This window comes from Chamaea fasciata, unplaced genomic scaffold, assembly GCF_029207755.1.
Source record: "Chamaea fasciata isolate MVZ Bird 193981 ecotype frontalis unplaced genomic scaffold, bChaFas1.0.hap1 SCAF_13, whole genome shotgun sequence".
NCBI lineage: Eukaryota > Metazoa > Chordata > Aves > Passeriformes > Sylviidae > Chamaea > Chamaea fasciata.
The window spans coordinates 7,148,415-7,668,437 of record NW_027094098.1 but is presented as its reverse complement, the minus strand read 5'-3'; the positions used below and the strand labels follow the sequence as shown (position 1 = coordinate 7,668,437).

Sequence of the window (520,023 nt, the reverse complement as noted above, 5' to 3'; positions counted from 1 at the left end):
AACAACGTAATTTAAGAAAGTATATTATGTAAATCCTTGAATCTCCTAGGGTCTAGGAATGAAATATAATGCTAATTTGATTTAGTAATTTGTTCTCTCTCCCCAGAAACACACAATTACTGCTTTTGAAAGAGTTTTTTCTTTTTCCATCGTGCTAGGACTAAATTGAAAACTGAGTCGGCAGCAAAGCCTGGGCTGGGAACATAGCAGAGCTCTGCTACTCAGGCTCTTACAGCCAGAACACAGAGTGCAGGGAGATTTATTTCTCAAAACGGAATGTTCATTATCTCTCTCCTTTTTTTTTTTTTTTAAGCAAGAAATGGAAACAAAATAAGTCTTCTTGAAATTCCATAATAGTAATCTAAACGTGAAATGTGAGCTGAAAATAACGTGCCTCTCTGTGTGTGTCTAGAAGAGAGAGGCCTTGTAGCTCTGTGTGTGTCTGTCTGCAGGAGGGAAGGATGGAGGTTGTGTGTCTGTGTACAGTAGTGTAGAAATAGTTCATCAAATGAGTGGTTTCCTGTCCTGATCTGTAGATTTTCTTTCTTCCATGAAAGGAAATGGAGATAATTGATCTGACTTCCATCAGCACATAAAAGAGATTGTCGGCAATTTGTTTTCTGAAGGGCTACTTAAATACATGGTGATGTGGCGAGCAGGAAAGATCACCCACGAACTCTGCAGCAGTCCCAGATGCCTGGTGGGCACACCCAGAGGACCAATACATTCCGTCATTTGCAAAGTATGACCTTCCTTTCTCTCTCTCTCTCTCTCTCTTTCTCCCTCTTTCTTCTTCTTTAAGGATACACGGTGTCCCTCCAGGTTCTGCAGTCTGGGTTTGATTAAATAATTATAAACTTCAAGCAGCAGATCTATCATTTACATTCCTGAACATGCCAACATGTGCCTTTTGTGGGGATGCCAACCAATACCAAAGCTTCAGTCATTATTGTCATTGAAAATACAGTGGTTCAATGTTTGTGCTCTTTCCTAGATTTTGGCAATATAATGTTGCCCAGCAATTTGCCGTTAGTGCCAACAGCACTAAAGAGCTTCATAATAAATCCTTTCTATATTTACTCAGTCCACCACTGTGTCACTGAAATTAGCATTTTACGATCTTATGCTCCAAGAAACCTATTTTCTCTCTTTTAACTCCATGCTATTATGAATCCCAACAGAAAATCCTTCAAAGCATGGTTTGCTTCAGCTTTTCTGTGTAAGGATTGCTGTCAGTCATGTTTGTTTTCTGAAAAGATGTAGAGCTTGCAGCTCCATGGTACATGATGGCAGCGTTAAACCAAACTAACAACCAAGACAGAGTGTTTAATTTAGAGATATTACAGAGATTGCTTTAAAAAGTCAGATGTCTTCACGCAACTTAAAGTGCAGAAGACAAAATTAACAAGAAGATACCAAAAAAGTAACAGGACCAGATCTTTCCTTGATGTCCAAATCAGCCAAGTCTGCTCATGTGAGTGACAGACAGAATGAAGGTACAGGGTTTGACTTCTCTGAATGAAAATATCATGGTAATGGAAGAAAACAATAGCCAGTGTAGGGGCCTTAGCAAAGGAGTGTTCTCAGGAATACTCCAGCCAATGCTCCACAGAAACCGTGGGACCACTGGGGCTGAAATATTGTTGTAACTGGGTAATTCAGCCTTTTGCTTACAATTGTGTGGGAGAGAATAAAACAGTGTCTTTCGCACTGAAATCCTCAGAGGCACTTCCCTGTGAACCCTGAGTTTGGGATCCTCTAGGTGGTCAACATGGGGCCAAGTTCCACTCATTTGTTTGGTCAAAGCAGAGGAGCAGCTGTATTAAAAGGATTGAGAGGAATATGAGAAGCAAGGATTTTCTAGGAAAAGGAAGAACCAGTTTGATTAGAAGGGAGAGAGAGCAGAGGGCAATAGTTTTTGTGTTTGCAGTGAGAGAAGCGAAAGCAATGCCTTCTGGAAAGAGATGGATGGCTGGAGAAGAGGAGGCTTGGGAAGAGGCACACCAAGTGTCTCACTGCAGCTGTATTTTTTGTCACTGGAATAGAGAGAGGCTGGAATTTTTTGACTAATGGGAAGCACATCTTTGCTATCCTCTCATAACCCTGAAAAGCTCAAAAGGTTTTGCTGCACATTCTATCATGTAGCAAATTCACCAGAAAACCCCTCGTGCCCCAGAGTGGGTTATTTTGGAAACGTGCACGTGTGTGTGCATGGTCACAAGGCCAGGCAGGAAACTGCTCTGTAATCTCAGCCCTGGCGGCAAAGGCGGCTCCCACAGCCCCGAGTGATGTGGGTGCACACCAGCTGAGTTACAAGCTCCCACAGGCACAACCCCTCGTTAGGAAAATCCACGGCAGAAGCCATTTAACCCCTCCAGCCCCGGCTGCTCGAAGCGGGGCAAGTGCCAGGCTGCACCGGCGAGAGCGGCGGGGCGCTGCCCTGCGGGTGCTCGCCGGGCCTGGAGAGGCTCTGTGGGATCCGCTCCAGCAGCTTCATTAATCACAGGATATTTTCAATAACAAGGACCCCTCCGAGGGAACTAAGAAACTGCATGGCAAAAAGAGAGTATCTAGCAAATAAAAACAGGGTTATTTGGCTCAGCAGTTCCAGTCCCTGCGGCCCCTCTGCCCCCATTCCCTGGGTGAGTCCCGGGGGTTGCCGGGGTTCGCCTGCCAGCCAAGGACACTCTCACTGCTCCGGCAAAGTGGAGCTCTGGGCAGCACAGGAATGGGAATAGGTGATTCCAAGAGGCTGCTAAGGCTGGAAACAGCCTGATCTTCAGGTCAGACTGAGAAAAATTTTGTAAGCAACTTCCAGGCATCATCTATGTTTTGCTCCCCATGAGACAGGCTACAAAGGAGTTCCTTACAGTGAGATGGACACGGCACTGAGCCACCTATTAATTTGCTGTTTAGTAAGTGTGGGAGTGGGAGATGCCCATTTCATTACAGAGAGAAAATATTTCAGCTGGTTGAGTTGTTAAGGCAGCACCCTACCTTTTTGTCTGTTCTAGAGTTTTGTCTTATTTGCACCACAGTGGTAGTTTGATAACTTTGGTTTAAGGTGCCCAAAGTGTTGGAAGGGTGTGTAATAAACACAGAAAGCAAAAATGTTCTTACCATGCTGCCTGGATAGCTGGCTGGCTGTGCAGCTCTATATGTCAGATGTCACATATGCATTAGGTGAAAACATGGGGCCATGTATACAAAAGTGCCTAGGATCTGCCTCTTGCTGGGTCCTCTTCCCATGGTAGAGGCTTTCAAAATTCCAGAAACTCCGGGAACTGAGCATATAAAACAGTAAAACAAAAATAAAAAGAATTCAAAGGTAACCAAAACCTCTCTGTTTTTTAGTTTCTGTTTTTTCTACTTTAGATGCACTGTTCAAAGTCTTATTTGAGTTAAATCTGTTGAGCTCAGTGTGTCACTGCTAGAATTTACATGGAAAGGCATTTTTGTTACTTCTATAAAACACATCAATCTCTGGAATACAGAAATCATTTTCTGGCATGACACTACTGTGGCTGAGTTGTGTCAGCTCCTTCCTGTTGGCACTGGGGCACAGGTACTGAAATTTGAGACACAGGGATGGGAGGTCGATACACTGGCTGGCACATCTGGTTGAGGAAGCCTGGGTGAATGGGCAATTTCCAGCCCCTTGGGGTGAGTCCCCTGAATTACACGATGGGCCTACACATTTTATGAGTTTTAACAGTCAGACTGAGCCCTAATTCTGTAGGCTTGTGGTGTGACCAGAAACCACCTCCTTTTCTGCTTCTGATTTTCCTCAGTAGTAAGGAAAACTGAGTTACAAGAACAATATTTCACCAACAATTTCTTCTAGAACTGTTCTAATAAAAACATCTTGAAACTAGTATTCATCTACTTCCTTTACTAAGAGTTGTTTTTTTTTTGTTCTGAGTTTTAAGGTGATTGTTTGAAAAAGTGGGTTTTAATCTTAAATTAAAGGGCACAAAAAAGAGCAAAAATTATTGCTGAAAAAAAAAAACAACCCAACCCTTTTGCCATCTAACTTATGATCAAATTACCACTCAATTAGTTACTGAAGTTACAGTAGTCCTTCCCTTAGTTGTTACTAATGACAGAGAAAACATCTATAAAGTAGGTTCTGGGCTTGTAAAAATCTGAATGTAGGCAACTATAAAAAGAAAAATGTATGAAGACTTTTCATGTCCTCTAAGACACTGAGGAATACAGCAGATATCAACATTGCTTTAATTTATTTTGTCTGCTTCCATCTGTGTGCCCTGCACTGTTGGCTAGTTGGGATGTTGGATTTGTTATTTTATACTTCTGTGTATGAAGGTCACTCCTCTACTGATGTTTTCACTTACAGGACCTCATTTGTTTCATAAACCACTACTGCAAAGATGAGAGAAAAGTCTTTGAAATAATATGAAATCCCTATGATATGAGTGTGGCACTGACTATTCTCACGTTGTCACCACTGGGAGGTAATTTCCTTGGGATGGTTTTGGCCACTGAACCTGGATTGAAATCTTAGGTAGAGTGGCAAAAATACAGGTTGAATTGTACCAAAAGACCTTCGTTAGGGTGTGTAAATGCACTTTTAAATGATGTTGTCCTTCCATCACCTTTGAAAGTACTCAATCATTCCTATTCACAAAGTAAAGCAACACTAAACAGGACTTTTTCCCAGTGTCTGGCAGGAGTCTGCTTGACATGGAATTACTTCTGCCATGATCATCATTAAGCATCAGTTGCTGCAAACAAAAGGTTATTATGTGCAAACCAAATATAACCAAAACAAGCCCTTTTGATCCCTTAGAATTCCAAATTCATATACTCATGCTTCAAGAAAACTGTAAAAAATCTGGTTTGCTGTCTGGGTGGGTCTTCGCTGGCTCTGTGTCAGATCTTACTTTTGGGATTCTGCCATGTTTACTGATTTTTTCAATCAGGTAAAGAGAAGAAAAATTATGTGGAAAGGAGAGCAAAGGGCATCCTACAAAATTAAATCCCTTCTATCATTAACTTTCTTAAAAAAGACAAGTAGATGTAAGAGCAAGGCAGCAGTAAGTGAAATAGAGCACAAAACATCACTAATTAAAAACATCTTGTACACAATCTCAGAGTTACTTGAGGCTTCAGCCCTCTGAAGGACGCAATATGCAGTGTATGGGGGGATAGGTGGAGAAAAAATATGTTATATTGCAATTCACTGATTTATGGGAGAACATCTCTTTTACCACTTTGGGCCATATTTTCATTGATTTACCCTAAATCTTAGTTTTACATCTTTATCTTCCAACTGTGCCAACGAATACACCAGGAGAGATTACAGGCGTGTCACCGTGTGCGCTCAACCCTCTTTAGGCACTGCAATAAAGTGGTAGGTGTGGATTCCCTCACCATGTAGTCCTGGAAAGCATTTTATTCTGGTCCACCAAATTGAATGGAAGAGTCTACTATCTTCAAGTACTTGTGATGACTTGGCTGTTGGCACTTGCTGCACATTTTATCAAGGCCTTTCTAAGCTGTTCCTGAATGTTTGAGATGTTTCTTCAGAGACCTACTGCAAAGACTGTTTCAACGGACCTGACTTTTTTGAGGACTGTAAGAACTCTAAAGCTGAAACAGTACATCAGCTCTTACAGGCACCTGAGACTGCAGCAATATGTGTCTGGCACTGGAGAGCCAAGAGTGTATTTATTTGGACTGTAGTTGTTTCTCAACAGCCACCAGAGAGAACAAGTAAGGTAAAAGACTTACAATGAACTTCAGTAAGAAAGCAATCAATTGATGACAGTTCTTGCCAGAGACCTATCTCCTCATGATAGCAGAGAGCTCTCTGAATGCATAGTCAGGATCTTTACAGAAATGGCTTGCATAGTGTGTCACAAAAGAGTTATTTTTGAAACAAAGCTCCCAAACCATGCAATTGCCAGTCTGGCATGGAGGGAAAATTTTCCCCCTAACTCCCAGTGAGGAGGCCAAAGGCAGGTGTTGGGAAACCTGGTCTGCCTGACTCACTTCTGGCAGTGACTAATTTCCAGCAAGCCCTCAACATCTCTGGGAAGCTGTGCGATTCCTGAAGGTCCCTGCTGGTGATCAGGACAAGCAGCACTGTGGCCAAGGGAAGCGGAGTGTGGTGCCGGCACATTTTGCCAAGAAGGAGACAACACTGACCCTGCACTAGTCTGGCTGAGTAGGAGGGAGCATGGCTCTCCAGCAGGCAGGAAGGTAGGCAGGCAGGGCTGGAACACTGTGTTCCAGTAATTTGGGATGACAGGGGAGACATTGCAGGTTATTATATCTAGCATACATTGGAGCTTTGTTTTGTCTAACTCGAGCGATATTCTGGGGCTCAGTAACTCTCGCCCCAAAGTCTGGGAGGAAGCGTGGGGGGAGAAGAAAATGTAGCAAGGAGGAACAAAACAACTACTATATTCACACTGGCCTAACACAGAGACCAGGCCACATTTGGGACTGATTTAGAAAACTATTTGGCAGCATCTGTGGAAAAGTGGAAGATCAAATGATACCTTTCTCTAATCTAGGTGATTTCTGCAAGTTAAATATGAAGCATCCCAATCAGCCACAGTGATAGCCACTCTGCTGTGGAGCTCAGAGTGTCTCCATTTGATGTGTATGCATGTGGATGTATACATCCATATCTAATACCGACCAGCTGGGCCTCAAGAAAGGCCCTTGTCAGTAGGGCCTCAAAAATTTTGCAGTGAGGATGGCAATCCTGTCTAGAATAATGTAAGCCTGTAGCAATATGGCCATTTTAGTTACTGTTGGAGGCTCGTTAGTGGTAGTGGACTCCCCATAAGGATATGAAAAATAATTGGGTAAAAATAGGGACATCAGCCTTGACACCTGAGTTAAAGCATCATTAAGGTCTTTTGCAGGACTGAGCAGAAGAATGTCAAGGAAGAGTCAACTCCCCAAGATTTTTCCTCAAAGACCATTCCTCCCTCCTGTTGTGATGCCTTCCAGCAAGTGAATATTCTCAAAGACTATTGTTCTGATGTGACAAGAACACAGAACAGAGAGGTATTGCTGTCCAGTATAGGACAGAGCTGTAGCCTGTGTGTTTTTATTAGAGCTGAGAGTTTAAGAAAAGAGCCCTGTAATGTGCATGTCCCCCTGGTGAGTTTATGCATGCTCCCACAGCTCTAATAAAAACATACGATGAAGGTAAATTAGGGCAGACGACTGCTTCTGTCAACACTGAGCAAACAGCATCTTTACGGTTTATGTGTGACTTAGAATTCAAGAATGCAGACTTTGTTTTTCATTGATGGGCTTGTTTAAGAAAATTCTTTGATAGTTCCAGAGGAAAAAGAAATTATATAGAAACGTGAAGAGATTAAAGCAAAGAAAGAACCTTGACATCAGATGGGAGCTTGTTTGATTAGGTCACTCTATAGACAAGAAATAATTAAAAATAAAGAAGACAGATGGAGGATGTCAGGTGCTTAAAACAACATCTCGAGTCTGTCCATGCTAGTGTTCATGTGAGCCAAGACTTCAGGCTTCACAGATGTCGAACGTGTCTCTTGGCTGAGGGTCTCAGCAGGCTGAGGAGAGGCACCAGAGTTTGGTGAGCAGAATGGAGCTTGTACAAGTCTGACAGCAGTGAAGAACATTTGCTGCTGTTAACAAGCAGAGAAGGAGCTTTGCTGAAGGGGCAGGCAGACAAACTTGCCTCTGGTCTGGTTCCCTTTTGCTCCTCACCTGCTGCTGATTGCTCGGCCTGCCTGTGCATTAATGAAGTGGTTATTTGCCTTAAGGAGCAACTTGTTTGGCTCCCAGGGGAGCTGCTCCCGCCTGCCTGGTGGCTGCGGTGCCGGTGCCAGCAGCCGGGCAGGTGGTGGCAGATCAAAAAGGAAAACTCCCACAGAGCTTCTGGGGATTTCCTCACTAATATGCTGATACATACATTAGCTGACTGACTGACACTGCCTAAATATTTGTCCTTTACTGCTATGTTTGGCCGTGATTTTATAGCAACTTTGGTGGTTTGTGATTTAGCCCACTTTATGCGTGAGCTGCCTTGACTTTTGCTCGCTGCCCATCTGCTAACCACCACTGCAGGATTACAGGGGTTGACATCAGGCCATTTCACCTGAGTTTTCTCTTTCCCTGTGAGAAACAAACGGGTTTTCACCTTCCACCTGAGTGCTGCAGCCAGTAACAGAACATTAATGGACTTTGACAGAACCTAAGGAAGTCTACACTCATATTTACCTTGCACAGCACTATAAATTGGTCCAGAAGTGGGAAGGAGTTTTCAGTGTCTGCACATCTCTCCAGAAGGTATTTGCATGTTTGCTAAATTCCTATGGAACAGGGAAGCCTGGAAGTGACACAAACGAGCTACTGTTTGCCAGCCAGCGCAGGCTCTCACACAGCCAGAGATGAGGGCTGCTCCATAAAAGACCAAGACAGAGCAACACTGTTGGAGGGAAACAAACAAAACATATGTGTTTTTTTCACTGTAGTCACTCAAACACCTGATGCTTAACCAGGAAAGGCAGACAGGTACCATGACTGTTCAGGTGATCCTGGAAACAGACATTGTTTAAGTATCTTCCCCAATCTCCATTTGTCCTCCTACATAAAATGAAATGGGTAACTTCCTTTTTTTAAAGTAAACTCAATTGGATCATGCCTGTTGTTTAACTGGAGTGATAAATACAGATGGTTTAGGAATTCAATTATATTTAAGTTCTTCTCTAATAAAGCTAGAACAGCTGGTTGCCAGATCCTCAGAGTGCTTCAACTTTGTCAGGAGCATCCAGCATATTTTAAAACCATCTCTTGACCCCACAGAGGAGGTCAATGTTTCTCCTGGCAGCCCACTAGTTATTTTTTAAGTGTCTTGATTTTTTTTCTGTGGTGTAATGCAATTTTACTCATTATCACTACAGATGTCAGACCAAGACTAGCAAGATTACAGCAGTAGCTGGAGCATATGGTTGAGTCATATGAATAATAATCATAAATCCTTTTTGACATTGGCCCATTATTACATCCTGATCATGTCCCCTTGGAATCTCTTGTTTGGTGTAATGTTTAAGTCATTATAAGGTATCTCTGGAGGTCTAGATTTATAGAGCTCTCTATTGGAGAAACACGGTATTAGCAGTATGTTTATACAAACATAAAACACATGAATATTATATACCAATATATCTACATGTAGTGTTTATGGAGACATACAGGAGAAGCAATTAACGATTGGCAGTCACTAAAAGAAATGCTTCTGATGACATCTTAAAATCACAGTGTAAGTTAGGATGACAGAGATGTTGCCTGAACTGGCTGTTAAAAAAGAAAACAAAGTATGTGTATGTGTATAGAGAAAAGCAGCCTCTTGCACCCCCCACCCCAGATGTAACCCTAAAACTGAGACTTTTTGACTGGAAAGAGCCAATCTTCCCCAGAGTTACCATGTCATGGTCAGTATAAATACTTGCAGGCTAAATACAACACGAATGTGTCAATTGAGCATCATAAGTAGGACCCTTGACTTAAACATGTTGAAAATTACTTCACTTTTGGTAAAGGACATTTCCCCACTTAGGGCAGGTTGCTTTTTGCCAATGCCCTCTACCCATCTGTCCCTATGTATTTGAAAGCCCCTGGCAGCTGAGCCTGTCTCAGCGGTGTTGGGGGGATGCACAGCCTGCCTGTGGAGGTGCTTCCTCTGCTCTCCTTCCCACTGTCTCTCTTCCTCCCCTTTTGCCCCGCTCTTTTTGCTGTTCTCTTTCTAAAGAACTTGTCCACTATTCAGCCTTGTTGGACAGTGGGAAAACTTCCCCATTTTTCACCTAGGTCTCTATGTTGAGTGTACCAGCGGGCAGCTGGAGCATTGGTTATTTTAGGCTGCCCTTCAAACATGCGTTACACCAAATTTTTATGCAGTTTGGCAGTTTTCTCCATAAGAGACACCAGTGGCTAAACTCCAACTGCTCCCCAGCACAGGCATGTGCTGCCAGTGCTCAGCACCGCCTGCACCCATCCTGCACAGCCCAGGGCAAGGACTACACAAATGGGCTGGATGTGCTCTGCAGATGAAGCCTGATGAGATGGTGGCCTCACAAGTGGGAGAGGGAGCCTACATCTTGGTTTGAGAGCGTTTTAGTTGGAAAGAACCCCATTGTTGTTTCAAGTACAAAAGTGATAAACAGAATAAAATGAATCTAAACATGAAAATACAATAAAAGTCACTCTCCAGGTCTGACCATCTGTCCTGACCTTGACTGGAAGAGAAGACAACTTTGTACAGCTGTGGTCATTAAACACAACATAGCAAAGACCTGAAAGTTTAAAATGATTCCACATATTCCTGTTGAAAAAGCAGCCTTGCTCTTGAATTAAGAGTAGGGGTGTTGTGTGTTTTTTCTTTTTTGATAAATGGAATACTCATTATTATTGGGAATTGTTTCCCAAGAGTCAGCATGCTCCATTTTTGTTTCTTGCAAATGAGTGAAATATTTAGGCATTTGCCAATTAACAGAGTTTTTGGAAGTGCTTCCTATTGGAAGAAAGGAAGCAGATTGCAATACGCAGAAGGTATCCAAGAGGATACTCTAGACAGATGCACCAGAGATGACATCTGTCTTGTCATCAGTAAAAATGATACAGAGCATATTGCTAAGTTATTCAGCAATTTCCAAAGAATCCTCTTTAATGCACAATAAGAAACAGATCTTGGTTGTCTTTTCATGGATGTCAGACTTAAACAAAAACACAGAACGCACTTGCAAGCAATGGTGTGAAAGGGGACTTTCAAGTACAGGCCTATTAACTCAAACATTCTGCTATAAGATATCAAAAGACTGCCTATTTGCCACAAACTGCACAAAGTTATACTCATTTTTCTTAGTGGCAGTAAGTGGTTTTAATGCAAGTAATGGAATTTAAAACCAGAAAGTCCTTATTACAATTCAGAGTGCCCTTTGTCCTTTGATAATGAACACCATATTAGGGTCTTGAAGAAAACCCAAAACCTTAAAACAGGATATGTTGTTTCAGCATTTAGAACTAAGTGACCAAAACTTTACTACTGAAAGCTGATTGCAAAAAATCTAAAACCAAGTTCCAAACTCTCAGTTATGCCAGCAGTAGGAATAAAATGAAGATGGACAAACATATAATAAATTAGAGAAATATACCAAAAAGTGATAACCTTTGCAAAAGAAATCATGATAATTGGTCGAAACCTATTATATTTGCTGCATTAAAAAAAAGATAATGAGGAAAGGAAAGGAGGGAAAGGAAAGGTCAGGCAAAGCAAGGGACTTTAATGCCTGAAATGCATCCAAGGGGCTGCTGGAACCAAATGTGTTCCAATTTTAATTGCTCTCACCATAAAACTTACTTGGTTAAAAATTTAAAGCAAAATCTTAAAATTAAAAAAAAAAATCAGCCACAAATGCTGATCAGGGAAATTTCATTTCTGGCATGGGTAAAATTGATTGTCATAGTAAAATAGGGCACTATTTATTTATACAGCATGTATGGAATTCAATAAAACCTAAAAACTCTTGTATCTAAAAAGTAACATGAAGGTTTGAAGCATATTTCCTGAGTAAACAAGCTGTGTAATACAGAAAAAAAATAAGGGCAGCAAATTTTCCTCCACACCAAATCAATGGACAAGGAGTACTCCTAAAATCAGAAATTTCAGTTAAATTATGTCTCTATTTGCAATCTATTTAGACCAGCTATGGCTGGTCCTTCTCTCTCTCTCTCTCTCCCCTTTTCTTAATTTTTGGTTTCTGGCAGGTCAGTAGAAATCCCTGGTGTACAAAACTGCTGAAGCCCGGGACAACACAAAGCAGCCGTGACCGCTTGGCCTCCTTGGCATGGAAGGAAATGTACTGCACAAACATCAAAAGTGAAAAGAAAGACACGAACCTGAATTCCACAAGTCTCCTCAGAAGCCTTTGCAGTACTTTTAAGGCATCCACAAAACATAATGAAGTGGAGAAGACTTTGGAAATAAAAGAAGTCCAAAGATTTCAGGACTGTTGTGGCTCATGAACCTCTCTGGCCAAACTCAGCTGAGTTCTGCACCCCCCTGGACCACACAAACACACCCATCACAGGAGAGTTTCTTCTGGTGATGTAAAGTGCTGTCAGGTGTGGTTAAGATACACTCACTATGAATGAAGGGGAAGAAAATGTTTTTAATCAGCCGAGTTCTTCTTCTCCTTAATTAAAAATTAACAGACCATACTTAATATATGATCAGTTTGCTATTACTGACAGCACAAGCTAGTGAGGAACTAAAGTGGCTCATAACAGCAAAAACATTGTCAAATTATCAGTTAAAGATTGAGAACACCTTTTACAAGAGTAGAATAAAGATGCTGGGGAAAAAAGGTCGTTTTGTCTCCAGAATTTTGATTTTGTGGAAAATGTGAAAAATGCTGTGGCTTATTGCAGATCAAAATGAGTTAGCACTTGTTATGAATCTGGCCTTTTGAATACTAAGCATTAAAAAATCCTGGAAACTGTGAATACTGATTAGCTTAAGAAATGGAAAATGTGAATAGTGAGCAACTCAAACTGGTTTCAGATGAAAAGTCTGAGGTAGAATTATTCATGGAAGTATATTCCTCTTTATTTTGTCTACTTCACTTATAAATCAGGCAAGAAAAAAGCTATTCAGTCCATCCATTTCCAGATTATTGCCATGCTGCATCATCTCACAAAAAGGAAAACTTCCCTTCACTTTAGTTTTTACTGCTTTCCTGATTGAATTCATCCCCAAAGCTTCCATTGCCCAAAAAGCTGTCAACCAAAGGCTGCCAGAGGTGCACAGAGAGATTGGAATGGAGCCAAAATCCCACTGTAGCACACAAAACTGCCTTGCAGAGAGTGTTGCCATGGTCTTTGCCACTGTTTTCTAAAGTTGCTAAGGAGAAATGGAGTGATTTTGGGAACAAAATTCCATTTAATTGTGGTGAAATCTCATTTGCATACTCCGTGGATTGTATTTAAGTTTCCCATCTGCAATACCCTGCTGTGGAGGATGACAGAGTTACGGGGAATAAATGTCACAGCTCCCTCAGGTTATCTGTGTGACCCTGGAATTAAGTCAAAGGAGGCTGCTGAGACAGAAACACACACATAGATATAGGGGGAAAAAAAATCTGGCCTGGGAAGTGGAAGCTCACCTGGTGCCCTGTGGGCTGGTCGGGTTATTCCACCAAAGAGCACAAACTGCACTGAATCGATGGATTGAATCCTTGCACATTTCCAGTTCCAAGGGAGGAGAGCAGTGACAGGGGTGCAAGCAAAGGCAGGGATCCAATGGAAGTGCAGGCAGGAGCACAGGCTGGAGAGCAGCTCTCCCAAGCTGAGGCTGATGCTGAGAACACCTGCCTGCCCCATGAGGTCAGTGTCCAAGCAGGAGAAAGGTCTCTTTTCCCTGGAATGCTGCAGGCAGATACTGCTTGGGTTAGAGGCCATTCTCTCCAAGTCACTGCAGCCAGTTGCTGCCATGGCTGTCTGAAGGAACAGTGCTTGGAGGTGAACCTTTTGCATAAAAGTGAGTAGTAAATTATGGGTGACAATCTGGAAAAAAATGGATGTGTGAGGAAGGAGCAGGGAGACACTTTATTACATCAGCTGTAACCCCAGCAACAAGGGGACAATTGGATGCAGCTTGCTATTAATGAATAAAGCTCTTATGTATTTAACAAAATGATATTTAGTGGAAGATAACATTCTTTTACTACCATCTGGATTGCTGAAAAAAATGTGTAAATCTCTGAAGATTTACAATTAAGAGATAAAGCAATGTTTATGGATGTCTGTGAATTAAATAGTGTCTTTGATTCTCCTTGCAATATGTTGCCATCTTGTCTTGACAAGAATTTTAAGTGGTTGTATAATTTTCAGTATTATTCTTAATGGAAGATGTGTACAAGGTCCCTAAAAAGATTGTAGTCTGTATCAGCAGTGGACAATAATAGTGCCTGTAGGAACTAACATTTCTTTGTAAGCAGTTGAAATATTTATTGCTAATCAGCCCTATATGGCTTTATAGTAACTTGAAAGACAAGCCAGCTCTGTACAGACACCAGTAAGGGTATGAGACAGCTTTCTTGTCATCAGAAAAATGATATACAGCAAACTAATGGATAATTCGACTAGAAATGCTCAGAGATCACCTTTACAAAATATGAAACAGAGCCCTGAGTCTTTCTTTGATGTTAAGGTTTTACAGAGCAACAATAATGTGCTCTGGATGAAGAGGGACATCACTTTGATAAAATATATGATATTCAGTCCCACATACCTTCTCAGCCTTGGAACACTGCATTCTCTTTACAAGACTATTTTTTTAGTGCTATAGACACTTCAGAAGAGCAAAAATGTGATGCATAATAAAGTTGTGACACACAGAAGAGTAGTAAAAGACTAGTCCATATTTCCTGGCCCCAGCCAACTGACAGGGTTAAAAAGGTTAATACCCTGACACAGGACACCAGCAGCTACTGTTATATGGGGATATCTTTTCTTTTTTTATGTTACTTGTCATAAGAAAAGGAAGAGAATATCTTAAAGAGCTCTTTAACTCAAGCCAACATCTTCAAACAAACAACTTAAAAAAATTCAGATCTGATGGAATTTTAATTTATTTTCCTGTGTAGTTTAAAGCCCAGTGCTGATTGAAAACAATCTTCTAAAGCAACTGTAAGATATTATTGTATGTTTTACATGATAGTAATATGCTATATTGCTGTCTTTTAATGAAATTTTAGTTGGTGGGTTTGTTTTCATGCACATGACTGCTTGCATAGTCACTTCTCTCCTTTTAAGTAAAAAAAGGTTCAAGAAATTAAAAAAAAAAAGTAAAAATGCTCAGATTGAAATTTCAAATATAAAATAAAGCCAAATATTTCTATTCATGATCCTAATGTCTGTTTAATTCAATGGGGTTTAAGTGCATAAATAATTTCAAAAATCTTGAGGGGACTTATGTATTCATGAATACTCAAAATCAGAAAGTAGCTTTATAACTTCTCTTTTTTCAATATTATATAATATTAACTTTGCATGAACTTTGAAAAGTCCTAGTTAGTGCAATCTCCCCTTTGTATGGAATATTCAATGAAATTTTCACTGAAAGTTATGAGCATTTGGCTTCAGACACAGCATTTACAAGGATTCCTTTTCAAAGAGAAATTCCAGCCATTGGTCTGGTAATGATATAGTCTTTATCTCCAAAAAACAGACTAGGAATATTTATGCTTGAGGAAAAGACCTGCCTGAGTAAAAGATATAAATGTTCAGTTTTTCTGTATTCACATTTATAGGATGCTTTGCAAGACACACTGGAATATTTTATTGGTGCTGGAAATGGAGCCATCAGAGCTGAGCTTGCTTAACCCCTTTTCAGTGCAGAAACATCATTTATTATTATACATGTCCACAGAATTCAAGAACAAGCTTTTAAAAAGGTTGTTTGCTCATTTTTCATTTGGGGATTTTATTTGCTTTTGTTTTGTTTTTAACGAGTCTTAAAGCATCTTCATTATCTGAAGAAAAACATTCACATTTTGACAGTATTCTAGAGAAGGCATTTTACACTTCTAATTCAGGTCCCTGTTTACAAGGGAAAACCTTTTCTCTCTCATATGCTAAGGTGATACGGATTTTAATGTGTGTTCTTGCACCTATTTTACATTTTGTTGCAAACCTTCATATTGTGCAGAGACCCTGCTGTGTAAGTAACAACACGTTGTGCCATACACAAATCTGGGATGATGCCTGCCAGGGTGCTCTGCAGCTCCCTGTGCATCTTCTGACCCTGATAGATCATGACAGGGAGGGTAATTTATCACTCATGAGATATACTTCTTCTTTCCCCAATAATAAAGCAATAATTGCCAATCATTATTTCATCCTCTAATCACATTTCCATAAGGGAGTGGGAGAAAAATCTCTAAGGAATAGAATTACGAAGAATCCAATTCAAAATTGCAAAAAATTGCAAAGGAAGTTGTCCTGGTCGAAGAGAAAGTAAGGACTGGTGGGCCTTCCCCGGGGCTGGGTGCTCAGGGGAGCTGGGGGGGAGCAGGGTGGGGGCCACAGGGAGCGAGACCCTGAGGCTGGACCCAGAGGGATGAGCTGTTCCCAGAGCCGGGCTGGCCCGGGGGGCAGGGGAGCCCTGTTTGCACAACACTTTATCTCAGTTAAGAAACCTGCCAAATCCAAGATCTCAGGGTCCATGGCAAAGATAATCCTTAGACCAAATAAGCGACCACGGCTAATTGAGATTTGACAATGCGGCGTTATTCGCTTCAAGTATAAATTATAAACATGGTATATTTATTCTGACTGGTACCTTCAGCATAGTTCAAGATATTGAGATCCTGGGAGCAGCTTCTGTGTGACTGAGCTAACTAGAGTACAGTCCTTGTTAATGATGCGGAAACCAAGCTGAACAAAAATCAAGAACTGCTTAAGCTTTAAGCTGACACTCCAGCCAAGCCAAATATTTTCAGCTATACGTAGCAACATCCCTGCTCTGATTTTTTTTTTTTTCCATGCTATGTCTTTCTATATCTGCAGGTCAGCCAGCTCTCAGGCCAGTTCCCATTTTATGAGTGGAGGTGAAAGAGCAGGTTAGGTAGGAAAGTGTTTATCTGTTGTGCTCTCCGCCAAACACTTGGTTTCTTTTCCTGCTGGTGTTAATATTTGGTTCATCTTTGTCTGCTCCTCCTCAATCTAATTTTAAAGTCACAGAAATCATAACTCTGAGATTGGACAGTTTCAGCATGGAAAAGTACAGAATTAATTTTTTAAAGTTCATTTACTTTTGATGATAGTCATTCTAGAAAAATGTATTTCAAGTAACAGGCTGTTTTTATAAAATACAATTTTGGTTGTTTTTACTAGATGAAAGCAAGGAATATGAAGTATACAAAGCACAATTTCCTAAATAAAAGCAGCAGTAAATATTAACAAAAACTAGATCTAGCAAGAATTACTAACTGTCTCCTCCAGTACCATAAATTCATGGGGATCTCATTTCCCAGTCAATACATTTTGCTTCTCTTGTGACTGAGGGACCCTACTATCTAAAGTCGTTGTGGATGGGAGAAGGTTGCTTCTGCAGCCTTGCAAGCATCATCTTGATTTGTGTAGAGAGGAGGACAAAAAGCCCCTCTTCTGAAGAGAGATTTGGGGTGTTTCCTCTACCTGTCTTTGTCCAGTCTCTTTAACCCTAAATGATCAAAAGAGACAAGTAGGGAAATAGGGACTGGATTACTGCAGGCCTGGGGGGAAGGCCAAAGCTTCTGCATTAGTAGGAGAGGATTGTAAAAGTAGAAAACTGTAAAAGGTTTAAAAGTTGGCTTCCTCCTGCTTGCTGGAGTTTGGCACAGAAAAGCCAGGAGTGCTAGAGAGAGATCCTTTAAAAACTATTTTTCATATAAAAACTATTTTTGATATCAGTTAAAAATAGTCCCTGCAAATTTTATAGTAAATTTTACTCAGATGAAAATCCCTAGCTCATTAGCAATGCCTTTGGAATTAGTCACTGTCAGAGCAAATTAGGAAAGGAAGGTGAGATGGAGACTTACCCCATGCAGCTTGAGGGAGCAGGACTGGCACGAGGAGCTCCATGGTTTGGAGACTAAGGAGCCAGTTCCAGAAACTGAATTTTTACTATGTCAAAGTGATCCTGTGTGTATGTATTTAAGAGTCAGGGAAGCCAAAGCAAGCAAATTCAAGAGTTAATGCAAAGGCAGACTTAAAGCAAGCAGCAATGTACCATTACAGCTATCCAGGCTCCCTGCAGATTATTGCTACACAGAGAAATTATGCCTTGTGGTTTCCTGACATGTTCTTTAGTGCATGATCAGGCTCCAAATGACTCTGGCCACATGATGTCAAAGCAAACCTTCTAAAATACACTGTGACCTGCAAAAGGCTCTTGGTCCCCAAGGAACCCACCAGCCTCGTGCATGCCTGCTGCACATGGGGAAACAGCAGCCCTTACATGATCTGCAGAAGCAGGGGCTCCCCCAGGTTTCCATCACGCCCTATCCCTCTCCAGACTTCCTTCTCTTGGAAGTCCTGAGCCCTGCACAGGCTGCTGTGAGCCCAGCTCAACCTGCCTGCGGTGAGGGAGAAGAAAGATCGCACGGGGCAGTGACGTGTGCTTCCTCTCCTCTTGCTCCTAGTATTCCTGGCATCCTCAGCCACACATTACACTGTTATTTAATGGACTGGGGAGAGTGTTTTTACAATTTTTACCTCATCAGAAGGGTTTCATATTGGTCTTTCTTGTTTTATGGACTACTTTCAATGAAGAGTTGTGGGAGACACAATGTCAGTGTAGTGCAGGAAGAGCCCTCACCTTGCCAGCAAGCAGAACTGAACCTCTCGTGAGGCTGCTGGCAGGTGTGGCCAGCCACCCTCCTTCCAGATACTCACTCCAGGGCAGCTGGGGAATGTCCTTGCCAGTCTCCCCTCCCCACTGTGCCCACTGGGACATTCCAGCTCCCAGCCACTGCTGGAAGAAGAGGGGGCACTCTGAAATTAACGGATTTGAGTTGCAATACTTTTTCCTGCCTTTCTGATGATGTTCCCTTAGGGGCACATTTTGATTGCACTTGCATTAGAGGGACATGAGAATGTAGTGCAGAAAAAGTAGAAAAGTACAGAGGTTGGGACATCATTGGGACTCTTTCTGGCAGTGGTACTGCTCTATTCCCTCAACAGGTTCCCTGCAGAAGGCCTTGGTACTCCCTGGGGATGGAGCTTCTTAAAGCAAGATTCTGGTATTTACCTATGTCCCAGTACTGAGGTCATGGCTCAAATCCACCTGTCAGAAAAAAAAAAGAAAAAAAGAAGAAAAAGCCCCAAACATTTGACTTCAGAGCTTCACAGATTCCTCAAGGCTCCATGTTTAACTTGCAGGATTCTAAATGTTCACTTTTTCATGGATCTTTAATAAAAATGCAAATTACCCCAGAAAGTGGCAGATACTTCAGTGCTCAGAATGGCATCTCTAGCCAGGACCGTTCTGCCTGAGAAGTGAAGAGGAACCTGGACAAGCCTTGCAGTGGTACAAAATGAGAAAGAAGGACAAGGAAAGAGAGTGCATAAACATATCATCTCTAATATGCTAGGGTCATTATCAAAAATCTCATATAAAATATATAGAAAACATTATACTGTTATTCATTTTTTATTTTATATGTAGACACACAAACACACGATGTTACTAAATTACATTAAATTATTCTGGATTAGGTATTTATGTACTTCACTTGTTAGTGTCCAGTTAAAATCAGAAGAAAATTAATCCTGCAGAATTAACATGTAAAATAAAATGTTATGGTTTCACTTGTATTAATGTTACAACAGAAACTAACCAAAGTCAAAGGCTCCTGACACAACACTCATGTAACTGCTACAAGAGTGGAAAAAAAATGTCATCCTAGAATGCTGTTATTTGCCTTGCCAGCTTTAAGCCCTGGGGTTTGTGGGCTGGTACTATTCAAATGCATTATTTCTTTTTAATTGTCATGCCAAGAATAATGTTTTTTCCTTGATAGAACACGCTCTTGCCCAGGGAAGGAAGAACTCTTTGTTACATGTATATTTACTTTCTCACACACAGTGAAGACATTTAAGCTCAGCAAAATTCCGAGGAAAGTGCTTCAGAGGACGTGCATTTTGAAATCTAGTTTGCTTTGTGGTTTTCACTGTGGAGGGACGCATATCAGTGAAAGAATAAAGCATATGGTAAAGGTACTACCTGAAAAATACAAATAGGTGATTCAAAACACAGCTCCACACCAGCCCCTGTGAAGAAAATTAACTCTACTCCAGTCCAAATACGCTCATAAACAAAATTCGGGGGAAGTTTAAAGAGGATTAAATGCAAATTCCTCTGTAGAAATGAAGCTTGCCTGTATCAGAACTTAAAAACCATCAAAACAAGACTTTGGCTAATTATTCCTGATGGATGTTTCAAATGACAGTCACAGCCCCTCTGGTTAACAAATTATTTCCAATTTAACTTCAGCACTTTTTACAAAAACATTTACTTTAAAATCCCCTCTCAGCTCTATGAAAGTGCAACCCACCTCAGGGACTGCTGAAAAGCTACTGGCAATGGGCAATATTTCACACACTTGTGTGTGATAATTACTGTCCAGCTGACCCAATGTTATCAATCCCTCTGCAGACTAGAGAGCCCTTAATTCAGATACTACATCCAAAGTAAGCAGACACAGAATTGCAGTGAGAATATTGAACATTGAATATATGTTCTATTGTTTCAATAGAACATATTGAAAGTCTTTTTTCTTCTTACTCCTATGCCCAGTATCATTAATTAATATTAATAATTTCTAAATTATCTTTTGTGAAAGTTTGAAGAAAGTATCTGGTTGCAGACACCAAAATAAAGCAACAGACTTATTCAAATCCTTTCTCACGGAGTATTCACCCAGCTTTATTTGAAGAGCACACTGGAAATAAAATGGACTTGGAGCAAAGCAATCCCTTTTGGAGACGGGAGGATATTCCATCCGGGAGAGAAGAGCCTGGGAGACACAGGAGTAGAGGCCATGGGTGATCTGCAATGCCAGTTGCAGGCAACCTGTGGAAAAGAGTGTCCCTGGTCCCTCCCTGTGCCTGTGGGCAGCACCTGCTGCAGGTGACGCAGCAGCATCTGCAGGAGCAGCACAGAACAGCCAGGGAGCCACGGGCATCAGTCCAGCCCCTCCCGAGGCAGGGGTTCAGGGCTGCTTTAGCTGGCCAGGGGCAGCCACTGCCACTCCCCAGAGGATTCCCATGGCTGCTGCTGCTCCAGGCACTGCACACGCAGGGTGGGAACTTGTCCACAGCATGCTGGGTCATGCTTGGGTACCTGAATGCTCCTGCACACCAACTTCCTTCCCCAAAGCCTCTTTCTGCCATATGTCCTCCCCCTCCTTGAGCTATGCTCTTTTTAGAACTTAGAATGATATAAAGTTTAAAAGTATTCTTTTTTTGGTTGTTTTTTTTCTTTGGGTTTTTTTCAGGCTCATTCAGGACACTCTGAAGTGGGTACGAGTTAAGCATTTTTGGTTCTAATAAAATTTGAAAACAGTACATCTTCCAGAGTACCCATAAGAGTAAGCAGGAATTAGGTTTTGCAATTCTTTAAAGATTTAAAATCTTTGAAATTCTTTTCATTACCTTACACATTTCAGCAGTGATCTAAAAGAACTAAAGAAAAACAAGTGGCAATATAATACTACAACGTAATATAAAAACATAGATTAATAGCAGGAAACTATGGGCTGTTCCATCTGAGATTGTGTGGGGAAATCTTTGGAACTATTTTAAGAGACTCCAGCTTTTTTATTTATGGGAAGTACTTGAATGTTGACATTGAAAACAAGTTTTGCAAATTCTCAAATACAGAATCTACAAGAACAGTAAATAAAGAAAAATGTTGTGAGATTAGAATCAACAACAAATCCCCCAAACTTTTGATCTTTAACATAAAATGACTAATGGATGAGAAAGTGACTTTCAGTTTAGATAACAAGAGCCAGCTCGTTGGATCAAATAAATGCACAAAAGAAAAACCAGAGCCCTGTTTCTAGCTTGTGAGAAACAACAATAAAACTACTGACTGTGAAGGAGAAGAAATGAACCCCTTGAAGTAGCCAGCTGCAGAAAAGCAAAAACCTTTTAGACAATGAAAAAAAAATCCATAATTTGACTCATTGCTGTCAAAATGCAGAGAATTGAGAGAAATGAGAACTGACAATATTGCCTGCAGAAAAATCAGAAGTGTTCTAATGGGGCTTAAGTAGCAAGAGCAGAGTCACTTCCTAAACTCCCACAAGATATTCAATATAAACAATTCCACCACTCACTCAAAAATTCAGTCAATCCATGCTTCAATTTTGAAACTTAACAGTGAATTGAAAGGCTGTTACACTCTGCAGCAGAGTGTTTATGTTAATCACATGGAAAGTTATTTGCACCTTCCTTAGCTCTGCTTTATTGTTCAAAGCAATATTTTTTCCCAAGAAGATAATCCTTAATTACATTCCGCCTTTGTTAATGGTATCTCTGTTACCAAAACCAGCATGGACTTACAGATTGTTAAAGCCAGAAAGAGCCAATACAACACAGACCATGTTTTTCATACAGTGGTTCATGCCTCTGGAGCTGCATTTTGCAGGTTCAGCCTAAACTTGCCTTTTAGAAAGTCATCCAAATTTGAACTCACAGTGGTAGAAAACCTACCACCTCCCTTGGAAGTCTGTTTCACATGCCAATTGTTACAATTCCATGCTCACATTTCCTATATTTGAAAAAAAGTATTTATAAATAATAAAAGAATCTGGTTTTATATTCTTGGGTCTAAGACAGAGTAAGACCTGTTTATTGGCAGCAAGAGCACCTCTTCCTATTAGAGTGCTAAACTTGAGGTTACAGGTCTGAGAAACTTCTTCACAGAGATAAATGAACACCTGAGAAAACACAGGCTTGTTAAAAAATGAAGGTGCATGGCTCTACTATGTGGCCCTGTGCCAACAATATGAAAAAGCAATTCCCAGCACCTGCACGTGCATGTACAGGTTTTGATTTTAGCAGATAAGTGAGGCTGCATGCCACCTATTAAAGTGCTGGAGAAAAGCTTTGATCCCATTGACGTCTCCTATATGTGTGTGCTTGTGTGTATAGGTGTACCTATTATATATATTGAAAGGTATTTTAATTATTCATGTAGGAGCCTTTTTTTAGATGCCATTTTGTTTCCTCCAGGTTTTTGTGTTTATCACTCAGTGATACCTGGGATGACTGAGAAGCTGAGCAAGAGGGAAAGCCCGTGTTTTGTAATTTTATATGCTTTATTGAGCAAAGCACCTTGAATGAAATATTGCCTATGTCAAAAACAGTGCCAAAACTTCCACCCATTTCAGTAAGGCCAAAATTTCGGGCCCAAGTCAAAAGGTCATCTCAGGTGCTGAAAGGTAAACATCTGCTTAAGTAGGAAAATTCCCTCATTGTTGGCTCAGATGCAAAGACGAGCAAGGCACAGCAGATGAGGCTAAAAGCAGGGTGGAGGTTTACTTGTCACTCTTTAAAATATGCTTGTCATGAGCAATGTCCAGGGCCTGAATATGTAGTTTTATCAGAATTCCTAGAAAATTGTTTTTGAAATATGGAGATTTATGTTAATTGAAAACATTAAGGGACCTGGAGGTCTCCACTGCCTCCAGCAGGCACTTGACCTCCCCAGCTCCTGACCAGCTGCAGCCTGGCCCTTGGCTGTCACAGCCCTGTGCTGGACCTGTCCCCAGAGGCTCTCAGGGGACTGATTCCTCTTGCACTGTGACGTATTATGCAGATACTTTTCCTATTTTACCTTCCCTTCTATGCCAGGAAATTGGGGGCACAGAGAAGGTTCAATTTCTGGCAGCCTTGACAGGCCCAGTCTCTTCTGGCTCAAAGCTCGATTGCAGCACTTGGTGCTTGGAGTGCTGCTCTTGCTGTGACCACTGCACCCCAGGAACCAGCTGAGCTCATTCCTTCAGAGACTTGTGCCCTCTAAGACCTTTTCCTTGCCTCCTCTTCCTGCCAGTTCCTGCCTGGAGCCTGCTTAGAATCAGGAACAGAGTCATTTACCTGGTAAGAGCTCTGCCAAACGCCCAAGCCAGGAGCAGGGCAAAACTGAAACTTAAAAATTCTCTTAGGCGATCTGCTTTATTTCCCTGTTAGTTAGGCATCAGTCTACCACACTGAATTTCTAAAAGCTTCAGTCATTTTTTTTTTAAATGTCTCAAGCAGAAAGGCTTACACAATGCTTTTTCACATTCTCAGCTCTTATTCCGTGTTCCAGAAGTGTTAATGCAGTTGCTCAGTGTCAAACAATCTGCCAGAACAGCAGAAAAACAGAATTCTTTGCCAGGGAAGCCTTAACACAGAGTAAGAAAGAAGGAGAAATATTTTCTTCTTAGGGGTGTGATCTTTTTTTTAATTTCCTGTAGTTAATTGCGGGTGTTAACACGCTGTATCCACAAGTAGATACAGAATAGGCAGGAAATAGTCTTGATAGACAGCTTTTACCGTATATCCTGCTGCTTCAGGTACTGAGGCTCTGATGCAGCCAGTGAAGCAAGGAAGCATATGCTTCTCTTTGTAAATTTATTCCTCCCTGTCCAACAAACCCCCGACTGTTAGAGTGGGGATAGCCCTGATGAGGACACCCCATTGGATGGTCTCTGATCAACTCCCTTTGATCTGAACAGGCAGCAGTGATGCTCTTCCACCTCATCCTTACCTCTGGAGATGTGTTTTGCACAGGTACTCCAGTGCATAGCACACAGGTACTTTGGGAAAGGGGACATAGCATTTTTGCTGGCTGGCCTTCCCCCTGTCCTGGGCTTACCCTACCCAGTGGGTGCCTGGTGAGGCTGCTTCAAAAGACAAAATCTTCTCCTTTCCAAGGACATTGGACACTGAAGGGAGATGAAGGTACCAATTTCAAAAAGTACAAGGGCTCAATTCAGCAACAAAAAATAGATACACATTTTATCCTTCCAGAATCTTGACCCTTTTCAAGAAGTTCTTCTTCAAGTTAGAGTTTTCCTCCCTTTCCCTTGCTGCACAGTGCTTTCTCACCAGGCACCTCTAGCAAAATTTCATTTCTAAGAAGAGTATAATTTCATCTATGTGTATAAATTCCTTGTGATACTGAAGCAATGCTGTAAAGGAGAAGGACACAATTAAAGCACACTTGTGAGCCTTGATTTCAGAAAGACCGGGTGCAGTATTTTGTCAGGGAGTAGAAGACAAACTGCTAAATTATGTTATTCACTCTGCACAGTCCTTCTAATCTAATTTACATGTTAGCAGTGGCTACAAATATGTATCTTTAAAGCTAGAAGAAAGATCCATGGCCATAAAAAAAAAATTAAGTCAAATGAAGATCATTTTGACCTAATTAAACTCAGTCAAAATATCCAAATTACATTCCAACCTGATTAAAAGTCAGAAATAGGGAACAGTAGGAACTTAATTTCTAGGGTCACTTTAAATGGGCTCTCTGTACCTCTGTAGTTTTGAGTTTCGAGAAAGATTCTGTTGTCTGAAACTTGTTAGAACTCCCATCCTGATCCAGTTGTAGGTTGACTTTCCCTACACACAAGGACCATACAGGTCCCATTCAACCTTTTGAATGTATTTGTGTTTAATTGGAGCAAAATGGTGCATTTCAGAGTTGGGATGTTAGACTTGAAATATCTCAGGACATAATTTCCTGCTTTTGTCCTGAACTAGTCCCTTTTTAAAACCAGAAACTCAAGGTACATGGAAACCAAAAGAACCAACTCTTTTGATTCATTCTCCATTTAAAGATTCTCCGTTTCCAATGCTCTTCAATCATTTCTTTCTACAATTTCTTTTACTATCACTTTAAGGAATTGATTTTGCCACTCTTAAAGGACATTTCTTATAATCCATTCAGTACGTTTATTTCCCTTTGGATGAAATACAGCAGTTTCCTGTTAGGTTTCCACTCCTAACTTCTAGGATGTGTATTCTGTCATCTTGGTTTTGTGATTTTGATGGTGGGAAAATTTTGTCTAGGTCAATTTTATCAGTCTTCTGCATGAGGAAAAATAACAATTAGATAACCAAAATGTCTCCTTTCCCTAGTGAGAACAACCTTATTTTCCTCAGCCACTGCTAATTACATAAATCATTCTGTTTTGCAAGTGCCAAGAGTTTTAACATTTGATACAGAGATTTATATCTCATCACAAAGCCATGTGGAAAAATTCCATTTGTAGATAGCAGCAAGAACATCAAAACTCAATTAAGCAGCACACAATTCTTTGGCAACAACCGGTAACTTCTGCTCCTAAACCAGAATTACTCACTTTCACTGTCTTGAATTTCACGGAAATATCACAAAGAGATTCTTGAGGTAAACCAAATTAAACTACGATTTTATTGTAGTTTAAAAAGTAACAAATTAATTGCCAGCAGGGTTACCATGTTTATTGCTTCTCTATGGCTTCCAGATTAAACTTGTGCAGTCATTGAGATTTACAGCAAGCTTCTGAAGTTTGTTGCAGTTTTCCTCTGTGAATCCAGGTTTAATACAGTTCTGATCATTACCAACAGATATAAATCAAAGAAAATATTAACAAATGTGCCAAAGGAAAAAGGACAGTTCCATGATCCATATTTGCAGTAAGCAAAGCACCATTCAGCATCACTTTGAGAAAGACAACGGAATCAGGAGAAAGAGAGCTTGTAGAACTGAAAAGAGAAAGGCAGGATGATTTTTTTTTACTCTGAAAGGATTTTTCTCTCCCACTGGCCAGCTGAGAAGAGAATCTGGATGAAATGTTTGGCATCCTGTATCATCAGCAATTATGATGTTTGCCTCAATGTCCTGGCTATGTTTAAGTACATTTTGCATGGAGGGATGCATTGTCCTCCCCTCCTTTCAAAGCTCATAGGATATGAGCTGGTACAAAAGCTGTGTAGCTGCATTAACCTGGCACTGATCCCAGGCTCATCAACCCTGCTGTTTGCACTTCCCAAGTGGGTTAAATTTATACTAATATGCTGCAGAAAGACACTGCTTGCAGAAGTATTTGCTGAGGCAGCTCCAGAAACGACCACTGGCCATTGAAGATTAACGACGCACTCACAAGTATTTCCAAGAGCACTTGCAGAGGAAATACCACGCTCATGCACCCCTCCAAAAAGGATGGACTGTGTAACCTCTGTGTCATGGATTGTGCAACATTTAACTATGACCAAACTGAGAATTTATGTGCATATTTATTTTAAATATATTTTATCAGATCAGCTGTCCAGTAAGTTAATGACACAACAATGTTTCTGATGTAACTTCATTCTCTTCTGTTTGGATTAATAGCAACAAGAAGAGTTACGAGACTGGAGGATGTCAGAACTATGAACATGTCCTTATTCACCAACTGTACAAAACTCTTCTGTTCTTGGATTCACTCTGTGTCTAGCCTGGAGCTGAATTCTTTCTGGAGATCACTACTAAGCAATGATCATTTTCTGATGTGGGCTTCACTCAGTATTGACATATTTCTTTGTCTTTGATAGGTGCACATGTATTACCATGTATATTTTATCTACCATGGTTATTGGTTTCATCTACCATGACACCATCCACGGACTAAAGTCATCTGATTTACTGCCTGTTTTCTAACTTCTTTGACTATGGTTAAAGGATTTTCACTCATCTGAATATTTCCTTGCTTTCCCAAGGCTCCCCATTATATTTGTGAAATGTTTGCAATGTCCTCGTGCTCTCAGATGGGCTTTAAAGCAGAATAGACGCAGCCACTTTGCAGGCTGCATGTATTTTCCCCGTGTTAAGCAACAGTGAGTGTAGAATTACAATTCTTTTAAAGCTTTTGTAGTGTGCAAATAGTGCACTGGGGGAACACAAAGCTCCCCATTCACATTTATTACCGTCTCTGTGTCATTTCTCACTTACCAGGGAACTTCTTGGTGCATTTTGACAAGCTCTGTGGATTTAAGCATTTTTAAAAATTCATTCATCTGCAAAGCAGCAGTTTATCTCTTATTTTCACTCTCTCAATTTGAATTTTCATTAATCTCTCTCATTTTTCTTGGTTAATGCTTATATTCAAAGGCACAAATACGAAGGTTTGTTTGATGAGTTAAATAGTCTCACTGCATGACAGATTTGTTTGATGAAAGTCACCTTCCTTCCTGGCCATGCAATACTTTTCCATATTCAGGAAGCATTTTTAAGAGGAGACAGCATTGAGGTAATTCTGCCCCTGCTTAAATCCCGTGACACTCATATCCGAAACTTAATACATGTAGAACTGAAAATAAGAGTTCTTTAAAAGCCTTGGAGTTAGGAATTACACACAGGCAGCATTTAGCTTTTTTCTTGACATTTTGTCCTCCTAGCAGATGCAGCAAACAATTCTCTTTACTCGGAGCAATGAAGTGAATGATGCAGCATTGCAAGTATGTCACACATTTTTAACCTTTTTGGGGTTTTTTTTTGGTGAGAAAAAGACAGCAACTCTGACATATATGAATAGAAAGCTTTAATTTTGACCTGTGCAGACAATAGTCTGCCAGATAGTTGGGATACAAATATCAAGGAAGAATGAAAAAAGACAGATACATATGAAATCCTGGCTCCATTGAAGCGGATGGGAATTTTGCCATTGATTTGAATGAAGCCAGGATTTCATTGCAAAAGCATTGTACAGCTGTAAAAGTTGTCACTGTTAGGTCTGTACACCCTCATGCATTCAGTCCCAAATTCCTGATGAAAAGATTTGTAATTTTTCATATTGCCCAAATATTTTTTTAAAAAGTTAACCCTTTCTCTTAAATACAACCTTTTTCTCCAAGACAAGTATTGAATGCTTTTGTTGATTTTAATATGACTTTTAACTACTTTCCCACATTCCACAAAAAACCTACTTGAGCTATTTGCTTCCACTAGATTCCTGTTCGTGTTCTTTACATTTTTGCTAAAAATCGCTGTGAACATAACTGAGGCTGACTCAAAGTAAGACAGAACCTTGTTGAAATGTGGCACTTTCTGGATTCTTGATGGCAGCAATACTTTATCATCCTCTTTTGTTCTTGGCAATATATGTAGATAAACTACTTGTCTACTGCTGTTACCTTTATTATGCCAAACACTCTGTGTGAGGGTAGATGTTAGGGGAACTTTCATGTGGCTGTTTCATTGAGGAATTTTCATGGTTGCTATCTATATGGTCAATGCATCTGCCTGCCCTCATGCCTGACTTTTGGAGAGGTAATGATGTGTTTCAAAGAGAAAAAAGAAAAGAAAGTAGAGGGCAAATGATACTTAATATAAAATATTCATTGAGGTAACTAGCAATAACATAACATCATGTGATTGACACAAACCATTATAATGAGCTCACAGAAAAAAAATGCTGTTATGTTGTTTAGGACTGTATATTATCTGCTAAATATATATATATATATATATATATATCTCCCAAACCAAGCAAAAATAAGCTTATACAAAATAGCAGAAATACAAGCAGAATATCAGTAGGGTGGCAGTGGAGAGAGCTTGGCCCTGGGTAGAAGTTTCAGGTCAGAGTGCCCTCACCTTTGGCAGCCACTGCTCTCCCTGCAGGATGGGGGACTTTGGAAGGCTTCCCTTTAGAGGAAAACTCTCCTCCACAGCAAGATTTATATGAAACTGCTGCTGTGTCTGTCTCAGTACAGAGTGGGACAAATCAGTCACAAAGTGGCAACATGAAAAGAGGAAGAAAAGAAACGTCTTTGGTCCCTGTTCCCTGAAGGCAGGATGGGAATGGTGGCTCTTATAGCTGCAGCTGAGGCAATAGCCAGGCTCTGTCTGATGCACCAAGGGAAGCTTTGTGGCTGTTCCACCCCAGCACCTTACCAAACCCAACAGCAGCACTCAGTTTTTGGCCCTAGTTGAATTTCCAGGATCTGATCTGTGTTTTGCTGTGCCTTGACACCAGGGCAGTGGTTTGGCCATGCAGAGACTTGCAGGACCCCAGCTCCTGCTGAAGACTGAGAAGCAGGACTGAGAAGCAGCTTCTTACAGATCTCAGACAGCTGCTAGGACCCACCAGGTCCCATTTACTGCAGTGGGTGAGGAGAAACCATCGGGAGCCACTGATGCTCCCACTGCTCTGGCACCTGAGGGGATGCACTAACTGTTCAGCCTGATTCTCTGGTTTGAGGTTGAAGGTGTTTTTTCTAGTGAGATAACGAAAGAAAAACCTTTGGAAATACATGTCCTAGGTATTTCTAAGAGAAACCTCTCCTGACAACAAGTCATGTGAGTTTAATAAACACATTTTTAAATATAGTTAACACTTTCACTGAAAATCTTCCAGTGATCCTGGTCCCTGATGGAAGTCTCATTGTGGGTACACCTATAGCTGTCAGATTTGACATATGAAATCAAGTTAATGTGCTTCAAATTAAACTTGAGGATAAAGAGCATAAAAATTAAACACAATTGGTTTAGAATAAAATGGCTACTTTGTAATTCTTGACCCTTTTATTTATAGTAAATATTTGTCTTGCCATGGAGTAATTTTTATTTTGAGTGTCTGCAATTAATGACATGGTTCATTAGTTGCAGGGAAGCTAATGCAGCTCTGTTATACAGTAGTTCACATAATTGTGGGAGGTAACCCATTCCACATGCTTTCAAATTGTAATTTCAAAATATTTTCCTAATAGTTCTCAAATAGAAATCTTTCTAAGTGTAAATTGAAATCTGCCTATATCCAAAGAACATTAACAGAATGTAGTTTAAGCATAACATGCCAAAAAAGTATTATTTTTGGCTGTAACATAATTGGTATCACATGCTGTTGCTGTTTTAAATACTTTTTTCCTTTTTGCCTTTAACTTCTATTATTTTATATGGGCATTGGTATTACCTGAGGATGACCTCAGATCAAGATGTAGGTGCATACTAGGTACTGGAATTTTAGTTTTCTTATTTCAAGCTGAAAAAAAAAATGAAGCAGTTAAAGAAACTAATCTAATCCCCTTACGCTTAGCAGAAATATTTTAACATGGCATTTTAAAAAGCAGTTTACATAGGAAAATAAAGCAAAAGATCTACAACAAGGCTGAATCTGGAAAAAATGACCACAGTGAATAACCCTATAAATTTCACTTTATTTGACTTTATTTCAGCACCTTTGCCTCCTTACCTCCAAGATCTTCAGAAGGCTGTAAACTTGGAATTTGTATCCCTGTGGCTGTGTGGCTCTTTACCCAGTTTTTGGATAAATAAGTTCAGCATTTTTCACCCCATAAAACTCTTCATATGTATTTCCACTTAAGAGTTACTCTTCCCAGTCAATGGAAGATCCTCAATATTCCTGTGCCCAAGCTAAAATGCAGCTAAGAAATCCCAGCAGTGAAACAGGAGCAGGAGATTATTCCTCTTCTGTCCTGCAGCTATTTGATGGGGGGACCTGGGGGGAGTACAGATGTCACAGTTTAGAATGTGTATTACTTACCTATATTTAGTCTCAAAAACATTAGATTTAATTATATCACTTAGATGTAATGATATTGATGTGTTGATAGTAGTTACCACTGGGTTCATAGGTACAAGTGGGACTTGTTACGTATCTGTCTTTAAAGAAACAGCTTTAACAGGCTTTCAGGATATACTTTCAACTACTAAAAGTATCTTTAGCAACTGAACCTCCTCTCCAAAAGGTCTTTTCTCAATATAAGAAGTGTTATAAGAGTTACTGCTGTTATTATTTCTTTAAACATACATTTCTGTTAAACAAAGACATCAAAAAGACAGTCCTGAGATTAAAGATTAGCTGGTACTATGATGAACCAGAGAAGTTTTTTAAGGAAATGAATATTCTGAATACTCAAAAGGTGTACAAATTGCGTGGGTTTTGCCATCATCATTTGTGCCAAAAAGGAGGGTGTTAATTGCATTTACTGGGAAACACTCCCACATTTTACCCCTGCATCAGCCAAGCCATGAAAAGCGTAATTCACATGACATATTCAGGTGGATCTAAAAAGTCACTTTGGCCAATTGTAAAATTTTGAAGTTCCCAGAATAGCATCCAAAATTAATGTCAACTGAAAAATCCAATTTGAAATGTGGTCATGTCATAGTTCTAGTCAGTATTAGTAAATCAGGTGGGTTTGAAGCAAAACAATTCTGATTGCATCACTTGAAACAATCCAATATATTGGTTATGAAATCCTGCATATAAAATTTAAGAGCTTCCATGTTGACTTAGTATGGACCTCCTACACAGCTTGCAAACCACAGCCCTTTCTCCTTTTTCACATAGTTTCAGTGCAATCCATCAATCTCCTCTATTATGTTATAGCAATTTGTAATTCAAACAGAGGAAGTGGAGTTTATTCATGAGGAACTCTGGCAACATCCACAGATATATTTTACACTACAGTTTTGTCTTCAGAAACTATTTTGAAGTCTAACAGCAACACCGACAGCAAAGAGAGCTGTTTTGTGTGCCCTCACATCGGCACTTGTTGAGGATCAAATATTCACCTGCTGATGTGACCCCCCAATTGCTTGGCCGGGCTCCGCCTGAGGCTGTGGAGGAGCCTGTGCTCTGTGGGATCCTCTAAGGGATGAGGGGATCGGGAAGCCCCAGCAAAGCACCAGAGCTGCTGGTGGGTGACCCCTGGGATGTGAGGAGCTCTGCAGGTAGAGACTTTGTCCTGCTGACCAAGTGACTTCCTAATGTAGATGCAGTGTATGCTTTCCAAGCATAACTGATGAAGTTTTAATAAGTGCCAGTGGTCTCTTTCCAGAAAACCACGTATTCTATCTTCTGAAATGCTTGGTAGACAGAATACTGGATTCAGCAGGAGACTTCTTTTTTGCCATTACAATGGAATTTATTTAACAAGAAACACTTCTAGGTATTCTAAACAGTACTACTTATCAAAAATAATAATACTTATAAAACATATTCTACCCCCCAGTGGAGATGGAAAGACAGTATTTACAATGAAGGACAGAGATTATGCTTAATTCACCATGATTTGGAGTCACAACAAAACCACTTTTGATATCAGAAATTCAAGTTGCTCTACTTATGTCAGTTTGGTTTGGACTGGGACTTTTATTCCTCAGAAAAGGAGTGCCAAATTAAGGTGTATCACAACTTATTTATATCAAAGTAGTTCCACTGCTACTCATGTTTGATTCGGCAGTGCTCAGCTTAATGAAATTTTGTCCTTGGCTTCCATATAAGCAGATTCAATGGTTACCACTAAAAACTCCCCTATAAATCCACAGATACTTCATAAGTAGCAACAGGGAGCTCTAGCTTAAGTTGTGTAAAATAATTCAGTTAGAGCATGGGTAAACTGATGGAAAAAAGAGAGATATTTTTATTTTTCTGATGGAATTCACTGTGTAGAACATCCAAAAAGTTGTCTTCTACTTATCCATATTTATGAAGGAAATTCACCATTTTAAACTTCCTGGTAGAATCCAACCATTTGAACTAATTTTGATTTCAGAATGGATTAGGCCTGAAAACTCAGCTGGCTACACCAAGAGAAGAGAGTTCCTTGTATTTCCTCCACACACCCCCAATTTTGGACATATTGAACATAAAGCAAGGCAGGCAGACAGTCATATTTACTTATAGCAGAGACATTGCCAAGTTTGTAGAACAGCCTTTATCAAAAGTTTTTTGTCCGTTATACTTCTCTTCCAGATACATTTTGAATTTTCATTTCTTTTCATATTCCCTTAGATACTCTGTTGATTTTTCTGTCTTGGCAACATAGTCTATCATTATATCTTGCTTTAAAATGTGTTGAGTGATTAGAGAGGAGTCAGGGCAAAAATAGCAACAGCTGTGACTGCCTGTGCCTGACCGAAAATACCCAACCGTGCACGTCTCCAGGCACATCCAGCTTGTGAGGCCACGCCATGCCAGTGTTCCTCAGCACTCAGACTCACCCAAATGCTGTACAACAATGAAAAAGGGGCACTAGATAAATTAGGTCTTCCACGTTTCTTTATTCATTTTTCTTGGGACAAAAAATGTGTGTTTCCTAACCCCGAGTAAAATGCAGGTGGCAAGTTCAGGTCTATCTCCCTTCTCTTCCTCTAAGCCTCTATTGTCAATTAAAAAATGAAATAAAATAAAATAAATAAAATAAAATAAAATAAAACAAAACAAAACAAAACAAAATAAAATAAAATAAAATAAAATAAAATAAAATAAAATAAAATGCTCTTTTAGCTAACTTTGTCGCTGTCTTATGTACTTTCTTGTAGCTTATGTATCTACCACCCTTCTTCTGGTCTTGTTTTCCTCTTTAAGAGAAGAGAGGATTCTTTTCAGATTTTTGGCAGAATGACCCATCCTCTTGAGAGTTCCTCTCACTCCTACACTCTCATCACAATATTTAATAAATTAATAAACAGCAGCAGTCTGGACTCCAGTGATTGGTTGAAGGCCTAGTGACTAAAGAAAAAAACAAAACCAAAACCGAAAAGCCAGTAGAACTTTTCTATGAGCTTTGCTTTACGGACCATTTACTTCACACGTGCCTAAGTTATCAGTCATAACTTCATTCCCACCCTCATGCCCCAAATCTATTAGCTATTCTCTTTTTAAACGTATTTTTTGATTAAGTTTTGTTTATTCATCATTTGTGTCCCTTTCTCATAATGGAATTCCTGTCATGCTCTGTCTACAGATTTTCAGGATAAAAGCAAACCAACTATCATATTTTCTTGTGGACAAAGCCTTGTGTCTTGGCCAAAAGCCATTTATAGAAGGAATACATCAGTTGGAGGCCTTCCTCTCCAGTCTAAATGAGAAATTGCTCCTTATGTTGTCTTTCATCTTTTAAATATGTTCTGATCTGATCTGAGCAGCTGTCTATGTGAGATTTATTCCTCTGCTTGTTCACTGATGTTCTCGTCTATGCTAATCAGTCTTCCTTTGTATGTCTTGAGCATTATCTTCTTAATCAAGTTTATTTTCAGGCCCCATTACTTGGCTTTCATGGTCCAGTTCCTCAATTAATTCTTGTAGATTGAGTTTTTAGACCAGTATGATATCTGACTATCTGATTTACCTAATTTTTTTTTAATCTTTGGGTGTTCATTTCTTTCATTCTAGAAAGCATTTCATTGCTTTCACAAAAATGCTACAGAATAGCTGCAGACAGCTTTAAAACAGTAAAATCACACAATTCTATTTTCTCTCCCTGTAAATACAGACACATGCACAAATAAGCCTACACAATTTAAACATGTGGTGGATGTTTCACATTTCTGTGCCTCCTGGAGACACAAAAGAGTGTAGCATTTTAATGTGCTTTACCTTTCCAAAACTCTGACTTTTGAGTTTTTCTCCAGCCAAAGAGCCATGTTCATGCGGTTCATGAATGCCTTGCGGAATAATAGTTAGGTCTTTACTGGTGCTCCAGAAACTCATTAATCATTTGAGTCTTATGTTACAAAGCACCCACAACAAAAGCCCGTCTGTTTTCATTGTTTAACCAAGTCACTACAGTGTGGCAATTCCTGCAGGAACTATCTTCACACATTTCATTTTTGAAAGGAACCAACACTCACTCCCAAGCTTAACAGTTTCTTGTCCAAGACACCACTGAAACCATTTGGAGTCCACCACAACTTCCAGCATTAGGGTTCCTTTCTGATGGTCCTTACTGATGGACCTGCTACATCTTTGGAATTACAGAAAATATCTGTGCTGATCGCACAAGGAAAGTCACCAAGACACCAAGGGGACTCATCAGAGCAACAGGCAACTATTTCACTCAGCTGCAGGGCCAAGGGTGGCTAATTAACCATTCCTCCCTGTGGTTAATGCAAAGCTGAAAGGGCTTAGAAGAATCAAGGTGTTGGCTTGTTTCAGCCTATTTCCAGTGTAATTTTTCCCAGTAAAAACACTTCTTGTCTTCTTATCAACCTCCTCTCTCCTAGGCAAAACTCATCTGGGATTTTAGGCAGGGGAGAGGATGGGGAAAGTTCCAGAGCAGCTAACTCAGCCCACCCCCTGCCTCAGCTCCCCACCAAGGAGATTTCTCCCAGTGTGATCAAAGATTTTTCTACCAAAGGGATGCAGGCTGTGGCATGGTAAGCCTGCACCTTCTACCTACAGCACTGAATCCTTGTTGCCAAAATTTCCAGTTTCTGAGGACAGCTATTCCCTGCTGAGGATGTGTCTCTGACAGTACAGGCTCACTGACCAGCTTCCCTCAGGCCAACCTTTACTGCTTTCTCCATAGTTCTGTCCTCATTCAGGCACTTGGCCTCTTTTCCCAGATGCTTTAATTCAACTGGAATTGGGAGGGAAATTTGTCTCCACACCCAGGATCCACCAATATCTTCAAACCATTTCAATTTTATTACCTAATCCTGATTATTGAGTGTTTTGCCACTTACCTATGGGTTGTCAGGATTTTGGTCCAAGGCCAAAATAATGCACCAGGTCTTGGAATGGAAATGAGCTTCTCCCTTTCGTGACTGAAAGTCCTGGCTATTGCCACTAATGCTTGTCACTCCCCTGACGTAAACATGCATGTCATCAGAAACTCAGCTTCCAGCAAAAAGCATGCAAAGTCACTGGTTTTATAAGAGTACAGAACTACATGCTGCTGTAACAGAGACCTCCAAAGTACCTTAAAAAAAAAAAAAAAAAAAAGTGAACAGGCTTTTAAAAAGCCAAGTGGCAGCTACAAGCCAAACACAGTGGGTGGCTTTCACCTATCCTGCTCTAATACCACAGCAGGATTTATGGCAGATTCCCTTTATGGCTGCAGCTCAAGGTGCTGTTCTTCACTTCCACAGTCTGGGAGCTGTGTGCTTTGACATTACTAGCCTGCCCTTCCCTTTGATCTGAGATTCTAGATCAGGCAGGGCACACAAATCACAGGGGTGACTGTCTGAGCAGATTAGCTGAAAGCACACCCCACACCAGGACTCTGTACCTTGCTTGAACCAAGAGCACGATGACCAGAGCCTGGCCCACACCCATTTTCATCTCTTAGGAGGAAAGCAGAGCGTAAGAGAGAATGGTGGAAAAGGGGACTTCGTTTTCCTCCACTGAACAACACAGGGCAGACAGATGTTAATGCTGACGTCCCACTGTATTTTATTGTGGGCTTGCTTTGATAGTGTTCAATTACACACATGTGAGAAATAAATAAAACCACATAAGCACATGACTTTTACAGCTCCAGTCAGTGTGTGTCAGGTCCCTTGTTTAGTTTTTATTTTTAATTGAAGATGCTTACGCATTTAATAGTTTGAGACAGAAAGAGGTTCCTCTGTTGGCTTGTGTTCAGGCTCATTTGTATTCAAATCCACATTTTGGAACAAAGAATCCAAAACAAGCCCATATTGAAGTCAAAGGATACATGAGTGGCTGAGTGTGTCTCTGGAACACATTGTGCAAACAGCCTCAGACCTGGGCTTGTGCAGCACTGTCCTGCCAGGGGGTAAAGCCCCTTGCTAAGTTTGGCTCCGCTCCAGGAGACATTTATGCATGTGCTTAATTTTTAGCAAAAAAGCTCTTCTACCAAAGCTGATGGAGCTGTGTAAGAATCTGGGCAAACCTAGTTTAGTGCCTGTTGGACCAGGGCCACTGACTGCTACACTGCTATATGAAGGGGAAGACTTACTGAACAGAGACAGCATTTTCTTTCAGGAAAATGTCTCATTCCTCCTCTGCTTTTCCCAATGTTAACAATCAGGCGGATCTGAATTATATTTCCCTATTGAAACATGATGCTATTTATGTACACATAAAACTTTATGTAGCTTTGCAGTTCTCAAGTAAGAAAAAAAAAAACCAAAACAGGTAGTCAAAAAAAAGATAGCATTTTCCATCCTAATAAACATTTTTATATTAAAATCAAAACTTCACGCTTTAAATGGAACAGAAACTGCTCATTTTTCTTAATGTTAGTTCGAAGCAAACATGTTTGGATTTTAGGTTTGGTTTTTTTTTAGAAAAAGATGTTGGTTTATTCCCCTCAAGGAAAAAATATTTTCCATGGAAAGCAAAAAGTTACAAAAAAACCATACTAAAATTTCTCATCCAAAAATGTTAACCACATCTTAATACAATTTATCAGCTACCCATATTGTTGCACAACTGCCATCACTTATTTCTGAGGCATAAAGTCTTTCCTCAAAATCTATTGTGTCTTTTATCTGTAATGTGCATAAATTATTTTTTAAGCAGTAATGCATTGTGGCAATTGCTAAAATACAAGCGTGTTTAATATGTCATGACATTTAGAAGCTCTACAACTGCTTCTTAGAGAGGTACTGTAATCGTTTTTTTCAGAATTAAACAGGAAATAAGAAGCCAGAGCGTACGGTGTATTATACATAATTGGCCAATCATCAAAATGACCAAGAAAGTTCAGGACTCAGCCGGTGTGTTAAACTCAGCAAAGGAAGTGGCATACATTAACTAAGCTTCTGTATTTTATTTTCATTTCAAACCATATTACCAGAGCTGTAAGGGCTTGGGAAAAAAACAGCCTGGCAGTGCACACTTCTAAGAAGCTCTTCAAGCTGTTGAGCCTTGGGAGAACTACATTAAAGCCCCTTGCTTTTGCTTTTACACAGGTCTCCATCCTGGGTTCAACAAGTCCTGTCTCAGTGTGCCAAATACTTAAGCAGACATTTTTAAATGGACAGTTTAAAACATAATAATTGAAAGTTATTTAGCACATCTCATCTCAAGAGATCCTGAAACACTTTAAAAACCTATCAGACTAACTCTATACTGTCTCACAGGAGCCAAATTTCTCCTATTTCCAGCTTTCCTTCCCTTTGCAAAGGCAGTCAGAATTGGGCCCTGCTTTTAGTGAGAAAAAGAAGGAGGCTGAGAAAGCAGCTGAGCTTGTGGCTGAAGAACACGAGTGTGTTGTCCCTACAGAACAGCACAGAGCATGCACAGCTCTGCCAGATTCCTCCCTGCAGGAATGCTCAGGGCAGACACTGCTCACTTCAGGAGCTGAAAGTGCCAGAGAGAGTTCAATTAAAGCTTTTGCAACAATCTCAGTAATTCATCAATGGCACACTTCTCTCTGAATCGGCACAAGGTGTGTGTGTGCCTGTTCATCAACTCCAGATTTTATCTACAAGTGATGCTACAGTTTCTGATTTCCCCAATTCAGTACTTGCTGTCTGCAGCACTAGCTGAAATGTGATTAGAAGTCTTCTCTTCTGAACATGTTCAGTAATTTAGAAGATTTATTCACTTTTTTTGGGGTCTCTCTATAGAGAGCAAAGCTCCATGGATATTTTACGCTACTTTCAGTGGCCAAAATCTAATGTTAGAAAATCAGGATTAGAGTTCCAAAAATATCCAAGCCCTCTAGCAATTTTTCCATGCTTAGTGCAATTTTTGTTCCTGAACAGAGATTGATTTGTTACTATGAAAAAAATCAAAGGGTGTTTCCCATAACAGCTAGCTCTCTAAGTGTATATAATCTATATATACAGTTTATTAAACTATTCTTTGTACAATTAAAATATAAACAATTCTGAGGCAAAGGTTATCAGTGCATCTAACAGTATGTGTTTAAATATTTATAGAAATTGTCACAAAGAATGAGAACTAACCCAGAATCTTTCTGTACCTTCTAAACTACCCAGACAAGATTTAAATATTCACATCATTCCTTAACAACCAGGGATTAGGCCTGTGGTAAACTCCCCCACCTTCAAACCATCTCACAGCTCCAATTACCATCATAACACATGACCTCTAAAATTAATAGAAAAGGATGTATTTTGCAAAATGCCCTGAAGATCAGTCAGCACCCTGAGGCTTTTCTAGGAAGGGATGACATTAAGAAAGGGTTTATAGACACCTGTCCACTCTGTTTAGAGTGAAAGGGGACGATTTTGCTCATTTTAACAATAAAAATACGACACTGGAAAGTCATCCTAGCATACAGGATAGTCCAAAGCTGTTTGGATCTTTCTAAATCAAACCTAGTATCCTTTTAAATTCAGTCTGGACTTCACAGCTGCAGATTACAAAGCAGCAGGGCCTTGTGCTATTGCACCAACATCTATTAGCTAGGAGACATCCTTCTTTATCAGTTTGTCCTGCTGGAGCTCTGGCCTAATCAAAGCTGCACTGCAGTTACTTTATCTGGAAGAGGCAAAGGCTCCTGATCTGCATCAGAAACAAATTAAGCTCTTTGCTGGGCACAAATCGGACCAAAAAATATCCTGACTAAGCGTTTTTTAAAAAGGTGGGGGAGCACCAGGTTGGCAACATCTTCTCTTTCCTGTCCAAACATCCACTTACCCCAGCTTCAATCTACAGCTATATTTTCATTTAGATTAGGGAAACATTGCAGCCCCTAAAGGTCCCCTTTGACCTCTGACTTACCCCACACTGAGCTAGGTACAGACTGCTGCTGGATGAACTGCACATGGAGGTTTTAGAGCTCGATGGCATCGGCCAACTGCAAAACTTTCAGACTCTACTTCCTAATTCAGGGCTTCACTACACTGGGAAATTTACCAGCGTAGCTGTAGTGGCTTAATTATAACTGTTATAATTGGGATATAAATACAACTCTCTATTTCTACATTCATATGAGGACTATGAGTGCTTATATCTGGTTTAGTTTATGTCACTATGAAAGTCGTGTGAGGAGAAAAAGATATCTTTACTTTATACTAAATATATCCAAAAGGGGTTGATGTAATTGTTGTAAAAGTTGGCCAGGCTGATGTAATTACAGCTGATAAATTACACCAGTCCAACCAAGCCAATGGGTGTTCCAGCCCTTGCCAGCAGACTCAGGTACGGGTTAAGAGGATAAGAAAGCAGAAGGAAGTTCCTGGAGTCCCACCTCAGACACTTGGTGAGCAAATGCCCTTCAGACTTACTGAGATTGCACAGCAGGGGATGATGACTGAGAATAGAGATGATGTTTAAAATTACAATGGGTGATACAGCTAGTACTACTACAAGTATTTTGAGTTGCCAAAATCATACTTGTGCAAAATGCCAGCTTTCAATCAGAATTGACCAAGAGCTCTACTCAGTCCTCAGTGAAACAGCAGCACTTGTAAACGCTACCCAGCACTGGCTCAGGGCAGGGAAACGTGCCAGCTCCCCGTGCTCCTTGGGGACCCTCATGTAAAAATAGGAGCTTATAGGGCTTACTTAGGAAGCAGCTCTAATATTTGACTTCCTCAAATTAGGAAGTATCTGCAGTGTGAACCTGGCATCTCTAATATTTGTTTCTTTCACTAATAATTTCCTGATGTTTCAGATCCTTATGTCCTGACAGGACCCTCCAGGTGCAATTAGTGTTGCTTTCATTTCATCAGAGGTGCACAGAAACTGGAATCATTTTGAGTTCATTGAATACTGAAAAACTTCTGAGACTATTCATTACAACTTTTAAAGAAACATGTTTAAGCTAACATTTCACTGGGCAATAACTTTTTTTTTTTAACAGAAAAATAATCAGAAATAATCGCTATACTTTAAAAAGAATTTTGAAGAATATGCATTTCTCTTTATAACAAAATGATAAAACAAGTAAAATGCAACACCTTAGAGGCCTTTCACAATAAAGGGAAAAAAAAAAAAGATTTGCTGTCAATTAGCTTAAACTCTGGAGGTTTCACTGTATTCCACTGGATCAAGTAGATCTCACCCGATAGAGAGCTGCCTTCTACAGAAAGAAAATTAGCCAGACTATGTTTTCTCAGCAGTGAGTTTTTTGAGTCACTTTAAAAGTTGGGCTCAAAAGCCATTTGCTAATATTTGCATGGTCTCAGTTGCTCTTGATTGCTAAAATTTAAGAACTCCAGCTTAAAACAAATTAATTTCAACCAGACAGAAACCAATTCCACCTGGAATAGGGATACAGGGTCCATGGCATGGGTGAAGATAGAATGACATACTGCTAACTTTGGAAATCCAGGAAATAATCTCCTGAAAACTCAGGAAGATTTACGCCTTTCTAATCCAATCATAATTCACTTCTACAAAACATGGAATGAAATCCACAGAGAATCATCCAAGGAAATTCTTTGAGCAGACATATGGGGAAATTCCTCAGCAAAGGTAAAAGGTCATTTATTAACCTGAGACAACTGAATAAAAAAAGAATAATGATGGTCTCCAATCCTTTCAAGAACTGTCAGTTTCTGAGAACAGTATAGGTGAAAAAGGGAGAAAACACGGCAGCAGCACAGATATGCACAGCATTTCCTCTTGCAATTGTGTTAACTAAGAGGTTAAATTCACTGCAGCTGAAGAAGTTAGCACAGGACTGCAGATCTTAAGAACAGCCAAGAGGGTAATGCATGATTTAAACCCCTGCTAAAACCCCCAAACTCTAAGTTGCATAAGCCCAGAAACGATGAGGTTCCAGCCACCAGTGGCCACTTCAAACATACAGTGCTTGCAGTGGATCATAGAATCAGACCCATATGTACTTTTATTCGCTGCTCAGATTGCTCTAAGTAGGTGTCACTGGTCCTTTCCAATCCAGCTTCCAGCAAACTCTAGAAAAACAGAAGGAAAAATAGCATTTTGTTCAAGTCAAGCCTCAGGATAAAACCAATGACTTTTCTTTCCCTGAAACAAAAGGAAAGATGAATTGAAAGATGAAGTACTATACTCTATATTGCATTCAAGAAGATAATTTAGAAGTGCACCACAGAATTCAATTACTTTTGATTGGTCCTGCCAAGACACTTCAAGTAGGGCACAGGTGCTAAAAAGCACATTATGTAATGTATAAACGGGAACTGAAGCTAATTCTCCCCAAGAAATCCTTGAAAAACACCAAGTAAAAGAAAGAGAACTGAAAAAAGTGCTGTCATTTGGGGCTTCTCATTAGTTTTTCTTTCCTGATTTTACCTCCCACCCCTAACATTAGTCACTTCAGGGGCAGTAGGGAACATGGAAGGAAGGAAGGATAGGGAGCGGAGCATGGATAGGGGGAATGCTGCCACACTCTTCAATTCATCAGGAGACAAGGATTTACATTCTCTGTTGAAGACTAGACCAAGAGATTCAAAAGAGTTATGCTATCACTTGAGAAGCCCACTTGAAATATAGATGGCCCATAATATTCCATGAGTTATGGCACTCCAGTGCATAGGTATAGGCTGGGTTAAGAGGGTGTAATCAGAACCAGAAAGTGAGGACATGCTTGGATGCCATGTTGCTTATCAATACCTGCATGAGGAAAATAATGCTCTTTACAGCATAACTATTTCCCAGAACTACAGCATATACAAATAAATATATACACACACTCCCTATAGCAGTGCTAAACTGGTCTTTCTGCTTCTAATGGCAGCAGACTGCCATCAGATATGAAAACTCCAAAAAGACTCACTGAGCTCTTTTTCTTCCTCTGTATGACAGTAGGGTTTGGTGGTTTTTTGGGTGTTTTAAGATTGTTTATCAAAACTCATGTAAAAAAGTGAGTAGGAATAGAAACACAAAATAGAAGGATTTAAAAGGACCTAGAGCTCTATAAGCAGAAAAGATCCATCATGATAAAACTATGGAGAAGAAACAGATGTGGAGTCCAGTAGTCTCTAAAGACTGGAACAAAGAATGATAGATCAATTTTATATCCATTTGCTTTCTCTTTCCTTCTTCATGAATACTGTGATTGTGCTTCTTCGGTGATTATTCAGCCATTAAAAAAACTCCAAACTTGATCTACTGATATGTTAAAGCATTGTCTGTTTGATAAGCGCCTGTTTTTTTCATTTATATGAGTTGCGAATGTCTTCCAGAAGACAGTGCTGGTAATAGAAATTTATGTTTCTAGAAGTTCAGTAACAAATGGGCCAAGAGGCTTTTTGGGAATATTTTGCAATGTTTCACAGTTACTTACTTATGTTAAGGCTTTGAGATTAGTTTAATACTCTCTTCTTCCAGAAAGCAGACTTTTTAGGATATTATACTTCAGGGCTTACAGGCACCATTCAAGATTTCTCTCTTTGAGAGAAAATGTGACTTCTGATAAGCATGATAAATGTACATACTTTAAGAGCTATTTTTCAAATCAGCTTCTTTACTTACAGCACTGACCTTAAAATAACAGACACTTTAGATGAAGAACTTTATATTCTCCAGCTAAAACTCACTAAAGATATGGAAAAGATACCTGCACCTAAAATGCTGTTATTTTCTTTAAAAAATGGATAAGACTCCAGCAGCACTTGTGAGATACAGGTGATTTCACACTTGATTTCTTATTCTGTACTGATTTAGATGATCTTCTCACAGGACACTGCAGTTTAATAGACTGAACCTGCAGCTGATAGGTGAAATTCTTCGGAGCCGTATCTTCACACTGTTTGCACACAACTGACTGAAACCTGAGCTCTTCAGTTTTATTTCCTGATTTGATCAATGTAGCAGTTCTGGGGAAAAGTATTTACAGCCCAGTCAGGTCAAGCACCAGACTACTCTTACTTCCTGGTTGAAACACAAATGCAGAATCTCAAAGGATTCACATCCTGAGCTCTCTGCATTTTCATCTCCCAAACTGTAAAAAGAGGACAGCACAGTAGAAGAATTCCAGAGGAAATCTTAGTTGAATCAAGACCAAGCCCAGCTCAGTGGGTAACTTGTCTTTTTGTTTTCCCGTTTTTCAGAATTTACTCGGAATCAACTTCCCTCCCTGTTCTCGTCTTCAACTGCTTCAGCATTCAGTCTGTGCTGTCCTTGCTTGTGCTCACTCTTAAACAGCAAACGTGGCTCCCGACCAGTTGCCTGGTCACAACCACAAGCATGCACCAAGCTGCCTGTTCTGCCAGTTCTGAGGCACTGCCTGCAATAGTGCATGCCGTCTCTTTTATTCCTAAAAACTGCTGCATACTGAAGCCATGAAAATGCTGTCCAAAAAAACTTCAGTTCACTCTCTAAAACGTAACAAAAAGCTGAATCTTGTATGCCCTCCCTGTTCATAGCCAGCTTTACCATTAGGTCTACATGAAAGCAAGAATATTTCCAAGAATGTGGCATGAATATTTCTATTGATAGGTACAACAAGACAGGGAGAAAAATGTGTCAGTCTTCCCTCTCAAGAGACCATAATCTTTCCTCTATGCCTGCCATGCTACAAGGGATTTTTCTTCTTGTGTAAGACTGAGGCAAAAGCTCAGGGAAAGGCAGACAAAGCAGTATAAAACATAGAAGGGGTTTTCCTGTTTATTTTACTCAGAGTATTTAATAATTTATTTTTTTTTTAAAATTAGGGTATCCTCCACTAATCTTAAATCTGTCAGATGCTAATGAAGATAGGGTTGCTGTATTTGGAAAGGAACGGGCAGGACAAATTTCCAGGTTTTCTGCCATGAATATCAGAACGATAAAACCTTCTTCTCTCATGTGAAACAGTTAAGAAATTCATGGTTTATCCTAATCTGAAACAGCATTGCCTAGAGGTCCCAAATGCAGGGCTGAAAATATGCAACAATCTTGGTGTATTAGAAGCTGTAGATCATTTACATGCTTGGCAAGGCAGTTTAAGATCATTGTTTACTGTTAAGAAGTTCTCAAGTGTTTATTGAAAAATATGTTAAATGTGAAACTTTTAAGTATCTTCTGTTAGAAAAAAGTCCTCCAAGATAGACGGATGCAAATACATAATGACTGCCATATGTCACAAGGATTTCATGGTTAAAAACTGGACTTAAACAATGCCCCTCTGAGTTCTCATAAACCCAAGTTTTTAAAGCTTTTTTCCTTTAAATAAAATCTGGAGGTTTTCTGCCAAGAAAACTTTTATCAGTGGAAAATAAAAATTCTTGACCTTTCTATATCTTGCAAAATATTTATCTTCCTACAGAGATCTCTGTTTATATCATTACTAGTGGACCTAAAGGATATTAACTAGATATCCCTTATTGAGTCCATACTTGTATGAATTCAAGTGTATCGTATTAACTCCAGGTTTTAAGCAGAATTCAAAATATTCTTTGTTTACTGTTTCTCCAGAGGACAGATTTCCTGGGAGTTCTTGAAATTCTCTGGGTTTAGACTTTGAAAGATGGAAGAAGAAAGAGCAGGAAGTATGTCTACTTTAAAGAAAAACACCTTTCCGAAACCCACAAAGATCTGATGGTGGGAAATCACAAGTCTCCATTAGAGTCTTTATGACCAGCTTTCATATCTTGCTTTTTGAAATCTGTTAGAGATAATGGAATTACAAATTGTTGCTCTGGTTTGGTTTTGATGCTTAGAAACTATCAATGTGATAGATTACTTTTTTCCCTAATTATTTCACTCACATCTGTAGACATTAATCAGATGTACCTAAATACCTTCATTAGCTATAATAGATTAAAAAAAAATTGTCAGAAACGGGATTCTTTCTTAACTATTGCACATATCACAGTAATGTCTCAGAGGAAGGATTAGAAGCTCCAGGAATGCAGCTGACTGCTTCTAAATTACTTCTTCCCCCACATACACACCCCCCAAACAACATGGGCAAATGAAAAATACTATTTTGTTTTTCCTGTTAAACCCAACTGACCAATGCCAAATGAATAACAAAGAAAGAAACCCGAAACGATTCTGTGTTTCCTATTTCAGGATTCATCTGCACATTTGCATGTGTGCCCCAAGCATTCTCAGTTAGTTCAGCTATCCCAGCTAGTCCCGACTAGCTTCCTCTGTTAAACACTTAGCACTCTGCCTAAGACATTTAAATAGCTGATTCAAAACACTTCTCACTATGAACTGAAATCTGATCTTCCCTTTCTCCTGGAAGTGAAATACCCAGCATGTTAAAGCTGCAAACTAAATCCTAACATAGTCAAACAAACCCAGCATTAACCACTTGAACTTCTGGTGTTAAGGTTCAAATCTGACTCAGAATTGTCAAGTGTAACCTTTTCTTACAAGGCTGCTTTAAACACAGATAAGTGCAGTTCAAAACCACATCTGGAATGAAAAAACAGCTTTCCAGCTTGATCTTACAGAGACCCTACTAGCTGTCAGCTCCTTATAACCGCTTGATAAAAGAATTCAAGTAGGAGATAACCAAATTCTGCACTACGTGAATGAACCAGAGCTCAACTCTTCAAAAGCATCTTGGATTTTACAGCACTGTGACATGACATCCTGGAAATTTATTTCTCAATTCCTCAATTCCATTTAAAGATAACAAAAGACTTGCAATTAATAAGGAAAGTATCACAGGGAACACAGTTGCTTTCATGCCCCTTATTGTGATATTTCGTTGATTTTTTTCAATAATGTTTTGTCAATTTTGTGTGAATTGCCTGAAAATTTCTACATAGTCGGCACACCCCATTTGCTGCCAGAGCTGTTAGCAGCAGAGCAGAGTGAGCTTTTGACACCTGGTGAGGTGTTAGAGGGTAGTGTGACACAAACACAATTACCTGGTTATTCCTGCCACAGTCATGAGCAATCAAATCTGCTAAAACTGTTGAAAGGGAAATTGTCTTAAGGTTTTCGCCTCTCATCACTTGGATGGCTGGATCAATCCACAGTTTGACCGGCTACTCTTAATTAAGACACTATGAGACTTAGGATAAAATAATAAAAAATGTCTAATGCAAAAACATTCAATGAGTCCTTCCTAAATTAACACTGTGCTTTGAAATTCTTCAAAGCATCTGCTAGACAGAACTGTGGACTTCAAAAATAAATTGTACTGAAGCGCAAACAATAAAATAACGTTTGTTTAGTTACCCACGGTTAACATGGGAAGAAGGGAAAAATTCTGGAAGAGTTGGAGACATATCCTTCCACTCAGAGCATCACAAGAATGGACTCTGAGTTGGTATATCCAGGTTATAACATCCAGTTCCAAAATCTGTTCTTGGGAGGAAACAGGACTGCATCTTGAAGAGGGCATAAATCCTCCCAAGGAACTACAGCAAGAATATTATTACATTAGAAGAAATATGATCTGAGCTTAAGGGCCAAAGGCTAAAGACAAGAGAGAAGAAAATTGTCTCGAGACTGGATTGTGATACACTCCAGTGAGACCTTCTGGACTGTCTACAGAGGAACCACTTCTCTCTCAGGAGGTACATGTGAGCTGGACCTGTCACAGGGAATATGTTCCCGTACACCAAATAAATAGCAAGGCAGTTGAATACATGGGGAATGATTTGAACAAGTAGAAAAAAAGCTGCATATTATTGGGAGTATCTGGGGTAGTTCAGGGAAAAGAATAATCAAATAGGAAAATTAAATATAAATATTTTCCACGGGTGAAAGGTTTTCATGCACTCTTCTGCAGAAGACTTTCCAATTGTGAGTGCCTATTTACATTAAATCTGTATAAGCTGGAATTTCTGAGGCACAGAATGTACCAAGATATAAAAGTCCTTGAAGGCCATAAAGGGCTCAGGAAACACATGGAAATAACTGGAGGCTTCCAGCCACAAAACTTCTGAGCCAAACTTCTATTTTGCCTTGTGAACTCAAAGGGCTAAACAGGCCAGTGCCTTGTTCTGGGGTCCTGCTATCAGAAGAAAAATGAAACAGCCTCTTGAAGCTATTTAACCAATGAAACAATTACTGCTGCTTTTAATATCTTCTTGCCCAGGGCAGCCACCTGTGTCGCTGAACACACATATTGCAGAGTTGGCCCTGGCAGCGAAACACAGTGGGTCAGGCAGTCTCAGTGTCACAAAAACAATGAGAGGAGATAGCACAGCTGTGGAAACCTGCCTGAGGCTCTCTGGCTTACAGGATTTTAAAGCAGTGTTTGCAGCACTGACAGTTATGGACAGTTTTCCCACACAAAACTATTAGAAAATGGAGTGTCCATGGCCAGCCCTGAGCCCCCAGACAACTTTTACTTTATCAAGATTAAAGGAAGAGGAGGCAGCTGGGGCTAATAAGTTGCAAATCAATGCCATTAGGAAAGAGAGTAAAGAAGAAAAAAAGATCCAAGCCCTGCAAAAGCTAAAGCTTTTAGCTCTGCCTCTTGCTGTGCAGAAAATGATTGTACAGTTGTCCCAGTTCTCCTTGAATTTGTCCTCAGATCCAGGGAGATAAAAGACACAGAAAATGTCTGAATTTCCTGTTTATTAAAAGTATATGTAGCTCACACGTATGCAGTTGCATGTATACATATGCACACATACTTGTTTTGCTATTTACTACAACTGACTTTGCATCAGACCTTGCATAATAATCTTAGTATTTAAGAGGAACAGCATCTTGGATTAGTGAGGTAATGGAATTAAATTCCATAACCTTCTATGACCTGACATAGGCATAGGAATGACAGCACAGACCCACTCCATGGCATGATATCTTAACGCCTTCCGAGCAAATGACACAAAGACCAGCAAACTCAAACAGTCAGGAACAGCATTAGCATGAGATCAGCTTTTCTGGAAATCTGTTTCAACCAGCCCCTGTCACAGCCCTCTGTCCCATGAAACTCATAACCATCATTTCTGTTTTCAGCCCAGGCTGTTCCTGTTGCACCCATTCCCTCTGGAGAAGGGACTGGCTGGTGCACACACACACACACACACACACACACACACACACACACACCCCCAGGAGTCTCTTGGCCTTGTGTCCATTTTTCCTGACTGGCTTTACCAAGCTGGGTTCACACTGCACCAGAACCTTCTAAGGAATAGATACAAAATTAAAAAGACAGCTTCAATAGGAGAAATGGCAACTCATAAAAGTGTTTTTACACCAGGCAATTGACTTGGATCACTCTGTTTCACACAGTGGCTTGTTTGGTTACATCAATGCATTCTGCCTTCGTAACTTTGCCTTAGTGTGTGAAAATGAACTGTCACATTTCTCTTAGCAATATTAATTTACGTACCCATATTTTAATCTCTTTCTCAATATTAATTTAGACTGTCATACTTTAATCTCTCTTGGCACTCCCTGGCTCCTTCGCAATTAAAAAGCTGCTCACCTCTTTCCAAAATGAACAATGAATTGCTATTATGGATTTTCACCTAGCTTCTGTAGAAACAAACTTTTCCCATTAATATATTTCCTTTCTTTGTAAGCAAGGATGATTAACACATCAGACAGTTGTATGCAGAGCTTTTCAATAGCTCTAATGAGAAAGATGCTTTTTTCCACTTTCAACTAACAAGAAAAATCACCTGTATTCTATTGGCTATAACCATTAAGCATCATTACAGAAGAATGTCATCAGATATACAAAAGTGTTTTGAGTCTGCAATGTTGTGAATTCTGGAGACTCAGAGAATCAGAAACTAAAATACTTTATTTATAAAGAATTGTCATTAATTTTTTTTTGTGAGAATGATGGATGGTAAGGGGGAATGGAGCTCAGAGGAAAACTAAGCAAAGAACAGCAGGATATCTATGTCAGCCCAAGTGGAGAAAATGCCTTGAGCTCCCAATGTGCTTAGTAAACAGAGCATGTCACTAGGACAACAGTTTGACTGAATGTCAGCTGGAAAATTATTCCACAGTGAGAGATTTTGAGACCAATAAGACAGGGACAGAGAACTCTGTAGAAAGACATTAAAAAAAGAAAAAAAAAAAAAAAAAAGAAAAAAAAAAAAAGAAATGTATGAGTACAAAGACCTGTATGGTTTCAGAATCAGAGGGAGTAACAGTGCGTTTGAACCCATTAAAGCATTGGAGTGGAAATTTTGTTTTACTAGTTCTTCCCCTTACAAGCTGGATAGTATTCTTTAAAACAAAGCCCCTCTCAGTGGCCTAGCTCCCTGTTCCCAACCAGGATACACAGCAAATCTGCTTAGCATTTATCCAAGGCTGAAAGCAAACTTACACCCAACCAGGAAACTGCAGTCTCCAAGCACCAGATTTAGAACAGTGGCATTTTATTTTGCATTTCATGTATTATATTGTTAGGAGGACAGGTTATAATTTGATAGCATTCTACTTCGTATAAATCTCCAAACACAAACTGAGCCTACCATAGTTCAAAGATCAAGATCTTGAGCAAATACATCCACAGCAGGGACTTTGCTGCCAATTGCAAAAGGAATATGCTCATCTTTATTACCTCATTTCCCTTACAAAGCAGAATGTAAGGCCTGGAACAAAAGCATACTGGTCTAGATCTTTGCCTACCAGCAGGGACACTCAATGAAAACCAATAATGGGTTCTGCTGACCCAGATGTGTTCAAGTCAGACTTTCTCTGCTTATCACTTTCCTCATAAAGAGTTCCTGTCTGACATGGGATCTAGAGGGCAGAACACCAGCAGAACACTGTCACTGTTTGATGTGGGCTGCTCTACATATCTTCCTATTCCTTTAGATGAAGAGTATTTGATTTCGGCCATCTGCAGCCAAATCAACCAGTTTGACCCAAAGCTTGCCTAGGTTACATCTCAGGCTTTAATAAGGCTTTGATTCGCTTTCTAAATGCAGATACTCTATAGCTACTTCCAGAAAACAAACCTCTATGATTCAGCACTATATATTACCTGCTCAGCCTCATACACACACACAGGTGTTTCCTTAATTTGTTAATAAAAGCTAGTTTGCCTTATTGTAAAAGCCAAGTCCCCATTTCCTTCTCTGATTTTTTTCAGAAAGAGGCTAAAAGCATAATAAAATATCATCCATTTATTTTATTTTCTTCCCATCATTCATTATTTGAACAAATATATTAGCATACTTAAAATACACTCTGAAACTGTGATTTTAATATACTTTATTGAAAAAAGTACACAGTTTAAATTGTTTTCAATGGGACAAAGCAATGGTCACCTCTATCTACCAAGTCCTTTTTTGATGAATCATGACTGCCATATGCCAAATTCACATCTGCATGACTTGCAAAGTAAAAAGATAAACCTTTTTTCAACATATCTTTAAGAATTTATATCACCAACAGTTTAAAATCATGAAATGCTGATGCTCTGACTATATTTCACGTCCTCTATGTTGCACCATTTCCCAGTTCACAGTTTATCCATGTTTTAGCATGCCAGTTGAACACATCAGTCAATGTCACCTGGAGAAAATCGTCAATAGCAGAGGAAGAAGAACAAGAGAAGGTTTAGCACTAAGGCCTGAGACACCGCCACATTCTCTTGCATTTTCCTAAGGAAAAACAAAAACGAACAAAGGAAAATAAATACAAGCCACTACAGTCAAATATGACACATCATTTTTCTAGTGAACATTGGTATGGGAGCACTGGTGGAAACAACAAAGCCCATAAATTAGATATACTTGGGAAGTAATACAAGTACATGTTTTGAGTTGAACAAGTTTAGGTTGTAGACTGAAACAACAAGCACTGCACCATCACCTCCACTTTATACTTTAGGTCTTGTTCTACATTCCATTACACCGTCAGGGGCAGAAATTAAAGTTACTCCAGAGTAAAAAGGATGTCTAGGAACCTATGGTGTACAAGCCACTGTAATCACATCCTGCCCTCTATCAGCTCTCCTTGGCACAGTGTGAGAGTATTATGCAGAACACAGAGCAGTAAATACGTGTAGTGGAGGGGTCACTATCCCTGCCAGGAAATATTATGAGGGAGCATAATGACTAGAGCATGGCAGCTATGATACTGAAGCTAATTCCTGAAGCAAACATTAACAGCACAGAGTTCCCAGCCATCTCTGACAAGGAATTCTGTGGTCACTGCTTGAGCCAGAGTAAGTTCTCTGATATTCCTGGCTGTCAGTGCTCACATGCTGTCATGTTCTCTGACATGATACAAACCAGTCTGCAAAAGCAGCAACTCAAGACATTGTCTACATGAGTACAAAAAAAGACTTGTGGCACTTACAATATCCCTCACTTCCCTGACTACTGAGTCTTCTGAATATTTCCCAACATTTCATCTTGGAAGATAGCTTTCCAATTCATTATTTTTAAAGAAATAAAAAAATTAGCAGAGTCTGAAAGAAAGGTAAAACAGATAGAAACTCACTTCAGGGTGAAATCCATGACAAGATTCTGGGCGTCTTCTTATCTTCTGAGATTTTAACCGTTCACATTTAAGGGATTCATTATGTACAAGGCAGTTAAGGAGAGATGGTCTGAGCATTGCGTTCTCATGGGAGTATTTTGAAATGAATACAGCGAAAATCTTTCAGCTCCTTCCTTCCTCCCCATTAAAACCCAAGGTGATATGTGTGGTCACCACAAGAAAAAGAAAGTGATTCTAGTGCTTTCCTCTCCGTGATCTGTGTTTTCAACAGCATGTGTGCACTTACCCTGCTGACCTGTCTTTCTATAATCCTGCAATAAAAGCACACTGCAGACTCCTTTTGACAAAATCCAGTTCAGAGGAAAAAGCTAATCCTGAACTAACTGAACTCCAGAACAGCAAAAAATAGGAAGTGGGGCAACCAAAATCAAATGATCTATTTACTTCGCTAAATTTTTGTAGTTTTGGAAAGCAGGATTCTGAAACATTTTCAAAGCTCCAGTAAAACCTTAAATAAAGAGAAATCTATATTAGAAGTTCCATAAGTTCCAATATAATGAGGTCCATTCTTATGAGAAAATTACATGCTTAGTGCTTAATTTGAAAGATGTTCAGTTGTCCAAAGATGACCAGAACCTCATGCTACATAAGATGCACATAAGTGTGCTTGCTTAAAATATTGGTTGTTCAAAAAATAATAAAAAAAAAGTGAATTCTCATTGAAAAAATAGTGGAAACATATTCTCAGATGGCTTAATTTCAAACAGCACATATAATGGGTGAGGATGTCATGCAATGCAGGTTTTACATGAAAAGAAGTTTTTCAATATTTGCATCTCAAATCTCTTTCTGACCAGTTTGTAAATAAAAGGATATACCTTATTTCTATAGGTGCCATGGTAATTGGTGGGATAGAATCACAGAAGCATTCATTATCTACTACCACCATGAAGAGGTTGCTACTTGGGATCTGCTGGATAACAAAAGACCTGAAAATTAAAAAGAAAACAAATAATGGTGATGTTATCAGCATTTCTGAGCCACTGGCTCTTGTTAGGAGTTTATCAGACTTTTACGTATTTACAGTCTAGAATGGAACAGATGCACAACACTAATGAAGGTTCTTCTGCAGCCACACACTGGTAGCTCACAGTCCCAAAGCTGAGTCTCTATAGTTGTATTAGGGCCTTTGTGCACTCTGGGTCTTGCCTGAAGAACAGCAGCTCCTGATCTCAGCTTTCATCTGTCCTCTTCATAGCCATTTTATTACTGAGCCAACAAAACAGAGATTAGGCCTCAAAATCTTCCAATGCCATTTATTTTAGAATAATGGTTATCTGGTATAAATATGGTGATAACTCAGCACCACATTCAAATGAAGACAATGTAGGCAACTCAAAGGGAGAGCAAAAGAAAGGACTTTTTTGTAAGAAGGAAAGCACCCAGGGGAGACTAGGAAAGGATCCTATGGGCACCAGTCAGTGATGCAACAGAGCTGAACAGGGAGCTGAACCCTTTAGCATATACCACAGAGAAAACGGGCAAAAGGCAGAGCCAGATAGACGCTGTTTACCCTTTCTTTTAAAACTCAGGATACAATACAAAGAATGGCTTTAATGCTCAGACACAATTCTTCATGAAATTTTAAAGCAATCTGTTAGAATTTATACATCCTATCAACAGCGGATTGGCCATATCGAATATCACTGAAATCTGGCAATTCCAAGAATTAGGTGTTTTGCAGCGTGGTTTGCTGGTAAATGTACAGAATGCTAAGTGAGGGTTTGAGCACCAAGAAGATGTGGAGAGAAACATATTTTTCCTCAGACATCTTTCTTTAAAATACATATTGTCTTACTATAATAACTCCCTGCTTTTTCCAAAGATCACAGAAGATGAAATAGCAGAGAAGGCAGGGAATATTTAAACCCAGCCTAAGAAAAAAAATATCTGGAAAACTTTCTATAAAAATGTTGCCAACGGAAAGATTAAATGCTTTTCAGTATTTTTTAAACTTACTGAACCTCCATTAAAATTACACTTAGAGTGATCTGCAATATGTTAACTTTATGTTTATACATGAAATATACATTTATGGCATAATGTAAAAGGCTGAACTTTATAAATGTACCTACCAAACAGCTGGAGCATGTAGCAAGACTGACATCATTGTAATGGAGCATCTGTGGCTTTGTGGATTTGTGTGTGGGAGAAATGGGGCCAATAAAAGGAAAGGAGGGAAAATCTTTAGCAGGCAATAGCACCAAAATTGTACTGCATGAATTTCTCAAAACAGCTATGAATAAATCAAACAGTAAAGGATAGAAAAAGCATTACTTTTATTGCCAGAAATTGGCACAATTTGCATTTCGTGCAGTCTGAAACTTAAATTCATTTAAAACTAGCTCAGTAAAGAACCTGATGGGATCTAAAGTGCTTTAACTATAATTGGATGCTAAATTATAAATTTCTTTTTGTTGAGAAGGGAGTAATCACTCTTCTGTTTTACTTGTGGTATGCTCAGCTTCAAGCCTTTTTGTGGTACAGGTTTTTGTGACCAGGTTTACAGGTGCCAGTTCATGAAACCTGGGCAATTTCCCATTCTGTTTCTTGAGGTGCCATAAGGACTGTGCAGTATAAGGCTAGTCCTTCCTCAAACTAGAGTGGGAAAGAAAAATTCCCATCACTTCACCTAGCTGGGATGGAAGCACTTAATCCAGAAGAATGTTACAACTACAGAACTATGATGCTGAATAAATTACTACACAGCTAAACTACGAAGTCTAGCAACATTTTCTGTACTGCTTTATTACTGCAAGCCTTCATAATTTTTGATGTCATCAATTTGGGGAATGCAGTACCTGCATTGATTGATGGAAATTATGAATTAAAGGCAGTTCAAAGAGCAATATATTAGTTACATAAAAAACCCTCTTTGCTACCTTAGGAATTATATCATAGATATCAACTAATTACACTGACTGTTTACCAAACAGTGAATATTCTTACAGACCTACAGTCTGTTTAACTAGTACAGAAGCTGGTGAAGTGTCTAAGCTTGTGGTGGCTGCCACAGAGCATGGGACTGCTATAAAGAACCATAAAACAGTGAAACTTTGGCTCACTGTGGCATTTTATTTCCTTAGTGCACAATAACAATTTAACTAATATCTTGAAAAGTGAAACAACTGGCTTCTCATCCTACCACTAAAAGTAATTTTAGAAGAAAATGTTTTCTTCCATCAAGCAGTATATGGATGTTTCCCCTTACACAGTTCTCAAACATAATTTGGAAATGAAGTTGTAAAGCCAACAGACCAATAAGTGAAGACAGAGGATTCAAGACTGAGACTGAGCCGAGCAAATAAATAAGGGCAAAAATAGTTCATTTTAACTTTCTTTTCTATTACTGGTTCGCACAAACAAAACATACTTCTATCAGCTGCTGTAATTTAAGATCTTTTCACAGTCAGGAGATATTCTCACCCTTACCAGATCTGTGGCAAAGAAGTTTGTGTTGGTTGTAACCACCACAGTTGCTGTGTGACTATTCAGATAATTCACATGGCACTGCTTCCATGCCCAAACTGGATAAAGCACACAATCAGCCCAGCAGCAGCTCTGCTGTTTGAGATCAGCCTTCAGTTCCCATGGTGACATGCATATGCATCTTTGAAATTCATTTTGAACATTCATGCCAGTAAGTCTCAGGAACCAAACATTCAGAGAAAACAAAAGGTGCGTGAACACAGTCAGACCAAAGCCTTTCAGAGACTGAGACAATCCAGCAAAATACTTCGCTCTCTATGCCAAGGTTCTGTTGCAAGGGAGAAAAACCTCCAGCAAACAGCTTCCATGGCTGCAGTGAGAAATAAAGTCGCTGACAAAATAGGGAAAATGGTATTATCTTTTTGTGAGATCCACTGTGAATCTCTAAAGTTTCTCTTACAATAACCATTTCTGAGCACCTGCTGGCTTAAGCTGGCATTTGTGTCCCTGGTAATATGGAAACCAACTCTCAAGGACGGAGTAAAGGGTTTGGCTGGACTTTATTGCTGCTTTAACAATCAAAAGATAGCCTGTGTTTAAGTGCCTTATTATGGAGAATGTTTCACACTTAAAGGACAAAGCTCTTTTTCTTTTAAGTAGTGTAAATCTTTTGATTTGCATCCTTTTCCTTTACAGCAGTATCATCACCACCATTTGACAGGGGCAGCACAGGAATAGGCTTGCATATATCTCCAAATATAAAACAGAATAAACTCCTGGGGTTCCTGTTGAAGCTGCACTGAGTCAATAAGAACCTTATTAATAATTTCCCCTCCATCTTTCATCCACTGAGGAACTAGCTTGGTTTATTTGATGTGCAGGTTCAGAGGCTTAAAACAGACCTGAAAACAAACTGTTTCTTGACTTTGTGGGGAAGGTGAGGAAGGAGGAAGTTTAATACTTGAAAGGAGTAGACAGAGAGGAAGGAAGAAAATCTAGTTATGCCAAACTATTTTGTTAATGAAGAAAAAGTAACAACAGAGAGTAAGTCTGCAAGGAACTCTGTATTTTGAGTCAGAGCATTACATGACAATTTTGTCACGTTGCACACACAGTATCTGTTTCTTCTTAACCTCTTTCGGTTTTGGACCACATAAAAACTTGTGCACAAATAAAATGCAAATTGATTTGGGAAAAAGACCCAGCTTCATGTTTTAATTGGAAGTAGAAAATATTTGCTCAAAAAGCAACACTTATTAATCTGCTTCTTGAAAATTAATTTTTCATTGTGCAATTAAAAAGAGACTTGGACTTCAAGTACTGCTGTGTTCATAATTATATTTGGTAGTCATGCTTCTGAAGGCATGAGAAGAAAGCACACTTTTAATGTGTGTTTGGTGACTAAATGACTCTTCCCAGAGATAATCAGTTCTTTCTAACTCCTTTGGACAGCCTGTAACTTGGAAAGCATCACAACAGCACTGGAGTGCAAATGCTGGGGTGCAATCACACTCGCTGCCTTTAAGCACATAACTCAGGTTCCTGCATTAGAAGGGTGATCACCTCCAACCAGGACATGCAGAGACACGGACTGTTCAAGGATAATTCAGGGCAGGAGCTTGGCTTTGGGGATCTGAGTTGTCCTCTGCAGGGAGGTCCTTCTTTCTCATGGATGGACAGTGATCCTGCAGAGAAATGCATCCTGAACAGGGTGAAACATGATACCTAAAGCTAAGTGTGGGCTTCAACACCTGTTCTTAGAGAGCCAGCACATCACATTCAAATCTGGTTTGTTGGGGTTTTTTTGGTTTGTTTGGGGTTTTTTTGGTTTAAATTTAATTTGGAATCTATCCCTTTAATCTGTATATGAAAAAGTCTTTAAAGAGTTATAATATATGTTCTACTGTTATAATAATTTCTTCCCCAGACTATGTTTAAAAAAATCTCAAACAAATCAAAACCCCCAACTTAATCCCCAAAATTTCACCTCTCTTTCAAATTATAAGAATCACTTTCTTCTGTAAGGAGAAATAATTATATATATAATTATATATACACAGAATACATACAGTACAGAGGCAGGGACTGAGCTGACACTATCCTTGCCACAGTGCCTTCTCTCCACTCTGTGCTTCTTTCTCTTTCTTTCATCTTTCTGTCTCTGAACCTCTGGGGTGGCAGAGTGTGAGTGAAGGAACTGTGAGAGGGACAAACCTCTCTGGAAAAGGAGGAAGATGTTCCAGGATAGAGGAAAGAGCAGGGGTGACAGGACAAGCAGTGACAGTGCCCTCTGGGAAAGAGTATAGGGGAGCAGGTTATCCACTGCTGCAGGAGGTGACTTTGCCATGGGACCTCTGCAGTCTGTTCCCTTAGAGATTTTGGAGCATTTGTTGATGAAAACAGGCACAGCAGGACCAAGGCAGAGCTGTGCCCTTTTTTCTTCCTGGCTGCTGTATCTCCTGACAGACCAAGTCCAGCTTACTGGCAAACTTGAAGATCACACACTTCTGTAACTCACTGATTTCCGTTCTTAATGCAGGTCATTGCTTCACTACAAATACCTCAATCATATGGTACAAAATCTGTATGTGGTAGGCTTAACATCTTGTCTCTGAAATGCTGTTGGCTTCACCTTTCCTAGCATAGCTGGATCAATAACAGGCAAAGCTAAGGTAATTCTATTTCAGACACGCCAGAGATGTGTCTCGTCCAGCTATGCAAACCTAACCTTTAAGTTGTTTACTCTCCACTATTTGACTACAGCATCTGCTATTAAAGGAAATCAATATTCCAGTTGACCAGCTTAGTATCTGTGTTTCCATGCAGGAGAGGTAATCCATTTCCTTGTCCACTGGTGTTAAATTTTGGACAGGATATAAACTGAACACAGACATGAGGTTTCCCTACTAATAAGCAGCCACTTCCACAGCCCCAGCACAGTGAATCTTAAGAAAACTGGTTCAGCATATTTTGTATGGGCCTGAGGGTGGGCCAGGCAGCTGTAAGGGAGGGCACAGTGATAATGGGTTGTTCAGACTGAGGATCCCAAACACCACCATTTCTTGGTCATTTGCACTGAACTATTTTCCTTTCCCTGGCCTGCAGCCCTGCTGCCATTAGCTGGTGGCTACTGACTCTGCTACAAGACTTGTTTCAGCAACAAAGAATGGCAGGGAAGCTCCTGAGAGCATTCCGAAGTCTCTGATTTTCATACCCATGGCTCCCCATTTTCATCAAAGAGCTGCAAAGGCTGAAAAGTTTTAGAGGGAATGGAACTAATGTCAAGCAGCATGGAACTCGGAAGACACAGGATAAAATTATGCTTCTGGGACCAGAGCATTTAGAGAGAATATCTTCCTATTATAATGAAGAATGGAAGACACTTCTTTGTCATTTGGGGAGGATTTGAACACAGCAACAACACTAAAAGCAATTCAAGTTGTTTGAAAACAGTAGTGTGTTTCCTGTTAAAAATTAATTCTTGTTTTCTCACAGAAATACTTTAAATGTATAATAATACATTATTGCACTTTGCTTTAAAAAAACCCTTGCTCATAAGTAATAATTGCTGATCTGTATGCTGTATTTTACAATCATTATTCTCTTCTAATTTTACAAAAATACCCTGCTGTTATATCTGTGCTTATAACAGACACTGCAGTAGAATATGGGGTCATGACAAACACACGGCTTAGGCAGGATTTTAGTCATATAAATATTTAAATCACTGTTTGGATTCACTTTTAATTCCATGCTCAGGAGGTTTAGCAGCCTGATTTAAGGGCAAAAGTATCCGTGTATGTATTTTCCATTTGTTTCCTTAATGACCATTGGAACACTATTACTATTGCTTAATGTCACAGTGATGACTGTGGGACTTAAAATCAAATTATGAGTAGAATATCAGAGTATTGTGTTGGCAAATGTCACTCCTGCACATACATAATCATATCAATAATTTTTATGTAACAATAGAAAAGATCCTTTAAATACCACTTGTCTTGCTCAGGCAGACAAATCCTACAAAGCATGGAAGAATTTCACTGTGAGTAGTTTGAACGGAAATAAACGTAGGACAATACTTTCAAATTGGCAACCTAAAAAAACGCACAAAGATGTGAGGAAGTGTCTAAATTTCCACAGAACTCAACTTAGATAGCCCTCAGTGGCCACTCTGGCTCTTGAGCATCGCTGTAAACTCAGCCTTTTCCCGATGGGCATTTCAGTGTTATTTTTTGCCTGCAAACTTCATTAATGAACTTGGAGTTTTTTGGATTAAGATGAGTTGTAAGTATGGGATTACATTTCACATCTGTCAAATGTGATCTTTCCTATTTTTTAGAGAAAGAAAAAAAAATACCAGCATGAGGGCAGAGTAAATGGAAAATATTGTGCACACTGCACTCAAATATGTGTTACTCACATAACTGTTGGTTGCAAACGTTCAACCCTAATGGTCTGGAACAAAGTTTAAGCGTTTAACTGAAGTGCAGATATCCACTTTGCTGTTTCCCAACTCCTGTCATGTGTTTTCCAGGCTGCTGGCCACATTTCTAGCCCACATCTCTCTTGCTTATCACTTTTTTGCAATGAATGAATGAAACATTTATATCACAGTCAAGTTGTGCTACTTGTTTTTGGTTTTTTTTGTGGGTTTTTTTTTCCCAATAATTGATGACAGAGAATGAAATATCTAATGCAATCTGTAAAAATAACATATATGCCAATAACAACATTTCTGAGAGCTGGAGGAGTATATAAATGGTTCTCTCACAGGTAATGGTTCTCTCACATGAAAAGAGGCAGATAAACTCTCAGCGTCGGGCTTGTAATTGGATCCTGATCTCAGGCTAGCAAAACATTGCCATCACATACAGCCTGACTGACTGTAGTACAATTTAGTATCAGTGCAAACATACTTAGAGCAAAGTTTAGCACTGAGGATTGAGGTGAGCAGGGTCATCCTCACCGTTCCTGTGCTTGCTGGATGCTCAGAGCCCCACAGAACTGTGCCGTGGTTGGAAATCCCTCAGCTTCAGACAGGATCCCCCAGAAGGGCCCATCCTCACTCACTCCCCACCGGGAGGGGGTTCTTTCTCAAATAACTGGTGCTCAGACAAGAGCACTTGACCAACTGCATGGTAGGAATGCTGCAAACATCCTAAAACTTGTGTACAGCCTTTAGGATGACAGAAGAACCTTGGTGGAATGAGGCATTGGACTGTTGGAAACCTTTCTAGTGCAGCCACCCTCCCGTACGAGGTGTAGGATAATGCAGAGTTTCAGACCTCCAGGTTTAAAATGTACTGGCAATTTTTTCTCCAAGAAATTGAGAAATCCCACAGACTTTAAATGTTTGCCAGCATTCATACCACTAAACAAACCAGAGCTGAGTGTGACATACGTGGGTCTCCACAAGCAGGGTACCTGGTTCTGTGCTCACAGTGACCAACAGAGGAGACAATAATCGGCACAAAGCAAATCATATCAGAGGTCTCCTAAAGACTTTTTCTTTTGACAGTGACACCTGGTTAACAAGACCACAACAGAGAAGTCAGAGAAGATATCCAGGCTGAAAAATGCAGTTCCACTACAGCATGTTAGCAAATATGTGTTTTTAGCAGAGTTCTTTAGCTCTGCACAAGTAGTTGTGGTTTGTATTGAGAGACAGCTTAGATTGGTTTTTAAAATGCTGTATGATTTCTTAGCTAGGTTCTAAATATAACTTTGAGATTAAAAAGCCAGTTGATATATTCTGGTTTAGGAAAGCTCACAGAATCATATGACATTGTAAAAGAAAATTTTGAATTGCAAGAATTGGAATTACTCTTTTCCACAACTTTAGGTCGTCTCATCTACAATATGACTCTAACAAGGATCTGCACAACAGAAACTGAAGCATAAAAAGCAGAAACGATCAGGAGATTGACAATAAAAGAGCAATAACTCCTGGAGCTAAACTGCTCATTGGATGTGTTCGTAGTGTGTTTTGCAAGAATGTTGTTAATTTATTTCTGTTAACATAAACTTTAGCAATGATTGAGAAGGCCACATCTGAAAGACTTAAGCACACTATGTGCCATCTTTTCCATAGCCAGCTAAAACTCCATATTGTTTCATGTAATATACAAATGTTAAGATTAATGTTGCTTTTCTAAGGCTTTAAACATCCATTAAACTATCCTAAACCCTTTAAAAAGGAAAGTGCTCCATGTAAAGATGTCTAAGCCATGTTTACATTGTTTATCATCTGGCTATAATATGAATATATTACAAACTGAAATTAATGTTCTAATATTAGCAATTCTTCACAAGTCTGCCTGGCTTTAAAAATTCATGGCAATATTTCTCAATTTCAATAATTTTTTTCCTATCCCAAACCATTGTATATAAAACTAATATATATTACTGGTCAACTCTTATTAAATCTAGTCATTACAAAGCATCCTTTTATTGCATCAGCTACTAACTATAATTTTGTTAATATTTATTAATGCTTGTTCAAAATGTAAAATTAAGCTAACTTTTAAGTAGATTATGATTTGTATGTTCATGGAGTACTGATTTTAACTTCGAACAGTGAATGGGTGCAGATCATCATATTCCCCTGCAGAGGTTTTATTAGAAGTGGGGAGTTAAGAGAAAGAGTGCACATCTCATCCTACACTAAACTTCATTTTTGCTTAAATTTCCAAAATTTTGCAGTGCTTACAGAGGGAGAGATAGGGTAGCATTCTGTGTATAAACAACTAAAATGCTCCAGAGTTTAACAAGCATACTAAAAAAGTTCTGAAATAAAAAACAGAAAAACCCCCAAATCTCCAAGCAAACAGAAATTCTCCAGCCTTGAAAACTGTCCAAGGGATTGTTAAACTGATGACTGGCAGGCACAGACCTGCCTGGTAACTTAGATATGTCGTGCCCTATTATTTTATATACCTTTTTTCTTAAATGAAAATAGTAATTTACAGTGTTTCCTGAACTGGACATTCAAAACATATATTATCAAAGGGTAGAGTTAAATTGCCCATACAGTGACTTTAAATTACACCTGCATGACAAACATTATAATCACTGGTGCCTTTGAAGTGAAGAGAAAGTTACTCAGCCTTCAAGTGGAGAAGTGTGGGTAACACACAATGTAACGTTTTAAGCTAAGTATAAAGACCTTTAATAAACAATTCTAGCAGTTTAAATTGCATAATTTGGTACTTTTTACTAGGAAAGAACAAGGAAAAAATATTTTTGGATCTTCTAGAGTTTTGGGGTTTTGGCTAAAATAAGTTTCTAGAAACTCTGCTGTTGCCTCAAATTTAAAGACTTTTTAACTGCCCTAAGTATTCTGCAAGTCTGGAAGATCTGCTTTTCAAAAGAGAGGTGCCAGATAATTCCATTTACTTTGATTGTGATCCTTGAGACTTCAACAATAAACCACTGAGGCATGCAAAATTCAGTTTCCCTTGAAGATATTCCTTTAATTCCACGTATATCTAAGCAAGCTCTGAGAAATCAAGGTGTGTCCAGCATTGTAAAGACCAGTCCTGAGCAGTCTGACTGCAGCACACCTGTGACCCAGCATGGGCATGGGTCAGAACCATCCATGTGCACAATGTCACACGGGCACCAGGCACAGCTGCTGGAAAACCAACAGTGCAAAAACATATGGGCTGAACAAAGGGTGGGGAAACAGAGAGAGCATTCCCTCAGGATCATTAAAGGTGGATACAGGAGAAAGAATACAACCCAAAATGTCTTTTAGAAGACTGGCCATGATTTACTGCCCTAACAGCTGTCCAGGACAGACACGGGGATATTCTGATACATATCGACAGAGCTCTCAAAGAGAAGAAATTAGCCCTCGATGCTTTGGCTGGTTTATGTGGCAAGCTGGTTTGTTTAGAAGTAAACTAACTACATCTGAAAAGGCAAATGATTATTTATTTCATGGGAAATTGAACTGTGTATTTATTTACACATTTTAAACATGATCAAGTACAGCAGTTTGGCAAGCATCTACTAAGAAAGAAATGTGGAAATATTTAAGCAAATGGTGGCATGTCTTGAGATAAAGTGGGTTTTAAAAAACATTGCCATTTCAATGTCTGCAGATTGCACTACTCCTGACACTAATATACTCATGCCCTGAGCAGTCTGCATCTAATTTGTGTTGTTATTTTTCTGTTACTGCCAAATCTATCCATTTAGTGGACAAGTCTGAAATTTGCCATTATAAATCTACATGAAGGGTTTGGTGTCACCCTGAACTACACTTGCATTGCCATTTAGCTCTTTTATTGACAATAAACAGCATTCAATGCCCAGTCTATGAGAAAGCAAGAGAAGCAATTTGGTTTCTTGATGATTTTCCTAGTTAACTAAATGTCTGCTTACTAACACTCTAATGGGACAAACAGATGATATATGGGACAATGTTTATTCAAATAAGTAGTTCCTGTATATTTTAACAGGCAATTTACATATGATGCCCAACAAGGTAAAGTAAGTTCATTCATCATTCATATCTGGCATTATTAAAATGCACAAATTTTTCCCAGGGTTATGATGATTGTACCTAAATACTTCCTTGCTTCCCTAGTGACAATATGGCTTTCTTATATTTACTTTCCTCTTTGTGTCTTAAGATTGTGAACAAAGGATCAACTGGAAACAAAACAGTTTCTTTGGGGTTTTGGTATTGACCTTGTAGACCCACGAGTGTTGCAATTAAAAGAGAAGGGGGATTTTTTTGGAAGTAAGGCCAGATTTTTGATCTTCATCCAAGTCCAATATGTCATCACATATGAACAGGAGAGGTTAAAAGGGCAAATTTTTGAACATTTGACTGTGCACTGCTTCCTAATCTGTATACCCACAGTTTTTACAGTCAATACACAAATTTGGCAACTATGCACTCAACTGGCTCCTTGCAGCTTTGAAGATTTAACAGATATGCTTAAAGGACGAATATCCAGATGAATAAATTGCTATACTCATCTTCACAGCAGTTATAGCTGAAATTATTGGTATTTTCCTAATTGAAGCTTAATGAAAACATTTGAATTTTCATGCATAAATGACATTTGCAATTGAACAACAACATTTTTGTTTGTTTTACAAAAAGACGGGAGGATATACTAAAAAGACTTGCAAACATTTTCTGATCAAGTATCTTAACTGCCATCATCCTTTCTAATTTACAACAACTTTGACATTCTAAGGATGCTTTTCTTGGACACCTTTAGTGCAACTAAAATTTTTTATGATGAGATCCCCAGAAGGCAAAAACTAGTGAGGTACCCAGCGAACATTGTTGAAGAACATTGGTTGGCACTTTTATATTTAAAATTGGCTAAAATATTGGGGCAATACTACATAAAACTACAAGAAGCACTGAGATGTTTATATAGTCTAAAACTTCAAGCTTGATGTCTAATCAGAAACTCATCTCTGAGCAGCACAACACCTTTAAAGTCCATACATCTGTCATTAGTGTTGTTCTGACTCTGCAGAAAGAGTGTCAGTTGAGACTGATAAAGAAAAAATATTTCTCTTTAGCAATTAATTACTTTCAAAGTTGAATCTGTGATAAAACATTCTATGATGTAAGTTTTCAGAAGTAAGGGGGTCTATTTTTTCTATGGTTTTTGTATAAAATGGAATAGCTCACTGGAAAATATGAAACCATTTCAGATATTTCAAAAAATCCCGGTTTTTCTCTCCTGTTGACAGTGCTTAGAAAATGTGGGTTGACTTGTTTTTGATTGCTGTTTAAATAACAGATTAATTTAATAATCATTGGGATATTGAGTAACAACAAATTATGGAGTGGGACAGCCAAACCCTCACCCTAATGACATTCTTATGTTAATTCTTATTTTCTTTTAGGCTCCTGCTTTCTTAATAAAACCTGTATTTTTGAAAATAGTTTTAAAACGTTGCAATTTATGCCAAAGTAGTTTGCTTGTAAGAGATAAGTTTACATACAGGGAGTGCATTTTATATGTCTGTATATATTTAGTGCCTGACTCAAAGCCTGCTTAAGTGTATAGGTGCCCTCCACTGAATGAGTTCCCAGAGACGGCTGAAAATGTGAGCCAGCTATTAAAAAAGTAACTAGCAGGTATTCCTTTCTACTGTGTGATTTATTTTAGGATACTTCAATTTAAATCCAAGTACCCACAATTAAATTTATGATTGGAAATATTTATGAATTTTCATTACTGTAGTTAGTTGGTAACTGTCCCTCTTTGCATGGGCAGAGTATTTCTACAAGAACAGCACACCCAGGACAGAATAAAACTGGGCCTCTACCCCTCACCCTGTGACCTTGCTGGCTATGTCTGTGACTTTGTTAGCAAAAACACAGCATTTGTGCCCCAAAATGTCTTATCTAAGTAACATTATATGGTTTCAATTAACATCAGTCATCATTTCTACTTCTACTAAGAGACTGTTTTTAGTCTCTTTTTTTCAGACAAGGGCTCTATAGTAGTGCCTGACACTGCAGGAACAAAAGCCAGGGACTGGGGTATCTTTTGACACAAACTTGCTTAAAGCAGAGTGCTTGCACAACTTTTTTTTGCAAACCTGTTCACAATATACTGACTTTTCTAATGTCTTTCAAGTAGTTTTTCAGTATTCCACAGGGTGCATAATCAGGTAAATATTTACAATTACCTTCTTCTATTTGCAATAAATATTTGCAATTTTATATATCACAGATTAACCTATAACATGATCCAAGGAGGACACAGAAGATAATCCCACTGGCTGAAAGTGATGCTGCACAGGTTAAGCACTGGACACAGTGTCAGCTCCAGACTTACTGTATAATAGATTGAATCTAAATTCTGACTGATTGAGCCCATCATTCTTAAATTACAAATATTAAGCAATACAATTGCTTGTAAAAATATTTATTGGTACTGAGGCTATGAAACAGAAAACTGGGTCAAAAGATGTAGGTCTACAATGGACTTTGGGTCAAATTCCTCAGTTGTTCTGCGGGAAAGTGTCCTGGGTTATAACAAAAATATTTGGAATTCAATGCAGTCTGCAATCTTAGATGCAATTTGTAGATTGTTAATGACAGTGGGTAAACGGTATAATGAACAACTTTCCCATGAGAATCTAATAGTTCTTCTGGATTATTTCTTTAGGTTTCGCCGTTGGTTGTGGAGAAAAATAATGGGTGCCTTGAGATCAGTTTGCAACTTACAGGGTTTTCTTTTATTTTTTTTTCCACTGTGGAACACAAAATGTTTTTCTATGAAAAAGATCTTAGTGCATTATTTTTGAAATACTATAATTTTCACTAAACTCAGTTTCCAACTTGGTGCTTTCCAAGTATTGCAGAATTGTATTATTTTTGAAACTTATTTCCTTTGACCTGAAGTTACCTAGGAACACAGACTAAAATCTGCATTCCTTTGGGAAAACCTAGTCCTGTTAAATTAATCTTCTTTGCATGGAATCATGTCTGTTTGCAATATTTAAGCAGAATCATACAATGGTTATGGTTTGAAGGGACCTTAAAGACCATCTGGTTCCAGCCCCCGTGACATGGCAGGGACACCTTCCACTAGACCAGGGTGCTGAAAACCCCATCCAATCTGCCCTGGAACACCTCCAGGACTGCATGATAATTTGTTGCACAACTTCTCAGTAACCTTCTGTTAAATTATCACAAAATAAGGCTGCTTAAATTCTACAATGCTGGCACAAAACACTCACAGCACTGTAACCTTCATTGTATTTGATATGTCAAGTGGAAAAGTCACGGCTTGATTTTGTTGAGTTTGTACTTTTTAGGCTGTGGGACCTATTGTTGCACTTATAAGGGTTCCAGAGCATCAATTTACAAAGCACTCTCATACTTCCATTCCACAAAGCCATACAAAACCAATTATTCATACTAGACATTAACAATTTCCTTCTACTTAAAAGTTGGTCAGAAGCAAATGAAAAGTGAATATTAGCACTTAAAATTTATCTCCAGTGCACTTACTCCTATTTCCTGTTTCAAAGTAATGAAAATATCAAGGAGAAAATTTAGGAGTAAGTCCAGAAGCACACCTATTGACTTCAAAGTGAAGTTTTCACCTTTATTTGCTAATTGCATATTGATTTAGCCTGGAAAGGAAGAGCTGTAACAATTTTTGTTTAAATTATAAATTCTTCCTGACATTTATATTGATAGACAAATTATTGCTGTAAATATTCATCTCCCTGGTGACGACAAGCTTTCAGCATAAAGGAAATCCAATTAAGAGACTTATCAAAGTACAGAAATTTGCATGAGCAATACCTATGCAATTCCACAATTAAAATGCACCAGAACTACAGTCAAAATGTCAAAGCACATGAGCACCAAATACAGAGAAGATACATTTTCAGTGTTAAAGAGGAAAGATAGACTGAAGTCTTCCTCTTCTTTTAGTTCTATAAGGGACAAGTTTACAGCAGCACTGGTAGAAATGACATTACAGCGCTGTCATGTGAGATTTGTTATTATTAACTCAGCTTCCCAGCACTGAAAGTTTGGAGAATAGATTTAATCGTCTCCCACTCTTTCAGACTAACAGTTCCAAGAAGGAAACTCTGTTTGGAAATCCAGTAAAACAACCAGATCTCACTGTATCACAAGGGAATTCCTAACCTATCCAGCAGGGTTTTACTCCTGGACAGGAGACTGAACAGCACTTACCTTTTGAATCTAAATCTTACAGCCTATGCCTTTAGAATGCTGCCTGCATTTAGGAAAAGTATTAAAACATTAACTATTTGAAATTAACATAAGCCTCTACTGCTTTTACATTGTTTTTTTGGTAGAAAATAATAGGCACGTCTTTAATTTAAGAGCATCAAACTTTTAAGTGACCCCTGTAACAGGAGAAATGACACCTTGACAGAGGTCAGTACACAGGATAAAACACAACAGACTTGTACTCTCTTCAATACAGCCTTGAATAATTCAGTTTTATTGCTTTGTCACAAATAGTTGTATAAAAAAAAATTGAAAGGGCTTACTTGAAACAGTCATCGCAAGCAATATTCCCCGTGGTCTCCTTTATAGTGCGCTCGGAAACAAAGGCTGGATATTCAGTATCACAGGGCTCTAGGGTTTGTTTCAACCTCTGCGCTATAGGCACAGGAAAAAACATCTTGATGTTAACATGAGAAGAACAGCACACAAAATTGTGAACAACATGAGATGCTGTACTACAGAGCTCGCAGAGAACGGAAATGTTACTCAGCTTCTGCCACCCTGTGAGATTTCCTAGGCAGTGCATAACACTATTTTTTCAATTAAATAGAAAAAAAGAAAAAAAGTTTATCCATGGAATGTAATTTTGCAAGACATCGCTGTTAAAGTAGTTATTAATGGTTTAGCCATTGCCAACCTACTTTACATTTATGCATGAATTTTTATTCTTTCTATGTAGATTCAAGATGGAATTACTGTCATTTTTATCTCAGTGGTGCTGTGCATCACTAACCTTTATTCATGGCAGTTTACATTTATTTGATATATAAATTGTGGTATATTTTACTGAAGCCAAAACATCTATTTTATATTACAGCTTGGGAATCTTTGGAGGGTTTAATCAGTTAAAATAACTCTGTGGGTGGGAGAGGCAGAAGATTTACTTTACCCAACAGCAATGCTTGTTATCTGCTTCCGAAAATAGTAATAATTAAAAGACACCATAGCACCTTTAATCTGCAGTCCTTGGAATGCAAGGAAAAAGCTGCACCATTTCCATCTTAAAGATTGGGAAACTGAGTTAACAGGAAGCAGTGGAGCAGGTTCAAGGTCAAACTACCGGACAGCAGCTCTTCTGACTCTCACACTGAAGTATCTGTCACACAGTGTTTCCCCACATTCCCTTTCTTTTTCCTCCCCACCCCTTCATTGTTCCTTAACGCAGAGATACCCTTTGCACATCAGCACAAATGTTAACCCTATCTTAAACTAATTGCTAAGTGAGAAAACAAGATGAGGCATGACAAAAATAGATTACACTGAACAGGCTCTTGGGCTTGACAGACCTTCCCCTGGAGATGATCTGTTTCAGAGTGAGTGGTGCATCCACTGAGCAGTGCCAGGGGAACAACCACATCTGCATTTCCAATCACACCAGGGCATGCATTACTGATCTGTTCATAGTCTTTGTATATAATAATAATAATAATAAAAAAAATTATTCCACCAAATGCACAGATCTCAAAGGAGGTACTAAAGGTGATTAGAAAAGTTTTGTTATTTCTGATGTTTTCACTATGGTTGTGACACATTTAATAGTTCAGTATTTCTTAGAAAATTGTCTTACTAGCTCTACTGCACCTCTTCCCTTTCTCTTCTGTTCTCCTTATCTGTTGTCAAGAATGACTGGAGTTTATCACCTGTATTTTGAGTCTACCCTCACTTGTATCAACATATGGCTTGTGTAACAAAGAGAGTGACAAAGATTCATAGGTCTCAGATTTCCTGCACTTCACTAGAGTCCAGAAGATGATGGGGTTGTCCAAAGTTTATGGTTTCTTCTCTCATTTACAAATGGGATTGCAATTACAAGATCTTGTGCAGAAGTGTTTTCCATAGTAGGGTTTGACAAATGGGCAGGTGTGTGTGGACCCTCCAGCATCTTCATAGTATATCATATTCTATTAATATCACAATTAGAGTGGGAAGAAATTTCTCCACTCGAGGAACTGATATATATTTTTTTCCTGAGCTTTTTTAAGCATTGTTAAGTAAAAAATAAATGTGCAAGTTTATTTATTTTAATTTCATGTAGTGCAGTCATAAATATTACAACTCTTAGCATTAACATAGCATTTACAGAAGAACATACCTGAGCATGTGCTTTTCTCTCCTGCTCTCTTGTGAAATATATTATTTTTCTTCCTAAAATATGCTCCTTCCAAACAACCATCCCTTGCTACCTAACCAGACATGAGCTGGGCAAGCACTACCCTAAAAGTATTGATGAAGGGGAATTTCCAATACTCTTAACTCATCAAAGAAATGGAGCAAGTGATTTGTGAAATTAAAACTTCACTCTCAACTGAAACATGAATGGACATTTCCCAGTAATACTGGTCCATCAAAGTGCTGCACTGATAGTTTTGTTTTAAATAAAAGGAAGTTTGCAGGTTATTATTGCCTCTTCTGTAATGAGTGCACTCTCAAAATACAATTCAGACATTCTTTTTCATGAGATGAAGAGGGATGTTGTGTTTGAAAAATATTTTCTTTAGCGCACAATGCAAATTCCACTGGATGTCTCATGTCAGGATATATTAATGCATATTTGTACAGTACACTTGGAAAAAAGTTATTTATTTCCTACAGTGGCTGCTTTGGCTGCTCTGCAAACACCAAGGACTAGGACAGGCACAGCTGCCATTCCTCAAGGCACAGTTTTCCATTTTCTGGAAAAAACCTGACTGTCCTTCCCAGCCTCAGTCTTAGAGATGGTTCTCTTCATGCTCAGGGAAATCACTGAACTGTTGGTCTTGGTTTTTAGGGGCCTGAGTGATATTTTACCTGCAGACAGGATATTATTTTGGCATAAAGACAGCCTAGTATCCAGGCAACGCAAATATTAAATGAAGCCTAAAGCAGCAATTTTATCCCGTGCTTTGCTAAGAAATATGCAAATATGAAGCTGAAGAATTCAGTTTAAATCCTTATACCAGTCAACGACACACAGCACAATTTAGCTATTAAATTGTCACTTGAAGAGCACTGCTCTTGTAAAGTGGCCCTTTACTTTTGAGCAACACTTCTGAAAATGCCATTAAAAGTCTGTTAAATTTTAAAAAGACAGCTTACACTGAAAACTTTTCATTCTTAGTGGAACTATTAAAAAATTTCGTTATTTCAAATGAAGCTTTTGCATTTAAAAATATTTTTAGTAAATTGAATTTTATTACATTTAAATTTTTATTTTGAATGAAATGATAAAATACAGATCAGCCATTTTTAGCATAAAATCTACTATCATGAGCTTTAAAATTATTTTTTATGAAATAATAGAGATGGTCAAATTTCTGGAAACATTTTTTTTTTTGAAATGGCATTTTCCAGCACAGTAAGTTCACTACATGCTTTGGCAGATCTAAAAATAAATAAATAAATAAATAAATAAATAAATAAATAAATAAATAAATAAACAGTGTAACTGCTTTATTCACAAAGGTTGTTTTGGAAGGAAATGTTTTTTAAAAAATATTTAATCATTATCTACTATTTTTAATTTTCTGTTATAGTAGTGTACTGCATTCCTAAAGTGCACACAAGCACTCAGTGGTTATTCATAGATCTTAACTCTCCTGTGTTTTAGGAAACATTAACAAAGAAGAGGATGCTGGAATGGGAGGAAAACTATTATCAGATGTTTATAACTTAATCTAAAACACTGCACACACATCTGAATTTCCAAAGTCCAATCTACTCTAGACATTTCTGCCATTATGCCAGGAAAAAAAAATCACACTTACCTTTAGCTGTTAGATCAGAGTGCCACCAACTGCATAGATTAAATTCCACAAGGAACCTGGAGAAATTATTAGAGTTTTCACATTACCCCACACAATGTTTTCAAAACACTAAACTGGCAGTAGCTTGATAACATTAATCTTATTTTATTTAAAAGCTAGCACAGAACTGAAATTCAAGGTATTGGCACAACTCTGGGATTAGCAACTACTACTATTCTCATATTTTTACTAGGTTTTTTTTTTACTTCTGAAAACTTATTCTGAAATAGACCTCATCTATAAATCATAGATTTGCCCATTTTCACTTTAAAGTATTGATTATATTTGAAGTGTCCATTAAAATTCTCAAAGCATGGCACCACACACTGTTTTTGCTGCTGAACGTTATTTCTTCATCATGTGGGTATTTTGACTCTAGAAAAATGCCATGGGATTATAACTGTCCTGACTACCCTACAGGAGTACACACAAAATAGTTTCTTTTATTAATTTTCCAACTGAAATAATAAAAATAATAAAGCCATTTATTAAGAGCAGAAAAAAAACCCCCACTGTCTAATCAACTCTAACTAAATTATAAAGAATACTAAAATACACCATCATTTACTTGGAAGAATGGACCAAAAAGTGTCAGTCAATCAGTTGTTATAAGAGTAAAGAATGAAACCAACATCCAGTTTCTCATATGCCCATGAACCTACAATATTTATAAACATAAAGAAGGTTTCTTAACATTTTCAAAGCTGTGATATGTAACATCAGTCTCATTTTAACACAATTTCTTTCCTTTATATTAACTTTGAAAACTGCATTTTAGATCGATCTCTGCCCTCTGGCAGCAGCCACTCAGTTAATTCTCCTTAACTCTTATTCTGAACTTTGAAAAAAGCTCATACAATTTAAAATTAAACAAAATGATTACAAGAAAAAAGCTAGTTCTATGTCAGTTAATATAAAATTCACATTTTATATCTGCATCTCTGCTTTCAGATAAGAAGAATAACAAATCATATAGCTTAATAACATGACACATTTTAAGGCTTCCTCTTCTCCATATGATATGGGTATTTCTTAGGCAGCTTCTCTTAAAGATAATGATCATCATGAATTAACTGGGAATTTTAGAAGAATTAATGGAGATAGAAAAATTCAGCAACATCCAAGTACACCTTATCTGGCACTGTAAGGGGCCCATTTTACAGAATTTTATGAAGTGACAAACAACACAGTGAGTCAGGGTAACAAGTTTCTCTTCTGGCAGCAGCCCACCCAAGCAGCATCACAAACAGCCAGTCATGTATCTAAACTTTAACAGTAATCACCGAAAGAAATTTGGGTTGTCTGTTGTGATCTTCTAAACAAGGACATGCAGATATCAGTGAAGACCATGAATGCAATAAAAGTCAAACTGCAATTATACAGGCAAAATTTTCTCAGATTTTAAAAATGCAAAATTGGAAATAAAAATTGACAAATATTATGATATTTTAAACCATGTAAGAAAAGCAGTATGATGCACATTAAATGCAAAAGGTACAAATATTAATATTAAAAAGTAAAAGCATTTAGCAATTCATTGAAATATTTGTTATATTCTTGATGAAATCTACTTACAAGACAAGTTCAGTCATAATCCACTTTACTGCAGCAAAGAAGGCATTATAAGGCTAAAGAGAAGCGACTCATTTAATAAAAAGGGAAAACATGCAGCACTTATATCTTAACTGAATACTTCATGTAAAAACAATGCTTTGGATATTCAAATGAATGCGGAGCATAACCCCCCCTTTTTAATGATCAAGAAATCGTGTTATTATACTGATTATTAAAATGTATAGTAATGAAATTTCCTTTTTATCATACTTGGTCATATACACAGATTATCAGTGGGAAAAGGAAAGTTTTTGCAAACGATTCTTAAATCTTTAACCTCTAGGGGTTCCTATTTCCCAGGCTATTGCTGGAGGAACAGCTCGTGTAGATAATATGAGCTTCTCTTGGGCTGCAGTTCACAGGCTTGCCTCTCTATAATGCAAATCTCTATTCATTACCTCAGCCTCATTAGGCTCAGAAAAGCTTCTGAAGTCTGAATTTACCTAAATGTTTATCTGTGTCATTTGACAGTCCAGTGTAAGCACTTTAAGAAGTTTTTTCCCTCCTCCCTCTGTTTCTCTGGATCATAACAAATGCGGCAAATCCTTTGAAAATCCTCTGTTTACAGTACTTCTAATACATTCTAAATATTTCATTTTTGAAAAGACTATTAATAGGATTAATCTTTCGTGAACGAAAGTCAGCAGAAAAGCCAGCTTCCAGAAATTTGGAATTTCTCTTCGTCTCCCTCATCTTTGTTAGGATGTCCTAGTTGAATAAAATTCTGCAGATTCTTTTACATACAAACAGAGTATTTTAACAAATAGAAATCATAATGACAGAACTCCTCAGATATCTAAAATCATGCTTAACCACCCCAAATCAGCACTCACTGAAGTAGTGCTGTTTGGCAGAGCAGTAACAGGATATCTAACATTTTCAGGGGCCACAGAGAAAGTTTCTGTGCAGGGCTGAGGACTCAGAGATCCAAAGAACTTAGTCAGTGCCACGGAGGGCTGAGATCACAATCCGGCAGAATGCACAGTGTCTGAGACACGAAAGATTTTCACCTGTGAAACCCTGTCTCATAGGAAAAACATTAAGAACTACAAGATTTTCCTGGGGATGAAAGAGAAGAAGATGTCAGCCCTGTGGGACATCTTAGCTATTTTCATTCCAAACTGGAAAACCTGAAATTTCATGCCCAAGTAATTAAATTTGCAGTATACTTTTGTTTTCATAATGCCAAATTTAGTGTAAAACACCGTATTCATTATTACTTATGAAGAATACCTATTTAGTGTAAATTATACCACGTGTTTTAGTAACTATTTTCATATTAGAAATTCATTAAAATTTAAAACCCCAATGTATCTGAAAAAATTAATTAATGTCTACAGAAAATGAAAAAGTACTTTGATTTGAAATTCCAGTAGAAAAAACATGTCATCACATTGATATAAATGCATTCTCATGAAATGAGATTTTACTCGAAAGCCTTTTCCACACACAGATGGTTCCTTCAAAAACTGCAACAAAAACTGCAGGAGTTTTATTCTCTCTACATATTTAAACCATCACTGAGAGCCAAAATAATTTAGTTCTGTGGCTCCATGGCACTGCTACATTTCCAACAAAGTGGTTCCACGGAGAATCTTGGACCAATTGAAACAAAAGAAGTGCTAAATAACAAAGTAGCTGGACAGCTGTTAAGAAGCAATACTATTCTGAGAAAGAAATGGAGCAGGTGATCTCTAAGTCTAGTCCTTCCCTAATTTACCATCTCACTCCCACAGTCTAAAAGGCTGGGATAGTCTCTGATGCCTGTTCTCCATGCCTATGCTGTTTAGAATAGGAACTTTTTAGGGAATTTCCATCTTGTCCCTGTCTCTATTCCTGTATTTATAAAACCATAATTCTCAAAAGGAAGGATAAACATTTGTAAGCAAACCCTTTGCTTAAGCAGAAATTACACTGGATACTGTCTAATAACCTGGCATGTAAAAACTGGGCACAAAACCAAGAGACATGAGGAATCAGTCCTACCTGTCTTTATACTTTCTCAACAGTCATGGTTGATAGAAGTTACTGAATCAACAGGAAAATAATAACCTAAAAATCTCTTCATCTTTCATACTGAGGAGCACCAAAACTCACTTGAGGTTTAAAGAGCTTGACTATCTTTAAAGAAAAAAAAACCTTGACATGTCTCAGTGTATCCCGTAACAGATGCAGGATTTTTTCCTGGATATCCTGGCCAAAATTTGGAATAATAAAAAAAAATATCTTTTGGATTAGAGCCCACTTTTTAAGGGATAATGCTTCAGTTCTACAAGTCCAGTGCTTAGGCAAACTGGACTGAAGCCCCAAGTCTTTGGATAGAAGGTTTTTGTTAAGACTTGTAATATATTTTAAGATATTTCATGCAAACGTGTTTCACAGCATCCTGTTCTATTTCACTAATAGTTTAGGTCTCATTGCAGTCTAGTATTTATGATGTGAAGATGGTCTTTTTTTGGGTTTAGACTTCAGGGGATAACAAACTGATAAATGCCTTAAGTCCAGGCATATGAAAAACAGTCATGTAAATATGTAAATGGAAACATCCCCAAAAGTACAACATTATTAAAGGGTGATTTTTTTTTTTATTATTTTCTACCTAGATCTATATTTTTCTAGTTAGAGTTGCATTTAGAAACAGTATCAGGTAATTTTTTTAGACTGGCAAAATTGCCAGTGATTTGCTGCTGTTCTCTTTACGTAAGACTTTTTTCATGCTATTACTGTCATCTATTTGTGAAAACCGTTCCTACTTTAATATGCAAAACCTCTATCTAACACCTGATCAGTTCTGATAGATTATTATAGCAATCAGTAAAATGGATGCATGGTTACAAAGCATCCTTGGGGTTATTACCTTGATACAGGATTTAGCAATAAGGAAGTGTTGCCTTGACAAGACCCAGATTGTCCCTAATCAAGCCTAGCAGAAGGACAGAGTTTGTACTCAAATTGCAACACAAGGGTTTAAATGCATCAAAATTCTACTTAAAAAGACATGTTTAAAAACTAAGAAAAATAAATTGTTAAAATAACTGACTCGTATGGTTGACAATGAACCATTCCTTTCGTAGAAAATAAAATCTCAATTTTCAATTTGAATTACATGTTTACATACAGAAGAGCCATATGTGATTCCAGTCCCCCAGACAAAACATGATCTATTGCCAAATTTACAAATTCCTAAGAAGGCAGATTCATACAGTGCAAAAAAAGTTCTGACAGAACCTCAGAAATGGTGGCCCAGCATTAAAAGGATTGAACTTGAAAAAAACTGAACACTTTGCATTAGTTTATGATGAACCACCCTGTGTGTGCTCTGGGATAAACACCAGAGCTTTAATCATTCCAAATCAAAATAACAGTCTTACAATGGCCATGAGATATTTGCAAAAATTTTCTTTGATGATTGCATGGAAAGATGCTCATGAGATGTGCTGTACTTACGTCCAGTAAGCTATGGGCACTGTCGCTACTCTCTTTGTTTGTCCTACACATGGCCTGGTAGTCATAAAGTGTAATTCTACAGGGAAGAACAGAAAACTGCTTGACTAAAAGAAGAAAACACAGTGGAATAAAAATGATGATATGGAACATTCTGCTCACAAAGTGGACAGGGAAATAAAAATTGTAGTAGCAGGGAGAGAAAGAGGAAATGGGGTCATTAAAATACAGGTTACATGAAAGAGTGTAAGAAATGCTCTGAAAACTTTGTAAGGATTTTTAGCAGACTACAGAACAAAGCAAAGCATAACTGGGAGGAACCAGGGAAGATATACAGAGAGTGTAACACGTAATGGAATAAACAATATGGGGAGGAGGAGAATACACATCCAACACAATGCTTAAACAATTGGTTCTGGACTAAGATCAGCACATTTAGCCCCAGAAAGTGAAAGAGCCTATGCATTTGAGAGGCTTCTCACAACAGACCACTTGAACTTCAGTAAAAGCAGAAACACTCTTCTACAGTCCCAGCATCTCAGTGCACAACGGCTTTGTAATGTGGCATTGCTTCTAAAGGAGACAGAGGTGGAATTTCAGGGCATCGACAGCACAGATATTTGAAGCAGGATTTGAAGCAGGATTGCTTCTTTTCAGAAAAGCAAAATATTCCAGGTACCTGCTGTAATCAACTTATGTTAGAAGCCTCCTCAGATGCATAGTAAACAGAAATTTACTTATGCTTGCAATTTTACTCATCATTGAAACACTTCAGAGATCTAAATGTAAAATCCAGAACTCAGAGCTAGTAAATGGAATTGCTGTGATTATTTCTCTAAATCTGTCTGTCCATAGAACAATCAATTAACTTTATCCATCCACATAAACAAAACATTTAAAATGTGTAGCAGATGTAAAGAATCTTTAGCTGATAATTTGCAACAACTGTAAATATATGGAACTCCCTATTGTTATTTGAACATTTCCATTTGACTTTTGCATCATCAGAGGGATAAGAGAACACCACTGGACAGAGATGGTTAACAGAGATATGAGATGGGACTTCAATGTTCTGCAATGTGTGCCTTGCTTCTAAGTGAAGAGGAAAGAAGAGCACACAAATTCAGCTAGAGAGGATGTCCCAGAAGCTGCCAAAACCAGGTCATGAAATGCATTCAGCATCACCGTGAGGCATCCTGCACTGCATGCCATGAAACCTTGCAACCTGTACCAATAAAATGTCGTATTCCATTGTGGTAGTGAGTATATTTTTATTTTTTTTTCTGATCTAATTTTGTGACAGTAATCATCACTAAAGGCTTCTTTATTATGTCTATATTTTCTTTCTGGCGTACAGACAAAATCTCTAACATATTGGATGTCGCAGCTTCAACTGAACATTTAGCACACGGTCATACTGCTTACATTATTGTTTTTTCTTATGTTGAGAATAGAAATGCCTAGGAAGCCATTGTTTTGTGGACTGGCAGAGAGAGGCACATGGGAGACAAACGCATAACTAGAGACCTAAACATGGTGTGAGTCGAACACTGACCATCCTTGGCAGAATCCCGCCCACAGCCAGATCCGCGCACCCAGATCTGCCAAGACAAACAGAGCAGTACACGGTGTAAGCTGTGCTGCCTCTGTGGCATGCAGAAATACACCACTTCCCCTAGCTTTTCCCTTCCTTCCTTTTCATCCTTTAACCGTGGTCAGGATCCAGCCCCTGGAAAGGAATTTCTAGAGCTCAGCCTTTACAACCTTGGTTGGCTTGACTATTCTATTCCTTGGGATCCAAGCAAGGTGTTGTGTGTGTGTGCACTTGGACCACACAGTGATGGAGGCAAGGGATAAATGCATAGAAAAAGGCACTTTAGAGATGTTTATGTGCTCTCTGCAGAGTATCAAGAAATTTTATATGGATGAAAATGTTCCATCCTTTGTTTAATATCTAGCCTTAGAAGCAGAATACATTGTTTTGTCTGTATTCATCATAAATGTTTTTTCAATATATTATTAAGTTTGGTGACTGTTTCATGTTTGAAAGTGTAATCAATGTCTCAACTTTCAGTTTCACACAGCAGAACTTCCTGGTCAATGAGTGGACTTCAACATTCTGCTAAGCAGTGTTAATCAAATGCTATTGTAATACTATTATATATACACACATATATATATGCATTATTATAATATTCTATACTATATATAGAATATATATATACTGTCATAATGTCATGTGAAAGATCTATTATAATTTGAACTTATTTTTGGATACTGATAAAAGCCTTTCCCCCCTCAGTATTTGAACTTGTATTACATTTCTTACATAATTATTGCATTCTGATAGAGCCACCAGTTTATTTAAATGCTCAAAGATAAAAATGTATTAAAAGACTGAAATACGTACTCCCACAAATAACTAGAAATATAAATAATACTGCACCCCAACATGCTCGGTAATATTTTTTGTAGGTTGTCTTATTTTATTGCAGGGAGTATTCAGCAATCTAAGATTGCTCTATGGTTAAGAGAAAGAAAACCAATCAGTAAATGTAGTTAAAACAGAGAGTTTTAATAAACAACCTTAAAATCGTGGAACACTACAGAACTTGGGAAGGCTTGATATCATCTGTGGATGACACTGGTTTTAGTTAGATGAGTTTAGTTTGAGTAAATTTATTTGAATCTACCAATGTGAAGGTTCTGGTTCAGGTTCAGGAAAAAAAGTAAGAAATCAGCTAATGTATCCAGGTTTTAAAAAAGGCAAAAAAACCCCACGAAAAATAAAAACCAAAAAACAAAAGGAGGAAATTCCTAGAAAACCACATAATTTTCTGAAAAAAAGTCTGGAATCACTTTTGGGTTTAAAACAATGCATTGCTGTCTCAGTAACTTTAAAGGTGGGATGTACAACACCTAGCTCAAAGTTTCTGAAGATGATTCAAACCATTATAGCACAGGATGTGCAAAACATATCAGTGAAAGCATTATTGCAAAACATTCTTAAAAGACCTGATTGTTTTCTGCTAGAAACAAATAAGAATTGTGTAACAAAGATCAGTGGATGAAGTTGATAACCACATTGAAATCTGAACACTGCCACAAATTGAACGTGTTCTTGATTGTCACTGTGAATGGTATTATATGGGTTCCAAGGCATTCACAATTTCAAATCTGGCTGTTTTGGTTTAATTCTTATAAATTTTGCAAAGCAAAGGCCTTCCAGCCCTATCCCTTATAAAAGGTATTAGAGCATTTGTAGTCAAAGCAGTTGCCTAAGACGCTGTAGTGTTTCTGTGCTCAAGTGTAGTTTCATGCATGTTGTTTTACTGCTAAAGTCTTTCTGAGATTTTGGGAAACAGACTTTCTTCTCACTCAGAAAGACTTAACCCAGTGTTGCAGAAGAAAGGCTTCCAGATCACCCTTTCTGAAGTGATTGTATTTCAGCTTTAAGTAACTGTTTGCAGCCAACCATATCCTGTCCAACTGCTCCTAGTCAGGGAACACAACTTCCTAAGCCCATCTGTGTGCCCACGTCCGTGCTCTGTATCACAGCACCTCACAGGGGAGCACTGCTCTTAATACAGAGGACATTCCTGAGACTTTCTGACACCATCACACTGTCAACTTCCACGCCTGAAGTCCACAGAACAATTGTGTTCAGCATCTGCTATTTAGTACAACCAAAAGGTGCATTGTCAGTTTATGTAACTTCAGGGGCCAAACACATCTCAGTGAAAACCCTTTTATTGTCAATTTCCTGATACAGTAAATTCCGCTCTCCTACTTTGCAATGTACTTACAATTGAGTACGAATGTGGTTCAAGAAAATTAAACTTCCAAGACCTACCAGCAGCACAAGATATATTGGCAGATGTACTCTCTATTGCTTTCAGCCAGGTTTTCATCACACCCATGGATTTCTACTTGGTAGTATAAAATACCACCACTGACAATTGTAGCAGCTGAAATGTCTTCAATGCATAAAATTTCAAATATTTTTTCAGCAGTTCAAGATTTGGTGGGTTTCAAATAATGTGTAGGAATAAGAAGCTTTTTACCATGGAAATAAATGTCAAGCCTATAGGAAAGGAAAAAAATTCTCTAAAGAGCTGAACAAAGAAAGCCAACAATACAGAAATCTTAGTTATTGACACTATGCTTTATTCACTAGTCTGGGGAAAAAATAGTGGTGACTACAGCCCGCTTACAGTGGTGGAAAGATGTTCAAAACTCAGACATAAGATGTGCAGCCTGTCTGGCATTCTCACAAGGAGGGAAAAGAGGGACAATGTTGAATGGTGTGAAGAGCAAACCAGCTTCTAAGTCTAAAGAGGGTCCTGTGGGGAGATAGTTGGACACTGTGGGAAACCCCAGACTGTTGCTACTCTGGCTCTCACACCTGCTCCGACAGATTATTAGTGTCCAGAAGTTCCCAGGATAATACCTTTCACCAAAATGAATGGAAAGAATAAAACCAAATTACAGAATTTTGACAAAACAAACTTGTCATCACATATCTTTGCTTTTATTGCCCAGCTATTCCTGAACTGCCAAAGATCTCATGGAATAACATGTATAAAAACTACAACTCAACCTGTATTTACAGAATATGGAATGAGAACCCATTTATGTGACACATATGCCTGTATTTCTCCTTAAGTGTATAAACTGATTCTGTGTGTGAATACACAGCATTAAAGGTAATATTTACAGAGACAAAGTCGAACAATGCCTAAAACTCAGATTACTGACATTAGTTTTACATATCATATGAAAAAAATACCCCACAGCAATGTGGGAGTTTCAGTGTGCAGGTACCAGATGCATTTAGTAAATGACAAAATAAAAAGTAAATTTTGTTGGTAATGACAATTTTTCCAATGTCAAGTACAACAACTGCAATTTGGAAAGTTCCTTCAGTCTACCTCTGATCTTCTCCAAAACATACATGGAAAATTGGCCCAATTAAAACACAGATAAATCCATTACTGTAAAAATCCACATGAAAATAAACACAAATTTTAAACATAAGTGTCAATTTAGCAAAAAAAAAAAAATTAAGAACATCTTAATAAAATGCTTAAATATTAAATACTAGCCAAAATAGAAAAATGTCCTTTATTTGGAGGCTGTGTTGCCTCAGTGAAAACTGTGTTCTGTTGTTAAGCAACTAGTTACTCTTCTCATGATTTGGCTTTAAGAATTTTCTAAACTACTTTCTAGGAGAAGAACAAAGTTCTGAATTACTTTTATATTCATAACCTGGGGGCAAAACCGGGGGGCTAGGCTTTCCTTATAAAGCAAATTGAGACAGAGAAATGGAAGTCTGTCTCTGTGCATGTGGAGAGCACAGGCGAAGGATCTGCACTGCAAAAAAACCCTGGGAAACAAGAGAAGCTCTCAGAGCAACAAAAACCTGATAGAGTGAGCCTTAGCTCCTGGGAAAACTGCATTTCAGGGATGTGCCACTTCAGTCATACATCCTGACAACCTGATCAAATACCAGTATTGCCAAATACCTAAATTACAAAATTACTAAATACCAAACACCAATGCATAGACTCTTCTATGTAAGAGGATGCCTTGTGGAAAGAGAACTGTAAGAGGAAATGATGCTGCTTCCATATTTGTCGTACAGAATTGTTTACTTTTCCTCCTACTGGAAAGGGTGAAAATGTTTTGAAGTCAAGAGATGTTTCATTTTCTCTTACAGATTTATTATGTTTATTTCTTTAGGGATCTCATTACTTTGATAGCCCTTAATTTTCCTGATGTTAGTGTTGGTTTTTTAGATTTTCATGGTTTGAGCTGTTGAATATTTTTCACTGTTTTTATATAAACAAAGTGCTGAGAAAACCATAAAGAAACTTTTCTAAGTTATGTGAAGCAGATACTTTTCCATAAGCACATCCTAATTTATTTAATAATACATTTAAATCATATTTAAATTATTTAACTGTGTTCAATACTTAAGGTATAAGATAAACATAATTTTGCTAAATGAAATCATAGAGCATGTCACGTTGCTGTGCAGGCACTGATATAATTTTTCTCCCTAATTATAAACCCCATAAACTAAGAAAATATACATACATACATATGCAGACATTATTCAAAAGAAGTATTGAGTTTAAAGAAATTGAGGAGGGAAGGAGGTATTTAAGTTCACTTTAAAAAATAAACAGCGAACATAAAAATTGAATTTCATCCTGCTGCAGGTTGAAAAGAAATATAGTCAGCAGCAAACAACCCCCTTTTGTTTAGCACTTCCATCCCAATCCTACAAAGCAGTTCTATATCACTCCAAATTTGCGGTAGTTGGGAGAACAAGGAGTTACTTCATTCCTTTTGTGGATGCAGAGGAGGGAAGCTGGCAGGAGTCATGAGGAGGGAGCACACACTGGCACTGCCCCTCAGATCGTTGGTGCAGAAGGAACAGGGGACTCCCACTCACACGGCTACTGGAGCTGCCAGCAAACTCTTCTGCAGGGGAGATCAGGCGGCACAGAACCTTCCAAACTCACCAAAAAGGGAGCACGACCAGCTCAAGCAGAGCAGGGTTATAAAATTCACCTGCTGCACTGTAGATGCCATGTAAGAAGCAAATTGTGGGAAAGGATGACTCTGGACGTAATCAGAATGAAATGCAATGAACAGAGCCCACTCTCTGCTTTGCCTCCATGGTAGGAGCAGCAATGACAATATAATGTTTGCAATGCCCACATTGTGCTCTCAGGGAAATGGTGCTGCTGACAGATCTTGCCACTGCACCAAGCATTCTTCTTCTTTTCTTCTTATTTCATATAAATACATTTTGGAAAAGCAAAACACAACCCCCACCCAAATAAATTAATAATTTTAAAAATATTGTAAATGCACCTGACTATTTTTCATGAGAACCAGCAAAGATTTCTTCTTCATGTTGTTGGAATAATTTATTTAAAGGCCTCATCTAAAACATCTTAAAGACAGTTTGTGTTGTTTTTTCGCTGCTGCTATGTGCTGTATGCAAAGTTACTCACTTGCAATTACTCCACTTCGATTCTGTCCCACCTTTAACTGATTTGCAATAGTCAGTTTATCATGGTTGAAAAATTGGCTCATTGTGTTTGCATTTTCCTTAGCATGCAGCTCAGTTGCACTGACCTTATGGCTTTATTATCTCTAATAATGAAGTCCAAGACCAGCAAAATCCTAACCAATGGTCCAGTCCAAAGATCCACCCACTGCATTTCAGATGGAACTCTCAAGCTACACCTGTTTTCTCAATGGCAGTACCCACCCACCACTATCAATCAGTGAGTAGATGTTCTGTTTGAAATTCTTTGTTGGGCAGGACAAAACAATTTGGGACAAGTTAAAGCATTTTCCCCTGGTTTTGACTGTATTTTGTCCTTTGCATTAAATAAAATGCTTAATCTCTCGTACAAACAGATCCTTTCATTGCCAAATCCAGTCTATAAACAGGTATTACTTCACTTCCTTCTAGAGCATATGTTAAAAATGTAGTGCTAAATGTGAAAAATTTGCCACCTTCAGAAAAGCAGGATTGGGGATGATTCCATGAGTGCTAGATCCTCACACTTCAGGTCAGTCATTTACTGGGATTGGTACTTAGCTGCCATGCACAGAGACAGCACAGAAAGCTTCTGCCTTCAAAGGAGCTGATTTACCAAGCAAGCCCACAAACCACCTGCTCAGAGAGCCTCACAGGTAATAACTAAACTCAGTGATGGATGGCATCAGGTTTTTTATTCATAATAGCAATGCACAGGAAAATAAAAAGGAAAAGTAAAAAAGCAGTTTTCTTGTGCTGTAAGAGGACAAAGGGGTACAGAACAGCTCTTAGACCACATGAAAGCCATGAAGACTCAAGTGGTGAGTTCCAGGTTAAGGGGAAGTTTTCTTCTTAATTCCTCAGAGTGCATAATTTACTTCAAAGGACAACACATAAAATCACTGTTAGTTTTGAGCGTCATCACGACAGCGAGACCAGGTCAATAGTCACAACCACGTTCAAAGGTAAGTTAGCATGTGAATGGAGATGGATTATTGGGAGAACACATTTTCCCTTCATTAGCAGGGTATTCTGCGCCGTCTAGCTTGAGCAATCTCCAACTTTTTACAGGTCAAAATGATAATGTAGTATAAATGTTTTGCGTTAGAGCTGTTACAAACTGCTCAGTAGTGGATATGGCCCAATTGCTTTTCCAACTGAGCCGAGTGGGAAGAGGAAAGGAACACAGTTTTAGCACTGTAGTCAAATAAACCTTTCTTTTAATAAGGAACTCACTGTAGGCTGACTCCAATATTCTCAATATTTGATGTGTATGGAATTAAATTACACTCAGCTTGTACAGAAAAGAGGTTTAGATGAGAATCCAGCCACTCCACCAGTCTTGGCTTTCTTTTACATGACTTAGATTTTATTGTTAAAACATTTTTAAGGGATAAAATGTTAATTCTTACCTCTTAAAGGAGCCCATTGTTAGTAACTTGTTCATCACAGCCCCTTCAACCTCTCCAAAAAAGTAACCAGTCTGTAAGGGGAAAATAGAAGGAATTACCAAAAGCACAGATAAATGCAAAACAACACTGGATGCAATTTAAACCAGCATATTTTCGGATCTGACAAGAATGGCTTTGGCAGTTACATAGACAGGTTTTCAGGGCTGCTGCTACATAAAAACTGAAGAGGACTTCCCAGTCAGGGCAAACTGTTGGGATTATATTATTACCCCTGAGCAGATGTGAAAGCTTAAACAATATATTGAGGTATGTTATATAACATCTAATATCAAAAAAAAAAGCCTTCCAAACCTAAAGCTTGTAAAGAAAACACACTAATCTGATCACAAACTCTTGTGATTAAAATTTTACTCAAAAAAGATATAAACAGGTTGTGAGAGGATTTCATATACAGTCATTAAAAAACATTGTTTATAATTCCTGTATGACCTGTTTAAGGAGCTGGAACAGTACATTTCATCAATCCTATAAATTTTAACTCCATTCAGAGTCATTTCATACTTAAAACCACTCAGCTTGATGAATTACTCATTTTGTCTCTATTCAGTACTTGTGGACTAATAAAAATAAATCTCTGTTGAGAAAACAAACATTGCTGTTATGAATTTGGGCTGTAGGATGGAAGTGACTCCGTCATCTGCAGCCATTCATGTGACAGTGGAAAATCTTGCAAGTACAGCACTTTTCTACCTTGGGAAGACCTGTTTTATTTTAGAGTCTCAACTCCCAGGAGGATTGGATATTTCTCTTCATTGTTTAAAGGGAGAAATCCCACAATTTATGAGGGGGAAAGGGCACTACACTCTCAAATTGCACAGATTCCATAGGTTTTGTATGAACTAAACCCCAATTCCATTACAAGGAACTTAGCTGACCTCAAGTATGCACCTGGGAGTTTGCAGGCAGAAAAGTTACAGCCCTAGCTAAAAAAAGGCATTCCTCCACCTAAAAGACAAGTATTGCCTTTTTTTTTTTCTTTCCTCAGGGGAATCTTGGAACATTTTCCAAAACATATGGGTATGTAAAGTCTCCTAGAAACACAAGGAACATGACTAAATATACCAGCTCCAATAGCCCTGGCTGACTGATGAAGAAAGATTACCCTAACGATTGGAGAGGCGGGCAATGTCAAGAAACTCCAAACCATAAATGCCTCATATAACCTTAGATAGTAATAAACCTGATTTGTCAAGTTGTGCACCAGTTATGAAGACATTTCAGTGACAGGTCTCTCCACAAAAGCTCCCTTTGTAAATGCCCGTTCCTCCCCAAAGCAGTCACAGCCAGGTTACCATTATTTTTTAATACATCAGAATTTAGTTGCAATTCAGAAGAATTACTCTGTTCCACAGACCTGATCCTTGGGGCAGTTGGGGTCATGTTTGGAAAGCTGATAGAGAAACAGTGCTGAAGCGACCCCAGATAAGTCAGGAATTGATAAGGCATCATCCCACTTCTCTACCCCTTCTCTATCCACACTAGCCTGTATACACACTATACATATATAAATAGACATACACTAATGTAATCTTTTCAATTTACAGAAACATAGAGACTTCTCTGCTCTCCCTCTCAGACTTGGTTCATTTAACTAATAAAACAGGTCAGGACACATTTCCAGCCTAGTTCTGGTGCAACAGTTGTACAAACTATCCACAGGAATACATAATGGCTTTATCAGGTGACTACCAAAAGAAACATCTCTTCCTAATGATTATTTGCCATAGCCAGCTATGAACTGGCAAATCACTGACACAAGTCACAGCTATGCACCTGTAAATAGTTACAACAACACAAGGGGAAATAAACAAACATGTTTTAAGTGTATCAAGGTCATTCCATAAGGAGTGTATTTCTTAGCTCATGCTCATCGTAACAAATTTAATTCAGCTGAAGGGCTAAGTAGGAGTGTGGCTATTCCTATTCACAATCCCAACACATGAAAACAATTCAACTTCAGACAATTCTGGCAGGACTGGGGCAATATTCACTGGTTTTCAGGTGAAAATTGATAGGAATAGTGATGGTTCCTTCATAAGGTTTGTGGGATTGAGCAAAAAATTCTATGATTCATATTTCTCTCCATTGTGACGCTGAGTGCTTAATTTTAATCCTTCAATGACTGTAATCCCCTTCAGAAAACAAACTCCTCAGCCAACAGCTCTGTAAAATCTCATTATCTTAAGTTTGAATGTAAGAGCTCTGTGTCCTCCCCCACTCCCTTCCCAACCTTTCCATGTGACAAAAATGGCACAGGGTTGTTTTTTTCTTAGAGTAAAAGCCTCTTACAGAAGACAGACACTTCTGCAGTGAGAAAGGTCTTTACAGAGAACATTTATGAGTTTCAGAATAGACTCTGCTCCAAAGGGAGACAGAAAATGAGCTCCTGTGAGAAAAAAAGCTTACACTCTTTGTAGAAGGGATTTTTTTTTATTTTATGTTACTAATTCCTTACCATTTTCAGAAATGGTAATTTTAAAAAAAAGTAATTTTAGATTAATATGTTACATGAGAAGACTCAAGAAAAATCTTACACTTACCTGTTGATAGTCTTCAGACACTAAAATAAATCCATTGTTATCTATTAAGTAACAGTTGATTGTCTGAAAAATAATAAAACACTATCTCAATTTTTGATTTTAGGGTACAGCAATAAGTTAATTATATACTTTACTTCTAAATCAATTATAAATAGGGAAGATCTTCAGGTTGTTATAAGGTTTTATGTAAATTTAAAATATTATAGTCTTGGTTATAGGATATTATCCAATTTAAATTTTATCCTTTTTTACATGCAAAACAAAACAAAGATGTGTACAGAATGAGAAGATATAAGATAATTACAAACAAACATAAAACCCCAATTTTTGTGTTTTTATAATCCATTCTTAAAAGTTTTCCTTTTAACAAAGTTAGCAAACGCTCAGAACTCTGGTGTTCCTGATGGTTTCTCCTGTATGTGGAGAAAAACATCAGCACAATGTCATTACCCTAATGATGTATTAATGAAAACACAGTTTCAGCCTGCAGAACCAACAGGGGACCAGGTAATATTTTTTAATTTGTTCATTGGGGGATGGGACCAGAAACTTCTGTAAAAGAGGCCCCACAGGTCTCCTAAAGCTTTTCAAATTGTATTTTTAATTGGGAACTGGATTTAGAGGTAGGACTGTTAGCCTTTTGTAGGTCAGACGTCTGAACTGTATAAAACAAGGTAAAGCCAAGTCAGTGCTTCCCTCCACACACACACGCACCATTTTAACCTCACAGAATTACTTGCTACAGGCAAAGTTTTAATTACTGCACTTCAGAGTTTAAACATAAGGTTCGACTCAAACCCTGAAACCTTGATACAACTCAGTTTCTCCTCAGTATTGCCAAATACCTATCTCAGTGTTAAATCTTTATTGTATTTCTATTGTTGGTCTAAATCAGCAACATTTTTCTGCTTGCTTATTGAATTTTCCATGGCATTTATGTAAAAGGAAAAACAAGCAGAATGGCTTTCAACACAGGAATCCTCCTAGCTTTGTTTTTAATTCAAAACCCTTCCTGCTGCAAACGGGCTGTGCAGAAATATGACAAAATATGATTTCTGCTACACTCTGCATATCCAGCAAGATCTCTGTGCTGTTTTAGGGAGGAAAGCAGCCTCATGCAGTAGTAGCTGTGCAAGATGTGAGAATACAGTCTGATATTTTCAGAGATGCTTAGACATGCCTGATTCTCATTCTGGACACATATTAGTACTGTTCCGTGGGGACAAAGAGGAGAAATTTGCAGAAATGCTAGCTTGAAGTGCAGTTTAAAAAAAAAAAAAAAAAAAAAAAAAAAAAAAAAAAAAAAAAAAAAAAAAAAGATGAATCAGGCAAAAATTCAGAACAAACATCATTCCCCAATTGAAATGCAGGATATTCATTCTAATAGGAGAACCCAAACTACGGGCACCCCCAGTGACAGAAAACCTGTCAGAAAGGAAGTTGAAACAACAGATTTTTAACCTTTGATCTGCTGGAAAGCCTCAAGTTGGGAAATGTAATGTGAAAAGCTGACGATGCTGGCAAAGAACTGAGCGGAGCTGACGCACTCAGAAGAGGCAGCTCCTTAACGTCAATGGTGTGTGAAGGATGGAATTTGAGAAGCAGACTCTAACAGCACAACGCTGCTCTCCCCAAAGTCAACCAGAAACCTCCCACTGACTGGATGAGGAGAGGAGCTAAGTCAACACTGAGATCTTTTGAGGATACGTATTTGCAGTCTTCATGCATGAAAGATTAATCTAAAGACACTGCTTTAGAAACAATATTTCTCCATAGTATGGAAAATAAATAACCGAAGTCATGCTGGAGAAGAAACAGTGTAGGCTTAATTTCATAGTTTATGGCTGATGTGCTGTTGGGAAAAGACTGGCTCGATTCAAGAATTAGTGGCCATGTCTCAAATCTCTAAGATTTAGGTATTCACTAGCAAAGCTCAGAACTTTAAAAGATACTACTTTTTTTTTTTTTTTTACCACTCTTACTGGAAACAGGCATAATGCAATAAATGAAATCTATATATTTGTTGTAGAAGGTGAAGATAAGATGGTTTCTATTTCAATCCATTTTAGAAATATTAACTAGGAAAAAATATTAATTCAGGACCGTTCATTCACCACTTGCCAGCAAGACAAATACCTCTCAGTGTTCCTACTGTGTTAAAGAAACAGCTTGTAATTTAACTTTAGCATGGACAAAGGGCAGAAGAATGCATTTACTCATTACTAGCAAATCTTAAACAGATTTCTGATACAAGATTTATGCATGGGATAATAGCATTTGCATAGACTACAGCTGTATGAAAGAGGTCTAATTCACAATGTTTCACAGGTACTGGAAGTGAACTATGCTCAGGTTTGCCCAAAGGTTCAAGTTCAGTGAATTTCAGATTTCAAGGGGAACGTTCATAGGTGGAGAACCCCTGAGCTTGTAAAACTGTAGACATGAAGTCCAGAATAAACACAGCAAGAATGTTAACTGAGGTCTGAGAACACATCTGAACTACAGCAACTTTGATCCAGTTCAAGTCTTCTATGTATTTTTCACAGCTCCAGTATACAATAACAGTAATGGAATGTAACATGGGTTAAGAAACCAAAAATGAAAGAGAAAGAAAACAGAACATTAAAATAAAATGTGAGGCATCGGGAAAACAAGAATAAATGAGCAAATTCAAAGCTCTCAAGGAAAAAAAAATTAAATAATGGATTAAGATCAAAGGTATCACACACTCATCATTTGATTCCCTTTATTTTTAATTATACTTAAAATCAACATATTATTATTATTAGTCATTATTATTTATTGACTATTGTGCCATTCAATTTGAATTAATATCATCGTGTTTACTTTTAAATGCTTTAATTTATACTGTAAATGTTCAGCAGATATTTTCATGCCATTGAGAGAAGCTGTGAAAGTCAACAGACTCACCAGAGGTGCTGTAATATTTGTTTGAATCCTATCAACAGTGTGTTTTGTCATTAAAAAAAAGTCTGGAATCTCTAAATCAGCAATCTTTACACTATTATTAAATTTCTACATATGGTTTAAACTGCTAGTGTTTTGCTTTTTTCCTTAACAATAAATTAGTAAACAAATGCCTTAGCATTGCTTCAAAATATTTCCCAAACCGGATTCATAAAGCAGAAATTATTGCAACACATTTGAGGTACTGGAGTCAATCCTGTAATTCAGCGGGTATCTGTAACAGGCATAACAAAACCCTCACTATCTAAATAGTAAAATATTTACAAGGTGATAAAGACCACAATGTACAATGAGAAGTTTCAAATTAAATTTGTCAGCTGCATCTTCTACTGCAGTAGAGGTATACATGGAAAAAAATCTGTTAAATACTTACTTCATCATCACAGCTTATAGCACATCTGCCATCGAGAGATGCACACTAAACATGATAGAAAAAATCAGTAAAATAATTTAAATTCTCATTTGATGATTACAAAATAAAACATTTTATAAATTCATATAAGCAGAATTTTAAAGGAGTTGATATTGATTACATCTTTATCTAAATTAATTCTAAAAATGACTTGCAAACTTTTGAATCATTCACCAAATGTGTTCTGTTCATCTCTGCAGAGAAAGGGTTCATTCACACTGTAAACAATTTCAGCTGCTTTAAACACCACAATCTCCTCCACACTCTAAATCTTTGAAACCATTCATAGATGAGAGAAGATTCTCCAGCAGGGGTGGGCTCAGGGTTTATTTTCTGTAACAGCAGTTCCAGACAATTCTCAAACCAGGGGTGGCATCTCCCAATCTTTAAGAAGAACCTGATTATCCCCTTCAGTGAGTACGAATTCTACCCCTGAATGGTTTAGGTGGACTTTATTGAACACTATCAGTGCCAACCATGATTCAGTGATGTAGTTTTGTTAATTAACCTGTATGATCCTACAGTTACTTAGTGTTAGAGAGAAAACCTAAGTGAGAAGTCATGATTCTGCTATCACTGGAAACAAATACCACACTTTCGTTTACGGTTTACACTTTTCCTAAGGGAGAAAAAACAGGTGCCAACAAAGTAACTCCTTATGTATTGAGGCCTAAAATTAACAAAATTTCTACTTGCTTCCAGAAATCAAGCAACTGTTCTTCATCACTGAATTCTCCTTTTCTGTATCCAAATGTAAAACCAGAACAAGTCTTCAAATACATTGTTTCTTTACAATAGTTTGATTGTGACAATATCATCACTTCCACTGTTGTGGATTCAATTACAAAGAAAACTTCAATTTAAAATATACCTGTCTGCTTGCAGTCCAAAATTTCCGCTGGAAAAATTCAAGTTTCATCTGGATACCTACAGCTGGGAAAGACAAAAATAAATAAATAAATAGATAAATAAACCCAGCATGCTTAATTCCTTCAAAAAGATTCTTAAAATAGTCAGGAAGAAAAGGTTTCATAATGAAAAGAGAAAGTTAGTTAAGCCCTAAAATAAAAAAAAAAAACCCACAACTAATTAAATTGAAGACACCACACAATCACATTTTAAACCACTTAAAGACAAAGATACTGCTTGTATAATGTGAAGAATACACATGGCAAAAAAAAAAAAGTCATTCAAATTGCATGTCTCCATAATTAACATCAAAGAACCACAAGCTGAACCTATTTTTGTTCACACCAACCTCGTTTATATTTTACTGGTATCAATATAACAGCTGTAGGGAACCCACACAATGTATTTTCTACTGAAACCCATAAGATTTGCTGAAACAACAAGAAAATGTTGGTTAACACTTCAAGTGATGATTTGTTTTGTGGTAACTTATTCCATAAATTATCAGTGGAACACAAGAAACATTAAAAATGTATTTGAAAAAATGGAAGTTAAGAGTATTCCATGTAATTCTGTTAAAGGGAAGTATCTGACAAATATTACTGGGTATCAAACTTTTTAAAAGATCATATTAATAATAATGGACTGCATTATTTAAAAATCATTATTCAAGATACTCTAGGTTTAAATTACATGTTTCTCATAATCTCAGGTGGGATTATGTTTTGCCAAATATCAGTGAATCTTTCTTCCAGCCTAGCTTGATGTTCCCATCACTGGTTCTATTGAAGAGCAATGTAAAGCAGTGAGGTTTGCAGAAGCCCTAAAATCAGTTGATTCTTCTGGCTTCACTTGCCTAAACTAAGAGAGTTTTTAAAAGCTTTAAAAGTCTGAAGATCTAACTCCTTGAAAATTCATGGGTTTTTTTTTAAAAAAAACAAAGCCTCAAAGAAAAGAGTTGTTTTGGAAAAGTGAATGAAATTTCATTTATTCATTCCTCCTCTAGGGCCTACAGCATGATTCATTTTAAAAGATATTTACATTTAGATTATTGGTACTCGCTTTTGCAAATGCGCACACGCTGATTTCATGCACATATTTGATTTTGTGTTTGCAGATAGGGAAAAGTACGTGAAATGAAATCTGTAATAGACTGATACAATGGGAAAAGTAGGACAAAAGGAATTTTCTTTTTACAGCAGGTTATAAATATTTTTCTGCTATCTGTAACTCATGGATAGTTATGCTTCAGACAGTAAGCAGAGAAATGCAGTCCTCCTTTTGAATAAACACCAGAGGAGACACTCCAGCTACATTTTATTATCTAGGAATTAATGTTACGGTCCATGAGAAGATGCTCTCTGACAGCCAAGCAGCACATTGGCTTCATCTATTGCTTGCCTTTGGGTTCATTCCTAGCACATCCTACCTGCTTTGTCTGAAATGCAGGCAAAAAACACACACACACACTTTCAAGAACTTTCCACAAAGAAATCACATCACTTCTGGATGCTGTGGCATCTTATGTGCATGTAACAGATGTGTGGACTGTACTTAGATATTGTTCATTTACGGTCCTGGTAAGGTCAGCCCTTTGGAGTTCACACTGTGAGAGATACCAGCACCCAGAAAAATGCTGTTCTTGAAAAGTGTTAATCAAAGTCAATGAAAGTATAATAAACATTAATTAAACAGTCTCTTGCTCTCTCCCAATGAAATTTTATGTATATACAAATTTGAGCAGGATTTTGGACTAGATGAGCTCAGGAGATCCCTCCCACTCAAAATTATCTTATGATTCTGATTTAAGTGCAAATTTTTTGTAGAAAAGTGGTAACTTTAATGCTCAGAACATTCCTTACAAAGAGTGCCAATATTCAAGGAAAGTTTTCTTTGTCCTGTACAAAACCTACCACAAAACAGAATCTGAAACAGGAACAAGATAATTACAGCAAAGTTCATCTGTAAAAGATTCCATGTGCACGTTTCACCGAGTCACAATGGAATGCTGCAGCATGACAACAATTGAAATGCTGGGATTAATTTCCATGAAATGCAGAACATCCCTCTCCATGGGGATGAGAAGGGGCAGCTGCAGGTTTGGTTTCATAGTAGCAACTCTAAGATTTTGATGCTTTCTTGGACAGACTGTGAGGGAAAATAAAAGAGAGTGGGGAATATTGGGGTTGCTCCCACTTGAGCAAATTCAATCATTTCAGTAGTAGGGTAATTTGTGCAGAAACTGAAGGTACAGGCTTTACCAATTCAGCTACTCCCTGCCTTAAAAAAAGAAATCAGTTTATTTCTCCACCTAACTTTGAAAAGAGTTGTATCACTAATCTCTGAGGTACAATGCCATTAAAGAGGGTAAAGCAGAAACCATCCACTCCGGTCAAGATAATACAATATTACAACAGCAACATTTTAATGTATTCCCATTATGAAATAATTCCTCAATTAGAGTTTTGAAATCCTTTGGCTTAGTATTAAAGAACGAACTACTACATGATGTCAACTACATGATGGCTGGACTTGATTTACAGTTGGGCTTGATGACCTAAAGGGCTTTTTCCCATCTAAATGATTCCATGATCTCTACCTGTGCTTGCAGGGTAGGAGGAGAGAACACATTTCACAAACATGGCACGGTGAAAGCAGCATTTGGCAGTTTTTTTGAGATGTCTGTCTTAATATGAGATTTTAATCTCACAGTTTTGTCTCATTTACACATTGTTCCCTCCACTATTCCAGACTGGAACTTTTCTGTCACAGAACAACTAGCTTCTAAATATTCCATATCCTACATAATATATAATAAATGAAAATTACTAATAGTTTCTAAAATTCAGCTGAAAATTGTTTGAATGCCTCCAGATTTGAAAGAATTAACAGTGTTAGGTAGAGGAAAATGATTTTCTTTTCAACCCTTCATGTGATACTAAAGCACTTTTGCAGGTTTTTCCTTCCTGAGCTTTTCGAGAACATTGTGACTAGAACATGACATTTTTTTTGTCTGGTCATTTCATGCCGCAAGAGCTATTCAAATATACTTCAAAAGGTTTTCGAGCCAATATATTCTCATGAGCAATCCCTAATCCTTCAGCACTTGTGAACTTCAGAATAAAATATTTGTGCTCCAAGCCACCCAATATTTAAATCTGTGTTTTACAAACTGGCTACATGAGGGGGGGAAAGGAAACATGAAATTATAACTCCCATGTCACTAATTCCTAGTTAAGACTTCTGGGTGTAAGAGCTACCACAGAGATTTAGATTCAAAAGCTGAAATTGCACTGAAATTTTTCCAAATACCATTCAGGAAGGCACCCAGATTATGCCACAAATAACAAAAGCTCTAACTGACCTTTGTGTGAAACATACACTTCAAAGTATAAAGTATCCTTCCACATTGGCATGCTTGGTTCAGCCAAAATGGCCAAAGCATAAAAATTGTTCAGCCAGGAAAGAAATGAGTTTTGTGTTCATTGCTGCAATTTCTCTAATGTCACAGAGGAGGGTCGGCTGGAGTTGAGGGCAGGCAGGAGAAAAAGTGATGGGAGCTGATAGAGGGGTATTTTGTGATATGTAACACAAAATGTACCATTTAAAATGAATATTGCAAATCCAGTTTTTTGTTTTAATCACATTAGCAAATTTACTTAGGTGATGCAAATAAAAACATTTAATTCTACCTATGGAAAACAGTTATTAACTCCCTGAGATTTCTTCTCTCTGTTTAATAAAGTGGCTGCTATTTTTGTAGTGCACACCCTGTGAAATAACAGATGGTTGAGAACAAAAAAGTTAAAGTCTTGGCTCAGTAATAATTATTGTTTAATAAGTAATTTCCTTATGCATTGATTCCATGGCTGAAGGTAATATTTTACTCTCTCAGGGGTTGCTTTCAGGATGGAAGTCTGGGAAGTGCTCAAATGCTACGTGGCTCAGGGATGCTTAGTATCAAGGCAAACATGAAGGAAAACAAATAATTACTCAGAATAGATCAGGATTGCTTGTGCTCATTTCAATCTCCATGGTTAAGCAAATAGACAGGAAGATAAGGAAATCCTTCCTTGACAAATTACTTCTGTGCAAAGAATTAGAATCCTTCTTAGGTTCTACGTAAAAAGAATAATTTCCTACTTAAAATAAGAGAGGAAAATAGATTAGTCTGATTTATTTCAGGCAAGAGAGGAGCTGAGTCTCCCTACAAACCTGACAGATGGATTCTAAATACATGATTATAGGAAAAAGTAGCAATAGCTAAAGGGATTTCCATTCTCTGAAATACCTATTCACTATAACACTGTATATAAGCACTAGATCAGCAAGGTTACAAAAATACCTTAAGGTCTCCATTCCTTTTCCCACAGAATGTAGTAGAGATTAAGACTCTCTCTCATACATAAAAGTTGCCTAAACTCTTAAGGACATTTTGGCCTCCTATTTCCAATGGAATTATCTTAAATGAGGTTTAACTTGGCTTCAAAATAAGAAATGTTGGACACACACTTGCAGCAGGATTATTTTTCAGTCTGTATCACCTTTGTGTATTGAGCTTAGACTCATTAAGATGCTCTTCTTTCTCCCTACTAGTATTAACTCTATCATCTTTTAAAATATGTAATAACTACATGTGAAATATTCCAGAACATACTTAAATAATCTTTAAAAAGTTGATTTCACTTCTACTTGTACTCTAAATCTGTTTCAGTTCAGAATGCATCTTCAGTGTGTTTAGCTCAGGCAAAGGAGACACTGACTCTAAACCCCAATGCTCAATCCTGAGAAATAAATACCATAACTGTCAAGAACAGCCAATACAGGTTAATTGAAGACTCCCACCACTAAAGATGATAAAAAAGTTTTAAGTGTTTTATGTAGAATAGTTAAAAATAAAATCTAGATCTTTTTCTCCCTTCTATTCCAGGAAGTCTTAGCTAACAAACTAGGTATTCCAACAGGAACCCTCTATAATATAGTTATGTAGACATTATTATAGACAACAATACAGTTAGGTAATAAGTAACATAGTTATGCTTCAGTATCACCCAACACAGCTGTACTCTCAGTGGAGGATACTAAATCTTATGCAGGATATACAAAAATGTGGACTTCTGAATTGGGCACTTCCCAGACTGCTTCTGATCCCAGGTTCAGTTCACTTGCACTGTACAATGAAGCCTCACCTTTCCAAACTTCACACTTCATTCAGTTTCCTTTCCAGTGATCTTTCCCCTTTTATCTACACTTTACTCGTCTCACCCCTGCTCATTGTTTCCAGTTCCTCTCTTCAAAGAGAAGATCTACAAAATTATATTAAAATATGATAAATGTATTACTTTTATTGAGTGGAATGACTGTCTGAGCAAAGATTAAAAAAAAAAAAAAAAAAAAAAAAAACAAAAACCCATCAGCCTAACAGTTTAAGTCTGGACACTTTTTTAATTTATTGAAAATACAAGCTTATGCTTGAAAGCATCAGGCAGTCTCAATCCTGGGTGGTGGCACCAGCCATCCTCATAGTGAACTGTTACGGGTAGCCTGTGACAAAAGAGCAAAATTGACAAAAAATGGGCCAAACTATTCAGCAGTTATACACTTTCTTCTGCTTTTCCTATGATAAAGCATGGTTCCTAACTCAAGAAAAATAAGGTATCTGCTCTCTATTTGGATAAGATGTTACTGTTTTTCAGAAACTGCTCTTTGCGATCCGTTGTTGTGTTGTGGTTTTCTTATAATTTATTATTTAACTCAGGGACAATTTCTAACATTTTTGCAACTTTCGTTCTTGTTTCTTGATATGGAACATTTTCGTTTACTCCACAATATATCTATTGCATATTTAAGTACTCTAAAATTACTTTAATACTTTACAAATATTTTATTATTAAATCCTTTGAAATCCATGTAAATGTAAATGTAGCTCAAATCTCAGTTTAAGCTACAGAGTGTGATAAAGTCTCAAATACAAAATATCTCAAAGTACAAACTATCACCTAGTTTTGAATTCTAAACAATAAACTGGAAAAAAATCTTGTATTATGTATGGTATCTTACCTTTACCTTTTTGACATCAAGTAAGTGGTATGACTGCACATACAGAGACATTTTTAAGTCCTATTTAGTTATTGGGGTTTTTATGTGAGACAGTTTGAACACGTCATAAGATTTAGTAACACAAAGACTAGTCCATTCATCAGAGCTATTGTGATGCAGAGTGTAAAGGAGTGAATTCTCCCTAAATGGGCAGTGGAGAGCTGAATTTCTGCCTCTTTACTCACGAACTTCAAGCCTGCTACTTTCTTCCAGAAGATTTTTGAATTAGTGCTGGAAGAGGTTGTGTGCATGGAGACTAGCAAGAGAGAGGGAAGGCAAATGGTGCTTCCTGGAGGCCAAGCTCAAGCAGAAAGGGAGGAGATGCTGGGAAGTTGATGTGAGGCCAAGCTGAAAGGGGAGCAGGATGATGATTGCTGAGAGGCCAAAGTTCATCCAAACTCAAACCACCAGGGAAAGCTGAAAGGCTTGGTTTGCAGCCAAGCCCTGACAAACTGAACTGTGGAGGGCAGTCTGTGAACATCATCATAAACCAGACTCCCTTTGACTCCCTGACACATCTTCCTTCTGGAGGACGAATGAAGTAGCAGCAGGAGCAGGAGGAAACGCAAAAAGGATATAAATTGAGTGTAAACATAAAAAAATATAGACACTGGTGGCTGGATGTCCATTGCCTTTTCAGGAATCTTCAGAGGGGATCTGAAAATTATCATTGAGACTATCATCCTGTATCCCAAACTTTACTGGACAACAGCTGATGTGCTGCCAACACTGTGACAAAGGCTCCCACAGAAATCTGCTCACTTACCCCACAATGAACTTTGTGTACCAGGAGCAAAGCTCGAGGGAGGTACTTGAGAATCCATCTGTAACTTTAAAAAACCCCAAAAAACCCTAAAAGAAACCTCCCATAAGCCTGGAGAAACGGGCGTGCAGATTTACATCAAGTGCACTTTGCTGGAAAGTTAGGTGCCCTGTTCCTGAGGAATACAAGGAGTACAGTGACAGCACAAAGGGGTGGCTTAGGTGGCCCAATGTGAAAAGGATATGGCAGGGCACAGCTCATCCCTGTCTGGTGTCTGTCTGGAGGATCTTCCCTGTGACGTTTAGAAAATACCTGACACCTGGCTCATTCCACTATCAAAAGAAAAAAAGAAAGGAAGCTAAAAAAAAAAAAAAAAAGAAAAAGGAAAAGAAGAAAGCTGAGTAGTATTACTAGTATTACTTTTAGCCTCAGGAAGTTTCAGCAGCTGGCAGAAACAAGGCAGGAATCATCACAGAGGAAACTATGCTGGTGGCAGAGCTTTTATGAATTCCTATGAGCCTTCAACTTTATTCCAGCATCTCCTAGCACGGTCACTGCTCTGATAAATAATTCTGAATTCCAACAGATAGGAAGCATGTGAAGATTGAAATCTGACCACAGTAATGCTAAAATAATGAAGCAGTGAGAGTATTTTTTATAACTCCCTAACCATTTTTTAGTTTTATAGGGTTTTCTTGCTATTTGAGTACAACCCATGACTGAAACAAAATATAGGAACAGTATGTACTTGTAAGCACTTTTATAAATCTTAAGGGAAGATCCAGGACTTGTCAAATTCTCAGAAAAAGCTTCACTTCTCACAGCTGAAGTCCTAGGTTAGAGCAGCATAGCCAGACTACCTTTCCATCTCAGCCAAAGGCTGTGGTTTCAAGCTTTCAATCTGGCAATTAAGGAACCCTCAAAAGTCCAAAGGCTCAAAGTCCAGACAAACAGCCAGAAATTAGGATAGTTATCTGAATATCCTGTGACCAGATTCTCTTAGGATATATAAGACTTTCTGCTTCCACTTGTGACTAAAACACAACACATTCAAGCCTTGATCACATTTTATTTGCAGACTTGATTCTGCCTACTACCTAAGCAGGTTAACAAAATAAAATCTATTTCTATATTTCTCAGCATTGTGAGAAGGCTGATCTCAGACTTGGGAAAGATTCTATTGTAATTTCCAAAGTGCTTTACCCCTCCCAGATTGAAATCCTGTCATAGCAGAGTGGGTAAATGCTGTCCTCCTGCCAGACACAGAATACTTTGGACAAGATATTAAAGATAAATATTGCGGCATCCACTGCAAAGTGAACTTGTAAGTTCTCTGTCCAGTTTGTCTCCTGACAGTTCAATGCTCCCACCACAGACGTGGGGGCCAAGACATGTAGGTTCTGCTGGTACCAATCCTTGCAGGGGGAGGGATCTGACCAAATCCAACATTTCCTGCCTCCAGAACACACTGAGCACCAACCACTCGCTCTCTGCTGCTGTCAGAGGGGGATTTGTGTCCATACAAGGTCTATGAATATATGAAATCTCATGAGTCAAACCAGGCTTAGGACACTGAATGAGCAAACACTGACATCTCATCAAACCACATCATTTGGAAAGAAGTCCTGGATCTCTTATTTACTGAGTTGTAATAACAATAACAGTGATACTCTCTACTAACTGTTTGTGCTATACTGTGATTAGCAAATTACTTTGAATTACTGAAAACATGAGTCATGTTACTTGAAGTCAAATAATACATCAGGAGGACCTCATAATGAATAAAAATTTCCAGCCTTTCAACACCATATCTACTGGATGATTCATAAGTCAAATGTTTACTGTAATGCTCCAGAATAGTTATCATGTTTTTATTTTTCTAAACCACTATGTTAACCATTTTTTTTTTTCTGCTCAACCACGTGGTGATAATCCATAGCTTTAGAAAAGGACAAAAAAAATTATATGTCCAAAAATCTCAGTGCACATATTTTTATGTGTTTGCAATTGAATAGTACCATGGCATTCTGCAGTTGCAAGAACAAATAAAATGACACTGGTGGATTTGCAACCTGATTTCCATTTGTGTCCTTTACCGAATAATTTTAAAAACAGTAACAGCAAAAGATACAGATGTTCAACTTTTCCATGAAGAATATTATCTGCAAAAGCAGATTTGTTTTCCTGCTTTTTTCATTTTTGGATCAAAAATGTATTTTTATTAAATATCTGTGTAGAAAAGAACACAGCTGCATCTTGGTTCAGGAAAATAGGAGTTAGCATGTGAGCTATAAACTAGCATTCTTGAAATGTCCTGAATAAGTCAGGAATAGAAAGAAGTCTTAGACTAATAATACTGAGGTTTCCCAGTCTACTGAAATATAAATTTTCTTCTCTTTCATATTCTCCTACTTTTTATGTCTTAAATAAAAAGAAACACTATTTTTCAAGATATTTTCAGCATATTACAAATACGTCTTCAAAGTCAGTTTCTAAAACTATGGATTAATGCTGGCTGTAATCTGAACATTTTCACATTTACTTAAATTTTTTCATAAGAACATTTTATTGTCACGATTTTGAAACATGGCCAAGAAATTTTAACAGTACCTCTCAACAATGACCTGTATCAGGGAAATAAATTTCCCCCTGTATTAGGGAAAATAATTTATCTTTTGCTTTATTTAATGCGTAGAAGTTCATGGCCATGAACTGGAAAGCAGCTAATGCCATCCAAGAGGCCAAGCAATCAGGGGTGGAGTAACAGCTTTCTATTTACTTGTCTTACCAGATTTCAGGAAAAATAAGAAATCAACATCTTCGGAATTGCTGAAGAAGCCTGCATAGGTGCCAGCAGAAAGGGTTGCTTACAGCTGATCTGATTCATGTATTAAGAGGTGTTTTCATATTGCTGAAAATTAGCCAACAGCTTATTTTCTTCATTAGAAAAAGATGAAGGCCACAAAATACAAAGAACAATATATTGACCAATTTATGACCAAATACAAAATTAACAAATGTTTTTAATCGATACTTCAAGAAAAAATCCCAAAGAAATAAGGCTTTTAAAAAATGTTGAGACCGATAAAATTAAAAGGCACTGACAAACTTTTAAAGTTTTTTTAAAAAATGTCAGCATTGCCTGAGATCTGTGTGCCAAGTTACGACCATAAGGGAACTTCTCTGGGTGAATTATTAACTTCTGGAAATAGTGTAAGTGCTGACATGACTTTCACAATAAAAGTACAAACGCACCATACTTACTTCACATAAACTGCTATCCAGATGCTTCAGCAAGTAGTCTGTTATAATTTATACACTAATGATTAGTAGGATTTAGCTATCAACGAAGTCTTAAGGCATATTTTAGAAGTATAAATTGGTAAGTTTTACAGGAAATCAATATAACGGGCACCAAATGTAATCCTCTTTAATGTAATAGCTTTGAAATAAATCAGGAAGATTTCTGAAAGGGAACTGTCTGATTATACATTAAACTAAGGATTTATCATACAAAATAGCTTCTCTTTCTAATAAGTTGCCTGAAAGGCACAAATTCAGCTGGGGCCTTTGCCTGGAAGGGTAGAGCACTGCTAAATGCTCACTGCAGTCTGTGGGAGTCAAGGGATGCCCAGCACAGGATGAGAACATGAAGCCCCAGAACGGAGCCCCAGTCCAGAACAGAGCTCTGGAGAACACAAAAGCCCTCAAAACTCTGCTCAAAGAAAGGACTCTAGGCAGGACTTTCCAGAGATTGTGCTGTTGTGTAGAGGCAAACCTATTATTGACTTACAAGGAAAATGAATCTTGCAAAGGCCAGGTTTTTATAGCTGTTGGGGCAAATACCAAAGCCAGGTTGATCCTGATGGGCTTTCCAGAAGCACTTATTTCACACTGCAATCAGTAAATGTTGGGCTGTAATTCTGAAGTCTCTATAATATTCCTAGGCATCAAAATAACTTTGAAATACCACTTTCCAAAATGCAGACATTTATAAATAACAAAGGTTCTCCGGGACGTTCTGCTATAACACATTTATAAAACATTTAATTTTCTAATTAAGACAATTTCAATAATTTTTTCTTTTTCTTCTGTTTTACAAAAAGAATGCTGGAGCATAATTTCCAGAATTAATAAATCTTCTCAGCATATCTATAATGGAAGCAAACATAATCTCCATTCTCTCACATGTAGGGCTGATATGCCCTACACTTAGGGAAAAAACCCTTCATATTTTTATTTGAAATAAAAGAAAATCAAAACCAAACATTAGTGATGCAGTAAATTAAAGAAAACTTTAATAAAACATATTTAAACAGGCTTAGTTTATATTCTTATATAGATTTTTTTGTATTAAAATGGCATGGATGGCCACAGAAGACAAAAAGAGAAGGGTCTCACATGAGTTTCCCTGCTTTATTCTGTTTTAAAGCTAGAAAGCATCTATAGGGATGGAAGGCTCTGACTCTTGCATGTGTACAGATACTTTTATACTGTGTTGACTCCACAACTAAGACTTATTTAATTCAATGAGTTTAGATTGTAGCGCTGATTATGCCCATATCCAGAAGTCAGAATATTAACTGAGTTTCCATGGAAACACTATATGTCCCTGTTTTCCTTTTAGACAAGGCTATGCCTGTTTAACAAGTTTGCCGAGGACAACATGTTTTGTTTAAGTTACATTAACTGGAGCCAATGCTTCCTAATTACATTACCAGAAGAAACATTTACAGCAGAGCTTCTACCATGGGAAACCCTCCACTGTTCAGCCCATCTCTGAAAAACATGAAGTGTCAGCATTGCCATTGCTTAAAATGTGTTAACTGGTCTTCTATGCATAAAATAATCTCTTTTATAGAATGACAGAATGGCTCATGTTTTATAATATTCATATACAAGGAAATTAACACATGGAATCTGGACTTCTCTGACACTTCCATCAGAGAACATCTGCCCATGAAGACAAGGTAGGTCCCTGGTCTGAAGAACTGAAGGCTTAGGGCTGTTCCTGGTCTAAATACACCTTATAAATAGGAATTAAAATCAAACATTATCTTTTCAGAGCGATTTTTTTCTCCATAAGTTTAGCCTAACCAGAACTCTAGAAACCCAAGTCTGACAGGTGCCATTAATCCTTCCAAAAAGGTGTAAAAAATTTTGGATCTTTTGAGTGGTTTATTCTGTTCACCCTTTCATAATATTCTTGTACAGAACACCAGAAAGGATGTGCTGTATTCACACCTGCAGTTCAAATCCTGCGTTGATGGAAGGGTGATACACTTCCCTAAGATTTTAGGAGAAGAACCAGGTCCAAAATCCTAATGAGGAACATTTAAAGAGATGCCTTAGCAGGAGGGGTGTGACAGTACAATGAAGAGGACTGTAGATAAACATGGCTTTTTACTTTTTTAGTTTAAATCTGTACTATGATGCAACTGAAATGTTCTACATGATGAATGTCACCCAAGTTCCATTTAGACAAAGTATTACAGAAAATCAAGCATTAGGTAATTCCCTCTTCTTTCTCAAAACCTTTTCACATTTTCAATGTAACAAAGTCTGCAGAAGTTCTAAAACAGGCATACATTTACTCCAAAGCTAAAAAAGCAACCGTATGTAAAAATGAGCAGCTGATGGCATATAGAAAAGTAGAGAGAGTGTTTCATTTCCAAGGAAAAGCCTCTACTACAATTGCTTGAAATACAAATGTTCACTTTAGTGCCTCTGTTTGAACACATCTCTGAATCACCACAAACTACAAATTACAGAATGCTCTGCTCTTTCTTCTTTATACAGGTTTATAGAAAACAAGCTTGTAGCAGTAACAAATGAAAACCATTGAAGATCTTAATGACACCAAAAAACCTCGAGATATGGAAATTATTGTTTCACTAGAGTAGGCACATGATGCATAACTTCACCTTCTAAAAGAAGTTAGCCCACTTGTCTCCCAGAGCACATTGAGAAAGGAGAATTCAGTAGTGCTGCTCTCTGAACTCATGCATTCTAACTCTGCTGAAACACAGAGACGGAAAGGAAATGGACACTGTCATTTTGAAAAAGGAAAAGGATAAAAAAACTCAGCCAAAATATGAGTAACCAAGCTCAGCCCTGCCATTATATTCCAAAATAACAGACTGCAGAAGGAAACAAAAGCAAATAAAGATGAAAACACACCCTTTTTGCTTAACATGGCTACAGCTTTATGGACAGAGAAAGCTCAGGGTTGGGTACTTTTGAGATCCCACCATAAGTTAAAGAATAGTAAAATAGAAGTGCTTTTGGATTAAAATGCATTGTATTAAATGATAATATGTATTATCTCTATACTTCAGGATCACTCAGCGTTGACACAGAAGTCAGATGTAAATATTATCAACATTTAAATGTTTTCTGAACATTAGGGCTAATAATCTACACTTATGCTGTACTTTTTTAAAATTTATTTTCTCACAGGCATTCCAGCTGTTGTCTTGAATTTGTTACCCTCTCAACTAATGCATGGGCTTGACAGAAAGTTCATCCTTCAGCACCTTAGGGGACAGTGAAACAGAAGCCATGGTTAAAAGCTTAACAATAACTTTAGGTAGTACAAACTAAAACGAGGCATAGATCAATGTTACGACTGTCAGGATTTCATAATTTATACCAATCCTAAAACATTTTCCTCCCTACTTAGCAGACAGCCTGTCAGCCATTTGGCATGATCCTCCTAAAAATATGTGTTAAAACCCAGTAAATAATTTTCCTTTTCACCAAATCAAGAAAAGACAATTATACACTTGACATAGCTAATAAATTGTAATCAATATTGAAAAAAATATTCTATTAATGAGAGGAGAAATCATAGAATGAGGATCGTTGGGGATTCTCACCATGAAAACAGGAAATCAAAAGAGACATACAGAAGGACATATAGCCAAAACAGACATGATAATATAGAACAGGTACAAACAGTGTAAGAATAGTGAAAACATGATGTTCCTTCGTGATTTAAACTTTTAGCATCCCTTACTTGTCCCTTGGTTATCCCAGTCATGTTGCTTCAATACTGCTCATATAAGCTGCACACCTACATAAACAGGGTTTTATTATAGCTTCTTTTTATATTTCATAGCTACACTTTTGGGGTGGGTTTTGTTTTATTTTGTTTTTTGGGTGTTTTTTGGGGGTTTTTTTAATACCTTTTGTTTAACTTCTGAATACATTTCCTCCCAGGGTATCTGAAATCTGTAATCATCGTCCCAGTGTTTCTCTCCCACATTACACTCTTAGAATCAAGTTCCATGACTTTTAAGAGTTATGTTTACGTCAGAGGGATCAAGAGGTTTAAATTTCAGTACCTATTAAATGAATTTAATTATCCAACCAGTTCCATTTGGATACACTGTTACTGTTCTTCACTAATCTATAACAGATTTTCCAGTATTGTAATTCTCATTAATGAAATGCCCTCTGAAAGAGTATTTTTTTTTTATTTTTTTAACAAAAGTGCTCTCAGTGGCCTATTTTACAAATTCTAAACAGAAGCATCATTATCCTGTATACTAGCTAAGTTTCCCAGGGATTTATCCTGTCTGAAAACAGCAGAACTAACTAAACTTGAGGGATGAAAAGTCTATCCATATACCTGTTACTTCATTTAAAATATTCTGTGGAGAAAAAAAGGTATTATAAAAACATCCTTGGTGTTTAAAACCTGCTGACAGATTAAAAAGTAGAGGGTGAGGAAAGGATAACAGTGTGCTATGGGATCTCCGGGATGTTGTCAGAGGACTGTTGGTGCCTGCAGCTGCAGCAGTTCGAGCAGTAGGGATGACAGAAATCCAGGGAGAACAAGGAAACTGGAAAAGCAGCAAACTATGCTCTGCCTTGTAAAACTTATCTGCTATTGAAATGAAGAACAGTGGCAGCAGTTAAAGGTGACTGGCTCATTCTTGTTCACTGGAGCCATGTGGGAAAATTGCCAATATCCCTCCTCTGCTTGTGAGATGGTTCCCAAAGCAACAACAGAGCCAGTCTGGGTCCTGTGCATGGATTCTGCCCAGAGCAGCACTGCACAGGGCACAGACTGGCAATGTGGTTTTAAAGGAGCTGGTCTTTCACACTTCACCTGCTGCAAGACAATTGAGATCCTTTCAGGAGTCACAGTCTCCTTTTCCCTTGCAGCAAAACATCACCCAATGGAAAATGTTCCATCCCAGCTTGAATCCAAAGCTACTGGGCACATAAGTCCTGACCCAATGGAATACTTACATTTCTACTGATGATTAAATTCACCAAAATTCTGTATTTAACATTTATCAGCTGCATATTTTTAATGTCAGGTTATTTAGTATCTTGCTAAATTAATGAAAAAAAAAAAAAAAGCCAAAAAAGCCTCCTGTGGATATTTCCAAAGTGTTGCAAGACTTACAGAGGTTTAACTGGTTGACTTTTTACTGCAGCAAATGTCATCCCTTCTTCTGCAAGTTTCTGTGTTGAAGTGATGACTAGGGCAGAGAGAGAGTCCTTTTGAGCCCATAAACACAGGAGTTCCCAACATTTAACAGCGAGTTTTACTGAACTACTACAATTTGCCTTAAAATCACAAAAGCAATCAATGAAGTATGAGTTCTACTTTGTAGCACAATTGGTGAGCAGCAGGTAAAGAAACATTTACTGCACTTATAAATATTTCTTCATACACTGTGAACATTTCAAAACCCTTTTACAGATGTTGTTCAAAAAAATCCTTTCAATTCTTACAAGAGCTGCCCTGGTAAATCAACCACTCAGAATGCACAGGAGATTTATATCCTGGTCTTAAGTTTGAGTCCAGGGTGAGCTGTGACCGTGAACAGAAAATCTCATTAAATATAAAAAGGAAACAAAATCACTAAGTAAAAGCTTAGAAAAAACTTTGATGAAGAACAAGCTATCTAGGAAAATAGCAAGTGATCTCAGTTTTAACATGTTTAAGAGAGGACAAAAAGCATCTAAAGAGTCAAGATGAAACAAAGTGTACACCTGTACTTATTTTTGCATGTGCTTTTTCTCTCCAGTTTTATTTCTTTCATTTCTCTTAGCTTGATGTCAGGCAATATTTTTTTCTATTTGCAATAACGGCACGGTGAGTTCATTAATTTACTCTTACTGGAGATATATTCTATCTATGGATGCTCAGCATGTATAACAGGTGGTTGACATTAGTCAGGAAATGATTGAAAATTGAATCTGCACCCCCTGCTGCTATTTGTGATGGAACAAATACTCTGCTGACACTTAATCTGCCCCTTGCTGCAACTTCATCTAACTTGCAATTAAGGTAAAGAGGCCCAGCAACTTTATTCCCCGTGCTTCCCCTCGTTCTGAAAGCCTTGCATCCTTCCTGCTATTTTTTCTACCTACCTACCAGAGCACACTGTAAGGCTGGTGTTTCAGCATTTTCCAACCTTCTCACCTTCATCTATTTATTCTCATTTAGTTATGGGAAAGGAGTACGAGCCACACTAACTTCTAACAGCATTTTATCACAGCTCCAATACCACAACAAATAGCTGACTGCACTACCTAGCGGATTGTAAGTCTCCAGAGAAAAGAAGGAAGAGGGAGAGGAGAGGAGAGGAGAAAGCAGTTGACCCAGTTGTTTACAGATCATGAACAGTCCTGGTGACAAATACCTGGATTTGAATATTGAAAGAATTTTTCAGTCCAGATAAGAACAGCAATGTGGGGAGAAATAGAGTTGTGACCTAGACAGAGAAGGTGCTCAGCCTGGCTGTCCTGTGGTGCCCGGGACACAGCAGCTCACACCTCCCCAGCCAGCAGCTTCCTGCCACTGCCAGGCTGCCCACGGTAAATCTCCACCTGGAACACAGCATGTTCCAGTTCATCTCATCCACTACTACATCTCATACTCTGGCCTCTCCTAGAGGTGTAAGAGGAAGGTGTAAAAATTCTCATAAATAATAATTATGGAAAAAAAAAAAAACTGCCCACAGGGAAAGGTTTTTCTCCATAAGTTGTGTCATTAGTGGTTGATTAAACCTCTTAAGATTGAAAGTTTATATCCCTTCTAATTTTTTTTTTTTTTTTTTTTTTTGCCTCATGAGGTAACTGTGGCTCCAGATTATATATGAATCCCACTAATCTTCTGGCCCAAGGATAATTTCCAACAATGCATTTCATAGATTAATTACTCACTGTATAAAAAAGTACCAGATGTATCTAAGTAAGGCAAAACAAGCCACTGGAAAGGAAAAAAATAGGCTCTTCCCCTGTACAAAATCACAACTCTCTGCTGGTTTTTTTTGTTTCTAGAACTGCACAACATTACTTCCCACCTGAAAGGGAGATCATCAAATAGCTCATAACAACTCAGACACAAAGAAATCATGGTGTCTCATGCTGTGTCATAACCAGCATTTTATTATTAAGTTCTAGCTGATTTTCCTCCCCTCTTATCCTGTCTAAGCAAAGGATGTCTGAAGAAATCCATAAACCTACCTCTCTGGGAAATATGTGCGATTTTTAAGGTATAAATCTTCCTTGAACCAAATTTAGTTTGATCCATTGGCTTAAACTTCTGTTGTGACAAGCAAGCAGAAATAGGATCCAGGGCCTTCCTCTATGCTTTGTCAACATTTGAAAACCTAGTACCCTGACAGGAAAAATTTGAGAAAGTCCTGATCTCTCAGAGTACAAGGAATGCCCTTGTAGAAAGAAAAGCATGAGGGACTCCCAGGTCCCTTTTGCCCTGGCACCTTTGCACAGCATTCTTTCTGTCCCGGGGAAGGGCACAATCTTTCTCCATCATGCACTACTGTAATTTTGAAAGTGCCAGTTAAAGGAGAAGAATTTTAACAATAAAGGTATGGGCTGTTTCACCAACAAATACTTTTTTTTCTTTGTCTTGAACCAAAATGAAGAGGGGTTTGCATTTACCCAAAGTTTCATTCAGGGTCTTGAGCAAGAGCTTAGCTTTTTTACCAATCTGGAGACACCCATTAGTAAAGAGAAAGCACATGCCATTTCCCTTAAAGTATCTCAGCTCTAATTCCTTCCCACTCAAAAGCATAAGGAAAATAAGTCTAATAAAGACTATGTAAAGGAATTGTCTGCTGTGGTCTTGGGAACATTTTTTAATATAATCGTGTCTGCCTGGACTCGATATACAATGCAGTGGAATCCAAATCCTGTCGGTTTTAAATATTTTAAATATTTAAATTGTTTCCTTTCTGCTAGAGTTTAATTAGCATAATGATCTTCTGTAAAAGAGATGATTCTTACACATAGAAATCCTTTAAAGCAGATGGCAGCAATTGCTGCACCAAAGAGTTTGCTGGCAAAGCAAAGACAGAGCTGCCCCCCCTCAGCCAACAGGGATCAGATATTAGTTCACAGGGCTTTCTTGCTATTTGCAATAGGAAACATACCTTGCTACAACAAGGCACAGGCTAATTTAAGAGGCTGCAATAACAGTTGCTGCACCACATCAGACAACTGAAAAGAATCCTGCTGGTGGTTCAAAAGGCCAGAAGTAGAGTAGGTTTCATGGTTATCCTGTTTCTGGCAAATCTCTACCTGTGACACAACTATAATTTTCACCACATCAGACTTCTCTGTCACAACCAAAGTATTATTTCTAATAAATGGGAACAGGACATGGATTATAGGTTGGGGAAACTTCTGTTTACAAAACATGTTTATTCAGAGTTCTCAATATAAGGAAAAAATAGCCACATCTACATGAAAAGCAAATTGACAGATTTAATCATATGTTTCCAAATCTGAACCCAGCATAAAGATTTTTTAAAAAGTAATAACTTCTTATACCACGATTCTGAGTAAATAAAACAACCTCTGCATTATTGCTGGAACTGAACCTCCCACAGCGCTTAACTTTCTGTGACCTTGTCCTGTGAACATCTCTGTAATGTGGTGAATACTAAAAATAATACCATTATAGTTGCAAAGACCTACCTAAAATAGGAGAGGCAGCTAAGAGACATTCTTTAAGCCCACTGTTACATGAAATGAACTGCAGTGGGAGCCTGTATACCAATCTGGTCAGCAAATATTAGTTAAGATGGAAAAATAACTTAAAAAAGAAACCCTTTAAATTCAAAAGCTAAATAAGATTATAGATACTAAAGAGAATTTAAAATCATCACACAAAAAATTAATAATATAATAGCTATTACCTTCTGCAAGACAATCAAAAGTCATGAAAAGAGTCACTGATACAAGCGATGAGTTAATGCAGGGAGAGTGGGATGTCTTCTCAAGAAAAAAGTACCCGACCTAACTTTATTCTTTGTAACAGCATCCATAGCTAACATGGCTACAACTTCTAAAGAAGATGCTGTTTTATAAGAGACCTTTTTAACATTTAATTATGTCTTCACAAAAATGATTCATGGACATTTTTTAGGATAGGTCATAGAAATAGCAAATAAATGTATCATGCTAGAGAAGTTAAAAACGCTTTTTGCATTAACCTGACATTATTGTAAAGTACAGTACAGATGACCTTTATTCTTCTCTCCCCTTTTTTGTAAAGTTGGGGTTAACAGGGTGACTATGGTACCAGGTTATCTACATCTGCAGTGTTCCTCCACACTCAATGCCAGGCCTCACCCTGTATCAGGACAATGTGTCAAGGATAGAAAGGTCTGCCGTCCACGGCACTAATCCTGGGACCCTCAAGATCAGCAGTCATGTTTACTTTACAGAATGACAATTTTCCTATGTTCTCCTTCACTGTTCCCAAGTATCCACTGTTCCTTTGGGTATCTTGACTGGTATCAGAAACAGCTGAGCAAAGCACATGATTCTGACAGGCACATCTCTGCCCTGAGAGCCAGGGGGGCAGAGAGCCCAGCACAGACTTTTGGAAACCAAAAGGTACCTGTGGAAGAGATGGGGCTACTCTCTCCACAAGGATTCATGTGACAGGACAAGAGGGGAGGGACACAAGCGGCTCCAAGGAAAACTCTAACTGGGTGCAAGAAAAAATTATTGATTCTGAGAACAGTAACACATTGGAGAAGGTTGCCCAGAAAAGTGACAGAATCTGTTACTGGAAATATCAAAGTCTCAACTTGACCGAAGCCGGGATAACTTCTGGTAAAGACCCTGCTTTCAACAGCAGTTTGGACCTTATGATCTGATTTTTCTAGTACTCCTTCTATAACATTGCCTACATCATATAAATTTTGACCTGGAAAATGAACTTTGTGTGATCTTTTTAAAAGCACCAGAAAGCAGGATTTGCACCCAAGAAAGCTGTATTATAGATCTGAAATGTTCTGCTTACACAACTTCCCTCTCCATAGGACAGCTCACAGATGGAGTGATCATATGGCCTGGAAAGACTCAATTATACACCATCCTTTCAACACCTTTGAATTCCTTTACAGACACAAGTCATTAATCCTTTTATTGGCGTAGATGGCGCAGTATGAGTTCTACTAAAGAAATAACAAAGGAACAAGTCAAGGCACCACACGTTACAATTTTAGTATTATCTGCTATGTCTTTCCAATATCTTTGAAAATAAATTAATTTGTTCAATATTCATGGTGACTATACTAGGATGTGTGCCATTTTAATGGAAGGATCCACTTGCCCTGTATTCCCAAGCAATAAAATCCTGTCAGCACAACTAATGGATGTCAGATGAATAAGCTTAAAAGAGCAAACAAAGGCACTGTCAAAACCATGTCATCAACCCACAGGACTATTTGTAGTGATATTATACACTCCACTGCCTCCAGTCACAGCCCAGGATAATCAAAATCCATGTTCAGATCTTGCAAAATTTGACACAGCCTGGCTAATAATCCACCAGAATTCAGAAACCATACTGGATTAAAAAAAGACAGCTTTTTTTTTTTTTTGTGCTTTGCTTTTGATGGAGATTAAACAAATTGAAGCGGCGAGGTTATCAGATCATTATTTGTACATTACAGCTGTCCAGTCAGAGCTGGACAGACACTGTTTGCATGGCTTGTTGTCTGATTAAGATGCAGAATAAGTCTCTGAGAGTCATAAAGGGGGGAGAAGATTGTGATCAAGAAAAAAAACCAAGGGCTGATGGAGTAACTGAGTAGAAATAGTTGCCCTTCTACACAAGTGACAGATACCACCTAAAAAAAACACAAGAAAGGAAACTGGATGAGCACGTTACAGATTTGAAGTGGGAATCAGTACAGTGTCTGTTACTGTTCTACATCAGAAATCTGGACAGAATCTTCCGCCAGGGGAAGAACAAGCAGAGCAGAATGAAAGGTGAGATACTGAAGCATTCAGATTAATAATGCAATTTTTCTGTTTGCAAAGCATTTCCTTGCCAGGCAGAGTTTATTTTACCTCTACATTGGAAGCTGTGTTTCTGAGGCCAACTGTTGCAGAACAGTGTAATGAACTGAAAGTATTGCTTACCTTGCGTGCAGGAATGCTGGATTATTTCAAGTGAATTTTGTGATGCAGAATTCAGTATTGCAGAAGACTTAGTATAATTTTAATATAAATATTTCATTACTGAGTGAAAATTGAGTAATATGTGCCTTAAACTGTAGTCTCAAAATACAACTTTCATTTATGTATTTATCATATTTCTTACTATAATCATACATTATTCCATCAATATGGTATTCACATTTGATCTCTATACGTCAATAAACAGCAATCACTTTATTTTCAAAAGGCTTCAAGTAGAAAGTAGCTAAAATGTTTTGCATTTTGAAACAGTAAGTAGTAAAATTGATTTGAAGCATCTCAAAAACAATGTAGAAAAGGATTCATCATACTGACTTTCTTCAGTCAAAGAAAATGTAATTATTTGATACTGAGTTTTTTAATGTTTTATTATATGCATAGAAGCATAGCTTTAAGTACCTTGTTTTCAAAGTTCATTAGCAAGACATAAAAGCTAAAGTTTTTGGGTTTTTTTTTCCAGTTAAAACTCTGAACATCAGGGAGCAGCAGATAATTATAAATACTAAATATTACTAAGTACTACTGTCAACTAATTTATATTTTCAGAACCTTATTGACAAATGTCTGGTGACTGTGTAGAAGCCTGCATCTATGGGAAGTACAGCTGGCATTCAGAGAAGGGAATTAAAGCAAAAAGAATAAACAGATATTTTAAAGGAGAAACTTACAGAATCTGGATTGCCAAAAAAAGTACTGCGAATAGTTTTTATAGCTACGTCTTTGAAGCTTGTAATTTTTTTAATGGTACATTGACTCAATTCTTCCAGGCAGTAATATCAGTAAAACCAATGAAAAATAAAAGTTCTGCTTGTAACTCTTCTGACACAAGATGTTTAAAGTTGTTACTACCACAGAAAGAGAGACATTTCAATTTAATAATTTTAGAAACTGTCACATTCCCTTCAAACATCACTGCTCTGCTGATGGCAAATCCTCTTGAAAAGCATTTGTACTTGAGAAAAAAGCATGGGAAGTACTTCATTTAAAGGTCATGGTAGCATTATCTTCATTCTGCACTACAGAAGTACATCAACACTATCTGTCATTTACTCATGTATTATAAAAGAAACACACTCTGAAATCTACATTATTGTTTATTGTGGAACTGTATACCTTCTGGGTGTGTCTATGGCCTGTGTATTGCCTAAAGACAAACATTTTAAACTAATTTTAAATCTTCTTTCACTTGTGATACAGGTAACTGGCTTTTGGTTTGTAGTGTCATCTTGCTGGCACACACAGGTCACGGCTGCCCTGACAAATGCCTCTGCTACACAGCCTCAAAGACTGCAGACTGCAAGAACAGAGGATTTACCGAAATTCCTGCCCACTTGCCTCCTGAAATTCAGATACTGCAGTTGCAGAACAACCGTATCTGGAGAATCAACCAAAACGCATTCACAGCAACACCGTTACTCAAAATCTTAGACTTGTCTAATAATTCTCTCTCAAGTGTGGCACCTGGTGCTTTCCAAAAACTAAGGTATCTCCAGGTTTTAAACCTAACCAGAAATTTGATTCATTATATAGAAAACAAGACTTTCAGTTTCCTCCCACACCTAAAAGAACTGGACTTGTCGTCCAACAGCATTATTCGACTGCCTGAGACATTTGGAAACGGCACAGGGAATATAACATTGCTCTCTGTGAAGCATAATAAACTTCAGAAAATGGAAAGAATTCTGCTGGAGTCACTTCCAAACCTGAAAGTGGTTCTCTTCAAAGATAATCCCTGGCAATGCAATTGTAATATCTTTGGCCTGAAACTGTGGCTGGAGAGTTTTCTATACAGAGGTAAGGAATTTTTCTCATTACATATAGTGTACATGAGAATATTTAACCAGCATCTAACTGATCTTCACTTCATGGCCTAAAAATTTACCCCACACTGTAGATCACTTCCTCAAATAAACACACTAAACTATATTCCTGTGCATAGGTCAGAACGTAAGTGCTTTTATAAACACAGGTGGCAAACGAGAGTCAAAGAGGGACTTCATATTCCTGCCCAGAGAAGAAGCAGGGATGCACACACAACCATACAGCAGGTACAGGTGTGTTCTCTAGTGTGTGAATTCAGATATAGGTATTTCTAAATATAAAACAAGTATACCTGTGCACATACACTTGTTTTAATTCTACCAATATTTTTTTGCTGGAAACCAACCTACTGTTCTAAAGCTTTTTATCTGTTGCATGATGGTAAACTTCAAGACAGATATCAATACTGAGCAAACTTTAGAGAACCCAGGATTCTAGTTTTTCTATCAATTATGATTTAGTAGCTCTTTAATATTTTATGAATGCCTAGTATCATTTCCTAATTTCTGTTAACCAGAAGAAGAACTAATTCATTGGCAATTTCCTGACAGAAATGTGCCATGGCACCACATAGGGAAAAGTGAAGTTTATAAATAGTAGTGTCAGTATTTTGGTCACACCTGCTTTTAAATATATTCATGCTGTGAAAAATATAACATGATTTAATTCTAAAGGAATTAAGTATAAAAAGAAATTAATTTATTTCTCCCAGGAGGTATGTTCAGACTGAGAATTCAGAACAGCAGGGCAATTTTCTTTTTTCTAAATCAGGCTTTGATGCTCGCATGTGACCAAACTACCGATTACCTGTGTCTGTACCAAAGTGCTGTGAAGCCTGTTGCAGCACAGGGGATGTGAAGATGGCCCATGTGGCCTGAGACTGATGGACTGCCTTCCGCAGGGATCAGAACTCTGCAGGCCAGCTGGAAAACCATACTGGCCGTGCAGGGACACAATTACTACTGGAGTGCTCTAGGGGTGAGGTAAATTTACTACCATGAGCCATCTTTTAGAAAAGACAAAAGGCTAAACTTCTCTCAGCAATAAAATCTTAATATCTTGAATAGATAAAATATACTTTATAGCAGGGCTTTAGGCTATTATGCTGGAAATCCGGCAGGGGTTCACTTCTCTGAGCAGAAGAATTAAATGATCCAAGATAAACACATCAGATTATCTTGATTACTCTGCCAGCAGAATAAATATTATCATTTATTTCAAGAAACAATGTTGTCTAGAAGTTCAGTGATGACCTTCCATCCTTCTGAACAGTATACAGATTAATTAAATGAAGTGGTATCAAACATAAAAATTAATTTTAGCAACAAGCTTTAAAGGAAGCCCAAGTGTTATGCTCTCTTCTGTGTTTTTATTTCCCTAAAATTACTTGTCTGAATCACATGAAGAAAAATTAATTGCATTACACATTAATGCTTCCTACTACTTATATCATGCATGATGAAACTTCACAGTGGCTCTGCAGACATTTCTTGCGTGTCATAACAAAGCAATGTAAATACAAAATGTTTGAGTATTTTTAGCTGAATCCATCATGGGCAATTGAGATTTCATACATATTCACAGGAAATTACAGAGAATACTTCAGTTCAGGAGAAACACCAGGGTTCTGTTCCAAGCACACATAATTAGTTACTTAAAACCATGAAAGGATAAGAGTTGAAGGATTTGGAGATTTTACCTATATCCATATTCAATCTAACACATTGAAGATGTCTAGAACCATGCTTTGGGTCTCACCAGAAAAGACCAAGAGATCTGCTCTGCTCAAATCTGTCCTGGAATATCAACATTATTTGTGGAGTAGTCTCCAGATTTCAGTTTGGCTCCATCTGTATTCAGTACTTTCTCAAAGTCTTTTCAGGATGAAAATTTCTGTGCCTGGCTTTAGCTGAAAGGTGAATTATTTTGGATAGAGAGGAGAGGAGAAAGAAAAATTAGTTGATTTGATTAGTTAATCTTTTAAAATGTGTCAACATTGATTTTGGCCTTGTGGACTCCTCTACACACCACATCCCTAAAGCCCTCTGCTGTGACTAGGTACCTGAGAGCTACGTTTGGTGTATTTTCCTCTACGCACCCAGGAACAACCCTGTGATTTACCAGGACTGTGAATTCCTACTTGTCTCCCCATTGTACTAAAACCTCCTTTGGGAAGCTAGCTCTAAGTAATTATGAAATGTAGCATTTGTGCAGGATTGATTAAACTCAACTCCTTTATACCTCTGTATATTTTCTTATCACAAACCTTGCTTCAAAAAAATCACTCGTGGGTACATACAACTTACTGAACTTTCTATTTGCCCTTTCACAGTTAACATACAGTCAGAACAATGATGATTTCATAGGATATTTCAATCAAGTGGGAAATATTTTCTAAATACGTTGTGTCCATTTCTTGCCATAAAAATTAGCAGTAGTCGGAAGTTGAACAAACTGAATTTGCAGTTAACGATACCACTTTGTCTACCTATGACAGTTATTATTTTTCTACCACCATAGGTCTTTTTTACACTTTCATCCATAAAAACACAGATAACCTAATTCCTGATGAACTGCTTCTTGAAAATGCTCTCTTATGTGAGTTTTGAAGTGCAATAATCTCACCACTGACCTAACTGAACAAAAGCCTTTAAAACGTATTATAAATTTCTTTAAAAGTATGAAGTTGTTTAATTGTAAATTGTACAAGCTTTGTTCAAAGTTCAGAACAAGAGTTAAGGAGAATTAACTGTCACGGCTGCCATGACAAATGCCTCTGCTACACAGCCTCAAAGACTGCAGACTGCCAGAACAGAGGATTTACCAAAATCCCTGCCCATTTGCCTCCTGAAATTCAGATACTACAGTTGCAGAACAACCGTATCTGGAGAATCAACCAAAACGCATTCACAGCAACACCGTTGATGATAAATTTACTCAGGTTTATGTTAATTTTACATTAAGGTGATTCACAAACAGTCAACTATTGAGACCATTGGTTTTTATTTCCAGGTGGAATAAGCGACGGCATTATCTGCTCAGCGCCAGGGATTCGGAAGGGGAAGGACCTCCTCAAAGTTCCCTATGAGCTCTTTGGGGCTTGTTCTCTGAGGACAGCTCACGTGCACCTGGCCAGCAGCCACCAACACGGCCCGGAGCAGCGGGGCCCGCTGAAGCACGGCCCCCACGGCGAGCCGGGGGACGGCGGCCGCGCCAGCTGCGAGCCCAAGCCCAGGCCCCGTCCCGCCAGCCTGCGCCACGCCATCGCCACCGTCGTCATCACCGGCGTGGTGTGTGGCATCGTGTGCCTGATGATGCTGGCAGCTGCTGTCTATGGCTGTGCTTACGCTGCAATCACAGCCAAGTACCACAAGGACCACCTGGCCCCGGTCAGGCAGCACGGGACTGCCAAGGAAAAGGAGCCGCTTGAGAGCTCCTCGGCTTGAGTTGCTTCTGTCTTTGGCCTCTTGAAAATAAAGCCCTCACTGAAATCTCAATGGCATTGTTTTAATAGAAATTACTGGGGTTGTTTTCTTTCTTTTCTTCTTTTTCATATTTTTAAAAAATGTGAGTATATCTATTGGTCAGAACATCCGCTAAGACGTTATATAGAGCAACATAAGTTTATTTATTTTGTGTATGTATATTCCAGAGCCACTATTTAGGGCTGAGTGTTTGAAATCACTAAATCTTTATGTACTGAGTTTGAAGCATTTCACCATCCTTTACTAACTCTTGATGTAGTATTAAACCAAGACCTGATCTATGGTGCACCTACAGTCATTGACTGACAGAAGCAAAGAAAAACAGAAAATAGCCATCTAACTTAGTTTAATTAGTTAAATTTGTACTGTCTTAGAGAGTACAGATTACTATTTAATTCAAGATGTATACAATTCACAAGCAGTTTTCAAACCAACCACTCTATGCACTGTAACTGATAACATAAATGTGCTAAAAGTATTTCCAAAAATGTGTTTTCAGCTTTCCAGTGTGCTACAGGAAGCAGCAATTAAATATTAAATCCATTTCCTAACTTAGGAAATAAGAAAAATTTTGTTACCTACTGCATATAATTTTTAATTACATAGTAGGGGAGAGAGGAGAGAGCTGAGAAAATTCTGAAGGAAGAAATGCTACAGTGCTTTTTATACAAGCCCCAAAAGGAGTAGACAGACCATACCTGAAGACTCTGCTGATATCCCGGTGGCTTACAGGCTTGTTGCAGATATTTCTGAAGCCCCTTATTCACAAATCCTCACACAAGTGCTCCATTTTGCAAATGCCATGAGTGCAGGTGCAACTCCCATCACAGTGCTGCCCTTCAGCAGGAGGATTGTGGAGTTGCATGTTCACGTCTTCCCTCTCAGAGGGAACATTCAGCTGGATTCACCCAAGGGTCCAGCCTTACTCTCTGCAGAGCTGTATCGCCATCAGAGGAAATCAGAGCCAAAACCATATGAAAGCCAACAGAGATCAGGAAGCCCAATCACATTTTCCAGGACTGGATAAAAAACATTTTAGGCTATTTGTGACAGATATCTCATCCATCTCCTGACTGTCCCCAGTGACAGGGATAAAGACCTGTCCAGGTAGCCAATGCACAAATCAAGAATGTTTATAGTATTGAGGAAAAAAGCCATGGAACAATCTGCAGTAAGGGCAAGGGGAAGCTGTGTTGTGGCATTTGGAGATCTGCACTCTCCTTCCAACACATGTATTTCAAAATGAATCTCTGTAGCTGTTCTAGTAACAGCCTCAACTGAGTAATGGGCTCTATGGCAGGAGTCACGTAACCCTTGCTCTTATCTACTTTGTAATAATTGCAACCTAAATATTAAAGCTCATTCCTGCATCTGCAGTTACTTTTATGTCCAGAGAAAATTAAGCATCTCACTCTTAATCTAAAACCAGCAGATATGGAAAACAATCAATTACTGTCTGTTCTTTTTTTTTTTTTCTTTTTCCTTTTTTTAAACTGCTAAGTACTTCATATCATTATTAGGCTCTGTTCAATCTTCTCTGTCCTGAACTAAATAAAACAAGCTGTTTCAATTTTTTCCTGCAAGACCACATTCTCCAAAATTTTTCCACCTTCGTTCCTTGGACCCTTTTCAATTCTTATCCATTTTGTTTAAAATGTGGTACCCTAGACAGGGAACATTGCTTCAGCTGAGACATCAGCAGTGCAACATTTTTAGAATATTTATATTTTTTACAATATCCTAACATGAAGAATATTTGTATTCAAGCACTTTAATCTGATCTCTTGATGTTTACTTTTTTTCCCTTGTAAATATTTGGTGAAGCTTAATGAATAATCTAATCTACTTTCAGAACTAAGCCATTAAAATATGTAAATCTACAATTTTTACTCTTTTATCCATTTACTGCCATGACATTTTGCAAAGCAAAACACAGTTTTTCAGGTACAGAAGACAGAAGGATGACAGGATTGGATCTTATCGCCCATTGGCCCAAAAATGAGTTTGGGATCATGCCAAATTGTTGTTTTTCCACAGTGACGACCTAAAATGAGCACAGTTGTACTCAAAGTGTAGATCCTGAGATGAAAACTAATAAACTTCCAACCTCCAGAGAGATTTTACCCTCACTGTTTCTAACAGGCTCAGGCACAGCAGAACAGCATCCATCACAAATCATTTCACATTTCTGATATTTTCATGCAAAAGAAAAACAAGAATTGACTTGATATTTCCTAGTCAGGAATAAACCAGAACATATTCCTAGTCCTTTAAAAAACAATTCTAGGACCAAAAACCTTTCAGGCTTTCCTCGTATCATCATTTGCATATTTGAAGAAAAAAAAAAAAAAAAAAAAAAAAGAAGGAAAAAAAGAAAAAGGTGAGGAAGAGCCAAAGAAGGGCAAAACAACATTTAAAGAAACTTATTCTGAGTCACACTGAAGATGCTTTGGGGATTTTCATATGCACAGAAGGCTGTAAATTGATATGGAGTTCTGCCAGAAAGCAAAGTATTAAATATTTCCATTAGTTCCCTCTATTGTGGGAACAGAGCAAGCCAACCCATGCAAAATCTGACGCTGTACTTTCTAAAATGCTGCTCACCAAAGGAAAAAAACAAAAAAACAAGCAAACAAACAAACAAAAAATCACAGGGAAATATTTCATTTAACATTCATAAGTCTGTATATCATAGATATCATGGTAAAAGTGTTTGCAATTTAAAAATTCAGTTCTTTCTAATGATAAGGTAATAGCAGAAAATGAACAGAGAAAAGTATTGATTCAATTATTTAATAAAGGTAAAGTATTTATTTTTCAGTAGAGGAAACAGAATTTTCAATTAGTGATAAACAGAGATAAAAGCCACAATTTGTTGTCTATAAAAATATTGACTACAACAAGTAGAAGAATGAATATAGGGAATCCCCACAGAAATGTCCTTAATTTATAAAGCTTAGCAATGGACATCTGCCACTGAAATTATTTGTCTGCACAGATTTATTTTTCAGATAAAGGATCCGGAGAAAGCTTTGTTGTCCTTCCAGCCATCTCATGAGAGTATTATAGTAAGCACAGTATTTTTTTCTAATCTCTGTGAAAAACACTCTTCCCCTTCAAAGTCAACAAAATATCAGGACTCTGCAAGGCATTTGCAAAGACAGGGAAAGCACACAGGTTGTTGCATTCCTGGCCTTTATATACAGGCTCACTATATGGCTTTATTTACAGAAAAAAACTTTCTAAAATTTCATTTTAGAACAAAAATTGAAGACTATAATACATCCATGTTCTTTACAGAAAATGGCCAAAAGCATCTCTACTGAAAGACACAAAGTTTAAACTGAAACATAATTGCTTGCCATATTTGTCTTTCCATTGAGAGCTTGCAAAAAGTCAATCAAAATTCAGATTCATTATTCTCTAGTAATACAATGTCCAAACAAAATCTGGATCCCTCTTCTTGAATATTAAAGCAGCACATTTAATGACACTACACATAGCTTATCTCTCATGAACAATTAACAGGAAAATAACAACCATTACAACAATTTACTTTTGCTACCCAATTAAACAATTAAATCTCCTTGCTGCCCAGGAGACAAGGACACACAGGCTTTAGTCAAGCATCCAAAAAGGATGCCTACTTTTAATTCTTGGATCTTTTAATTTGGCCAAAAGTGGCATAGCAACCACAATCTTCAGTCTTGGTATGTCCTGAGTTTATATTACCTGAAATGTGGCTGTATGTTCCCCAGATCAGGGGGGAAACAGGCAGCAACACCAGCCACACTAAACCACAACAGGGGAGGTGGTGTAGGAATCAGAAGCCCACAGTAGACAAACCAACAAATCCAAACTTGACACCTCTCGCCAGTGGAAGCTGTGGTTGCTCTCTCATACTGATTGCAGAGGGATCCCTGCAGGTTTTAGGGCTGTGTACATGACGTGCCCAACATTTTTGCAAAAGCTGTCATCCTCATTTCAAGACAAAATACTTGAGAAAACATCGTTGATGTTTGGAAATCTAGTCCACTGAAGGGAAAATAAACTAATCAGTCCTCAATATTTAAAATGATAGCAACGTATTCATATTTATGACTGCAGCTTCAACTTTGCACAGCATTATTTGAAGTTATCCAAAGGACCCACAGCTCTTCTGCTGCCTTGCTCTGCTTGATTTGCAATCAGGGATTTGTTTTGCTGGCAGCAGAATTCCTTAGCAAAATGCCCTTAGAATCTGATTGCTGTTAGATCACAAGGATCTTCCTGCTCCACAAATTACACAGAACTAAAACCCAACCAATCAACCAACAAATCCCAACAGCAAAGCAGAAGAGGAGAAGCAAAAAGCAGATACTCTATGCCATTTACTATATGTATTAATATTAAACATGTTGGGATACATCTGTCAAAGTCCTGGATTCTCCAAGAAAACTGGTGAGAAAACCCCAAGAATTAGATAAATAGAGGTTAAATTCTCATGTTAACACCAGCAGGGAATTACCTCAAAAAAGCAAAAGCACTATTACTCTATTCCACACACTTATTCTGTATGGTGAAATGAACTGAGAACAAATGCAAATGAATGTAAATGTCTGAATTGTGAATATGTCACTGACTTCAGCTTTCCTGTTCAGCCAATGGAAAGAGACGACTTTGCCACGTGCTCCAAAGCATCCACTGGAGGAGTTGACTTCTCTCCACACTTTTCCTCCAAACCACCTTTCCCAAGCAATGGCTCCCAACATGTGAGTTGCTTAATGTTAGGCTGTACAAATACACATCTCAGTTTTCCTAAAGCCGGAAACATTAGTCTGTATACCAATACTAGATTTATGAATACAAAAACAATATTCCAAAAGAAAATGAAACTAGAAAAACATAAAGTCGTGGTTTTCTACCAAAACATGAAAAACATTTTGAGGGATCTGCTAAATGCTACTGCTGAATATAATATTCTGTGGCTTATAATGGGGAGTAAAGATTAGGTAAATCACTCTTTTGCCTGACAAGAAAAACATCTATTTTAGAATGCCTCAAAAATTTGGTTGGTGTTTCATTATGATGACATATTCATTTTCCCCTAGGCCTTCATATTAAAATGCAATTTTATAGATGGCATCATAAATTTTAAGGACTGTATATGGCACTGACATTTGCCTGAATGTTCTTAATAATGATATGAAAGCAATACATGTGAGAAAAAAAAAGAAAAAAACGTCCAAGAAGAACAGAGCAGATGTATTTGCTCTATGTGCTACTGTAACATTAGCAGATTTCAGTATTTCTGCAACTTTTACAGTACCTGTCACTTCTAGAAATATCAATAGTTCAAATTAATTTTGATTAAGTACTTGAGAGTCACTTTGTTAAAAGAGAGATGTGCATGCAAACCTGGGTTAAATTCACTTTAAAAAACCCCCTGGATTAAGTGTTGAGGTCACGTATATACAAATATTAACACACCACCAAAAAAAAAAAAAAAAAAAAAAAAAGGGAAAAGGGGGTGAATTGTGCCATAAAAGTACATATTTTCAGAAATAAGGTGCATATTTTCCTCCAGGAATTTTTAAAAGAATCTTCCATACTTAGAGCTTAGATCAGCAGAAGTCTCAGTTACTGGAAAACTGGCTTATTCACAAATTTTCATTTTAATTTGCTGTCCTGGAGAGTCTGATCTAAACAGGAAAAATGAATACCTGAAGTGTGACCAGCTTCAATATGAATGATTTCTATTCTAAAAGTAATATGAGATTTTAGATCTTTCCTAATTTCAAGGTACAGTTTGACTATATTAAACAGCAGGATCATCAGGGTCTCTTTCCTGTGGTCAGACTAGAATCATTCAAAGTTTTGTGCCATTTTTAAAACATCAGTGATTAAATTAAGTCTTGGCTACTTCTTAGCTTAGCTTATGGATATAAACCTAGGAGATGCTAAATCTTCAAGCTGATTCATTCAAAATACCTCCTGAGGCTTCTTAGCACGTTAGCACTTTGACTAGGAATATTTAACATGGAATAACTGAATTTATTGTTATACTTAAGTTGGGTTTTAAAGTTATATAAAAGGGAGAACAAAGAAAGTGATGGTTGAGGTCACTTGCAAAAAAATCTCTCTAACCAGGGTTTGAAAAAAAATCCTTAAATTTATATATGGGCTGGTTATAAAAATAAAGGATCAAGTTTAAAAAACTAAATACTGGAAAAGTTAAATACTGGATCATGGCATTACTTGGAAAAATTTCTTTGGGAGAATAAAACATAGTATTCTTGTTTGCATAGTGAGTATTTTTGGTAAGAGCATTTAAAATCCCACCGTCAGTAAACAGAAGAGGACTGCCTTTGCTTCAGTTTCAGTAACACCTCCTATACCTGATACAAAGGATTGCTTATTATATATTAAATATCATTCAGTTCATAATTACATATATATATATATATATATATATATGTGCAATTTCTCTTTTTATGCAGGTTCATAAAGGACAGAGTCAAGGCTATGGCAATGCTTAAATGCACATACCAGGCAATCACCCTTCTTTGACAGAAAATAACGGTAAACATGCCTTCATCCTCACAGAAGTGGAATACCTTCATTTCTCAATAATTTAGCTACAGTGAGCTTTACTTACTAAAGTATTTTAGTTAAGCTGACATAAAGCATTCAGGACTTCCTCATTTTCAGAAACTACAGTTCTGACATGCTGGTAAAGCTTTAAGACAAACAAATTCATCTACGACTGGATTTGAATTGAGAGGCCACAGAAGGGCACATGCAAAGAGGGCTCATTTAGTGTTTTCTATTTTCTAATTTTAACTTTGATAAATAGGAGGTCCAACACGAAACTGACCACATTAAAAAACAAATGGCAGAAAATACTTCCTTAGATATTCCTTCCTTGTACTTACGTACCATAGAAACAAAACCCTTTTGCAATTCCACATTTTCAACAATTGGTGGCAACAGTAATAAAACTTCACCTGTTTTTTTTATGTATCTACGTCTAATATAACACACCCAGAGAGGGTATGGACTCTCTACTTGGGAAGCATTTAAGATCTGACTGGACACAGTTCTGGGCAATCAGCTTCAGCTCACACTCTCTCAAGATCTACTCCACTAGGATTGGACTAGATGATTTTAAGAGATCAATTCCAGCCCCTAAAATTCATGTGTTTTACTGGTCTGCACAAAAAGAGGCAAAAAAAAGATTAAGGGAAATTGTAATTTCAACTTTACTAAGCAGTCTTGTATGAAAAAAAATGGACTATTTCTCCTCATCTTCAAATTCTGAATTTTCAGTGACTGTGAGACTAAAGACTTCCCCTGTGCATGATTTAATCCTTCATTCTTCTGACTGTGTCCAGAGCTTTTTACTGAGCCTGTTATGGACTTTTCCAATGAGGCCTAAAATTCAGGTTCTGCTCATTCAATGAAGAAAACTTAAAAGGACTCAACAATTTTCATCAGATATTTTCTTCAGCATTCTTTAATATTCTTTTGTTTCCCTAAGAAGATTATGTCAGTTCTGTTGCCTTTAATTAAACATACCAAGAGGCTAATTTTCATGTTTTCTGTGAACAGTGATGGCCTCTTTCAACAAGAGGGGGTTTTAAGGTCCTATATTGTACAGCAGCTTCTGAACTAAAATGCCTCGACAGCGAAGGCATTTTTGAGGGTTCACATATTTTGTGAACATTCTCAAAATCTCAAGAGAGTGCAATTTTTCAGTTTTTAGACCCTGACTTGCTCTCTGATGACTCTTGTTTGCTTGCTTCCTTCCCTGTATCTTGTCCAGAACTTTCTAGGTATGCAGTACCTTTAATAATTTTTTAAACAAAATCATACTGATGAAACTATCATCTCTTGCCAAAAAATGGAAATAAACATGTACACAGCATGTAAAAATCCTATGCTGCACCTACAAAGATGCCCATATGTTTGCTACTTGAAAGTTGACATCCAATTCATCACACAATCTCAAAGAATAAAAGACTGGAAGGCTGAATTGTACCAACATTTAGCAGAAATGTACTGCCCTTCACACAGTTCCATCTTCCCTTAATTTTAATAGCTAAATCACTATATCATTTTGGACATTCTATATTAGCTTCATCTTTCTCACCCAGAGGAATACTAATATTCTAGGAATCTCACTAATTTTAAAGACTGGGCTCATCTTATTTTTAGTTCTGGTGAAGAAGAAAAAAAAAAATCCACCATCTTTTACTCTTCACTTTGTAACTGGGGCAGTTTGAAAATGCTCAGCATTTCAATGTAATCTTGATACAGAAGACATGGCCGCAGAAAACACTCGGCTAAATTAAATTAAATTCAGCTAAAGTAATTTTGAACATAAATGTTTTCAAATCTAAAGAAAGCCCTGCCTGAAGTACTAATGTCATTTCCCTCCTCCACTAAACTGCACTCTGTATACACAGCAACAAATATGATGCTACTACATTTATATTAAAGATTTAATCTACACAACTTCAACAGAAATTTACATTCATTTAAGTAAAAAAAAAATAAAATCACAATCTCAATTTCAAGAAGCAGGAGAGAAAAAAAATTACATGGGCTTTTTGCCAAGAAGCAAAGACATTCTGACAGGGAACTGGTATTAGTAGGTACAGATGGTGAAACAGCAGCAACACTCAATCCCTCTGTAGTAACAGTCTGCAGACTCACTGATTTCAGGATTTTTTTGCCTATTTTATAGAGTTGAATCTTCGCTATTTGCAATAAGCCTTAGATTTTTATATAAAATCTGTTACAACTGATAGGTTCCTAAACAAAAAACACAAAACCTCAACAACAACAAACAAAAAAAATCCCACTACAAATGAACAACAAGAACAACAAACCCACTACAAATGAATAACAAACCCACTACAAATGAACAAAAACAACGACCCCAAAATAAAACAAAAACCCCAAAACGCAGTCTATGGATTTTGCAGTAAGAATTGGTTTTGTTCCTTTTTTCCCCTCTCATGGGCAGGAATAGCTCAGGTTTCCATTTTATAACAATGTTCTTGTTTCTTTCTGCCAGATTTAAACTCTTGTAGTGATCTGTAATAAACAACATTCTGGCACAGCTTAATTTTCAGTCAAATCCCTCTAGGGAAGAGAGCGATTTAACATGAAATGTGTATCCCATCCTGCTGCTTACTGTAATCTACTCAGACCAAATGGGGATAAGGAATACTTACTTCACACAAATTAAAATGAGATGTTTTGGCCAAATTTGAACTCCAATGGAGGTATTTGAAAACATTACCCATAATCTTACTTTAGTTTCCCAAGTCCAGCTAATAAAAACTTCAAGCTTCTCGCGTTTATCACTGCTCCAGTTTCTGCTTCCAAATCCATTTTGTTTAACACAGAATATTGTCAGCCTTATAATAAAACCTAAAAATTAAGCTAGATGCTGGTTACTTTCTTGAAAGTTTTCTGAGGGAAAGTAGGACTGACAAGTCACATTCATGATCTTAAGGAGAACAAGAATATTGCATCTACTTATTTGTCTCTGAGAGGCTGTATCTGGGTGAATGATACTTTTATAGAAAAAGGTTTGTACAGACCTAAGGTGTCTTCCTCCCAAAAAGAAAATCCCCTGAAAACATGCAACCATACAAGAGGGAAAGGAAAAATTATTCAAAACAAACTCTTAAAAATTCTTCACACTGTAAACAAAATCTCTAGCACGCAGTTTTTAAAGGTTACAGAACTAGAAATAAAAGACCACTGACATGCTTCAGAGTGTAGGTACACTGCTCTTATCTTTCATGGCATTATGCTTTTACAGATACCATAGAAAACTTCTACATGCTTTGGCATTAAAAAGCTTTCAGGACCCTGTGTTTATTTTAGATAGAAAGTATGCGACCCAAGCAATTTTAAATGTTCAATAATTACCAGAATTACTGGGGGAATGGAAGTACCACCTGCTTTTCTCTTTTGCAATTACTCAAAAACAAACAACCACAAAGCTTGTTGATGGTGTATTAGAAGTAATTATGTGTGATACCTTCTCAAAGTCAAAACCAAAATGCAAATACTCGTGAGAAAAGAATAAATATCAGGATGTCTATTAACCCTACACATTTTAGAGATGACGGAAAACTTAACGATGGAAATTTTGCTAACTCTAAATAACAGAGCATCTAGAAATAACATGTCAACTTTCTTCCCTGTACAGTGAAAACTCTCAATTGCACTTCAGCACTTTGCAGGTGCATTGGCATTAGTTTAAAAATGCTGTTTTATGCTTTAGCAGGAGTATGAAGCCAAAATTAAGATTTCATTAAATGTTATAGAAGCATTCAATAATTTCTGAAGAATGCATCCTGTGGATTGGAGTCAGAAAGCTGCTTTCCTACTGACCTCCTAAAATCTTTTCTTATCAGTGGAAATATTCTGTGTTTGACAAAACATATTTGAGATTTCCCATTTTTCTGGCACATTCTTGTTCTTTCAGTATTGTATTCACTGCATTTGTAATAGTATTTTAAATACAACTACCTTATTTTTATAAGGTAGTTCTTGATTTTGTGGTAGGTATCTAATTTTTCCTGAGCCAAGAGAGCTTGGTTTCTGGCAAAAAAATCAGAAGATTTCTCAATATTCTTTCCTTCTTCAAAGTCAGTAACCATTGGGAACTAGAGAAAAGTTGGTCAGATAAGCATCTGAACTTGAGTGAGGAATATCCAACAAATTTCAAAATTATATATTCAGTATCTCAAAATTACATATACAGTAATTTCAAAATTACTTACTCATATTTTTAACTCAGTGTGTTTTATCTCTATTCTGTAGTTGTCATACCTCACCTTTTAGTCTTTATGTACTGTTATACTCTTGGCTGATGGACAGTAGAGCTTTTTTATTTAATTTCTATGCTCTGAACAAATAACATCTCTGATAGTCTAGACAAAATCACCACATTGTATCCTGTTATAAATCAATCCTGTTATAGCACAAAATGTTCAGACTTGAAGCCTGTGTGGAAGATTTACACATCAGATAGTCTTTTCTTATATTTCTTTTTCCTTATCATAATATAATCTGATTTATGATGATATAGAATTGTGTCTACAAAAAATGCTTTACAGACAATGGCTATTTCCAAAAAAGTCAAACTCAATAGCTCACAAGGAGGTTTGAGAGCCAATTCAGAAAGGATCAAGTTCTTGGGGGGAGGAAGCATTAAATGGTCTCCACAGTTAGTCATCTAATTATATCTTCTAGGTGCAACTGCATCCTTCTCTCTCTCTTCCTAAAAGATTGGATATCTACACCTGCTACCCAAAAGAGAAAGCAAGGAACTCATAGACTGATTTTTAAAAATTAACAAAATGAATGCACTACAACAATTGTACCTGCAACCACTGGAGATTTCCTGTCATCCAGAAGCTGAATAGCAGTACTGGCTGTCACCACATTGCTCTTGTTGGCAGTTTCTGCAGGGTGCATTAAGGAAGAAAAGAAAATTGAAACAATCTATTGCAAAATATGTAAATTTAAGGGCTTTTTTTCCCACAATTTTAGATAACAGTCTATGTGGATGTAGTATTCAGAAAATAAAACAGGGAACATCACATATGCACAGAACATACTGGCACTGCCATTTTAAATTTCCCAGTTGCAAAAACCAAGCCTAAAACACTGAAATGAGTTGTCAGGTTTTGCCTCCCCTGCTAAAAGGGGCAGCGAAGGTCACAGCTGGTAGGGCTTCTCAAAAATGTGGACATTTACTCTGTTGGACTTGCCCCGCTTAAAATACTTGCTAAAATGTAGTTCTGCGTGTGCAGATATTCAATGAAAATTGTCACACCACATCCTGGGGTTTCCTCTTGCAGCCCCTTGAAAGACACAACTGGTCAAAGGACCAGTGAAGCAGCTGCAAATTTCAATGCCTATTTCAGATCAATATTTGAGATTAGCTACAAAGCCCACTCTGTAGTGACACACTTGGGATCCTTTCAGCATCATGCATGGTTCAAAATTTAAGGAATGGCAAAATTACAGACCTGTGCTGAATGGGATTGAGTAGACAAAGCTTCCAGGTATTTGTTCAGCCGCTCTTCTGTACCAGAGTGGAAAATGGTCAGCGTTAAAAATGTTCTCCTTATCTTCAGCTGTCAGGAAGTCTCTTGAGAAAAAGAGAGAAAGAAAACAATTGTTGTTTGTAGCACGGCTCACAACACAGGGCTAGTTTTTAGCTTTGAAAGACCAAAAAATGCAATCTTTTACAACAGAAAATGGTTTGGAGCAATTTTTCCAATAACACTTGTTCAACAAAGAAGTTAAATTTAGTTACTAATAATTATTTGTGACACACAATAACTTTTGTTGTGAAAGATATTAAAAGCACTAAAAAACGGTACCTCTAAATACCACTAAAACTGTTTTTGCTGATTTGTACAAATAAAAATGCTTAGTCTAAAAAGCCTTTTTCTTTCAGCACAATATAAGAAGTGTGAGCTGCACAAGGTGGAAAAGGCACTGGAGATTTGGTAGTGTGTTGCCACTGGCATTCACTCTTAGGTAGTGAAAAGAAAGGTAATTTCACAGTCTATGTTCAAAATACTATGTAGGGGGTGGCAGCAGACAGATAAATACTTTATTCTTTAAGAGTTTCAGGGAATGTTGACAGAAGAAAATATATGCCAAGTACCAGTATAATGTCCACTCTACTGTCCTGGTTTTCTGTCTGACAGTAACAAATTGTAGTGCTGTTGATGTCACCTACTTGTACAAGAATAGCTGTCCTCAGAAAAGCCCACAGAACTTTATATTCAATCATCTTAGTTTATCATAAATATCAAACACAGATTTTCTTTTATATGCATAATACATCCACTAGATTACATGTTCTCCAAGGAAAATGGAAAACTCTTCTATGATGAGGGCTCCTCATCACCCAGTCCAATTCTGCCATTCGGCTTTAGTTCAAAACCAAAAATATTTTCCACAACAATGATGCAAAGTCCCTGAAAAAGCCTGCAGGTGTTTGTTTTCAGGTGGTCTAGCAAAAGGTGTAGCATGTTCATAATGATGCTCTGAAGACAAGAGATGTGAGGCTGGGGGCGTGTGGGCAGAGGAAGCAAATTCATAGGCTACAGTGTAAAATAGTTCATTTTTCCAAATGTTCCAGCCAGAGAAATAAATTGAGGGATCCTCGGATACATTTCTAACTTGTTCTGTGTGGAGAAACAGTAGATGGGCTTTATAAAAAATAAACTAATTTTTTTTTCTCTCTTTTCTTATCTGGCTGCCAGGCAGAGTTTGTTACATACTGGTTGGTCAGCTGTTCTGGGCCCACAAACAGGTTGATACGAGAGAGTCCAGTCCGCGTCCCAAGGAAGGCAACTTCCACTCCCTTGTCAGAGTTTCTGAAACAGTGCAGAACATGAGCAGAGACAATGCTTCAGACAGTAAACAGACAAAGCTGCATCATTGTCTCAGAAAGCACAAGTGTATGCATTTTTTGAAAAAGATTATTGTAAGCACAGTTCCCATATTTATAGATTTACTTTAAAATACCTTGTTTTTTAAGTTTTAGTCATCTGGGTTTTGAATAGTATGCAATGTAGAAATGCTATTTAGACCAAGAATCCCTAAAAAGCTAAACACAATAAATTTGTAGGATTTGTAGGAAGGGATTGTATGGACTGAATAATAGAATAAAAACGTGTGGCATAGCTACACACAAATTGTTTAATAACCACTGACAAACAGTGATTCTGAGATGGGCAGGAGTTCCAGATCTTGCTCCCAGTCCATTCAACATTTCTGTGCTATATTTATGCTTCAAGTCATAGGTGTGACTACTTCTCAGGTAAGCAAACAAATTTAAAACAGGCAGCTGAGAGTCAAACTTTGCTGCCATCAGGACAGTCTTTAGCCTCTAGAACCTGGGAAAAAAAACGTGGCAGGCAGCTCAGACTGAACTCTTCTGCTGCACTATCAGTATCAAGCTATTTTAAAACTAATTCTTGTATGGCTGCAAGAACTTCAGTCCCATTACCACGAAACCAGGGACCAGAGCCATTTTATTGTTTCATTAATGAGACAGAATGAAACAAAGTCATAATCTGAAAGGGCTTCAAAAGTCTCCCACTGGCATCGTTCCACAGCTGTCCTCGTGTTTTGGATCTGTTGTTCTATTCTGTAGGATGACACCTTACACCTCTTGATGGCCACAGTATACTAGCATGAAACAATTTCTTATCTTTATCTTCTCAGAGCAGGCTGGACAACTCTTTAATGAACCAGATTTTATCATGTTGCTTTTATACATTCAGTAGGAGTACATGCTGTACAGCAACGTATTTTTTTATTCAACTTGTAGAAAATGGTTGAAATTCAGGAAAATCTAATCAGGATAATCCCCAGAACTGCCTTGCAACCACTGTATTTCATGCAAACTGCTAAGCTTAACATCTGTTTACCATAATATGGATAAAAACTTGTTACTTAACACCTTAATACATCATAGCATAAATGAATAAAGTAGAAGATAAAACTCTGAGAAAGATTGGCTAATCTCCTGACTCTCCCTAACAGGAACCTAGATCCCAAGTATTTCTGGAAAATAAACAAATTAAAGATTAAAGAAATTATTTGCCAGTGCAAGTTTTTCTATATATAATTTATTCTGAGACAAAGTACCAATTGCATCAATAATTTTAGTAAATTTTGCATTAAAATTCTCAAGTACGCTTCATTAAAAACACACAGAATTGTAAGTTGCAATTAGAGTACAAATTCACCCATTTTATTGTGAAAATTGGGTAACCTTTCAGCTAATCATCATGATGTACTCTGCAGGAAAAACATTTCAGATTGAACTCAAACTTGGTGGCATCTAGGATCAAATAGTATCATATTTTCATGCATATCAGGATTTGTTAGACATTCCACCAGTTCATTAACATAAATAAATAAAAATACAGCCATGACTGATGAATAGTGATGGATACAAAGATCACTTACTCTGATTTATTCAATGCTAGACTGGTCCAATAAGCTTCAATTGGTGCACTCACAACTGCATCAAACAAAACTTCCTGGATCAATTCTTTATCACCTACCACAGTACAATAAAATCAGTAAATGTATGTGCATATAAAGACTTCTTTTAGATGACTAAACAATAGGGTTTTCTTACATTTTACTTTATTCTTTCTGCAATAGACTTTCAAACTTTTTGCACTACATTTGCTACGTAATAGTACACTGTATTTTACCACAATGCAGTTTTTCACATATAATTTCATGGTTTTAGCACCAATTTTAGGTCAAAACCCAATGATACTCCACTTCACTTAACACATTCATGTATGTATTATGTAATGCTCATGTCTGCATGTGCCATAGGTCACAAGAAGTAGGACTAGTGACAGCCACAAAAGCTCTGCATTTCTGCAAACATACAGAATATGCACCTATCTAGATTTTTTATTCTGTTTTGCAGTTCAGACATCCTAATTACATATGCATCCTCCCTAAAATACTCATGAAATATCTGGTATATTCTTTAGAGGTATGTTCCAAGGTTTGATTCCCATCAGTCCTGTTTAATTTATAAAACCAGATGGAGAGATAATTTTGCATAGTATAGCTACACCATCTGAACAGAAACTTGAACGTTTGGTACAGGAACACAGTTTACAGTAAAAGTCAAAAATTTGTGCCATAATTAATACTACTACTAATACATAATTTATTCTAATAAATAATAATATCTTTATTGATACCCCGGGAAAAGCTCAAAACCAAATGGAATTGCAAAGCAACATCAGCTAAGCAATCCTATCTCAAATCACTGGCTGAACTAAATAGATCTTTGCATTTTGTAGAAGCCTATGTAGGACAGTTTTTAGCTGGGATAAAGCCTGCAAATCCATGGTTAACAAAGTACTTGCATTGGAGCAGGGGCTCTTTTCCTGTGAGGTAGCGTTTAATTGCTTCTAACTGAGTCATCTGCCGGTGCTCAGGGTGTAAGTCAGTGTTGCAGTAGGACCTGTGAACACATTGTCAAAACAATTAAAAAGTTACATGTAGAAGCACAATCTTTCTTTGTCTTTGAACATAAAGAATTGGCCTCTGCAAGCACAAACAATATGAAACCAAGAAGGGTAACAGACACTAATTTCATGCTTTATTTAAGGCTTACCATTCGTCTGCTAAAGATACATCAGGGTGCTCTAAATCATGTAAACCTGTAAGAGGAATAATGATGGGTTATTTAGGGAGAAGTCTAGGTAACAGATGGTTATTTGCATACACTCCATAATACAAACCCTTCTTGGAAATTGCATTATTACCATAATGAAATAAATCACAGTAAACTATGTTCAAATATGCTTAAGGGTCTAACAAACTGTCAAAACTAGTTAAATCAGATCTAAAACTGAAAACGAAAGAAAAAGATTTTGGACTGATATGTTTAACTTGTATGAGTTACTCACATAATATATTCAAAGTTTAGAAGAAAATTTGTGCAAAGATAAATGCAAAATTACAACAGACTCCTGTTCATACTCCCTCATCCTCTTTGGGAAGTAAAGTTCTTTATGCTAAAATACACACTTCTCATTTCATGTGAGTTCTCCTCTCTTATAAAGAAAAAAATCATTAAGAACAATCCTCTCAAAACCTAAGCACACAGCCCATGAACACAGACAGCAATTTATGGGATTGTTCAGAAAAGGTTTTTTTGTACTAACAGGTCACACAAATGCTCGTAAGTAAGAACTGTATCATTCGATATATACCACAATAAAAATGTACTTCATCAATTTTAAAAACTCATAAAACACTTATCAATAGACAATAAGCAAATAGGGTTCAGAAGGCAGCATCTGTGTTTAACCCCCTGGAGCACATAATGAACAAGAACAGAGCAAGCGTGACTAAAGAAGGCAGGGAAGCCAAAACCGGAACTAAAACTGTGGTCCCTGAGGAGGACAGTGAGGTGCAGTGAGAGAGAATCAGTGAAGGTAAGAGTGGGAACTGTTAGTTATGGTTCTGTTAACACTTCTGGGGGTGCATCTGGGACTCAGACTGACTGAAATGTGTGGCTGGATTAAAGAATATCAGCGAGAGGGATGTTGGGAACAGTCTGGGGAGTGAGTAGCTCCAAATCTCCTCCTGTGCCTTCTTTTTAGCTGCTGTGCAGGTACTCAAACCTCAAGGAACTTCTTTTTATATCTCTCCTGAGCACAAGAACATATTCATCTCCCAAACTACAGCCAAAGAACAAAGACCTGAAGAAATTAACTGCCTTGTTTAACATCACTGACAAAACAAGAAGAAGAATCAGAAATAGGGACTTCGGCATAAAATCTGAAAGCATTCCTCTATTGAAACACTTTTTTGCTCAGCAGCTTCTAAAATTTTCAACCTTTCCTTCAACCTCCTGAAATGCCTCCACTCTTCCTTCATCTTCAGAAACCTTCTTGCCAAGGAACTTTATCACCACACACAGTTGACTCGTCAACTCATTCAGCTGGGGACTTATCAAAAAGCAAAACCAAAGAACAGTTCTTTCCCTGGGTACCTCTACTACTATTATAAACATGTAAATCCTTGTAGCTAATGCACAAACCACTTACAGCTCTGAAAGATTTCACAATGTGTAGTCTGTGATCAAAACCAATAGCCAGCACAGTGCTCTTAGGGGTTACTTCAGTCAGAAAGCACCACAAATAATTAACACTGGGCTATGAGTTGTTCTCTGGAACATTGAGAGAAGAGGATGGAAGATGATCCTTTCTAAAGAAGACTCACGAACAATCTGACTATGCTTAAAACCCTATGAAGTAAAAGATCTTTAAAGAAAAATGAAAAGTCTAATTCCATTATGGAATCTGCAGACAAGGAACTACGAAATTAACACTAAAACTATTGTCTAAGCCACACAAGAAAGTAGGTACCTTACCTTCTTCCACTGTTACATTCCCTCTGAAGAAGTATTTTCCATGTCCTCTAGAGAGAGCCACACCTAAACTGTGCAGAGAAATAAAGCAGACCTTGAAATCTGTGAGACAAACAATAGCGGACATTCAGAGCTATTTGCATTTTTAACATTTCCAGCTCATGTACTATGATTGACTTAAAACTGTTTGTTTCCAAACCCTCACCAATTATATTTATTGCTCAATTAGTTGCTTCAATGATGTCTCAGTTCTGATGTGCCTGCAACAATTGGCTGTATTTATGTGTGCTTAGAGGTGTAGTAAACCATTATTCCCTGGCAAACTAATAAATGAGCCCTTCTAAGCTCACTGCTGTCACCCAGCATGAGATTTCTTCAGCTGAGCCTTGAACATGACCATGGCCTTACAATGAAGGAGACAGTTTTTTGTAAATCAGACTGAGCTGTTGAGAAACTATAGAGGTGTGGGAATTGATGGAGTTACTGAGAGGAAAAGAATTTCAAATGTGACAACAGCATCATGACTCCTCCTGGACTAATTTTTCTGTTTCATATTTTTAGCTAGTATAGCTCTTTTGTATTGATTTCAGCTTCATAAATTCTCAGCAGTTATATGCTGTGTTTTGGTCTGGTTTTCAGTCTACCATTTTAAAACATCCAAGTTTAATGAAGTGGCTGGGGGATCCCATGCCTCTTGCTATTGAACACAAACACAGAATACCTTCTGGCATTCATTCATTCATTGAAGAGGATTATCTTGAGTTTGGAATCTGCAGTAATCAGCAAGACTGCAAATGCATGAGCTAGTACTTGAAGTACATGGAGAGGCACCAAACCCAACAGCACACAAGCTACAATCAACAGCTCAGTCGGGGAAAGGGATGAATGCTAAAAATCTTTGTCACTACAGTGTGCAGTTGTCCCAAATCTGCACAACAAACAAAAACTAGATATGTTCCATGTTGAAAAAGGACAGTTTTCCCTGTATTTCTGCCCTTAGCACCATAACTCACGCTATATGCATGTAGGTAGCACCATTTCTGTTTACCTAACAGTGCAAGAGTGCCAGTGCCAAAGGAAAACAAACAAACAAGAAAAACAAAACAGCAACCAGAAAAAAAACTCCACAAAATAAAAACAAAACAAGAAACCCACAGAGCATTACCACCCATGAGTAAAATTTAACATGCATTAGAGGTCAGAGAAATGTGCCTGTAGTTTCTCTGTGTGGTAATGTAACTCAAGTTATGTGAAATTCTTCCATTGAAGAAAATTTCAGTTGAGTATCACAACTGCCAAACTCCTGCCTTAAGTGCAAAGTACAGTTAGAGCTCTTTAGTTAGTGGTTTATTTCTAGTTCAAATATGAGCATTTTTAAAGTGACTACCTGTTTTTCTTTTCCTTTTTTTTCCCCCCTAAAATACATGCCAAAATTACTGGCTTACTTGGTTTTAGTTATAGAAATACACTGAAGGTAGTTCAGAGAAAGAAAACATCCAAACCTCAAATTGGAAGTGAAATACTATCTCATTTTACATTACATTCTTGTTGCGGAAAAAAAAAATAAAATGGGGCTCAAGATGTAGTTACTTAAATGGATTATAGTATTTATAGCTCTCCAAGTACTTGCGAAAGCCTTTCGTTCAATGGAAACCTCAACTGAATATTTTTTCAATGAAACGTAAGCCATGACAAACACCGTGAGTTTGCCTGTGTGAGCTTGCACAAACTTTCCATCCCTGGAAAAGCTGGAAGGAATGCTGGTAGGCTCCTTTTCCTTGCTATTTTCGGCATTGTCCAGGGATATTTCATTGTCAGCTTTTGCTGATGAGCTTTTAATGAGTTCACAAGCTCTGTATAAGCACAAATCCAATGAGTTGGTTGAAACGTCCATTTATTATGGCCAGCTCTACCTGAATGGAGTACCCTTGATATCTGTATAATAGTAGTCATTTGTCATCACCAGGACCCGCTTCTAGATTCAGAACAAGAAAGTCAGAAGGGGAGAGGGGAAGAAGTTAGTTTGCTATAAGAAATGTATAAAAGATCAGGTGGTTAGTCACTGACATAATTAGAAGCAAAGTTTACATTCAGTGAGTGAAAAAAAAATATACTGCAGGAATCATATTTAAAGCAACCTTAAAAATAGTTTAAAAATTATCTGCTTGTTTTATATTTAGTTGGAATAGTATTTTCGACATTGTACCCCTTTGTCCACTGTCTTCTTCACTTCCATGGAGAATTTTCCTGTTTTCCGGTTCACCATTGCATTTCGAAGCTGAAATGAAGGAAATGTGTGTCAATTCCTTTATTTGCTTTTTTAAGAAATCCTTTTAACTCTAAGCTCTCCAATACACTTACTTGGCCTGAGCAGCACTCAATTTTCTTCATTTCTTTATTTTCAATAATTCTACTGCACACTGGAGAACTCATTTACAGATTTTATTAGTGACTGTATAGGCCAAGGCTCCTGCCATACAATTTCAAGCTAAGGTACGTAAGATAGGAGCCCTCTGCATCCTTCATAGTAAAATACCTTTTCGTGTAGTAATCTGGATTTTATTTGGTATGAACAGTGTAACTGACTACTATTCTGCATTTACTGCAAGGCAAGGCAAGGACTAGATTCCTGGCTGGATTTAGCTGGTTAGACCAGGGCCCTGTGTTTTAATACATTGAGAATGACCCAGATAACAAGAAAGCAAAAGAAGAGAAAACCCAACATATCTAACGCCATTTATTCTGCTTAAGAATCCACATTGGGCTGCATCCTTAACGAGCACCACAAACTTCATCCTGACTGCATCAAAAAATTAACACTAGGCCATGAAAACCAGAATGACAGCCAATTGGATCCCATTCGATCAGTAATGTGACCCAGTGGGAATGCACAGCTGCAGTGCCCTGCAATTCCCTCCAGTTGTCCATTGGTGTCCAAGCACCCCTTGCAAGGTATTAAATTTTAGCTCTGTAGTGGAAGCCCTAGGCCAGTCACAGTTTATAACAATTGGCCTGGACCTTTCCAAGTCTTCCAAAAGACATTTTAAATCCCCTTCAAAAATATGTTTCATTGCTTTATAAGCCAAAAATTCAGAGAAGCTAGGGAAACCAGAAAACAAATGGAAAAGGGTTTATATACAATGATTTAGCTGCTGCTCTGCAAGTTAAATCTGTTACTTTTTAGATCATCACTACAAGGAAATGCTCTTTTCCTGTAACTATTTTTTTTCTACATGCGCTACAGGCTCCCAAACCTGGAAGCTGCAAATGCCTGGCCCATCATCCCTAAAAACTTTGCCCTTAGCACATCTTCGTGCTCCCTGCCTTCCTTCCAAAGGACACACCACCTCTTTCTTAGGTGAATGTGCCACAGCGATGAAAATAGAAGTAAAAAATCCCACCAACCATCCCTCAGGCCTGTAAGCCAAAATGACCATTAGTGTACCCAAGGATGAGGACAGCCCACCCCAGCACAGCTGGCCTGAGGGCAGGGTCTCTGGGCTAAAACTGAGAAAAGACAGGTTTTTTGAGAAATCCTCAGCCTTCATGTTTTGAATTTGCCTATTTATCAGTTCACTTTATGGAAGAAATAAAAAAGTTGCCGTTTAACACTTCCACCATCCATAAATGGAAATATTTATTTTGACCACTCTTAGATTTACTAATGGAAGATGTGAGTTATTTTTGCTTTTTGTGGGCAAAATCACCTATAGATCTCTTGCAGCTGTAATTTTCATTGCAATTTGAAAATTCCACTATTACAAATCAATTCAGCATTTCAAATGCAGGAAAATATTGACAAAATGAGTAATTTTATGTCTCTTCTATTGCATATCTATCTAAACACAACTTTGGACATCATGTTCCTGCTGAATAAATATCTCCTATTCTACAGTACCTAATGTCAGATTGGGCAATTCAGTGGAGTTTTAATGAGAAATTGTGAATACAGACATACCAATGTGCTCTGCAGGCTCAGTAAGTATAGAGGGAAAAGAGAATCACCAAACTTCCCAGTGAAATAACTAGTTTTATTCTCTCAAGCAAGTAAAGCATGGCTGACCTATCAAAAACTGCAAACTTTGCAGCTCTTTAAATTTAATTCTAGGGCATCTAGATTTGAATTAACAGTCTTACTCTTCTGTCAGTGAGTGTAAAAGAATAATTTTTAGCTGGAGGTATATATAAAATACAGCATATATTTTACTGCAGATTTTTTTTAACAATACATAATAGGCAATTCTGGAAATAGTTTCCTATTTTAAGTCTTGTGGTTTAGGACTTGGAGAGCTGGTCTTAATTAACCATCTACTTTCTAACATTTACTGAACAGTTCCATTTATCTTTAACATGGTTTTCATTTTTCTCCTATTGGTGCCTGCAGTTGTCTAAGACCCATTCCTCCCACAAGCCTCAGGCAAGTCATAGATTTACTAAAAGGATCTCCAAACTCTCAGTAGTGTTTAAGATCAAGTCTGCATGTGGGACTTAGAGTTTTACACTTCTTTTTTTTTCTTTTTATTCTTTTTTTGTTTCTGCTTGCTGTGATTGCATTTCTTGGCTTTGTAATCCAGTTTCTCAGCTCTTCTGCAGTTTCATCTCCCTCCTCAAATGCATAAAATAAGCACTGCCTCACTTGGCTTCAACACCTAAAACATTCATTCATGGTCTTTTTTTTTTATTTGGAAAAAAAAATATTTCATTCAGCTAGAAATTATAACAGAAGAATTTTAAGTGAGTTAATGAGAAAAAGGTTTCTATTCAAATTGAAACGTCTCCTCTTTGGTACTGTGCATTTGCAAACCTTGCTGGAAGACACTATTAACTTAACAAGCTCATGCTAAAATTTCTGTTTCTAATAAAATGCCTCAAGAGCAAGATAGCAGGTATTGTTAACCTGGAAAATGAGCTGATATATTTATGACAACAATATTTCACAGTGAAAAAAATTCTAACCTTAGTTTGGCCACTTTTTCCTCATTGGATCACTGGAGAAAACCCATGTCTTCACCTTTCAGAGTAATAAGCATTATTGCTCCTTCAACAAAATATCTTTCAATCAATTCCTAACAACTCAGTTTCACTGCTGCAGTATGAGATCATTCTATATTCTTGGAAAACAATGTAACCATTAAATTAATGTGGCAAAAAGCAAGAAAATGTCTTAATCAGCTTCTACGTAAGTGTTTCGTGGGAGAAAAATATACCAGTAGTAGTCTACGTTATTAAAAGCAGCGATATGAATACATTAATTCTTTCCCTCTGCAGTTGAATAAACAATGCTTTACTACCCAAGCTTGGAAAAAATCAAGAACATCAAATTCAATGCCTTGGGTGAAGCAGAGCCACATGTACCTTGCTTCTGTGCTACAGTTAAAAAAGTTAAAAATTATTTTTTAAAAAACATATTTTATAGGTGAAAGAAAGATTCAGATGAAATGTCTGTATATATTTTTCATCAAAATGTGAAATAAAATTTTTGCAGCCTTCATATAAGACAAAACTCAATTTTTGTAAGAAATTTTCAGAACAGAGCTTAGGGGTCTCAATCAAAGGCAGTACTTAGAGAGACCTGTATCTGGACTTTCATGTGTACTCAGAATCTCAATTATAAATAAAACTTGATTTTCAATATCACAGAAATAGCTCAATGTTCCATTATCTGAACCACTGAACTCGTACTAAGAGATGATTTTAAAAAAGGGGATTAAAAATGTGAAAATTAAGCAAAGGAAGTAACAAAAGAAATATAAAGAAAAAAAGAAAACAAACCAAGGAGAAATAACAAGAAGAATAATCATGAAGGTTTAATAACAAAAAATCATGAATGTTCAAAATCTATGTGTAACTACAGCAATAACATTTGAAAGGACAGAGAAAATTTTAAAAGGTCATTAGTAGAGAAACTGATTGAGTAATATGTGACCAAAGATAACAGAAAAAGCAGGGCATAGAACATGAGGCCAATGGGATTGCCAAGATTGCAGAAGGCTGCTACAATAGATGAAAATCTTATGAGGAAACCTTAAATAGTGTGTGCATAGAAAATGACACAAAGCTATAAAAAGTTGAAAAAGTTTGTGTGTGCACTCCAACACAAAACTTCAGATTAGGAAGTGAAATGGCCTCTGAGGAGACGCTGAGAACAATCTATCACCTGGTGAAACAGACATTGCTTAAAACAGAGATGAACTGTTTCACTATTCACCAAGGGGGTGGAGAGCGCGGAATGCAAGATATATATTTTGTAAGGGAGAAAGAAAATATAGACTTATGTCAGAACAGGGATCAAGAAATTAGGACATCTGAAGACTGACAAGACTCCAGGGGCTGCTGTACGTGATCCATTCCAGATTTTAGAAGGACATGACAAAATAAAAACTGGAACCTTCAGTGGATGTATTCAAACCTCTCTGGAAAAGGAGAGGTATGAGGGACTTGAGAGAAGCTAACACAGGACTGATATTTGAGAAGGGATCGAGGAGACATCTATGAAAAATACAGACATGCAGTCGTGACTTTGGCAGGAGGGACCTTCTGGGAAAAACGAAATTACGGGACAGAAAGGTGAACACCTGGAAAGTTACGATTTAATTAGGGACAGTCAGTGCAGATTCACACAAAACGAATCATGCCTAACAAATCAGATTTATAGAGGAAGTGATAGAAAGAACAGGCAAAGGTTAAGCCATGGACATAAGGAAAGCTTTTGATACAGTACTGCAGAAAAGGCTAAGCCTGAGAGGTAAGAAAGAATAAGATAAAAGAGTGAACTACAGAGTAGATGGAGCACTGAAAAATGAGGTTAATGGAGAGCATTGTGTGCTAGACACAGAACCCATGCTCCTGCAGCTACCCACGTGTCTGAAATTAGAGTTTGGAGTGAAACTCTGCTGTGCACATAGGTCAAAGAATCCAATTTTGTTTATTCATCTGATTTTTTTTACTTTGTACATTAAGCAAAAACCTCCCATTACTTCCATTAAGGAAAGAAGGATCTCATGGAAAAAAGTTCAACTCATTTCTGAGTTTCAGCAGTTGTCTGGACCAGCCCTAGGGAGACATTCTATTTCTGTTTCTAGTATTTGTAGTTTCTATTTTCTATCCAGCACAAACACACAATGGGATGCAGGAGACTGCAAGGGTGATGAGACTTACCAAAAATACAGAGTCTGTGATTGTGATATATGCATGTGTAAGGAAGAAGCAATGCAAAACAGTTATAAAATTCTGAATGAAGTAAAAGGGACTATTGTCCTTCCCTTCCTGAGAGCAGTCAGGTGGCCTCTCTAACGACTAGTCTAAACAGTTTCCAGGTACAGTACTGGGATGCAACAATGTCTTCTGACAGGGTTTTAAAACACATCACTTACCACATCATCTCTGTCTTCCCACTCCACCTCAGAAAGGTCCACACTACTGTAGTTGGGCTTTCTTCGTTTCTTTCCTTCTTCATACTGGTATAAAAAAGGTGAAATAGTTAGCATATCCTGTTTTGTTTGCTCAACGATTTTTTTATCAGAAGATTTAAAAAATTTCTAAATGCATGCTGATGGTCTGCAATATATTTAGCAGTAGGTGGCTTAATTCACACAAAGTGCACCATACTGCTGCATAAATGCTGCCTGTGAACTAAACCCCAACATCTCATGATTATTTGCATGATCTCTTGTCATGATGCAGACCTTTTCTTGATGGACACACAAGGAGGTCAACTCAGCTGCTGTACCTTCTTCTCCCCATATGGAAAATACATGAGACCTTGGATCTTGCAGTTTATGTTAAATATCTCCAACTGGCTCTTTCAGCTGTACAGGAAGCTGTATTTACTATAATCTTATCAACAAAATGTTTACCCGTTTCACTTCAAACAAGATAAAATGCAAGTCTTGGCAAAGTATGGTGTTAGCATTTGCTGATACTTCATTTTATCTACAACTTCATGGGGAAAATAACATAGTAATAATGACAATGTAGGGGGTTTTATCACTACTCACTGTTACGCTGTAAATCGCACATTTAAAATAAACATTCTCGTGACAAATTAATTTGACACCGAGGTGTTTATAACGTGGGAAATTCTGCCCTCTGCTGAACATTCAAAATCAGCCTATTAGTGCAACCACACAAACCTGGCTCAGTGGAAGGAAGGACCTGTGAATAAAGAATCTGACTGGTTAAGTAAAATTAGGAGACTACACTTGAAAAAAAAGTAAATTTGGGAGAGGATCAGCATAATGTGAAATCCAGTCCTTTATCAAGAGAAACTGCAAGTCTTTTTTTGAGGCATGACAGGAGACATTGTGATGCTGTGAAATATCCCCAAATTGATTTTGTAACTACTCAGCAGCACAACAGAAGGACAGAAAGTGTACCTGTAAAGCAATATATATGGCTGATCCTCCTCCCTCAGGCCAGGACGAACTAGACCATAAACCAAACCCGTCACTGTTTGAGACAAGCAATTCATCACCACAGGCAGTGGTGCAGGCACTTTCAGTCATGTTCTCCAGTTTACACAAAAACCAAGGGAAAGCCTTGCTCTCTGAGCATTAAGAAGGTTATTACCATCCTGAAGTTTTCCTCTCTGAATTAAAAATTCTCATTTAAATCCCACAGTTGCTTTTTTTAGATCACATTGCTTAAAAACAGGAACAAAAATCTTCCTGAACAGCAAACTTTTAAAAATATTGACTACAGTACCATAATCACAAAAAGATTTTGAGATACTGGTAGCACTGTAAAGTTTCTCCTAGTACAGGCTTCACTGAGCTTCCTAAATTTTTGCTTATAAAAAATAGGATACTCCAATTTTTCTTACAGACAGTTCTTTTAGGAAATTCTGTGGGATAAAATCCTGCCTCAATTCTCATCTTTTGAATAAAAAAATCTCAGCAATTGGTGTAAGTTCTGAGAAGTGATCCAGATGCAATTGAAAAGTATTTTCATGTGCTTTTCTTGCCCTCTGCTAAAACCCACTACTCTTGTAACAAGGTTGTCTACTTCTCATCTCCTACTATTCGAGAGATGGGTAGAGAGGTGTAAAGAACTTCTGCTTTCAGCACACTCCCGGCAGTGTGAATTCCAGCAGCTCAGTTCTACAATTAATTCTTGCTATGTGACAACCCTGATAGCCAGACAGATAACTATACCCAAATACTGAAGTACAAAATTTGAAGCCAATATAAATAAATCTCACAAGAATAACATATGAGAGGATAACATCCCATTCATTACCAGGGCTTGATTTCTGTAGCTGTTTTTTGCAAGCCTTTCACTGTGGCTGCAGCTATATCAATATTATCTTTAATCTTTACAGGGAGTAACTACATCTATTCTCTGTGGCTGCACCAATTAACCAAATAAATCTTTGTTCTGATTTAGTCATTCTAGCATAGAAATGGTTGCAGTCAAGCTCTGAAATACTGAGAGCTGAACAGTGTTACAAAGACATTATCTGGGATCATTTGGGTAGAGCAAACAGCTCCTGTACTGCTTCCAATGTTTAATTAGAACCCCTCTCACAGATGTTGAGGAGCTTCTGGGCTGCACTGCATCCTCAGACATGTGCAGATCCTTAGGCCAAGAGAAGTTGATCTTGTGTGTCTGACAGCAGAAGGAGGCTTCAAACCCAAGGCAAACCATTAGCATCATACTGATTGCGGGGTTTGTATTTATTTTAATCATATAGATTCCACACCTTGCACTCAGAATGAAAAAAACAAACAAACAAAAAAAACCCAAAAGCAAACAAATTAAGATCTGGATAAAACACCAAAGTTCTGCAGAAAAGAATCAGAAGCATTCATGTCTAAAACATCCATACAAATCACAAAGCCAAAATCCCAGTGGTCAAGCAAGAGTTAGGCTCTACAGGCATTCAAAGAAACTACAAAAGCACTTAAATGCATTTAGGATAGGAACTAATAAGGTACTGAGATGTCTAAGCCTTTATTCCGCAATCACAGTTTAGGGGCCACTCTTCAACTGCCTACACAGGAATTCAATGAGTAAAGAATAGATTTATGTTATAGTGCAGAAAAGGACAGCAGAGGAAACAAAACCAACTTGCAGGAAGGATGGGATAAAAAACTTATTTATACATAATCTTCATGGAGATATCACCTTATTCTCAGCAGTAAATTTACATTATGCTTATGTAAATAGGGCATCAAACATCACTGCAAGCAGATCATATATAATACTTCATAAAAATGATGTTGAAATGTCCATTCTTTAGCTTCTTTCTGGTTTTATTGCCTAACTAATTTCTTAGTAAAAGTTATTCATGGACACTGAGGCAATTCCCCATGTTTTAAAACAGCATTCATCTATATGTTCTTCTCTGGCAGCAAACCTAATCTAACCTTTTATCTCTGAGGTTCCTGGGTAAAGTATAAAATGCTGATTGAAGCCTGAAGCCAAACCCATCTGAAAGATTACTATTAAGCATTGAAAAAAATCATTAAGGGATCCTTTGGGAAAGATAGAAACCAGGAATTCTACCAAATTACTATGATTTAAGTAAAGGAGAAAAAGAGCTAGATTTAAAATGTGTGCTGCTAATCTTTGGCTAGTATAAAATATGAGGTGATATTATATAGCAGTTAACCCCAGGGAGGAAAAAAAAAAGACACTGAGAAGTGTTAAATATCTGGACTGCAAAAGAAGAAACTTTTGGTCCACTCAAAACTAAAGGATGGTTCTAACATTGTTTGTGAGAAAAACACATGATTTGGTTTTGCCATTAGAACGAGCTTTACCTTACTCAGTATCTTTTGTTTGAGATGGGGCCAGACTCTCACAGCATTGGATGATTCAAACATGTGACGTGTGTCACTTAAAGACTGAACCACATTTTTTCACTGCCCTGTACACAACCATTTACATGTGCCATGATTAAAAATCTTTGCTTTGATTTTATTTTATTTTTTTTTAACACAAGCAGTCCCAAAACATCTGCATTGAATATGACCAGCCACGTGTTCATAGAGTCAGAGTGTAGCAATATGATCAAGGACAGAGCAAGCTACATCTTAACAGCTGCAATCTTGGGTCTAAGGTGATTGGAATTTCTCAGACATGCTCCATCTGGCTAACGGGGAGCTAGGAGAGAGAAGTTGCTGTGATAGCAGCCTTGGAAGCATCACCAGATTTTAGTGAACTTTCTAAGCCAAAATGTGGAATCATCTGTGAGAAATTACTAAAAAACAACCAATACCTAGACAGGTAAAATAATTTCAAGGAACGGCTCTCCATTGCCAAACTACTAATGTGTACAAAAGCAAGGAATTAGGTAGTGAAAAACCTCCTCCAACTTTAAAATATAGCATCATTCATCAAAGTTTCATCTTTTTGAATTAGCACTTCAAAATTTGGATAATGTATTAATCTCATCAGGTTCGTTACTATCGTCAGGCTTTTAGAATGACTCCTTTTTCTTTTGTTTAGAGGAGACAAGTGAACATATGCAAATATATTTTGTTGAGGTTGAATTCTACATAATAAAATACACAATATATTTGTTTCTGTAACTGTAACTTGCACTAAGCCATCCTGCAAAGGTATTCTTATCTACAAAGTCTGATAGGAAAGCTCGAATGAACCAGAGGAAAAGCATAATCAACTAGAATTACACACTTTTCCATGCAGTTTAAAATAAAGAGGCAGAGATTACATACACGGTATTTACTGCAATTCCCTGGTCTGGGCAGTTATTCAGCTCCTCCCTTCCCTCAGACTCTGCACACTAAAGCTACCACTTATTTATGTCTGGGATGGCTTTGACTGTCATGCAAAACCTGCAGGTTTTGGGGTGGAAACTGCACCAGACCTGACTACCCATAGTCAGTGTAACATCCAAGACCTTCACCAGCCCTCCCAGCACAAGCTGCTGCTCTGTCCCACTGCAGGGACTGTGCAAGCAGAAAGTGTGATTTAAAAAACAAACAAACAAACAAAACAACAAAAATACCCCCCCAAAAACAAAGCAAAAATAGCAGTGCTTTTTTGAATCCCCTTCCCTGCTTCACCAGCTTATAACCTGATTATGCAACATCACCCCCAGTGACTGAGCTTTCATTCTCCATGTGCTACTTAGCTCCAAAACATTCTGCCTGGGGACACATGTGAAGCAGCATTTTAATCTAAATCACTGCTGCTTGGCCTTTAAGCTCTTTATTTCATTTGGAATACTTTTTTCTCTGCTCACATGATCCTGATTTGTCATTTCTGATACTTTAATTTCATGGTTTCCATCCAGTTTGCAACCTCAAATGATCTCTTATTGATCTGCACTTAGCCTTGAATCAGCAGAACACTAATAAGTGTTCAGTCAAAAACCAAAGTTTCTTTCTATACACACCTCCTTAGTTTAATACTTAAAAAGGTAACACCTGATTCTCTTAGGAAAATAGGAAAAACAACTTCCCTGTCCAAAGACAGGTTTTCATGACTAACCTATTATTTAAGATGTTAACCTAGAAGTTCCCAGGTTACGGTTGGTAGTAAAAACCAGTTATTCTGGATGGATACTCCATGACAGATGGCAGTGAAAAAATGCTGCACTATAAAATTTGCAGAAATACTGCAGAGAAAAGCTGAAAACAGGAGCCATGTCATTTGCTAGGGAAAAGAGAATGATTTAATTATAAGTTTCCAGGCAGAGAAAAAGTAGGAACTACTAGATGTGCCAGGTACACAGGAGAACCCTCCAACAAAACAATAGAATAAAATAGTTCTTATGCCACAGGTATTTAGCTGTCTACTTGCCACTCTAACATGTGTTTGCTTTTCAAATTGTGCAGTAATGTTTAAAATGATAAATCAATATGGAAATATACAGGGTGAAGTCAAAATCAATACAAAATACCAGCTTTACACACCTTGAGCCTGGCCAAGAAGTTCATGGGCTGAGTCCACGTTCTCAGGTGGATTGCAGTCAATTATCACAGCAACATGGATGTGATCTACTCCACTGAAGAAAACAACCCCTTTATTTGGGATTTTATTTGCATTCTCGGGATTTATCATTTGGGATTATGTAAAACTGGCAGCTGCTTATAATTATTTGGGGTTTGAGTAGAAATAATGAAAAACATCTGCCTTTATCTTAATACTACCAGACTTAAACCCATGAGCTCAGTTATACCTAACTTCAAAGCTGAAAGCAAAGAATAAAAGAAAGCTTCACATATTGCTAACAAATTTTCAGTGATTCATTTATATGTACGACCAGTTATTCAACAGCCTTCAAACCTTTAATTATCTTTTAAATATATGTAATTTTGCACTTCTAATTAGATAGCAATTTAATGCTCTCACAGGGATTCAAATGGGCTGTCTTTTTTGAAATGTAAACTCCAATAGGAATAATCATTGGCATTCAAGTGATTGAATTCTTCAGTTATTTAAATGAACGTGAGGCATTTACACTGCTCAAATCATTTAAATATTCTGCTGTCAGCTACAGCTGTAGAGTTTTATGGAGTCAATGAATAAAGCAAGGGTAAGTGTAGGTTATCTTATGTTCCAGGCGGGACTCCCCAGAGAGAAATGAGATTTGCTGCTTCTGAAAGGCTAACACTGCTTAAGTGGGGCCTTAATGTGTCCCCTGACACTCGGATTTCTCTGTTTTCCTATATTAGGAGAAAAAAAATTCTCAAAATTTACAGCTACGAACAACTTAATACTGATCTAGAATCTTCAAATATTCCAGGTCCTGTAGCTTAACACAACACACGGTGACAGCTCACATTCTAAGGCTGAAATGGGAACCTACTCAGGCACCTGAACCACCAATATATTTTGGTGAGGGCATTGCAATTTTATACAAAGGCTTTGGTTTCTAGCTGTAATTTCCCCAATCAAGACTGACCAAATTAAGAATGTGCATGTTTGTTTAGAAAGCAGGGCATCAATTGAATTAATTTACAGTGGTAAGAGCATTCAACACAGTCATTCACAAACCCCGTTACAAGCCTTCCAGAGCTTATATTGAGAGTAAGAATAAATGTCTCAATCCTCTCAGAGATAGAGGATTTTGATTTAAACCCTATAAAAACAACAAAATCTTTACTAATCAGGGATGTTGTTCTATTAATTCATGAATCAGAACACATTTTAAATCTCAGATTTCTTTTAAAAATGGTAGAGTGTAAATAAAAGATGCAATTTTATTCAAGAACATTTGCATTTGTTTTTAAATGCTTTTTTTTTTTTTTTTTTTTTTTTTTTTTTTTAATTAAGAAACTCATGCTCCCTGTTCAGGAACTCTGAGTATTCTACCCTAAACTATCCTAGTAATTACTGAAAAAACCCAACTCTGTTCCACTCCCTGAACAAAAATACAAATTCCATTGCTAACTATAAATCAAAAAAGCCACAGACTTCAGAGAAAACTGGTAGCAACCTTGCTATTATTTATTGAAAACCACACAAACATTTGGGCTGAGAGGCAAAGCACAAACCCCTAACAGCAGATAAGGTTCACCACAGTGGCGATCTGTGACTGTGGCAGACACTTGAGTTCCAGGGACATTCCTAAATCTCTCTGCAATCCCACTACACTTCTCAAAGAAAGCAGTTTTTCTCTGGCACCAACCTTTAAGAGACTGCAGAGTGATAGCTGCAGTAATGATCAATCAGCCACCATTGATGCCGTGGTTGTTTATGAGGGCACATAAAAAGTATTTATCCCTTGTTTCTCATTCTTCCTTTACATTCAGTAAACTCGTTTCTTTGGCAAACGGCAACATCATCACCATGACATATTTTCAGTTTAAAATCTAACAGTCTAACACCTGGCACGCACCATAAGTGTTAAGAGGCTCCTGAAAAGCCGATTAAATCTGCCATGATCACAAATGAGGAAGAGTGTGTCCTCCTGTGCACATTTCAATACAGATAAGGAGCCTCAGACACAAAGAAAAGTCTGAAATTCACTTTTGAACTCCCAAGCAATATTTATTTATTTATTCATTTATTATTAGCAGTACGTCATGGTTCTCAATGGAATATAAAATTCCAAATTACATCACACAACTGAAAATATTCTCTCGTGGAAAAATAAAATGCCACTCCGTAAAAATACAGACTTTTAGTCAAGCTCAGCATATAGGAGCATTCTGATCCAACAGGGAAAAAAAGACTCATTAAATCATTTGAAGAAGAAGAAGAAGAAGACAATCGTTAGGGAAGCAAAGGCCGCGCAGCGCGGCACGGCGGGCGGACGCCCAGGGCCATTTCCCGGGGCCCGCCGGGGCGAGCCCGGCCCGGGCCAGCGCCCCCCGCGCCCCTGGGCGGAGCTGCGGCGCCACCTGCCGGCCGGCGCCGCGCACTGCAGCGCACGGACGGCGGGGCCGGGGTCCCCTCCGACTGCCGGGGAGCGTCGCTCCGCGCTGCCGCGCTTCACTGCCCTGTTTGTCACGGCTCGTCGTCCTGCTAATTAATGTCTTGTGAAGAATGGAACCAAAAGGCGCTTTCCGGTCCCTCTGTGGGACAGTGGCCGGTGAAAGCGCCCAGCCAGCGCTGGGGTCTGGGGGCTGCTCCAGCACCCGCCAAGGATTCAGGGAGCACCTTCCTCTCCTTCCTGCAATCCCTCCTGTCAACCTCACGAAAGCCAAGTTTGTTCGAAGAAACAGCAGAAGAATCAAGAGGCGAAATCTCGCAGAAAAGCGTTTTTAAATATAAACCCAATAGAATAATCAGCACAAAAATGCAGCCAGCTTAATGACACTGCTCAGTGTTAGATAAAAATCTGGTGCAACAGGAAGCATTCCGTGCTGTTTGCTATCCTGCTCTGTGTCCCAGAAGACAATTCCTTAAAAAGCAGTACATCAGCCCCAGAACTAATAGATATGGGGTTAGGAACTCAGTAATTCAGTAATATTCTAGTTTTACATCACTGCCAGAAAATATAACAGGATAAACCAGAGTGGATCAAGTCAGTAATTGATGAGACTTGAATGTAAATCTAAGACAGAAATAATTTGAGAGAGTATCTTTAGTGAACTATCTAATTCCAGATCTACAGGCCTATTTTCACATAGTTATTGTCACAAATTTCATGGAATCCTACAATGGTATCAGGATTTGGCCTGTAATATTAAACCAAGGGCCCAGGCCAGCAATCACTTCACTCTCAAAAACTCCACTGAAGTCAACAGGAGACTCTCATTACCCACCACTGACAGAACCCAGAGGTAAAAATGACTCTTCCAAAAACCTGAAATGAACAGACCATGAATATATCACAATGAGTTCCCCTAGCTGACAGCTTATGGGCTACTGACCAAGATTTTGATTTTAAAAAGAGATTCCAATGGATAAGGTAATGAAGTAAGTGCCTTCAAGATGTACATTTGGTGAGGGATAGTAACAGCAAACCACCTTTTGCCTCACTAAAGCAGAACAGCAGAAATTAAGAAGAGGGTAAGACCCTCTGTCAGCCTAACTCAGAACTATCTACAGTCCCTGGACTTCATCACCTTCTGTTTTATAAAATATCTATTATATAGTGAATAAATACGAATAGTTTTTAATTAAGTAATTTGCCCGAAGAGAAAGGGACACTACAGCAAAGACAAGAGTTATCAAACTCTCTTGATGTAGAGAGAGAACATTCAAATATATTCCTGCTTGCAAACCTGGGATGTCAGATTCACCCATCAAAGCTTCTTTCTTGCACTTTTCATAAGATCTGCTCCAGTTAACAACCAAACTAAGTGCAAATATAAATGTTGATTTAGTGTGTAATTCCTAGCCCAAATCTTAGAAAGACAAATTCTTTTGCTTGGTGAAGACTTCAGATATGCTAATGACTCAATAAATCATGCTTGTCAATAATTTTATTTTCAAAATAAAGGATCCACCTGGTTAATATTTCTGTTTTCTACTGAAATATTGTTGGAATTGGACATTGCTGGGAGTTCCTGCATGTGAAACACGTGGCAGCCATGTGGACGCAGCAGTGAAACCATTAATGCCGGTGCTTTGCTTGGAGCCAGTGGTGATGGAACACTTGGCAGTGTTGTTCCTAAACAATGATGCAACCAGGAATGTACCAGCCCTCTGGGGTGTTAACTTGATAAACATTTGCAAAACAGTAACTTTATTTTTCTTGCTGTGATTAGTGCAAACAAGATGATAAGGGAAACTAAAGGTAAAATTCGTTGCTATTTCTCTTTTAGTACAGAAAATCCCTAGTGCTCCTATTTTGCTTAAAAATATGCTTTATTGAAATTTCTGCACATATATTAAATTAACTTTAACACTTTAGCATGACAAATAGGGCTTATTACACAGCACTAGAGCATTCCAACATTCCATCTCAATGTAAAATGAACATAATTATAGCAATTTTTGGCTTTGCTATTTTGCAGTAATGGAGATCTGCATCTTTTGCAGAAGCAACTTGTATATTTATTTTTCTAGGGGTTTTTTTATGCTTAGTGTTGTTTCCAGAGATGATTTTACCAAATTATTAAACAATATAAAGTATCTGCTCAGTTGTATTTAGTTTTTAATGAAGGCTGTTCACACTAGGAAAAAAACCCAAATGCAACACATGCAGCTAAATAAAACAGATCAATAAATAGCATTCTTACCAAAGGCCTAAGTTCTGGGTGAGTCAAAATATATCCATTGTTTGTAATTGCAAAAGCATATCCATGAATGCCTAACTGTAAAAGTAAATGAGAAATAAATACTAATTAGCATGGTCTCCGGTAAGCCCTTAAACAAAAAAATCAGGCAATTATTTGGCTATCCAGGGCACCTGACTTTCACAGCCCTTATTCACACAATGTTTTGCTGTAACATAGACAAAAAATCCTTGACATTTTGTGCAAATGAGAACCTGTCATTGTGATGAATTCAGCACAGAGAATGATTTTACACAGTTCCACAACTCTGCTATCCAGGGCAATCCTTGTTCCTCTGTGTGATAGAGTCAATTATTACATATATCCATATATAATGTAGCCATATATGAGATACCATAGCATGTGGCATAGAGAACATGGGCCAGGGCAAAGAGACACTGGAATATCATAAATTCCCCTATTCCCAGGAGTGCACAGCTTTCTTCACTTGTTGTTAAAGAACCACTTCACTCAAAGATAAGGAAAGTGCAGCTGTAGTGAGCAACAGTGACCTGTCAATGTGATATTTACATCTTCCCATCTTAAAGGCTCCCTGCTAAATCCAGTGCAGCTTGAGCCACAGAAGACAGCTATTTCTGCTAAAGAAGTTCCTCTAAGTTTACGTCTTTGTACCAAGTGGAACTGTGGGAGATTCCTTGAGAGCAGTGGGATGCTTGATGAGGCCTAACAGTGCCCAAATTTAGCATCGTACTTATGGAAATAAAAATAATTTAACTGTTTAACAATGTGCTTATTACACAGCTGGTTGCATCCGCTGAATGCAATGAATGAACCTTTAAATTCTTCATGTGCTCATTCAAACATCCCTTCTTAGCATGACTTGCTGCTAACATAGACTTTTTCTACAGGTTCACTATGTATCTTTTGCCATGCAGAGAGCACCATTTTTTTTTCAATAATATAATATAGTATCCTGTGTATTTTTGTTTAAACATCTCAATACACTGAGGTATTAAATACTAAACAAAAAAACCCAAACAAACAAACAAAGAAAAAAAAGGAACGTGAAAATCCAGCACTATCTTCCTTTGATGTTTACTTTACAATTCTCACTACTAAATCTTGTTATTTGACTTGAGTGGATTCTTAAATGCTCAGTTGAAGTGGGTCTTTTGGAATTTGTCTGACATGAAGCAACTTGAGCCCGGCTGAAAAGTCAGAATCCTTTCTAGGAGGCAAAAGGGAGAGCAAACCTATCAGATTCTGGCATTTTCTGGAAATATAAACCAGAGTATGATATTATGGCAAGGTCACAGGTAAAACATTCCAGGTTAATTTATAGTGTCTGCGTGTGAATGGTTGTATATGGTCAACTGTAACTGCCACACAGAAGATTGTTTCATAAATTAGTGGTTTTCCTATAGCAATAAACTTCAGTGAGAGCAATAGAAGGTGATAGGTTCTTGGCATCTCTTCATAAAGGAGGGATAACCAAAATAATAACAGTGGACATATTTTAACTATTATAGTGTGACTAGGGAACGAGCTGTTGGCTAAATATCAGATCTCAAGTGTAATTGTCTGTGTTGATAACTGCAGAATGACATCCAGGCAGTGGAAGTCAGGTAAGGAAACAAATGTGGGTGGTATATTTCACAGGAAAAAAGCATTTGCCTGTTTGAGGCCTACACAGGATGCGAGGGTAGAATTTTATCATGTTCTGTGCAATGTGTGAAACTGCACAGTCTCTGCAGTATCTGAGGGATGTTACCACTTACAGAAGCATTGCCATTTTAAACCTTGAATTCTGCCTCTAAATCACAGATTCTGAAACAAAAAAAGCCTTTTTCTAATTGTTGGAAAATGTCACATGGAAGTCAAGTATTACCAAATCCAACCCCATCTTATTCAGGAGAAACTGCCACTGACATCTGGGGATGTTTAGTCAAGGTATCGACTGCTGAAAACAGCTTATTGCTATTATTCATCTTCCTCAGCATAAAATCCGCCTCATCCAAGCTGAGAGAATTCCAGGCCAGCAGATTTCTATTTTCAACCATCATTTTATATCCCTGCGTGAATTTTTTGTCACGTGTTGCCTCTGCAGGAATGGGTCCCGGGGGTGATTATGCTCTTGCAATTGCAGAGTCTTTGTTTAGGGCATGTGGGACTGGAAGTTATAACTCAAGTGATCTCACTAACCCAACTGCATTGCATGATATTGGTGCCTCCTGCAATAATCCTCTCTTGCAGTACATCCTGCCATGTAAAACATACCTTCAAATCAAAAAATCTAGTATTCAGCAAGAGGATCATATATTACTTCCACAGATAATTAATTCTTAAAAAACTTCTTTTCTGAATCAGTCTCACTCTGTTCCAATACCCATTATTGGGGCCTCCCACTCTTTCTAGATTCTCATATTCAGACTATGTCCAAACATTACAGATTATTTAGGAGTAACATCACTGTCCTTTGGTTTTTCCTATCCAGCCATGTACGGCCAAGCTTTCATTTCTGCAGGTACCACAACATTGTTCTTCCTTCTCACTACAAATGAAACTTGCTCTCCCCACAGCTCCTTACAGGCTGCTCCAAAGATTGTGTCCGTTGCTCCAAATTTAGCAAAGGAGCAAATTTTGCTCCGTTCTCCTCTACCATCTACTGATTCAGTATTTCTGCATGCACAGAAGTATAACATAAGTTGCTGTTAGCAAATTTGGTGGTCTGTGCACTGAGAGAGTTCCCCGTTGTTGCTCTGAACAGCAATGTCTCTGTCGCTCTGCTCTTATATCAGTGTGGAGTCGCCTGCTGCCTCCTCCCATAGCCTGCAACCTTTCTGTACCTGGGACAGCCTTTCTGAGCTGGGTTTCCACAGCCCCTGTGCTAGTGGGATCCAGGTCACAGGAATTTACACCAATTCACCTCATCAATATAGCTGACACTCTTTTTAATGCATCATTTTCATCAAGTTCTTGTTTGGTTTAAACTTTCCAGTTACTGTATATTGATTAAGAAAATAATTGGGTAAATCCTAATGTATTCAAATTAGAATTAAAATTGATAGAAGGAATTTTTATGTGAGAATATTGGAAGGCACTCACAAGTCAGTTTCTTCCTCCACCCTCTTAGAAATCACTAAATGATAGCATGGCAGACAATTAAGAGACAATTTCTATGATATAAAAAATTATGCTCAGTACAGGTGCTATCAAAATGCAGCTATTCCAGTGGCTGCCCTCTTCAGCAAAGCCTGCCTACAATATTGTGTTATATGCTTCTTAGTCATGCAAAAAAAATCCACTAGGAATTAACTGGAAAATTGTGATTTGATTTTCATCTGTGAGTAGAAGAGTACTACGGTAAAATATTTCAGGCACAGAGAAGTAGTGAAATACTAATGTACTGCATTAAATTTAAATGAAAAGTAATTACATTTTGTGTTTGCCTGAAGCCTACTTTTACTGAATGAAACACATTTCACAAGAGATATAGTGGTTCAAAATCTGAAAATTTTTATAATTCACTTTTAAGAATTTTATTGTAGAGTTGTCACTGACTTTGGAAACCTAAGTCGAGGAAAATATCTAACAAAAACTGGGTAGGAGACAAGGAAGCACTAGTCTGGTGAAGCAGGAACTTGCTTAAGTTCCTGCAATGTGCCGCTTTCTTTAATTCCAGGAGACACAGAATTGGGACAGGAAGAATTACACACAAACAGAAAGCCTACTGCCACGTCAAGAGTAAAAGTGATGCAATTTTTCAGCATAATTTTTTTGGTAATTTTGACTCATATTCTGGCTATATTTCAACGTTTGATAACTTCATTGATTTTATAATTACATTGATTTTAATATGGACAGTATTTAATATTATCTTCTAGACCACACTGATCCACAAAAATGTGAAGATCAGGCCATATTTTAACTCAGTTTTTAAAAATGGCACTTGATCTCACACACCACAGAGGCAAAATTCCAGAGGAAAATGGGTGAAATAATGGAGCTATGTAAGTATAAACAATAACAAAATATTAAATGAATTATGTTATATTTTAGGCATTATACTGAATATAAATGATATATAAAGCATTTTGTATTACCTTGTATTTTGGAATGGTTTTTAAAAGCTCTTTAACTGGAACATCTGTGCCAACTACTCCCAGGAGAATCCCTTTAGACCTCTGAAAAGAATAAAAGATGCGCTCAGAACCACATTAATAATAAACATTCTTACAACTTATTTCACCTTGCAGCTACACTGTGGAATTGAACAGATAACAAACAAATTATTTAAAAAGTGAGGAAGGCAGACACTGGTACAACTCAGCTGATCAAGCAGTAATTAAATCAATAATATTGCTCTTCTCTGCTTTATTTACAATTCACATAGAAAAGGCATGCAAGGTTTTGATAGCTGGTGAGTCCCTCTATTGAAATCTTTCACATGCAAATAGGTTTGAAATAAAAACTACTGTTAAAAATATGTCCTCCTGTCTTTCCCAGTTTCTCCTACCATTTGATAAACAAAAGAGAAAGATGAAGCATTAAGGGGAAAGTACACAACTTTCTCTAACAATCTGCTGAATTACTAAAGATAAATAGATACGTATATAATAGACATAAAACTAATAAAATTCTAAGTTATATCAGAGCAAAGAGGAAAATTTTATAGAATATTTGCTACCAAAAGTTAATACAGAAGTAAGAAAGCTGTAAGTGTCATCTGAGATTTTCCCTTAGACATAGGGTTTCATCATTTTACCATGCTTTCTAGAGTATAGGTATGTGGGATTATTTGTCCACATTTTTGTGCTAATAAAGGGATACTAACTGCAGACAAAATAATAAGAAGAAAAGAAAAAAAAATTAGAGTTGGCTAAAATCTTATTAGATCCCTGAAAGCAACTTCATATCAGTCATACCACTATCACATGACAGAAATAATCTGAATACTTACTGTCTCATTTTGCTTACTAAATACTGGCATGGCAACAGTTGTCATCAACACCAATCCCTGATCATCAGCAAGCTATATATGAAAAAGAAATACTATCTCTGAGAACTGAGGGACAATTAAAAGCATGTGATTGCAGTTTTCAATTTTTCAATTACATTATTTCCGTTTTAAATGAGCTAAGGCAGTTTATCCAAATGACACTGATGTAGTTGGACCTGCAGTAGGTGCAGCCCAGCCCAGCCCGGCCCCATCTGAACTGAACCAGCTCTGCCCATCCCAGCCCCTCCAGTGCAGGAAAGATGCCTCATCCTCTCTCCTACTGCAGTCTGCCATGGGAGAGAGAAGGGGCTGAGATGGTTGTGGAAGCAGCAAGAGCAATGGCAAAGCAGCTGGAGCTCTGCTCCACATCCCTCCCACTGCCAGCTCTGCCAAAGCTGCCTCGGGCTGCTTTGTCCCAGCAAAGAGCAAGAGGTCATGAGCCGTGTGTGCTTTGTTCTGGTCCAGACCGAGATCTCAGCTCACACAGCAGCACAAAGGACAGTAAGGCGCCCAGGAGCACCTTTGCTCCAGCTGCTTTCAGTTTGCTGGACAAAGAGGTGCCATGAAGCATTAGTTGATTCTGCACATCATGTTTCAATACATTTTTCAGTTTAGGCAGAAAATGGATCTCCTGACCTTGGTTCCATTCAAGAGAGACATGTAGGATGTTTATCACGGGGCACAGGACAGCGAGAGTGCTCAGGTTGTCTCCTCCCTGTTCACTGAACCTCTGCCCTGAGGCTGAAACTCATTGGGGTGCTCCAGACCAGCACTGCTCTGTGCCTGGAGATCACACCAGTGATGTGTGAAACACAACCAGGAGGTGGAGAGTTATTCTTCAACCCTTTCTGTCCCCAGGGACAGATATTAAAGCTGAAGAGGTTTATTCAGCATTTGGAAGTGTGACACAGACAGTTGTGATCTCAAGTGGAGATTTTGTAGAACACAAATTCTGCTTTGCTGCACCTGTATCCAGCCAGTTGGATGCAGCAATAGGGATGATCTTGGGGAGCAATACTGTTGGTGACACTCATGCCCAGTGGCAACTGTGACATTCTCCTACCACTCTTACATCTCTGTCATGTTTTCTGCAGTCAGGCAGAACTTCTAATCCTTTTTTTTTTTTTTTTTTAGAACTTGTGCCTTTTTTTTTTTTTGCTTTGTTTGTGTTTACAAAGGTTTTCTTATAATGAAGCAATAGCAATTGGCTCCCCACATTCTCAGAAAAAAATTCCGACATTTTGATAATGATACCTTATGAAGCATATTCCACATTAACAAATCAGAAAAACAAAATCTAGAAAACTGTATGTCCTGCATCTCCCAATCTTCTTCAGGAGGATTTTAAGTTTCTTAAACAAGTATATCACCTGAGGCACGGAACTATCTCATGGTGAGAAGGAATGTTTGCAGACATTAGAAAGGAACACAAATAGGGTTTAGAGTTAAGAAGGTTTACATCTGATAAGGAATCACTAGGGATATGAGGTGGAACGAACTTATGATCATATTTCCTTTTTTTATGTTTGTTTTCCTTGTTAGCAAGAAGAGATAATTCTAACCCTAATATAATCCTTGATCTATCAAGGAAAAGTAAGTTATTAAACAAACAAAACAGAAAAAAACAAACAAAACAAAACAACAAAACTTGGCAAAACACTGTGGGTTCAAAGGTTGCACTTGAAACTCAAATGCAGCCAAACCAATGCAGGAATTTCCGCTCCTTGGCCAGAGTAGTGGAGTCAAGCACACTGACATGATTTGTGTGGAGAGGAGCCCAGGAAGTGGAAGAGCATTCTGCTGATTACGAGGTGACATTTTGGGGCACTTAGAGATTTTATGATTGCCCTGGGTAATTTTCTCTGACATCATGCTTTTGTCAAGTACCAGGACAGTATTAATTTACAAGTCCATTCACGCTCAAGATATTAGTAAAAAAAAAATTCAATTGATAGGATAAAACCAAAGAACTGCCAGTAGAATTTTAGGGTGCTTGAAATTCTTTGCAAGGAGAAAAAAACCCTACAGTCTGGAGTTCCTGGGAATTTATCAAAGAACTGCTCATTAACTCTCAAAACTGACTATGGAAGCAGGCAAGAGTGATTGCCCTGTAATTTTGTTATCTACAAGTACCAACTAGAGCTGGCTGCTGCAATCATTTCTATAGAATTGCAACTGTATAATTCAGCCTGTTTAATTTTTTATTTGTTTGGCAGATGAACAGGTTGTTGACCACTTCCATAAGTGGAGTCAGCAAATAACTGGATGAGCAGGGACTTATATTTACAATGTTTTACTGGGTCACTGCTCGTCATAATGTAGTTACTTTCTAGTCTAAAATGATGAATGTAGGAGACAGCGTCAGTGATTAGCCCCAGAATGTTCTTCCATTGGAAAGACACGGTGGTCACAGTTTTAGATGGGCAACTACCCTAAGGCTATGGACACTGAGTTTCTTTAAATGTTTAGCAAAAAATAACAAACCTTTGAAAGAAATGCATTCCCAGGCTAAATGTCTCTGGGCTGTTTAGAATAAAAAAAACAGAACTTGCTCTCTGAAAAAGGCACAGATCTCTAATGCCTAGTGATAATAGTTTTATAATTGGAGGAAAAATTCCCTTTAGAAATAGATTTAACTACAACAGTTTTCCCTTTAATTCCTCGCTGTATACAGTTACCACCACCCCCCCCCCCCGCCGCCTACCCCAGAACAACCCCAAGCAGATCCTCCCAAAAAAGAACAAAAATCACCCCCTTAGAGTTAAGTCACTTAGTTTCACACCCAGAACTAGCACCCATCTCTAAGGGCAAAGAGTAAGGCAGGTTCCAGAATTAAACGAGACCCACATATACAGGAAAGAATGGAAACATTTTCTGAAGTGTTCCCAATATGGAAAGAGGAATTTGAGAAGAGTTACAGTGGGTTGTCCAGAATTTTTGACACACCTGCCCAACCCATCCCCACTTCCTCCTTTGCCCACGCTGCATAGATTTATTTCACAATGTCTTCTGTGACCACTGCACATTTATGTGCTGATCAGAGTCATGAGGCAGGCTGGAAGCCTAAGAGAATTGGAATTTGTGTTTTATATGGACTAAAAGAATAAGGAATATCTATTATTTTGGCATAGTTATGGTCTGGGACAATATAGGAACCTGTGTGAGTGTCTTACCTTAAAGAGATGTTTCTGTCTTGAAAAACACAGAGTAAATTTTAAAAATCCCATATACTGTAAAATAGCTACTTGAAGTTTGTAAATTGCTGATTCAAAAATGTTATTACAAGTCAGTTTGCTTTTTGAGGAATGTGTGAGAGAAATTTGGAAACTAAAGATTGCAATTAACATGCAAGTGAAAATTTTATCGTGGTTTTCTGAATAGAAACCCAATATACATTACAAAACAAAGACAATTGCATCTCATGAGGAGGAAACAGATCTAAAGGAATGCTAAATCAAACTGTTTACTTTATGATTATTTTGTACTCCATTAGATTCTGCTTAAATGTTATAATTTTACAAAAGCGCTAAAATCACTAGTCATACACTTCAACGAAACCAAAGCTTTCCAAATTTTCTATTTTCTATTCCCAGTGACAGTTAATTCAACTCTTCAAAGTATAAGGTAAATGATGCAGGGAATTGTAAATGATCCTCCAAAAAGGCTGAAAGATGATAGGATCAAGATCTGAGGAGGGCACAGCACTACTTCGAGAAGTTAAGGATAACACAGAAAGGGAGCAGACAGCTGTCAGAAACTTTTGGGCAATAAATATCATTAAAACATTTCTATATGGAGGAAATATGGTTCCATTCATAGAGAATCATTAAAAAAGTTCTTAAATGTTCCTAAAAACAACTTTCTACTTCTGATTTGTGTGCCTAATTTATTCACTTCCACCTTTTCACTCAAGCTAAGTAGAACAAAACATCACAGCAGGAGTAGGGCAAAAGCTTTTGAATCCTGCTGTGTTTACTCAAGAAAGCAAGTAAAGCTTTCCTACTAGGAAACAAAACACCTTTTTGAACTATTAAGGAAAAATGGCTTTTGCTCTTCAGTGCATACAAAAAGCTGTTTAACATAACTGTTTCAATGACAAACGTCATTTTGGAAATCAAAATGAACAAATTTGAAAAGCGGTAAATCAGAGTTATTATTTCATCTTACTGCTATTTGCACAGCCCTGTGGGATGGCTACCTAAAAACATGCAAAAAAGAAACACAGAGGACAAGTAAAATTCATATGAATTTGTTTCATTTGTCTGGTAGCAGTTCTTCCTTTTAGATACATTAACTCTTCCATATGTATTCTGTTCTGAAAGTAACAACCATATCAAACCAAAGCCTGAAACTCTGGTGAGTTTTTGGTTGGGGTTTTTTTGGCTTGTTGGGAGGGTGGTTGGTTTAATTTGGGTTTTGTGATGTTTTCTATTTTAAGTACAGGGTACATCACAAAGATCTTTTCAAGACAAATATCACGGTGCAACAGACATCATAAATTCATCGTTATTGATTTCACCTGCTCTCCAATTCTGAATTTGCACCAGTTTGACTAAGAGCAGACAGAGTAAGTGTAATAGGTTTAATTGCTATTTAACTGCCTTAGACAGTTGAAAAACTACAGGTCTTCAAACTCAATAGCTCATCACCGTAGAACACTGACTAAACACTAGAAAATCTAAAGCCAAAGTGTCCCACATATAAGAGAAAACACATTTCATCAAGATGGTGAACTATTTATAATAGATATGAAATAGTAAAGGTAAACTTGAAATGCCACATTTTTCTTTCAGATCACTCAAAGATTAAAGTGAACATGTTTAGAGAGACATGACTGTTTGAAATGTTTATAGAGAAAACATTTGCAAGATGATACATAGATTCCAGCAAAAATACAGCGCAAGTTCCAACACCATATGGCAAAACAGTGACTAAGTCATTCATAAAGGCATGCACCAGCCTTGTGCTGCTTCCCTTCACCTTGCAGAGAGCAAGAGAGATTCTCTTGGTTTGTTCATAAGCTGCCAGGCCACACATATTTCTTGCCTGAAGTTATCAAAAGCCCTGGAGGATTACTTGTACCTGTGCCCCCTCCCCATCCCATTCCTTCCTTCCTTCCCAGCCCTCTCCTCTTTGTCTGCACAAAAGTAATACACAGTCAACTAGACTGTAGTCAGCTATGAGTGCATCTAAAAATATGTGGCCTTTGTTCTGCATTTGTTCGATCTAGGGGTAAAAAACAATTAAAATTGGCATTTTTGACCATTTGTGAAAATTGTGTTTGCTAAATTCAAACTTGAGTGATTTGTACCAGAATATTATTTAATAGCTCAGAATTGTGGCCATCAGAACAGGTAATACCTCACCACATGGCACATGCTGACAAACAGCCTGGCTGGTTGCACTTTCTGCACCAGCACATCACAGTCTGACTCTCTCTTCTTTCTGCAAACTAAGAGAAGCATTTGGCACAAACGTTTAGACAAGCAGGTGAAAATGAAAAAGCCGAAGTTAGCTAGTCTAGCCACTCTTTTGGTCCTTCTACTTTTCCAGAAAGCTGCACACAAAATATTTCTTGAAGCCTTTTTTTCAAGAAGGAAAAAGAAAAAACACAAAACCAACATCCTCATATTTCTTGCTTTTTAAACTAAAAAGTTGCTGAGATACATTAGTGAAGTTCTGAGATCTGTGGATGCCCTCACCATTCTTGGAAAGCTATAAAGTGAAAAATCACTTCACTTACAGCTTTCATTAAAAATTGAACTTTTATCATCATCCATGAATGTAGGGTCAAGCTGACTAATTTCTGTGACATTTCTTATTGAAGGTGCTTTACCAAGAACAGTAAGAACAACTTGGACAAGTGAATGCTGCAATTGCCCAGCATATTCTATTCCTTTTTATCATTTTAACACTTTTTTCCCAAAAGCACAAAACACCAGCTGGATTTCCTAGTTTCTGGAAGCCTTGATTATATTTGCGAAATACATAAGGATGATGCAACAGGCACCAAGCATCCTTAACTCCGGCACAGTGCCTGTGCTGTCCTGACACGCGGAGCTGACTCTGGTAACACCATATCGATGCACAAGTGGTTTAAAGGCAAGAGCACATTGTATGAGAAGTATGCAACCTGTTAGAGAAGTCAAATGCCAAATGTGTTCAGGGGTGTGTTGGTAGATACAGTGGGGAGCAGTGAACGGGTACCAGCTATGCCATGGGTTCTGCAGTCTCTGCAACAGATCCAGAAACGTTTCACATGGAGTAATGGAGTGGGTTGGGGTTTTTTTTTTTTTAATCCCTACTATTATTTCAAATTGTTGATAAAATAGCCTCCCTGTTGTTTCAAAGTTGTAGGCTACTGGATGCCTGGCATGTTAAATTAGCTCATATGTTTGAAGAGCTGCTCTCAGCAGGTACTCAGCTGGGCTCAAAGCCAGACACCTTCCTGGGGCCCGGCTCGGAGCCCCCGTGACAGTGAAGTGTTTCACTGATCACCACCTGTACCGCACTCACACCGCCATGGAAACACGAAGCACTGGTGACTACTTGGAATGACTAGGATTTGATCAAAATATTTTTACCTTTTGTGCCTGAGGGAGCTGGAAAACAACAAAACAGAACAAGCAATTATACATTAAATTAATTTGAACAGCTATTTTAGTTGCTGTATTAATAAAAGCATAAGCATAATATAAAACAAAGTGTAAAGGAAAGATCCTAGAGGAAGCAGGTTTACTTTGCCAATTGATTCAACTTATTGAGGGCTTATTAACTGACTTTATGATTTGACAGCTTCTCTACAAGGTATCACAAAAGCAGCATGAAATTTGTTAAATAATACCACACCAAGAAAGAGATTGTTTCCTCATCAGATATGGTATCACACTCCTGAGCTGTGAAGTAATTCCGTCTTCCTGTACACAAATATAATTCAGCATAAAGACAGTTTTGAATGAAACCGACATTAAGAGGAGATTATCACATTCAAGTAGAAGATTGCATCCTCCATGACAGAGGAAAGAAAAACAAAATGGGAATAGAAAGTTAGTAACTGCATATGCAAACAGATTACAATACATGCATAATATACAATAATATATGCATAGAACAATACAGTTTTGTGCTGTAAACACAAGTATGATTATATGTGCATATATGCAAATCAGATGCAAGTGTTTATGCATATATGCATATTTGTACCACACAGATGTTATTAGACAAGGGTAGCCATACCTGGTTGTGTGCACAGTATTTACTGTAAGCAACAACTCACGTACAAAGGCATTGAGCGCAGGCAGCAGACTTCATCACTTATAAAAGACCTTACTTATCAAGAGTTGAAGCATGGGTTCTGTTTTCATTTCAGAAAAAAGAAAACCCATTGTAGCAGAGGAAGTCAGAAAACCAAACTGTTACAGGCACAATACAGTTTTCTCTTTTTCTGAATCCTTCTCCTCTTACTCCATACTTGTGGAGAAAATCACTCATTTAGCACTTTAGCCCTGTGCTAAATCTACCTCCTTAGAAAATTTGTTTGTCCAACACAAATTTTTTCTCTAAAGGCATCATCTGAACATAGAAACAGGCAGGTGAATCAATGCCAAATGCAAAAAAGACCTTCAAGATGTCTAGTGAGCTTCTGACTGACCTTTTGCCCTTCCTCTGAACGAAAACAAATAGAGAAAAAAACACCAAACTTGAACACAGTCCTCTGTTAAAAGCTAATATCCACATGGTGTATGTCATGAAAGTGAACTGTCACATGATCTCTAATTCACAAATACTGGGAGCAAACAGCCACAATTTCTCCATTTTCACAACATAAAATGTAACAAAATTCATGGCAGGAAGAATTGCTACAAGGAAAATTCTTTCATCCTAAAACTGCACTGATCCAAAATCAAAATACAAACCATGATCACATTAAAGTATGACCTATATATGTTTCAAAAAAAGCCTTTTTATGAAAATAAATTACTATATTGAACACTATAAAAGGGTTGCTGTGGAAATTGCAGGTACCTATGAATTGTAAATACATGATCTAAATACTGTGTAATGGGTTAGACCGGTTTAAATCCTTTCTGAAAGCTTAAGTACTTGGTTAATTACTTTGAGAAGAGGAAACTTTTTTATATTCAAACAAGAGGAGAAAGTTGCAATATGATTTTTTTTTTTTTTTTAAATTTGCCAAATACAGTCAGGTACATGTAGTTTGGTCAAGTTTTGCCAAGTGAGGGAGTTACAGTCAGATGGATTGAAGTGAGGATTTACTATTAATAACTAACACAAAAACTAGATGCTTCACACTTTTGAATACAAAGTGACCCCTACTGCTTTGACTCAGATAACTATAATGAGCACATTAATAAGCATTTACAAACTAGAGCTCTTTATTATCTGCTGCTGAATTCAGTTAGTCAATCCAATTTATAACCTTTTATAAAATCAATAGTATTTCTGTTCTCTGAAATAACAGTAATCACAAACCTGATCAAGAATAATAGTCAGCAGAAGAGAGCATCATGCTTTTTTTTTTTTCCAGGGCTGGAATCCTCAACACATTTCTCCTAAGCTTAAAAATCCAGGTTCACGGTCTGTAGGCCTTTCCTCAATAAAAAACCAAACAACAGTTGAAAAAAAAAAAAAAGTCTTTGTTCCCATCAGATAAAATTTCATTCTATTGCTGATTTGAGGCTTGGCTGTTACAAGGTTCTTTATGTCAGCAATCCAATTTAATATTTGCTACAAATTCCTTTGAAATAAACTGCAGAGTTTAATCTGACATTACCCCTTCTGGGAGGCCATTTGTTAGGAAAAAAATAATTTTGCTAACAATAACAGCAATAGTCCTCTGGTCTGACCCTTTATTGAACAGCGTAAGAGCTGCCTGTCTGTGTGCAAACCCAGCAGGTACCTCGGATCAGTGTGGTTTTCTTCACACCCTGCCAAGAGGCAGCTTTGCAGCAAACTGTGTGATCTCCCCCTGGCCCTCCAGCACTGCAGATTTCTATTCTACCTACTCCCCTGGTAAACTGGGCCCTTTTGGTGGTTTTGTTCAGCTCCAGCCACACCAAAGTACCTGCTGTTCCTATTTGTTTCCCATTAGTGTCTCTTCCTCCCTCAGGTGCTTGTCCCTAACCAAACACATGACACAGGTCTGGTTTACTTGTTCCTAGCTTACCATCTGGGTGAAGCAGCTTTTGTTAAAATTGTTGTGGCTGAAGTGCAGGGAGGACACCTGGCTCCTGGTTCATCCCGTCCTGGGTCAGGAGGAGCCACCTGAAAGGAATTGGACCTCACTCCACAAAGCAGCTTAGGAATAGACCTTTGCTGTACTGCCAGGTACAGCAGAGACAGGAGCCTGCGAACCTGTGAGCACCACAGGACACCTAAGAGAATTTTCTGGTTCAGAAAAAGCAGACTTAGGGATCTTTGAGGGAACTATGCAGATTTTGCTGCAACTTACAAAAATTCTTAGATTAACGAGCAAGACTAAAGCATGGAGCATTGCAAGAACACAGGTAAAAATTTGTCTTCAAACTCCTTTGAACCAGAAATAAAAAATTCTTTACTATACACATTTTCTTATTCTGTTTTGCATTGTAAAAAAATGACTCTCAGAAACTGGAGGCCCCCTGAGGTTCACAATATGTTTGATTCCAGTAAAACATGTGGAGAATTCCATGTCTAAATTCAGGTCAACTTGGGGTCCCATCACACAACATAACACAGAATAAATAACTACAGGAGGTTTTTCAATACTGCTGTTGCACACATTGTCATGTTTTCCACATTTGCAAATAATCTAGTATTGTTTTGAGCCCTTCATGGAAATGTGTTTGGTATTACCAGAAGAAGAAAAATTAGACACTACTAACATGGTAAAAAACCCCAAGACAGGCAAAGGGATCCAACATCGAGGACTTTGCACTATTTTTTGGATCAGATACCTGTGAGACCAACATGAATGAACCAAACAAAACTCCAGAGATCTGAAACACTCTCTTTAGAGCAGGAGGAATAAGTTACAGGACCAGTAGTACCTCATAAGTACCTCATAAAAGTCTATCTCCTTTCACCCTTATCAAAAGAAGGTTGTAAAGACTGATTTTGTAAATTATTTCATGATAATTGCAAAGAAAAATGTTAAAATATTCTAGAGCTGTTTCAACAATTTATTCAAAACATTATGTAGCTGCATGTCCTAGATTTCCAAGAAACCAAGTCCAGAAGTTTTAAAGGAAAACAAAGTAGAATTGTAGACTTGTTGTTCTGTTGGATCAGAATCCAACTTTATATTTGTTTGAAGAATAGCAAACAAAACTCTTCTGCAAGAGTAAATTATATTCAGTAGTTTCTTATTTTAACAAAAGCCATGGCTTCTATTAACAATGAAACAAAAATAACATGTATGATTATGATATTAACTTTCCTTGTCTATTTTTCTAATGATTTCATGGAGTTGCTGTTATAAAAAGTATACTATTGCAATTTACTTATGTTAAAACATTAAAAAAAACCCTCTTATTTTACATTCACTGACCTCATTTTCACAGTCCCCTTCTCCCACCAAGCTTATAAAAGTCACCAGTCACAGAAAAACAGCCCTACAGACTTGATTGTTCCACAATCAAATACAATAAAAATCAACAGAAAGTAACTGCAAACATGTAAGTAAATAGTCAGCAAATCTGGATATGGTTTTGATAATACAGACATTTCTATACTTACTGAGCTGCAGTAAATTTAACCTTAATGCATTGCTAAATTTATGGAGTTTTTAATGTTCATGTTCATCCCATCCATGTCACTTACCGACTCTTTATTTGACACGGGATGTATGGCTTAGAACTTTTACTTTTCAAAAATACATTTTCAGAAAAGATATGGAGTGCTGTGGCAAACATGGAGAAAATGCAAAGCATTTCATATGTTGCTGGCAGGTTTCCACAGCTCTTCCCATAAATAGCAAAAACTTGGGAAAGAATAGAAAGAATATTCCATTTCTCAGTTTTGAGCAGGAAAATGTAAACTTTCTGCTTTAAAATCTACTTACTCCGTTGCTGTAGGATACAGCATTTAAATAATATGATTTTGACAATATTTCTTTTGCAATCTATGCCCTTATTCCCCCCATCTAAGTACTATGGGCATCACAGAAAATTATATGTACACACCGAGGAAGAAATAAAATTCAGCCTCCTACTGGGATCTTACTGACATTAAGATTTCAGTATAAATATTAAAAGAGTGGCATTAACCTGCAGCTTACTAGGCTAACATCTCTAAGGAAATGCACTTGATTTTTCAAGGGATTTAACACCAAATCCTTCATTGTTCACATAATTGTTTTACAGTGCTACTACATATTTTTCAGTAACTACAGCATTTTAGTCAAGGATAGATTGTGCTCTGCATGCAAAGTACACCCATCAGAGGAAATTTAAATGTTGCTATGGAGAAGAGGGTCATAAAACAGAGATGAAAACTACAATTCTAATTCTCTCTTTAGAAAGAATTCCTATAGATGACAGAAAGGAAAGAATTTACGTCCTGTGAAATATGAAAAAGAGAACACACAAGAGCTGTAAAGGCATTGGATTGGAATTAAGAAACAGCAAAATAAAAAATTACATATACTTAAGAACTTTTTAACAAAATGGCTCCACTCTTTGAAGATTTGATACATTTTCTGCTTGTTAATGCAAATAACTGAAGAATTCCTAAAGTCTAGTAATCTTGTTTTTAAAATGAGAATCAGCACTAAAAAGGATCTAAATATTCTCAACCTTTAGAAGAGTTAAGTCATGTCTCTCTGCATCTGCTCTCTGAGCTTCATTTGGAAATTAACAGAAAAGAAATCCATACTCATAAATTCTGTGAGTCTGTGCCCGTGGTTCTTTTATTTGTATAAACTAGCTGTTCTCTCTTTTTAATGAATGCAAAATATTTACAGGAAAGATTAAACTTAAATTAAACCAAGTGATTACTTTAAATGCGAAGTTTGGTTAGGAACTTTATTAACATATTTCGTTAAATAATTCTGCTAGTTGTACGGATAAGCCACATGACTACAAATCAAAGTAGCAGAACCAGACACTGCATGAACATTCCACACACCATGACCAAAATTTTGGCCTCATGCTTGTGTGCGTAAAGGGAGCAAAGTCCTTGTTTTCATCATTACACCAATAACTAAATACTCTTAGGCATGAAATATTTATCCATAGTTAATTCTGCTTATATATGCAAACATATATTCTGTATAAACATTACTATATTTCCCTACAGAAATTACTGATACAACTATTTTCTTGTCTCCTATATAGTAGATATATCCTTCCTAATTAAAAAGGAACCTACACAAATATTCATTCATGAAATTGAAATAATTTTCTAAATATAAACAATTCCAAACAAAACTAATGGTTGTAAGATATACATCACTGATACCAAGGGATACAATTCACATTAAAATTTGTATATCTAGTCTATTTATCTCTTAAAAAAAAAAAAAAAAAGGAAAGGGAGGAAGAGAAGGAAGGAAGAAAATCAACCTCAGAAGATAGGTGCATATACACACACTCATTCATTTGTTCATCTCACATAAATGCTCTTCCATGTTTGGAAAAAGGGCAGTTTTTTGACAGTCCTAGAAACAAAAAATCATTTCTTGATCATAAATCCTCTTAAAAGCCAATCAATCACACATCCTGTTTTTTCTCTCATAGTAAAATCAGCTCTCAAGGCCAACCCAAGCAAGAGCCTCACACAATAATATTAGAGTCAGTGAGTATCCTGCAATGAGTTTAGTGGGATTTTGATCTTGCACTGTATTGAATCTTACTTGCTCTATATCAGTGTCAGACCAACATTGAAAGATAACTTCTTTCTGAAGATTGATGAAAGTGTGTTTGATCTAATGAATGTGTAAAGCAAGCAAGAATGTCTTCTAAAAAATCAGATTTTTAAATTGCGTTTGTGATTTTTAGCGTGTTACTCTGATTCTATTTAATGGCATTGTACTTCTAGAAGAGATGTGTTGCTCTGTAGTCTGTTCTGCAATCATGCAACACAGCCTAAGAAGGGAATGGCTGTAAGAACATTAAAATCAGGCATAGGGAAAAAAATCATCACTGAGAATCTCATCAATAAGACTGTGCATACAATTAATCTATCTGCTTTTGCTAACTAGAGGACTAATTTAATCTTGTAAGAAGCGAATCTGTACTGCAAAAGATTCTAGGAACATCAAAGCAAAGAAAAACGGAGTTGGGTTTGGAGGAGGGGAGGTTGTAATCAATGGGACTTTCTCTTACTTGCTTCAAGCTAAGTTCTTCCAAAAATATTTTGAAATTAACCTCTTGATTCTAGAAGTTTGATGCAAAGACTGGAATCAGTACAAGGTTCTAAGTGCTGGAACCAATTATCTTTTATAATTAAAATATTGGACATTTTTAGAGGGAACAATCTACTTAGCTGCCTAACAAATACATTCAGAATAATTATTGTATTTTATTGGGAAATAAATAAAATAAAATACAAATTTCTCTCCCATTAATCGCTTCTGAATGAGCAGAAATTTTGTACAGATTTTGTATTCAGCTGGCACCAAACACCTTGAAGGCAATGTCAGTAAGCAATGGCCCAGAACTGCTCTGTGTGGAGCAGGAGGCTGGAGGGCAGAACAAGATAGACACCATACGCTCATAAGATCATTTGAGCTGATAAACAACAAGAGATGATTTCAAAGGAAGAAAGGCTGCACAAAAATATTAGGATCATTTCATTTGCTGAGAAGAAGAAATCCACAGATGTGATAATAGATCAAGGGCACCAGAAACCAGCAGGAAAGGCAGCTTATGCACAACAATTAAATGAGAAGCTTCAAACCTTTCAAAAAGCTCCATTCCCTTTCAAAGACAATCATCTTTTCTCTTGTTTATCAATTTGCCTCTGAAAGGCATAAACACTGATGAGTCCATCTCAAGACACATCTGTGGTCTAAATGTCAATCAATGCAAAACCAGCATAGCGTCTGAAAAATTTCAGATGACGCCTAAAGAAAAAGAAGGAACAAATTATGTGTAAAAACACTGCATAAAAATACTACATGAAGCCCAGGCACTGAGCTCCGGTAGATGCTTAAAAGTGCTGTTCTGCTTTGTCAGGGAGAGGGATACTCTCAGAAACTGGGAGCAAATCTCCATAAAAATTTTGTCCAGGTTTTGTACAAATATGAGAATCGAATGCCCAATGTGTGTTTTGGAAATAAATTAAAATTATGCTAAAATACTATTCTCTAATAGCAAGGTGACCACCATGTGGTTTCAGGTTCACATGCCTAAGCAAAGCAACTGATTTCATTAGCTAACAGGGATCTACAAGATAAGAAGGCAGGTTTAAGTCTCTAACTGTTCAAAGCATTATTTTTAAACTGTATGATAAAACAAAGAATTAAAAAAAAATCTTATAAAACACTCTATCATTTAATGTTGTACAATCTCTTAGTTGGATAAGCTCCTAATCTAAAATTAGATTCTTTTTTCTATAAAATATTTCTATCATTTTGTGGGGAGGTTGGTATTACAGACATGGTTAATGCTACCATCATAAATGAGAAAATGGCATCATGAATGCTACATCCTGCTCAATAGCTCTGCTTTGAGGACCAGACCCTGTCTTCATGCCCTTCTAATAAGCACGTAGCTAATGCATCTCACCATTCTAGTTTCACATAGAGATTTTATAGCTACACTTTACTGAAACAGCCATGGAGCATTTTATGGACTCTTCGTACTACAGGATGAATTCATTGGGTCCTATAAAGGTTCACTCACTCTGCAGAAAGCAACAATTCTCTGGCTGTTTTATTTTGTAAGAAGCTTTTTATTGTTACTCTGCATATCTTGAAAGTTCAAAGCTTCCCAAAGACCCACGTGACCTGATGGCCAGTAATTAAGGCTCTGATTTGTTGGAAGATCACAAATCTGAGAGCATTTCTAGATGATCTAAGTTACATTCGAATATGCAGCTTTTTGCTTTTTAATACACTGCATGTGAAATCTAGATCAAGGAAGTGTTTTGTCCTAAGGCAAAGTTACCTATCACCTTCTCCTCACTTCTCTTTTATTGCATTATCCAGCAGGTCAAGAAAACCTTACCCCTCCTTCACTACAAGAACTCACAAGGAAATGTCTGAAAATTCTTTCACCTGTCTCAGAGCTAGAGCTGTTTGCAGACACTGAGGCAATTTTTAGACAAATTAGAACCTAAAATGGGATAAATATCATCATCTTGTAGTACATGGCAAAAATTTCATGAACATAAACCCCCGGATTATTGCAAAATCACATTTCACTATCCCCATTTTTTAAACTAAATTATAACACAAAAAGGACAAACTGAAGGAGGTAGGGAAGGTTAAACTTATTTTTCCTACAAATAAAATTTGTTGTTCACTGTAACTCAAATTTAATACAAAATGTTAGAATGTTCCCTCTATCAACAGAAGTATAATCCAAGCACCTTAAACTAAGATTTTTTTTTTTCCCTTTTTGTAACTGACACAACGAAAATGTGTTCTGGTTTGCATCAGTGTAACTCCAGGTGTGTAAGAGAGATACTACTGATTTACTAGAGAGTAAAATAAGGAAGAATAATAATCAGTAAATGTAACCCATATGGAGTACAAGAATATAACTCACTTAGGTTGTTTACTTTTACTTTTTTGAACAGTTTTGTGGAATTAACCTGTCAACATAGAAATCTGAGGCCTTTATTATTACTCAGAGTTCATTGGCTGCAACAACAAAGACATTCGAAAGCTCTGTGATTTGTGTTGGGTTTTGGTATTAGTGTACGTTTTCTAATGTGTATGCTGTTGTAGTATTTATGTGCCACTAAATAAAAGGTAGTGTTAAAAAAAAGTAAAATCCTATACTGTAAAAGAAGTGCTTAAATGCAATGGCCATGTAGAGTCCTTGTGGCAACTCTTACTAGAGAGCCCTTGCACATTTTAATGATTTTCCTAGAACTAGCAAATGGAAACTAGTATTTAGGGTGAATACATCTTCCTACCCACAAAAACTGACATCAGGGCAGGTGAAAGGGCTGTTATAAATTACAGAGAAAATACTTACAAGTTCTAAATTTTCTCCTGGTGGCACTGATGTTGCTGAGGATCATTTACCAACTGGATAGATCACCTTTCATGAAAATGTCTGCTTGGAAAGATCTGATCTGACAAAATACAGTGGACCTTGCGGACCAAGGCTGAATACCTTTTTGTCAAGCAGCAAGAACATCAGTAAAAAAATCCTGTTATTGTTGGTAGAATAATTTCTGATTAATTTCTCTGCAAATTACTAACTTCAAAGAAAATACCAGTCATAATGACTATGATAAACATGAACTTCAACATTTATGCTTATTGTGCATATGACTGAGTTGTAAATGAAAACTCCTGATGGTACAAAGAAGATCTATAAATAAAGACTTCCATATCTGAAGAACAATAGACAAAAGAGAAAATTATTTCCTTTTATTCTCTGTTCTTCTTCTTTTTTTGCACTGAATTCTGCCACTGCAGCAAAGCTCAAATAGTACCAATAATTTAATAAGCATTTCTTATTATTGCAGGTTTATGCTCCAGCAGCGCAGATAAATTACATTTCATCTTCCCTGCCCTCTTCCTTCCAGAAAGTCAAGGAATGATAAATCCAAGATCAAAGGATGGGATTTAGTACATTATACTAAATCCATTGCTTCCTACATTATCATTTACCCTAAAAAATCTGTTATGTGAAAACTAAAGACAAACACATGCCAGAAAAAGATAATTTATCTGACAAAATACATACAACTTCCTTATAATTAACTCAATTTCACTCAGAGAAGAGGCAGTAAAATAGAAGATGGGCAGTTATCAGTTGTGAATGTCTTTAAGTAATTTCCACTCATGATAGACCTGTCCACCTAAATGCCAGATTCACCATAGCATGTAGAGACGTAGAAACAAATTCTTTCTCTAGTTTTTGACTTGTCATCTTTTGATCTTATTTCTGTGTCACAACAAAACCAGAAAATTCCCTGTGAAACAAGGTGGAAATGTAAAACATTTTCTGTCCTCTCAGTCAAAGGCACTGTAAGTCATTGGTAGATCCCATCTGGAAATGGTCCCAAGCTGCTCTATCTCTAGTGTGCAGGTGTCTGGAAATGGGACCAATATCCTTTTGGCATGAATACGCCTGTTAATCAAATTCAACAGCAGAGCAATTCTTTGTAATTTGTACATAGTAACTGGTGGGAGAACATCCAGCAGGTGAAAACTACTGACATCCATAACTGCACAGATTCTTATTCAAATACATCCAATCAGTTTTCATCTCAGAAGCCAGTTTCAATTATTTATCAGCCGTTCTGGCTAACCAGGGAGGACCCAGCTGACTGCAAGTTACAAAACATTACAGCTCTCTAGAACAAGGGTCAATGAGGGAAAGCTTTTGACACTATTTCCCACACCATTCTCCTGGAGGAGCTGGCTGCTCATGGCTTAGACAAGTGCTCTGTTTTCTGGGCAAAACCTGGCTGGATGACTGGGCCCAGACAGTGGTGGGGAATGGAGTTACATCCAGCTGGCAGCCGGTCACCAGTGCTGTTCCCCTGGGATCAGTACTAGGGCCAGTCTTGTTTAATGTCTTTATCAATGCTCTGGGTTAGGGGATCAAGGGCACTCTCAGTAAATTTGCAGATGACTCCAAGTTAGATGGGAGTGTTGATCTGCTTGCAGGGTAGGAGGGCTCTGCAGAGGGATCTGGACGGGCTGGATCAATGGGCCAAGGCCTGTGGTTTGAGGTTCAACAAGGTAAAGGTAGATCCTGCCTTTGGGTCACAACCCCTGCATCTCCAGGCTGGGGGCAGAGTGGCTGGAAAGCTGCTGCCAGGAAAAGATCTGGGGGTGCTGGTTGACAGTGGCTGAACATGAGCCCAGGTGTGCCCGGGTGGCCAAGAAGGCCGGTGGCATGCTGGCTGTGTCAGCAATAGTGTGGCCAGCAGGACCAGGGCAGGGATTGTCCCCCTGTACTGGGCACTGTTGAGGCCGCAGCTCAAATCCTGGGTTCAGTGTTGGGCCCCTCACTACACAAAAGACATTGAGGTGCTGGAGTGTGTCCAGAGAAGGGCAACGGAGCTGGGGAAGGGACTGGAGCACGAGTCTCCTTGGGAGTAGCTGGGGGTGTTTAGCCTGGTGAGGAGGCTCAGGGGGGACCTTATGGCTCTACAACACCTGAAAGGAGATTGTAGCCAGATGGGGGTCAGTCTCTTCTCCCAGGCCTAACAAGTGACAGGACAAGAGGAAGCAACCTCAAGCTGCACCTGGGGAGGTTTAGATTGGATATCAGGAAAATAGAATTCCATGAAGTCAAGTTTAACCAAACACAAGCAAGAACTCCATGATTCTTGAGACCTAGACATTTGTGTAGGAAATCTGTAGAAGTGGACAATCCCGTTTGAAAGACCAGTAATCAATTGTTGCATTGACCTACCCTGTCCTACTATGTCCTTTCATCCTCTGCCCTTTCTAAGCAACTGGTGATTCTTACCTATTACTTTAAATGTAAATTATATGAGGAAGGAATCGTTATTTAATCCTGTCATCATCCATCATCTACTGCGGTAGGACTTTGGTGATTTATTAAAATTGGCAGGTCATGATAATAATATCACAGGGGCAAAATTGGAGTTGAAGTCAGTGATATGAAGAAGGAGAAAATCCACATTAAAACAATCAGTACAGCCCAAAACCAAGAGTGACCTTAGGAAAACAGTAAGAGACAGTGTGGATAGTCACAGCATTCTGCAGGAAAAGAAGTGGAAAGAGAAGATAATTACTTTGTACAAGAACAAGCTGGTACAGTGATTGGGAAACAGTTTTTTAAAAGAATCATGATCAAGGATGACAATTTCTTCAACCATAATTTAGTTTAAAAATCAGAACATGTAGTAAATGAAGATGTGGAAGAAGGTTATACAGGTGTCAAAGCACTTAAAGACAGTTAAACTTACTTGTTCTCATTAGAAATATTGTTTAAAATAAAAAAATAAATAGCAAAATTGTCCTTTATCTATCAAATACTGAGAATATTTCAAAAAGAGATGACACTTTACTTTGTTTAAAGCAATATTTCTGTAGGAACTAATCTGATTCAAAATTAGATATTTAATCTCTCTTTCATCCAGTGATAAAAGATGAACAGACACCAAGGTCAAACTGTAGCTACCCCATCATATGAAATAATAAAATACTAGAAAAGAGAATTTTTGGCAATATATAGCTAAAAGCCAAGATGCAACACTCCTGTGGTCTCCCTTCGATGGTTTAACATAATGCTTGTCTTATTTGCAACACAGTGGGAGCAGAGCTGCTTAAGACCCAGCTTTGCTGTGACATTACAGCTTCTTGCTGATGTCGCAGGAAGATAAAAATAAGTTCTATATAAAAGCCTCCAAGTATAAAGAACTGCAAAATGCATTTAAAGACATCAACTGCATATCTCAAAGTTTGAAGAACAATTTGCATTCTGCATTTCTCTTGTAAATGTACCGTATGAAAAATAATTATAATAGTAATCCGATTCAATGGAAATAAAGTAGTGTAATATTTATAGTCTGTGCCAGAGTTATAATGACTGTGGGGCGAGAAGTGAAGTGTCTCAGCATGTTCCACATGTTTTTAACACTGTTTCTAAAGGCTCTGGAGGCTATTAAATTTAATGAACCCATCTGCTATGAAATAGAGGTCCAAACATAATCAGTTTTCTCAGTGCCATGTAATACAGATGGCATTCCATGTTCCACATCCCCAGCAGGAAATTTTATGTTCCTCTTTAAGTGCAGGACTTTTGGTATCGGTTCTGATATTTTAAACATCTTTTTGATGTATCACTTACAGCATTTTACAGTGAAAATACCATGTAGAGCAATACACATGAAAAGTATTAATTCATTAAACTAAGTATTGCTATTTCCTTACAACAGTTTTTCTGTGACTTTGACAACTAGCAATTAGCTCTCTGTAGTAATAGTCTTTGCTTAATGCAATCATTGGAAATTGCCCTAATACTGTAAGTTCCAGCATTAGCAGTGGAGGAAAACAAACATGCAATTTATCAAAAGAAGCAGTTTCCTTCAAAAAGCTGTAAGATAGACATTCTTGTGTACATAATGTGTGCATAGGAGCTCTCTGTGATGAAGCTTTATTTGCATGTACTCTGTTTCCATGGAATAATCATTCTTGTTTTAAATGTCCATATCCCCACTTGGTCCTTACGAGCTTTATTTTCTTGCGCATGCCCCAGTTTTGATTTCAGGCATCTCAGCTTGTGTGTTTTATTGGGACACATTACACCCAGTCTCTTGTCTTGGTGTGTGAATGTGGGATTTAAGCACAAATATAAATGGCACAACATTCCCTGCTCTAATGAGCACCCTACTGCTGAGCAGGAGTAAATCAGAGGATCATTTTCTAACATAAAAGAACAACATCCATTGTTGTTTAGAGCTGCTCCTGAAAGACAATTGGAGTGCATGAATTCTATTCAGTTTAGAGGTTCATTCATTGACTATCTCCGGAACTCATTATGTTTTGACAGTTGACACTGATCCTACTGAATTTGAAACAGTTCATGTGTTTCATGATAATTCATTTATTCTAGATCCAGCAATAAAACAAACAGATTAGAACTGTTTGGGAGAAAATGAGAGTACTTAATTATAGCAACTGAAAATTTTGGGCCACGGAACTCATAAAAGCCTTGGCTCAAATATTTTCTTTTTTTTTTTTATGAGACTGTCAATGAAGATTTCCACAGACATCAGCACAAAGGGATATTGCACTTTCCTATAAATGTGTGTATAACCCGTTTTTACAGGTTTTTAAATGTGTGCACTAGTAGCTGCATTGATCAGCACTGTCAGTGGCTCAAGCACTCTCCCAGATCTATGAGGTCCCACTGCAGACACATCAGACTGTCACTGCTGCAACTCTGAACTGCAATTGTGCTCCCATGGAATCTTCAAGGTGAAACGGTCACAACTGTTGTACTTTTCCTGGAAAATTAATCCAAATTGAAGTGCTGATACACAGGCATTTCCTGGGCTACTTTCTTCTTTTCTCCCATATCAGAACCTTCAAAAGACCACTGAGATCTGTAAGAGCACAGATTGAAGACCCTTATTTCATGAACAAGCCTACCTGATGGAAGGCCTGATATCCATGCACAGGATTTTTCTTCCCAATTCATTCAAATGTCAGAGCAAGAAAAGGAAATTCCCATGGGAACCTCAGAGGCACTTGGAGGTGATGACATTCTCTGATAGAGAGTTGTAAATTCTTAAAGATTAAGAGATGCTGGCCACAAAGGAAAGGTTAAAGCATGTAACCAAATCTAAAGTGGGATTGGGAAAAAGCAACACAGATTTCTAGTTCTTAATGGTTTTGGAAAAAAAAAAAAAAGGATTATGTGAAAATTTTCTTATCTCAGCTGCTGATTAATGACACTTGCTGACATTCAGTTCTGCAGTGACTACCAATATTTACTTACTTTAGACGTATGTGAGCATTCTGAACACACTGATGCATTTTAGTGCCTACCAGTACTGAAATCTTGAAGTTACTTTTTTGAAATAGAGGCCCAGGGAACCTTTACTGTTATAGAAACGCTAAATATACCTACTTATTATTATAGCACAATTAACTCGTACCACCAAAAGTATTTGAAGATATCTCTGGGAATAGAAACTAGTGGAAATGGGGTACTATTTTATTTTTGTTTCTTCATAAAAGCTCTTCTGTGCATTGAGTACAAGGAAAACTGTGCGAATGAAAGAAGCACTAAAGAGCATTTTATTAGCTCACCAGAAAGTCCTGGATAGAAAAATATGCCCAGCGTAACAGCTTTCAGTCTGGAGGACCATCTCTTATAACTCTGTTCATATACATATATACATATATACATACATACATACATACATACATACATACATACATATATACATATATACATATATACATATATACATATATACATATATACATATATACATATATACATATATACATAGCCTCTGTGGAACTGGTTCATAATCCTCCTCTGTCAGACGAACTGTATCTTAGAATTTAAATTTCACGGACAAAACATTTGGATTCTGATGTGACAGTTGAGAGGCATGAGCTACCTATAATTGCTGCTGCATTTCTGCAAAGAGCTTGGATCAGAGTAAAAAGTATGCCTACACAGTACTTGATTTTTTTTTTAAGGATGAAGAAGAATAAACTGATTTTTTTTTTACTACATACATAATTATGTAATTGTAACACCCATTATAAGCATTTTAGAAATAGTTACTAAAGGCTTTACTTCAGTGGAGCTATCTCAATTTATTGCCCATAAGGAGAAATAAGGTTCTTGGTTGCCTTTCTGGGGCAGCATCAGTCTCTTGATCAGGAAATACTTTCAAGTACTACCTCCTTCAAAAAAAGAAAGAAATGAGGGAAATGTACTTATATTTACAAGTGCACACAGATACAACAGCAGCTGTAGAACTGAACTAGAATGGAACTAAAAGCCATAAGGGAATGTAGGTCTGTGATGATGTGGGGATCATGCAAATGAAGAATCAACACATGGTACTCTAACACCGAAGGAAATTACAAAGAGCAAAAGCACTCACCATTCGTATTATGACAGACAATGACCTGTAATGACTCAGAATACTCTTAAATTCTGGAGTATCAGACAGTCATCTCACAATACTCAGTGAAACAGTAATTCGCTCTTTTTAAGCAAAGAACTCAGATTGGAAACGGAACAGAGACAACGTGGTAATGTTTGCCTGAATCTGCTCACAGCTGGGGACCAACAGCCTGGAGATGAACTCAACAGCACATTAGATCCAGAGGATATATTCAGGTACACTATTGAGAAACAAATTCCATCAGGAAGAGTTAACAAAGGTCCAAGTAAGTCCAATTGGACACCCCAATAAACAAATTCTCAACCACAAGCTTTTAAACAGTGGGAACTATATCATACCAAACTATACCAAACAGGGGCCATACCAGTCTTTTTTTATTTCCTAATGGAATAAAAGGTAATATTTCATCACATTCCAAATGTAAGAATGAGTTAAGGGCTTCTGTGGTCTACAGATGATTTTCTACAATACCAAGAGATGACCTCTATGTATTGCTGCACTTGAATATCCTGATGCTCAGCCCATATTCCTTTTCCTTCCAAAATATTCACTTTTATTGACTCGCTGTAGATGCATGTTGAAAAGTTGTTGACTACTTTAAAACTCTTGCTTCCCTGAAATACTGTGATAGTTTTAGAATTATTTTCTGCTTACATTTGAAAGCTATCACTTAGAAATCTCCTTTTTCTTTTTTTAAGCATCACTCTTGATAGCCCAAACACCCTGTCTCACAGAATTCCATAGATCCAACAAAGCTCACCCACTTGTACTGTGTATCAAACTGCTGAGTAGAAAAGTACAAATGGAAAAGAGAACAAGTTGAAGGAAAGGTGTGGAATTTGGAATCAGGGGACTCTGAATCAGAGGACGGGAGGCTGGCCGGTACATATCACATACTTCAATTCCCACATTTTAGCCTGAAGGTATTGGCAGCACTTAAGCTATTGGGCTATTACAGGCATTCCCAACTATTTTGAAGCTGACTTTAGAATTAGCCCAAGATAATCCTCCAAAGACTGTTTCCCGAGTACCAAAACCAAGTACAACCAGTTCTGTTGCCCACAGACCTAAATTCAATTTTTTTCAGAAATCTGTTGTTTCCCCAAGAGCCAGTAACACTTCTTAAAATTGTATCACTCCTATGACAAAAGTCCTGGCTTTGAAAGAAATGAGGCTTTTTTCACCTTTCCAACATGAAATCCTGGGTTTAAAGGAAATAAACACAAATAATTTTCTGATGAAGCATAACTAAAAATGACAGTAGAAGCTGACTGGTTACCTCTTCAGAAAGACAGGAAACACTGGGGAGAGAAAAAAGTCTAGGGACAGGAAAAAGGGAAGCAAGGAGTCACCAGAGAGGCTTTGTCTCAATCCTGACTGTGCCAAAGGACACAGCCCTGACACACATAAAAGTTGTTCCATGTCATGCTTTCTGCATATGACATCTTGCCAGGGATTTCCACTTCTATAAAAGTCATATTTTTTCTGTGTAGTAGTATGTGAAGCTCCTGAGGAGTGCCAAAGCCATGTTGAAGAGGCAGCTGTATGAACATTTTGCAGACATCCTCTTGCAGGAAAGTTGAGCAGACACGGGAATTAGATGCTTTGTTTTAGTGGCAGAATTCTTCTGGGAATATTCCTAAACAGTATCAAACACTTCAATGAACTAACTTCTGGCTTTCACAGATGACTTTATCCTGCACAATTACTGGATGAGAACAGTCTGGGGTGACAGGGGAAGTATTTTGTACCCTAAGATTATTACTACCCAGCTTCTTTCTGTCTGGATCCTAGGATGTTCCAGCCTAATGTTGCTTGCTCAGAAAGAGCACAGCTGGCCAATTAGCTCTGCTGTTTGGTGAGAAGGGAACAGGGAAGAATATTCCATGCTGTTAGGGCACAGTGACACTGAGTGCAACCATGTTAATGTAGCCCTGGGATTCTAACCCTGGCTGTTCAGACACTGCTGGGTAAGAAGAACATTTAAGCTATCTGTAAACACACTAATATTTCTAACTGGGAAAGGTCCAAGCAGCAGCCACACAATTGTCTGTGAAAAACAACAAGTTAGGGGATGGAGACGATTATTTTAACAGCACTTGCAATGTCAAAGCACTAGAGATGGCCAAGGAAACTGCCTCTGAAAATAGCACTCAGGCAGCTTTAGCTGGGGCAGAGGCAAGCCTGGTTTGGTAAAAGGTTCCCTTCATTCCTATTCTCAAGTTTTGTATGTGACTACCCTAATTTATCCTGTTCCTTTGCCTGGTGGGTGTTGTTGTTGTTGTTGTTGTTGTTGTTGTTGTTGTTTTGGTGTGGTTTTTGTTGTTGTTTTGTTTTGTTTTTTGGTTTGTTTGTTTGTTGTTGGTTTGGGGGGGGGGGGGTGGGCAGAATGATGGAGGAGGGAAGAAAAAGGTAGTTTGCAACTAAGCAGATCCTAGTATTTTATTTTCCAATCTTTTCTTACAGAATCCAACCCATTACGGTCCTGGATGGAACTTTCATAGACTTGAAATAAATGTGTGCATGTATGTACATGAATGCACGTGTGTGTGTGTGTGTGTGTTCGTGTGTGTGTGTGTTCACATTGACATTGATTAGTTCAGTCTAGAGAGTAGGAAAACAAGAGAAGATAAAGAGAAGAACCTGGAAGTGTTTTGACTGCATCAAAAGACCTTTTGTTTGGATTTAAGCAGTTCTGTTAATCAAGACTGTAACAGCTCCATTGTCTTTGATTTTCCGGTTTTCTCAAGATTCCCTCTCTACACTCCCTCTAGTGTTCTTTACTTCACTTGCATTTACTCACCCCTGCTGTATTCACTTAGCATTTCACACAACATTAAGTTGTTAATTTCCCTTAGCTTTTCCATAACCTACAGGAGAATCATTGAAAGTTAGACTAATTTTTGTATTTTTCTCCCTGCAAAGATCGAGGAGATACAGATTTACAGGCAAAAGTAAGAGTAAAGTCTCAAATTAATTCTGACACAGCAATTTGTACTTAGTAGAGGGGATGACTTGGTATTGAGAAAGGAGGAAGATTTCGTTCGCAATACTTTTAATGAATGATTCATAGGCAAAGGAAGAGAGTTGCACCAGGACACCACTTACCTGAGTGTTTTCCTCCTACTCTCTCTAGAAAATACACAAACTCCCCTCAACATTCACACACTGATTACATCAAGTATTTAAGAAAAGAGTGAATGAGGACAAGATTCTCCTGGTCATCTCCCCATTTCGTAGGATGCCCTGAAGGCACAGTAATAACACATATTTTCTGTTCATCTTATCTTATAGTTCAATAAAAGAAAGAGAACAAAGGGGAGACTGGATTAATACATTATTTCTTAAAAGGAAACAGAGATAAGTTAATTCCCTCTAAAGCAATTACCTTTTTGTTTCTCCTTTATACCTGCAGTTTAAGTATTTATTTTACATTACCCATGGCCACAAATGAAGACCAGAAAAGGCCCAAACAATTGTGAAAACAAAAAAAAAGCTCTACTCCCAGGGTGGTTTTGTATAGATTTAAGACTGAACCATCTAGAAGCAACAGAGACTTGAAACAAACAAAACCCACCAAATATCAGAGTGAAGCTGGTGAGATTTTCCCACCTTACCCATCAAGTAAAAATTTTAAGAACTTAAAAAAGAAAGAGACATCTGTGTCATGAGTAATTTGTGATATCCTATCCATTATATTGAATACTTAGCATCTCATGTACCAAATGGCAGACATCTGTACAAACTCTTGTTCTATGGATAATATACTAACCAAAATATTATAATCGGAACAAAGGAAATATAATTAAAAGAAAAGAAAATAGATAAAACTCTATTTCAGACCAATCCATGAAAACAAACAACCTTTACCTGCAAATCTGATGATTTACCACACATGCTACAGAAGAACCACAAGAGCTCAGTCACTGCATAATAGAAAGTTGTGCTTTAACTCTAATATTTCACAAGGATGTCAAGTTAAAATTGGATATTATGACAATTATTTTAACATATCACCCATTCTATACACTTTAAAAGGCAGAATCTTCCCCAAGATATCACAGTTGACCCCTGGATGTTGACTCGCCTTTCTACACTAAAAATATTGACTCTTTTCAATCTGTGTGTTTATACCCACATATTCATTGACATGTTTTAAAACATACTGAAAAAATATTTACTCAATGTAGTCAATACCTGTTCAATGCACATTTTTAATTAATAAAAGAAATGTAGGTTTGGACACCATAAACATCAAAATTATTCTGTGACTTATGTTTGTTTCAGTATTTTCTATGTAATTACAATGTATAAGTACCAGCTAAAGTTCAGTAATGTTGAACCGTTTGCTTGTAGCATAAAGATGTCAAGTCCCAATTCCTACAATGAGTTACCACATTCCAGCAACAGAAAGCAAATTCATAATGACTGTTTCTACTACAGTATTTTGGCTTTATCATGCGGACTTACAGTGCTGTCAATGTATGCTTCAGTCCACACTACATCGTGCTCCTGGTCAATAACCTTTGGTCGGCTGAGAACATGGAGATATTCCATAACGTTCTCCTGCACATCAGCCAAGGTAGAGATCTGAGTGAAAAACCCTGTGAAAACACACAAATCCGAGTTGTAAACCAGAGAGAACAAGTAAAGGAAGTTTTCAAGAAGTATGATGTGGTTTATGCCTCTCATGTTTTTTGCTTATTTCCAAAGAAAAAGTACAAAAGAGGAATGTTTCATCAGAAGCAGCCTCAAACAGTAATAACTGGTGAAAACAGATGTCTGTGAAACCTTTCGCCAGCCCTCAAGGACAGGATTTCCAACACTGCTATGAACCACTGCACTGTCTGTACTAAACTTTGATTTCAAGACTTTGATTTCTTTTTGTTTAATGGTTTGGGCTTTCTTCTTTTAATGTTGTCTGCTTTAAAATTTAGAACTGGTATTATCTTTGTCCAACTATATCTTACACACTTCTTCCAGTTTCAGGAAACATGTTGGAGTAGAACTGCAGTAACAGAATGGTCATTGCATTTGATCTGAAATACTCATGCCTACACAATGTGACTGACATTAAAAAAGCAATATGTAATTTACAAAAATGGCAGGTCACAGAAAATGTAGGCTGCAACTAGAATTGTTTGGTTAGGTGATCACAGCCTTGTTAATCCTTTAAAGCATTTTTTCCAACCTGACAGCATTAAGAACAGCAGAAGCCTCAGCTATTTGAGCTGTCACCACTCCCTTTTCAGTACTTAGATGTCAAGTATCTTTATACATCACAATCTTGGCATCTGGAGTCCACATCATGCAAGAGTGATGAAGGACTGACAAATTTCAAGGCTAAAATTTCATCGGGCCTTATTTAAATGCATCGCTTGCCTTCATTTACTTTCTGTTAATGAGAAAAGACCAACATGAAAGAGGCTTCACTACAATTTTAATCATTTGACAAGATCTCAACTTCTGTGGAGCTGCAATATTAAGCTTTATTAAGTTTCAGCAGAAAACATGGCAGCTGCAAAGAACTTTTGAGCTGTGTTTTTGTAGATGGGGCCAATTTTGGCAGGACAGTCAAGGTGGTCTGTCTGAATCTCGAACTTTCCAAATTAATACACCGGCCCATAATTCAAACACTACAAAATGGATGTTTCTGCATGAATTTTATCTACCTGTGAATTAAGGCACAGTGAAAGATCAGACTTTATAGCAGAGATCTATAAAATGAAACAAGTCATAGTAGTAGCCTAATGCATATCTTCAACTTGATAATAAAAAGGAGAAGTGCTCCATTGTTCATGGTTTTTTAAATTAATTTGACTATAGTATGATCTCAAAAATTCCTAGCATGGCATTCTTACTCTTAATAGAGTATTCACACTGTTAAAATATTCAATATCCTGCTTAAGGAATTTTATTTATTTGGTATTTTATTTTTTCCATTAAATCCTGTATTGTGTGAGGGTGTTAAATGACTACCACATATAATGTTAAGGTTTATCTCTTGCTTCTGAACAGGGCTATTGTTTGTCTAAAGGTTCTAAGAGCTTTTTCAGCCGCAGAGTAAAATGACTGGCATAAGTTTAATTAGGAAACCTGTACTTGAAAAAGCAGGATCCTATGTTTATGGTAAAAAAAAAAAAATCCCAAAATATAGTGTACTTTCTTGAATCAGAAGACTCATGAGAAAAAGCAATGTATATGCTACTTTTTCTAAAATGCTGCCTGCTCCAATTTTGGGACCTCAAAGAATGGTTTTCTCTGTCATGTGAGTAATGAGCAACATTTCAGTATTTGGTCCTTTTAATTTGGTGAAAATATCAATACGTACTCAATGTTTATTGGTCAACTATTCACATAGAGAACCTCATAAATTGTATATAAACACATGTACATGTACACACTGTGGTTTATATGGCTTTTAATCATCGATCCAAAATACTTCACAACTGTGTGGATGACTCATTTCACAGGTAGGCCCTACATTTTCCCAAAGCAGCTCAGAGTGACTGAATTTTGATATGCCTCTTTTCAGAACTGCATTTGAAGCAGAGATCTGCTGGCACTGAGTAGCATCCAATGAACAATATGATCACACCTGCACTTGGATACTTAATATACATGAGCATACTATGTGATATATTTAATTTATATGTAATATTTTAAAGTGATATTATAGTGTCTGAAAAGTCAGAGGAGATTAAGTACTTGAAAAAGTTCATATTGTATCTAAGGTGATAGAAAAGGCTTTTTTAATCAAGTAGTACTTTGTTACCCATACACTTCAGAATCACAATCAGTTAACTCTTCTTATTATCATACTTCACTAAAATCAAAACCTTAAAGATTCATTTAAGAAGCTCCTGGATGCCTATGCCCAGGAAACTCTTAATTCACAGGCTAGAAATTACCTCTGAGATAAAGAATGCCTTGCTGTAAAATGAACATTCTTTTTGTCTCCTGAAATGTTTTTATGTCACAATTTCAAGCAAAAAAAAAAAAAAAAAATTAGCTAGATTAATCAAACAAAAAGAAAAAAATAAACAAAACAGAACCCAATCTGAAACACTACAGTATTGTGCCATACAGGTTTATACATGTTACAAGACACTGGTACCGCTGCATTTTCTTCTTTTAGAAGAGACCCTGTGGACCAGGTACAGCCAATGTGAGCAGAGACACCTATTTGAGCACTAATTTGAAGGTATTCTTCATAAGGTGCATTACTTTTGGTATTTCTCTTTGCAGTATTTATGAGAGTGTTGCTATAACATAATTTCAAAAGAAATTTCAAGGTTGCATGTTAAAGGATTCATTCCTTGTAGTATTGCAAATTTTATGTCTAAACGGCACAATAGAGAAAAACAGGTTTTTGCCTAATTTTTGCCTAAGACTAAAACAGTCTAAAACTAAAACAGCCTAAAAATTTTTCCTCAGACAATAAGTCTGAATTAATTTTGTATAACCTTAGTAAAGAAATAAAGGTTTCAAAGACAAGTGAAAATACTTGTTGATCTTCTAATGGGAAAACCTTACCAAAAGTGACTATATTATAGATAGGGACAACATCAGGTAACATGGTTTTAGTTATTTTTTAATTTAATTTTAGGGGGGTTTTTTGACAATTCATGTGTTTCTCGCTGTATGTAACCCATAAGAATCACCCTCCTACACTGTTGTTTACATCTCTTATCTAGAGATCAGAGATAACTCCATGGAATTAAAACCCTTACTGCTCCTACGGCCAGGTTTAATCACCACATAAAGACTTGCTCTGAAGTCCTTGAGCACAGCTGCTGAGGCCATGTCAGCAAGAGCAGCTAACCCATGCTTCAGTTTTTGCATTCCAGCACCACTTCTCAGTTCCCTGGTGTGTGAATTATGCCACCTCAGAGCCCCCTCACAGTCAGCATTACCTTTTTTTTCCTCCCCAGCAGGAAAAAACTCATGAAGGAAATGGGTAAGATTTGGTAATGACAAGCATGAGAGATGTATAATAATGTGGTAAAAGACAGACACTTAGGCTCTGCATGTGGGCTGCCTTTCCCCATTACCCAGCCCCTGCATGTTTGGCTTGTTTTTCTCTAAAATGTCCTCCATTAGACTGATAACTTTTCAAAATGCCTCCAACTGATTTTTACATGGAGTGCAGCACTTTTCGTTTCCTGGGCAGTGTGCAAAAGAGATGCAATACTCTTGCAACTAATAAAATAGCAGAATTTAAAAATCCTCTGGGTGAGGACTAAGGAGTGAATTCATTGTTTCAGTGCAGCTGTAAAACTCCCGTGGAGGTTCCCCCCTTTCCCCCCACCAGGAGGCCCCTGGAGCAGGTGAACAGGCTCGGGAACTGGCTGCCTGCCACCCCAGAGCTCCCAGTGCAGGAGGGGCTGGGGTCATGCTAATAATGGGAATGGATGTGATGGGGGCTTCCTGCACAGAGCTCTCCTCTGCTGATACAATAGTCTATAAACTGCTCCAGCTGGGGCACAACCTGCCTCGGGGCTGATCTGTCCTCTGCCTGAGCTGCAGCCACTATCAGCTCTTCAGCATTTTTCTGTACGTTGCTTTCTCAGCCTCACCTCCTTTGTACTGATGAATCCAACCCTCTGTCCATTTTATAATATGCCAGCCACAGTGATGACCCGGGACAAAATGTTTACCAAACCAAGTTAGTAAAACAGAGGCTGTCAAATTGGTACTGCAATAGTGATTTTTACTGGAAAAACAAAACAAAACAAAACAAAACAAAAAAAGGAAAACACCAAAAACCCCAGCTGTTTTGTTAGCAAGTAATGCATTAACTCCCAGCTTTATCTCTACAGCTTTCTGCTGGAAGTGATGCTGAGGGAAAAGCAGTGCCTGTCATTTCTAAGTTCTAGATGTTACTGCTAACATCTGGCATATGCACAATAAGCACTGGGAAATTTTCACCTTTGTTCACTTCAGCATCTTAGTAAATCTTGTTTTCCCTAATATGCACTTGCTTATGATACAGAAGAGTAAATCACTGCAAATTTCCCAAACCCCTCTAGAGGGATTTGGGGGATCTTGAATGTTTTAATGTATTTAAAATGGTTTGGTGTTTTGCTTCATTAAGCGAGTTCCCTCTAGATACGCCCTACTTACAGGGGAAAATGTACCAGAAACAGGGGTTTTTCAAGGTTTCACAATCAGAATTTAGCAGCTAAGGAAGTTTTGCAAGGTGGTGTGAATTTCCCCTGTGACCTTTTTTGAAGAAAAGGGCTGCTGGGCACAGTTCAGTCAGCTGGAAACCCTGCAAACAGTCTTCATCTATGCTGTGCTTCCAAGGGGAAAATCACTGCAAGGAAAATTGATTTTAGGGTCATTCACCCTCAGTGACAACAACATATTTTGGCCCACCCACACAAGGAGTAAACTGCAGTCCTGCTATTCAGCCAGTCTTTAGCCCAGCTTCACTACACTCCTCATCTGTTGTGCTGTAATCCTTCATTTCACTGAAATAAAATGGACAAGCTGTAAGTGAAAACTGCAAGGAAAACTCTAAATCTGAACTGTCTGACCATGACATGCTGTTTTCAATTGTGATTTTCAAAGCTGAAAAAAAAAATATTTAATTAATGATTAGAGGTAGAAGATTTTTACATTATACGCTATCAGAGAGCAGGTATTGTAACTATTAAACTGAGAGGGAAATAAATTCATAGAAGTAACAGTCATTAATCTCTTTAGTTGATTCATATGAGTATGACTGACTCAAAGCAACATGGCTCTGAAAAGAACAAAGTAGTCCTGGAGAATGACAAAGGTGACCACTATTCCCCTCTGGGAATAAGGAAGACGTGGACCAGATGATCTGCTAAGGCAGCCTCCATTGCCTGGTCCTAATTTCTGAGTTGCTGTACTTAGATCTTTATGAATTTGTGGAGCTGGGCTAAAAAGTTAAAAGATTTTGTTGATTAAATTGTCTTCAAAAAAGATGCTTCAAAGGATTCTTATACTATTATTTAAACTAAATTATGGTGTAATATTAGCTGATTAAGACAAGACTTCAAACTGAGTAATTTCCATCAGCTGGACATAACAGTAGTTAAAGAAATAATGACTAAATGGATAGCACCTGATGCAATTCATCATAATGTAATGTGGCACAATGGAAAAAAAAAGAACTTCTTTTTTTTCCAAGAGGAAAGAAAAAGGAAAACCTGAAGATTAATTGGGGTTTGGGGCTATTTTTTTCCTGAATCATTCCTGGTCATTCTAGTCAATCCTTTTACTGCAGCATCTTAGCATCTTAAATGTTTTAATGCTGTTTTCCTTAAAGGATATAAACCAGTTTTTTTCAATTACACTGTCAGTTCCTCAAGGGACAGGATGTCTGGTGTTTTACATACCATTCCTAACTCAACAGGACTTGTACCCAATGCTCTTAGAAACCAAACTCACTCTGAGTAATAACAGATAGAAGAGAACAAATGCTTTGAAATTAGTTTGTTCTCTGAACAAAAATTTCAGACCACATAGTTTAAAGCTTCATACAGATTTTAAGGAAGAAAATTTCAAATTGGGTTTTTTTGCTCTTTAAATTGTGTGTTACAAGATAATTAAGTATTTTCATTTTCTGGGGAAAAGAAAACAACCCATCCTCTGTGATTAGCTGCCAGCGACACCATATCTGTAGAAGGGTCAGATGTGCAGGAAGGCTCAGCTCAGGGGTTTTGAAAACAAGGATTTCACAGGAGAAGGTTAACAAACCTTTGTTAGCACAGGCCATCCACTTCAGGTTATCAGCAAATGCAGCTTCTCTTCCAATCAGATAGGTAAAAATACGGACCTGAAAGTAAAATGCAAAAGATAAATCAATTAATACTGCATTTAAAACATATCCAGTGGAACCTCAAATACAGATGTATATTTCACAGGAATTCTAAGAAAGTATTACTGGTTAAGCAGCACAGTAGGTTGAAAAAATATTTCTGGCAGTAATGTCTTCCTGACAAAATGTGGCTTTTGTTCTGTGTAATAGAATGGTTGATCTTTTTGAATGCGTTTAATATCTGACCTTTAACTACAGTTATGCTTAATGTGTAAAAAAGAATAAACAAAAACCATTAGAGTACAAAATGGTATGTTGCAGACAAATCTGTTCTGCACTTATGAATTCAGAAATTTGTTATCATGGAGGGGAAGAGGCCCTTAACTAGCAAATACTTCTGTAGATAAGAAATTTGCAACATCAGGCAAGCAAATTCCCCTAGTTTTCAAGGTTCATATGACACAATATCATTGTCAACACAGGGACAGGCACTCAGAGGTAGCACTTGAATATAATTTAATTCATTTTCAAATTAAAAATCAACTTATTATTTTAAGTATTAGCATTTTTCCTCATTCACAAATGGTAATATTTGTAAAATATACCCACTTGATACTATGTTCCCATAGGTTGGTTTTTTCCCACAGAAGTAGTTTTAAAATACTCTGAAACTCTCCCTCTTTACTGTCAGCTGTGACACCCTATTTTCTCACTGCCTTTTTTATCCGTTTTCTTAATGGCCACATCCTGTCTCTAGGCATACATAGTGCTTTGTGTTATCATCATGCCTCGAGACCAGATTCCAAACACAAAACTTTTCCCAGTCTCTCAAACATAAAATATGCACAGAACTGAATTGCAATTTATATGGTTTAAAAAAGCCTACACACTGATGGTGTAGTGTTGCAAGTTTGAGTCCAACAGTCTGCATAATCCAACTCTAAGACTCTAAAGAACACAACATTAAACAAAAGAATGGTGCTTTTATACTTTGTTGATTACTATGAAAGCATTAATAAAGAAATTCTTTGTTCTGCAAAGATACATGAAAATGCACAGTGAGATTCATGCTCTCAAAATACAGCATAAATCACTGTCATGTTTTATCTTCCTGCAAATGATGCTTGAAAATAGCCTATGATGAGACTGAATACTCTGAGAGATTTATATTTAATGATCTGCTTTAATCTATAATGAATCAAACTAGACTGTGTTCCTAAAAAAAAGGAGACCAGCCTTATCTAAATAGATGAGCAGTAAGCATGATAACAGGCACAGGCAGCAAAATAACCACAAAAAATAAAATTTCAACAAACTGGTAACATGGATCATCATCAGGAATGGGTTGTCTCTGGTATATTGCTGCAAGGAGTTCAATGATTTTTTGCTGAGTATATTTTCTACATCTAGTTTACTTAGTATCTAGCTGTTTTGCAAGAAAATATTTTAAGCATGATAAAAATACTGCTAATTGTAATTACTTGAAAAAATAAAGGAATCTATAAAACAGAGAGCTAGAAGGTGAGTGATCCAAATTTATGAAGTGCTGTTTCTTTCCCTGTCCCAAGGTACTGTGTACTTTTCTCTACACACTTTTCATGGTACATGTTATACAAGTGATGTTTATCATGGTCAGCATGAAGTAAAAAGCCTTCTATACCGTGAAATACAAATTACACTACAATTTTAAAATACCCTTTCTATATTGCTCATGAATTAATACAATGACTATTATTCATGGTATTGTAAGGAAACAGCCATGACAGGATCACAGGAAGGTATTTTAGTTAAAAGTAAAGCCACTGGTACTTCTAAGTTTTCCTTCTACATTCACCTTAAAGACACACTAATAGGTATTGCAAATACTGCTTAATATTTCATTCACAATATCCTCAAGAAAAATCCTCAAGCTCAGTTCTGATGGAAAACAATTCTGATTATTTCTCTACTTCTAAAAGTTTCATTTGATCAGGTCATTGAACCCATCAGCATAAACTTAATTCACTGTGAGCTTGCAATGGCAAGCATTAACTACACACTGCAGAAGTATCACAGAATCACAGCATTAACTAGGTTGGAAAAGACCTTTGAGATCATTGAGTCCAGCCTATGACCTAACCTCACCTTGTGAATCAGACCATGGCACTGAGTGCCACATCCAGGCTTTGCTTAAACACCTCCAGTGATGGAAACTTCGCCACCTGCCTGGGCAGCCCACTTTTATAAAACAAAGATTTGGCATTTTATTTTCTGCTTTCAGAGACCACAGCAGTGGCTTACGTAATAAATTATTAGAACTGAAACTTACATGAATAATTCCACATTCTAAATCCCATTTTTCAAAACAAACTTGGTTCTACACACATTTTATACTAGTTTTACTCTTCTGGATGGGTATTCTGTGTGATAATTCTGGATGTATAATACCAATAAACAGGAAAAAAGTAACTGTGGCCACAGATTTCTTTACTGCAGATACATAAAAGTATAACTAAGTCAGTATTACAGAAATACTGTAGTAATTTGACAAGGTAAATTCAAACCACTTCAACCTCTGTCCATGGACGAGATCTATGCAGTGATGTGCTACGTATGGCGCAAAACAGGACACACAGCATTGTAATAACCACTGAAATTGTCACTGTGCATTGATTTGACATGAGGGACCAGATTTAATATCCATCCATATTCTAAGATCCCTGGAAGACATTTGTTGGTAGATAAAGCTGTTAACAGTGACCACCAAATTTTTTTCTTGTATATGTGAGGCATATGGAAATTGAGTCAAATCAGTCCTGCTCTGCAAAATAATTGCATGAAATGTTTATTTTACTCAAACAACCCACATATAGCACTAATATTATATAGTCTGCTGATAAATATGTATAGTACTGAGGCTTAGGAATGAAATCTCTATAATTAATAATAGATGGGGAAGTATAAGGCGTGTCTGTCTCATTCTGTTGTTTGTATTGGACCTTGAAGAAAATAACAAAATAGAAACTATTAGCTTCAATAGGTATGTGCACTGTGCAGACACACACTGATTCACCTATGCCAGTATCATGGTACAGCATAATGACAGGACATTAAAAATTCCTTTGTATCCATTTGGAGAGAATGTTTCAGTCAAGGGAGACTGAGTAAATTCAAAGTTGTTATGGGCACATCCCAGAAGATCCAGTAACAACATTTACACAGTCTACTTATGTTCTGGCTAACTGAGTATAAGCCAAATGAGAAAAACACCTTAGAATATCCGAGTGCTGTGGCTGAATCAAGAGACCACTTCCATCAGAGAAGGAATTGGGCAGAGGGTGTAAGTATCTCTCTGGCAAAAAAACATTGTAGAAAGAGAGCCCTTCAGTTCTGGGTAGTTTTGAAAGCTTTACAAGATACTTGAAAGAGACACCTGAATCAAAAAAGTTTCTGTTTCTGACCTGCAAAGTATTGTATTCACTGTATAAAGGATTATCATGACCTGTTAGGTTTGGAGAAAGAAAATATTCTCAGGCAGATGCACTAGTCTTGAATTTCTATATCCTAGCTACAAAACTGAAAATTGTGGATGTCAGATTCACCAAACACAAAGCAAATCTTACTCCAAGAGCAAAAACTTTAACCTTTAACCTTTTCAATTATACTTGCTGCTTCTGCACAGTAGGTGCCACAGACTGCTATTTTTAAGCCAATGTTCACAGAATATGGAGTGAGAGCTGAAAGAAACTGAAAGGACAATGGAACTAGAAACTTTAATAGAGCTTGTGACTTTCTCACTTCATATTTTTCTGAAGCAAGTGTTGACTGACAAAGAATACCATTTGAAATTGATGTATTTTAATTATATTTAAAACAGCAGCTGTGGAAACTTCCCATATGTTACCTTCTTATTATGTCTCATTCCTGACCTGGAAGGGTCACTTCCTGGAAAGAGACTCCATTCAGTTCCTCTTCTCACTAAAAGATTGCTGCAAAAGCTCAAATGGTTCCAAACCGTAGAATCAAATTCATATTATGCAACCAACTAATTTCAACAGTGCATTTTATGATGGTTAGCTTCCTTGTGCAAGACTGTGGACTCTGGTCCAAACTAGTAGTCCATAGTAAACTAGTGAGAAGCACAACACATCAACAGTTGTCAAGAGCTGTGTTGGCAACTAGTCCCATCTACACAGCAGAATTAACCAATATTGAGGCATTGAACCACCAAGCTCCGTAGTTCAGACAAAACTGAACACAAATCTTACACTGAGTAAAACACCTAAATCAAAAGCAGATATATAACTGCATGTATTATTGGTAATTTTATCTTGCTTTCTCTCTGGTTTTCCATTCTCTGGGTTTTCACATTTTTGTTGCCTTACCTTAGCACAGATCATGGTTTGGATAAGGGGTTGCTCTCTGTTCATTCTTGCAGCTCCTCAAATTTTGAAGAATAAGAGAGTATTGTTAGGAAGTTTCTCACTTTTACAGCCAGGGAATATTCTGAAGTTTGAACCTTTAAACTCCAGACAGAAGGTTTACATAAAATCTCAGAGATGCATACACTCAAGCATTAGTGAAGAAAGCTAAGAATGATGACTTAAATGACAGCTATTTCAGTGCTAACCACTTCATCTGAAATATCCACTTAACAGTTTCATCCATTGTGTGTGGGCCAATCTGCAGTCCCTGAACTGTCCTCACCTCTGGAAGGTCACTAAACTGCCAGCATAGGGAAGAGAATAGGGACCTTCTCCCATCTCTGCTAAGCAGGACAAGTCAATCTGCAAGATTCTACACAATGAAACTGTGAATTCACATCTTCGTGCCAAACAGCTGGTAAAACAGTATTTCCAGAAACTTAAAATACCGTGTGGGAGGGGAAATGGGACTTCTGCTTGAAGCTGACAGTGCAGACGTCTGTTTGCAGCTGCAAACTATTTCATGGACACCTTCAGCAAAACAGTCTTTCCTTTCTGGCTCAGTAAGAAATAAAAATAATCCTGTGGCAAGAGCTATGGAATCTAAGTGAGATATAGGGACAAAATTTAAGTTCCCATAGTTATAATCTGTGGTGGTCCAGAACACCTCAGCTATTTTCTGCATAGAGGAGCAAATGGACTGACTGGGAACAATAGGTCGATGTGAGACTAAGTGATTGTCTGAACTCCTAAGCAGTCTCACAAAAAATAATTGATTTAACTGTTACAAGGGCTCTCAAGGTGGGAGCTCTCAAGACAGCTTTTCATAGGCACCTCATGCTTCCCACCCAACATTACACTGTGTTTGTCACCACTTCCAGATTAGTCTAATATTACTCTTCACATAATCTCATCCTCCTAGTCCCCTCTCTCCAGAATCCTTTTGCACACCTCACCTCAGAAGACACCAGTGGGAAAAGGGGGAATTGATGCTTCTGTTGTTCCCTGTGTTAAGCAGATGGCACAACTCCACATTTTCCTGGGAGGAACAGTCTGGATGCAGCCATAAAGGATTTTGAGAGTCATACTGGATTCACTCATCATAATCAGTAAGATCCACAACAAAAAAATCTGAACAGGCCCCAGGTCTTTGCCCAAGAAACCTTTCCAAATCTGAAAAGGGGAAAATGTTGAACTTGTGAAATATATCAATGTGAGATGTATAACAGGTACTAACTTTAACTGATACACACAGAAATCAATCCAAAAATAAACACGAATTCAAAGTGTATGCAGTGCATCTGGTTGTTGCAAAGGGCATAATATACAGGGCAGTGAACAGGGATGGGAAAAGAGAAATAGAAATATAAAGTCACTCTTGAACCTTCAATTTATCTCTAAATGTTTTCATAACTTCTTTTTTATCTTCATTTTTTATTATGAAGTAGTAAAAAAAAAAACCAAAACCACAACCAAACAACTTGAGGATCTATTTGTATTGGTAAGTTAACAGGAAATTCCATTAAGACAATGATCTAAATGAGCACAGAAAACTCTACTGAGGAGGGGTGCAAAGCCCTGTGATGCAACATAAGACAGCGCTACCCCAGTATCTTCTCTCCCGTTAGAGACCTTTGCCCTGTGAGGTGCTGAAAGCCTCAACTTACAGTGCACTCAGAGCAAGGAAGCCATGAAATTGAAGACATTACCTCATGAAATTGAATCCTGAAATGTTGAGTTACTCAGTAAAAGGTTCTTCATTGTTAATTTTCCTCCTGCTGTATTCAAAATACCTCTTTTGGGAAAGTTTACATTTATACATTTCCTCATGTTTTTTCCTTCCTGCAATTGCACATTGCACCCAGACAAATTTTTTATAATAATGTTTTGTATTATAGTGATATTGAAACTCCATACATTGTACCCTAAAAACGGATGGGACAGTTAGCAAAAACAAACCCCAAATAATTGAAATGTCTATGTCACTGAAAAACAAGATGTTGTAAGCAAAGACTGCAAGAAAAACACTCATCAAGAAGCTGAGCCCTGCTTCTCCAAACACCCACATCCCCCACAGCTCTTAGCAGGGACCTACCTCAGAAAATTCATGCAGGAGAACAGGAGTGGTGCAGTTAATCCCTTGGGGTCAGGGCACAGCAGCACCGTGTCACACTCACCTGTGAGGAGCATCTCTGGATCTGCTCTCTAGGTCTAGGGCTAGCTAGGAATTACTTTTGGAAAACTAAAACATGCCACATGTTTTACATGACACATCAAGTAAGGATATTTCTTCTAGCCTTGGAAATGTGCTAAAATACTTTGCTGATTTACAGAAAATTATAATGCAACTGAGGATTTACAAAGAATAATTCCCAACTGTGAAAATTCACCCAATACATAAGAAATATTTCTAGCAGGGAGAGATAGGATTATGCTGTTTTACACTGTGCAAGGACAGAGGAGGTGATGAGAAAGTGTCCAGCTCAAGGCATATTAGCACAGGGCTTATTTTTTCCCTAAAAGGGTTTAATGATTGATATAGCTGTGAAAAAAAAAAAACAAAAAAAAAAAAAACAAAAAAAAAAAAAAAACCACCAACAAGATGGGATTTTCACACAGGACAAATGTTTCAGCCATTTTACAGATCCTCAGTTATCGGTCACACAGCACTGAATAAGATCAGTTCCTTCACAGGCGGCACAATCAGCCCAGCAGAAACTTAACAATAAATAATACATAACGATGTGGCACAGCAAATAGGTTAAATGGTATTGAACAACAATTTAAGAGTTGGTATTTGAAAGCAAAACAAAAAACTTTCATGAAATAGGTCTAACAAACATCCAATCCTTTCTAACTCTCTTTCCTGCTTAGCGTGCAGCACGTGTTAATGATGCCAATCATGCACTAAATGTGGTACAACAATGTGTACCTTGAATGTACTAAATTCTTCTTTGCAGTTGAACAAGTCAATTCAGCAAAGCCAGTTTTCACAGATTTTGAGAATATTAAACCTTTTGGCTAAGACCACGCCTAGGAAATGACATCCCAAAGACTACTCTTCAAAGAAACCCAAAAAACCTGAGATTACCCCAAACCAACTTGTTGCCTTCAATGTAACTTCTATTTTCATCATGACCTATAACTGTAACAAATTACTTTGAGCCCAATGGGTTGTGTTATAAATATTTCAGATATATAGAGAGTGTGAATAAAATCTTTATAGAGCACCCTCAAATATTGTGTACATACTACAAATTATTACTGAAGAACTATTTTAAAAATATTTTCCTGAGTTTTTAAAAAAATATATATTTTTTCTGCTTTTTATATCATTCAACTGGTACATCCAACCACGGTACAATGACTTCAATCACATGGAGTATAGGAGGGAGAGGAAAATTTTAACTCACTTTTTAAACTTTCAAATATTACCTGACATCAGTTTTCTATCATAACAATGTTACTATTTCAAAGTAAAATGAAATAGATTTATTGGAGCTAGGAACAAATTCTATGCTATCATCTGAAAAGCAAAGGAAATTTTCGATTCCATTCTTGATTTACAAGATTACAGGTCAGTCATTACAAACCATTAACAAGTCAAGCCTAAATGAACTACTCAAGCATAACTCAACTATACCTAATATTGACATTCTTCAAAATCCTGGAGGATTTTCTAAAATGTAGAACATACATTTTCTTCCTTAAATGCAAAATAGCAGCCTAAACAAATTACTTTGTCTGAATGGAGAGAAGGGGTAGGGATTAGAGCAGAAGCCATGACATAACCAACTTTCTTGGACCTAACTGAAGCTTCTGTGGAAAAATCAGGCTCATGCAATTTCTGCTACTACTCTACTCAACTTTCTTGTATATCAACTAATTATTTTGCAGGAATCCATGAGAAAAGATCAAAATCAGACTAAATTCTAAGTAACCAAACACTGCCAATGTCTCCACTTCTGCTATTACACAGTTCCAGGATGTAACACAGAACAATGGTAACTCATTTACAGTGTACTTCACCATGCATGGTGCAGACACAGATTAGAGAATGACATAATGGATAAAGCACTGGCCTTTCACCCTTGGGATTTTGTCCAGCCTGCAGTCCTATCAGATAATGGGTTTGGAAATCCCCAGTAGTCTCTTTTGGACACTAATCTCCACTACAGGGTCTCTATAATTCATCATATAATTTAATACACCTGGCAACTTTAACACCAGTTCATTCTTTTGTTACATAATGGCCCAAAGTGAAGTCAAGGGTGGTTAATGCTCTGACAACTGGCTATTATCTCCCATAACAGCTGATTTTGAGGGGATTATTGCAGTCATAAACCATTTTATAAAAATTGGCAACTGGGAAAGCAGTGTAAGAAAATAAGGTGATATTTAGAAGTTTTATCACTGATTTTCTACCAATCTGTAATGGAGTTTCTAGCATCCAAAAAATGCTGGAGAAGAAACTTGAGATTAAAGCTACAGATCGTGAGCCAAGAATCTGAGGCCTGAACAAGATGACAGTCAGAAAGGTTTGACTATTTTGAGGTTACAGACGCCTTTTGTCTTCTTTTTTTTCTCTGTCAAATATACAGTATGTTTCTTCTTTATTTTGTCTCAATTATTTGTTCACCTCTTCACTTCATCAGGATTCTTCACTTTTGAATTTGAAATACTTAACCACTTTTGGTACTCCAGTTTCAGACCCAGAGCTTTGTTCGCAAATGAATAAGGGATTTCACTGCTATCCAGACCAATCACTGAGGATATAAGTGACCCATGAGATAAGACAAAGGGGAGCTGCACTTAGTTTAAGGGACAAGAAATCAGCTCACTGAAACTGTGGGAAAGCTTGGGAAGATGAGCAGTTGAGGATCCAGTCTAAACTAAAATGGCATTAACATACAGTCAAACAGGCAATAGTACCAAGGTACCCATAGTCAAGGGAATTAGCACACACAGCTCCCACTGGAAAAAATATGGGTCCTGCCAAGTGGTAAAAAAGCATCAAAAATTTCACCGGATAAAAGTTAAAAGGATGTAATTTTTGTTTGGTAAACATCAGAGTGTAGAAGGATAATTATAAAAGGTGTAAGGTGCGTCTGGGCTCTCTGGTACATTGCAGCTCCATCTGTGCAATGTCGTTTTGTGTCATGCAGGTGTATAGCAATAGTTGGATGCTCTATATTTAATAAAAAAAAATTGTTTTGTAGAATAAATTTCACACACAAAAAAAATCATTAAAATGAAGCCAGAGAAATTCAATCCACAGCCACTCCTGCTCTGACCAAGAGGCATTATTAAAATGCCCAGTTTAATAAAATACCATCCATTTGCAGAAGCTTTACAGAATTGTATTGAGGTAAGGTTTTGTATTTGATGACTCAGGATAACCGTCCTTTTTCATGCAGGCTTGAACTGAGCAAGCTTTCCTTGAGTACAAGGAGACATAAATCCCCCTGGCCTGTGTTTGGAATCAATCATTTCAGGTAAAAATCAGTGTGGTGCTGATCTCCACTTTGTAAGCCTATGTTTGGTTCTGTACAGCTGAATTTTATGACAGATTTTATACTGAGTTCAGCAGCAGACGTTTCAGGTTCTAAGAATCCAACTTGCAGCAAGAAGATTTTTATAATGTAGCACAGGAAACTGTATGAGGTCTACTCAGAGAATGCAAAGAATTTTGTGAATTGTAGATGTAACAGAATCATAGAATGTGAGTTGGAAGGGATACACAAGGATTATCAGAGTCCAAGTACGGGGCTGCACAGGACAGCCCCAAGAATCACACCATGTGCCTGAGAATAAAACTGAAGACTTACAAGAACAGGAAAAAGTTTGTGCATAGAATGTTAGGATTACTTGTTTATTGAAATACAAAATCAGCCAAAGCAGAAGAAGCTGTAAACGCAGATGCTGCTGTGATGGAAGAGCAGACCCACTGTTTGGCAAACTCTGGTAGGAATGCGTGTTTATTGTTGGACTTCCTGTGAGTAGAAACACTACAACTTCTTTAAGAAAATCTTTCTGAAAATGCTGAGTTAGTGGACAGAAAAATGAATGAGATTTTACACAAAACCTGTTTGCTATGCTGAAAAATATTTAATCCTTCAGACACGACGTATATACACCCATGAACTGTTTGAACCTTCCAAGTGCTACAGCAGGAACATAAAATAGACATGAAATTCCTTTATCTTGACATTTTAACCAACTGAAGGCAATTGCTGTTCAGACTGTCACAATATACCAGTCAGTATTAAAATTGCTATGCCTTTAAGTTTATCTTTGATTAAAAATTAAATTTACTTCTTCTCTATAATTTTTGTAGCCCTACAGCATCCATGTGTTCTCACAGTTAAGTGAAGTCAAACTAAATATTTAATACACCATTCTAATTAGCTACAAACTATTACCTGATTTAAGTCTGTAAATGAATGTGAAAAGACTCTGGAGGCCTAATGTTAACCTTCATCCACTCCAGTTATATGAGAGAAATTACAGGCTCTAATTAGACTCTTTAAACTGCAAAGAAATAGAATTTTCATAACCAGCTTATTAAAAAACGAAGACCCCCTTGGGACAGGGCAAATTGCTTCTACCCTGATCCGCTTATCCTTGTACAACACCATACAGAAGACTCATGTTGTCTGACTTGCAGCTCGTATTTCTCCCAAATTAATGAGCATTCAAATTATTCCAGCTGCCCCCTTGGCACGGGGAAAAATTGAAAATCCATGGCTGCCAAGTGACGCGTATAACCCAGCTGCTAAATAAAATGTGCTTAAGGCGACACAGCTGTCGAGGTGACTATTTACATTAAAATAAGTCCATGGATACAGAACAAATGTCTAAAGACAGAAACAGTGTACAGCACTTTGTTTAACCCTTGAATTTAACCAGGTCACCAAAATTTGCAGCATCATTTCCAGGCTAAAGGTAAGTGCGTGGCCTTTTGACCTTATGATTTATTTCTTCCTATTTGTCTAATCTTGGGAAAATTCTGATTTTCTTCTGCAAAACAGGTTAATTCAGAGGAATCACAGTAAAGAGTAGAATTCACATGACAGAAAGGACAGCTGATTTTTTAAAACAACCCCATTTGCGAAAAATGCACAAAGTTTAACTCCATCTCCTGCTCTCCAAACATGTGCAGTGCGGCAATAAGCAGGATCTTTGAGGCAGCAGAACGGAAAATGATACTTCCAGAGAATTCTCAAGTATCTGTAAGAACCCAGACTTGTGGAATCAAAAAGAGACCATTACATTTTTCTTTGCCTTAACCTACACAGGCTGCCAACTCACTTCCACGTGAAACTGAGGATACCGGGTATCATCTTTAAAACACTAAATAGTGTAAAACCTGTGTTCTGTTAGAGTTAACTGTATTCTAAAATACTCTAGGATGCTGTGATTCATAAGCCACATTTTAAGATATTTTATAAACCATGACCAAAACCCAACTGACCTGAACAGCATCGTGCCAGTTGAACATATACCTTGGAATAACAGGGGCCAGTTCAAACTTTCTTTTTACTAATCAGATTACTTGGCCAGAGGACACCTTGGATCTAGGACCATAATCTAAATTCAAATTTTTATGGTCAAAAACATTTGCTTTGTTAAGCAAGTACATGTGAGGCCCAAGCCATAACAAAATGTGTGTGCAAGCACATCCTAACAAGAATTGTACAGAACCCAACTGTAGAGAAAGTTCAATTAGTCAAAGGTTTATTTCTTTCAGCCTTCACCAGACAGTTTGAGTAGTTAATATGACACAAGCAGTTTTAACTATGGGATTAGGAGCTGAGGTCATATTTGGAAAAAATGGTGGATAAGTAATATGTGTTTCAATCAGTGAAGCCTGATGAAATTTCCCATGTATTGTTGGAGACACTAATGAAATAATCTTTAAAATATTAGTGAATATTTTTTAAGATCTGTGGTTAGCAAAGGAAATGCCCAGGACAGGAAAAGGGAAACTTGTTTTTAAATATTTTCAAAACCAAGGAAAAAAATTTGTAGACTCACTTCCTAAATTTTCCTACCCAAAAGACACTAGCAGAAATGATTAAACAATTAATTCACAATCATATACAACACAATAATGTGGAAAGAAATAGCCAACATCAATCTAAGAGTGATTCTGTTCAACCAATCTTTCCTTTCATAACAAGTGTCTTCTGTACCACACAGGTGAAAAAGAGGAGGAGAAAGATATCCTGATTAAATTCTCTAAATATTTTTAGAAGCATGGCCATCCTCACCAATCCTGGACTCATGGGCAGCATACCATCCATGAGAGCTTCCAACTGGGCCTGACAAAAATAAGACACAGCATATTATGTGCTCAGTGATGCTGTTTCCCTCTAAGGACTCCAAGCCTAATGAAGCGAACATAAGGTAAAGGCACTTCTCAGGCAGATGTGCTCTCATAGTGGATTTATTATTGTCATGTTAGGAAGAGAATTTGGAAGAGTAGGGAAAGATCTGACTAGTACCAAGTGCAATTTAATGATTTGATTCAGGATTTAGATGAAGAGAACCCTTAAAAATTTGTGAAATGACATGAAGCTGGAAGTCATTCCATGCCCCTTGGAATATAGAATTAGGCCATATAGAAGAAGGCCTATGGCTCCTGGCCTGTGTCAGGAATAGAGACCAGCAGGAGCAGGGAGGTCATTCTTGCCCTGTACTCGGCACTGCTGAGGCCGCACCTCGAGTGCTGTGTCCAGTTCTGGGCGCTCAGTTTGGGAAGGACGTTGAGACGCTTGAGCACATCCAGAGGAGGCAACAAGGCTGGTGAACGACTGAGGGAGCTGGGGTTGTTTAGCCTGGAGAAAAGGAGACTCGGGGGTGACCTTATCACTCTCTGCAACTGCCTGAAAGGTGGATGTAGTCAGGTGGGGGCTGGTCTCTCAACTGACTGAACGAGAGGACACAGTCTTAAGCTGCGCCAAGGGAAGTACAGGTTGGATATTAGGAAAAAGTTTTTTACAGAAAGAGTGGAATGGTCTGCCTGAGGAGATGGTAGAGTCACCAACCTTGGATGTGTTTAAAAAAAGGACTGGATGTGGCACTTGATGCCGTGGTTTAGTTGAGGTGTTAGGGCATGGGTTGCACTCAATGATCTCGAGGGTCGCTTCCAACCTTGTGATTCTGTGAGAGTTCAAAATAGTATTTGGGAGCAACAGAAACAGTCTGAAATTAATAGGATTAAGCTTGTGTCAAATAAGCATGTCATTAGGAGGGAAAGTTCTAATTCATGGATGAAAGATGAAGAAGAACTTAGTGGAGCACCAGAAATAGATCTAGATTTCTGAAAGAAATTCATTGTGGGTCAAAAATGGCAAACTACTGCAATAAAAGCAAATATCAAACACCTCCTGGATGTAGCCCTAAAATAAATGGCAATACATACTTGACATGAATGCAAGATAAAGGATGTGGTTATTCAGCTGTGTATTTACCTGTGTAAAGAAGAAATGGAAAAAAAGCTTTAGCTGGACTTGGTACGTATCACGGGGTCCAAGACAGTTAGAAAGGTCTGTGATAAAGGAAGAAACATGCATGTACACAAGAACTGGGGTTTTTTTACTTACCATTAGCTATCCTAGGTAATTTTAAAACTATAACTGAGAATGTCATCCAACAGTAAAATGCCTTTTATTACATAAGGCTGCAGACATTATAACACGATGGTCATCTTAGTTAAATGAAAAACCAGGTTTGCTTCATCAGTCTTCTCTGACTGCATCCTGAACAACTCATTTAAGGATTTTACCTGAGGGTGACTCCAGGTACTGTGGTTAACCCTTTTGTAAACAAAACATTGAGGGGTTTCACCTGCCAATTTGAATTCATCCATGTTCCAATATTTGCTTGCTAAACATCAACAAGAGCAGTTGAGGTGTTTGTAAAGAAATACTTTGGCTTTTCTAAACCTGATACTAGAGACAACAAGAATGAAGACCTGAACTACTGTGGACATTAAATATGAAAGGCAGCCTAGAGAGGTTCATCCTCCAAGCTCAGAACAAAGTGAGCTTTTTTCTCTAACGTGACTCACAAGCTATGCTCTAAGTCCTGTAGTTAATTATAAAGGCATGTTCTGTTTGCTCTCTCCATTTTCACTGCTGGTTTTCCATTGTCCAAACCATCTAAAAGTATGCAGTGATGTCACCATATGTATCATGGAGAAGAAAAAACAGATGAATACTCTATAAACACTCTTCAGTCTTAAAACATGTAGCCTAAACAAAGGGCTTCCTCCTCCTTCGTTTAGAGAAACATGGGAAGGAGAACTGAGAACCAAAATGAGGACATTGAGCACCAGCACACTTACACTGAACTTGCATTTGACATTAGGAGACACAGGAAAGATAAGTTAGTGGCGAAAAATGGGGAACTCTAAATTTAAAGGCTAAAAATAATTCATTTTGCAGGAAGATTTCTGACACTTAGCAACTGATTTATTTAAAATCTTCCTGACATTCTACATCACTGTATTTATTTATTCTTCAAGCAATCTTTTCTGGAAAATAAAAATGAATCTATTCAAAAAGCCCCCTTTTCTGACATTTTACTGCCCCCATCACAATGCCCACTACAAGATCTAAAATTAAATCAGCAATTCCAGACTCCAATACATTTGTAACACATGGAGTCATTTTAAATATCCAAAATCCCTCTAATCATTCTGTAACTTTTTCATGCAGTATCTTAATATTGCAGAAAAACTAAGAGACTCTTGGAGTAGGGATGTAAAGACAAAAGAACAGAATAATGCCCTCAGTGCCAAGAAGACATGAGAAAGAATGAAAGTTGGAAAACAAGACAAAGACAGGATTATAGAATAAAATATCTTACTGCAGAAGGAAGACAGTACTTCTGAGAACTGTGAAGGGCAGAGTTGTAAAAATTGCAAACTGCACTGAAAATGAGACATTGAGAGCTCTTAGTATGATGAAAAGAATAAACATCATTAGTGCAATGTCAGGCAACACAGGGACACAGTGCTCAACTGAGACACAAACAAAATGCAATGGGAAAGATTAGGAAGTCAAGATATGAGCCTAAAATTATATCTTATTCTGTATGCTATATATGTATGACACCATATATATACACATGACTTCATATAAAATGAGAGCAACAAGCAAACACTAAAACACAGAAGAGAGAACAGAACATGTGGACATGCAAGCTTTCCCTAAAAAGTGTGCCTCAGGAAAGGGAAAACTAGTATGCAACAAATTAAGACACTTTATCCAACATTTTAATGAGACAGTCAAAACAGGAAAAGGGGTTATTCAATCAAAGGTAGAATTAGGTTAATTAAGCCAGACAACATTGAACACACCGAATTAAATCCCTGCCCAGCTGAACCTGAGGATCCAGGGGCCCTGCGGTAGGGACAGCTGGCACAGAGGGAGGGTGGATCCCGCAGGATGTATCCTTCACCCTGGCCCGAAGAGACAAGAAATGCAGGTGAGAACCAGAGGAAAAGGAATGGCCAGCTGGGGGCAATGAAGCTCCAGGAACCTTGGCTGATGCCAGAGCAAGAAAACAAATGTAGCTCCACTATAATTGCTTGCCAATCTGTCCATCATCTCCTTCCTGCTCTTGTGTCCAAGTCTACAATTCCTTTGGGTTGGCCACTGCCTTTCCCTCCACAGGAAAAACATTTGGTGTCTGTACTGTTCCCTGTCACCATCACGCACAGCGTTTAAGGACTGCTATATTTAAACAGTGATCTGAAATAAAGATATCTGAACTGAAAACAACAGTTATTCTCGAATAAACCCATACATGGAAACTTAATTCAGAGTAGAAATTCAGATCTTATCAGTTTAATCTCCTTGGAAGGCGTGAGGATAAGGATACCTGCATATGAAAATCAAAAAAAAAAACTAACTCAAATTGCTATTAACAGACACTTCTCAGTATTGCCACGCTTAGCCTGTGATGCTCTCTGTGCTACAAAGATACAACATATAGTTGTAAATCCCCCACACGTTCCCTGGAAGGAGGAATGAAGGCGAGGCCGCGAATAGAAAAGCACGTTTATTATTTAGTCCTTGTAACATTTACCCTGAGTCAGCCATACTGCTGAAGTGAAGCACACAATTACGTTACCATTACAGTCACTGAAATCAGAATTTGCGTTCTCAGATTCTTCTGGACAACTAACTTTTTATTTATTTATTGAAAGTTTAAAAAAAAAAAAGTTTACTTGAAGATTATCCACTCTAATAAAACTTCGTATCTTTTTAAGCTCCACCATGCTGAAATTCAATAAATGAGATAGAGGCCCAGAGTTTTGCTGAACCAGAACACATATAAAGCTCACTCAAATACAGGAATCTCACAGAAGAATAAATACAACTTTCAAATAACAGCGCATTCACTTGAGACAGCACACAGACACTTTCATCCCTCAGTTTATAGCTGTCAACTTTGACACTTCAGATTTCATTTTCAGATCAACCCAGTGGCTCTAATGATGCAGTTTAGAGTGGACAGGAAGCACCCACCATAGTCAGGTGACACTGCAAATACATGCCACACACCAATCTGCATGCTCTTTCCAAATCCCTTTTTTTTTCCTGGAAAGCTATTGAAGAACTTTTATTGCCAAATGCCTTCTCCAAAAGTGTTTCTGTTCCTAACTCTTAACACCATCTTTCAGTGTAGTTGGTCACTGTCAGACATTTTCTAACATGAGGTATGTTCCTAGAATTCTGTAATTTCCCATAACAGCAAATTTCCTCAATTAATCTTTTTCTGAAAGCATCACTAGAAATAGATTAAGTATATAAGTGTAAAACAAAATTCAATTCATTCCTTAGACAAGAGATGTACAAGAGGTCTCTAAACATCCCAGAAACGTTAGTACTGCAGGGGAGCTGCACATGGACTACTAAAGTACTTTCCTTTATTTGTTGTGATTGTGCATATGGAGCCATTAGTCTTAGTCAGTCGCCTCGACTCTCTCCCCAGCCAGCCAGTGCTATTGATTATCTGGGCCACTGTCAGAGGCAGATTAGGACAAGGCTGACACTTTGCTGGCTGATGTAGAATCAGGAGAAAACTCACATGATGCCAGTACACTTCAAGGAAGAAGTCAGCTTATGTACTGAAAATGTTCTCTTCCCTTTCTCTGCAATGTATTCCTACATTTGTCACACACGTCACTGGCACGGGGGCTGCACCAGCTCCCCCAGCTGCCCTGGGACCAGCAGCTGAGCCCATGCAAAGAAAGCTTTCTGCATGGGCAGTTAGCCAGGGAATTGCTACCATTTGTTTCAGATGTTACCCTTTCTACCATCACTCATTTTCTCCAAGTCAGGGTATGGCACCATATTCCACACAGAAAAGTATCTTGACTCAGTTCAACAGTATAGGACAATAAAGAATATAATTTCTACATTAACTTCAAAATGAAGGTTGAATCTTTCAATCCCAACAATTTGAACAATGTCTACTTGAGAGTCTCATCAGGATTACTCCACTTGTAAAAGTGTTGAAGCTGCCCTGACCTTAATTCAAAGGAGGTTTGCAACAGAGCATTTTACATTAGAAACTTTTGTTCCACCATCAGCCTGAAATTGTCCAGAACCAATGACCTTTATAAAAACATAATAGAAGAGCCTTATTATGGAGACTTTGAGCAAAGTGAGTCCCTCAAACACACAGAGACAGGAAAAGGGTTTGCTGTTCTGCTGGCAACTTAATATTGGTTTAGCTATTTTATGCAAGGATGCCCAAGGCATTTTACTATTACCTATACAATATAAATGTAATAACAAATTTATAGAAGGCTCAATAATTGGATAGGTGAATTCATTGACATTTTGCCTCAGGAGATATTTTGAATTTTACACCACTGAGAAAACTGACACCCAGGCAATAAAGACTAATGCAGGAATCTGGGATTCAAAGGCCTAAAATCTGTTATTTTTTCTGCTGGTAATGTACAGAAAGTGTCTGCATGGGTCTGTCTAATACCCTATTCACAGTGACTCAGTAAATGAGGAGCAAATTTTCCCATTTGGGGCTGTGTTTTTATATGAATACACATTTTTACTAAACATCACAGAAACAAAGAATGGTATGAAAAACCAGAATTGTTGTCCACCAGGACTGTTTGTGACTATCAGTGCAGCACGTGGGTATGAAGATTAACGAGTGTGACACTACAAGAGAGAAATATATTTTAAGTAGCTGATGCTATTTCTGTCTTACTTCATGCTAACATTGATCCACTTCCATGACTGCTAAATAAAACCAAAATAATAACTAACTTATTTTTTAAATAACCATTATTTTAAAATTAAGATGCAACATCCTTCACAGAAAAATTAAAAAATACAGTTCCAGTTGAAAGGATTTAGGCAAATGAAAATAGTGAACAAGAAAAGTACTTCAGTGTTTGAATTTTAGTCCAACCTATGCCTAGATACTGGTACTCAGTACTGACCAGTGAACCTATATGTGAATTTGCTATAAAAAATTCAAATTATTGTGTAGTCGGTTGTTTTGACAGCTATTTTAAGCAGGCAGTCATGGATTCGTGTTACTTTCTCACTGAAATTTGTTTTCAGCAACAGTAATTTATCTGGTAAATTTTATTTTTTAAGAAATCCTTACTTTTCACCCATTCTTCAGTCTTATGTTTATTTTCAGGATCTCAAAGAAGACTGTTCAATTTCACCCTGCTCATTGTTTTAAAACTTTGGTCTTTCCCAGTCCATTCTACTAAAATTATTAGCTTTAATTTTACCAACAGAAAGTTGCAGTTGCTGTACTCGGATTTACATTTATCAGGATAGACATTTTCTTCATCTGTTTTTGCACAAACTCTATGGTCTCAGCTTGTTAAAAATGTTTTTTCCCACTGAGGTAATTTTCTGTTGGCACTCATGATATTTCTGCCCTTGAGTACTCAGTAGAATTAATTATCTGCTTAACTGCTTGCTGTGCTGTTCTGGATGGCACAACACAAAACTTCACAAAAAACTAAACCTCTAAATAGGAAAATCACAAAAAAACCCAATATGTCTCATATTAGAAAACTACACAAATGCCCTAAGGTCTTTTAGGAATAGAATTCACAGTCAAAATTAAAATTCTCAAAAAAGAAATTTAGTTTCCAAAAGATAACCCAAAGCCAAATCAGAATTTAAATTATGCTGATAGTATAAAGCAAAGCAAGCAATTTTTGACGTGTACATTTCATGTCAAATATTTCATGTCAAATTTTACTTTATTCGTTCAGGACTAAAGTAGCTACTGCTATCCCATGCCATTTCTCCCACCAGCAAACCATAGAATATTTCCATATAAAAATAGCCATTACAGCCATTGACCAAAACTTTAATTTACCAATGTGCTTTAATTTACTAACTCCAGAGCCACTTAACAAACAAAATGGGTAACAGCTGATTTTCAGTCCAGGTTTCACTGTTTGATAAAACTACTGAAACAGGTGAATTGTTTATCTCTAAGAGCTAGAGGAAATAATGTATCTACTCTTCATTTTTCCTTTGCCAGTCTCTATCTCTTTCTTTAAATAACAATCTCATTTTAACTGTTGATTTTGTTTAGGAGCTTGAGAATCAGTATGTTAAAACTGTATTTCTAGTTAAGATTACAATTCAACCATGACATTTTGCCAGGATTTATTTATTTCATTAAAAGGATTCAAAATGTGTTTGATTTATTCAAAGTTAAACTGTGTCTGATCTGAAACTGAAAGAAAAGCTGCATCACCACATCTCCTTATGATCTCTAATTAGCAGGGGGGAAAGAATTTTTAATGCTCAACCAATTCAAAAGCTACAAGGGTGAAAATAAAAGAGTTGCTGAAGGTTTGGGAGAGTCTGTTTCAATGTTGATTCCCCCCCCCAAGAACTCACCAGCTGGATAAAACTTCAGAATCTCCTGTGAATAAAATGTTTAGGTTATGTCTTAACTTACAAACATGCATTTTAAAGCATCCTGTCCTAAAAGATTTAATTGATCTGTCCCCTGTCCAAACAGAAGTCCCCACCTTCTTGCATACTTTGGCATAGGTTGTGGGTGCTAAAACTGCACCTTTCATGCTCCTCTCCTCAATCAACACATAACCCATTATAAACATCTCAAAGTCCAGCCTGGCAGCTATCCCAAATGCTCCAATCAAAGACATTTTGTTCAGGTTTATCCATTCAGTGTCAGGTTTATTTTTGTTATTTTTTATGGTGATTTTTGTCTCTGGTAGCTGTAGAGATCTCAGAATCAAGTGGGCCACTAATCTAAACTCTACAGCCAACTATTTATTCATTTCCATAGTATATTAAAACTCGTATGCAAAGCTTTGGCTCCTCTGACACAGCCTGCATGTGCCACTTCATTTGCAAGAGGTCAGACACCCCAGATGTTGCCCATTCAACTGGGGTACCAAGAAGATAAAAAAATGAACTCACACACACAGAGCTGCAAAAAATGTGCAAATTTGGTGGGTTTATTCATCCCTCCATTTAAAAGAAAGCCAAGATATGCAAAAGCTCAAAGGCTCTAAGCAATGTGTTACCCTGAAAACAAGGCAGGAATAGAAGTCAGATCTCATTTCTAAGCCAGGGTCTTCCGTGCCTTTTATTTGTTCAAACACTGTGTTTTAAGCATGGAGCAGATTTCATATATAGTGTTTGCAATCCACAAAATTCACAAAACACAACATCTGGGTGAAACCAAGGAGCAGAACACATAAAGGGAACAGTGTGAAGCTTTTCAGGAACAAAGTTCCTCACCACAAACTCTCCTGAAATTTTTTTATTTGACTTTACAAGGTAGATTACAGTCAAAATGTATCACAGGGGAACTTGAATGAAAAATTTCTCTTAAAATTTATAGATTGTGGTATCAGGCTCCCAAATAAACTTAGGTAAATATATAGATAGATTTGCAGAGATTTTTTTTGCAGGAAACATATCCTTAAAAGACAAAGAAAATGGGGCAGCTTTCTGCAAAGTAGAAATTTCTTTTCTAGTCGGCAACTACATGTATTGTATCAAATAATTACTCCAAATACTGACCAACAGTGCTGCTTGCTTCAGAGATGGTGGGACAAGGTCTTTACACCAGAATTCATAAACCTCAGTCATGAGACTTTGCACAGATGTAGACAAATATTTCATTTAATTGCCTGGAATTATTTTCAGAAATACACTGTACAAGCCCAAATTCTCCACCCAGTCCTTCCTCATCTGTTCATCCAGGAAGTTTTTCAGGCATATTTTAAGGCCACTGAGCCTTAAAATATATAATTTTATAATATAAAAAATACATAATAAAACATATGCCTGCTATGTCCCCAGTTTTTCACCTTCTCTCAAAAAGTTAGAAATGTCACCTGTTCCTTCTGATTTTATTTTTCCCTGCAAAGAACAAGCAGAGAAAGGCCTTAAGCTGGCTTCAGATACTCTGTGTGCTGGGCAGCTGGTGAAGCAGAAAAAGATCCCAGATCCTTCATCACTTTCTGATGCAATCTCTGCATCCTGAGGGGATACATCCAGTGCCTTCATCCCATCATGAGATCAAACTGCCAGGATACGTGAGCTAATGAGAAATTCACAGTCTCCTGACACACAATTCTGTCCTAAAGGTTTGTTAATGCCACAATATTATTTCTAAAAATTATGTAATGTGGAAGATTCAAACGGTTTCCCCTATCACTATCCTTCCATCATGAGTATGTGGTGCCAGATTTGATTTCTCGGCACCCTGAGCTCAAATAAAATTTAGGCAGTTCATGAGGACAGTAAAGTTAAAAGGTGTCAGGACTCAGTGAAATTACTTATGGAAGTGGCAAACTCACAAGTAAACAGACAAGGTCACAAATTAAAATGCTTTGCACAGAACACTCCCAGAATATTCCCAGTGCACAAAGCTAAGCACATATTTAAGCCTTTTCAGGATCACAGCTGCATCCTAACATAAAACAGAAACAATATCAAAAGATAAATAAAAAGAAGGTTAAAACTGAATCAGTTGCACTTGGTTTTGTATTTAATGTACGCTTCATGATCATGAGTAATTAATAAACAGTAATTGCATTTCTCTCCAAATTACTTGCTAATTAATTGAATTTACAGTGGACATTAATATGTGAACGTTGAGTAATCTTCCATTGACTGCAGCAATGTAGCAGTATCTTTTAAGATATATCTTCACCTCATTTTGGATTAGTGAGCCACGATTTTTTAATGACATCTACCATTAAGGGTTCTTAATTTCTGAATAATTCCTTTTAAGAAAAAAAATATAAATATTAATTAACTATTTAAGTAAAACCTTTAAGTAGGTAATATGAATAAAAAATTTAAAAGCAATTTAAAGGCACTATTTTTCCTCTTTTTTTGTAACTTTTCAGACAAAACAGTTTGAAGTATGCAAAAAAAACCCGGAAACATAATTTGAAGGCTGAGTAAAGGCTTAGTACACACCATACAAACCCACAAATGTTGAACATTACCTGCCTTTATAGCCTACACCACTTCCCACTATTCTGCAAACTCCCTTCACTCCTTCATCCCACCTTCCCAATGTGACAAAACACCGCTTGTTTCAGTGAGTATTTACCTGATTACCAATTTATTGCTTAAAGAATTAGTCAAAACTACTTTACATCAAATCACAAGAACATTAGGTTTGAAAAATCTCCTACTATTATTTTATTAACACATAAACAGGATTTTTGTTCAAAAACTTTTTAAACAGGTTCCTGTCCATGTATTTCAGGGAGCCACTAGAAAAACGCAGTTCTCCCTCCACCCTTTATGAGCAAAGTTCCTGCAGGATAAGTCTCCCCATCAGCAACTGACAAGCACTAACCCAGGCACTTCCTTCTGCCCTCTTGCTCCTTCAAAATGTCAAGCATGCAATGTAGAACTTGAGCTCTACATTAACATACCACTGAAAACTTCTGATCTATTATATGCACTTTGGGCTGTTTGGTTTTCCTCTCCCTGTGCAAGTTTGCATTATTTTTATCTGTTATCAAGGGAGCAATGACCCCTATCAATTTTTCACTTACTGTGATAGCATCATTACCATGCACCAACTATATACTTTCTAGATTACAGGCATTTTTAAAGGTTTTCTCCATCAAAATAGAAAAAAAGTGTCCAAGGGGGCAGCAGACCATAAAATCCCAATCTGGACTGTGCACAGTTTTCTAAATGACAGCAGAAAAACAGAGGCTGGAAATTACAGTATCACAGCACTTGCAGTAGCCAGTGGAAACTACCCAATCAATATCCTGGCAGCTGAACATGCTCAAGGCTGCTGAGGGAACACAAGGTGCTGAACAGAGAGCATTACAAGGTATTCAGAGTTGATCATCAAATGCCTGCCAGCCTCCTCACAAGCCTGGCTTGCGAGTTTACCCTGTTCACAGACATTGCTCAGACTGGGCTGAGGCAATGCAGAGGAAGGGCTGAAAAATCAGCTGGAGGGAGCAGCAGCATGTGGCTGTGGCAGGAAGACTCCAGTGTCACACTCCATGCCAAAGGAGTGAGACGTGGGGCTCCCCCAGTACTGCTATAAATTAAAAAATACATAAACCCTCAAAATCTAAACAATTAAATAAAAATAAATCAAGCTTTGCAGAAAATGAAAAATACTGAAAACTGACAGGAATACCCTCTTAAAACCTTTGGGCTCAATCAGAACCTATTGCTGGGTTTTGAGGAGAAGTCAACAGAAAGTCACCTATCCCCCTGTCATCTACTCACTAGAGCTGCCTTCTTCTCCAACCAAAAGTCAATCTAGCAGTCAAAAAAGGGCCAGAGCAGATTTATGCTTCAGGCAGAATAAAAGGAGTTGCACGTAAATAGAAATACTTCAGAACTTTTCAATTTAGCAAGGTCAAATCACTGTAGTAGCAAAGACACTGTAGAAGCACAAACGCAGAGCGGCTGTGAGAGTCAACCCGGGCTCCCCAAGGGATCTGCACCAACCCCTGCACACCTGATGCAATACTCTCAGACCTGCCAGGACAGAGGGCTTTCAACCTGCCCTGCATGGCCTGTCTGCAGTGCTGCCATTGCTTGTACCCTCAGAAAGCACCCCAAGTCCTCTCCTAAATTTTAAAAAAGTCATGGCATGCCACAAGGATTTGGAGTGGAGCCATTCCCACAACAGGGAAGCAGCAGAACAAGGTAAATGTGTGACCCGTAGCTGCAGCAGGCAGTGCCACATTCTCCCCGGGGTCAGAGCAGCACCCGGCTTGCTCAGGTAGGACAGCAAGGTTCCTCCATAACCACAGCTGGCCCAAGGGAACGCCATCCCTCCTGAGCATTTTCTCTGCTCTCTGCTGTGGTTGTGGCCACCAGAGAATCACCTTTGGCACGTGCTTCATCCCTTGGGACTGAAGGGAGATTCCAGTGTTCAAGGGGGTCCATTAGGCTGCAGGGCTCAGCAAACTTTAAGGTCAAAACCACTTAAGTACTAGGAGGTCCAAGAAGAACATATGAGCAATGCACTTAAATAGCTACACTGGCTCCTGGAGAGTTTCCTTAGCTCTGTAATCAAAGCTGCAGTCATGTTGCACCTCTAGCTCTATCATTATTGTGTAGTCATTACAAATGAAATGTGATCCTGGCTATATTGCCACTTCATGAAATTTAACCATCCTGAATTTCTAACTCTCTGCAATGCATTTTCTCTGCAAGCCAGAAATAAAAAAAGTATTTTGAGGACTTCAGATACAAATATTCCATAAAACTGAACAGTCATTCATTATCGTCACTATGATCTGGTCAACTGTGAAAATTTCAATGGTGATCAAAACATTTAGAAGATATTTTACAACACTTAGAAAATGTATTTTATTCAGTTTATCATAAAAGCCTAAAGAGAAAAATGCTTCTAATAAAAATGTATAATATGCACAAAACTTCAGTTGTACAGGGAATATAATTTTTAATTGATGAATTCCAGTGCTCTTTTAAGGAAGACAATTTTCTATGTGACATTCAGAACCAAAGCATTTCATTCTAGTTTTAATTTTGACATCCCTATTAAAATTTGAAGCATTTGATTTTTATCATCAGTATAAATATGGTTCTCTTTTTGACTGCATATATATCAAACAGACAAAATCAGAAACATGAGAAAGTATGGTGGTAAGCCAAATAAATCATGTGTTTGTCCTGAATATAACTGTTAACTTTGTAAACTAATGAAGAACAAATACAAGCTGTAAAATTCTTTGACAGTGAGCAGTGCTCCAAGTGTTGTACAGAGCAGTGGAATTTCGCATCCACAGGCAACGAGCAGCCTGTCCTTTCAACTCTGAGCACCTCACTCACGAAACTAAGTAAATTTAGGCTAATGCAGGAACAGCTCCGTTGTGACGCTTCAAATCAGGCTACTGACAAGAATATGTTGCTTTTGGATAGATGTAAACTTTGTATCCTTCTGCTGTATATGAAACTAAAACAAAATCTACCACAAGAACTAAAAGCATTATTTTAACTTACGAAAACAGCAGAAGTATTAGAGAAACAAGTCTATGATTTAGGATTAGTGAGTATTAGAGAAACAAGTCAATGATTTTGCCTACTGTGGAGAACTAGAAAAGGTTTAAATTATTAACATTATCATTAAAAATAATTACATAATTTTAATATTTATATATTTGAATATTTATATATATCCAAATTTTTGTGTATATTAAGAATTACAAGTAGAATCCTCAAAAAATTACTAGAAAGATTGGGGATTCTTAGCAAACTTTTTACCAGCAAATACAGCAACAAAGTGAGTAGAAAGGTTATTCAAACAGATAAATACTGCTGCATTCTATTCTTTTTAGATAAGACAGCCATTCCCTTCAATATCCCCACAGGCAAGATGAGTTCTGACTCATCCTTAAGTCTATCCCAAGTCCCCAGAACCTGTGTGTGTCAAAATTTAATTTCTACCTTCTTGAATTTGTAATATAAGAAACCATTGACAATAATTCATATATTCCTCTGGTGCTCCATTTGTTGAGTTCCTGATACCTTATTTTTCTTTCGCTTATACCCACCCCAGGCTCCAGCTAGACTAGAATGAACAGAGTAATAAATTTTCATTTTTGGTAGATGGCAAAGTTACAGTTAATACCTTACGGATGTAACAGTTTCTATAGAAATTACTCAATGAAACATGACAATGTCAAAGGAAATGCAATACAATAAGTTTCCAAATTCTGTTTCTTTGCCACAGTACATCATCACATGGAAAATCAAGCTATTAAATCTATAGCATTACATAAATATTTTCTTACTTCATAAATGAAGAAATATTGTTTGCCAACATAAGAAAACATTTTTCCCCTGTTCACTTAAGCTCAATTTTTTTCCTACTAAGAATAATTGCAGTTAAGAATGTGAAAATATGTGGATCTACAAATACAAAATACATGAATCCAACCTCTATTGCCTAAGGGAGGAGCTGAGCTGTAAAAAACCCCTTTCCATTCTATGCCACACAGTCCAGCTAACTGTGAGACAAAGGTAAATATTCAAGTAGGTTTTCCTTGAAGAACTACAGATTTGTGCTACCCCACAGAATAAGTCCTTTACATGTTATCAATCCTTTAACTGCTCACATTTCTTTAAGAGTATCAGCTAATTATTAACAATACAATTACTAGTTGGCAATTTCTAATTAATTCCTACAAATAGTAGCTTAGTAATGGCCAGCTTGTGCCATTTTCTTTAAATAATTGTCTAGTTTATAGATGAAAAAATGCACAGTGATGGCTGGCTCTCCATCAGGATGAAATGAAGTCTGGCCATAGTAAAATGGAGAATAGACAGAAGGGAGCTCTTTGAAGTGGTCGGCACTGATAAAAATGTTGTTGCAAACCTCATGCTTACCAAGAAAAACATGAAAAGGAGCTGCACCCTATCACATCCCTCTCTCCAAACTATCAAAACTTTATAGTATCTCTCATTTCTTTTTGCTCATATTTTTTTCACATGAAAAGTGACAAAAAAAGAAAAATTTCAAGCACTTCTTTTGCCCTCTGGAGTCAGCGCAATGGCAGTGCACAGAGGGCATGTAGTGCACTGATTTTCCAAGAAATACACACATCAAAGTAAAAATACAAATCCCTTTTTTAATGCATTTTCCTTTATTTTTTTCTCCTTTTCTCTTGTTAATGCTGCACAGATGTGACAGTTTCTTTGGAATTCCTTCCCGGATCTCTCATTGTCAACAAAGCCATGACTGTACGTTCAGTCCTTTCCTAATAGTCATGATGACTTTCTTATTCCCTTTTTTGGATTCTTCTCTCCCTCTTTCCACATTTCTACACTTCCCTTTCAACTTTTGTACAGCCACTCCAGTCAATTTCTAGCACATCTAATGGCATGCATATATTTACTATTTTTTTATATATATCTTACTACGCAGTAGATTAAGAAAAACATCAAACCAGACTACAAGACAAAGAAACTTTGAATATTCAAATACATAACATATTATTAAAACAGTATGTGATAAGGGATAGGATTCTTCTCTATAGTTTGATGCTTTTGCAAAAAGAATAGAAAATACACTGCTGTCAATTAATACATTATGTTTGAAAAAATTCTAAAGTACGCAGAAATTGTGAAGCTGCAGACACTCAAAACTTGCAGTTAAAATGCATCAGTATCATAATCATGTGTTATGAAAAGAAAAGGTTTTCTTTCTATTTGACTTACAAGAAAAAGCTGGAAGAGTAAGATCTCCCACTCTGAATTAAGAACTGCTTTTCAAAGGTACCTGAAGGTTCACATAAGTGATATGGTGACCCTCGAAAACAGCATCCTCTGTGCGGGATTTCTGAGAGTTTTTAAAAATTCCACTAAATACACAGAAAAGTCCTACTGTGCAGGACTGTGAATGTGTTAAGCATTCATAATTCCTAAACACCAGCATAACTGTTCCACACAGGACAGCTGGGAAATGGCTAATGCTCGCCCAGGGCTCCAGCAGGTCCCTGAGAACACTCCTCCCACTCCTTTCTGATGCAGCAGAGGGAAGTGAGTTTTCTAAGAAAAAGGAAGTCAACACTGTGTCACGGCATTAACTGGTGTTCTTTTGGCTTTTGATTCCTAAACAGATGCAGAGATACCTAAACCATTTTAAAAAGCTGAGCAAACCTTTAAGCAGTAAGGTGCTGCTGTTGATACGTTATCCTACAGTGATATCACACAGCATGGAGTGAAGCTTTGAACACTCAACAAAAAGTATCAAAAAATTCTATTATTCACTTTCCTTCAAGACCTTCCTTGCACATTGGGAACACACTTTATGGTTAAGTCTGTGCACTGCATTCCAAAGCCAGCCAAGCACAGTAGAAATCAGTTCAAAATGTTAAGATAAGACTACACAGAAAGAACCAGCAGCCTGTCATCTCATTTCCAGACTTGACTTGTGTGGCATAGCAGGGCTCAAAGCCACGTTTGAGATTCTCACCCTGCACAGCGGCTCTTCAGCCTGCTGACATTTATGAGTGTTACTACTTCTGTATGCACCCTTAGGTCCAAAACTTGAGGAAAATGGAAAGAGTTTGAGGACTTCCCTTTTAGGCATTTCTTCATAAGCCATACAGATGGAAGACAAAAGGTAATGCTTGCATGTGAAAAGATCTAATACAGGAAGGATGCTGTACTCATGTGTCATTTCACAGCTGGCACTGGCTCCTCCTTTATTTTGTTAGTCCCAGAGTTAAAAGTCTGTCTCTTGCAAAGGATGTAATCCAAAAGAAATTGGAGCTACATCAATTTATAACAAAAGCACACTAAGGCACAAAACTTTTTGTGCAAAAACATTCTCTAAATTTACACAGGAGGAGAAGGTGCCACTTAAAAAACAAAGTATCAACAGAATGCCTTAAAAGCCTTACTCTCTACAAAGCGCAGTGACTTCACAAGTGCTCACCTGAGCTAACAGGTAAAGAAGATGGCAAGTCTCCACCTTCAGTTCATATGAAGTAATCTAATCATGTTTCCAGCTTATTCTGATGTGGGAGGACAAATGACAGAATCTGCACATGTGTTCTTGCAGATCCTTTTACACTCTTGAGAGGACCTGCCTGGGCTGCATCCCTGAGTGTTTCCACTCGGGTGCCAAGCGAAGCATTACCCATTTACAGACGACACCAAAGAAAGGCTAACTAAGTTTATATGCTAACGTGACCTTCTAATGTACACACGCCTTATTTATTGCTCAGTTTAGTTTTCCCTTTAGTATGCATCCCTCCTGATGACCATGAAGGTGTATAAATGAAAAGCAAACAGAACTCATCTGAAAAAAAAAGTGTGGAACAAAATGTTGGGTCTGAAAAAACATGCAAGAGAACAGATGTAGAAAATATTCCTGTATAGGTAACAAGCAATTTTACTTCTATTAATTAAACTAATGCTTTAATTAAATAATGGTGAGATGGAGACATAGTCATCTCCTTCAATCAATTAAAAAAAAAGCTTTATGAGTGTTAACAACGGAAAATCAAATCAAATATGAATATTAACATCTTAATGTGCATGCAAATTTATTAATAGATTAAAATTTTTAAAAGCTGTTCTAATTAGATGCAGCAGCAAGCCCTCTGATATGCTAGGAGTGCATTTGCCTTACTGTATTAACTTCCATTAATGTTATTTTAATACATGCTTTGAACCAGAGCTTATGAGCATCAGTTCTGCAGAAGGTTTTCTTTCAGGAATATACTAATGGTAATCACCAGGGAAGCTTTCATACCTCAGTACAAGACACACACCATCTTCCTTTTTATTCCAGGAATCTTTGTAGAATTGTTCTACTGATCAGGCAATTTATCCAAAAAACTTACACCTCTCTGAGGCCATATTCAAATGACACCTCAGAGGTTACAGGGCCAGTCAGAAATGGGAAATAAAGAACTTGGAAGCTTCCAGAAACTTTAGCTGAAGCAGGGTGGTAGGATGAAAAAACTAAACCAGCAGAGTATCCCATCTGCTCCAACTAGCAAGCAGAACACCTAAAACACTCTTCTCACAGGTAGATGGGACCTGGCATAAAGGAAGCAAAAGCCTCTTACGTGTAACATCTTACTCAGTTGTTGATAACTTCTAATACTAAGGGGTTTATCTAATGTTCTGTGAATTTGCAGAGGTTTTCAGCATTTTTCAAAACTTTCTCTTTAAAAGTCATAGGGCATCTCTGACTTGACAAAATATACAAAAATAAAATTTTAAAAATGCAGTAAAAAGAGAAAAATATCCCAAATAATATAAATTCTACTTCAGAGAAACTGTAATAGCAGCATTATATACTAATACTTGATGACTTCGAAGTATTTCACAGCCCAAACTCAATTTACAAATTTAATGGAACATTTCTGCATTTCAAGGCTGCCAAATCTACATATATCCCAAGGATTCTGTAGGTTTCCATCAGGGAGCATGTAAAAGGAGATAGTGAGGAACCATCATATTTTCTCTATCCTGGAAGCAGAAGCAAATTTAGCTTTTTCGCAAGCAATTACAAATTATTGAACTGTAAGCAGAGCAAATAATTTAGTTATCATGCGATTTAAACAGGGAAAGGGAGAAATATTTTCAGGTTGCCAATATTTCAATCTAGTCATAATTTGAGCTTATCTTAATTGCAATTACTGCTTTATCCTAATATTAATTTTCCTGCCAGCTGAAAGTAAAATTGATTTGAGCTACTGGGGTTTTTTAGATGTCTTAATTACACCATTACATAAAGAACATCACAAATATATATTGAAAAGAGCTATGAACACAGAAATTTCTCCAAGATCTGGTGTGATTAACCCTCAAACTATGTTCAGAATGCGTGTTATAAGGGAAGGAATACTGATTTCCTGATCTCCTGAAGATGAATGGAATGGTTTCCCTGCCAGCAGGCACTTCAAATAGGATATACAAAAACACAGTGCTGCTGTGAAAACCTTTGCATACATTTCCAAACATTCTTACAGTGAGAGTTTTGTTAGACATCCACTTTCTAACTTGGAATAAATACTGCTACTAATAAAAACCCACTTAAACCAATGCACATTTAAAACAACTAAAAATATTAAGACAAACATTTGATAACAGAGATTAGTATGGTATAAACCTCTTTCCAAAGGTCACATTGTACAAACCCTACTAATTTAAATGGAAATATTATCTTAGAACTGGAAAACAATTTGGCTTGTGCAACCAGGTTATGCACTCCAGTTAGCATGTAAATTTACTGTAGCATTTACTACTAATGTTCAGCATGGTTTGAGGCATGGAACCTGGCAGATACAGCCCAGAAAATTCAGGTTTGAGTGTCTCATTAGCCCAACATCTGAGATCCCACACTTGCACACTCACAGTTGCTCTTGAGTGCAGCACCTGGCTGTCTCTAGGCTTATATCCCCTGTATCTCTTGTGAGGACTAAACCTGGTCCACGCTATGCCTGGTTTAGAATCAGAGACTTTCAATCGGAAACAGGACAGAAACCGGTCACAACAGCAAATAATCTAAATTCAGTAAGTCTCTCTCCCATAATCACTTCCATGTATTCCTGCAAACACTGGCAGCTTTGGATAATTTTACTCTCAATTTCTTAGTTACTTCACTAGGCAATTCCCAAACAGGCCTTTTGATATACCTGAAAATATAACTCCTGGTAACAAAAAATTAAGCATTATATTTTTACTTTCAAGTCTTATAGCATAAACCACCTAAATGCAACAATGACACGTAACATTTTCTTAAGTCAAACATAAACCTTATTAACTTTACCAGCAGACAATTTTTCTTTTCAAAACCATAGACTGCCATGAGTGACGACATACTAAAGATAAGGGGCATCCATTACACCTTAGACTCCCAAAGTATTCTGCATTACTTGTACATTCTTATGTGGGATCACATATAATAATGGCACCATAGTCTTAGATTGGTTTAAGCTGCTAATGCAATGGTAGCTAGAGAGCTTTATTATATCTGAGAGTCACAAGCATGTGGCAAATCCCTCTAAACATAAGAAATACAGAGTTAAAACTCTAAAATCTCCAGCGGTCAAAATTATTCTTGCTACTTCATCTTTGAGAAAGCAGAATATGTTCTATTCTGATGGAGGACCAGTGATTCTAGGAGAGAGATCAGCTGAGCCAGATCTTTACTGACTATAAGATACAATAGGTGATGAAGAAAAGGATAAAAAGGAGAAGTGCTTTGATTAGAAATTCTTTGGGGGACAGTAAAATTTAAAAACTTTATTTAAAAATATGGTCTTTCTCTAAGACACCAGCCCATAGTTTTTTTAAAGAAATGCATTTCTCACTCAGAATTGGGAGTCAACAAATGGCAATACTTTAGTGAAAGCCAGAAAAGATACAATCCAAATGAATTGATGCAACATTGATTTTATGAACTTTCTTTGAGCCTCCCTTTCAACTTTGAAACTGAAAGAACTAAAAAAAAAGAGTAACTGAATTTACAGAGAAACTTCATGACCTTCACAGCAGATGAAACAAGCAGCACCAATTCCATACATTTCCCACAGGCCAGCACATTAGCACTCAGTGGATAAAAACACCTGAATGTAAGAAAAAGCAGACTGAAGTGATGCTGTACTACAAAAGGCAGCTTGGATATCAGCAATCAAAATTGCTGTTATGACACAAAAACTGCAGAAGTATTTTTTCCTTCCCTCCATTTCACAGATGCTGGCAAGGAATTGAAATTTTGTAGTGAGTCCCATCACAAGACAGACAAAATAAAAGCCACAGATAAATATCTGACAAGACTGCAGCTGAAAGCTATAATCTTCTAACTTGTCAGTCTTCGTGTATGGAAAGAAAAGGAAAAACAGAAAGGATAGACCAGGAAAAAGCATACAAACAGCCTAGGATTTGTACATTTGATTCTTGTTCTTAAAGAGCAAGAAAGTTGCCTGAAGCTTTTCAATGCTTGTATCAATTGGGAAAATTTGTATGCTGTTACTAAAAAGGAACTTCAGCACTTAATCTTCCTCTGTCTTGCAAAAAAAAAAAAAACCAACCAAAAAAAACCAAAAACCCAACAAAACAAACAAACAAAAAACCCCCCCACCCACCAAAAAACCCCCAAAAAACCCACCAAAAAAAACCCACCTTTGCTTTGGAATAATTTTGAATAAATCTGAATACAGATACGATTGTTGGAGATCTTTGGGAAAAAGAAAAACAAACAAACCAACAGATTTTAGCCATTAAAAAAAAAATAAAGATTAATGGTCTGAATCATAAAAGACTTCCCAAACAGACACAGTATGAGGAGAGACGGGGGAAATATCAATGTGCAGTTGTGCCAGGTGGAAACAAGACTCCAACAGGAAGCAGCAGGAAGAGAAGAATCCCAGGCATTGGGGAGTTCAAGGGTAGAACAGGATGAAAGGGCAATCACTGAGCTCAGGACAGAGGTGAGGAGGGCAAAGCAAAGTTTGCAACCAAAGGTGGAAAGGAGAGAGATCTCCAATACTGATGCAGCATCTTACTCAGTCTGTAACACGAAGTGTGCCACCTCCAGTATTTTCATGGAACACCAGCTCCTCTTTTCCAAAAGAGATTACTGATTTCACCATCAGGAGTCTAACCACAAGTAAGAGGAGTAATACAGCACTTGCTGTTGTACATTCATTCACATCTACCTTTACTCTCCATTGAAAAAAAAATTCTTTCAAATTTTTTGTTTCTTCCATACAGGAATTTGGCATTTCCTCTCTGAACTGTAAATATAAACCCAACCTCATTCTTAGACCATATTGTTGAGAGTTGTCATCTACCTGGCACCTCAATCCCATTGAAATATACTTCTTCCTTCGAATTAATTATTAATACTCTTTAAAATAGAAGTGAGTCCTACTGACCTGTGTTCATTAAAAAACACTTGGCACTTCCCACAAGCCTGTGACTGTGTCTGTATTCTCAACAGGTTTGTACTCAGGCAATTGCATTCTCACAGTACAATATAACCCTTACAAAATATCAACTGGAAAAAATAACTTTTACACTTTCCAAATAAAAAATCCTTGTTGTGCCATGTTGCTAGTCCAGAATGGCTCTGCATTCCTGAGAAGGATGACACATCCCTAAATATGCAGCCGGTAAGTACACCTTTACAGTACAAACGTGTACTGTAGGTGAAGGGAGAATTGCCACATGTCAATTGAAATCAATTTGCTAACTTATGCCTACAGAAACAACAACATTTCAGAACTCAAAAGAATTCAAGGCAGAACAATGACTGTGTGCGCCTACAGCTACTTGAGTTATTCTGTGTGCAAACCCAAAGCACAGGGAGCACTGAGCCTGCAGAGACCTGAGTGACATCTCCGCAGTGACACGTGGTGGCTCTGGAATGTCAGCAAGCCACAGCCACACACCACGTGTGCAGGACTAACACACTGCTGAGAAGGAAGGAAGAGGGCATGAAATAGATGGGGGGAAAGTAAAACGTTAACAAATCAAAGCAACCCCAAAGTCCCATCTAACAGAAGACTCGATTTTTAATACTGTTGTTTGATGCGGTGTAAAAACCACAAACTAAGCCAGGAGAAAGTACTTTATCTTACCAAAGGAAGAAATCGGACCCAACCATCTTTTCAAGAAGAAGAGATGAAAATGGGAGAAATATGCTATAAAATAGAGATGCTGGGGAATACTGTTTAGTGTTGAGCTGTGGAAAACCAAAATGGGGAAGATGGTCTGTGAAGGGCCCTGGAAAAAAACTCTGAAGGATCCTTGGTGTATGTCCAAGTTCTGTGTTGCAAGGACTTTATTAACAAATGAATAGTGTAACAATAATGTCAGACCCAAGAACTGGGGATTTTAGAACAGGTGGAAAGATCACCTGCCCACATTCTGCCGAAGGCTAAACAGGAGGCTCAGTGGACCCACCAGCCAATCTGAGACGACATACCCTGCACTTCTTCCATATGTTCCTAAAGCAGAGTGATCCTGGTATATCTGTTCATTTACAACTAGCATACAGCTTATTTTGCCAGTTTTTGCTCTTTCAAGGCAGTACATCTTCAGAATTGTTTTCTTTAATTACTGTGTGAGACTTTAATAACACCACTTCACTGGCTGATCGAGCTGATGAAATCAATTCCTGTGCAACAACCAACCAACAGCTCTCCAAATAAGCTGCAGGAATCAGTTAAGGCAGCTTCCCATGCAAGTGCACACAGACCTGGTAGAAGGGCGGGTTGAATCTTGGCAGCACGGCTAATAAATGTAATTATAATGATAAAAGCTCACAAATGGCTTCATTCTACACTGTCACTCACAGCACAACCTGCTATCGCTCACTCCTGCTGCACACAATGACCTTTGTCATGCTTGAGAAAACAGCTTCCCACTGTGATTTGACTCTTACTGAGTGGCCAGATGGGGCAGTTTTGCTTCATTATTTGTGTCTGTGAAGTGGAAATGCCAACAGAAAGATTCATTACTGTCAAGATCATCTTTGCAAAGCTCCCTTGATTTATTAGGGCATAAACTGCTGTACTGGCTGTAATGAGACATAAATGTTCTGTAAAGCCTATGAACTCAAGAAGGAAATACACTGCCATCAAGAGGCTGGGGCCTAATTTATTAACAACTTCTGTCATACAAGCAGCACTGACTGAGGCAGTTTTAGGAAAAAAATGTAAGAGATTTGCCAATGACATGTTTACATAAAAGAATCTCTTCTATTTTTTCTGAAATTTGTTCAGTGCTGACAGGTGAAATGCTGTGGAATTCATAAATACGATAAAATACTAGCATCTCTCAGATTCTATTTAATGTCAAGATTATGATCCAGACATTTAAATCATAGGATTAGGAAGCTTAAGACTCAAGTTATTTTGAAGGGAGACAATTCCCTCTCCTACTTCAGGTATTCTAGATTTTTTAAGCCCTACATTTTGTGAGGCAGTCCAGATTCTCTTCCATTTTTATTTTTACCATAGGATCTTGACTACTTTTGTAATTAGCAGAGCACAACACTCCTAAAATATTACATGTGTTTATGACAACAAACAAGAGTCAAAAACACTAGAACTGCTTGTTTGTGTCTGCCATGAAGTACAGGCATTATTTGAACAGAATACATCAGCAACTTAATCCACCCTGAAAGCATGTAAAGAGCACTTCAGCAATAGAGGAATAATTTAATATTCCATTGTCAAAGGGCTTCTAACATGGGCATGAGGAGCTGGAGAGACTTTCACAGTCCAGCCCTCAGGATTTTGTGTTTCGATCAGTTACAGATTCATCAGATAGCTAAATCAACAAAGCAAACAACAACCAAAACAAACAAAAAAGTGGCAATAACAAAACCCCAAAATAACACAAACCAGAGTAAAAAACCACAGCACAACCTAAAACCGGGGTTCAAATCTGCACCAAGGGTAAGGACTCTTCTGCATGTTCAGAAAGAATGTAACACAGTATGTTTACATTCAGTCAACACATTAGAGAATAAACTAAAACATCCAGGTATAAAATTACACTGTTGTACAAAAGTTCCTCCTAAAATCTTATCAATTTTTCATGTACCCCTTCCAAAACTTAGAGAAATACATGCACATTGTAGACTAATTTTCAAGTCTCTTTTCAGAATGCTGTTTCAGAAAACCTTTTGCAAGCTATGCCACAAAAGAAACTTCTCTAGTGGGAAATATATCAAAATCTGAGCAGTCCTACACATACAATTAAACCCATATAGAATTTTTTACTACTAAATCAGCAATAATAATGGAGAAAAATAGAAGTATAAAGATATCTGCTTATGATGGCATAATAATCTTGCCCATTCTTCAAGTTTCATAATCCAGCCTCACTCAGAGGGCAACTACACTTTGTACTGGCACAACTCCTGTGACCAGCTCTGGATCATGTCGATACTGTAGTGCTGTTAGTGCTTGATTAAATAATAATGTGGAAGTGAACACCAGGCTCTTCTGCCACTCAACAACCCATTAATTAGTCACTTCGGAGAAAGGAGGAAAATACATCTCTTTTGTTGAGCCACTATCTTTTGGAAAGGCTAGATCCGTACATTAGTAGAAAAAAAATTAAGTTTATTAATATTTGTATGTATATAAATGAACGTGAAGTTCATTACAGGTATTTGTAATATACCTGTGTGGTTTCCTTTACATTAATATTCCCTTATTGCTATTAAAGGCTCCAACATTTAAAAAGCAGCACACTAAACCATAATTAAACCAGGTGTTTACTCATCTATTTCTCACTAAATGATGGACAGTTTTCTAAAGAGTTATGAAGTTTTGAAAATGCATGGAATGTGGCAACATGACAACCATTAGAGCTGAGTTCAAGTTCAACTATCTTCCCCTACCTCTGAAAAAGCAGCCATGGTTATTTACACAACATGAGCACTTCTGTGCTAAATTCCTCTCCTTTTCCTGAGAGTCCCTGTGGTTTATATTGTGCACAGATCCTATCCATCCCTTCTAACCAGTTATTCTTAAAGATAATTATTAGTAGTTATGGAAGTGAGTCTCTGGAAGAGCACATCTGAAAGTTGCTCTGGTGCAGAGTGGCACAATTCTCACCAGAGTTCCCTCGATGGATTCAGGACCATGATGGAGGGATTCAGGAAAGGAATTTGCTAATGCCCTTAAAGGCTCAATATTTGTCGACTGAGAAGTATGTTCTGACTGGTTGCCAATGATTAATGGCTGTCATCATTCTGAGCTACTTTTGTCAAGGCCATGAAGAGGCAGGGGGATGAAAAGACATTCCATACATCCTTACTGCTGTGTGACCAAAAATGGCCTGACCTCAGTCTAGCCACGTCTACTAACTTGGGGAAGGTATGTGAGGATTTTATTATGAACCAAAATATGATTCTGAAAATTTTATTTATTATTTCCTATTGCTTAATGAAAGCAGAGCACAGTCAAAGACCTCATTTTGATATTCACCTTTGCATACAACTGATTATTGTATATAACACTGTTAAAACCATAGGGAAGCACCCACCAATTATGTTGATGGTCCAATGGCTTATTAATTATTGTTTGCTGAACACAAATTCAGAGCCAAGTGCATTTTTCTGTCTGAAGTGGCACAAACATGACGTACCACAAAGGCATCCTCAGATGTCTGGCTCATCTCTAGTTTCCATAGATGGCCTTTTAAGGAGAATTTAGGTCAGCCAAAATAAAACAGTTTGTTTCAAAATGGGGTGCCATATGTCAAAATGTACTTAGTCAGCCAGTAAAATTTTTAGCCAAAAAATCAGCATTATCATATATGGTGCTAAAAACTCTGTACTCACAGTTTTCTCATGCTGTTTGTGTACACATTTGAATATTTTCTAAACATTTGGGTTTGGTTACTTAAATGTATCAAAATGTTTTTTAAAAATTACCATCATAGTTATTAGAATGATTATTAGTTATTAGAATAATGTTGATATAATTTTTTGTTAAAGTCATTTGTAAGCTAAGTTTCTATTATGGACTGAGTTCTGTCATCCTTTTCAAAAAAATTCTAAACAGTTCCATTGGCTATATACTCTGGGTACTACTCATCATGGAATCAGTGATAAGTCAGGGACATAGCCCCAGAATAGAAGATAAGTCCCATTTTGACAGCATTATACTGAATAACACCCAAGACAGTGCTAGAAACTACCTCCAGCAAAGAAAAGGAAAACTTATTTCGCAAGGCACCTAACAGGATCTTTTGTCTTGGCAAATATTGCCCCCTGTGTGAGAGACAAAGAGAAAACTACTATTGATCTCTACTTAGTGCTATTTTCTAAAGAAATTCTTCCAGGAGAGCTGAACACACAGTATTGATGTATTGATCCAATCTCAGGCAGTGTGTGCTGCCCTCGTGCCAGACTTCTTCCCAGGACAGCACAGCTGAGAGCACAGATCTGCTGGCAAAGCAAGGCACACCCAGTGCTCAGATACTGGGTGTCCCAAATATGGGCCCAGCAGAGACAAAAACACTGCACTTCAAGCACCCTGAATGCCTCTGGTGAGCAGAACCCACCAAAGCTGTGGGGAGACACGTTGATATCCTCTGCTGTGTCCCCAACATGGCACAGAACAAATGCAAGCAGTGCTGACCCCACAGCACAGTAACAGAGAAAAGAACTTGGTCTCAGTAAAAGTCCAGAATAATTTCTGAAAGGTGGCTGTTTATACCTTTCCAGTACAACACAAACAGTAAGATCAGTACTCAAATTCTACACTAGAAAACAATGGGAATCTCAGACTAATGGTATTCCCTAGACAGATAACTTTTTCTACTTATTTTTAAAATAGGTGATGTGAATATAAAAATGTTACCAAAAGTTGCTGAATATTTCCAGATCCTATTGGAGCATGAGAGCTAAGGAACTTGACTGTAAAATTTGAGAAAGAAACAATTTTCCAGGAGAAAAAGTGCTTAAGTGGTTTCTGTCTTGAATTGTCCAGGCTCTGTTGGTGTTCTATTTTATGAACCTTCATACAACACATATTTCAAAATGTTTTATAAATAGTTATAGCTGTTCCTATTTTCATAATAACATGCCAAACAGCAGTCATTGGCATATTCACTTTACTACTACAATAGATTTTAAAGCCTTCTTCAATAACAAGACCCGGCTGATTCAAAATCCTTCATGTTTTTTCAAGATATGTCTAGTGATGTGAGATGGCAGAATAAAGACTTCTGTCTTCTAACAGTGCACTAAACTCAGCTTCTGTGTTAAGATCCAGAAAAAGCTTTCAAAAATTTGTAAGGGGAAACCTCTGCAACTGAACTGAAATCTTAACAAAAGTCAGTGCACAAAATCATATCCCACAGAAAGAGAACATATTTATTCAGATGTGCAAATCCCACTCTGTCAGTTCTGCACAGAGACAGTTATGGTAAGGGTAGTAGAGAGGATTATGGGATGATGGAATTTAGAACCTCATAGAAAAGAATAGGTTTTTATCAGTTTTGCAGCAGATGGCTGCACATGGGAACAGAACACAAAAGTTAAGTCTACAGAGGCTGCCATGTTTTCCAGAAGCCTCAGAATGCAGTTAATGCTATTATGCCAGTTTAGAAAAAGTAGGTATAAATACAGGGAGATAAACAAACAGTGCTCTTTAAATGAGTATTCTCTAAAATGCGTAACCACTAACAAAGTTAAAGATTCAACCACTCAGAAAGAATCAGCAGACCCACAACAGAGTTCCAAAGATGGAATTGTTTGGATAACTTGTTTAGTTCTTAATTCAGTAAAGCGCTTTAATGTATGCCTGAATCCATTGCTTTGGTTAGTAGAGATGTAATAACTCACATATGTAAGCATTTCACTGAAATGAATACTAAACTAGACATATATGAGCCCCTGCATGGAATGAATCTTTCGTATTGCCTTGATATATGTGCATGCATTGAGGGATTGTTCCACAGCCAGACACCACGAAGGATAACAGAGGTACTCTGGGAAAATGGTATATATGAATAATAATTTCACATAAACAACGTCTGTTGTACTTCCAAACCAGCAGAATTTGGCCTCTCAGAGTATAATGAGCAAGAAATACCATTTGCTGTATGTAACGGGATGCCAGCAAGAGAATACTATACCAAACATTTAACTTCCTCTCTTTGTAACATTCCCTTTCCAAACATCTCCTGAGATTTGATATTTAAACATGCAATTTACCAACCTTCTCAACTTAATGTAAATATCCAACAGAAGTTAAGGTTTTCCTGCGTAATGAAACAACACACTATGGCTTATTTTAATACAGTGAGAGTTACAGAAAATAGGAGTGTATGAAGATTTCGTTAAGGGAAAAATGATAAAGAATGAACTAAGAATGGATCATACAAACTAGGAAGAAATATAGTTCAGAACTCAGATGAAAATGGAAATGAAAATGGAATGAAATGAAAAGATGAAAATTAAACAGGAGTTTTTTGTGTGGTCCATAGTTTTCCAGGGTACTTGCCAATTGCTTACGGGCTGTTGGAATTGCCATACTTCACCAGAACTAGCAAGGGATCTGACTTATCCATTAGGAAAAGATGCAATATTTTCCTGTTTCCTCATTTTCTTGTTTCCTGCATTTTCCTGTTCAAGCCTCACAATTGCATTGTCTTCTCTACTCCTACTCCTGCATCAAACTGAGACCATTCCTCTTAATCATAAAAAAATCTTTAATCCTATTAAAGTGCTTGTCCACTACACAATACTGGTTTTGATTCAAGCTTTATCTTACATTTTAAAAAATGGGGTTATAACAGGACATCATAAGTACAGTTTTTTAAAACTTGATTCCAAAATACATGTGAATTTTTCACTCTTCCCTCTTTGTAAAGTCAGTGGAAAGTTTTCATTTAGTAACTTGTGCTCTACAGATCAGAAAATACCTCTTAAGCAAGTTTGCAGATCTATTTTATCCTGATTTCAGGCTATTGGCGGAGGAACCAGAGATGTATGAACATAACACTACTCTTATTTCTTGCACCAACTTAATTTTCACCATGACTCTTGGCTGTAATGTAACATTTAATATAAAACCACATTTTTTCAACTCTTTCTAAAAGGCAAACTTTAAACAGGAAATCTAAGAAAATATTCAATCCAACATAACCTTAACTTTTTTTACTATCTATACTTGTTTTTTAAATTATATTAATCCAAAATAATTGTTTGGAGTACTATATTATCCCTTTATTGTCCAATGCAACCAAATGGGTTTTATATATGCAGCTATGGTCATCTTCTTGGTGGTGGGTCACTCACAAGTAAGAATATACATTCTTGATATTTTACAGAGATGATTATTACTCATTTAATATAGAACAGTTCTGACAAACTTCAACATCTCTTTCCTGTCTGTCATGTTTAAGAAGATGCATACATTATGAAGAGAATTAAAAACAGTCTATAAACTGAATCCTGGCTTTTAGGATAACTGCAGCATTTCTCAGTTTAAACCACACAAACTAAAATACAGTTTTTATTATGCTGTTAAAGAACTTCAAGAAATAAATGATCTCACCATTTCCTTAAGCAGATGACACAATTCTTCACAAAAAAACATTACCTCAAGAATAGATACAGTCCATGGAACAAAACAGGCATATTTGTGCAATTACCATGCCCACTTTAACTGTCTTGATTCTGGCATGATAACTTAGTTTTTAAAAACTAGGACCTCACAGCCCATAAAATATCAGGAGAAGGTTTGGTTGTTTGAGTTTTTTAGTGAAAAAATCCATAATATATCAGCTTCTAATTATGATATTTATTACTATGGTTTTTTTCTCTCGTTAATAAGGGCCATCAGCCGAACATTTCAGCGACAAGGCGTTTTATGCCAGACACAAATAGTGATTATTTGTAGTCATGTAGGCACGTTTTTTAGACACCTATTTTATCTCAAATTTTGGATCTCTCAATGTCTACATACTACATAAAAGTTAGCTCCTTTTTTACAAGGAAAAGGAATCATTTTTGTGTTATTGATACTCATGAGTTCCCAAAGAGTACTTCAGATAATCTATTTCAAATTGTGGATTATTCTCCATTTAGACTGTCCCTTACTTATAATGTGTTCTGTATGACTCATGGCTGATTCACTTTTGTGTCTATTTCTGATTATGGCAAATATTAGCATGGAAAGGGCATTTTGAATATGCATTTTCATTGGGTATAAATTATCATTCCATCTAAAATTCTTCCAACATTCAGAAAGCATTAGCCCCTCCATGATTCCAGCCAACAACTGACTGCATACAAGAAGCAGTAATCCTTCCTCTGGCAATCCATATATACCCTGAGGATAATATTTAATTACCCTTATCTTCACAAAAAACATCTCTCCATTTTTTCAATTTAAACACTGCAGGATAAGTTTCTTCATGGCAAATTAAATTGACAAGTGACTGAAAAAGAGGTCTTAACTACTCTGAGTGTCACATAAAAGAATTTAAGTAAAAATACTAGTGATAAATTTGTAGAAATCATTATGGTAGTTTTGACCAAAAAAATACTCACTGAAACAGGACCTACCAGCCTATTTTTCCCTCTTAGAGGAGAAGTAATAGGGCAAAATAAAACCTTTTTTAAACTTTTTTTTTTTTTTCAAATGAAATCACACTTGGGGCAGGAATCTAGCTGTGAGGAGTTGCTTCTCTTTATCCTGAAATCAAAACCTTCTGTTTGATTTCATGCCCCATCTTTCATCATACTACAGGAGTGCCTAAAAAGATAAGTAATTAATAAAAGTTACGTCATAGCTTGAAAGGCCTATAAAGTGTCTGGACCTTCTTTTGTTCTTGAGATAACCAGTAATAAAGCACCAGGTTTGTGTAGCAGTAATGGCATCCGCCTGCAAAGTACGTCAGACTTTTCTGAAAAAAATCCATTTAATAACATCCAGACAGGACTGCACATGAGAAATTCAATTTGCTGTACGAATGTTCCGTGTTGCCAACATTGCCACGTTCCTAAACTAGAGACTTGGCTAAAGATTTGCAGAAAGGTTTGTAACCCTGTGCATGGCAGACACGAAGAGAAAGATGATTTGCAACCACAGCGGTGCCACGACAGAGCCACCCATTGCCTTGTAGCCTGTTTGGACAGCAGCCATTAATTTCTTTAGAATAGCTTTCAGACAAAGAAAATGAAAACATGCCATGTTTTCATCTTCCGTTGCTAAAGGAGGGTAAGGAAAGCCTCCTTTCCTGTCCTGTGGCAGAATCAAAATGTTTGGGGAATTTTGCATACACTCAAAACTCGGACATTTGTTTCATATATACAGTAGTTGAAGCCAATAGATAGTGGATCACCAAATAAACTCACAAAACAGGTTCCTAGGAAAAAAAAAAAAAAAAAAAAAAGTAGAACAGTTAAATGTAAATATTTATTTCATAGATCTCTAATATAAATTAACAGATTGAAATTAAGAGCTTTAGTGACCAAGTGACCAGTTCTCACCAGGAACGACCAAGTATTTTCTTCAATATTTAAGAAAACCGTATAATATTAAATATACTGTAAATACTGATCCTGTAAAAGTATGCATGAAAGTCCCACATAATTAAGGAGCTATTTACTGATTATTATTGCCTACAAATCTAATCTATTATGAAATCAAATCTAAATCCAGCAAATTTGAACATGTTGCTCTCTGGATTCAATTATAATTTTAAGTACTGTATATAGATCCAGAGACCTGTCAGACTGAAATTTTTCCTGTAAAGCAGATCTAAAGTAGGTATAAACACTTAAAAGTCATGGAACTATTTATATTGTAGTTTCAACAGTTCCATTCAGACATGGGCAGCATTGGCTGTTAGGTCTTTCTACACCATAATCATTTAGCAGTAGGAATAAAGATGTTATTGCAGTTATGCTTTATATTCACCCTACTTGAAGTCATAGCAGTGATAGAAACCATCTTAAATCTCTGCCTTGTTTTAATGGTTCATACATAAAGAAAATGTTTCTGTGCCATACAGAATTAATTCTACCCAGAGCCTTCAGAATAACAGGACACAGACAGATGAAGTTCTATCCCCCGTTGCTTGCCCAGAAAAAGAAAGGCTGCAGAATAACTAACAAGGTAACTGGATACAGAGGAATTTTTATCCCAGATTCTCTAGCTGGATTTGATTCTAGAAAATGAGGAAACTTTAGGTGGGATTTTGGTTTCCATTGGACTTGACTTAGTGAGGAATTAGTGCTTCTAGTTTTGCATATATCTACCACAGCACATAGCTATTTCACATAATTATGAAAGCAAATGCTTTTCACACTTAAAGACACACCCAAAGGGGAGGATAAAGTGCAAACAATTCAATGATTCTTTTGCTTTCTTTTCCAGATTCTACGTATGGTACGATATCGTGAAGCAAAGACCTCTCAGGCCAAGGAGCAGAACATCTCTTTCTGGTTGTCATAAGACACAAAAGATCACAAAGTTGACATCTTCCTTGACCACTTGAGTGCTGCATTGACCCACATGAGAAAAGAATACTAAAAATCTGTACCCAAATTGAAATATTGATTTCCGCTTGATCTCAACGAGATTTTAGACTCTGCCCTCAATCTTATTTATGGAAGAAAAGCTTTTGGGCTACTCCAAAACAAGGAGTAGACAGGTTTTGTAGAAGTAGAGAACTTGACAGCCACATAAAAACAATGGGGAAATGGAGGAGAAAAAAAGACCTTCAAATATGCAGGCACTGGGTCATTTTAGCCGGTGGAGAAAAAACATCATGAGATCCCATGGAGTTGCCAGTGGGTTAAATGGGTTTAAAACTGTTCCCTCAGCCATTCTTGCAAGAGAATTTACTACATTGTTTTCCTTTGCAATATCATAGCATTCTGAGAACAGTCTTGCTATATTTAAAATGACAAAATATGTTAAGTAATATTTAAGTAGATACTTTCTGTTCCAAGTTTCATGATTTTCAATTAGCGATTAAAATGGCTTTCAGCTGAGAACCTGACAAAGCTCAAAGCTCTATTAATATCTCTAATCTCATAATAATTTCATTTTTTGATGCGCTAAGGCATTTCAGCAACATTTACAAGGTTAATCTTCACGGAATTGTCTGTAAGTTATTGGAATTTTTCACTAGAAAGGAAGTAGGACAGTTTTATTTAAGAAAAGATCATTAGCGGTACTATCTTCTGAGAGCAGACCCGAAGCATTATCTTTCCATGTAGTCACATCTATCTGTCTGCCTGCCTTCCCTACCCATGGCCTTTCATCCTTTTAAATTGGAATGAGGAACCTAGAGAAATACCTAAGTGCAGTATTTTGCTTGGTTTCTGATAATGCATTTGGATCTCATCGTAGGAGCAATAATATAGAATAAAAGCATGATTCTGGGACAACTGACATCAAAAAGATATTTTGAGACTTAAAAGGCTTTCTCCTGAAATAGGAAATCTTAAAAAAATTAAATTATTGCAACTATTTTGTAGCTGTAATTGTAAACAAACATTTCCTGGGTACTATTCCTTTTAAATACTTATTTCTGCTACATGATGAAAGCTGGGCTTTTAAATGAGATGTGTAGATTTATTTACTCTTGTGGATTAATTATTCCCTTTTTGGTACTTCATGTGGCAGAGTTGCCTTGAATGAATCACAGAAATCTGAAAGCACTGAATGTAAGTTTCATGAATGAAAAAAATTATGTATATAGTACAAACTCATTTCTAATGTGTGAGAATCAGCTCCTTAAGGTTGCTCGTATGGCCTCATAAAGAAAAGGAAATAGATGTTAACAACTAGTCATATAAATAAAATATAGTGTGTTATAAAAATAGCATCTACTAGATTTACATTTAAAGTAGCAGAAGATACTAAATAAACATGGGGAAATATTATGGAATTTTTTTTCTTTTGCTGAAGGAGACAAAGACTCATAAAAAAAACAGTAAAATGGAAGCATTCCTACTTTCAAGGAAAGTCCAGAAGATAATTTTTAATAATCTTTTGATGGTCATAATTTTCTAGTTCATACAAAACATCAGGCTGATTTTGTTAAAAAACCTCAATTGCTTAATTTAAGCTACTTAAGGGATTTAACCGGAGCCATTTTATTCCCTTTCCTAATCATTGCAACATATTTTATTGCATTATCAGAAGGAAGATGATTTTAATCAGTTGTTAGGCAGAATATATCTCCAATAATACATAATAAAGTGCTCTTTTCCCTGTTTACATGGTGTATATATATATATATATATATATATATATATATATATATATATATATATATATATATATATATGTATATATATTTAAGACTATTTAAGACTATCTAACGGTTTGGAAAAAGGAAGAAAATATGAATTGTTGTTTATATGCTGTAAGTTTGTATTCACTCTCCATTTTTAGAGATTCTCACTGACAAACTTTTGAAGTCTTCACAGTTGTATAAAGATTTTTTCCTTTCTGTAAAAGAACAAGATGCCTATGTTGCAACTAATTATAAACTATTTCCTATTATCTATCATTAGATCAACTTTGCTGACAAGGTAACTGAGGTGAACAGAAACTTCAGAATTTACCTCAATTAGAGATTCTGCCTTTTCCACCACTGTCCACCCCAGTATCAAAATACAGGAAAAACATAAATTACAAGAAAGATGGCAGGGCAATACATAGATAATGGGGGAAAAATGTACATAAAAAAAACTATCAAGCAGTTCAAAGGTGTGATTTATAAATATAAAACCAGCTTTGGAGAGAATAAAGAGAGTGTAATGCAAAGGCAGTGAATTTCAAGTGCATTGCATGCTTAATTTCTAGGCACACTGACACTGCAAATATGTAAGACATTGCATTTTCAATAAGCCTTCCTTTCTAGAATAACAAATCCAACAAAGACATTCACAGCTCTAATGCATTAAAGCGTACATATGGAAATCTTTTACATTTTTCATACTGAAACATTTCAGGCTGAAAAGAAGAAAAACCGATTCGATTTTTTTTTCCCATACGTGTTTCTTAAAATACAATTTACAAGGTTGTATTAATACATTAAATATTTTTAGAAGAGTTGAGTAGAATATTGCATATTAACTGAAAGCTGCTCCCCAGACACCACGTCCTTGCTAAACAAGGCAGGACTCTCCATGCTAGGCCTTTGCAGATGAATTCCCAATGGAAACTTCTCCTGCTGCTTTTCGCAATAGCTGTGCTGAGCGTTGTTATCTCAGCTAGAGCTGTGGATCAGCACATGAAAGATATATAACACATGTTTTCATGAAAATACTTAGCTGACTCTTTCAGGGAATTCTTTCCTTGCTGATTTCTTATGATAAGAGTTTCCTCACAGTCTCTTCTTCTTAAGAGAGGAACCAACTCCAAAGAGTCAGAAAATACAGCACATCTGAGGCACATCCTTCTGAGAGATTCTGTGAATCTCCTTCAACACCAGTTTTTGCTAGATAAAGTTAAATATTCTCACGGAATATTTGAGGACTTAACAACTTAAATTAGATGGCATCCCATTGTGTAAGAGAGGAAGGACTGGCCACAAAACTTCTACCTTTTAGGCCTTCTTTGCAGTGGAACGATATTATGTTTACATAAAACAGAGCTAGAGAAGTCACTCAGAAAATAGACAGAATTTTATAATAGGAAAACATGACTAAAACCTGAAAATTAAAACAACTACTTTTTTTTTTTCCACAGAATACAGAACCCCCTGCAGCACAGTCATATTAATAATTACTTGCTCAAACTGCACTTCAGAATGTGTCGTTGTTGCTTCCACAGGCATATAACATGGCAAAAAACTACAAACACATCCTAAAATAGTCCCAAAACTTTCTTTAGCAGAAAGTAAAATGTAGAAGAAAATTCTTTCACATAGATACACAAAGCCAACTAGACCTTCCTCATCTGGTAAACTGAAGGCATTTCTGCCTTACTGTGAAATTTCCACATGTTATATAACAGGGTAATTTAACTCTTGGCAAATTTCTCTATACAGATCAAAAGGGCCAAATAATTTTTTAATAAAATCTAACTAACTGTCAGTTCTATCCCTCACTCTGCCAATGAAGGAATTAAAAATGCTGAGTACTACATCTGCTCTTTCTCCTGTCATAGTAAGCCACTCACTGTCCACAGTACATACCCCTGTTTAGCTTGAAAAAGCATTGAATTAATAACGTGTATTTTGGGAGAAAAAATAAGGGGTTTTTTCATGCTTAATGATGTGTCTTAGGGGAAGGATTATATAATGCTCAAAAATTTAACCGGGAGGGAAATAGTGCCTTTATATCTTATCAACCGAAGTTCATTACCACAGTAAAAGGCCATCTCTATCCTCAGGCAATACCATAGAAGCATCTCTCTTTTTTTTTTAATAACTGATCCAAAATCATTTATAGATCATTAAAAAGATCATTATTGACCTTTAAATAGACATACACTTTAGATTGGGTATGAACCTTTGGGTTTTCCATTCAGTAAAGGTGGTAACATACTTACTTTTCTGTCTGGCCAATTGTATTTTGCAAATATCGTATCATATGTGTCCACAGCTCCATCAGTGATCAACATTATGGCTTGGCTGCAAATGCTTCCTTGTCCTGTGTGATTGAACTGCGAAAGGAAACAATCATTATGAACAGCACATTCCTGTTACATGAAGATGGATAGGACCACAATGGATAAAGGTAGATTTTTTCAAATCTCTAACATCCTTAGAAGAAGTCACAGATATTCAGACTGAGAAAATTTTATCACAGATTTTATGTTCTTGGTGAATTGAAAAATAAGAGACATACATAAATATAGCCCTACCCAAAATTAAAATGGTATTCCCCTGGTTTTGATAGATAATAAGTATTGGTGCATCTATAGGGTTTGCTTTGATTTAAATATCATTCTGAAAGAACACATTACACAAAAAGAAGTAATGAATGATGATTTTTCTGTGAAGCACAGGAGATACACCACTCATTGAGAGACATATGACTATTCATATGGCATTCATTCATATTCACTCAGGATTACATTCCATATGCTATTTTCCTTAAAATATTTATCTGGGAGAACCCAGTTCATATTTATATATTCTGAGATGCTGTATTACCCAAAATGAATACATATAAGTAATTCAGGCTGCTGAAGTGCAGTATTTGAGCATAGGTTCTCAGATAGCAATCAGCAATCCTCTGGCATATGCAAAGGAAGCTTCATCATACAAATGGGATTTTCTCCAAAGAGCAAACACATTGGACTGAGTCATAATATGAGCTTTGATCTCTTCATTCTGGAGTTAGTGCTCTGATTTTGAATCCATGTGGCTCCATTTGCTTTGGTTGCAGAATAGATTCTTATTTGTCTCTGTATTACCTTATGTATTCAAGAAACTTTGGTGAAACATCCATCTTTTAGCAAAAAAAAAAAAAAAAGAAAAAACCAAAGTTGTAAAATTGCTTGATTTTTAATTGCTTTGTATGAACACTTTAAAAAAACCTAGGAAAATGTCAATAAATGGGATATTACAATTACCCACTTCTAATTTTCATGTACATTATCACATCTGAGGCCAGGCAAGGCCTCACTCTATCACCTTGCTATTGATGCTGAGAAAGCCAAGCAAGAATTACCTTGTCCCACCTCACCAGCCTTGCTGTGCCCCAGAACAGGGTCGTCTCATTTAAAAAGCCGTACCTATGTTCACAGGTGAATTACCTTGCAGGGACTCTGACTGCTCCTGCAGTCATGAAAAATTATTCAGAGTGTTCTGGTTTGATTTGTACTACCAACAGCTCTGCCTTCTAAGCTTCTACTCGCCCTTACATATTTCACTGTTTTTCCAAACTCTAAAACCCACTTTTTCTAAAAATATTCTCCTTAAAATTTCATCTTTGTAGAAATGCCTGCAGTAGAAAAGAGTGGGTGGTGGGTTCCAGAAGTCCTCTGTCTTGTCTGCCTTCATATTTTTGTATCTGAGTAACTACACACACATTCAACAACCATTTCTCTCACCTGCATCTCTCCTCAAGATCAGCTTCCATTTCATCAAACAGAAACCTCAGCAAACAGTAACAGAAACACTCTGCCTTAAAGGGCAGCCAATGTGGATTTACAGTCAACTGTATTGTGATGACTGCCAGGGTGAAAACTCTTCTCTGTGTAATTTGCAAGGCAGTCACTCCTTAAAATTCTCCCATCATGACAGGTTTTCCAGTTCTAATCAGAACCAGAATTATTAAAGTGGGATTCCTTCATGATCTTACAGACATTATTTTCTCATAAAGGTGAAGTTACTTTGTTTAGGGATATCTTCCTCACATGGGCAATATATTCTAAAAGTGGCAAGGTATCTTAAAAGAGAAATTAATGAAGGAGAAATGCCTTTGTACATTTATTTTAAAACACCACTCAGTATGCATCTGCATTATTCTACACAGTTATCTGAATATTTTGAAGAATGAGATTAAATTCAAATACTTTGATGAGCAATATCTTCTCATATTTGTCTAAAACTTTTAATTTTATTGAATAGCAAGAGTGATGAAAGTGTTTTCCATAATAATAACAATGACAAGGGGCTTATGATGAACTACAATTAACTCAGTGATTCATCAGTTAGCAGCAAAAATTTCAATGCATCCTGACATTTACAGCATTTGGTTGTGATTAACAGTCTTTGAAATGTCACAGAATTTTATTTAATTGGCTATGGTTTTTTTTAAAGGTAATCACTGCAAAGAGCACATTTGTCACCAAAAGAGATAATTGCTGTTGTCACATGACATAGTAGGTGTCTAACTACTGTACCAAGCACTTCGGTATTCTTACCCTGTATGTACACTGCATAAATTGACAATTGGAAAGAATTTGGAAGTGGATTTTTAAACAAGCTTTTCAAAGATATCAGTAGCAAACATCTTCAAGTCTTGACAACCATAGCAAATATTGGAAGGTAATTGCAAGGCAAAATTGACTGAGTTTAATTAGTGTAACCCCTGAACCATTTTAAAATCCAACCAGAATTTTTATAGACTATTTGTGTAACACAAAGCTTTCTCTATTTTTTTTTTCTTTTCCTACACCACCACCCACTCCTTCCCCCTCCTCATTCACGCACTATTTTCTTTTTTCATGAAGAAAAGACATCCTTAGTTAACCTATAATTCAGAGAATAGGCTTCTGGCACACAAAGGTCACATCCTGTAGACAAAGTGGAAAATGGTTTGCTGTACTCTTCTAAAGGGAGATTTAGTGGCTTTTCCTCTGGTCTAGGCTGCTTAATTGAATCTCCCAGAGACTTTGCAGATAGGCCTGTATAAAATGGAAAAGATTTTTATGCTGGGATTTCTGGAAGTTTATATGCAAGAAGGATTGAACCTATTATACTTCCTTTTACAGTATAAATAGAAGCAATCAATACAGCACCTTGAAGAGAGCTGCACATACATGTAGCATAGTCCATCATGATCATACAGACCTTTCATCTTGGGTACAATTCAGCGCATGGGATGTCAGATCCCTTTATTCTCAGAACTATCAGATTGTCCAATGAGATTTTTATACCACATTCATCATTATAACTTTAGTTACCTCACAGATTTTAAACCAAAGCAAAACAGACCTTGTTTCAGGTCTTCTCCTTCACTTCCTGCAATACGATTTTTTCAGTTTACATAGACTTGGAGGATTAGCACAGACATCTCTTGCACTGAGGCATTCACACTCTTTTTATGATTCCCAAGGCTCTATCTGGTGCCCACAATTCGTAATAAAATCTCTAAAAACAGCCTACAGTGTCCTTTACTTCATGCACCTTTTCCCATTGTCATTTTTGGCATGCACCACATGAAGGCATTAGTTCCACACTGTCTAGCTGAACACATGAGCAGTGGGTGGAAGCAGATATTCCTTTTTTCATTTTAGGATTTTATGCCTGGAAAAGAATCAATCAATATTGCCCTTCAAGATGAATACACAGGAATTAGAACCATTAATTAATCTAGGATCACACAGCATAAAGGCAGGCACACTTGTCAAGTCAAACTTTTTTGGAGAATATTTAGGTTTGAGCTCTTATTTCCAAGGTACATCCTTCAATCAAAAGACATTTTCCCACTTAGTTTAGATGAGCTTTTTTCATGTTCCAGCAGACTAACACACTTTAGTATTTTTTCCACAAAATACATGATTATACTCTAGGAAATATTTTAAAACATTTTCACAAATATAAACCCAGTTGAAAAAAGGTGAGGAGGTGAAAAAGAAAAAGGATCTGAAAAGCGTGAACTTACCTCATTGAGCATGTTGAAAGCTTCATTTAAAGCTATGTCCAGCATTCCAATTCCTTTTGCAAAGAGTTTGTCAAGGTGTTCCCTGAAATGCTGAAACATGAACAAGAAGGTTTCATTTGTCAGAATGTTGTTACAACAGACCTGCAATGATTAAGGATCTCTGAATACTTTAGACCTGCATCTTAGGTTTAAATGACCACACACACTAATTAACAAAACAATTTCCAGTTAATCCTTTTTGACTCCTTAAGTAACACTAAAGTAAGGATGTGTTAGTACAATAATAACGCAAAGGCATCACATTTTTGATATATTTTTTGGATATTTATTCAATAAAATAATTTTGGTTTGGTTTTCTGTTTGTGTTTCTATTTATAGATCTTCATATTTTCTTTTCACTTTATGTAGTAATTTTATATCATTTCTCTCTAGGTTTTTGGAATCTGATACTGAATAAAAATAATTCTTTATGAAATTTAGCTTTGAGAATACATAGCTCTAAAAGACGGTAGATTCTAATCATTAGGTCACTGAAGTATAAAAGCAGTTTATCAGTGTCAATATTAATATTAGACTTATTAAAAACTGTTCAACACAAGAAGATGAGACTATTAACTTGTAAAAATAAAATGAAGACCTATGTGGTGGGAAATGGCAGGGGAGGCAATGCTTTTTTGAAGTGCTATTTCTGCCTTCACATCTGGCTAAAAAATACAAAGGAAGTGCAAAACGAAAAGGGTATTTCAACCCAAGTAGTAGAGAAAAAATGTCAGGGCAAGACATATACCACTGAAATATCAGTTTAAAGAAAAAGAATACACGATTTCACAATGAGATATGAACCAACTTAATTTCACTTTCAGTAACTTTCAAAACCAAACAGATCTCAAAAAACTGGAGTCTCCAGCTCTTAATGAGTCAAAAAGCATACTTCAACTTCACAGCTTAAAGAGCTCTTTTTAGTAATGAACTGGTTTATCTCAGTCTCTTTTTGCTCTCATTTTCAGGCCCTTTTTTGACTGAGGTATCTGTCCGACTGTGTGCACAAACATTCCTGGGCAACTGTATGCTTAATTTCCATGTGCAAATACCATAATGTGCAATATCTAATTGTAGACTCATATACCAAATTGACATGCATAATCTTGGTAATTCTGAATGCAAATTAGGCCCACAATTATGACAATCAGACATTGATGTCTGATTACAAAATTATAGGGTCAGAGCTCCACAGAAGTTGTGTGAGGAAGCACAGAAGTGTTCAGCTGGGGAGGTGTCTGTGATCAGCCACAAGCGTCTGAAAGACCTGAGCTGAAGAGAATGAGGATACAAATCCACATATGCAGGTAAGTCAGGATGTCTTTCAAAACTTAAATGAGCAGAAACCCAGGATGGTTTTTAATGTCCTTCATATTCTATGTGTCATGGGACAGTTACACTGAACATTAAAATCACACCACTCTTGCATATGGCTTTGGCATAACTGAACAAGAGGACAAATTCATAACCAATTATCATGATCGAACTTGGAATTTCTCTTGTAATGAGGCTGTTGAAAGCATTTTTGGTACACCCTAGTGTATTCCCCTTTTCTAGCCTCACAGTTAAATGAAAAACTGTAGGGATTTGGGATCATACTTGGTTAGACGATTACACTAAGTTTTCATTCTTCAGGGACTAAGCAAAATTGTGTCTCAAAATATGATAGCAGCTAGCATTTTTGTTACTTCTTTTCTTACTTTCCTACTTTTGATTTACTAGGATTTAAGAGCTAATGAATTCAAATAATTCAAGTTAAGGAATTTATTTCAGCAAATCTGTGCTTGGGAGTTGATATATATTCAGAGCACTTTTCATGATTCAGAACACAGGCAGAGTTAGGGAGGTAGAGGGGGAAATCTCAATACAGGCAAGAATTTGATTCTCCTTTCCTGATTCCAGGTCATTGCAAGCAATTTAAAAACTCTTCTGAGATGAAGGCCAGAAACTGAATTTTTCCTTTGTGGCCGACACTGTCAAACTTATGGCCAAAATGAGACACTGATTTATGTAGCCCATACAAAGCCTGAAGAATAATTTGCTAATTTGGTGGCAATTTTTAGGAAATTCCAAGGCAACTCCTTTTACTGATCTCTTAACTTAGAAGCTGTTCCAATGGCCTCACAAAGTTTATTGAGATTAGTCAAGCTGACTGGTATCTATGATCACAAGAAAATGACAAATTTTTATATTCTGGAAGCAAATGGAAAGAGGTCACCCTCCAAGCAAACAACAGAGTCCAGTCTCTGCACAGTCATCAGGGAAATTCTTTGGCCTCCACTACAATAATATACGAATACTCTGTAACCTTCAAAGTTTTTATCCCTTCCAAACAAGAATAAAAGGAAAAGAACAAACTACAGCCATCTTCATTTAACATCTGAGGAAACAAACACATCTGAAAGCAGGTAATGATATACTAACACAGAGAACACAGTTCCAATTCTCCAGTTCCAGGTAAGAGCTGTCACAACCAGCCCATCTCAGGCACACACAAAAAAAGCACAGAAGATGCCAGCTGAGGCAATCCCAAATTCCCAGCATTCATGTTTACTGCAGCAAACATTTGGAGAATTATTCCAATTTTTTTTTTCCCCAGCATCGTGACAAAGCTTGTCACAACAGTGAGCTTGGCTCACCTTTACATTGGCACACAGATTACAAGACCTCACAGGCTGCTTTAATGCATTTTAACATGAGAACACCACCTAAAGCCTCACACACAAAGACACATCACTCAATAAGTTGAGCTTGCTATGGTTTATAGGCAGATCCCTCTCCTGGAAGTCCTGGAGACCTGTTCCCCTTTATATTATCTCTCTCTGGAACTGACAAAACAGAAGGAAACCAATAGCAAATTTGTTCTCATAAACTGACCAAATCAAGTCCCCATCTCTACTCTTCCCACTTATCCAGAAAAAACAAGAATGTATTCTTAAAATTATTTTTATTTACTTCAGGGCTTCAGAATTAGTTAATTGAGTTTAGTTTTTATTACAACCACCAAAGTTTTGATTTCATTCTTTCTAAGCCAAGATGCTGCACAGGAGTCCCAGTACCTTGCACAAATGTTTTATTAGAGCCTACTTCTGTTTATCAAAAATAAGGTACCACTTATGATGAGTCGGAATACATAAATTAGACTGGGTATAGGACCATGGATTCAAGCCAATGAATACAGAATTTTCCACTGATTGCAAAAAGGAACAGTTCACAACTAGTATATGCATAGCAGTTATACAGTTACAAGGTTGAGCTTCCTACAGAAAAGCATCCTTAATGGGTTCAACACTCCTCCAGGTTTCCTTGTCAGCTTTACTGCAAGCCTCTGCTACTTCTAGAATTACTTCCCATGCCTATCCATCCATGCTGTAACTCCAAATGGTCCTGGGACACACTTGGCAAAGATTTATCAGATTTGTGAAGATGGACTACATCAGCATATAAACAGGAAAGTAAAAAAAAAAAACCAATCAGAAGACTTGTGTGAGAGGTGGGAGAGTGATGTTCACCTGTGTGTCAGAGGGAGGTTTACCCACATGCACTGACAGATAAACGTGCAGCACATGTGTAAAATGCATTTAGGCATCACCCCTTTCCAAATCCTTTGTCAGGGCAATAACTGTTACCTTATAATGATTATCCAACCCCTTCTGTTTCCTAACACGTTGTATTGGAAAAGAAGAGGGCTTTTCATGGAAAAAGTAATCACAAAAACAATGCTGAATGAGGAGCTCAAGATTCAATATACTCAGATTAAAACCAAATTCTTCTTAAGTAAATTAGTTACTGCAATAGAAAATGTCAGACCAAATTTCAGTGGTCAGGGGGCTATTGAAAGTTTTGAGGGTCTATAACAGCTTGACAGTTTTAAAATAAGAGTCGAGTTTAGTGAGACTTTACTATTTTGGGGGTTTTAACAGCCAAGAAATGCAGTTCATTTTTTTCTTTTTTTTCTTTTTTGAGATCTGACAGAGATGGATAGATAAATATGCAAAAGTAATTTGCTTAAATAAAATTCAATATGCAAAATTTGTATTTACCAACCTTTTATTGGCAATTTCACTCAGCTTCTTTGCTGAATCAGTCTTCTGGTTATTTAATTTCTGGTAATTGCATAGAAAAATAAAAGCTTTTTGGAAGTTATACATTACATCTGTCTATTTCTGTCATTCGAATTTACACTGGGGTAAGTTCTTGATTTAGTTTGTAGTTACTGTGCCTATCTGTGCATCTAGAAGATGATATATTTCATCTGGAAACATTTACAGAGAAATGTCCTCAACTCATATATAGTACATTAAAAAAACATATAAAAGAGGAATGTATATTGTAATATTGTTACTTTACATCTGAAGTTACATTAAATCAGATTGTCATCCAATTCCTTTGGGGTAGGTAAATTGTAACATGGAGTTTCTCAAAGATGAAAACCTCTTGGCCCAAGAAAACTAGTATTAAAATAGGCAGTTCCACATGTTTGTAATTTGTGGAGAAAGTGCAGACGGTGACAGAATAGTGTCTGAACTATTTCCCACTCTTTTTTAAATTTGTGTATAGCAAATTGATACACTTCAAGGTAGCAGCTGTTTAACACTAATGCCAAATTATAAACTAGTCTGGGAAAATTCAAATATACCTCGCATATTTCATATTACTAAACCACATTTAGGATCGCAGATTAATTTCAACCTCAGTTATGCTACCCAATGTAATTACAGATTTAATTTTTGTGATAAACAAAACTTAAAGCAAGTTCTGCAAATCAGGGATAGATCACAATATGCACATCTCTAAACTGAACTTCACTGTAGGTATGTGCCAACACAAAAAACTATGATGATTGCCAGGCTGTGAAAACTTTCAGAAATAAGTGGAGACACAGTGACACCTGCCATATCACCTGACATCACAATTATTCCAAAATCAAATTACTATATTCTCCTATTGTGAAATGAAAGTTGAAACACTCTATCTTGGAAGAATTCTAGTACTGGGATGCCAACGTTTATCTTAGGAAAACTGGTGGCACATAAATTAACACCACTCACATCGCTGTCATATCTGAAGTTGTAACTTTGTCTTTTACAAATCCATCAAGCAAACTCCGTTCAATAAGGTTTCTGAAAAGAAGAATGCTTTCTGAAGTGTACCTGACAGAAATTCAAGGTTCAGTTAGATCCTCATTGCTCTGAAAGCTACACACTACAAGCACTTACAGAAGGAGCAGTTTTGCAGAAAAGTAATAGAACAACTTGCTCAAAACCTGGGAAAGTTTCTAAACAGATTATATTGATTATACTAGCATCTCCTCCTTGTAGGGTGTTGCTAGCAGTAAAAAAAACCCCTAAAGTTAAATGAAGATTTACAATTCAAGTCTGCATTACTTGGCTGTTTTTTTAGCTGGCAGGGAAGAGGTCTAGATGCTTAGAACCACTACTTCTTTCAAAGTATCTTCACACTTTCCTAAAGAAAAGCAAATTACATGCTGGAGACTGGGGGTTGAAAACATGTTTTCTCCGACCTTTGTTCCCTTCCTATCACAAAAAAGCATGGATGTGTTAAACGTTAAAATGCTTAATGATACTAAATGCATTTGGTGTCCCTCAAAAATCTACTGTAATAAATCAGACATTTATTAATGCTTTTACAAAAGAGTGGTCTTGATCAAGTAACCCCTAACTTGTTAGGGGTTAGGTTAGGCTTGCTCAAAAAACATTCCTGCTTTTGCCTCACCAATCACTATGAAATCTGTTCCAGTCTTCAAAACATTCATTTAGCAAGGCTGAACATTGCAGAGGTAAAAGTACTCATGCTGTATCTTCTCTTTTGTCTGACTGCTCTCTTTACTTAATAAAATTATGCAGGATCAAGAATCTTTGGCTAACTTGAGTTCCACTATCACATAAATTTAGTCTAACTTTTCACCCCTTACTAATATAGCTGTGAGAAGAGAGTTCAGTTCAGATATTACAGTTGAATCTTAACTCTTAAGTAAAGATGCAAATGGAATAAAGACTGCATATTCTAGAGGAAAAGAATGCTTCAGCAATAACAACTGGGATTCAAAGAGAAATGCAGCTTCCTTCCTCTGTCTGCACTTTGTACAGATTTTACTTTCATGTCAGGTATTTGTTCTTACCTGTAAGATAGAGAAAAATGAAAGGAGAGGGATGGAACTGAAGTTGGCTTTGTAATATCTTTCCTGGTGCTTGCAAGAGGAAAATAAAATACATTGCTGAAGGGAGAGTGTCTCCACAGAATGGATATAAGAGAGCTACAATGCTCTAAATGCTTTTTCATCCTTTAATGAGAGTGGATTTTTTTTTCTTTTAGGTAAGTAGTTCTCTTACTACTGTGGTCCAGAAAATAATGTTAAGTATTCTAGAGCCAATGTGGGGAATTAACACTGTGTTTACGATACTGTTTCTGCCCCAAAAAGAGAAGAGGTGGGAGGGGATCAAGAGTGACAGTGTTTCAATGAGAAATTGTATAAACCAGACAGCTTTTTTTTTCTTTTTTTTTTTTTGACTAATTGAATTTTCTGAAAGTCTGGTTCTGTGGAAGCCTGTTACATTCCCTGAACATTGTGGATAAGAGTTCCTGCAACCCACCCCTGAATGTGAACGAGCATGTTTATTTGCTACCCGTAGTCCCACTGAATATTCAGCACCAACACCACTAAGCAGCACTCATTTCCCAGGCTGCTATAAGCCCTCAGGCTGAAGCTGTTTCCTGTAGCCTACAAAAAAAAAAATCCTTCCATTCCCTGAAGATGCTCCCGGGACTCGTTTTACCTAGGCAGGCATGGGAACAGGAGAGGATGTGGCTACAGCCCAGCTGCCGGGGGCAGGTGGCAAAGGCAGGATCGATCCCCACATGCCTGAACCTTGGAAAGCCGAGGCTGTGGCTGGGCCAGAGCTTGGGATGAGCGGGGCTTACCCTGCTGGCACCACGGAGCCCTCTCAGCAGGAGCAAACATCACATTTGGCTTACCCTGGAAAGGAGGGTTTGGCATGTCCCCACACCCAGCCGTCGCCCGGCTGCCCCCTTAGTATAATTTAACCCTATTTATTCTGCTGTGAAGCCTGGTTTGCCCTTTAGCTCTCTACAAATGAAGTGCAAGTGAGGACAGCTATTCTTCTAGATTCTGTTGGTTTTGTTAAAGTTGGGAGATAAGGCACGATTCAAAGAATGCCATTCAGCTGTGACACCCTCAGAGTGGAAAGATCCCATTTGAAAACATGTGAACCTTGCAGAAGGACAGCAAAGTAGTTCTGCAATAAATAATTTCAAGACAAATACAGACTGGGGTACTGATCCTGTGAGAGCAATTTTTATTTGGAGTTATTGAGACAGCTGCTTTCCTCGTGAGATTAAAAGCTCCAAACATCTCAGAGTAATTTCTTACCTCTGCTCCTAAGAACTGTCTGTATTTGGTACAAGTGATGTCATATGAACCTAGATGCAGTTAGCAAGAACTGGGGTGTGCATCCGTGCATGATACAGAGGGGATTTTTTCCTTAAGGATCATTTAATGGGCAATTTTTATATTGAAACTCATATATTATGGTTTAAAAAAAAAAAAAAAAAAGAGAGAGAGAGAGAGAGAGAATGCCAAAACGATAGAAATTCAAGTTTATCCAGCATGGGCTAATAGTTTGGTAAAACTAATTGGTTCCATGCAGGTTTCCAGCCACAGTGCTGCATTAAGTGATATGTGTCTTAAGAAAGGTCAGGACTGTTAAAAGCAACAGAAAAGAGTGGTAGAGTGACCTGCTAAAAATTTAGTCCCTGCAATCATCAGCATCATACATGTCCTCTTTCCACATAAAAGAAAACTATAGCAATAAGAAATACCACGACAGCAAATTTTAATTGTTCCTATTTAAAGTTATCATTTGAGAACAGATATATGCGAGCTAAAGAAAAAGTGTTCTAACTTTTTTTAAACACCCGTATTTCTTTTGGTGCTAGTAAAGCTTGTACTGTTAGTGACAGATGTGATCATCCTTGCACCAATTCAAGTGAGGAGAACATTTGACATAAAAATGAAGGAGAGAAAGTTCAGAACTAAATATATAGCTACATTTTCAGACCCAGGTTGGAATTCAAAAAAATCAGGCACATGTAGACATACGTAAACTGAAACAATAGATTATATCAAAATATTTCTTGTCAATCTCCTGTGCTACTTTTCCAGTACAGAAACATGGTCATATGCTGATAATGACTTCTTGGAAAAGCTACAAAACACAGTGTTTGTCTTGATATTCTTCTTGGGTTTTTTATCATTTAATAAACAAAAGAAAGAGTTAATATTATTACCAGTGAACTTGCAAAGGAGTATTTACCTTAAAAGACTGGTTGAGAAAGTGTAATTTTATCTACTTTTTTCTGATATTACAATGGATCAATGGCAATTACAGACACACACACACACACAAAAAAAAAAAAAAAAAAAAAAAAAAAAAAAAAAAAAAAAAAAAAAAAGACTACAGGAGTAGCGTGGTGTACCTGTGAGACTCACAGAAATAAAAGTTATAACCTAAACAGTTGAATACGTTTGATGAGTTTCAAAACACAGCTAAATACTCTGATAGCTCTGGACCAGTCTTGGAATGGGCATGTGAGCAACATTTTAGGACATCTTTTTTCTCTGGGCCTGACCAAAGAGCTATGAATTCAAGAGAAACTTTTCCAGTTAATTCAGTGAGGTTTTGATGAGGCCCCCAGGTAAATTTGCTGTGTCAATACAGTCAAATCACACGGTATCACATCTTACAACAGTATCAGATATTTCAGAAAGCTGTTTTTAACTGGGTTCAGGAGCATGATAACTGAATTACTTGTGGAGGATTAACTGGCTGTCTACCTCCTTGGACAATCTTTACTCTGTACTCTGAGCTACACTGGGGACAATGGAACTTTTGTGCCTTCTAGTGTTTAGGCAAATAAATTTTTAACTTCATTACAGTGCCTAGAAAAATGATATAAGAACGTATAAGCTCATATATAAGAAAGAAATGAAGATTGGCAAAGTCATGGTATATACAAATGCACCAAACTATTACAAGCTACCTATCTCAGGTTTTTTTCTCTAGTTCTGGCCTTTCAAGGAAAGAACCTGAACTACCTCACTAATATAACCAACTAGAAAAAGGTCATATTTAATTATTCCCCCAAACCTTGCATATATTATTCAGTTTATAGACAAAGGACAAAGTTATTCTGTAAATAAATAAATAAATGATTTCACTAACCAGAAATTATATCAACATTTACTCTGAAAAACAAAATATGAACTTTTACTTAGCTATTTTGAAAAATTGAGCACTCTTCATAAAATCTGAGCATTATCTGGGTGGCATAAAAACTTTTTGATCAATTAAATGAAAATAAATCTGACATTAAGTAACATATGGGGGTGGGGTAATCTGCATTTTGATCAGTTGCAGAATGATGGAAAGGTTAACTGTAGGATTCATTCCAGACAGGAAATCTGGGCAATACATTTGGTTTTTTAGGTCTGCATTTAGAACTTGCACAGATTTCATGTGGCTCACTTGAGGCACTCACAATAAAGTGCTTGTTTAGAAAGCTGCATCACAATCACAAATAAGGGACTTCAACATTAAATTATTAGAAACAATTCATGCCCACATAGCAACCACAGGATATTTAGATACCTACAGTGGTAAATATCAAATATATAAAAAGAAGATGCCCATAAGAATAATTTCTGTAGCACATAGATAAAATGCAAAAAAACTCTTGGGAGTAATAAACTGGAATAAAGATCAGCATAACAACATCAAAAATCATTTTGTCTTGGTAAACATAAAGACACTCAGCACTGAGACACTTCAAAGGGTGTTTTCAGAGCTGTGTTCTCTACTTTCTGTAACAGATCAATGACAAGGAGAGCACAAATGAACCAGCACATTGGGTGTTGAGCAGAATTCAGTGTTGAGGTGAAACTTTCCTGTTTACTTTTTTTTAGTGAAAATAGAAACTACTTAAAGAAAGACATATGACGGCTGCCCTCTCCAGCCATAGGCAAGACTCAGAACAGATGGACAAAACACTTTGAGAGGAAGCCTTAGCAAGGAAGAAGCTCTATAATAACAGACGTGGCTCATTTTAACAGGCCGTTCCCTCTACAAGAATCACAGGGCTTTTCAACCATCTTATTTCATAATTTCACATGGCATAAACAATCTTGCCTCAGCTCCTAAAGTGTGTCTGCGCAGAACCACTGCAGAAAACTGTCAGGCAATAAACTAAACTTCAAGCTACAGAATCACACTGCAATCTCTCTTCACATTAAATTTGCACTGTAGTCACCATAATTTTTTTTTTCCTAAATAATTCTAGCAGGATGAAACTAATCTGAACATTTTCACAGAACACTCTTAAATGAGTACATTATTACATTGACAGACCTGTTTGGAATGTTAAATACTTTTATTCTTATAGTATTACATTTATTTAGAGATTTTGCTTCAACTTTAGTGTGACTTTGAGTTAAGAATGCAATTTCTTCCTCATTAATTTTTGTTAACAGAATGATAGTTCAATTTAAAGTGGTTGAAATATTTTACTTAAAGTAATTACCAAAGTTTATTAAGAGTATATTTTCAACGGCTCCTGCAATTTTCCATTAAGTTTATTCAACCAAATTGACTAGGAGATTATTTCTTTCTTTCTATGGAGTCATATAAAACTCCTTTGAAATGGTATGAGTAGAATAATTAATAAATTTTAATAATGGAATGCATTGTACTAGGAAAAAATCATTATAGCACATTGTTACCCACTGCATCCCAGCTCTCCACTGTTTTGTTACTTTCATTCCTTACCTCTTTGTTGGCTCTGTCTGCTTGAACTAATGTTCCATTCAGACACGGCTCTACATAGTGGAGTTCTTCATTATACTACAGAGGGAAATACAAAGTATGATGAAAAATTTAATTAAAAGAATTGGAAGATACAAGTCAATTTAATGACTTAGAACTACAGTGAATGAAATATGCACAGAAAGCAAGAACAATAGGATTTTGTTCATTTTAAATATTGGCTGTGGTATTTCTTTTCCTATACATGATTATTAATTTTTCAGATGTTTGTAATTCTAAAGGAGCGTTGAAAGGATGCCAAAACTCAGGTGGACTTAAGGATGCTACATAGCACTAGCTGGCAAAAATATCTCTCAAATTCAAATCTGGGTAATATTAAGAGATCATGTTTGATACATCACAAACTGAACTCCCAAGTCTTTTACACATATAGGAAAAGTCCTGAAAAATATTTGTGGCACTGTCTAACATTTTAAAAGGTTAATACGGGAACAACTACACCAAAAAAATCTGTAAATTGAATTAATCGTAAAAATGACTGACAGTTCTCAAAATTTCAGCCAAGCAGTCGCTTATTATACATAAAGTTATGAATATGTCACAGATCTTGAAGGAATTATCTGTTATTTTCACAAGGTGTAGGTAAGTTAGATAGTCCTACATTCAGAAGCACCCTAAGCATTAAAAAAAAAAAAAAACGAAAGCTCATCTGCAGTCAGTGGAACTTGCAATGGATGACTGATTGAAATTTGGACTTGTTTCAATATTTTAAACCTTTGAACACTGGTGAAATTAATAAAGAAGTACCTTCAACAGATAGTTTTCTAGATAGAACCTTAACTGCATTCTTTCTCCTGCTAATTTAATCTCCTTTAGAACTAGATAACTTTATAAGTTGTCACAGATCAAACTGTAAGGACTTTGTTTCTAGGCTTTAGGTGGTTTCATCCTTTCATAAAGGGTTAAGTGAATCAAAACATCCACAAAAAACAACACAAAGACAATCAGGGAAAACATTTCATTAGATTAATGTAAGCATTTACTCCCTTCTTCCTCCACCTCAGTGGGAACAAAGAAAGCTCTCCAATAAATGGCTCATAACAAAAAGCTGCTCAGACAGGGGTGTCTGTCACTGGGAATTCTCAATGCCTCTCTCTGCCTGTAGCTTCAAATTTGCTCTACTCCCTTCAATTTAACACCACTCCTTTCCCTCTACTATGCAGCGCGTAATTTGCATACTACGCGGCGTGTATTGTGATACTACGCAGCACGTAATTTGATACTACGGGACTTTGGACACCTGTCGTCACCATTCATTCCAGCAGTGCACTCACTACTCACCACATTCATCACCACATAATTACTCTTGCACAGGGAAGAGTATTTAATTTGAACTGCATGAAGGCACTGTGCCAGACTCAGTCCTCAGCTATAAGGGAATATAAACCCAGAGTAACTCGCTATTACTGGATATACAGATCATTTATATCAGCATCAGCATAGGAACTGGTTTTATAGAAACAAGAAAAAAATATTTGAAAGATATACACACAGAATTTCTGCAGCAGATTTGCGTGCTTCCCTAATTGCTTTATTGCCATCAATGTTATTTCAATGTATGAGAGTGTATGGACTTTTCTATTGTTCCACAGTTAATACAAAGTACAAGGCAAAGGCTACTGGAGCAGTTTAGAGTCACCAAGAGTGTCCCATGTGCTTCTCAGCCTCATAACAGTTTATTGATCTGATAAGTGATGTACTTTCCCCTGCAGTTTCTCTCTTCAGACCACTTTCTAATCTATCTCTGGAGAGTCATTGCAAAATAATAATGCCAAATCTACACAGCATCTCCTGTTATAGTCCAAAGTCAAGACCATACTCCATTCTATTTTAAAAAATAAAACACTGAAAATCTGTGACAGACTGATACATCAGCCCCTACCCTCAAGCTTTTTTCTGGTCATACACAGGTGTTTCTCAAATGTTCTTTAATCAAGATACTTTCCAGTTAAGCTTCTTCTTAGTTTTATCTCTGTAGCTGTCATTGGAAATTAGAAGAGCATACGTGTTTATCATACCAGGCACAGTGTCTGCCAACATGCAATAAAATGCTAAAGGCTTAAACACCTTCATGTAAGTAAATTCAAGGTTTCCTAATGTTGTAGCAACACCACCTTTTTTTTTTTTCTTTTTTTTTTTTTTTAAGGTCCGTAACTACCAGCAAATAAATGAAACTACTTCCTACTCTATCAGGCCTTGCATGTAAACAGTTGTAATTTCTGTCCACTAGATTTCTAAAAGATTTAACTGCTATTTTGAGTAACTCATGCCATCAGGCTATTCACAGAGACTGCAGCTGCACCACAACCAGAGAGATTGCCAGTAGTTTCCCACTAAGTCTTCAGTGTTGTGCAGGATAAAAGACACTCACACTTTGAGAGAGGATATGCTTCAAGTCCCTTCACAGCCCCCTTTCAAAGAAGCAACCTGCTTCAGAAAAGGGTAATTCAAAGTCTTCATTCTCACATAGAGAACACAATTGCATGGAAAAGGTAGATATTGATCCTTCTGAAACCCAGAAAAATTGTGGCACTATTTCCAGTTGTGGCATCTAATTCACCTTGAGATTATTCCTACCAAAAATATGTTAAGCAATGTAGCATACAGGGCAGAAGAAGCTGGAGGGTGCCAACATGTGAAAAGGAATATATCATGTAATGGTGTTCCAAGATAAGAAGCACAACTTGGAAGTGTTCTCTGTGTTCTGCATCTATTGTAGATATAAATGAAAGCACAGTAAGAAAAATCTTTATATAAAAAGGTATAGAAGCTTCTCATGGTTTGAATTCTTGCAAGGGTGCATTTTATTGACCTCTTTAAATTTTTATCTCTTTACTAATTGGAAACACTTTCTAATAGTTTTTTAAAATCTCAAATATAAACAGATGGAAAAATTCACTGCATAGAATTATTTCAGTTCCTAATGAAATTCCCAAAAGAGCATCTGTCTAAGTCTACAAAAACTGGAATTCTGATCTAACATGTGAAAGCATTTAAGCAGCATTTGCTACTTAAACTTGTATATCCACTTGATAAGATCCTTAGTACAACTTTAACTTTCTAGTGAAACACCTAACTTGTGCTTCACAGCATAGGTTTGATTTCTTTGCCCTTGTCATAGGGTGTTTTACAGTGATGTTGGTGATGCCTTTCTTTTAACAGTGCCAAATCTTTAAAGTGCAAGAAGTGAAGAAATTCTCCCCTCCTCCACCTCCCCACTACCTCATCAGTAATTTGGACTTAGTCCTGTGTTTCTTCTGACATGTAAAATTTCATATTTAGTGAAATAACTTCCTGATCTGATTAACAACTGCTGCCTTCACCAGCAATGCCCAGTATAGATGTCTGGTTAATTTACCTCAGTGAAAAGCTGCATTTTTCAGGAGTTCTTGTATTACATTGTTTTCTCACGTTTCCTAGTGTTACATGTCCCTTTCCTCCATACCCTGGCATGTGACATCTCTGCACGCGATCGTAGTGACAGTAGTAGCTGGGAGAGCTGATACCAGCACAAGAGCTGGGAATAGCTTGTTTTGCTGAGGGGAGGGAGGTAAAAAATAATTACCTTCCTTTCTGAGCTCTTCTTTGAAAACCCTGGGTTACTCTTGTAAGTTAAACATGTAATTACACTGATATTTATTATTTTATTTACATAGTTAGTTATCTGCCTTATTACTTCACATTATTTGTCCCTCTTCATGTTTCTTTGCACCATAGGCATAAAAATGTAAGTGGGCTAAAATGTGGACTAAGAGAAACCATAGAGTTATTTAGAGAATACATACACTGGCCTACATTCTATAATAGGATACTATTCATATTCTGAAAATGAGATATATATGGTTTTAGCACACCTACACAAGTAGTATACATTTTCCTTAGCATTTTCCAGATTTCTTCTCTGTCACATTTAAGCTGCCTGGCACAAGGTCCACAGAAATAAATTAAATTCCTATTTTCTTGTGCAACAATACACAGCTAAAACACTTCACATTATATTAAAGCATATTCAGATAACAAATTTAGCTCAGCCTAAGAAGCCAATCCAGAAAAGGAACCAAAGGAATTGGTGTTTCCATAGTTTACTGGGCTGAAAAAGTGGCACACAAGCACAGCCCACTGCTTGGAGACTTCATATGGAGGTTTATTTTGGCTGCCTCTCTTTGTCAGCCTGCTCACACATCAGTTCTACAGAATCTGATTATTCAGGCAGGCTGGAAAGTAAATTTATCCATGATCTATTCTATAGGAATAAAAAAAAAAAAAAAAAAAAAAAAAAAAAAAAAAAAAGCAGACTATTTATATTGGAAAATTCTACATATTAATACTGGGATCTATATTACTGTGCTTTGAATTAAAAAATACTTTTATTCTAATCAATTTTGATAAAAGGGTGTGTCTAAAGCAGTAAAATTAATTTAACATTCTTGGCTCAGTTAATATTTTGCTAATTCAATGTAGAGTTTGTATAACAGCATTTAAAAATTTCCAGCATTTGACAAAATTAGTATTCGTTCAATGATAATATTGTTAATTTAATGCTTGACTTGGAATTATACTTCAAAGTGAATTGGAAAAATATGTCATTTCTCTTGTTGTTGCAGATAGCTCTGTTCATTTACCAGTGAACTGACCTTAAATTTTAACATAGGCAGCATAAAATCGCTCTTGTATTTCAATAATTTTTTTTTTACAATTCAACTATCTAGTCCATCAATTTCAGATGGATATTGCAACAACCTACCCATGAAAGCAAAAATGATCTTTAACATTATCCTTTTATGATTATTCTCTGGAAAGACCTACAGTTTTTCTGCTTTCTAGTATGTATAAATCTATCTCTCTATATATATATACACGTAGATATACAAAAATACATGCAAGTATTCATTCTGTTAATCACTGTGCATAATAAAGCCATCCTGACAGTCACAGTCATTCAAGTTCAAAATTTTGCTTCATCTAGTAAGTACACATCGTTTGCCCAGATTTCCCACACTCATAAAGCTCTTATTCCACCTCAGATTTTGGTCTGGGGAGAGAGGGAGGTACTTGGCCATTGGTCTGAGACTTCCAGATGCCCAGGAGCCCTCACAGAGCAACAATGTGGAGTGGCCTTCAGAGCAGTCAGTCTGAGCAAGGATCAGCCGTGTGCTCTTTGAAGGTTCAGTCTCCACCACCTGGGCACAGCAGATCTATTTTTGCACACACTGCACAGCTGGACAGCTCTGACAGTGGCAATCTGCTTGTACAGAGGGCATTTCTTCGACTGACACGTGCATCTTACCTTCAAATGAAACTGCTGTCACATCAGCAGGCTATGCCTGAATTACAAAGAGTAAGATGTAATCTCACTCAAACATTTGTCTACAGGTAAAAGCTGTATGGGATTTTCAGTGCTTTCACACCAAGCAGCCTCTTATGTGGGCTTTGTTGTCTCGTGTTTTGATCACTGAAAACATCTCCGTTCTTGACAAATTTCATTTGGCCTGCTGGCACTTGGTCAAAGCAATGCTTCGGAAGCAATTTCTGCAGATAACATAAATCACAGTGACTGGCTTTACTGTGGCCCCTCGCTATGTCTTTCACACACCGCATTTTGAGAGCAGTTCATTGTTCAGCCCCAGCCTACCTGTGCCATTCCTCACAGCACGGGTAGGTTGGGGTTGAACCATGAACCGCTTTCAAAATGTGGTGTGCAAAACCCCTGAACTGCCCCCTCCCTTCTCCACGGCACAGGTCTCTCTTGCTAGTTTGTTCCATTTTCAAGCAAACTTTTTCTTTAGTTTGTTTACACCGTTATTTTTTTTGTCTTGAGAGACAGCAAGAGGAAGCTGAGTCAGGGGAGGTTTAGATTATACACCAGGAAAAGATTTTTCAACCAGAGGGTGCTTGAAGAGTGCAACAGGCTCCCCAGGGGAGTGGTCACAGCACCAAGCCTGCCAGAGTTCAAAGAGTGTTTGGACAATGCTCTCAGGCACCTGGTGGGATTCTTGGGGTGTCCTGTGCAGGGCCAGGAGTTGGGTTTGATGATGCTGATGGATCCCTTCTAACTTAGCATATTCCATGATTCCATGACTTAGTACAAAACTCTCTACAAACTCTTCCTGCAGAGCCCCAAGGCGACAGGACAACACTTTACCCCCTTGCCACCACTCCTGTCATGCTCTCTTTGTTCCCCTTACATTTCTGTGGTACCTCTTTCAATGAACCTTCTTGTTCATATCCGCACATCAACATCCTAATGAAATTAAACAGCTGAGCTGGTAGGCATTAGAACACATTCTCCATTGCTATTTCTACTTATTAAACAAACACACACGTATCAGTCCTAAAAGAGGTTCTAGAGAGGAGAGAACCTACTGAGGAAAGAATTACCTCAGACAAATGATGCAATTAGCAGAGTAATTAGGTGTCTTTCTAAAAATTCAGAATTTCTGATACTAGCCAAGCACTGCAGGAGGGCTGCAGAGTGGGAGAGGGCCACAAAGTGCCCTGTGCCCTCACAGCCAGTTCCCGTCAGCACCAGCTGTGGCTGCAGACACTGCAAGGTGCCCAAATGCAGGCACAGCAGCCTGGGGGCTGTCGAGCCTGGAAAGAGCCATCAGCAGCTGGAAACATCTGGAAACACAGCTGAGGAAATGTCATGGTGAAAAGGATGTGCTGCTGGACACCGGGGGCTGTGGGTGACCCATGCCCAGGGTGAGGACACCACTGAGGGAGCCAGGCTGAGCTGCGGACACCCCTGAGGGACTGTGGCCACGGGTGACCCAGCTGAAGGGGACAATAACGAGCAGGGAAGGCCCAGCCAGGAGGGACAGGGAGAAACTGCAAAGACAGAACTGCTACTGGAAACCGACCCTTGGCTCAGCTGCCTTGGGCGTTCCTGCACCTCACCCTGAGAGGGGAGAGACTGGGAGGGCAGCGAAGGCGCTGGGACTGGCCCCAGGGAGGTGCTGGGCACAGTTTCAGCCAGGAGGAAAGGCTCAGGTGGGTGATTCTTTCCTTTTCTCAACACAAATTCAGTGATCAGAAGCTTGTGTAACTTGACAGTAAGTTATGTAAAAAATTCTGTGACTCCATGGTGTTTTACATACAGCTCAGTCCATTTTCAAATAGACTTTAAATTGGAAAAAGTGATGATTAGCATTTTCATGCATTAAAAAGTATGAAAAAAGCTACCTTTTATAAAGATTTTTTAAAAAGTATTTGTGCAGTATTTCCACTGTACTACTTAGGCAAAATCATTAGTTTGGATTCAAGCTATGTATGGGGTTTTTTTGGTTTGTATTTTTTTTTTTTGTTATAGATGAGCCTTTTGATTTTCCCACAGTAAAATTTTCACTTAAAAAACCAACTTTTCTTTTTTTTTTCCTAGATAATTCACAGCAACTGTTACAACTACTGATAAACAGAGATTTTGCACCAAAAATTGGCTGGTCAGGGACCTCAGTAACTACTCAAAACATTCTTTCAACTTACAGAAGTTATTTAATTACAGTTAATCAAAATTTTTTAAGGACAGTAAATCTTTTTTTTTAATAAAGTATGTAATATATCTTTATACAACATGAATTTCTGCTAATTATGCAAATATCATGCAAAGAGATTAATATGAAAGATAGTCTAAACTGCTTGCATATACTTCATGCACATATATTTCATTTTCTATACAATCTCAATGATTTAAACTTGTGTCTCTGGGGTGATTTAATTTAATACACAAAGGACACTTCCCTTGTAGCAAAAAAAAGGCCAAAATCTTCCTTGTATTCAAGAAGTTGAAGACATTTACACATTGGAGAAAACCATTTATTTATAAAGTAGGGAGAGAACATCAGAGAAAGAAAATTAATGTAACAACCAATTCCTCCTCCCTTCCCTCCCCTGCAAATTATAGTTCTGATGTCAGTTTTGGATTTGTCGAAGTCATCCGTACCCACAAGATTAATCCCATTACTCTTAAGTACAGTAAAACCGGCCTCATGTTATAGCTTTAAAACTCGTACCTGTACCATGGAAAACTCACTACCATGCAGAAGGGGAGCGACTGAGGATCTGATTTCTCACCGTTAGTAAACACCTCTACACAACTTCCACATACATACATTTCAGATCAGAACATGACCATTGAGGGGTTATGTTGGCATTTTTTCATGCCATGCAAGCCTTACCAAAAGCTAAAATCTGAATCGATTAATTCTTACATTTTTACTCATTTTGCATATTGCACTGTATTGCAGAAACTGAGCGGGGAAAAGGGAAAAGCATATATATATATATATATATATATATATAACTATTCTTTGCAACCCCAGACTGAAGACTACTTCTTTAAGGGGTTTCAAATTGCAAGTCATAGACAAACAATCTGAAACCTCTGACACTTGAAGAACCTTGCACTGAAAAAACACAATGCCTGTCCAGTGGGTTCAGATGTCGTCTTATCCATCACCTGCCTGCAACATTTTTCAAGTGGCTTGTGTGAAGTAAAACATGACAGATAGCAAGAAATGATGGAAGAAAAACACTAAAAAAAAAAAGATCCTGAGACACTCACAGCAATTATATTGAAGAAGTCATCATCTCCAAGGGTATCCAAAATAGATGAAACTGTCTGTTTTGCAATAGTCAAGCGAAGCCCTTTCATACTGCCACTGACATCCACTAAAATTACCACGTCTTTTGGAGAAGTTGCTGCCTGGATGTACCTGAGATAAAAGACAAAACTTCTTTTAAAGACAGTACTTTTCATCATTTCAAATTTCTTAAACACTGATAGTCATCAATTGCCTACCACTTTCTGTTTCTGCAGTCAAATGCAATGACTCCATTCTCATCAGGTTCCCATTTAATTCCTGTTCAAAAAAATAGAGAAAAAATATTAAATTAAATTTTCACAGTAACTGTTCAAAATTTATCTGTGGTATTGGGACTAAGTAACAGTTAATGGAGTTTCATACTTTAATTTAACAAGCAGTGCTGTCATAACATCGGAAATACTGGGAGGAAGAAAAGTTCCTTAATTAGGGCAACCAGAAATATTTTTTTTCCTCACTCCTTTTTAGTCTACTGTAAGGTGAAACCTCTTCAGGCCTACTATGTCCATTGTACTATTTTCACAAAGTTCTTGCCATTCTTGGTCTTTGGTGCTGGCAAGCTTTATCACATCTTGCCAAGTCCTTTCCAGACCTTGAGCACTTCCTACCCATGGCTGACTCCAGCAGCTCCCATTACATTACTTGCTTCACTCACAGGTCATACTCTGAATTTGCACTCACATCACTATGAAGAGGTCATATCTCCTGGCTGTGGGTCAGAAGAAATATGATAAAAATATCAAAAAGGAAAAAAAATTACAGGGGAATTCTTCCTGCTTTTTACAGTCATTTTCTGGCACAAAACAAGAAATACCCTTGAAAAGAAGGACTAATATTTGAAATATCATGGAGCTTAGGAACTGAAATAAAATCTAAAATGAACACAGATACAGTAGCCATTATTCTCAGCCACTTTCAGACACACAGGCTTATAGTGAACTTGCTTAAACTCCAAACTCAGAGAAACATGGGGTGCTAACCCCCATCAGCCAAAGGAAGAATACCCACCATGAGCCTGATTTAAAGTTACAGAAGCTGAAAATCAGTTTAATTAACTTCACAGTTTATTATAATGTGGTAAATTTTGTAGAGGATTAAACATAAAACTTAATAGGCAACAAAATAGGCTTTAACCTATTTTTATAGAAATAATACAAGTGATGTGAATGCATTTTATTATAACTGGTGTGAAAATAAACTTTCAAACAAGTTTTTTAAATCTTGAAATGTAAATCTGCTAAGTTAAGTGGAAGTTTAAAAATAGAACAACAAACGATGATGAAGCCTTACCATGTGCATTGATAGAGCACACAATTTAAGTTTAGTACTGTATGAAGGCTCTAATCCATTTGCCCTCCTTCCTCACAGCCTGTTTAGAAGTTATTTTTCGCATGTGTGTATATGTCTATCTGAATAGGAATTTTTATGAGTACATGAGTTATCATGAGGGTTTCACCTCCAAATAGAAATTGGTAGAAAAACCTCAACATCTTCAACATGTTGATTGGAAATCTCTCTGAGAACTAGATGAAATAAAATCAAACCTGCAAGTGTCTGTGGCAGTCAGGCTTTGTGACAATACTGAATGCAGCCATAGCATTCTTTACTGTATTTTATGAATTTCTCTTCTTCCTACCTGGATATTGCCTGAAAAATCCTTTTGCACTTCCAAAGTACTGCCAGATGAGAGAAGGATCACGATCAAAGTTATCAACAAACACCTTATTTAAAGATTCTGACCAATAAACTCCATTTACAATGGCTGGATCTGGAAAATAAATAAAGAACACATACACATACAATGAAAAGTGATTTTATCTAAGTAGAATCCCATGAACTCTACCATCTTCAGCTTATTCAATATCCAAAAATCTATCAACTGAAAACTATTGCAAAATGGTTTTAGTTTCCTTTGTCAAATAAGTGATCCTAAAAAAATATCACTTAAAGAACAGAAATACGGCTTAAATAGAGGAGAGAAACCTGGTACTACTTTTTAGATAAGTTAAAACTGCTCTTTAAAAGCACCTATCCTCAACCACCACATCACTTGCTCTGGAGAACATAAATAAGTCAATCTAATTTAGATTATTTACTCAATGTACCTTCCCTAAATGCATAGAATGTCTCATGGCAACACTTTAGTTTTTTAAACATTAGATATGGTAATGTTTGAAAGTTTTCATGTTGAAACAGAAAGTGCAATACCTTTTATTTCACACTTGAATTATGATATGCATAAAAACACAACATCTCGTGACAAATTCCACCAGTTGTTATTTGGAAAGCATTGAACCCACATTCCACAACAATTACCAATTAGATTCTTTTTCCATAGAAAGAGAACTACAAAGCAAATCCTTGATGCTGAAACTGCTCTGTTGAAGGCATCCCCATCCATCAATCCCTAAAACCTCAAGCTGCCCAAGTATATTTTTAAGCTTCAGATTTGGTTCAATGGTGGGAAATGAGAAACCAATGAACACATCTTAGTTACTGGATTTCTACCCATGAATTTTGGAAGGTGAGAAACGATTAAGATACAGAATATTCCCAGTTCAATCTTATGTGAAGTCAGCAGAATAGAAAGGAAAAAATAGAACTGAAATCACAGATGTGTTATTTAATTTGCAAAAGTGTGCATACATTAATACAGAGTAACATTTGCTCAAGCATTTGAAATAAAGCAGCCATTAGCTTGCAAAATAATGTCACTGTACTGATTTCAGAAGACTGCTTCAAATGTGATTTTAATGGAGTGGAAAAAAGGCAAATTGTTATCTTCCCCTTCATTCATCAAGAAAAGCAGAAAAATGGAAATGTCTCAGCTACACAACTTTGCATTTTGCTTTCACCTAAATATTTAGGTTTATATATAGATGAAATGCTGAAAAAGCAAGGTCAACAAAACAGATGTTGTTTTTAAAACATGTGCAGTGTAGTTACTTGTTTCTCTAGAGGATGAAATATACACTTAAAATCTCTGACACCAGACACATCAAAAAAACGGATGTCACTGGTCCAAGAGCACTGCTTCAGCCCTGCCTAGCAAAACCCACTGTCCAGTTGTTTCCCAATCTGATGGTACCCCAATAATGAGCTGTGACCAAAACATCACAAATCAGCTCTCAAGACTGAGATCTATCATTGGCTTGTAAAACTATGCTCCTATGTCAACATTCCAAAATATCAGCCCACTGTTCAGCATTTAGACATTACCTGAGATGTGAAGCACTAAAATGCAGATTCTATTCCGCAGCCCACAGGAACTTCCCAGTACAAGTTCAAACACTGATACTCTGATTCTGCTCCTACATTTCTAATGGAGTATCCAAATCACTAGAGATTGCAGTGGCATTGCTGACTGAGCATCAAAATCCTGAGATAAGGCAATAAATTTAATTCGTCTTTGAAAAGAGCAAACAAGTTCAGAGGGTTGGGTTTGGGTTTTGTTCTTTTACTTTTCCTGGTGTTGCTAGAAAAGTCTGTTTAGCGGAAAAGAGAAGGCACCATTTCTCAAGCCTCTAGAGGGTCATAAGCTCTTTATATGCCCTTCAGTCATCAGGATTAGTGAAATGCCAAACAAATCAAACAGAATAATTCTATATTAGTTTGTATGTAAAATAACCTGCGATACTTCTTAGCAATTTATGTTTGGATGTCATTCCAACACTGCCCATTGTACAGTTTTATCAATTCATTGGATGTCTCCTATCCTGGATTCCTCAGGGCTTAATTTTTAATGTCCTTTCCTAATGAATCTGAGCTCTTGTGCACTCATGGGCAGAACTCTCTGCCACCCAACCCAATGACAATTTTCTTTGAATTGTATATGCATTCCAGTTCTATAAGGTCATGACACAACTTCAGTCATTCACCTCTTAAGTTCTGAATTGAAGTCCTTCAAGTAGCATATTAAAAATATATTTGTATATAAAAATACAAATATAAATCACTTAAAAACCAAAATTTCAATATGATTGTAAATATACTTATAAATATATATTATAAATATCCATGGATATTTTGGATTACTTTTTTAGACTATCTGTGAAGAGCCACTTAACATGTTTATATATCCGTGTTACGGATTAGAGAACTCCATGGAAATAAAATCAGGAAATTTTCCCTGAACGAGACTGGTGGAGTCTATATTCTGCATTTGGCTGACAACACTAATCATCCAACTGCTGATCACCCTAAACATTAATTCAGTGACTCTGAAACGAATAGATTTATTTTTTCAGCTGGAAGGAGTATAAATCAGGCATTTTAAATAAGAGGGCACAACTAAAATGTGACCTATGGTCACTGTGTTCCTTCACAATCAAAGCTGGTGACAATTCCCTGCCTTCCCACACACTGTCTGTCTGTTATTCCGGCTGTTCTTTTTACAATATATCAAGTTATGTTTTAGGCATCAACCGCTTTAATAAAAGAAGCAAATAGGGCTACAATCAGTTTGAACCTTGTAATAAGAAGAAAAGTGGTGTAGGGACAAATGTAGCCACAGTACAAAAGAGCAGCCCTGGAAATCGTGAGTCTCCACTGGCTGCTGTACCTGCAGGCAGGAGGATTTCACACTGGGGCTCTTTGTTCTGAACTTTATAACGCTGCTGTGTGGCTGCATCTCTGTCCACATGTACCATCCCAAATACAACTGCATTTCTGACCTTAGGTTCTCATTAAAATTTTACACTCTCATTATCTAATAACCTGTATCTTAAACTTGTTCTGGGCAATTTCTAATCTTAGAAATTACACTAAACAGTTAAAATTCCCCTAATATTTCATTTAGAAACAGTATTGTTAAGTTTTTCAATTACTGGCGAACATCATCTGCATCCCCCAGATAGTTAAATGTCAATAGTGGTAAATTAATCTGTGTGAATATTCAGAAATTTGGTGAGGGAGGGAAAAAAAAAAAAAAAGTAAAGCTTAATATAAATGCAAAATCATTAATGGGATGTTATGGGGCTCAGAGATAATAAATATAAATAGCGTTCACCACGGCTCTTGAAATATAATTTCTGCTTTTGCTTCCTGGCAGATAAAATATAATTAAAATATTCCCTTTCCCTTGTCTTTTAGATGAGCTGGTTTGCAATTATATGGGATTTTGCTCCACCACTGTTTGTGTAGCTGTTACCTGTTTTTACTGACATTTAACATAAAACCAACCTCCAGGAAAATAGGTACAGTGACACGAAACTGCAATGAGATTGCCAAAGAACAGTACAAATACATGTAGCAATTAAGTGGCTGTCACAGATCCTCCTGGCCCAAAAAAGACTGAAGTCTCAACAAAGGCAATGAGGGTGCACAGACTAAAAGTGCAACAGCCAAAGGTAATGACTTTTTTTTTGTTGTTGTTCACAGAATCCATAAAAGTGTCTAGAGTATGCTAAGTCTACAGAACAAAACTAATACCTACACAACCCATTTTGCATTTCAACTATTGCAGGACGTTTTACAGAAAATAAGGGAAACCACTGAGGAACTCAGTAACTATGAAGAAAGTATGGAATACTTCTCTTTCTTGTCACACTCTGTTTTATTATCAAGAACAGAGAAGTTACAAATGATCCTTAGTCTTTTCCCCCTTTTCTATTCCTTTTGTGATATAATCATTCCTTTCTCCTGGAAACCTGTCAAAGATGCTGGCACTAAAAATGATCTTCCCTCCTGTAATATCTGACAGCCTTGATGGCAGCACTAAACTGCAGAGCAGTTCTGTCACACCATGAAGCAACACAAGCACAACCTGCTGCACAAGCACTAGAAAAGGAATACAAAATCCAGCACTCTTGCTGGCTCAGAGATAGCAACAATATTAGCTTGGGTTTTATGACATTGACAACATATTTAGTCTGGTCATATTTTAAAGAATAACAAAATCACATACTTTGCTGGGACATATACCAACAATCTAATAATTACACTACTCAACACTAAGATGAATGCTTTTCAGGGTGGTCCAGCATATTCAAGAGCTGGGGCTGGATGCCAATTTTGGCAACAGCCTTCACTTTTCTCCCTCTCTTCCCCTCTCTCTGACGCCAGGGTAATGTGGATGCATCAGCTCACAGATCAAAGCATCTGGCCATCTGTAGACATAAAAGAAGGTGTTTGTCCATTTTGCTTCATGTGCTGGAAGCTGTTCACCAATGTCAGAAATCACATTCCCTCCTTGCAAGGATATGGGATGGTAAAGACTTCAAGTACGTGACTCTATAAAGGCATAGCAGTGGGCATTTAGTGCCTTCATCTTCCAATATTTCCCCAATAATTTTACCCTTCTCCTTTGAAGCAGCAGCAGAAAAACTGGAGTATGTCCAGATGTGTTTATTTTTATGCTGAGTTTCATGAGTGCATTGGGGTGATGCTTTGTATTGTTTTATGGTGGGGGGCAGGGATAGTGTTCTTTTTGGTTGGGGGAGGGGATTTGTAATTTTTTTTTAATTACCAAGATGGACTGAGATTCAACTTTAGCTCATTTGAAAGCCAGAATTACAGCTGCAAATTCCTCGTTAACAGCATTCTGGGATAGAGACTAATTTCTATGTCCTAAGGGTTTGCCTTCTTATGAGTTATAGAAAACGTCCTGCAGCAAATCATTGGAGATTTGAGCCCACTTCACCCATTTGGTACTGGCCTGGCTGGATTTCACTTAACTTCTTAGATGTAACAGCTAAAAGCAATCAGTGTGGGGGCTGACCAGGTTAGAGCAAAGCTCTGGAAACAGCATATAGGCACCACCAATGTAAACAGAATATTATCGTCTCTTTTAAATTAAAGGAGAAACTCAGAGCAGAAGTCAAGGGTATCCCAGGACAAAGTAGAGGGATGCTGCTTTAATAGAGCTGTTGTCCTGGGAGCCAGGTATATGGGGCAGTTAGACCTGTCTCTAACATGCTCCTAATAGAGGGGATTGCCCACCCAGCAATTGCTTTGAGCTAAAGTCAAAACCCAGTAATCCTGACAGATAAATTAATTCATGTCACCGCAGATGGGATATTTATGTATTTTCAGTGAAACGTACTCATTTCCACACTTCTGCATGATACAAATTGAGGAATGTGTAAAATGAAAGGATAGTAAGAAGATACCACACCACAGAACTCTAAGATGCCACAATGTTAAGAGAAAGGGTGAACAAGATGAATAGTCACTGATAGAAATGGTTTTCCAAGTGGAAATGGAAAAACAGCAGTTAAGAGAATGCAGAAATTAAGCAAATTGAATAGGAGTCTTATATCCACTGCATTTTCATCACAGAAGGAAAATTAGTCATGAATACTGAAAAAAAGAAAAAAAAAAAAAAAAAAAAAAGAAAAAAAAAAAAAAAAAAAAAAAAAAAAAAAAAGGAGCCAGTTCTAACACATGGCAAGAAGAAGTTTCTGCACAGTCTGATGGAAGAGTAACTATCAGCAGCCACAAAATTCAAACCTCCAGCAAGTGGAAGACCAGGAAAACTGTCACAACAAGCAATAGAGGAAGCCAGTGGAACACACTGCAAATCAGGGGGAAAGAAAGCAAATGCATCTGCTACTAAATCCAGCCAACCATGCTGTAAAATATTTAATGCACAACATACCAAAAGGGACAATTTTATCAGAGCTATAGTCAGAGTGATGTATGACAAAGGCAAGGCACAGCCTTGGAAATAAAAGTCATCCTTACAGAAATTTCTCAAAGATAGATCCTTCCACCAGTCTTACAAAAGCCATTTGAAACACAAGACCATGCAAACGTGTTAGCCAGCACTTCACAAAAAATGTCCCATTCCTATTGCACAGATATTCAGAGACACGGAGTTACAGAAGCTGCCTGACTTAATGGCCCAGCATAGTACAGTTGGGACTAACAAATAATGCTTTGCAGGAGGTTCCAAAGTCATCCTGTTTTTATCAACACACCATGCTTCTTGCATACAGCAAATGGAGGCATGAAAGCCTTTAGAGAGAAATTTTTTAGCAGATAAAATGCATCACAGTTGTATTGGGCTATAATAAATTAACTCTCTACTGCTCTGTTCCTGGGAGCACCAACAGAGTATGAATGTGCAAGTACTTATGTACTACCATGGCAAATCACCATCTCTTATCCTCTTAAATCAACAGGACCTTACTTCTCCTGTGCTTTTATAATCCTGGTGTAGCACCTCCTTGCACAAAAGACTGCACAATTTGAGTAAAAGGAAGTTTTACTCATACAAGATATGAAATTGTTCATCTGGTTCTAAAGCCTCTGAAAATGGCATTAAAAACACAGAGCAGATGTACAAATGTATCTTGGGATGAGTACATTACAAAACCCTTTATGCATTCTTAAACACTATTTACTCCTTAAGGAATGTGCCAAATAAAAGCTGCAGGACACCTAAATAAACAAAGTATAGTGTAAAAATGTCTTTGTACATTTTTAGCCAAACAATATTTTGAAACAGTTTATATTCTAGCCAAGCATACTAATGCTTAACCAGAAGAGCATGCCGCCTTCCTCTTCACACAACACATACCCGAGAAAAAAAAAAAAAAAAAAAAAAAAGGTCTGTGTAATGTAGCAGCATGGAGAAACAAATTCTTACAGTATTCTAAAACAGTAGACAAAATGAATATGTATATTTAGATAAACTATTATTATTCTTTGTCAAATGTCAATCTTCATCACTACAGAGTAAAGTTACAGTTCTTACTTCACCAGACAACCATTTAATTAATGCATATTCACTCCTAAAGGTTTTCAGAAACCCAGGATTATTGCCACTTTCTTGTCCTTAAAAGCAACAAGGAAGAAAGGGTGGCATCATGATTGACAAAGGTGCATCAGGTCAAAAAGCCTCTTAATATTGTACCTGAGACAGTGTTCAGTAATAAACATTCACTGGCTCACTTTTGTCAAATGGCAAAGTCCAACTCTGAGTAACTAAGCAACAGCTGCTGGATCAGGAGTGGGAGAGAGTAGGGCTTTCTAGAGGAAATACTTCACGTCTCCATGTAGCCTGGATCTGACATCTAGTTGCCATGGTGATGAGGATGTATTAGAAACACACAGATTAGATCCACAGCCAGAGACAGACTAGAACACAGCAAAGATAAAGCATAGTACACATCTTGCGTGGCCATGCCAACATTTCCAAAAGGCTTGCTGTTAAAGACAGAGGATTGAGAGAAAAAAAAAAAAATAAAAAAAAAAAATCTGTGAAGCTAAAGCCCTTTTCAAGAACAAAGCAGCAGACTGAGTAAATTCTGGGAATCAGATTTGAGGCAGAATTTAAGCAAAACCAGATGGAAGAAGCAGAGAAGTCAGTGCATCTCTATCCAACACGCAACAAGAGTTAAAACAAAGAAATATGGGAAGATAGGACATTCTCTGCAACCTTGATTAAATCTGTTGGACTAAGAAAACTCCTTTTAAATTAAACAATGTCCCGTGTTAGGAAGACAGCACAAACACTGTCCTAAAGATCTTAAAATGTGAAGACAAACAATCCAGGGGATGGATTTCAAAATATAAACATAGTGGTCCAGGACAGTATGTGACCATGAGTATTTAACAACTCCAGGATGTTGAATGCTCAGAAGCAAACTCCATAAAATCATATACGACAGTGACAGACAAGATTTTATTTCTTAATTTCACACCTTACAGGAAAATGGTTTTGCATATGTGCTAGCTGCAGATTATAATCTTTCTGCATCATTTGAGAAATGATTTTTTTGGTTCTATTATTCTAGAAAACAGGTAATCTCAATTTTGGCAGCCAGTTGGAAGGCATTGATAGGAAAGTATGACTGAATGATATTCATAGCTCTTTTTAAGTATCAAATTGAAAAACCCTCACTTAATCAAAAAATGGCTGTGGTTCATCACATTTCAATATCTTTTAGAGAAGGCTCTATTACATGCAGCAGATTTTTTTTTCCCATGCAAGCAAAACTTTTGATTAGAGTCTGCATTTACTGACTTGTAGTGCATAAACTTATCTTTTAACATGCAGTGAGCATCATGAAATGGAAATGCCATTTGACACAGGTAATATTCTTTCCCAGTCTCTAAACTGTCCATTCAAAACTTAAAAAATATTTGTGAAGTCTAAGTCCAAGACCTTCTTTTGCAATGTTTTCAGCATTCAAGAAGTAAATATGGTAAACAGAGAAACACAGGCTACACCTGATGTCTTTTGTACCAAAGACATTGAGGTCAGAATTATTCACAGTTGTATTCTATTCATATTGTTTGTAAATAATTTAAAAAGTATTGGTATTTTAAAAAGTATTACGAAGGTAGAAAGAGGTGAAGGATGGAAACAACTGGAAGAAAATACTGTGCAGTAGAATAAGAGATAAAAGTTTCAAATTAAAAGATGGTAGGTTCAGATTAGATATAAGGAAGAAATTTTTTTTTATGATGAAGTTGATGAGACTCTGGAACAGGTTACTGAGAGTTGGTTGATGTCTCTCCCTGGAAACACTCCAGGTCAGGCTCTGAGCACCATGATCGAGGTGAAGATGTCCCTGCTCTTTGCAGGGGAATTAGAGTCGATGACCTTAAAAGGTTTCTTCCAGCCCAAATTATTCCAAAATCTACAATCCACAATCCACAAAACAATAGAAGAGCACGCAATAATTGATTGCCAACTTCCCACAGCAGTAATGACAATAATCCTAACAGAAAGCTTTTAAACAAAGGTTTAAGCCACATGATAAAATCTATACTTTCAACAGCCAGTGAAATGATCCATGACAGAGACAAAGGGAGACACAAAAGACAGTGCACATGTGCTGCAAAGAATCATGTCATAAGTAAAGCTATAAGACAAAGAGACAAAGCCTCTTTCTGCAAAACAGTATTGCAACCATGTAAAAAAACCCCATGGAAAGGAACTGAATTGTGAAAATGTGAGCAATGATAAGAACTGAATTTAAATCCATACAAAAATATTTATAGTCATCTTGTTCTCAAAAAAAAAGTGATGTACAAATACACCTTAAGAGCTGTAAGATACTTTTCAATCACTTTTTTCTAGAAATCCACATTTACACAGAGTGATCATGGTTACAGAGTCAAAATGGTTGTTAATATTTGAATGTATCCCAAATCCACTGACATGGAATTAGTATTAGTGTGGTATTAATTTAAGGAAAAATGAATTTAGACTACTATTAATGAACATTTCTTTATCTTTTTACTTATTATTGAACTTTAAAGTGTATTTTACAATCATGAAGCAGCTTTAAAAAACATGGATTTTACAGCTTGATTTACACAGTTTGAGACTCTCGGCAACATATTGTGTGCCTTATGTTTGTTAGCTGAGTTGACATAAACCATATCTCCTGTTGACAGAAACGCTTGAAAATATTCATGGACTTCAGCATCCATCACTGAAAAACTCTGCAGTTATGGAAAGCACTGATAAAATTGCTTCCTGTACTTCAAAAACTCCACAACAGCAGCTCGATCAGGATGAGAAGAACAGACAGAAGACGGTTAAGACAGACGTCTCTACGTTAAAATTTATATTATTGCTTTTAGTTTTCAAAGCAGCAGATTAACTTCAGACTGTATAACTGATCATCAAATTTTATTTTCTGTCTTGATTCTGTCTACTCTGTCACTAAAGACAAAGCAATATCTTGCACTAAGGCTTCTACTTCATTATCTAAATATATCTAGATAGATACCTGACACTCTGTAATCCAGTGGAATATTTTTCTTTTGGGCTTTGTTTTGTTTTTTCATTTTTTTTTTCTTCTTTTAATCTCAATTGAAAAAACGATTTAGAGAAAATAATTTTTCACCTGACCATGCACAAACTGTTCTCCAGCTGCCTTAAAAAAAAGATCTTTCCTGTAACATACGTGTATTTCCTAACTTAACAGAGAACCAGGCCTGACAACGTAAAAATGCAGAAGTAATTTACTGAGGCACCTGGCAGTTTATGATAGCAGAGATTCTATAAACTAACCAACCACTGGGCTGCTGATAGGTGTTTGCCAAAGACAGCCAATCTGATAAGAAAAAATCATCCCTAGTGCCAAAACTGCAACTAGCAGAATGCACAAATGTCAGAGGTTTGAAAGAGGGTACTTTTATTAAGGAGAGGTTTTTGGATGTCAATTATGATCATATTTAAGCCATATTATTCAGTTGCTCCCCTCTCAAGTACATTATAGTAGGGAATAAAGATTTAATTACAAAATTCACAAAAACATGACTGTGTTTTTTTTCACATTATATTTTCAATTATATTTTCAAAATATAATTCTAAATTACATGGCAGTACTATGAAAAATAACTTGCTAGATGTAAGAAAGGATGTGAAAATTCACCCTTTTATAGTGGTAGACATGATGAAATGTCAGAAATAGTTGTAGGTAAACAATGAGAAATTTATTCAGTATAAACCACGTCAACATTAAAAAGAAATCAGTGTAAGCACTGGGCTAAAAGTTCACCTAACTTCCTGAGTTTAAAATGCATTCATATAAGGAAAAAAATGAAGCTTTGTTCATTAGTATAAGCCTCATTCTCCAGGATAATGTAAGCTGGAGAGCAACTTTCCAGACCCAACACGTTTGGGAAAATTTTATGCTTTATTTTGAGGTATCATTATTAGATTTGCTAATTGATTCTAACATATTTTCTTCTCCCTGCACAGAGCACACATCCTCCCTGAAGCAGAGGCTAATGCCTTTTAGGTGAGGCAGTTATCGATATCAGGTTTCTAAAAGGAGATAATGCACATGATTAACCCTCTGCACATGCCCAGACACTGGCACTTCAATTCAGCTGGAGCAACGAAGGAAAGCAGGAAGGTCCCAAGAAAGCCTTGGAAGAAATACAGTTATTATTGTAGACTTCACTAGTTAATACGGTCCTTTTGTGCATTACCCATTGCATCTCACTTTTCCATACACCAACCAGCATTTCACCTTGGGTCCTTCAAAGACAGTAATCAATTCTTTTCACAAAGTTCCACGGCAGGAGTGGACGGCCCCATGTTCAAACTCATTTGAACAGACATCACTGTAAATCAGCCTGGGAAGAAAAATTTCCAAAACTGAGTCTGTTCAGAACAAGTCTATTCATTTGTACCAGCATGGTGCTGCTGTGTGTCCACCTCCGAAAGGCATTTAAGAGTTCATGGGATATTCTCCCCAGGGCTTTACTAGGAATAAATGGCAAAAAGCCCAAGCTAAAAGATACAGATGTCAGTTCCACAGAATTCTGAAACACAGAGCACAGTAGTTGAACACGTGCTGAATTTCAGGACCACGAAAATGTAACTTTGTGTGTGACCATGGCACTCGGGGCTGTGCTGAAGCGACCAGACTGCTGAGCCAGCTCTGAAATGCTTCAATAGTCACAGAGCTTAAAGCGAAAAGCTGTGCCTCGGGCTGTACTATGGAATCCCAGCAGAAACAAACACTGGGAAAACAGACAAGCACTAAAATACTGGTTACAATTTATTCCTGGCTCTCAGAAGTGGTCTGTGTGCTGTACAAACAGAAGGCAGTGCAGGACTGTGATCTGACTATCTCTGCATGGGCAGGAAAATAGAGACATTAACCTCGTACTATAGCTTAAATTAAAATTCTTCTGATGCAGGACTTGACAATTTGGTTGCAGAACCATGGTCACAAAACTATCGTGTGTCCAAAATATTTCCTGCAATACTTCAGTGAATCACACATATATGTCAACATCCTTTGGTGTGAGAACAGACTGCACCACTCTCCACCACATATGAAATATTTATATATATACCTTCATATATATCTATATACATATGTCTTTTCCTCAGACATTCCCTAGTGATGAAAACAAAAATACACTTAATTAAGAATATTTAAAAATGGAAAATCCGGGGGTTCTACCCAGTAGTTAAGTTTGGACTCTGCGCTCAATGACTTTTAATAAGTACAAAAAATTCAGTGGATAACTAAGTCTTACAAAGCTGTAGAATGCACTTAATTGCACTGGCAACTGTGTTAATGGGATGAAGGTTTATCCTCTAGGAAGTCTTTCTCCATTATAAAGCTGAGCAAGTAAAACAAGATTATATATTCAGTAAACTAGAAATGACGACCAAGGAAAAACCTCCCATTACTTTAAATCAACTTATATAAGCCTACTTTCCCTTCTATTGCCAAGATAAATAGTTTTACTTTGTTCTTTTTTTTAAGGCAAAATCAAACATACTTCTCAAGATGCATCTGATCTGATTCAAACAAAGAAATTATCCTTTCTCCAATCTACCTCTATTGGCACATGTCTGCCTCCTCCACCACATCTCTGAGATACTGTCCAGGGCTGCTTGATAGATTCACATATGCTCACCCTTACCCTACTTCTGTCAAAATAGCCAATAAGGAAAAGTCAAACTTGGCTCATTCTACAAGGCATTTTTGTTTTTAAAGACATTTAGAAAGGTTGTCTTTGGGTGTGTAATATTTTAGTCCAAAATCTCAATCTTAGACCAAATACAGAGGCAGAGATATTGTAAGATTTTATGAAATGCAAGGAGGTTAGAAAAAAAAATGATAATTTTATACATTAAAAAGCTCTCAGGCACAGAAGTCTCTCTTTAGTTCTAAATTTCTTACTGTGAAGAAACTGTTACACTGAGAAATAGAGTTTAAAAGGCAAGGAGAAGTGCTTGCATCCTGATATTTTGAATCATTGAAAAGAAGAGAACCTGGGCTCTTGCCCTTTCCCTAAACATAAAGCCTATCTTGTCATAAGAACAAAGATAACGGCAAATTCTCAAAACCAAGAGTTGTTTTCCATTATATTGAGACAATGGATTTCCTTGTGTGTTTCCTAGATTTTATGCAGAGCTCCTGTAAGTGGATGAGATCCTGCTGTGTGTCACCCCTGGTACTGTACTATGCTAGGCTTTGCTTTTCAACAGGTGCCATAACTTAGATCCGCCTGAGCATGTGTCACCAAGACACACTGACCCTCACCTTGGCTTTGGTTTTCATCTGCATTCCTCTGAAAACCACATTTATCCAAGTATTCACAAGCCTCTTCCATGGAAAAACTGCTAGTGAAAACTAAACAGCAGAAAATATGTCATTGCTGTCCACAAGTAGGAGTAAATATGAGGTGACAGATAGAGGAAAAAAAAATCCAAAAACTGGAGTAGGTTCTTCCCAGATACAGCACATACTTTGGACAAAGAACATGGGATCCTGGCTACCTATATTCTCATATGAACAAAAGGTAAAATGCTACTCTATTTTTCTTTTATACACTGTCAACATCTGCAAGATCAGTTCTGAGTCTTCTTTTATCATTTCCTTGTGTACATAAATCCATTACAGAATCTTACTCTCCCCAGTGGCAATCTTACTGCCGTGATCCCCGTGGATGATTGCCAGGTAGCCCACATTCCAAGTGATACTTTTTAATTATATGTCACGTTCTGAGATTCTTCCAAATATACTACTGTCATCTCAGAGAGTAATAAACCAAATGTTGACACCATACAAACTTTAAATTAGTAATCATTTTTTCATTATTACTAATGTCTTCTACAACAGCTGTTTAAAACAGACTGATTGATATGTAGAAAGTTGTATCTGAGTATCTTAGGAATGTGTAGCTGTGGAAGTGTACATGAAAGATATGTCCAAGACAGCAGCATGTCCCAAATCACTTACATTCTAAATTAATAGGAAGACATAAAAAGTAAGACCTATGAGAGCTCACTTTGTGCCACTATGTAACCCGTGTAAATTTTTTTAATAGAAGAGCCCAGCAGCTGAATGAGACAGCGCCTCATACACACCTGGACTCTGCCTCTGCATTGCCAAAACTGGATTCAAATTGATTCTGTACTTCCAAATATTAAAGTTTCCTTCTAACATGAAAAAAAATACCTTAATTCTTCCCTTATTTTTCCTCTATGAGTATTTTTACATGACTAATACACTGAGAACCTTTTGTCTGCTTTCTGTCAGAAATCTATGCACAGCTGATAATTGCCAAATTGGATGGAAGAGCTACTGCTTGCTAAGACAGTTATCACAAGGTGTCTTAATTAATTAATTATTCATTATTTTAAAAGATACTGCCTTGCAAATCCTGTGGCTGTGGGCAATGAGGCTATTACCTATTACCTAAATTACCTATGTTATGAGCACACTTTGTGTTCAAAGAGAATAGAAGGCAGTGACAGATTTAGATTCTCAAAGTATGCTTAAATATTTCTAAAACAAAACATTATAATGAGCAGTCTTTTTCAGGAAAAAATGAAGGAGGCCAGGAGAATGCTGTGCAGTTTAACAGGAGCACCAGCTTTTCTGAGAAATGTCCTAAAGGTGACAGGTCACTATGGATACACAGGTAAATACATTTAACTGAAAGGCACAATTATCCCACTTTTCTTTGTTCTGAATTCCTTCAGTGTATGAACATTATGGGAATACCAAAATATGTATTTTCTGAACTGTATAGGCTTTATATTCCAAAGACCAGTAATATCTACACTTTTTAATATTAATGGCTGTCCACTTGTCATGGTTTGACACTGGCCCAACACCAGGCACCCACGAGAGTCACTCACTCACCCTCCCCTGCCACAACTGGGCAGAGGAGAGGAAAAAAGAAGTTAATGAAAGGTTCAGGAGTTGAGATAAGGACTGGGAGAAAACACTGCAAGGGGAAAATGGGCTCAACTTGCAAAGTTGCAAAGTGAATTTTATTACTAACGGAACAAGAGGAGGATAGTGAGAAGTAAAATAAGCCCTTAAAAACACCTTTTCTTCCCCCAACCCCTCCCTCCTTCCCATGACAGCACAAGGAGACAGGGCACAGGGGTTTTGGTCAGTTTATCACCTGAGGTTTTCTTTCCCTGCTCAGGGAGAGGATCCTTCCCCTGTGAGACCATGGGGTCCCTCCCACAGGAGACAGTTCTCTGTGAACTTCTCCAGCGTGGGTCCAATCTCACATGCAGCAGGTCTACCTGCTGTGACATGAATTCTCCCCACGGGTAGACAGCCCTCCCAAAACTGCTGTGATGTGGGTCTCTCTTTCCAAGGGGTGCAGTGCTCCAAGGACAGGCTGCTCCAGCCTGGGAGCAGGGCCCTCTCTCTCCACCAGGTCTCCCATGGGATCAGCCTTCTCCAGGCATCACCTGCTCCAGCATGGGCGCCTCTGCCATGGGCTGTGGGTGGATCTCTGGATCCCCCGTGGATCCCCACGGGCTGTGGGTGGATCTCTGGATCCCCCGTGGATCCCCACGGGCTGCAGGGGCACAGCTGCTCCACCATGGTCTCACCAGGACCTGCAGAGGAATCTCAGCTCCGGCTGGAGCAGCTCCTCCTGTGCCACTGACCTTGGTGTTGTCACGTTGTTTACCTCACAGGTTCTCACCTCCTCATCTTCTCTGACTAGAAAAAAAAACTGTGCAGTTTGTTTTAATTTTCTTAAATACGTTATCACAAAGGTGTTACCACCCTCTCTAACTGGCCCAGTTTTGCCCAGCAGCATGTCCATCCTCAGAGCCATCAGGGATTGGCTCTGCTGGATGTGGTGGAAGCTTCCAGCGGCTCCTCACAGGAGCCACAGCTGTGGTCCCTCTGCTGCCAAAAACCAGGCTGTGCCAAACCAGTACACCGTTCGAAGAAATGGAGAAAGCAAGGAACAAGGGTGTGCAGAAGAGAGAAATGAAAAGTACAAAAGCACATCAGTAACCAGATCAGCTCTCTGTATTTTACAGTGATGACCAAGAGCACTGTAAATGTGAAGGTGTGACTGTCTGTTAAATTCATTAGTTTATCTTTCCTTCTATATTATATTAAGTGCATGCACTCTGTACTCCAAGATGGCACAAGTGTATGCTTACAAATGAGGTTGGCAGATTTTTTATTGGCTCTCATTTTCCTTTTCAAAATGTTCCATGCTAAATTTTAATACCATAGATTTGATATTTATCATATTTTAATTTCTTTCTTTCATCATAACTGTAATTAATTTGGTTTTCCTCTCTATTTTCAGATTCCAAATTGAAGGTGTCCTTAGAATGGGAATTATTTAATCCCGTTATTGCCATTAATATTTTTAAGTTTTTCTATGGTGAGGCTGAAAGAGCCAGAAGATATAATAAAGAATAGCCATATGTTTATGTGCCAAAATTTTTAAGCCAATCTCATTTAGTGCCCAGTTTAGGGACTGTGAGCTTCAGGGATTTCACAGCTGGGCAGGATCACTGTGATCATGGGAGCTGACCAGGCCAAATCTTTTCCCAAAGCTTAACTGAGCCCACAGTTGTGCAATTTGTGAAGTAATGGAACCTGATTTCAGCCATGGAATTTTTACAATCATCGGCAACCAGATTATAGAGCCTGGTATTAGTAATTAACTACAGAACAACTAATTAAGCCTTTAATCATCTCTTGAATAAGCTAATGAACTGAGCTCCTGTGGTCTCAGTCCACAGCACATATGCCAATTCTTTGATGAGTCCTGCGACTCTTCTCTGAATCCATGGCAAATTATCAGTATCTGTGCAACTAAAAAAAACCAAAATTAAGGAAAAAGTTTAGAATTACCCTAAAAATAGAGGGTTGTGGTTTTTTTCTATGTTGACTCAAGAGCCCCGTGTTTAACTATTCAGTGATCACGCTTGTCTGTTTTCAACTGTGAATTCTGGCTGTGGTTCTTCCTAGTAATTCAATAAAATAAAACATAACCTGGAAATAAACAACAGGCCCTTTATAGAGAAATGGTATTCTGCAGACACTTGGTTGTAAACCTATCAATATCTACTGCTTGTACCCTCAGGCTAAGATTAAATTAACTTGTTATCACCCCTCTGCATTACAGAACTAGGCAACAAAAAATCTAAGTATATGGTTCTCTTCTTGGTAAGAAGACTATTTCCAAATATTGACAGGCTCCAAACAAGATTATCATGTCCATGTGCAAGTAAAATGCGAACAACAAACCATATCTCTGCAGTTGGAATACATTTAAATGATTAAAAAATGCTTTTTTTTTTTTCTGCAGCTGCATAAAGTGACAATTTTGGATGGTCTGAATTACACAAAGTAGAAACAGGAATCATCACAGAACTTTATCTTCCCCATCTCTACAGAAAATCCCTGTATGAGAGGCCAAACCAAGATGTAGCAAATTCTTTGACATTGGCCTTTAACTATAAGTAATCAGCATAAAAAATGCATTCAATACATAGCAGTAGCACTTATCACATTGCTGAAGGTTCTTTAGTTCTCCTGCTCTCACAAACTGCTCAGAATCATTTCCTTCTCTGGTAAAGCACAGTTTCCTGACCGCTATATTCCTTAGCAATTCTGGAATGAATTAATTTATAGACAGGCCTGATAAAATAAATATTAGCACTTGCACAAAAAAAGTCATTTGGTATCTTCAGGAGATTTAAGCATTTTCCAAGTCTTTTCAAAATATCCTGCATTAATCATTTCAAAACCTTTCAAATACTCACTAGGAAGATTTATTTTTCATCCCTAGTTTAAGACTTTATTGTAGGAGTTTTGGCTTGTCAGGATTCTCAAGTCGGAATCCTAACTTTGAAAAGAAGCTGCCATATCCTCTGTTTCTCTTACCAGATCAACTTATCTGAACTAATTTGCCTTATTACACAATATCCTTGCATGAACTATCCCAGTTGCTAGCCTGGAATGTATTAAGAGGAAAGCACTTAATGTCCTTTTAGAAGCCTTTTAGTATAGTTAAAACACAGAAGAGGAACCAGATAATGAGATTAGGCAGATTTCTACAGACCAATGACAAGTATACTGTAGATATTGTTAGGAAACTTTGGTGCTTTCCTTCTTAATTTTTCTTTTATTACTGGCTTGAGAAAAATGAATAGATAGGTGTTGCATAAGCACTGCAAAAATAAAAATTCCTGCTGTCTGATTAAAGGGAAATGGCAAAAGAAAAATGCGTAAATATATATATCTGAGGTTAGTTGACATTCCAATTTTTTGACTGAAGTCCATCATTTCTAATATCTAATGTTGCTGTTTGCTAGTACAATGTGCTATGCAGCACCTACGTCAAATAGGGGAGTAGAAATTACTCCTTCTAAATATTATCTGCAAACTCACAGCAGAGTTTGTGTATAGAGCTAGAATAGCAGATATACTGCTAGAAATATTCTCACAAGTTTGAAATCATAAATCTAATAAAGTATTCCCCTCCTACCTATCCTATATATTTCAAAGACAATTCTAGATCTCAGCAAGGATAGCATAAAACTAGTGACAATGCAAGCTCTGTTCAAATGATTTGAAGACTCTGGAAAATAATTTACTAGAATAAACATATTTTGCCATACTCTATGGCAGAGCTCATGCAAGCCTCATATGCAAATCATTAACTTCATTAAACTGCTAAATTGCCACAAAACAAAAGGCATTACAGAACTGTCATGCTTAAAACATTCTTCCACAGAAAATTTGAGTATTACTGCCAACTGGAAAACACAGATGATACACAGTTAATCAGCAGCTTCATTTTGAAGCAAGGGTGTGCTTTTGGTTTGGCCAGTGGAATAATGAAATAAAGCAGCTCTTTTCTTACCCTTATTGTACATATTGGTGGGTACTTGGACGTCACTCAGACTGATGTTCACAGGCAAGTTGTTGAAGTGGTCGTTTGGCACCAGGATGAACTCCTTCCCCAGCTCCAGATAGTTTCCCTCTTCATCTCGTTCATTTATGAGCACAGCATTGAAGTATTCATACTGCAACAGAAACCCACATTCTCTACTCAGAATGCACATTCAGCATAAAAACGTGGTTTTCATAGTTTAATACATCTATCAATCCACTGATTACCGTCTCCAGCTAGAAGAGTAGAACAAGAAATTTTTATCCTCTCTCAGATCTCCTCTACACTCTTCATAAAGGTACATTTATGAAAACAGATTTATCAATACATCTGAAGAAAATCCCATATTGTTTCAGTTCCCTGGCTGCCCTGAAAATATTAAAGGCAGTCCAAAAAAAGCTCTAGTCATAAACAATGTATGTACTATTTTTAATACAAAGCTTTCAAGATTTAAATATTTTTCTGGATGATTACTTAATTATGATCTTTGTTTAGCTTATTTCTACCGGATCAAGAACTGCTGTCAGTGCTGAACTTATTCCCTGACAAACTAAAAGTGTTTTTACTTCACAGGAGTATTAACTACAGCTGTAGATGTGTACTCAATGTGTACCAACTGACATTTCCTAAAATTATTTGCTTTATGCTGAATTTTAGAAATACACATCATAGCTGGCATTGTAAGTTATGCATACTTTAACATGGACTCATAAACTTAGTAGTGACTTATTTTGAGTAAGAAAGTATTGTCTGCCTCTTAAAGATTCCTGAAGACTATTTGGCCTATTTTGTACAGAACTATAACCAGATAAGCAAAAGCAATTTAGATAAAATTATTGATATTTTTATGACCTAGTTTACCCAGAAATTTTACTAAGCTTTGAAAGCAACAAACAGTACAGACTACTTTTTAACCTCTTAAATACCTTAACCCTTGGCAAGAATTTGTGATGTGTTTCCTAATTGGAGGAGGCCAAAGTTTAGTGTCTTTGAAGAATCACAGTAAGTATGAGTCCATGCCCTAATATCCATTTGAGAGTAAATGCATATAATATTTAAACATAAATCTATGTTTATTTGAGGATAAAGTACTCTGTACTAGAATATGCAGCAATAAACTGTTCTTCTTGAGCTGAACTGAAGGTACGTATCATGGAGAAATTTTTACTGAAATTCACATACAGACATAGTCATTTCGAGGATGTAAATTTTATTTGCCTATGGCTTTCATAATACTTTGTAGATGGAAGGAAAAATGGACAAATTTCAAGTAAGGATGTCAGAATATACTTGAAATCAACTCCAAAAAAGTATTATTTCATTTCATCCAGTGGATTATTTCCTTTTCCAAAGAAGCTGTTTAGTGGACAATCTCCTTCATCAAGTTCTGCAAGTGGCAAGGCTAGCCAACTACTAAGATCTGCTATATTAAAAAAGAAAAAACAAAAGGAAAAAAGAAAGCACTTATTTTACAATTAAGGATATTTAGGACTGATTGTTTCTTCAGTTGATTTAGTACTCATTGATTTATTGGTCTGAGTCTGTTTCCTTAATTCTACCAGTGTATACACAATAATATGATTTATGTTTGGGGGTTTTTTTAAAAGAAAATTGTAGTATAAAGTAGTCCTTATGCTATTGCAGATTATTAATATTTTCCTGTTTAGTGTGGGGGTTTTTTTCTGTATGGGGGGGGGGGGGGGGGGGGGGAACTGGCTTTAGCTTGTTGAGGGTTTTTTTGCAAGTGAGAAGCCTACAAAAATAGCAGATTTAAGACAGTCCTGCAAGTTCTAAGGATTAAAGATCAGGTAATGTATGCAGCTCAAAAATACCACTGCAAAAGATGAGCATTTAAGCAGAGCTGTTATACAATGGCTTCTTTTGGGCTCTTCCTTTCCAAGGAAATTATTGAGTGTGACAGCTGAAAGGTGATAGAAAGAATATTAAAAATTGAAGAAAAAATAATAAAGTAAATCCATCTGGCATTCTGACACTGCATTTGAGATAAAGCCCAAGGGAAAGAGGATAAAGTCCTGTTTGCTGACAACACAAATACTCTACCTAAGCTCTTAGAGAAAATGACTTCAATTTAATCTTGTCAATGGAGGTCAGTCTTTGATATAACCTTAACTAGGTGAGTTCTGAATGCACAGAGTATAACACACCAGAAGGTTATAAGTCTAATAAATAACAAGATCATTATCCAGGTTAGGAGCAGACTCAGCTCTAGTGTGACTTGTCCAATAGATGAGTTTACTCCAACCTTACGCAGAGACCTGCAAGCGAGCGAAGAAATCTCCTTCATGTCAGCTGTTATATGAATCATCAGGACTAAAAATCAGCTTTTAGACTTTTGTGCAGCTAGATTTGCTCAAGTAAATACATTGGGGTTTTTTGCTTGTACATTCCTTCGCAGTATCTGCATCATTCTGCATGTCTGAGCTGACATTTTGAAAGCCCACGCTGCATCATAAAAATAAGGCAAATAGAAATCACAGTTTTCAGTTTTATCCCTGTAAAGTTTTCCTAGTGCAAGTCAATATAAATGGATCAGTGCCCAGCAGAACAAGCACTGCACCATTCTGCCCCAACAGGGAACTGACCATATTTGAGACACCTCAAATAATCCTATTGCTGACAGTCTGCAGAACCCTGTGCTGCTCTGCCATACCCCGTAATCACAGGAGACAGAGACTTATGGAACTGCTACAGAACTGATCACAAAATCGCTTTACAGCATCACTCATGCTGACGGGCAAAAGCAAGTTTGTTTTGAAACAAAAGATGCCTTCAGTCACAATAAAAAAATGTGCTGTGTGATCACTTAGGATGGCTGCCAAAGATGTTATGTTAATTATGACAAAAATCAATTTGGTCAAAATAACAGAAAAACAGGAAAGTGAAAAGTTTGTAGCCTGCGATGAGAACTGAACTGCAAGGTAAGAAGGAAATTTCTTCAAAGTTCTCTGTTCCAGCCTAGCCACTTATTTTGGCATGATGTCTCAGCTAAACAAGCACCTTGATAACAATGGATACTTGTCTGAAACAAAACTTCAGCAATCTAGATGCATATTGCAAAGTATCGCACACAACTCACACAATTGCAGTATTGTACAAAGTGTGGTACAAGACTGATGATCTATATTGCCTTTTACATTTATCATTCTGTAAATAGACATCAGTGATGCCTATGTTATCAAGTATTTCTTAACACTATAAACAGCATATTTATTTAAACATAAATTTTTACTATTCAACTTAAAAATACTTTATAATGCAAACTGCCTTTGCAACTCAGAGAGTATTTGGCACATAAGAGTAAACAAGTATCAGTTTTTATCATTGCATTTTAAAATGAAATGTTTTGGGTTTTAACAGCATGAAAGAATGCAAGCCACAATTTTAGTTTGCTGTATTTTTTTTTCTAAACTACAGAAATTGTTTTTACCAAGACAGCAAAAAAAGTCTCATTCACAGAGCAATGAGGACCAGAACGGTGTAAATGGGAATGATTTGCACTAATGAGCCATCATTAGAACAATATTTGGATTACACGGATAATTCCTAACTACTCAAGAACCATTTTCACAGTGTTTCTGTAACTTTGCAACTCATCTAAAGAGAAAGTTAAATCTATCTGAAAGATATTAAATTAAGGAAGGCTTATGGCATTTGTATTGAGCCTCAAAATATTAGAGCATCAGAGAAAATGAAGTAGCACCAAATAACATGGAAGATTAAGGGGAAAGCAAAACCTACCATGAAATAACACAGACTGCTAGAAGACTTTGAAACACCTACAAAAGCGGCAGCAAAATAATTATTATCATCAGTGTTTAAACAAAAAAAATTTATTTTCTTAAGACTTACAAATAAGAGATCTCTAAGGAGAACAGAAAGGTTCATGATATGTGAAAAGCAAAATGAGGAAAGTGATCCAGTCTGAGGGAGGCTGTCCTACTAAGGACACATTGGAGACAGTGCTCCCCATTCTGGTACTCGAGTTAAAGAAGTGGCAAACATCTGAATCCGTGTCTGTTTCTAAGGGTCAAAAAATCTTTTCCGACAGTTGTCCAGTAAGGAGAAACTCTGTTTTCAATCATATGATTAAAGCTCTTGTATTCAATAACTTGATCTGTTTAACAAGTATTAAAGGTCACAAAAGCAAAGTGCTTCATTCAATAAAAACTTCTGAATTTTAAAAAGCTTTTATGTTTGAGAAAACAGCATCTCTTGTTGTAAGAGACAATCTTTATAATTTCCAATTATTCTCGGCAGATTCCTCCTTGCTCCTCTGTAGGAACATCCAGCAATTTTTTCTCCTCTTTTCTATGTCTTTATTCAGCAGCAAGGCTCAAAAACACCTGGGATTTGAAAAGCTGTTATCAGTTCTGCTTTAATTATGGAAGTAGTACAGAAACATTACTTGCATCCTTGAAAAAAGAACTGATCTGTGTTCTACACAATCAAATTAAGATGACCTTCCCCCAGGCTATACAATCCTTCCCAATATGATTACCCTATTAAAATTGCTATAAAAGAGAATAAATAAATAATACTTCATTATAGTATAAAATCTATTATAGCAGTAAATTGATAAGACATCAAGGTCTCAGACTTGTAAGGATTAACTGATTCACTGAATGTAGAAAGTTATTATGAAGACTATTTTAAATCATCCACTAAAGTTAAAAAACATCATTTTTAGGTTACAAGATTCCTTTACAGATGAATAACTTTAAAAATATTTACTTTTACAAGCAAAAGCTCTCAAGAGTCTCTGTCACAAGATTGAACAAAAATTCTTTGGTCACTAAAATTTAGTAAATAAAACAAAGGAGAAAACATTTATGCAACAGGCTTTTAGTTTAACACTTTGGACACCTTGACAGACCTTACTGGATATCTATCATTTTTGTTGGGTCTGGAAGAGCAAATATTCAGTGTGCTCATTTTCATACACATAAGAAAACTCCAAGGAATACTTTCTGCTAAAGACCAAAACAAACCCCTACTCTGGTGACATGGTAATTTTTCCCTTCTCCCAGTGTGTGTAGGTTAAAAAGATTCTAGTTGCATGAATGAGTGAGTTCAGAGCCAGGGATCATGATCCTAGAGATGCAGCAAACCATGGAATAAATTTAATGAAATTTCTAGAGCAACGTTAAACAAAACTTTCATGACTTAAGGGAATCATCTTGCAACCAGAGGACAATAACTGCAGAATCTGTGCCTTTGTGGAGGTTGAGCATTTCAAACACACAAAATTACCCCAAATCCCTGAGAGCCTGTGGCCCAGTCAATGAACAGGCAAAGCCTGCAGCTCAGTTACTGTCAAACACTGGGAAAGGGTGAAAAGGCAAAATACCCCAACCTGGCAAATGTACCAGTATGGCAGTGTGGCCCTTTGCTAGGGTTTATCATCTCTTGCACACACGACTGTGTGAGCAGAACAGGAACACTTTTGGGGCTGGGGCAGTCCCTTCTCAGCTCCCTCCTGCTCTTCCACTCTGGCCTCAGCACTGGCAGAGCTCCCTGGGCTCTGCATTCAGCTGAGGATGCTTCTTCCCTTTCCTCATGGAATGGACAAGGGCTCTACACTTACTGCTTCCAATTCAGAAATAGACTGTTACAAGTGGCTCGATTTTCTTACTAATAAACATGAGAGGTTTGTTGGGCTTTATTTAAACAACACTTTGCAAGTAGCAGCAATTAGCCTAAAACTTGTCACTCCAAAAGAGCAAACTGTGCAAGGTCAAAGAAAACAAGAGACGACTAATAGGTACTTCTGCAGGCTTGAGGATGTTAAAACGTTTTTGAACACCCTCGTATGAAGTCAGCAATTACTTCCATCCTGCAGTAGAGCTGATCCTCCTTTTTCAAACTAGGAAAACCAAGATAAAACATTACACAGTAAGCTATGATTAGATTCTTAACATTTTCAGACCATTAAAAACCTTCACTCTGTCTCATTTTATTCTTAGGTTAGAAGTAGTATCCCAGTGATACAGGTGTGGCCAAATCACAGATGCAGAATAGTTAGATCAAAACACATGCCAACAGGTTATCAGGATGTCTTTCTTCTAAAGTCCACTAACTCAAATATTCCCCAAACCAGTTTTATGGGGCAGACCTCTTTAAAAAATATATACCATATGTGTATCATTACGGATGCAAAAAACCTGCAAGATTTTAATTCATTTTAATACCATTTTTATTACTAGCTAGAACCACAGGATTTTTTCATTTCTTTTGAAAGCCCTACAGCTAATACCAAGCTAATGAACAAGCAGGATCAACAACTTCTGCAAAATAATTCTGTAAAAGAGAGAGCAAAATGGCAGACTTGCTTCAAAATCAATATACTAATATATTCTGATGCTTTTCATTTTACCACGAGACAACCAGTGAAGGGTGTTCAATATAGAACATTAAAAAATACCATCCATACAGTTTAAAACATGCTATAGAGATAGAAAAGCAAACTATTTCACAAACAGATAAGATGAAAACTTTTAAAGTGAAATCAGTGTCGGTCTGTGCATAATCAGCTCATCTGACACATTCAGGTTGATGACAACCTCAAGGCTGCTTCTAATTATCGATGGAGACATTATGTGACTTCTCTGTGCCTTTCTACAATCATATGCCCTAAGTGCCTCATTCCTACTTCCAAGCAGGAAGAAAAAAATATTTCTTGAGCTCTGCATCTTCTCTGTCTCCCATGAGAAGCAACTTTAACCCAGACTCTTCAGTCTAAAGCACGCATATATTGCTGCTCTGTGCTCAGCAAGGGCTGTGCAGCCTCCCCAGCACATGCTCAGGGACAGGACAGCCTATATATAACCTTGTGCTGGGCTGGGGGTTAATAACTGTACCCACAAATACAGAAAGTATCAAGCAGTTCGTATCCAGCAGTCAACATCTGAACACTAACCGGGGTCCTGAATGATGAATTAAACATGTACTTTACCAGATTTATTTTTTTCAGACCAACAGGGGATAATCAAAATAATTAAATAGTGAAGAACTAGAACAGAAGAGAATTTCATGGTGCTCACTACAATCCCATCTTTGTTTAGTTACTTCCAACCACCCACCAACACACAGGAGGTTAAATTAATATTATTGACTACAAAAAGGAAAGCAGAACACGTGCAACATGATTGAATTTATTTGGGGGTAAAGTGAGAGATGAGATGTTAAGCAACTGAACATATACAAATCCTCTTCAAATGATTAATGACTCTCTCAAGCAATATAGAAATTTGGTCAGCTAGACCCACAGTTGAAATAACAAAACCATGATGATGAGTTAATTTAATAAAAGAAACACATGCTCTAGAGTACAGGGGGAAGGACAATGGCATCTATTTTATTCATAAAATAAGTTTGAAGTGTTTAAAAACATCTCCCAGAGTATCACAGAGTATGCACTTACACTTCTCTGATTCTTTACAATTTTGCGTTCTACTGATTGTATGAATACAGTTTTTTAAAGGACGCAAAGAAAATACTTTTTCATGTCACACAAAGTTTTTTCTTAACTCCATTCAGCAAGCATAAGTCCTACATACAGAAATTCAGAATCCACATAAACCAGCTCAGGCAGGTTTACATCGAATACAAGTTTTTATTTGCCCTAGGAGAGAGCTGGGAGACAAGGGAAGTTGGAAAGAGGGACAAGTAAAGAACCTGGATATTGAAAAATATCGGCGTGGGTAAAATGAACATCTGCACAATATTGCCGTCCTGAACTTGTGCAAATAAGTGAGTGGTAGAGCCCAAGAGTTAAGTTTATGAGATGCGAAAACAATCTCTTTTATGTTTTCAACTTCTAACCATTTTTCACATCAAGCAAAGGCAGGCCAACAATGACAAATATAACAGCAGCAATAGAACACATTACATAAACTGAATTTGTCAGAGCAACATCATGAAACTATCTGGAGTCTGAACAACTATTTCTTCACTATATTAAATTCTCACATACTCACAGAACAATTTACTGGGACAGTGAGCTGTGGACTGCGTTGTTATTGGAATCCCATGCACAATTTCAGAGTTATGGTCAAACCAGAGCACAGGGAGAATGAGAATACAACTGAAGAAATGACTGAGATTTGCAGAAACACTACCACCATTTCTATGTTCCACCTCTAGCTCATGTGGCAACTTTATATATTCTAAATTAAAAGAGATAAACACTTTTAGAAAAGCTGATCAGGCAAATTAAGCCAATCAGAGGCAAATTTCTAGTTTGAAATCCATCTGGGGGATGGGATAACTGGTAGTTACATGAATCAACTACCCCACAATCCAGTTTGCTGCTCAGTCTTGTTTATAATCATTAGAAGTTTAGGTTCAAGAAGCAAGAGAGATAACATCTCCCAAAGACTCTGAAGAATCCAAGAAACGTTCCTAGGATGGGTTTTGCATGAAACATCTGCTGAGAGCTAAGGAAGTCCCCAGCAGACAGTGGCAGCCCAGACTGGGTACATCTTGTATTTGTGCATTTCCCTCAGCTCAGCAGGAAAGATCACACACACAGGGGCCTCTCAGCCATCTAAACAGTTTAAAAAACATTTTTTAGCTCTCTCTAATTACTCTCTCTAAACATCCTAATTTCCTATTTCACTGCTGCTTCCTGTCTCTCTGGTAAAGGATAAATTGAAAATAACAAGAGAAAATACAGTATCATTCAGTCTCAAATGAGTCTGAAATGCTCATCTAACAAAAAACATGAAGAAGCCCTCATTCCTACCAGATGTTTATCTGAGATCCTGCCTCTTTTTATTACCAGGACATCATCAGAACAATGACATTTTTAAGGACAAATGGCATTTTCTCTTACTTTTGTTACTATCTTCTTAATGGAAAAAAATGATATACTGATATTTCACTGCATTTGTCTACACTGAAGGATAAAATTTGAACATAAAAATATTATATAAATTTGTTAATTATGATTGGCAAGAAAATCCTTCATTGCCTTTAAATATTTATTTTAGAAATAAAGATTAGTGCTAATATAATTTACTCCCTTATAAAAAAGATGTAACACGTTTGAATCTGTTGGCTCTGAGCTCATTGAAAAAGCTAAAACAATATTCATTAAAAAAAACACCCATATTTACTGTTTGTAATGGTCATTTTCATGGATAATTACTACATTTAATGTCTTTTCGTTCCCTGTTTGCTTCATTTTAAGTATGTGACAAAATGTACCTGTATTGCCAATAGCCTTTTCCAGGTCATAAGCCATCTATAACCACTGCAATTCAGGGTAATCTTGAACAAAAGGCTTAGCCAACAGGAAAAGGTATTTGGAATAATGAGAAATTTGTGAAGCTGACCCAGAGGTTATTAATTCAGGCTTCCTGGACATAAGTTTACGGCACTGATGACTTACTCTGTGTAGATTCCAAGGGAGAAATTACAGTAGATATTGTTACAAAAGCCTCCAACTGCCAGAAAAAAGATCCTCCCTCCTAAATAAGGTGCCATGAAAGCACTTCATTAAGCAATAGCCTGTCATTAGCTATTTTGTTGAAATAATATATGGCATGACTGGACCACACAGGGATCGGAACAACAACATATCATGGAGAAACCCTGAAATGTAACACACATCTCAGTCATTTACTGATCTGTAGTTCAAACAAACACAGAGACCTAAACCAGATTTATAAACTTTAGTGACAAAAGTATTTTCAAAGACAGAAGGGCTTATGCTAATGGATACCATTCAAAATGCCTAATGTAACACACCTCATCCTAAAACAGAAATATGCCATGAATAAATCCTCAGCAAACATTCAGGTACTCAAAGCACAAATATGAGCTTAGTTTTACCTGAGCTATATGCTGACATTGAAAATTTGCAGGGTTTGTTTATAGTAAAGCTGATTGGAAATAATGAAATGTCATCCCTGAAATATCTCTAATTCCCATTCCGAATATTACTGTATTTAGAAAGAATTTTACAACAGGAAGACTTATTATTATTACAAGATTATTTTCCAATCAGAAGAATGTCTCTGCTTATATATATCCTGTGCTTTAACTGCTTTACAAGTGACTTGCATATTTGTCAGCATCTTGGGTTCAGTTAGACAGCGACAAGCCATAAATACTTGAAGGAAAGGGGACACATTTTATTAAAAAAAAAAAAGCTTCTCATCACTGCTACAGCTATGCAGAGACTTTGATGTGAATGGTGGGTGCTACAGCTGAAAACAATAGCTGTCCATTTATCTTGAAACATATACAGGACTAAGAAATTAATCTGATACAATATCACTTTCATGTGCAGAAGAATTAGGAGGGTTTGCATCTGCACATTTCAATACCCACTCCTCAAATCCTGTGTATGACTGTGCCAGAAGAGGTGGAACAAGTGTGGGTTTTAGTGCTTCTCTGCAGCAGTTCTATCAGAGTTCAGCTCCCAGGCACTCCTGTGAGCAGTGGCCAAAGAGCAAATCACCTGCCTGGTCTTCACTAAGGACACTCAGAAAGAGACCAGAGTGCTGAGAGTTCATGACCCACAAATCCAATACGTTTTCTTATGCTCCCAACTCAAAGTATCAACACACAACACTGGCATCATCCAGATGAAGTTCAAATGTTAAGTTGGGGTTTCTCCTATCTGAGCCTTACTGAAAGGCAGGACTCAGGCAAACACTAACAAATGGCAAAAGAGAAAGCAGCCCTGAAAATACAGCCAGCTTTACAGTTCTCCATGGAAAGCAGCAAGATTAGTTCACTGATGTCTTTCCCAATTAGCTCTAATAGTCTTGTTTCTCAAACCTTTAGAGTATTTCCAAAGACAGCTGCTGTACACCTCATCACACTGGGCAGAGCTGCTGAAGTGCTGCAAGATGACAGGCGAGGAGCTTCACCTTTTGAATTTTCTTATTCTATTCATTCTTTGTTTCTTTCTACTTTTCTTAAATCTAGTTTATAAGAAATGCAGAGGAAACTGAAGCTGTAAATGTATCTTCACCAGGCTGCTAGAAGTAAAAAATTGGGCAAATCAGATAAAAATGAGAAACATTACTTTACACCAGCCTCATTGGAGTCTTACTAATTGTGTGTCTGCTATTAACCACAATTCAGTAGGTTAACGAAGTTGTGAAATTTTAATCTTGTTTCTGAAAGTTAAAACTTTTCCTCTTGCTTCAATTTTTCCTCCTCCCAAAAGCAAATTCTTTTACTTCAAAACACAAAATCAAGCTTATCTACATCTTTCCACAACAAAATCTTGCTGAAACTGATTCAATTTTTCATTAGATACTGTTCTTTCATCACTTTGTTAAAAGAGCAGGAAAAAAAAACCCAAAATCAGCATCATGTATATCTCATGAGAGAGATCAGTTTTGATTCCTGAGCTGCAAGATGGGAATTATCACATTTGTCATACCTGCGGAACTGAAACTGCCTGATGAAAAATCCCCACAGCATTACCTGCCCCTCAGAGCATCACTGGTAATTCTGTGCCCTCAGATGCTCTGCCTGATGGATCCCACCTGAAAAACACAGAGCACCCCAGAGTCCCTGCCCGAGCTCCCCACAGGCCACACTGACACAGAGCAGTTCAAACTCCCCATTCCTGAGTGCAGCACCTGCAGCTCCTGATCACATCACTTCAGCTCCCTAACGGGTTCTCTTCGGATGAAACCTTCCCACAGCAGCTTGCATAACACTGTCTAATTCCAGGCAAGAGCAACCCTGGCAACATGAAGAATTTAACTCTCTCAGATTTACCTCCTGAAATAATTTTACCTCTGCAGTTAGGCTGTGCTTCTATTTTCAACAGCAACAAAGTACACCCGCATCTCAAAGCCCGGAGAAAACTCTTCATTGGCCTAATGGTTACAGGCAAGATAATCAGGGCATCATTAAATCAGAATGATTAGACAGTTTCCTAACATGCTGTCAGTATGTATGAATTTGTCCCACTTGTGTGGATCCAGATCTCTTAGCATCCTAGAATAGCTAAAAAACCCCAACCTTACGTTTTACATTTTCTGTCAAGCCAAAAGCTGAAGCATCACCATGAGTCACAGAGGTTGAGTAGCTGGGGACAATCATGTTTTGAAATTATAAACGTCAAAAGGCTGTGATTCACTGAAATCAAACGCCTGCATTTAATTTATTTATATTAAGCTTCCACATTTCTGAGACATGGTTTCACCCAAGTGCTTCCCTAGGAGTGTAAATCACCATCAAAGTACAGAAGACTAAATCTGCAGAACATAACCGGGTTTGAATATGACGCACAGCAAACAGTTGCAAAAGCACATATAGGGATTCATTGTTAGAGCTGCTCCAGTCTTGGAAACATCTCCACATTTTTCAACAGTTTATGAAGGAATTCAGAATGTTGCAAGTATATAATTAGTATTAGATGTGATTAATTCATAGTGTGGGAAAATACAGAATGAACTGAAATAGAGTTCTGTGAATCTCCTTTCTCTCCACCCAAACTGCAATCAAGCATATGCCTATTTGACTCTCTGAACATACTGCCAGAACCCAATTTTGGGAGCTGGCAATTTTCTCCTCTGGCTGTAATATTGAATGTTTCATTTTTCAATGTCACACTATTTACCATGCACATGTTTTAGTCATATCATTTCACAGTATGGTTCTGGGGCTGGTTGGCTCACAGCTTCTTCGTACCTATTTTCCTTCATTCTCTTTCCTTTCTCACAAGAGTGTTTGCCAACTCTTATCTCTCTATATTTGTAAAATAAGAACAAGCTATTATCAGTCCTTTGAAAGGCACATAGTACAGACTTCTAGGAAAAAAATCTGCAGGCTTCATCTGCATGGTTTGAGAAGGATCAGTTTTGATTTCTACTCTGGCTCACTCTGGATTTTGCACTCAGCTATGCATCAGGATCACAGCTTCCAAGTTTACTTGTAATGCTGAAAACATGAAACCCAAACCATTTTAGAGTTTGATACACCACAATAAATCAATCCTTACACTACCACCATGAGGCTCAAATTTGCTTGAGTAGTTCTGTGAACCTTAGCAAAAATCTCATGGAAATTTAGCTTCTAATGATAGCTGAAGTCCATCAGTGCTTGGCACGGTTCCACAAGTTCTAACATAAGGTTTGGAAAGGGCTGGCAAGCACAGTCCTTCACTGGTGTTTACTTACCTGCAATCAGCAAGAATAATACATTCCTAATGTCTGCTCAGTTTCTGAATTCGGTGTGTATTTCACCATGCTAAAATTAAATTTAAGTGAAAGCAAGGTGACAGAGGAAAAAAGTGATATAGGGAATAAAGCATGGGAAAAGGAATTATTGCTTTAGTTCTCTGCCCAAAATTCCACATGCCTCCTGGAAAGATAACTGAAATGGAAAAAATAAATGCCTGGGTGACTTAAATATTTAATTCTCATTCACAAACCTTACATTTGGCCTTAAATTTGGTGTGACCTCTGTAGTGATTAAGTACAACTATGCTGTACAGCAAAAGCCAGGCCAGCAACTCTCTTAATACAGAGACTGAAAAAAGTGAGCTAGAAGCTATATTACCTTACCTACACTGTACTATGCCCAAGTTAATTAGAATCATTATGAAGAGCGTCTATGACCTTGGAGGCAGTCTTATCCTACACAGATCACTTGCTATCAAAAGCCCAGCCAACAGCTTCCTCATGGCCCTGGGGCTGACCACACAGACCAGCACCTTACAGCACCACAAAGGATGTCAGAGAAAAACCGGATTCAGGATTTTCTGATCATTTTACCCAACAGTACGTTACAAGACTCCCTTAAAATGTCCTGAGCTACCCATTTCTTACTGTGATTCACTAAAAAGAAGCATGCCATATATTGAAAACAGAAAAAAAAACATGAATAAACAAATTATATTCTAAATGACATAACACTAAAACTTCTCATAACGCATTCCTCATTCTAATCATAACTTCCTACTCTGATAATAACTATCATTATGTTGACTTTATTATAAATTCTCCCTAATCACTTTCTATCAAGGTTCTTGATGTCAAGGTTCTTGTTTCTTTTTGTGAGCTGAAAAATATATAGATCACTGATTATATCCATAAGCTCATCGATTATCATATTGTTGTCATTCTGTAGTACTATTTCTTAACGAGGTTCAACATATGAAGGGGTGTAAAACCTAAAAATAAAATATCTCTCTTAACCACACTTAATATTCTAATCCATATTTATCTGGCACTTACTGGCCTCCAAGTTATATATCTACACTAAGGGGGGAATAAACCTCCTTGTCCCAGTATTTACTCAAAAAAACATATCATGTACTCTCTCTTCTCTTAAATTCAGTGGGTTTTTTTACTTTTTTGGCTTTATTTATAAAAGGTTATGCTTACTGCAAATTCTGTCCTGGAACAGACTTTATTAGATTAAAACTAATTTCCTTCAAAATGTCTGCCCTTCTACATCGGAGGAAAACATCCTGACTTAATATTGGAAGAGAGGGAAAAAGCCCCAGTTAACTAGGGGGGGAAATATCCACAGAGCCCCCACAATGACAACAGACATCCTTTCATCCCTGTATGGCACAGTCTTCTCCCACTCTGGGGCTCCCTACAAGCTGTGCCCAAGGTTTCCCACGAGGAACACCCAGAGCTGGCCTTGCCCCTGCTGCAGATCCAGGTGCAATCCCACCAAGGCAGCCCTGCACTGCAGGCAGCTCGTTCTGCTTCCGGGCCCAGCCCGTGCCTGCACTTCTCCAGACTGCAAGAAGCATTGCAGGAGCTGGAACGCAACTACAGGATTGGAAGCCCCATACCAGAGCTGCCCCTTCTCCTCACCGGCTGCCCCAAAGGTGGAACAAGCCAAGGTCATTTACTGCCAGACAAGACATTTCCTGAGACTGGCACAACTTGCCCACATCAGGGTAAGGAGACATCACCTGAAGATCAGCACAGAGAGGAAAACTGTACTGGCTACTCACACTTCTTTATTTTAGTGCCAACAGCAGATGTAAGAGGTGTGCTGTCCTTGTGCTCCAGCTGCTTGGAGAGGTGAGGATGGACACTGTGGGGAGCAAGGCTCCCATGGGAGATGGACCCTTCTCGGCTGAGATGGATGTGGTGTGAGGGAGCTGCTGTGGCTCAGAGGGTGTGTGCCCATCCCAGGAGCTGCTGATCCTGGCTCTTGAGCAAAACTGGCATCTGCAAACCCTTGACATGGAGCTCTCCAAGCAAGGGCATGGAATTACTCTTGACAAAGAGAACTGCCAGCCATTGTCCCTTGGGGAGAAGGAAACTCAACACTTCCTCCCATTTCTGCGAGCCCAAATAGCTCTGTGAGGGGTTTATACTCTCCAGATGCACCACATGAGGACGTGCTTCGGAAAAGCTGATACAGACTCTCTTTCCACCATCACCACTTAAATATTCATAGGAAAGGGAAGTAATGGGGAGTTTATTGGGAAGAGATTACAAAGGAAAGATCTGATAGTAGAGGAGAACAGAACTACAGAGTGACCTGTAATAAATAACTGCCATGGTCCCAAGCGAGTTAATAAAATTACAGACCAATTTAACCACATCCCTAAACTTGCCCTTCAACAATTGCGTGGTCAAGACATTGTATACAAACAGAGAGGTCAGCCTTTGCTAATGACCACAAAAAGCTTCCTCAGTGCAGCAGGGCAGACATGCTGTAGTTAGACTGAGGCGCTGAGTCACAGACTATACCCTTCCCTACATGTGTAAGGCATTAAGTGTTCATCACAGCAACTTAAATAAATTAAATCATTCCATTGCAAATGACAAAAAGGGAACTTTCAAGTTGCAGAGTTATTATTCAGAGATATGGAAGCAATAAAGTTAAGGTTCCACAGGCAACCTCAGTTCTGGACTTTGGTCTGCATGTAGTGTGGTTGTTAATTCCATAAACCACTAATAGTTTTGGAGTTTTTCTGAAAAAGAACAGAATTATAGTTTTTATTGGCATACAGTCCATAAATTCTCAATAAAGGTAGCTCTACTATATGTAAATAATCCAGTGTCCTTTTTACTGACATATTTTTATTCACTAACATGTCTTCCCTCTATTCTCACATTTTGATGTTCCAAAATCACATTTCTCTCCACAGAACTCCACCAACAACCCTCACCTCGAAGAAACTAAGCAGGGTACAAAAAGCTTTCTCCATGGATCTATCCCTCTGCATTTTTTGTATTAATTCACAGCATTCCACGTGTGCAAGAAAATAGATACATCTAACTCAATTGAACGTGCAGGAGGTCTTTATGAGCCCATAATATTTCATCATTATTCAGCTACGTTATTCACAAGCTTTTGCAGGTTACTTACAAAATATTTACTATCTTTTAAGCAAGTGACTTCATCAGCTCTGGCTGCCACACAGGTAGCTTACAGTACATAGAAGTCATCTTATATGTTTGATTCTGTAGGGAAAGCAGTATTAAAATTGCAAGATCTATGTCCATTTCACACAAACAAGAGGACAGCTTCAGTCTTGCCAACAAAAGAAATTTAGGTTTACTATTGTGCAGATAGAACTTTACAACTTTGTTATGTTGAAGGTTGTACGGATAACTTTACTTTTAAGATTTCCCTCTATTGTCTTAAGTAACCTGAATTTTTTTACACTTATTCTTCCTCAACTATCTGGCTAAGAATATCCTGAAAATTGGGGAATCTACAGTCAGGCAACTTGCTTGGAAATGCCACGACAAATGTAGCAAAAAGGTCATCAATGGCAAAATCTGAATATTCAACAGGTTCAAGAGCTTCCCAGTATATCTGGTATTGAAAAAAAAAAAATGCAAAGGTGAAGTTCTTTGAAGAATTTTTTAAAAAAATAAATTTAGAGGTTCTTACACCATAAGTGACTGTGAAATCAATCAAACACAGATGAATACTTATGTCAGAATTTTGCAAATCCCACTCAAAGAGAAAAATGAGATAGAGCAGAACACAGCTATGCAAGAGTCCAGCAACAAAAATGTTGTCTAGGGAAGGCTTTGAAATATTTATAAACAAGTGTAGCATTACAGTGGAGGGAAGGAAAACTATAAACAATAGGGTCATATTGTAAGTTTAATTAAAAAAAATAAAAGGCAAAATATCTGAAATACCAAAGGAACATCTTTAAAGGGACTTTGGGGCTGGGAGGGCACAGTTGGGTTTTTTAAACAACCATAAATACTCCCGGATTTGTACTGGGACGAGACAAGAGTGGCATCTAGTGGCTCCCAGCGTTACGAAGCTTCTTCCCATTGAACAGCCGGGATACGGCCCAGAGCTGCTTTTCTGTGGTGTTCGTTCCAGCCCTCGGGGCTGTAATTGAGTATCTGCTGAGTCCTTGGTGGCAAAACTGGGGAACGGGGGAGTGGGGAGCTTGACAAGTAAAGGAATAAAGTAAAGAGATTTTATTCTCGGCTTATCAGTGCTTTGTTAGGAACTTTGCTCAGAAGCAAGTAGGTGGGATTTTTGTTTTAATCTGGCAGGAATAAACTGTACAGTCTTTAGGAAAATGCTAAGTAAAACTATAGGACTACTACTGGTTGGTTCTTCATGTGTGCTTGTTTACTTACACCTGACTTCCCACCATAAAGCATATTACTAGAGCATGTTCATACCTTGTACACACATTTGGCCGTTCCTTCCATTATTTACTTAATACTCATTAGTTACATATTTTTAACATGAAAATATCAAAAAAAAAAAAGTTCCCCAACTGAAAATTTTGGATGTTCCTTATGAGAGCAGACAGTGCATTTGCAGGAATGCATTTCCAGAGAGTCATTCAGATCCCCTGGGGAAGGATCACTTGCCTAGGAAAAGGGTACAGTATTATGGCATTAGGGAAACTTGATGAGTTTTTGATCCAGGTTCCACTTTAATTACATATTATTAATCATTTTGCAGTTGGAAAAATCCACCATTGTCTATGTATAACTAATTAGGAACTCATGTTTCTTAAATTAAAGAAATGTGTAGAGGTTTCTTTTGCAATGTGGGGTTGAGCTGAGAATAAATTGCACTAGAGCATAAATTTTCCTTCACAGTCCAAAAACTGTTCCTCTACAACACAAAGATACAGGAAATTAAATTGTGTATTATATTCCAAAACTGCTGTGAGACGCTACAAACATTCAAATATCACCACTGAAAAGGCCATTTAAGTAACTTCATCTGCCTTGCATTTGCCATTCTCATCTCTTTGAAATGGTTATCTGATAGTAAAAATAATTTCTCTATTTATCCCTGCACAGAGTAACCACACAAGCATAAGTATATATTAATTGATATTACTGTTTATGACTTGGATGGCAAATGACTGAACATTACAATTGCTGCTATTACTATCAGCAGAACAGCATGCAAGGAGGATTTGAATTGTAATCAGTGTCAGACACAAAGCCATTAAACTAATATTTAACCTATATTAAACAGAATCCAAGTGTTGAATGCGAATACATATATATACAGTGATGTAATTTAAAACAATACAAAATGTATGCTGCAGAGAATAAACCAAAAAATCTGTGTGTGGTGGCAAGTCAGTGCGTTTGAGTTCAACTTACCAGTGTCTCTTTACTTCAGACGTAACTTTCTTTTTTTAGTTTTCAGAATTTAAAGTGAAATTTAAAGCTAAAATTTCATTTTTAAAATTGAAAACCAAAATTATTTCAGGTTTTTAGAAAGTATTTCCATTCTGCCAGACATTGACATTCACCAAGTCCAAGCAGCAGTTTTTCCAGCTTTTTTTTTTTCCCTGAATTTTGGTCAAGAACAGTCACCAGCTTAATATGGTGAATGCTGTGAGAAAGCTTAGATTTAAATTCTTGGAAAATAAAGGATTTTGATAATATAATTGCTGACTTGCAATACAGTAACTGAGATTTGTTATCACAACTTGCCAGAATTGCAAGCTTTAAGTACCATCCTCTTCTTGGTAAAGAAAATTAAAATCTAGGAAAAGCAAAGCCTCAGTCAGTATGTTATCTGACTACACTGTGTGATTCTATCCAGCGTTTTGAACGTACATCACCAATTTTACATCATTATAACGTTCTAGCTATTAAGTTTCCATATTCTATGATTATTGAGAAGACAACAGCTTTTTGCAGCACCTGCAAAATGCAACATTTAAATCAGCTTTTCAAAACTTGATTTTCCCACACAGGCCATCTCTGTGTGCTGGATCACTCACCAGAACTTCCCTGTGACCTTTCTGTTAGGACAGGCCGAGTGTCCAGGGGTTACAGTCCCAGCTAAAGGGCAACAGAACTAGCAAAGGGCAGGAGCGTGAGCCACGGATCAGGACTCGGGTGTGCTCACTGCCCTTTCACATGCACACACCATCACGTGTAAGCATGCAAAGCAATCCCTGCTCTCCAGTTTTCCACCTAAATACAAGGGAGAAGACTTATACCATCAGGGGACATCCATAAATAATTAGGTTATCCCAATCAGGAAGATAAGCAACACCTTCAGATCATCAACCACTTTATTCGCCATCGAGGGTTTGCAGGGAGTGGGAGGGAGAAGTGGTGGATCACTTGTTGGAAAAGGACAATCAAAAAGAAAAGAATGTCATTAGTGAAACATCGCAAATATAAGGACAGCCAGCTCCCATACCCAGAGACAGCGATTGCAGCGCTCCCAGCAGTGCTGTCCTTTGCCAAAACTGCAATGAGCTGGGGGAACAGACCATCTGCAGATCTGTGCAGTACCTGCCCTGGATGTGTGAATGGCTGCTTTTCCTGAAGTAGTGGAGATGTGGTTTTAGTTAATGCAGGACATTTCAACTGGTAAAATGTTACTAAATCAATTGTATATCAATACACATTCTGGTATCGCAGCAGTTACAGTTCAGGGTGTAGGGTAACAATAATGGAAAACAGAACTTGCCATTATGTATCATTAAAGTATAATCAATTACAGGAATCTGTTAGTGCATTCCTTCAGGGACTCAATCACAAGGAAACACAATCTACTTAAATGTGCAGATAACAAACGGAAATGATTTTTAAAACAAGGTGACTAGGTTGAAAACATTTTTAAAGATAAACTTTAACAGATTTCCTGACCTCATTTTATTAATGAAAAAGTCAAAATAGACAAAAATGCTGGCTTTATATTCCAAGAATGGAATATGAGAGTTCCTATTAAATCTGGACCTGGAGCATATATTTTCCAGCCAACGTGCAAGAGTGCATTTGCTGTATTCATCATTATATGTTTGTGTGTATGTACAATGATGTCACGCTTTATGGCACTGTAAAGTCCAAATCAGAAAACACAGATTTTCGACTGTCCTTCTGGAGTCCCCTCACACAGGGGCTGAAGGCAACGCTCCCCTCATTCACCAGTGAATGTCAGGGCTTCTCTGGAGCCCGGAGCAGAGGTGCCTGCACACGGCTGAGCGCTCCCGGGGAGCCAGGCAACCATGGCAAAGAGCTGATGAAACCGTCAGGCACATCATCGGCTGTGAGGAGGATTTGTCACTGCAGAAATGCTTAATCAGTCAAAAGAAGAGCTGAGCTACAGTCTGAAGAGTAAGGGCAAGGCAGCAAATGAAGCAGCTTTGTATCTCCTCCATATCCTTCGTATCTCCTCCTGTCTCTCTCTTGATTTATCCTGGCACACCAGGGGCTCCCCTGGTTTACACAGGTGACACAGGCGAGTCACCCAGATAAAATAAAACTGGATCCACCCAAACTGGCCCTGACAACAATCCTACCTCTCAGTTTTGTCCTCTCACACAGAGGGAAAACAGGAAGATGAGGTGAGAGTCTGCACTGTTCTGTTTCTCCACAAGCCCAGCATCCCCTCCTCAAGAGGAACACTGGTGCTGCCTGAATGTAGAAAGGTCAAGGACTGGAAATTATTTGGAGAAAATACAGAGTAGGGTATTTACCGAGGAATTAAATTAAAAGAAAAAAAGAATAATTTCATTTATCTATGGGGTTAATTGTGGATACTCTTAGGACTGCTATTTTAAGGAGTTCAGTGCAGAACTCAGATCAAAAATGAAAAAAGTATTTTGGGATTCAAGTGGTTTTATAGTACATGCTACACATTCTTATTCTCTAAATTTCAATTAATCTCTAAGAGATTTCTCATTCTATTGGGTAATAGATCCCAATGAATGTAGATGCCATAAAATCTGCAGAAAATTGCTATTCTAAGGGATGAAACAGAGTAGAGAAGGGGAGAGGATATGGATATTGAATAATTTCTCATAACAATACCATCTGGCATTTCACCTTCTTATTATGCCTTTTCATATTATTGACATTTAACATGTAGTTAAAGCCCGTAAATTTAGGTCTTCCTAGAAGAAAAATAATCATTTGAGTTTTAGAGAGCTACCACAATAGATATTTACCTGTATGGGAATTTCAGTGAAAATGAGGGAAATTTTCAAAAGGCAACATAGGATTTGCCCCTTTACTGAGAGGTTTGCACTTAACTTTGAACATCTCTACCCCGTCATCAATCTGTGTCACCAACATTGCTATACTTAGTGGGACTATTAATTTCCCAAGTGTTCGCAGGAAGCAACTGTTTTCCCAGCATTGAATGCATTAGAAGAAGCGACACTTGTGATGGGGAAAGGCACAGGGATCTGAAGTGCTGCTGGGCTTTCTGTGACAGGTCCTGTGTAAGACATGATCAGGCAGCAGCCAGGGCTGTGTGGAACACAGGCCAGACAGCCCAGGGCAGCAGACTGTGCTCCAGTGGCAAGGCGGTGAGGATGAGTCAGGGCAGCACTTTCCCACAGCAGGATCCCAGCCCGTGTCCCCCAGGGCTCCCTGACGCTGCCATGGGAGCAGGATTTGAAGCAGGAGAGGGGGGAAGTGAGTCAGGCCTCCTGGGCAGTAGGGGAGTGTGACTGAAAGGAGAGAAGACCAGGGAAAGCACTCCAGAACTGTGCAAGGGTATCAAGGCCACTGGGCTGGGCAGAAAGGTTTGGAAAGACCCCACAGGCTCCAAAACCTCTCACGGCTTTTCATAAACCCAGATGGCCTCTGTCCAGACCATTTTACCTCACAACAATTCTATACACCCCATCAAAAAAAGAAAAATAATCACAAATCCAACATAAGCTTTCCCAAGCCATAAAAATTGTACCAAATCTCCTCACTTCACCGTCAACCAGCTGGGCTTTTGCCATCCTTACACCCGAAACCTCCATGGTCCATTCCAACACAGCACATCCCCCTCTACTCATCTCTTCTTTGATGCAAAATTCTGCAAATGATGCTGAAAGCTCCTGAGCTGAATTTGTCAGCAGGTACTTCACACAGCACAGAATATCCACCGAACCTTTCATTAATATCTCTGATTGGCACTTTTTGGATGCACAGCAATATTTTTCTGAACACATGCTCATTGTTTCAAAAAGCTAACTAGACACACAATAAGATTTAAAATCTTTTTTTTCTTTTACATCTCAATTGAATAGTCCTAAAGCTTTAGCTGGACAGCTGATGGTTTAAATTTGAAATCTAAAATGCATGAGAAGCAATATTGAATAAAATTACTGTTATTTAATTGCTGTCTTTTTCTTTTTCAATGAATCACAAACAAAACACTTATCTAAACCTGGCCTGCATGATTTTTCAAGGAGGAGACCATTGCTTTTTTTCCCTCACTTTTCCCATAGGCAAGTACATCTTCTAATCTTTTATTTCATGCACTTAATCACTGAGCTTTGTTGAGCAAAACCCACGGCCTGATCTTAGACATGGTCTTTCACTAAGGGGTTTTTGGGGGGATTTTTTAAGGAGGATATCTCCCACAGCATAACCCACAAAACCGGTGATAAAGATGTGCACATCAGGCATTATACTTAAGGTTGAACTGCAGAACTTTGAACAAAATTATTAAAGCATAAATACTAAACTATATATGCCTTTAAATGTGCATATTTAATACTTTTTCTCAGTCATGGCCACAGGTCTATGTGGAATACAGATCAGAAGGCTGTATTTCGAAGTCTGAAGGTTTTACATGTCATAAATTTGTCAAATTTTGTAATTTTCAGTTCTCATATTAGAAAGACCTGAAAATCATTAACTGTGGCCTTTGACATCGATCTACTACGTGCTGTGTGCTGTCACCTATTATTCATGGAAATATAGTGGCTTTTGTTTTTCCATTTATCTTTTTTTAATCTGAGTTTAAAAGTCACCAGTGACTATTTCACAAGGAGAAGTTTCCCACTATGCATTAATTAAACATGCAAGTGTATTTTTATGATTAAAAAAACCCATAGTTCACTGAGTCCAGGCAAATCCTGTACATTGTGAATTGACAAACCACAACTGATGAAAAGATGCATGAAAATAGAAACAAAGGCAAAATAACCTACTTGAACCCAGAAAATTTTCAGACAATAACCATTACCAGGTTTAATTAACTTTAACAGAAAAGTGGGGGCTCCTTCTGTTTCAAGTTAATGAAGCTCAACACATGGACACTACAATTAGAGACAAAAGCGTAAGTCTACAGCAAGTTATATTTCAGGATTGAAATAATGAGCTTGGTATTTTAATTTCACAGTCAGCAATTACGTGAGATCCAGAAACAAAGACACAATACATGCAGTGGAAACATTAAGGTACAAATGCAGCTGGTTTTCACTCAATATCTTTCTTATAAGCCAGAGGCAAGAAAATAATTTTTTTTTTCCCACAATAAGCAGTACAATGTACAATACCCTGGAAATATTTCGACTATGATCATCTAAGATTTACTCACTTGCATACTACACAAGTCAGAAACGTGACCTCATCTAAAGCCCTGAACTGCTTAGTGACTCCTATCGTGCCTTTCTCATATATATTCATTAAATCTCTATCTATAATACTGTTATTTCCATTTAAAATGGTTGTTGTGTAGCAAAAAAAGCTGCTCTCCCACAAAAATGAATAAGCCTAGATCACTTCCACCCTTTTCAATAATTTGCCTATTCCTAAATACTAAGTTGGAAGAATATATGACTCTTAACTTAATCTCATCACCAAGCACCTCCAAAGGAAAAAAAAAAAAGCACAAAAAGAGAAAAGATGGTCTGCCATTTATGTCTCCCATTTATAGTTTATTAAACCTAGAGATAATAGGAAAAAGGTGGAAAAAAGCAGAGAATGTCTGGGCTGTAGTATCAGATATCACTGCTTATTACTGGCTATCTGCCTAGTAATCATAAATCCATTGGGTAATATTCTCAAATCTTTTGCTTTTCAGGTAGGTGTGAGCCAAAAAGAAAAAAAGTTTAATTTTCTATGAAGAGCAGAAAACAGCAAGCACAGCACAACTGGGTACCAGGATGCATAAATATTCCTGATTACAAACCCTTGCACATAAAGCAAACAGGAAGAGTTTGAAGTTAACAGTGTGTACATCATGCAAAAGGTATCTCTGTCCCAAAAGATAGATATCACATAGACTATGAATGAACTGCTCCAACAAATTATATTATTCCTCAGAGGGGAGAGGAGAGCAATGTTATAAACAGTGACTTCAGAAAAGTGAGAACAATAGGGCATTGAATTTTGTAAGAGTGAATTAAGGATCTTTTTTTCCTGGAGGAGATCTCAGTATCATTCACCAATGAGCCTTATAAATAAAAGCATTAACTCCAGCACTGCCTGTTCCCCCAAGCACCTCAGCATCTTGCACTTTCAACATTCTGTACCTGCATTTAGTTTCAGACATAAGTACAAGTACATACAGAATTAAATAGAGGTTTCAAATAGATTTTTTTAAAAACACTTTCCAGGGAACTCAGAAAACACATGATCCTGGCAGAACACATATCTGAAACACGCAGCTTTGATGCGAGACTCAGTGTGCCTTTGTAGAAGACTTAACAAATCAGAAAACAACAATCCCTGTACATCACCTCCTCCTTGTGCTGTCAGATATGTACTGAATACCCATGGATAAAGGAAAGCTAAGTCAGAGGAGAATTTTTCAAAATGAATCTTGATAGGATCAAACTCCTCCGATCTGTCACTTGCCTTTGGCATCACTTAAACCAGGGAGAGTCATTTTCCTAACACATTCTCCAAGATCTTGACAGGACGGGGAATGCAGGAGTAAGTCTGACTCCAGTGTGAACCCTGCTCAGTGCTGAGGGCAGGGCAAAGGCACAGGGCTCAGAGTTCTGCTGACCTTGTCTGCTGCACAAAGCTAAAAGCTAATTAAAAAGCGTTTTCAGATGAGAAGCTTTTTTTTTTCTTTTCCTGTGAGAGAGGGATGCCCAGTACTTTCAATGCCACAAATTTGAACAAAGGAAGTCAAAGCACTGCCTACTATGAAGCGAATTTCAATGTCAAATTCCTGTTTGCTATCACCAATATGCCAAACATTAAGCACTGGCAACTCTAACTTCACCTTGTATGTCATTTCCCTGGCTCTTTAGCTGCTTTCTTACTTGGTTAGAATTGGAAATTGATAGGCCCATAAACATCTACGAGAGACACGTTATTAAACACATCATCTCTGTCTGCTCTGACAATGATAAGCCAGGTTCTCGAAGGTTTATGGCAATCTCAAGGAGTGCATGTTTTTCAATAACATTTTGATCTTTTTTCCTCATCCATGCAGTGTTTCTTCCTCACTCTCAGTGCATACTTGTTTTGCCTGACTTCTCTGAAACCTGTTTTAAAATTTTATTTGAATGTGACCTACTCTTTTGCTCTCTCCAAATGTTTTTTAAAAGTAGTCGAAAATGGTTTCTCGATTTTAGCCTCCCTTTAAGCAAAGGTAATGGCTTTCAGAGAGACTTGCAAAAAGATTACTGTCAGTACTCTTGAAACACTAAGATATTAACACTTAACAGTTTTACCTTCACACATTATTTAGGTATTTCTCGTTCTCCATCCTTCTTCCCTGCACTCTACAGTCTTCTGACACGTAACCTTTTTTTGCACTGTTTCTGCTTTCTTCTGCATCCTCCACATCCTTCTTTTCACAAAACAAAATCTGCCCCGTTTAAGCTGTTCTGCCAACTGGTACATCCCTGCCCAGGGCAGGACCTGGGGCAGGGTGGGATCACCACTTCCCAAAGCACAGTCTGCTTTGAAATGCAGGACAGCCTCCAACTGCTCAGTTGTAAACTGTGGCACGAATGGTACACACGCTGTTCTGACTGGGTGGAAAGGCAAAAACCTTGGCTGAATCTATTCTGGTTTGGGCAAACTTGGAAGGAATGCTGAGCATTTTGAGAATAAATTGTTTTGGAGTCTCAGGTAAAGTTCTTGCAAGTTTACCCTCACTCCCAGTTTGATATGAGAAATTTCACTGTAATTTTAAGGATTAAGTACTGTTACCGATTTTCTGCTAAATGTTCATTTCACACCGTCTCTCTTCTTTTTCTTTTTCTCCCTATTACCTGCTTGAAAATGAACATATTCATGGGACTGGTTTCTTCTGGTACAACATTATCCCCTTATCTAAACAATACTTGTTTGTTCCTTTGTCTGTTCTACTGGAATTCAGTTAAAGAATTGCCTCGGAAAAACAATAAATGAAAGAATTCCATGTTGCAAACAAGTAATTGTTTTATCACCATTCGAAACAGAATTTCAGTTTTACTTATAAAACCCATGAGTTTGTATGGACATGCAAGAACCTAAGCTTTTAGTTCTTTTAAACATGGCTCTAATACTTACAAGATGCATACAGAGAGCATTAAAAAAGCAACCTGGAGATACTTAGTGACTTGAGAATGGGAAAGGAAAAACTGTATAGGTACTATCTGTATGTAAAGACTTGTTGTTCCATCTTGTTGGTGCTGTTAGATGTGACCTGTTAATCTTCTCAGTTTTGGAAAACACATTTCTTTTTTGCAGAATTGTGCCAGAGAGGAAAAGATTTATGCTGCTGTTCAAAGCTATCCTCTAAATCAAGTAGGAGAGACACACAGACTAGAGCCTCTGAGATCCAAAACGACTGCCCCATCCATCAGGGTTTTCTGAGCTGAGTGTCTCACTAACTCTTCTGCTGAATTGTTTCACATAATACAAATAATTTAATATTCACTAGAGAAGCAACTTGAACAGGTTGCTCATATCCTGAGAGCCCCACCTAAGTGATTATGAGTTGCTCTGAAGCAGAGGTTTCTCTTGCTCAGGAAAACCTTTGGGATGTCTCAATGTTTAATCAGAGAACCTGAAATGTTGAAAACACTCACGGGATTATAAAGCTATTTCGTTCTCCTTGCTGGTAGCAAGCAAACATAATAAAGGACCAAATAAATATAAAAGGTAAAATCTCAGGAAAACAGCATTATCAGCCCAGTCATACAGATCTTTGACAACTCCAGGTTTCAGATTTCTGTAAGGTAATTTACAGCAGGTATCGTGAGACAAAAGCACTGTGTCCATATTTGATGGGTAGAACTTAATTTATAGAGTGTTCTTCAGTACACACCTCACACGCTTCAGATAGAGACTGCAGTTCCAGGAGAGGCTGGCAAGAACAAATCCAGAAATGTCTGGAAACTACTTCTGGCTTAAGGGTACCAAGAGGACAAGTCCTGTAGCTGAAGTGAGAGCCACCAACCTCCAGAAACCTGTGCCAAACTTCCTCAGAAGCAGAGAACATCATTTGCAGTAACAAATACAGACCAGAGCTGCCGGTTCCTCTGCTAACACCATGTAGACAGGACAGCTATTGAACCAGACAGGCAGAGAATTACTGTTCCTTTTGGATGGGACCCTTATCTAAGGCAGAACTGCACCAAAATTACAAAATTGCTGGAAAATCATCTCTCCTGCATCTCTGCTTCTGAGACATCAAGATAAATTTTGCTCTTCTGTGCTCAAAGTCACTCCTTGTCAACAGAAGTTATGGACAAACAAAAATAAAATCATTCTAGTTATTAACATTTGATTTGTTTGTAGTAAGAGAACATAGTTCTTTAGCAAGATAAATGTGTGGAAGGAGGAAAAGTAATAAAAAATTATCCACTGATCATAATCTTCTTGAAACATTAAAAATATTCCCTCAGTGCTCAAACATCTCCAAACTACAAAACTCCAAAGTGCAAAAAAATTAATGAAGTCATTTGTCATTAGAAGATGAGCTAAAATATTGCTAGTCTGACTTCACAGAACCTTGTTCCTCTTTTTCTCTCCACTCTCCACAGAGTCAGAAAACATGAAATCTTTGAAATTAAAATAACCAAAAAGGTGCAAGGTCTCTCTTTCTCTGTCCTCCCTTTCTGATACTTAATCCCTGCCAAGCATGCAGAGAGAAGGCCAAGTGGAAGTCTTCCTCTGAAGATTACTTTGTGCATGAATTCTGCTGCATTTTTTAACCAGCTATATCTGAATTCACTGATGTCTTGATAGTTTCATAGCCAATTCAGTTTTCCTCTTGCCAACCTCAAAAAATAAACAGGAAAGAGTAGACAAGCTAAAATGCTCTCCATTGAAAGGGCTAAAAATCTGAAAATCAATTTGTTGCAGTGTTAGAGCAGTTGGGAAGTCCTTAATTTGAGCTCACAGAAATCAATAAGAATAATACAAAACTAAGAACTGCAAAGAGGAACCTTTTATCTCTTTCAGAAAAAAAAAAAAATTGAGTATTTTATGAAAAAAAAAATATCAAAGGAAAAAGCAACACCAAATCAAAACCCTAACAGATGCTTTTACAATTTAAATGTGGCCTGCTGGGCCTTGTAGTTCATTAGCTCACTAGACATTCACATTTCTGTGCACTTTTTCCTTCCTTTTAGCTTTAAAACTGCACTGTAATTCTTAAGAGTTTGAGCCTTTGGTGTTTCAGTCAGTTTTTACGGACATTCAGAATTCTATGCTTACTCCTTTTCCTTGATCTCCCTTATCTTTTGATCGGTATGGAAAAGTTCAAGCTATTCGGAATAAGAACCACACCTCTGCAGGTCCTGGCAGCATTTTACATCCTAGCTGTACCCAAACTATGCCTCCAGCTGGATGAACAAAGCCACAGAGACCCCCAGTGTCAGAGTGAAATAAGACCAACCCCTTGAGAGCAGATCCTGGGTGAGGCACCTCTGGAAAAAGCTCCAGAGGCAGATTTTACAGATTAATAAACTGTAGTGCTCTGCAACTACTTCTGCAGGAGTTGTGCAGAAGTTTACAGCTAAGGTTTGTGTGAGCTAGGGATCTCTTCCTCCTCTTGCCTTATTGGAAGCTCCAGCTGCAGTGTCCACATCCCACACAAACAGAGCTGAGAGCATTTGGGCCTGCAAAATATTTCAGAGAACACCTAAAAAGGAATTTAGGCTGTTTCCAGGCTTAACAGTTTAGACAAACTGAATTCTGATTTAGAAAATAAGCAGCTCGGATAAATAATCCATGAAGTCTGTCAAACTTCAGATGTTGTACTGCTGTTTTAAATGCACTTTTCAAAAAGTCATTTCAATCGCTGGTTACAAGTGCTTGAAGTCCAACAGGCTTCCCTTTCCCATTGCAGATGTTCAGAACCCTTCAAGGGCCGACTTCAGACTAGTGGACATTATTCTAACAGCCAGAAAAATATTAATAGACTGTAAATCTTGTTATCATGTGCCTCATGCAGTATTAGTGAGACAATAAATACGCAAACACACTTTTCTGAAATACTAACATAAAAGTAATGCATGTGTTATAAGATTATCTGGAATAGCTCTTCTCAATTACCTTTTGTCCTCAGATTTTTCAGTACCTGATGTCAGTGTAATTATCATCTATTTGTTTAAATTTTTATTAAATCCCTAAGCATTTAGTAATCCATCTTTTTTAATTTTTGCCTGGTATCAATATACTAAATAAACATTTAGGTCAGATTTTGGGGTTTTTTAAGTAGCATCAATTTAGATTATGATGTTATATCTATATTTAAGCTCCATATCTTACAGCTAAATTGCAAAATTAGAAAAAGTCAGGCAGCTCCCCTTAAACAATAAACTACTGAGTAATGTTACAGTTGGCGGATTAGACTCAGAAGCTGTAAACCACATGAACTGGACTAATTGTGCTCCTCAGTCCTCTTTTACTGTTTGTGCTTTCTCCTAAACAGCTGAAGTCTTAATTTTTATAGATTTTCAAAATACGTATTTGAAAAAAGTGCACTGTTCACATGTGTAAAGCACTGGAAACTCCTTAACTGTCCATCTGCTGATTTCACAAGATTTTTTATGTAGCCAACACACACAGTCTGAGAGTAAGGATGTGATTTTTCAAGGACACGAAATGCAATTTGGAGTTAACAGACAGAAAAATCTGGCAGACAGGTACCTAACTCTGGTATAGTTTTGCAAACCTTTTCCTTAAGGCTCAGCCATGTGTTATAGATCTTAGAAAAATGAATAATGAAAAACAGCCTTACACCAGTATTCCTTTTTATCCCACTAAATTAAGAGTATTCTTAAAAGAAACTAATCTTTTCCTAAAAACTATTTGAATAATCCTCTTCTAGTCTTCGCATATAAAACTGAAATAAGGTCAACCATCTTAAAACATTGGCACTTGACCCTCTCCTATCTTATGCAGGAAGTAAACCTACAACAACCTGAAAAATAAAAATCTGGTCATTCCAGTGCATCAACTGTGCACCAGCTTTCATTCTAGCAGAAAGAAATAACCTTGCTTTTTTATCATCACATCACACACATGCAGAGAAAACCTAGCAGGAATGTAAAGCAAATGAACTAACGAACTTAATTAACACACAGAAAAGAAAAGAACTACCCTGCAGATGTGTATTTGTAGTGAAATCAGTCAGTAAATGAAAAGTAGTCATGACAAAATTTTATGTTACTTCCTCCTGTCACTGGGGTCAGAAGTACAAAAACTGGATACGAGCTAAGTTATTATAAATCTTTTTTCTAAAATTAATGGGGATTTTGTCTGTCTGTAAGAAACAAAGCACAAGTTATTTTTACCGCCGCACTGAGAACTCCAGCACCAGCCCCACCGCTGAGCATCCACCTCCTGAGATTATGGAAACCCGGAAAGAGTCCAACCCTGCGAGGGGGATCCCGCCTTCCCTCTGTGCAGATGGTGCCAGCACAGGTTTGTGTGCACAGAGCAGTGACAGTGACACTGGGGCACAGTGAGCCCAGGGCTCAGCAGCCACACCAGCCCCGTGGCTGCAGGCTGAGCTGCTTCACCACCCGCAGCAGGAGGGCAGCAGCTGCTGAAACCTTGGTGCATTTTTGCTATTTAAAAGTTGACTTTCCAGTGGTTTGATGAAGTGCGGTGGGAGGAGAAAGCCTACAAACTTATGTGGTTGTATCAGCTGCATGTGTAACAAATTCTTAGGTACGTGGCAGCTCCAGAGAAGTGTTTTCCACTTCAGAGCCTCTTTCAGGGGTCTGAACATCAAATCCACCAGTGTTTCTGTGAACCATAACAAAGCAGCTCACATCTTAGGAAACACATCCCCATGCATAGAGGTAGTAGAAGAACAGGCCAAATTTCAGTTACCAATGATTATAAATTTTTTGAAAAAAAAAAAAATTAATAGATGATCTCCTAGCAGAGATGTTACCCTCTTTATTATCTTTTTCCAATTTTTTTTCTCTGGCAAATGGCTAAGCCGAGAAAACTAAAGGATGATTGTAGAATCACTTCAAAACCTGCAACAGCCAATACTCTTGTAGTCCTGCTGTGTATATAAGAAGGCAGTTGACCTCTGTGCTAGGCGTTTTTCCATTATGTTAAAGTCACCAAACTAGGGGAATGGCTTCATTTTAAAGAAAGGTGAGAACAGAGACATTCCCATATAAAGAGAAGCAATTCTTTACACCTGTGAAGATATTGTGACAGAGCCACTTGCTATAGTAATACAAATGGTAACTTCTTTTACATCCCCAAATACATTAGGCATGACTAAAGAAATTCCACTTATAAACCTGAAAATAATATTTAATAACACTGAATGACTTGCACCCATACTCATGAGGTAAGAAAACCCTAGACCGAGATTCAAATATAAGTAGCATTTAGATGGTTATTTTCTTATAACCTCACATCCCTAACAGGAAAAAAAAAATAAAAAATTAAAAAAAAAATCTTCCAAACTCCAAATATTGCAAGGTAAATCTTTAAGGTCTGCTTTCACTGATTCATAGTTTGGCCATTACTCAAACATGCAATGTATAATGCTGATGAGTTAAACATCACATCACCCATTTTGATTTATTACTCTCAATTCTCTGGGAATTTTATTTACGTTTATAACTACAAGGTTGGTGGTGCCAACAAATTCAGTCCAGGGATAGATAGTTGAGTGCTTAGACCATTACACGGAATTACAGTGTATTGATTAGAATACCTATGGAATAACTGAGGACAAAACTAATAATGTTGCTAAGAAAAATGCCCAGAAGGGATCAGGTTTTGTCTAACCGAGTAATACAGTTTCAGCATTGCTGAAGAGAATACCAGCAGTCTAAAAGGTGAAGTCTTACAGTTATTATTTTCTTTAAGTTGGTGCGTTTCTAAAGTCAATAAAAATATTAATATTATTTTATTTCTCTCTTTTATCATTTTTATGTACTAAAACAATATTGTCTATACTGTCCTCAAGACACAGAAGACCAAATTCACCACAGTGTTTCTGTGAACCGTAACAAAGCAGTTCACATCTTAGGAAACACACTCCCAAGCACAGAGGTAATAAAAGATCAGGGGGCCAAATTTCAGTTAACAATAATTATAAATTATTTGATTTTTTTTTAATAGAAAATTTCCTAGCAGAAGATGTTACCCTCTTTATTATCTTTATCCAAAACAAAAAAAAAACCCCTTTCTTTATGCGCTTTCTGAATTTCCAGAATATATGAGCACAAAGAGCACAGGCTGGTGCTATATCACATATCACTAATTCAAAGCATTTAATCCTGTCTTCCACACGTCAGCCAAAGCAACACAAATGCCAAAAAATTCCTCTTTGATTGCAGAATTGTATACACTACATATTATATAAGCCTTCTGTCCCCTTCCACTTGAATGTACACTATCAAATCATCCTGGCCATTACTTTCTATTGAGCAGATGGTATTATGAGATTTTTGATAAAGAACAACAATCACCCAGCAAGGGTTGCAAAGGGGTCGCTGAAACCAAGATTAACAATTGATTAGCTTTAATGGACCGTGACAGTAATAAACAACAGAGCTCCACACAAAGATTTGATTGTCCTGTTAATGCTGCTGACACAAATGGCTTTTAACTGGCTTCCTGAAAGTGTTAATATCGCCACAGCCTCGGCAAATGAAGGACTTTGTCAAAGTGAGAACTGTCCTGCAGTGAAGAAGCATTTACTGCGGCCCTCTAAAACATCTTCTATAAAGTGTGTTTCTGATTTATTCAGACCATAGTTCCTATTTCTCCAAGGCTGAAAGTTCAACAAAATGAAGCGCAGCATACCTCTGCAAGGCTGGAGTATAACAGAACTCAAAAGTATTTGAATACAGAACCCAGCACTCCTCGAATATACAACAATAATGTGAATTATCATTTTCAGTGGGCTTGTTTTATCCTTACTCCAACCTGGGCTGACAGATCTTTAGAATCACAGTCTTCTAAACTCAATTTTTTAATGCTTGGTTCTGATAAGTTGACTCTATTTTTTCTTCCCTTCTGCACATAAATCAGTAATTTGTATCATGCTTTTATTAAAAAAAAGTGGGTTTTGATTACTGGAAGTAATCATGGCAAAATCTGAAAACAGAGCTTAACAGATCTGTTTATTTCTTAGATAAACGTATGGGAAAATGTCTATGGAAAAAAGTCTCTGTTTCCTTTAATTCTTTAAGCCCAAAATTTAAATAGCCTTATGGCAAATATTCACATAAGGTTTTAAAATTAAAACTAGGTAGAGGCAAAGTAGACAAAACTCCACCTAACATTGCATTAAAGAAACCATAGATATAGGAATTCAATTAAAGGTAAGGAGGTATTTACTCATCTAAGCATTGAGTAAGATTTTCTGTTAAACTTTCAGTGTCAGGTTAAATTACTTGATTACTAAAATCAATTTTTTTAAAATGTGTCTTTTTTAGGCAAAGGCTTTTGTTTTAAACATTTTTAGCTGTGATCTGCCATGGTGTTGGTCCCTCCTGTGTTATGGCTAAAAGCAACACACAACAGTGGTGCACCTCTAAGGCTCCTAGGAAAAACCAGCGTTTGCTCTAGACACAGATCCAAACACAAACCACTTCCACAAATCAAGGTCATGCTAATCCCATCCCTGTGGGTCTCACCCCATCTGCAAATTCGACTCTGCAAACCAGTTCCTTACCAGCACACTGCAGACGCAACACGAGGCCAATTGATGTGTTCAAAAACATGACCTACACAGATGTTCAAGGAAATTTAAATGAAATCTCTGAAAGAGTAAGAGCCACCTGCTTGGTGCCCCAACACACAAGAACTAAGTACATAACCTGTCAAAATACTGAGCCAGCCTTCTTTAATTCTGTTATAGATGAGTAACGGGATGATTGGCTCTCGCAATTAAGGGATGAATATTGTGTGTATGTTAAGAGAAGCTTTATTGATGTATATTTTGTTATTGTGGTTTGTTGTTTGGATGTCCTCTGTTCTCCCCATGGTCCCCTTTTCCCTCCTGTATTGCTGCCAGCAGGCAGCCCAGGTTGTCCCAGACACGTGGAGGGAAGGAGGGAAGTACATGAGCCCTTTACATGGGGCAGCTGGGAATGGGGAAGGCTAAGGGGCGCGGCATGGCAACACCTGAGCTCCAATCGAGTTGCAAGAAAGCAGCCTCCACCAATGGATGGCAAAGAAGAGTTGACTGACAGACTCTGGGAGGGTTCAGGGTTGGCTGATGCAGCCCCCAGGGGCATAAAAGGCAGAGCAGCCATTTTGTAGATGAGCACGTGGCGGCGTCCCTGAGTGCTGCTCTTTTTCCTTATTCAGTCCTTTGTTGTATTTTGTTAAGGTTTAATAACTTGAAAATTTTAAAAGTGAGGGTCATTTCTCACAATTCCATTTTCTGTAATCAGCATCCTTCTATTACTTGCAATGCTTGGCATTCTACAGCAGCTCTTCAAGCAAGCTATCGTATAAACCATTATATATACTCTGATGATAAACATTCAAGAAAGAAATTATTTACTACCTGTAAGTCAGCATCAAATTCATGTTTCAGATAAGCATCTTCTGCAGCTTCAACAAGACGCTGAAAAAAAAGAAAAAATATGTTTTTGAAATAATGGATAACAACTTTATAACCTGGTGTAGAAACAGAAATTGTTTGAGCATTGTGCAATTTATCTGCTCTCATGCTTCTTTGAATAAAAATATATGATCCAGATTTTAAAAAAAGAAATAAAGGACCAAGTTTTTTAAACCCTCAGTACTCACTGTTGGTGGTACAAAACTCTAAAAACAGCTCACCCATTAATAAATAAATAAATGAATAAATAAATAAATCTATTTTTTCACCAGTGTTCAGCTTCCTGTAGCTCCCATTCTGAATTTAATTTTGAGAGAACAAAAATATATATTTGATTTAAGATGGATTTTATTTTGCAAATAGGAGCCCTTTTCAAATCTTCCTTAACATTAAAATAAGAGGTATTCCCAAATAATGCACTTGATTTCAAGAAACTGACAAAAAATGAATTTCTAAATTACACATCAACTATAAGTGATAAGAAAAATAGAGACTAGGTTTGTTTACTGAGCAGACTGAAATACTACCTTAATGTGGTACATTATCAAAAGATCTTTCTGCAATTACAAAAATAACATTTACAGAATGGCAGCAATTCAGTAGTATTTTTGCCCTCTTAATAATATCCATAACTCCTTGTACTGGAGTTATTGTTCCTCACCGTTACCATTTGACAAGAAAAAACCATGGTTGCACCAAAACACAGCTACCTGAACCATTTAATTCATAGAGGGGTTTGCTGCAGATATTCTGTTGGGAAATGACATTACACCCTTCCTAAGGTTTTACTCAGGCTTCTCTATACTTCAGAGTATTTTAACCATGGAAGAGACTCCTTCTAGTTTTAATTTAATCTGCCTGAACATTCAGATATGTACAAGCCAAAATCAAACAAAATACTCTGTGTCTTTTACTTTCTTTGCTCTATCAGACACTGGTACACACATTTTCAGATATTTTACATCACAAAGGAAGGTCCAGACTCTCATTAACAATACGCAGAGTGGGCAGCCATGCACACATTTTTTCTCCCTTTTCATAACCGTTTGCACATTTATCAAGTCTTTGGATATAAATCAAAATGAAATCAGAATTCATATTGATTGCTATACAGTTTGAGCTATAATGGAAGCTGAACCAAGAAAAATATTTCTAGTTGCCAATGCAGAACAAATGGTTGAGCAGAATGCTGATAGTTTAAGCAGAGCCATGGTGGCTGCAGGGAGGGTTTGTGCTCGCAGGGGTCTGCAGAGCAGCAGCGAGTCCCAGCCTCCCCTCGCTGCTCCATCCCATCCCCACTCACCCACGGCCAGCACCACCTAAAAACCCCAGGGCCTCTGCTGGGCTTCTTCCCCCTCCCTGCACACCCCATGAGGAGGCTCTCCAGGCTTTTCTTTAGTGCAGAATTACAATCTCAAACATACAATTAAATCCTGGAAATACTCCTGATACCTCGGCTGATACAGAGAAGCAAAAGGCTGCCTTCCCAGAGCCCTGTGCCGGGAGTACCTCCCTGACATTTCACTGGTTCCAGCTTCAAACATCTTGTCCCGTGAAAACCCAGCTGGTCACAGCAAACTCATCTGACCCAAACTGGAACTGAACAGAACTGGTTCCAACACTGGGCAAATGAAACCAGAACTGAACTGGCAGAATGTCCGAACTCGCCTTCCTATGTACAGGGGTAAAAGAACCCAAAAAGAACAACACATCCCAACCCACTGCAGGAGGGGGATCCACGGAAAAAACATTTCAAATGAAACTCTGAACTTCCGTGTCGTTGTTCCCAACTACTCCTGTACTATTTGAATAGTACCAAGAACAGACCATGCAATATGAAACATTAATGAATGTTCACTTGAGCCACAATTATTCGTCTTTAGGATCTAAAAAGGGAAGTAACACAAATCTTCTCCTCTGAGGGGTAAAGCCTTATAGCAACTGAAACAAATCCATACACATTTGAATATTCTCAGAAGCTCATCTTTAGTCAGCATGCTAGCAACCTGCTGAAAAGATTTTACAAATACAGCCCTCATTTTTCAAGCATGAAGAAGGCTTTTTATGTAAAATAACTACTCTAATTCAATGCATTACTGCAGATGTGTTTTCCTTGATTATAAAGCCATAGGTGTATTACTACTCTGTGCTCACCTCATACAAAAGTTCATGACTGATGAGTTTGAGAGTAAAAAAGTGAAAGGATCGAAAAAATTCTTCATACAGAAAAGAATACAAGGAAAGGAAAACCATATTTTTCTTCCTGTGCTGAAATACTTACTTAATCATCAAAAGAAAAATTATTATAGTATTTCATGAGATACCAGCGATATTAGATATTAGTACCTAGCGGGCTAGAAAAATAATTCACGGCTTCTTATATAGTTTGTATTGATCCCTATGTGTTTCAATTACATTTTTGCCTCAGTGAAATAAATTTAAACTAAGATTTATCCCCATATGTAAGGAATAGCGAGAGAAGCGTAAGATGGGCAATAGTAGAAACATCTGGTAACAAGGACAGCTCAGAAATGAAAAGTATTGCCTGATATTTTATTGAATTATTCCTTAAGATTTCAGTTGTTACTTTTTTTTTTTTAATGTACATTTCAGCAAGATTTTCTACAAGAAACACAACGACAAAGAAGTGAAGTGTCTACTGACAGAAATTTTTCCTTGAAGCTATAGAAGCAAATATGTAAGCACATTTTGTGTTTTGCCCTGACAAAACTAAATAAAAAAATTAAACTTTTGGTACATGAAATGGAAAAAAATACAAGCATATGCTGCATTTTCTATGTATCACTCCTTAACCACAGTTTGCTTTAAGTATCTCAACACCATTATAAAATAAACCATGAGAAATCCAGGAGAGCAACAGAAAAGGAAAGCCAATAATAAGCCCAACTCCACAAAATGACATATTCCTGGATCTACACAAATTATATCAGAATGAAGAAATTGAATGCAAATGTTTCATGGGGTTTTGTAGTATTGGGGGGGGAAGGGGGGGTTGGTTGGTTGGGGTTTTTTTTAAAGAGGTCCCCAAAGAGATGAAGCACAATGGAAAAAATTCCTTAACACTCTGCAGGCAAAAACATAAACACCACATGTAATACTGCAACTTTTTTAAATGGAGGCAAAAAATCCCTTTTAAAATATTTTAATGACTGAGCAGTTACTTAGCAATCAGTCTCAACATCAGCAGGGTTAGCAATTTTAGCTTAATAGTTTATAATGACACTCCTAATAGAAATGCCAATATATTTTCATTTGAGTAGCCATACTCTCAAATCCTTGCTGTACATATAAATGCTTCCCAAGCTGTGATTATCCTGAAGGGAATTTGGAGTTATCTGCATGCACTTACATAGAATGAATTACAAACACAGAGTGAGAGTTGGTACACTCATACCATTCAAGGGTGTTTTTAGAAAAATTTATCACTAAATCTTTAACAGTGTCTGTGTGCACATGAACTGGAAGGTCAAGGGCAGCACACAATCTTTAGATAAAGCAATTATAATGTTCTAAGGTACAGCTCAACTGAGGTTCCCCACTTAAAGAACTAATCCTTAGAACTTTCCCAATACACATAAACATGAGAAAGATGAACTGCCTGTCCCAGAATATCACAATGCAGCACGGATTAAAACAGGGCATGAAGCAAGAGATGAACAGATAACAGAACCACAAAAAAACCTCAAAACGGTCACCTAAACATAAGGTCAATGTTTTGTATGTTCAATGGTAATGAATCATAAATAACACAGAAGTAGTCAAGAGATGAAAAATAAATGTTTGTTACCTCACAGTATTCTGATGGTTTTTTTAAATAAATCACTAACCTATATCTCATATTACTTAACACGGTAATTTTCTTGACAAATGATATTATAATTTCAGTGAACTGATATTTCCAGATAAATTCTCTTTCAAGTTAGGTTGTTATAGATAGAGCAAAGGAAAGGTGAAACAGAATGGATGAGGCACAAGAAAATCCAACAAAAAGTAAGGGGTAAAGGAACAGAAATGGGAAAAAAATGTGAAAATAAAAGTTGCAAATAACAATTTCAAGAAAAGACATCACAGAAACATCCAGAGGGTCGGCTAATTATTTTAGCTTCTGAGATCTGTTCTCTTTTCATGTACTTTTTAAGGGTACAGATTATTTCTCAATGATTTTCCTTCATTAGAATCCCATTCTGTAGATTAAATAAATTAATAAGCATAATCAAACTTGAAACAGTTTCTGAAGCCCTGAACTGTGGAGGATTACTAATCTTTATCCATAAATGCTGACCAACCTTGTAGTTATAAACATAAATAAAATTCCTAGAGAATTTAAGTTATGCCCTTCTCTCTTTTTAGCTTAAAGTCTTAAAAAAAATTATATTTCATTGTTTCCTTTCTATTTTTCTGTGATGAACCGACTGCAACACATAAAACCAGAAATGCTTCTTGAAATTGCTCTTCTCAAAACCAAACTGTTACAAATCACAAAAAAGGATAGAAGATGTCTCTAATTTATGTGTAACTAGTATCAGCTAGGTACTGGTATCATCTCAGTCCATAACATAAATAGTTTATATTCCATAGTGTCAATTTAATAACATTTCATTCAAAAAATGCACTGGTATACCACAGTCATTAAAGAAGTGTAGACAAACCTTTAGGCTGCTCTTATATTCTAGCATCAAATGCATTCAACCAACAGCAAAAAACAGCCCTGAACCCTAACAAACTTTCTCAATATTTCCCATGGCATCAGATCTGTTTGAGATTCCTGAAAAACATGGAGGTTGACTTGGGATGTGTTTTGGAAGAAAACATAATAATGATCATTTCTGTAATTTTAACAGGCCTGTCTCTCTGATTCCTGTGTATGGAATTGTAACCAAGATTTCTGTCTTAATCAAATATAATGAACTTTTTAAAGAAAAACAGCAGATAACAAGAAAGGAAAACCTTTGCCTGTTTATACAACATTACTTCTTTCATATCTTGTAGCAAGGTTTCTGGTCCATTATCAGCTGAATGTTTTCTGTGTGCAGAAAATACTTACAACCACCAATAGTTACCCTTCTTCAGGTGAAATATTCAGTGCAATTTTAATAACCTTACTCTTGATTTGCATGTCTAATTTCCAATCAAACTTTATAGTAATTGAGCTGTGAATATGCCAAAAATATTTCCTAAAATGCTGCCAGATAACTATTTAAACTTAGTTCAGCAGTTGAAACTATTCCTGGGAGAGAAACAAGATTGTGTTTCCATCATCAGAGCAATTTTCTTCACTGGCTTCTCCGTGAGAAGCCTACAGCATGCATGTGGGAGCACTCAGCAATAGATCACTAAACTTTAAAAACATTACCCAGGTACCTTCCTGTGACTTCCCCATTTTGGGGTTCATTTCAGACGTGAAAAGGGGGTTTTCCTCTCCAGGAAATTTTTTAAGGCTGCAGGTGCTTTGAAAACTTCTGAAAAGGCCAGGCTGTTTTGAGAGAGAACAAGATTTATAAGCATTAAGTGAGCTTAGGTAATGTTCTGGCATGGTGCTAATTCTGCTGCTGGTCCTCCTTACTTCCTTCAGAGTCCTGGGGTTTGCTCCTTTCCCAGCTCATTTAGCAGACAAAGTAAAGAAGCCAAGAGAGATTTTGATGTTGTTCCTCAGTCTCACTTTTATTTCCCATGCCCAAACCCAGAATCACATCAGACAGCAATGAATGCCCCGATGTGCAAACCGGCTTCCCAATCTCAATGGTTTAGCACAAAAAGCTTTGCACGTGTTTGCCATAACTCATGGAGAGGCATCAGACACTGATGCTGACCTTGGAGGAATATTTGCTCCTTTCAGGAACACACACGGCTTTCGACAGGACAATGATACCAGACTGGCAGTTTGGCTGGTTCAGTCCTTGAGGATGGGGTCACACAAACACACACAGAAGATTTCCTCTCTTCAGAAGGCCTGGCAGTCTATTTTATACCCCAGACTGTTCTCCTCAGCTGTGTGGTATTTTCTAGGAAATTTGAGCACTAAAATTACTACTGCTGTGACTAAGATGCACCCAAAATTATTTAGTGCCTGTTACCTTGCTATTCAAATTCCTAGTGCTTAGATATACGCCTAAGATAGATATCAATCTTGCAATTAATGCCATACAAAAGCTGAACAAATTCCACTGCAACACAGCCAGACAATGCTCAGCCACACTAAGTGCAGCAAAGCACAATCAAAGCAGAAATTATAAATAAAGGATAAAAATAAATTAAAAGCTTAGCATATGCAATTATCGTAAATAACTTCAATTATCCACTTATATTCATTCAAAACTGGCAGATATTCAGGTCGATTGTTGTTAGAGTGCTAACTGGTTTTTTGAAGCAACAGGAGTTCAGCTTTGGCACAGTGCTGGACAAAACAGAAATGAAACTGTAAGTGGATTAAAGTACGTGAAATTCACACATTGCATAACAGTGGCTAAGACAATCCTGGAGTAATTAGATGCATTTCTACTTAACTAGGCCAACACTATATTTAATTATGGCATCTGGAGATTGCCAGGGCATTGAAGGAAAACTCCATATGAAGAAGATAACACATTTCTCTTTGCGCCAAGTTCTTCAGTGCTTCAAGGCTGCACAAAGCCAATATATCAGATATAAAATATGCAGATTATCAAATCTGCTCCTACCATGTTATTATGTCTAGCACAGAGCAGAATGAGGTGCTAAATAGGATTTTATTCCATACTTTTAATTCTGTATGTCCCAGACATCAAGGAATCAGTTCAGCTGCAGACACAACTTAGAGCTGTTCCAGGGATATTTAAAGTGTGATTAGCCTGGCCGGGGTACAGCAACACCCAGCTCCTTCAGCCACCTCTCCTGCCTCGGGGCCAAGAGGAAGATTCTTCAGCATTTTACACCAACCACACATCGACCCAAGGTTGTGTAATTCTCTGGCAACACCTTTATGTGTCCTTTTAATTTCACTTGCAACACAGCAATACAATCTGTAAAGTTTTACTTTCAATGAATAATTCACAGCCAGTGCATTTTTCTCTTCCACATAAATTTAAAAATTTAATCAAAAGGTTACTTTGTAAAACACCTTCCAAAAGCAGGGGAAGCAGGCCTGTGTATGAGTCCATAGACCCACCTGTTTACACACACCTTTCAATATATTGTCAACAGTAACCTGTAAGTGTCATTATCCTTTTTGCCCTCTCCTATACTGAAACCACTAGATTAAAACATCTGATTTATTAATCTTTTTGACACATTTAGGGTGCCACAGGTCATATTCTTTACCTGACTGTCACAATTGCTCTCCTGCTTGGATAATGCCAGACTATCTTTTCCGCATTTGAGGACAGTGAGGAAATACAGGCTGAGCAAAAATAGCTCTCCCTCAGCACTGACAGCTCTCAGCACCACTGCTGGATGATTGGCAGGTCTTGCTTGAGAAAGATTTGGGATAACTGTTTTCATGCTAATTCTTTTAATGCAAAATTCTCCTTTGGTAGGATTTATATCACCTAGCCTCATCTATTTCAAAGTTAATCATCTCTCCATAGACATCCTTCATATGTAGAGATAGAAAACTCCAAAGGTGCTGCATGTTCTATTCTAAAATAGCTCATAAGATACAGAAAGACCTTTGGAACTTTTCCTTCACTCTTTTCTTCACTAGATGTTTAACGGATTGAAACTAAGGGAGATGAATCCCACACCATATGTGCAACACAAATGAACTAAAGAGAAATGGGAATATTCCCGTGTTCACTCAACAGGGGAAAGGACACCTGAAGCAACACTTTCTCCTGACAGCAGTCCTGGGACAAGTCAAGGTGTTTCTGTTCTGTTTACATTTAGAAGCACTGAGTGAAATCAATTGTGTTTACTTTGTTCCCTCACTCAGCTTTTTCCTCACCTCTGCACTAAGGCTCGGTGCCCCAAGTTAATTCAAATTCAACTTGCAATTTGTGGTCTGCTTCAACCAAGCCAGTCATGATATACTATCCTCCTTTCAGTTTCCAACCAGATTACTGTCACACAACAGCAGAAAAAAACCCTCAAGATTTATTACTCAAAACAAAGGTCAGCTCCAGAGTTTGCAGGGACTTACTTCCATTGTCTAGCCCAGCACTCGATCACAAGGCACAGAGCCTTGTCTTCACTTTCAAACCAAGCAATGTAACGTCCATTGGACTGGTTTTTAATTCTCACAGGGTCAGGATGTCAGTTGCCAACAGATTAACTGAAAAGGAAATTTTTTAAAAACTGAAAGGAAAATGAAACACCGAGTTTTCAACTAAAAATTTCCCAGCTTCCTCTTGCAAGTAGAATTCTCTAAGATAGATATTGAGGCAAATAGAACATTATTGTGAAGATGTGAAGAAGGCAGTTGGTATCCATTTCTAAATGCGTCAGTGGTGGATTTTGCAAGCATTCACCAAAGACTTAGAAATCCAATGTTACATCTCAAGTGAAACAGGCATGGATTCAATACTGTGGATTCAATATTGCCTTCAAACACAGCCATGGCTTAGTCCTCTTCCTTCTCTTACTGAGCACAGCCCGAGACCTCCTCATGTTTCTTTCCTACTCCTCTCCTTATATCCTGAGCTCGTGAATATCACATTTGGTGTCCCAAACTCTACAGTTAAAGTTTTTCATAGTACTCTCCACTTCTTCTGTAGCACCCAGCAATTATTCTTTCTTCTTCATAACAGCTTTGGTGTTCACACTGTCAAGCATGTTCATGACCAGTCTTTTCTAGGCCCCTGCCAACTCCTCACTCTGCCGACTTCCATTTCCAATTTTCCCTGTTCCCTTTGCACCCTCATTAAGCACATCTAGAACATCTTGCACTAGCACAGTCTAATTCTGTTGCCTTTGTCTCTTTAGACCATCTCATTATTCTCCAGTCTCTGCTCTCCTTGGGGCAGTACCTTCCTCAGCCTCTCCCAAACCCATCAACAGCCCTCTTGGCTGCTGACCCTCCCATTTTTCAGTGCCCCAGCGCGAGCACAGAGAGATGAGAGCTCTCTCCTGGGTCCACAAGGCACATGGGCACACTGACAGTGCCTCAGGAGAGAGGCAGCACTGTCCCCTGCCTGCTGCTGCCTCAAGCAATAAGTAATAATCCGGCTGGGGGAAAGTCTTGTTCAACCCTGTACAGAAAATTCACAGTGTAAAGAACTTTCAAAGATTTCACTTGCAGACAGTCTTGCTGTGATACATTCCTAATGGCCATATGCCTTCATGTGTGGAGTTTCCAAATGCTAAAAACTTGATCCAGCTGGAACAGAATTTCGAAGAAAACCTTGTGTCAAGGCCTCAGCCCTGCCAATTTCAAGAGCTGGTTCCCAAGCACAGAAGTGCTACAGAGTCTTAATGAAAAGAACATCAGTATTATGTTTAAAAGAGTAAACCAATGCATTTCCCCCAGTTTCTCTCTTGTAAAAAGATGAAGTTCAAAGATAAAATTCCAAGTTTCTTTGGTCTCATGAACCATACTTTATAGTTCTGAAGACTCGGTTGCTGAGAATGCTGGAAATATTACAAAATCAACTTACAGAATAAGTGATAATTTAGTCTTTTCATTGTTTAGTATATTCTAGCTGGTCTGGTAAAAAAAGAAAAAAAAAAAAAGACTATGCTGAAACTCTCTGGCTTTGGACATTTTGGAAAAATTCCCTGGTATGGACATTTGTTCAGGCTTAGTAACTGGACATCAGTTCCATGTACCTGAACGATTTTGCTGGTACCCTATGGACGAATGCTGAAGTCCCAGAGAGTATAGGTATATCACTTTGCCAAAGTCATGATTAAATACAGACTAGCAAGTCTGTTTTCAAGTACAGACTCCATCCCATCTATTCGTTTACTTATTTTTTTAAATAAATATTTTTGCAGTAATAGTGTTTTTCATTCTGTCTTCGGAATAATATTAAACTGCCCTTGTAATTAATGGAAAATTGCAAATTCCCAAACCCAAAAGAAAGGCTGCATTGCATAGTCAAAACCTTATCTGGTTTGCTTTGTAAAGGTAATGAGTTCAAATCCAGTGGGTGTTTTGTTCCTTATTAAGAAGAGTCTTGTAACTTGTATTCTCCTAGTCACTAAAAGATTGCTATACTTTCACCTCTTAATTAGTTTTTATCAACTGAAACATTCACCATTTAATTATCGTATGCAGATTTATTTGGAAAATGAAGTAAAATATGCAACACAGCACATCATTTCCATTAAGTTTGACACACCTCTAGATTTTGGTATGGCCCAGGGAACTCATTTCATAGCATACTCCCATTTTTCTTACTAATTTTTTTCTCTTGACTTTCAAAGTGCTTCTAAAATGCACCTGGGGAACATTAAGGCTCTTCACAGAGCTAACCAACACCTGCAGGTTCAAAAAGTAACAACCAAGACTACAACCAAGCCAACAAAAACTATTAACTTAAGTTTTCAGAGGCAGTGAATAAATTATAACAATAGTTCTCCATTTATCTTGGATTATAGGGGAATTGTGAACCACCCCACACTGCTGGCTTCCTCTACTGGCTGAAATCCCTCACCCACCACCACTGGTTCTCCCACCAGGCATTTACCTACAACTAGAAGATGTACTCCAACCTGCAAAGTCCTAACAAGGAAAAAAAAATACCAAAACACTGAGGTCATTACTGCTGCTACAAGCAGTTTTAATTCCCCGTCAACTCTGCTCCTGAGAAACACGTTAAACAGTTCCACAAACAAACCATGACGTCACAAAGATCTGTCGCCGTTGATGCTCCTCGCCTTCTGTGGCTGTTGAATCTAAAACATACACACTGATGGAGCCTCACAGACATAGTATGAGAATTTTATTAAATCATTATTCCATGAAATTGCCTACACTTTGCAGGCTGGAGCCTCCGTGAACACCTTGACTTTGTACACTCCAACAAATCTGTCCTTGGCATGGCAACAGCAGAGCCAAAGGCAGGGATGAGGAAGGGTGGTTGTTCCTCCAGCCTGGGGTTTGTGGGGTGGTAGCAGGAGGCACCTTGAGCAAACACTCACCTTTACCACACCTTCATGAAACCTCACTGGTACCACTGAAAGGGGCTCATGATGAACCTGGTGTGTTTGTGCAGCGTTAGATTGTAAAATTTGTCGTCTATTGGTTATTAAACCTGTTCAGCAACCTGTCAAAGACTTACACATTATTAGACTTAGCTTTTGAAAAGAGTCTTTCATGCCCTTTTAACAGTTACTACTCATTCCTAAATAATAAACTGAATAAAGTGATTTGCAATATCTGTCATGAAAAACATGTAATGCTAAAGTACCCACAGGGGCTAGAGGAGACACGGAGAAGGATTTTGGGCCAAGGGCATGTAGCAATGGGACAGTGGGTAATGGCCTTAAATTGAAAGGCAGCAAGTTTAGATTAGATATGAAGAAGAAATATTTCTCTGTGAGGGTAGAGAGGCCCTGGCACAGGTTGTTCAGAGAAGTTGGGGCTGCCCCATCCCTAGAAGTGTCCAAGGACAGGTTGGACAGGGCTTGGAGCAACCTGGGATAGTGGAAGTACCTGCCCATGACATGGTAGAATGAGATGATGTCCCTTCCAACACAAACCATTCTATATTTCTACTGAAAAGAAGATGAAATTAAATGTATTTTCTATGACCCAACCGTTATAATTAATGTTTTTACCACACCAGAACACAAAGATGAGCCAAACACGCTCAGGAATTAGGCTTTCATTATAGGCCCTTGAAGAAATAAAGAGCAAATTGAAATGGAGAACACTTCTGTGTAACACTTAAATGGTTCAGAATGAGTTCTCACCAACTGGATTTTTTCTATTTCTGATATCTCACACAATCCATATAAATTATTTAAGACCTCAATAATGTAAATAGACATAAAAATTTTTAAAAGACAGAACAATGATTTCTTTCATCTGGAAACATCTCAGTGGTCTGCTGTAACTATTGGCAGAAGATCTGAGAAAACCATTAACAGAAAAAACTTGGGAGAAGGATTCAGAAAATTAGACAGAGAGTACACAGAGATATTGCGTATATAATAAACACAAGGTGCAGCTCAGTTTACACTCCTTCCATGCTCTTCAATTGGTGACAAGAAATTTGCCTGCCACACTTTGGAATTCAGAGTATAATACTGGTAAGTTCTAAAATGCCTTAATTTTTCTCACTTTTAACTCAATAATATAATAGATACTGATATGTTATTAACTTTCACAAGCTTCTTGGACTACTCAAGTATTTCCTCAGCTAAGTAGAGGAAGCCATTGCTTTAGTACAGGTCTGACAGGGCCCTACCAAAAAGCCCATCTTCCCCCCAGAGCCTGAGCAGCTCTCACTATTAAAAAAAAAAAATTAAAAAAAAAAAAAAAAAAAAAAAAAAAAAAAACAAAACAAAAAAAAAAAAACACAGCAACAACAAAACAAAAGGAAATACAATTTAAAACACAAAAAATACAGTCAATTTTTGGCACATATTTAGCAAGGCTGTCATTTATCATCAGTTGCAGTTTTTAGACTATTTTGTAAGAAAGCAGTCTGTGCTTTGCTTGGATCTAGAAAAATCTAAAGAAAAATCAACAACTTGAACATGAATTTTAATGGAAGTGGATTGTTTCTATTCATTTCGTTGCGTTGATTGATGAGCACAGCAACCTACTGATCTAAAGCATCAGATCCTAACAGCATCTCCAAAAGCTGAAGTACCGCAGGCACTAACCAGATCTGAGACCTAAGTAGTTTTTGCTCATTAGCAGTCTACTTGTGAAGTGCTCTTTCCCCATCACTGCTCCCTTCCAAGCTTTGTTATTTAATATTCCACTGTCAAAATAAAATATAACTATAGCTATGTCACCCTTAAACTTTCAAATATAGGAGGTTTTACCCTCTATGTCCACTTAAAAAGTAATTATTTATTATCTGGTGTAGCTAGGAATAAATTATATTTGCCATGCATAACATTTCCTAGAGAGCACAGGATTTTGGGGACAAAGACTGCCACCTTTTGGCAATAGTCTGTAACAAAAAACACCCCCAGTTTTCTTACGTAAATTATCCTATTCTAGTGAACATCATTATTACATTATTTTAGCAACTTATATCCAGCAAGGTGAAGAACAAAACAATGGGTTTAACTGAAGTCAACCTGAAAGAATTCCAACTTTTAGGACTGTTGCATAGCAACATAGGCTTTTTAGCATGGAATCAGAGAAATCAGACGTAGGGTTGTTTTTTTTTTCAGGGGGATACTCTGAATAGATAACTCTGGCACACAAAGCTGAATATTATATAGAGAAAGTAATTTTTTAAACTTTTTTTTTAATGTACAAATTTTTTCCTCCATGCAGTACTGATTTAACCTTTGAGTGAGTAAATCTGCTCTATTCATTAGGTCAGAAGGCCTAAAAAAATTATTAAATAATTAGAATGTATCAAAATATAAATAATCTACTGCCAACCTTATATGGTATTTTCTACTTTTTCAATGCTTAGCCTTGGAAACAGGGATTTTTCATGATGTTTTGAGTGTTGGGGCTTTTTTAGTAGTTGAAATAAAAAGGGGTAAGACCAGATTCCATTATGCAGCACAAGGGATATACTCTCAGGGATTCAACAGAAAAACTTTTATTAGGCAATGTACCTGATACAAAAAGCTATCAGGGATGGTGGAATCACCAACCAGCAGGGTGTCACAACCACCACCTTGACAAGGTAAGGCAAAAGAATTACTGGAATAAATTAACAGGATGTATGAAATGTTGGGATTCCATTTGAGAAATGCAAAAGCGTACAGGTAGAATTCTTCTAAAACATGGACAGAAACTCCCTGGGAATAATTCAAGAATAGTTTGAGGCTTTAAAAGAGTCCTTAGATGTTCTAGAAAATATTCATAATGAAACATGCTGTGAGTGTGAAATATGCTGAGAGATCCAAAATTGATCAGGATACAGAGACAAAGGAAGGACCAAAACAGGACAAGAGAGGGCCTGAGAAAAAGCTTGTAGATCAGCAGAATGGGGAAAAAAATTATCCAAGATTTTATTTTCACCAGATAATGTAAAAGCCAGAACTCACACAGAACAGCTGAGAAGATGAACAAAGATAACACTGATAGAGCCAGATTAATTTGCAACTTCAATACGTGAAGAAATCAAAGTTGAGGAATGAACACAGAAATGCAGATATATTTTTGTTAAAACAATTATAGAAAGATCAAAAGAGTATTTTACTGAGCTTCTCAATGCTGAAATTCACAAAAGCAATCGGCCTTTTTCCAGACAGCTGAGCCATTTGTAGAAGAATGAAATTGTGAAGAGCTTCAAGAGGCAATCAGAATACTGAGGAGAAACAAAAGCACCAGGTGTGAGTAATCTTGGCACTGAATTATCAAGAACAAGAGGGGGAAAGGAAGTCAAACATTTTACAGGGGCATTTGGTTAGTTTGAGTTTGGGGAAAATTTTCAAACATTAAGAAAGACACACATGCTGTTTTAAAAAATTAAGAAAAATAATCTCATTTCACAAAAAACTAGTCTTACATTGGAGAATAGAATTTTGAAATATCTGTTCTTAAAACCAGTTGCATTACAGCATGTTAAAAATATATCTTTCTTCTACAAATGTTGGAGGGGTTTTTCTGTTTTGTTTTGGTTTCGGATTTGTTTTTTGGTTTGTTTTTTTTTTGGCAGGGGAAGGGCGGTTGAGTTGAGGTTTTTTTGTTGTTTTGGTTTGGAGTTTTGGTGGGGGTTTTTTTGGGTTTGATTGTTTTTGTTTGGGTTTTTTTTGTTTGGTTGGGGTTTTTTGGGTCTTTTTGTTTGGGATTTTCTTGTTGCTGTTTAGCTGGTAGCTTTTTAATTGTATTAAACACACAATCTATTAAAACCAGGAACTTGAACAGCACTCCACTCATAGTTTTAAGAACCTAAATATCACCAAAAGTAAAAGCTCACCCCTTTTAAAGACTGTATTGAAAACAAATGACGAACCCCTTGCCATATGGAATTTCATTGATTTAACTGAATTTCAGCAGTATAATTCTGCTTTTACTAGTGGGAGTCATGAAAGCAGATGAAGGGTAGCAGAGCACAGCAGAGTCTACTACCTGTCTGGCACCATAGCCATCCTGCACAGATGGAAGAGGGATATGGTACAGGCTTCCAGGCTTCCACATCACACAATTCACAGCTCTTTGGAGCAGGATAACAGTACATGCTGCTTAAAAACTATTTTGCTGCTGTCAGCAGGACTCCCATATGGGGACTGCCATGTTCCCACTGCACATATTACACGGCTTGCTGAAGAATGTGCCATTTCCAGTCTTTTCAAAATCATGTCCTGGTGGTCAGGCTTAATGTCTGCAATACCCTCGGCCTTGATAGTTTTCAACTGATTGAGGAAGTAAAGAAAAACATTTTTTTAGAACTCTTAGGTATAAAGCCTGGGCTTAGGGCTGTAAAACAATATCATCTTGGCAGCCTCAACTCTGAGTTCCTTTGGTGATGCATTTTGGGGGTGGAGGGAGGGGTAGATTATTGTTGTTTTGGGATTTTTGAGGAGTTGTTTTGCATATGCTGCTTACCCTGCTCAAGTTAAGTCTTTTTCCAATAGGTGTTTGAACTGTTTGCCAAACAATATTCAAATAAAAATGTGTAAGATGTTTCCCATGAATCTTTAAGAAGTATGACTGATGGCTAAGTCATACACTAATAAAACTTGCAAGGTCAATTTTATTACACAAATGTGTAACAGACCGTGCAAATGGCAATTAAATCCTCAATTTTTGAAAGTTGGGATATTGCTTTCTTCTTCAGACATTCAGTAGGGATTTCCAAAAGCAGGCATTGAACCCCAGGGATCTCCAGTGATACATCTAGGAAAATATTTCAGTTCCTCATTAAGAGAAACAGCAAAAAACCAAAGAATAAACCCTTTTAGAGTAGTAAAATAGGACAGTAGCTGTAAGTACCACAGTGGAACGCTCCCATGTATAAATATGGGTATTGATTAATTCAGATCCCATTTTGGTACAAAAGTTGCACTGACCACCATCACTCTTAACTGTCTGCTGAGGCAAGATAAATGGAAGAATAACACAATGTCTTAATTTTACTTTTTTATACATGAGTTGTATATATTAACTTTTAACATCTGGAAAGAAACAGTCTGGGAAATCTGCAACTCCAGCCCTACCCTGTTTACTCTGGGCCATACAGAGAGAGTGACCTCCAAAGGAAGAAAGTTATTGTCCCACAGTATTTCAGGAGCTACTTCAAATCTACTTCTTAATCAATGGAAAAACCCATCTTAAAGTCTGTGAAGAAGATAGCTAGGTTAAGAGCTAATGGAAAGTCCCAATATTACTATTTCTGACCATTTTCTGTCCCACCTTTATAAGCAGTTTCACAGATAACACTTTCATTTATGCAGACTACACTGGCTTGGCTCATTTCCCAAATCATTTACACTGTGATACAAGTTTGCACTGTTCTTAAAACAATTTTATCTCCATTTTAAAAGACTGCAGAAAAGGTAAAGAAAAATTTACCACTCTGAGTGAGCCAACACAGTAACAGTATTGTTTTGTTTATGAGTCCCTTCTCTATTTTGGTTTATGTTTATGTCTTCCCTGATGCCATGGAAGTATCAAAGGATATGCTAATGATAAGCCATAGTGGCAGTGCCAGATAACACTTGAAAGGTGAAATGCATAATTCTCTAATAACCTTAGTAGGATAGTCATCTTCCCTGAAACACAGTGCAAAGCTACTCTTTTTGAGTCACATTACTCAGCCAAAGAAATTAAGAAATAAACCTCAGATCTGGGTTTGTCGGGGTTTTTTTCTCTTTAGGGTTTAATATATCTAGAGCTAAATTTTATTTGGAAGTATCACTTCTTTGAAATGGATAGTGTTTTGTTACAGGTTCAAGAGTTAAAAGTATAAAAAAAGAGATTTTAGCTCTGTTAGACAGAGTTAATACCTGGTTGCTGCAGGTATTCTGCTAATACTGCACAAAAATAGCTGTTCAGCCACCTCACATTACAGTATTAAATTCTTGAGTTCTGCGTGGCAACTGCTATATTCATATATAGTTTACATATAAAGGATAAACCTTGAGAAATCATGTGGTTTACTCTGCTAAGATGTGTAACTATTGATGTCCCCAAAGTAACTTGGAATCATTTAGTTCTCAGCTCATTTAACAGATTTTACACAGACTTCTTCCACATCAATTAATATTTTCTAAAACATTATAAATTATGAAATTCTTTCATGCTAAAGATAAATCAAATATAAGAAACATTTCCAACTAACCTGCATCCAGCAATTATCACATTTACATTACAAAACACCACAGACTCTGCACATCACTTTACGCAATCAGAAATCCTACTTTATTCAGTCTACTTTGTATTTGCACATGATTGGAAGGCAACTGTTTTAAAAAGCTTTATTCTAAAAATTCAAATGCAGAGGAACCTTACATTTTCAAGCCATATATTGATATTATTATGGCACAGATTTTTGAACAAATCAAAGAATGAGAATTTTACATCTACTGACTAATTTTCTTAAACCAAAACTACAAGAGATGTAAATTAGTAGCAAGCTAGCTTGCTTTATAGTATGGATAAGCTTGAATTGAGCATCTCAAACCTGACTTAGGATATTTTACCAGCCCTGTCACCACGCAGGGGTGTGAGCAGTGCATCAGTCTCCAACTTGTCACAAATAAAACCTTTTCCTTGTCCCAAAAGATAAAAAATATGCACTGTTTATTTTTAATTTTAGTAATGTTACCTGAGACGGTGCTGATTTTTAACAATTACTCTTTAGTCATTCATACACTTTCCTATCCTATATATTAGCATTGCATACAGTGGGGAGAGCAAGAAAGAAGGAATGTGCCTTGTATTTGGAGAGGCCAAAAGGAAAACGTTAGGTTATTTGCTGTGCATGTCTGTTAGAATTCATTCTGCTCCTGTGAAAGGTAAACCTACCTCCCACAGGCTTTTACTGGGGAATGTTCCACTGCACCACAGAGATGAAGCCATTCGTGATGCTCTTCACAATGGAATCACATGTACACTCACATCCATTTGCAGGTCTCCGACAGCTATTTGAAAGCCATTTTTTCCAGGGTTCCCCAAGTATGGAATTCAGTCAGGGATCTCAGGAGTGGCATCCAGCAGAACCCGTATTTTGCCATTCCAAGAGTTTAGAGGGCAAGTAGAAAGTGGTCAGGATCAGTTACAACTCACATTCATTCAAGAAGTTCAAATTCATCCTTTGGCAAACCAGGATTCAGAAGTTTTGAACCACCAGACAAAACACCACCAAGAACCCCCTTGCTCTGGGATCAAGGGAATGAGTCCCTTCCCATTATTCATATTCCCATTTTCATCATTGCCTACTGATTAAAACTTCAGCCAAGAAAGCCAAACTTAATACCACTTTCTCAAAAATTATTGCAAATCTTTGGTTTCTACAAGTTCCCAACTTATGTAAGGTGACAGGGAAGGAATTTGCTTGATGTGTAGCACAGAGTTCTCTATCACCAGGGCTGGGCAGCAGCTCCTGGCACAAGAGAATCAGCATATGCTGTCTGAGCAGACACTGCTGGTAAGTCTTTTCAGAGAATTCAATGGTCTTTGGGTAGCTTTGTGGAGGATTTTCATTTTGGTTCCCTAAGAGGGTAATAAGCAAATAAATACTCTTAGATTTTAGAGCACTTTCTAAGAGATACCAGGACAAAATCATCATCTGCTCAGATGCTTGAATAACAGTGAGAGAAGATAGTTCCATCAGAGGGATGGAAATCATTCCAATTTCAATTTCACGTTAAGTGCTAACAGAGGATTTTAGAGCAGGCATCTGACCCAGCCAGCACCACTCTGGTTCCAGAGTGATTTGGCTTCCACAGAGGCTCCCTTTCACAGTCATTCATTGCAAATCTCTTCTTCAGAAACACAGATTTGGAAACTTCAAAGCCAAATAATTCTGTGCTTCAGTCTGAGGGAAAAACCACAAAGCTTACTGTGTTTTTCAGCCTGACCGCAGAGAGAGAAAAACAAAATCAAACAGGCTGCTCCTTCAGGTGGCAGAGAAAGTGCACTGGGGAAGAGGGAGGTTTAGGAATACTATGCCTTGCTTATTAACATGCAGGAAGATTAATATCCCAGGTGCATCTCTGTATTTGCATTCATGGAATTATCAGGGACCAGCCAGAGAGTAAGTGCAAGGATCTGTAGATCCTTCCTGGGCATAAGAGGGCTAAACCAGCCAGAGAGGTACAGAAATGGGAGAGACCTCTGCTAACAAGCTTCCCTCCACAGAAGGCTACAGGGGAAAGGGGGAAGGCTGTGGGGGGAATGCTAATTCTGGGCTGGTTTATTGTCTGCTGGAAGTAATGAAATGAGCCATAGTGGCATTTCATCCTTGAGGTTTAGGGTTTATTTTAAAATCCAAAGAAAATGAATCTCAGAGATACGGTGAACTCAGATTGACAGATTTCACACAGCTTACCCCAAAATTAATAAATGCCTTGGTGATGTTTCTTTCTTTCTTTTTTAATTAAGTGACATCCTTACAGAGTAGACAGAAGTATTAAAATTAAAGGATACACCAAATCTTATTACTAGTTCTGCTGTTCCACAATTCCAGTGAGGATTTTACCATTTCCAGAAGCTCTCTATATGTCTGAGTAGTTTTTGTCTTGTTCTGAGGCAAATTTGATGCCAATTCCAGAAGATGGGGAAAGTGCCATACAGAATTAATTTCAGCTGCAATTCCTATTTCAAAGCCTCTTTGAAGGTAGCACATGAGCAGATTTGATATTCTCAGAACATATGCATTCACTGCATATCTACTTTGCCTGACAGTTTAAGTGAGACATTTAAATATTCTCTGTCGATTGCAGTGTTCCACATTTCACCTCCATCCCACAACATCCGTTGCTCTCAACCTTTTCCTTCTATATCACACAGTACCTATCACGACATATTCTGAATTGTGAGGAACATCCACGGAGCAGAAATACCAGGTATTCCCTATGGCAAAATTCAGATTATTGCTAAAATGAGAAAAAGATAAAAAACACAGCCTGGGGACCACTTTGCAATAGTGTCTCTTGCCAAAGGCAAGTTTCTGAGGAAGAAAAAATGGTCCTTTATGAACCCTCAAAACAGCCAGTACAAGAGCTGCACATACATCAACATTAAAGAAAGCTAAATGGCCCTCAGGTTAAGAAACAGAGCTTGATTTCAAATAGAAACAGAAAGCACAAAGCTGTTTTTCAAAAATTAGCTAGATTACAAACTCGTCAGGCTTTTCTCTGTGTGTGCAAGGAGAGAAGGCCAAGTCTGGTTCAAGTGAGAGAGTCCTCAATACATGACAGCCAAAGCTCTGGGTAACTGCATTCATAAATTCTTATTTGGATAGATGGATTCTAGACGTGAGTTGACCTTTTTCCCTGAAACAGAAATTGTTGAGCACTGAAATTTTCTTACTTCAGTTTACTTTAATTAGCTTTTTACACAGAAATCTCTCTCCTTGCTAGGAAGCTGCTGAGTCTGTCCTTTTCAGGCTCTAAGCACTCCAGAGCTAGACAAAAATTCCCTTCCTACACCTGAGAGCAGGTATGTGCATTCAGACCACAGAGCCCATCTAGTCCAGAACTGTCTCACAAGCGGCCAAAAGAAGAAATCTGAGAAAGTACAAAGTAACCGTCCACGTTCCAGGGGTAGGTACCCTGCCAAGCTTGCAGTCGGCAGCTCTGGGACTTCACGAGAGCTGAGCAGCCTCCCTTAGGCATTGCACTGGAAAACAGAGCAGCTGCTTGCTCTCCAATCCTCCCCACCATTTGTGACGCTTCTCACTCCCACCATCAGCTCTTTTCCTGAAGAATGAGGAATTTACATGCATGGAATCCTCCTGCAACAAAGACATTCCAACCTGCAATTGCCTTTGCTTCTCTTCTCTGAGCTTATTAAGTCCATTTTTGCTTTTCTAAGACCTGAAACCTGCACTGCTGAACTTGCAGCTGTGCTGTGAATTATGATATTAGCAAACAGCTGACTCAGAAATGAGAGAGTTCACGGGGGCCTTTATTACACCCAAAAGCACGAGGTGAAAATCCTCAGCATAAACCTGAACACAGCTACCAAACCATGAGCAAGGCTCTGGGGCCTCAAATGGGATGTGATGAAGCCTGGAGGGCAAACACCTGAGCCAGGTGGCTGCTCCTGCCACACCACTTGCCTGGACCATGAGACCTTGGTCACCACCAGGTAAAAGCTTATGATATTTCCTGGTGCCGGTCGCTACACATCACAGTATCATTTGCATCCAGCTACCAGAAATATACGTGTTTTCTGAAAAAAAACAAAAATAATCTGTGTTCAAGGATTGCAAATGTCTTCTCTGACTCTCTACTTATATAAAAATGGGATTTCTCTCAGTGTTTTTTACCTTTTAAAAACGTATTTAACTCTCTATTGTCTATGATTTCAGAATCCCAGCATTTTTCAAAATTTTATTTCCTCTTCTGTACTACTTATTTTGAGATGAAAAGGAATTAGAACAGAAATACTGGAAGTGCCATATAGCCTTACTGGGCAAGGAGGAGGAACAGCTACAGGAGAGAGCACTGGTTAAGACACCTGAAACACTGCAAGGGCTTCCCACACCCCATAAAGGGGATGGGGAACTCTCCAGATCTGCATTAAGATACTACAAGTTAAGACTTGGAAACAAGCTCCTTCTCAGTTGTTGCACACAGAGGACATTTCAATTTCTCTATTCTCTTCTGCTAAAAAATAATTGCATGTTTTGAAAACTCTGAGGTTCACACCAAGCCCCGAGATCTTTGGGGATGATGAGATGGAGAAGCGTGGTTTTAGCAGAACATTACACAAGATGAGAACATCACCTTTACTAACAATATGATCATATTAAGTTTACAAAGTTTAAATCGAACTTTTATTTTGAAGTTTTATTTTGCATTTATTACTATTTTTTTTATTACTATTATTTTTAAAAAATCATAATTCTGCATGTTGTAATGAAATTGCTGGGAAAGACCACATTATCCGTGCTGGATGTTGAGAGGACAGTGGAGCACCTACTCAGAGAGTGCCAGGTTATGATTCACTAAGCAGAGTCAAGGTTAGACCCAGATGCCAATAAAGATTCATTAAGTATGAAATACAATATCAGCAGTGTCTTTGTAATGACCCGAATGCTAATTTTGGCTCAGAGTATTCAAATTCCCCAATGAGAGAAAGGGAAAGGGGAACAATTTCACAGTTTTTACCCATAAATGTGATAATACGTAAAACGTTTGAAAATATATCGGGTGCTATGTAAAAGTGAGAGTAGGCAAGTGAAATACAACACTGCAAATTAAAAGTGTTTAGTTACATTTTTCTTTTTTATTCTAAATCAAACAATTATTCATTTTCCTAGTTATTTTAAATAATTCATGTATGATGTAATACCAGCAGACTAAACTAACACTTAGAAAAAGGAATAAAAGTCATGCTTGTCGATTCTCAACTCTTCATAAATAAACAGCATTACTAGAAAGGAAGGCTGTGTTGTCAAAAGAAGCAGAATTGTACAAAAGGAAATACTGAGTTTAAAATGCCCTTTTTGAAGGAAAAAATGGAAATAAAATAAATACAACAACAAAATTAAATCTTACCCCAATAAAAAAGTGTATTAACCACTTTGTGTTTTTATAAAATTTTATAGGCTCTTTTCATGCCAGTAGGTAATACTTGTTTGTCTCCAAATAGCATTATGAGAAACTAATACTGAAAACAGACTTAATGAAATTTCATCCAGGATTTAATTTTATGTTCTTGCACTTTGGTCTGAAATTAAATGTTCAGCCACTGAGGATTGCAGTGCTATTAATTTCTGGAGTAAAAATCACCATAGCACTTTCTCATTTCACTTCTTAAAGCCTCAGTGCTTTGTAACACAAATAAGGGGAAACAAATAACAGACATTTATAACAGATAATGAAGACATTTCTCCTGCAAAACACTTTCTTAAATTCAGTCCCATTAGCAATAATTCACATGTGCCGTTGCAGGCTGGTCCAAGCCCTCTGTGAAATCAGTTGCTGGTGCTAATAATTTCTGTCTGGACAAAAGTCCATGTTGCAATCAGGATGGCTCAGTCAATACGTTAACTGCGACAGACTGAACGCAGAGGATTAAGCAGGTTTTAAAACTAAATTATTTTAGTCACCACACACGTAGATTGAAAGAAAAAGCAGCCAAAATTTACTGTCCAAGATGTTTTCTTTTATACCTGCAGCAATGATAACACAAAAGAGCATTTTATATGATATTAAGAAAAAAAAAAAACCACGTAATTGCTTTTAATTTTTTAAAATCTGAATATATTTTATATATGGCATCATAAGTTTTTCTACATCAGAGCTTTAAACTTTTACAGGCTTGCAATGAGTGAAAGTCTGCCCTGTCAGTGCCTTGGAAGACTTTTACTTCAACAAATTAAAATTAACCAGAAATCAAGTATTCCATCCACATCAGCACCCAGAAGGGTCCCTGCCTTGTAAGATTTGAACAGCGTGGATTTATCTTGTATGGTAACACAGTATATGTGCGGGGCTACACCAGTGCCCCAGGACTGGCACTAAATTCTCCTGGAAGAAATGCCCAATGTTTATGCCTACTGATACATGCCAAGTCTCTGAATTCCAGAACAACATTCTACTTACACCTGAAATGTTGACCATCCTCCTGAGTCCTGCTCTACAGCATAATCAAAATAACGCACGATCAATTTGTGTCTATGACAGGAAGCACCACGTTACACCACAATTCTCATCTTCTCTGCTGCAGGATAGAGCTATTTAAGACTTCCTTCATTCATTCATGCATAATATATGAAAGGCTTCGACATTTGTCTTAGCTCTGCCATTTTAGATGAAACATTTTAGTTATGTCATTTCGAAAACCTAGAGTTTGTATTGACTACATCCTATATCCCTTTAACTGGGGAAATCCTCAGAAGGGGCAGCTGGACTTTTACACTTTTGCAATTACAGAAGGTAATGTTTCTCCTTCACCTGCCACATCCTAACAAGCTACCAACATTAAAAACTCATAGGCCTACAGATTGTCACAATAATATGTGCCATAAAGATGTTTTAAGAACATATAACATAAAAGCCATTGTTTTGTACTTTACTTTTTAATCATTTTTAAAGTATGCTCTATTTCTCTGCTGGTATTGTAATAAAACCACATCCTTTTCTATGCCATCACCTGACTGTATCATCAGAGACTATGATGACACAACTACATTCTCTCACTTGTTCTACCCATGTTCCACATATATATACAGAAAGGAGTCTTGCAAAACTCAGTCTGGGTTATACCCACATGACAAAAACCTACTTCAAATCCAGTTATTAGTAAATTAGTTTCTTAAGATATTCTAATAAACTGCTCTATTCTTCCTCCCTTTACTGCAACACAATCACTCTTAGTATTTCTTCATATAAGTAGCTTGTTGCACCAAAGCTTTTCCGAAGTGGAAACTCTTAAATAATTTATGTTTAAAATGTAGAGTGCAAAAAGAAAATAATGCAACCTGGTTCTAGACATGGGGAGGGGCTGGAATCATTGCAAATTTCTTTGTGGCTCTTTTAGGGAATAGATAAAATGTAAAAGCTAGTGCTACCAGACTAAACCAAACTACTACGCCTTCATTTTGAGTATTTTGTAGTAGAAAATCCAAGTAGCTTTAGCTACAATCGATTAATTTAACTGCTTTCATTTCAATATTAATTTCTAGCACTCTGAAAGAGTACAAGTCCTTCAAACCCTTACCTTCAAAATAAACACCTCGTTTGTACCCACAATGCATCTTGTGACCTTTTATCTCTTTCATTGTTATTAACAGCTGTAAAGTTCCCCTTATCTTTGTTTCTTCCAAGGAAAGGTACTGGTCCTGCAAACACATGCACTGAAAGCAGAGAGCACTATAAGGGTTTACAGCCATTGGCTCCTTAGCAAACTGCACACTCAGACAAGAGAAATCAAAAATTTTCCGGGAATATCACCTCAGGTCAACCACAAAACAATCCCTTTGTGTTCTCTCCTTATATGCTCACAATGAACACCTAAGTCTAATATGATATGTTACATTGATAAATGTACAGTTGAAAGGTGAAATCAGGTCAATGCTGATTTCAGCATGTTTCCAATGGCAAAGATAAATAATCTGTTTAATTATGGGTGAAAGTAACAAAACCACCATCACAGTTTTAAAATACCTCAGGGGCAAGGCAGTGGGTAAACAGAGTAGAAAGCAAGATGAAGCACTACACGATGAGTAACCCAGCAGTGCAAAGTAGACTTAACCATGATTAAGGAAACATAATTTACAAAGGATTGGACAGAAAGGGGGAAGAAAAATCAAGAAGCAAAATTAAAACATCCAGTAAAATGTTAGAAAAGCAGGAGAAATTCTTTTAAAAGTAGCAATTGTTGGCAAGGAGACAGCCAGACCACACAGGATTGGGGAAGAAAGTGTCAGACAGTATTGATATAGCATGGAAGAGGCAAATTAATTGCCTCAGAGTTCAGAACAAAAGATACAAAACAGTAATTAGGAATTTTACAGTATTTTTTTAATGAGAACATATGCTAAAAAAAAAAAAAAAAAAAAAAAGAAGAAAAAATAAAGAACCAAGGTAATTAAATAATTTCAATGAAACTCCAAAAGCAAGAGTTACAATAGTTTCTGGCTTCAAAAAGTCTATCAAGGCACTGATAATCCCTTTGGTGTACACTGTCACTTGGAATTGCCTAAAATAATTAACTGATCTCCATTGCTGCGGCTTTCCAGCCACACAGGCCTCCTCCTCAGCCATGAAAAACTGCAAGCCATTTGTTGGAATGTTTATTTGATACATTGCATTATAGTCATCGGGAGAGAAATGAGGTAAAAAAATGTATTTCTCCCACTTAATCATGTGCTCCAATGGAGAAGGAGGAACTGGGAGCAAAACTGCCACCTGCAGCCAGGGACAGAATGCAGGATACTGCCTGTGTCCTACAGAGATGTTGATCTGGCAAAAAGAGGTGATCAGTATTTGGCTGTTATTAGAGTAAAATTCACATCTTTTCTTTCTGCTCACATCCACCAACATTCACTTGTAACAAAGCTGTTTCAACATGCAAAGGGAAGATGGAAAAAAAACCACTGAAGACCCCAGACTCTTTTAAACCCAAGGCATCTCTCTGGGGTTTTGTTTTGTTGGGGTTTTTTTATATATTTTGGGGTTGTGTTTTGTTTCACTTTCATCATGCAAAAAGGCCTGAGTTTCTCCTGAACATTGCTTTGGGTTTGCACAAGGCAGCCTGGGCAGTGCTACCTGCATAGTTCATTCTTTGAGCTCAGAAAAAAGGGTGATAGATGGGGAGATGAAAAAGCCATAAGCGTAAAGCATTTTTTCAAATAAAAGATGATTTTTAAAACAAGAATACAGCAGCACCCAAAGAACTGTGTCATAAGCTCAAATTACCTGATCCTTCACAAACACAGCATTTATCTAATAACTTTTTCAGTTTGACTCTTTGAGTCATTAACAGAATCTCATCAAAGAGTGTCAGCACAGAGAGACACAAGAGAACTCCCAAACTCTCTCCAGCAGTGATTGCTGAGTAAAGAACTTGAGAAATAGGACAAAAGCCTTTGACCGTTTTCTCAGTAAATTATTTCAGCCTATGGTGATCAGTGTTTTATGGGCATCCTGATTTAAAGACTGTCCGTTAGTATATTAATTAGCCGCCTATGGACTAATCTTTTATGAATTTATCCAATTCGTTATTGAACTTCAGTCAAAACTAAAGATCAAGAGGTTAGGGATTTAATTACTAGATCATGAGCATGGAATTCTCTAAAAGCAAAAGGAAAATAGCTATTCCCGTTTCTATAACAATTTATAGTGACATTTAAATGAAAATTACTTAACTCACAAATCAAGGCAAAATTTCTATTTTTATATGCCAAAAATATTTCCATTAAGATAATTTAGTTTTCTTAAACCCATCTCAAAAATAACACTGTAGTAATATTCTTCAAGTGCAAAAAAAGCGAAACTCCATAAATATCCATAGATGTAACACAATTAAAATAAATGCAAAATTAATGACTCAAGAATTACTGATTTACTGGCACATTTACAAAGTGCTAAATTACCATTTCACTACAAGTTATGAGAAATGAGTGATAAAAGTATGATTTTACTGACAAAACCCAGTTTTTTCAATATAATGGAAAATTATAATATAAACGAACCTTTTTTCATAATAGATGTTATTCCCGCCTGCTCAGTTGTGCTAAAAAAAGAGAAAATCCCCACGCTGTGCTAGCCCCAAGCGGCATCAAAACCAGAAACTCCACTGATGAAAGAAACCAAGGTATAAACCAGCAAATAAAGATGTTTACCATGGTTGTCCCTTAACCTGTGCCAAAGGTTTACCACTTACAATGATTTTACACAATCTCTTATTCTCACACTTATAAATTAAAGAATTAACCTGAGATGTCCCTGAAATTTTTTCTGGTGTGTAGAAAGTTGCCCTGTAATCCTTTAGGGGAGGTCATAGTGTATAGACCATGTTATGATCCACCTGGCAAGGGTGATGTGAAGCTACATGAAATCTCTAAATTCTCCCTAACTCATCTTTTGCACACAGATTTTGCTGTGCCTTTTGCTACAGCATACCTTGTTTCTCCACTTCCAGCTTATTTTTAAAGCAAAGACTCATGGGTGAAGAGCAGTTCTTTCCCTTTTGCTTGCATATACTCTAGCTTTTAAATGACCCACTGAAAATCCAAGCACAAGATTTTTCTATAATGTAGCATTTCTGTAACGCTTTGTGCCGCAATGATTGCTGCAATTTAAACTTTATATTAAAAAAAAACCACCACAACAGACTAATCAATAAAATTTTAATTTATAGTATTAGTTTGGAACTGTTTATTTCTTACATGAAACACCTTTTTGGTTACAATTTACTCAAACAATTTGTCCTCCTGGAGCACTTGCACAGCACCAGAAGCAATCATCCAAGATATGCTGCGCTAGCTTAAATGACAGAGAGATACATGGCTTTGTATCTATTTATATGGAGGTAAAAGAAATTAAAAAGTGATCTCTATAACTTATTGTTTGTTCCCTTCACTGCAAATAATTTTAAAACATACCAAAGGTAATGTGGCATAATTACATGGCATTGAAGTCAAGATGCTCCTGAAATAAATGACTACAATTTTTCTTCCCGTGGCACCAGCACCAAATGACACAGTCATTAGGGTAACGTGAGAACAGTATTCTTCCTTCCAAACATAAAATGCCACAAAATCAAGTTCCAACTTTTACTCCTCCGACCCAGCGATTTTTAACTTTGTGTCTCCTCAAAACAGAAAAGCAAACTCCAGCCCAGGTGTCAGGCGCTGCGCCTGCTCTCACGCAAGTGTGCTGCAGTTCTTGCCAGAGCTGTGGGCCTCAGCTGTTCCTGCCACAAATCCTAAATCTACAACAGAAATGTATTAGGATGGTTTTGGCTGTGTACATGGAAAGCTTTGCCTAGACATTTTCATGAAGCCTCACATTCACAGTCTGTCTTTGGAAGTAATTTGAAATCCATTAACATTTTAATTTTAAGCAGAATTTGATCAAATAGTTAAATTGATCAACAGCAAGACTATTAATTTAGTAAAAGTCTTTCCACCCCTCCTATCAGCTCTAAAGCTTGTTGGTCTCCAGTGTCACAGACTGAAGTACCACAGAATTTGTGCACTGTGAGACTCAGGATGAGTCCTTTCGTCCAGCAAAATCTCAAATCTATCAATATGTACCGTGTGTGAGCTACCTTGCCTTATCACCTTAGGAAAATGAAATTTTAAGTCTTGTTTATATTTTACTGGAGCTCTAGAGATTCAGGTTACTGATTTGGAACATTTTTGCTCAGACATCCGTGGTCTGAGCCAGGAGCTCAGCTTTCTGCAGCCACCGTACGTAAGGAACTGATCACCTACAGACAGGGGAGGAGATTCTCACCCTCTAGGACAGCATGCAACAGCAAAGCACATTCAGCCCAGCGACACACAAAACACCAGACCTGAAGTGACCTATATTTAGACAATTACCCTCAACATTGGCAGAGCCACCAGAGTTTCAAAAAATCATCCAAATGGGGAGATGTCATCTCCAATCCACTTCGAGATGTGATCTCTAAGTCATCACCACCACTCCCATGAGAAAACAAAAAAATAGTGTCCATCATATGATCCAACTCATGCCTGTCTCCCATCTCTTTCATGGGCCTTACTCCTACAAGTATTTTTCATGTCATGCAATGAACAAGATCCTAATTCATCTAAGGGAATAAAGCCTCTCTTTCTCCACTGGGTAATTCTTTGGTCTTAAAATTCTCAGACTATTCTGCACAGCTTTGCCACAGCTCAGTGGAGCAGAAGTAAGGGAGAAAGGAGAGGTGAGCAAGCACATGTGGAAGCCAGAAGGGAGATTTCTTTTTTAAGGACCACTACCAATTTGCAAGCATGTCAAAGTACAGGCCAGGACAATTGAGAAGTCTACCATTAGGAAACAAAACTTGAGCCTTTCTCCTGGTATTCATCAAAAGTAAGATTAGTTTTGAACATTTGAAATTTGAAATTTTAGTTACAGCATCAAATCTGATATTTTATTGCAGTTGTATTTCAGACAGCTGTTAAAATACAGTTCAAAACAAGAACATTAAATAAATGTTTGGTTGACGCGCTCTCAATATGAGCCCTGGCTTTCCCGGGGGAAAAAAAAAAAAAAAAAAAAAAAAAAAAGGAAGCAGCTTATCTCATTGTTGCTCTGCTTTTGTCTCCAAAAATACTTTCACATACCACCAGCAGTGATAATCCTGACGTTCTGATTTAATTCCAGCAGAAATTGTGACCACCTGAAATTCAGTGCTGCTGGGAAGAGTTTCTTTACCCCCACCCTTGTCAGCAGCTCCCTGGGATGATCAGAGAGCCCATGAGCTTATAAAGCATGCTGCAAGAGTTCATGCAGTTCTCCAGCCTTAAAGAAACTTCAGCTGGGAAAAGGAGCACAATGGGTTTATTGTATAAGCCTCTAAAGTATAATTCTATTCAAATTAGAAGGTAAAAGAAACTGTAGTGGCCAGAGAAAGTAACATGAGGCAGAATAACTTTTGAAGCAGTAGGTGTTAAAAATCCAAAAGGTGAGAGGGCAAGGAAACGTGCTGGCCACTGCTGGGCATGTTTGCAATATGTAATCAGCTGTTGGAGACAAAAAAAATCAACTAAACTGGAAGTATTTTAGGGTAAGCAGGTTTCTTCCTACTAATTACAGTGGAGTCAAACTCAAGAAAGGTGGAAGTGAAGAGGATAAATGGGGTATTTGCCCTCAGTTATCTGTGTAGGAGGCTCTTATCCTGCAGTGATGCTCCAGTGGCAGGTCAGGCTGAGCCAACACACCTGACCTAGCACAGTCCCTGCTGGAAGCTCCATCACAGAGGGAAGAGTTAATGCTCATAAAAAACATTAATGAATTCTCTTTACACCTCTTTTCATTGAAATGTTTCTGAGCACTTCAAAATGAAGAATCACACAGAGATTACAGTCTCTCTCCTCCTCAAAGTATTGATAAATGACCATTCATTAAATCCCTCCAAGAAAGCTATTAACAGGCTCCTCCTCACTACTGCTCCTGGTGCTCCCTCACGCTCCACAGATGGAGCAGGGGAGCTGGCATCATTCATGGAATGAAAAAAGAAGGCAGCAGCTTGGAAACCTGCTCTGCACGGATGAAGGCTGAGCAATCTCTAAAGGAAAAGATCTTTTTTATTTCCTAAGCATTAAAGCAAATGAACACAAGGTTTCAAAAAACATACTAATGTTACATGAACAGCAAGTTACAGTGCATCTTCTCAGGAGAATCTGTATAATCAATTAAAAATAGGTATCAATAAACCCTCTAAAATTGATATGACACCAAACATCTATAATTTCTTTGACATAAAAGTACCAGTATTTTTTTTTATAATTCCAATAAATAGATTCAATGATACATATTTACATCACGTATGACATCAGAATCCTAGTTGGAAATTGAGAAGATGACAGTTGTGCCAGTGAAATTAAGTTTTAATTAAAACATTACTATTTGAAGTGACTAGTTTAAATCCCACACTGAACAGAAAGTTAGACAATATGACTAAATTTTTTAAAATAATTAATGTTAATGGAAAGCACTAAAATATGCTAATACCCTAAAACACTGATAAGAAAGACGTATAAATGAGACTAATTTATCCTACTTCGTTCTTTCAAAACTACTTTACTGGTTTTTTTCATGCTGTCTGAAAAACTATTTTATGTTGATTGCAAAGACTGAATGTTACATACGCTGCAGTGAAGTTTAGTACAAGAACTAATCTGTGAAGTGGCTGGATTTCCTCGCTGTGTTTTCACGTAAATGCTACATAGTTGAATGCACTATCTTTAAATACTTTTTCCTTTTTTTCTTGGCACTGGAGGTAAGACCATTATAATTGTCTCCAGCAGCAAATTCTTTGAAGTTTTCTTTAAAAGTCTTAATTTTCTTCCTTTTTATCTCATGAGTACTTTTTCTTTTTTCTAAATTTGAACTTCAAGAAATTCAGTAAATTTCCTGACTGACTAGACCATGGACTCTTTTTCTTTTAACATACAAACATGAGGGTTTTAAAGACAGACAAAACATCCCAGATGGTTCAAGTTGCTTTACTTTTTGTAGATATTTATTTCACACTGTACCCAGACAATGAAAGCTCCACGTTTGCAGAGCTGTAGCAGAGTGTGTTCCAGCAGTGATCAGCTGGGAGCAGGAAGGCCTGGGTACTACACATCCCCTACATGACTCCCTGGAAATCCTGGCAAACACATATCCCCTGGAAACATGTCCCTGAAGTTTTTTCCTGGTTTTCTTTTCATTCTCTCCCACTGAGCTTTTCCATGTTTCACCTCTTCCCCCTACCAGGACCCGTTTTTGACAACTCGGCTAACCTGGATTTTAGGATATATGGGAGTTAAATATTTAATCAATGCACTTGGGCTCCCTGCTATGATTCAGAGAGGTCTACAGACAGAAGCATGAGCTTCCATTGAAGCTGTCTATTCCATATTTATTCCATTACACACAGAGTGGTACGAGGCAAACTGATTTCATTCATTCTTCCTGTTTACCAGCAAATGCACCTGAGGATAGTCTGAGCTCTCACACCACAGCCATTGGACGGTAATGAAGGTTAAGGAGAAAAGAAGCCCACCCACACTCCAATAAAATAGATCTTTCCCCCCCCCCCCCCACCTTTCAGAACTCCTAGCAGTATCTGCTTATAAATACACAAATTTCTTGGCAAACTCAAAGAACTAAAAAGCGAAACAGCTATGTGGAATTTAGATGACTTGCACTAGAATAGGTATGCCAATCCCTCATTTGTTGAATATCCTAAATTCTTCACATTTACCAAAAGAAATCTTCAAGTCCAATAGCAATAAAGAAGAAAAATATTTACTGTGCCTTTAAATATTCTCCAAATTATGACTATCAAGGTAATGTATTATGCTACTCAATACTCCACTGTCAGTGGATTGCTATCCATCTTTTCATTTTCCGATGTATTCTAATTTTCAAAAAAGTAAAAATAAAGCTTTCCACGCTTTCAAGAACACAAATTTATACTGACACAAGGAGACCAGTAAGACTATGAGCAAGTTTAAATGACACCAAAATTAAATAGCAGCAATTACAGTTAAAATACTAAATGTGAATACAAAAATATTGCTGAAAACCTTTAATTTGTCAGCAGTAATTAACACAACTGTAGCCATCTCTGCTTTATTCATTATGTCTTTATTCTGTCAGTTAAAACTATTTATAGTGATACTGGGTTGATCCACCATAATTTCCTTCCACCCACAACCACCTATAATTTTTTCCCTCAGTAATTTTATAAACTTAATGTTGAGTTTCTTTTTTTTTTTTCCCATTTCCATCTGCAGATTTTTTTTTTAAAAAAAAACCCTTTCTTACTATATTTATAAAAAAAAAGTCAGGGGTCAATACAACCCCCATTGAGCCGCAGCTGTTAAGAATGCACATTGATATTCATTTTTCTTCTAATTCTACAGATGCAAATTAGCTCAATGAAGGAACTTCATTTATTCTATCTTTGAAATAGTGAGCCTAGAAAAGTAATATGTTTTGACATTAAAGATCTATTTCTATTATATTATATGAATATAAAATATGAATGATTGTTTGCTTCTCTTGTCAAGAATGACATTCCCGATCTAGCCTTGATCAAAGCGATAGAAAATCAGAATGAAAATACAATGCAATAAAATGCACAGTGGGCATTCAAGCCAGTGCACATTTAAAAGAGTCTAAAAAAAAAATTTTAAAAAAAATCCACCAGTTCAAAATTCACCTGGAATATTCCTCACTGTTGCCTCGCATAGGAATGAACTCACCACTAAGGTACACGCTAAAAATTAGTTAAATTCCAAATACACCCAAGGAAAGATTAAAGTACTTGGAGGTGGTTTATAAATAAAAACTACAATTATTGACTACAGTATTCAACAGCAATTTTTTCTGAGTTTTCATACACTCTATGGAAGTATTTTGTAGTGCTCTGAATAAAGCAGCACTCCCTAGCAACTTTCACTCTCAGCTTTGAATTACTTGCCGAGATCTTTGTGCTCATTAAATCAAGTTCATTTTGCACTCATTAGCAAATCCCTTTAAATAAAAACTAATTTACTGACCAGGACACCAATTTACCAGTATTTTCTTGGAAATACCTGAACACAGTACATGTTGTTTAATACTTTGCTTACATATATATGTAAGTATACGTGCAGAAAAACAATAGTAAATTGCATCTGTTGATGCTGGACATATAAAACCCAAAATGCACATCTAAAGATCTGTACCCACACAAATATACATGTGCATGCTAAAATGTGCACACCACCTATGCCTATGACTAAGCACAAACATCTCAAACACATACAACACTTTAACTGTGCATAAACAGCATCATCCTAATAGGATCGGAAGAAAGCTTAAAGACTGGTGTAAAAATCACCAGTGGGAAAAAATCCATTTCTCTTCATTGCAAATGTTTGTTAAATGTAAATGCTGATATTCTACTCCTTGGAAGAACATTTGCCTGCATGTGGAATTTCATGATAAAAAGCTTTTGAGTCCCAGGTTTCTCTAGATAAACCCCGCTGGTTTACTGATGCATGAATGCACAGAAATTGAATTACTGTACAACAGCAATTACTTTTCACATTACAGTTATAATGAGAATCAGCTTCACAATGAACACCAGGTAGCTATAGTAGGAAAAGTTAATAAAAAGAAGCCTCTTATTTGCATTTTCCACTGCAGCAAGTGTAGTTGCCTTAAAGAAAAACCATCCTTAACACTTGATTTGCCATCTTAGCAGTGAATCTACGATCATTTTTATAGCACCTCTTTATTTGTAAGGAAATATTAATGAAAATCAAAATTTTAGTACAAAGATAAACTTATAATAATAGCTTTTCAAATATTCCCTAATAACTTGCTATCTTTTTCTCTTCCCTCTAGCCTTCAACTTTTTCCCATTATGCCAATAACTAGGAAAACTAAAAGTATCAAATGAACAATTTTAACTCCACCTTTTTCTCTATCAAATTTGTTGCCATTGTCATTTGTTACTGAGCATTATGTCACTGTGCTTTATTCCCATTCAGTTTCAAATTAGTAAAGTCATTGAAGTATCACAAAACCTTCTAAAAACTATATTTTTTTAAAATTCACAGGTAATTTTAAGGCTGATCAAGCAAATTTCCTTTGAGTGAAATAACTAAAGGTCCACTAAAAGCAGCAATATCTCAAGTGACAGCAGACTAAACAAGAGTCTCAAAGGGAATATTTGTGTTTTGACTACTAAACAGTGCAGAAAAGATTTCTGTGTCTGTCACCTTATGGGCAGTAAGATTTTTCCCATCTTAAGCATTATAATATTAAAAGCAAATGGATACATTTACATTTGCCACGGATAGAAACAACACCAGCGGCATTGAATCAAAACCACAGCTCAGGGATTTTACACTTAATTCATGTCACAAATACTTCAAAATAAAATACAAAGTTGCCTGCCTAAAATTCAATCCAGTAAAGCAGCATTAGGAAGGAAATGGTTAACAGTAATATCCTGAACTGATATAAACCCAAGGTAAATAGTGAACACTGGGGAGCAGGAGTGGGGGGAAAAATGTTGCTTGGAAGGTTTTCCATCAGTAAGTAGTTGACAAAAGGTTATATAATTGGTTTAGTACTTTCAGTTTTCCATTTATCTTATGTATCTGACAGAACAAAAATAGGACAATCTGTGATAGGATAATTGCATACTGAAGGGTAATTCAAACAGGAGGGAATATGATAAAAATCACACTGAACCAACTAATCACTATGAAAAGCGATGAAAGATAGGAATTCATCCAGAATATTACGGGGGAGGAGGGAAAAGAGTTCACATGTGATCAGTAGTTTCAAACAAGTTCATATGTTTGAAAGCATCAAGCAGAACTACAAAAAAAAAAACCCAAGTGAGGCCTATCCAAGCCATCCTAATTTTATATATCCAGGTCATTCTTCTTGGCCATTTTTAAAAATCAAACACTTTATGTACTATGAATTTCTGAACAGTTTCAGAGTGTTACAATTGCTAGAACATGAAGAAAAATGTTTAACCCAAAATGCTTTTGGATAATGCATTTTAATCAACCATGGATTTTGATGTCTACTTGAAGTTAATTCACTCAGTGGTGTAGGGTAACAATTTGGGCTATCGTTGGAACACATTTTCTGAATCCTTGGATTTTCAGCCTCCCAGTCATGTCTCCATTATTTCTAAGGCTGAGGGATATTTTGTAAGGGATTCTTCATTTAATACTTCCTCCAACATCACCACCAATATACCTGACATATTATTGTGAGTTCTATGTTTCATTGCTCTCGTACAAGTTTCCATCAAAAACTTATGTCAAAATCCAAGTATTTTAGAGAAAAGGTGATCCAGTATCAGGATGGAACAGAGCTCTTAAGTGTACAGGAGTTTTCTAATTTCCATCCCACCTCCCCAGATATGAGGGAAAAATTAGTTGTGATGAACCAAGGATGAAACTTATGCAAAACCTGCATTGTACCAAAGGATTTTGTACTTCTCAGGATGCCAATTAATAAGCGCTGCTTACTACCAGAACAGAACAGGTCATTCATTCCATCTCTAACATCAAGAAGGACCAATTCATATCATTATGAAAAAAATTAGGAACTTAATTGGAAAGTACACTAAAGAGATCATTTCTTAAAAGAAGTGATTCTGTCCAAACCACACTTTTAGCTTTTTTTCCAAAGATGGAAACCTTCCAAAGAAGGCTCTGGATTTCAGCCTCTTTTTCTGGCACTAAAATCCATTCACTCAAGATTACACGCATGGTTTAACTTCACAGAATTTGGGCTTGTTTTTACTCAGAGCATGGTGGTCTATATTGATCCTGTATTTTTTTTTCCTCCTGAGATAAAAACACCATCTGTATGAAGAGACCAAACCTGTTCAAAACATTTGTTATGAAGCTCTAATTGAGAGACAAACTGCTCTTCCCCACCACCACTCTTCACTGATGGAATTCTATTCCCTCACCAGCCAAGTGTGCAGCTTGCTGGTCACTTCACACTCTAAACAAACGCTGCTCCAAGAATGCTTTGTTCACATTATGACCTCAGGGGAGCAGTTTTCTCTGCTAAGAAACAAGGAAAAGAGTCCTCCCCCTTCCCCAAGTCAATATTCTTCAGGCTTCTGGAAGTTCTTGCACACATATTAAAGTGTAGTTTTTCCTCTGAAAAACACACTGTAAAAACAGCATTGCGGGGTTCCATGTTTATTGTCTTTCTCTGCTTCCCTGCCAAGTGTGCTCAGTTTTACAAGCTGAAATGTTTTACTTCACTGCCAGCCCTAAAAATTCAACCTCTTAAACATAGCCAAATTCTTTCCTCCCTTTGCACCATAACAAATAGTACAAGGCTGAAGGCGAAATTGTATCCTCAGTCACACAATAGGAATCCCCATCCTCGGGTGATACCTCCAGCTCTGCAGAGGAGACATGAGGATCTTCAACTCAACTGAGCAGATAAATCTGGCTGAAATAGAGCAGCTGATGGTAAACAGCATCACCATAATGTCCTGTGAGTTTGCTGACAGGGGTGATGCCACAGGAGCTCTTGTTCCAGGCAGTCACCTCAATTTCTAGCAAAGAATAATGCTAAAGGAAAACTACAACAGGAAGATTTCTTACTCTTTAGAACACATGTCACAACAAACTCCTATTTAACATAATAAAACATAAAATTCTGAAATTTTTCTTGGTTTTATAGTAATTCCAATAGACACCAAAGCTATTAAGAAAGGAGGATCAGAATGGAGATAGGAAAAAAAATAGGCACAAAAAATTACAGATATACAGAGAGCTGTCTAGTTATTCAATGCTCATTAATAAGTTGCCTGAACAGTGATGAAGTCCTTGCCACAATTAAAGTGTTTACCATTTAAAGCGCTTGCATCTTTTTCTAAACTAAAGGACAGTTATTGAACTCGAAATTTCCTTGCAATACTATTTTTATAATAGTAAGCACTGAAATTAAGTCTGCTTTGGTTGGATATTTTAAAATCTAACATTTAAACCATATGCAGTGGGGCTTTACTGCACACAAGTGGTATGTTAAAAACTCATATTGGAAAATGGTAGTCCCAATCTCATTGCACACCCTTACATTTATCTGTTGACGGTATAAATAATTTAAATCTATTCTCTTGAACAGTGATCCTAAAATACTTCTGAATGCTTTAGCATTTCCACTTCAGCACCTTCAATTGCTAGTACAGTCTTCAGAGCACAGCCTAAACCATATATTTAGTTTTACATCATAGAAGGAAATAGCAGATTGATCAGCTGCTTACCCGTACAGCTTCAGACTTCTTATGAAACATTTCTTCCATATTCTTTGCTAACTTTTTCACAAGCTGAAGGCCATCAATTTCTTCTATTGCAACATCCTTCTCATATTCTTTGTATTTCTGGAGGAAGAAAAGAAAAACAGGGAAAAGTTACTCACAGGGAACGAGCTGAAATTTTGACAACTAATTATTCGTTTTATATTACACTTTGCTGACATTCTTCATTTATTTGATCTTTATTTGCGTGACAGCAGGCTGCTTTGTGCCAAGACACTGTCATGGGGAGAGAACAACTGGATTAGAACCAGAAGTACATTTAAAAAATAATAAAAATATTTATCTCATGCACTGTAGGAAAACAATAACTCCCCTTCACAACGTTTAAATTACTCTTCCCCACAACTAAACAAGAGCCAAAAGAAGTAACAAAAAATCCTTGTATCTCCTCCAAAAATCATGTAAAAACAGTGATACGATTGGCAATCCCTGTGCCTTGGCAAACCAGAATCCTCCTCCTCCTCAGCTGAACTTCCTGTAGATGCCTATATCACAAGCTTTATACAATGCTTCCATTATGATTACTTACACTACAAGCTTATCTAGACATGCTTAACTTTCTATGCAAAGAAAAGCCTGAACAAAGCACATGAACATGAGCCTTCATCCAAACACAAGCAGCAAAGCACCCTTTATCCAATATGATGAGCATTACCTCGTTTCACAACGTGAATAACTCTCAGAATGCCTAAGCACTAAAAAAAAAAAAACAATACATTTTTATCCTCTTTTTTCTGCATATCAATGCTTCTTTTCCTCATCAAGGAACCTTTACAAATAAGCTTAGTAAAAATTAATTTTAAAAAATTTAATGCTGAGTACATTCTTCTTCCCCCACGTTATTCCACTGCAGCCTGTACTCTTAGAACTGTTGGTCTCCACTCCTGGCTATTGTTTGCTTCTCTCTCTCTAAAACAAGCACAGCTGTGTCGAGCTAATCACTATCCATAACCAAACCCTTCACCTGATCACAAACCTGCCCCTCCATGACACAGTGAGGGAGAAGGAAGGCACACCTGCCTCCTGCCAATTAGCCTGCGTGCCAGAAATATCTCCCAAACCCCTACAGCAGTCTCTTGGGACAACACACAGTATTTGAGGGAATAAAATGAAATGGTATAATTTTTAAAAAGCATCATTAAAATTTGCCTGCAGAATGCTGATTCTTAGAGAACTCCAGAGAGACAAGGGAGAATAAGGTGACCAAAAACAGTGGTTCAAAGCACTTGGATAAATATTAGAAGGTTCAAAACAGTGAATAAGTCAGGACTAGTTATGTCCTGGCTGGTGATGCAAGAAAGTAGCCGTTTGTTAAGGCAATGTCTCCATGTGTTGCACCCATTTCCCCCAATAAAACTAATTTTCAAGGTAGACTGACACTTTGTACTTCCTTTAAACTTTACATTTCTCTGTAAAAACTTGTGTGAATGTTTTGATAATGAAACAATATTTAATAAAACAATTCGTAGACAATTTCAGAACAAAGTTAAAAATAAAAGTTGTCAGTAAATACTTCAGGCAATTTTTTTATATATGTAATTTCAGCAATAATTTCATTTTTCCACATTAATTTCTGTCATGAATCTCTAGTCTGAGACCTTCACAGCAATCTAGCAACCCACAAAACCTCAAACAAACCCCTTGCATCTTGCTCCCTTGAGGCAGGCAGGGGAATTTGGGGTTTTTCCCCTCTTTGATCTGCACTTAGATAGCATCAACCAAGTTCTGATTTCAATTCTTGAAGTCCATTTATGTCATTACTAGAGATAAAAGTGATTTTCTAAAATAAAAAAATACGCTTTTGCTTTTTATTCACTGGAGAAAATATAAGAACACAGCAGACAAGAGAGGTAAATGCTATTGTAACACATACCATGATAAAATGCAGTAAACGATGAGTAAATTGAAAACACTGCCAGTTAATTAATGATGTCAATGTCAGTCCACATCCCACAGGGTTTGAAGCTTTAGAGAATTTAAAACAAATCAAGTACAAATTTGAATCACCTATTTCCAGCTGCACAGATCATGTTCAACATATCACCTCCTGATAAAAATGTTTCCTTTAGACTTGACCTTTGGGTTTTTAGAAAGTATTCTAAAATGCATCACTTGAAGAGACAGCTTTCAGGTCATCAGATTTATTGATTTGAGCTTTGCCATTGAGTGAAGAAAGCCAGGCAATTTTTCACTGCGTTTGCCTGAAAACTGAATGGTACTGTTGAAATCCACAAGATTTTGTAGGCACACAGAATCCTAACACATGGTCTATTAGGCTCTTGTGAAAGCATATTAAAAAGCCACACTTCTCAATGTTGAGTAACTGGTACTTTTGAAAACTAAAAATAACTTGCACTCAAAATAGATGTGCATGATTTCTTAACTCATAATTTATGATCTTATAATTATGCCAGTTCATCGTAAATAAACACATTTTTTCATCATTCAAACACCAAAGTTCCAACACAAAAGAATAAATATGAAGAAACAGAAAATATTATTTCAGATCTATTTGAAAAGACCCCACATCTTGCATGGTACAAGTCTATTCAGTTGCTGGAAACCTTCAAGAACATTTGCAACAAAACTAGGAGAGCTTACTTGCTCTGTGCGAGTCCCTGGCAACCAAGAGGTTTACGTAATGTGTTTTTTATATTCGGAAATCCATTGCCATAAGAAAGCACTTCTATTATTTTTCAGCCATTATTAGAAGGTTCCAACACAGGAGAACTATGTGGTTGGAAAAAGCTTCAAGCAGTTTTTGCTCTCCTCGTGCCCGGAGGGGAGAGGTACCAGCCTGACCTGGGTGTGTCTGTGCCCCTGCTCTCAGTGCCCACTGCAGGGTGCTGGGGATTTAGATTCCATCTACAGAGAACCTGATTTTATAACAACTATCAATGCAAGAAACCTGAATCACACAGGATAGTGAAAAAACACAAAACCACAATAAAACCACAACAAAGGCCATCGTTAATACTGCATTCTCTTCCTTTCACTGCGGAGGCTGTCTGACCTCTAGGCCCTCATCCTTTCCCCACCACTAAATTTTTACATCTTAAATTTGGGTTTAGTTTCAATAGATTAAACCAGCAAAGACATTGTCCGTTTGAAATAAATTTGAATTTGTTTTTTAAATGAAATTAATTTATTTTGACGTCATCTTGAGAAAGCAACATGGCACTATCATTCCAGTTAAGCAAAATGAGTGGTGGAAAAAACAAGCTTTTGGGCCAGGCTCACCTTTTATACTCCAGACTTGCAAACTACCTTGTTGCGCTGTTACTACGAAGGTGCTCGTACAAGAAATGCCTTAAATTGCCATTTCCCTTCCACGTAAAAATAATGAAGCTGATGATAAAGTTGTTACTTTGTTTTATCAAAAAAATAATCAAGCCTAAGGTTTTTTCAATATTCCCTAATTTTACTTCATTAAGAGATACTGATAATTCTCATCATTTGTAACATAGCCAATAATACATGTGTGTTGTTAGTAAAGGAGAGAAAAGAGCTCTAACTTCGCTATGAACAACTGATTTACTTTAAAAAGGGTATGAAATATCAGAGTCATAGTTGGAAATTTCTTCTGATAATTGAATTTCCAATTGTCTAGAAGATGAAGCAGATACAACTTCTGATTTGCTGCATTATTTAAAAAAAAATACTTGAAATGCTGATTCTGACTGCTTGCAAAAATCAGCATTTGGTAAGGAATTCTCTAGAGAGACAAGAACATTTATCATTTGAGAAAGCCCACAAAAAATACATTATTTCTTCAGTCTCTGTTTTGCCAGATCATTTCACATAAGCACCGGGGAAAGACAGACAGTATTTCACTGTCAGAACCCTTAATGCTTTAATGTTTTTTCACTGGTTTAGGTGTGGGGGTTTTTTTCTTGGTAAATGATCATCTAGAAATAACAAACCAAAAAGCAATCTGTACAAAACTCAGATCAGAAGCGTTTAATGCAATCTGAATATTTGGCAGTGAAACGACACAAACACACACAAACCAAAAAGTGCTAACAAAAAATTACCAAAGAACCCCCGAAACAAACAAAACCAAAACAAAGCCAAACCACACCAAAACTCATAGAGTTTGAGTGACCAAGGCAGGAGAAGAAGTCCACTCTTGAAGCAAGACTATTGGCTACAGCTCGAATTTTTTTCTCCTTGTTTTTATTCTAAAGAGAAACATGGTCTTTGTGTTCCTATTTGTATCTCCTTCTATCAAGTCTTATCAAAATCAAGATATTCATCTTTGTGCTGTATAAAAAAATATTTCAAGTTACTTACACATGTGTACACCGTCCTCAGTCTCAGTCTTTCAAAAGGGCTCTGGTTGCTTTGTACATCTGCAGAACACTACACCCATTTATGATGAAAATTCTTCCCACTCCCTGGGATTTTCAGAGCCAGTAAATACCACTACCATCCTGATTAAAGAAAGGAATTCAACAGGAATCTTGTAATAATACTTTAGAAGTCATCTCTCTGTGTTGCATATTTGGAACTCTTATTTGCCTCTGAGGTGCATTTGTAGCTCTATTACATACACTTCACAAATGTTGCTGGTTGAGAGATTTTGTCACAGGCATGTTAAAACTATATGCGCATATATACATTTTATGTTTTATAATGAAAAAGCAGAACCAGCATGCAAATGGCAGATCAAATATCCAATCTATCCATTGTTTCCATGAAAAAATTAAATGTGTGTTTACTCCATGCCATTTTCAAAAAACCACTTTCAGATGTTCAAGCCTCAGCATTGCAGATGTAAAATGAGACTGCAGAAACATACACTTTTGATTAAATCACCAGCTTTTGATTTCAATTAATATCTCTGGCCCAGCAGAAAGGCTGTGCTATGCAGTGGCTGAACTGTTTAGACTTGCTTCACTCCCTCTGCCATGCAGGTCCTAATAGTGACTCCCTTCAGAGAGGCGGTACTGGACTGAAGGGCCAAAGCGGTTAATAAACTTACTAGGATTATTTTGATTCTATGTTTGAGATGCCCCAACAATCAGATGTAATTAATGAGACTGAAAGGCTGCAAAAAGCTCACGGCTGACACAATCTGCAGATCTGAAAGCAGCTCCTTTAGTTACAGAGTCACAAGTTATGCCACAGTTCTGACCATATCCTTTACCCCTAAAGGCATGAATTTATCACTCAAGTTGACATTCCCAACTGAAGTAGCTTTGAATTTCTATGTCAAGTTCTTTTAAATTGTAGGGATCAGAAAGCTGATAATGAACTACTTTTTTATGCATAATGAAATTCTTTTTTCTTTCAATAACCTATTCTCCATTGCAATCTAACATAAGCCCCTTCATTTTTCTTCGCTCCTCTTAATTTATATGTTTGGTGTTTTTTAGCACAACTGCACAAAATTTTTTTTTTAAATGTTATTTATTTAGGGTGTTTTAAAAACACCTCTCCCTCTCTGCACTTTATCCAGGCTTTTGTTTTGTGATCTTTTTAAATTCTAGAACCCAAAACCTGCCCTATATATGGAGCAAACTCAAAATGTCTCATTAGTTGCTGCCTTAACCCATTAACAGTTCTGTTAAAATTTAAAAAGCTATGCACAGAACAGGGACTATAGCAAAACATGGCTTTGGGCTTTTGAATCAAAACAAATATAAATTACTCTTCATCTGGAAAGTCTACCAAAGCATTTTAAAAGACAATATCCATTTTCAAATTGGTAGGACAAAACTGGTGACAGTTGAAACCTTATGTGGCATGAGCTCTTGCAGTCCTCAACCATATAGCACACATCCCTTTTGCGTGTGGGAGATGGTAGAGCAATTCCCAGTAGAAGATTTAAAATTATCCAGCACAGCCTCTGAATGCCTCATTAGAGCTGAGGGGTCACTAACCATGTATGCACTGCTGGAATAAACCCGACTGGAAGCCAAATAAAAAGCCTGCTCCAGCATCACATGTGCATGTGAGTGGGCGTCTGAGTTTTTCCACTGAGCAGAAGGGTACTCAGATGGCACAGGCACAGCAGAGATATCAAATACAGATGGTGCACTCCTCCGATAGACTCATCTGTGAATCGCTGATTCGTACAAGATTTGTATTTTCCCCTTATCACACTGACCCCATGGTGGGGTGGTTTTGTTAGAGTGCCACTGTTATGCTGCTGTCTGGTCCTCCTGACTCTAAAATGTATTCATTCAGTGGAGCAACCTTAACAAAATAAACATCTATTTTTTTTTTTATTTTGTTGTTGAACAAAATTACTTTAGTTCAGAGTCGGTATAAAGTTTTTCATCCATGGAGTTGCAAAGACTTTTTAAAGCATCTATCTATCAAAATCTCCATGTGGGAGAGGATATTGGGCTATCCTTAAATTCAGTGATGTGCCCAATGTCACACAACAGTTCAGAACTACAAAGAGAGCAAGTTCTCTTGGTTATTCTGGCAATGCCCTGCTCAATAAACCACAGTCAACTTTGTTAACCTCCTCTTGATCTGCATGGCAAGGTGAGTCACAACAGCACGCTTCTCCTCACCTTGACATAGAGAACTCCTTAGTAATTGAGAGTTTGTGTTACACCACATTACACACTCCTATTAACCTTTCCTGAACCTCTTTTTGTTGATGAAATCCATCAGCAATGCCTAGTGTGATGGCACACTCATTTTCTGCAGAGAAATTCTCACTCACTTCATCATACAATTCCTAGGAGCTCTGGATTAGCCCCCACATATTTGACTCTTGCACACACACTGCTGTGTGAGGAACTCCTATTGCCTCAAAGTCCAGTTTGGTTACTTCACAAAAGGAACACTTTAAAAACAAAATATTTTTTGCATACTACTTTACCGTGATTAGCTACTCAATGCTGCGCCTGTTATATTATAGCCAAAGATCAGCTATCCTGGGAAATTTGTTATCATCAGCAGACTTGACAAGGATAGTTACTGCTTTCCTTGCAAAATAATTTCCACATTGAAATCATTGCAAGGGCACTATACCCCCAGCATATTTAATCTTTACAAAGATATTTACTTCTGACCTATTTTTACCTCTTGGCGATGTGTAAATGCTACAAAACCAAATCCATTAAAGCATTAAGCTGAATGATCATCAAAACCAAACAACCCCACTCCTGATTTAGCCCCATCTATGAAATGCCACACAAGGTGCCTCCTTGAACCTTTCACAACTAGATATGTTTATATCTGTCTATATATAAACATATATACCATCTACATAATCAAGAATACCATGTAAACAGCATTAATTAGAAGAGTCTTCAATACAAGTATGGTTAAAACAGCTGAGCTAGTGGGGGAAGATAAAAGCTACTCTATCACAGAGTACTTGTCATCACAAATACAATTTTAGAAAAGCAGTCACATTGGTGATGCATAAATTATAACATCTAGTAAATAAAAAGATAAGGAAACACACTGCAGGAGGTTCAAATGCTTGCTCTCTGAGATTAATTCGGTATTTATTTTTAACTCAAAGTAGCTAATGAAAAAAAATCACCACAAATGGGTGATCCAAATAACTAGTTAGGCAATCTAATTCCAAGCAAATGGAATTTGGAAATGCATTCCCATCCTTCCCTTTAACAAAGTTGCTTTGGTCAGTGCTAACCAGAGTAATAAATCTTTGGGAAGGTTTGCCTGGCTGCAGCCTTCAGAGCCCCATGGCAGAGGCAGAGGGCACATGGGACTCCTTTTCCAGGAGGGTTACCTCACCAGCCTTCTTGAATATGAATTTAATCATAATTGAAAATAGCTGATAAAGCAAGCTATTGTCTTGCAAATTGTTTCAGACATCTGAAACATCTCCACAGGCCACCAAGGATGTTTCAAGAGCCAGTTAACAAAGGCTATTAAAAGCAGCTTTGGAAATATATTTCACAGAAGCTGTCTATACAATTACCCACACCTTTGCTTCTATTTTAGAAAAGAACATAAAGCACTCATTTAAACTGAAAAAGAACATTCTGGAACTGCCCTGGAGACTCCTTTTTCTATAAGGCTGTTCTTGATACTCTTGAAAACTCACTACAGTATTTCATATCAACTGCTTTACACGAGGAACAAAACACCTATCAGTATAAATCTGCAGAATTGAACGTAATCCAGAGGACATGTCCATCCAAGGCAAAGCCTTCACTATATTTTCAGGTGGAAGTAAGTTTACTAACAGTATGTAAATTAATCTGTTCTGCACAAAACACTGAAGCAATCTGAGAACGCAAACCTTTCGTCCTGTACATTTACTCTAAGCCACTGAAGATTCAGAAGCAGGGAACCTGACAACTCACTACCATCACCAATTCTCAGCCGGGATGAGATACTACAACATTTTCTTTTGTACACAAAGCTGCATTAGTCTTCTCCAAAAGCCTCTATGGTTGCTGGAAACAAGAACAGCCAAATGAGGCAGCTTACTTTGTGCTGTAAGGTCACAGGATACAACCACAAACTGGTTTTTTTTTCAGACAATCTGGTAATGGGTTTTTTCTGTTTAGACTCCTCTTATCACCGAATATCTTTCTCTCCTTATTGTTCCTCCTCAACCTATGCCTGCCTTACACCCAGCTCTTGTATTAGGTTTTGCTACTTCTACGGACTTTTATTAGACAACATTTATTTTCCATCTAAGAAAAATTACACAATTGTCTTCATACCCATCGTGGTTGCCCCTAAACGAGCAATAAAATAAAATGAGCAGCCAGAAAAACATGAAATAAAGTGGAATGTATGGAGGAAAAAAAAAAAAAAAAAGTGTGTTCCATGACAAACCTTTGCTTAACCATACCCAGGTCTTTTGAGAAGGTCCAAAAGCACTGCTTTTAAGAATCGCTAATGGGTTGTGTTCCTCAGAAAAAGAAACACAACCTCCTCAGGACACAAATTATGTTTTGCAATGTTCTCTATCACGAACATTTGTCTGCTTGGACACCTCTAAACCATTGTGTGGTACCTTCAACATAAACTCTTCAATGAGCTTGATATTTCATTGTTTGTCACTCTGAAGGACATGGCATTGATCTCTGCTGCTCTGGCTCATCGTTGCACTATTCTGTATGCACCTAATAAAAGTATTTATACTGATTTCAGGTTTCAGACAGGTGTCAGAACACTACAGATCAAAGGGGACTTGTAATAACAAGAAAAACATAACATCTGAATACCTGAATTTGGGCCTAAATTTAGGCTCCCAATTCTTCATCTCACCACTGAACATTAAAAATTATTATGTTTTCAAAAATCTGAACTCCCGTCAGTCACATAAAAGCCAGCAACATCAGTCTATTCTCAGCACCTCTGAAAATCAGACCACCTGCATGTGGTCTGAGTGCAGATGTCTTGAGAAGAATTCAGCAAGTTACCCATTAAAAAAAAAAAAAAAAAAAAAAGATTTGGAAACCTAACTATAGCATTTGGCACTGCCTGGAAGTGTGAAAACATATTTGTGGTTTTGCCACACAAGCTAATGCTTTTCAGTTCCATATGTGATTCCCAGTCACTTATAAAACTTCACAAGAAAGAGTACAGGATGGCCAGCCTTTCTATATCCTTATGCAGAGCATGATTTCCTTCAAAGCTTCCTAAAACAAACTGGTGAACAGACAAGGACAAATAAAGGGTTAAAGTTCAACTTCCAAACCACCTTTAATCCAATATTTAATAACTGCCTTTGAAAATCTGTAATATGATATAAACTAATGTCCTGTACAGCAGAACTTGTGCAGATCCTTTTCTCTTTGGACCATTTAGCTATGAGAGTTCTTAGACTGGCATGTGGCATGCTGGCTCTCAATATGTTTTTCCCCAACAGAGTTTTTACTCTATCACACTTTTAAAAACAACACTTGAAACCTCATTAAGGAAAAGTCCTATGCATCAAAACCCCAGACAGAGTTGTGTTTGTAGCCCTTTCTTCGGTTTGTTTGGTGAGTTTTTTTGGGGTTTTGGTTTTCTTGTTTTTGTTTTTGGTTTGGTTGGTTGTTTTGGGTTTTTTACGAAAATTGGATGAATAATCTAGACAACAGTAACCTTGGCACCATTATTGTACCCACACGTAAATATTCCCAAACATCACTGCAAAGAGTAAATGAGCCCTGAGCAATTTCAAATGTTGCAGAGAGGACTAAAGTTCAGCAGCCCCAATCTCTGCCCTTATTTCCCCCAAAATTGAAAACTCAAGACATTTTTATTAAGTGTCCATAGCTGCCTAATGATATCGCCTTCACCAAAACCTATCATCAAAAATGAACCAGATTCAGACCCTCTACTCAGAAATTTTTATAGTCCCACACCTGAATTACAAACCTGTGTTTTTCCTTTCTCAAAAATCCCACAAAACAAAACAACAAAATACATTGGCTACAAAGCTAGATTAGATTCATTTTTGCGTACCCACAAGGCAGTATCTGATCAGATTGGAAGCATTTCAACCAATCATCAGTGAAGTGCTGTTTTTGAAAACTTAAAAGAAATTTACCCAAATTTAATCTGAACCAAACCAATTTCAAGTTAAAATGCAGGGCACATTCTTTTTTCTACCACTTAGAGAGTTTTCTATGTTCAGTTAGCTGTAAAATATGTACAAAAACAAGGAGATTCTTATTCAGCTTTTTTCTGATTCTAAAAAGGAGCAGAAAGCGTTTTTTCTAAGTTAGAAATTCATTGCATTACCAACAGAGTTCACCTCACAAAATATGTATATTACCTATAGCACCACAACAGATCGTTACCCTAGAGTACAGAAATAAACCATCTAACTCCAGTGTCTATGAGAGACTGCACAAACTAATACATTTATCAGAAAAAGTCCAGAGCTTTGGCACTAGAAAGGACCCAACAACAGCTTTGTTTTGCTTGGTCAATAAACCACTATTAATGATAATGCATCTATGAATTAAAGATGCATCAATCTGCATAGCAGAGAATAGAAGCCATGAATAACAGCCAAATCAATACAATGAAGTTGTAAAGAATATAGTGTGCTCTCCTTCAGGCTAATGGTAATTAATTTACTTTCACTCCCTTCACACATGAGAGGAAGCAAGTGGAAGAACATGGTAATCACATCAAAATTTTTAATTACAAAATGAACACATATTGTTATCTCCTCACTGTATCTCTTCATTTCATATGTTTAGAACACTTGAAAAAATATTACTTTATTTGCTCATAGAGAAAACAGCTTGTGTCTTTGGGAGCATATGCACATACCAGCTGATATTTTCAAGGACTGCAATTTGAAAGTTTGTTTCTTAAATAAAAGATCTTGCTCTGGTTGGGTTGTTCATTAGTATAAATGACCAATGCCTAAAATTACATTTCTGCAGCACAAGTACCCTTCTAGTGAGTGCAGCTGTAGAAATGTTCTAAGCCTTGTGGGGTTCAATATCCCAAAATGGAAAGCCTTATCACTGAAAACTACATTTGCTTATGCTGCAGCTTAGTTTTTTTCATTCAGCTCCACTGTCAATTAAATACTGCCCTTTCTTTGCAATTGAAAAAAAGACAAAGTTTAAGGAATCAGCATCTAACAAGAGGCTTCCCCTTCCTAGGAAAAAAAAGTATTTGGAAATCCCATTATTCCGACAGACTGTCTCTGGACCAGCAAGCTCCTAGGAGAGGAAACAAGATAAAGTTACTGGTTCTCTGGTTTTGAAGAGAATGTTGTTGCTTTCTAAAGACCATAATTTTAATATTCATTGTATTACAGTTCTTCTAGTACTATTTTTGTATAAAGTAAACCTTAGGCTGTTATAATTAACAGTGTATTTTCACAGACACAGAAATTAAAGTTTCCATTTTTAAAACATATTCTTTGTGATGATCTTCAGCAAACTGCCATCAGCAGATTGCTACTATTTCATTACTTAATAAAAATACACAATTTCACTAAACCTCCAAGCATCAAACAAAGGCACCGCAATCACAGGTCATTGCAAGACAACCTATTGATAAATTCCTCAGTGAGCACCACAAAGCGATGACCTTGGTGAACTGCATTCAGGCCTCTAAGCAGCGGAGTAATTAACATATACTGAAATTAAAATCACAAGTGGTGCTATTAAAGCAGGCAGAACAAGTCAGCACATAAAGATAACTCTGTGTGAATTAGGGTCTCAGTGGTCATTTCACATCCTTCCATGGTTCTGCAGAACTGCTGCCCCCAAACACAGAAAAGCTGAGTTTTGAGTCTGAGCTGACCTTGGGCTTTTCACTGTATAAAACACTCAAAGTGGGGCCACATCTCCATCTTGTGAGCTGTCTGAAAGTTCTGCTGTGAAACAACATAATGCAAAAAAAACAAGGGAAAGGTACTCTCGATTTCCAACACCAAATCTTGTCACATTAACCTACTGAAAATTATAGTAATTATTTAGATCCTCTTCAAACTCTACCCTGCATTATAAACACCCTTAAATTTACTTTCCAACTTCACAACAACATAATTTGTCCCTTATTATTACAAACATACACAGAAGAGTGTACACCAATAAAATACAATCGTGGCAAGTGGACATTGTGTTTGCATTTGGAGGGACGGCAGAGCCTGTGCTGCCTGCACAGCACTGCCAGAGGCACACATCTGTTTGTGCAGTTCTAGTTCAGTAGTTTAAGGAATGAAGTATCACCTCATTACAGAACTGCCATGTATGAGTGAATTTGTGGAGCTTGCCCTCCTCACAGTCAGACAGTTCTAATCTCCTTGCAAACCACAGTGGCAGCACCGAGATGGAGTGTTAAGCTTATCAGGCCTCATCTGTACCATCACCTACTTAGTTAAACCCAGGCCATCCATTTCTCTGTCATTTCTTTGTTCCTGAGGTGCCTGAATGCATAATAGCCACTGGAAAAAGATGCAAGATATCTTTAAAGATTTCAGCAGAACACCACCTACTATTTTTTTTTAAGCACACACTGGAAACAATACAAAAGGACCATTTTAATCATGGGATGCACTACATGCATTTCTTCTTGCTCTAGAATTCTAACTTGTACTATCACCACATAACCTATTATATAGAGTTATTAATTTATTTTATATTTGCTTTCAGTGTTTGCACAGAAATTCCCGACTCTGAAAAAGCTTGTATTCCTATCACAGTATCACAGTTGGGATGGGTTCTGATGACTGAAAATCCTACAGCATAATTTATATTCAACCACTCTTTTTGGGCATCACCAAGCAAATCAACAGTTTTGTTTCACTGTCAAAATAAGGATTATTCTTCAGTGCCTTTAAAGAATTAATTGAAAAAGACTGCCTTCAATTCATCCAAAATAAAGTTCCCTTTTTACCATCTGTTTTTTAGTAACACAACCCTGCTTTCAAAACCGTGATACCTTATGAATTTTTATTTCAGGAATAAGGTGCAAAGTTGTACAGATGAGCAACTGCACCCACAGGACATCTAAAACTATGAGCTGGCTAAAATGCTCTCAGATCCAAGTCATGCTGCTGATTCAGGAAGTTCCTAGTTTCCAGTTGAAGGAGGTTCCTCCTGTCACCCCCAGCTGCGGTGGGAGGACAGGTGAGCCAGTTTGATTAGATTGTCAGCAAGGCAGCCACCCCACCTCCTCCTGGTTTAACACCCCTCCAGTGACTGTCCGGGTGCGCAGGTACCCCTGAGAGGCCCATGAGGAGACCGCTGCAGACCCATGGTCACAGGTAGCTGCCAGCACAAACAGGGAACAGACGGATTTCAGCTGTGCTCAGTCTCTGGGGTGCTGGCAATGCACAGGCGGAACGTTTTGTGCCCCCACATAGCCCTGCGCAAACAGAGCAGCACCACTGATACCTGCACCCAAACTAACCTTGGTACTGTGAGGAGCCAATTTATTTGTCTCGGCCCTGGTTGTCAGAGGCGAGTGGGGGAGTGGTGCACGTGTGCCATGATCAGCAGACAGCCAGGAGAAGAGGGAAGGCCTTGTCTCTGGGGGCACTTTGCCTGGCAGCCAGCTCATGTCTTGTGTGGGACAGGCAGGCAGCAAGGGAACGCGATGGCAATGACCCTCCAGAGACACTCTGCAATCCATGGCTAGAAGTCTCTACCGAGGGACTGCAGTGGGACAGTGGCTGGGCTGGTGGTCTCCTGTCAGCAGGCAGACCTTGGGAGGAGCCAGGGGCATAAAAAGTAACTGTGTCACAAGCCTCAGGGGCTTTTTTGGACTTAATTTTGAGTGTGGGCTTTCGGATTGGGGCTTGTGGAGCTTATGAGTCCGTCTTTTGGAGGGAAGGGGGCTTTTTGAATCCTCGATGTCTTAGTTGATAAGGGAATGTTTTCCAGCCTTTAAAACAAACAAAAAATTGCACCGTTCATAATTTGCTTTTGGCTCATTCATCAAAGTTTTCCTGTTCCAACTGGTGATGAAAAGTCAAACCATAGGAATACTACCAATCACTGCATCACTACACCCATGCAAGAAAAGTAAAATTACACGTTTATAGGAAGCAGTGAAAGGGAGCATTTATTGCAATAAAACAGAAAATTTTGCAACAGTTTACATTAAAGAATGTCACTTTGATTTCTGTCAATTTTACAGCTTTCCTGTCAATAATGCATTTGAAAAAAAGTCAAAAAATAAGCATGCAAATATTCCAATCACACCCCCACCCCTTTTATATTCTTGGTTCAAATGAAGTGTGTTTGGTGATTTCTTTAGAAGAGATTTGTGGTTGGTAGAAATTTCTTCCCAAAACAACAAATAGAAAAATCGCATGAACCCACTTGCTTAACTATCTAAAAATCAAGGGTTAGGGGCCTCAATGTGGGAGATAGGATAATTTTTTTTTAAAAAAAAGGCACTAGAAGCCCTGACAAGACATTATTTCTAAATAAAAGAGTGGAGTAGAAATTGAAGAAAATGCAGAATATCTAGGGAACATGCTAAGAATATCTGATCTCTGGTACTCAGTACTAGAAATTAAAACATTCTTCAGCAAACTAACCTTTTATCATATTGCCATGTTTTCCAGTAAAAACTATCAGTCACCAGATTTAGAACTCAGTCAGGACCCTGATAGCTGTGAAAATCTCTCCATACATTAGGATTTCATGCCAGAACAGACTGAGGATACTCAAATTGCCACCATGTATTTTTGAAGAGTGAATCACTTCACCCTGAACAGTTTCTCTCACAATTAGTGGCTACAGAAATCACCCATCCTCTAACCCTTTTGGTCAACCATTCACTCAGTATACCAGCATTAGATTATTTCCTTCTCCCCATCTGGTTCTGCCGACCCAGTGGGTAGGATTTCTTCTGGAAGAGAAAAGCCACATGGACAGAACGAGGCGTGCTTCTGTGAGGCCTTCATAAAAGACTCTGGTTACTGTGGGATGACAAGAGGAGATGTGCCAAAGCACACATCAGCACAGCTGACAGGAAGATAATGTCCCAGTGCAACTGTTCCTGGGTATTTTACTGTTATTGCTTCTGTAATCCTCATCCTTTTGTTCCATTAATTAGTATGCAATGGCTATAATCCTGCCCAGAAAAAGTCTTTGTTCTTAGATAATAATTTCACTAACAAGCAGAAACATTTCATAGATTTTATAACAACAAATGAGTAAAGGTCATAATCAGCTGGCCATCTCTGGCTTTCCTTGGATTTCTTTCGTAGTCCAAATTCTATACAATGTCAGTTAACAGCATATGAAAGAATCAATAGGTTTAGAAAATATATACAATTCCATGACTATTAGAGCCTAACTTTTGCACATTTTCCATAAAAATGTAACAGTTCCCTCTGGTGTAGGAAGGTAGAGGTGTATTTAAAGGTTATACATCTGGATCAGGAGAAAGGATATAAAGGTCCTCTTTTGCACAGTACACTGAATAAGAACAAAGCACTTGCTAAATGACAATTGGGAAGACAACACAAATCTCTTGAGCACTGCAGCTGTCTTCCCTGAACTGCAGCAGCCTTCTGATGGAATTATTTTAACTTTTCTGTGTCTTCATTTCTTCATTCATAAAACAAATTAAATTTGTGTTTCAGGAATAGTTTGGTGCCAAAATTGTTATAATTCTTCACTATCCTTATATAGATAAGATGTATAAACATTTAAAATACATTATTCTTTTGTTCACTAAAATATTTACAAGATCTCCTGAATTAGTTTAAGAGGACCAGGTATTAGCATAGATCACAGAGCAAACTGAATAAGAATGAATAATATCTAACAGTACCATTACTTTTATTTCTACCCCAGTTGGCATCTTAACAAACCAGATCATTGAAGCTGCATCTGACAGTTGAGTTCCCCTGAAAATATTTTGGCAAATAAAAGGCTCGTTTGTTTCCTGAAGCAGCACACACATTAGATATACAATACTTCAGACTTCTTTAATGTTCCATTTCTTTCCCAATAATTTATAGCATCCATGATTACACTCCTAATTATTTGTTGTTCTTCCAGTTACTGGTCCTGGCTTGGCACCCTTTTTCAGGGCTGAACTGTAAAACAATTCCCATGTAATTCCAGATGAAGTTTTACAAGTTACATTAGAAGAAATCATTTTCCTCTATGATAAAACATCTTCTAGACAGGCAGCATGTACTCATATTTCATTTTTTTGTCTTGAATAGTATACTTTTAATTTTTTAAAGTGAGAGCTGCAATATAAATCAAGTCTAATGTCAATTGTCCCTCTACAGCAGCTTTAAATTTTAGAATATTGAACTGTCACATTATTAATAATTCCTTCAGAACTCAGCTTCCATTTTATAAATATATATTGAGAGGGAGAAGAAATAGAACAACTATGCTTTATAGTTCAAATGTTGCTGAGGTAGACATAATCTGTCTAGTTTCCAGAAGCTGTTCCAGTATATAATGAAATTATCTATAGTATTAGGTGGCAGAGGAAAGAAAAACTAGAAGAAAGCATAAAAAATCTTACTATTTAAGCTTAAACATATTTTCAAATATAGGTTATTTTACCAACAAATACAACTTAATAATAGTCAGACTTTGCAGAAGCAGTTTTTAAGTCCCTTGTTACTTGAGAGTAACTACGGAAAATTTAAGTCAAAGGGATTTTGGTTTTGCAGGAAAATTAGCATAAGTGAAAATTTGGGTTAAAATGAAAGCTACATTCTTAGAGGAAGAACAGTCTGGTGGTTGAGATATTAACCTTGGACATGAAAGAACTGGGCTCAAGTCCCAGCTTTGCCACAGAGTTTTGCATAACCTTGAATTAGTCACTTAATATCTTGGTGCTTCTCTTCTCAAGGTATTAAACATGGATAATAATATTTCCATGGTCAGCTTCACCTTGTTCTCTGGCAAATCAGGAAGAAAACAAAAGTCTGGGAAAGGCCCCAGTAGTTTAGCTCCAAGAACAATTTGTTTCAGGACTAAGTTACTGTTCTGAAGCCTTGGGATCAGTCTCAGTTTGCATTATGGGATCCCAAACACCAAAAATCTTAGGAACTACAGTAAAAAAAAAAACAGTAATAATAGAATTCCAGCAATAATATTTGTGTCATCTGTACTGTATCTGCATAAAAGACAAAGACTTACCACATTGATTGTTAAAATAACACTAGCAAACTTCAAACCTAATATAAAAACACAAGTATATGGTTTTCTTAATACATTACTGTAATTTCAACACATACACTCTGTGTGTATGCAAGTCTTTAAAATATGGAAAGAATACAGAATTTTGATTAAAACTTGAATCTGATGAAACAAAATGTATTTGTCATAATTCATATGCAAGGGAGACATGCACAGTTAAGAAGCAACACTCTTTATGTAGCAAGAGCACTCAATACCTGTCATTCTGAAAAACTGATACATTGAAATGAACGTAAGAAAATCTTTGTTATCTTCCCTGAAGTGCTCATGTACATAATCTGTTATTCAATTTGTAACAAGTTATCCACTTTTCAGCCTCTGATAAATATGTATCATAAAGCAACACAAGTACTTTGTATCACTTAAAAACAAAAAAAACCACTTTCTGCATATATTCCCTATTTTTATTTTTCTGAAAGAACTCTTAAGAGATTAACTGCATAAAGAAATATTTTCCAACCATTTATTTAAAAGCTGTGCAACTCCACAAGTAATTAACTGCAGTTAGAACCACAACACACTTATTTTCTCTTTAAATTCCATAAAAGCATACACATATAGAGCTAAGAGCTTTTGTCAAGGCAAGGTCATAGATTTTGAGCCTGACTGATGAGTAGCTTCAGATGTTTAAACAAGACAACAGTAAAACCACTCTAAGTACAGCTGAGGTGTCACTTTGCAGTAGTTTGAAATTGAAAGGTGGTACTGCTCTTTTCCATAAGCTTGGAAGAAAGAGGGAACACACTGGGAGCACGTTAGATGTCCTGAAAGAAAGATGTGGGAAAACACCCTTTAAAATGGTAAAGAAGGTGAGGTTCACGTGTTGAACAAGAAAAGAAAATCTCATTAATTTTGAATTTAGGGCCTTGAACAAGAATTAATTCTTCTTCCGAGCTCCAGTGATAGAGCACTAGAAACCACCCAAGCTTCACGTTTGAAGTTTATGTCTTGCCCAGAACTCCTCGGTGGAATTTCGGGTCTCTAATTCACCGTTGTCACTGTATATTCTATACATTATGGTTGCCTGAATTTCATTTTCACAAAGCACGCAGTGACACACTCATTACCCCTGGACCATTATGTACTGCATAAATCATCATTTCTTTTGTTCTAAAGCTGAGGGTGTAATCCACCCCAAAGGAGAAACAACAAAACCTAACTGCATAAGAAATTTTCTTGGATGTCAGGTTTCTCTAGTCCAAAAATAATACAGAAAGTTCCACACAAACTATTTGCTTCTCCTTCAGTTTCCTATGCAGAAATACAAAATGTCTATACTCGGTTTCTTGGAAGTTATAACAAACAAACCAAAAGTGGAGAAAATATTCACATTATTTACCAAATCAAGCCACAATATTTAAAAAGTTTTTTTTATTAACTGCAGTGAAAACCTCTGTGAAAATGAGGTACCAAGTAAAGTTAATGCTATTAAAATAGCTTGAAAGAAACCGTGACTTTACTAACCTGTTTCATAATGCTAATGTGGGGGGAGAGGGGAAGGGACCTGAAAAAAAGGCATTTAATTAGCCCATAAAAACCTTCAGGTAGGAGTGGATGAATCTTTTTTTAGGATCCCCCCCCCCCCCATAAATCTGAGGGGAATTGTTTAATGCTTTGTATGAAAGTGTTCTAAATAATTTTAAACTAAAAGAAATTTGCATACAGTACGTGATATATTCCTGCAAACCCTCCTTCACCTACTTGATCAAACTGCCATCAGTGCAGCTCCTACTTGTGCAAACAGTAATCACAGGAGGAGCAGTTGCCAGAAAAAAGATTTTACACTTTAAAGCCTATGTAGATAATATGAAATTAAAAGTCCATAACAGTTAAAGTAATATGAAATATAATAATCTTTAATTCAAGCAGCAGCAAGAATCAGGGTTATATAGAATCCAAATGCAATATAATACAAAGAACAGAATGCTACTGCAACCAAACAACGGCTGAGTGGTCTACATGAAGCCCCAAACCTGCAGAGGTACTGCTGCAAACAATATTTCATAGCACTTCACTGAGGGATAACGAGAATGTTTAATATTCTGTTTGCTAAACCTTTAAAATTTAATTGACTCATCTGAAGTTTTTACTTACTGCAGTTTATGAAAAAGATGAGAGGTTTCAAAGCATGGTTTTCCTATAAAATCCTATAACCAGAAGACAGTAATTTGACATAACTGCTGTCATCAATTTCTAATAATCTAAAAATATAATGCATTAAGAATCCTTCATTGAACTATGCATTTCAGATTTTTGTTCTATTGAATCAAAACATAAAAATCAGTTTTATTATTATTTTAAGAATTCACCCAACAATTATAAATCTACTGAAAATCATGTTCTTTTTTCAGAGCTGATACTGTATTTCCAATTGCTATGGAGGCTGCAGTCTTCTCACTTGCAATTTTGTTTGAGAGCTACAAGTCTGAAAGTGCACCAAACCCATCTTCTTGAAAAACCACTGAAAATACAGAATCTTTAAATTCTAGCTTGAAATTTCAGTCATCTGAGTACAGAAATTCATTTGTATTTACTCCATGGAGTATTGACCCAGACCCAGAGTGACTATACTTTTCCATGACAATTTGGTTACTTGGTTCCATAAATCTGCCACCAAAACTTTCTAGTTGGAAACAAATTCACACACAGGCACAATGGCTGCTTTTCAAACCACAACAAACAGATTCATTTTCACATACACTTTTTTATATATTTCCCCATCCTTCCAGTGTAAATTGTCCACTTCGTGCACTAAATCTTTATGCTCTCCCACAGAAAAGGAGAAATGGTGAAGTCCCAGTTTTGTACTATTTTTAAAACTAAAGATACATAATGCAGTATATATGTGTGTGTTTATATAATACACACACATGAACCTATTTCACTATTATTTTCAGGTCTGACGCGAAGTCCATTAAGGAATTAAAGATTTTCAACTTACATAGAGCAGAACACTAGATTATTTGCATTCTCTTCAGCTCTCCACATGTAAATCAATCAGATTCCGGAATGCCTAATGATAAACTGAATCAGGAGGATAAAAACAAAAAAAAACACCCATAAAAAAAATCTCAATATAGTTCTGTGCACAGAGCATTGCCATTCTAACCAGGCTCTCACAGCTGTTGACTAGGCTTCACTTCACCGTAACTGCACCTGTGGCTGTTCCACCTGCAGGGGTTCATCCCACATCCAAAGGCAGCCCTGGCAGCACTCCGAGCAGCTCTGCCGGGGAGCTCTCCTGGTGACAGGACAGCTGAGAGAGTTTTGTCCCTGCTCTGGGTCAGAGCAAGGCAAGGAGCCCTCACCCGGGTCAGTCTGATGCGAGCAGGGCTCAGCGCGGCTGCTCACACCCGGCCCGTCCGCCCAGCAGCTCCCTCCTGCTCCTGACAGCCTGTACAATCCCTTTGCTCTGGCTCAGGAAATCCAACCAGGAATTTTCTAGCATAAGGCTGAGGGTGTGTCCTGAGTGCTTTAGGCACGCAGCAGCTGCAGTGATGCCTTCGAGGGCTCCGGTGTCAGCCCGGTGCTCACGGGATAACCCCCGGCAATTCCCGCCGGGATCTGCAGCGCACCAGTGCCACGATCCGTCTTAGAGAGAGCCCTAGGACAAAGCCCGGAAACAAAACAGGGAGGACAACGAATTCCTCCTATGGACAGACCAAATGCAGCAGAACACTCCAGTGCCCAGTAGATTTTACAGTCCTAATATGCCCAATTGCTTTCAGCAAGCGCTCCAGATTTTCAAAATTCAGTCACTTCAGCTTTACTCCCCAAATGCATGGAGAAAGGGAACAGGCAGGGAGGGAAAGGGGGAAGTAATTCCTACTTATAGACTAAGCTTTAGTCTTTAAGTATTGTCAGCTGATGGGGTATTTTATGACCATGTCAGGCGAATAACCAGTACCTGTGAGAGACAGATTTAGGACCGTTGACTCAAGTGAATGAAAGCAGACTTTTTATCCATTTTTCTCACAAGTTTTAATCATACAATGCATTTTATGTGCCTACATTTATATTATCCAGGATTAAAGTATAAATAAGGAAAGAAAGGAGAATTTCTGAAAACTGGCATAAAAATGCAGGCATATGAGTTTTTTAGAAAAAGTGATTTTCAGTTCTGAAACAGACAAACTTAATCCCTAAATCTGCTAATCCGATCAAAGCATTTATATACTGAGCACTTGCTGCTTCAAATATGTCTGTTGGGATTGGAGACATATTTCAGGTTTTAAAGGCAGCATTTGGTTCAGTTTCAATAACACACTGGGGTTCATAACTGTACCAGATCCAGGGTGTCAACAGCCACAACTTCCTTCTGTCCAAGTATTTCCCACTCAGAAGTATTCAGCTGTTTTTCTTTATAGCCACTTCCTTCCTTTATTTTTTTAAAGCAACCTGGTCCAAGGAGGCAGTGTTTTATGCAAGAAGGGTGAATTTCCACTGAGCAACAAAGGGCAAAACAGACTTCAGCTATAGGATAACATTGCAAAGGGAAAAGAAAGCCAAGGTATACCTGGAAAAGCTCTTGGACAGAGAATCTTTATTTCTTTAAATTATCAATAAGTTTTGGGCAGTACACAAATAAAAAACCTTTCACAATTTCAGATTCACGTAATATTTTCCTTTTATAATGTTAAGCAGCTAAATATATAGCCCTCACTGTAGAACAGATACAAAAAATTAGCAAATAAAGAGAATCAATGACTAGTTGAGCCTACACAATGTTGGGTAGTTTATCACATGAAAGTTTGCATAAATATTTTCCTGACAGTAGTTACATTAACACTAGCTACAAATGAGAACAGAATTTTTACATAGCAAACAACATCAAATAAATGGAAGTTTTAATGCTTTAATACTTTTAAATACTATTTTTCTTTTAAAATACAGCATGAAGGTAAATACTAAGGCTAAGAAAATAACCCTGCTAAGGCTCAGAAAATAACAAGCTCTGGTCTTTTCATCTAAATTTGATTGGATTTTAATTTTTGAAGAAGAAATAACCAGTTTTTGTTAAAACTGTACATATCAATGTTTAGGCATAAACTAATACAATATTTTGTTTTTTAAAAGAATACTGAAAAATACTCTGGGGTCATCAACTGTTCCACACATACATCAGCACAAAACCTTACACAAAGAGAAACCTGAAGCAGCAAACCAGCTGTGGAATACTGTGCAAATACAAGAGCCACCCAAAGTGAGCATTTCGGAGAATTTCAAGAAGGCAACTCATTTCTGCATTCAGAAATGGAAAGCATTATTTGAGATTCAAGGAAGGAGATTATGTTCTCTGCCCAGAGAACTTCTGGCTCAGGTGAAGCTGCCCAAACTGAGGATAAGCTGCTCTTATCTACATCTGTGGGGCAACAGCAACACACCTCAGGATGCCTGCTCCTACCTACCCACTATTCTGCCCTCCCTCCTTTCATCTCTAAAAACAAACCATGCCCTCTGATTGTCTTTTCCTTCTTTGTATCACTGCGATTTCTATCCTACAAGAAAGTAAACTTGTAAACATCTATCAAGCAAGCAAGCTTTTGAATTTATTCTCCTTGCAATTTAATAAAACAAGCTGAAAAATCAATACATGCAGAAACAATCTCAAAACTGTAAGTGATTGAGGTTGTAATATATTTGATACCCTAGATAAAATAAAACTCGAGTGGATCACAGATCACACACCATAATAGCAACAAAGCAGACAGGAGTATGGTAATTAAGATGGGGACAGATCAATAAAATATCGGTTATATTTTGAAAAGCCAGAAAGTTGCAGTTCTTTCAGTTTTCAGAGAACTGTCTGATACATTTCTGTTGTTCTGGCATGATCTATCTTCAGCAAAGAGCTTTGTTGTGTGTTTAGCCTAGGGATGAATTAAAGACAAATGCTAGATTTCAGTGAGTTCATTGCAAAAAAACTGTTTCAAAGAACAAGTCAAAAGTCAAAAAAATAATGAGCTTCAATAAAAAAAAAAAAAAAAACAAGTTTGGTGTTTAGGGGGAAGGTGTATTTTCTTTTTCTATTTAATGCATGGAAGAACCACCATAGCTGATTAATTTGTGTGTAAACTTCTGGGCATTATTTCTGATAGATATATAAAAGTGAATTTAATAACAAAATATAAAATCAATTGAAATGCAAAAGTTTTATCTCAAGATATATTTGAAAGCTTAAGTTCCCTGCTGACTGCTGCAGTACAGATACATGAGAAAAAGAGAACACAAAGCTAAATCTCCCTGACAGGTTTTTTGTATTTGCTAGAGTTGAGCCGCAACTGGCCCTGGGCTTCCTTCATTTGTGTTTGATTCATGCCTGCATCCTGGAAATGCAATTCGAAATTCAGATGACTGCAAAAACTTCAACTGCTTCAGACAGAAAAACACCAAACATCTAAACAAGTTAAAAAAAACAAAAACATACAAACCTCAGTTAGCGCAGGGCAAATCTTGAGCCAAATGTTTCAATAAAGGTTTGAAATTTTTTTTCTGTTATTTTATAAAACTCAAAATATTTCTTTCCATATAGGAAAGTAGATTTAAACAAACCACTTTTTCCACTTCTAAACAATTCTTGATTCTTTGGTCTTGCTGATACACGCTACTAACACCTAAATGCTATGAGGTGAGGCCAGAGTGATTCAGTGAGACACCGGATCTGTGATGTTTGTTGACAGGTAATACCGAGATTATCAGTGCCTAAGAATTTTGGCAATCAGTACACTAGACAAGCACTGTGTGCTACTGCTCAGCACTGAAGCAGAAGGCCAGGCCAGGCTGGGCAGTGCCTGGGGCAACCTGGGCTAGTGGAAGGTGTCCCTGCCCATGGCAATGGGGCTGGAACAGCATGGTCTTTAAGGTTCCTTCCAATCCAAGCCATCCTGTGGTTCTCTAAGACATGTCACAAATGTGAAACATGGGGCATATGGGAGATATGGTATCAGTGCGATAAATGCAGTCAGAGTACAATTCAAGCCCTTCAACAGCTTTTTTTTTTTTTTTTTTTTTTTTTTTTTTTTTTTTTTTTTTTTGGCAAGAAAGAAGTGCTTGTCTTTTAAATGGTATCCTTGAAATATAAACCATTTGTGCATCTGCTTAGGGTACACTAAAAACCTCTTTGGTAGTGTTCCATCACTGGAAGATTCCCTGGGAAGAGCATAACAAAGCAGTTGTAGCACAAACAGAATGAACAAGTCAGAAGTAAAACCCTCAGAAGTAAAACCATCTCAGCACCATCACTTTACACAAGGTATCTCTAAAGGCCTGAAATTGCCATCACAAAAAACCCACCATGGTCAACTAGATAAGCAGTATTTTAAAAGATTGACAGTCTCCTGTGCTGATGAGAGAATAGAAGTACTAGGACAGGACTCTTTTTCAATAAGTGACAGGAGCCTTTATATTTATGAAAATTAATCGGGGACTCTGTGCTGGGCTCTTCATTCCTGCAAGAAGGTTATTCTCAGCTGTTCACGACAGAAATGTTAGCATCACGCTCAAACATTTAAGTCTGACACCATTAGACAGAATGGTAGATTGAGAAACGTCCATTGAGTTCCACAGCTATTTCTATATTTTCCAAGTTCAAACCAGTATACTCATAGCCAGCTATGAATTTATTTTGTTAGAATTTACACAGATGCAGTAAAATTACACATGCATGGGTGCCCACACACCATGCCAGTTGGCAACAAACAATCCTTGCTTTTTATTTCAGGAAAAAAAACTTATACAAAAAGGAAGAAAATGACAAAGCAAAATAGGATTAAGTTATAAACATTTAAGTTCAAGTATTTTAATATCATGAATATTCTTTTAAGAAACCCTTAACTCAAAGTTAACATCCTCAAAGTAGAAACACAAGTGTAAGGGCAACACAATTTTGGGAACTGTACTAATAACTGTCACTTCATTATCACAATGCATTGATTAATTACTTTCCATTTATTAATAAGCCATTTGTCCAACCAACCATGAATCAACCAAAGTGGTGTAGCACAGTACATCTATATTTATGTTTCTAAATATTTTCTCTTCCTGAATGTAGTCTTTTTTTCCACCAAGGCAACTTGAAGATAACATTTTCAGTATAAATATCCATTAAAAAAAACAAACCCACACTAGTAATGATGCAACATTTCAGATGGAAAAAAACCCACCAAAAAAACAGCTTTTGAAACATTATCTTGTTCTGCTATACTTTCATATACAGGGATTTTGAATTTCCTCGCCCCAGTGATACTCCTGTATTTTAAAACATTTCTGTAGCTTGGATGATAAAGCCTATTTTTCTCTTTACCAAGATTTACAATTCCATCCTCACAAACTTGAAAGAGTATGAACTTTATCAGAGCCCTTGAGTCACAAATTCCTTTGATTTTGCTTTAAAAGGAGTAAAAGAACTGATCTTGCAAAGATCAGGGAAAAGACAAAGCCCAAGGAAGCCACACCTAACATGGCACCGAAGCTGTACTGTTCCCAGGCTACACACAGCAACAAATTACTCTCTCAAAAGAAGAATGCAGGTCTTACATGAAGTGGAACAATTAATTTCACGCTTGTCAGCCCAGTCTCAATAGTGTGTTGATTTGAATCCGATATTTGTGGCACATTACTGCATGCAGCGGACAGTCCTGATGCCTCCTGAGCAGACACATTGCAGTGATGACTATCATTGTAAAACAATCCATCAATAAGAATAATTACAGTATTGATCAAAATGGCTCGTTGTTTCGTATCAGAATCAATTCTCAGGAGTTGCCAGAAACAGAAATATCTAATGGACTATTCCATCACTGCAGCAACTGAAACAGCTAATATTCTGGAAAGCTCTTAATAATTACTCATTGACTCTAAATTTCTGCTTCAGTGGTTAACTATAGCCTGCTTACTGTTGCTTGAAAGTCAGTCTTAGTGGCTGAAATAAGATTCCAATGCAAATTTATAAAGTGCTAACATCTGCAAAAAAAAATTCAAAATCACCTTATATAATTTCAGTGTGTTCTGTTAATCACAGAATCTAATTATTTTTCTTATTACATTGTTTCTGGGCGAGAAACTGCATTCTGGATGCCGACAGCTTGTTTTACAGTGGCTGCTCTTACAGCACTCTACAATAGGCAGGGTGGAATTCATTATGGCTTAGACTGTAAACAATAGAAGGCATAATACCATTAATGGCATATTTTTGTGTAAATGTCACTGAATTACGGATGGTGTTTTGAGATAGCATCAGCTCTTAATGTTGCACTATAAACCTTAGATGATAGAGAATCATAGAATAGTTTAGGTTGGAAAATACCTTTAATGTCATCAAGTCCAACCATTAACCCAGTACTGTCCAAGCCCACATCCCTTGGTGCCACATCTACACGTCTTTTAAATACCTCCAGGGATGGCAACTCCACCTTTTCCCTGGGCAGCCTCCTCCCAGGGAGCTTTGCAGCCCTTTTACTGAAGAAGTTTTTCCTAATAGCCATCTAAACCTCCCATGCCACAACTTGAAGCCATTTCTTCTCATCCTGTCTCTTGTTACGTGAGAGAAGATAAAATAACAACCCCCACCTTGCCACACCCTCCTGTCAGTAGTTGCAGAGCCGTAAGGTCTCCCTTGAGTTTCCTTTTCTTCAGGGTAAACACCCCCAGCTCCCCTGTGAGACTCGTGCTCCAGACCCTTCACCCGAACCCTCTGCAGAGCGTTCCTGCCCTCCAGCAAATCAACATTCCCACACTCCAGATGACTGGAGTCATCTGCAACTGACTGAGGTACCCTCAACCCCCTCATCAGACCACTGATAAATGTCTGGCCCCAGTACAGATCCCAGGGGAACACTGCTGGTGACCAGCCCCAGCTGGAGGTAACTCCACTCCCAGCACTCTCCAGGTGCAGCCACCCTGCCAGCGTTTCATTCAGCCAACAGTACACACTCCCTAGCCAAGAGCAGCCAGTTTTTCCAGGAGAATTCTGCACGAAATGGTGTCAAAGGCTTTCCTGAAGTCCAGACAGACAACAAGCACCACCTTTCCCTCATCCACTAAGGAGTCACTTTGTCACAGAAGGGGGTGGGGTTGGTCAAGCGGGACCCACCTTGTGTAAACTGGCCCACGCTGTCTGGGCCTGATCCCTACTTGTCCTGTATGTGCCACGTGAGGACACTTGGGATGATCTGCTCCACAAAATTCCCCCGCTCCAAGGTCACACTGACAAGCCTGACCTTCCTGGGATCCTCATTCCTACCCATCTTATAGGAATTGCCACATTTGGCAACTTGCAGTCGACTGGGACCTCTCCAGTCCCTGACAAATAATGGGAAGTGGCCCAAGGAGTGCTTCCACCAACTCCTTCCATACCCTTGGGTGGGTCCCACCTGGACCCACAGTCTGTGTGTTTCTGGGGTGTGGGAGGTTGCTGGTTGCTGACCATTTCCCCTTGGATTATGGGAGCTTCCCTCTGTTCCAGCTCAGGGGCCTGGGTACCTGGAGAACAATGGGTCTTACAATTAAAGACAGGCAAAGAAGGCATTCAATTCTACAGCCTTTTCCTCACACTTGCGTACTATGTTTTTCCCAAGGCCAATAAAGAATGGAGATTCTCGTTAGGCCTCCTTTTGGTAGTCAACATCTTTATAGACACATTATTTAATTATCCTTTATGGCGGTAGCCAGATTAGGATTTGACCCATTAATTTTCTCCCTGCATAACCTCATGACATCCTTGCAGTCCTCCTGAGATCACTGTCCCACTTTCCAAAGGTCATAAACCCTCTCTATTTTTTTTTTCCCCTGCATTCCAGCCAAAGCTCTCTGTTCAGCCAGGACAGTCTTCCCCCCTCAAGCATCTTCTGGCACACGGGGTCAGCCAGCTCCTGTGCCTTTAAGATTTCCTTCTTGAAGAATGTCCAGTCTTCCCAGACTTCCCTGCCCTTCAGGAATGTCTTCCAAGGGACTGCATCAACCAGTCTCCTAAAGAGGCCAAAATCTGCCCTCCACAAATCTAAGGTAGCAGGTTTGCTGTCTTCCAGTATCTTCATACATGTTCCTATTTCAATTCAGATTCGTCTGTCCTCACACCTAAACTGTCCTGCAAGGAAACTGAATGTAATTAAGACTACATTAAAACACATTTGCATGCTGATATAATCTTAAATTGCCAATAAAAACATGTTTAAATTAATAAACTGGCACATTACACAGGCACTGCAAGAGACAGCATTATACCATTTCTAATAAAATACTTTTATGTAACACCATTAGCATTATCATCAATTGGAAATCTCTAATATTTCCTCTGATGTTTGCTGAAGTAGCATTAATTACGCTCACTTTCTTTTGGTATTCATGTACCATCAATGCAATTAATTTGGAGTTTACTGAAGTGTAAAATGTTCTGCCTGATAACGAATTTCCCAGCATCTGATACAGCGGTTGACCTTAAACATTCCACTTTTGCTCTGGCTAAACACAGAGTCTGAGTTCAGTACTACAGTCTCCTCAATGATAAACAGTCATCCGGAAGAATTTTTAAAAATTATTTTCCTGATAAGATTAGCATAAATATTTGGGTATGTCAGATGAAAAGTTAAGCTGAAACATGAAAACAGTGTGGTTGAATTCTGACTGCAGGGTGAAATTGCTTCAACTTAGTTTTAATTGCTAAGAGTATATTTTACAAACCCTTGAAGGTCTCAGAACCAGACTTCATAATATGGAACATTTTGAAGCCAAGATGCTTAGGGCAAAAGCAATGAAATTTTTCAGAGTAAGAAAAAAAAAGGAACAATTATTATATTAAATAACAGCCCATATTTAATCTGTCATTGGTAGTAATGAGGAAACTCCAGAAGCTTATATACAACCTGTTTCACACCTCACTGAAGTCAAGAAAAAAAATTTCTTCTCTACCCCCTTATGTTTAGGATCAGGCCTATGATCCAGATCTCTCCATGAATACCAACAGAATGAGAACATCAAATATTTTAAGTCTTTAGATAGCAAAACATTTTTCTCTATATTGTCTATTTATACCCTCTAAGCTGTACACTACATAATTCCATGTCACTAATACTGCCATGGTTTTTTTCCTCATGGGGATTACATTTCCACACTAATGATATCATCAGAAACTTTATCTATGCTCATCCAAGATGCTTTAATCATTTCCTGGATTAACAGCTGGCAAAGTCTGTCAAATGCAGTTATCTTAAAGCTTGAGAAATCTTAGAGCATGAGCCACCTGACACTACGACTATCACAGTTTTGTAAAGTTTAATCATGAAAGAACTACAATGCCAGATACGACCAAACCACTTCTGATAAATACTGACTTCTGAATGTGCACCAGCGTATTTTAACCCTACGATCACAAGGATGAATGACCAGCAGCTTGTACTGTCACTGCACATTTTGCTTTTCCTCCAAAAAAGGATATCTTGGGAAAAGATTCTCCAAACAGTATGCCTAAAATTTACAAAGCCAAGATAAAAAACTACCCCCAGAAACCCAGAAAACAAAACGAGACAAAGCAGATTGCACATCTCTAGAGAACAGGTGGTTTCCTTTCATGCTCTCCATACAAACATATTTATTCTGTGCTAAGGGTACAGCATGTAGCAGGACTGGCTCTTACAAGCCCAGACTTCACATGCAGGAATAAAAGCAGCCTACACAGAATTGTGTATTCTGAAAATGCAAGTAAATTTTTATGACAGTATGTTTTCAAAATACTACAGTAAAGAGCATTTATGAGATAACTATAAATTATAGGTCACTTAGAACCAACAGGAAAACTCCCACAGAGGCAGATCTCCTCTAAACCAAATGCATGTTCTGCACTCAGTGTATACATCCTTATGTCTTCATAATTTATAATTTTAATTCATCATAATTTTGACTGTTTTAGAAAACTTCCTTGAGCAAAAGCTATGCACAGCTGGTGAACGAAATGTCATAAAATCCTTGCCCTCTGAAAATATCTGACAGAGTGAAACAGCTAATGATGCCCGAGGTGCCTGTGTGCCACCATTAATACTGCGCTAGTCCATTCTATTGCAACAAATCGTGCTTTTAAAAAAGAATTTTAAAATGCCAGCAAGATAGTTGCTTGACAAACCACAGGAAAAAAAAAAAAAAAGAAAGCGCATCTCACTCCTCTGCATTTTTTATGTATTGTTTATATCATTTAAAACTACATATTAACAAACATTGAAATGTCGACAGTGGCATTTATTATTGATAAAGACAGAAAATTTTATTAAGCAATGAGATACTTTTAATAATTTGCAATTATCTTAACAGTTTAATATGATCGTCAGTCACCTTCACCAAAAAGTGGCAAAGGAATTCAGTTTGTTTCTACAGACTTGAAGCAATTCTTTCTGCCATGACGTTCCCAGTTTGGCATCCCTCCAATATGCCAGAAACCTTTGGAGGTGGTTAATGCTTAGAGATAATTTGCTATTGTTAAAATCTCCTGCTGGACTGCAGGAGACCAAAGCTTGTAAGCAGGTTACAAGCCACCTATTTACATTTTCCTACCTGAAGATTTTACCAACAGGGAGCAATCCATCTGCTGAGCTCCTTCAAGTCTGCAACACATTAAAGGATATGCTCTGAGAAACTCCCACCTATGGTCTATGCACAGATATGCAGGATTTGTAACAAATAACCAGGAAAATATTTAAGAATTCTTAAACATTTTGGACGTAATATTATTCCAAAGGATTGTCTTGGTTCTATGGATTTCATGCTTTAGATTCAGTTTCATATTATTGCTTTGGACAAAACAGATAATGTTGAATAATTGCAGTTTTCTCTTCCCACAACATTTTGTCGATTTAACCTTTGTTTAATGCCACAGTTCCTGTGGAGGCACACACACTTACACTGACTGCTGATTTTGGGTTTCATGCTGACTAAACAGCAGCCTATTACACACACGAGAAAATCCACAGCACTGCATGAATGGAGTTGGTAAAAACTGCTTCCTTGAGGCTCAAGACACACAGCACAACTCTGTGTTGTAACAAACACATCATGTTGTTACAGCAAGACAGGATGTGTGACACATCTCTGCTCAGCCATAGCATAAGCAACTTTCAAAACTGAGAAATTTGCTGGCACTACAACTGCAAGCACTGTGAGACCCAACAGTTCTCTGACAACAAGCAGAGCAAAATTAATCTCCTGTAAAATGGGCATAAAATGCCACTTACATGAGAACTAAGTTGTGGTAAAAGGTTAAACACTTGGCACAGCAGATGTGACCCTGCTACACCGGAGTAAAAGTATCTTCCCTGGTCTTGTTTCATATGTCCAGGTACACCAGAAAGGGACAAAGAGGCAAGAGAGAGTTTAAATGGATGACCAGGTAAGATACAAAAAGCCTGAATATTAAAAAAACTAATTTATTATTTAAACATACACAAATGCTAAAATGCAATGCCACCAGCATTTTATAGTCAAGTCACCATTAAAGTCAGTATTTAAAGTATTTAAAGAAGTGTGTGCTTTTACATAAACATTTACCATTGCAGCAAGTTTTCTCTCTATCAGAAACATGGAGATCAAAGGCAGAGCAGCTACTCTGTGTGTAAGTAACACATAGTACATACACAGAAACCTAGTGATAATTGCACTGGAAACACAAACCCCCAAACATTTGCCAGAGCTGAGGCTGCACGCCTGATCAGCCAAATATTGCAGCCAGCATTAAGTTCTCTAGCATCTATGTTCCTGCCAGTCTGGTTAATGCACTTTTGGCAGATTTATAATAGATTTTAATACACTTATTTTTTTTAAAAAAGTATGTTTATACTAACAAGCACAAAGTTGTGGGTTTGTATGTTTTTTAAGGATTTTTGCTTCACATGCACGGAGCTTGTTGGAAAAACCTGCTGAATGGAGGACATATACAGATTTTATACTCTACCTTCAAGAAAATTAAGTAGAAGTGTGTGCAGTAAATACAGCTGTCAGATACTGATCACAGTTACAAGAGACTGAAACCTATCAAAAGTTTTTATGCAGAAAAATGAAGTTCTACAATATTTTATTCTGCCCTGCAATACATTAAACACCATCTTCTAGTTTCCTATTTCACTTGATCCTCACAGAAACCTTCACCTTTTTAAGAACAGCATACTAATCTACAGAGGAAACACCTTTTTTCTAAACCGATAAAGTGGGGCAAAAAATACTTTTAGGTTTTTAATACAAGAATTATTATAAAACACATATTTTTCTCTTCTTAAACTGCCTGCTGGGATGTTTGTTTCTCCATCAGTCAAGTATCTAATTAAGATGTTAGCCTCAATTCATACAATTTCATTGGAATTGCTGAAGTTTTGTATAAAGTTTGAGCAGGCTTGCTCATTCTATTACTCACTCTTCAGTTATAAAGGCAGTTTCTGTTTATGAATAAAGGGGTAATAAAATCCAATTTAAGCAGAAAGATTCAGAGAAATAACTTTAAAGTCTGCTTATATAAAAACAAATCACAATGCAAGCCCATTATTCCACTGCTAAATGTCAATACAATTTCAGTTTGGAAGCTTCACCACTTCAGTGTACCTGCAATTTCAAATACCTTTTTCTGTCTAAGTTATATAATCTTTCTCTCCTGGTTACAGTGCATCTGCAGTTTCAGAATGGTCCAGCTTTCAATGCAGGCATTAACATTTCTTTTAATGCAAATATAAAAATAAGCGAAAGTGCAGAATTACTGTTTTGGAATAAAGGGCAACATACATGATTTTTTCCTCCAGTTGTGCTCAAATGTCGCAGCATTTTGAAATTCATTGAAAAATACAAACTAGCAAACCCAGTGAAGTTCAAATCAAAAATGTCTGAAAGTTTACAGTAAAAGGCTCATCTTTATTAATTTTCTTACCACAATCAGTATAAAACTTTAAGAATTCAGGACAGCAGTAACATATACTCAACCAGTCATAGCCTGATATTCCATGTTAACAATATTGGCTTTTTTATAAAACTTTTTAAAAGTACTTGGGGAAAAACAGGTTACTCTCCATACTCAGCCACATCATGAGAAATGTCTGTCCATCATGACCTTTCTTTTACCACGATGCTCCTGCTTTCCTCCTTTTTGTTAAAGGAGAGGTGCATTGGGAACCTGTAAATCCCTGGAACTCAGATTTCACTGGGATCTGCAGTCCTGCTTGCTTTGACTTACAAGAGGAAAATAACAGTCTTCAGCAGAAATGGCTTGTAGCAGTTACCTGCTCTGCTTTTTATCCCTATAGTCACATGAAGTCTTTACAACTTTTAGTTTGAGAGAGGCAAAGACTGTAATTCAGGATGTATATTGTGGATACTCATGTTAATATCTTACACTTTTCCCTGCGTGATATTAGAATGACAAATAATCTACTAAAATTTATAACATAATTGTCATCATTTTAAAGGTATGAGACTTATCTGATGAAATTCAAGGGTTTGAGGCTGAAACACCTTGTCCTAAAACTGCTGTTAAAAAAAAAAAAAAACAACCCCACCCCCCCACAAAAAAACCAAACCCAAACAAAACGTTCCATTTGTCTTCTAATATACACTTGTACACTTGCCACAAAATATTTTCTTGTATATTGAATCAGAGTTATTTGAAAAGAAATAAATTAATACTTCTATAAGACTGTACACTATTTATATACACTACAACACTATTTGCAGACATAAGAGATGGAAGTGTCTGAGATTTCAAGACTGCAAAGTGCTTTCAAGACTTCCTTCTTCCAAATGCCTCATTAGACATGCAATCATACTATTTAAGGCATTTTACTCATTACAGTAATTAAACTACTAAACTAATAGTAAATAAACAACACGCTTACAGGTAAACACTACGACAAGAGTTAGCAAGTGTACATGGTGCTGTATTCTGGATGTACAAGTCTTATTCATCTGCTACACAAAAATTGCCTCAAAAATTGTGAAAGAGAAAACTAGTAATTGCTCACCATGACACAAAAGACATGGCTGTGCGATGCATTTAACTCTGATTACATATGGGTGTTTGCAGATCAGACAGGGAAGAGAGAATTAGACTAATTCAATACTAAATTTAGCCTTCATCTGACATAGACAAATAAAATTTATTCCAGCACCAATTGTATAGGACATGGGCAACTAAGGAATCTGTAAGCACTGCACTGCAAACTGAACCCTGTATGGAAACAAAGCTTTGTCTACAAAGTGTTTTTAATCCTTTTTTAATCCTTCCATACCCAGAGCATTATGTTAAATAAGCTGTTCCCTTACTTTTACTCTAAATGTCTCCAATTCCAGTTTTTACCACATTTGTTACTATGAAGCACACATAAATGCAGATTAACTCAACTAGTTCAAAAAAATCACACTTCTTCTAAAGACAAACAGTTTTATTTGTTGTCATTCTCCTATGTTCAGACTATTCTCAACCACATTGCCAAGAAACATTCTCTTATTATTCCAGCCACTAACAATTTACTCCTCTGTCAAGTAAGAAATTCACTTGCAAGCCTCAGGACAATAGACCAGAGAAGCTAAACTCATGAATACCTGATCCAGTTGAAACTTTGCTTCATGTTGGTGAGACAGCTGGAATGCTGTGACCACCCCTTATTACAGCAATCACAATTATTTCGCTCATTCCTAGAGCACCTGTGCTGCTGCAGTGTCCAGCTGTTCTCTCTCATGCTGTATTTACACTGCAGCCTTCTGGGGCTGCAATTATCTTTTCATTGCCTACATGTAACTATACACAACTGAACTCTGAGATGTTCTAAAACAAAGTAAAAATTCCTCAATAAAATGCACACAGTGTGAAAAGTTTGATTTTTGTTCTCCCTCAGATTTGTTGCCAGTATTGTTATTTATATTAGAGAAGTCATAAAAACACTAGGCTTCTTAGCCCAGTGGATAAATAAATTACTTTAGCTTGTGTCAAGAGGAGTTATGTCCTTCTTGTCCTTTCATTTTGAAAAGAAAAAACAGATATCAATTGGGAAACAGAAGTGGAGTCCAGAGACAGCTCAGTGTTTGAAGTTTGACTTTAAAAAAAAATTCTGAAAATGCAAGAATTAAATACTTTACATTTCTAGGACACTATACCATTACTGAATTAATAATCTCCTGGGTACAAATAGGAAACAAAATCCAAGTCTGTGTAGGAGAAAAAGACAGCAACCCCTATGTTTAGCTTGATCTTTTCTGTTAGAACTGCTTTTGTTTGCTGCCAAAGCTGTTGATATTCTCAAAGGACAAGAAAACCGTCTACAGTGTGCTTGTTTTCACTGAGACACTTCATGTTAGTAATATGGGAAGAGCTTCTCCTTTCACTTTCTTGGATTATCAGAAGCATTTCCTTTGTTACTTTACCAGAGCTGAGAGTGGAAGATGAACACTGCAGAGCTCTTAGGCAGTGATCACTGAGATCATTACAGCAGCAGCAGCACTGCCACAGAGGGCTAGAAACGTTTGGGAGGGACCAGGGCAGCTGAAGAACGGCAGGCAGAGACCAGAGTCACCCAGCAGAAGCAGCACAGGGGTTTTAATGCCCAGGTAACATCCCATCCATCTGTTTTCTAGGCTCATCCCCCTCTCAAGCCATGGGCCACCACTGCAAGCCCCAAAGATGAAGTGCTCACAACCACAGCAGCCGTTCAGATCCACCCATCCCCGGGGATGTTTGCAACTGGAAACACAAGAAGCTCGCTGAGGCTTTGTCTTTAAAAACAAGCAAACAAAAACCCTCAGGGGAATAACAAATGAACAAGTTCTGCTAAGGAAAACAATTTATCTGACAAACTCAAGCATTTGTAAACTAAAAGAAACTCGATTTACTGTTTAAAAAGCAAAAGCATTTTAGCTTGCACGTACAAACACTTTATGATGTAAACTTTACTTTCTTCATGAGATCAGTGACTTCCAGTGCACAGGATGGTCTCTCAATCTCACAAATTAAGGTTTCAAATGTGCAATTTTGCAATTGTGATGCTGCTTTTTTATGTAAAATTATTATATTTAATTGCTATTTTGTTTCTATTCAGTTCTAATGTTTTACATCAAGGAAACATTTCTATGGATGCAGCAACATTTTATAACTCCAGATGTAGATTTGAATCATTAGCTGAACCTCAGAACGCCAGACACTAATTCCAACAGCTGAAACAGTGTGAATAAAAGCAAAAGCTGCATCCTATGCATTCCTACAAACCTCTTAAGAAAATATACCCCTAAAAAGACTTGCCTTTGCATATTTGGTTTGAAAAAGAAATGCTTAGTGTTTTAATTCTATCACTGAGATCATCTCCCACAATCAATTGTGACTTTCACAAAAAAAACCCTCTACACCCTGTGTGAAGGTAAAGGGCTTGTATTTTCAGTTTCAAAGATAACACCCACAACTAATCCAAGAATGCATAAGTGGCCAAAAAAAAGACCCTGTGTTCTTCTAATCCAGTGCCGAACGTGCAACCTGACAGTGATTTGTTTTCTGGGCGCACTCTCCCAGTTCTGTCAAATAGATTTGTGCTGATAGGATTGCAGAAAATGCAACTGTTATACTTGTACAATACCACAGCAAATGTCAATTAAGGTTCTTTGGCAAGTATTGGTGCTCTCGAGGTACTTTTGTAGAAAGTAGAGATTTAGAGATTTCCATCCCACTGACAAACTGACAGAGAAAATCAGCTACAGCGATTTTATTATCTAAACTAAAGCAGAAATCTCTGTGTTAATGAGATACATTTGGGAACTCAGGGTCAAACCCTATGATGGTTAACACAGTGAAAAGATATGAAACATCACAAAGCACTTGAGGGGAGTTCCTCACAACATTAATTTTTTGCCTGGCAGAATAATACTCATTATAAGATCCCACAGATGAAAACTAATGTACTGTGAATTTTATACCACTTCATTATAATTCAAATGACTTTTTCTTTCTTCTTACATTTTCATTGTTTGATAAACTAAAATACCTCTTCTCCTTTTATAAAACATAGGAATAGTGGCAAATGCTCATCAAATAGCATATTAAATAAGCAATATTCCTCAACTAGATATAGCTGAATATTATTGAACTATGTTCTGTCACAAATTTGTCATTTCATATCAAAATATTACTTAAACAGCAAGGTAAAGAAAAAAATCAAAAGGCAAATGTTAAGGGGAAGTAAAATCAAATCTTTTGCATTAGTCATACACCTTACAGTGGTTTGGGTTGGAAAGGACTTTTAAGATAATCTTGTTCCAACCCAATGGGCAGGGGCACCTTCCGCTATCCCAGGCTGCTCCAAGCCCCATCCAACCCGGCCTGGAACACCTCCAGGAATGGGACATTCATTCACAGCTTCTCTGGGCGGCCTGTGCCAGGGCCCCACCACCATCACAAGGAAGCTTTTTCTTTCATTAAAAGCTGATCTTTATGAAAACCTTTTCAAAGACACTCTCTGACTTTTGAGGATTTGAAAAGAAATGTTATGTCTTACCTATGAAATAAGCACATTAAGTACTTTATGTCATACCCAAGATTTCTGTAAGCCCCTAGTAAACAATTAGCCAAATTTACACAAATTTTTGCATTTTACACAAATTCACAGACTATCGTACTGGGTCAAGCACGTTTGGTCACTCAATGGTTTCTCAGCACCTCCCTTGTTTTCATGATAAAAAGTCAGTTTTGCTGCTGTTCACAAACTAAAGAGATATTTGAAGTACTGCTGTCTTTTCCCTGGAGACCCTAGTCCCAATGTAGGCTGCAGGCTATCACAAAAATATTTTTGTTGTTTTATAATCATAAAATCAGGTTGACATACTATTTTCCAATGCTAATTTGCACAGTCTCAACATTTCACAGTTTCGTTACATTTTCTCTGATGAATTTAAAACATACTGAGTTTCTTGCAGTGCTACTGTAGCAAAAAGTGTTTTATTATGAGCAAAACTATTACTGTTTGTGTATCACAGCATAGAATGGCTATTTTTTTTAATCTCTGAACTTAAATCCTCCCTGTGCTATTACTTTCTGCTTTACCATGTTTGCTGGAGGCTCTGGGATTTTCTGCACAAAAATAATATCTTTCATACTGCTTAGCTGCACACAGTAAGTTTTTCCCTCACTTTTCAGAAAGTGGCTTGGAACCATAAGTATAAAATAAATTTACAAATGAAACAAAATATAACATCCCACAACTATGTGTTTATTTCCGCAAAGATTTTAAGTAGATCAAAGCCTTTTAAGAGACCACTTGAGCTTTAGAGTCTCTCTGAGTGCTTATCTATCAAAGGATCTGGCCTGGCTCCTAGTCTACAGTTCTAGATCCAGCATTCTGAAATAATTTTCAATGCTTCCTCGAAGATTTGCAGTTCAGCACTCCAATTGTACATTCCAAATTGGCCTCTAAATTCCAGGTTCCCCAACCAGGGCACTCTCCCCAGCACTGCTCTCCAGCATCATCTCTACTTCAAGGACCAGTGGTGGCTGCTGTGCTAGCAGGGCGGGTCGCCTCCCAGCGCAACTGACCCTCCTAAGAGCTGGGAGAGGTCCTGGAGACAGGACATGGCTCCTTTTAGGAAAGCCAGGGGCTAAAAGCAGCTCTGCTACCCTCACTGTATGGGAGGTCCTGAGTGGAGGCATGAGATGCTTTCAGCAAAGAGCTGGTGGTCTCCAGCCTAACCAAAGACAACACTGAGAGGGACCACCTCCCTTTAGTGACATTTATAAAGTGAAGATTAAAATGCCAAAATACATCAGAGCCCCTTCATAAAAATCTAGATTAAGAACATTTCAGTGATTTTGGAAGACTGACTCAGTAGCACTGACGTTCTCAAGAGCTGGGGGGTCAAACACTCTTTAAAAGGCAGTTGATGCCCCTGTTCTGGCTCACATACTTGGGGGAAGGAGGATGTTTGCCTCAAAATTCTGGATGAAAATAAGGGGCAGAACGTGCAATACGGAGGAAAGGCACTCTGCAAAGAGGGTTTGGGGCAGGAATTACCCAGGAGGAGAGCTAAAGCCCAGGGCAGAGAAAAGCACTGAGAGGATGGAAGAGAGCAGAAGAATGAGGCAATGCCAATGGCAGCCAAAACCCTGGGCAGGTGCCTGCCCTGCACTGCAAACATCTTGGTCACTCTGCAGGATGTATCCCTGGCTCCTCCTGCCCACACCTGACTAGAAACAGCATGATCTGTGCCCTGCCTTGACAGTCTCTGTTTGTGGGGGACAAAGAAACACTTGGAGAAAACATTCCACTCCAGGGCCCAGGTGCTGATGTGTCCAGTGGTGAAGCTCTCTGGGCCGCAGCGCTCCCTGCTTTGGTGCCTTGGCTGCTGCAGCTTCTGTCAGAAACAAGCAGCAAAAGGGCACTTCTGAACGTATCATCCTCTATAAACTCCTTTTTTCAGAACAACTTCTTCCTGCAGATTCTTGAAAATTGCTTTGTTTCAATGGAAATGCCTGTCACTGACACAAAATCCTTTAAAATATGCTGACCGTGTCATGATCTTCATTTGCATATTAATAGATCTCTCTCTCTCTCTCTCTCTCGGGATTAATTGCCTTCCCAATAGAATCCTGCAATCCCATTTATTCAGGTTTATTCTGGCTCTGGAATGGGGGTAGGGATGGACAATGCTTTAACTGCAATTCTACTGTTTCAGAATTTGGACTTTCTCAGCATTTACCTTTTCTAAAAAACTTTTCAGTAATCAAGGGCAGTATGAAATAGAGATAGACCTTTTAAACCAAGCTTATCCAATTCAACACTGGTTTATATTCTGCAATTATTCAATTTATGATTTTAAACAGGACAGGAAATTAAAACATTTGACTATAGAATTCTACAAATTGGATAAATAACACATTAAAGAGTAATTGATATACAATCTTGTAACGGTGAAAACTAGAAACTTGAGTGCAATAGTAATCTAGTAAGATCCCTCCTTTGCAAAAAGGGAATTCTATTGAGACAATACAATGCCAGGTTATTCTTTCACACAGGCTATTCTCAACTAACACATGTTTAATGAGGCCAAATGGCTGTAGTCTCTTCTACAGTCAGTAAGAAAAATATTTTAAAGCACCCTTACAACATACTGTGACTGGATTTACCTAACTATGCAATAAAGTTCCTTTGGATCAGGTATCTGGCAATCACGGAAGTTAAACATGGCTTCAACTGAAAAAAATCTAACATAGCCAGCATTCATGTGACTAGAGTTCAACAGGAAATATGACAAAGGGTACAGGGAATTTCTAATTTATTGCAGTGACCTGCAATACAAGAATGCACCTTACAGATTCCAGATTCAAAAAAAAACCTCTCCCAGTGATTACCTATTTAACTTTTTCCCTAAAATGGACAAATGGTCGAGGGGGATAGAGTGCAGCCTATTTCAGAGTAGACATTTAAACCTTTTCTCTCTGAACTATTGTATTTACCTTGCAGCTATTCCAAAATTCTTTGGAAAATATGTATTCATTTCTGTTTACAATCTTTTTTTCCCAAAGTATTTTCCCCACTCAGTCTTCTAGTCCATCCTTTCTGTAAATAGATTTTATACAAGTTGAAACACTTTTCAAAAGGCACAGGAGGAATTTCTTGAACACTGTACTTGGCACAGCTGGGAATACACTGTCTTTAATGACATTCATCTCAGTGCTTTTTGAGCCCAAGGATATGCAGAAAATAATAGCAGAAAGTAGTTTTATAAAACATCACCAGTGTAATTACCATATCTTTTTCTTGCACTACTGCTGTTCCAAAGCCTCAATCTCTGCTACTTAGTGCATTTCAGAGGAAGCAGATAGTTATAATGAATTCTCTGCTTTTGCTGTTCTGATGTTATCAGTGACCAACTTTGACAGACATAATAACAAAAACCTAAGATTTTAATCAGCTAATAAGGAAAGCTGAGTTGTGATGCACTTTGTGTTTTTCTCAGATAGAATAGGGCAAAAATATTTAAGGGGATAAGAGAAATAATTATACAAAGAGAACATTATTCAAGATTCTAAACATAATTCCAGCAGGCTCCATGGAAAGCTCTACAGGACTTATCATTTAGACCAAGGTCATCCTATGTGGATGAAGGGCCAAAGACACCTTCACAGCATTTCAGGAAAAGAAGGGTTGTTTCTCCCATGTGGGAAAATCAGGTCAAGTCAGATATATTAAATATAATCCTCTTTGTGAGCAAAAGGGTGCAAAATGCTTTCTTTAAACACTAACTACTTCTAATCCTTGCTTTAAAAAAACTGTTTTCTACACCAAGCAAACTGTGCAAAAAGGAATGTGTTGAGATCAAGTTATATAACCAGGTAGGGAGGATAGTTTTACACGATATTGAGAGCACATTTGTGCTAATACATCTATGTAACAATTGCAAGTTTATGTACTGTGCAAATCTGCTCATCAGGACTATTGATTCTGTGCTTTATTTCTAAATTGGTCCACTTGCCTCTGATTTCCCTGACGGGAGGCATCTGCATGTGGTCCAGTCACCTGGGCTGAAAGGGGACTGTGTGCTCACACCAGATTAAGCAGATTAAAAAGAAGGTAATGATTTAAGAAAATATTTGGTTAACACTTCATTATGTGTGATAAAACAAAGTGCTCTGAACAGGATCCAGTTTTGGTGTTTTAGGAAATGAATTTTATATACTGATGTATCTCAAAATGCTCTTAAATAAACTTTCTATTGCTATTAAAGAAAATAAGTCAAATATATAGAAAATATGTTAACTGTAAACCACTAGAAAAGACCACTTATTTACAACAGGTATGACCCATACTACAAATACTGTACTGAGCTATTTTCCTTGGTGGGAATGTATATAAATTGCATCAAGAGACTGCAAGCCAAATTCATACAACCGTTCTGTCTTTACCACAATTATTGCTTTAGTGAAGCTTCAGAAAGGCTTGAAGCTTCTGATCAAAAAAAGGATTGTAAATCCTATTAAAATGGATTAAGGAAAACATTGCACATTGCTAAAAATATCAAGCTCAATTTAAGAAGATCTTCAAATTCTACCATTGTATCACACTGATAGTGTTTTAGAGGAAATGTAAGTTAAAAAAAAAGGTAGCTGTGTTTCTATTAGAACAGTTTTCGTGGACATCGTATTATTTTTAATTCATCCTACTGTCCCTACAAGCCTCCTTGCAGGTAGTGTGTTATCACCAGCAGCTTCTTTCTGCAGGTTTCAACCTGTTCCATAATAACACTTCAAAGAGATGTCTGATGTTAAAGGTTCAGCACTGCCCCCTGGCACAGGGACCCACTTCTGTGTGGTATTGTGCTGGTACTGCAGCTACAGCCAATTTGACACTGGGGCCACTGATCAGCTGGGAAAACTGAGCACACTGAGGAAAACCTGAGATGAATCTTCCTGAAAAAGTCTTGGGGTTTTTGTTTTTTTTTTTCTTTTGTATTTACATAGAAATGAAAACATGCAATTAATAAACCCCAACGGTAATCCTATAATAGGTTCATTTTGTTGAAATCAATTCAAGACATAGTAGGAAAGGTCTTGTCTCTTCTTATTTCACGTTCCCGCTCCTCTTGATAGGCTGTGCATGTTTTCCACATATATTCTCATCTGTATTAAACCACAGGGCACTTGATGTGCCTTGCCAGAGCGAGCCCTGTTTCTATAGTACAAATATTTTTTTCAGATATCTTAGATTTTGGAGTTTAGGTTGATTCACAACTTGTTTAATACTGAAATGTGTTCAGATTCCCAGAACACAGAGCTGACAATGCTTGACAGTAGGTTTTTCAGGACCAAGCACAGACCTTCGTAGTGACTGTAGCCTTCCAGTTACATCAGTCAGCTCCTAATCAGTTTAGTCACTTTAAACATTTCTGCTGAGGCCAATGAGACTGTTTACGTTCAGAAAATTGTGCATTTCCATGACTGTTTATGAAACAGAATTTAATCCACAGCAGTCCCAATTTTCCTCTCATTGAAGAGAAGAAGCATTCCAAATACATCTAGAGATTTGTTTACACTGGAACTTTGACATATTAAATTAATCAAGATCATAGAATATATGATACATGCAGTTATTTCATTGGCATATACTTTATACTTGGATATAGCCAAAACACAAATCAGCCCTTAGAAATAGCCAAAGGCAGGCTTTGCCACCCTACAAAAACATACTGGGAGCAGCTAAAAGATGAAAGCCATGAAATGGTGGGTTAGTAGAGTCTCAGCCAGGCTGCCCTCAGTTCTGCTGCATTCTCAGGTTCTGCACAAGAACCACCCTTCCTGATGCTCATTCCAAACTTGTCCTTGAATATCAGATAAGGAAAAACTCAGTGTTGGCCAGAGCCAAACTGTGCCCACTATCCAGTAGCACTTAGAAGTTTAAGGCATCAAGGACTCAGAGTAATAAAAAATCCAGAACAATTTTTTTCCCTGCTATAGCCAGCAGAAGCCACTACTGAAGCAGAACTGTGTCTAACTCACCTCCTGCTTAAACACCTTTTCTGCCTAACACAGGAGAGGCAGAAGCAGGTCATTTGTTTCCCAAGGAGGGGCCCCTTATGACAAGGAAAAGGTTTTGCCACATGGACTGCAAGGGAAGTAGGAAGCTCATTCCTTTCTTAGGAAATGATGAATGGAGCACCGGGGAGACAAACAGCAACTGCTGCCTGCGCTCCCAGCAGCCTTCATCATCCCCCGGCACTGCAGCCAGTGGGCACCACACCCGCAGGCAGCAAAGGGATGCTCGGGATTTTGGTGACTCTAAGGCTGTTGTCTGCCTGAACCAGTCTCCTATAAGCAGGTGGAAATCGCCACTTTAGGAAAAAATTGAATATCTAGGAAAATAATTTGGCCTTTTCATAAAATTAGTTTTATGCTTCTCTATAGGTGAAATACCCTTGGAAAAGTGTTTTTTGAAAGTACCCAGCTCCATTCATCTCCAAATCATTTCAGTGCTAACCCTGTGACAACAGGATGCTTCTAAAGCAAATTTTTTTCCCCTAGGATTTGGGGTACACTGAGAACTAAATCCTAATTCCTGCAGTCAGCTAGTGGAATAACAGCTGGATTGGGGCTGCGGGTGAGAGCTGCTGCTCAGCTCCAGGGGCTCCTGAAATCGGCTTCGTCTCCTGAGCTGCGAGTAAACAAACCCAGCGCTGATTACGGGCACGGGGACAGGGAAGGGGAAGTCTGTTATCGTCTGCACACAGGCTCTCATCAACGCTCCCATTAAAGCACAGTAAACGGCTACCAACGATAAAATTACCAGTAATGAATTTTAAATGCGTTATTGATGCGCTCTGGGGAGGGCCGGGGGTGTGAAGATGTTAACCCTTTGGGGTAAGCAGGAGTGCCAATAAACAAAAAAGTTCCTCTACATTATGACGATTTTTCCATTTAATGTACTTGTTATTTCATTGCTAGCCATTAATACCTGTGTCTCCAAACAGACACCATGCTGGGTACCTGCGACATCTTGTTAAATATAAGAAAGTTGAGAAAAATCAGCGTCTCACATGTGATCCTCGGTACCTCACTACACAGAGTTCCTGGGTTGTGGTCTTTTGGGGTTGTTGATTGGTTAGTTCGAGTTTATTTGATTTTGGGGGTTGGTTTTTAGCACGTGGTGGGTTTCTTTAGTGTTTTCAAGCTAGAGACTAGCTATCCAACTTCTTGGAGACATTTCTGTTATTCTCAGCCACAAAAATTTCATTTGTCCTATTTCAAACAAATGGCAAATGGAGTTACTTTTTGTCTTGGCAACTGGGCTTCTGCTAAAGCACAAGTTAATCATGTACAATAAATCAGCATTTGTCTGAACCTGTAATTATTGATGGCTGTTTAGTTTACAAACCTCACTGGAAGTATTCCTTGGTGGTGTTTTAAATCATCATGCCCTCTGGGCCCATTGCTTCACCATTTAGTTTTAAAATAATTTTCCAGATAATGTAACTTTTAAACATTTGAGTTTTCCCTCTAGATAAATCATTACTCTAATTGTTTATCAGAAAACTGCAGGCAGTCAGTGGATTAGGAGAAAACAAAGGGGCCATATTTAATTCCACTTGATAGAACTCAAAGGGGAAAAAAAAATTATGAAAAATTACACTTAACTTTTCTTCATTGCATCAAAATTTAAACAGAATGAACGGGGACATTTTCCAAACTAATTTTTATGACAAAATGCGAAATCTAATATGTAAATAGTGAAATGTAACTAATTCTCTTAAAATACAGTATGGATTCCAAACTGACTTATGCTCAGAAAATTTGATTTATAACAGGATTTTTCAACTTCTTCCTACAGCTAGCTGCAGAGTGAAAATCTAGAAATCATTTGAATTCATCGTTTTCATGAAATGAATGAAATTATAGCAATGAAATTATAAGGACAGTGGGTTTTACTGTGTCAGGATGCACAAAACTATTTGAAAAAGAAAGGGTACAAACCAAGGAAATTATACAGCCCCAAGCCCCTTTTTGTTTTTTCCAGTAAATTAGGCACATCTGGCATGAAATTCAGTGAAACCTGGGGCAATAGTATTCAACTGAGTTTTTTGTACTGTAGCAACATTTTAATACATCTCCTTCAAAGGTCATCATCAGAAATTTTTGTTTCTAAATAAGCTGACACCTATTTCACTATTTGCACCCACACTCAACCCCACAATTGCGTCTACATTGAAAATAGAAATCAAGAAATTGCATGTAAAAGCTGGCACAGAATCTTAGACTTTGATACCTAAACATGCAGTGTTAGAGATGATAAATAGGTCATTACGCCATTGGAAACTGAAATCCAGTGCTCTACCCATTACAGTGCTTTCAGGATTTTTTACTAGCACTAATTACTACTTCACTAGCACCAACTTTTAACCCTGGCTGGCTGAATTTGCTTTTCAGAAGTGATATGAAACATTTTCTATAGCCTTGCAGGTATTTTGTTCTCTATTGTATATTAGTTCCGGGTTTATAACTATTCTTTTTAATCACATGTGAAATTCAAGTCTTTGCATTTATGGAAGGATCACAGGGAATGAAAAAATTTGAATAGGTCAAGTGATGCGAATATGCACGGACAAATTGTCATCTGTTCTTCTCCTATTCCCTTGGTAAATGGCTGGAGGAGAAACATAAATCATTGCTCAGCATGTTCTCAACCATCTCGTCTTGACTCACACATCCAGCAGCACTCTGAAGAAATGTGCCCACAAGAACAGGCCAAACCATACTGGGGCTGCTTCCTTTAACTCATTGGTTTATAGGGGGGAAAACCAAACTGACAGAATTTGGACTCCTGTAGAAATTTATCTTAAAGTTGAATTAATTTAAACAAAGCTGCTTTTTTCCATTTTTACTCTCAGATTTAAGTGCTAAGCATTTTGCACTTTACTCCTTTAATGGAACAAAATGCATATATTAACATTATTTACAAAAGCTTTCCTGAAACAAATGTATAGCTTAGACTTGGGCCTGAATTCTCCATTCTTGTTTTACAGAAGAATAGGCTTTCCAGAAAAAAAGTAACTAAACAAACCACAGTTCTCATAATGCTTTCTAAATACAGGAAAATTAAACAATTCAAAAAACACTTGTCAGTAAAAGATAACACAAAAGAGTATTTCATTTTTCTTGCTGAATCCAAGAGAGAAGTATGGGGGAGAAAAATTTAATCCACTGCAAGAAAGAAAAAATGGTAACAGCTTTCCAAAATATCCCAGTTAATAAGAAAGTTGTCTGATTCTTAATTTGATAAGAATGACTGATAGGAAATATATGATGGCAGGAGTGCATTATCCCTAAAATTTCCTAACCAAACTTCCTCCACCTTCCACGAATTCACTGTTCTGTCTTCCAGACTCAGGAATATGTGAGTGGCACATATTACAGAACTGTCTTGAATGTGTTTCCAGCATTTGTCCATTCATACCTCTGCGTTCAACAAGGTAGTTCGTAAGGCACACACAAAGCATGGAGAAAATCTTCCCAGAATTAATTCTCCCAAAACCACACAATATCTCCACACCTAAGAACTGCTGTGCTTTACAGCACATTCAAATGTGGTGTCCCAGCAACTACAAACTAGTGAACTTTGCTATCCCAACTGAGTGAAAAAAATAATAGAGAAAACGTATCAAAATCAATACAAATTACTCCAAAGATGCTCTAGTTGGAAGACATAACTGGGCATAGTCTCGGTGAAAAATTCTGAACGAGACTTTAACACATCATTGCCAGCACGGCTTTAAAACTGGTGGAGAAGGATGCTCACAGCATGGGAAATATATTTTGCATGCTAAATAAAAACTGACAAAAGATGTACATGCCCACATTGTCAGTGCGCGCCTTGCTGCCAAAAGCCAGTCTACTGTCAAATAGATTATGTTCATTTGGCCTTTGGGAATGGTGGCATCTTAGAATTTCAATTTCAAAATATAATTAGAAAAAGGAAAAAGAACTCCACAAACATTAAAATGGCTGGAGGAGGAATTCCTTGTATAGAATATTTAATTCAGTTCAGATTTTTTCATTTGGTGTTTTACCAGAAACCAATGAAGCAGTTAGAGATTGGAACATACAAAATATTATGCCAGTAGTGCACAGACCTGCTTTCCTCAGAAACTCAAATATTTCAACAGAAAAGATGGCAATCCTTGTGCAAGTCAGGGCACAAGCTAAAATACCCAACTTCCGCCACAAATCCACTCAATTAAGAATAGCCACATATCATGGAACATGATTTCATTCACATATTCAGGAAATATTAAAGTGAAGTGTGATGGCTAAAAAAAAGTAATAATGATTAAAAAAGGTTTTCCATACATACTCTACTTTTCAGTTTCTCCATCTAGTTGACAACAGGACTACAAGGAATGTTATCTGATAATGCACTAATTTTTTACCTCAGAAAGCAGAGATAAATGTTGAAATACATTTGAAAAAAAAAAAAAAAAAACAACAAAAAACAGATGGCTTTAAGTGAATAACAGATTCACTTAACCAAACATTTTATTTCCTGTATCTTGAATAATTAACAAAAAAAGTGTTTACCAACAATTATATAACAGCTTTTATAGTAACACAAGGAGGAGAAAAACATTTAGCACTGAGTCTCATAAATAATTCAAAAGGTCTAATTTACCATAATCATGTCTGGCATTTATCTTCAGTAAATAATGTATTAGGCATATACTGTGCACTCTTTCCTACAGTAGCTACTAGAGAGCATTAGGAACAAACCCATCTGTGTTTAGCATTCTGTAAATCAGGCCAGCTCTTGCATGCATAAAATGATTGCTGATGAAGCCATTTACCTATGCAATGGATAGAAATGACATCTTTTAATGTAAAATTAAATAAAAATCATAGAAACTGGAACACAGATGAGGGGTATTTGTGTACCATAAATATTCATATCTTCCCAACTGAGAAGGCATACCTCCGAAACCATAGGAACCACTCTAGAAAAAGAAGTTGGGTCTTCCACATTCAGTGTGCCATTGACAGGTTAATTTGCATAAGAGCAAATTAACATCTCAAAAGCCTTCTCTTTGCTAACATTTTCAAGAAATCACCCACCATTACACTGAAACCACTGCAGCTACCTTGGCAGAAACGTGAGTTCTGGTGTTTTCCAGGCTCAGGGTGCTTTTGTTCGCTGGTTTGCCTGAAGCACCACTGTCCCAGCTCCCTCCACGCTGACAGCTCCCAGGTCTCAAAAATTGGCAGGATACACTCAGCCACAGCCAGGTGATAGGTGTTCCTCCAAGTTTTTAATTATTTCCCTATTTTTGCCTCTTAAATCTGAAATTATTTAAACTCTTCTGAAACTTGCAGATTTTCTAATTACAGAGAATTTTGTCACAAACACATCTCCTCAGAATTAAGGAACACTCTAGTGCAACTACGCACAAATTGATCAGCCACATCTGCACCTTACCTGTCAGTAAGAATACGGAATACAGTGTACAATGTGTGCATAAAACAAGGATTACTGTTCTTACAGATATTTTACAGCTCACTTTTCTGTTAGTTTGGGGGTTTTTTTCCAACTTTTTGCAACGCGTTTAACACATAATCAAAATAACATAAGCAGCATCCTTCAAAACACTGGGCACTTTACTTCTTCCTGTGGGTTTTTAGTGTTGTACATGCCCAGGGCTTTGCAACACGATTCCCACATTCTGACACAGATGTACTCAAATATAAAGTTTTATATTAATGATTCGAGTGAGATCAAGATCATATTTTCTCACAGAAATCCAGGACATTAGCAGTTAAATTAAGTCATCTAATGTCACACATCTTAACAAGTGCTATCTTTGAGATCTCCAAGAAGCTTACATTAAGCACACCATGGAGCACATTCAGTAGGATTTTCTGTCATTTCCAAGCACATTTGTGTTCATTTGTTTAGATTACCTTTATTCCCTATGCAGATATAACAAACACCAATACACACCACAGCCACAAAGTTTTTTCACTCACCTCCTAGTCTTATTTCATCATTTCACAATTCAAAAGAAAGGTTTTTAGTTGTAAATGTAGTTTGAATGTTTCACTTTAATTACAGCATATCTTCTTGTGTGATCCTTTTGGTAAGGCTCATGTCCCAAATAGGAGCACTTTACATATCTCCTGTGAAATGAACCAGCCTACAAGAATGATTTCAAGACCATGAAAAAGTGAAATACCTGTGCTTTCCAAATATCTCTCAGTTTCATCAAAGCCTAGGTGCAGACAAGTCACTTTAACATGACTCAAACTGCAAAGAACAGGGCAAAAGAATGTTGCTGAGCAAATCCCCCAATGACACATCAACAACTCAACAGCAGGCAAAGCCTCAGTGGCAGCTCAGCAGGCTGGAGAAGACCTTCCTTGCACAACCTGTTCCAGTTACAACAGGGATGCATGAACAAATATTCCCTATCCCGATTTTTCCTGCTGCTCAACACTGTAGATTTTTCTTTTGACATCAAGGTAATAAAGTTTTGTAAGGCCAAAGCAGAGCCTCCAGTGGGTTAATACCCCAGGTCAAGGAGACCTGAATTCAACCTGGTTAAATATAAACACAGGAATGGTGGTATGCAATTACCACCAGACACACATTTAAAAAAACCTCCCACCGACAGGAAAATCACTGTTTGAATTGGAAAGAAATCATAATTATACTTGCTTACTGAAATTTTTAAGTTTCCATAAAGAAACCACAGGAGGAGATCCTTAAAATGGAAATATATATCTTCAGCAGTAGAATAAATAAAGCAAATTATATGAACCTTCTGCATTGTGTCTGTAATCACGCCTACATCAAACACCATGAGAGGAGAGGTGCACCCTCATTATGATAGAAGAGCCCTCAGGAATAGACAGCAGCATATAAATACAGTGCTGCAAACACTCTCAGAGCAAAGAGCATAAAGGTAATTTATAGGGATACTGTTGAAGGCAATGCTGCTTGGCTGACACTGTGTAATTTAATCACACATAATGCCATAGCAAGGTTTTCATCAAAGTATCTTTCAGTCATGAATCTCAACAGCACAAAAGTCCCACTTAGCTGTATGCAGTCCCTTAACACTTCCTTATTTGATTTCCCTTTAATTATCAATGCCAATTAAGAAGCTGCATCTGAAGTTCAACTACTAGATATCTACAGTGCAGAAAATACTTCCTCTAACATCTATATTTCATCTGAAGCTACTATTATGAACCAAATAAAACTGCAAACACCTAAGTTAGTGCATGTGAAACAATACAAACTGCATTTTTCCATCATGGCATTTTATTGTCAAAGGCCCACATCCAGCTTCAGTCTCCTGACCAAGAAAAGAATCCATTCCCCAGCAGAAATGCCAACTGTCAGATTGTCCAATCCACACAAAACCTAATTTCATGTGACTTTACCCCTTACATGGAGACCACATGCATATATCCAGGTATAGTAGCTAGAACTAGGAAGGAAATACATAGAAATATTATTACTATATTAAACCTACTGCTTATTCATCACCTTAATATTACTTTCTGACTTTAGTTTGTGTTGTTGTATAGCAGCTGGTCATAAATAAATGTGGTCTTACTCAGAGTGGAGAGAGAAGTTAACACTTGAACACAAAATAAGTTCTGAAACAAGAAAATATGTTAAAAACATCATTTTAGCAATTATCACAATATGCTTCCATGCATCTACAAAGGCTGCTGGAAATTAAGCACATTAACAATTCAGTCAGTAAAACATTTTGTTCATATAACCAGAACTCATCACCAAACAGCTCTGCCGACTGGCACTGCAGAAAAGACTATACATTCTAAATGAGATTGTTTGAGTGCTCCTTTTATCATGAAATGCAATTTTATCTCTGTCTCATTTAATAAAAAGTTTTTGACAAATGTTGTCAACATTTATTATACGTATGAAATATTTAAAAAACCCAATCCTGGCCTTCTTAGCAAAGACAGAGCAGTAAATGAACTTACAGGACTGATGCAGCAGTTTTTAGTTGATATTTTGTGTTAAATGACAGCCTCAGACATGCTGCCTGATTGTTTTAGGAAAGACATTTAAATTAGACTGTGTTAACAAATCTAATATGTGCAAAAAACATGCTCAAAACTAGTGACTTTAACATAAAAAGGAGGAGCAACAAGGATTCAGTGACGTGCTACTAGATTTCTGAAAAAGGATGAGATACCAAGAAAAAATGAATTCAATATTTGTGAGATACATACACAGTTACATCCTTTTCAAACTTTTATATAAATTATATTAGACTGTAGCTATATTATACTCAAACTTTTTAGTTTGGAATATAACTATTATTTTCTTTTTCAGTTTGATGCATCTAAGTTTTTTGAAATGTTTGACAATAAATTAGCTTTAATAAATGCTCTATTATAACCCAGAACTCCTATAATTTCCGTATTAGAACAGTGTCTGCAAAATTTCCTTATTCATGATTGCAAATCTCAAGCTGTTTATGCCTTTTTAAAGGTTTACTTTCTGAGGGAAAAGTTATCGCACATAAATTGAGTTCTGATGAACAAGTATCTATACCAATTTCACGATTTTAGAGTAAATTCTGGAAGTTGGTCAACTTCAATATTAAGAGCTAATAGAGCAAGTAGATGGAATGTACTCTGTTCTTGTACTGTCTCGAAATTTTTGATGGCTTAGGACTGGGAAAAAGGAAATATTTCCTTACTGCTTAGTCAATAGCCTTGAAGTAAATGCAATGGACAGCACACCAAGACCAGTCACACGAGCAAGGAACTCAAATGTGGCTTTTACCTTTCTCACTGTGTCTTCTGAAGCTTCAATTCCTCTTCCCGCTTTGTCAAAAAACATACACCTTTCCCTTCTAAAGATTGCTTGATATTTAGAGGTAAACTTACTGTTTCTCATGCAATCATTAACACAATATTAATTTGTTTGAATTCAATTTAGAGAGCTTCCATTAAAGTTACTGTTTTCTTTTATAACAATTCTTCAGATAGCTTACCATAAGATAAGAAAACCAAACCTAAAAGCCCTTCAGGATTTAATTAATAATTTAAGTCATAATTTTTCTCTTCCTATGGTAACTTTATTACCATATGGCGGTTTTGAAATATCTATTTCACTTCAAAGTCTCCCATAAAATAAACCACTATTTTATTTAGGTATTCATAAAATGGCACAGAAAAGGTAATATCCTAGTTTGCGCTTTTCCCCCAAAAGCAAGAGTAAATTCAGTTGGGACTGGAACAGATGCTGTGGCTCAGTCTCATTCAGTGCAGCTGTAATTATATAATTTTAGCAATTAATTCTGATTGAATGTTCTGTGATGATTGTACAGAAAGTGGCCTCATGAAATTCCTTTCCTCTGCACAGTGAAACACTGAGATGCCAACATTTGCTCTCAACAGCTGAAAAAAGGATAAGAAATCCTGAAGACTCTTTAGGATTCAAGTGATAATTTGAAAAGTCCAAGCAAAGCAGCAGGCAGGGTTTCCACTCAAATCTTGTTTTGAAAGAAAGAATGGCAGACTATAGTTCTCTAATGCATCAGGGTAAAAATGAACTTTAGATTTCTGCCACAGCTCAAAGAGTTATCTGTGAAAATGCATGAGAAGGGTGAATCAAATGAACAGAGGAGTTTGAATCTCACTATTTAGTTTAAAAGTCACTTATCATCCAAAGAAGTATGCCTACTTTGTGTTCGAAACGTCTGAAATGAATGAGAATTATTCCAGAGAAGTAAATCAACACTAAAGAATGGCTTTCAAAAGTTAATGTTGGAGCAAAAGACATAAGGGTAAAAGAAATACTATTTTGAGGATTCAATCATTTCATTAAGAGCTTTCAAATACATACAGGATCAAACTCATTTTGCACAGTTTCTGCTTCAGAGGAAGTCTCTATTTTCCACAAAAAAATTATTGATTTCACAGTATTTTCTGAAAAAATCTTCAATTCGACTGTGAATTATTTTTTGCAGCCCCAAGTGGAGCGATCACTGTTCACATTGCACATCATTTCAACAACAGATGCTGCTTTGCAGTGGTTCTACACAGCAATAAACTACTTTGAGATCCAGTGTCTCTATAGTTTTGGGGTTTGCTTTTTTTCATCAAATTCATTCTGCTTTGATTTCAGACTTTGATTTCAGACAGAAAGTTTCAGGAATTACAGGAAGTAGGAATAAAACCCCCAAAAAGTACCTGCCACAAAACTACTTACAGAAACTTATGTGAAAAACTGTAAATCGGGATGATGCCTGTCATCCAAGGAAACAATTTTTTACATGCTTTGATCATAGATATTCATTGCATAGATGAGCAAAGACTTCTATCAGTGGGAACGTATTCTTTAGATATTACACACCACTCCTGTCATTTGCAAGTGTATCCATCTCATGTTCTCATACAATGAGAAACTTTCCAACTCTGGAAACAAGACAATCACCTTAAGGTTAAATATGAGAAATCTCTCTGTGAAATACCATCCAAGCTCCCAAGGAAGCCTGTGAGAGGCAGTGCCAGTCAGTGTGATTCATGTGTTCCCAGGGCATGAACATTCCTCATCGATCACGCTTGCCTTTAGAACTGCTTCTAAGTTAGCTCGGCAACACTCACTTCTAGTTGTCATCTCATCATCGGAACGTTTAAGATTATAGAGCTCACAAAACCATATATATGAATGTGCATTTCTTCTCCACAGTGGTTGAAGTTTGCAGAGCCCAGTCTATGTTAACTTTGGTTGTAATGATTAATAGCACCACAATAATTGGTGTCCACTGCCTGTTCATCACACGGGTTCCATTTCTTCGTGGAGTTCCTCTTTATGTAATGAATGCAGGACTTTCACATTGTACCTGACAGCTTGATTAATGATGCTACAGTTAGTTTCTCACACAATAAGCACAGCGTAAGAATTGTAGGTGTCAGTTCGGCTCAATTTCAAGTCGATTTACTGCTCTTAACCATTAACAAAAGGTAAAAGAGGTGAGAAAGAGGTGTACACATTGTAACATGATATTTTAAAATAATTTTTAGGTTTCTGCTATTTTAGCTGTAAACTCAAAACACAAAAGTTACTGACGCCTAATCAGTGGAACAGTTTATTTAAAGGAAGAAACTACAAGCTATGCTGACTATGTAGCAAAGATTTACTATGACAGGTTATGTGTCTAATTTTCTTTTTAGCTGTTTTACAAAAAAAAAAATTAATTGAAAGCAATAAATAAGAAGGAACTGAAGTGAAATGGCACAAGAGCAAACATTCAGCCATGGAACTCCTAACTCAGGGAGCCTTTCATGTCTTCGGCATTCATAACTGAAAAGTACAAATTCATTGTAGATGGGAGGCGCCCACATCTGGAGTTCAAATCTAACAGCATATCCAGTTTTGTCAGTGAATCAGGCAGTGAATGGTGTCTTCAAACAGTTTTTCTGATGTAAATTGATTTCTCTGGGCTACGTAATTTTAATTGACCTTTCTAAATAGTAACAGTAACAAATTATTTTATCAAGGAATTTAAAAGTAATTGAACTAACAAATATAATCTACAATGACACAGCAAATTATGTGCGGAACCAGCAGGAGGAAACAGTTTGGTGTGGTTGATATTGCTGTCAACTATCTGCTTTATTGTCTTCCTTTTATGTGTATTGAACATGCCACATCCAGTTCAAGAGACAAGCAGTGTAAATAAATCATTCCTTTAGCCTAGTGTGCAGAGACCAAAGATTTCTTTTCCTAGAGTGGTACCAAAACTCACAACACCAGGCTGAAGTCACACACTGTTTTCAACAAGGAAATAACACGCAAAACACATCTATAATGGAAAGCAAAACTGCCAGGTTATTTGTAAGAGCTCCAATGATACATCTGAAATTGTTTCTGTTCAGCACAGAAAGTTCTGCCTAAACTTCATTGCCCTGAAGCCACCACAATTTATGCTGTCATCCTTAATTAGCATAAATGAACAAGGTATGCTTTATGTAGCCTACAATAATCATTATGGACACAAGGATAGTCACGTTGGATGAACACAATATTCACTGCTACAGTGTCCAGCAGCAGATGCTTAAATGCTATAAAGAGGAAAGACGTAGGTGTTAATATGCTCCACATATATCCTCCCAGGCTTTAAAAACCTGTGATGTTAGAACTTCAAGATAAAAGTAGCATCTGCATCCACTTAATTTTTGATGCTCTTTGGTAAACCTTTCCTCTGTGCACTTGCTTAATTGCTTTTTGAACTTATTTATACTTTGGCATTTATAATATCCCATGACAATGAATTGCATAGATTAATTATGTCTAATGAAAACAGCATCTCCTTTATATCAAAACTTTTAACTGAATTTCATATGATGCTTTTCAACTCCTTTGTTAAAAGAAACTGAATAATTTCTTGATCACTTCTTTCCTGTCATCAGTGATTTTACACAGCTTTCAAACTATCCTTTCTCTGCTTTTCATTTCTTTTGTATGCCGGTCTTCATTTCACCCTTAAAAGGTGTGTCGTACATTGCAGCATATTAAAGATTTGCATCTACATTTTCTCATCCTACTGCAACCTTTTTGCCATGGAAAACCAACCCTGCATATTTTATTCAAGATTTGAGTCCAACATGCATGAATAGCCTAGCATAATAATTGGTTTCATTCTGTTCCACTCCCATCAATTCTTACTGTTCTCTTTTTCAATTTGGACTTCCACTCTGCACAAAGCATGATTCTACAGGACCCAGTTGCACCACCAAACTTGCTGTTTTGCTGTAAAACAGAGATGCTTTTTCTAAGAATGTAGAGATCAAGACTGACAATGTCATTTGTTGAACTGAGCAACACAAAGCCTGCAAGATTCAATTCAGTGTTAGAAAGACAACACTGAGATTTAGCCAAACACAACTGCAATGTAGCACTCCACTACTCTGCTTTTCCAGCAAACTGCTGGACTCTAAGAAACTGTAGCTGTATGAATTAGGTCATACTGAATGTATTAGAATATATTGGTGGATTGCAAAATTTCTGAATTATTCTCCTTTCCAGCTGTAAGGCATATAACCAACAGCACATTTAAAATTGCTCCTGGACACATGAATATTATCCACTTAACTACACTTCTTTAAGGAGTTATTGCTTTCAAGAGTAATCTTAAGCTCACAAAAGAAAACCGTTCGCCTTTTAAATCTTTCAAATTTAAGAATCCACTAAAATATACCATCCTAAGGAAGAGTACTGTTTCAATTCAATTTTTAAATATAAAATATGACAGATTTCAAAAATTAGAAGGGACAAAGCAATAGGAAGAGATATTTTTAAGCTCGTTTCAAATTCTTTCATCTTTTCATTCACTTACTCATGCAGCTGATGGAACTCACTCCACAATACCACTGAGTTGCTAGGCCTTATTTCCATTTCTATAGAGGCATATCTTTCTATATCCAGAAAAAATAGCAAAGGATTTAAAATATTACATAAAATAAGCCTGATTCTTTTCCGCACATGGTCAACATCTGAATGGATCTCGCTTCTAGAGCAGACAATAAAGAATTAAAAAGAAGGACTGGTGGTATGAAGCTGGGACCAGAACAGGACGAAAGCACCATGATTATGAGTGAATACAGAATGTCTGATTTGTGCAAGCAGTGCTGTATTTCCATAGCACCACTCAAATTCAGTGGCTGACACAGCTAAAGAAATGAGTCTGAAAACAGACAGCAGTCCTGGGTAGCTGCTGCTTTAAGCTGTACGGGTGTGCCAGTACCATGGACACTTCCCTGCTCTTTGCCAGAGATTACATACTAAAATTTAAGGGAAAAAATTATAACATTACATCAAGTCACCAGGAAAAGGTAAAATTAACACGTTTTCTTTTTTAAGCTAAAACCGTTTGGTTTAAGAAAAACAAACTAACAAGTGATTGTCCTCAGAAGTGTTCAAATTGTGCAGGGCTTCTCAAAGTCTCAAACTGATGGCCTGGTAAGAGTTCTCAGATGTTTCAGCTGCAACATTCTCTGCATACATGCCATTAAATGTTTAAAGAGCTTTTGCCCTAGCAAAGATTTTCTCATTTTAGTCAGACACTGCAAGTTTTACCCATTTCTGATACACAACACAGAGAATAAAAAACAGCATTAAGTAGGGTAATTACATTTTGGAGAAGAATAATATTTTGGGGCAAATTCCCAATTGATGCAAGATGAGTTTTAGGAAGTCCTACTAAAGAAGTGCCTCCAAAGCTCTTTCCAGCTTGAAGAGAAACCACAGAAATATATTTTCAAATAAGTTTGAAAACTTATGCCTGGCAGAGTTATCTGCACCATACAAAATGTTGCTTGCATTAAAGTTTGCCGAACACTATCTGTAATTTTACAGTGTTTTCTTCAGATGTCCAGACTATTTAAATTTCTATAGCCACATGGCTCAACCCCTATATCACATGCCTTTCTTAAAAGGATATAAATATTTCGAGAAAGTATAGAATCCATTGGCAAGTGAAGAACACCAACAAACAAGATAACCCAAATGAACAGTCTGTATTCTGCCCTGCAGTTTCAAGCTACACTTCCTTTATGCTGCAGCCATCCATCTTCAATGCCAGCAGCACAGTCATGTTTCTTTGGGGTCACCAATAACCATTAAATGAAAACCTCTTTTCCTCCTGTAGTGCCTATCCTGGAAGGACTCTGACTTCATGGCAGGTAGGAATCATGAAGAGGAAAGTGTTTCTGACCAGTAGTAGTTTCCTTCTGAGAACAGAAGCCACTTTATAGCAGACCCATAACTCTTACCAGAATGGGGAGGTTGGGGGTGATTTTTAGAAAACCCAACCCTGTGCTTCAAAATCAGTTTTCTTTCCATAATATTCTACCTAAAATATTCTCTACATTTAGTCCCACTGTTCCCTGAAAAAAAAAATAAACCACTAACTTGATCTATAATGTGCCTAATACTAGGCCTAGAGCACACCAAAAACTTCTTTCCAAAGAGGATCAAAGAGTGATAACTCCCAGGTCACCCTGGGGGGCTTCTCATCCCCCCAGATCATCAGGATATGCTGTGGGGATAGAATGTGTTCAGAAACAACAAGAAAATTGCTTTACAGAAATGGAATGGTATCCGTTAGAGAAAACTTATCAGGAGAATGACATTTTGTGAAATTTGGAGTTTAGTTATTAGTGATAAGAGACTCTTCTTGTACTCAAAAATATGAAATAGAGTGTCAGCTCTCTATGGTGAAAGAAAACTTCATGGCTCGGTACAAAAGAGAGCAAACAAATATGGCTAAGCCTGGCTCTGGAAATACAACTGATTTGAAAAGCCTCTCCCCAGTTTTGAGCCATGTGAAATCAGCTGAAACACCGTGCTACTTTCCCAGAACTGATCCCACCAGGCAGCCTTTAAGTTTAATCCCTTCTGAAGACTATGGTAGAGAACAGGAGAAAGGCTCTGCTTTCTGCTTTTCAAACACCTTCCCTCAATTTTCCAAAAGTACTTTATAAACATTAATGTGCCCATATCCACAAAACAGATAAGGGAAAAATTTAATAACCCTATATAAATAACTTTTACAAAATCCTTCCAGCTGAAGCTGGTATCCACTAACTGCAATCACTACAATAATGCCAGCCAAGAGATTTTCTATTTTTCTGCCTCAAAACAAAGTACATAATGACAAGAAGTAGCTGAGAAAGTGCATTCTCATGAGGGGAAATAAATAACGGACGAGGGTGTGGATGTAGCACCATACTTGAACCTCTGATATCACATTTTCTACTCCTCCAAAGCAGAGAAACAAAACAAAACCCCCCTGCTCTTCAAACATTACTTTTTTTTCTCACATACTGAAAGACTGTAACCCCATAGTTACTATTCCTTTATGCAGTTATTCCAGTACAGTTATAGACCCTGTAACTGAAAGACTCACATGATCATGAGTTTCAGAACTCATGAATTTAAATTATGTGAAAGACATTACCCGGTTTGACAAAAATTAAACTACAAATAGAGAAAACACAAGATCTTTTAAATTCAAAATTTTATTTTAGAACCAAAATAATCATAGTTCCACAGTTAAACTTTGTTTTTAAAAAACAGCCTCTAGATTTAACTAAAAACCTCAGAAAAAGTTACTTTGAAAAGATATGTGTAAAAAATTAAAATTATACATAGTAAAATATGTTGTTTAATGCAAAGCCCATCTTGTTTTGAAAAGAATTCCCCTTTTCAATTATCAGCCATATTAAGAAATCAATTATCTTATCAAAATTCCCCATCATGCTTCGAATCACTAGGCATGTCAGGTGCATATAACCCTAATTCATTCTTTCCTAAGAAGATTTTTGAAGGTTGATAATGACAGTGCTAAATTCTTCCTGTGCCCACAACTAAGCAACACACGTAAGAGTCAATAATCCTTTTCCTAACAGGGTGATTAATTCGGTAAACATTTAATTTCAAGAATCCAAGCTACAATACTATGATAAACAAAGAGAATGGTGAGTGTGTGGAGGAGTCCAGTTGCTAATTAAACCCCAAAGTATCTTGGTGTGTGTGAAGAGGAGGAAAAAAAATGGGGGGGATAGAGTCCTTCAAGCTCCCAAATTGTCTGACAGTACCATTTACTTTGTTTACTACGTAATAGGTGATCTAAACCAGTACTTTAGCTGGCATTGTCTCCTTTCTGTTGTTAATGACAATTACTGAATCCAGGCACTGCATTTCCAAGAAATAATGCTTGGCATCATGATACTTTTCATTTTTTATTCACTGGTTTTCAAGGTTAACAGCTAATAACCGAGCATGAGTTAAATACCACACTTTAGATTAATGGTATTGAGTGCAAAGTGTAACAGTTTGGTGCTGCAATCCCTCACAGGATATATGGGTGAACAAAAACGATAAAAGAATCCTACCTGTGGTCCTTAGGACACACAGACACACACAGTAGCAAGAAATGACTTTTCCAACCTTGTGCCTGCCCTTTGGAATAAAAGATGGTCAGTACAGACTCTATTCATGCACAGAACTTGCATTCACCTCTACACTTCAGATCATTTATGCAGAAGTTAACAGAGATGGCAATCCAGTGCTACTACCCTCAAAAGCACAGCAAGGACCTACTGCACCATTTATTTTTTCTAGCGCTAGTTGAGCATGGTGTTTCAGTAATTCAAACCAAATAACATTTTGCTCAAGCAAATTCTGAGTTTGAGAGAAAATTCAAAAGCCCAACGCAAAGAAGTCACATGATTTCTACTCACTTTACTTCTTGAAGTCCGTAAGTGCTTCAAAAATGCTGCCATGCCAAAATAGCGTGACAAAATCCCATATTCAGCCACCCACGAGCTTGCCTTCTCTATTAAGTTTATCTTATCTATTGAATGCATTAAGTCAGAACCACGTCAAAGCAGACATTTCAAGAACTCTGCATCATGAATTTCCCCAGTTCTCTCTGAGGAGTGAGAAGCTACGCAAGCCGAAAGAAACTGCCCAACTTACATTCCACTTAGGATGATCTTGCTCCATTTTGCAACTGTGATGTATTTCAGCTATTTATATCAGGGAGCTCATTCACTAGCACATACATTACTAGTAGATACTTGTTTTCCTTCTTGTTTCATTACTATTTTTTAGTGAGATTGCTGGTAGCAGCACACTGTGATCCTGCTGAGAACACCCACATGCTTGCTGTTCTATACAGTTGCTTCTGTAAAATGCGTAGACTTGCCTAAAACTCAGCTCAGGAAATAAATGTTAACAAGTTGTCATTCTTAATTCTTGCCTTCAAGGGGATCTTAGAACATGGACTTGACAACTCTCTAGTTATGCTACACTGAGATACCTTTATGTAATATCACTTATTACTATTAGAACCTTTAACCAAAAAGGACAAAATAAGCATAATTTCTCTTTCCTGGGATATTGAAAGCAAATCTCCTTATGCTCGTACTTCTTCCAAATATGCAGAAACAGCTCTTTAAAAAGAGGCCAATAAGAAGATTTGTGTATGTATTTTTATCATTGCATAGTAAGTATCACTCTACAAAGGCATTTTTAGTGAAGGAGCTGGTATTGAATAACTAGAGATTTTAAAAGTCACTCTCTGGCTGATTCCACACTTCATGTGGAAATATCTGGAGAATGACCAGGAACTCTTCACTCTGTTTCTTCTCATGATGCCACCATGGGAACAGGATGAGCTCCACAGCTGAGCCAGGTGAACTGCAACTTTGTGATTTGCTAATGGCTGCAATCTACAAGTAAAACTAATGAACATAATGAAACTACACACATTCCCTGCTATTCACTGCATAAGTAATGGAAGTAATTACTTTCGATTTCTGGTCACTGCTAGCACAACATACAGGTCCTTGAAGATTGCAGACTCATTCTTATGCTGCATCAGCCTCACAGAGGAACGTGGGCACATTATCATTTGAAGAGGCCTAACAATGGTCGGGGGATATATTCAACTGCTACTTGTATATCTAATAGGCACATTGTACAGCATCAATAGATGAAATTGTTCACATGCTTTTCTGTGAATACAAATATACTACTACCAAGAATGTCAAACAAATTAGAGCTGAAATAACACTCGATACACAGAAAAATGAATAGGAAGGACATGAACCACTCTCAGAATAAAATGGACAAAGTAATAGAATTTGTAAATGTAAATCTGCATAGTGAGCATTATACTTAAAGCCTCTAAAATTACTGGCAGCTGGGAGCACTACAGCGTAACTTTGCTTAGTTCCCCAGCAGTAGCAGAAAAGCACTACAGTGCTGTTCATGAACTCCTCTGTAGACTCAGAACCAGCACCAATGGCATCTGCAGGGATAATGCAGAGCCCTCTTCAGCTGAAGGGTGTCTTGGTTTGATGCAGGATTGGAGTAGAATTCTTTGAAGCTTTCAAAAGGCCCCAGAAATTCCTGAAAGGAAAGTGACTAATAAACACCACAGAAGTGATCAAAGACATTGTTGGCTTTGTGGTTGACATAGCATTATGTGAGAGCATATGACAACTCTAAGTGGTTTATAGCAGAATTATCTGCAGCGGCAAATTAAGATCCAATATGAAAGAAGTCTGCAGGGAAAGAGAGATTACATAGTCAGAAGAATCACACCAAGTGATACGTCAGCATATGTACCACCCAAACCGCATCCCCCCTCCTCTTGTATTCCCCCTTTCTATTGACAATGCCCTATAATAACAATTCTTGTTCCTATGGGAAAAAATGGAATTCATAGGTCTCCTTCTATTGCCTCTCACCATTCTGCATTTACTATTAATAGCTAGAAGTTGTATAAATATGATGGTGAATACTGGGATTATTTCAGACTGAAATTTTTTCTTCTCATCTGAACCCAAGCTGCTCTCTGTACCCAAGCCACAAACTTCCAAGGCTTAGCATGGTCGTGAAGATACATCCTAGGATCTTTGTATTGAAATAATCTATGGAAAGAGGGTGAAGAATTCAGTCTACCATGCAAAGAGTTTTCACTGAGAAAAGATTTTTTTTTCATATCTCTCAATGTTGAAGTAAGTATTGAAAGTCTCAATCTTCGGTTATAAAATTCCTAAATATAACAGAAGAGCAGGACACAAAACTATCAGAGAATATAATTCAAGGGAAACTGAGGCTGTAAAATTTGGAAAGTTTAGATTTGAGTAACAGAAACAAAATGAAAATTCATTAGGTCACAAATAGAAGTTGGGTTTCCTCCTTTTATATTCTCCATTGTTAAGCAAATAGTTTTGAGGATAAAGGCAATGCATGGCAAGAAAAATCAACTCATAATTTTGTACAAATCAGAACACACGTACATGTTCAAGAACCACTTAATCTGAAAAACAGGTACTTTTCCTGATGAGATATTTGATACACAACCACTGCACTTGACAGGGGGATGTCTAGTAGTAGTAGGTGTCTTGCAAAACCAGTCATTTTGTGAAAGATCTTCCCCAGGACCTGGTTAAAACAATGATCGAATAACTCATTTTAAAAATGGGGTTTGGCCTACAAAGTTCTAATGGCTAAGATGCATCAGGGTTTAGGGATCCAGGCAGCTGATTCAGCCTCAAGTATGTGTTTTGCGAAATAATCTGACAAACCAGAAGTTGTCAGTCTGGTGACAAAAAAGAAAAAATTTCCAAGTCATATACAAGCATGCTAAAAATGAACCCTGGATTCTTATTTGGAAAATAAAAGGCCAATATATAAAAGTCTATACTATTCAAAAGCCTGATCTGAATGGAAACTTCTTCTTTCCAATGAAAAGCTTATCCACTTCATCTCTTCATAATTTGCCCTCCAGCTCATAAGATGATGCACTAGCACTGCAAACTTAATCAGTCTTTAGGATGAAAAATTATAGCTGATATCTCTTTTTGAAGGACAGCAAATCTAACCCTGTAGAAATCTCTAAAACGCATCAAAAACGACTCCCTGCTATACCTTCTTAGGGTCTTACTCATGCTGCCATCCTGTGACAAAAAACAGTAAACGCAAGAAAAAAGTTCCACAGAAGAATCCCAGACTATTATCAAAACACTTCTGAAATTCCGTCCCATTTTTTAAGCTTAGAAGAAAGTCTCGCATTAAACATAAAACTTCAAAATACAATGCCTTAGAGCTGTGTGTAATTGCTTTACCATTTTCACAGTGAAAAACTGACACTTCTCCTGATCTCTATTACAGAAATTGTCACAAAAAAGAGGAAAAGCTACTAAATAGGTCAAGCTAATAAAATCTTATTATGGATCCCGTATGATTTATTTTTTTGTCTGCTGCAGCAGTGTAACAGGTAACATTTCCTTGAAACACCTTGCCTCGTGGCAGAGTGTCAGGAGATTAAAACGCTTCTCCTGACTTGATGAAATAAAGTACCCATAACACATGAAATGAGAGGGAACTGGAAAATCCCCACGTTAGGCTGAGCACTCCTGAGGACAGAAGCATACAAAGAGCCAAAGCTTAACTGAATATCCTCAAGGTTTTTTAATTCTGCCAAATGCTAATAAATCCCAGAAAGATAAGAGAGTTTAATGAGATTTGTTTTTTTCTGTGTTGACCAAGTTTATTGTGTGAAACAGGACAATAAATTTTTAAAGAAAGCTTATGTCATAGATACAAAATGTTTAGGTAACTGCAGGAATGCTGAAGGGTTTATTTTTAAAAGTTGAGATAAATCACATAAAAATTCTGGCTTGCACATGGCAGTGGTTAAAGAGAACCTTCTGAAGGATGGAATCATTTGCCTAAAAATTTGCATCCTCTTAGTTGGAGGAGGAGAACAAATTACCCTCAGCAACCAAAGCAGATTAATAAAATGGTAGAAAATTAATTTTTGATCAGACTGTACAGTGCAATATTTTGCCTTTTTGCAATTGCTCTAGTTTGTTTGTTGATAACAATCTATTGCTTATTATTCCAACCAGATGAGAAAGGCTGAGCAGGGAAACACATAAGAAAGTGGAATCTGAATACAGGAACTTTTCAGGCAGCTCACCCACAAAGCAGCAGGGCTGAAGTGGGTGGTGGGGGGAAAGGGGTTTGTCATCAGGATTGAAGAGTTAAACTTATTGAAGTCCAGGTAAGGATCTGCTCATAGACAAAGTATGGCTGTACCCCAAAGATTCCTTGCTGGGACTATTAGCCAGTACAACTAAGATTCCCAGTGTGACTTAAAACCCTCTGGAACTTTTGCAGTTTATCTTTTAGTATCAGCCAACTAACTAAAAGCCAATTGTTTACAAGAGGAATACATTTACCTTTGGTGAGAGAAAGAAAAAAAAAGGACTGAACTATGCCTAGACAAAGGGATACACACCTACTGTTGCCTAACTGTGCTACCATTCCCAGTTCCAGAACAGAAAAGCTGAGGAAATGAGCACCCAAGCAACAGTGACCTTCAGAAGCACGTTTGTCTTTGTGTCTGACACACAATAGCCAGCACACATCAAAAAAATACGGGATACATAATTTAAAAATCCCCCTTTGATTAAAACTTTAATCTTAATTTTATTAACGTTTTAATCAAAAATTACTTCCTTTTGAGCGGTTGCTTTGTATTCTGTTTCAAAAGCATTTAGGGCAAAGACTCCTCAGAAGGCAGCTCAGCAGATTTGGGGCAAGACATGGTCACCATGACACACCTGCCTCTACACCTGGCTCCCAGGCCAACCTACAAACTCCTTCATCTCCAGCTCTTTTCTTTTCCACTGTTTTCCCTCTGGTGCCAGCTACACACCCAACCTTAGTATTAAGATGATTCCACAAGTCAAGTTTCCTCAACAATTTTCTAGTTTACTTTGGATTTGTTTAACCACACCAAACAAAGTGAGAACTTTTTATGCCTGTACCCCATCCTCCCCCAAAATATACTAAAAACTGGGTTTAGGATTTTAATTTTTTACTGCTTTTTATTCCTGAACACCTGACATAGCAGCAGCTCTGGGCTATGCAGTTCCATAGACAGTAGCCAAGCACTGCTTCTACATGGGACTGGATGTACATGGTTTAAGTTCCAAATCCCCACTTTGTCCAACAGCGTATAAAACCTCGGGTAAAAAAACAAAAATAAACCTCAAACAAAAGAAACATACACCAAAACTAACTAAGTAAAGCTAAGATGCCATTCACAGCATGCTGTGGGCAAATCAGATGTCCTTGGGAGTATTTTTTATTTTTTAACTCTCGTTCTTTCTATTTTTCATTTACAAGCATGAAATAACTTTATGGTAAGGAAATTGCAAAGGATACTTTTATATGGAAAGGATTTGTCGCTTTAAAAGGTCAAGGAAGAATCCAGACAGTACCTTACCAAGAAAAGAAAAGAAAAAGAAAAAAAAAAAAAAACACCAAACAGCAATTAAATCCTGCTCTTAGAACACCAGACAAGAGACTTGACTTGTTAGGACAATGAACAATGGTATCCAACTTCACCTACTGTCTTCCTCCTATACCTCTCTAATTCATAATAAACAACTCTCAATACTTATGTAGCACAACAAAGTAAGTCTCTGTTCACAATTTCTCCACATTTCAGAAAACCAGAGTAAGGAAAGGTTTTTTCATGCCTGGACAAACACCACCTGCAATACAACATCTTGCTGCAGTGCTTGGGTATTTTTATCTCTGCACAGGTAGAACAATCCTTGAATGTATAATGAATACGTGGAGGGGGAGGGCACCTGTACAGGTGGTTTTTTCCTTTTCAGCCTTTTTTTTCTTGTTCTCCTACATTATCATGTTATAAAAAATAAAATTTTTTACCCTGGAAACCTTATCCAGACTTGGAATCGTATCACAATTTTACTATATGATTTTAAGGACTATTTAGACAGAGTAAACGAAGAATAGACAACACAAAATATAACTCATTAGTGATAAATTTCACCATTTCAGACAATAAGGTGTATTCAAATAGCTCTATATCTTTTTTTACCAAACCTTATAATGGTTCATACAGCTACATAATACAGTCAAATGTAATGCAACATTCTCCCAGATTTTGGGGAGTTTTGTTTTTGAAGGATGGCATATGGCTATGTATATATACATAGAACATATCCTGTAAAATCTATCAACAGCAATGAGTGAAAAAAGATGGAACAGGAATTTTAAACATGCAATCAAAAAAGAAACATAAAACTACACAAATGCTATTGTTACCCCTTTCTAGCACAGTATTTAGCCTGCAGTTGTAAAATTCTATAAAGAGTGTCTCTCCCTTTAAATGAGGGTGGTTGCCATTAAAAAATAGCCAACTAGATCAGTTTCTTTCTGCAACTATAGCAAATCATGACCTTGAGCTGTTTCATGCACAATGAACAAGCAGAGAAAAATTTGCACTTTCCAGACAAAATCACAACCTACAACCAAGAAGTTCTAGACTAAATGTAGTCAAAACCAAGGGGCATTTTGGAGGCTGAATGACACGGGCAGAGACAGAGAGATCCATATTAACAGGTGATAGGGGAAAAACAGCCTCAAATTGCACCAAGGGAGGTTTAGATTGGATATTAGGAAAAAAATTTATCACTAAAAGGGTGGTCAAGTATTGGCAGAGGCTGCTCAGGAAAATGGTGGAGTCACCACACCCACAGGGATTTTACGTACATCAAGGTTAGCTTTTATATTTCTTCAGATAGGTGTTGGGGTGTTTCCAAGAGTTGAGAAGGTACTAACAGCTTTACTGTATGTGCATGTATATTAAAAAATTTAAGTTAATACACAGGAGTAAATCAGAAAACAGGATTAAATAAACTGTATTACGAAAAAGCCAATTATCAAATAATATCAGAAGTCTGAAGCAAGGACAGAGGATTGTGGGGGGGAGGAAATTAAATGTATTAGAAAGGAGAATAGAACTAAATGCTTAAGGCAAAAGTTATTGTACAAAGAAAAGCTTGTATATCAAGCCACTCATTAAAAAGCGAAAAAAACAATTCCTTTTACGTGACACAAGGACAGAGAAGAGTTGGTGTCACAGAAGGATCGCCAGCTCCTGTGGGAGGCAACGAACAGAAGAATTAAGAAGTACATATTTTGAAATCAGTAGGTGAGAGAATCTCATTTTATTGTTCCCCTACAAGAAATAGGATGCTAGTCCAGTCACTTTTCCTTTTGGGCCATTAAACAAGGAAACAAAAGCCATCTTTCAATTCTAACCTCCCACCCACCAAGGAGAAAAAGTAGAAATCAGCAAAGTACATATTTTGCAGTGAAATAAATTACAGCTCGACTTAATGAGAAGCTATCAAGAAGATTTATAATTACTCTTCATATTTAAACCATAATGTTTTTCTAGTCTGTAGAACATTGCCCCTTCAAACATTCTCCACCTCTTTTCCAAGAGAATAGTTCCATCACAGATAACAGTCTCATTATTGTGTATGACTATTGTGAATATAAAAGAAAACTACCAGATTTAAGATCCAATCCTTTTACAGTTTATACAAAATTCAGCATTCCTAGAACTGGTTCAAAGGCTTGGAATGCAGCATACAGTCACAGTAGATGCAGGCCTGCTCGTATATCCTAGATACATGTTGAAATTTTTTTCTGTCTTAACTACCTGCCAGTCAACAACCATTCTTTTCTTCACTTTTCTTCTTTATATCATTTCTCATCAGCAGTGTGGATTTTAGCCCTTGACCCTCAACAGAGAATCTGCTATTCTTTGACAATAATTGAGGTACGCAACACTTTAGACAGGAACTTTTCATTAAAAGCTACCCAAAAACAACCTTACTTCAGGCACAAGACTGCTGCAGGGGTGTCACTCACATAAAGAGAAGTGACTCCCATCTGCATTGGCCTCAATCGACCCTGAACTGGTGTGCATTCAAATGTTATGGTAATCAGTTTACTTCCAAATGAGACTGAAATAATGACATTAATCCTGCTCACGCCTTGTTTTCATTCAAGCTCCTAAGCCTTTGGAAACAGATGCTAAAAATGCCATATAGATGGTTCTCTTTTTTTTGACAGCATTGCTATATATGCGAAGTTACAGATAATTGACCTGTTCAGCCAACTAGATCAATCATTCATCCATATCTACTTGTGATGTTTGACCCTTTTTATTTTAAAAAGCCACCCAACTTACAAAACAAAGAATACCATATCTATTAAAACACACCCCACAGAAGTAAATATTGCACAGAAGTTACCAGCAAAAGGTTTTTAAACTGCAGACAGAAAGGAGGACTTTCCACATCTTTATACACATGGAAGAAGACATTTCAGAACTGAATTGCATAAGGTTAATCACCAGGTCAGGGGCAAACTAGAACTGTAGGTTTTTTAAAGGCTTTGAAAGCAGGAGTATTATTTAATTCAGCTTAATGGCTTTACTAGGCAATGAATGTACCAACATTTCAGCCAAGATGGGAAAGAATCATCTCTGCCCAACTTACAGGTTAAATAATGTTGAAAAATTTGCTGTAAAGTCCAAGCGATGCAAGCCACAGTACAGTCTGCCTGGATTTCTTGTCCTTTCAGTCACATCAAGAAAAAACAGGTTTCTACTAGACTCTGGAGGTGAAGGTACCCAACAGGCAGAGAGGATTTGTGTGAGGAATGGGAATTCTGTATTTTTCAAGACATTATTATTTAGGTTGTGCATTTTACTGAAGATTCTTGAGAAGAGCTGAGTTAGCAGCTGGTTTTGTCTGACAAATTATGTTCAGAATAATTAGAGCTTTCGGTAATTTGACTCCTGTATATTTATAAACCAAGATAAATAAGCAGCATGCAATCAGACTAATATGGTCTACATAAATGATACTATACACTAAGGTTTGAATTATTCCAACACAAGTATAGGTCTCAATCCTTCCTATAATGCTGTGCTCTGCCATTCTTTTTTCAGACAAAACTCCCTAGACATCTTGCAATGCTGAGGAAGTTCTAGTGAAAAAAATATATATCTACATTAATAACATGCTTAAGGTGGACTAGACAGGAGCAGTGCCAATTTATGAATGTGGCTGACCTATATTCCTGTTACACTGGGGTTGTACACAATAAAGGACTTTGGCAAAGCAATCTACAGATTTTCGAAAATGTTTAAGCATTCCAATTTTAAGCATTGGAGAAGCAAAATACAAAAGTCAGAATTACGTCATTACAAAATCCAGTTTAATTTCAGATGCTTTTCCTGACTTGAAATTTACATTTCTTAGCATATAATTTCTTCTCATTTTTAGTTCTTGGCTGAAGTTTTAAATCATGTGATACTCGTGCACTCAAAAAAAGTAGGCTTGACCTTCTATGACTTATATACTTTAATATGTTATTTATTTAATAGATTTGTCAAAAATAATCACCAGAATACAGATATTGCCTGCATTTCATACAAATTTATTTCTTCTCCAATTGTCTTAAAATACAGAGAAAAAACTAACATTCTTCAGTCATCCTGCTTCTTTGCTCCCAATGTGTTCTATTCCTCTTCATTTTGCTACCTTTATGTGTCCCTGTTCTCACCTTTAGCAGCTCTTTGAGCCTGCAGTAGCTTCCTGATGCTGACTCCTTTCTGCAAAACTTGCCTCCCCCTCCGTGACAGAATTTCCCTTTGGTTTTGGAGGGAATTCTGGCCCTCCCACCCCCTGCTCATGCCATCCAAGGCACAACAAAGTATATTAGCTGTGACTGGGGAAATAACCACCCTCTCTTTCCAATGACATTCACAAGGTATAAAGTGCACTAATAGATCCTAATCTATTTATTCTTCAGTTTAAGGGTTCATGCACCGTAATTTACTGAAAAGATTTTAAGAAAAACAGCTGTATTTGCAAATCCTTTCCCCATTCTTAGGTATGAAAGCATTACTAAGCTATTACTCGTTTTATTTCTGCATCATTTTCTCAGGTGACCGGATCCTTACTGCAGCATTATGATTACAGCTGCTAAAGGAAGAGAAAAATTACAATAATGGCAAAAATTTCCAAAGGAAAAAAGCAATGGCTGTAAACAAGTGGGGAGTAAAGAGAAGGACAGAGTGACAAAAAACACGTGAAAATAAAATTTGATGGTAATTGAAATGTAGACAGAAATAATCCGACACTCATAAAATGATAAGTAAAATTGCTCAATTCCCAATTTAGCTGCATTTAACAATTGTGAATTTGATTCCAATGAGAGTCTTGTTTGTTGGATCTTACTTGGAAGAAAAACAGAGTAGGTCAAAAAAAGTCTGAAGGATCTAGACAGGGAAAAGTAGTGCAGAACTGTAGTTATGTGGTAAATGGATAATAAAAAAAAATACCAGTGTCGAAAAAATTATAAGGGAGAGAAGAAAAGGTTTGCAAATTTGCAAATTACTTTCTGATATCAGCAGAGCATATCACCTTGTATTCAAATCACAGCAGGGATTCATCCTCTGACAAAAAAGGGTGCAATCTCACTTGCCAGTGCAATGCCATGTGGAGATTTATTGCCAGCTACAGACACCAAATACCAACAACGGTAATAAGAGAGTTTTTGTCAATTTTATAGTTATTCAGGGCTATAGTTACAGGAAACCATTTATTTTTCCGTAGAGCTAGAAATTATATTTAAATAGTATGTTAAAATTAATGCCTCATAGCTCTCAGAGCTGATCCATTCCACTCCACTTCCCTCTTTTTCCATATCCATATGCTAAGGGTGTTCTTCACCAGCCAATTCTCTCTATATGCTAAACTTTTTATAATGAAGCATTGCCCCTAATTCTGATTCAAAGTTTTAAAAATTGAGGGAAAAGGAAGTATTACTAGGCCCATATTACATAGAAAAATAGGAAAATATGCCCCCAGTTTGGGAGAGGAGAGAGTTTCATTTGCAGTTTTAATTTTCAATGTAAGATTTCTAGAACTCTGTGTGCACCAGACTCGTCTGTGTCATTACAGGTTAAATTGGCATTGTGCTTAAGGACTGCTTTGAGTTTTGGCCCACCAAGATTAAAGGACTTAAGAAAACCATGAGGAAATGGTTATCGCAGCCTCAGGATAAAAGCCAGATATATCTATACATAGAAAAGTAGAGCTGACCAACAGAAATTCTCCAGTTTTCTTTCATTCACACTCCTCTCCCTCACAAAGCTTTCATGGGGATGCCAGAATTTATCCCTACTTTTGCCGTAAAACTGCACTGCCGTTTGTAATGAGTATGTGTTTGAAATGTGAAGTGAGTACCCAGATTTTTTTTCTGTTTCATGCCATCTATAATATGTTTCTTGTTGTACTTTGATGAAGAAACGGCAGAAAACATTATAAAAGGCACAATGCGTAGGGGGTGATAAATCTGCTGGATGCAGATAGTCAGTGGCTGCAAGTCATAATCTAAATCTTTGCTCTTAGCCTCCTACCAGTTTTCATTATCAGTGAAAATTGCTATTAATGTAATATGATAGCATCATGTCCAAACAGCTCTGTATTCATACGTTTCATACAGCTGTCAGGAGATGATAGACATTTAGCTTCAAGGTAAAGCCAAATTTTGAATGTTCCTGCTTTTTATCTCTGAAGCTTTGTTACTTTAGAAGATAATTATCAAATTTTGTGATCAGTGATGTGTTCCCAACACATCAAATTTTAATACCCATAGTATGTAGATTTTTTTGTGTATGTGTTTTTAAAGTTAGCTATTTCAGATAGCTTGACACAAAATCTTCAAAGTATATTGAATAGCCAAGTATTGAAATGGGACCTGGAGGAACAATGAGAACACTGTATGCTGGGGCCCTGACCAGAGTTTTCATAATCATGCATTCCAAACAGCATTTTCACTGTGCTATTACCTAACAGGCTACAGATATTATGACTGCATAATTTTGAATCCCACTTTTTAGGAAAGCAAGTCAAATCCTTGTTTGTGTATAAAAGCACAAAGAAATCCCTTGACAACTACTGTAGAATAAAGTAAAAATAGACAATAAGACATAAAACCTTTCGCCAGCTGACAGGCTCTTTCTGTACAACACTAAGTTCACTTAAGATACTGGGGGGGGGGGGGATAAAGATGGGTGAAGAAATGGCTAATAAAGCAACTGGGAACTAAATGGCTTGTCTTAGCCCTAGATTAGAAAATAAATTCCTGTGTTACCACCACAAATTAAAAAGTCTTCTCCTATTCATGCAATCAGCTAAGTGGAAATCACCCTTGAGACTTCATAATTATGAGAATGGTTACATATTCCTATTGTGAGTGGTAAAAAGCCCACCTGAATATCAAACAGCAGAGAGCTCAGTTTAAGAGCCCATAAAGCTACTGAGAACTTAACCTATTATTTTAAAATAATAGGTTAGAAAAAGTGTTGAGACCCGATGAAACAAATAAAAAAACTCCACAATGTTGTCTCTGACCGGGGCCTCAGAAATGCCTGTCATGACAAAGTGCTGTGCCTTTCCATGCCTTCCAGCACATTATGAAAATGATGAACCAGCAATATTTAGGGAGGTGGAAGTGACACACAGCAGCCAAATCAAAATGGGAAGTTCCATTCCAAGTAAGTTCTTGTCCAGACTAGAGACAAGCATTGGAACCAAAGAGGTTGTGGTACTGTTGTCCTTGAAGGTTTTGAAGATCAGATTCAAAGACCCAAGAAATCTGCACTGATTTTAGCTTTGACCCCACTTTGAACAGGAATCTGAGTTAAAAGACCTGCTAAATCCTCTTCCAGAATTAATTATTCTATTAGTCCAGACATAATGAAAAACTGGGTTCCACAGTGGAAGACAGGAAGACTTTGAATAGCGGGGGTGACAAGTGTTGGTTTTCAGAACCAGCTTTGTGGAGATATTAGTGTCAAACGCAAAAGTCTCAATTCTTAGAGTATAATTAGAATTTTTTAATTCAGTATCACTATATTCAGAGCAACATTAAGCAAAAGAAATCTACTCAACTTGCACATTGTAGAGGAATGGTATCAACAGGACATATAATCCATCACCTGCACAAAATTCAGGGAAGTCTGTCAAATCCACGTTTTGAGAGCACTGAGGAAAAACATTTTATGAGACTATTAGAAGCTCTTCCACCCTTTCCTAAAAACTAAGAGGAATGGTTCAAGAAAATTATTGTCAGCCATACATTTGAGAAAATTTACTCATCAACAATCCATAGCATCCACGCATTAAGCCCTGATATTCTAAATGAATTATACACACACACTTCTCACTTTATATCCCCAGTCTTATGATGCAGATTAGGCCACCTGATAGTTTGGTTTGTTAATGGATCTGAGAACAATTTTTTCCTTTATCTTTTACTTCCTTAACTTTGGTGCTCTAAGATCTCAGTCTAGAAGGATAAATAGAAATAACTATCTCTAAGTGCCTCCTGTACTATAAAATTATTTACGCAAAACAGTTGGCATCGGACTCAGAAGAAAACATTTCTCTCTAGAAAATATGCCCGTTTAAAATCAGAAAGATTAAAATGAAAGATAAATAAGGTCGTTCAGAAAGAAACAGGGAGAGAAACAAAGACAACAATAAAATGTGTCAAGAAAAGTAAAAGCAAAATACACGTGTAAGAGCAGGTACTTCAACAAAAACACATCCTAAGATTTTATAAATTTTTTTGATCACCTCAGTGAAATGCATTGATTTAACTGTTTATAGTTCTTTCAGAAATATTGACAGACAGAAAATATGATTAGAAGAAATCACTTGTGAAACTCTTTTGATGAAAAATGACTACAAGAACATATATGCTTTGAAGACTCCAACCAACCAACCAGGCTTCACCTAAAGAAGCAAAACTTCAATGCAAGAAATGCTTCAGGAAAATTTAACAAGTATTAATTGTTCATAACAAAGCACTACAAGATGTGGCAAGTTCATAAGAAATCAACCAGGAGTTTACATCTGATCATTTTCTTCTTTCTCTCCGGGGCATCCCAGGGTCTTACAAGCCCCACTGAAGTTCCATCATGTACTTCATAGTTTCATTTAACACCAGAACACATTGGAACACCTTGAAAAGCTCACCCTGCTGATATCTTTTCATGTGGTTGTCAGATCTGAAGCCCAACAAGGGAAGAGCTGAGCAGCCTAAATCTTTTTCCAGCAAGTTTAGTCTATTATAGCTGACATGTTTATTCCTCTATAGTAAAATATATTTTATAAAGATCATTTGTTTGTGTGCTTAAAAAGGGAGGGGAAAAGCAGCAAGTCTTCATCCAGCCTGGCTACCTGGCTACCCTGGACAGCAGTGGCAACTGCGTTTATAATCTGTTTCTGCTCTGAAAATGAAGGACACACCAGCTACGCGCCTTAAGGAGATAGAGACACAAAGATTAATAGCACATAGATAGAAATCAAAGAAGAAATACAATTACACTTATTGATGATAGTCCAGAATAAAGGATGTAGCTCGTCTTCCTAACATAAAGCAGTTCACAAAGTCTATATAATAGCCAGGAACCTGTTCTGAACAGCCAACCTGCAAGAGTTCCACACATTTCTAGGGTTTTCTCTCAGTAAAAAAAAGAAAAATTAAATAAATAAATAGATAGTAACAAAAAATTAATTCTTGTGTTAAAAGATCAATTCTTGTACATCTACCATGGATATGGAGAACAAATATTTATTGCTCTTTTTTGATGTTCTGGATGCAGAATCTGTTCACTCTCATGTGAAGGAGTGTCTTGAGCACTCACAACCCCCTCATGTCTTGTCTTATTGTCTTTAAAACCAGTGTACTGGTTATCATTTATTACATGGGTAACTTCACCTGGAAAGTCCTGGGAGACCTGAGGGCAGGATATCTCCACTAATTATCTGTCTCTGGAATTAATCACTTCTGAAAAGCTACCAAGACCCTTACCAACTTCTTTCAAACTATAATTTCAAGTGATTTTGCAAAGACTTCCTTTTTAAATTCAAATCTTGCAATTATTTGATCACACAATCTAAGAAAGTACTTCAGCTTTACACAAATTAACTTGGAAGATGCTAAACACGACCATAAATCCTGTAATTTTGCAAAAAAAAAATTATATGTGAAAAAAGCAAAATGGAACTTCACAAGAACCACATATTAATTGTTACGTTTCATTAAAACCTGTCAGTGAAGTTTCTACAGAAACTAAAATACCATCTACCCTATCAATACATAATTTGTGTTGTAAAATGTGTTAGTACTTATTATCAGCAACAAAAAACTGTCCCCTACAAAACACTAATGACATTTGAAAGTGTGGTGTATTGATTAGCAGTTACTTAAGAGTGAATCACCACTACAATACAGCATCTATTCATGCTCTACATACCTTCACTGTCAAGATAATTTGCATGGAGAGCAGCTCCTTTAACCTTGAAACGTAAGCATTTTCCAATACAGGATGTGAAAACAAACAACCATAAATGCATTAAGCAAGGGAATTAGCATTCTCTTCCTTTCAAGATCTGGTGTTTTCCAGTTGGATTGTCTGCTCAATAATTTCCATATTAAAAGACATTACTTAAAGTGTAATGCATGTATCATGAACTTACTAAAGCCATCTCATATTCCTCTAACATACTAACAATAGAACCTTTTTGCTTTCAATAATACAAGTAAGAGGATCACATTGCTAGAGAGCGCTGAAGGAAGAAAAACATGGATCCAGCACGGCTTTCCTTTTAGACCAAGTGAAATCTAAAACACGATTTTTGATATTCAGTTGACAACGTTTTAAAACCATTACCGACACCAAAAAAATTATTTTTCCTACCGTAACAGTCAAACAGGAGAGGAGAGTACAAATCACAGATCATTCAAGGTACAGTTCTAACTTCACAGAAGAGGAAAATTTTTCCAATACCTCCAGAAAAGGCAGAACTTTATTACAAAAAAAGAAGGCAAAGTTTCAGGGGTTTTTTGTTATGGAGAGAGAAAAAAAGTATTCAAGGTTTGGTGAGACTGATTCTCTCCTCTACAGATCAACATAGCTCCAGAGAATTAGCATAGAACCCACCAGGTTTTCCCACCAAATATATTAGTAGAATAACAATATGTTTGGTTTTTTTTATTCTCGAGCAAAGTTAAAATATCTATCCAGAGGAATTTACATCTTCTTGTTTGTAAATGACATTAAATACTTCAAAGCACACTGAAATGCTCCGTATCTAGTCTGGCATGGAGAGTAATCTTGTCATTCATGTAGCCCAAAGATGTGTAGGAATTAGAGGGGATAGAGATTCAAGCTCTGCAAGTTCCAAAACATCGTTTGCATTAATCTTCAGAATTACACTGTTTTAAGATTCTCAGATGTATATTTCTTTTATTTCCTAAGGTTTGATTTTAAGTCAGTGCTAGGAGACACATTTTACATTAACCAGACTTCAGGAGTCCAAATTACAATGAATTAACTCTGAATGCAGTTTTTGGTAAGCTCTACACCATTTACGTGGCTGATGGGGTTTTGAATTTAGGCTTTGGGGTAGGTGTCAGGTTGGGTTAGTGGGGAGAAGGGGGCTGTTGCTGTTGGTTTGGGGGTTTTTGCAGGGGGTGGTGGTATTTCCTTTGATGGGGTTTTTTGTATTTTTTTTTATTTACAGCCATATGTCTACAGATTGCATTGATAATTTTTTCCTATTTTTGATTTTAAAAATCTATCGGTTTTGCTGTTTTAGAATTGCTCAGCTGGCAAAAGTTTAAATTGATATCCAAACAGCCAGTCCATGCCTGTCCTTTAACCTGCATGTCTCAGTCCTACTTGACCCTTCCTTCAAAGCAGTAGCTGCAGTGGCTCGAGCAAAGAAACCTCCTACAAAAACCAAAACCAACATAAGGGTGAGTAAAAAAAAGGCAATTAATGTCAAGATGATTGCACTAAACTTGCCTAAGAGTTTAAGTCACTATTATGCAATTTAAACTAAAGATAGATGTACTGTATGAATCAGATCCACCAGCTGAATGCTAATTGATCTAAATCACCTCATTATATTAATTTTGTGCTGACATTTCCACAGTTGCAAGAAACTACCAAGACACAGCACCCCATCCTAGCCAGGGAGATAAAATGCAGTTCTGCATCTTTAAAAACAGGAATGCTCTCCTGACTGCTCTGAGAAAACAATGATTTGAGAACTCCCAACACAATGAAGGATTTGTTGAAAGGAGCAGGCAGATGCAGACTCCAGCCTGCTTCAGACCAAGGCAGGCAGTGCTTACATAACACTGAGGGCTCCAGCAGACACCTTACATAAGAAAAATCTGAGGGAGCCTTAAACAAGCTTCTCGTCAGGAACAAACCGTTGTGGAAGGGCCAAGAAATTATGGGGATTTTCACCTGGAAACTGGTCCTACATTTGCAATAAATAATATTGGTGACTCAGGAGGAAGTGAAGAATCATCAAAGCTCAGAATATTTTTTAAAAAAGAGTAGTCTCATCAAAAGGAGCCTGAGAAAGCATAGACCACGCTGCACTTTCACACAAACAGACACTGCACTGATTTAAGAGCTTTACTGTATAACAGAATTCCCCAAAGCCTGTTTTCCAAAACTCTAATTGCAGCAGCTGAAGTGAATATGTTCCTGGCACCTAACCCTTGCTTTGCATCCCATATTTGAAGCCTGGCTTTGCCAGTGGGCTACATTCTTACATTCAGTAGAGGACCCACTAAGTGCAGAGTGTTTACAAAAGAAAAAAAAATCGAAAATGTCATGATTCAAATAAGGCAGATGTCTTTTGACAGTCTAAGGAAAAAAAAAAAAGCAGCACCTAAGAGAGAATTAAAATTAATTCTGAGGCCCCAGTAGTATTTGCTAAGTAGGTGAAGAGTATGAACATGTCTACAGCATCAAGGAGCCTCTCCAAATCTGTATGAGAACTGTAAAACCTCCAGAAACCGGACAAATTAGGAATAATATGGTCCTGTTTGCTTCTGGATGTTTTCTTGTACACTCGATGGTGTCCCATCTCTTTGAAAACAAGGAGCTGAACATTTTTAAGTGCTAATTTTGCTTAAAACCTCATCGTAATTTCTGAAATTACCTACTAAGCCATTATTTTCCAAGCAATTTAAAGCATCTGTATTTCATTTAAAGTCACCTTTGGGAAAAGTCATATATCCCAGATACTTTTAGGAGGCATAACAAAATACTTAGATAAGATTATCATAATGACATAAAATAATGAAACATTCAATTAAGATATGGGAAGCAGTGGATTAAAAAAAATACTTTCAAAAACCAACCAAAATATTCTTACACATCTTTTACAAACTCAAGAGGACACCAGTACTGGTCACGCACTTGATGTTCACAGTACAGCAAGACCTTAAGAACTGCAGTAACTCCATCAATATTCAGAACGGTGAACTGGCAGAAAAATTTCTTTACTGAGTATCTCACATGAATTAATTTGCTCAATGAAATTTTAGTGTGGGTCAAATGACTCAATGTGCAAAACATTTGGGCAGCAGAGACTGTCAATCACGCCTCGACTGTGAGCGCATCGCTTTGAAAGCAGCACTCACTGTGTGTGGTGACAAAATGAATCAAGTAACCTTTACATTAATTTTTCATTTAGCAAGCCTGTATTAAGCTAAATGGCACTCCAAAGCAGTTGAAAGTTGAGGAATCTATACTGTCCAGATCCATAATCATGCAACATTTTATAACTTCACTTGTTTAAGGATGCTTAATTCATAATCAGGAAATGTGGGCTCCTCCGGTAATATCAGAAGTCTCACTGCTTCTAAAAGTGGAATCTTGACTTTAAAATGACATGGATTCTGATCACCCAGAGCTCACAGTAAATACCAGACATATTCTTGATGCCTGGCTAGTGGGGAGGGAGGGGGTGGGAAAAAAGGCATTTGTACTTAGAGCCCTCCTGTGCTATCACCTCCTTAACTGTTGTGACAACCTCTGTCACTGACTTTGTATGTTGAAAATACTTGCAGATCTTGAAGTTTAGTATGTTTCTATACACACAAGCTTACAGAAGAAATAGACTTTGTAACAATATAAAAGTACATGCTAAAGTCATCTGTCATCCAGGCTCATTTGCTACAATTAACACCAGGATACAGCAAGCTTAAATGGACAGATATATTTTGGAATTCTAAAGAAAAGAAAAAGCAACTGATATCTTATAAAAACTATTGTACCAGAAGGAAGAAAAAAAGAAAACCAATGGAGTATGTGACAGAGGAATAAAAATGCTCTAAATACCTGTCAAATCAGCGTGGTTTTTTTTTCTCTTTCATTAAATAATCAAAAGTAATATAAGCAAGGAAAAAAAAAAGAATAGCTTGGAAAGAACATACACTGTCCACCTTCAAAAACAGGAGCACAGACTGCTTAGTGAAACAGAAAGGATGCTGATGAAAAGGTAAAATGAATAGCTTCCAATTACCTACAATTATAACCACCAATAGGAAGCAATCTTGCTACTTCAGAGGGAAAAAAATACATTACAGAAGGGATGACAGCAGCATCTACTATGAGGAAGAGAAGGAGGATTAAGGATTCCATACTGATTCTTTGTGGATTTTAGCACGATTGCCACACACGGTACATCCCATATTCTTCTGGCAAATGTTGGTCTCAGTACCGGGTAGGTTTCATTTCTAAAGCCATTTTTGCTCAAAAATGGCTGCACATGGAACAGCTCCAAAGTTAAATAAAGATCTTTGTTTGTTATGGATCAATAATAAAAAACAAAGCTTTTTAATAATACTTGATTACAAACTAATCAAAACTGAAAGCTCCATCTGCTTTACGAATTTAAGGTGCTCATAAAAAACAATGACAATGTAAGACTACACAGACTTTAAAGGATGTGAGCTGGAAGTATCATAAATATTGAGGGTCCAGATTTTCATAATAAAATGAAAGTTTGCCCAACATTTTGAAGTGAAGCCATTTAAAGGCCTTGAAAGGCAGTAAGAGACCGCAAATATTTTTGTTCTTAATTGCTCTGTATTTTCGCTTAGTGAAATTCATGTTTTACAGTACTGGGTATACAAATCTGAAAAAACAAGCTGCTAAAGAACTCATATGTCTTTAGTAATTACTAAAGCCAGTTGCTTTCATTTTAAAGGCTAGCACAAGCTTTTTATTTCAGCTGCTACACGTACTGTTATATAATTTCACACATATATAAGCCTTTTGAAATAAATCCTACAAGCTCAAGGAATAATTTCCTTCACAATCAGGCAAAAGATAAAATTAGTGTTACTCAAAACTAAAAATCATGTCTACAAAAAATCAGCAGAAATTTAATATATAGGTTGAATGAGTGGTTTTGATCAGTGAATGTCTCAATGTTTTTTCATTTACATATTGCATTTTGAGGATCACATGTTAAATGCCCCAAAATAGAAGTCTCAATCTAACATATTCCTCTTAGTCTCTCTTTTTTTGCAACCGTTGTAAAAAAAAACTGTCCACAATACAGAAATTTACTATAGGTTGCATATTTAAATTAAACAGAGTCCTTGATACATACCTAATACTCAAACCTGCTTTTTCATTACCCTCTGCCCCAATTATGAAGACTTATACCAATTTCTCAAGTTTTTCCTATACTTCACTACCTTATTACCCAGCTGTGCAGCTGAGCAAGAAGATAACCACGTTCATTCCTCTTATCTGTAATGATGTAATACATCTCAGCACTGGGTTGAGATGATTGGGGGAATAATGGCATTGTAAAAACTGCAGAGATGACAAACAACAGTGCAGCCGCCTTCTCCTGATACAGCGCATTGTGTACATAGAGCCCAGGCTGAAAATAATACAATATGCACTAATTCTGCCCTTGAATGAAGTTAACATTTTTCATGAGAAACAGCTGTTTCTGCACAGAAACATCATCATCACAATGCAGCAACCAGACTAAACACCCGCAACCTGGGCAGAGCCTAGGCTACAAGAAATAAGTGTTGGAGTTTACTTTCCAATGGAAAAAAAAAGTCATCCTAACAGAAAAATATCAGGTTAAGCAAGAACTCCACAGATAGTGCAGTGCAATGCAAAGAGTCATCAGGGACTTGTATGCAATACAAAAATAGATCTTGGACAAAAGCACGTACAGCACTGGTTTCCCTGTTCATTTAAAAAATTAAATCTGCCTCCATTTTCTCTGTTAAAACCTTCTCTATTACAACCAAAAAAATCCTTACCTTCTGTAGGAGCTGGGAACCTGAGTATTTGGCTGCAATAGATTTGATCTCTCCACCAAATGCTGAGGCCCAGAGCTTTACACTGTGAAGAAAAAAAAATGAGACAGGAAGAAATGTAATACACATGTCATAGAAAGCAACAGAGACTGAAACAGCTTCAGCTGCACTCAGAAGGATCCGAGCAATTTTGCATTAGAGAGCTCACTGAGGATCCTAAGCACAGCAAAAGATCAGTGAAGCTGTACAAGTATAAGCACAAACTAGACCCTGTGCTAAGGTAAGGCCTCTGATATGAAACTACTAACCAGAAGCATTAAGATGTAAGGAATTAATTTGTACAGAAACATGCTGTGGCACAACAAGACATATATCCATAGAAAGGAGAACAGCAGATAAAATGGCAAATCAGTTCTGAATGAAAAATTCCCACATGAGAAAGAGTTAACAGCATCAATTTCAGTAAATGCAAGCACTTAAAACTCAGTGGCCACATACTCCACCAACACATGCTCCTACAATAAAATCAAAGTAGTGCCAAGCGCCTTGGAGACAACCACTTTAAACACAGCTGACAGAGGAGCAAAGGTGCCCTGGAACAGTCAAATATCTGCAATACAAAAACAGGAGATCCTGAGCAGCCAAGTTCTCATCCTTGAACATGGTCCTGGGAGGAATAGCATGAAAGCACTTACACTGACAAGGGGATCTGCTGCTCCGATCCAACCACATCCACTAAGGCTGTGTGAAAAGCTGTCCAGAAGATAAGGAAAAAACCCCCAAAAACCCGGAGAAGATTCAGTTTCTCTGGCATTGTGCCTCTCTGTGCCTGGAAAGGTTTGGGGAAATTCAACTGAAGCTGAGTTCAGCAGCAGTGGGGTTTTGCTTCTAAAAGCTTCTTTTCCCTCACTCTTACCCCCTTCCACTAGAAGGGGACACTGGAACACTGGAAAAGAAAAATTCACAGCTCCATCCTCATTCCTCCAAAGAATGACCCTCTCTGTGTAATGGAAGGAGCGGACAAGAAGCGAAGCTCTAATGACTTGAAAACTATTGTGTCCCTGGTAACAGCAAAGCGTTTTCCAGCACTACTGCAGCCACTTGCATGTAGTTCTTTACAACTCCGCAGTCAGCAGTGTGCTGAAGTTACTTCAGTGACCTACTGCTGCTCCAAAGTGCCCTTAGCAGCAAGAAAGCAGACTATTGATTCCAACTGGGGAGGCTGTCTTCTTGCAATTACTGCTCACTTTGCAAATGGAAAGCTGCCTAGACTTCTCCTTTCCCTCGCCGATAACCTCCAGCCTTCATCCCAGATCAAGCGAGCCAGTGCATTGGTTCAGCGGAGCAGGAGCAGCAGCCTTTTAACGGGATAGCGCCGAGGCAGAGAGGCAGGCACAGGAGGAGCTGGACCAGAGGGAGGGCACGGCAAAAGCAGAGAAAGTCTGGAGGAGCTGAAAGTGTAGTTGAGCCCTTCCAGGAAGGCGAGAAGAGAGCGCTGCACATTGCCGGGGGCTGAGCCTGGGAGGGCTCGGCAGGGCTGGCAGGGGCGGGGGCGTGGGGCCGTGCACACCCACCGGAGAGCGATTCAGGCAGGGCACCGCTGCATGGCAAGCACCTGTCTGTCACACAGCCCGGAGAGGCGAAGGCTGCTCGGAGCTCAGCGCCGTGCGGGGACCGGAGCATCCCGGCCGCGGCGCCGCACCGGGGCGGGCGCGGGCGGGCGGAGGGAGGAGAGCGGCGGTCCCTGCCCAGGGAGCATCGCCCAGGAGCGGCAGCGGCGGCTTCCCGGAGCCAGCCCCGGCCTTCGGTCAGGCTCGCACATTAAATCGAGTCGTAAGGAGCACGTCCTTGTGCATAAAGGCGCGTTTGCTGCTTCCTCCCACGCCGGAGCACTGCAGCAAGTCACTCTCCGAGAGCTCGGGACCGGCAAAGGCTTATGAATGAAAAGAAATGCAGCATAAGTAAATCAATGCGGGCTGACTCCAGCCTATGAATAAATTATTAATTTGTGCTCATAGAAGAATCCTCTTGATATAGCAAATATAGGATTACAAGCTCCTCCACTGAGAGAGCAGCGTACGGAGCAGGAGGGATTGGTCCAGGTATTTTTGTTGTTGTTGCGTTTTAAAATCTACCCTCCCTCCTTTGCTTTTATTCTTCTCCCTCTGCTTTTCTCTCACCTTCTTCTCCGCTAAATGTGCAGAATTAAAATAGCAACTGAACTTTAATGTAAACAAGTATGGCAAGACCATGATCTGAGCATGGGCTGAGTCATCCCTTGCATCCTACAATATAGCTCCAGTGTCCGCTCCAGAATTCTAGCTTCTTCCCTCTGTAGTTAGAATTAACACCTCAAAATATTCACTCTACCTTTGTACACTGTTCTTAACATTTTCTTTCTTGAGGCTCGAAATGCAGTATCTGTATTTCTTTCCACATTAACATCTCTAAGAGCACTGAACAGTTTGCCTTAAATATCAAACCTCTATTCAACACCTAGCTGACAAAAGCTTCCTGCTTTCTCAGAAGAAATGAGAACTTTAAAGATAGAAAGACTGACAGGAGAACTGTGCAGAACAGAGCAGCACAGCACCCTGCAACTTTCACCACCCACCAGCCATCCCCACCAGGAACAGTAAATAGATCACGTTTCTCTCTGTGCTAATACCTTCGTATGGAGGCAATAAATTCTTTAAAGGAACATTTGTTTTGTGTATTACTGAACCATTTTTTGAAAGTCCTGTTATCTGTGCTGTTACTGTGGATTTCCTAAGCAGTGTTTTAAACATGCTGCCATGTCACCAGGTGTTCAGCTTACCTACAGGCAGAAATGTAAAAATGCACATGGCAGACTACGAGTATATAATCAATTATGTGCTCCTTTGAACATACTACATTAACAACAGTATCTTTCTAAATCCAGGAATGAAACAGAAGTGGTTGATTGTCTCAATACTCATGCTGTTTACTTCTTTTTACATTCTAAACACTGTCAGGCAGTAAATTCATAAGCTCACTTTGTAAGATTCAAACAGTTCTTATCTTAACAAAGATCCTTATCTGCGTCAAGCCAACACAGTGCCCTGATGACAACATTTACCTTCATTTTTGAAAGCATTACTGGAAGCCCTAGAAACTTTTTGAAAGCACACAATATGCCCGTGTTCAAGAGGCCAGCAAAATTTAAGATGGATTTAACCCATCACTAATTATATTGTCAAGAAAAGATGATAAAGTCATCCATCAAACCTTGACTTTGTTTATATTAATCATACATTCAATACTATATCAGACCTACAGTTTGTGAATCTGGTGTGTGCAAAACTGGGCACTCACATTTGTTTAATATAAAACTTGTATTTGTACTATTGCTAGTCTAAGAAACTAAATTCACTTGGAAAAGAAATTTTTGCTTGAAAGGACAAGCTTCTTTTGTGTTCACAAACACTTGCGTACACTATACCACAGGGTGCTTTCAGCACCTTTCATTAATGCACGCTGGGGATGTCCATGCAGGAAATCAGCTCCTCCCAACACTTCAGTGAATGGAAAGCAAGCCTGAACCATAACACTCACAAGCCACTACAGGTGACACCACAACCTCTCTGCAGCTGTGTCCTGGCCTGACCACTGACCACCTGGTATGCAGATCACTGCAGTCCTGACACCAGATTCAAAATTCATGTTAGAATTTCTCCCATGTTGTTCCCATCAGGATGCAGGAACTTTTCCTAAGCAGGTTTTCATAACAAAGGACCAAAGAAAACAGGAAAAAGAAGTGCTAAGTTCTGCTGAAGAGCTTCAGTCCTTTTTACTGGGGATAGAACAATGTGTTTCATTATTTGCTACAACCTTGTGATGTCCTGGAACAAAGGCAGAAGAAAGCAAAGTTTCAAAGCAAAGTAATGAATTTATCTTTTGGAAGTAATGGGGCATTTCTATCATGTCCTTATGCTGTTATAGACAACTACTGAATCTGGAATAATTTCTGGTCCCACTAGAAAAGTGCATGCACAGATAACTAACCAGAGAAGGAAAGCATTTATGCACACAGCAAATACAGGTTCTGAAACCAAAGTGCATCTCAGTAGACAGCGCGGGAAAGTTCCTTACATGTCACTGGTCTCTGAAGTAGAGCTCCCAACAGAAGTGTAGTAAGTTGCATCTCCCTGCTCCTGGCCTCCCATTTTTAAGGGATAAGAAATGGCAACTAATTTTCTCACATGTCTTTGATGACCAAGCGTAATGGTGCATTTCAGTATCTCACAGAAAATGAAAGAAGCTGTTTTCCCCATGAAAGCAGAAATAAAACTTGGATATGTGAATCAAATGTTGTAACAGAAAGTCACAGACAGCGGAAGAGAAACTTGATGAATGCCCAAAGGTTTTTCAGAGGACCACATTCGAGAAAATAACCAAGGGATTGGAGGAAAAACAAAATACAATCAAACCAACCCACAAATAAACAAAAAATCCAGGTCAAGGGGTAATGTGAGATATGACACAAAGGCTGAAGGAGAGACTACAGACTACAGCAAATCCCCATATATAATACACATAATAACTACCTGATGAATTAATCCCGTTGTTCTTTTCCTCTACCTCCAGGTATATTTACACTTATGCAAGGGTGCAGAAACAGGGTCACAACTGCATCATCAGCACTTACTTTGAGGTCTCTGATTAGACACATATCAAACCCTAATAAAAGTCAATCAAGAGGCATACAGAGAAGAGAACATATGATGTAGAGGAGAAGGGTAGGAGGAAATTATATAATTAACACAAATGTTTATTGTATTTCTTTTTTCAGATGCTAATCTACAATGAGTACTAAACAGAAGTAATAAATGCAGAAGGCTGAAGTACTAAAAGCCTTGCTGAAGATGTAAGCCACCTCCACTGGAAATTAATATTAAAAAAAAGAATACAAGAAAGGAAATATGTCAGTTTATCTATATTCCACATAAATTAAAAGATCCAGATACTGAAAAAATTGAAAAACCGTAACTACTCTGCGTGATGTGGTATTAATACTTGCTTCATACTAAATTCCTCTGCACTTCTAAATACTAAGATTGTAATCCTCAGATGTGTTCTCCACAGAGAACTTCTTTTTTTAATTTAACAGACTAAATTGTCCATTTTCACTCTTGTTTGAAATACTTCATTTTTAAAAAATCTCCCTTTAATAAAGGCAGTGGGAGAATAAAAAGGGAAAAAGTAAAAGGATATACAGTCACCTCATACAGTAAACAATTTAATATAATGTCTCATGGTGAAAATCCTTCCAGCCTTTAACGACTCAATGAAACTTTCCCTTATTTCTGTGCAAACATAATGTTTCACATACACTTGTGGAAAATAGGAACAGGGACAACAAAAGTTATCTCAGCTTTGCAAATCTTGAGACTGTCAGATAAAAGGCAAAATCGGAAGGTTCTGAATTGATTATTTGGAAACAACCCAGTGGTGGAAGCACTCATCACATAGTGTTTGCCTGCTGTGAGAGCACAGGCTCACTTATTTCAAGTGATCTGTACATCTGAGGAAGAGCAGGAGACTGCACATGAGGTTTATTCTGGACAGGCTGAACATGTATTCCTAGAATTTTATGGAGGTCTCAAGTGTACAAATCTAAGTGTTCCACTGGTGTGGGAATGCCAAGTTATTGACTAATTCCAACCCACTTACAGCAAAGATTGAGGTCAAGTAGCATCACTCACTGCCTTAAATGAGCAGAACTTCACATAATGGGCATGAGCTAATGTTTTGGAGAAATAAGAATCCTGCAGAAATTCTGAACTACATCAGTATTTTTTATATGCAACTTTACAATATTATCATCTTGTTTGTGCATATTGTTATATAGGTCAAATCAAGCACTAGTATTTCATCCATGAGAGCATTAAGAGCATACAAAACCAGTGTTAACATATAATCAGTCATTTACGCGACTAGAAATACTGATCTCTAAAGATTTTTAAAAATACTAATATACAATCCTAATTAGTATGTTGGGAGTACAGCACTTTAGGTTACTGACACGTTATCTTTAGCACACTTCAACACCCAATAAACCTCACAGTTTGCCATAACCCCCCAAGGAACGTGTGGTTAATTTCGCTTCCACAAAGCCTAAGATCAGCTGGCTTTTGAATCTCCACAAGGAGTTAAAATGCAAAAGAGCAAAGCATTATCACATCCCAGCCTATGAGAGCTCACACTGCATGGCAAGCTAGAATGCTTTAAGCTAATTATGTTTATAGCTACCCAAATCCAATTTCAGCAGTCCACTGTAGCTCTAGTCTGTTACTGCCATTTTACATAAGCTTCATTTATTTTGAATTTTCAACTATTAAGACAAAGTCTGCCTTTGGTTTCTTTCAAGTGTTTCACGCTGGGAAATGAACTCTTCTCTAAGCAAATAAACTATTTTTTTACTCCCAAAGCTGGTGCTAGGTTGTTAAACGTTAATGCTTTCAATGAATTCAAAATACCTGCAAACTGAAGATAGGACTTAAAAATGAGACACTGTAATTAAGAGCTCTGATATAATGGACAGAATGCTATGGAAACAAACCTATGTAGGATTCTTTCTCCGACAATAAAAAAAAAAAAAAAAAAAGACTAGAGGTCACAGTGTATTTGAGTGTGAATCTATTACTGTCTACACTTTAGAATGAACCCCTGGCCACGTCTATAATGGCCTGTGAATGTTTTCCCCACAAATCTTATGAATTCCTCAGACCCACTTGAAGTGACCCTTGTTGCAGCTCTAAGTACAGACTTTAAGGGTTAGGAAATTGCCTTTAATTCAGACCTTGGCAGGGTTGGTGACACAAACACCGGGGGCCAAAAATGATGTATTCAAGAGGGGAGGGAGGAGCAACAGTCCTGAGCAGCCACAGCCAAAGGGGCACCTTTTGCATCGGGAGATGAAGTGACCTCTGTGGACCCACTGTCATCAGGGAGGTCAAGATTCCAACCACTCAGCTGAAAGCAACCTGCAAATTTTAGATTAGCATGCAATTATTTTCAAAATAGCATTCTTATTGCCAAGTGGAAAACATAACATGGCTTTTAATCCAAGAAACAGTGCCATGTCAGGTAATTACACAGAGCCATAAGGTACTTCAGAGGCCCATAATTCTGTCACTCTCCAATAAATTTCTGCATCATAAGTATGAATTTTGTGGTGGGAATGCGACTTTTATGAAGTCTTGACTACAACCGCCAGTTTCTTGGTCTGATATTCACCACAGTTCTGCTTCTTGATGTAACAGAAAATGAATTTTGTATAATTCCATGGCAGCAGTTGCTAACCTGTGATCTACCTCTGCTCTATCACTTTGTCGAGCCTTTTTCATTTATTGACTGATCCTGAAAATCAAAGTCATCTCAAAAGGAAAGTTATCTCAAATTGGAAATACTATGTATTAAAAAGTAATGCACTATGGTAATGAATTCCATTAAATTGTTGCATAAGGAAAAATAATATATATCAACAGAATAAAACGTCCTGTGAAGTTATTAGACTTACATATCTGATCTCAATTGCAGAGAAAGGTCATCAGGAACTACCAAAAGGCAAACAGATTTCAATAAGGTCTAAAATAATACTAGGAAGCACTGAGTAAATTTCTTAACTTTTCGGTTTGAAATTGATTTAACTTCAAGAAGAGTGTAAGCAAGTCATAATTTGCCTTACAGTCACAATAGCAACCTGAAAAAACCTATATAAAAGAGTTGCTGGTTTATGCAAATCAAGTTACACTTATTAAGGGGTTACTGTCACCTTGGGTAAGAATCAAATTTAAAATTGCATTTTTTTCCCCACCAGTGCAAGTGCCTTCTTGTTCTGGTGAGCATTAATTGAAACCTGGGTGTTGTAGAAAGATGAAACCGTTTGTTGTTAGGGTACTTGTATAATATTCTAAAGTGGAAAAGTGGACTTGGGCATAATGAATGATTCCAACATAACACAAAATACCCCATCACAGGAAAAAACACCAAAACAACAAGATAGTTTCTTATTCTGGGGTTTCAAATTCTGGCTTGTGTATAATGCTCTACCTTAATAATATAACTTGACATTACATTTCATGGAAAGTTCACATCTGCAGAAGAATAGCAAATTTATAGGTCTGTGGGTTTTTAAAATATATTTAAGCGTGATTATGCTTAAAAGATGCAAAGTAAAAGCAAAATTGATACCCATAAATATACTAATAAGTGTTAGGTAAAATATTTGCCAGAGCATGCATTTCTATTTTACAGGCTGTTAATCCATCATAGTGTCACTAACATTGCAACAGACACACTCAGACTGCTGTGCTTATTACTTTTTAATGCATCACTCCATTTTAAACATTAATACTAACAAGTTCAGGCTATAATATAGTCATCCTTCCTATCCATAAAAAGAAAAGGAAAAAATCACCACCCAAATACCAGTTTATACTACGATTTTACTTATAAGCACACAGTACTGAATGGATTTTAGAAAAATACAGAAAAAAAAGAAGAGAAGTTCTGAGTCAAACATATTCTCACTTTTTTCGCACCCCAATATTTTGTGGTTGGGAGGGCTGGAGTTTGGGGGGGCTTGGTTTGGTTCAGGGTTTTTATACAGTGAAAACACTCCTGCTTAATCTTCATTTGGGATGAAAAAAGTAGATTTAGATAATGGATTCAATGCAAAGTTTGAGCAAAGGCCAGTGACAGCACCCCTTAATCCAAAGGGGGTGTGTTCTTATATGTGCCATTTATCAATGGCCTCAAAAGTAAGAACAAAAGTTGGTGCAGTTCTCAGCCCTCCACCTCTCAGCCGTTAATGAAACAACTGTCTCCATCCACCACTGGGTGGATGAACTTAACTTTCCTCAAATTTGCATTAGCTGAGGGCTGCTGAGAAAAAAAAAAAAAAGGCAATAGGCTATCTTGTCAATGTTTACTAAAAAGACAGACAAGAAAGACATAGGAAAGACATCAGACCCCAAGAATTTCTCCTGAACATTAAACAACCTGGTACATAGTTTGGTACTTGTAAATGAAGGCTCCCTATTTTACCTCCAATACATTTATTCTCCCACCATTTTGTTTTCCACTGCTGTCTGTTTCTATTTCCAGTTCTCGCCTTTATCCATTACAAGTTCCACTTTTCCAAACCGCAGAATGGTACTGCCCATTTTCTCACAAAAACACATCAAATTCCCTAAAAACTTTTCTAACTATTTAGATTCCTAAATTCCATGCTTCCAGCCTCCTTTATAAGTGTAGTGAAAGCTATTTCATCCTAGATACTCTTCTGATTCCTACAGGCTTCTAGAAAAGACACAGCCATCTAAATGACAGCCTATGCTCAGCTCTCTCTCAAATTACCATAAACCTGAACTGCAAAAGCTGCTCAGTCTCCAGAACAGGAGGTGCCAGAACTCCATGAAAAGCCTTCTGAAGGGATGCTCTGTGCTCCTGTGACACTTGCCTCATAATCAAGGGGTACAGCCACAAGCCCCTGAGGGCACCACTGCCACCCATCACCCACGAGCCCCCTGGCCCACTCACCGGTGCACTGCTGATCCCCCGGGGTGGCACTTCTCCCCAGGGAATCTCCACCTGAGGTATCATCTACTCACACTGCTTAAATTCCTCCTCCCAAGCAGATGTTCTGGGAAGCTTCTTCCTTTGCTTCAAGCTTTAAAATATAAAGTCAGGCCTTTTTTTACTTATGAAAGGAAAGCAATACTATGATGTTTTTGTTCTCAAGGAAAACTGCAACAGTTCAATGGCACTTCTTTCTAACAGTTTTGTCCTAGTAGTCAGTAATCTGGTAGGTTTGCTGAACCAAACTAATTACTCCCAGGCAAAGCAAGACAGTCATAACACACAGCTGAGACAGCTGTACAGCTCTGAAGAGATAAGCTCTCCCAAATCGAGTAAATAAAAAGCTTCAGTTTCCCAAGACAGCATTCAGTTAACTCTGGATAATCAGTACATGCCCAGTCTTTAACCTACAGATGCACAGAGCAGCTAGAGTCCTTCAGCCAAGCTGAACCCTTTCACAGCACCCCGGGTAACATCTGATCCCACAGCCTGCTGGCAGTGAGAGGCAGATCTGACAACAGCCGACACTTCAAGGAGCACTTTTTAGAGCAGCAGATACATATTTCTTGAAGCAGTAAGACCAGGAAACTGCAGTAGTTGAAGACAACACATGTCATCTTTCTGGGCATCTTGCCTTAGCTGTACTACCCAGGGAGCCGGTGTTATGCATTTTGAAGAACTGTAGATGAACTGACTAGGGATTTATCTTAAAAAAAATGGAGTGCCCTAATTGCCCTTTTTTACCACAACTGGCACAATATGCACCCCCCAGCATCCTGCCACCCCCATCCTGAGACTGAAATATAGTAGAGCACAGGCTGTTCAAGCATACAAATTGCCAACGGGGAAAAGTAATAATCTCAAGGCTTGCATCATTTCACAGTCGAGTTGTTTGAAGGCAGACTAGCCATTACATAGAGCAGCTGTGTTATCTGGCTTTTCCTTTCGTTCATTTATAGACTTGAGCTGGTTTTCTAAGTATGTTGAAACTATTTCCCTCATTAACAGTTTTTGTTCAGTATGCAGGGAACTCAGCCATAGCAAAAGCACACAAAGGCTTCCATTCTGTGTACGTCGATATTTTAGGGACATTGCTAGATTGGAAGCCTGTCAGGGCCCTCCAGATATGTTACAGTATTGGCTGGAATTCACCAGGACACGACTGAAAGATCTGTCTTCACAAACTTGGGCAACCTTTTTTTCACAGAGCTGACTGACAACTGTATCTTGCTGTTATCAGTCAAGATCGGGATCAAAGATTCCTCTATTTGCAAAACAGAATAACCCAACAGAAATAAAATATGAGATTTTCACATATTCAGGTATTATTGCCCAGAAACAAAGGGCATTCCACATTATTCCAAGTAGAAAAGATTCATAAAAAAAAAACACTGCAATCTGAGGTGTGAGAGTTGCCAGCTCTTTTTTTCATTTGACTGAGGTTTTTTCTACGTGCCAAAAAGCAAAACTTAAGCAGAAATCTGCAGTTAAACGCAAGATGAGATTTTAAATCGTACTGTCAGAAAGAAGTAATGTCAAGTAAACAGGGATATCTTTCAGTTCTTTAATATTTCATTCTTAATGATCCTTTACCAACAGAAGATCTGTTCCTATTTTTCACACTGGAATGCTCTTCTATTATTATATTCAAATATTTGTTGTTATCTCTGTACCAGTACTAACATACACACACAGAGTGAGAGAAATATTTAAAATAAATCCTATAAATTTGGGATTTACAAAGAGGTTTCCTATGTTTTAGTCATTTTTCCAATACTACCACAAGCAATGGTGCCTCTAGACCTCAATTTCTCCTCTTCTCTATCACATCCTCTTAACCCTCCCATCTCTTTCTCTTTATTTAGGGGTGCATGATTCTTTCCTTTTAAATTCCACCCTCGATCCCCTTCTGTGATGTAGACGCTTAATAAATAGTAAAATAACAATACAGTTATCACACCAAACAGCCTTTCACCTTTCAGTAGTAGGTAGTAGGTGGTTTGTATAATCAGGATTGTTTTCTCCAATTTAAGTTAGACTAAGCTATAACAAAATGTTCTAAATTGCAGGTTTAGAAGCCTCCTCCCTGATGGACACAGTTACATTGTTTTAAAAAACAGCATTCTATGTAGGAGAAAAATATTCTGCAAAATCCATTACTACTCCATAGAAGTCTCATACAGAGGTATATTTACATAATGAACTGCAATTACTCACATTATATTTATCTAGTGAAGAATGAACCCATTGTGTGCAGTGGGACGTGTCTGTTCTGCACTAATACACGCACAGAGGAAGTTACCTGGTGAAACAACACATCAATCACAGGTTAACACCAAGACTGCACCCGTGTAATGCCATTTCCAGTTCATTAAAGGAAACCAGCTGCAGAATCTGCTATCGTGCCAGAATATCAAGGCTCAGCAAGAGGTTAGGAAGAGACGTGCAGTGAGCTTGAGAGTTGCTTGTTGTGGGCAGGGAAACCCTTTGTGTTGAAAGTGCTGGGACAATGATCATCACAAGGTTTACATCTTATGCCCGCACTGAATCTGCCTTCACTGGAGCAGAGCCCTCAGCTCCTGGCTAATAGGTATTACGTCATATAAATAACACCACAGAGATTTGCAAGGTACCAACACAGATACTGAAGTTCTGGAGTCACAGGATGGGTCAGGCTAGAAGAGACCACAGTGGTTCAACCTCCCTGCTCAAGCAGGGTTAACCTAGAGCACAAAGTCCTGAAGCTGGATCCTGCCAGAAGAAATTCTTCTCTCTGCTGACACCACAAACCCGCATATGTATTTTAAAATTTAATGAAAATTTGACAGACGAAAGGTCTGCTCTACTTACCGAGTTCAGAGTTCACAGGCTAAGTAAGGCTGGCTGAGCCTTCTGGTGGCAAGCATGCAACCAAAAATGCCTATAAAAACAGCCAGCAAACTGGACCCTGATTTCTGGATTAGAACGAATTTGATAGATTTTTGCACACATCTGAGCATTGTCAGTTTCAGGTATGCACATTTTTACTACATCTTGGACTTCTAATAGTACATTCATGCATAAAGTATCACTCACTGGGGATACTTGCAGATCAGATACAGTTTCCTCTGCACCACACTTTTGAGTTTCTGCTCAAAATTAAATATTGGGAAACAACATAACCCTTCATTTGACTTGTCAGAATGGGATTGTTCTTAAGTTGTCCAACACAATAGTAATCAGCCTGCTAGACTGAAAAGAAAAACCCAGGTATGTTTAGACCTTTTGTAACATCTCTTAATTCTACTCATCAATAATAGCAAAGTCCACCATTTGGGACTATTTTCCTTTATGATGGTGTTTTAAAATGACTTGATCTTTGCATGGTAGCTGAGTGCAGCTGGTCTCCACAACATATAAAGATTCCTGCTTGCTAAAGCAAGAGTCTCTCCATATATTTCCTTAAACAACTATATTCAACTGCTGCTGCAGCATTTCACAGCCCACTTCAGAGGCATGTGGACTGGAGGAGAAGAGGCAGATAAACAAGTTAAACACCTGTTTTAGTCCAAAGAAAACTGGAGTTCAAGCAGCTGCAACCAGGGACTTTAAAACTCAGAAACTTACTCTGTCAGTTCTATGTACATGTGCATCATCCAAAATTAAAATAGAAAAGCATTATTGCAGCAACAATTTCAAAAAATTAAAATACATCAGAATCACATGCTTAAATCCCCTGCACACACAAGATAAACAGCTTCAACTCATCAGTCTTCCTTTCCTTAGCTGCGTCCTTTTCAGGGATTAAGAGACAGCTTCAAAATTTAACTTACAGGTAAGCGCTTGTCTACCAAAATAAAAGTTCATTTTTGCTCTTAATACCTTCAGTTAAAAAAAAATCCATTTTCCTCAAAAAATACCCAACAAAGCAAATTACAATTTTGCATAAGAAAAGAAAAATTGAACTCATTACACATTTTTTTTTTCAGTGACATTTCTCACTTTCATAAGTACATAAAGAATAATATAGGCAACTTTAAAATCTCTGCTAAATAAACTCTCCTTTCTGCATAGGAAAGCCCACCTATGTGAGAGACGATTACATTTGATGAAGGGGTTTTTACAATGCCAGTGAGAGGTCTTGACTCAGTTTTTTACTTTAAACCATAAAACAAGTATTTCTGAGATAATGCATAAGAAAAGTAAGGAGTCCAAATATTTTTCTTACTGTAAATTAGTGAAAAAACTATCACAGAGCAAGAACAACGAAGAACAATCAAAAGGAATGTTATTCCACAGGAACAGAATTTTGTCACAGCCATGGGAGATAAGAGCCAGGATCCCAAAACAACAAATGGACTGTCCCAGAGGGCTGGAGCACATTGCCTGAGGGGTGGCAAAGATATCTGCCCCAACATCCACAAGAGAACACAGAGAGAAAGAGTTCTTTTCTTATGAGTAAAGAGAAATTTGGGATGTTTGCAACTCCAACTAAAAATACACAGCAAAAAAAAAAAAAAAGGCACATAAACACTAAATCCTCAATTATTTTGATGAGAACTATTTGAATCAGATGAGCTAAAGAAATGGGTCCTATGAGAAGAACAACAGAGCACACAATTAAGACTGACCAGAGAAAAAGTAATCATAAATAGCAACTAAATATTTTTAAAATCCCACTAGACCCAAGAAACAAACCTTGTTTCAGCTACTATGTCCATAATTACAAAGGTGAAGGATATGATTGTGGCTGAAACAAGCAGATGCAAAATGTACAGAGCTGTCTGTCAAAGGAGGAGATGCTACTGCAGAAATTAATTAATGGTGCTAATAGCTCAGCTTTTTTGTTGTTGTTTGTTTTCCCCTAAAGTGGTATTAGTTCAGATTCAGAGTTCTGTTTCAGCAATTTAAGCTCATGCCCGACATTCTAGTCTATCACAATTCTCCCACCCCAACTTCCAAGCTGTGTCCTTAGCGGAGGGTAATGTGAAAAGCAGGTTTTCAGTAACTTAAACTGTCAGTGTTCCCCTGCTTTTGCACAGCCCCACTCAAAATCACTCAATTACTGTTTATGTACACGTCGACACAAACTAATTCCAGCACTTGATTATTTCAGTTGTTTGCATCCCACTGAACTGTGCAAGGAGAGAAAACCAAACACAAGGCTTAAAACAAAAATGATCCACTGCTAAACACATCCAAAAAGTGGGGAGTGTCCGTGCATCCTGCCTCTCAGTGCTGTTGGCAGGCCTGCCTGCCATCAGTCAGAAAAGTGAAGACTACATCCAGCTGAAAAGGTTTTTTTACCATCCCTTTGATCCTGATCACCAGGCTCACTCTGTACACAAGTCCTCTGCAACAGAGAAAGACAGCACGAAGCTGGGGCAGAAGAATGAAGTTCGACTGCACTATGTCACACACAAGGCCAAGAGTTAATACCTTCACAGACACATGAAATTTTTGAGACAGTAAGATATATTTTATAAAAATGTAAAGAATAGCTTATTTTAAGTCTGCAGTTTAACTCTGCGTGGAGCTAGTACACAACAGTGAGAACAAGGACTAAGTTGGGTTCTTTTGGTTTTAGCAACCAGAATTCCACTTTATGAGTTGGCCTAGAGCTGAAGTGAAATTATTGCACGCAGGAGTAAGAGCCGGAACCAATTCATTATTATGGGTCTAAAATAACATTCTGACAAAGCATATGAGAAGTTATTCATTGCATGTATACAGGATGGCACATAAAAACTTTGCATAAAATGAAATTGCAGGAAGATATGTACTCTCAGCATCAGCAGGTGGCATTAGCAGAGCATATTTTACACGTTTCTTAGTTGAAGCCTTAGGCTACTTTAAAAAAAAAAGCTTGGCAACTATGAGTTAATTAAATTGTAAAGTAGCAAATAGCAGTACTAGTAAGAGTTACATGCCCACAGGAGACAAATCAAACATATCAGTCTCTAAAGGAGCAGGCTGGTAAACCCTCAAATCAAGAAAAGCCTATTACTTACTAGTCAGAAATATGCTGTAATTTCCAGTTTCATCAGCTGAGTCCCTTCAGAATGGAATTAGTCTAGAATGAGATTATAGGAGATATAGAATAAACTCTCAGTTCCTGTTAATTATGTGAACCAGGAGTAAGTGCCAGATCAATACACAGCTACTTAGGGTAATGATATTAAGCAGCAGTTCATATATGAGTAAAATGGAAATATTATTTAAAACTTGCCATGCTTTGAAGCCGCAATAGAAAAGATCTTTACTGCTGGAAAACTTGCTTTTACAAGGCAAAAATCCAAGCAAAGCAGCAAACTAAAAAAAAAAAAAAAAAAAAAAAAGCTATTTGATTCTTTTTGATGGATTTCAGACTTTATTCTGTGCCCTGTCATTATACTTCCTCTGTAATTATTGAAATATTAGTACAGTCCCCCAGGCCTTGACTAGAAAGTTTAAGTTATTCTTTCCTCATACTACCTGTGATTTGTTTCAAACTTTTGGGACTGAAGACTCAGAAAGAGAATGCATGCTTTGTAGGTGTTTTCACACCTATTCTGGGAATGAATTAGAAAAAGGAAATGCTGTACAATGTAGGAAAACCCTGTCAAACAGTGCAGTGCATGCCCGTGTTCCAGCGAGCACCCATCCTACTCCATGGTAGACCCAGCAATGCATCAAAAGAACAGTAGCACACAGGCCCTCAGGGAGGCACCACAGCCTGTTCCCTGACCATCCCCCACTCCCTGCATGGAAAAATGAAAAAAATTATACCATATGAACCTTTTGGGAAAGGGCATTCAAGTCTCCAGGATACGAATTCGCCCGTTAAACATCACTGCCTCCTTGCCAAGTATCCATCTGTGCTACAGGCTGGTTTGGAGAGCTGTGTCTGGCTTTTGTTCGTGAAAATCTCTCTTTTCTGATGGTGTATACTGGGCAGATTAAGAAACATTTACTAGACTGGTTGCCCAAGAAAATCTCCACCACTGGGCACTGAAGAAAACAGAGTTCAACCCTTCACAGCGAATTCCTGGTGCACAGAGAACCCAACCTGTCAGAACTGAGGAAAATGTCACAGAGCCAGTAACAGCTAAACTTCACTGAAATGCTTTCTGCCAGGATAAGTTCATATCATCACCCGGCTCAGCACACTGTACAAGACATGCTCAAAATCTTGGTTTTGACTAAATCAACTACATCATTCCTACCAGATTTCCTACTTCTCAGACCTCAGATTGTTTCGTTAACCCCTAGATCCATCACTCATCTTTTGCTGCAAGATTCTTCTCTGTTTTTCCTATATGCTACCTAACTTGTTATCAAATAATCTGACCACACTTTTAACACTTTTGTTCACTTTTTCCTGCTGTAAAATATGGTTTTCCCTTCTCTGCTGAGATGATGTGTTCAGAGAATGCATTTGAAAAATTAAACAGTATTTTGAAAAAGTTTTGATCTCTTATCGTTTGTATGCTCCTCCCTATTTCAGTCTGTTTCAGATCTTCTTGTGTACTACAGCTACAAAAAAACCCAGCCCACAAACCACCGCCCAACACACACTGAGCTCCTTGAGGATTATTTAACTACCAAGATGTTAGTTTCACATGCTATATTGGGAAAAATCCTTCTAAAATATAAAACACAAAATCCATTATATATTTTTAACAACCTGTAAAGATTATCTCATTCACTGCGAGTCTTGCAAACAGTCACAAGGAAAAAGTATTACACAGCAAGACCTTTAGAAATCAGCTGGTTATAAGCGTAGCTTGTAAATCAGATTCTTCCTACAAAATGAGCAAGCCTAAGGGGAGGAGTACAGATTATTTGACACCAGCTTGTTGTGGTTTAAAGGGTATATACCCAGTTTGCTTTCCACATATAATGTTCATTCCAAAACTTGCCATTTTGTGGACTCTGATTTAACTTTGTCAAACTACATAACGACAGAATTTCTTTTTTAAAAACCCCAAGCTAGAACTATAAACTGTGGGTCCACGTTATTGGAAGCTGCTGAACAAAGGATACTAGAAAGGACCCACATCTACTGTCACCATAATCCATTTTTATTTATGAGGTTTGCCTCAACATTCCCCTTGCTTTATTATATAAAGGTAGAGAAAAGCCCTAGTCTCATACTAGATGAGGCTAGCTTTTCTACAGGACGGTAAATATTTATCAAAAACACTTTTAACAGGACTAAGTGACTTCTTTTCCCAGACTTCCACATTTTCACAGGAACAAAACACAATTGAATCATTAAACTGTCTCCACGGTAAAGCACTCAAGGAACGCAGTGCTCAAACACTACAGAGAAACCCAGAAGAAACTGAAAACAAAACCCAAGAATCTCTGCTACTTTTTATAAAGAAACACTTGCTGTTAAGAAAATGTCTTCCTAATAGAGTTCGAGAGTCCTTTAAACCTAGATACCACAAACCTGTAACATATTCATTAACTCTTCATTTCTGCTCAAGAACAACCTGCTAACATCTGATAACACATCAGCAGGCAATTGCCTTCATTTTGTCGATGCCTTTTCCACACCACACAGATAACTCTACTCTTTTTGAGTAACACATCAAACTTCTGGCCATGCAACTGTGCACCAGGTTTGCAGGAGACTGTGGGTAAATAACAGCCAGGGGTACCCCAGAAGTGCTTTGATGGCAGCCTGGTGAGAGCAGCACAATAGCAACCAGAGCTCAGGCCATTCCTGCATTCTCAAGACAAGCCACACTAATACAGACTTAATTCCCCATGGGTAAACCACTTACTCTACTAAGAACAAGAAGTCCAGGTGGCAGCACATCTGAATGGCCAACAGTAGAGGTGGGACAGAATCTGAACAAGTTAACAAGTGAATGTGTAGGGAACAAGATGGAAACAGATGCTGAACAGCAGCTCACTGGAAGGTCTCATCCCCTCTCACAGATCCTCAATTTATCTCTCAGGATAAATAGATAATTATTTTGTTATTCTCTCAGCAAAAGAGCTTAAAACAAATGATTACTGTAGTACTGACATCACTGAGGGCCCAAAGCTTTGAGCCCCCAACACAGAGGTGAGCAGCAGCTTCAGGGCTGTCTCCTGGCTAACCAAGCTCACTGCTTCTACCCAACCCCCACTTTCTCTTCTGGCTTTTTCTGCTGGGAACAATGGCCAAAGTTGCTTGGCAGAGTGTTCTGGAGAGTGTCATCCAGAACATCAATCAATGTCATCATAAAGGTCAGAGTCACCACATGCCAAGGCCCAGAAATTTTCCATTTCACTGATAAGCTTTCTTTCATATCCCAAAAAAGAATTTCAACTAAAGAAACAATGAATGTATCTGCCAAAATACCTTCCCAAATTATTCTGTAAGTACTTCCTCAGTTATTCCTTACCATTTTCTCAGTGAATTTAAGGAAGAACAAAAAACACCCCTCCAAAAAACAACAGAAGTCTCACAGGTGTCACCTAACCACTCTTAGTCCCCAAACATAACCAAGAGCATCTATGGGAAGATCAAGTATAGAAATTATTTTAAGAAACCCTCAATAGGAGGAGAGAAAATAGAGTTAGTAAAAAGGCTTGGGAGTTATCACCACCATTTGAAATACTCACTACCTTACATTTAAATTGTGGATGCTTAGCACTTTTACCCTCATTCCAGAATTTCTCTTCAAATCTCTGCTAACCAAAATACACAAAGTGGACAGACTCACAGCTCTTTTCTAGTGCCACTGATGGGACCTAAGGGAATGGTCTGAATTGTGCCGGGGAAGTTTAGGTTGGATATTGGAGAAAGTTTCTTAACCCAGAGGGTGGTTGGGCACTGAAACATGCTCCCCAGGGCAGTGGTCACGGCCCCAAGTCTGACAAAGCTCAAGCAGCATTTGGAAACTACTCTCACCACGTGACCCTTGGGGATGGTTCTCTGCAGGGCCAGGAGTTGGACACAATGATCCTTGTGGGTCCCTTCCAACTCAGCATATTCTGTGATTCTGTAATAAGATCTTTCTGGTCCTGGACAAACCTCTTTGTAGACATTCTATCTGAGGTTTCCAGCATATCAAGAAAAGCTAGATGGAAGCGGGTTCTGATTAATTAAAAAAAAAAGTTCAGATAAACATTTTTGAATATATCCTAATTATTTTTTCTTGTAGATAAAAGAATGCAAAAAGCCTCACAAGATTCTCATGGAAAGAGTTGACAACGGAAGAAAATTGTGTGAGGCTTTAAGGTTCACACTTCCATCATGATGAAAATAAAGACCTACTTTTTACTCAAAGAAAGTACACATAGCCTGGACAGGTAATATGCAGGAAGAGCCAGAACTGTTGATAGTGACACCAAAGGCATAAATAAAAGCAAAATCAGAAATCACTTTTATGAGTGTTTATATCCATCAATGCCATGAAAAAGGACCTTTATTACCATTTCAGTGAATAGAAAGTGTCTGGTGATCTCACAAGTAAAACATTCTGCAAGTCTTGCAAAGCATTCACAGAAACTACTAATACAGATAATTTATGTACCTGAATCTGCCATGAAAATCCTAATGCTATCTACAGGGGGGTTTAGATTTTTCAGACCAGATTCCGAAATATTGTTCAAGCACCTAAAAATAGAGTTAGACATCTGCTAGAGTGTTCAAAAGCATCTAGCACTTCAGATGCCTGACTTGGTGAGAACTGGCTACAATTGTTTTCCACTCAAAACCAGCAGCCAGCATTTCCAACCAATGGAGTAATAATTCATATTCAATTCATCTTAAGTGTTACACAAAAACAGTAACAGGCTGCAAAGTCAATATCCATTTTCAAAGCAAAGCACTGGCCTCAATGAAATCTGAACATACAAAACATACCTGAACAGCCCCAACCACAAATTGTACCAGCCTACACTTACAGGCCTGCAGGTTCTATACATCCTGTATCCACATAATGCAGAAAATACATTTATTCACTCTAACGTTTTTTAGAAAAGTAACAGTCAGCATGTGAGATGTTCCAGAGCATGTAATGACAGAACTCTTCCCTTACTTACAGTGAGTCAAATTTGTATGTTACCAGGACCACCCTCTGAAAGTGCTGAAGATTTGATTCTTGATCTTATATACCAATTTTGATTTCAAAATGTACCAATTATGCATTAATTTTAGCTAAATATTAACTGGACTGTAAAAAAAAAATTACCATAATCCAAGAAACAGACCTTTCACAATTTTTTTTTAATCAATGTTTTGTTGTTCGGCATAAGAACACATCTTTGCTACTTGACCCCCTAGGGTCTTTTGTTTCTTACCACACCACCATATACAGAAATGTTCTCCAAATGCAAAAGCTACTCTTAATATTCCCACTACAGACTTTTTTTATCCTACTTTTTTCCAAAACAGCTGCCACTGATCACTATCAGATGTAGGTAGTGGAGCAGAAGCAGCACTGCTCCAGTCAGAGATGACAGTTTCTAGGTCAGCATTTTCACTAAAGGGAGTAAGTAAAATGAGATTGAAATACCATACAGCAGCTGTTTATACTTTACACCAACCTGTACAGAAGTAGTGCATCCAACTTAATTATTTATTACAGCCTTACAACAAAGATGAGGAGAAAGCAATTGTGCCTGGATTTGACTACACATTAAAAATAATTTTGCACTGCTGCTTCTTTGAATCTTTAAAAGCATTTGCTACTATTCTCTTCCCTCCCCCTTTTTCAATCGTCTTTATGGAAGACTAAAAAGAAGGTTGGAAAAACATGGTCTCAAAATAGAAAAAGCAGACCTTGAACGCTCTAGCATTACTTGGAAAATGGAGTGTTGTATTCTGCTACAGGAGATAGCACTTCAAATTTGAAAGGTCAGCTGCAAAGCTTGGCTTCAAAAGCAACTCACAATCACAACATCAGAGAAGAGAAATAACTATTCCTGGGCCAGAAATGAGCACAGAATCCTGGAGATGATTGTTTGCAGGTAAAACTGATGACAGTGCCAAATATCTCCTGATGCAACCCTACCCATCTCTAGTGAGACAGTATAAAGTCCCGTTTCCCTGAAGACAGAAAGCACTAAGGAACAGGAAGCATTTTCCCAGCTCACTGCCTGTGGCTCTCTCGCCAGAGCTCTGAGTGTTCACACCCTGTGCTGACACCTCTCCTGTGACAGCTGCCAGCTCCTGACACCACTCAGCACCCAGGGGTTCCTCTCCCAACCAATTCATGTTGTTATCCTGCCTACAACCATCCGTCCTCAATTGTTTCATGCATATCAGAAATGGTAAATACAGGATCTAAAACACCAACCAGGTGTTCAAGATCAATCTTTTCCCCCCCTACAATCGTCCTCAGTAAGACTAAGCTCAAATTTGGTGCCAGATATGGAAGTTGTACCATTTTTCTTCAATGAAACTCAGACTGTATGTATGCTAGATTTTTTTTTCCTTTTCCCAGTAGAAGCTATGCATAAAATATTCACAGCGTATTTAGACAAATGTGTTTATGTTTATCTAATACAGTGTTTGTTTATACTGGAAATAAACCTTGCCTGGTAGACAGCCCTTATTCTTTGGAGAGTAATGGTGAATCTATCTCCACTCACCTAGGGTTGATTAGGTAACCACTGTTGATTTATTAACATTCTGCCACCAGATTTTAATGCAGAGGAAATTGGTAGCCCTACAGTGACTGAAAATTCTTTTGTATTACCATGCAGTCTGCTGAAGCCAATAAATATCTTTACTAGTCCTTGCTGATAGCATGACATTACTCTGCAAAGCCACATATTTCCCTCCCCCCTCCTCTCTCATGTTGTTTCATTTGATGGAAGGATCAAAGCCGTCAAGTCATTTTTTCACCCCAACTCAATCAGGCCAGTAGCTCTTTGAAGTGATTTTTTTTTTCTTCCTTATTTTTCTATTATTTTTTTCTCTTCATTAGGAAGAATCTTTCCAAAAACAGTCTGACATTCTGAAGATTCAGAATGTTAATTCTACAACAGGTGTGACATGTCTCTGAAAGCAATGCTCTGATGGTTTATTTATGGGCTTTACTCTCTTTTCACTTAAGAAGAGACCTTGAATATGTTTTTGTATGTCCAACATATATTTAGAAACTTTAAAGCAAGCATCCATTCATCAAAAACAGGAAAACTAAAGACAAGAGTTCAAATAAATCTGAAAAGCCATTTGTGGCTGCAGCTTAAGGCCTTCATGGAAAGAAGTATATCAAAATACCTCCATTAATGACTGCCTTGCAAGTGCTGGGAAGTTGAAAGCCTGTTACTAACGTTCTTTTCTCTAATGGGAATTCAAACTACTGTGCAAAAGTAGGTGAATAAGAAGAGATGAAGGGGGGGAAAAAATTCAAAATTAAATCATTTCTGAAGTCAAGAGACATGGTACTTTGTTCAGCGACACAAAAGAAACACCACCATTTTCTCCTGACCCTTGAGAGCACAAAGCAGGAATCGTCCAAAGCAGCAGGAGCCAGAAAATTCAGTAATCACTGACAATCTGTCCCATTAAGAAAAAGCTTAGTGATTCACTGTATTGTTAACGTGTGCTCCTCACTGGGGTTTTTTAAACATATTTCAGCACCTTTGTCACAAAGAGCATTAAGAGATATAAACAAAAATCAGTACTTTTCATTTGTAGTCTCACCATATTTTGAAACCTTTTTCTTAATTTTAAATAGGGCTACTGAAACGAGAAGCTGCTAGAGGTCACTGGACTGAAAACCAGCGTCTGCTGGCCAGATGACAAACCAGTAAAAGTCAAGGGCAAAATTTTAAAAGGGAGCAAGGAAAGGCAAAACAGGCAGCACAAGTCACATCCCTTCACACCTCAATGGTATCCGAAACGGCACATGCTTCTTCTTGTTACAGAGCAAATGCATAACACAAAATCCTTCATTTCTCCATCTAATGGTGGCTTAGTGTCCCCTTCTTGGGCAAGGGGTGGTGGGCTGAGATTTGTCCTGCATTGTTCCCTGCAGCTGATACCACTGAAGAGACATCAAACAAGCAGCTTCTGTAATTATTCAAAAGGTCATTGGTGCTATTGAATTTAATTTATTTTAATAGGCCTTAATACATTCCCATAACACTCAAAGGGAAGAAAAATATCAGAGATACTTTAGTTAGGCAGAATTTTTTATCACTACCTGAAAGACTTCAGAACTGAGGTCTACAGTTTGTGCAAAATGGGAAACAGAGTTGAGGAGCAAGGACCCAAAACCTGGTAGTGCAAGAAAAACAGTTAGTGCTGTTATCTCCAAACACAAAACCACACTTCATTTCCTGCCATTTTCACTTATTCATAGCTTCAAAAAGACTCTTCAAGTTTGCAGTGGAATTACACTAATCTAAGAGCAGTTAACTTTGAGTTCAAATTAAAGACAGTAGTGATAAAAATTACCAGGTGCATTCATTTTTGAACAGCAGTAGTCTCAGAAGCAAAAGCAAGCCCTATTGAAAAATCAGAATCATTTCATCTGGGAAGAATCTCTACAGAGCACAAAACAAAGGCAGGGATAAGAGAAACTCAAAACTGCTGCTGGAAGAAAAATGAGGTAAGCAACCAATTCCCCTGGGTTCATTTTCTGTGCAGGAAATGGACAAAATGTGTTACTTTGGTAACCTTGGCCCCACAGCTCTTACACTGTGTTTCTGTTAGTTTGGGGTTTTTATAGATTGCCACCATCCAGATACAGGAATTTAGAAGCAGTTTTTCAATATCAATGTTTCTTCTGTCTCTTTCGCCAAGGCAGACAGAGTGTTGTGACCCATTGCCTCCAGCCCAAAGACTAACACTAATGGTAAATCTTTTTCAGTTAAACTGTTAATTCAGCTGCATAAGGGAGGTCAGAAGGTGCCAGCTCTTGTTTTAATATTGCCTCGCACATTTAACATAGAAATCAGTGATGGATTTCAGGATGTCATTCAACTTCACTTAAAGCCTCACTCTGGACCTCAAATGAACTGGCAAAGTCTGGAACAGCACCTATTCCAGTCAAAGAACAAACAGCTATTTATAGAACAAGTGTTCTATAAGCAACACAGTTTATATATAGCATTTTTATATAGAATATAATAGTATATGCAAAACAGAAAAGTAACAGACAACTTTAGTTCTGTTGTTATTTTTGTGAGTTACAATACAAGAATTTGAAACCACAGGCAAGCTTCAAGTAGTCAGACATGAGCAAATGATAGCTCCAGAAGCTGTTGGTTTATAAATGGGTATCTTATATCAAGCTGTTAAACAAAAAACCCAACAGAAGATCTGCATGATGCCACTGAGTTATAAGTGAAAATATCTAGTGGGGAGCAAGGACTTTTTTTATCCTCAGGCCCTTAAACACAAATTATACTGTTTAATTGTACTCCAAACAATATATATACATTAAAAAGAATTATTGTTGGCTGAGAGTCTTTGATTTCTTTGTCTTTGTGGATTTGAGAAATAAAATTTCAAGATACGAACAATGTGTTCAAGTTCAACACATTGAACCAAAGAACAGAATTTATTGAAATTACAGTCATCTTTCAGAATGACAAGGGGCTTTCTGATCTGCTGTAAAATTTCAAGCAGTATTAATACATTGCTATCAATGGAACTAAAAATTTGTGGGTACTGCAGGAATCTGAAGATTGTGTATTGTAATAACTCACCACAATACAAATTATAATTATTAATATGCAAGTCATTTGCACACACCAGGACTAAAAATATTGTTTCATTGTAATAATGCCATAATAGAGAGACATTTTCAGCATCTGTTGTTGCATTTGTATCAAATGAACAGTCCACTTCCCACATGGTGGTTATGAACAAAAACCTTCTCATGTCTAGTTGCATTGCTCAATATTTGTTTTTTCTGTTTCAGTACCATCTGCAAACGCTGTTTTCAATCATTAGTTCCAAGGAGTTAGCATAAAATACTGCTATATTTCTTGTTTGGAATTTTTTTTATACTGGCCATTTATAGTTTAGATCTAACTACTTAATGACCAAGTAATTGGTAACCAGGTAATCAATGACTTGCATGATTCAGCTAATACCAACTTGGTTCTTGGTATAAGACTGTAGTTTCCATATTTTAACCAATTACATAAATTATATGGAACTCCCCAAACAAAAGAACCTCACTGTTTCTTTCTGTGAAGGGACAGAGCCCTGTTATCACCTATCACACTATACAGTGTGCAGACTATAAACAGGAATATTGGGTAGGTGGTGGTAATAGTATAATTCTGTATACATAACAGGATTTGTAAATTTATATCAATAACAGCAGCCATGGGACCTTGAAATCATGTATTATAGTTATTGGCCATTGCTCTCCTCCCTGCAATGGGAAATTAAGACCAATTTCAAGAATACATTATTTAACTGAGTGGGAAACACACCTACACTGATACTTGCAGGTCCAAGATCACAGAGCTTTACCAAAGTGTTTATTATGAGGGATCTTCACATATTAGTCTTGAGAAATCCCCAAAGCTGTTTGAAGATATGCCCTAATTTTTTTCCCAGCTCTCTTTGTTTTAATCTTCTTATTATAATTCCTTGGTAAGGAAGTGAACCCCAATTTTTATTCACAAAATTCTAACAAGTAGAAATTGCTCATGAGTACTGTAGAGCAAAGACATTTACCCACCACCAAACTGTGTGATGTCTTTGTGCCTCTCCCAGGTCTATATTAAAGCAAAGCAAGCTACCAGCCCTGCAGATGATACTTTTATTTTAAAAATATGAACAAAAATAAAAATGAAGTTATTTACGTGCAGGGTTGCCAAGATGTTAATTATGACCCAGAAAAAATTCTGCAAAGCCTCAACAAATTGATAATACCGTTTGCCAAACTAAAACATGATTTTTCACATAACACCCAGTAACAGTTTAGCTTTTATGAGTGACAATAAAAGAGCATATTGTAACTTTTTTAACCTACTTGCTTTTCAAAGAAAATTACAGTCCATAACACTTTTTCCCTCCTGTACTTTATGAGGAAAAAAGAATCATTTTTCCAGCTCTGGTTAATGTTGGTCCATAGACCACCTCTTATTTAAAAAAAAAAAAAAAAAAAAAAAAAAAATCAAAGAGTATTTTCTGGATAGCAAAAAATTGGAAGCAATGGAATAAAAAACTAGCTACTCATTTCTGCACCTGGGAAAGTCTTATCCCGCTCTACAAAATGTGATGTTCATGAAAAGGCCAGCTAATGGTTCCACCACTACAGCAGGGGTTTTTTTAAATATAAAGGTTCTGTCTGCAAAGTTTCATTGCATGTATTACTATTTCTTGTTTTCTTTCCAAGCAATCCAAAGGTTTCTTCAACAAACTACTTCTTTCAGCGCACACACAACTACTCAAGCCCTAAAGTAGAACAAAAGTATTTTACTACTTTGTAATTGAAAAGTCAGTAATGCCTGTGGTTTAAACATTTCCAGAGCCACAACCCTGAAGATCAACCTTACAAACAGAGGACTTGATAAATTCTCCAGTAGTCATTGAAGAAAATCCATAGGTTTGAAGCATATTATTAAATCTAATTCTTGGAATTGCCGGTTGTGCTCCAGGTGGGCTTTTATCTACAATTTTAGACATGTGCAATGTCACTGTTGATTTCTAAGTAGTAGAGGGTCAATAAAAAGAGGAGATGATATTTCAAAAAAAGCATGAACAACCCTGAAAGTTGGTAAGTATTGCACGTGCATCTGGTGCTCCTACAGATAAGCACCACCTTTGTGCTTTACTGATCACTGTGAGGAATGTTTTTCTTTTATTAAACTCAATTGTTTTATGCTTTGTTCCTCTAGACTCAATTGAAACCGAGTACAAAATTCCAATATAATAGAGACAAATCAAAAAATTACTTTGAGAATCCAGGAAACGAAAACACAGGTAACAGAGAGGAATTACTTCTTTTTAAATGAAGATGGAAACCACTCATGAGTATAGATTGTCTTACTATCAGGGAGAAGTAAAAGCTCCAAGTAGGACAGGAGTCAGTGCATCAAAGAGTTGGTGTCATTCAAAATGCATAGAGCTTCCAAAGTATTCCAATTAGACTCAAATTAAAGAATCCAAAACAGGCTCTAGATTGAAATTAATAGAAATTTTACTACAAGGTCCCCCCAGAGCCATGAGGAAAGAAACACCTCCCCAACTGGTTTCAACAGATGGAAAATATAATACACCTTCCATTGAGCCCAAGACACAGTTGTTGCACTACTCTATGATAAAGACATGCTAGAATCCCAGTGGTAGTTTCACGTTGCCATATCCTTAAGCTTTTCTTCTCCAAGACTGCCAGTGATGAGAAATTATGAGATCTATGAAAACAAACAAGTTACATTATGAAATTCTGTTTTCACTAGCACAGACATGTGTGAACACTTGTACACAGTGGCCATGAAATTCAGAGATCTCAAAAATTATTTTTCACCAGTAACTTCCTAATTGTTGAACAGGAATGGATAGTTTCACTACCAAATTAAAATATTTTTACTTTTATTTCTATTCTTAAAATTAAGCACATGGTACAGTCTTCTCCATGCTATACTATACAGTCCTGGCAGTACATGGCATTTTCTTTGTTGAATTTAGGACAGTGAAATATGTTAGCATGTACTCCTAAAGATATTGCCATAACTTGAAAAAAAAAATCATACTTTTCCTGTTTATCTCCCCCACTATCACCCCCCCCCCCAGTCATTCTTTCATATAATAGAAAAGAGATGACAAGAAAGGGCAAGGGAAAACATGACAAAATCAGCAGCACTTTTCTTTTAATAGATTATTAAATCTTTGTATAGATGCATTTATCTGACATACTAAAAGCAGATATGTGTGAACTCAGTCACCACCAGTATCATCTGCCCACAGAAATTTATTTTAAGTTTGCAAAAGACAGGCAGAGCACAAGCACGTCTGCAAACTCACTGCTGTTGGCTCGCTGGCCAGTGCTGAGTTCTGCAGCTGTCAGCTGCAGCAATCTCACTGAGGCAGAGGCTGCAGCAAGCAGATTGTAATTTGGGCCCCAAGAGAACTGGGCAAGGGATGCCAAAGATAAGTCATATTTATCTAAGGACTGGAGTGAAATGCCAGGCATAAACAAGGTATTATTTAACCTTCTTTGTTTTCAGCTCCTTTTCTTTGTCCAGTCTGTATTGTTCAGTGAGTCAGTTATACAGTTTTGTTCTGAAGAACCTTTAAAACATTTAACATCATATTTCTTACAGCAACCCAAAGTAAACTCTTGTAGGTACCAAGGTCACTAAACCACCTGATCACAAGCAAAGACGCTCTGAGATAGGGTGATTCAGCAGTACAAAGAGTCAGAGGATAATAACTGAATATAAAAATGCAGCAATCCAGGCTGAATTGCCACATCAGTAGGACCCAAAGTGGAATGGATCTTTCTAGGAGACATAACTAGCATGGGGATGAGGGGAGAAACAGCTTCTGTCCCAACAACATTGGATGGTTTGTGATGAACTTGAAGTTCTTATACCACTGCAAATTTCTAACACTTGGGATTCAGATACATCCATGCCTGACTGGAAACTTAGTAAACATCACAAACAGAAGTGAAAACCACTCATCTCCGTACTGAAACAAGAGAGATTGCTATAAACAGCTAAGGCTTGACTTCAGTGCTTAAACCACGAGTGATGTATTCCAGCAAGATGTCACTGTGCAAAAGTCATTCCCCACTAATTGCAAGACAAGTTTTTCGTATCAGAACTCCAAGGGAGTAACCACGTGACCACCTCAGATGAGCACTTGGTCCTTCAAAGCAAGTTTGTCATACAAAAGCTTTGTAAAGGGGGAACAAAAAGGTCTCACAACTGATTTTGGAGAAGGGCACTGACTGCTAAGTCAGAAAATAAGCACTAACATGATTCAGCAGGAATGTTACAGCAGGAGAAGGACAAGATTCCTTCAGAGATTCTGATCCAAGCCAAGCAGCGTATAAGGGGTTATGAAGAAGTTACAGGGGAAGTTCACACAGGTGCATTATTGGTTAGATCACCCATTTTTAGCTGTTTTCAACTAGAGTCTCCATATGACAAATTTACTGACAGTAGCTACTTTTTGCACCCTTTAAAAGCAGCCCACAGATTCTCAATATTGCTACTCTAAATGCGATTCTAGAGGAGAAGCCTAGGGGCTAACATCTGACTTGTGGCAAAAGTGAGAAAACTCCATTTCTATGCACTAATGAAAACTCAGAATATCTTCCTATGCCTGCCCTTGTCCCTACCTTAAAGTTCAGTTCTGCAAAATTGCAAAGCCTTTTCATTACATGCAGCAACAATGCACTACTAAAAAATTTCTCATAGCACACAACAGTATACAGTCTATTGAATTTAAAGATGGTAAAGAACATAAGGGTACATGTGAGAAAGACAAATAACATTTAAGAAAAACTGTTTTACTAGGAGAAAAAAGCCACACAAAACCAGGATGAACAGAAGTTAGGTAGACTTACGTGCAAATGAGGAAAGGAAAATCTGTTTATCCAACATGCAAGCCCCACATCTGTCTTCTCACAAATCATAGCATCTTTCTTACAGTAAGAAAACTTGACAGGATGAACTCCAAAAGCACTTTTACATTACACTCTACATTCTCTCCTCTCCAGCTTTTTCTTCCCTCCACATCTTCCTCCACAGGCAACCTCATCTCTTATAACCCGGCTTGTTGTTTCCAAAGCACCTGAATCTGATGTGCAGATTGGTCCCAGATAGGGACAATCGTGATGAACTCAATGAGGAGCAGGTGTGTGTGGTAGTGTTTTTTAAACCACATAAAATCTGTTAAAAGTTTTGCTAGTTTGCACTTATCTAGCATTAATTATTACAAATTTCATCTCTGCAATTTTTTCACTAAGGTGAACTTGAAATTAATGTAAGTTTCTCCTTTTTAAGTTGTTGTGGCTTGACACTGGCACAACACCAGGCACCCATGAGAGTCACTCTCTCACCCTCCCCTGCCACAGCTGGGCAGAGGAGGGGAAAATAAAAAATAATGAACATTTTACGGGTGAGATAAAGACTGGGAGAAATATTTCAAGGGCAAAACGGGCTCAACTTAAGTTGCAAAGTGGATTTTGTTACTAACAGAATCAGAGGAGGATAATGAGAAATAAAAATAAGCCCTTAAAAACACCTTTTCTTCCCCCAACCCCTCCCTCCTACCTATGACAGCACAAGGAGACAGGGCACAGGGGTTTTGGTCAGTTTATCACCTGAGGTTTTCTTTCTCTGCTCAGGGAGAGGATCCTTCCCCTGTGAGACCGTGGGATCACTCCCACAGGCGACAGTTCTCTGTGAATTTCTCCAGCGTGGGTCCAATCTCACATGCAGCAGTCCTCCCAAAACTGCTGTGATGTGGGTCTCTCTTTCCAAGGGGTGCAGTGCTCCAAGGACAGGCTGCTCCAGCCTGGGAGCAGGACCCTCTCTCTCCACCGGGTCTCCCACTGGATCAGCCTTCTCCAGGCATCACCTGCTCCAGCATGGGCGCCTCTGCCATGGGCTGTGGGTGGATCTCTGGATCCCCCGTGGATCCCCACGGGCTGTGGGTGGATCTCTGGATCCCCCGTGGATCCCCACGGGCTGTGGGTGGATCTCTGGATCCCCCGTGGATCCCCACGGGCTGCAGGGGCACAGCTGCTCCACCATGGTCTCACCAGGACCTGCAGAGGAATCTCAGCTCCGGCTGGAGCAGCTCCTCCTGTGTCACTGACCTTGGTGTTGTCATGTTGTTTCCCTCACATGTTCTCACCTCCTCATCTTCACCGACTAGAAAAAAACCTGTGCAGTTTGTTTTGATTTTCTTCCTAAATATGTCATCACGGAAGCATTACCACCCTCTCTAACTGGCCCAGTTTTGCCCAGCAGCATGTCCATCCTCAGAGCCATCAGGGATTGGCTCTGCTGGATGTGGTGGAAGCTTCCAGCAGCTCCTCACAGGAGCCACAGCTGTGGTCCCCCAGTACCAAAGACCAGGCTGTGCAAAACCAATACATAAGTGTTACTCTAAGTGCTCAAGAAATAACCTGTTAACCTTCGGGAATTACTGCATCCCTGATCTACTACAATGAAAAGTTGTTATTGTTTTAAAAAAAAACCTTTTTTATTGCTATTTTTTTTCTTTAGGTGATGATTTTGTTTGTAATGGTACTTTATTTTATGACTCCAGAGAACTGTAATTTGACTGTCCTGCAAAAATAGGTCTCTCCTCTTTCTTTACTAAAAAAATACTTATGTGTCACAGAAGAGACAGATGAGGTGCTTTGGGGGCAGAGACAGACAACTGTTATGTGTGATAAAATATCAAAATACATTATCTCTTCATTACTCCTGGTTTGTGTTGTTCCCTAGGCACTACTGTCATGGACATGAGTATTCTGAGGTCAAAAATGTGAATTATTAGGAAGTGCTAAATATGTGTAACAGATACAGATTGGGTCCAAATAAACTGAGTAAATTGTAAATACTTTTCAGTTGCAGGTGTTCTAATAAAAATATCTGAACCCATTATTGCTGTATGTCAGCACTGAACCCCGTGTCTAAACACACAACACACAGATCCTAAAATTTCAGCAGAGTTCAGGTCTCCTGGCTTGAATAAGGAGCCTTGCTGTGCAATATGTGCACGTTAAGCAAGTTTACAAGTTGCCTGAGCACAAGTTTACCTGGATGTCCTACCCTAAATCTTGCACAATTCTCTCCTAAGTACTATCGCATCAAAACAAGCTTCTCTTATTGTGTGAATGCTGGTCACCTTACAGAATAAATGTTTCATTTCTCTGAGGCTTATTGTGAAGGAAATGGAGGAGTCAACTAGTTCATTTAGATCCAGAGAGATGCATGTCTGTGAGGAAAAGGTCAGAGAACAAGCACCTGCCCAAAGCCACTGGCTCTGACCCTTAATGAGGCTCAGTCTTCCAAATGCAACTGCCAGAACCATCAAAGCAAGACCTTAAACATCACAAAGTATTTACATCTATCAACCTACTTAACTGAAAGATGCTCCTGTCCACGGCAGAGGCCTTGGACTGGATGATTTTTAAAGGTCCAATCCAATATAAACTATTCTGTGATTCTGTTAAACACTTGAATATTTTAGCTGCCAAGAGGCATTTGGAGTTATTCAAGCCTGTGCCTCTGCTGTTTCTTCTTCGTTCTCCTTTCATTCCTCAACCAAACAAATAAAATTCAAAATTATGTCAACTTCCATAGCAGTAATGGCCATCTTAAAGTGAGTATACACTATCATTTACAGCTTAGTCCTTGGTAAGACCTAGAGGAAAAAGAAGTATATTTACTCAATGCAATTCCTGAACAAAAAGCTATTTAGTCCCTTTTTAATTCCACATTACTTAAAATACACCCAGAAAAATAATTCCATGGAGAAAACTTAGCAGATAAGGTGAGTTAGTGAAATCACCTGGATGTGGAGTCTGAAATCTCATCCTTGAAATCTGCCCCACATAAGCAGCACAATTAAGAAATTAAATAATTCTGTGAAAAAATAAATATCTAAAAACATTTTTAAAAGGCTAGAAGAACTTTTATTAATGAAAATTCAGTTAACCAAAAATGGAACATATCTGTGGATGTCTGGTTTTAGAACAAAATACATTTACTGTAAAGATTCTTTGATGTTTCTTTCCCCAAAGTTTTGCCATGGATTTTAGAAGAGACCTGCCCTGCACAGAAGGACTTCCAATGGAGTTTAAATATTAAAAATGACTGTGCAAAAATACTGTTCATCTATTGAACAGATCTATAGAGGAGATATTTTTGTAAGGTTCTGACTTTATTAAAAAAAAAAAAAAAAGTCCATAAAATGCAGAGGTTCAATCCAGCCTTGATTTGAATTCAGGACTACTTGGTCTTGCAGCTGCCTTGCTGTATGCCCCATGCTTCCTAGTCTTCTCCAGATGTTAACTTACATCTCTATTTTTATTAAGCATTAAAATAATTACCATGTATGGCAGACATAATTGCAACATATCTTGGAGGTAACAGACCACCTTTTTTTAAAAGTATTTTAAAAGACCACCATTTTCCCACCTTTTTTTAAAGTAGGTTGATTTCTAAGAACCTAATCAGCCTTCAGCAACTGAAAATTACCTTTGGCATTTCAGGGATTTTATACCCTTGCAAATTCCTTGTGAATCAAGATATTCAGAGGAACAAATGTAAAACAGTGCCCAATGCAAGTGATTAGAGAGGAAACCACATTGCACTGGTAACAAGTACATGGTATTGGAAACAGCATTGTCTTCTATCCCGACCAGGATGTGAAAGGAAGGAATTTGAGGTTACGGTGTTTTCATGTTTCTCTCAAGATACTCAGGTACAGACATTTTAGCTGTTGAGCTGGCTGGGCCCATGACAGCATAAGGAATCTTCCTTTAACCACCTCTGACTTACTTTTTTACTCTTTTCTCAACTAATGTGTTTGACATTAAAAAAACCTACCTGCAATTAAAGCTACTGAAAATAAATTTTAAATTCTTTGTTAACAGCCGTGCTTTTCAAAAGCACTGAGACTCTCACTACTCAGCTCTGGCTGTTGTTATTAACAAGGTATTTGTATTTTAGAATGTGTTCAAGCACTTCATTCTGCTTTGCTGTGTCAGTTTATGGCTTCTGTGTATGCTTGCAAGGCACAGAGATAAGAAATAAAATTAATTTACAATATCAAAAAAAAAAAGGATTGCCTATTCAAGGACAAGAAATATTAGTGTTCACTATTCTCTATCAGATAGTTTCAGAAATCTCTCTCCCACATGGTTAAAATTTTAACAAGGAACTACAAACAAGCTGCTTTAATACTACTTTAGTGATCCCAAATCAACTCCACTCAACAGAGTTGTGTGTATTTTTCCCAAATGTGTTTACTATACATTGGAACAAGCATTGGGAAGATTATTTTTGATGTGACCAGAATACAAATCACTAAACTATGCAGCACTGTTTGAATGTGTACTAGGTTTCCTGCTAAATTCCCTAAGGCAAAAAGATGCACAGATGGGAACTATCTCTGTGCAAACCGATGCATTAGGAAAGAAAAAGCTGATTAAGTCACAGTTGGTCTCACCCACTTCATGAAACAAGAGAGACCTATAGTATCAGTGGCCATAATTTTAACCCATCCTTGGAAAATATTCGTAAAAAATATGATATTCGGGTACTTTGATATAAACACTGATAAAATGTTTGACCAAAGGGGTGAATGAGGGATTGATCTGAGATGAAAGGGGTGCACATGCTACACTAGTCCACTCTCAGTTTCTTACATAAGGCTGTATAGCCTTTGGTTCCTCAGGAGGTACTGCAGATTGCAGTGTTAGAAGCCTGCACCTACAGTGTGCCATAGGAGACAAGGCAGAGACTGAAGTTACTGAGGAATTAAATCTCCTACATTATTTCTCCTCCTTTTGTCCAGTAAATCCTTTTGGGGGGGAGGATTTTGGAAATCCTTCATTCTTTTTAATGTGTTTTAATTTTAGTTTGCATTCTGCATCTAGTCAGGCATAGCAGCAAGGGCATTTCCATTTGTATCCAAAATCTAACTCCTTGAGGGAAAAATGGTAACATACATGAGAATTAATTCAACCAGACCTTAAAAGTAATTTCAGCTTTTATTTCACAATTTCTACAAACTCTAGACTTGGAAGATATGCCCAAGGTACTCCAGATAAGTGGCACAAATCAACAGGCACTGTTTTTTAAATATATAGTAGAAATTTATTTTATCCTCATTTCTCTTCTTTTTCACACTTACATCTAAGCTTAAATGGACACCGATATGTTTTTCTACTCATGTCCTGTTCTGTTGAAACCAGGATTACATTGGCAAACTCATAGGGCACTGTCTTCACTGAAGTCATGATCTAAATCAAACTGCCCTGGTGGCCTTGAAGGAGCTGAGGCCTGGGGTGCATTTAGCACAGACACCTTCAGCTGCTTTGCAAACACCATGTTGGGAAGAGGGGCCAGCTTGGAGAAAGAAGTTTTTGTACTTTGAGAAAACTCTCAACCCTCCGAGCATGAGCAAGTGGCAGAGAGATTTCCCTGAAAAGCACAAGCATCATTCTTGTGAATCCACTAAACTAAAGGCTTCCCTGTGAGGTTTATGCACTAAGGTGTCCAAAGACAAACACTTTTCTCTTTCCTCTTGGTACCATACAAAGCCCCAAAGCCTCTCTCATGGTTACTCTGTTTACCTCTGTTTGCAAGGAAATCCTGAAAGAAAACACAGATAATGCAGGCTGATGTTTCTCAATTGGGGTCAATTTCTTGTCATCAAATTAGGAAAAACAGGGATTTGTGTCAACTTATTCACATCAATACTGTGATTTAATTCAGGAAACCCACATATCCAAAGCATTCTGACCACCAGGCAGGAAGAGAAACAATTCCCAGTCAAAAGTTCCACCTGAGATCCGTCCCAGTCTTTCAAGCATCTCTACTGACATACTGCAGGGTGGTTGGTCTTGACAAGGAGTTCAGATTATTACTGGAAGATAACCTTGGCTCTGCTGTGCTCTATGAAGAGTTTTCAGCCTGGATGGCATTCACTGCATTATACTCTGCTGCTCAGAGTAGACATACGTTTAACCTGATTTCAATATATTGTTCTGAAGTTTCTTGGGAGCACGATCCTATGACAGTGCAAAATACTTATTTTATGTTTCTATTATGATAAAAAGCACAGTAACAGCATTAAGTTTTTACAAGCTCAAAGAGAGAGCGCGACTGACTCAGGAGTGAACACAGGTGGAAGCTGTGGAGTAAAGTTGAGCCTGCATTTATGTGCACGAACACCTGTGACAGATTTCAGCTAAGTGCTGCTGCATCAGTGGACTTCAGGTTCAGCCCGAACACCTGGAAGTGTTTGAATGTAATAATCATTGGAACCAGTCATGCAAAACCGGCTTGGGAACTGAGAACATCTATTGAGAGGGTTCCTTTTTATCAAGACCTCCTAGCACTTACTACATGTTCCAGCCATAAAAATCCATAACTAAGTTCTTATACTTGTTCTTCGTGATGTGCTTTCCCCCACTGGCTGATCTTCTATTTCACTGTAAAACCTTCACTATGGGACTGAAGTGGTTTCAGATATGCACACAGCTTCACTTAAGTACTGTAGAGATATTTCAAGCAGCATTAAATTGAAATATTTGACCTTGAAAAATAATTTTATTATAGTTTTGTTAGATTTTCCACCTTTCTTACTCCTAATTTCTTAATACAGCACACATTTCTAATTTTAGACTTGCAGAGATATTGGACTTAGCCTGAAAAAAGTGTAACTGAATTCCTTCCATCACTCAGTTTCTTTCCCCTTCTCTGCTGTCCTTGAGCATTTTGACTAGCATAAGATATTCTTTATTCAAACTGACCTTATTCTATTTTATTGAAAATAGCCAAGTTTTATCAGTGTCATTCATTGGTTAGCAGCAGACAAAAAGACTTCCATCCCTGACAAGAAAGAGGAAAAAAGCACGGAAAAGAACATGTGAAACAGCACCACTGTAGTTTTAAGGTCTGAACAAAACAGTACATTAGTTTCTAACCTGGGCAGAACTAAGCTGTTTGAAGATAATTAGACAAAAGTCTTCGGCATCTTAAACAGAAGAATACACATCAGCTCATGACAGCCTTCTAAATTTGTCACTGAAATAAAATAATTGCCTTTGTCTAGATAGTAGAATCACATCTTACTTGAGTCTAAGTGCAACTAGTGTGTACACATGTATATATAAATAGGACTCATTTTACTCTTAAAAAACTGAGCTAGGGTCTATACCTCCAATTTGCAATATTAGTGCATGATAACCAAAGATAATGAGAACAGAGTTACTCATATGAACTCTCGTTAGTATAAAGCTTTGTGATGGATAATAAGGGAACAGCCCTGCAAGATTATTTTTGTTAAAGCCACAAAAAAATAAAGCAAATGTTTATAATATATTAAATATGAACTTTCTTATCCTTGATCTTTATTTTTACTGAGATTTTTTTTTGTGATGATATGTCATAACAATTGACTTTTAAATAACCATGTCTATCTATGTCTATGGTTTTTAAGCTGAAGTTGCAAATGTAGTTATACCTGCTATAGAACTTCATACATGCATATGTAAATGTTATAAGCCTAATCTTTATATGGTTTGGGGAAAACAAATATTATGAAATGTGTAAAGTCTCATCATCTATGTGGAATTAAGTATCAGGAAGATTTACTGCAGCAGTTGATCTTATATTTATTGGTTGCAGCCTGTCCCTGAATTGACATCCACATTTGCATCGCAGATCCCAGTCAAGGAGTGTTGTGAGCCTGACTTGCTGCTCCCATGGCAAGGCACATTTAAGGGTCACAATTTCTGGCTTTGGGTCTTCACCACCCAGGCACTTTCAGAGTTGTCTTTACTTTTCCCTGTGAATGATAAATGCTGCTGCACAGAAAAGTGGTTTTTCTGTGTGTTGCACAAGCTTGCAAAAGAAATCCCAAGATCAGTTCTAGTTACAGGCTTCCCTGGGATACTGGATGCCATTCATCCCAACTTTGTCAAAATGGCTGTAGACAGAAGCCTTTTCACCCCACACAGAGACACGTGTCCATGAACTGTAGGTGTTTAATCATCCTAGGACTTCAAGAAAAGCCATGGTAACCCTGGCAACTTCAGGTATTTCCCTGTGGATACAAAACACACACTTAAAAGGCAAATGACTATATCAATATGAAAAATTCATCAGTTCTTTCTAAATTAAAGATTCAAGCTAGTCAGAACACAGCAGCTTTACTGTTTGAAAGATCTAATAAGTTATTCACACAGATTTCAGATGCTACCCTGGGTGTCTCAGTGTGTGCCCTGTGCAGGTGCAGAGGTGGGCATGAGCACATGCACACCCCTACGTGTATCAACTGCATCCCCAGCAATGTGAAATTCCATGTGAGTTACTGAAACATCACAGCCTTATGGTAGCTGGGTAAACAACTTACAGAATAGAGGCAACATTGTGACAGCAATTCACTTTCTGTGTTCCGAGTAACGGAGAAACAGAAATAGATAAATTAACACACAGAGAGCACAGATATGAATTGCTGTTACATTAGATTTACGATTAATTAGAGGATGGAAGGATCCAGCAAAAATACATTTTCGAAGTACCTATGTTTTAAGATTTTCTTTAGTCATCAATTTATTCCTGGTGTATTAAATAACTGTAAAATCAAAAGTCCACTGTTAAGGAATATAATCTAATCCCCATGATCAGAACATAAATGTATTCAGCAGAGCCTGCTTTCCTTCACTAGACCATTCAGGTGTGTCATTTTGGTCATGCAGCCAGTCTGTCATTCCTCCCTTGTAACTCCAGTTTTACAGAAGCAGGTGTAGCAATATTTAGACTGCCCTGTTTGTTAGTTTAGGTAACTGAATGCAGGCCAAAACCAGCCCACAGAACCACATGTTCCCATTCAATTCCCAATACCCTCAAGTTTTATGAGGCATTTTGTGGAATCAATAGCTACATTGTTTTCTTCTGTATATTGTTTCCAATGTTTTTGACATATGAGCTATGCTTTTTTGCTTTTCCCAAACTTTTTAATGTTCTATGTAAATCCCAGTAGCACTTATATACCAATTGATGTCTTTTCCTACCGTCAATGACTGCATTTCAAACTCGTGTTTTGCTTCAATCTGCTAACCAGCATTTCCACTCTCAGTATTTCTTTGCTTTTGAGTGTATTTCAAATTGTTTGCTTCACAGACATATTACCTTCCAGAGGCAGAAAGTGCATTATCACTAATGTCAGCTCTCTTCTTAGTTTTCCAGAGTTATTATTCACCATAGCTGCTTCCTGTAATGCTCTTTCCTTAATGGATGAGGGAACAAGGGGCTGCAGTTCATTTAATTGTTCCAAACTTTCTTCTCATTACCTGCCTCTTCACTAGGAGTAGTAAAAGCAAGTGCATTTCATAGGAATAGGCCTCCAAGCACCTTTCAAACATTGAAAATGGTGTTGTAGATGGGTTGTAGATGTGAACAGGTGAACATGAAATGCTTCATTTTCCTGAGACATGCCAAATGGTAACTTTTATTTCCTTACTTCTCCTTTTTGTCCCTAAGCGAGGGAAAAGTACATCAATTCACCTATCAACATTTATTCTTTCTCACCTTGTTATTTCATCTCTTATGCTGAAAATTGTGTGTGAATGAAAAGAAATTCAGTTTTGGAAATCCACCTGATTTCAAAATAAGTCAAAACCTCCAGGGCCATATGCCTGAACTATACCATTCAAACATCCATTTGGAGCAAAACAAGTACCAAGCAGCTACATTTCTCTTCTAGAAAAGAGAATATTCACAGATATTAAGAAGAAATATCTGGTTTCCCATGGTCAAAATGAGTCAGATTAATAATGTCAATAAGAGACGTGGGACAGGTATTTTGATGATGGATTTGGACACAAACTACTGCCAGAGAAATCAGAGGCATGAGTGAAGATAGGGTTCTGTCGTGATCATTAAATGATACAGCCAGATGATTTTGCAAAAGATTCCATGACCAAAATGTTTACAGTTACACAGGGACAGATGGTTTATTAACAATGATTTGAATAACAACCTTTCATTGCACTAAGGCCAAAAACTCATTTAATGCGTGCAACAAAAAATCTACCCCTCTGGACTCCTGCTGAAACATGAGCATACAAAGTGAAAGGCTTTGTAAATTTACCTTGGACTGATACCTTACCTCTTGCATTTTTTTCTACAGATTGACTTACTCATACCGAATACCTTCTCTAAGTTATTCCTAATGTTGAATATGCAAGATTTAGAAAGGCAAGTACTACTAAAACTACCAGGGAATTCAAAATTGTTCTACCATTTTAGTCATCATACAGAGGAATTTTTAAAAATCTGTCATTTTGCAATTTTTACTGAGGTGTTTGAACTTGGAATGATTGATATAAAGGCAAATCAGAGAGCCACTTTCACTACTTGCATTAATTACCTACACTTTTCTATAGAGTGTTTGTGTCTGCAGGCCAACAGACTGGGAGCTACTGTGACAAGGACATATGGGAAGTGTCCTGCTCTGTTCTTAAACATAAGACCAGATGAATGGGAGCTCCAATTAGAACTTGTCTTCTGCTGATCTTTTCAAAGAAACTTGAAAAAGGACAAGTGTCTTATTTCTTGGCTGGACATAAAAGCTGGCACAAACAGACATGATAAAAGTATTAATCAGACAATTAGCTTGTTGGTGGCACATTTGATAAAAGAAGAAAAGAGGTTGACCATGTTTCTTCCTCCCTGGAGAAAGTGTGACCTGTTGGATATGAGAGAGTTGTAAATGTGAAAGATCTTCCTTCCACAGGGCAAACAGTTGAAAATCTAATCATAAATAGTATTTCTGCAGACTGCACCTAATGCAAGTCCTGCTACAGTCCAAAGCTTCACCATTGGAAAAGAATTCCTGGCTGACAGCCCACTCACCAGGATTATCCATCATGCATAAAGATGTCATGCTGTATGATCCAAAATTATTTCCTTCCAATATTTTTCCGTGTAAACCATTTCTGTTGTCACAAGTACTTCAAGTGCAAGTGATGGTAGAAATATTGCAAGGCTGACTTCTCCAGCTGGGGCTGGCTGATTCACTCATCCACCTTCTGAAACTACTAACACAGAAGAAAATGACATACAGTCCTCAGTCCCTTTTTACAAGTAGTGTTAATTTAGAGCTTTTAACACCTCTAAATCCATTCTCAGATGTCATAATTACTTCTTGAGAGCACAACATTATGCGACTACAAGAAAAAATGAGAAGGAAATGCAGACCAATTTTGCATCACTTAGGGTTTGGGTTTTTTTAAACATTTGGATACTACAGAAACTCTCACGTTAAGGAACATCAGACAACTTTTTTGGCCAAAAACTGTTGGATCACTAACTGACAGGCCCTACGAGGAATCTTTATGTGACTTGTGAATATTATTTGTTGATAATGTGAATGCAGTTAAAGATCTTACATCCCAATTATTTTTTTAAATGACATAATATTGTTGATTAACTTCAGAAAGCGTTTGTACATGATACTGAATTAATTAGCCTGGCATTTTTTCTGCTCTGAAAATGATGACTACCATCACAAGTAGAAGATGAAGACAAAGAACAAAAAAGGAAAAGGTCACTCCTAACTCCCTCTTCTGACTCACCACTCCTTTTTCATGCAGTCAGCCTGTTTTCCCCTAATGTATATAAAATGCCACATCTACAAATTTTCACCAAGGTATATCAGGTTGCAGCACCACGAAAGAATTCACCTTAGATGGTGAGAATATTTTAGGTGACTGCATTATTTTTAGAGTGATTAATTCTAATCTCAAAAGCTTACCACAAAAGATGAGTGATAATTACATTAATAGGTTAACTAATGAAAAGGCGAAGAAAAATGAATAATATATTGCAGATTTACAGAGGATGTAGCCTCTCATACACTCTTAATTAATTATATATTCATCTACACACGTTACTTATGTAAAGAACCTCCATTTTCTGACAACCTCCCTGTGCTGTTTGGCAAGGTTTCATTAGATGTGGCTGTTTCACAACTGCAAGGAGAAAAATGCAGCCAAATGCTGAATAGATAATTAATAATATATGCATTCAAGTATTTTAAAGCTTGTGCAGGAAAACTTGGAGTTGGGGGTTGGGTGCTGGGGGTGTCGGTGAAATCTCCATGTGTTGTGCTCACAATATTTTAAAACAATTTTTTCAAAATTTCTATTTTTCCACACCCTCCAAAACTTACACAGAGTTGCCTGCATATGCCCAAAAGATACATCAAACTGGTATATTTCCAGCTTACGTAGGTTTCTGGGGAAGCAACTGTTAAAGGATAAAGCAATAATAACGTCTTTTCCCATCCCTGTGCAGTCACTCACTGAAAAATGCAAGCATTGGAGACAATGCAACAGGAGCAAGGTGTTCACAGACTTGGCTCCTCAGCTTCTAAAACCTTCTTGAGCTGGGGTTCAAAAACTCACTGTGAATTCTGCACTGATCAGATAAGCAGAGAGAATTTTCCATAAAAAGATATAATTACCACATCAGTTGTCATCTTTTTAGTGGCTATCACTCTGTGAACACTCACAGAACCCTCATTAACCTCTCAAAGCTTGCTTTCAAGAGCCATCAAATTAAGCTAAAATTCAGAAAGAATTTTCTGTGATCTTTTCTTTGCTCCCAAAATCTTGGTAAGAAAAAAACCTAGAAAAGTCTAGATGCAAATAGATGGATACAAACTGGTGCAGCATTATATGCTTTATGTTTTGTAATAAAATATGGAACTACAACAGTGACCAACATTTTAAGAGTTTGCACAGTAACAATAATATCAAATCACTAAATTATGGTGTATAATTTCATTACTATGCATTTTCCAACAGAAAGGTGTATACGACACAATTCCTGTCCAGGTTTACCTGTGTGCTAACCCAAACTGGCATTTACTCCATTTAGCTCACTTTACATCTTGAGAAATTCATAACTATTCAGAAAAGCAGCCCTTACAGAGCACCTTACAGACCAGGATTTAAACACCTGGTCATCTGAGAACGGGAATTTCAGTTACACAGTTCAAAAGTGCATAAAATGTTCATTAACAACCTCTCATTCACAACATTTAAAAAAGATCAATAGTAAAATTTAGATGTGACAAAAGAAATTATTGTATATATTTTAGAATTTAAAGCCCAAAGTCTGAGTTTTCCAAACTGACATTGCAAACCAGTCTCTGGTATTCATCCCTTTGCTTCAGTATGACTGACCTGATATTCAACCTTTTAAAAATCAAGCCAGTTATATTTATGCACCAATCTATGGACTTGGAACCGGATTTCAGAATTCCAAATTTAAATTTACTTCAATATTTACAGAGGTCCACTCAATATCTTTGCCAACTAGTAAAATTACTAAAAAAAAAAATCAAAAATTCAGTCACCATAGACTTTTAATATCCTGGGGACATAATTTCATAGACTTCTGTTTCAGCATACTCTGCTTTCTGAGGCTCCTCTCTTCTTGCTGTGTCTGTGACAGAGTTCACCTACACCTCTAAAATTCTATGTGTGCTTTTATCCATGTCACTAAATAAGTATAAGGTCACTAATCTAATACATTTCTCACAGCAAGAAAGATTTTCTTGAAACTAGAGTTTAGGAAGGGGAAGTAATTTGCAGGGGACAGCAAGGAGAAAGGACTTGCCATCAATTTCACAATGGGAAAAATTTACTTCACTGCCATCTGTGCAAATCATGTTGATATCTTCATTAAATACACTGTTTCTTCAGGGATACACAACTCAAGGTACGAACTAAAAGCCCTCCATGCTCTATAAATTCTTAAAGATTTCAGAGAGTGTGTGTTTTATTTAAATCCACACCATCAGCAACAAGTAATGCCACTTTTGTCCACACTGGGTCTAGAGAAAGATGGGTTACAATTCATCTATAAATAAGAAAAGGAGGTAAGTACATATTAGAACTGAAGGATAGATGAATTTCCAAGAGAGTTCCTTTACAAAATAAACTCTTTTATACAAAATATTTTTATATTACTAACAGAAGCATGGAAAGAAATTGTGGTGGCATCTCTGATGGCAAACCTGCTTCCCTTGTGAAGGATCATTCTCCATCTTTAATAGAAGAGTAGTGGAATCATAGACTGCATTAAAGAAAATAGCTTAAAAGCTGTAAAAGGAACAAGAATAAAGAGAAAAATGCTGCACACTCATGTAGAGATATAAAGCTGTGATACAAGTTGTCAGTAACTTGAATGAAACAGAAAAAACCCTTTATCATCAGCTCTTCAACCACGTAACATTTTCTCTGTGTTTTTGATGTAGGAAAGGAAAAAAGCCTGTCTATGAAAAATCTTAGATTTTTTTTGTATCACTGCAAATATTTCATATTTTAAAAACACTTCTATGCAGATAGTTTCATTGATGACCAAATGCGTATTATATATGCTTACTCCTTTATGATTGATTTCTTTTGATTGCCAAATTTAAAATTGATGCACAGCTTCTCATCCTACCATAAAATCCAGATGAAGGATATTTTCAATTCCATTGATTTTTGGAATTAATTATAATTATCTGTAACTCATAACAATATATAATGAACATCCCCTAAGACATGTCCTGTACAAAGAGCACTAGGAAATACAGAGAACCTGCAATGGTTTGCTATTTTGGATGATATAATCATCAACATTAGTGATTTACTGACTACCAGAATTTTACTGGTACTTTTTTTCCCTTTTTAAAATTCTAGACAATAGAAAAATAGCTGACAAACAGGAAAATGAATGCAAATGAAACTGTATGGGGCAAATATATTTTATAAAATAGAAAGACTCAGTCACGAAGCTTCATAATAAAGCCTGGTGTACTATTCAGCACTGAAATTTCTAAAATTATGATGAGATGGTTCATGAACATTCTCATTATGTTAATCCAGATTCCTTCTGGAATATCCAAGATAAAAGCTGAATCTGACAAAAACCATTTGTGGCTAAGCAACAGTTTCTGCACTCACATATCTGAAGTTTGTGTTAGTGCTACAAAAATGCTTTGCTCCTAATCTTCTGAGCTGTTCTTCATTAGGCATGCAAAGCTCATTCTTGTGCAATTTGACTGAGTTAAAAAGGTAAACCAGAAAAATTTTATATCTTATACAACTGTAAAAAGAAATATGTATCTGAGATTTCAGATATCTGAGATGATCAAGCAAGTGGAGCCAGTGTTGAGTTTTTTGCAGAAATTCTGACAGAGTTTTAAATTCACTGTGATTAGCACAGGTATTATCTCTTAAACAAAGTCAATACATATGTATGCTTTACTTCGGCAGGAATTTGAAGACATTTCCTATTGTGATTTTTAAAGGAACAACACTGATACTTATTTTGTTACAATATATGTTTTACTAATTATTCAAACATTGATGACTTTAAAAAAATCATTCCAGCCTTAAAAAAATTTCCGTCCTATTGGAACCTTGTGCTCCTTAGTAATACAGCATTTGCAAAATTTAATTGAAGTTGGCAATAAAAATGCCTCTTGTAAGCTGAAAGCAAAGTCTTCCTTCATGCAGTTAGCTGCATTTCAACTCAGACACGTAATATTTCTTAAAATTCTACCCAGCTTTTCTCTTCCAACAGTAAACCCACAAAAAGATAAGAACATCTCAGGGAACAACACATTTAGTTTACATTTTTAATCTCCTAACTAGAAATATAGTATATTTGTGATTAAGAAGTGCAAACACACGTTCAGGGAGGGGAAAAAAAGCCCAGAAAGAATCCATGGGTAAATCTGAAAAATCAGGATCATTGATTTGTGAAAATCTTCCTGTCTTTAGGTGTGCCTGGTGTACCTTACTCAAAACTACTGCACATGAAGGATGGGCCACAGCAACAGCTGGGACTCTAAAATGTGCAATCTGCAGGGAAGTTGTCTCAAGCTAGTGTTCCCTTATGACTTCCAGGAACTTGTGCAGCTTAGAGCTCCTTGACTGTCCAAATAGCACTATAAGTGAAGTAAATTGGTCTACCCACTGTGATTATGATTTTTTGTCTTACCCTAAAGTTGAAGGACTTCAAAAGTACTTATTATGAAGTCACGGATTGTGTTGGACTTTAAACATTCTGTATCTATGGATACTCACTTTAGTGTGGATTTGAAAGTAAGTGCTGTGGAAATTCCTGTGCAGAAATAACACAGCAGGTAGCAGCTTATCTTTATGTCAACTTGAGACATAAATAATGCCTCATTTGGTCATTTGTTATGCTGTGTTAGCTACTGATTTAATCCTTATGTCCTATTCTCCAAAACAGCCAGAAACTCAAAAACATCATTTCAGAACTATTTGTTCTCATCAACAACTTCTCAGAGATTATGAGGGGAAAAAAAAAAAAAAGGAAGGAAGAGCAGCAAAGACTAACATTTAATTTTGCAAGTTATTAACAGTCACAAAGAAGAATGGTGACTAAGGATTAAGAGTATCATTTTAGAATTCTGGTAGTATTCAGGTTCAGCGACACTCAGACCTGATCAGTTACAGAGAAAAGCTTTACTGGAAAGTAAGACATGACATGTCTTATCCTTTTCCACAAAAGAACATCCCTAGATCACGGTAGACATAAATCAGTATTACTTATGCTAATCCTTACACTTTTTGATGAGCTACTGGCAGGGGATCTAAAACTTAAATGTGCAAGTTATTATGACACAAAGCACATGAACAGAGGAATCACTTTGCACTGAATAGCTCAACATTTCAAATGTAAATAACTTTCTGTTTCTGGAATATATTTGAACCAATGAACTATAAATGACATATAATAAACAATAAATAAACACTAAATAAAGGGTGTGAATTATCTCCTTGGACAGGAGTTTTACTTATCTCATGTTTTCCAGTGATCACACCTTCTGATCAACTTTCATTTTGTGTAAGCCTATGCTTTTATCCAAAACATTTTAATCAAATCGAGTCAGTAAGTTCTTTAGTATGTAGCTGCATGCTTTAAAAACAACTCTTTGTTGTGGCATTAGCAATAGCCTGCAGTTATCAACAATTCACAGTCACCAAGACTGACAGTGTTATTAATTGCAATACAACTTTTAGTGAAAAATTTCACTGGCCAATTTATAAGATCAAGTAATTGTTTTGAACAGGGGAAAAAATACATTTTGTTATAAACATGATTTCCAATAATGGGATGGATGTGTCCAAATAAAGAATAGGTGAGTATATTTGAAATGTGTTTTAAAAAGGCACAGGTATGTCTGCAGCCATTGTGGTTATTTTTTAAACAAGTCTTAGAACCAAATTTAATATTAAATCTAACTCTTAGCTCTTGAGCATACGGAAGATGAAGATTGTGAGAGCAGCTAGCAGTTCTTACTTTTAAATTACAGTTACAGTATATCATGACATCTTTAAGATAGTATAGTCTTCACATCATCCCTCTTTTAATAGGAGGGTTTCAAAAGTGAGTATGGTGGGACAGTAAGCTATTACTAACAAAATTCTTAGTCGTGTGTTTAGTTTGAAGGCAGGTGACATTTCTGATTTGGTGAACATAAATTGAACCGACCTTGGAAGAAACCTTAATGTCCTCATGTGCATAAAGCAGTAGGAGCTATCTATATGCATTTTCACACCTCATGAACTTTTACACATTATTCATCTAAATCAGAGGTCCAGACACAAAATCCGGCACTTGGGACTTTATGTGGATTTCTAAAATTCCTTGGCAAATGTGGAGCTCTGAAATAAAGGGCTATATTTAAATGATTTACAGATGTAGGGGCAGGATAGTGGGGAGAGGGTTATTGGCATTATTTTATTCCAGATGCACACCTAAAGTGTAGATAATCATTGTTCTGCTTAAGTGGTGTTTCAAAATATCACACTGGAGAGAGCACAGTGGCTTGGAGACTGATTATACAGAATATCAGTGGAGACTGCAGAATTTCCTGGCATCTGGCACAGTGGTTTAAATGAAGAACTTGTCATATGCTGGCTTTTCAGCTGTGGCACGTCACCTCCAGTCTGCAATGCTGTGGTGTGGGTGAAATGACACAGCTGATGTGCCAGGATGTGACATACCTTTAATTTCACTTGCCAAGCATGTCTGCATCCCCCACTCTGAAATGTTGCAGGGGCACCTTTTTGTTGTGATGTTCAATTGTTCTGCTGGACTATGTGCTCCAGTTTGAAGTCCAATTAGCATTTGGGATGAGAGAAGAAATGCTACCCGAGCTGTTTGAATGGTACACTTTGACCAGAGACTGGTTTTAATCCTCTAATAATGCTAAGCACCATTGCTACCATCATTTATTTTATGTCCAGCAGATCAATGTTTTTTCTGAATTGGACTATCAAATAAGATGCATGGTAAATACATGAGAGAAACCTTGACATAATTATTTCTGGTAGAAGTCAAAACCAGAACAAAATACCAAACTGTACTATGTACTTTATACAGAAATCAACAAAATACATGGTTTAACATACATACATATACATATATGTATATGCACACACACACATATATATATATACATATATATACACACACATATATATATAAGTTGTTACCAAAACTTCCAGAAATATGTCAGGTTTTCCTACAGAAATGATAAAACATATGGAACAAGACTGCTTAAGAAATCTACAACAAAGGCAGAAATACCGAAGAGATACAGTGCCATGACTGCAACCACAGAAATAATCTTTCATGTTGGGACACTCAAATTTTAAAATTTCAAAATACAGTCACAAACATATAGTTGAAACACAGAGTTCTGAAATAAATTTTTTGATAGTACACTTCTTAAAAAGACAAAAATATCTATATCACTTAGCTTTGAAACTTTACGTACCATGGTACGTAAATAATACAGATTATTCTCAACCCCCTCTTCATGAATTTGTTTCTTTAAATATCACCTGCTCTCCACCTCATGTCTGCCTTTGTACCTCTTGCAGGCAGGATATTTCCCATCTTTACTCAAGCAGGAATGTAAAATACTGACCATTTGATGATTAGCAAATATTCCAGCAAAGTTAAGCCCTTATTTTTTGTAAAAATATAATATCTAACAATTTTCTTTTTCTCAGTAATAAATAAGCTTTTAAAAACTACAAATATTAATGTTACTAGAGGTACTTTAGAGCAATGAAAAACTAAAGTTACATTTGAGAGGCTTTAACACTGACTGCCCAATAATCCTCAGTCACTGTCTGGGTGCACCTAGTCCAGGGTAACTCTGTCTCTCAGCCTATTTAATTCCTTACTCCTTCTGCTAAAATAAACATGTAATTTGCCTGTTCCAAAGAGGACTTGGTAATCCAAATATTTTGTCTTTTTGCCACAGTGTGGGTCAACACCACCAAATTGGTTATTATTTGACACTCCAGTGAGCCAGTGCCCAATTCAGGCCAAAGTAAAAGCAGTTCAAACAGTGGCATCCTGGATATCCTATGGCCATCCCAAAAATTCCATCGTTCCTATTTTGACTCAGTAGCGGAGAAGATAACAACTCATTGAGTCTTGATACGTCATCTATTCAAAGTCTTAGACACATAAAGAATGAATATAGCCTTTTACACAAGTAATAGCCCCATTATTTTTGCACATTTCTATTATTAAAAGTCACAAAGGGATTCTTAACTATTGTTCCCTTATGGTAATGAATATTTTTCAAAATTTAGTGGAGGAATGATGCAGTTGTTGCCAGGATTTGAATATTTTTTTAAAAAGGCAAAAGAAAGAAAGAAAGAAGTATGAAAAAAAAATCATTACTTCCTTCTCAGAGAAGGACAATTGGTATTGAATCATCAATAGATGCAGTGTGAACAGTCTGCCAAATTTACACCCAGAAATAATCAGAGAAAATAATTTTGAAATATAAAAAGAGCTCTGAAAACTAGGTTCAAGAATGTAAACAAGAGCTATTCTTTTTATTCTGAATTACCCACCTGAGTCAGTGCCATAATTTTCTAGGTAGGAGGATGAGAAAGAAAAGAGAAAAGCTTAAATATCATTTCCCTTTACTCTCTAAGTGTGATGGCTGAAGAAAACCCAAAAATCTGAAAGGGTACATTTTCTCTTGTGATTGCAAAAGTTGTGATGTGTGATAAAACCTGGGGCCTTTCGTTGTGTTCAAATTTGTGATATTCTTTTTAAAAAGGAATAATTAGTGAAAAATTATAAGATAAAAATGCTTCCCACAACTCCCCTAACAATTTCATGCAAATATCTTAACTGCACATCCTTTGTTCCTCATCTCCCATTAACCCTTTCCAGTGGAATGAGGAACTCTTTACACTGGGTTGTATGTGAGCCTGGGCATGAAGTTAAATCCACAGACTGGGACATTTCTATCACTATGAAAATTATGCAGCAAAAAAAACCAGAAATACATTGATTAAATTATTTTCCCTAGAGTTTTAACTGAAACCCTCATTTCTTTAACACTGCATGGAGTGGAGATACCCTAAAACTGCAAATCAGTCTGTGAACACACAAGTTCACTGTGAACACTTCTTCCCACATCCTGGCTGGCAAGTGGACTGACTGCACATTTATTGGTGTAGTCTTTTCACATAAATCATAGCTGTCCAAAGTCTAATCGGATTTTCTCTGGCTGCCAACGTTCCCAAAGGCTTCTGCACCATCAGCTTGGCAGCTCCCTGAGCATGGCCCAACCAGGCACAGTGGAGCCTCCAGGGAGGCTCCTTCTGTTGTGCACATCCCTCCATGGCCAATTAAACCGGCTCCAGAGTCACCTTGTGCTCCGGATGGTGCAAAGAGCCTGCAGTGCAGTCAGGACCAGGGCCAAGGTGTTGTCAGATCAGATCCTAAGGCTGGGGAACGTTCTCAAAGAGAAATTTCAGAGTTACTTTCACAGCTCATTGCTGAAGCACCACACAAATAACCTTCTTGTGAAATAAAACCCTTCCCCATGATAAAAGCGGGAAATGAAAGCATTCTCACCTCAACACAGAGCAGCTTCATACCCAGCAAAGCAGAACTGCAAAACACCGTTATGGTTGTTGACCACGGAAATTTCTAAAAGAAGCCTCAGAAAATACTATGCATTATATTTTCTAGGTATAACAGATGAAAAGATATTAAGAAAGATCCCTATTTTAGGAACCATTTTAAGGTTTATGTTGCTTGCAAAAATTGTAAGTTTATTAAATATATGGCATTATTGAGTACAGCATTTTTACTGTTCTGCTATACAATGACAATCACCTATAAAATGCTGACTAACCAGCAGCAGCTGTTGAAGAACTTTCTGGAGTTGCAAACCAAAATTTCTCAGAAGTTTGAGCTACAAGCTAAGAAAGCTGAAATATTAAGGAAAGAATAAATTGAAATAATTAATAAAAACTGGCAGCTAACTGCACAGTACTTTCAGAAACTGAAGATTCAATATCTAATATGACACTTACCTGTAGCTCAAAATCTTTATAAGCACATCATAAAAATGTGGAGGTACACTAAAAAGACTTAAAGAAGCAGTTCTTTCAAGGGTAACACAAGCATTTCACATTAATTAATAGGGAATAAAAACAAGAACTATTTAAGGAAGAATGCCTTTTTATAAATACATACATATAGCCATGTGTGTGTATGCAAATATATATGTATATACACACACACACATATATATATATTTGTACACTAAACCTTTTTGTTAAGGTCGCTTTTTTAACTGAAGCAAAGCTACTTGCACCAGAGTATGGGCGGCTGTATTCCATATTTCCTGCATTTGTGCATACATATGCCACAGCTGACTTTGCCTTTAGTAAGAATGTTCCCAGTGTTGATTAATCAATTATAACCAGGAAGCTGTGTGAATGTCTATTATGAATATAATGAAATCAAATTGCAGTAATTCTCTTTAAAGTATATTTTTAACACATGCTGCACAGCAACGTTTCATGTTGTGGTACACATCTTAACACCAACACATTCCTGGGGACCACTGGTTTTTTGAAATGTTAGAACTGGTCTTTATTCATTAATGTCAATTTCACAACTGGAGGATTTTTCCTTGCCTCTTACTTTATACTTTTTTACATCAAATCACTGCCTGGCTTATATTAAAAATTATTTGGTGTATTTATTGACACTAAAATTAACTTCTTTTTACACACTACATATTGGTACCATTTTTTGATCACACGTTCATTTTTTGGCATGTACTTACTGAGGCAAATTCATATGCAGAGAATATCAAAAGTGGACTTACCCAAGAAGCTTAATAGCATGAGGATGTGGAATTCAAAAACAGATCATATATTTGCCTGGAGAAGAAGGCAAACACCAAAAAGACGACAAGTCTTCCTGTGTCCATGTTTACTCTCAATGGCGTCCTTTCTTGGATGGAAATGGACAGTATTTCTTTATAAAAGTAGATTCCTAGGGATCAATGTCTCAAATCTAAATACTCCAGGCAAGGGACCTATCAACAGGATGATTTGTGATTGCCATGGTGCAGTCATAGAAATAAATACTAATGATCCAAGATGCCTTGTAAAGCAGTGTGGATCCCTTTAAAAACATCATGCTTCAATTACAGATTGCAGCCCCCCAGAGGCTGCCTTCCAACACAAGCACCACGGATTCCTTCAGCACTCTCATTTCATTCTTCTGAACATTTCCCAAAATATACCACTTACACACACACACACTAAATTAGAACTTTTCACCTTTTCTAGTACTCCAAATAGTATGCGGAATAAAGCAATGGGGACGTTATAAAAAAGAGAGAGAAAACAGAGAATTTCTTTGTTGAAATCCAGGTATAGTTTAATGTAACTGAATTAGTTTGGCTGATGCAGTTTTATTTGCTGAGTATCAGGAAAATACATTCCATGTAATTAGAACATAAATTTGTACTTACTATGTAATAACACTTGGGAAACATAAGAGAAAGACTTGTAGTCCTACTATGATGAACCACCAACTAGTCAAAAATCTTACAGTGTCTCTCTCCTCTGTGCTCTAAGATGCTCAGCAGTGGGAATGAGAATTTGAGATGTTGCATGATGTCAAGATCAAAATTAGTACGGAGTGGAAATAAGACAAATGTAACTTCATGGAACAAAAAAAAAAAAAAAAAAATCATTCCAAACCAAACAAGGAAAGGATTCAGTTGTTGTGCACTCAAAACAAGGAAAGGACTCAGTTGTTGTGGGTTCAGTAACTTACAATCATTGGTATTTAGCACAGGGCTCTGTATTAAGAGGAATATTTTCTATTTAAAGTAACAGAAAAAAATCCTGATTCCCATATATTTCAAATAGAACATGATATGGATCAGTAATGAATAAAAAAGTAGGATTCTAAGAACCCGGACTTCAGGTTATTCCTAGTTTAACAGCAGCCTTTTTCAGACCCTGAGTGAATCTTTCTGGTTTTATGTTTCAGCTTTCCTATCTGAAAAAAGGGGAATCAAAAAATTATTCTTCAGATGTATTTCCACATTTTTAGAAAATACCAGGCATGTAAAATGTCATAACATGTTCTTGATGAGATATCAAATTTATACAGTAAGAAACAAAGCCCTATTGACACTCCTAGAGTACAACTAATATAAGTTTTTGCATTTAAGATATCTTGTGGGACTCTGACCTGAATATGGACAGAAAATTATTTAAAAAAAAAAAAAAAAAAAAAAAAAAGAAGAAGAAGAAAGCTTCAAATAATTCCAGTGTAATCAAATAAGAGAGTCAAAAACTATAAGCAAATGACTGGACGAATGGCAAGACTTTTTTCCTTATGATTCATTCAGAGAGCAGGAATGACAGCATCCATCATCTGTAAAAATAAAGCTGGGAGCATGCAGCTGCAGAGCTGTGCAGAAACAGGGATGGCGTGCCCAGTAAGTGTTGTGCCCTGTAGACCACAACTCTCTATAAATCCATCTATCCAGCAATTACACACTGCAGCCTGAACCCTCTGCTCAAAAGGGCACTGGTACACATTGCACTGAAAGCAATAATTATTCTCACCCATGCCAATTCACAGCACAGAGAGGAAAGAAGGTCTCAGGAGCCCATCATTAAGGGCTTCCCTATGGTACTCAACACCACCACCAGTTGCATCTCTCTCTGAATATTCCTAATAAATGTATTCCAAGCTTTCATGAGGAAAATGAATAACCATGCTTAGATGAAAATTGCTTTTTTCTTACAGGAATATTCATGAAAAACAAGAGTAATTGTTTTGGTACGAACATTGCTGAAATGGACAGAAAATTTTTTGATATGAACAAGCATATTTTCTTCCATGTTCTCTCTCTCCTCATTGATTAACTTCACCAAAGGAAACAAAACTGCTTGCTGACCTGCATGACAAAGAAGCAAGAAGGTAACCAAATCAATAGGGAAGTAATTTTGTGCTGAGCAAGTAATTTTTAAGCGGTATTTTACCATCCCTGCAAAAACACGCAGTGAAAAGCACATGATGTACACTTGTGAGAGAGAGGATTGAACATTTCCTAGCACCAACTCTGTTGCAACTTCCATTGGACTGCAGGAACACCTCTACATATTGGATTTATACCTGCATAAGGGAGGGAAAAAGATGACAGATCCCAAAGGGAAGTTAGTACACAGCAGATGGTCTTTATATTAGAGAAAAACTATTAGAACTATATTTCCTCTGTTAGAGAAAACTGGTCAACAAGGGATGAGGAAAACACCTACATCAGAAATCTTGTGTTCTTCTTATGGGGATTCATGTTAGAATTTAGAGATATTCTTCTTCTTCTTCTAGTAGATTTTTTTAAAATGTAAAATTCCATGCAAAAACTATGAATGAAGTCCTGCAGAACTGAAGGATTCCTTTGCTTGGTATTAGAAGTTCAAATGTTCAATAGCCACTCCAGGGTTTACTGCTTTGCTAGCTCTAAGACAGACTTCCCTCAGAAGCGAAACCAAAAGTGCTGCCCAGCAGTGTTCTTACATCTGTGAGCTGCTTGACAGGTAGGTAAATGTATAAAACAAAATTGAAATACTACAAAGGCAGTTCAAAAACCTTTCAACTTAAGAAATAAAACCTTAGTTTTAATACTTTTTTAAATCTCAATAATTAAACGAGTCATGGTTTTCTTTGCACTGCTCTCTCGTTTGACCCATCAGGATGTACAGTATAACTTTTACAGCATTTTACCTTTAAGATTACTACGAGGCAATAAGATTATGAAACAGCAGATCCCATTCTCCACTCTCACCTATGACCCGCTTTGGCACATTCATTTCATTGCAGGAACAGCCTGGGAAACACTTTGAATTTTTTAACACTTAGATTTTTCCATTGTATATTTATAGCAGGTGGGAGTGAAAGCACAGAAACTGTTGAGTCTGTGTTGTCAAGAACTGAATATAGATTCTTAGACTACCACACACATGGTCTATAACTGTATCATAGCCCATAGGTTTCGATCCACTTAGCTCTTTAATGAGCTCTAATTATAGCTAAAATTTAAAAAAAAAATAAAACATTTTTTAAAAAGCATCCAATATTCACATGAATACATAAGATATGGAAATATTTACTTTCCTCAGAGGTGTTTGTCATGATCTTCTTATGCACACTGCTGTTTGGACTGGGCTTTTTTGCCCAGAAACGTCCTCAAGGTGCACTGGGGATTAACACTGCCTCAAGAGACCTTCCAGCACACAGCTGCCCCTTTCATCCCCCGGCTGGAGCAACTCCCAAATGCAAAGTGACTCTGAAATGCATTATATCAAGGGTAACCCACCTGATGCTAGGGTCAAACCCACCTGGAAGTCTGTAAGAATTCCACTGAGTTTGGCAACTATGATGAAATAATACCTCTTCTAATGGTCAGAATTATTGATTACCCCAAAGAGAAACTGGGTTATAACAGCATCCTATTTACCACACTCACGCATTTTGGTTTCACCACATCCTGAAGTGGCAATGCCAACATTTTGTGATCCCAAGCAAAAAGCTGAAGTGGATGAACAACCTAGTAGGTGGTTTTGCATCTCCCTGTAGCCAGCACAAGGATGCTGTGAGTCCTGATGGTGTTGATGCCAAGAGAAAAAAGAATCAGCAGGGTCTCTCTGCCACGGATCTCTAGAGAACATTAAAGAGCAATGCTGGTATGGGCATGAGGACTGCAGTAAAATGTGGTCAGCACCCACACCTGGGAAAACCGGGTTCCAGGTGGTTACTTCAGTTCAAAGCTATCAGTCATTGTCATTGCGCCGTGAAGTGGAATGACTGTCTGTAGCCAAAGGTGGAACAAGTTCAAAAAGCACAAGTAAATTCAAAAGCAGGGTCTGGACCAGAACTCTGTAACTAATGTACAGAGGGATAAAAAAATATTTATTTTTTTTTTAATTTTTAACGGGGGGGGGGGGGGGGGGGGGGGGCGTGGCAGAGAGAGCAGCATTTGGGAATTTCTCTTTCCACCACCCCTATCCCCTTTGATACTCCACTGGGACAGAAAGTGCCCAGTGCTAGATGAGCACAGAAAGAATAATTATCACCACGTATTTCTGAACTCTCGGCTGAGCGGCACAAAAAGGTCAGCTGCCACTCAGAGTTTCAGCCCTAGGAGTGGGGGCGGCTGTAGGGACGCCCCATTCCACGGGTCGCCGTCTCCCATTCCCGATCCGCTCCCCAGCGTTCCCGGCGCTTCCCGCGTACTGCGGCGCCCCCCGGTGGCGCGCCGGGCGCAGCGCAGGCGGGAGCTGCGGGATCCGGCTGCTCCTTCCCTCCCGAGAGGGAAACGCGTCTTTGCCCGCAAAACCCGCCACAAACCACCCGTTTTGATCTTCCCCTTGGATATTTCTTCTTTGAGATGTCTTTTTTGCTGTGATTTGGAAGGAATAGGAGATGGTGATATAAAACTACGGAAGAGTTGAAACCCATCATTTTCTTTTTAGCAATCATTAGAAAATCTCCACAAAATGTTTTGGTTTTATACATTGAATAAAGACTTCATTTCGTATTCAATGCTTGGTACGAATTTATCTTCCTTTCGTTAAAGTGTACTGTAAGTTCAGAAACAGGGGAAGCAGTTCAACAGAACACATATGCAGCTACTTCGTTGGGTGACCCTGCGAGAAGGGCACCTGACTGTCTGCTGCTTGTGGAAATCCAAAACAATAAATTTCCTTTTTAAAAGAAACATTTTTCTTAGAGTGAGTACTCCTTTATTGCACTTCTTGTGACTAATGAGATCCTCACAAATCTTTGTCAATGTAGCAGGGGAAATAGTTTAAAGGACTTAGTTTCTCATCATTCTAATACCTCTTGGTATTATTTTTAAGAGGATAACCATTAAAAAAAAAAAAAAAAAAAAAAAAAAAAAAAAAAAGTAGAGTCCAAATTCCTCTTTCTTTGTGCCATCTCCTGAAATTTTTCATCTGACCAGTGCAGTGGATGAAAAACAAGGAAATAATTACAGCTCTACGATTCTGCAGGCAAGCCAACACCAACCTAATGTCCTGGAAACACATGTTTTTCATAAAACATTACATATCAGATGCATTAATGGATCAAAATGTTGTCCCTCTTCTGATGTCAGAAAGGCAGAAGTGTTTGGTGCAGAAGCCAGCTCTGTGTGCTTTATTCCAGCTGAGAGCTTTCCATCAACAGAACAATTCTCTACTGATTAATTACAGCCAGCATCTGGCTCCTTTATATCACCTGAACAGCAAAAATTGTCAGATCAGTATGGAGATATCTCTCCTTTCATGCAGCAGTTAGTGAAACCCATACTACAGCATGTAGTAGTTAATTATTACACATTATGTATGTAATTCTTGGAATAAATTAATGGTATCAATCACAGCATTAAGTGCCACTGCAAATGATTGATGTAAAGGGATAGCAGATTGCTATAGAATAAAACAAACAGTAAGGGTAAACAGAGCTTCTCCTTTTACTTAGTATTTTCTGTTAATTTTGGATCTTTAAGGACCTTAATTTCACCTGATTGATCTACTTTAAAGGAACAAGGTGGACATGAGAATACTTTTAATAAAGTGGGGGTTTTTTTCAAAATAGATTTGCTAAAAAAGGAATAGAATTTTCATCAAAATTAGTATTTTCTAAAGCCAGTTGGAATAATCCATTGTAAACCTTCAGCTGACATTCTTAAAGAACCATCAAGAATACCTCTGAGGTTTTTTTCCTCTGAATAACAATAGCCAATTTAGAGATACTGTAGAATTATATTAGGACTGCCTCTGCTTACTACCTGGTATTTTTAAAGAAATTGTTGTCATATTACTGCATCACACAATTCTAAAAGATGCTTCTCAAACTCTCTGCCGTCCAATTAAGTTTTCACTCTTTAAGATCATTGAGGAAACAAAATTTGTCATTGACAGTACTGTTTACCTTTTCTATTAATAATTTATGCATATATAGAATATATAAACCAGAACAAGAACACAAACAATTCCTTGAGGACCTTAAGAGTAACTTCATCATGAACATGCATTATTTATTCCTCATTTCTCTTTTAAAAATACTATTTCAAGTACTCTCCTAACCATTTCGGAACTGCAGCAACGATCTTTTTTCAATGATCCTTAAATGCACTTACTTTTGGATAAGCAGACATAAAGCACATGCTTTTCTCTTTGACAGCTTGATGGGGGAAGACATGAAGGTAATAGGAGAATTTAACTACTATTCCTTTAAATACAAGTCTTGTCTCTTTCAATAAGCGCAGGTAATCATATATTCAGTAAATGTTTAAAATAGCCATTCACTATATAATCATTTTAGGAGAGATATGCAAAATCTCACTCTATATGACTAAAATTCAACAGATTGCACTACACTGCAGCTTTACAGCTGGATCTCTAGACACCCATTACATTTTGTGAGCTGTTTGTACTGTAGCTTTTGATATTCTTAAAGGATTGACGGCATCCATTTCCTTTCAAACAGGGTCGTTTTCAATTTACCAGCATTCAGCAACCTGCAAATCTGAGTCTGCAAGGCACTCTTAAGAATATCACTTTCAGACGATGGATGTTTTCCAGGTGGTTTTGCACAGAACCATGAAATGCAGCTGCTACGAAACCTTTGATGAGACATAAGTAGAACAACATCAAAAGTGCGCTTCTTTTTGAGCAAATACATGAAAGCACAAAACTAGCTGACAGTATCACATCATGGAATTCATTTGAACTTGAAGCAGACAGAAACCAAGAGGAAAGACAATTTCTGTGGCCATTGCTTGGAGCATGGCCTATACTGGATGCAAACACAGAAATGGATTTTTAACTCCATCATTATAGAATCAGACACAAAGCCGGAATTCAGCCTTGTGAACAGAAATAGACACACACATAGGCACACAGATATATATTTCACTTGTTATTTTACTGCTACAGCAAGGTGTGTGAGCCAAATGCACAGCCTCACACGGCCTCTTAGGAGGTCCAGCAGCTGGTAAGGACAGCTCTGCCCAGCGAGCCCACGGCAAGCACAGCACACTTACCCCCACTAATCTCCTTTGGTAACAACAAGCCCAATCTAAAGCGTTTCATCAAATATTTATAAAACAGAAGGCTGGCTGCTGTAGAAAAGGTCACTTCTCTAGGCAGAAATCATTGATTCTGTTGTTAGTATATACTTATGTTCCTTGTGCTTAAGGCATGTATTTCTTTACGTTGTTTATAATTTTGTGTAGAAGAGAAAAATTTCAGAGGACAAAGCCACCTTTCTAATTTCCCTGTGCCTTAGGAAGGGGCCTAACACACCTTATCTACAGAGATTTTTCGTTTGCCTGCTGTCCTACAAATCTGACTTTGTAGCACAGAATAAAGATATGAAGCTGTTAACATGAATTATGATCAGGAAAAATACTTTTTAAAATTTAAATTGTGATTTATAAATTTATTATATAAATATTGTATATTTATTACAGTATTTATTAAATACTGTATATTTATTAACTTTGTTAGTGTCTGGTTATTATGTTTGTTTTCACTTTAATACATCTTTATTCATATTTGCTCCTTGGTATCACCACAGTTGAAAGTACTGTTTCGTATTTCAGTTCACAAAAGTCCCTCAATACTTTGCAGTGCAAAAAAAATTCCCAGAAATTTTATCGGACACAGAAAATGCAAGAAAAAAACCCAAAAGTTTAATTTCAGTGTCATTTACAGCCATAATGTCTGATAAATATTGTTAAGTATAGGGCAATTTTAGATCTGTTAACTTTCAAGGATGTCTTCCAATAAAAATAGAAACTGAACACACTCAGTTCATGGAGTCACAAAGTCTTGGCAGAGTTTTGGCGGCTCTTTCCCTTTTATTGCCACTTTCCTCAGGTGCTGTTAGATTTCCTGGGAACATCCTGGCCAACAGCTGTGGTATCACAGCCATTTGCATCTTTCTGGTCAAAATTAATAATTTCAGCTTCTTCCTCTCACGGTTCTTAGAGAGCAGCCACAAGAGCAGGAGGGTCCTTTTCCTAAGCTTGGCATGCACTCCCCTTCACTCTCATCTAGGCAGACTGGTTTTACCCCAAGTTATCCTCCTGTCTGGAATTTCCAAACTATTTGGAGAGTTTGGGCTTTGTTTTTTAGTTTTGCCTTAATTTTTATTAAGAACCTCCATCATAGTGATACTTTAGTGCACAAGACATGTAAGTAGTTATTTATATGGTTTAAACATTCTTGCATGTGTGGCAAATTTTCCCCCTGAATAACTCTCCCAAGCTGGCCCTACTCACACACATATATAGAAGGAAATTCGGTTGACATGCTTGCATATCTGCTATTGTAACTGGCACTTACAAGGCACTCGTGAATTTTTGTGCATTTTACACACATTTTTTGAAAGCTGAAAAATAAGTTTTCCGCTTACAGCACTAAGAATTGACAAAAGGAAGAGCTTTGACCTTTACACAAAAGCTGGAAAGTAGCATGGGAGCACAGCTGTGTGTCCCAGAATGCTATCCTGAAGAATGACTTTAACATTGTTGTTCTATATCTGTCTATTGTCAATATCATAAATGTTCAGCCTGGCTCCAGAAAACCATACACAAAGCACTTCCTGATGAGTACAGAAGGATTTTTTCCTTGTTGCTATAGGATATTTACACTTTCAGGAATGCCTCAATTTGGAGCAGCACTTAAAATATATCAGCAATATTTCTTTGACATCTGTCACACACATTTCAGCACAGCCTTTCCAACAACGTATTCTCATGAATCATCTATTTAAAATCTACCTCATGTGCCAAAGACATGGTGATAATGGAAACCTGACAGTTTTTTGGATTTGTTACTCTGATGAAGCCAGGCAATGTGCTGAGACAAGTCCAAGCACCTATAGGGAAGGAGATGGAATGATACAGTTGAATTCCATCTGTGTTACAATTACTTGGTTTTTCTACATGATACAGTGAATTATTCACATTATTTCCCATCCCACAGCAGGGTAGTAACTCAGCCACCACTGATCACCTTAAAAACAGGGGAACATCAATTTTAATCAGGTAGCCTAAGCCTGCTGCTAGAACCCTGGAAGGCACAGCCATCAGGGAGACAGCAACAAAGAGATTTAGGTTCAAGAAGATACAAACTTATTTTACCTCAGTTTGGAGGCTATCACCAACTCCCCCCTATCTGAGAAGGGTTGAGGCACCCTTAAGACTTTTGAAAAAGACTTTGCTGCTATATAATTTTTCTAGTAAAAAGATTCTTAAAGATCTTAAGAACTTATAAGTGTCTCTGCATTAATCCAGCCAGCCAACTCAGTGCTCCAGCTCCAACAGATACCAAGAGTGAATGTAAAGGGGAAAAAAAAAAAAAAAAAAAAAAAAAAAAAAAAAAAATTGGAATGTTAACACTAAAGTATATTCCCAAAACTTCCACCAGCCTGCATCTTAGATATCTTGACCCAGAGTTGATATATTCGTGCTTCCCCATCCTTCAAGAATTACTTTCCCGAATTTGCATAGCCACTTTTTGAATTTGCATAGAATCTACAACACGGTAGAAGGGTTCCACAGCCTAATTCCATGGTGAGAAACACATGCAGCTTTGCAGCTCTTCTGTGCCAAAAACCTGAAACTGACTGGAGTTCCTTCTGCAGTATATGTTATAATGGCACTGTTACAGCATGTACCATGCCCAAATTTTCGATCAGTAATTTGGAGATGATCTCTGCAATGAAAACCTGTTGGACAGAATCTGCCAGGGCTCAGCTGGATAAGTGATGCCAACAGCTGACCTGCACATTTAGCACATAACTGGATCACTGTCCTTGAGATCAGGAACTGCACCTGCACCTGCCAAAGCAGGGAATACAAACTAAACACAGTCTGAAATACAGAGATGTGCAAGCTGCAAATCCTTTCAGCAAAAAGACTGATGAGAGTAGGATAGTGTGAAGGGTCATTTCAGAGTAGATAAGAAAGAGGATATTCGTGTTTGTAATGTATATCCAACATCCACAAGTGCCTTACATTACGTCTAAATGCTCCTATGAAAGAGCATCATTACAACAGGCCTGTTCAAATAACAGCAAGGGCTGACAATTTTGCCTTACTGACCATTCTGCAATTTTTCTGTAACTGTTATTCTATATTACAGCCCACAAGCAGCAGGGTCTTTTGCAAATGTACTCCTGAAGTTCAGTATCACTTACACAAGCACATGCTTTGCCTTTTAACACTTGTGGGTTTTGTTTGCTTGGGTCTTTTGACAGTTTTGATATTGCTTTTATCATGAACTTTTCAAGCATGCACTGAGAACATGGCAATCAAATTTGGAGTTCTGCAAAATTCTGGCATCCCAAGAAGAGGCAAACCAAAGTCCGTTTTTTGTAATGATACCATCTGGAAACACATTCTAGACAAGGCATGCTATGGGAGAACTTTCCATTACTGAATGAAAAAATCTGTTGATTCTTTGAAAAAGCAACAGACTATCACAAGATGTACTTGATTTGTTTCATGCTACCCCACTCTTGCTAATTTGCCGGAAATCTATAGTAGATTCTGCACTGGCTTTACTGTGTTTTATGCCTAAAACTATCTGATCAATAATAAATTTGCTTTGCAAAGGAGATTAACTTGAAAAATGCCAAATATGGATAGTCCATGAGTGCTTGAAAAATCTCCATTTTTCACAATTCTTTTTCTCAAGACTTTCACAGAAAGGAACAGCACACACAAAAGTGACCTGGAAAAGAACTTGTGGTTTTGGCATGAGAATATGTACTAGGTATTAAAAAGAGAGGCAGAAAGGTAGTTATTTTCTGTTCTCATAATCACCATAATTTTGTATTCATGATGACAGCTTACTGATAATTATGTGTTAGCTATCTATACATACACACTGATATTTATACTGTCCTTGCATGCCATTTACTGAATGCAGGTTTTACATGACATGGTCACTAAGCTCCAAATAGTCCAATATATTTTGTACCAAAGTCAAATTGCAGTTCAAAGTGCTAGCAATTGCTGTGAACTAAGCAAACTCCCTAAGGAGAAATGATCTTCCCAATGAAGGGCCAACGTCCATAATTTACACTTTATATCACTTTCATCCCCTTTAATGGCAGATAATTTATTTGTTGTTAACATGAAACACTGAGCATTTTATTCTGCTTATAAACTACTCCACCTTAATTCAAATACAGGCATCAGGCAGAATTCCTAACATTCTATATTACAGATACTGAATGCAACACTAGTAAGAATAACAGCTTAAAAGACTTCATCTAGTAGGCATAATTTATGCATGTTTTTGTACAATCATCTCGTTGCAATGATCTCTTAACCTTGAAATTGACTTTTTTGGTTTTCATTTTGTATGATTTTCATCTGAAAGCATTTGAAAATTCATCCTGGGAATTATTTTACACTAGTCTGGGACCTAACATTTCTTATCCTCAGATAGCTCTGCGTTCTCTAAAAAACTAATGAGCTCATCATATATGGAAAAAATACATACACAAAGCTTGGAATTTTTTTACATTAACCTACATGAAATAACACCTAAGGCTCTTGGGTTCCCTTTTACTTCCCTGAGTTGATTTAATGTGCCACAAGCCCTTTGGAATGCAGTCAAAACAGACTGCTACCACTTTATCTTGGAGAGGTACATCATGAACAACTCCCCTCTTTTAATCCATAAACAAATCCCATGGTACCTTCACACAAGTCTGTCTTTCTTTTGTGAGGATTTCACAGGGTGCCTTATTTAAAGAAGCATCTTCCCACCTCCCACCTGCCCCCTAAGTTACTCCTGACAGGCACACACCATAATAAGAATGTGAGGTTGAGTTAGCAAATCCTCTGGGGAGCTGGCAGGAGCACTACACACAAGAAACATCTGATAAACAGGCACATATCTTCCCAAGTACTCAGAAAAGAGAATGTCCAAAGAACATTCACTGGGTTTTATCATTTTAAAAAGAGAAAAAGTAATCAGTATTCGAGGAGGATGCAAAGGATGGAAGTGGAGATATACCTACTCTGCCCAAAAATATTTTTTGTGTAGGATTTTACACAGAGGAGGTAAAATTTTCTCACAAGGAAATGGACTAGGTCATTAAAAGGAAATTTTCTTAAGAATTATACATTCTCAACCCAAATTTTGTAAAAAAGTTTGAAAATGTCCAAGTAAGAAGTTGTCCTCCCAACCACCCTCCCTTGAAAAACATCAAACACTAAGAGACTCTATTGGGAAGCAGTTTCTAGAAATACATTACTATTGAAAAAAAATTTAAAAAAAAAAAAAACAGGTAGTGGATTACACAGTTTAAAACCATTAACTAATGAAGTGAAGGTCATCACAAATTGAACAATGAAGCTCAAATGTACATTAGAAACTAGCTATTGCCAAGACTATGGACCAGACTGTGCAGTGTGGAATCTGTGGAATCCATCTGGCTAGTGCACAAGAAAAACTCCATCTTCCTTGGTACTTATCAAGTCAGATGATTCTACAGTAGTGTGAAAGTTCCTTCAGTTTATTTCAAGATACAAAGTGCTGCAGACATATGCTTTCAAAGGCTGCTGAGACAAAAAATTAACAAGTCTGGAACAGAAGGGCTATTAGAGGTAATTCAGTTTATGGTAAGTAACAGGGCTGAAAGTGAAGAAGTTAACTTCTATCCACAGCCACAACCAGTTCTCAAAAATTGTTTTTAGGAAATGATGCTGCTATGAAAAGAGTTAACACAACACAGCTCCTGCTGTACAGGAGATGGGATCCACTATGTTTTTCACCAGCGCTATAGGAGCAGATTTCTATACGTTTAATTCTGACCTTTCAGGACAAACTGCAAAGCACAGAGAGTTGTTTTGAAAACTACAAGAACTCAGAAGAAAAAAATAATCATGGAAGATGTTAAAAGCCAGCATAATTATGGACATGTAGTTGTTCGTATAGATTGGTTCATAAAAATACAGCATTGCCTGTTCCAGAGAGAGCTGAGTGCTTTATGTACTTCAGAGAAGGTCACACATCCTTAAAAAGTAGTCACAAAAGTAAAAATAAATGTTTTCACATTTACACTTTGATGAGAGCCCCACTTGTATTTAATGTGGTACAAATCTCACTTATGGAGGTCTTAACTTTATTCAGTAAAGTTACTTTAATTCAGTGGTTGTTCCTAGGTATACAAGCCCTTGGTCAGCTACATGCTTTTCTGCACATGGAACTGTGCCCCCTAAGTTGGGAATGTATTCTAATCTTACTGGAACTGAGTTCACAGAACAATTCCCACCCTAGCTCCTAACAGACTTTCACATATCACTTTCACATGTTGTTGAATCCAACATGTTTACAATTTAATATCTGATTACTTTTAAAACTCTCCCAGGTAAAGCAACATGAACATTTGAAGAATAAGTCTGAAAATCACTACCAGATGCATGTGCTTATTCAGTGCTTCTCTAGGAATTTTTTCATAGACCCACAAGTGCATTTCCTCTTCACTTGAAGCTCAAGGCCAAGGACTCATTCTCCTAAAGTCAAATACATGCAGATTATATAATAAGAATTTCTTTTAGACATTTTTCTTACCTTTGCTCCCACAAGTGAACAATGAGAGCAGTGACAGACTGATACCTTTAATAAAAAAATCAATGCATTCTTTTTTCTTCTTTTGTTACATTAAATTTCTAGCACAGAGATACTGTTATATGTGATATTAAATCACTTTATTGTTTCAAGTATATGAGGAATTTCAGACAAAGACTAGAAGCCACCAGCACCACCTGCTGCCTGAATAAGTGTTTCTGTGGGCTCATGGCTGTGTAACTGGCACCAGAACCTTTCCTCAAGTCTCTGCAGTATGCATTTCCCTTCACACTGATCACTGGGACTCTTTTAAACATAAGTCCGTTTTCCAAACCTGACCAGTTTTATATGCAGTTTGTGCCTCTATTTAAGTTATTTCTAAAAGCCACTCCACTGGTGTCTAGACCTACTGCCCACATCTTCAGGCAGCCCTTGAAGCAGTGTCCAGCCAATCCCAATAGTGTTCCCTAGAAAATCCAACATGGCTTGATGGACCTTTTGACTAAATTAACTGCTTGAGAATTACCCGGTAATTCTTCCTAACTACACTGCATCACACCCTTTATAGGACCTATGAACAGCTCCAGTGTTCTTTTATTCTAGGCAGCCTTGAAGATTAAAGATAGAAAGATAAAAACAACACATACAACTGGCTAAACACCAATAAGTTTGAAAACTATGGGTATAAAGGCACCAGTCACTATGCCAGTGGGAGTTTCAAGGGGTTAAGGGATATAGGGCTGAATTTTTTTCCCCTACTAATCCAACATAATTCCTAATACGCAAACACTGAGTAATATCTTGAGAGCTGGAGAATCATTAATATATTCTTGATTCAAGTGAATGCTAAGCATTAGTACCGCCCTTAAATAAGGCAATTGCACTAGGGAGAACATGATGACAGTGTTAAAGTTAACGACCCAGTGCAATAGTATTTAAAACAGATTTGGCGCTAGCTTAATCACATTAATTGCCACATTGGACAAAGTGGAGAACAATGAATAGATTGTCCCTGGAAGTCCTGAAGCAGCATCTTGTCCATTATGTTAAGGGTGCAATGACATTCATGATCTCCAGGTAACTGGAACTTTGAGTGTACTTTATTTGTCCTGTTACATCAACTAACTATGAATTATTAATCTAAGCAGTCTTCAAAGTATTTTTTTCCTACTCTGTGGAGTACCTTTAACAAGGCAATCTGTCTCTTTACTTAATCACAGCAATGCTTGTCAAAGACTATTACCGGTTTGAGGATAAAATGATGAGAAGAGAGAGAACGTCATCTGGTGCTACTGTCCTGAGATGATTGGCACTCAGTTTTAAGCATGTGTACTCTTCCCTTTCCTAAAAAAAATTTACCAGGAAGGAACTCGATTTGTCAGAAAGCACCAACAGCCATTCCCCCAAAAGTAACCTCAGGTCTGCCACAGTCAGGAGTCTGGGAAGTTGACAGAGTCTTTTTTCAAGTGAAGTTTCAAGGTGATGAAGAGTAGCTGCACTGTGCTCCTGGAGCAGTCCAAGTGCTACTGCAGCCTCATGCTGCCCACAGCCACCTGAACAGTCTGTGCTGGGCTGGGGGGGCTTTTCTTCCTACAGTCTAAGTACATCAATTAATTCGTTGACCCTCAGACGTTGCTCCCTCACAACTGGCTAGCAATGCACGAGAGTTCCTATTATTCCTCCAGATGTCCAGAAACAAAAAATGAGTTGACTAAAGAAATGATAAATAAATAAACACATGGCACTGTCACACTGTCTTCTTCACTTCTGTGTAGTCAGTAGAAAAGACAAACATGGCGAGAAAGACATGAACTAAGTCAGGATGCTACAAAACACATCATCAGCCTGATTGATTAACAATAATAAAGATATGTAAAACAGAATGTATGTTACAAAAATCAGAATTCACATAACTCAAATGCTATCACAGTATAGCATCAGATATTTAAAATAAGATCATCAACAAAAGAGAAAGAGAAATAACTGGAATAGAATTTCCCAAGATACAATGAATACAGTCAAATTAAAAAGTTCTATTTTTATTCAAAAATGTCTATGAACTATACTCACTAGTGAAATAGATAAAATAATTATACAAATAACCTTGTAGAATAAATACAATACTCATATATTTTTAATTAGATTAAGGTTTTCAGGGGAAAAAAAACCCCAAAACCAAAAACCTGATTTTGTTTTTACCTTACATACTAACATAAAAATTAAGAGTCTGTATTTGTTCAGATGTCAGAGAGGTCAATTATTAATAAAAATTTCTTAGGAAAAGAAAATCTATTTAGTTACCTTTTATTTCAAGCTCCTAGATTAGATAATTTTTCCTCTTTCATAAAGTAAGTCAAGTTTGTGTATAGGACAATCTACACGTTGCTTGAGCAACAAAGCTAAGAAGTCTTCTAATTACATCCAAGGTCATGGAACCAAAGCGAACCATGAGACTTCCAGATTTTTTTTTTTTTCTGCTTACACTACCTTTTTTTTTTTTTTTTAAGGCATTATTTCTTAAGGGAAAGAATCCTCTGTCAGCAACTGCAATATTTTCTGCTAAGTCATTCCACCACCTTACAAAGACATTTTAAAACATAAAAGTGATTTACAACAACATTTTACAACAAAATGCTGCACTAGTTAAATGAGAGATGAGCACAGTGTATCAATATGCAAAGAATAGGAAAGCTCCTGCAAAACATTAGCAACAATCTGTAGGAATTTTGCAGAGTCACAGCAGGCCTAGGACCTCAAAGACTGATGATTTCAAATACAATAAATTCTGGTAAAGGACTGATCAAGTTTAAAAAGCTCTGTAAAGACTATGCATGAAGATTTATGTATAAGTACAATTAAACTGGCTTCAAAATACAGGTTGTGAGGACTCTTTGTATACAACACATGCAGTAACCTCTTGAGCCTAGACACTTCTACCTTGTTTTGGCTGGTAGAAGCCACAACACAGTGTTACAGAAAGAGTCACAAACATTTCCTTCCTAGGGAGGGTCTTCAGACCTCTGCAGTTGATCTTAGTTTTCTCAGCAAGGAGACAAGTAGCTGCAGTTCATACATAAAAACCCACTTGCACAAAAGACACTTTTCTCCCGTTTCTATATTAAATTACTTATTTATATACTTCCTCTAATTTTTGCTTCTCCCAACTATTTTGAACTTACCACAGATGCCATACAATACTGAAGGAATTAATTGTTGAGATGAGAGTAAGTGCATAATTTTCATGGTTTTTCTTACTACAGATCACATATTGCAAAAAAGGAGATCTACACTTCACAGCCAGGGGATGGCAGACTCAGGGAGGGCAGCAAGAGGGAGGAGAAAAACAACACAAAACTTACAGAAAGACATAGGTGAATTCTAAATAGATGTACTGAGGTGTTTATGGGTCCTCACAATAACATTAATACTAATTCTTTAGGACAAAAATCACAATATAGAATTAAAGTTCTTTTGTTCTCACGGTTAAGATCTGTTGAGTCTATTCTGGAGCAGTTTTGTTTTCAGTGTACCAGCTGCACAGAGGGAAAGTTTATGTAATGACATGGAGAGTGCTGCAATCCCTGTTCTGTCCCTTTTAATTCTGTCTTTTCAAATGACATGAGGAACCCAGGTGGAAAGAATCGCTCTGCATGTCTGGCCATGTGACAGAGAGGAAAATGTAATTGATTATTCTTATTAAGGGAACTGATTTTGCCAGAAGTATCAAGTTTATTCAGTTTCATGCTTAAAATGAAATATTCAGTGTAGTTAAATATTCTTTATTTTACACATAGCTTGAGCTGACTGTAGGTATTTCAATGATAACAATAATGAAAATTGTAATGTAAACCTAATCAGAAGTTAATGGAAAAGGATTGAAGAATGCTGGGATCAAAAACTCAGATCTTGAAATGCACTCACATCTTCAAATGTGCACACTGTCCTTGCTTCTGTCTGTAAAAAGGTTGAGTTGCCTCAAGTCCTTCAAAAAGAATTACTAGAAAAAGACTGAGATATTAACATGAAGAGATTCAAATAATGGCTTCAGAGACTAAAAGGAAGAAGTTGTCTTCCAGTTTTTCTTCTATATAAGTTTAATAATAAATTACTCCTCTGTGCTTAATCACTTTGCAGACACATTTCTGGGTACCCAAATACTGGATATATTCACCCATTGGATATGTTATCACTGCAGCATTTGTAAATGGACCAGAAACTGCTGAAGCAAAGGTTCAAGGAATATACAGAACTATATAGGCAATTTACCCCTTGGGAGAGACCCCCACATTTTGTATTGTTGGTAAGAAAACATTCAGAAGCAATCTCTACATTTGTGTTCCCAAAGGACACCTTTTCGGTAGTTTATCAAGAGTTTGTGACTTCTATAAAAATTAGACAACTTACTGTTCAATAATGCCTTTTTTCATGTAAAAGCATAGATTGCATAAGCTACTATTAATTTAAAAAAAAAATATTTGTGTAGTCAGGTGTCATCTGAAAAAGAGATTTAGAAAAATCTCCAAATCAACACATGATGCTGTCAAGCAATGAAACACAGCTTAAATTTGAAAGCAACAGTGTCAGTTTTCCATGCATGGAAAGCTACTAACCCAAAGTAACAGAAGGAACTTTAGGCTATTAGTGAAGTTTCTGTGCCTTCAGAACAGCTGTAATTGACAAAAGAAAGCAACCTGACAAAATACAGCTCGCGGTTCCAGAACCTGCATTCTGCCTCTCAGCATTAAACAAGTGAACTCTGATGGGATCAGTCACGTTGCAGTAGAAAAGCAAGTGATAGCCAAAACTGCTCTTTATTGATTTTTTTTTTTTCCAGCTTGCTCTCAGGAGCATGTTTTGAACAGCTTCAAGAGGGGAATCTGGAAATAAGCACTTCCTAAAGTCTATTAGCCTAATAAAGCATTGTAGTCTACTGTGAGTTCAATTTTTTGGAAGCTTCTCGCACACCATTTTAGTTGTCATTTCTTTGATTAAGGCTTCAGTGATTCGTGTACCTGGCTAACAGCCTGGAAGAAAGCCTTGTAACACAAAGGATTATGTTACAGGGTGAAAGTATCAGCCCAGAGAAACACTCTTTACTCTTTCTCTCTCCTTAATGACTTAAAATTACAAAAGGTTTAAAGGGTGCAGGATGGGTTTTTAAGTGAAGAAAATAGCCAATTAAATACAGAACTTCAACACTAACTGGCTCCTGCTTACCTTGCTGCCACACACCTGCAGATTTTCTGCACGACAAACAAAAGCAGTTGCCTCAAGCCTGGCAGCCTCGTCCTCTCCTCTGGCAGGCGCCTGAACAGCCGGACACGGAGCCCCTCTCCCTGCTCCGTGTCGGGGAACGCGTGTGCTGTGCTGGGACAGCAGCAAACCCCGGCCCACGGGGACATGGTGCAGGTGCGAAATGCTCAGAAGCACCTTCTCCACGAGCCACACCCACCCAAAGCATTACACAAGTGATAGCACACGTCACTTCGAGAGCTTCAGGAGATAAACGCTGCCAAAGCAACGGGGCTGCAATACGTTGGATTGGGGTATATCCCTCCTTCATTAGGAAACCAGCCATGAGACCTGCTTGTTATAATCCTTATGTTTTTAGGCTAGTGCCTGACTTCATCCTCACAATGAACTGGTGCTCACCAGTTCTCTGCAAGACCATGTCACACAGTGGGACAGTGCAGAACAGGATTGTCTTGCCTTAGAAATTAGTTAGACAAACACTGTCGAGACAGACTGTGAAAACCTCTGTTAATAATGGCAGACAGGAAGCTGGAACACAAATGGAGAAAAGCAAATCTTGCAGCCCAATGACTGCTTCTAATACCCATAGAGAGGCTGCAAGATCCACAGCAGGAGGGTAAGCAGGAGGCAGCAAGAATGACTGAAAAGTCTCTGAAAGGGGTTCCAGGCATCAAATGCTTTGCAGTAGCTCTTTCCAGTACCTGCTGTCAAACACTTCAAAGAAAAGCTCAAGAGATACCAGTTGAGATAAATACGAGAATAAGCTACTTAGTCAAATATCTCAGTTTAATTCCTACTGCTTGGAGACTCAGAGGTGATTGCTTATATCCCTGACTGGTTTTAAAGCACAAATTTAAACACTATTCTTAGTCAAAAGTATCCAACTCCTTTTGATTCTCACAGATGATTTTTTTTTTTTTTGGTCCAAGGGCAAGAAGACTGAAGGAATCCAATGCCTAAGGAAAAAAAAAGTCTTTCCTTAAATTGACCTCTACTTCTTCCAAAAAAAATTTAATTTTGACAGCAAGCAGCCTAGAATGTGAGAATCCTACCATGAAAGCATAAAATCTACAATGCTTGATTCCAAAGTCTTTTCCAAGAAAAATAGTCTGACTGCGCAGGTTTGGGGTGGGGCGGGCGGGTTGTGGGAAGAACAACCTCCTTCCACGTGGAAGTGCTTCTGTCAAGAGGCCATAAAGATATCTGTTACCACCCACTAATTTTCACTGTCATCAAATGTTTCTGTTACCAAATAAAATTAAAAACTTTCCACTGCTTAATCAATTTACATGTTTATATATTTCAACTCTCTCATTATTTATTTTTTCAGAAACCAACTATCTATTACTGCCTTTGCTTCTAATTGAAATCAACTTTTACAATCTTCTTCAATACCACTTTAGTGTCTTAATTTTTGATGCAGTAATTAGAATTCAACATATTACTTTATGGAAGAACTCAACAAGAAATTTTATCATGTCATTACTTAGTCTGGCTTGCCTTCTTTTTCTCTACCACTGAAGCTAGCTTCACACTGACTGGATTGCTGGAGAATTTTAATTTTTACAATAGTTATTGATGAATAAAATAAGCACTTCAGAATTATTTTCAGGTAGGCTTTTCTGCTTCCTTAAGCATGAAACACATGATTATTCAATTGCAATTAATTTTCAGTGTAAACAAGTTACTGGAAATTCCTCTGAATTTGTTCCTTCTGAATTTAAAACCCATTTAAGTTGGACATAAAAGGAAGAATATCTAAAGTCATGACAATAGGTCTGTAAAGAACTGAAACCATGATTTTGTCATCCAGACTGATGAAAATGAACAAAAATACTCAAGTTTATATTCAATTTCTTACTGGGGCTAGTTCTGTCTCTGATAGCACAGAGCCCATGTACGTTATGTTCCACATTACCAGATATAATGCAGTGGATTGCACTAAATGAGAAAAAAAATGGAAAATGCAGTAAATAGGATAGTAAAGAGTGTCATCTGTATTTTGAAATCAGAATCTTTGGGGTTTTCTATCATGTGATAATGACAGAAGCAAATGTGATTTTCACATAAAAGCTAAACCTGGGAGGAGGCGTGTGGTCCACAACCAGATATTACATAACACTTCTCCAATTAAGTGCGTGGTGGGTTGGACACGAGGCACCCACCAAAGGCACTTTATCACTCCCCTTCACAAATGGACAGAAGAGAGAAAATATAATAAAAGGGTCATTGGTTAAGGTCCAGGAGAGGACCATCAAATACCATCACAGGCAAAACAGACTTGAATTGGGGATATTAACTGAATCTATTACTTACAAAATCAGAGTAGGATAATAAGAAGTAAAATAAATCTTAAAACTACCTTCCTCCTACTCCTCTCTCCTTCCCAAGCTCTGTCTCCCCTCCTCAGCGGCACAGGGAGGCAGGGAATGGGGCTGATGGTTAGCTCATCACAGGTCGTTTCAGCTGCTGCTCAGAGTCGTTCCCCTCCTCCAGCCAGGGGTCCCTCACATGGGATATAGTCCTGCATGAACTTTTCCAGTGTGAATCCATCCCACCTTCAACAACCACATGCTTTTAAAATACTGATACAGTTTGCACCCATTCAAAGGGGTTTTGACTGCACAAACATATTCTGTTAAAGTAAATAAATTTTCGGAAGACAAAAAATTGAGATTAATACAACAGAACCATAAAAGCTCTTTAGGACAATGTTCCAGTTTTCACATCAGCATTTTATTCACCAAAGAGATTATGGCATTGGCTTCAGCCACCTACTTCTGCCAAGTACCGTATCTGCTATTTTTACCTTGGCTGTTAAGTCTGAAGCAGTTAAAGAAAGTTTAACAGCTAAAAGGGTATATTGAGTATCAGAGATGCCTCTAGCAACAGCTAGAGCCTTGTTCAATTTGTCACCTTATTTGCATCACCCTTTCCAATGCAGGAAGTGAAATTCTCAAAATTTATGTTAATCTTGTCATATATAGTTTTATACAGTTTCCACTGACAAGGAAACTGCTGGCCATTAGGAAATTGCTGGCCATTACTGCTGCAGAGAGGAAAAAACAGGGTTTCATTTGCTGAAATCTGTTGATTCCAGAACTGCTTATCCACAAGGCATCTTTGCCAGCTGCCAACCCTCAGTGTGCACAGCACATGAACAGAGCTGATCACTCCATGCCCACGCTGCAGGAGAGCTCCAGCTGCTGTGCAATCTCAGCCTTGCCTCATCAGGGGGAATCCACTCCTGGCACAGCAATGGCATGTTCAAGTGCCCATTAAAAGGCTCCAAATGCAGACACAAAGTTCCAAACACACAGCCAAGCAAATATGAATCAAGAAGAAACACTTCTACTCAGTCATCAGTGTAAATGCAACCCATGCACATCTGGCAGGAAACAGCACTGGGATATCCCAGCTGCACATATTTTCAAGGATATCACATCAGTGAGGCCAAAGAACTCCAGTATTTATTTTGTGTTGTAGTTGCCTCTGACACAAAAATAAAGATAAATGACAAACAGTAGCATCTTGTTGGAATACAAGCCTTCCCACCTTCCTTTCCCACTTTTAATGTAGGAATTTCCTCAGTCAAACAGCCCATACCTCTCCCACCAGGTGGCTGATAAGAATGTTCCAGCTATCTACAAACAGCTCCACAGCATCAGTGAGCTACAGGCTTTTTTCCGTCTTTTGAGTGTATTCACAAGCAAGCTATCACCAAAAACAGACAGTCTAATGTATGCCAAATAATTAAGACAGCTTTTACAGATAACAGAATGTCTTGGGTTACACAGAAATACACTATATGCCGTAGCAGGCTCCAGAGAACACCGTCAATGTAAAACCTTTTGAAGGAGACCAGGTTTGCTTAGAAATGATAACGTCTGGCATTTTAACCACTCTTCAGTATTCTGAGATGCCATTTTCCCTTTTAAATGTTTATCTTTTCCCAGTCGTTAGAGCATCTCTCCCTGATTTGCTAGTACTACCGTGCTAAACAAATCAGTACAAGCAAATTTTTGTGTGTAGATAAGATCAAAATCACAGTAGAAGACTGTGACAACAGCTGAACCACATGGTCACCTGCAGCAGATGTACTGCCCTAGTTTGTGGGCTAAATAGTCTGGCAAAAAGGCAGCATTCACATCTGTATTAACAAATCCATTTCCCTGGTTAATCATTCTTTTTAATTTCTAAAGATACCACAACAGCATAATGACATAAGAGCTGTTACCAAAGTAATATCTAGGAAGTGGCAATAACTATGTGAAATCTCTAGGTGTGCTTACAAGCTACCTTTACAAAGAGGATTTTAAAATATAGCAACAGTAGTGAAAAAGGATAATCTGTACTATAAACGCTTGTTCTTCAAATTTCATTGTATTAAATTTTACTTTAAGTTAGACAAAGTCAAATATTTTTAAAGGATTCAGAAAATAAAGAAGGAAAACATGCCAAAGTAGGCACTGTGTGTGTGCACACATTCACAATCCTGACTCATCAGATACATGACAAATCAAATTCTCAAGCTTTAGCAGAAAGCATAACAAGCCAAAGAATATTTGCCTTAAACACTGAGAGTCTGAGACTGCTTTTGCTTCCTCTACCTGACAGATGGAATTATAATCTCAGAAATTACATAAGTAGGAGAATAAGCAGGGCACTTCTATTTCAGCTTTGCCATTACCTTACCACATAGGTTTGAGGATCTGATTTTTATTTTCAGTTGACCCATGTCATGATCATTATTTTTCCTACCTGTTATATTTCAAAAGGTTGTTATAACATTCATTTATGTTTACCTTTTTTCATTAAAAAAAATAATAATAATAAAAAAAGCCAGTTGTTCCAATAACAGAATAGGAAGTTTGCTATCCACTATCTGGGGGAAGTATGCAGGGGTGGAGAAAAAAAAAAAAAAAAAAAAAAAAAAAAAAAAAAAAAAAAAAAAAAAGGAAGAAAAAAGCCAACAAGCTCCAATCAAAAAAACCCTCAGTCATTCCTATCAGTAAAATAATGATATGCAAACACACAAGCATTTCTTCCACTTTTCCCTAAACTCTGCCTATATGATGCTTCTAACAAATTCCTAAATCTGTGTAGCCAACACAAGTCCTCACGGCAGGAAGAAGTTGCCATTTATGCATTACAAAGTGTCGAGTGGCAGTGGGGTAAGGATTTTTCTCTA

At 37.5% G+C, this 520,023-nt stretch overlaps 2 protein-coding genes and 1 long non-coding RNA gene across 4 annotated transcripts in view; 1 reads left to right on the top strand and 2 right to left on the bottom strand.

Moving 5' to 3' along the window:
* The window catches only part of LOC136296218 (uncharacterized), a 12,437-nt gene extending 391 nt beyond the window's left edge, over positions 1-12,046 (bottom strand). Inside the window, exons 1-2 of the long non-coding RNA XR_010722880.1 lie at positions 11,920-12,046; positions 3,121-3,284 (exon numbers count right to left, since the gene is read on the bottom strand). This is a non-coding gene — a long non-coding RNA (uncharacterized lncRNA). The remainder of the gene's footprint in view (positions 1-3,120; positions 3,285-11,919) is intronic.
* A 38,180-nt stretch (positions 12,047-50,226) lies between these two features.
* On the bottom strand, positions 50,227-444,925 carry CACNA2D3 (calcium voltage-gated channel auxiliary subunit alpha2delta 3). 2 transcript variants are annotated; one of them, XM_066195341.1, is made up of 38 exons: positions 444,018-444,925; positions 443,326-443,407; positions 360,555-360,671; positions 322,316-322,375; positions 287,159-287,321; positions 268,209-268,340; positions 266,770-266,830; positions 266,533-266,683; positions 257,916-257,990; positions 247,015-247,104; positions 243,227-243,340; positions 193,711-193,789; positions 187,447-187,580; positions 166,800-166,817; positions 160,177-160,248; positions 159,320-159,400; positions 155,220-155,294; positions 144,987-145,070; positions 139,820-139,891; positions 139,527-139,588; positions 137,617-137,684; positions 135,850-135,895; positions 135,599-135,696; positions 134,667-134,760; positions 132,968-133,063; positions 131,699-131,820; positions 131,048-131,128; positions 92,965-93,026; positions 92,055-92,099; positions 88,694-88,756; positions 86,094-86,164; positions 77,622-77,697; positions 74,136-74,188; positions 72,522-72,577; positions 69,042-69,153; positions 53,400-53,512; positions 52,524-52,606; positions 50,227-51,679 (listed from the first exon to the last, which is right to left on the bottom strand). In XM_066195341.1, exons 1-38 carry the CDS (start codon positions 444,134-444,136, stop codon positions 51,587-51,589), a joined length of 3,273 nt encoding a protein of 1,090 aa, XP_066051438.1. In that variant the 5' UTR covers positions 444,137-444,925; the 3' UTR covers positions 50,227-51,586. The 2 variants fall into 2 exon arrangements, with proteins under 2 accessions (XP_066051438.1, XP_066051439.1); XM_066195342.1 differs by lacking the exon at positions 166,800-166,817 and having other exon boundaries at positions 50,228-51,679; positions 444,018-444,924.
* On the top strand, positions 113,302-119,618 carry LRTM1 (leucine rich repeats and transmembrane domains 1). Its single transcript, XM_066195320.1, has 4 exons — positions 113,302-113,309; positions 114,089-114,141; positions 115,549-116,145; positions 119,185-119,618. The coding sequence occupies exons 1-4, from the start codon at positions 113,302-113,304 to the stop codon at positions 119,616-119,618; spliced, it is 1,092 nt and encodes a 363-aa protein (XP_066051417.1).
* Positions 444,926-520,023: the final 75,098 nt, after the last annotated feature.

Coding starts and splice junctions, on each gene's coding strand:
- LRTM1 (XM_066195320.1), top strand. Junction 114,142..115,548: donor CAAGCAGAGCAGAATGAAAG/GTGAGATACTGA, acceptor CTTGTGATACAG/GTAACTGGCTTTTGGTTTGT. Junction 116,146..119,184: donor GGAGAGTTTTCTATACAGAG/GTAAGGAATTTT, acceptor TTTTATTTCCAG/GTGGAATAAGCGACGGCATT.
- CACNA2D3 (XM_066195341.1), bottom strand. CDS start 444,136: ATGCCAGAGAAACTGAATCTTCTCCGGGTTTTTGGGGGTTTTTTCCTT. Junction 187,581..193,710: donor GATGGCCTGTGCTAACAAAG/GTTTGTTAACCT, acceptor GTGTTTTCACAG/GGTTTTTCACTCAGATCTCT. Junction 145,071..155,219: donor ACCCAGAACTTAGGCCTTTG/GTAAGAATGCTA, acceptor TTTTTATACCAG/TATGAAGAAGGAAAGAAACG.